General features: G+C 35.1%; 2 long non-coding RNA genes and 1 other non-coding gene across 4 annotated transcripts; all 3 read left to right on the top strand.

Moving 5' to 3' along the window:
- Window positions 1–154,332: 154,332 nt before the first annotated feature.
- LOC125164922 (uncharacterized) lies at window positions 154,333–268,823 on the top strand. 2 transcript variants are annotated; one of them, XR_007151871.1, is made up of 6 exons: window positions 154,333–154,391; window positions 156,764–156,859; window positions 250,907–251,014; window positions 264,936–265,018; window positions 267,771–267,919; window positions 268,109–268,823. It is a non-coding gene; the product is annotated as an uncharacterized LOC125164922 (long non-coding RNA). The 2 variants fall into 2 exon arrangements; XR_007151872.1 differs by lacking the exons at window positions 154,333–154,391; window positions 156,764–156,859 and adding an exon at window positions 238,615–238,744.
- Window positions 268,824–269,325: 502 nt separating this feature from the next.
- On the top strand, window positions 269,326–393,271 carry LOC125164923 (uncharacterized). The gene is made up of 5 exons (XR_007151873.1): window positions 269,326–270,097; window positions 273,213–273,265; window positions 368,885–368,983; window positions 370,885–371,055; window positions 393,220–393,271. It is a non-coding gene; the product is annotated as an uncharacterized LOC125164923 (long non-coding RNA).
- Window positions 393,272–453,227: 59,956 nt separating this feature from the next.
- Window positions 453,228–453,334, top strand: LOC125165005 (U6 spliceosomal RNA). Its single transcript, XR_007151914.1, has one exon. It is a non-coding gene; the product is annotated as a U6 spliceosomal RNA (small nuclear RNA).
- Window positions 453,335–576,716: the final 123,382 nt, after the last annotated feature.

Below are 576,716 nucleotides of genomic sequence, written 5' to 3'. Positions count from 1 at the left end.
ACAAATGTTTTTCTATTCCTTTGTGTGTTTGTCTGGAATCTCTCCTAAAGGAATACACATTACCTTTATGCTCTTTCTCCCTCACTCATCCTTCTTATCCATCATCATAGCTCTGCTTGTTTTAATCTCATTGCCTCTATCTCTGTGTTCATTTGATTACCTCCAGCCCTTTATTCAACATTAATTGTATTTGATTTTAGCCATGTCTGTTCTGATTCCTGCTATTTAGAGTTTGCTTATTATATTAGAAATTGTGTCCTTTAGTTCTCAATTTATGTTCTTAGCTTTGCAATACTCTTTTGCTGTGCACTTTTTTGTTATAACATCTCAACTTTGAACTATCATATTTCCTCTTACCTTTCAAAACATAAATGAATTGCTTTACTAAGGTCTTTTATAGCATAAAACATTGGTAAGAAATCAGTCAGTGCTCCCTGCCTTATGAGTTCTAAAATTATTTGTTTCTGTGGTATATTTGTAGAGTTTTCACACCACTTCTTTTCATCTTGCTAATGATAAACTTAAGTGTTCCATCCAGATCCTGTTGTTCTGATGTAGTACAAGCTAATTCTCTTTGATATTTGGTATTTTCTCAACATAAGTAATTTTGTCTTTCTGCAAGTGTTCACTCTCTCCCTGGCTCCATGAAAGGAGAATAATTTCCTGCCTTGTTGATTTTGAACTTCACTATGTGACATTGATTCTGTACCTTACCTTCCATGGCCAATGCTTGCATGATGACTTGTATGCCTGGGCTTCTGCCTTCTGGCATGAAAGGAACATACTCTGAGCAGTTGCTAGTCTGAGAATGAAGAGGTATGTGAAGCAGAATTAAATTCAGTCCCCACTCTTGAGCCAATCCAAGACTCTCACAGCTAAGCCCAGGAGTATCACAGATATTTCTCAAACTTGTAAGAAAAATACATGTTTTGGTTTTTTTTGTACAAGTCCAGATTGTATTATTTCTTGAGGTTATGAGGTTGTTATTCAGCATTACTGCTACAAAATTTGATTAATACATCTGCCCACTTTATTTGGAAATATTTTGCTTTTTCCCCTCAAATTGATTGTTTTCAAGGTACTTTTCTAAGGTCTCAGACTATGTAAGTAGGGAAGGGGATAGTTTAGTTAAGGCTGAGACAGAGCTAGGTAAAAGACGTATATTCTGCTCTTTTCTGAGATCCCATTAAATGCCCTGTACCCAGGAAATATTCCACTTCTATGGCTTGGGCAACTTCCCCATTGTAGTAGAGGACCATGGAAGATGGTAATTCTTGGTGGTCCTTCCTACTGACCTATGACATTGAGGTGGTCTTCCTTTGGTATTTAGGGCCTCTGACCTTTCCCAGTCCTGTTCAATCATTGGCTTAATCTTCTTGCTCTGAAATTAGAAAATATCAGTCTAAACCCTTAGACTATTATTGAGACACACTCTCTTTCCCTGTCACTAGCTCTGTGGAAAGAGAGTTAAAAGCCATACCATGTCACCTGCTTCTAGATATGTTTGCCTGCTTGGTTTTGGCATGTTTCTCCTCGTGCTTCTGAAATAAGCCTGCTTGGTTGCTACAGAAGAATTTTTGTCAGTTTATTTTTATTGTTTACTCATTTGTTTATTTAATGTATGTTCCTCATTTTAAGCAATGGGGTTGGGAACTTCTTGATTCTGCTTTATTCTATAATCCTAACCTGGAATTCATTTGTATATTAGAAATGTCACATGGATATGTCACATGGAAGACATAGATTGTATTTTTGTGTAGGAAGTACATTGCCTATTTAACAAAAATCTGGCCGAGCAGAATTTTTTTTCTAAAAATATGCTCTACTATAGTATAGATCATAATATTTGGGGTCAACTTGAGATAATATTGCTTTAAGTACTATAAAAAAACATCTAGAGAAACTCAGCTCTATATACATGTAAAAGGATTAAATATTAGCACTTAGATGGGCAGATTAAGACATGAAAAAAAATGCCATGGTTTTGGTGGGTTTTTAAAAATATATATTTTTGAGATAATATTTATTTTAAAGATATTTATTTTGAGAGAGAAAATAAGTGGGGGAGGGTTGAGGGGGAAGAGAGAGAGAGGGAATCCCAGGTAGGCTTTGTGCTATCAGTGCAGAGCCCAATATGAGGCTTGATCTCACAAATCATGCCCAAATCAAGAGTCAGACATTTACCTGATGGAGTCACCCAGTTGCCCTAGTTTTGGTGTTTTTAATGTCATACTGTATATTTTATATACTGACTAATGGGAAGTCGGTTAGAAGTCAATAAAATGAGGTCTGTCTTTAACATTTGTCATCAGCGTATTATACTAGGCCTTAAAATTATGTTTAAATTTTCTCATGCCACTTTATAGGAGTCCACTAATGAATACTTCCTTATCCTAGCTGACTTTTGATGTTATAACAGAATATCTTATTTTTGTTTGATTTAAACCTGACCCAATTTATTAAGAAAGCAGGCTAGTGCATGACCTAGGAGTTTTCAAATATTCCATTAGGAATAAACTTATTTTTTATATTTAGTGCATCAGCAAATAGAGAAAATGGCTTAGCAGAAACATCTTTCATCTAAAACTGGTAAAGGGATCTGTATCAATATTTGCAGGAATTAGTATAGTGGATTAGGTTATACATTATGCAATGATAATATTTATTTTAGAAATTGGTCTTCTTTGCAAAGGAGAGCTTTAATGGGGAGTAAGGGAGGAAAGAGTGATTATAATTCATATCAATTTTATCAGTCCTCTTGTATTATCCCACAGCATTTATACCTTTAAAAAAAAACTTAAAATTTATTCAGCAGAATGTAGGCAATCAAACCAAATGAAAGTGATCTGAGTAGCAAGTTATCTTGCTTACAATGTGTAATGGAAGCAAATAAGCCTGAATAGAGGAAAACCACCTCTTCTTGTTGGCTGGCATAGTAGGGTCATTTAGTATTTAAATCAAGTTTAATTACTGGCAAGCTGAATTGTTCATTAATGATTTGCCTGTAGCAACACAAATAGCACATTTAACAGTGTTGTGAAAATACCGTAGTACAATATCATCTTCAGTCAGGGATATTGCCTACAAGTGCAATTTAATTTGATTTACCCAAGATCATTTATTAAGTCAATGGCAACAAATGTTTTAAATTCTTAGCTTCCGAGTTTCTTTTTGTTGCTTCTGCTTTCTGAACTATGCTCTCCTTAAAGTGTGAAACCAAATAAAGGAAACTAAATTCAAAATGGAGTTGGGAGGCCAGAAGGGGGGATCTCTCATACTCTACTAGTCATCAACCATAGACACAAATGGGAAGAGAGTTACCTTACATCCCTAACGGGAAGAAGCGTACTTTACTATTCTAACCGAAGGGAGGAAGAATTTCCTCTTGCCCAGCAACAAGATCAGCCAATAAGAAAATACCACAACTCAGCCAATGAGCCCTGAACTCTTACTGGCCTGCAATGGATTTTAATTCAAAGCAGCCTCTCTCAACTTCCTCCTTTTCTCTATAAAGTAACTTTCCTCTGCTTCAATCCCTGGATATGCCTATGGTTTGGCATGGCTTGTATGTCCTGAATTGCAATTCCTCTGTTATTTCCAAGTAAACTCATTTAGTTGGTAAAATAATGTTGTTGTTTTTTGTTGTTGTTTTGTTTTTTGTTTTTTTGTTGTTTTGGTTTTTTTACTTTTAAGTTTCAAGAAAACATTAATTTACCAAACATTTTTGTGATTTCTTAATTAGCAATGGGGAAGGTGGTACATTTGTTATAATCACTGAGTTGCTTTCTAGGATTGATAGATAACAAATATTATAAGCATATTCTTCATATTAGCTAGCCTTCTAGTGTGTATTCTGATTCATGTTTTGAATTGGGTTCATATATATTACTTTCAGGTCAAATAGAGAACAGTGAACATGAATTATTCTAGAGCATTCAAAAATTTTTAAATTATTTATATAACCAATACAAAGAATTAGAAGTATGTTTCATTTCAAGACTTTCTGTACACAATATTTGATCCAAGTTCAAGGGATAACTCAGGAGTAAAAATAAATCTCCACTTAAAAGCTGACCTCTCTCTTCTTAACAGACAGTCTTGAGGGGTGCTCACAGAGTGGAGCTGTCATGGCACTGGGTTAACTGTGACATTTTGAAATGATTGTGGTTGTAGAACTTCCTGCAGGCAGTTGCTGCTTACTTTGTTAAATTGCACACATTTTTCAGTCAAACATTTTCCTGGCTGCATCAAAGGTGTTGAGTAACTGTGTTAACCTTGGTGTGTTTTGGCAATAGGAGATCAAGTAAAAGTCAATAAATGTCTCCCATAGCCCTGATAAACTCCAAGGGCACAAGCAGAGGTGTTTATGAGCTGTAGGGGACAATTTGGTCAAGTATACGTTTTCCTTCAAATTGCTTATTGCCATTTTAGTGTTAGCAGAACATATTTTAAGTCACTTCTTTGACAGAACATATTGGTTGGCTTTGCGTAGGCTTCTGTGTTTTTATGAGACAGATGGCAATTACCCATTTTTGTGCACTGTTATCTTTTAGCTTTAAGTATCACATTTATTGGTGAACTGGACTTTACTCTAATTTTTTTTTTTCATTTTAAACAGTCCTACCCTGTAACACCTCTTTACAAAGAAACATAAACGTGGGTGCCTATGAAATTATAACATTAAATGGTATAAGGGGTAAAAGACTTTTTAAAAATGGATTCAAATTTTTAATGGAGTTGCTTTCTTTGTTTCCATTTCTCTTCTGCCTTGGGATTATTTTAAAAGGATGGTCATGGGTATCAAAAATGCAGGTATATCCTAAATAGAATAAATCCTCTATGTTATTCTTTTAGCTTTTCAGAAGTAAAAAAAAATTAAAAAATATAACTTAGGATTTTACTTATATTCATGGCACTCTTCTGAAAAGTGTGCTTTTATACAGGAGTTATAAGGAATATAAGAATATTAAACTCTAATACTATTATTTTAAAATTTAAATATGAATGAAAATAATACCTATTAGAAATAAAACTTAAAATCTGTGATCTTTGAGGTGAATATTCAAGATGGCATATTTTAAATGAAATAAAATACAAGGGGCTAAATAGTTTATAATTAACCTCTTTCTCTCAACTTCTTGTCACACAAAGAAAAACATGATTTTGTTTAAAATTTGGCATCAATTTTTGCACTTTGCTTATAGAGACTGACATGTAGTAAGTAATAATTATCTGGAGAGAGTAAAAGGGAAATTATTTAATTTATTGAAATGTACTTGAAGTAAAGCAGTTTTTTCTATCTACTTAGTGATTCCAAACATATTTAAACTGTCCTCAGGATTTCTGATAGGTGCAGTTTACAATACAATCTGACTTTTTTTTTTTAACGTAGTATGTTTGTAATAATAAAGCCTGCATAACTATTTGATGAATGATCATTCATTTAGAAAGGGTAACAAAGGTTGTGCAGCCCAGTTTATGGACAAGATTATATCTGGCTAGCCTGGACTACAGACAACCTTTATTCTAGAATTCATAGCTTCTATTAGTGTCCTGATCAATTTCCTAGGAAACTTCACAAGTACTCCCTTGAATCCAGTTCAGAACTGTTACAGCTCTGAGTTATTCTACAACCACTGCCTCCATTTCAAGTTCCAATCTCTCTCTGATCTGGTTTTTGTTTTTTGATTGTGGTAGTATTGATGAAATTGTTTCACTAAGGCCACAAATAACTTCCTATTTGCGGAGACTAATGACTTCTTCCTGATTCTTACCCTCTTGTGCCTTTGTCCCCTGGGAGGCTATTGAAAACCTCTTCTTTCCCTTCCCTCCTCCTTTGGCCTCACTGACACTGGTGTTTCCTACTGGGACTGCCCTTTTTGGTCTCCTCCAGGGAGATCTCATCCACTGCCATGGTTTCAACTTTCACTACACTCTGTTGACTTCAGAATTTTTATCTCTATCACTGACATCTCTCTTGAATTTCAGATCTTTAGTTCCAATGCTTAGTTGATGGACATAGGATCTTGAATGTGCAGCAAGCATCTCAAAGTTTACATGCTGTCATGCCTAATTTGCCATTTCACTACACCTCACTTTTGCTTCAGACATTCATTCATTACTCCCTTCCCCTGACGTTCAGCCTGGAGCCAGAAAGCTCTTTTTATCTCCTCTCTTTCCCATAACAGTACTACCAACAATCAATCAGCCATTGTGTCTATCAGAAATGTTTTTCAAGTGTTGTTCGATTCTCCCTTTTCCTTTCCATTATTTTTGCAATTACCCATTCCCTCTTGTTACAACTGCTAGATAGTTTGTCTTTCTGCCTTTTATATTTTTTCTACTGTAAAGTCTACCATAACTCCAACATTTTAATCTTTCTAAAGGATACAATCACATCATTTTCCCAATCAAAAACTTTGGCCACTCGTTTTCAAGAAAAAGTACATGCTCCTTCTTTGTGGTATTGGGGCGCTGCACAATCTGTCTTTACACATCTAGCTTGGGTTATCTCACAGCACTTCTCTCAAGGCTTCATCTCTCAACCCCAGCTGTAATACACATGTTATTTTTTAAACATGTCACTCACAAAATTTTGTTTTGAGTGGTATATGTCTAGCTAGTTTATTGAAAAGTCACAACTCACTGAGATATACATGTATAACAGCTTTATAGCTTTATTTTTTCCCCCTAGTCATGATCTCAAGTTTTTTCTATCAAACCATCTTGCTTCAGAAGTGTCACCACTTTCAGTGACCCTAAAACATGAGGTAATTTCAGTTTTCACATAGTCTTATTTCATTTTAGGACTCAATCCTGGTGCGCTGTTTGTTCACCCTTCCAGTACAAGACAGAGCCTTGGCTCTAGTGACTTGCAGGGAGAGGTGAGGTTTGGTTTATGATCTGTTTTCATACACCTCTCCCTCTCTGCTTCTGCCCCCTGCTGGCTCCCCCAGTGTGTGGCAGAAGAGCAAGAGGGAAGAGACAGATCTCCTTTTACTTGCTTAGGAGTTTTTGGCCTCACTTTGTTTGGCCCAGTGTCCATAGGGTGCTGATGTCTGATTGTGGCTTCAGTCTGCTCCATCAGTAGGATCTCAGAAGAGCTTTTTATGCCTCCACAGTTTCTTGAAGTTTGGGAAAAATTTTCTGATTGACTTCCAAATGTTGGCATCATCACATATTTTTCTGATATGTGAGCCTCTTTCTTTAACTACTCTGGTGATCTCAAAATGATCTGTTTTCCAGGGCCAAAAATTTGGGCTTGTGGGCATCTGTGGGAACCAGGATTTCAAAGGAGAGTGGCCTGGCCCATTCATTGCTTGGCAATCTTCCCCTGAACCACCTCTCTCTATTTATTTCTTCTTCTGCTTTGGTAGTAGAGGGAGATTGGCAGGTAGCCCAGATATTCTCTAGATGACTAATAAGGAAACAAAATGCCTGTATTCATTTCTTATCTGTCCAGGGGAAGATTGGCAAGGACACTGGCATCCCAGTGTTCATGAGTTAGGGCTTCTCTCTCTAGCCCTTTAATAGCTTCTTTTTGTGAAAACTACTCCCCTGAAAGGAGACCCCTTCTTTCCTAATCCCACACTGTTATGGTAGCCACTAGCTATGTGTGGCTATTGAGTACTTGAAAGTACTCAAGTACTCAAGACTGGTTTAATTGATATGTACTGTAAGTGTGCACACACATCAGATTTCAAAGATAGGATAAAACATATATATAAATTTTCTATGTTTCAAGATATTATATATTGAATTTTTGAATATATTATTTTAAATACTATGATATTAAAATTAATTCCATGTGTTTATTTTTACCTCTATTAATGTGACTATAGGACAGTTTTAAATTACATATGTGGCTTGCATTATATATTTTTTTATTATTGAGAAAGAGAGAAAGCTCAAGTGGGGGAGGCGCAGAGAGACAGAGAATCCCAAGCAGACTCCACACTGTCTGCAGAGCCCAACGCAGTACTTGAACCTATGAGCCATGAGATCATGACCTGAGCCAAAGGTGGATGCTTAACTGACTGAGCCACCCAGGCACCCCTTGCATTATATTTGCATTGGATAATGCTGATATAGGGGACAGGAAATGTCAATTAAACTCTACAGGAAACTACCATGATAATTTGGATATATTATGATAATTTAGAATGTGGATACATAGTGTCTTTTGTTTTTAGCTTTTGATCTTCACTTGCAAATTAGAGACCACAGGAATAATCCCACCAACAGTAGCACAGAAATTATTCTTTTTAAAATCTATTGAAAAGTTTTCCTCTGTTTTTATTATTAGTCCTGAAAATATGGGTCAAAAATTGATTTGATCTGTGTATTGGGCCATCTGTTTATACCACCTAGGTTATAGTATGAGGTGAAAGCCAAGGAGGTATTTAATTGAAATCCCAATGAACATTGAAGTGAAAAGGAAATTAATGAAATCATACCATAATGAAAATCAACCAATGTTAAGGCTAGGAATATTACATTATTAAGAAGTTTTGTGGTAAATTTTGATGAACGGGTACAATTGTATCCATCATGTTTGTTAGTATTGCTAAAATATTGCAATTATTTCTCTAAAGTAATCTAAAAATACATCCTATCCTGCAATTCAATTTGACTTCAAATTAAGCACAACTTACTGCACAAAAAACATTATTTAAATCTATTTTTGTGAACGAGGTGACAGGTTATATTACTAAATGAAATGAACATGTTTTCTTTTTTCTAAAGTTAAAATGAAAACATTCTAATTATTTATAAATATAGGTCATCATTACAGAATTATATGAATTTATCTTTTTAGAAAGCCATAGAGAATTGTTATAAGAATAGCAAACTCTATCAAGGTAACCTCTATTCCCTTATTATAGTCATTATGAAATATTTAAACACTTACTTAAAATGAAGTTGTCCTTTTCCTTCTGCCTAGATGTCATATCTTCTTGGTGAAAGAAATGTCTAAAAATATTCTCCTTCTCTATCTAATTGAGTGTATATGAGAGTATGTCATAATTGGTATTCTGATTGCACTCAGATTCCTCATCATACCCATTTTTGTTTCAATACTGTCATTATCATAGTTTTACATTATCATACTTAAAGTGCTTATGATATATGCAGAGAAAGTTGTAAAAGATGAGAGTTGTAATTGTAGGTCTTAGAAAAAATATACACCAGGGTTTCTGAGAAGGACATTTAACCATGAAATAATAAAAATAGAAATAATTAATAATCATAAATGACAATCTAAACAAGAAATGTAAAGATGCCTTTCAAAACCAAAATAGAGAAGTTTAAAATGTTAATATTATTGATCTAATCTATGTTATCTATCTTCCACTACTGGAAAGCTCTTATGTTTTTAAATTTCAGCTGGATATCAGATAGGAAGCATGAGAAATAAGAAAAAATTTAGGTTTTGCTTTTTGTTTCTGTCTTGAAGGATTTATACTCTAATGGGAGATTCTTTGAAAGAATAAAGCACATGATTAAGGAAGATCTGTCACTCCTTTTCACCTGCTATTTTGAACTGCTAACTGCTGACCACAACACATACTGTTTAACTTTGTCATTTCTATTTGAATTGAATGTTTCTAAGAAAGCTAAATTTACTTTAAAATATATGTTTAAAAAGTAAGTACATAGTAATGTAAAAAATAAGTATATAGACTTTGTTCGCAATAATGCACACACACACATGTGTATATCACATTTATATACAAATAACTATATATGTGAACATTTTTTCAAAACAAAAATTAGATTTTGATCAATTCTGAAAAATAGTCCATAATTGTTCATAAGGCAAAAGGCCTTAGGCTTGAGCATTTGTTTTAATTTGGATAAACAAGATAAAATATTGTGGTATAGAATCAGAGACTAAAATACAGAAAAAAAATACATAAGGTGAAATTACATGGCCTCTTATTATCTGTACAAGGGCCACAAAAATCAGGAAGACAAAAAGCTTATGGCAATCTCTGAGTTTTACAGACTTCTGAGATTGAGAGGTCTATGATTATTATATACCATCTTGAACATCCTATTACTTACCAAATAAATATCCTGGTTGTTTTATATGTCCTTGATTAACCTAAATGTCTTAAAGTGGTACCTTCTCTTGAGGCTGTTTAAATAGTGAAAAAATTATAATTTATGACGTAATTAAGCCTTCTCTCAGAAAAGTCTTTAAAATGAGATAAAATACTTATTTGAGAGAAATAGTGATTGATGTTTCCTCAAGATAGATGATTTATTAGGTTTTATATTTATTTCCAATCTTCACTTAAACAATTTTATATCTCAGGTTGACAATCCTTTGGAAGTGGTTGACAAAGACGTGACTCCTGTTTATGTGTACATAGATTGAAGAAGAGGCAATTATAGATTGGATCTAAAAATTCTATTCAGAAGGAAGAGATTCAATATTAATCCTTTATAGTTAAAAACAAACAAACTTAACTTCTCACTATTATAGCACAAAGTGCTGGTGGCAGCAGCTCAAGGAACAGCCCTCTAGTATTTTATTTTATTTTATTTTATTAAAAAAAATTTTTTAACGTTTTATTTATCTTTGAGACAGAGAGAGACAGAGCATGAGCGGGGGAGGGGCAGAGAGAGAGGGAGACACAGAATCTGAAGCAGGCTCCAGGCTCTGAGCCATCAGCCCAGAGCCTGTCGCGGGGCTCAAACTCACGGACGGCGAGATCGTGACCTGAGCTGAAGTCGGATGCCCAACCGACTGAGCCACCCAGACGCCCAACGACTGAGCCACCCAGGCGCCCCCCTCTAGTATTTTAAAATGGTCCCCAGGTAAAGCTGATATAGTCAGTTAAAAGCAGTCCTCAATGCATGCTGGGAAATCAGTCCTGGAAATGCTTTACATTCTAGCCTTATTGTAAGAAGTGGTTCAGGAGAAATTTATATACCTAAGATTTTGTTTTCTGCCTTGACATTTGTGGAGTTTATTTTAATATACTACCTAATCTTAGTTGGTGACTTCAAAAACTGGTGTTAATATTTTAGTTTTTGTTTTTACATATTCAGTGATATTCCCCTCATGCTTGATAAAATATACCCTGTTGTTTCTGGAATGCTTTGAAATCAACCAGGTTAATTTAGGTGCTTGAAATTATTTACAAGCAAATAATAGCTTCTGTATTTAAAAAGATATCATCAATTCCTGTTGGAAATATTAATAATCCCCTTCCTCTTCTCTGGCCCCACTATTTCCTAGATATTTCTAACAATCCCTAAGAAACCCCTTGCCTCCAGTATTTAATTATTTATTATAGTTGATCACAAAGTGTCTTCCTAGGGAGTGTTGGAGAGAGAACTGATCCCTTTTGCTAAGTAAAAGATCCAGCCATTATAGCATGGCACTCATAAACCTTAAAAGTGCCTTCTGATCCAACCAGAAAGAACTTTCTCCTTACCTCCATATAATATTTTGAAAGTACATATATTTTTAAGTCATCACATTATATTGTGGTTAATAGTTTATATATACTATGTGAACCAGAAATGAGCATACCTGTAATAGAATTATTTCTAGGTCTTAGGTAAAATACAAATTAAAGACAAGAATTGTATAGACTTCATCATGTCCACTATGCTTTATGATTATACAGTATCATGGTCTAAGTCTAGTTTGAAGAACTTGATGTCACAAAAATTTCATTTGTTCCAATGTTACAGGATAGGCTCCATTCGTCTCCCAATTTCACACTTCCTCCTCATTGAAACTGATTGAATTAATTGCCAGGGAGACTTAAGGTGAATGTATCTGAAGACCCTCAATATTATCATCGTACTTGCCATTCCCTTAACTTTCAGGCAGATTGACATATAATAATTTGAAGACATTGAAATACCTATTTTGCATATGACTCATGGGAAGTTACCTCCTATTTTACATTAGAGGAGACAAAACACTATGGAAGTTTAAAATAAAAACTACAGTTGAGATAATAATAAAATAAAAGATCTTTAAAAAAGAAATAAAGCTATTATGCAAACACAAAGTCCTTTTAGGTAGAGGTAAGATTCGAAAGGTTCTCCTTCCATTTTCCTTCCATTCTGTTTAAATCCTAGGACTGTGCATGATTTATATCACATTAAAGAGTTAATATTAGCCTTTTCACTTCTGAATACCTTGAAGAGAGAGACTATGGACTACTTATCTTTGAATATTCCTAAAGATGCAATTCCTAAAATGCAGCAGTCAGGCTTTTCATGAATAAAGATTTGTTGATTGACTGTAATCCTTAAAAAAAATCACAATTTTAATCTTATCTACTTATTACCAACTACTTGATTTATTACATAATATTATTTTATGATCATATTCCTCAAATTATATCAGAAATCTCTGAAAGAGATTAGAAGGCTGCAGCCTTTCAAAAAATGATTTAGGATTTTTGCTTTCAACAGTAGTGAAATGAGTAATTTGGATCAATTCTTCCAGTAAGAATAAAGATTCTGAAAAAATTGGTAAGATATCTTAAAATCACTGAAGTTTTCACACATTACTTAGGAGGGGTTGTTAAGATGGAAGATTAGTAGGGGGACCCTGGGCTTGTCTCATCCCTGGAACACAGCTAGATCAACATCAAATCATTTGATTTAATCATATCAATCTGAGGATTAAGAGAGGGGCAGAGAGGGGAATTGGGAGAGAGAAAGGCCGTGGGGTGGCAAGGGGTGGGAGATCTTTTCACAGAGAGGAGAGAGGAGGAGAGAGAGCAATGCATTGGGTTTGGGGGGGGGGAGGGAAGCACTCCCCCAAAACAATTGATGGGGAAATCATGAGGAACTGCCTATCTCAAGTGTTTGAAAACAGTGAGCTGAAATTCTGAGTTTTTGGAAGTCTGTGCCATATGCTAGAGTAGAGCCAGAAGGGTGGAAGTGCTCCTGAAGAGAAGGAGGGGAGACCCAGAACAGAAATGGCAGCTTGATGTGAGGATCCTCTGGGTCCCACTGGGAGAGAATATTCTTTTTCCTGGAGTGCATTTAGAAGAGAGTATTTTGCCTCTCCAAGGACAAAAGACCTGGTTGGTGCTTTTGAGTGGAAATTCAACAGCAGGGGACAGAGGCGCGCACAGAGGGCAGATAAAGTGTTTGCAGCTTTTCTCTGTGCATCACCATAAATTCTAGACACTCTGCGACTGTGTGACTGCTTTTCTGGGAAAAAGAAATGGCACAGGTGCAACTCTGTACAGCTGTCCTCTGGAGGAAGAGAGGGTCTGTGCCTTGCTGGGTCCTTTAAGATTTGAAGTTTCGAATCCCTGTCATACGCCAGAGATAAAACATAGGAGAATGGTGGTGCCAGGTGTGTGGATGGTCCAGGCACAGAAGAGTTGAGAGCGAGGATCTGACAGAAGCCTGGGACACAGGAGGGGAGATTGTTTGCTTTTCTATGAGGGCTAACTGAATAGAGATGGGTGCCAGCTCCCATACCCAGGGATGAGAGAGCAGAGTGATGTCATCTTTTCCCACCCACCAGCACTATGGGACTCCAGCTAACAATACAACACTCCTAGCTGTGGCTGGAAACGCTTACACCAAACTCTGTCCCCCTGCACCTTGCAGGGACATCTTTACAAGGGCAGGTCTGATTGTGAGCCAGTGCAGGGGGCTTCTCCCTCTGAGGACCACCAAAGGCTCCCACATGCACTAAGTCTACTGATCATAGAGTGCTCCACAGCATCAGCTTCAGTTCTAGTGGAAATAAGATCAGGCTTTTTACTTTCTTTCTTTTTTTCTTTTTCTTTTTCTTTTTTTTTTAAATCAAGCTTACAGTTTTTTTTTGTTGTTGTTCATTTGTTTGTTTGCTTTTTCATTTTCTCTTCTCATTTTCCAGATCAGGATTCTCTTGCTTGCTTGCTTGCTTGCTTTCTTCTTTCCTTCATCTTTTTTGCTTTCTTTTTCTTTGGAATCGGGCTTAGAGTTTTCACTTGTGTGTTTGTTTTGTTCTTTTTCCTTTTCTCTCTCTCTCTCTCTCTTTTTTTGTGGGGGGGGATAAGGCCTTTCTTTCTTTCTTTCTTTCTTTCTTTCTTTCTTTCTTTCTAAAATCAGGCTTATTTTAACAAACAAATAAAAGCACACCTACTTCAAGGTCCAAACACTCCCCACTGCAAACATGGTGGAGCATTGTAGAGGACTGACCTGGAGGAAAGAGCAGCCAAATCACAAAAACATATGCCAGAAACAATTCCTGAAGTATCACACCCTGGACAATGTATGACTCCTTCTTAATATAGCATTACACTCAGGAGCAGGAAACATAATAAGCTTCTATAACATGCAAAAGACAGAAACCTACACAAAATGACAACATGGTGTTACTCTTCCCCAAAGAAAGATCAAGAAGAAACCATAGCCAGGGATTTGCTCAAAAGATATATATGTAATATATCTAAACAAGAATTTAGAACAACAGTCATAAGCCTACTAGCTGGGCTTGAAAAAAAGCATAGAAGACTCTAGAGAAACCTTTGTTGCAGAGATAAAAGACTTAAAAACTAGTCAGGCCAAAATAAAAAATACTATAGCTGAGATGAAAAACCAACTGGGTGTAATAATAATGAGGATGGAAGAAGCAGAGAAACAGAGTGATATAGAAGGTAAAACTATGGAAAAATAATGAAGCTGTAAAGGAGAGGGAAAAAAACCATTAGATCACAAGTATAGACTTAGAGAAATCAGCAATTCCATAAAGTGCAATAATATCCATATCATAGGAATCCCAGAAGAAGAGAGGGAAGAGGGAAAGAAAGCTTATTTAAACAAATTATAGAGAACTTCCCTGATCTTGGGAAGGAATAGTCATTCACGTTCAAGAGGCACAGAGAATTCCCCTCAAAATTAATGAAAACAGGTCAACACCAAGACATATCATAGTGAAAATTGTAAAATACAAAGATAAAAAGAGAATTCTGAAAACTTCTAGGGACAAAAGTTCTTAACCTACAAGAGTACACATTTAAGGTTAGCAGCAGACCTGTCCACAGAAACTTGGCAGGCCAGAAAGGAGTGTTATGATATATTCAATGTGCTAAATGGGAAAAATATGCAGCCAAGAATACTTTATCCAGCAAGGCTGTCATTCAGAATAGGAGAGATAAAGAGTTTCCAAGAAAAGCAAAAACTAAAGGAGTTCATGAACACTAAATAATCTCTGGGAGAATTATTAAAGGGGACCCTTTTAGTGGCAAGGGCAGACCAATAGCAACAAAGACTAGAAAGAAACAGAGGCGATCAACAGGAACAGCAATTTTACAGGTAATACAATGGTACTAACTTCATATCTATAATACTTATTCCAAATGTATATGGACTAAATGCTCCAATCAAGAGATAGGGTATCAGAATGGATTAAAATTCAAGACCCATCAATATGTGGACTACAAGAGGCTCATTTTAGACCCAAAGATACCTTCAGCTTGAAAGTGAGGGGGTGGAAAACCATCTATCATGCTAATAGACATCAAAAGAGAGCTGGGGTAGCCATACTTATATCAGACAAACTAAATTTTAAACCAAAGACTATAATGAGAAATGAAAAAGAGTATTATATCATAATAAAGGAGTCTATCCACAAGAAGGTCTAACAATTGTAAATATTAGTGCCCTCAACTTGAAAGCAGCCAAATATATATATCAATTAATAACAAACTTAAAGGTATCATTGATAATAATAAAATAATAGTAGGGGACTTTAACACCCACTTACAACAATGGACAGATCATCCAAACAGAAAAGCAACAAGGAAACAATGGCTTTGAATGACACAGTGGACAAGATGGACTTAACAGATATATTCAGAAAATTTCACCCTAAAGAAGGAGAATACACATTATTTTCAAGCACACATGGAACATTCTCCAGAATAGATCACATACTAGGTCACAAATCAGGCCTCAACCAGTAAAAAAAGATTGAGATCATACCATGAATATTTTCAGACCACAATGCAATGAAACTTGAAGTCAACCACAAGAAAAAATTTGGAAAGACCACCAATACATGGAATATCCTATTAAAAAATGAATAGGTTAACCAGTAAATTAAAGAGTAAATTAAAAAAAAATACATGGAGGGGTGCCTGGGTGGCTCAGTTGGTTGGGCATACAACTTCAGCTCAGGTCATGATCTCGTAATCTGTGAGTTCAAGCCCAGCATCAGGCTCTGTGCTGACAGCTCAGAGCCTGGAGCCTGCTTTGGATTCTGTGTCTCCCTCTCTCCTGCCCCTCCCCCACTCATGCTCTGTCTCTCTCCATCTCTCAAAAATGAATAAACGTTAAAAATTTTTTTAAATAAAAAAAATAAAAAAAATACATGGAAGCTAATGAAATGAAAACATGGCAAGCCAGAACCTTTGAGATGCAGCACAGGCCTTCCTTAAGGAAGAAATATCTTAAATACACAACTTTTTCTTACACCTAAAAAATCTGGAAAAAGAACAGCAAATAAAGCCCAAAACCAGAAAAAGAAGGTAAATAATAAAGATTATAACACAAATAAGTGATATAGAAATTAAAAAAAATAACAGTAGACAGATAAACAAAACTAGGAGCTGGTTGTTTGAAATAAAATTAACAAAATTGATAAACCCCTAGCCAAATATAACAAAAATAAAAGATAAAGGACCCAAATAAATAAAATCATAAATAGACAAGGAGAGATCACAACCAACACCACAGAAATACAAGCAATTATAAGAGAATATTATGAGCAATTATATGTCAACAAATTGGGCAATCTGCAAGAAATGGATAAATTCCTAGAAACATATAAACCACCAAAATGGAAACCAGAAGAAACAGAAAATTTGCACAGGCCCATAACCAATAAAGAAATTGAATCAGTAATAAAACATCTCCTAAGAAATAAGAGTCCAGGGTTGGATGGCTTCCCAGGGGAATTCTACCAAATATTTAAAGAAGAATTAGTATCTGTCTTTTGAAACTGTTTCAGAAAATAGAAATGGAAGGAAAACTTCCAAACTCATTCTATAAGGCCAGCATTACCTTGATTCCTAAACCAGACAAAGATACCACTAAAAAGGAGAATTACATACCAATCTACCTGATGAACATGGGTGCAAACATTGTCAACAAGATACCAGCAAAATGAATCTAACAGTACATTAAAAAAATTATTCACCAGGATCAAGTGGGATTTATTCTTGGGATGCAGGGATGGCTCAATATCTGCAAATCAATCAATGTGATTCATCACATTAATAAAAGAAAGAATAAGAACCGTATGATTCTTTCAATGGATGCAGAAAAAGTATTTGACAAAAGACAGCATCCTTTCTTGATAAAAACCCTTAAGAAACAGGGATAGAAGGAACATACCTCAACAATAAAAGCTATATAGAAAGACCCACAGCTAATATTATCCTCAATAGGGAAAAATTGAGAGCTTTTTCCCCAAGGTCAGGAACATTACAGGGATGTCCACTCTCACCACCATTGTTCAACATACTACTGGAAGTCCTTGCCTCAGCAATCAGGAAAAAAAAAAAAGAAATAAAAGGTATCTAGATTGTCAAGGGAGAAGTCAGTCTTTCACCCTTCCCAGACAAAGAGTACATGGAAAACCTAAAACACTCCACCAAAAACTCACGAGAACTCATGCATGAATTCAGCAAAGTCACAGGATATAAAATCAATGTACAGAAATCTGCAGCATTTCTTTATAACAATAATGAGACAGCAGAAAGAGAAATCAAGGAATTGATCCCATTTACAATTGCATCAAAAACCATAAGATATCTAGGAATACACCTAACGAAAGAAATAAAAGACCTATACTCCGAAAACTATAGAACACCCATGAAATAAATAGAAGATGCAAAGAAATGGAAAAATGTTCCATGCTCATGGAATGGAAGAACAAGTGTTTTAAAAGTGTCTATACTACCCAAAGCAATCTACACATTCAACAGAATCCCTGTCAAAATAACACCAGTATTTTTCACAGAGCTAGAAAAAACAATTCTAAAATTTGTATGGAACCAGAAAAGATCCCAAATAGCCAGAGTCATGTTGAAAAAGAAAAGCAATGTGGGAGACATCACAATTCTGGACCTCAAGCTGTATTACAAAGCTGTAATCATCAAGAGAGAATGGTACTGGCACAGACACATAGATCAATGAAACAGAATAGAAGACCCAGAAATCGACCCACAACTATATGGTCAACTCATATTTGACAAAGCAGGAAAAAATGTCCAACGGCAAAAAGTCTCTTCAACAAATGCTGTTGGGAAAATTGAACAGTTACATGATGAAGAATGAAACCAGACCGCTTTCTTACACCATACACACAAAAAAATTCAAAATGGATGAAAGACTTATGGGTAAGACAGGAAACATTAAAATCCTAGAAGAGAAAACAGGCAGCAATCTCTTTGGTTTCGGCATAGCACCTTTTTATTAGACATGTCTCCAGAGACAAGGAAAACAAAAGTAAAAATTAACTATTGGTATGTCAATAACACAAAAAGCTTCTGCAGTGAAGGAAACAAGCAACAAAACTGCACGGCAACCTACAAGATGGGAGAAGATATTTGCAAATTGCATCTCAGATAAAGGGCTAGTATCCAAAATCTATAAAGAATTTATCAAGCTCAATACCCAAAATCAAGAATCCAATTTAGAAATGGGCAAAAGGCATGAAGAGACACTTCTCTAAAGAAGACATACAAATGGCTAACAGCCACATGAAAAGATGCTCAACACCATTTATTGTCATGGAAATACAAATCAAAACCACAATGAGATACCGCCTCACACCTGTCAGAATAGCTAAAAACAATAACTCAGGAAGCATATTCTCTGTTGAGGATACAGAGAAAGGGGAACACTTCTGCACTGCTGGTGGGAATGCAAACTGGTGCAGCCACCCTGGAAAACAGTGTGAAGTTTCCTCAGAAAGTTAAAGATAGAACTAACTACCCTACAACCCAGCAGTTGCACTACTAAGTATTTGTCCAAAGGACACAAAAATACTGATTCAAAGGGACACATGAACTCCAACGTTTATAGCAGCATTATCAACAATAACAAAATTGTGGAAAGAGAGCAAATGTCCATCGATGGACATTTGGCAAATGTCCAAAGAAGATGCGGTATATATGTACAATGCAATACTACTCAACCATCAAAAGAATGGAATCTTGCCATTTGCAACAACATAGATGGAACTGGAGGGTTTTGTGCTAAGTGAAATAAGTCAGTCAGAAAAAAAAAATGTGATTTCATTCATACGTTTCATTCACTGTTTAAGAAACAAAACAGGTGGACATAAGGAAGGGAAGGTAAAACAAAATAAGATAAAAAGAGAGAAGGAGGCAAACCGTAAGAGACTTCTTAAAATTTTTTTTACTGTTTAATTTTGAGAGAGAGAGAGAGAGAACATGAGTGGGGAGGGGCAGAGAGAGAGGGAGACACAGAATCTGAAGCAGGTTCCAGGCTCTGAGCTGTCAGCACAGAGCCCAGTGTGGAGCTCAAACTCATGAACTGTGAGATCATGACCTGAGCCGAAGTTGGATGCTCAACCAACTGAGCCACCCTGGCACCCCAAGAGACTCTTAAATATAGAGAACAAACTGAGAAGTGCTGGAGGGGTATTGGGTGAGGGAATGGACTAGATGGGTGATGGACATTAAGAAGGGTACTTGTTGGGATGAGCACCAGGTGTTATACATAAGTGATGAATCACTAAATTCTACTACTGAAACCAAAACTACTCTATATGTTAACTAACTTGAATTTAAATATTATCTTGGAAGGAAAAAAGATACAATATTTAAATTTAAAAAATCGTGGAATTTGTGAGAAGATAGTGAAAAGCTCAATAAAATAAAACTAGCAGCTTGGCAAGTATGACTAACACAAAAGAAGAGGGAAGAAAGACAATATTAGGAATACAAAAGAGGAAATAAATATGGATATAGAGCAGATATTAAAAAATTAGAATATACCACAGCAGCTTACACCAGTACATTTGAAAATCTGTAATAAAGTGAAGTTTGTTGGAAGGTATAAAATAATAAAATTTGAGAATCTAAATAGAATAAGTGTAGAAGAAACAAAAATAGGTATTAAATACCAACCATTACTTTCCAACTCTCCCCCTGTCAAATGTGTACCAGTGTCTTTGAACTCTGATACTTGCTCTTATTCCTGCCTACATGAAAGTCTCACCTACATGACCTTTTGTTTTTACTTAAAAATTATTTATCACATGATCTTCACATGGCAGAATCCACCTCACAATTCAAGTCTAAACTCAAGTATCATTAGATAAAGAAATTTCATTTGGCTGTATTTTCCAATTTTATACTATTCCTATTGTCAGATCTTTCTTCATTCAGTTGGTATTTGGTTTTCTTCACAGCCCTTGACATTATTTGAAGTTATGTTAACTTTTTAATTTATTTCTTTACTTGTTTGTCATGTCTTCTCTACTACAAATAGTGTCACAAAAGCAAGGGCCTCCTAAGTCTTTCCATTCCTTAATGGATTTTTATTCCCAGAGTATACTCTGGTACATAGTAAACATTCATCAAATACTGATTTATCGAATTAATTTTAATTATTTAATAACATGAGTATCATTGATTAAGTTACCATGATCAGAGTGGAGATCCTAGCCAATGAAATAATACTAAAACAGTAGCAGTCTATATAAATGGTGGGAAAAATCATCCCACTATCAATGGTGGGATTAAAGTCATTCTTTGCATATGTCATTATTGTCAGCTAAGAAAAAAATTAAAGAATTAATCCACAACTATTTAACACAGTAAAAGAATTTATCGAGATGAAAAGGTACAAATCAACACACATACAAAATCAATTTTTCTTCTCTAGTAACGGTAATGAATTAAGAAATACAGTGAATATCATGGCATTCTCAATAGCAACAAATATTCTAAGAGTAAGCCTAACAAGAAATGTACAAGAATTTTATGGAAAAAACTGAAAACTCTTAATAGGTGATATAAAAAGTCCTAAATAAATATAGAGGTATTCTATATTATAATGACACTCACTATTTTAAGGATTCCTTACATTAATCTGTATGATCAATTCAAGTCCAGGAAAATTCAGAACAATATTAATCACATGACTTGAAAATTGATTCTAAAATTCACATCAATAATAAATATGCAACAATAGCCAAAGTGAAGAACAAATAAACTTGGTGGTTGGTAAGCATGCTCTACTGAAACCTAATATTTTGTAAAACTATAATTGTAGTTTTTTTGATGCAACTCTACACATATATGAGTCTATAAATAACTCATTAAAATATGGAGTTTGAGTAAATAATGAAGACAGATTTTTGTTTGTTTTTATTTATTTTTGAGACACAGACGAGGGGCTGGGGTGGGCAGAGAGAGAGGGAGACATGGAATCCAAAGGAGGCTCCAGGCTCTGAGCTGTCAGCACAGAGCCCAACTCAGAGCTTGAACTCATGGACTGTGAAATCCTGACCTGAGCCAAAGTCAGATACCTAACCGACTGAGCCACTCAGGTTCCCCATGAAGATAGATTTTTAAATGAATGAAGAAAGACTAATTTCTAAATAGTATTTATATACTATCCAGGATATAAAAATACTTTTGTGGGAAATTATCAATTATGAAATTTGAATAATCCAATAGAAAATTATCAAAAGATATAACAAAATACATAAAGTGATGATTGCAAAGGGCAATATATGAATTTTAGCATACTCTATGCAATAATCAAGGAAATACAAATTGAAACAGTAAGACACTATTTTTCTGCTTGATCTTTACTACTTTTGGCAGGCTTTCTACTGTTTTGTGGTTTGGAGTTTTAGATAACTCCTTGTTTCACTGAAGTTAAATATGCATTTCTGTTTCTAATTCGCCTTACAGGTTTGAGATTTCTAAAAGCACAAGAGAAATCATTAAACTTACTCCACTATTTTAAGTTGGGAAGTCAGCACATTATTCTTGGTCTTTTAAAGTTGATAATTAAATATTAATGAAGAATTCAATAATTAAAGAAAAAACAAAAAGGTGATTTATGGGTTAAGAATTATGTTCAGGTAAAGAATTGATATAAGATTTGGTAGTCTTAATTTGAAAGTATGCTGGACCATAAATACAAAATTAGTTGCAGTTTCATTTGTGCAGTTACTAAAAAAATTATTTCTCTAGAATTTTAAATAACTTTTAGATCATATTAAGTTATTATCTAGAAAAAGAAATGCATTTAAAAATTAGCTTGGTATTTCAACAAATAAAACTGTTTCAGTGAGAGTGTGAAGTTTGTCTTTAAAGCTTATTAATTATCTGTCATTACATTTTAACTCAGATTTTTTACACATACATAACACTATGGATCACCTATAGTCTCAAAGAATACATAGAAACCCGTTATAGGTGTGCCAGAATATCCATAGGAAGTTAACTTTCCTTTTAGTAGTAACAGGGAGCAAAACACACTCATAGTAATTAAGGTGACAGGTAGTAATTGAATTTGCCTCCAAATAAACCATCAAGTCCCAATAAATAATTAAAACAAGCAGTCTTTCTCAAAATGCAGTAGTTAGGGCTCTGTGATTAAAAATTTCTAAGAGTCATTATTAGATTATATTTCATTGTGGTAAAAAACACATAACATGAAGTCTATCCTTTTAAATTTTTAAATGTACAGTACAATATTATAGACCAAGTGCACATTGTTGTACAGCAGATCTTGAGAACTTTTCCATCTTGCATGATTGAAATTTAAATTTTTAAATGTACAGTACAATATTATAGACCAAGTGCACATTATTGTACAGCAGATCTTGAGAACTTTTCCATCTTGCATGATTGAAACTTTATACCAATTAAACAACACTCCCCATTCCCCTCTATTCAGCCCCTGGCAACCACCATTCTATTAGATATCTCTTTAGATTACTCATATAATTAGATACTTTAGATACCTCATATAATTAGGATCATGGGATATTTCTGACTTTTGAGATCATCTTATGAAACGTAGCATAATGTCCTCATAGTTCATCCATGTTGTCACATATGACAAGATTTTCCTCGTTTTTAAGGCTGACAAATATTCTATTGTAGGTATAAACTACATTTCTTTATCTAGTCCCCCATCAGTAGACATTTAAGTTGTTTCTACCTCTTAGCTATCGTGAATAATATTTCAATGAATATGAGAGTACAAATATCTCCTAAAGATCCAAATTTCAATTCTTTTGAGTAAATACCTAGAATTGGGATTGCTGGATCATATGGTAATATTAAATCTTTCAGTCCATGACAATGGAATGTCTTTCCATTTGTTGTGTAATCTCTAATTTCTTTCAGCAATGTTTGATAGTTTTCAGTGTACAAGTCTTTTGTCTTCTTGGTTAAGTTTATTGCTAAGTGTTTATTATTTTTGATATTATTGTAAATGGGATTGTTTTCTTAAATTTCCTTTTTCAGATTGGTTGTTCCTAGTGTATAGAAATGAAAAATCAATTTTTGCATTTTTATTTTATATCCTGTAACTTTCTGAACTCAATTAGTTGTACTAACCGTTTTTTTTTCTTTTAGATATTGTTTTTTTGTGGAATCTTAGGGTTTTCTTCATATAAAATTAAATTGTCTGTAAACAGAAGTAATTTTGCTTCTTCCTTTTCAATTTGGATGCTTTATCTTTATTTTGTCTAATTGTTCTATCTAGGATTTCCAGAACTATGTTAAGTAAGAGTGGTGTGAGTGGGCATCTTTGCCTTGTTCTTACTCTTAGAGGAAACATGTTCACCATTGGATGTGATTTTAGCTGTGCGCTTTTCATATATAGAGGTAATTACCTTCTATTTCTAGTTTGTTATTTTTATCATGGAAGCATGTTGAATTTTGCCAAACAGTTTTTCTGTATTTCATCAAAGGGATCATATGATTTTTATCTTTCATTCTATAATGTGGTATGTCACATTGATTGATTTCCATATGTTGAAGCATCCCTGTATACCAGGGATAAGGCCTACTTCATCATGGTATATGATCCTCCTACATTTTTTTTTAACATTTATTTATTTTTGAGAGACAGAGAGAGCTTGAGCACTAGTGGGGGAGAGGCAGAGAGAGAGGGATACACAGAGTCTGAAGCAGGCTCCAGGCTCTGAGCTGTCAGCACAGAGCCCAATGTGGGGCTTGAACCCATGAACCATGAGATCATGATCTGAGCCAAAGTCAGACGCTTTCCTGACTGAGCCACCCAGGTGCCCCAGTATATGATGTTTCTAATGTGCTATTGGATTTGGTTTTTGCTATTATTTGTTGAGGATTTTTGCATCTATCTATCAGAGATGTTGGCCTGTAGTTTTCTTGCAGTATTTTTTTCTAGCTTTGGTATCAGGGTAATGTCCTTATAAAATAAATTTGGAAGTGTTCCCTCTTCCTTAGTATTTTAGAAGAGTTTAAGGAGGATTGGCATTAATTCTTCTTTAAATGTTTGGTAGAATTCTCTAGTAGAGCCATCTGGTCCTAGGTTTTTCCCTGTTGGAAGATTTGTTTACTGATTCAGTCTTCTTGCTAGTTATAGGTCTGTTCAGATTTGTTTCTCCTCATGATTCAGTCTTCCTAGAGTGCATGTTTCTAGGAAATTATCTATTTCTTCCCAGTTGTCCAATTCGATGGTGAGTAATTGCTCATGGTAATTTCTTATGATTTTTTTTTTCATTTTGTGGCATCAGTCATAATTTTTTTCATTTATGATTTTATTTATTTGAGTCTTCCCTCTTTTGTCTTTGTCTAACTAAAGGTTTGTCAATTTTGTTAATTTTTTATAAAACTAATTAAGTTTTATTATTGATTTTTTAAATATTTTTCTATCCGCTATTTCTTTTATTTCTACTCTAATCTTTTTTTATTTTTAACGTTTATTTATTTTGAGAGAGAGAGAGAGGGAGTGCAGTCGTACAGGGGAAGCCCAGAGGGCAGTGGAGAGAATCCCAAGCAGGCTCTGTACTGTCAGCCCAGAGCCTGACACAGGGCCCAAACTCAAGAACCATGAGATCATGACCTAAGCCAAAAAGTTGGATGCTTAACCGACAGAGCCATCCAGGTGCCCCTTTACTCTAATCTGTATTATTTTCTTTCTTCAGATAATTTAGGGTTAGTTTGGGTTTTTTTGTTTTGTTTTATTTTTTAGTGTAGGTGTTTACTTAAACTTCCCTCTCATATAAATTTTCTTTCTAGTACTGCTTTTGTTGTATCCCATAAGATTTGGCATATTGTGTCTTCAATTTTGTCTCAATATTTTTTAATTTTCCTTTTGATCTCTTCTTTGATCCTTTGGGAGTCAAGCTAAATGAGCTAGAAAGGAAGTAGGCTAGATCAATGACACAGAGTGTGTGTGTGCCTGTGTGTGTGTGTGTGTGTGTGTGTGTGTATGGACTCAAGACCTACAGTGAACCATGTTATATTCAGTCCACTGTACATTACTAAGGGGAAATCAACTAGGCATAGCCTATTCAACATAAATGATTGCCAACATAAAATTATCTAACCTATCTGCAGTAAATCTCCCTAAGATACACATTACTTACACACTTATTCTTTTGGAATGGTGAGAAACATTTACACTGTGACTTACTCTCTAGAAAGATGCTTGCAAAGTTTCTTATAGGTGTAGACACTCTCCCTCTTACTTATGAGATTATCACCATGCATTTGATCAAGGATGAGGGATTTTCATGCCACCAAACAGGTGGTCAACCAACCAACCAACCAACCAACCAACCAACTAGGGTTATTGTATTGGCTTGAGTGATTCATTTTGAATATCAAGGGAAAATTGAATTGTTGCCAATAATATATCAGGAATAATACTATTTGGAACACAAGTGATTCTCTGGGGTACCTTGTGTTAACTTTCATGTTCTACAAGATACAAAACATTATCGTAGCTCCAAAGCAAGCAAACTATCGAAGATTCATATCCTTCATGAATACTTACTTCGCAAAATACAGATTCCCAATCAGCTGAGGTGTTGGTTTTGAGCCAAGAAAGATAAGTCATATTTAATGATGCTGTTCATGGTCACCTTTACAATAGGTTTTGTTTTTCAGAATATTCAAATATACATATTGCTGAATTTGAGGACTAATTAACATTGCCAAAGGATGGACACTGTGACTCACTCATAGAAATGGATATAATGATAGAATTTTTGTCTCCCATTTTTAGGGAGAAGGTGAGACTGACCTTGCTGTGTGAAAGGTAGTTGCATATGTACAGCAATAGTGTTATTTTATCGTAATTGTATTGAAAGTCAATACAAGTGTTTATAAATGCTAACTAAAAGGGTTGACTGACTCAGTTTTTAAGCTATCATTCCTCAGCCCCCAACTCTTTCTTCCAGAGCTTTGCTCTGTGATGGCTGGCCTAAGATTCTTCAAGCTACATTTTGTCATTGCTAGCTGGCTTTCTCTTAGATTTTTCCAATGGGATAGAATAAAGGAATTTGAAAGGTAGGAAAAGAGGGAAGGAAATTACTACTTCCTATTTAATTGTTCCCATCAATATGTTCCATCACTTGATTTTTATCAAAGAACAGCAGAGATTGACTCCAGCAGAAGTTGCTTGCAATTTCTGCCTTTTCCCACACTTCCCAGAGCCTTCTACATCCCTCCACCTTTGAAATTCCAACCACAATTAGGCTACCTTCTCTTTAGCAGGCTGAATCCCTGCTCACCAGGTCCCTCCTTAAAGAACCTGAGATAACCCTTGAGATTGGACAGCATTTGTTCCTCAGAGATGTAGGTCTCAATTCTGGGATGGATGCCCTTCTTCAATGCTCTGGAAGTACCAGCTGAAACTGGGTAATGCCTTCTCCTCAAAAGTCTGAATCCAGCTCCATGAGACCCCTTCTCCAAGCTTCTCCAAGCTTCCAAGTTTGGATAACCTTAACTTCTTCCCTTTGTCTCTCAGCCCTAAGGACAATAGCTGCTTCCTGCCCATATTATCTCAATCTTATCTCAATACTTTTTGCTCTTTTAGTCCTAAATACCCACTTATACAACAATTTATAACACATTATTTCTGTTAAAATAAGTAGGTTTTTTTTTCTTTCAATGGACACTTCTTGTTACAACCAGTTACTGAGAAGGATCTGTACGGTCTTCTACTATGTTTGCAGATCTATTTTATTTTCAATTATGTCATTTTTAATATTGACCCAATGTAATTTTGCACATATACATTTAGAATTATTGTTTACATTTTTCATTTTTTCCCAGGTGGACATATGTTTCTTTCCTCGTTATATTTTTCCCTACAAAATTCCATGTGTATTCCATGTGTATTTTTTTCTTTAAAATGGGGGCGCCTGGGTGGCGCAGTCGGTTAAGCGTCCGACTTCAGCCAGGTCACGATCTCGCGGTCCGTGAGTTCGAGCCCCGCGTCAGGCTCTGGGCTGATGGCTCAGAGCCTGGAGCCTGTTTCCGATTCTGTGTCTCCCTCTCTCTCTGCCCCTCCCCCATTCATCCTCTGTCTCTATCTGTCCCAAAAATAAATTAAAAAAAAAAACGTTGAAAAAAAAATTAAAATTAACTGCTATTAAGTTTTTACATCATAATGTCAAAATGTAAATTTTAGAAAAAAGGCATGATACATTTGGTACTATTTTATCAAAGTTGTTATAAAATAAGATCATGGATCATTATGTATGGTTAGAACATTTCAAGTTCAAAGGAGTTTTAATATGTGGCAAAAACATTTCAAAAAGTTCAAAGGAGTTTTAATATGTGGCAATTGTCAGTTCTTTCAGCTCCATGATGGTAGGGGACTTAAGGTTGGTATATTTATTTTGCACTTAGAATGCTTTAAGATACATATTATGTATTGGATTCTATAACAATGAGCACATCCTTTTCAATGTCTTTGCTGTATGGTAGTAAAATAGGAGAATTCTGCAAGTTTTAGGTTCATCAAAACCTCTTGTAAAATTTTTGAATTAATGGATCACTGAGTTCATTGAGAATAATGCTTCTATAAGTGAGCTGTCATATTTATTATTATTGTATTATTTATATTTCCCTATTCTCTTGCTTTCAACCTTTCTGTATCTTTATATATAAGGACTTTTAAAATTTTATTATTTTCTCTCATTTCAATTAGTGTTGAGAATAAAAGGAGGTTACCAGCTTTCCATCTTGAAATCAAATTCCAACTGAATTTGTTTTAATACAGCTCCCCCCGCCCCATATAATTAATGATTAGGATTATATAGTTTTCGGGAGAAAATTTAAGTGCATTGCATACCACTTTTATTTTATAATTTATTGTTTTGAAACTTTGTAAATTATTTTTCGTTAAACACTGTAGTTATGGATACAGAATCCTTTTAATGACCAATTCTTCTAACAAAAGTTTCTGAAGCAATAGTATTTTTTATCTTGAAAATACATTATGTTTTTGTCTCGGGAATAAAAGAAGGACAAGCAGTCTAGGGCTGAGGAATTGGATTATTCTCATGAAAGATTCTTATGTGAGGTTCACTGATCAAGAATTCTATCTATTATTTTATAAACTGAATTGGACAGAAAGGTGAATGTTTAAAAATATTTTTTAACAATAAGAATTTAAGTTTAGATATAAACATTACATTTTAACTTCATTTTTGCATTTCAGTGATTGTATATTTCCTTTGTAAACTTAAATCACACATTAAAAATTGGCAATGACATTCTATTTTTAAAACAATGGCCCTTTTCCTTTTAAAGATAGAACATAAGGGTTTCTATCAGTTAGATAATTGGATTTTAGTTTCTACCTCTAGGCATGGGCAAGGGTTTGATACTTTTTTTTTTTTTTTCAATTTTACGTAGAGAAGAGTGCAGCTCCATGAAAAGTGATAACAAAAATAATAGTGCAGTGCTGGTTGGGAGGAAGCATTTTCTTTTTCAGAAATCAATAGGAAAAGAGAGTGATCCTATTTTTCACCTGAGGCAAATCACCATTACAGAACAGAAGAGTGCTCAGCTAGTAGGGGCAGCAGTGACACATACTTCCATCAGCCACTATTCAAGGTTAGGAGCAATACCCAGTGCTGGGGAGAGGCTAATTAAATTAATTCTGCCGGAAAGTGACAGGATGACTGAGAGCAAGCTGAGTGCTCCAACCCTTTCCCTTTACCCTCCGTTTTCAGCGTTGCCCGGCCTGTTCTCTTTAGCATCTCACTCACATACTCAATACCCGGTGTGTGATACCTGGTTCCTTTTGGTCTTCTTGTTTCAGCCGCAGTGTGAATATTTGGCTTGTTCGATGACTGATGAGTGCAGCAGGAAAGAGATGTAATTGCTTTGACTAGGCGGCAGTAAATGGATGCTCCCTTTGGAAACTCAACTTGCTTCATTTAGACCCAAACATGCCAGGCAGATGCAGATGATCAATTCACAGCATATGATACAAGTGAATATCTTTCTCTTTTATGTTCTGTTTTTAATGTAATAGCAAACTAACATCTGTTGTTCTGAGCATCGCAAATCTGTTCTTTTCAATGTAAAGGTTTGCTGAGCATTGATATTTTACTAAGAATAGGATATGTGTGGCAATTATACTACACCACATTTTTAAGTCAAATTCATATGTTTTCTGGAAAGGTCATTGTTGTGTGTGTGTGACCTACTGAGCTGTATTATTGTGATAGATGTAGTTACAAAGTAAAAGTATTTAACAGGTAATGTTCTAGGGAGTGGGTAAAACAATAGAGAAGAGAAGAAAGGTGACTGGTTTGAAGGGATAATCCTATGTTGTCAATAACATCTCATACATTCTTTGAGTCTGGTCTTCTACGGAGCACTTTTGTTCCTACTCAACACTAAAGACTGTCTGCTTTGGTATTATTTGGGGTATCTGTGAACCTTACTAATACAATAGTATTAGAATCTTTCTCTGAACCATAGAATCATGGAATTGCAAGTTCCTAAGTCCAGTAAAGAAATATTATAGTAGGTATAAGAGGGAAATCAAGAGTTCAACAAATTTCACTTCAACATGACTAATATTTTTGTGGGTAAATTAGTTCGTATGTTTAAACAGTGGTATAAATAAGTCTACATAAAGTGCACCTGTTCAATTTTTTTTTTTTTCCTGATGAAAAAGGCTTGGCTGCATTGCACGTCTTCATGTTTTGCTGGCATTAACTTTGCTGGTTGCAGAAAGGACATGGTGAGACAGCCTGACTTAGAGAGCCACAGCATTGCATTTAGAAAATCCAACTCAATATGCACTTTCTGCGTCTTCCATGTGCTATCTTTTTGTGTATGTGAAAACATTTTTTTAGATTGAAAAGCCATATCCAGATTGGCTTTTTATATATGTATATATAATCTGTATAAATACAGATTATACAAATTGTATAATTATTAGAAAAATATTTTATTCATGTGACTCTACATAGTGTATTCTATGTAACAGTGCTCATGTATTTGCAGCCATGTACTATCCTTTTAAAATCAAAATAGAGGGGCACATGGGTGGCTCAGTCGGTTAAATGTCTGACTTCATCTCAGGTCATGATCTTTCAGGTAGTGAGTTCGAGCCCGATGTCGGGCTCTGTGCTGACAGTTCAGAGTCTGGAGCCTGCTTCAGATTCTGTGTCTCCCTCTCTCTCTCCCCCACTCACACTCTGTCTCTTTCTCTCTCAAAAATAAACATTAAAAAAATTTAAAAAATAAATCAAAATAGAGAACAAACACACCTGAATATAAAATAAGTTAGTAATAATAATAATTCTATTATTCTTGGTTCCAATATTTTATTCAACTGAAAAATCTCAAATTTTGAAGTCCGTATGTCCCGCTGTCAGCTTATTTTTCAACCTTACAATTCAATAGATTTCTGCTAAAAATTCTCTTTTATCTAATAGCTTATGTGTAGAGTACACATATGGGTACATACTCATATACTCAGGAGATTTGTAAATTATAAACTTTATAAAGATTTTGGGGAATTAGCCTAAACAAGAAAAAGTTGAAAGATTGAAAATGCCATTCTTTGATTTAATCAATAAAATGAAGCACTTGTTATGTCATAGTATGAGATAATAATAAAAAAAAAAATCAAGAATATGGCACTATATTACTGAGGTTTCCAAAGCTATCAAGCATTCCTGTTGAGAATGATTGGACCTATCAAGATATAAAAGAGCAGCTGGGGACATTTGAAGTGGCGATTTATATTTTGTGCAACCCTAGCCAGAGACGTGAGCAGCAGTATGAAATAGTAAAAGGATGTTAAATCAAACCAGGATGCTCAAAAAAGCTATCAAAAAGACATGTTAGTATAAAATGGATATCTTAATATGATTAAAGATACAGCTGTTTAAATGAGATATTTACAATTTCATTTAATAGTTATTCAAAAAACTAGGAATGGCACTCAATATTTAAATTACTTTTGTTTACATTGACTTTGAATATGCAATTAGTGAATATTACATCGATTTATATTTTAAAGATGACACACAGTTGGAAATAGAAACTGTAGCATTGTATAAATTACTGTTTATTCCCTTGACAAGTGCTCTATTTGAGCAGAAGATCATCTTAGTCTGGGGTAAATAACTCATTGGGAGGGAGGGAAGCTGAGGAAGCAGGGGAGTCTTTAGTTTTAGAGACATTTTACCTAGGAATAGTGGTAGAAATTAATGGTCATTGTGGTAATTCAGCTTGAAGAATACCTTGAGGTTCTTAGGGATTATGTCTGTGCATTCTTTTAAAAATGCAAAACCAATTTAGCAAAATACCAGAAAGCATACTTTCCATTAGGATATCAAAACTACTCTATTTGTTCTATATTTAAATGTTGGTTCCACTGATAATCCAAGTTGCTATCTAGAACTTCTATGACAATTCTTAAGTATTCCTATAGCTACTTTGAAATGTTGTGTAGTTCTTGCTTCTTCAGCGTGAAGTATATATTGTGTAGAAATAATTCCATTAGCTCTTAACTCTGCTTTTGCATATAACTGAACTGGGTTATTGCCCAAACATCAAAATATTACATACAATTAATACCTTGTTTGCCCAAACTTCAGCTATGGTGTATTCATTAATGGGGTTATATACACCGGATTTCAAAGTGAAGTAAATCCTCAAACACCTTGAGTGGATCATGTTTGGAATTGTTTCTTTCATTACCCACCTTAGTCTGTATTATTGTTGAATAATTGTATAAAGGTGTAATTATTTTGTGAACTATTCAGTAGAAGAGGAAGATAAATTGAAATGGCTTTTTAATTTTTCAAGGTTATGTTTTCTTTTATTAATTGTTGTCTGCATGAGAATCTGAAAGCACCCTAGTCTGTATGTATCATTCTGTAGTTCAGAGGTTTTTAACCTGCTCTCCATCATGACATAGAATATATCTGACTGATGAATTTATAAACTGAGGTTGAGGGCAATTCTCCGGGGTGGAACCTGTATCCTTTGTCCCTCTTTTCCCATTAAATAAAGCAAATTGAATGCAACCAAGGGAGGGTGATGTATAAAACTAACCTTGAGCCATGCTAAAACAATGTTTTATGGTAAAGTAAATTATCTCACAAAATTTGGCACTTTTTGCATTATTAGGGACAGATTATTTATGGCATACATTGCATTCTGACACAGGATGAGAAATTCTGATAAAATTGTGGTTTTTCCTTTGACATTTTTTTGTCACTTTTGATTCTTGGCTGTTATGGTTTGACAGTGGTATATCTTTTAATTTAAAATAATGGCCAGACACACATTTGGAATGGCCTGGTCAGCCAGAATATGCTGCTGTCAGAATCCTTCAGTCCAAAGATTCCTTTTTATTGTCCACTAAGGTAACATTTAATTCACTGTGGCTTTTCTTTTCTGAAGGTTGCCCAAGATTCCTCCAAAAGCGAACATGTGTCTCAAAGATATATCATTCACAGAAAAAATTTAAATACTACTAAATTTATAGAGTAATTGCAATTGAGTTGAATAAATTCTAAGAGTTTCTGACCTTGCGGGAGTCATAGTTTATTGTGAGTAAACATAATATAGGGTGTGACACAAAATGTATGTTGCAGGAGGTCATTGTGAGAGGATGTGACCACTGGTTGACCTGCCAGCTGTATGAGGTCAGTAGAAAGCTCCTCGCCACCTCCCTTTCCTTGGAATGTACATTCTGCCCACCATTCTCACACTTGTAGTTGTTTGGAGAACAAAGACTGGAGAGAATAAAGTATTTCTGAGGCCATCTGTACTGAATATCTGAACCCAGTTAAGGCCTCTATACAAACTTTTAAGATTCTGGCCAAGAGGTTTGGAGATTTGCCTGTTATTAAAAAGCAAAACAAAGGCTATAGATATTTTTGAAAGAAAGCAAATTCGGATGTTAACAATGGTATAGACCTACACTTCTTAAAATGTGTAACAGAAAATCTTAGATATTTAGAAAAAAAATCTCAAAAATAAGGATTTTATGTTTTCATAGATGGGGGAACATTAATTTAAATAAAATTACATAGGTTTCTTTATTGCTTGATTTTTTTCAGAACATCTACTATATGAATCTCCAAGAGGAGAATATATTATGTGATATTTCCTGGAATTCTTGTGCATTTAACTTTTTCCCTTGAGCAATTTGCTTTGGGAAATAATCTAAATAAAATCCTCTTTACAAGGTAAATTTGTCAGCATTTCATGCTTTCAGAATGATTTTAACTGTTCTCATAGTTTTGTAGTTGTATATCATTGTTTTTGTTTTTCAAAAAATTTCTCAATATTTATTTATTATTTTGAGAGAGAGAGAGAGAGAGAGAGAGAGATGCAGTGCATGTGGGGGAGGGGCAAAGAGAGGGAGATGCAGAATCCCAAGTAGGCTTCAGGCTCTGAGCTGTTAGCACAGAGCCCCATGCAGGGCTCGAACTCATGGACTGCGAGATCATGACCTGAACTGAAGTCAGATGCTTAACAAACCAAGCCATCCAGGTGCCCCTATATCATTAATGTTTTAATTTGTATTTCCTAATGGTGAATTATGTTGAGAATGTTTTAACTTGTTATTTGCCATCTAGCAGTGCTCTTTGATGGGGTACCTTTTCAGGTACTTCGCTTTCTTTCTTTCTTTCTTTCTTTTTTTTTTTTTTTTTGTACAATTGATTATTGACCAATACAACATTGTCACAATTTCTATAAACAGCCAATGAGTATAAATTCTTCCATTATCCTCTCTCTGCTTTTTAATCTCCTGTAATTTCTGATACATTCCAAGGTATTGATACCGATCATATGTTGATTATTGCTTTTCTACCCTCCTAATAGAAAAAAAAAGTAATGTGTATTAAAAAATGAGCAATGGTGGGGCGCCTGGGTGGCGCAGTCGGTTAAGCATCCGACTTCAGCCAGGTCACGATCTCGCGGTCCGTGAGTTCGAGCCCCGCTTCGGGCTCTGGGCTGATGGCTCAGAGCCTGGAGCCTGTTTCCGATTCTGCGTCTGCCTCTCTCTCTGCCCCTCCCCCGTTCATGCTCTGTCTCTCTCTGTCCCAAAAATAAATAAACGTTGAAAAAAAAATTAAAAAAAAAAGAGCAATGGTTACACATAAAAACAAAAAAAAGTTAAAATGTTTGTATATTTTAATACAAGTCTTTCATGTAATATGTGTTTTGCAAATACTTTCTCCTAGTTGGTGACTTCTCTTTTCATTCTCTTAATGGTAAAGTTTTTTAAATTTTAATAATGTCCAGTTTGTCGATGTTTTCCTATTATTGATCATGCTTCTGATGTTGTATCTAAACACTCATCACCAAATGCAAGGTCATATAAATTTTCTCTTTTGTATATGTTGTCTCATTTATATTTATATTTATATTTAGGTCCATGATCCATTCCATTTGCTTTGAACATTCAGTACTATATGTTGAAAAGATTATTATTTTTCTATTGAATGCCTATACATATTTTGAAAAAATCAGTTGACTATCTTTCTTTGCATGGGTCTATTTCTGAGCTGTTTATTCTGTTCTATTGGACTCTACTTAGATTCTTTAACCAATACCAAGCTGTCTTGATTACTGTCTTCTAGTAATGCTTGAAATTAGGTGCTATAATTCCTCCAACTTTGTTCTTCTTTAGGGTTGACTATTCTGGGCTTTTCCCTGTCATATAAACTTTAGAATCAGTTTGTTGATATCTACAAAACAGCCTCCTGGGATTTTGACTGGAACTACATTCAGTCTATGGGTTACGTTGAGAAAAATTGACATCTCAATATGAAGTCTTTCATTAAGAATATCTCGATCAACTTAGATCATTTTTTGATTTTTTTTATCAATGTTTTCTTTTCATTTTTTTCATAGCTATATCCTGTATATGTTTTATTAGATTTTTGTCTAAGTACTTTAGTACTTTTGTTGTCATTGTAAATGGTATTAATGTCAAATTTCAACTGACTTTTGTATATACAATTTGATTTTGTATCTTGCAGCCTTGTTAGAGAGCTTTTCCCCTTTGGCATATTTTTAGGGTATTTTAAATAGGCAGTCATGTTATCTGTGAATAAAGAGTTTTTTCTTATTTTCTAAACTTTATATCATTTATGCCTTATTCTTGTCTTCTTGCACTAGTATTAGGTTTCCAGTACAATGTTAAATAAGAGTGATAAAAAGGGATATCCTCACCTTGTTCCTGATATTAGGGGGAAAAAGTTATTCTCTCCCCATTAAGTATGATGTTAGCTGTAGGAAAATGGTATCATTTCTTTTTCAAATGTAGAATTTGCCTATGAAAACATTTGGGCCTGGTTGATGCTTTCTTTTTTGGAAGGTTTTTTTCATTTTTTTATTGCAATTTATTTAATCAGTATAGGATTGTTCCTGTTACCTATTTATCATTGAATGTATTGGGGTAGTTAATGTCGTAAAAGAAGTTGGTCCATCTTATTTACATTATCCAATTTGTGGGGATAGTTGTTCATGGTCGTCTTTTATTATCCTTTTGATTTCTTCATATTCTGTAGTGATATTCCCTGTTTCCTTACTGATATTTGTAATTTATGTCTTCCCAAAAATTTTTCACAGCTTGTTTGGCTGAAGTCTTACCAACTTTATTGACCTTTTATAAAAAACAAAATCAGCTTTTGGTTTTGTTGATTTTTTTTTCTATTGTTTTCCTATTTTCATTTTTATTGATTCAGGTTATAATTTTTGTTATCTCTTTTTTTCTGCTTTCTTCAGGCTTGAATTGCTTTTCTTTCTCTTAGTGTACTATGATAGAAACTTAGGTTATTAACTTTAAACTGATTTATTTTCTAATACATGCATTTACTGCATTTATTTTCTAAGCAATGCTTTTGCTGTATGTATCATACAACTAAAAATTATTTTATTATATTGGGGCGCCTGGGTGGCTCAGTCAGTTGAGCGTCTGACTTCGGCTCAGGTCATGATCTCGCAGTCTGTGAGTTCGGCCCTGCGTTGGGCTCTGTGCTGTCAGCTCAGAGCCTAGAGCCTGCTTCGAATTCTGGGTCTCCCTCTCTCTCTCTGCCCCTCCCCCACTCATGCTCTGTCTCTCTCGCTCTGTCAAAAATAAACATTAAAAAATTTTTTTAAATTATTTTATTATAGTAAAACATGCATAACGTGGAATTAACCATTTTAATCGCTGTTAAGTGTGTATTTCAGGTACATTAAGTACATCTACATTGCTGTGTAATCAACACTACTATTTATGGTCAGAATGTTTCCTCATCCCAAACTGAAACTTTGTAATTATTAAACCATAACCACCCCCCCACCTCCCTTCTCTATCCTCTAAAAACCAATATTCTGTTTTCCTCTCTAGGAATTTGACTATTTTATGTCCCTCATATAAGTGGAATCATACCATTTAATCTTTTGTGTTTGGCTGATTTTATTTAGCATAATTTTTTTGTTCAAGGTTCATTCATCCTATAGCATATATCAGAGTTTCATTCCTTCTTAAGGGTGAATAATATTCCATTATATGTTTATACCACATTTTGTTTATCCATTCATCTCTAGATGGAGATTTGGGCTGTTTCCACTTTTTGCTATTGTGACTGATGCTGCTATGAACATGGATATATAAATATCTGTTTGAGTCCATGCTTTCAATTTTTTGGATTATATACCTAGAATTGAACTTGCTGGTACATATGATAATTCTATGTTAATTTTTTACAGAACTGCCATACTCTTTTCCATAGCAACTATATCATTTCATATTTCTGACAGCAGTGAACAAGAGTTCCAGTATCTCTACATCCTCACTAACACTTGTTGTTTTCTGTGTTTTTTATAATAGCCATCCTAATATATGTGAAGTGGTATCTCATTATGGTTTTGATTTGCATTTCCCTAATGATTAGTGACATTAAACATCTTTTCATGTACCATCAACCTTTTTTTAAAAAGATTTTTTTAATGTTTATTTATTTTTGAGACAGAGACAGAGTGTGACTAGGGGAGGGGCAGAGACGTGCCTGCGCGCACACTCACACCCACACCCACACCCACACCCACACACAGAATCTGAGGCAGGCTCCAGGCTCTGAGCTGTCAGCACAGAGCCAGACGCCGGGCTCGAACTCACAACCTGTGAGATCATGACCTAAGCTGAAATCGGACAATTAACCGACTAAGCCACCCAGGTGCCCCATGTACCATCAAGCTTTTGTATGCTTTCTTTGGAATATGTTTATTTAAGTCTTTTGGCTATTTTTTCATTGGATGTCTTTTATTCTTGAATTTGGGGAGTTATTTATAAATTCTGGGTATTAATTCATTAACAGATATATGATTTGAAAATATCTTTCCCCATTCTGTTGGTCATCTTTTCATTTTGTTAATAGTATATTTGGTACACAAAAGTTTTTAATTTTCTTAAAATTCAAATTACTTACTTTTTTTTTTCTTTTGGTGCCTGCCTAGCTTTGTCATATCCAAAATGACTGCTAAATCCAATGTCAGAAAGGTTTTTCCTGTGTTTTCTTATAAGATTTATTGTAAACTTTTTCTTCATTTTGTTTCCTTTTTTGTTCCTCAGACTCAACAATTTCAAATGACTTATCTTCAGGTTTGCTGGCTTTTTTCTTATGCCTGTTTGAGTCTGTTGCTGAATCCCTATAATGAATTTTTCAATTCAGTTATTATCGTTTTCAGCTCCAGTATTCCTGTTTGTTCTTTTTTAGAATTCTTATTTTTTGATATTCTCATTTTGTTCATATGTCATTTTTCTGATGTCCTTTAATTCTTTCTCTGTTTTTCTTTAGCTCTTTGAGTATATCTAAGACATTTGTTTAAGAGTCTTTTTCTAGTAAGTCTTATGTATGTGTTTTGTCAAGTCTGGTTTCTGGAGAATTATTTTGTTCCTTTCAATAGGCCAGGTTTAACTGTTTTCTTGTCTTCCTTATGAACTTTGTTGAAAATTGGGCATTTGAAAAAATAGCCACTTCTTCCAGTTTTTGCAGACTGGTGTGTAAGACTTTTACTAATTGTTAAGCCTCTGAGCATCTGAGCCTTGAGATCAGACAGAGTGTAGTTCTTTTGAAGTCTTTTTGGGCATGTATCTCTTGTGGGCCTGTGTGCTGATTTTTTTTTTTTTTTCCAATTTTACCCAGTGGCTTTTAAATGTCTTAATTTGCCAAAGGGTCTCCCCCCCAAAGCTTCCTTTGGGTCCTTAAGTAGTTTATTGTATTCCTATGCCCATAATCTCTTCATGTGTGAGGGTGCTCAGCCCTACCTTCCATGGATTCCAGCCTGAGATCCAATCCATGCTGCCATTTTCTGTCTAAGCTCCAAATCAGATGGACACAAATCAGTCTGCTGGGCAACCCACAGACAGACCAGCATGCTTATTTATTTATTATTATTATTTTAAAACAATTTTTTAACGTTTATTTATTTTTGAGAGAGAGAGAGAGAATGCAAGCAGTGGAGGGGCAGAGAGAGAGAGGGAGATACAGAACTGAAGCAGGCTCCAGGCTCTGTCAGCACAGAGCCTCTGATGCGGGGCTTGAACTCACAAACCCTGAGATCATGACCCGAACTGAAGTCGGAGGTTTAACTGACTGAGCCACCCAGGTGTCCCCAGACCAGAACGCTTTAAGCAAGTTCCACTTTGCTCCTTCCATCTAGAGGGAAGGAAGCAAGAATTGTACCACTTCCCCCTGACACCTTGTCAGTGAAGGGTTAGGACAAGGTCAAGCAAAACAACAAAAAATTTCCTATCTTTTAAAAAATTTTTTAAGTTGGGCATTCACATGCTTGCTATAAATCTATGACTCATTTCCAGAGCTTCTATTAGGTTATTTTAGTGAGTCTGTAGTTGTTTATTTGGTATTTCTATGGAAGAACAAGCATCTAGAGCTTTCTACTCTGCCATCTTGTTGACATCACTCCTGATGAAAGTTTTGTTTTGATTTGTTTTTGGTATTTAGTCTCTATGGTGTTCATTAAGCTTTTTGGATCTAAAGTTTCATGTTCTTCATAATTTTGGAAACTTGGCTATATTTTGTCTTTGCATTTCAGTTTGTTAAGCTTGTGTTGACTATCTTCAAAATCATTGATACCCTGCTGCATCTAAAGATAAGTCTGTCAAAAGTATTCTTTATTTCTGTTACTGAACTTTTTCTTCTAGAATTTTCTTTTGATTCTTAGTTTCTATATCTCTGCTTACATCACCAATTTATTCTTGCGTGTTGTATACTTTCTTTATTATAGTCATTAGCATATTTGATACAGTGTTTAAAAAATTCTCAGTCTGATAACTCCAATATGATAATTGTTCTCTCTTCATACTGACTTTTTCTTGCCTTTTGGAATGATTTGTAATTTTTGGTGGAAGCAGGATATGATGTGTTGGGTAATAGGTACTGAGGTAAAAGTGTATAATGTGATGATTTATGTTAATTGATCTAGCAGTTGGGCTATGTTTAACATTGATTTTAACTGTGGGAGCCAGATCTCAAATTCTTATAATGTCTGTATTTTTATCCCTATTTTTGATTTTGGTGCTTTCCTACTTACTTCTCCTAGAGAGAGTGTATGTTGCAGATTTTTCAGCTTCAGTCTACTGTTATTTCCTTTCTGATTTACTTTCATCTTCAAACCACCTTGTACCACTAAAACAGACAGGCTACCAGTTATGGATGAAACCTTAAGCTCCTTACAGAGAAAACTGGCATTAAACTTTCTTCTCCACAAGGTGTGTAATTGGCCGGTGAGGAAAGTAATGAAAGGTAGCAGGTTTCTTCATGAGCCGTGTATTGGGATATCTTTGACCTTTGGGAAATATTTGAAATCCACTTATTTGAGGTCTAGGTCTTTCTCACTCTCAGTAATAGATTCCTACATTGATGGCCACTGATAATCTTGCCTATGGGCAGTCATGCCTGTGGTGGGAGATCCCAAGACCACCCTCTGACTCTGTGATTCACTGTAAGGACTCACAGAAACTCATTCTTATGGTTGCACTGTATTACTATGAAAGAATACAGATTAAAATCAGCAAAGGAAAAACAGATATCTGAGGCAAAGTCCTAGAGAAACCATGTAAGTTTCCAGGTATCTTTTCCCAGTGGAGTGGCATAAGAATATGCCTTTTTCTTCCCCAAACAATGTATGACAACACAAATGAAGTGTTGATAGCCAAGGAAGCTAACTTGAGCTTTGGTGCCCAGTATTTTTACTGGGGTTCACTCAGATAAGCATACAGTACTTGTGTGACTGATCTCAGCTACTCAAATTCCTGCCTTCCAGAGCAAAAACAGGACTTCTCTATAAATTACATATGTTAGCATAAACTATCTGATGGAACTGGCCCATGGCCTCAGGCATACAAAAACAATCATTCACCATAAAAGGCATTATTAGCATAAATTATCTCATCAAAGTTGTATGCTATGATGTAAGGCCTCAGGCATACAAAACATTCATATTAGGCAGAATATTCCAAGGGCTCAAAGTACTTCTCCCAAAGGTTGATCTGGAGATAAGCCTTCCTTGCCAAACAAGCCTTCCAAGCCTTGTTTGTGTAATCAAAGGTCTGTTGACTTAACTCTTTTACGGCACAATGCCTTTATGTGTTCCTTCACATATTGACTGTGCTTGGCCATGTGACTTGCTTTGGCTGGTGGCAAATCAGCAAATAAGACTCTAGCAGTGGGCTTGATAAGCACTTGTCCTTTTGAAATGCTGCTGCTATGTTAAGAAACCAATAAAATCATATGGAGAGAAATTTTCATCAATTTTATCTATCTGAGGTAAGCTCAATTAACCCACCAATTATGAGAAATGACTTGTCTTTGTTTTAAGCCACTACATTTTGGAGTAATTTCTTATATAGCAAAAGATAACTGATACACAAATTGATTCCAGAAGTTTCACCAATCCCAGAAGGGAGCTGATTGATTGGATTAAGTCTATCTATTCTATCTTTGAAGTCAAAAGAATAAGATGAGAACACTGAATTCATAGCATAATAATCATAATGTCCTGTCAAGACAGAAAAAAAGATAAGAATAACCCAGCCACACAAAAACAAGGCTATAAAGTGTATAGTGGTAAACTGTGTGGGAGTAATGTACAGATATCCACGAGTATGCATGCAAAAATTTCTAGGGTAATCTCTAACCAAGTACAGAGGAAGAGTAAAATAAAAATAAAATATCCATAAAAGACAAAAATAAAGGGAAAATGTAAAACTCTGAAATAAAAAAAAACTTTAAATAAGAGGGTCTAAATAAAACAAACTGTATTAGTAATTATAATGTAAATGATTAGACATAATGCTTCAGTTCAGTTAAAAAATAAATGAATTTAAAAAAAATCCAACTATATGCTGTTTACTATAAAGAAATGTAAAAAAGTAAGAATAATGAAAGTTTAAAAAAAGTTAGAAATACAACTAGGCAAATAAAAACTAAACAGCCTGATGGGTATTTGTATATAATACCAAATAGAATTTAAGGTAAAAGGCATTACTAAAGAATCAGCTTTTTGAGATCTTAGGTTGTCTGATGTTGGCCTAAATTATATCCTAGATAAATGATCATTATGAGTGATTGGATACACATAGTACTTTTATATTTCAGAAATATTAGACTTATATCGTGTTTTGTTAATTTTTAGATTTATTCTATCACAAGATATATTTTTGTAAAATGTATACCAAGATAATGTCTTGCCATCTGGCATACATATAAACAACCTATTTGTAAATTTTGATCAATTGATTAAAAGCCTGGTTTAGTGACAGCAATTATTGTTGAGAGTTAAATTTCCTTGAGTGGTGAAATAATTTATTCTAAGACAAGAATTAATACTTATAACTATATCTTTGATAATTCAAAGGAAACAAATGAAATAGTTAAAGATTTTACTATTTAAAAAATTAAATCTGACATAAGTTGACTAAAAACTTTCAGAAAGGTTCAAATATCAGTTCACAAGATTTAAAATTCTCAATAGAACGAGAACTCTATAGATGTAAAATATAATCACGAGACTCTTATTTTCAGATCAGCAGCCCATACAGGCAAGATAAACCTCAAAATAATGGGTTTTAAAACCCATGAGAGACAAAACCCCAAATGAATTGAAATCCAGGAAGTAAGGAGCCTATTACAGGAAAGGAAAGAACCACAACTCCTCTCATCTTTGGCAGAACTGTTGAAAGAGGAGGAATACACCATAGACTCGGAAAAGAGAAGCCAGGCAAAATTTGAATCAAATTTTAATGACCATATGTGAGCTTATTTGAAAGATTAGACTTTCTAGTCACAGAGCAAGTGTCCACCTGTGACATTTTGTTTCTATAGGTTTCTAATGAGAACCAAAAGATGGAGACAAAAAAGGAAAGCTAAGTAGGTAAAAGGCAGCTACCATCCTAAGTCAGAGAGGAGGAGTACAGGGGAGTTGAGATAGATCTCCTGAGACACTGAGAAAATGAAGTACCAACACTGGAGGACTGGAGGGTAGCTGAGAAAAACCCTACTGGGGCACTTGAGACTTTCCAGGAGTATCAGGCTGCTGTCTAGGAAGACACGGGTAGACAGTAGGACTGAAAGGCTGAGAAAACAGGGAGCATGACTGGAGAGTAACACTGATTTCTCTGCTATCCAAGAAGCAGGCAGCCAGATTGGAACACGATTTGAGAGTAACCACAGCCAGATGGCACAGTTTTGAAATACAGGTAAATTTTTAGAATCATACAAGTGCTCTCCAGATGAGAGAAAACTCCTGACCCTGCTCAAAATATTTGAAATCTGTGGTGAAGTGAATCAAACTGAAATTTAAAAAGATAAGTCACAGCCCCATTCTAGATCAAATTGACTTATATTCACCACTACAGTGACTGGATTGACAAAAGAAAGTCGGCTGGGACTTACTGCTTTAGTTTCTACTGGTCTTTAATAGAAATGTCTAGCATATAAAAATTAAATCATAATGACAGGAAGGAAGGAAGGAAGGAAGGAAGGAAGGAAGGAAGGAAAGGTGGATAGATGTGACTCAAGGTCAAGAAAGGGAACAGTCAATAGAAGCAGATTAAAATATGGCCCAAACGGAATGATCTGACAGGGATTTTTTAATTAATTATGATAAAAATGGTAGAGTATAGAAGGAAAATTGTGACAATTTTATTTTATTTCGTTTATTTATACTCTTAATGTTTCATTTATTTTTGAGAGAGACACAGCATGAGTGAGGGAGGGGCAGAGAGAGAGAGAGGGAGACATAGAATCCAAAGCAGGCTCCAGGCTCCAAGCTGTCAGCACAGAGCCCAATGTGGGGCTTGAACCCACCAACTGGTAGATCATGACCTGAGCTGAAGTCGGACACTTAACTGACTGAGCCACCGAGGTGCCTGTGACAATTTTGTAAAGAGAAGCATTAGTAGAGACTTAATCTAATGGAAATGGAAAATTCCAACAGCCAAATAGAGATGATAGAAATAAAAAAATATGACTTTAGAAATGGACTATTAAGTGTGTTTAATAGCATACTGAACACTGCAAATGAAAGATCAGTGAAATAGAAGAAAAACCAGTAGAAACTATACAAATTGATGGGGCGCCTGGGTGGCTCAGTGGGTTAAGCGTCAGACTTCAGCTCAGGTCATGATCTCACAGTTTGTGAGTTCAAGCCCCGTGTCAGGCTCTGTGCTGACAGCTCAGAGCCTGGAGCCTGCTTTGGATTCTATGTCTCCTCCTCTGTCTGCCCCTCCCCGGCTTACTCTCTATCTCTGTCTCTCAAAAATAAATAAAAATGTTTTAAAAAATTAAAAAAAAGAAACTATAGAAATTGAAACATGAATAAGGAGAAAAGTCAAAAGGAACAAAATATTCAAGATACATGAGGCAATAAGGAACAATCTAACATATGTATTGCTGGAGTCTATGGGGAAAAATAAATCTCTGAAGTGATAATGAGAGAAGTCTTTTTTCTTTTTTTTTTTAATTTTTAAACATTTATTTATTTATTTATTTATTTATTTATTGAGAGAAAGAGTGAGACAGAGTGTGAGTAGGGAAGGGGCAGAGAGAGGGAGACACAGAATCTGAAGCAGGATCCAGGCTTTGAGCTGTCGGCACAGAGCCCAATGTGGGTCTTGAACTCACAAACTGTGAGATCATGACCTGAGCTGAAGTTGCATGCTTAACCAGCTGAGCCACCCAGGCACCCCAAGTCTTTTTGCTTTTTTAATGTTTATTTATTTATTTTGAGAGAGAGAGAGAGAGAGAGAGAGAGAGAGAGACAGCAAGATCACATGAGCAGGGGAGGGGCAGAGAGGGAGGGAGAGAGAGAACCCAAGCAGGCTTTCCACATTTAGCATAGGGCCCAACACAGGCCTTGATCTAACGAACCCAGGATCATGATCTGAGCTAAAATCAAGAATTGGCAGCTTAACCAACTGAGCCACCCAGGCACCCCTGAGAGAGGTCTTTCAAATCTTGGTAAAAGATATCAACTCAATAGTCCAAGAAGTTCAGCAAACCCCAAGCAGAGCAAATACAGATAATGACAACAACAAAAACACCTAAGCATATTACAACAGATCTGCTGAAAACTTTTAAGTAAAGAAGAAATTTTAGGGGCACCTGGTGGCTCAGTTGGTTAAGCATCAAACTCTTAGTTTCTGCTCAGGTCATGATCTCATGGCTCATGAGTTTGAGCCCCACATTGGGCTCTCTGCTGTCAGCACAGAGTCTGGTTTGGATCCTCTGTCCCCTGCTCTCTCTGGCCCTCCCCCACTCATGCATGCACATGCTCTCTCTCTCAAAAAATAAGTAAACATTAAAAAAGAAGAAATTTTAAAAGCAGTCAGAGGAAAAAAAGACATAGTATATATTTGGAAAAATGAGAGGAAATGATGAAATTTCTTCATAAATAATGAAGACCAGATGACAAATGAAAATGTACCTTTAGAGTACTAAAGGAAAAAGCTGTCAATCTAATTTTGTATTGGAAAAAATATTCTTCAAAAAGGGAGGAAAATAATGACATTCTCAAAGAGACAAGAGCTGAGAGTCCTTTGTAAGAAATGCTATTAAAAAATTCTTTAGGCCAAAGGGTGGTGAATGATACCAGATGTGATTCGAGATCTTTACCAAGGAATGAAGATCATCAGATCAAGTAAACATCTGAGTAGGCCAGTCTAAAAGACACTTTTACTACCTTTGTAAAGCTCTCTCTGTGTGTCTTCCACCCTGTCTGTCCTTCAGTGTATGTGTGTAATTATATTTAATAAAATATTGACTACTTAAAGCAAAAATAATAATAAGGTAGCTGGGGGTTTATATTTTACATAACAGTAAAATATAAGACAAAAGAAATACAAAGGCAGGGGATGCATAATTAAAATTATACTGTTTAGGGCTCTTACCCTATTTGTGAAATGGTATAATAATATTTCAAATGTCTTTGTAACTCTTCTGAGGTGTTCAGTTAGCTGGATGTTTATTAGGAGTGCTCTTCACATCCCTACTTGTGGGAGGAAGGGGCTGAAACAGGATTGGGGAGAGGGAGCAGACTCGTGATAAAGAACCAATAAAAGCCTCCATCTACATCATGTGTGTTTTAGAGCTGGCACAGCTCTGAGATTTGTTCTGCGTTGGGATGAGGGATCAGGCCTTTTCACCCCTGGGATGAGCAGTCATTAGATATTGACTGCCCCTGCAAGCGAACATGAGCTTTGAAGAGGCAGTTTTATTCAGCTGAGGCCATCCTGAAGATAACTGACAGTGAAAGCCATCTTACAGAGATGTTTCCAAAATCTGGGGCCAGTCCTTCATTCCTGAAGGTGAATATCCTCTATGTTTGTATGTATAGGCTTGGAGAACTCTGTGGAAGTACATATAACTGGCTCTTCATATTGTCATTTTAGGAAGTTGGAATTGGGGGTATGCAGGTGGAAATATTAATGTTATCTTTCTATATCTTTCCATTTTTGAATCTTTTATAAATGTTACTTTTAAAAATATTTCTTAAAATTTGTAAAGACTCGCAAAATGATATTTTAATTTCAGCATTTTTTTACAGTTGATGCTGATTATCCTTAAAAAAATTTTTTTTCAATGTTTATTTTTGAAGGAGAGAGAGGACAGGGTGTGAGCAGGGGAGGGGCAGAGAGAGAAGGAGACACAGAATTTTAAATGGGTTCCAAGCTCTGAGCTGTCAGAGCTTGAGGCGGGGCTCAAACTCATGAACTCTGAAATCATGACCTGAGCTGAAGTCGGACACTTAACTGACTGAGCCACACATGTGCCCCAATGCTCATTATCATTTTTAAAGATGATGGTCATCATCATACAAATCAGAATTTAAAGGAAAATAAGAATATTTCCTTAGCAAGTTTATTGAATCTGAAATACTTCCTTATCTATATTCAGTACATCAGATTTTCTTCTCATTTTTAAAGCTGTGAGTGGGTGAAAATACTATTCTTGCTACCTTAGTTGCAACCAATGATACATCTCTTTGAGCAGAAAACCAATTAGTAGTTATTCTTATTCTGTGGTTGGATATAAGAGTGCTTTCATATAGAAACACAAAACAAAAAAAAAAGTGCACTATTAGCCAGTAAAAGATTTTTCCTTTGGCTTTAGATAGTTCCTGATCATAGTAGTCTCAGTGCGTACTTGAGTTTGATTTCTAGCTTTGTGCATTTCACTTCTTTTAAACGTCAATAATACTGAATTGGAGGATTGTAAAAGTTATGGAGGAAACTAGTCATGGTCCAAGAAGGACAACTGTAACAGAGGCCAATAAGATAGCATGGTTTTCTCTATCAAAGGTATGTTGCTGCTCTCTTGTTTTTTTCAATTTAAAAAGAATTATAATAGGCAAATATAGAAACAACTTGGTTTTAGAGCTAATAGTTATTATTTTGAAGGGGAAATTGATAAGAGAATAAATGTGATGGCTGTGAATGGACTTTTGAATAATAATCATACATAGCTATTTCTCTAATGCAAGGAATATATGAAAACTGTTTGTATGTTGGGAAGGCAACTTAGGTTCTTACTGAGTATTACTAAAGGCCAAGCATTCATAGCCATAATTTCTCTTACCCAAGAGGCAGGTGTCCTCATCAAAGCATATGAATGTAAGCTGTTTTTAAATCATATGTTTTCTGCAAGTAGTTATTCAAAGTGAAGCCAGTATCATATCAGTAGGTTTGGAAGTATTTCATTTTGACTTCCAAAAAGTAATAGAATTTCTGTATTATCTGTGGCAAATTAAGAACACCGTATACCACCTCAAAGACAATATTGATTATATCACTTTATAAAATCTTCTCCCTGGGGTTTAAGTTACTGACTTTAGCATATTATTGGTCTGATAATTGCATTTCAGTTTGTTTTGGGAAACCATGCCTGGATTAATTGAGTCAGTATAACATTGGTAGTAAACAATAATAGGAAATATTTGTCTGTTCAAGTGCTGTTATTGCCTTTAACCATTTTGAATTATTAAACCATCCAAATCAATATTGCTCACTTATTTTTAATAATGAGTTCAATGACATGAAAATAAACAGTTTTAGGAAATGACTTTCTTTTTGAAGCCCAGCACATGTTGCTATGTATGCAGAGTGTGGAGTGAAGTACAGCAGCTTTTGGCAGTTTTAAAATTATTGTTAATTAACTTTTCTGCTCAAATTCCTGCGAGCTCAACTGTAGTTGATGAGTTATCATGCTACAGCCAATAAATACTGAAGTAATTTCATAAACATAGTTATTTAACCTAAATTGGATTCTCCATCAATTGAGACAAATCAATTTTTAAATGCCATATTATTGTGTTTTAATAATACTGCTTCATTTTTATATTAGTTTACACTTAAAGAACTTAACATTTGTGCATTCTAATATTTCTGCAAAGCACTGAAATAGGAATATTATTAATAGTCATGCGTACAGAATATATACTTAAAATATATTTAGTTAACAAAATTTTTATGTAGCAAGGATATACCATGGTTTTTGATGCAAAGAAAAGTGAACTATGCACCAGGAGCTCTCAGCTGTGGTTTCAACTCTACCACCTATAATTTGCATGAAATCCAACAAGTCATGTAATTTACTGAGGCTCAGTTTATACTTTGGCAAATGGCACTAATGCATCCAAATCTTGTAAAGATATAGAGTTAATGTGTCAGAAGTGCCTTATAAAATATAAAGGATTTACAGGCACCAAAGATTATTCTTATTGTCTATTATTTTTTTATCAATTCAAATTTGTTAAATTCACATTCTATATTTCTATGCAGCTATATTTTATGACTATAATGGCTCCAAATTTTTTCCAAGGTTATCATGGATTGTATATATTATTTTCTTAATTTAATATTTAATATGACTTGCTTTAGGGGTTTCTATATTCATAAAACAGGTGTAGAAAATGATTGAGCAGAGAGCATAATATGCAAAGAAGACTGCAGGTTAAATAAAACTCTGGGTTAAAAGGAGAAGATTTGATTCTGAAAGAATTTCAGGAGTGATGATTTATTTCCTATTAGTGTAATCAACGTGGAAATAAACCTTTGGTTTGTTTATATGGTATATGTGTTTAAAATACATGCTACAATAGGATGTAGAAAATAAAATTCTTCTGAAACCCTAGTTTCCTATTTTCTGAAGAAAAAAAAAGGATGGAAGAGAGATTCATGTATTGAGTTTCTGGATAGCTATTCTGGTGCTAACCATGTCTAAACAATTCATTCATTTATTAATGCAGACATGTGTTGACTGTATGTTATATGTTCATTGCTAATGCTCACTCTGCAAAGTTTGTGAAAGAAGAGTTCTGCTTCTGGGTACTCCCAGTACAGTGGGGGAAGCCAAGATGTAAGAGATGATTACAACAATGCAGTGTATGCCATAATGGGCACATATCTAAAATGTCAAACACGTCAAGAAAAGGTATAATTGAGAATGTTGGGAAGCCTTCTCCTAGGATAGATATTTGGATCTAGTATTAGCTGGTTAGTTTTACATAAAGCCTTCTGCTTTCAACTCTGTTCTCACATCTTTTTTTCCAGTGAGAGAGATTTCAATATTATACTTTATTTCTCTCAATCCTTATTATTAATTCTTAATACTCTGGTTACATCATCTCAGAGAAGTTTTGTTTATCCAATAGTTCCCTACTTTCACATTGTCAGTTTACAGAGAGTTAAGTAGATGCCTCAGTCTCAAAACTGCTCTTGGAAGACAGAGGGTCAAGAAATGGGCATTCTGACTAAAATCCAGGAGACTACCTCTCCTTAACACATCTATTTTTAAATTGTGTTCTTAATTCCATCCAAATTCAGAAAGCATATGAAGGTCATACACATATGTAATTTATGTTTTTGTTTTATGTATTCATTATTTGTATACAGATTCAAATCTACTTTTGGCGACTACAAGTTGATGAAGGATTTTCAGAGAGAGGGAAATACAGTGAAGGAGAAGGAAGAGAGGGAGTGATAGAGAGAGAGAGAGGGAAAGGATAGGGAGGTAGGTAGAGGGGGGACAGATGGAGGGAAGGAGGAAGGGAGAGAGAGAGAGACATTTACATTATTCACTATAGTTAACAAAGTAATTCACTGGATGCGTAATACTGAAAAAAAAAAGAAATTCTGTGGTTACATGTGAAAACGAAATTTGTCTTGTTGGATTTGTAAAGATTGCTCAAGAGCAGAATTATTTCAATACATGAAGTCTCAAATGCCTAGTCTGAATGAAAATATAATTACATTTCTGAGGTTTTAGAGACAGGACTCTATGAAATAGGAAACATTAAATTGAGTGTGAAATTTTGGTGTTGGTTTTTTGTATCCCAATTCTGATCCCTGCCCTCTCCTCCACCACCACCCCCCCCCCCCGCCAAGATTGTCTACCTTTCTTTCCTGATATCTCCACTGATTTTTTTAGTTCAATACAAACAGATTCCTTTTGTGCACTGATTTTTCATTTCATAGAAATTAACTTGGCCATTAGCAATGCTATCGTTGAAAGAAAAATAATGTCAACGTCTCATTAATTCCATGGACCTTGTAGAGCCCAAATAAGGAGTTCTTAATGCCCAGCTGGGAAGTGACTAGGTAACCCCATTATCAGGCCCCTACTCAAGTCAGGTTTCCAGGCCTGGTTTTACTCCTTTTGCTTGCTTTTCAGTGCTAATATTCTATGTTAAGGGGACAATGTTAGGTTATAGAAATATCAATATTTAGCCATTATGATCTTTTGTAGTTCGTTTTATTCTTTTGGAGGTGGCCCTCATCAAACAAACAATGAGTTTGGATTCAAAGCCAGTTTTTTTCTCAAAATAGTTACTCTTAGATCCTCCTATTGTGAGTTTTCTTTTGAAATCATTATTGTTATCCAGTCTGTGTTCACTGGTGATAATTATGGATTCACTTTTTTTTTGGTGCTTCTGCTATTTTTAAATGAGTACCAAATTTCACTATAGGGAATTTTAGACAATACTAGTTTTATTTAGTGATTATTTCCTACCAAGACTAATTACTCCCAACATCAATTTTTCTTATTTTCTTTTTAAAAAAAATAATATTTATTCATTTTTGAGAGACAGAGAGACAGAGCATGAGAGGAGGAGGGGCAGAGAGAGAGGGAGACATAGAATCTGAAGCAGGCTCCAGGCTCTGAGCTGTCAGCACAGAGCCTGACACGGGGCTCTAACCCAAGAACCATGTGATCATGACCTGTGCCGTAGTTGGACATCCAACCAACTAAGCCACCCAGGTGCCCCTATTTTTTATTTTCCATACCATTTGTTAAAACTATTTTTTTTCCTCTATAACATAGTATGTTAGGTAATTATTTAGGCAATTTGTTCTGTTTTGTCAGAACAATAATTTCCATTTCCAATAATTTCCAATAATTTGCATTATGGATTATTTAAATTGGATTTATATTTATGTTTAACTAGTATGTGAGCAAACTGTGAGACAAATTCTTCTCAGATATTCTAGACTATTATATCATCCATGTTGCTAATTCAATTCTTCAATACATTTTGGTCACTTAGTAAGTTAATAATTAAAATTGAGCATTATTTTCTCTGTGTTAGACCTTGTGCTACGTTTCCATGCTTTATCTCATTTGATTTTCATAGTTAAAAAATTATCCTGTAACAATAATAAACCTGTAAGTGTTCCCCATTTATAGAGAAGAAACTGAGGCAAATTGAGGTTAAACAATTTGTCCGCGTCACAGGCTCCTAGGTTGTGGACCCAGAGATGGACTGAGACAGTGTGGCTTGAAGATTGTTCTCTGCACTCTTCCCTGTACCACATGTACAAATGGAGGAATCAAAGAGGTTTGTTTTTAGCATATAGATAAAGTAAAATGGTTACATATTATACATGCTGTTTTACAGTGTATTTTTATTCTCTACTTAAAAATCTATCTAAACATTTTTTTTTCTGCAGTAGGGTAAATACTCTTCTCAAACATGATGTAATAATGATGTCACAAATATCTTAGTGTAAATAAGTCATGATTTACTTAATTATTCTCTACTTTTGAATATATTGTTTTTAATTTTTGGTATCATAGGAAGATTAATACATGTTGATGCACAGATGTCTTAGCTTATATTGCTATACCAAAATAGTATAAACTGGATGTCTTATAAATAAATAACAGAAATTTATCTCTCACAGTTCTGAAGGCTGGAAGTCCAAGACCAGGGTGTTATCATGGTCAGGTTCTAGTGAGAGCCCTCTTCCAGATGCAGACTGCCAACTTATTGCATTCTCACATGGAGAGGTTTTGAGTTAAAGAAAAGTTTTCCTGTGTGGGTCTGAAGTAATCCAGTGAAAGTTCTTAAAAAAGAATCTTAGGCCCTCCGGTGTTCAGAGATGCTTTCCTGTTGACTGATTAAGGAAGTCACTGTGACTTCTGCTGCAAGGAAATGATTCCACCAACAACCTGAATGACCTTGGTAGCAGATTCTTCCCATCTAAGGCCTCCAAGTTAGAGCATCATGCAGTGAACATTTTGAAGGCAGTCTTGTAGGAGCCTGAGCAGAGGACCCACCTAAGTCATGCCTGAATTCTTGACCCATGGAAACCACAGTAAATATGTATTGTTTTAGGCCATTAAGTTTGTAGGGCCAATGGTGTCAGTCCCAGTCAGAGTGTGAAGTCTAGAGAATTTGACAGTGACTCCTGGTCTGAGTTCATGAGAAGACGAGTGTCCCAGCCCAACAGTCAGAAAGAGAGTGAGTTCTTCCTTCCACAATAGTTCGGATAATGCCCACTCCACCACATTGGGAAGGATAATCTGCTTTATTCAGTCTACTTATCCAAATGCTGTTTTTATCCTGAAAAATCCTTGATACATACCCATAAATAATGTTTAGTCAAATATCTAGGTCCCCAGTTGTGATTAACTTGACATATAAAATTAACCATCATAGGACATATCCAAAAATGGAGCAAGGTAGGAGTCCAAGAAGCAAAATGTTCTGTGGAAGAGGGCAAGATATCAAAGGGAGAAAAAGTTGGTGATGATAAAGGGATATATAGTAGGGATTTATTTCAAATGATATGCTTTATATTCTTCATTACACATTCTCACTGATGAAATCTTTAGTTCAGTTTACACTGCTCATTAACTGCTTGAGAAGAATTATAATCTTTAGACTAAGTCTCAGAGATATAGATTTTGTTCAAATCTGTCATGGCATTCCTGTCAGAGACAAGTAACTTTGTGAGATAGATTCTTGTTCTGTGTCTATTATATTAAGTTGGAGTTTGTGTTCCTGAATTATCTTTCTTGTGGAGTTTTGGTTAGTGTTACGTGAGACTCGAAGAATGTAAGTGAGGGAAACAGTCATTACTCACAGATAACTGTGATGGTCAGAAACAGAAATTCCAGCTTTCTGGTCCCTTGTCCTGTATTCAACTTATTTTCTGGATAGATAGGCCTGCTGGCCAACAGTGACAACAGATCCAGATTAAATATTTGACTATGGGCACACAGATAAACAGAGTCCATGGCTTCTCATGGACCTCCCCAGAAACTGCCTCCTCATAGTCTTGTTTTAGTGGTTTAACAGACTTGGACTCTTGGATTTTCCAGAAAACTCTGACTTATGCACAATGCCAGTGTGTCAGACTAATTAGTGACTTCCTCTGATGCTCCAACTCGTTTTTCCAGATGTCCCGCTCCAATATTATATACAAGATTTATTCCAAGAAGCTTGTAGTAGCTCTGTTTTCTTGACTGCATACTGAGTAATAGACAGTTATTTTATTTATTTTTAATACTGAGGCTCAAAGACATTGATTGATTTGCCCCGAAATTTTAGAACTTGTAAGTGGCAGAACTGGGATTTAACCTAGGTTGGTCTGACTATAAATCAGGGATCATGAATTTAAATGGCCTCAGAGGAAAATCAGGTAAGGTAAGAGAATGACACAAGCTTAGAGTAAGCAACATTTCTCAGATAGAAACAACTGGAATCTTCTAGTGCATGGCTCCGTAAAGCATGTATTCAAATTACACTGAGAGCCAAAGGCTTAAATTATCAATCTAAAACACTTGCATTTAGTTTAGGTCAATTAATTCAGACTTTCCCCAATGAGAAAAAAAGTAGGTGAGTGTAAGCTACCCTTAAATTACTAAAGACCCTTGGAGACAGTTTTTGCACTCTAAAAGAGACTGTTCAGAAATTAAAGCCAAACTCAATCTTTTATTTATTAATCATCCTGGTGTGTATAGATCTGAACCTATGTTCAGTTCTAGATGATTGTTACTATGTAGAATTTCTTGCTTGGTGTGGCCTGGTTTTCTGAAATTTCAAAAAAAAAAATGCCTCCAGTGAATTTTCAAATAAAGTTTTCCAAATTGAACTTTTGTTTGTTTGAAAAAAAGAAAAAACAGATATAGGAGTCCTAGCACTGTAGGTCATTTATAACAGGGAACATTCTACACTATAAGTCCCTATCACACTTGACACTTTTACACATTTAGTATATGCTTGTAGCTGAGCATTTTTAAGTCTGAAGAAATATGCTAAATCATAAATATTTTTGGATGAAATATTCTTGTATATGAAAGATAAAAGACATAAACTTGCTGAGTCATCTGTACTGGTGTTTTCTAAATGTTATTTATATAACTCACAGGGCTAGGAATGAGAAAATGGGACCAGAGTTTTCTACACCATCCAATCCATTATCAATTGTCAGTAACATGCTAATGTGTCTTAATTTATCCCCACTATTAGTCCCAAGTGTACATTATTTATGGCTCATTATGGTATTTTGATTCTTTTTATAATCATTCATGAAAAAATATGGCATTTAATCAATTAGTATCATAATTCCTACTCAAAAAATCATCAATGCATCATGAAAATCCATATGATAGAGCTAACTTTTTTATTCTACTTTCGATAAGATAATTAACATCTGCTAGTGATAAGTACAGTTGTAAATATATTTTTATAAACTAATGTCAATAGAGATATAGACTTGCTTTAGGAATATTTTTTATAAAATATTTTTTAAAAAGTGTTAATATGAAAATGACTGAAAATGAATTGCCGCTCAATTATCATCAATTTCTCTTTATGCTTACGTTGTAAAAGTTAAAAATTCTACTCTTCTGTATTTTGGGAATGACCAATATGAAGTCTATAGTATACTTAGCATTGCAGCTGTCTGTATCCCTCAGAAGATATTTGAGTGGAATAGATGAAGATAGTTGGAAATGATTTGTAAATAATTTTCAGGGAAGATAGTATTATTTTCTGTATATAATTTCATATCACTTATATCACAAGATTGCAAAACCAAATGCCCCAATCTTTTGTTTGACTCCAAAGTCTACTTTTATAATTTAATTTTGAGCTTTTATCATCAAAATTTTACATTTAGACCTCAGGTTTTAGTTCTGACATGTAAAGAGCTTGGAAATTGTCACTCCTGTCCTTATAAAACCAAAACAAAACAAACAAATGAACAAACTGAAAATCAGTGGTTTTTCTTGAGCCCATGAGAGGACTGAGTTCTCAGAGCAAACCATCACCTCTAAATCTGGAGAAATAAGCAAATACAGAGTCCCATCTGAAATCAGCTTACCTGGAGCTAAAGACAATGGAGTTATAAATTCATAGGAACACTAAAAAATAATTTTGAGGAGTGCCTGGGTGACTCCATCAGTTGAGCATCCGACTTCAGCTCAGGTCATGATCTTGTGGTTCATGGGTTTGAGCCCCGCATTGGGCTCTGTGCTGACAGCTCAGAGCCTGGAGTCTGTGTCTCTCTCTTTCTCTGCCCCTCACAGAGTTCTGTGTCTCCCTCTTTCTCTTCCCCTCACCCACTCATGCTCTCTGTCTCTTTCTCAAAAATGAATAAACATTAAAATTTTTTTTAATAATAATTTTGATTAATTGCTAGAGGCTAACTGGAGATTAGCATACAATGGTAGACTGCTGGAGCCACAGTTATGGAGAGCTCCCACACTTTTGGAGCTTTATCTCCAGGAACCTTGCCAGGTTTCTTTCATGATGATCTGATAAATATCACTTTTTCTCTCTGGCAGGGAGAGGGAAAAGGTAATGGTGAAAAATAACCAAGGCCTTTTCTATAATAAAAGCTTCCTTTCTAGGAGAAAAGCCTTTACAAGAGGCTCCATTGAAGGAAAAACAACCTCCTATCTAAAATTCTATACCCAGTGAAATTATCCTTCAAAAGTGAGGGAGAAAAAAAGACTTTCTCAGACAAACAAAACCTGAGGTAATATATCACTAGTACACCTGTTTTGCAAGATATGTCCAAAGATGTTCTTTGGGCAGAGGGAAATGATATGTCAAGAACATGATTTATAAAAAGAAAAGAAGAGCACCAGACATGAAATAAGTTAAGGTAAAATAAATAATTTATTATTCTTATTCTTAATTGATCTAAAATAAAACTGTTCAAAAACCATAATAACAACAATATATTGGGTGAGTATAGCATGTGGATAAATAAAATGAATGACAGCAATATCATAAGGGATAGGAGGGAGGAAGTGAATTTATTCTGTTATAAAGAAGCTATAACCATGTGAAGTGGAATAGTGTCATTTGGAGGTAGACTTAGATAAGTTAAAAATGTATATTATAAACTCTGCAACAACCACTAAAAGTTTTTTTAAAATGAAATATAATTGATCCCCTAAGAGAGGAGGAGATAAAACAGAATCATATAAAATGCTCAATTAAAACCAAAGAAGGCAGAAAAAGAAGTTTCTGGTAATAACTAGACCACAGTTATAAATGTTTACATTAATCCAGTAAATCAATAATCATTTTAAATATTTGTTTTTAAGTTTATTTATTTATTGTGAGACAGAGAGAAAATGAGAGGGGCAGAGAGAGTGCAAGAGAGAGAGAATCCCAAGCAGGCTCTGCGTTGTCAGCACAGAGCCAGATGCAGGGCTTGAATTCACAGTCTGTGAGGTCATGACCTGAGCCGAAATCAAGAATTGGATGTTTAACCTACTGAGCCACCCAGGTGCCCAATAAATAATCATTTTAAATATTATTGGTCTAAATACACCAATTAAAAGGCAGATATTGTTAGAGAAGATAAAATAATGAAACACAACTATATGCTGTCTACAAGAAATCCACTTCAAATGTAAAGACTCTGATTTAGTAAAAAAAAAAAAAAAGGAGGAGAAAGATACACCATGCAAACACTAATCAAAACAAAACTGGAGTAGCTGTATTAGTTTAACATTATATAAAAGGGGCAATTCTTTAGGAAGATTTAACAATCGTAAACATGTATGTACCCAACAACAAAGAATAAGAATATGTTTGGTAAAAGCTGTTAGGCTGAAAGGAGTAATAGACAAATCTACTCTTACAATTGGAGACTTCAACACCCTCTGGCACTAATTGATAGGTCAAGCAAACAGGAGATCAATAAGAATGTGACTGACCTGAACAATATTATCAATTCATTTGTTATAATTGATATTTATAGAATACCGTACATAAAACAGCAGCATATATGTTTTTCTCAAGCTTACATGAAAAATTCACCAAGATAGACCACATTCTGGACCATAAAATGCACATTTAACAAATACCATAAAATACATAAATACTAGAAATAATACACAGTATCTTCTCAGACCACCATGGACTTAAACTAGAAATCAGAAACAAAGTACACTTAGCATCCAGATTTTGGTTTCTAATGCAATGCTCCAATAAAAGGAGAAAAGGTGTCTTGGGGAAATGGCTGACTCCAGGACTGAGATAGAATATTCAAGGTAATCCAGGAGCATCTTGAAGTGACAGAAAGTATGAAAGGGCTAAAACAATAATACCAATGCCATGATGACAGCATATCAAAAGGACACAGGAACCAACTGAAAGAGCTGCCTGATAAAAGGTGGAGTAATTTGATAAGACATAGAATATTGCTGGATTATAACCCAAAGTATAAAATAAATATCCATGAGGCCATAGTGTCATAAAAAGTCATTAAAAAAACAAATCAATGGAGAATAAACAAATCTTCCATGAAAATAATTCCAAATAATTAATGTAGCTGTTTTACTCTTAAGTATAACTGGTTATTTCACATAAGAATTGCACCTGAAACCCTAGTTTTCAGTACAAATTTCACTTTCTTACTTTCCTTTAATCCTTTAGTCTGAAATCTGCCAAGATCCAGGATATAAACATCCGGTTTCTGTGGGGGCTAACAGGCATGGTAGCTAGGAATAAGCACTGGGGAGTGTGACTGCTCCTTATATAATCATTAAAAAGAAAAAGAAAAAAAAAAAAAAACAACAACACCCTCCTGTTTTCAGCTCTAACATCAACACTGCTTTGAGTTCATGAAGCCTACAATCCCAAGTGTTTCTAGACTTCTGTAGTGGCAAATGAGTTTTCTCCTCTTTGGTATTTCCATCAACATTTAGGTATGATTTTCCTCCTTTCTAGTCATACTTCCTTCCACTTATAGGGTTGCAGATGCCTCCTGTTTTTACCAATGTTAGTTTTTGATTCTGTGTTTTATTCGTTTTGTTTTAGACGTGACTTTTTTGAGAAAAGGGTACAGAGATATGTTTATTTTGTCATCTTGAAATAGAAGTCCACAGATGGCTTCTGAAGGGTGATTGTTATTTGATGACTAATCCCTTTTGACAATGCTATAAAAGCAGGCTGACTAACCTGATAGCATTCTACCACAACACTCATCAATAATGAAAATGGCCTTTCCAGCAAAGACAATCACTTTGTGACATTTTCAAAGCATTTACATATCCTTAAGGAAAATATGAAGTATTTTACATCTTTCAAACTCTGCTGTCCATGTTGGTGCTGTCCAAACACCATCATGTTATTTATTTATTTATTTATTTATTTATTTATTATCCACCAAGTATCCATGTAGAGTGTGGTTCTCCTCTAAAATAAATGGTTCTCCATGTAAGAAAAAAGGGAAAATATGGACTTAGAGTTAGGTGATAAAATAAAAATTTCAAAATTAAGTCAGCAATTGGTCAAAACTTATTCTAATACACATGAGGGAGAGTGACTCATAGAGATTTCTAACCAAAAGTACCAAATCTATGCTTTTCTTATTTAATTTGAAAAAGAACTTAATTAGATAAGAGGTACACGATAATCAATATTAATAATATTCTTGTCATGTTATTACATGTGAGTTATAATTCTTACTAGAATAAAGGAAATACTACTTTTTTCCCTTTCTTTTCTACCAATATTAATTCATCACATATTTGTTGGCTACTATTTACTGTTCCATGTTCTGAGAATGTATCAGTGAACAAAATAGACAGAAATGCTTATTTTTGTGGTACCTATGTTCAAGGGGGGAATAATAACTGGTAATTCTTATGTAGTGCTTAGTGTGAAGCTGGTATGGTTCCTTGTTCTTTATGCACAGTAAATCACTTGGTCATCCAAAATCTAACAAGAAACTACTAATATGTTTTACACATTAAGAAATCTTGGCACAGAGATGTTAAGTAACTTGGCTAAGTTATACAGCTGGTAACTCATGGCACTGGGACTTCAATTCAGGCTATATGGTATTCAGAGGCATTAATGGTAACTAGACACTGCTTATCTATGTGTGAGTATTTGTCTGATTTATATACTAAAAGCAGTTATCAATTGGAATTTTATTTATCTTCATTTTTCCCTATCTCATCAATAATATGTGACTTCTGCAAAAAAGTAGGAAACAGAAAAAGCATACGAAAAATAAAACAATCTGAACCAGTTGGAGACAGTGTTAACATATGTAGATGTATATACATACTTGCATGTGTATGTGTGTATATATATATATATATATAGTATATGTATAGTATTATGTATATATAGTATATGTATAATACATATACCTATATGTAACCTTACCTATATGTAAGGTTTTACAATCTTCATTTTCACTTATATAATTTTTTAAACTGCCAATAATCTGTTCTGTAGATATAAGCTCAGTTCTTAACACAAAAGTGTATTTGATAAAAATTAAAGTACCATAAATTCTTTAGCTAAATCTGTTTTTGGATTTTTCTTTTATATCATAAACAAAACTGGAGGGAATATGTCTGGTTTTCCTCTGTTAGGATAAATTCTTAGAAGTAGAATTTTGGAGAGAGAGTAAGCAGATAGGTTTTAAAAATATTTTGATCCATATTGCCAAATTTTCCTTCAGAAAGGTTTTATTTACCAATGTTATACACATGTTCTTTTATTTTCACAGCGAGTTAATCCCAGACATTAATGTTCTTTCTAATCTTTGCCAAACTGAGAAAAAATATAGTATCTCAAGATATGAGTTATTTTCATTGGGTTTTCTTAGTGACCATGTATAACATTTATTGTTATTATCTGAAACATCTTTGACAGACTTGTTTTTCATTTATCATCCTAAATTTATATTTTGAAATTTTGTTTCTTTTTGTGTACTTTCTATTCCTAGAATTTCTTCTTAGCTGTGTAAGCTTGCTGTATTTTCTTTTTAAGTGGATATATAGGAGTTTGTAAAGATTTTTTTGTTGTTATTGTTTTGAATTGTGGGAAACTAAAGATAATTATTATCACTTCTTTCAGCCTGGATTTAGTGAAGTCTTTATGTGACCAAAATGACAATACATTATCAATGTTAGTTACCATTTTCTTATCAAAACTATTGAATTAACATAACCTATTGGTAAATGAGATTTAAAAATGTCTGATCACTATTCCATAAATGATAGACTTTCCTTGTTTAAACTTATTCTTTTTAGCTAATTGGTGAACATTTAAAATAATGAAAGCTTTTATTATTGATTAATTAATAATGCTGCTTATTGAACCTCTGTCAAAAAGTTCATTGAATGATAAAGGTTTTTTTCTTTTTTTTGCACTCACACTAACTTATAATCACTCTTTGCCGTTTGCTTTGTTTTTGATTTGTTTTGTCAAAATAGGTCCCAACTACTCCTTATTTCCTTAATGAAAGGTAATTGCTATCCAAAATTTCGTTTTGTTTCAAAATACATTACTAAATATTCTATGGATTGTTTAAAAATAGGTAGACATGAGGTAGACTCTTAAATAATGGTAGCAATAACAGCAATAACTAAACAAAATTATGCCCATTTTTTAAATGAAAACAAACAAAAATTAAGATGTTACCTTATATTTCTAAAAACAGTTCTTTTACTTCAGCAAGACACCTCAGTATACTATCTAGGAGGTTTTAATTTTTATTAAACAAGCCCAAACTCTCTGCTTTTGCCTTACTATCTAAAAGAGAATGAGAGAAAAATAAAGCAAATCCATGTCCCTATGGGTCTCTAAAAGCCTGTACTCCACCCACCATCTTTTTCCACCCACCGCTGATGGCCCTTCAGTAGGCACCATTAGCACTCAAGATGCTTGCCTTCCAGTAGATTCTCAATGCCCATTCACCTCTTGTGTCCATAAGTCTGGCTGATGCACAGTTTTCAAGGTGAACAGAAGCCATTGTAGGACCAAGTTGCTCCCTACTTCTATACAATATGGAGTCATTTGTCTGGATGTATATCAGCTCTTCAGCCAAAAACCTGGCCTTGTCTGCCCTGTTCTGCTGCCTTTCAGTCAGCATCCAGGTAGCTTCCTGGACCGTCCACATCAACTTAAGGGTAAAACACTGAACAAAGCCAATGCTTTTCTTAAATAGTTTTATACCTTTAACAAACACTTAGGAAACAAAATCATTCTTTTTTTAGACATTTCTTTTTTGTCAACTAAACTGAGTAAAATTTGTGATGGGGAAAGAATTTAGCAACACCTGGAAAAGTTTCTTGATGTCACTTAGAATCAGACAAACAACACAATCAGGGCATCTGCGTGGCTTACGCTATTGAGCACATAACTCTTGATTTTGGCTCATGTCATGATCTCACAGTTGGTGAGATTGAGCCCCGCATGGAATCTGCATAGAGCCCAGCTGACATCACAGAGCCTTCTTGGGATTCTCTCTCCCTTTCTCTCTGCCCCTTCCCTGCTGGCACACACATTCTCTCTCTCTCCCTCTCTCTCTCTCTGTTTCTCTAAAAGTAAATAAATAAATTTAAAAAAATTAAAAAAAATAAGAACAACACAATCTTTATGCCTGGGTGAAGGCTTCTTGGTGAATTTGTTACTTTGTGGTTTGACACTATTCCATAATTAAACCATAACTTGTCAGCCCAGATTTCCGTGTGATCTTTCCTCTTTAGCAGCTGCATGCTATTGTATACTAAAAGACTAGTTTACATTCTTGGCCAAATGAAAACTAAGGATAAGAAGAATTATTTAAAGATATGGTTTATTTGGAGATTATACTGGAGATTATCATTTTTAATAAATATAGAAGAATATTTTAATCTAGTCATCTAAGAACAAAATAATATCATTAATGTAATAACTAGATGTTGCAATGATATTCATAATATTGTTATGGCTTCTTGGTAGAAAAAAAATCCCTGCCCTGTTGCATTCAATTGGACAGAATTATCATGTCTCATAAAGCTGTCAAGTTAATCTGAATTATACATGTTTGACAGGCAAATAAAGATGAAAATCATTGTTCCAAAAATTGGGGATTATAGATCTCCTACAGAAATATACATGTTCAATTTAATAGTGATAATCCTTCAATTTAGATGAGCAGCATTACTGCCTTGATAATATTTTTTAATATCAAGGGCAGATTTTATCTTCCACATCAAAAATACTTTGAAAAATTATTACTTGGGGACCCTATGCACACTGTAAAAGTAAAAGTAATGATCTAACAGTTTTTTTTTCTTAGAGATATGAAAGTGGAATTAGACACAATGCATTTATAGGTTAAAAATAATCTCTTAAAGCTTATTTTCAATCAAATTTTATAACAAATTCAAACCACTTTGTCTCTCTTAAGGGAATTTATTACTACTGTTATTTCTCCACTAAACCTGTCCTTTTACATCTCTAAAAAATGGAAGAACAATTTACTACAATAAGAATGTTTACTCAAAGTACTTTAAGAAGCCTTGACCTTTAACTGCAGCTTTCATATGTAGACCTTGCTACTATTTTATTTCATAACATAACAAGAAAAAATATAAAGAAAAGTAATGAGCAAATATCAAGTATGCTACACCATTATTTTAATCAGATTTGCTGATATCTTTCATTTTTATATTTTGATGATAAAGTTAAATTATCTAGTATAAAATGTAATATGAGAGATCCAGTATAGGTTCTTATTTTGTGAGGATTGGAAATTGCTGAGCGTTTTTTTCTTTACTTTTTTTTTTTTTAGAGACTGTTTTTGTTTATTCATCTTAAGGCTAGAACTTCTTTAAAAAAGGATAGAAGGAAGAATGAACGGGGACTTGATGTGTTTAACTAACTTTTAGTGTAGGATCCTATTCACCGTATTTTGTGCTTGAAATCATTCACTTGGGCAGAATCACCTAGCTAATAATAGGTGAAGGCAAGATCCAAACCCATTCTGTTTATATTACCACCCTATTTAACTGGTAGCATTAAAATTTGTAAAGAAATTATATGTCAACAACAGGGAATGGTCAGTGAGAACCATGGAAAATTGAGGTCATAATGACACAAATTGACTATACTCGTCAACAATGCCAGAGGAAATGGACAAGATCACACACTTACTCTACTTTTCTTTCTTTCTTCCTTTCTTCCCTTTCTCTCTTTCTTTCTCTTTGTCTCTTTCCCTCCCTCTTCCCTTCCTTCCCTCTTTCCTCCCTCCCTCCCTTCCTTACTTCCTCTTTCTTTCTTTCTTTCTTTCTTTCTTTTTTTCTTTCTTTTCCTCTTTGCTAAGAAAATGTTCATTTAATAAGACACTGTATAATAAAAAACAAAGTTTGTGGTTGCTTTTAGCAATGACTCTAAGTATTCTTTAATATGTTTAATGAAAGAAATTAATGTTCTTTAATAGAAAATGTGTTGTGTTGATATTGAGTTAGTTTAAGGGAATGAATCAAGCACATGATCTCTGAGATTGGCAAATTCCAAATTTTTGAAGACATAATTTAAATAATCAATGAGGCAACTTAAAAAATTATTTTATTATGGTAAGAATGCTTAACATGGAATTCAACCCCGAATAATTATTTAGCTATACAATACAAAATTGTTAACTATAGCACAATGTTGTACAACAGATCTTTAGAACTTACTGATTTTTCATAATTGAGACTTTATGCCCTTTGATAGCAACTTCACATTTTCCACTTCTCACTGCCCCAAGTATCTACCATACTATCCTCTGATTTTATGAGCCTGACTATTTTATTTTAGATAAGTCATATAGTGGAATGATGCAGTATTTGTCCTTCTGTGACTAGCTTATTACACTTAGCATAATGTCCTCAAAGTTCGTAAATGTGGTTGCATATTTCAGAATTTCCTTCTTTTTAAAGGAAGAATAATATTACATTGCATGTATATAACACATTTCTGTTATCCATTCCTTTGTGGTCAGATATTTATGTTGTTTCCCTCTCTGGCTGCTGTAAATAATGCTGCAATGAACATAGGAGTACAGATATCTCTTTGAGATACTTATTTCAATTATTTTGGGTATATACCTAGGAGTAAGATTGCAGGATCATGTGGTAGGTAATTCTATTTTTAATTTTTGAGGAATCTCCATACTGTTTGATATAATGGTTGCACCATTTTACACTCCCAGCAACAGTGTTACTAAGGTTTCAATTTCTCTACATCCTCACCAACAAGTTGTGGGTTTTTTTTGTTTTGTTTTGTTTTGTTTTGTTTTGTTTTGTTTTGTTGCTAATAGCCACCCTAACACCTGTGTAGTGATATCCGTTTGTGGTTTTGATTTGCATTTTCCCGATAATTAGTGACATTGGTCATATTTTCATGTACCTGTTGGCCATTTGTATGTCTTCATTGAAGAAATGTCTATTTAAGTCTTGAGTTCATTTTTTTTAATGAGGCCATTTGTGGGCTTTTTTTTGCTATTGAATAAAGGGGGTTCTTTATATGTTTTTGATATTAACCCTTTATCACATATATGATTTGAAAATATTTTTTTCCATTCCATAGCTTGCCTTTTCACCCTCTTGACTGTTTCCTTTACCTACATGGAAAGTTTTTACTTAAACGTAGTCCCACTTGTCTATTTTTGCTTCTGTTACCTGTAATATATGTGAAATCATTGCCAAGATCAATGTCATGAAGATTTTTTCCTATGTTTTCTTGTAGGAGTTCTACAGTTTGAGGTTTTCAATTCAAGTATTAAATTTATTTTGAGTTGAATTTTGTGTATGGTGAATGATAAGGGTTCAATTTCATTCTATTGGACACAGATATCCAATTTTCTCAACATCATTTATTGAAGAGACTATCCTTTTCCCATTGCATATTTTTTGGGACTCTTGTCAAAGACCAATTGACCTTATACATATAGGCTTATTTCTGAGCTTTTTACTGTGTTCCATCGACCTATATATCTGTTTTTATGTCAGCACCATACTGTTTGATTTCTGCAGCTTTGGAAAATACTTTGAAATCAGGAACTGTGAGGTCTCTAGCTTTTGCTTTCTTGGTCAAGATTGTTTTGTTTCTTTGGGATCTTATGTGGTTCCATATGAATTTTATTATTGTTTTTTTCTGTTTCTGTAAAAGATACCAGTTGGTTTTTGATAGGAATGGCATTGAATCTGTAGATTATTTTGGATAGTCTAGACATTTTAACAATATTAAGTCTTCCAATCCATAAGCACAGGATGTCCTTCCATTTCTATTGTTTTCTTTAATTTCTGTCATCAGTCTTTTATAGTTTCCAATGTAAAGTTCATTTTTAAATATTGTATTCTTTTGATGCTATTTTATTTATTTGTTTGTTTGTTTTTTATTTTTGAGAGAGAGACAGAGTGTAAGCAGGGGAGAGGCAGAGAGAGAGGGAGACACAGAATTCGAAGCAGGCTGCAGGTTCTGAGCTGTCAGCACAGAGCCCAACACGGGGCTTGAACCTATGAACCATGAAATCATGACCTGAGCTGAAGTTGGCCACTAAACCAACTGAGGCACCCATGAACCCCTTTTTGATGCTATTTTAAATGGGATTGTCTTCCTAATTTTCTTTTTAAATAGTTTGTTGTTTGTTTATAGAAACACAGTGATTTTTATGTGTTGCTTTGTATCCTGAAACTTTACTGAATTTATTTATTAGTTTTAATAGTGTGTGTGTGTGTGTGTGTGTGTGTGTGTGTGTAAACTCTTGAGAAGTTTCTCTAAATTTTTTTTTAATTTTAATTTTTTATTTTCAAGACCAAGAGAGACAGAGCATGAGCAGGGGAGGGCAGACAGAAAGGAAACACAGAATCCAAAGTAAGCTCCAGGCTCTGAGCTTGTCTGCACATCACAAGCCCCTGATGCTGGGTTTGAACTCATGAACCCCAAGATCGTGACCTGAGCCGAAGTCGGACACTCAACCGACTGAGCCACCCAGACGCCCCAGTCTTGAGAATTTTCTATATATAAAATCATATAATCTGAAAATGGATATTTTTGCTGCTTCTTTGTCAATTTGGTTACCTTGTATTTCTTTTTCCTGCCTCATGGCTCTTGCTAGGATTTCTAGTATTATGTTGAATAGAAGTGGTGAGAGTGAAAATGTTTTGCTTTCTTGCTGATCTTAGAGGAGAAGCTCTCAGTTTGACACAGTTGACACAGTATAATATGAGCTGTGGGCTTTCTGTATATGGTCTTTATTATGTTGAGGTAATTTCTTCTACTCCTAATTTATTGAGAGTTTTTATCATGAAAGGTGTTTGAATTTTGTCAAATGCTTTTTTATGCATCTAATTGAGATGATCTTATGAGTTTTATCCTTCATTCTGTTAATGTGGTGCATCTCATTAATTGATTTTTGTATGTTAAAATATTATTGTATCCTAGGGATGAATTCCACTTGGTTATGGTGTATATCCTTCCAATATGCTTTGAATTCAGTATATTAACATTTTATTGAGTATTTTTTTGCATCTATATCCATCGGGGACACCGGCCTATAGTTTTCATTTTTTGTGGTATTTTTGGCTTTGGTATCAGGGTAATGGTGTCCTCATAAAATGAATTTGGACGTCTTCTCTCCTCTTCAAATTTTTGGAAGAATTTGACAAGGATTGGCATTAATTTTTTAAAAAATGTTTGGTAGAATTTACTATTGAAGCCTTCTAGTCCTAAACTTTTCCTGGACCTCTTTGGAAGATTTTTGTTTACTGATTCAGTATCCTTCCCCATTATAGATCTACACAGACTTTCTATTTATTCTATTCAGTTTTGGTATGCTGTCTGTTTCTAGGAATTTACCCATTTCTTCTAAGTTATCCAATTTGTTGGTGAGTTTATAGTTGTCTTATAGTATTTATTTCTGTGGCATCAGAAATATTTGATCCTTTTCTCTTTTTATCTCAGTTGGTCTAGCTAGGGTTTCCAATTTTGTTTATCTTTCCAGAAAACTAACTCTTAGTTTTGTTGATTTTTTTTCTACTGATTTTATCTCCCTTATTTCTGGCTGAGTATTTTTCTTTTTAAATATTTCATATAACTTTTTGGATACAAAACTCATGAATTAAAGAATGAATACCACCTGTTTCTAAGTGCATTGTGTTAATTATTGCTTTTACGATTTATAAGAATAAATTCTAGTGGCAAATGATTGCCTTTCATCCTAATCCAGCATAGGATACAATTTATATTTTGTAGAAATATGTAAATTTTAGAAAGTTCAATGATAAATTTTGACTTTCTACAAAAGGAAGAAGGATAGAGTATCTTTGAATAATAGTTCCTGTTATTCCTATCTTTTAATTATATAATATATACTAAAAATGCAATAACATATTTTCATATTGCATATCTTTTAGAAAGTATATAAAGATCACCAAACATGCATGATTAAGAAAAAAAACTATTACTCAAGATAACGTATAACTTTCATGCCTATATCCTTTTACGGCTTTGAAGACTGCTCTTAAGAACATCCTCTCATTTGAATCACACAGTTAATGTTTGATGGATTGAGTAGGTATCATTATCCCTCTGTTTTAGATTATTAATCTGACTCAAAAAATTAAAAAATATATTTATTTTCAATGTCACACAGCTAGTAATTGATGGATCCAGAGTTTTAAACCTGTTTCTTGACTGTTTATATGAAGATTATTTTAATATGTCCACAGACACCTCACAGTGTATTTATTTTGAGAGCATTAATAAAATTTGTTGTGTAAAGATAATGTTTGTACTTCTATAGATCTTGAACTATCAGAAGCTATCTTGAGAAATTCAATTCAAAACTATACATTGCTACTTATGTGCTTGACATTTTGTATGTAGATGAAAATTAGCATCAGTCTCAAGAGCACGCAGTAGTAGAGACAGGTAAATGTATCCCACAGTACGATGTAGAGATATAGCCAGTAATTAGGGAGTATACAAGAAACCCAGAAAAGGGGGGAGAATTGATCTGTTCTTAGGTCGAACTGGCTTTCTGAAATGGAATTTGAAAGACCTCATTTCCTCTTACATGTAATGCAAAAAGAGCAAGTTGCTCAGCTTGGTGAAATGAAAACCAAGAGAAATTCAGCTAGTAGAAACATTTTTACTTGGTTTTCATTCCAATTAGCTCCTTTTTTTAATAGCCACTATATTGGTTGGTAATAAAATGGGCCATCCATTATCTAAGAGAGAAACCAATCCTATTGATTCTGTCTCTGACACATTCTTACATCAGTACACTTTTCTCTTTCCTATGGCCATATCATTTCTCAGCCAAACCATTGCAAAGATTTGTTAGATGGTTTCCTATGTGTTAACACCAGAATAATCTTTCTAAAATATAAATCTGGTCTGGCACCATGTGGCTAAAAACACTTCAGTGGATTACCAAGACTTCCTGGATAAATGCCAACTTGGTCTTTATAATAAAATCAATAAATTTTTCTTAATGTTAAATTTAGAAAAGTGCTAGTTATTTGGGAGCAGGAAGTGAGGTGCAGGTTTGGGGGAGTACACTAGAATTTAAGTTAACTTACCAGCCTTGTTTAGCCCCTTATCCCCCCCACCTAGCACAGTACAAGACACTTGATATTTACTGAATATGGTGATATAATTGTACAAACATGATAATTTATATACTAGTATTTATAAAAATATGTAATAGTAACTCTTATTTATTGGATGCAAATTATCATGCTAGTTGCTTTACATTAGCATTTTCATTATCTTTAAATATTTACATTATCTCTAATCGATAAATTTATATTATCCTTACTCTCTAGAATGTTGCCAGAGGATATTATTGTCTTTTTTTAAAAATAAGTATAATAACTGAAGCTTGAGAGGTTAAAAAACTTGCCAATGTCATGCAGCTAACAAGTAGCAAAACAAATTCAAAACAAGGTCTGTTTGGCTCTAAAATCTATACTCTTTTCTTTATAACCATCTGCCTTCTTTTTCTGTCTCTTGTAGGTTCCATCTGACCATCCTTGTTTATTAAGGTACCAAAAGGTCTTATTTATAAAATTTATCACCCTTATGTCACAGAAAGCTTCCTGTGTGCATATTACCTGCCCTCCCCTACTTCTCACCCTAAATATATTGGGGCTATTTTAAATGACTGTAAAGACTTTTAAAAGCTTTACAGAAAAGTGGTAGATTTGGAGAAAATTGTTCTCTCTGTGCATTGGTATTTTATCTCCATGAATTTTCTAACTGAAATAAACATGCAAGCTCTGACAGAATTAGTCTCCTCAAAAAACTTACTGTTTTATAGTAATTTTATTTTCATAGTGTTTTAACAGGTAGAAATTTATCTGCATTGAACTTGGTGAATTAACCCTACAATTTATGGCTTCAGGTTGGCACACATTAGAAACGTACCTATGCTCATGATGTATCCTCCCAGAATAAGATCAAATTCTAACAATATTGTGTAAATAAAAAGAAAGGGCTAATAATTTTTCCAGGGGTGAGTTAGGATGAAAATGGGCCACTCATCACCAACAACTAAGGAGTCAGATTTTAGTAATTGTGGTTTGGTTATTTTTTTGTCTTATTTATTGTCTTTTATTTTTGTTTTCCACTTTATTACTTTGGGTATTTATCCTTTTTTTTTTTTAATTTTTTTTTTCAACGTTTTATTTATTTTTGGGACAGAGAGAGACAGAGCATGAACGGGGGAGGGGCAGAGAGAGGGAGACACAGAATCTGAAACAGGCTCCAGGCTCTGAGCCATCAGCCCAGAGCCTGACGCGGGGCTCGAACTCACGGACCTCGAGATCGTGACCTGGCTGAAGTCGGACGCTTAACCAACTGCGCCACCCAGGCGCCCCGGGTATTTATCTTTTAAAAACTGTCTTTTGGGGCAGCTGAGTGGCTCAGTTGATTAGCGTCCAACTTTGGCTCAGGTCAGGATCTCACTGTTTATGAGTTTGAGCCCCACATGGGCTCTGACAGTCTGTCAGCGCAGAGCCCGCTTTGGATCTTCTGTCCCCCTCTCTCTCCCCTCCCGTTTGCGCTCTCAAAAATAAATAAAGATCATTTAAAAATAAATAAATAAAAACTGTCTTTTGACTTTTGGCAAGTTAGAGGCTTAGCAATCATCAAGGAATGTTATCAGGAGCAAAGCATGTTATATTGCATATCTAATGCCTGGTCAATTAAAAAAAATTGATTTAGCTGAACGTTTGTTTACTTGTGTTTGGTTGGATGCTGTTTCCTTGTGTCTCTGATAGCACATGTGCATAGCATTTCTCCAACCTCTTTGCCCTCTCTCTCCCAGCCTCCTTTAGCAGTGTTGTTTTGTTTTGTTTTTTACTTATCTCTTAAATATTGGAGCTCCTTAGCAATTTGTCTTGTGTCTATATCTTTTCTTACTCTGTCGTTTGACCTTAGATACTTTCATCTACCTCTTGATTTTGAGATTTATCTATATTCTGGCTTTGAGTTCTGGAACTGTATATTAAAATTCTTGTCAAATATCATCACCCAGTTGCCCTACATACACCTAAAATTTAATATGTCAAAATATAGACTTTTTCTTTTTGTCTTTGCCTGGCTCAACTCCATTTTTTTCTGCACTGTTCCCCATTTTAGTGAATGATTTTATGCAGTTGCCCAAACTAGAAACCTAGATGTTGCCCTTGATTCTCCATTTTTGTTTATTTTGATTGCATCTCTTATATAAGTCTTGAGTTCATCTACTTCTCTACACATTTACTTCCAGTATCCTAGTTCAGACAACCTGAAAGTCCAGCCAGTTATTACCAATGGTTCTAACTTGCCTCTTCCCTCGTTTCATTTTCTCTATTATAGCTGTAATTATCTTTCTAGAATACAAATATGATCATGTCACTCCTCAGCTGAAAATCATTGGCTCATTCCCCATTACCAATAAGATAATAATATCCAAACTCTTTTACACAGCTTATATCTCTCTTCCTTCTTTGGACAATACCTACTTATTTAGCATCAATCCTTTCCACTTTCCTCACCAACCATATGTTTGAGCAATTTTATTTAACTTTCATTAAAAACATTATCTGTTATGATTTCACTCTCTTATAAGTCTTTCCTGACCATCCAAGTGTAGATTAGGTGTTAGGTCCTCCATAGAACACTGCATTTCCTTCTTTGTGGCATTTATGACTTTCAATTGTTTTTGTTTGAAAATTATGTTTATTGCTATTTTATTTTTGAAAAATTAATATCACTTTGTAGTAGAATATTTATTTGTTTATTTATTTATTTTTAATATAATTTATTGTCAAATTGGCTTATATACAACCCCCAGTGCTCATCCTGACAAATGTCTTCCTCAATGCCCATCACCCATTTTCCCTCTCCCCCACCCCCATATCCATCCTCAGTTTTTTTTCTCTGTATTTAAGAGTCCCTTGTGATTTGCCTCCCTCCCTCTCTGTTTGAAACTATTTTTTTCCCCTTCCCTTCCCCCATGGTCTTCTGTTAAGTTTCTCAAGATCCACATATGAGTGAAAACATATGATAACTGTCCTTTTCTGACTGACTTATTTCACTCAGCATAATACCTTCCAGTTACATCCATATTGCTACAAATTTCATTTCTTTCTCATTACCAAGTAGTATTCCATTGTATATATAAACCACATATTCTTTATCCATTCATCAATTGATGGGCATTTAGGCTTTTTCTATAATTTGGCTATTGTTGAAAGCACTGCTATAAGCATTGGGGTATATGTGTCCCTATGCATCAGCACTCCTATATCCCTTGGGTAAATTCATAGCAGTGTTATTGCTGAGTTATAGGGTAGTTCTATTTTTAATTTTTTTGAGGAACCTCCACACTGTTTTCCAGAGCGGCTGTACCAGTTTGCATTCCCACCAACAATGCAAGAGGGTCCCCATTTCTCCACATCCTCTCTAGCATCAGTAGTTTCCTGAGTTGTTCATTTTAGCCACTCTGACCAGTGTGAGGTGATATCTCATTATGGCTTTGATTTGTATTTGTCTAGTGATGAGTGACGTTGAGCATCTTTTCATGTATCTGTTGGCCATGTGGATGTCTTCTTTGGGAAAGTGTCTATTCATGTCTTCTGCACATTTCTTCACTGGATTATTTGTTTTTTGGGTTTTGAGTTTGAAAAGTTCTTATAGATTTTGGGTATTAACCCTTTTTCCAATATGTCATTTTGTGAATATCTTTTCCCATTCCATCAGTTGCCTTTTGGTTTTGTTGATTGTTTCCTTTGCAGTGCAGAAGCTTTTAATCTTGATGAAGTCCCAACAGTTCATTTTTGCTTTTAATACCCTTGCTTTTGGAGATGTGTTGAGTAAGAAATTGCTGTGGCTGAAATCAGAGAGGTTGTTGCCTGCTTTCTCCTCTAGGGTTTTGATGATTTCCTGTCTCACATTTAGATCTTTCATCTATTTTGAGTTTATTTTTGTGTATGGTTTAAGAAAGTGGTCTAGTTCCATTCTTCTGTGTGTTGCTGTTCAGTTTTTCCAGCACCATTTACTAAAAAGACTGTCTTTTTTCCATTGGATATTCTTTCCTGCTTTGTCAAAGATTAGTTGGCCATACATGTGTGGGTCCATTTCTGGGTTCTCTGTTCTATTCCATTGGTCTATGTGTCTATTCCATTGGTCTATGTGTCTATTTTTGTAATAGAAGCTAAGTCTGGGATTGTGATGCTTCCCGCTTTGGTTTTCTTCTTCAATATTACTTTGGCTATTCGGGGTCTTTGTGGTTCCATACAAATTTTAGGATTGTTTGTTCTAGCTCTGTGAAGAGTGCTGGTGTTATTTTGATAGGGATTACATTGAATGTGTAGATTGCTTTGGGTAGTATTGACATTTTAACAATATTTATTCTTCCTATCCATGAGCATGGAATGTTTTTCCATTTCTTTGTGTCTTCTTCGATTTGCTTCATAAGCTTTCTATAATTTTCAGCATACAGATCTTTTAATCTTTGGTTAAGTTTACTCCTAGGTATTTTATGGTTCTTGGTGTAATGAGGGCTTGGTTTCTTTAATTCTCTTTCTGTTGCTTCATTATTGGTGTATAAAAATGCAAATGATTTGTGTACATTGATTTTGTAACCTGCAACTTTGCTGAATTCATGTATCAGGTCTAGCAGTCTTTTGGTGGAGTCTATCGGGTTTTTGTGTAGAGTATCATGTCGTCTGCAAAAAAGTGAAAGTTTGACTTCTTCTTTGCCAAAATATGACATTCAATTTTAAAATTCACTGTTGACATATATGCATCTCCAACTGGCGACACAATTTCTATGAAGGAGTGTTCATTGTCTGTCACGTTCCCCCTTGTATTCCTAGCAATTTACACAGAGAAGGCACAACACACCACATGTTGAATAAATGAATGAGCTTGTTTTAGAGAGTTTCATAAAGATGGAAGGGGAGGGGGAAGCTTGGCACCAGAAGAGAGAGCATTTAACACACATCATTAAGCTAAATGTTTTAAAATGTATTACTATTTTTAAATTCCTAAACATTAAAAACAGATATGATCAAACTAATGTTCAAAAAAGTTAATTAACTTGCTCAAATCATATAGGTAGCAATTGAAAGAACTAGGATTCTAACTCTAGAAGTTATAGATTCCTACTCTCTATCACTTTTGCATTCATACCAGAAGCTTAGGAAATAATTAAGGAGAAGTAGGAGAAGTTTCTTTGGCAGGAATCCATTTAAGACTCTTGAGCTGTCTCAGGGCACTGGGGTGGCTCAGTTGGTTAAGGCTCCAACTCTTGGTTTGGCTCAGGTCATGCTCTTGTGGTTTGTGAATTCGAGCCCCACATCAGGCTTCATGCTGACCATGTGGAACCTGCTTAGGATGTTCTTTCTTTCTCTCTCTCTCTCTCTCTCTCTCTCTCTCTGCCTCTCCCTTGCTCACTCTCTCTGTCTCTTTCTCAAAAATAAATAAATAAACTTAAACAAATTTAAAGCAAGACTCTTTGGGATGTCCCATGATGGTAAGTCTATGATGAATTGTTGCTATCATTTCCAAAACCGACCCATTGCCATTATTCTAGCTCTCATGTCAGCAACATGAGACTTGTTTTTATTATTCCAACAATTATGGTTTTATCATTCAGTATGCTGAACTCAGTTCAGGGATATTTATGAATTTATCATGTAAGATGATGTATCCTAGAGATGTATGAATAAATACAATGACATCTAGTGAGAGTAAGAGAAAAGGATTGAAGATATTGATCACCATCCTGAAAAAAAAATGAATTCAGAATTCTTCAGTGCCAAAGATGAGGAGGGTCTTGCTCTGCAATAACTAGTTGCAAATCTTCTTTGACTAGAATAAGGAAAAATCATTCTTATAACATACTTATTATATACTAGGCGCTGTTATTTATGCTTTACATTTATAAACTCAACTCTACCGATTATCCCATGATGAATTATTATCATTCTTCAGTTTATTTAGAAATTTGAGGTGCAGAAATTGCCCAAGGCCACATAAATATTATAAAGTTGAGTTGAGATTTAAACCCAGGCAGTCTAGTTCCAGAGTCTGTGGCTATAATCATGGTGCTGGGCTTTTTAAGTATCCTTTTTTAAATTATACTTTAAATACAAATTAAAAAAATTATGTTTATTTTTTTATTTTTGAGAGTGAGAGAGACAGAGTGTGAGTGGGGGAGGAGCAGAGAGAGAGGGAGACACAGAATCCGAAGCAGGCTCCAGGCTCTGAGCTGTCAGCACAGAGCTGGATGTGGGGCTCGAACCCACTAATGGTGAGATCATGACCTGAGCTGAAGTCGGAGGCCCAACTGACTGAGCCACCCAGGCGCCCCTGAATATAAATTTTTAGAAGCTATTGCTATTTATAGCCACTTAAACTTCTTGTTCTTACCCCTGCTAGGGATCATCAGTAGGAGAAATGTGTTGTAAACTGTATTTCTACTCTCTTAGATATAGCAACAATAAATTAGTTCCTAAGTAAAGAAGGTTAAATTTGTAAGCCATTTTGTGCCATATGCATCTATATCTACATATCTCTATATATCTATAATTTTGATCAAGACAATCTTAATTGTCCCTCAACTTGACTAAACTTTATTAGATAAGCTTCTTTCTGACTTTAGGCCCCTGAACTCACTTTTCGTCAAATATTTACTTTAGAAGGCTTCTAATTGTACATGTTTTCTCTGCCCCTTTGAGTTACAAATCTTTTAAAAAGCCTCTTGCCAGTTTTATATCCCAGGAATATCTTTCTCAAGGATCTGGGAAACATTTCTTTGAAATGTCATAAAAGAGATAGTATTCCCATTTCCCTGTCTCTTTTGGAGGGTGGGAGCCTAACTTTGGTGGGTGTCTTGCTCCAAGTTTGTAATATTATCTTCTGTCCAACAGGTAAGAGAAGTTTTCTTTTACTTTGGGTAAAGGCAGTTAGCAAACACAGATGACCTATGATCTCCCTTTCATTACAGCCTTTAAAAACCCTATTGCTCTTTGTTTTGGTGGGTTTGAATGCAGACTTAACTCTGGCCTCTCTTGTCTATTTCAGTAGCTTTGAATAAAGTCTTCTTTGCCTGTTTAACTTTTTATGTTACAGTTTTTGCTTTCACACTATGTTGGTAGAAAACACATGACAAAATCAGGGTTTATATGCTAATATTGGAGATCAGTCTTTGTTAGGCCTTAATTCTTCACAAACTTTCAAAATTGCAGGACTTTGATGAAGAAGACCAGGTTCATTATTTTTATATCTTTTCAAAGAAATTGAGTCTAAAACATTCTTTGGTGAGCTCTTGTTTAATCTCTCTTCTGGAGAAGAAGGTAAAGTCCTCCTCCCCCTTTTAGGTATACATCTCTTTATAAGAGTTGAGAAGATAAAGATCTGAAAATATGTATGTGTGTAATGATATTATTGGAGATGGGGGCTGGGGGAATTTTAACCATAGGGATAATATAAACCAGCAGAGGATAAGAAACAGGTATTCTAAAGTAAAAACCTGAGTTCAAAATATAAAAAGTACTTATTTTAGTCACATACTTTCTTAGGCAGTTCTATTTGATCCACCTACTCTTTTTTTTTTTTTTTTTAATTTTTTTTTTTCAACGTTTATTTATTTTTGGGACAGAGAGAGACAGAGCATGAACGGGGGAGGGGCAGAGAGAGAGGGAGACACAGAATCGGAAACAGGCTCCAGGCTCTGAGCCATCAGCCCAGAGCCTGACGCGGGGCTCGAACTCACGGACAGCGAGATCGTGACCTGGCTGAAGTCGGACGCTTAACCGACTGCGCCACCCAGACGCCCCTGATCCACCTACTCTTTAAAAGGAAGCATCAACAGGAGGATGAGGTAGATATCTGAGGGAATTATTGTTTATAACAGCCTTTGGTCATTTAAATATTTTTAATGTAGGGGCGCCTGGGTGGCTCAGTCGTTGAGCGTCCAACTTCAGCTCAGGTCATGATCTCGCGGTCTGTGAGTTCAAGCCCCGCATCGGGCTCTGGGCTGATGGCTCAGAGCCTGGAGCCTGCTTCTGATTCTGTGTCTCCCTCTCTCTCTGCCCCTCCCCCGTTCATGCTCTGTCTCTCTCTGTCTCAAAAAAAAAAAGTTAAAAAAAATATTTTTAATGTAACCAAAAGAGAGAGCTGTTAGCTATTCTAATGGTCTGTTTTATTGGAAAATTCTCCAGTGGTTTCCATTGAAGATTGACTGGAAATAACTTTTTTTTCCCCTTTGGAAGTTTTCAATTATGCTGCTATTTATCTGGCATTTTTATAAGGATCTGGGATTTTTTTTCTTCAAAAATAAAAAGGGCAGTACGCTCAAGTAAGACACATTTTATTTTTTCCTCTAATGTTAAAAAAAAACCCACAATATTTGCATATTTTTCAAATTGCTTTGTGTGCTTTCTGAAGTAGTGCTAAGCAAATCAGCACATTTATCTAAGGAGGAAATGATATCCTAAAATATATTGAGAAACCTAACTTGTTAAATAGCTTCTTAGTGTTCATGTGCCTCTCTATGAAAAAAGAAAACAAAAACCTACAAACAGGAAAAGGCCATAAATCAATTTATCAAGTTAATGGTCTCCTTTAGGACACTTGAGCAAATTTTAAAAATGCATTTAGGTATAAAAATTAAAAATTGAATACTCTGGGAAGAAAACATATATCATTTAAGCAGAAGTGATTTGGAGAGAAAAGAATAACAGGGAATTCAATTCACCATATTTGATAAAATATTTTTCATGGATCTGTTCTCTGGGGATAAATATTAAGTGAAAATTTGATTGTTTTCCCATAATTCCCACCAACTCCCCAAACAAGTACTATTTGTCTTTCTTTTTTTAACCCAAGAATAGTCTTTTTTCAAGTTATTTTTGTCAAAGTTCTATGAAATCTAGTTAAAAATGCAACATATAAACACCATGAGGTGACTACTTTTGATCCATAATTTTGGTTTTTGTTTCTGTAACTGCTAACTTTGAGTAGAGAACATAATAATAAGGATGTGCTATCTCTTCCATTGAATTTGATACCAAACCATAGAGATTTTTTTTAACTTTATTTATTTTCAGAGAATGAGTGCACTCACACATGCAGAGGGGGAGGGGCAGAGAGAGGGGGGAGAGAGAATCCCAAGCAGGCTCCCATTGTCAGCACAGAACCTGATGTGGGGCTCAAACTCACACACCCTGAGATCATAACCTGAGCCAAAGTCAAGAGCAAGGTGCTTAACTGACTGAGCCCCCCAGGCACCCACCATAGAGATTTTAATCATGAATTCAGATTAGGCATTTCAGATGGGAAAGAAACTTCTTTTGGAGAAAAGTCCTTTCAATCCTCCAAGTATTTTGGATGTGAGCACTTATGAGAGCTTCTACCTGAAAGTGGTACTTGGGCATGATTCTCTGCCAGAGTCACCCTGCCTGGAGGGTCAGATCAAAAGCCTCAGTATCAACATATTTCTCTTCATACCCACTCTGTCTGACAGTCTCAATATCTACCAGCTGTTCCATTTCCTACCTTTCTTGGTTTTGGTAAGGTGACAAACATTACAGATTTATCAACACTTTTTTTCTATAGCTAAAATGTCAGAGTCAGCTTTCCAGTTTTCCAACAACAACAAAAACATCCCTAGCTTTTAAAAAAGTGTCAGGACTTCAAACACACTGCATTTGATTTTTTAAGACTGAGACCACCCACAGAATTAAACAGAAATGTAAGCTACTTTTCCTTGTGGATGAGTATAAAAGGAGAAAATAATTACAGTGTTTCATGATGGCTCTGTAGATGAAATAGAACTTGATGGGGGAGGGGGAGGTGAAAGGAAATAAGAAAAGGCCTTTATTGATTGCTTCAAAATTTACCTCCTGTGTGACCTTAAACATTTCCCATAATCTCTATGGTCTTTCATTCCTTTTTTTATTTCATTTTTTATTTTTTTAATTTTAAAATTTTTTAAATTTTAAATTTTTTGTTTTATTTATTTATTTTGAGAGAGAGAGAGAGAGAGTGCATGCAAGAGTGGGGTAGGGGCAAAGAGAGAGAGAGAGAGAGAGAGAGAGAGAGAGAGAGGAGAATCCCAAACAGGCTCAGTGCTGTCAGTGCAGAGCCCGGCATGGGGCTCAAACTCACAAACTGTGAAATCATGACCTGAGCCAAGATGAAAAGTCCAACTCTTAACTGACTGAGCCACCCAGGCGCACCATATCATCTTTCATTTCTTAATTTTAAAATAAAAATAATATCTCCTTTTCCTATCTGAAAGCATTCAAAGAAGGAATGAAAAATCTTTGAATATTATATTGTACAGATGTAAGATTACTATGTTTTGAGCCCATCAAATGTCTAATTAATTTCAAAAAATCACTAAGTTTTAAAACCTTTTTCATTGTTTCACATATTTACCATGGATTGTGTAGCTTAGTTGAGTCCAGTGGAATTTTTATTTGAAACTCTTGGGAGGGTCCAGGTAGTTCTTGTTTATTTTAATAGGTCTCTGGTTATCTGCCTGCCTTACCAGCCTTCCCTAGTCTTTTTCTTCCTAGTTAATTGCAAGCAGTGACAAAGTGCCACGCCCTGATGGACTTTCTGTCTTCCCTTCCAAGAATGCATTTGAGAGATCTGAACTGGGTTCTGATTGGGCATCAGTGTCAAGGAATGGAAAATGTTGGGAAGGGAAAGAGACAATGACGTCTTTGTTAGCCATAAATTGAATCTTGTCTCTTCTTGACAGTAAAATGCTAACCTATGTAGGCAACCTTAGCATTAAGTCTGCTCTTGAGAACAACCATTTCTTTGGATAGCTACATTTGCTTTTAGCATTATTTATCTCAGAATGTGTTTGAATGCTGTAAATAAGTTTTCATTCAGAAGGTATGCCCAAGATGAATTCCTCATTCTTTTAATCCCTTAGTTGGAAGCTCTCCAAGTGGAGGTGATGTTTAGGTTGTGGGTATGGGGTGGTAGCTTGTAGTTTCTCTTGCATGTTGAGAAGACCTCTCCAGAAAATGCAGTGATGTCTGGATACTGTATCAAAAGTGTCACCAGGCCTAATGTGTCAGGCAAATTGCTGTTCTTTGTTTCAATCACCAGGACTTCCTGGGTGGTTCTGCCCTTTCATTTGCATCCTAATCTAGACCAGACAGCACATCGCTTAAAACAGAAAAGACAAAACCAATGTGTATTTGGAAGAGGACAGTGAGGCAAGAGGCAGTCTTAAGAAACGAGTAGTTGGATCATTCACCTGAATGTTGTATCATTATCTCCTACTCTGTATTATTTCTGGCCCAACCATATTGATATGGTGTGTTATGGTGAGTGTGGCCAGGTGGAAGAGGTCCTTTTCCTTCCAGGACACTTGATTATCCACTTCCCAGAAGAACAATAGCCACTCTTTTCTCACTAAGAGATCCATTGGAAATCTGGAATACAATCCCTTCTTTAGTCTTGAGGAAACTTCTCTATAGAAGTCCTTTACATTCAGATGACATTCTAAAGGCCTGGGACAATAATCCAGGAAGACAATTTCGATCATCTTAATGATCCCTGAATTATTTCAATTATCTAACAAACCCCTCAAATAAGACAGCACTTCAAGAAGGTACAGACACATCAATCAGACATCCTAGAATGATAGCATTAGAAGAGACTTTAGTCAAAAATCTTTTAAAATAAGTGGTAATCCCTTAAAATAGCACCATTGGCAAAACATCATCCAGACTTGAATAGCCACACTAGCAGAGAGTGCACATGCTCATAGGGCATTCGGTGTGGGAGAAAGCACCCATCTTTGGAAGAAAAAAAAAAAAAACACTGGTCTCAGCTCTCTGTCTTTTTCTATGTGAATGCAGGCTAGTTATTTTACCTTCAGCTTCCCAATATATTTATAAAAGAAGAGAAAATGATATCTTTTTCATTTTTGCGCATTTGAGTATGAGGTGAGACAATGTGAATAAAGCATCAAATAACATGTTAATAATTAGTAGCTTTCTTGCCAGCCTTTTCATGGTTGGACTATGCCTTCTGCCTTTAAGTACTGCCTCAAACTATGTGACCTCAAGAGAAGTACTTAACCTCTCTGGGCCTCAACTTCTTTAGATGTAAAATGAGAACATTGCGCTGATTGAATCTAAGGTCCTTCCAAAGACATTTTTCACTAAAATATGAAACATCATGGTAGATTTCTGAAGATATTACCTTCACTTTTGTTCCCTTATAGTCATCTGTTATAGGCCTGGCTAGGCTAGACATAATTACTTTTTCCCTATGGAGTCAAGAAACAAACTAAATGGCAGTGTCCTTGAATAATTTATTTGACTCTTAGAATTAGTACATTATCATTGTTGCTATGGAAGAAGTAATTTACATTTTGAAAGGGTATTTTACTTCTTTTATCTCTGACTGTATTTTAATCCCTTTACTACTTAGAAGATGTGACTCCATTATTTTATGTCAATACTTCCCGGATCCTGTGATTTGGGTGGGGTCAGTTATTATCTGCAATGTCTGATGAGGTTAATGCACTGGGACTCTGAGTGCCTACATTTAGTTAATGAATTTGAAGTAGAGTCTCTGGAGTATGCATACCAACCAGTAACTTATCAACCCCTAAGCTTTTGTTTGCTTTCTGTTGTGTGATCTGTAGAATAATGGTTTATATATATACAGATTTTAATAATGAAATGTAGATGTCAGATTTAAGGGTATGTAGTGCAATGGAAAGAATATGTTTTCTGTTATTAGACATAGATTCAAATCTGGACTTTATCACTCATTAGCACTTGACCCTGGCTAGTCACTATGCTTATCTGAATTTCAACTTATTCCTCTGTAAAATGAAGACACTATTAACCTCCAAGTTGGCTGTGATATTAAATGAGAAATTATTTGTCAAAGTAACTTTTAAATACTTCTCTATACCAATGTAACATGCCATTTTGATTAGTAAGTTTATTTTACTGCTATCTATCAATTCCAGAGAGTATCAGTGTAGAGACAGTTATAAGGCAAGAGAAGGTGAACAAGATACGTATATTATAGGCGAGTCATTGAAAATAAACATCAGTAGCTAGAAGTTGTTTAATAAATGTTCTGGAATAGTAAGGAAACGGTAAAGAAAGTACAATACAGGAGAAGAGGAAACCCTGAAAGTGAGTATGAAAAACTCATTTTTAGTCCTTTGAATTCATAATGATAATAAATCTATGTGGCCAATATGGTTATTTATCAATATTTTGGTTCTCCTCATTCCAGAAACATTGTAGAATTGCACATCTCTGCTCCTTTGAAATCAGATGGGGCCGTGTGATTTGACCTAGCCAATGAGGTCTGTATGGTTGTGACATACATTCACGTACATGGTGGTTGCTTCCTCAACCTGCCCGTCAAAAGAGGATAGTGTGGAGCAGAGTCTCTGGCTTACCTATGAAAGTCATGAAAAATGAGCAAGGAATAAATGTGTGCTGTCTTAAAATGTTTTATAGGTTTTTGTTAGTTTAACATAACTTAGGTTCTCCTGACATATAGAATAAATTAGGGTAATTAACTTATCCAGAGATTTAAGAGAATCTCTGACCTTTCCTTCACATGAGAAGCCAAAAGCAAGTGTTAAAGTGGATCTTAATCTGGGAAAGTATCAGGGGAGTATGAGCGTGAGAGAGAATCACCATCTTCAGGGAAAGAATTAGTCCGGAGACTAGTGCTGTGCTGTTTCTGGTACCTAGAAGTAAGTGGCCCAGGTCCTTCTCATTGCCCAGAGATCACTCCTGTTTTTACTGTCCCCTTTATATCCCATTACAGGTTGTACAAGGGTTGTCATTTTATGTGTTACTATGCTCAATAGGTAGCTCACAATGCTTTTATGACCACTTACTACATAGCTGGGGATAGTTTAAGGAACACAGAGAAGTTATATTTAGTGTTTTCATGTTGGTTAGACACAGATCATAGCAGCAATGCATACAAGGGGAAAAGTGGTCGTTTTCATTTATCTCCATGCACATACTTTGACCTTTCCAACATATACTATCTTAACCTATCTCTCCAGTGTCATCTTATGTAAAGCTTACCTTTGTTGCTCTGCTTTTACTTTTCTTCTATCATTCAACTCCATTGCATCCTTCCAATATTAGCTCAATTGTCACTTTTCAGATGCTTCCATGACGTCTCTGAGCACAGTAAATAATCACGTTATCTGCTCTGCTTCTGTTGCAGCATTTACTATGATAGTTATTTCTTTTTTAAATTTATTTGTTTATTTGGAGAGAGAGAGAGAGAGAGAGAGAGAGAGAGAGGGAGAGCACATGCGCACAAGCTGGGGAAGCATAGAGAGAGAGAGGAAGTGAGAGAATCCCAAGCAGGCTCCACACTGTCAGTGTGGAACCCAACTCAGTGCTCAAATTCAGGAACCGTGAGATCACGACCTGAGCCGAAATCAAGAGTCAGCTGCTAGGGCGCCTGAGTGGCTCAGTCAGTCAAGCGTCCAACTTCCACTCAGGTCATTATCTCGAAGTTTGTGAGTTTGAGCCCCCCATGGGACTCTGTGCTGGCAGCTCAGAGCCTGGAGCCTGTTTCAGATTCTATGTCTCCCTCTCTCTCTACCCCACCTCTGCTCACACTCTGTCTCTGTTTCTCTCTCAAAAATAAATAAACATAAAAAAAAAAAATTTAAAGAGTCAGATGATTAACCGACTGAGCCACCCGGCTGCTCCCATGATAGTTATTTTTACATTAGTTCTGTTATTGCCTGATTAGTGACTACCTCTCTTATAAGACTATCAGCCACATAGGGGGAGGAGGTGTTAGTCTGTGTTCAATCACCTTTGTGTAATCTGACACTAGCACAGTACTTCACAGGTGGTAGCATTCAACAGATAGTTGTTCAAGGAATATTGAATTCAAGTCTTCTTTTTCCAATCATCCGCAACTCTGTGAGATAGGTAGCTATGTCTTCATTTTCAAAATGAGGATTTGTTAAAAGACTTGCTCCAAATCACACACTTGTAGATGATGGAGCTGGATTTTGAATCCATGTTTATCTGACTTCAAAGCCTGTGGTCTTTCCATTACATGCTTCTGCCTCACCAGAGACTAAAAGCAATGCTGTAATTTTGAGGGAGTTAATAATGCATGGGACCTGAATTGAATATAATTTTATGCTGTTCTGCTCTAGAAGAATTTTTTATTATCCAGCTGTAGCTTTGTGCCTTCATCTCTTATCAAGAAGAGGTAATTATCTTCATTAGTAGGCAACCCCTTTACTCCCATATAAGTTTGATACAGTTGGTAAAACTCTATTTTCTTTACTCCTTACTCCCTATGAACTACTATCTTCAAAGGCTGTCAAAGTTTGCAACCAGATGGTCAACTATTATTCACTCTAAGTTCCTCTGCAGCGATGCGATGCATCGTCAGGTCCATCAGCAAATAGTAACATATGAAAACATATTGTCTCATCTTTAGTATCTCCAAATGTCACTTCCACATTTGTTATTCTACTCTTGTTCCTAAATAAAGAAAGCTCATTTCCAATTCTCCTGACTGATATCTACCATTTCAATAATGCCCTTTATGTTTGTCCTAGAATATTCATCATTGCCTTGTTAATGCAGTTGTTTTCACATAAAGTATTAACTAACAAAGTCCTTTCTTGACTTTTCTATAGTCTGTAATTATTTATTTCTATCAGGCATATTCTTCTATCTTATGCTATGATTCCACCCTGGATTCCTATACAGTAACATCTGCCATCTGAAACTTGATGGGAGTTTTTACCTTTTAAAGCTCTTTATCACACTTTATCTGTCTACTTTTGCCAATCTGAGTGGTATCTTTCCTGCAGCTCCCAGTCACTGTCCCCTTTTCCATCTTCTCTGGGATATTTATCTCACACACTCAGCCTGCCCCACTCTTTGCTCAGGTTCGCTGAAGTCTAATACCTCTCATGTCATTCATTTTGCTTTCATATTCATTGAGCTTCTTAAGAAGATCAGCTCGTCTCTGTGATTTAATATCTAGTTCTTAATTTTATACCTAAAAGATAATACTCAAAGAAAATCATTCTTACCTTGTCTGCTCTGCGTTCGAAAGGCATTTTGATCCTATCATAGTGATATTGATTTGCATTTTGAATTTGTTGCCATTTAAAATAAATTAAAATTTTGTCTTAGCCTATAATCAGATTACAGTAGCAGCATGAATCCACCTGACTTTAAAAATGTGGAGAGAGCCATTTGCTAAATAATAGGTCAGTGCAAGTAATATTGCTTTGAATGTATATTCTAGGGCTAGTACTGGTATTTCTGTGATAATGACACTGCTTCTGAAAATTAAAGGATCCAACCATGAGAAAAATTTCTTTAATAGGAACGCTAAATTCTAGGGAGGATGTGGCTTTTCTTTAAAAAGTAGGTGACAAGCAGTAGGATGTATTTGCTTTCCATGCTCAGAAAATGGGATGGGGGGGGTGAAGGTGAGTGCCAGGATGCCCCTCTTATTGCTCCCACAGGCTTGAGTTGTTTATGAGGCAATCAGTGTCACAATATGCGACCTTCAAAAATATGGTAACAATGTCCTAGTAAAGTCACAGAAATTAAGTTGATTTAAATGCCACATGGAATTTACTAGGTGTAAAACAAGATCAAAAAGGTGTTCAAGTTATGACTACCGAGAATGGGGAGATGGACCTAAATATATTTTACTTATCATTTCTATGCAGACTTTTCAGTGCCAAGCTCATTTCTAAGAAAAATAAATATATCTGCTAAAAATATTCATGCAATAGAAATAGAAAACACGGATGAAATCAAATAGTGATGAGATGATCTTGTTAAATATGAATTTGGTCAACACAGATTTAGTAGAGTAATATTTTTGGATTTTTTTTTAGTAAAAAAATAGTGACATACTGAATTATACTAATAAGCTATATTAATATAAGAATACTGTTTTCTGTATTGATCAGCACAAGGTGAAATATGATCACAAATACAAATCAAATATGAGTCCTACATTTCAAAATTGGAAAGTGATAAAATAGAGAATACAAAAAAAAAAGAAGACCAAGATCATGTACAATATGTAAAGCATGTTATGACTACTTACTCATTCACGTGATAAATTCATCTAGCTCCCTGTCAGATATTTTGGAGATACAATGGTAAATATGACAAATACAGTCCCCACCTTCTAGAGGGAAGTAGAAGACAGACAAGTGAAAACCACAATAAGGTGATGAATGATATGGGAGGGAGAGCAAAGAAAATAAAGAGAACATATAAAAGGGTGCTTAATCAAGTTTGGGGTGAGAATAGATGGTGTTGCAAGGACCAGAGTGTGAAAGAAAGGCATAAATTGTTCTCTCTAGAAGAAATATTAGAGAAAGCAAAGTGCTATGAGGAACTGAAAGTAAGTCAGGAAGTTTGGTGAGTAATTTCAAGGGAGAAGAGGAGGAAAGATAAACCAGAAAGAGGGGTGGGACCAGATATTGAGGGTTTTATAAGCCAGGTGTTAGAGCTTGCATTTACTCTGAGGAACAATGAGACAGGCCTTGGCATTGCACAGCTCCAGTGAGTTTGGTTCACACTGTAGTCTACCTAAATAACAACTCACAGAGTGGTGTAGTACATAGCCTGAACAACTATCTGCATTGATCCCAGATGGAAAGGGCTTTCATAACTGTAAGCACAAAAGTGATGTAACTGCTTCTGAGTTTGTAATCATATAAGAACATTCTAGCTGTTTTATGGAATATAGAATACATTTGCTCATAAATAAATTTTTATTATATAGATGTTATGTGCCAGGAACTGATCTACTAACTATAGGACTCAGTAATCAATAAGGCAGTCAAGGGCCCCATAATTGTGGAACTTCCATTTCATTATGGGGGAGATGAAACAATCATTTATCACTAAGTAAACAAAATAGTTTCAAACCCTGCTATGAACAAATGGAGATAACATTTGAACTTGACTTTGAAAGATCCAAAGGAGTTAGCCATGTGAATCTGGAGCCACGGGCCACTGGGAATAGTAAGCATAAAGACCTAGGCAGAAACAAGTGTTCTGGGTTAAAGGAACAAAAAGAAAGATGGGTGTGGCTAGCACATAATATGTGAAAGAGAAGGTGGAACAAGAGGAATCCAGAGATGCAGGGTGGCCCCAGCCACACAGGGCCTCGGAGGGGTGGCTGAAAGAGCTGGATGTGTGGATGTGTACAATAGAAAACAAACTGAAAACAGTAAATATATTCAAATATGTGGTAGTAATTCACTTTAAAAGGGAATTAAAACTAATTCTATGTTGCTACACTCAATCCAATTGGGTGTAATGGGTGGTTGTTAAAAGAGGGAAGATTTTGGTTCCATAAAGTGCCCAACCGTGAATGGAGCAATGCAGAATCAGTAGAAGGAACTTCTGCTCCATGTGAAAGGGAGGGCTCATTTGCCTCTAAGGTCCCTTTCCTCTAGAAATGCTGTTAGTTTGTTTGGGGAAAATAATATATGTTATATATGTTAATAATATGGTATATATGTTATATATGTTTGGGGAAAAATATATATGCATACAGCTATACAGACATATATAGCTACATATCTAGGAGGAGGTAGTGAGGAGGGCCACTCTTTCTGTTGTTCCAAACCCTATTTCTTTAAACATGTAGACTGTAGGGTTTATTTTATGACTGCTTACTGGTGTTATAATTCTATCTTGCTTTTATAGGTTGGAGATAGAAAAATGTTGCATTTTCCTACAAAAATACTATTTTAATAAGATATTCATGTTTCAGGACAGGAAAAAAAAAACACAAAAAAAACAGCAACACATTTTCAGCATTCTCAAATTAAAGCACCAAGCCATTTTGTTCTGTTTTGTATTTTGAACCTTATGTGTATTTAATCTATTTTTCCAGATGAAGCACATAACCTTTATATCTGTTAATGTGTTCAAGAGGGGGCATCATAATCTTCCTAATATTATGTTTGTTACACAGCTAGTAATATATTGGTTAGTTAGAGTTACACGGAAGTTATGTTTGAGGTCATATGTGGGTCAGCCATAGATGACTACTTCAAGCAGTGGTACCTAGGGAGAAAGATCAGTCCATGTGTACTGAGTATCTCCTTCTGGGCATACTTCAATAACTTTCCACTGATTTTAGGATAATGATAATAGCTTTCGTCTTGAAGAATCGCACCTGCACTTGACCCCACAGCCCCTCTCACACAAAGCACAGAAAGCATCAGTTCTAGATTAGTTGAATTACTTGTTTTCTTAAAATTTATACACTTATATATTTAAGTTTTTGGTAAGAATTTGCTAAAATATAAAGATCTAAACATTTAAATATCTTAATCTATCTTTCTGTGCCAGTGCAGCAAATAATGGAGGTGGACACACCTTCATCCCCACTGATTATTGAACCTGCAGGATCCTGAGTCAGGGGAGAAGGAGGCATTCACAGGTGGGCTCCCTGTGCCTGAATATTTTAAATAGGTCACTTGCCAATGTTTTAATGTGGGGCTGTGAAAAGTTATGTGTTTTCCACTTAAAATATTGCCTTATATAAAATGACATTTTTATAGGTAGGAAACACGACATTTTGATGTAATGCAAAAATAGTTCCTTAGGAAGGAATAGGTTCCTTAAGAATTTTGTGAACAGCAGAATTTCTTTAGGACTGATGGATTGTTTTTAATCATTTTAGTTTTCTGCTTTTGTAACTCCTGCTGCTCCATTTTTCAGCATTCATTTAGTTTTACATTAGCTTGTGTCCATTTACTACAAGATGAGTATAACATTCTTTTGCCAGATCATCAACTTTTAAAGGATTCATCTTCACTAATAAAACAAAGTAGAGGATCATGTCAATTAGCCAAAGAATTGGAGCAAAGACTGAACTTTTCTTTTTGCCTTTTTAAAAGGCATTTTGAGCTGGACTGCACTATTCCATTCAAACTGTAAACAATGGGCTTATGGCTTTGGTAAAACACGTTTCGTATTTCCTTTCACAGGCTAACAGTAGTTAGGATAATTTCTCCGCACCTATGTGAAATATTGCTGTAAAGTTTACAATGTTGATCTCATGCATTGAACTACTTTTGTAAAGTTTAAGAGAGAGAGAGAGTGGGGGAGGGGCAGAGAGAGAGGGGGAGAGAATCCCAGGTAGTTTCTGCACTGTCAATGCAGAGCCTGATACAGGGCTTGTACTCACAAACTGTGAGATCATGACCTGAGCCCAAAATCAAGAGTTGGACACTTAACCACTTAACTGACTAAGCCACCCAGACATTCTGTGCATTGAACTATTTTAAGGGAGCTCTCTGGTTTAAAAATTAACAACAAACAAACAAAATCTGAAATACTAATTTAAAACAAAACACTTAACCCCAATTCTTTTATAGGAATAAGCAATGGCTAATTTAGACCATTTAAATATCTACCTTGGTTTCTCTACCTTGACATTGAGATTGAAGTTTTATGTATTTCCTTAAAAAAAAAATTCTGATTGCATTGATATTTTAGCTCCTTGTGCTATCATCTATATACATTTTATTTCCTTTTGTTGCCTTGAATTTTTTAGGTTACAAGAGAAAAGAGGAGGGGGTATTGCCTTTTGTATAATATGCAGCTTGATGATATGAATTGATTATGGATAACAGCTACAAATGAGGTTTTTTTGTTTGTTTCCTTGAATAGTTGGGGCTTGAATATAATCTTCACTGTCCATGAGAATGTTTTCAAAAGGATTTTCATCCCTATAAAGTGAATAAGAGTCTGTATTTGCCCGTTATATTCTTCTCTTTGTGAAAAATTTCAGCCTTTATAAATTAAATCATGGAAGAAGGTTACATAGATTCATGGTCCCTGTGCTAAAATTATGTTAGAAATGAAAAGTGCCTGAAAACAGATAATACAATGCAAATTGGTCTTTGCATGTCATTAACCTGACATCTATGATGTGCCTTGCTCAATTTCAATATTTAATAAGTGTCCAATTTCTTAAGTATGAATAAAAATTAGAAACAATAACAAGTAAGTTACTTTTCAATAAATAGACATGTCCTCACTGATTTAAGAATAGTAATTGGGTGTAGCACATTAACTGAGTGGCCTAAAGCAATTTTATAATAATCTTCCAAGAGCTTAGGGAAAAAAAAATCAACATTTTATTACTTTTAACACACTGCAGTTAGTGCTTCTCTTAATTCATTTTAGTGAGCTGTCAATAAATTTCACTCCATTAGATGCTGAATTTAATTAGCTCCAGGGTCACAATTTATGTGATTTCTAAGTTGTATGCTATTTACAATGTCTAGTAAATGTTACCTATGGCAACATAAATATATTTAATCTACAGCCAGTAGTGGACAATTATTTTTTATTCCTTGGGTATTAAGCATTCAATAGTGCTTTTTCTGATTATTTTCTGGACTCTTCTGCTATGTTACATGGGAAAAGGACTAGCTACATAATTTGTGATTCCTATTGCAAATTCAAAACATGCGGCCCCAGAGTTTTAAGAAGGCAACAGTGGAGAATGAGGACAGGACACTTTTGAGCTTGGCATCTTATGAGACTACACAAGTTATATACATCCGTGAAGCCAGCCCTTTGTGCAAATGTAAACTATTTAAATTTAAAATAGTATCTAATTTGTAAAAATTATATTCTTGGTAAGTACTAGGGCTGAATGAGTAAGAGTAATCAGAGATTGGCCTGCTATTTGTAAAGGCAGGAATTTTGCATTCTCTTTGACCTTCAGCAAAGTTGACTTAGGCTTATGACCTAAACAGAAGCAGTCCTTTGGAAAAGATTGATTATCCTTCCATCTGAAGATCTGTATTCCAAATGGGTAGAATTCAGTACCACATATTATTTGTGAGTTTCCATATCCAATTTGAATCAAGGGCCTATTCCAGTTAATTGAGCTTTTCTTTGGAATTGTGATGTGGTAAGAAATTCTGGCTGTCTGCCTGCCCTCCATTCTTGTGTCCTTTTTTGGTACTAGAATACTGGCAAGATGCTTTGCTGAAAAGCTGCATTTACATCCTCCTTGAAGACATGTGTGACCAACACATTTTAAGTAAATTTCCTTTGCTATTCTCTTTCTCCTCATCGGCAACAACTGGGAAGGCTGAAGTTCCAGCAGTTATTTTTGAACCATGCAGCAATCTTGAGGATGGTAAACACAACTGATGGTGGAACAGAAAGACAAAATCATCCTGCTTTCTTGATGACTTTAAAGAGGCTTTAAACCAGTCCAGAATTGCCTACATGAATGAATAGCACTCTAATTTATTGAAATTTCTGCCACACAATTTGTTAGTGCAGCATAATTTTGACTGATACAGGAGATAACATTTATTGTGTGTGTGTATGCGCACGCATGGGTGCGTGTGCATGTTTTCTACTAGATCCTACTTTTGTTGTGGTAATGACATGTAAATTTAAAGCACCTATATGATAACATATAACAGAAAAGTTACTAAAGACAAAACAAAATTCCATTTTTTTTCTTTTACAATATCTTTAAAATCTGGCAATTGTTTTCTTTGCTTGTTCTGTATAGTTGATTGGGGTTTTTATTTTGTTTTTGTTTTTTGTTTCTGTGCGTGGTTGCCCATTTTCCTCGATTCTTGCAATCTGCTGCAGATTACTCTAATATTTGTTCATTTATTTAAGCTGTGTGCCTTACTAAGGACACAAAAACAGTAAGCTATAGCATTTTCCCTGAAATAACCCATAGCTTAATGAGAGATCAAACATGTAAAAATAAAATGTAAAGTTAAATCTGGTAAGAGATACAATAGAAGGGGAAATAATATGGGTCTCCGATTCCACTGAAGCAAATGTCTGTGTATATTTCTGGGAAGTTTAGGAGAGATTAAAAATATCCACTCTGAGAAAAATACCTTGCAGGCTTCTGGACTTCCATGTCCCTTAGTCCTACTGCTAAATAGATAAAACTTTGTTCTTGGCTTTTTCTGTCCTTACAAATAACAATATTAGATTGATTTCATGTCATATACTCCCTTACATAAAATCTAAGAATAAGATTTAAATCTTAAAAATTAAGTTCTATATTTTTAAAAAAAGGTAGAATTCCTTTATTGCAAGAAATGGAGAAGGAGCCATAAATATTAGCAACATGAATTTTCTTGAGTAAAACCTATATATTACACCTGCCAGAAGGTGACATTAACTTTTAAGTCACTGTTGACTAGGGAGTATTTGGTTACACTCTAAATTTCATACTTAGTGTTTCTGCCATTCATTCATTTTCAATATTTTAGTGGAGTTGTGTCCAGCTGAGATAATACATTTCTTTCTCAACAGGAGTCTGTAGTAGACTGCTGAAAAGTATAATTTCACACATGTATGATAAAAAAAAACAAACAAAAAACAGAAAGCAAAGCTGCATTTGATAACAGTGGGCTAGGCTTCAATATAGAGGATGTAGCCTTTATCAGTAGATAAAACTTCAATAGCTACTACCCTCTTAATTTAAAAAAGCAAAAGATTTATGATTTCAAAACATTCTAAATGCATGAAATATCTAAAAGCAAGTCAAAAAAGGCAACCCACTCAGCGCTTCAAAAGTCCAGTAGACAAACTAAAATAATAAATACTTAACCTATATGCTGAACACCTAAAGTGTTATAAAAACCTTTGTGATTATATCAGTGTACACACACACACACACACACACACACTATCATGTACTTTCTACACATGCTAGAAAACTAGAAAAATACAAAACACAAGGAAGAAAGTTAAATTAAAAAGATCATTTATCTTTCTAGGACTTGGAAATAGAATTCTATGATCTGCTACTTAAACTTTTTTTTTTTACATTTATTTATTTTTGAGAGACAGAGAGAGACAGAGCATAAGTGGGAGAGGGGCAGAGAGAGAAGGAGACACAGGATCCAAAGCAGGCTCCAGGCTCTGAGAAGTCAGCACGGAGCTCGACGACCATGAGATCATGACCTGAGCCGAAATCGGATGCTTAACCGACTGAGCCACCCAACGCTCATAATCTGTTATTTTGAATGGGTCAATATAAATGCATCCTTATAAATATGAATATATATATATATACATATATATAAATTTACAATACTATGATCTGATCATATATAGGTTAACTCTAAAAAAAGTTGTATAATTCAGTTATTTTTTTTTCTTTTTTAACACTTCAGTAGAGTTCTGAGAACAAATAAGGTATATGCAGTCTGAACATACACTCCCTTTTTCCTCTACTTCCAGCCCCAAAATATTTTCTTCCCTTGAGCTTCATGGTAGTTTGTGCCTTCAGGTGGATGAGTATAAGCAAGTGAGGCCTGGATTTTGTTGGAGTTACATGGAGAACACTGGTCATTGGAAGCCTTGAAAGAAGTATGAAAGATGGAGCATTATGGGCTGTTATTGGTTCTTAGAGAATTGTAGATATCTTAGGGACATAAATATATCTGTTTCCTCTGGGTATAAAGCCAATGGACAGCTGGGCCAAGCCTTCTGAGATCCAGGGCATAGATGATCTAGGCAGACCAGAGAGGATCCTTTGGGGTGTTCAGAGAAGCCTGGAAACCTACCTTTTTACTCACTACTAGACCATCAAGGAAGTGATGTTTTGTCTCAAAGCCCCTGTGGAACTCTTGTTGCTTGGTAACAACAACCATACCTGAGCCCCTGGAGCTCAACCTGACAAGTTACAACCCATCTAAAATGAACAGCACTCAGAAAGAGTGATCAGTCTGGTGAGAATAACATTTACCCTGCAAAACATAACTGCAGCATGAGACGAACAACCACTCGAACAAAATATACTAGCAAAAGTACATAAGGAAAATAAAGTTTCATACCTAAAATTTAACAGAATAAAATAAAATAAATGTTTAAAATGAAACTGTGACTTGTCATTGAAACAATTTAATAGTTGATTTGAAGATATGATACATCATCACTTGGTAACTGAATCAGTGTGCTGCCCAATGAAGTGCAAGAAATAGCTCCAAGATAAAGGCAAATTATATAGAGGTAGAAATCATGAGAAGAAAGAAAAAAAATGACATAGAACATAGATTCCTGGTGACCTAACAAGCAATTAACAATTAACATAGTTCCAGGGGGAAAAGAGGACTAAATGTTAGACACAATTACAAAGAAATCATGGAAGAAAATTTTTCTGAGGTTAAGAGAAATCTGAGACCCATTAATTAATGGTTTACCAGCCTTCAGACTGAAGAGAAATAGCATACACTTAGATATAACCTGCTAAATTTCTTGTATGCTAATGAGAAAGAAAAAAAATCAGCTTTAAAGCAAATAGAAAAAAATCACAGACTGGCATTGAACTTCTCATCTGTGGCCCTGGAAGGTAGAATACTAAAAGCATCTGTGAACTGCAAAGCAAGAAGGTTTCCACTCTGAGAATCCTTATATGCTAACTTTCCAGGAAAAAAAAATGAAGATATGTAACAACCCAGAAAATATATCCATATAACTCCATTGAAGAAAATATTTAAGGAAGAGTCTTTGGACCAACTAAAAAATGTGAACTAGAACAAATGCTTTAAGATATGAAAGAAAAGAGGAAGCAGTGAGCAACTAATCTTTCTCTCACCATCTTTTATAACTAAGGCTAAATAAGTAAAATACACTAAGAATATGTAATATCTTTCCTAAATAAAAATATGTAACAAAAGGGATATGTAATAAGAGACCTTCCAATATTGACATATACCTAAAAATTCTAAATAATTTCACCAAACCTTTCCATTAGCAATGGCTTGCAGGTCAAAGAGGGGAGTGACAAAAACATTCTAACTTATTTTTAGAAGTGAGGCTGAGAAAAGAGCAGAAGAGAGATAAGGCAAAAAAAAAATAGTCTACATGTTTCATCATAGTTTGGTAAGAAGTAAATTAAAGGCTTGGTGGGTAAAATGGTCTATCTTGATGGGAGAAATGGGCATTTGGCATTCAATGAATAACTGTAAAATATATATTTTATTATCAGGTCAGGGGAAATAATTTACTTAGGGAAAGATGGAAAGAATAGCAGGGAAGATAAAAAAGAAAAGGAAAAGAAAAAAAAGAGAAAACAACAATGAAAACAAATAAACCCAGAATGAAAATATAAGAATGAAATTCAAGTGCATAAAATATATACCTCAATATATTGCTTAATTTTATCACTCTTAAAACATTTGAAAATTTTGACATATTTATCAAGTTTTCCTACAATCTGAAAGCTAATAAAATATTTGTAGAATTATTATAGAATCAGTAAATGATGTACTTTAATGGGTATGATAGAAAATAAATATACTTGTTTGGGTGATAGATATTTATGTGTATGTATTATTATTAATGTATGATTCTATTCTAAAATCTTGATTTCTGGATTTCAATTATCTCCAATGATTGGTTTCTTATTAGCAGTGGAAAGATATAAATTACTTGATCCTGAACTGCTAAGAAAGTTCTCTATTAATATTAACAGTATTGGGGTGCCTGGGTGGCCCAGTTGGTTGAGTATCAGACTCTTGATCTCTGCTCAGGTCATCATCTCTCAGTTTCTGACTCTGCAATGGCAGCACTTGTAGCGTGGAGCCTACTTGGGATAATGTCTCTCCCTCTCTTTGCCCCTCCCCTACTCATGCTCACTCTCTTTCTGTCTCTCTCTCAAAATAAATAAATTAACTTAAAAATTAACAGTATTATACTGTTAAAAGGTATCAGTGGTCCAAATTTCCTAGGATATAGGATAAAAACAAATCTTTATTGAACTGACGTGAGGTCTATTTATTTGGCCAAAAAAAAAAAAAAAGTTAAATACCATTCTTCAGAATAAATGGAAATAAATACATTTTACTTTTTGTTTTAGACAAAATGTTATCAGAAGGTCCAGGAATATTGTATGTTCAAGTCTGCACCTACTTGTTTATAACTTCAAAGTAGATTTCTGTAAACTTATGAATACTTAGATGTAAAAAAGGACCGAGCATGAATCTTTCCTGTATCATTGAGCTCAAGTTGTAAAATGTTGAAAATCTGTTGGAAAATAGTTCCTGTGATATTAGTATTAACCTGTATTCTGGAGCTATTTAATGAGGCAGTAAAAACAAGCAAACAAAGTGTAGGATGAAAGGAGTAGAAACCGCAAAAGCAAAATTCTCCATTCGGCCATGATGTTTTAATTCCTAAAGTTTCACTCACTTAGAGCTCTAGATTCTGGAGGAATACACTTAGCATAGCATACACTTAGATATAACCTGCTAAATTTATTTTATGCTAATGAGAAAGAAAAAAAATCAGAATCTAGAGGATACTCATAGTAGAAGTTTTTGGAATTTGTTTCCTTCCAAGTTGACAACAAAACATGATTCAAAAATCTGGGAATTACCACAATGCCACTTTGTATTTGTCTATGCCTTCACTGTTTACAGGGCATTTTTACAAATTGATTTTCATAATAATTTTATCAAATAAGGTTAAAAATTAGTAGCCTTATTTTACAAGGAAAGAAATGGAGGAATGGGGACTTTACTGTCCCCCTCACATACCTAGTGACAAAAGCAGGACATGGAATCCAAGTGTCCTGAATTCTTGTAGTGATTTGATTTTATCTTAAATCTGAGAGAGAAGATCAATTATTTTTCTATCTGCTTGTACTAGCTTAATTTTTATTCATATTTTATACAAACACATTTTTAAATACTCATCTTTCACTTAAAAAAAGGTAGTTTTATTAACTCAGACCATTTCAATACAGTTTTTATACAGCTCAAGACCAATAATTAGTATGGTAAGGACATCTTGTTGGCTGAATGAATGGTTTTGTTTTTTTTTTTTTTGGGGGGGAAGCCAAAGAACAGATTATATATCACAAATTTATCAGAAGACAAAAAAGAGGTAAGTCGTAAGTATAAACAGCTTTGCATGAGAAGTAATTGGGAAGAAAGTGAGGAAGGTGTAGAAGACATAGACACTGTCTTAGTATGTTTCTTAAAGTATTTATGTCACTTTCCTGTGTTTCAATTCCTGAAGCAGAATTACTTGTATAGCATATCAACAATAATAACATCCCAAAATTACTGACATTTCAAATATTTTGCCCAAATTGTGCACAAAAACTACTGGTTCCTAAACAGCAGGTTTCCCCTTTGCAATTACTATTGCAAAGTCAGTGACTACATTCAAAGGAGATTTGTCCAACCACTGTCATCCACTTCCTTGGAAAGGAATTTTCTGAAAATTCCTTATGATTTTAAGTCATAGGTTTGCATTTCACCCCCAAAATATCACCTGTGGAAGTGCAAATAGTTCACGGTATTTAGCCAACATAAAATGCTTATTAAAAGAGGGGCGCCTGGGTGGCACAGTCGGTTAAGCGTCCGACTTCAGCCAGGTCACGATCTCGCGGTCCGGGAGTTCGAGCCCCGCGTCGGGCTCTGGGCTGATGGCTCAGAGCCTGGAGCCTGTTTCCGATTCTGTGTCTCCCTCTCTCTCTGCCCCTCCCCCGTTCATGCTCTGTCTCTCTCTGTCCCCAAAATAAATAAATGTTGAAAAAAAAATTAAAAAAAAATGCTTAGTAAAAGAAAGAGAATATAGCTATTTTGTTCAAACAAACATTTAGTTATCTGCAACAAACAGGACACTCTTTTTCTGAAGATCTTTCCTCTCTGAACAAAGTAAATGGAGCAGACCAAAATATCTCCTCTACCTAGAAAGTTATCTGAGTAGCAAAAAGATTTCATAGATTTTTAACTGCTAATCTCCAAAGACATGAAAATGTTAGCTGATAATGTAGTTACACATTCTACTTTAACCTATAAATATCTCAGGAATTAAAAGAAAAAAAAACAATTCGTTTCTACCCTCGATAGCATAGTATTTTTATAGCCGATCCTTGCCCAATATTAAATTAAAAAGTGAAATCCAGAGTGTGCTAGAGATACAAAGGACGTACAAATACATACAGCTTCTATGAAACAGACAAGCACAGTGGCATTTTAAAGTCAAACTTTATGTATGTGGGTTAGAAATGAAGAAATGTAAATACTCTGTGTACTAATTTGCATCTATTTGGAAATCAGAAATGGAACCTCATAAATTTCATATTAAATGATACATAAATATCATAGGTTAGAGGACACATTTTCAATGCGGTGTTATGTTCTAAAAGTGAAATTCACTGAAGCTGGTGAAATGAATAGAGTTAATGCCCCAGGTATTAAACTGGAAATATAATCTATAGATATTTAAAGTAGACTCTAAATAGCCCATGATATTTTCTGCAGAATATGTACGCAAGTTTCTAAATTTGGCAGCAGTATTATGTTCAGTCAATTTTCCTCTGAATTTCAAACATAAATCCAGAGCTGAGGAGGCTAAGCATTTTCCTAGAAATTCAAGATGCCAATCATCTCTGAGAGTCACTGCTTCTTGAAGAATGTCAGCCATATCGCCACTTCTTCACACTTCAGTGTCTTTCTCCCTCCCCCCACTTCATCCACCAGAGTTATGTCAAAGAAGCTTTGATTAATAACCAGATGAGTTGCCACTGAGTGCAGGAAAAGGATAGAGTAGCATTTATCTCTATAGCACTAGGGTCTAATATCTCTCCATCCATGATGTCTGATAAAATCACTTTGCAGTTAAACATTGCAGGCCACACAAAACATGGCCACACAAAACATGGCCCGATTGGAGTATCTGCTCTGCTCCCAGGGAGCTCTCATTTCCAAACTCCATTTTACCTCACAGTATTTCACAATCTGGATTTATTAAACATGAAGCTTTGGACCAGGTTAGAGTTAGCAAGTAGATTCATTCCGTGGAGAGTTGTATTATCACTTTCACCTGATCTTATTTTTCTTCTCTTGCTCCCTCCTTTTTCTTCTCTCTACCATTCTCCTCAAATGCTCTTTGTCTATTGTCTGTCCTCATTAGGCCTTTCTTTAGACCATAGACTAGACAGGAAGGCCACTGCCATCCTGGGTGATAAGTGGTGCCTAGTTTCTCCTGAGAGTGCTTTCTAAATTCTGCATCATACCCCCCCCCCCTTTTTTTTAGCTGTATTAGCATTATTTAGAAGAGTACCTTTGAGATTCCGTATAATGCCGTCCTCAGGGCCTTTATCCTCTGTCTTAAGGTGAAGCTATTTCATAAAGAAATCCTTTCAATTCTTTCCTTACAAAACCGTCTTTTAAATGGGGTTCAGACCTTTTTTGATATGAATTCAATTCTACAATAAAGAAAGTTACTTTCATTTTGAAAAAGTGTAGAGAGTAAGTCCCACCGGAAAAAAAAAATCCTCTCATTTGGTTTAAGACAGATGAATAATAAAGAGAGAAAAAAGATAACTGGATTGTTAAAATTTGACTGCAAGGAGAAGATAATTTCAACTGGAGAGCTGTCAGCACAGAGCAGAGGAAGGATGATAAAACAGGGATCAGAGATACTCTAGGCAAGTGAGGGTTTTGAGTGAACATCTAATAATACTGAACAACCTGTGGACATTTTGAGAACATTAAGAAGGTGGTATCTAAAAGCATCTTTCTTTATACTTTGCGTTCTATGGAATCTGAATATATTACTAACTCACAGTAATTTATACAATGTTCAGATCTTCTTCATTTATCACTAAAACAATATGAAAAATTGAAATAAGCCAAAAGACAGGAAAGAGATGCAAATATTCAAAGAATTGTCTTTATGCTTTATTAAAAGTTATTTATATGTACACAAATAATTTTACATATAATTGCTATTATATCATACATACTTTCATTTTTTAATGCTTATTTATTTTGAGAGAAAGAGCATGAGGGGGGAAGGGGCAGAAAGAGAGGGAGACACAGAATCCTAAGCAGGCTCCAGGCCTGCGGGAGTTGTCAGCACAGAGCCGGATGCGGGGCTCAAACTCATGAACCGCGAGATTATGACCTGAGCCTGTCAGACGCTTAACTGACTGAGCCACCCAGGCACCCCATATCATACATACTTTTTTTTTTTTTTAAATTTTTTTTTTCAACGTTTATTTATTTTTGGGACAGAGAGAGACAGAGCATGAATGGGGGAGGGGCAGAGAGAGAGGGAGACACAGAATCGGAAATAGGCTCCAGGCTCTGAGCCATCAGCCCAGAGCCTGACGCGGGGCTCGAACTCGTGGACTGCGAGATCGTGACCTGGCTGAAGTCGGACGCTTAACCGACTGCGCCACCCAGGCGCCCCTCATACATACTTTTAAAATAAATCTTCCTTTTTGTTTTCATTTTTCAGTCGTCTCCCCTGTTTCCTCATCCATATCATCTTTCCCCACAACCATGTCAACAATCTATTATGTATTTGTTGTGTATGATATAATCTAGTTTTTCTTATAAGATTTATATTACTCACTTTTTTTCATTAAAGCTAAAATCCATCAAGAATTTTTCCTTATTCTTGGTCCAAGATAAGGACTTGGTTTTATTTTCTTCCAGGTAGATAGAACTTATACCAGCTCAGTTGTGTAACTCTGTCACCATTTCCTTTTCCACATTGAATGGAATGGCCATCTTGGACAGATCCTCAATTCTTATGTAAACTGGGATCTATTTCCACATTATCTTATATTTCACTCACCTGCTTGCTATTTATTCCTCTTCTAATATCACAGTGAACTGATTATAATGGTGTACTAGCTTGCTATTACTTCTGTATCAAATTACCAAAATTCGGTGAATTAAATAACATCAAGATAGTATCTTAATAGTTATGAGGACAGAAGTCTAACATGGGTCTCACTGCAGTAAAATCAGGGAAGTGTTCCTTTCTGGAGGCTCTGGGAAAAACTATTTCCTTGCATTTTTTCAGCTCTAGAAAACACTGGCATTCCTTGGTTCATGGAATTCCTTCGTCTTCCAAGGCAGCAATGACAGGTAAAATCAGTTGCAGGCTGCCATCTCTCTGGTTCTCTGCAGCCTGAAAGATTCTCTACTCCATTTAAATAGGACTACAATGCTATCCTCAGGGCCCTTATCCTCTGTCTTAAGGTTAGGCTATTTCAAAAAGGCTCAAGTAATTAGATCAGGTTCACCTGCATAATCTAGGATAATCTCTCCATCTCAAGGTCCTTACCTTTAATCACACATGCAAAATCCCTTTTGCCATGTAATATAATCACTGGGGTTGTGTAGATTAGGATGCAGCTTTTGGAGGCCATTATTCTTCCTACCTTGGATGGCTTTGGATTAAGTTTTGCTATCTGGTAAGGCTAATATCTGACCTGCCAAATCACCATTTTGTTTCATGCTTTTTTTTTTTTTTTGCTATTATTCAGATTTTTAAAAATTTATTCTTTAAGAATGTTTATTACAAATCTAGAAATAAATAATTACAGTTTTAGAATTCCATCCACTATGGGAAACTTATCTGCATATTTCCAAAATTTTACAACATAAAATGCTGTGAATGTGCATTTTTTGGCCCTGGTATTGATAAGCAGAGGAAAACCTTTACACTTTATATGATTCCAAATCACTTGGGAAATAATAAAAAAAAACAGGGAAGAAAAAAAACATGCGTGTAATCATAATCTTAAATTCTCATTAAAATGTAGAAAAATTTTTGTTGCTGCTATAAATCCTCAAGGTCTTTACTTCATCATTTCTGAGGCAAAGGGAGAGCAGAATTGGGACTAATGCACACAAAACATTCTACAGCCATACATATTCTTTTCTGAATGAAGTGAACCATGCTTGATTTTATCTGACAGGTATCTTTTCGTGTGTGTGAAGAACTAAATAGTATTTGGCTGTCACTGAAAATTCGGTACAGCTATGAGAAGTTTATTGATTGGAAGGGCTGGGCTAGGGCAACATTTTTGCCAAGATTAGAACAGAAAAAACAAAAAACAAATAAAAAAACTAGAGTTCTTAATAGGGTAGTATTGTTGTGTGCACACACAAATATACATATTTAAGCAGGATTTATTTATTTATTTATTTATTTATAGCAGGATTTTTTTTTAAGTTTATTTATTTTGAGAGAGACAGAGAGCATGTGAGCAGGGGAGGCACAGAGAAATAGGAGAGGGAGAGAATACTAAGCAGGCTCCACACGGTCAGTGTGCAGAGCCCAACATGGGGTCTCACCACAAAAGGTGAGATCATGACCTGAGCTGAAATCAAGAGTCAGAAGCTTAACCTACTGAGCCACCCAGGCACCCCTATTGCAGGATCTTTTTAAATCCACGTTGACAAAAATTTGGAGCTTGCTTAGGAAGTGTAATTGGTTACATCCTCTGTGCTGCTGCTTACACCTGGCCTCAGATATCTCATTTCAAGCACCACTGGAAGGACTAACTCCATGTGGGCTCTGACAGCTTATTGTAGGTTCAACCTAGTTTCAGGCTTGCACCTCTTGGTGTCCACATTTGTGCAACCTCCAAATTTGGGCGGATTAACACTTGGTGGGCATGAATCATTGATCAGTGGGGAATGGGAGTGGATAGGTAAATGTCTCCCCTTTTCCCCCTCAAATAAGTGATATACTCACCTAAAGGGAATAGTGGTCCTTGATGATGGTCTGCCAAGCTGCTTTATGACTGCCTTTAATGCTCTTATCATCTTTATACCTGATAAGTCTTTCTGGATAGAATTTTCTGATTTACCAGAGCATTATCACCTAGATAATTTGGTATGCCTTCTTTGGCCTGTTTTAATCAAAATCACTTTGGTGATGTCTTGTATTCTAGCATTGTGAGATCCCAACTTTTTAACATTTTTTTTCCAGAACTTACTACCCAAAGGAAGAGTCTCCTGAGGGGCTTGCATATCCTCTGCCAGTTCAACAAAATATTCATAAGACTGAAAAAAAAATACAGAAAGCTAACTTTAAAAGTTTATGGGAAAAGAGTTTTATACTTCTGAATATTTCTTAATCAAAATCCAGAGAGTTTATTGGTTCTAAACTAAGCTTCTAAGATATTCACTCAAAAAATGATGGGTAAAAATGTTACCCAGTACCTGGTATTCTTAAGTGTTATTTTCTCTCATTTAAAACTCCTAATGTCAAATAAAGACTTTCAGAGTCTCTGATCATTATTTGCCTCCTGGTCGACTTGATTTCCTCAGGTTTCTGAATCATTTCTAACCACTAAGTGAAGTCTTTAGGTGGGTCTTCCCTTAGGACATAATCAGGCCACTGAATGCATTACATATTACCACTTTAAACAGTTTCCTTTGAGCCTACAGCAGGACTGTGCCTCACTGAGCACTTACCTGAGAGTACTCAGCACTCATTATTCCTGAAACGCTGAGCAAATGTGCATTTAATATGATTCCATTTTTGAATCTGAAAAGAAATGAAGTATCCACAATCATTTTGTTAATTCTAGAATTTGTAAATAGTTTAGACTCCAAAGTGAATTTGTATATGTATTTATCATCACTGCCTACAAACTATCACTGTGTATTCACAAGGAGACATTTTATAGGCACTAATAGGGTTTCAGAGATTTGGTTAGACATGCCCTCAAGGAGCTCATAGTCTCATGAAGGAGTTTACAGTCTATGAAATTGCCTTTTTCAATTGCCTGGAAACACCAGGTACTTTGATTTCTAATCCCTCCATTTAATTTAGGCTTAAAATACATCAAAAAGAAGAAAATAAGTAAGATATTTTAGAATATTTGGAAATTTAGAAATCGTGGCTTAGAAAAAAGTAAGTCATTTGGAGTTTTTGATGGGATAAAATGTCTACTAGTTCCAAACAGATTTTGGAGAATTCTGATTGCTTTGAGAGTCCTACGTTATTTATTTTGGGGGAGTGGATTTAACATAGATCAGCTTACAAATATAAATGAATTACTTGCATTAATATGGTTTCTATACATGCATCTGCTTGTTTATTTATTTAGCAAATATTTAATGAGTTTCTGCTATAGACCAGATGCTGTGCAAAATGCCAAGGATACAAGATGAACACGGCAGAATGGTTTCTGCTTTCATAGAGCTTATATTTTATTGGAGGGAAATTATAATATACAAGTTAATGAATATGAGAAACAATTGTAAGTTATGTAAAGCAGATAAAAGGGTGATGTGTTAGGAAATACACGGTTATATTTTAGATAGGGTAATCTGGAAAAGTTCTCTAGGGAGGTGACACTTAGGCTGAAAAAGATAGGTAAATGATCAATGGGCAAAACTTTGTGGAAACATTCCAGGAGAGGCAAAGGAATACTAAATGACTTATCAGACCTTTCCAAACTGCAGTGTGGGGGGTGGGACCAGTGTTAAGAAATTAGGTTGGAGATGGAAGCAGAGACTAAATCATGCAGAGACTGGAGGCCATGATAAGGAAGTGCCATTTTATTCTACATGCAGTGGGAAGTCAGTGAAGAATTTTAAGCAGAATTTAGGTTAATAGCAATAACATGACCTGTTTCTTCATTTTCTAAACAGGCATTAAAATACATAGAGCCATTAAAATACATAGAGTATAAGTGGAGCAAATGTGGGTTTTGAATAGAAAGATCAATGGGTAATCAAAGCAGCTGGGATCATATAACTCTAGATCTGGGGACATGAAGCCAGTCTGGAGAAAAGAAAAGTGCCAATGAAATATTAGAGTGGATGTTGTGTTGGTCAAACTTCATCCCCAAAGAAAGGAGCAGTTAGGGATTTAATTTAATTTGGAAGACATAAAAAATCTCTGTCTGAGATAAAGAAAATTAATTGGGGCCAGGGGGAAACAGAACCACCGAGAAAAAATAGTTTGTTAAATACTTTTCTTAAAGAATAGCTATATACAGTGAACTCCCAATCGGCCTGTAGGTGAAGTAGGGTGACAGTAACAAAAAAAGCCAAGTGTACATTAGAAGGGAAAAAGATGACTGTATGGTACCTGTCCCCATGTAAATTTCCGCTTGAGAATCCTTACATTGCATTATAACAGCTCTTACAATCAAATTGTGTGTAATAATAGAAAGTGTAAAGTGAAGAATGTGTAGAATAAAAGGGCGAGTTCCTACTTCACTTCCAAGGTTGCAGTCTAGAACTCTTGGAGAGTAGGATTTTGTGAACCAGGGAAATCTATTTACTGTAGATACAAAGGTCTAAAAAAGAGGGGTGTATAGTGGTTTGTTTATATGCATCAAAATCTATCAAAATGAAAAAAAAATCAAAGTCAGAGTCCTTCAAAATCGTTAACAGTGGCTTCCAAGTAATGACCAAATAAGTGGAGGCTAAGAAGGCCAGCCACTGGCAAGAAACTTAGACGGGATTGGGACAGACCTGGGGAGGAAAGGAAGAAAAATGTAGAGAAATTAATCAAGAAAGAGCTGGTTCCAAGATAGTAAAATTGAAAATTAATGCAGAAAAACAGACACATCCCAAATGTAGGAAGATCTATGCAAATGATTATGCAAATGAAGTGAAAAGGGTTAAAGGTTGAGGTTTCTTACAAGTGAAAATGCCCAACGGCATTATCTCATGTCAGTCTGGGGTTCATTACTAGAAAATGATTAGAATCAATGCGATGAAGTCAAGAGGTACCCTAATGGAGAAATTGGCTTATGAAAAACAATAACAGAATTAATGAAGGGGCTTTAACCTTTAAGTTCAATACATATTTAATTCTGTTTGTCTGGCAAAACTTAAATATAAGGGGAGTAATTTATTGTTAAAGCCATGTAAAGTGCAATGATTATTATGCTAATAAGACTGGATAAGTAAAATCTCTTGCTTTATAAATGTCATAGATTAAAAATGGATCGTGCTGATAATTAGAGCAATGACGATTTTATGATTTTAACACAGATCATTTTACTTCAGCTTTAATTGTCTTTTTTAATTTAACAATTTTATTTTAATTATGGAGAGTCATATATAATTATTTTGAACTTCGCAAAATTATTCACATGTACAACAGTTTAAAGCCTTACACTAGATATTTAAAAGACATGAATCTTTTCACAATGCCAGTTGAAGATTTTTCTACAGAAACGGACAGTTTAAAATTATATAAGAGGATTTTGTAGGAGGACAATTTGCTTTAACAGTTCCTGCTTTTGGTTTTCTATCTTGAAATGAAGGCTGTTCATGCGTAAGTGGCTCTCATATTTTGAATCCATTATCTCTGGTATTTCCAATTAGCATACTGGTCACTTTTTAGTTGCTCTCAAGTCTGAAATATTCAGATTAGATAGGAGAAATTAACTCATTTGTGACCTTTAACATGAATACTGTGTATTTCCAAGATTTCACAAATTATCTTTGAAAGTAATTTAATTTTGTAAGTGAACTGGACGCAGAAAGTTGGGTTGTATATGCACTGTTTGGGGGGAGATGAATATTTTATAATACATTAAAAAAAATCCTCCTAATTTTATTGCCTAAGTATTTCATAAATCATTTTCCCTTCTTCACATTCCCTCCATCTAGACTACAACTATCTTAACTCAGGTCCTAATTATTTTCACACCCTCTGTTTTCAGTTTCTCTTATCCATTTTTTTTTTGCCTGAATATTACTTACTTGTCTTTTAATATCTGTTTTGGTGTAATTTCTTCAAATATATATTCCTAAGTTCTCTTCTCATTTTTGTGCTTTCCTACTAAGGAAATCCCAATTTGATCATCTTACCTAATTTCCAGGGAAGGTTAAGACTGATCTAACCTTAAGATAAGGTTAGAATGGCTTAACTTTGTCAATGATTGTTTTAAGAGAGACATGTGACACCTTATTTTGGCCAATGAGACAGGAAGAAAAGTCTGCAGGAGACTTTCTAGGGAAGGTTTCTTCCGAAAGAGAAAGAGAGAAAGAATGAACAGCAAAGAACAGCCCCTCTCTCTCTGAATGCCAGACTTGTCAAGCCTAAATGTGATGACTGGATCTGCTGCAGGATGAAACCAACTTAGAAAAGGAAATTGCTTGAAGAATCACAAGCTGAGATGGAGTTTTAGTTTGCAGAGCCTAGAGACTGCTCTACTGATAAGCTTTGTGTCATTTGACATAATCAATCTCCTTTCTATTTAAGACATTTTGAGTTATTGAAATCACTCCAAATTGCTATACATAGAACTGACTATGGCTGAAATAGGTGAAATTACTGGTGACAGAAATTTGGGACAAAGAATGATATATTCTGATTCCCTTTCTGTAACACACTGTCCATACCCCTACCAAAGGAAACAGAAGGTAATGAGAGGATATCATAAAATACCTGATTGGATGGCAATCTAGTCAGATGCAAGAGGAAAGCAACAGTGGAGATTTTGGGTAACTGGAAAAAAATGGTATGGCTTCTTGTTCCCATTTTCTGATTTTTCAAAATGTGACTTGGAAGAATGAGTGTATTTATTTTTTACTGCTGTTAACAAATTACCACACACTTAGTGGCTTAACACAACACACATTATTATTATCTCAGTTTCTGTGGGCCAAGATTCCAGACCTGGCTTACGTAGTCCTCTATTTAGGGTCTCACAAGGTTAGAAAAAGGTGTTGGCCAGGCCTGTATTCTCATTTGGAGTCTTGTCTGAGGAGAATCCATTTCCAAGATCATTCAGATTGTTGACAGAATTCATTTCCTGTGGCTCTGTGACTAAGGGCCTTGATTTCTTGCTGGCTGTCACTGGAGGCTGCCTTCAGGTCCAACAGGTCAACTCTAGTCCCCTGTCACATGGTCAACTCATAGAAACGTAAGGTAGAAAAGTGGTTACCAGGTGTGAGGGGGTGAGAGGGTAGAGTGAATAGAAAGAGGTTGGTGAAAGGGGACAAATTTTAGCTATAAGATAAATTAAGACCTAAGGATCTAATGTAAGGCATGGTGACGAGAGTTTTTAACACCATCTTGTATAATTGAATTTGCTAAGAGAGTAGGACTTAAATGATCTTACCAAAATAAATAGAAAAGATAGATGAGGGGACTCCTTTCACAATGTGTACATAAGTCATCACGATGTATGCTGCAAATACCTTACCATTTTGTCAATTATGTCTCAAGAAAGCTGAAAAAAAATCACAACCTACTCATGAGACTTTTGCCATATTCTGTTAGAAGCAAGGTACTGGTCTCACCTACTGTCAAAAAGAGGCACTAATGGGGCACCTGGGTGGCTCAGTCGGTTGGGCGTCTGACTTCGGCTCAGGTCATGATCTGGCGGTCCGTGAATTCAAGCCCTGCATGGGGCTCTGGGCTGACAGCTCAGAGACTGGAGCCTGTTTCAGATTCTGTGTCTCCCTCTCTCTCTCTGACCCTCCCCTGCTCATGCTCTGTCTCTCTCTGTCTCAAAAATAAATAAATGTTAAAAAAAATTAAAAAAAAAAAAAGAAGAGGCACTAACTATTCAGGGTGTAAACACTAGAGAGCAGAGATGATGTAGGCCATCTTTGAGTTCTGCCTATTACACAGTGAGACAAATTGATAGATTTATGAACACTGTACTTTAGTCTAGAAGCAAACTAGATATTATTCCATAGCATTGAGAACTAGATTTGAGTAATGGGGAGAAAACTCCTTGTGGACTATTTTTTACATACATTGCACAAAGTTACTGGTAAAAGTTATAAGAAAATATAATAAAAAACTGTATCTTTAAGCAAAAGTTGGATGTAATAATGTTCAATATTTTCAGTGATGTTTATATTTTATAAATGTGTATTTATATCCAACAAAACAAAAAGAAAAGAAAAAAAAAACACATCCCTGAAATTCCTGAAAGATTAACAATAGTGCTGACCTGATTCTGTCTGCCTTTCTGTCCTACCAAAACAATTATCTTTATAACTTGATATTCAATGAGGAAATTTCTTTAGGTGGAGACTCTGATGTTATAGCAAAGAGAATATTTTTAAATTATTGAGATTAATGAGACAAAGTACAAAGGTAACACTCTGGACCTAATACAACATTATCTGTGTATCATTTAGGGACTAGGTTTGTATTGAGGTTTTAAATAGCAGAGAGAACCCACAGAAGTAGTTTCTACTTCGACTTTCTGCTAAACTGTCTATCTAGTGGTAAGCTTATTGTAACTGAGTCTGATATTGAACTTTTATGCAAGCATGTGCATACACATACTCTCTCTCTCTAAAAAACATGGGCATGGTGAATGCTCTAATCTCTTGAGGTTGTTATGAAGATGAAATATGATAAAGTTCATCACATAATGTCTGACATAGTGTTCAATAAGTAGCAGTTATTATTATTATTATTATTATATTGTGCAACAAACTTCACCATGGGCCTTCAATGTGCTAAGCCCCAGGCTCTGGGAATGCCAAGTGAAGGATGATGCTGTCCTTGCCTTCAAGGAACATATAACACAATGGGGGTGCAAAAATGGGTAAGAACCATAATATCCCGTGAACTCATATACTCAAAAGCTTTTGAATATAGCCTTCTCTCAAGTTTGGACCAGCTTTATATTTGCAAACTGACCGACCTTTGTTAGATGGTTTTATGAGAAAACATGTTTATTCCACTGTTCTTAAAAAAATAATAATAAAAACAAAAAGCAAAACAACATCAACAAAAATAATACTTATGAAACCTGAGCTCTGTCTTTAGAACTCTGAGTTCTAATAAAAAACCTGAGTATATTATCTCATTGAATCTTCACACTAAATTTGTAGGGAAGGTTTTATTACTATCTCCAATATTTGGATGAAGAAATGGAAGAGAGTTGGAGTCAGATAGGATACCCAAGGATATATACATATTGTCATATTCCAGACCAACCCGGCAATCAAAAGCTCACAGCTAAACTACTATGCTCTTGTTCTAGGAATGGAAATAATCTTGCCTGTGATTTGTTATATTCACTGTGAATAGGGGACAAATTAATACAAATATGAAGGCATATGTTCCTTTATGTGGCAGATAAAACTTCTTAGTAACTTAGAATATTTGATGTAGGGATCATCAGGGGTGTATTGTCCATAACCCTGAAATATTTAAAAGATCTCAGGAAAATGTGCATCAGGAATTTTTTTGTTTCTGTATTAATGGAGATATTAGAATACTTATGCTCATGTTCATGGAAAGCGATATAAACGCAAGCAGACTGGAGAGTAATGAAGAAAGTATACAATGCTAGAAGAACTGATTTAGAATACCTTTTTGAAGGTCCCCCTTCAGAGTCGGCATCAGACTCCAACATTGACTAGTGCTATGGAATGTCAGAAAGCTACCATGAAATGAATAAAATAGAAGATCTGTGAGCCAAGATTTCTCTCCCTCTTCTATATGCTCTCAAGACTAATCACCTATAGATTAAGAAGGAATCTTAGTGTCAGCAATATATTAGTATTTCCAAAACTGAAGTTATATAGAAAAATATTCCCAAGAAAGTGCTCTGTATGCTTTAGAGGAAACCTTCTTTTGGGTGAATTTTTCACTTTTTATTGGATTGCCTTGTTTTAATGTAGACACAGTTTAAAAATGAAAATGAAAATGCATTTAGTGACCTCTGAAGGGTGTTGGTAAAATGCACTACCATTTTGTAAATAGCTTTCAATATGAAATGTGATAGGTATTTTAGAATTGTCCAAAAAGCAATCTTGAAACTTCAAGCAAGGTTAAAACAAAATGTCTATACTATTTGAGGGTGTCCCCCAAACTATAGGAAACTGACAGTTTCTATACAGTTTTGTTGTCTAGAAAAATAAGTCAATGCAAATAAGGAAATTTTCCCACTAGCAGAAGAGACATTTAAGAACAGAAGGGTTAGGGATGTCTAAGGTTACTCAGTGAATTTACTGAATCTTAACACTGAATTTCCGTTTACTTTCAAAATCTTTGTAACTGAATTGGTTTTGTTAATAAATATAAATTGTAAGAATTAGGCTCTTTGATTATGAAATATGGCCAGTAACCCTTAAATTCCTAAATACAAAAGGAACTTATTTTAATAGGCTAACCAGTACAAATTGGCTTTTAATGTATTGTATGTTGATGAATCTAATGGAAAAAGTTATCAAAGTGGATTCATATCCAGTGGTATTTTTTTATCCCCAGCCATTTACTATTGACAAATAATGGTGTTGCCTATTTGTGTTGAAGGGAGGTGAAACGAACATTGTCAAATCTACTTTCCTAAACCCTCTAAGTGCTTCCTTGTGAAGTTGTTTGTTATATAATTGGTGGCACGGGTTTATCACTGTTTCTCTTCTAACTCAAATAAAGCTATTCAACTTCTATATAAATATAATCCTTTCTGCTTTAATATGAGAAAAAAAAGTCTTTTAAGGACAGGCTCAGTATTTTTCCTTTGATGTTAAAAATGTAGCAATTATTGGAACAAACAAAGGAACGAACAATATCAGTTGATTAAATGAGTTTCCTTTTTAAGTTATGAAATCTGTTTCTATCGAGGGACATCTGAGAAATAAACAGCTTTTGAAAAAAAAGCAAAGCAAATTCTCTCTCATTATATAATTAGGTCAGTGGATGGAGATTTACTCTTTGTCTTGAGGATCATATGGATTCCGGGGTACATTGACCATTATGGAAATTTTGTCTTGAGCTAATGGAAATATAGATCTACATCTTTATATTGATAATAAATATAAGCTACATTTTGACATACTGAATGGTAATTAGACAAAATATCCTGAGTACATTAACAGTTATATAGTATCATCAAGAAAAAGGTACATTTGCGCGTCAGGCTCTGGGCTGATGGCTCAGAGCCTGGAGCCTGTTTCAGATTCTGTGTCTCCCTCTCTCTCTCGCCCTCCCCCGTTCATGCTCTGTCTCTCTCTGTCCCAAAAATAAATAAACGTTGAAAAAAAAATTTAAAAAAAAAAAAGAAAAAGGTACATTTGTTAAACGCCCAACTTCACATTTCTAAATTTTTCTTTTCAATGCCTGTTGTTAGAATCAAAAGAATTTCAGTGTGTGTGTGTGTGTGTGTGTGTGTTAAATAAAAGGTGGAAATAAGGCTTTGCCTAAAGTTTATTTCTTAAAAGTATCATTTATCTTTTTTTACTTCTGTCTTTGAGATTTTAATACCTCTATATTATTTGCCTTTCAATATTTTTCCAAGTAATTTACTGGTTAATAATTTCTTGACTTCCTTAACTTCTAAAATGTTCCTCTGCTTTACTAAGGTGTTCCAACCACTCACAAGTATGGTTACTCCCAGGTCGGTGAGTATTTAACATAGTTTTATGTACATGGCCTCAAATTTTGAAATTCTTTTCTCTGACTACAGCCTTTTGTCTGTCCACTCAGTCAACCCCTTACTTCTACTGAAAGATTTGTTTTGCCTTTAGGTTCAATTCTTGTCTTTTTGTGATCATCCTAGTGTAGAGTCACCCACTGGACATTTATGTCCTAAGCGACATTCCAGTCTTTTTACTCATGCATTCACAAATAACTTAAAATTCTACTGAGTTATCAGCTTTGGGGTTTTTTGTTTGTGTTTTGTTTTATTTTAGAGAGAGAGTGAGCATATAAGCAGGAGAGAAGGGCAGAGGGGGAGAAAGAGAGAGAGACACAGAGAGAGAATCTCAAGCAAGCTCCACACTCAGCACAGAGCCCCACACAGGGCTCGATTCCACAACCCTGGGACCATGACCCAAGCCAAAACCAAAGTCAGACCCTCAACCAACTCAGCCACCCAGGCACCTCCTGAACTGTCTGCTTTTGATTGGAAGTTCTACCATTTGCTGCTCTAGTGCCTTAATCATCTGCCAACAGGGAATTATAAAAGACCTCTCTTTTGCCTTGGGGTTAAATGAGATTATACATGTTAACAGCGTAGAGCTGTGCCTGGAACATCCTGCTTGATACATATTGAAATTATTGTATTCTATGACTCTTTTATAATTTTTTATTGTTTATTTTTATTTCTGAGAGAGAGAGAGAGAGAGAGAGCAGGGGAGGAAAGAGACACACACTGAATCCAAAGCAGGCTTCAGGCTCTGAGATGTCAACACAGAGCCCGATGTGGGGCTTGAACTCACGAACCGTGAAATCATGACCTGAGCTGAAGGTGGAGTCTAACTTGGATGGCTAACTGACCGAATCACTTAGCCACCCCCTTGTATTCCATGACTCAACTTGACGAGTCACAAACTGGGATAAAGTCTGTTGCCAATTTTCTTCTTAGTTACGAATAGCTGGGTATTGCTCAGTCCGATTTTATATTTTAGCTCTACTTCAAGTTATTGTTAAAATGTTATATATTGTTTTGCTATTATGTTTTTTTACAGAAGGTGACTATAAATCACAATGTTTATCATCCAAAACTAGGACACATTTGGGAGAAAAGGAGACGCTACTAACAATTATACTGGTTCTGTCTTGGGCATAGTATAGTCCTATTATTTGAGCAAAATGAGGTTCAAAAATGTGCTCTATAATCTTTTTTTTTGTAATTGGTTATTAATTATCTTTTTTTCTTTTAAATTGAGAGGATGTGGGCAATATGGCTGCTCAAGACAAATGAACAGGTAGTTGCTATGCAAGTAAAACAGTTTACAATGATCACATTAGTGAAGTGCCAAGGAGAATTTGTTAACGGTATCTTACTCACACTGCCCTGTTGAATGTGCTTCTCTAACATGATCTTCATAGAGCTTCAACGCATAATAAATACTGTTTACCTATCCACTTTACCCCCATGATATTTAGGTGATAAAGTCCGTCCCTGGTTTCAGAATGTCCTCTCAATGACTCCATAAGCACTCTATTGATATCCATTTTGTCTGCCCACCCTGGGTTACATCTTAACCTCTCTTTGACTTGCATCTTGTATTTTTCCCCCACTTCTCTGGCCATTTCTTCTTGATTTATAAATATGTTCAAGTTTCCTCTATCTTAAAAAGAGATATCTTAAAATAGAGATATTCAAATTTTATTTCTTAATTTTTTAACATCTAGTATCATACAAACTAACAAAAAAGCTAGGAAGCTTGTGTGTGTGTGTGTGTGTGTGTGCGCGCATGTGTTTTCTTAAGGAAGTTAGGGAACAGCCCAATTGATAGCTGATGGTGGTTTGTTTGGCTTAGAGTGGTAATAATGGGGATTAATTTTGGATATGTTTTGGAGTTAGTATTGATAGGCTTTAATGATAAGTAAGGAAGAAGGATTTGCATAATGGGCTTGGTTATAATGACTTTTATTGATGTGAAGAAGCCTAGGGAAGCAAAGGACCTGGGTATTGAGTTTAATTTTTCAATAGTTTTTAGGCATGAAAAAGTTAATGCGAAGTGAGCTTGACTAAGTCTGAGGCTCAGTCAGATGTAGGAAGGAAGTGTAGGGTCATGGAAGCCAAGAGGATAGTGTTTTCTGTGAGTCCAATGTTGTTAATGAGTCAAGTAAGATAGGTGGGAACAGATCTCTGATAATTGTATTGGACAACACCAAAGTAATATGCTACCCTTCTGTTTCAGTAGACTGGTGGCCGCAAATGCCTAATTGAAGTAGGTAAAAAAAAGACTATAAATAGGAAAAGGAGACTGGATTTTATACCAAAATGGCTCAGTGATGCAGATCCATTACCATTTTCTAATTATTCATGTCCAAATTCATACCTTATTGTGTATCATTTGAACCTTTGAAACAATCTCTAGACTATGTTATGCTTATGAAGGTTGTGTCTCTCCTCTACAGAATGGCTCTTTATTGACTGAAGTCGTCTTCTTAAAGTGTGGCAGACTATCAATTGTCCAATGGAGATTTGACAATTTTCTATGAATATAAAAATATGAAGCCTTTTGTTCACATATATTTCATACATTTGAAATTTGAGATTAACTATTTTTCACAGAAATTCTATTACATCCATAATAACTGTTAAGTTTTTAATAATGGACTATAAGTATTGTGCTGGACAGTTTTCTAGGCTAACATTCATTTAATAAGAAGTAATTTGCCTTGACTAAGGTATTTTCATATAAATTACATTTTATTAATTAAATTTGTTAAATTTGCATTTTTATTGTAACTGGGATATTGCTTTATTGTATCCCCAACTCACAGAGAAGGATCGATAGCTTAAAAGTCACTCACTAAAGCATGAAGGTGGTGATAAAATAAGATCATAAATATTGCAACATAGAATAAAGTCATAAATATAAACATCGAATAGGATTTGTGTTAAAATAAATGCGAATTTGTTCTTAGAACAAAACCAAACATATAATGATTCCATAAAGGTAGCAGCAAAAGAAAATTGCAAATAGGAATTTTTCAAAGAAGGTAAACTTAAATTAAATTTGTTTAACTGGTAGCCATTTATAGCAAGTTGCAGTGGCATGGGGGCTTCATTGCTTATGTGACAATTTATTTTTTTAATTTTTATTAAAATTTTTTTAATGTTTATTTTTGAGAGAGAGAGTGTGTGAGCAGGGGAGCGACAGAGAGAGAGGGAAACACAGAATCTGAAGCAGGCTATAGGCTCTGAGCTGTCAGCACAGAGCCCTACACGGGGCTGGAACTCACAAACCATGAGATCATGACCTGAGCCGAAGTCTGATGCTCAACCGACTGAGCCACCGGGTGCCCCATGTTTATTTATTTTTGAGAGAGACAGAGAGACAGAGCATGAGCAGGGGAGGGACAGAGAGAGGGATACACAGAATCTGAAGTAGGCTCCAGGCTCTGAGCTGTCAGCACAGAGACCTACGTGGGGCTCAAACTCACAGATGTGAGATCATGACCTGAGCCGAAGTCGGATGCTCAACCAGCTGAGTCACCCAGGTGCCCCTCTTTTTGTCTCTTTTTATTTCATTGATTTCCTGACTTGTTTAGTATTTCTTTCCTTCAACTTCGGTTTAATTTTTTCTCCCTTTTTTTAGCTTCTTTTAAAAAAATGTTTATTTATTCTAAGAGAGAGAGAGAGAGAAGCCCACGCATGTGAGTGGGGGAGGGGCGGAGAGGGAGAGGGGGAATCCCAGGGCTCTGAGCTGTCAGCAGAGAGCCCAACATGGCTCTCCAAACACAAACCATGAGATCATGACCTGAATTGAAATCAAGAGTCCAAAGGACTCTTAACCAACTGAGCCACCCAGGCACCCACTTACATGCCAATTTAAAACAAAGCATAGTTACATCTATGGTGAAATGATTGGATTTTTACCTGTACAGGATGAAAGTCATCATTTTCTGCGTGAAATTAATTCATTCAAATAGAGGACAAAACCCCCTCAGCAATGTTTACCGTTCCAAGTTTTAGTCTTCATAATAAAAGAATACAACTCATGTCATTTTTTAAGCACCTCACAAACCAGTTAATGATAAATATGATCATGTGAGGAAAAGCAGAACACACTATGGGGAGAATACACTCATCAGCTGACACGTATGTCTTTGCAGAATATCACAAGTATGCACTGTGGAGGAGCTGTTACCAAGCAGTATACATGCTATCATTATGTTTACTTGTGGAAGGTACACTGAGATGGAAAGTGTGAACCAACACTCCGCCTATGCATATGACGGAGATGTGTGCAATGTGTTTTGTGTTGCTCATTATCGAGAAAAGATGATACAGAAGGGGTTTCTCCTTTAATTAAGGACTTTTATGAACTGAATTGTGGTGGCTATACTGCAGTGCCAATTTATGCATCATTTTGTTCTTTAGACATTTCTGACTTACAAAAATGCCTGCTGATCTTAAACCACTGTTGAATAAAATGGACAAAATTGTGAATAGGATCAAATTACAGTCATGTTGTCTGCATGTATTTTGTGTGGTCTCTGAAATGGCTATTAAGCTATGACTTTGCTTCCTAACCTGTTGCACCAAGACTATAAAAAAAAATGATGATTTTTTACAAAAAAATGAGATTAAGAAATGAACCAACAAAAAACACTTATTCCTGACACTGAAAATGGTTGTAAAGTCCATTCTTGAAATTTCAGGTATCTTGCTCAATAATTTATTTCAATAAAAATTTAGTAAATTTGGCATATTTGGTGGAGTCAGACCTATCACTTGGTGACCAATATATGTCAATTTTTAAAATTAGGGATAAATATAAATATTTCCTAAGAAGAAAACTATGATGCAAATGGGTAGGTCACCAAGAGTTTACTTCCTTCAGAGAAATTATTTCTTCACTTTCTGATGAAGGAAATTAATGGTATATTTTAAAATATTTATATTTAAATCATGCATACCTAAATACAGTAAAATTTCCTAAACATATCCAAGGAATGGTTTGGGCACTTATTCACCACACTGTAAATTGAATCATTCAGTCTTGAAGATTTGATTGAGGTATTTTTCAACTTAGAGTCTGATAAGTCTATTTCTAATAAATGCCATTTATTTAACACACTGAAAGACTAGAGAAATATTTATTTCCATTAATATAGGTAGCACTTAGACTGAACCATGTGAAATCAATGAATTTCAATTGTTTTGAAGTGACAAAAAATGGAATTTTCATATGGCTCAACTTTATAGGTAATATAAAAAGTGTTCTTTAACACATTTAGAAACATTGGATAAAATACAATAAAATACTTTTATTTATTTTTTAAAAATGTTTATTTATTTATTATTTATTTATTTATCTTTGAAAGAGCATGAGCAGGGCAGAGAAGGGCAAGAGAGGGAGGGAGAGAGAGAATCCCAAGCAGGCTCAATTCTCAGCACAGAGCCCCGATGCCTGGCTTCTCCTCACGACCATGAGATCATGACCTGAGCCGAAATCAAGAGTTGGATGCTTAACCGACGGAGTCACCCAGGTGCCCCTCTGCTAAAATACTTTTAAATACATACTTCAATTAAAAAGAGAGTAAGAAAAATTCCCAGAAACTATAAAGTGAAAGAAAATTGATGATATGCATGAAAAGTGAGAGCTGAAGGTGTGGCTTCCACATGGTAGGAAGCTGCTTGGTAGTGTAGATCTCTAGAATTTTCAGTTTTCCACATTCCCACAGTGCTGGGTACCAGTCTTTGGACAGGTAGAGACCTGGCTGGAACTGCATAAAGTCAGAACCTTTGAACTTTCACACCAACTCCCAGGCTCTGAGAGGAGAACAACAAAAGCTTCTGAGAGTTTGTAACTAAACCTTGCCCTCATAAAGTTGTAGACTTTCAATATATATTGCCAGAGAAGTTAAGGAAATCTAAGGTGAACAAATTAATTCTTTATTATTATTGCCCTGGCACTAGAAGAAGCAAGTGTGGGTGCTTTCTGGACAAAACACAATTTAAGCTGCACAGGGTTTTTACAGAAAAAGCTCCTGACAATGAATTCATAACCCCAAATTACATAAAATAAAATAAGCCATGATAAATAAGAATTAGCAGTGATAAAGAGTGAAATTAAGCACAGATTTAATAGATATTGCAATTATAAGATAAAAAATAGAAGTATATTTAAATGTCTTGAAAAATGAAATATGAAATTGAAAATAGGCAAAAACAAGAATCTATAAAATAATCAGAACAATATTTATTTTATGTTTTTAATAGAGGCATTTAAAAAATGTTTATTTACTTATATTTGAGAGGGGTGGGGCAGAGAGAGAGGGAGACAAAGAATCCCAAGCAGGCTCTGAGCTGTTTGTGCAGAGCTTAACAGGGGGCTCAAACTCAGTGAATGGTGAAATCATGACCTGAGCTGAAGTTGGACACTTAACCAACTGAGCCACCAAGGCACCCCAGAACGAAATTTAAGATAAATAAAAATTGACTTATAAAATTGAAAATGTAATCTTGAGAGAAATACTTAATAGAACACTTAAATGGCAGATTAGATACAGCTGTTGAAAAAAGTGCAAATGGAAAAAAAGAGCTGCATAAATTATTCAGAATGAAACACAGAGAGTTAAAGGGATAAAATAAAATGAAAGCAATCTTAGGAAATATGGAAGAATGGAGAAGACAGACAAAGATATTTCTCAGTAACAAAAAGTGAATACAAAGAGTAGAAAAAAGATAATGTGAAAGACGTAGTTCCTGCTAAGTTTCTGAAGTTGAAAAAAATGTTGATTTCTCATGTTTATGAATCATGATAAATACTAAACAGAAAGAATAAACAGAAATTTACATTTAGACACACTCTAATGAAATACAGAGTATTCAAGAAAAATTGTGTTGTTTAAAAGCAATCATACATAAAAGACATAATAGTTACAACAAGTAAATTTAGTACACTAATACTAATAGACACAGATGACAGTGAAAAGAAATTAAAATGCTGAGAGAATACAGCCTGCAACTTAAAATTTTGTACCTAGTAATTAGCTGAATTTTATACCTAAATAAAGACTTATTCGGGAAATGGCAAAGAAGTTTCTAGAAAAAAAACCAAAAACCTATGAGTTATGGATGTAAACAAACTCTTACCAAAATGTATATCATATATTATACTATGGGAAGAATGAAACCACATCCAGAAAAAGGAATAAGATATAAATAAACATGATAAACAAAGAAACAGGAAATAGTGAGTTATATAAACAAATGTTTTTGGGTAAAATAATATTAATGATGAATAATTTGGCCAAATTCAGAGGATATTAGATATCATCTCTCCATGGCATCATCTGCCATGAATGGGATGGGGTCTAAAATAAAGGTTAATATTTGTAGGTATTTTGGTTTGGGATCCTAAAAAAGCAAACAAGGGACAAGGATTTGGAATTGAACTGTGAGGTAATTCTAGAAAGCAGCAGTAGAGAAGTGTCAAATTTACATAGGGAAGAGGATGCAATAAAGGGTGCATTACCTATTAAGGTATCATTGTGGCCAACTGTAAATTAATCCTGAGGAGCTAGGAGAAACAGTATATAGAATACATAGCTCTTATTTTTTTTTCCACCTGAAGTATAAGGAGACTAAGGTATTTATATACCAACTCTTTTCAGGCAATTGTTGAGGACTGCCATATTCCCCAGAACTTCTGGTTGCACACCACAAACACAAGCAGAGCACTGGCCACAGCAAAGAATACAGGCAGTAGAAGTTGGAAGGATGTTAAGCAGGCACTAAAATGGTAAATTGGGTGGATGTGGGTGGAGTCCTAAGAATACAGCTACACCAAAGAATTGTTTTTTGTTTTAATTTTTAAACTGAGTACGCTCTTCTTTCTAGCTTTTGTCATATACCTAATGGATTACACCTTGTCTTAGAATCTAAGCTCTTCTTTCCCCTCCACTTAGTAAGGATTCAATTTTTTTCCTTTGGGTTTTCTTTTATTTCAGTTTTTTTAATGTTTATTTATTTTCAAGAGAGAACGTGAACAGGGGAGAGGCAGAGAGAGAGGGAGGCACAGAATTGGAAGCAGGCTCCAGGCTCTGTGCTCCAGGCACAGAGCCTGATGCAGGGCTCAAATTCATGAACTGTGAGATCATGACTTGAGCTGAAGTCAGATGCTTAACCGACTGAGCCACCCAGGCCCCCTCCTTTGGATTTTCTGAAAGTAAAAATTATAATCAAATAATTTTTTTATTTAAAATGGAAAAGGCTTGGGGCGCCTGGGTGGCGCAGTCGGTTAAGCGTCTGACTTCAGCCAGGTCACGATCTCGCGGTCCGTGAGTTCGAGCCCCGCGTCAGGCTCTGGGCTGATGGCTCAGAGCCTGGAGCCTGTTTTAGATTCTGTGTCTCCCTCTCTCTCTGCCCCTCCCCCGTTCATGCTCTGTCTTTCTCTGTCCCAAAAATAAATAAACGTTGAAAAAAAATAAAAAATAAATAAAATAAAATAAAATGGAAAAGGCTTATGCATTTTTCCAAAGGGTGTTTCACCTCGTGTTTACCTAAAGGTAAAGGTAACGTAAGGCTGAGAGGAAGCCTCTTTATCCCTCCTGCAATTTTCTACAGTCAGCCTGTATATAACACCTACCCTTCCACATATGGTCACAAAAGGGAGCTTAGATGTTAGCATTCTGAAGTAAGGTGATACATAAAGATATCACCCATAACTCTGGGAATTAAAAATGAAGCTAATTTTGTGGATTCACTTTATATCAGAATTGGGAAGAAGCTACATACAATTATTCTTTGCTACTCACTTACTGGTCAGGCTAAGCATGTGGTAAAAAGCAAAGGAGTTTGGTAACGTTAGCAACAGTGTGGACTTCTTCAACAAGAAAATTCTGGGATTGGAGGCTGCTTTGGAGCCCAGTTGAGCATCACAATCAAGGCTTGGGATACAACAGATCAATGTTTCTCCCAAGAAACACTATGTTAGGTTAACAGTATATCATGTTACTTATTTTTTTTTCCCCCTAAGATACCCTTTCATTGTCTCAGACTAAAATTCCGGAACAGTTCTCTATTTTTAAAAGTTAACTTCCAACACTTCCAAGATAAGATATGCCATCCTGTGTGTTCAACATGTCAAGTGTTAAATCTGTGAGTGTGTGTGTGTGTGTATGTGCGCACGTGCGCATATGTGTTAACAAATTTTTCAGTTGCAAGTGACAACGCATTCAAACTAAAAAGGCCGTAGTGAGAATTTATCGTCTCACACAATTGGTTGCAGGGGAGGTTTTCCAAGGAATAAACCTTACTGAGGTACTACCGTGTGAGGGTTCCAAACAACTTTATGGGGCTACTCCTCTCACTTTTCTGAGGAAATAATCAGAACTAATTATTTCTGATGCTTTGCTCAGAGTTGGCTTCATTCTTAGGCAGTGTCCACCCATGTTGTAGCAAAGATATTGGTCCGATGCTAACTCCAGGTGTCCATTATCCTGGATAGTAAAGAGAGATAGTAAAGTGGATAGAGTAAAGAGAGAAAGCCTCTTTCTCGAGTGGTTTAGCAAAGGACTCTGATGCCTTGGTTTGACTCTCTTAACCGCCAATGTGACCAGGTAGATAGGGCTCTCTGGTAGCTGTAGACTGACTCATCACCTTAGCCTTGCGTTGGTGACAAAAGGATTTCCCACAAGGAAGAACTGTTCAGTTAGCTGAAGAAAGGAGAAAGGAAAGTATAATGGGAAGTCAACAATTTTCTGTTGCTTAGAAGATACGGGGTATGCATTGGGAGGCAAATATTTAGCTGGAATTTTGGCCTACTATGGAAGGGCACATCTTCATCAGAGTCTAATCTGAGCAAACAAAAGTATACCTACTGTTTTCAGCACAGTAACACTCTGTATCCTTAGTGGGAGGTTTTCATTCCAGTAAATTTTGCACATAATTAAACCTAGTTTATTTCTCCTGAAGTTAATTGAAACAGAAATGTACATCACCATTATGACACCTATAGGTAAATTCTCTAATGCATATTATCGATTACATTTTCTAAATCTGCTCTTACACCTTAAAGCTGAATACAAAGATGATTCTGACAACAATGGAAATAAATCCTTTTAATGCAATCTCATGTGGTCACACGTATTGTCTTGTTGTAACGGGATTCTGTTAACATCAGTATATTTCTGTAAAATGCCTTCTCAGTTCACATGATCAAAAGAAAATAGAAGGAAAATATAGTCCCCCAGTAGTTAATTAGCACATAAAAAATTGTATTTGAGAACAGAAGGAGAGAAAGATGTGCTATTTTCTTACCATTTCAATTCCTTTGGGCTCTCCAAACTTGGTGGGTATTACACACATAACTAGATTAACTTCACTTCATACATCTATGATTTATTATTTTTCTGCATAATAGATTAATAAAAACATTATTTTATTCATATACATATACTTCTATTATGGTACCCTGTTCACACACACGCACACGGACACACCCTCTCATGCATGTGTTAAGTGTTATCACACATTCTTAGCCCAGGAGAGTGGTGTAGCAGGCCAACATTAGCCTTTTGGCCAGTGAGCATTAGAGGACTGTGCCACAAATGCTCTCAGCCAAATAGCACTCTTCTGTACCCTGTACAGTCTTCTCTGATGCATTATTTCTCTACTACAGCTCTTACCATTTATTTTGTTCTCTGAAAAATGCCCCGACCCAAAATGACAATACATAAGGAAATAAAATGAAATAAAATGTAGATTTGACAGTGAAGAGGTAAAGATGTAAAGGGAAGGCTTTATTGAGGGCTAAGGCAACTCGAAAGAAATAGTGTCGTGTCCTGAGGATGAAATGCAGTGGTCGATTGTGTTTGAAGGCAATCATTTGGCATTATAATAGGAATCATAAGCATTGTTATAGATTGGTATATAGAATAACGATTATTTACATGGTAGATGGAAGTAATGCCAGTGGTATATTGTGATTTCAAGGTGTTTGGGGAGAATTAAACAAAAACAAAAACAAAAACAAACATAATACCTAGAAGATATGACCCCAAGAAAACTAATGATGCTATGGCATTCAATCAAGCATCCTCCTACCTATCAGCCCAAACCAGATTGTTCTTAGTTATGTAGGTGAAAGTGTTCTGAATGTTCAGAATTTCATGAGTGAAAGAACAAGGAAAATTGAGGAACAATTATTTCTACATGCCAGGATATAAAACTGTAATTCAGAACATTCTTCCTTGCTTATAAATAAACAAATATGAAAATTTCGAATATGAAAATAAGAAAATATTATTTGGTAATAATAATGACTTACATTGTTATATATTTCATATATTACACACAATACCTTATGCCATTACAAAGTGTATAAATAATTTTTTGTGAACCACTCAATCTTTTCAAAAAAAGCAGAATTCTTTTTAAAGAAAAGGTATTTGTGAATACCAAGTATTCACAAGTTATTCCAGTGAATGACAAATATGGTGAATATTTGTTAGAATGACCATTTACCTCATTTTTCTTTAATATATTCTTTACAGAAGCTTTGCTGAAAGCAAAATAAACCTATAAATGACCTTTTTTATATAATAGTATTAATTACAGTCACACTCAGGCTTGGTTTCATGCAGCTATAAAAATTCTTTTCAGTGGCAGCAAAGAAGGAAAGAAATGAAACCAGGGACTCTGTAGTCTGCATTTCCTTTTCCTCCTTTCAATTTTTATGAAAAGGAAGTATCACTTTAATCATAACTTCATTATTTATCCTTAATCAAACACAACTGTAATCTCTAATTATTATTCATCTTCATAATTAGTGAAATTACATTGGGAGAACTTCTATAATACATATAGACTGTTCTCAAACTGTCCAATATAATTACTAATGAAAAAAAAGCCACAATGAAATGATACTTCACAAGTTTTTTGGAGTTAACGTTCACAGGAGGGGGATGCTGTGGATCACTGACATTAACTAATGATGACCTGAGATCAAAGACAGAGCCCTATGGAACTCCAGCTTTCAAGGTAGCATAATAAGCCTGAAATGTCAAACTAAATCTTCCAAAAATAAAATTTAAACTACAATAATGGCCCATCAAAACTGTCAAGCTAGCTATCCAAGTGATGTATATAAGATTGATGATTTCAAAAGCTCTGGGAAAGTGAAATAGTTCTAGATAAATGGCCAAAAGCAAATTCTTAAGTCCAATTACTGAAAAGTAAACTTTACCAAAGCTGTCATGTACTGTGGCTTACCTCATGCCATGCCAACAATACACAAGGCAACAGAACTTACCCAAAAGAGACTCCCCACTCCACACCTATCCCCCAAGAAACAAAAGAAAGATCAGCAAACAAAACTTTGTATACTTCTAAATAGCAATTTTAATCAGGAAGCTATAATTCTTCTTTTATCTTCTATATGCCTATTTCTAAAGCTCTAAATCCAGGCATCTGGAGCACAGCACATCTCCATCACAGCACACAGCTGCTGCAAGTGTAAGAGCACGAAGGTGCGGATTCGGCATCCAGCAGAGAATGACAAATTGTAGGAACACACAAGGTTGCAGTGATGGCAAAGGCCTGATTATGTAAAATTAATTGGTATAATTCTGATCAGAACAATCCTTTCTTTGTAACAGTTTGTTGGAATTAATAATAAGACTTAAAAAAATTCTTAGATGTATGCCTCCTGCAAGCATTAAAAATAGAGCTGTGAAATCTTTGTGAAGCCTGTGAGTTGAGCATTCACTGCTTCACTTCTGGGAGAAAGAGAAGGCAAAAGACAAGCTTATGGAGGATATTTAATTAAAGTCAGAAAGAACATTGAAATAGAAAAATTAGCTCAGTGAAAAATCTTCCTTTCATTTCCACTAAATCAGAAACAATTTAAACACTGAAATGGAAACTAGAAGAAAAGAAAAAAAAAAAAAAAACTTCTTAATTGGTCTGGACTTTTCCATTGGGTGCCTCTGGAATTCTGACTCTGGTACTCTAGTAAGCCTACTCGTTTCAATTATTTGTTTATTTGTTATGCCATTCATATATTCATTCATGTATTGGTTGAGGTACTCTTTCACCCATTTATTCATACACTTATTTTTTTTAACATTTTTTATTTCTTAGGCACTGATCTATACACTGCACCTGCAGAAGTATGTACAGCATGTGTCTGCTGCTAAAGCACTTAACGAGAGAGACAAATGTGCTAATCATTACGTGTAATAAAATGTGACACAATTTTATATGTTAAAGAGGAGAACAGAAGTAAAAATCTACCTGTACCTAGTGGGTAGATTTTATCAAGTAAGCTTTCAAAGAGGGATGTTATTTCAGCAATTTTTCATGCTGGTTTGATATTTACCAGAGAATCTACAAAATCTATACATACACAGGAAAAATATTTCCAAGAACATTGACATTTTCAGATAATTAGAAATGACAAATTTGAGGCTTATTTTCTATTATGCCTCACATAATTGCATATTTCAAGCAATAGGTAGTGAGATTTATATGTAATGAACAAGAAGAACAAGCAAATGGAATAATAATTCTTGGTGAAACAGTGATTATATTTAAAACTATGTCAATCTTGACCACAAGGCCAACAGTATGAGTGAGGTAGGTTACTAAAAGGGCATCAAACTTGCCTCAATAGTTATTTAATAATTACTAAGCAAGATGTTTTAAATGAGAGGGTCATAGTCTCTGACTTATTAATACAACTGGGATAGGTTTATTTCTTCTAAGTATGTTCAGCATATTCAGATGGGGCCAAAACCCTGAGTGGAAATCCTGAGAGGAGGGCTTTATGCCAGAGGAGATTCTGGAAGTTAATGATGACCTATGAGATGTCACTACATGGTATTAATGGGATGGCATGAAATTGAATTCATGGGAGAAATGCTTCTGCTAAGGACCAAAAAAGTATGCAAAATTCTAGGGCACTGGGAAATGTTATATTAGATACTTGACCATTATTCTTCAGGCTTGATATGGAAAAAGATCTTAAAGGCTTAAAACACTTTATTTTCCTGTTTCATTGGGTACTTCTTTTTATTTTAATTTTTCCTGTATCTAATAGAAGCTTAATTTAATCAAAGGATCCATTTTATGGCTGAACTACTATATTATCAACTTATTATTTGTCTTCATTTAAAACATGGGAGCAAAAATGCACATGAGAGCATTTGTTTGTACAAGATGCATTTCACATTTGCTTCTCTTGGTCTACAGATATATACTTTCCATAGCACTTTTCAGTTTTTACTAACAGGAAACAGATTGGATTTCAATTAGCATGGCAGGAAAATACTTAGATTTTTCGACCAAAAAAAAAAGGCCTCTTATTATTTTAGCTTGGGTGTCCCCCAGAGCAGACGCTGAAACAAACACTTATTTTCATTTGCAAACATCATCCCAGGAAGCAGAAGTAAGGACTGGAGAGAAGGTAAAACCAGGAAGGAGGAAAAGCCAAACAAAGATGGGTTAAGAAGTTGTCCACACAAACAGGTTTCCCTAGCACTTTGTGAGAAGCCTTATGAAACCTGTTTCCGGGCACCTGGGTGGCTCAGTCCATTGAGTGTCCAACTTCAGCTCAGGTCATGATCTCATGGTTGGCAAGTTCGAGCCCCTCATCAGGCTCAGTGCTGTTAGCACACAGAGCCCAATTTGGATCCTTTGCCCCTTCTCTCTGCCCATACCCTGCATGCTGTCTCTCAAAAATAAATAATCCTTAAAAAAGAAAAAAAAAGCAAAAACAAAGGAAACCTGTTTCAAATGTTTCCACTCAGGGGGAAGAAAAAGTGGAAATGTTTACTTATTGGTCCCCATTATTCATTGTTCAATGGTAGTGCCTAATCTTTCTGGAAAGGGAATAAGCATGAGTGCAAAGTGGGTTCCTGTGGTCATCCCACACTGGTTCAGAGAAGCCCAGGGAGGGAAGAGTGATGTAGGTGGTACGGATCTGGATCAAGATTGATGGCACCCAGGCAAATGTGTTGAAGCCTGTTCAAGACTAGTAATGACAACAGCAGTTGGGATATGAAGGGCCAATAGGTTTTGAATTGAGATGCAAGAGGTGTCCAATGCCAATGTTGTATGCTCTTTAATATAGAAGGAAAATTATTTACAAAAGCTAAATGGACAAATTTATAAATGCTACAGAACGGATTTTACAGTGAAATACAGCAGGTAAATACGGCAGAGCTTTAAACTCTGAGCATGTCCTCTCATTTTCAATAAATTTCAATGACCACTTCCTCTTCACCTCATCCTTAGGGAGGACATCCAAATTCCTTCTTCTATGCCAGCATTTCTCAAACATTTGGTCCCGGGACCACTTTATATTTTTAAAAATCATTGAAAGTCTCAAAGTGCTGTTGTTAATATAGGTTGCATATACTCATACTTACCATATTAGAAATTAAAACAGAAATTATAAAATAGGTTGAGAATATTTAAAAATAAAGTAATAAACACATTACAAGTTAACAATATTACAAAAAATAGCGATATTTCCCCAAACAAACAACAACAAAACAGTGAGAAGAATCTCATTGTTCTACAGTCTCCATAAGTTTTGTGAATGTCTGGATTTATAGGCGACCACTGATTTCTCTTGTTTGCATTCCATCAGTTCAGATATCACATGGCTCGTGTCCTCTTGAACACACCAGTATACACTCAAGAAAGAATGAAAGTTATATCTTAATACTATTATCAAAATCATTTTGTTCTCGCAGACTCCCTGGAATAATCTCACTGATCCTGATTGTTTCCGGATGCTACCTTGAGAACTGCTGGTCTGTGCATATACATACAGCACAATCAACCTTACTAATTTGATTTCCTGTTATTTTATAGTAAATCTTACGGTCCTGCCACAGTGAACAATACTGTTGTCCAAACACAGCCTCTAGACTCCCTGCATCTAAGTTTTCCACCCACTTTTCCCTCCTCCATCTTCTTTTACACTACTGGTGCTTGTCTAAATTCTTTTAATTCTCTTTAGTAAACTTTCTGCAATCCTTTTATTTAGCAAGCATCATTTTCTTCTTGCACAATATTTGTATTTTGCCTCCCTTATTACTTTAAGTTTCCATCATTCGTTTTCTCCAAATTCTTGGGGCCCCTGGGTGTTTCAGCTAGTTAAGTGTCCAACTCCAGTCGGCTCAGGTGATAATCTCATGGTTCCTGAGTTGGAGCCCCACATTGGGCTCTCTTCTGTTAGCGTGGAGCTGCTTCGGATCCTCGCTCTCCCTCTCTCTGCCTCTCCCCTGCTTGTGTCCTCTCTCTCTCTCTCTCTCAAAAATAAATAAACATTAAAAAAAAGTCCATACCCTCTAACTGATACTTGGCATAGTAGCTTGGTCAATAGATATGTGTTGAAAATATGATATGACTTTTTACTGTGCCATTTACCTACCTTACAGCTTCTGGACAACAAATCCTACCATTTTTATCATTGTTGTATTTTATTACTGATGAATTTATTATTGTAGATTTAGGCCTCAGAAACCTATAAGAGAAGACTCATGTGTGAGTACATCTGGCCTGACAAATGTTATAGCTTGATAGCACATTTCTTTTGTCATTAAGCCCATACAGTTATTGTTTTATACTACTTAGACTAGACAGTTTTGTTTGACAGAGGTGAGGGCTGGAGAATGTAGCTACAGAATGCAAAGACAATACTTACATTTTGTTATTAGTAACTAAGTATCTCTTACCAGTTGTCAGGGAAGGCTGATATAAGGGTTTTGCAGGAGACTGAAATACTATTGAATTTATGAACGAAAGGATATAATTTACTCACTGTGGTTCTGTTCATGACAGTATGGCTAAGACTCTGACAGTTTGTCAGGTAATTGGTCCTGGTTGGCAAGACAGAGAGCTAGCTGGAAACATAGATTTCCAAGTTTTCCTTACCCTTTTTGAATAACTGAAGATAGCTGAGTTTAAAAGGAAGACCACTCTGTTGCCTCATAATTCACAGATTGCCTACTCATGACCAACTAAGTGCTTATAAGATTAATTACTTTCTTCTTTCTCACACACAAGTCCTACAACCTTAGATGTAGTCATAAAATAGGCAGATGTGTTTATATATATTCTCCCCATCTGGCCAAGATGGGCCAGTGTTAAAACTGAAATGCAGTTTAACAAGAATTAGTCAAACTGAAAAGTTTGGCATACTTAAATGCATTGAGCTTGGAAATGCCCGTGTTTTCTACAAGTGATCCTCACCACCTGTGCACAAAACCTCCTTGACGTTTTCTTTAGAAGGAAGGTGAACTTCAGTGAATCAGGATACCAATAAACTTCACAGCTATAATGCACAGCAAAGGAATATATCTTTTAAATAACTGGATTAGTTAGATTAAATTACAATTCAATAGAAAAGAGCTTTTTAATTCCATTTAAATACCAGATTAAAAGATGTAAATTCTGGAGCACCTGGGTGGCTCAGTCGGTTGAGAGACTGACTCTTGGTTTTAACTCAGGTCATGATCTTGTGGTTTGTGGGTTTGAACCCCACATCAGGCTCTGCACTGAAGTCTTGGAGCCTGCTTGTGATTCTCTCTCTCCCTCTTCCTCTGCTCCTCCCCAGTTTGCACTCTCTCTCTCTCTCTCTGAAAAATAAATAAACATAAAAAAATTTTAAAGATATAAATTCATCTATAGAGAAGAGCTTTATTAGCTTCAGCTACACACAGCGAGTGTCAGGCAAAAAACATATATATATATATATTTTTTTTTTTTTATCCCAGTGTTTTTGGTTAATATTTTTGTTGGTGCTGGTGTAAGCATAAGAAGCTACAACTTAGGCGTTTGAATCCTCTCAGGTATCTTATGAAATGTCTCACAAAACACTCATAGACTCAACGAAATGAATTGTTTTTACCAATTTTGAAATACCTGTGATGCAAATACTAAGTGGGATCTTTTTGTGGTTAGGTCCATCAGCTGAGACAAACACAAGCACTGTTTCATCACTGTCTCTGATTTTCATTAAGTTAACAAATATTTTTTCTCAGTCTGTGACCACCCTCTTTTTGCTTTTTCAGCTTACTCTCTAATATGTCACCACCTACAATCCAAACATCTTAATAAAAGCTGTGAAGAATTTATCCATCACCTTTCACCATTTCTCACCTTATTTGTTTTCTTTCCTCCTAACCCAGCTTTCCGCCCATGGTCAGCCACGATAACTAGTCCTGTGCACATACCAGCATTTCCTTGTGCCTCTCTTACTTGGTTTTACTCTCCTGACTATACCGTGGCCCTGGTGAAATCCAACTCTGTTCTTCCTTGGTGCTTGCCCTGCACAACAGATATATACATGTCTCACTTTAAATTCATAATTATCTTTTACAGTTTATTTATTTATTTTGAGAGAGAGAGAGAGAGAGAGAGAGCATGCCAGTGGGGGGAGGAGCAGAGAGAGAGGGACAGAGAGAATCCAAGCTGACTCCACACTGTCACCACAGTGCCTGATGTAGGGTTCCATCCCCTGAACCATGAGATCATGACCTGAGTCAAAAATCAAGAGTGGGATGCTTAATAACTAAGCCACCCAGGTACCCCTAAATTCATAGTAATTTACCTCAAGAGGCCCATAAATGTTTTCAGTAATCACTCTGTATTTCCCAAGTCACTTCTCAGTCCTATTGTCCTAAATACCTATTTCATGTCTTCTCTCTCCTCTAGTCTCCCAATACTTTCTCCATCATCATCACTCTCAGATTTTATCTTGTAATTCACTGAGAAAATGGAAACTCTTAGAGGAACACTTCCATCAAGGTAGCTACCCAACTTAACCATTTCTATGCCCATATTCCCTACCTTTCTTTTGATAATACAGTTGAGTGTGTGCTCCTTGCTAACACCAGGTACTCCTCTTGTGCACTAGATCACAGCATTCTTGTCTACTCAATTACAATTCCCCCCTCTTATCTCATCCTCACATTTCCCTCTCTGTTGGATCATTGCCATTAGCATATAAGCATGCTATTATTTCTCCCATTTGAAAAGAATTCTTGCTTGATTACACTTTGTCTATAGCGAATACCCTGTTTATTTTCTACAATTGACAGTAAAGCTCCTCAGAAGAGTTTTCCAACCTTCTAGCCTCTCCTCTTCCATTGTCTCTTGGACGCTCCATTTTATTTTCACTCCCAGATGACTCTACTTAAAGAACTTAATCAAAGTCACCAATAGCCACTGTATTGCTAATTCTAAATGCCAATTCTCACTTATTTTATCCATCAACAGCATTTGACCTACTTGATCACTCTCTCCTTGAAACATCTATCCTCTTTTTTTCTTAATTTTTCCCCAGTCTTTCTGGCCGTTGATTTTCAGTCTTTCTTGCAAGGTCTTAATGGCTCAGTCCATGGACTTCTCTCCTCTTTCTATACTTGTCCCCTTGGTAATCTCATCCTGCACAGTATTTCTTGCTGACGAATAGGAATTCATAATATTAAGACAGATATAACATGATTGCTTTTTACTCCCTCCCACATGTTTATATAGTTCAGAGTCATTGTTGCTAATGCACTATTGTTTTGATCCCTTTCAACCCATGGACTCTGCTGGGTTTTTTTGTTTGTTTGTTTGTTTGTTTTGTTTTGTTTTGTTTTTCGTTTTTTGTTTTTTTGTTTTGTTTTGTTTTTTGTCTTTTGACTCAGGGAATAGAAGAGATAGTGGTGGGGAAAAACAGAGGGAGGAAAAGAGAGTGAAATGAAAGTAGCCTCTTGGTTAAGTTTAGGAACTGAATTATTGCACTGGTAAAAAGGAGAGGTGGTTGACTTTTTTTTTTTTTTTAACCAATGACTTCATCTAGTCACAGTTACTAGGGGAAACATATCCTAAAGGTTCTAAAAGGATACAAAAGGATACAAAGTTATGAGATTTCAAAATTACTAAACATATTCATATAGACAGGTTTGGTAAACACCAATGGGATAGAGATCCTTTGATCATGATAAACTGCTTTCATCTTTAATTTAGTTATACATTACAAAGTAATAAAAATCTATGATATTTTATATTCTTGTGGAAAAAAGATATTAGTTTATATCTTCACATTTTCCATAGCTGGTATTGTGGCCTTTGGACAATTCTAACACAATTCTAGTTTTAATTCCTTCTTGAGGGGGAGGGATTTACTTTAAGATTTAGTAAATGGGCCCATCCTCTAGGTTACTCCCCTTCCCTATTGCTCTGCTTAGTATGACAAGTTGAATGACTCTGGCCTCCTTTCCTAGGCTCCTGTCATAGACAGGTATTCATACAACGAGTAAACTTCTTCTGGGGCTTTTCCTACCATGTTTCCCAGTCCAGCTACTTCCTCAGTACTGCTCTTCAGCTAATGCTAATTCCAATACTGTAGCCTTCATTAACTCTACTGCTGCCTTTGTCAAGATGCCACTTATGCTGGCTGTCATTGGATTCCTTCAGGTGTCTACCAAATTCCTGTGAGCCAAAAAATAGGGAATCCTCATGACATATGTTTTCTATTGTCCTCACCATTGTTCTCTTGTGAGTGAGAAAGAGCTGAAATTGCTAAATAATTGATTTGCCCAAAGAAGTCCTTAACTGCCATTCTTAAAATTTTCAGCTTAGAAGAAAAGGGATTAAGCAAATTATTCCATGAAGACTCAAAACTGTTCTTTAGTCACTCTTTTAAATTGTAGAGGTTTTATCTAAACTCTTCTAACTAAAGTTTTTCCCCCAATTTTATTTTCTTCTATAACCATCCTGGGTTTATAACCCCAGTTATCCCTCACACATACCCATTACCTGGATTTATTCCTTCAAGTGTCCCAATGTCCAGAACATATCTGGACACCGGGTTTGTTTAATACAAGTAGTAAAATATCTTCTCAGGCTGGGGAGATAAAAGAAAGTATATTGAGTTTGGGATCAAAGAAATCTGATTATATTCCAGCTTTACTGTTCACTAACTGTATATATTTGAGCAATTTTTAAAGCCTCTATGATATTCCATTTAGTTTTGGCAAAATATCCACAAAGGTGGATATTAAGGCCTATCATAGAAGTGTTGTAAGGATTATGTAAAAATCGTATACCAAACACTTGGCAAATGGTAATTATTATAATTATTTTGAAACCAAGTGAAGTGACATAACAATAATAAAAGTAAAGTTTGTTAATTTTTACTAAATTATTATGTATTTTAAGATTAGATATTTGCCTTCATTCAGACTCAATTCTCAGTCTTTCCCCAGTGATCCTGATTTTTTCCAACTTTATCTTGACAGATGTTAGATTTTGTTTCTGCTTCCTCTGTTTCAGTATAGTAAATTACCCTTTTTGGTGTTACTAATAAAAATCTGGACTAGGACATATTTATAAACTTTACACTAAACTTGTTAGCCTTTTATTTTCTCATGCAGGAAAATTTCCCATATTTTAAATAAGACATAAATTATTTTTGTAACATTGGTTTTTTTTAAAAACAATGCACATTTTTGCAGAAATTTTAAAAATTACATAATTGCATAAGGAAGAATGTAAAAACCAATCAGAAACCAACTAAACAGAGGCAATCTATTAAGAATTTGACATATAGACATCTGTAAAAATGCTTATGTTTAATCAAAATGTGGGCTTACCACACATACTATTTTATAACTACTCCGTTTTCTTAAACTTCTTAAGAAAGGGTGATACATCATGTTAGGAGAAAACCTCCACAGCATCATTTTAATGAATACATGATATTCATAAAATGGATGTACTGTAATTTATTTAACTATACTCATATTGCAGGATTGGCTATTTTCCATTTTTGTTATAATAAACAATGCTACAATGAACATTATACACATAAATCTTTATGCACATCCTTAATCATTTCTTTAAGATAAATTACTAGAAACAAAATTGCTGTGTCAAAGCATATGCATATTTTATTTATTTATTGTAACCCAGTTTTTAATCATAACGTAATAAATTCACTTTGAAAAGTCAGTAGTGAAACATAAAAAAAATGAAGAATAAAGATGTTTTTACCTAGCATCACACATTTATTTATTTATTTATTATTATTTTTTTAATGTTTTAATGTTTACTTATTTTTGAGAGAGAGAGAGAGGAAGCATGGGACAGGCAGAGAGTGGGAAAGAGAAAGAATCTCAAGCAGGATGCACCATATTATCAGCGTGGAGCTTGATGCAGCGCTTTAACCCATGAACCATGAGATCCTGACATGAGATGAAATCAAGATCAGACACTTAACCAACATCCAGGCACCCCAATAACACTTATAATATATATCCTCTTCTGGTTCTATTTCTGGGGTTAAAACTTGTTAAATACACTAGGTACACTAGATAACTCAGAAATATCTTTTAATTACATGTTGTGGAGTACATGAATGACCAAAATATATGTTATATGACTCAGAATGATGGTATAATAGCACAGTGACTTTTGGATGAGTCCTAACCCCTGGATAGCTTGTGTTTCATCCTAGTATTTTTATGGGCTCTCTCAATAATTGATAAAACTAGACAGATGACCAGAAAATATATGGAAGAATTAAACAACACCATAAACCAAGATGATCTAATCAACACTGATAGAATACAGCAACAGCAGCGGAATATATGTTCTTTTCAAGTTCCCAAAGAACATATGTCAAAATAGACCAAATCCTGGGCCATAATGCACATCTCAACATATTTAATGTAAGTTAAATCATGCAGAAGGTCTTCATCAATAACAATAGAATAAAACTAGCAATCAATAGCAGATAGACAACAGGAACACATCCATTTACTTGGAAACCAAGCAACACATTTCTACATAATCCATGGTTTAAGGAGGATGTCTCAAAGAAATTTTTCTGAAGAAAATCACCAAACACATTGAACTTAATGAAAACCCAACATACCAAAAAATTTGGATACAACTACAAGAGTGACACAGGGAAAATGCCTAAATTAGAAAAGAGGAGAGGTCAAATTAATAATGAATGCTTTAATCTAAATAACCAAGAAAGTAAGAGCAAAATAAACCCAAAGCCAGTAGAAAGAAGGAAATAATAAGAGCAGAAATCAATGACCTTGAAAACAGAAACATTGAGTTTCATTGAAAATAAATGAAAGGAAAAAAAAACAGTTTCTTGAAAAGATCATTAAAATTGACAAGCAAAAATGACAAAGAAATAAACAGAAAATATACAAATAATAGAACTGGAAATGAAACAAAGGATATCTGCCAACGTCAGAAGGAAATACTATGAAAAACTCTACATGCATAAATTTAACAATATAGATAAAATTAACCAATTGCAGCAAAAATCCAAATTTCCTCAATTCACTCATTATAAAAGGAAAATTTGAAAGTATCTACAGCTATTAAGAAGGTTAATTTTATAATAAAATATCTGGAAAGAGAAAATTCTAGGTTCAGTTGATTTCACTGCAGAATTCTATCAAACATTTAAAGAATAAAAATGAACCCTACACAATCCCTTTCAGCAAATAGGAGAGTAGGAAACACTTCCCAGTTGACTTTATCAAGTTAATATTACCCTTATAACAAAACCCAACAAATACAATACAAAAAAGAAAAATAAAACTACACACTGATATTCCTCATGAAGATACACATAAAAATTCTGAAAAATATATAAGCAAATGTAATTCAGCAATATATAAAAATAATTATACACCCTGAGTGAAGTCTACGCTACAGAGGCAAGGATGTTTTAAATATTTGAAAATTAATTTATGCAATTTTCTATATTAGCAAAATAAAAAAAAGGATTACATGATTATATCAATCAATGAAGGAAAACATTTGACAAAATTGAATATCCATTTATGATAAAATCTAACTCTCAGAAAAATAAAAATAGGTAGGAATTACCCCAATGTGGCACAGAACATTTCCAAAGCAAACAAACAAACAAACAAACAAATACTAGTGCTAACATTATACCTAATGCTAAAAGACTGAATGTTTTCCCCCTTAGATGGAAAGAAGGCAAAATTCTGGGTTTCACAATTGTTAATTTTTTCTAATGTTTATTTATTTTTGAGGAAGAGAGACAGAGTGTGAGTGGGGGAGGGCAGAGATAGAGGGAGACCCAGAATCTGAAGCAGGCTCCAGGCTCTGAGCTGTCAGCACAGAGCACGATGCAATGCTCAAAGCCATGAACCTTGAGATCATGACCTGAGTTGGGGTCAGAAGCTTAACTGACTGAGTCACGCAGGTACCCCTGTGTTTCACCATTCTTATTCAACTTCATGTTGGAAGTTCTAGCCACTGCAATAAGGCAAGAAAAATTAATGAAAGGCATATGTTAGAAAGGAAGAAATAGAACTGTTTTTTTTTTCAAATAACATGATTGTCTATGTAGACATTTTGTAGAAATTTACACAAAAACCTCTTATAACTAACAAGTGACTTAACCAAGTTTGCAGGGTAAAAAATAAACACAAAAATTAATTATATTTCTGTATACAACCAATTAGCATATGGACACTGAAATTAAAAATAATACCGTTTAAAACCACTAAAAAAATGAAATACTTAAGTGAAATATAACAAAAACATGTACATAGTTTACAAATTGAAAACTACAAAGTGTAGATAAAAACAATTTCAGAAGATGTAAGTAAATAGAGAGGTATACCAAGTTTATATATTGAAAGACTTAATAAAGATATCAATTCTCCCAAAAATGATATATTGATTTAATAGCAATTTGCATAAAAATCTCAGGAAGATATTTTATAGATATAGGCAAAGTTATGTAAAAATTTTTATGGAAACCCAAAAGAACCAGAATAGCTAAAACAATTTTGAAAAAGAATTGTAAAGTGGGACAAAATCTGTCTACCTGATTTCAAGACTTACTATAGCTAACTAACACTGTGTGGTTCTGGTAGAAAGATTGACACGTAGATCAATGGGAACCAGCAGAGAACCCATAAATAGATCCACATAAATATCCTTAATTGATTTTTGACAAAGGTGCAAATGCAGTTTAATAGAGGAAAGATAACCCTTTCAAAAATATAGCATTAGAGCAATTGGACAGCTATAGGTAAAAAAAAAAAATGGTCTCAAATTAAATCTTACAAAAATAACTCAAAATGTATTATGAAATTAAAATATAAAACATGGAACTATAATAACTTTTAAAAATAGGAGAAAAATCTTTGGGATCTAGGGCTGGGCACTTGCCACAAAAAAACACGATCCATAAAAGAATAAAATGGTAAATTGGACTTCCAAATTAATACTTTTTCTCTGTAAAAGACCCCGTTATGAGCATAGACAGGTAATAAAAAGATTAACTCCAAACTGTGAGAAAATATTTGCAAGCCACATATTCAACAAAGGAACGGTATATAGAATATTTAAACAACTCTCAAAACTCAACAGTTAAAAATAAAACAACCTAATTAGAAAATTGGTAAAGACAAACATTTCACTGAAGAGGACATACAGATTGCAAATTAGCACAAGAAAAAATATTCAACATCATTATCCATTAGGGAAATGGAATTGAAAACCACTATGAGATCTTACTATATGCATATCCGAATTGCTAAATGAAAAAAAAAATGATGGCAACATCAAATATTGGTGAGGATGTGGAAAAACTGGATCATCCCTCAGTATTATTGGTGAGAATATAAATGGAACAGCCACCTGGAAATTAGCTAGGCAATTTCTTTACAAACTAACCATGCAATTTCTATACCACCCATCAATTATACTCCTGGACATTTATCCCAGATAAATGAAATCTTATGGTCTCACAAAAACCTCTGCACAAATGCTTATAGAAACTCTATTCAAAATAATTTGCCCCAAACTGGAACCAACCCAAATGTCCTCCAATGGGTGGATGTTAACCAGAGTGTGATATATTCACACCTGGGATATTCCCCAGCAATAAACAGGAACGAACTATTAATAAAATACAACATCTTCAATGAATCTTCAGAGAATTTTGTTGAGTGAAATAAACTAATCCCAAAAGATTATATAGAGTGATTATATTTATACAACACTTGGGAATGACAAAGTTAGAGAAATGAAGAGATTATCCGTTGCCAGAATTAAGGAGACTGATGGGGAGGGAGTGCTTAGTGAGATGGAAGTACGTGTGGCCATAAAAGGGTAACATGACAGATCCCTATGGTGAAAGAAATGCTCTGTGTCTTGACTGTCTCAATGTCAACATCCTGGTTGTAATATTGTATCATAGTTTTGCAAGATGTTACCATTGGGAGTAAATGTGTAAATGTAAATGGAATTTCTCTTGTCATATTTCTGAAAAATGCATGGATATAAAATGTGTGATACAAAATTTTGTAAAAGTTTGATTTTTATAAAAACTAAATTTACAACATTAATATCCTATATAATATCACTTCCAAATTCACTAAACTTTCATGAGTGCTAAAAATAGCAGTTTTTGCAAATATATAGATTTTATCTCTTTTTCAACATATCCTTTATTTGAATCTGGTACCACCATTTTCTGCCTATTTGGACCCATATATTCATTTGTTAAGTATTATTTCACTATTCTCAACAATATAGTTTTTAAAAGTTTTTAAAAATTATTTATTTATTTATTTATTTATTTTGAGAGAGACACAGAGAATGTCAGCTGAGGAGGGGCAGAGAGAGAGAGGGAGAAAGAATCCCAAGCAGGCTTCACGCTGTCAGTGTGGAGCCTGACATGGGGCTTGATCCCACCAACCACGAGATCATGACCTGAACCCAAATCAAGAGTTGGAGGCTCAACAGACTGAGCCACTCAGATGCCACTAAATAAATTTTATCATGCAGGATTTATATTCTTCATTATTATTTTTCAAAACTAAATTAAGTATATGTTTTTCTTGAATATATGTGCTGACATTTCTTAATTCTAATATAAATTACAAAATAATAACAGATCTAATAATAGTAATCTATGAGTCATTAAAATTATTTTGTCCATGAATAGTAGAACAAGGAAATTATAATGTATTACACACATTTTGAGCATTTTTCAGTATAAAAACTATATTAAAATATTTTGAACAAATGACCTTTTGAATGTTTAATGGGATGCTCCATGAACATTTACAGTGGCTTTTGGTAGTATGTCAAACAATTTTAATTAAAGTACTTACCTTATTGGACAATTGTGTCATTCATAAAAAGCTAAAATATGTATTTAAGACATTTTAGGCATATAGTAATTCAGGTCTATTATGTAAAAACAACTAAAATAATAGTGATACTAGTCTCAGTTATAGTATCTTCGTTAAGGGAATACATAACTTTATGTAAAAGGAAGTTTGCCTACAGTTTTCCCAGAAATAGTGACATGAACTTTGGCAAACATTATTTTGCAAATGCCATTCTTAAGAACAGTACCACCACCAGTAACCTGACATTTATAACTATTCTAAATAATGCAACAAAAGCATTTTCAAGGTTCATGTGCATCTTTTCATATGCAGACTTTGCAGTTCTCTTCAATAATTTAGCTTGTTTGGACACATCTTACCGAATTATGTTTTTTGAATTGGAGACGTACATTATCTTGTGAGTCAGTCAAGCATGTGCAGAGAGTCCTAGTCTTGATTCTCTGTTTTATCTGACCCTTTTTTGGTTTCATTTGGCCTCTCCTACTATTCTTCATCAGGTGTTAGATCCTTAGTGGATAAACAGATTTATGGACCACATTTACCTATTAGATATCTGCTCAATTAAGCAAGTATTCTGTAGAATCTGTCTAGTACATTGGATGAAAATCTGAAGTCTTAAAATTTTGAATGTTAATATTTTAGACTTTTCTGAAACAAACCAGCCTCTCTTTTGGAACCTTGACTCAGACTCCTTTGTTACTGATTCACTTGACTGTGAATCTCACAGTTTTTAATTCTCCTACTTTAATGGAATCTGCCCATTCATTTCCATATTCTAAGCATAAACTAATTCCTACAGTGGCTTGATTCACATTCTCTGACAATACTGAGAACTGAAAACTTAAAATAATAACTATAATGTGGGGGAATACTATTGTGTGCAACTATAGGTCACTATTAAAAATATTGACAAAATAATTACTCAAATGTGAAATATATTATTCTATGTGAGCCAGAATATATTATCATGATTAAATTTTAATAAGATGTGGGTTTTTTTGTGTGAAATTTCTTAAAGTTTATAGACAAAGTCATATTTCTTATATAGTATTTCTTTGGTAAAGGTGAAAATTTCAGTCAGACAGACTAGGTGTTCGTAACCTACTTTTCTCATTTAATAGCTATAGAACCTTAGGAAATTTCCTTAACCTCTCAGAGTGATTCATGTAAGCCAGTGCTCAGCATACAGTAAATGTTCGAAAAGTGATAGTTTTTACTTATATTATTGTAATTGTCAGTAAAACCACTATTTTAGTATCAGTACTCCATCCACTACTACTTAGATTAGAAGAAAAAGAAAGAATAAAACTCATAGAAATGTAAAAGATATCGATGAACATACATAACTGTAAGATGGACTAAGTTATTTAGTTGTTCTTATGTCCTTTGGTATTTTATGACTCAAAAGATTGAAATGCTCTTTTATCAGACATTATTCATTATTAAGCCCAATTTTTAGAGCATTTTTATTGCCCCAGCTCAGTACTCAAGGTATGTATGATGTTCTTGGGCTATGATAGTTCAAAAATCTGACAGTTAATGTTACTCATCATCAAATGAAATTCCTTTAATTTGGGTTGCCATTGGTTTGGTAGATAACAAACCTCTCTTGCACTGTGAAATAATGCAGAAAAAAATTATGTTATCCAAATTTGGTTGAAAGGAAGAATTTTAAGTGTCATCAACTGCTTAAACATGATTGCTTTTAGAAAGAACATTAGCATTCAAATTCCTAATCAGAAAGACAGTGGATATTTGTAATAAATATTATGTTAATACTTGTACAAAACCCGAAATATTCTGTGGTATATTTGAGTGTGTAATTCCGGATGAGCTTTGATCCCTGGATATATCTGTTTTCTAATGTGAACTTTCTCCCTTTGTTTCTTATTGAAATAAGTGGTAATTTAAAAATAATTGCATTTTATTTCTTTGTGTTGTAGGGTGCAGAGGCTAAGACTTCCAATACTATGTTAAATAACAGTGGTGAGAGTGGACATCCCTGTCTTGTTCCTGACCTTAGGGGGAAAGATCTCAGTTTTTTTCCCATTGAGGATGATATTAATGTTGGGTCATTCATATATGGCTTTTATCATCTCGAGGTATGATCCTTGTATCCCTACTTTCTTGAGGGTTTTTATCAAGAAAGTATGCTGTATTTTGTCACATGCTTTCTCTGCATCTATTGAGAGAATAATATGGTTCTTGTTCTTTCTTTTATTGATGTGATAAATCACGTTAATTTTTTGTGGGTATCGAACCAGCCCTGCATCCCAGCTGTAAATCCCACTTGGTCATGGTGAATAATTTTTTAATGTATTGTTGCATCCGGTTGGCTAATATCTTGTTGAGGATTTTTGCATCCATGTCCATCAGGGAAATTGTTCTATAGTTTTCCTTTTTAGTAGGGTCTTTGTCTGGTTTTGGAATCAATGAAATGATCTCTTCATAGAAAGACTTTGGAAGTTTTCCTTCCATTTCTATTCTTTGGAACAGCCTCAAGAGAATAGGTGTTAACTCTTCCTTAAATGTTTGGTAGAATTCTCCTGGAAAGCCATCTGGCCCTGGACTCTTGTTTTTTGGGAGATTCTCAATTACTAATTTGATTTCTTTACTAGTTATGGGTCTGTTCAAATTTTCTATTTCTTCGTGTTTCAGTTTTGGTAGTGTATATGTTTCTAGGAATTTGTCCATTTCTTCCAGATTGCCCATTTTATTGACATATAATTTCTCATAATCTGTTATTATTGTTTTTATTTCTGCTGTGTTGGTTGTGATCTCTCTTCTTTCATTCTTGATTTTATTTATCTGGGTCCTTTCCTTTTTCTTTTTGATAAAACTGGCTAGTGGTTTATCAATTTTGTTAATTCTTTCAAAGAACCAGCTTCTGGTTTCAGTGATCTGTTCTACTCTTTTCTTGATTTCGATAACATTAATTTCTGCTCTAATCTTCCAAATCGGCCAGGAGGAAATCAAATCTTCACTATTCACAGATGACATGATACTCTATATGGAAAACCCAAAAGATTCCACCAAAAAACTGCTAGAATTGATTCATGAATTCAGCAAAGTTGCAGGATATAAAATGAATGCACAGAAATCGGTTACATTCCTATATACCAACAATGAAGTGACAGAAAGAGAAATCAAAGAATCAATGCCATTTACAGTTGCACAAAAAACCATAAAATACCTAGGAATAAATCTAACCAAAGAGGTGAAAAACCTATATGCTAAAAACTATAGAAAGCTTATGAAAGAAATTGAAGAAGACACACACACACACACACACACACACACACACACAAAGGAAAAATATTCCATGCTCCTGGATAGGAAGTAAAAATGTTGTTAAAATTTTGGTACTACCCAAAGCAATCTACATATTAAATGAAATCCCTATCAAAATAACACCAGTATTCTTCACAGAGCTAGAACAAATAGTCCTAAAATTTGTATGGAACCAGAAAAAAACCCTGAATAGCCAAAACAATCTTGAAAAAGAAAATGAAAGCGAGAGGCATCACAATCCCAGACTTCAAGTTAAACTACAAAGCTGTAACCATCAAGACAGTATGGTACTGGCACAAGAAGTGACACTCAGATCAATGCAACAGAATAGAGAACCCAGAAATGGACCCACAAACGTATGGCCAACTAATCTTTGACAAAGCAGGAAAGAATATCCAATGGAATAAAGACAGTCTCTTCAACAGTGGTGCTAGGAAAACTAGACACAGATATGCAGAAGAATGAAACTGGACCACTTTCTTACACCATATACAAAAATAAACTCAAAATGGATGAAAGACCTCAATGTGAGACAGGAAGCCATCAAAATCCTCAAGGAAAAAGCAGGCAAAAACCTCTTTGATCTTGGCCACAGCAACTTCTTACTCAATACGTCTCCAGAGGCAAGGGAAACAAAAGCAAAAATGAACTACTGGGACCTCATCAAAATAAAAACTTTCTGCACAGCGAAGGAAACAATCAGCAAAACTAAAAGGCAACCAACAGAATGGGAGAAGATATTTTCAAATGACATATCAGATAAAGGGTTAGTATCCAAAATCTATAAAGAACTTATCAAACTCAACACCCAAAAAACAAATAATCCAGTGAAGAAATGGGCAAAAGACATGAATAGACATTTCTGCAAAGAAAACATCCGGATGGCTAACCAACACATGAAAAAATGCTCAACTTCACTCATCATCAGGGAAATACAAATCAAAACCACAATGAGATATCACCTTACGCCTGTCAGAATGGCTAACATTAACAACTCAGGCAACAACAGATGTTGGTGAGGATGTGGAGAAAGAGGATCTCTTTTGCATTCTTGGTGGGAATGCAAGCTGGTGCAGCCACTGTGGAAAACAGTATGGAGGTTCCCCAAAAAACTAAAAATAGAACTACCCTATGACCCAGCAATTGCATCATTAAGTATTTATCCAAGGGATACATATGTGCTGTTCCGAAGGGACACATGCACCCCCCATGTTTATAGCAGCACTCTCAACAATAGCCAAAGTATGGAAAGATCCCAAATGTCCATTGATGGATGTATGGATAAAGAAAAGTGGTATATGTATATATATATACACACACACACACACAATGGAGTATTATTCGGCAAGCAAAAAGAATGAAATCTTGCCATTTGCAACTGTGTGGATGGAACTGGAGGGTATTATGCTAAGTGAAATTAGTCAGTCAGAGAAAGACAAATATCATATGAATTCACTCATATGAGGACTTTAAGAGACAAAACAGATGAACATAAGGGAAGGGAAACAAAAATAACATAAAAACAGGGAAGGTCACAAAACAAAAGAGACTCATAAATACTGAGGGTTATTGGAGGGGTAGTGTGAGGGGGGATGGGCTAAATGGGTAAGGAGCATTAAGGAATCTACTCCTGAAATCATTGTTGCACTATATGCTTAACTAATTTGGATGTAAATTTTAAAAAATAAAAAATAAAATTAAAAAAAAATATTTAAAAATACATTAAAAAATAATAAAATTGCAGGAGCGCCTGCATGGCTCAGTTGGTTAAGCATCTGACTCTTGATTTTGGCTCATGTCATGATCTCAGGGTTCTTGAGATCTGTGCTAGCAGTCCAGAGCCTGCTTGGGATTCTCTCCCTGCCCCACCCCTGCTCACACACATGCACTCTCTCTCTCTCAAAATTAATAAATAAACTTTTAAAAAAATCCCAAAATTTTTAACTTCAAAAATATTATTGGGGCACCTAGGTAGCTCAGTATGGTTAAGTGTCTGACTCTTGGTTTCGGCTCAGGTCATGATCTCACAGTTCATGACTTCAAGCCCTGCATGAGACTCTACACTGACAGTACAGAGCCTGCTTGGGATTTCTCTCGCTTTCTCTCTGCCTTTTTCTGACTTGGGCTCTCTCTCTCTGTCTCTCTCTCTTTAAATCAATCAATCAATCAATCAATAAACATTTGAATAAAAAATATATTATTGCCCCAAGCCGATTCTTTCTGTTGCAGCATATTCATACCTACATTGACTGTTATTCTATTTAGAAAACTTACTAAATAAACATTTGTTGAATAACTGTTAAATTTGAATTGCTATACAAAATGCAGTTCTGTGTACAATGCCATAAGGTAAAGATAATTGTTATACAATCTGCTCTCCTTTCCAGCCACCATGTGAAGCTGAATTCCCTCCTTACAACTTTACTAACATATATTCTTGTCCCCATGTTCTCAAAGTTTGAATTTAAACAAGCCATCTCAAAAATAAAATTCTGGAAAACATATTTTGCATGTGATGGAAAGAGATGACTGCAATACTACAAAGCTATTGTAGTAGCTTTAATTTTTCACCAAATAGAAAGGTTGACTACCAAGGTTGCTGATCGCTCTGGTACTATTATGGTGTATTTGCCTTCAAGCTGCATTTTCGTGCACAAAAAGGAACCACAAATAACTAGCAACATGAGTATCAGGATATGAAATGTCAAATTTAATTTCACAATTGACTCAATTTCTACATTTCTAGGGAAAGAGAGTTAAAGAGCTATTCAGTAGGTATTCCATATGTAATATGGAGGTAATATGTTAGATGTTTGCAAAACAACCACTTCTCTATGCAATTCAAACATTGAAATATTTTTTATTGAAAAATGATTAACATATAATAGTATGTTTGTCTTAGATATATAACAGTGATTTAAAATTTATGTACTTTACAAAATAACACAATAAGTCTAATTACCATCTGTTACTGTATAAAGTTATTACAATATTATTGACTATATACCTATACTGTACATTATATCCCCATGACTTATTTATTTTATAACTAGAAGATTATACTTTTTAATCCCCTTCACCTGTTTTGTCCATCCCCCTCATTTCTCTCCCCTTTGACAAGCATCAGATTGTTCTTTGTATCTATGAGTTAGTTTCTGTTTTGTTTTGTTTTGTTTTGTTTTGTTTCATTTTGTTTTTATATAGATTCCACATATAAGTGAAATTATATGGTATTTGTCTTACTCTGTCTCACTTATTTCACTTGGCATAGTACCCTCTAGGTTGTTGTCACAAATGGCAGGATTTCATTGTTTTTTGTTTGTTTTTTTTCTTGGCTGAGTAATATATAATATATATAATGTATATTTATTAAATTTAGTTTACTTCCATATCTTGGCTCTTGTAAATAATGCTTTAGTGAATATAGAAGTGCATATGTTTTTCAAACTAGTGTTTATGTTTTCTTTGAAAAAATACCTAGAAGTGGAATTGCTGGATTATATGCTAGTTCTATTTTTAATTTTCTGAAGAACTTCCTTAACATTTTCTATAGTGGCCGCATCAGTTTACATTCCCACAAATAGTGCACAGGAGTTTCCTTTTTTTCACATTCTTGCTGATGGTTATTTCTTGTCTTTTTGATAAAAGCTGTTCTGACAGATGTGAAGTGATATTTCATTGAGGTTTTGATTTTCATTTCTCTGATGGTTAGTGATGTCGGGCATCTTTTCATGTGACTATTGACCATTTGTATATCTTCTTTGGAAAAATGATAATTCAGGTTCTCTGCTCATTTTTAACTCAGATTATTTGTGTCTTTTTGATATTGAATTATAGTGTTCTTTATATATTTTGGATATTAACTCCTTATCAGATATATCACTTGTGAATATCTTCTCCCATTTAGTAGGTTGTCTTTTCATTTTGTTGGTGCTTTCCTTCACTGTGCAAAAGCATTTTGGTTTGACCTAGTCTCATTTTTTTATTTTAGCTTTTGTTTTCCTTGCCTGAGGAGACCTCAGATCCAAAAAAAACATTGCTAAGGCTGATGTCAAAGAGCTTACTACCTGTGTTTTCTTCTGGGAGTTTTATGGTTTCAGTTCTTACATAAGTCTTTAATCAATTTTGGGTTTATTTTTGTATAGAATGTAAGAAAGTGGTCCAGTTTTATTTTGCATGTGGCTGTCCAGTATTCCTAACACCATTTATGGAAAAGACTATATTCTCCCTCTTCTGTATTCTTGCCTCCTTTGTCATATAATAACTAACCATATAAGCAGAGGTGTATTTCTAGGCTTTCTATTTCGTCCCTTTGGTCTATGTATTTGTTTTTTTTTTTTTTTTTTTTTTTTTTTGTGCCAGTACCATACTGTTCTGATTACTACAGCTGTGTAGTATAGTTTGAAATCCAGAATGAACATGTGTCAATGGGCAGCTAAAGTAAAGATATGTGTTCACTTATTTTTCTAGTCTAGGACAGAGACTTTGATATGTGAATCAGTGTTTTCCAAATATTTTTACACATAAGGATCATTTGGAAAACTTAAATGCAAATGCCTGGACCTGCCCCAAGATATTCTGATTTAGTGAGGACTAGAAATCTACTTAAACTGATTCTCTAGGAGATTCTGAGGAAGTTGGACTAAGGTGGAGTCTTTTAGACTATCCATCCAATATATTGTATTGCAAGATCTAAGATGCCATCAATTATAAGAAACATCTTTCAGTACTTCTAAGAAAAATAAATGTCAATTATACAATCTTATTGATTGCAAGATGCATCTTAATTTTAGGGAAATTAAACTGTGTTCATCTTAGAATTGTAGTACCATATAATTTACCAAGTTTCTGACATCAACTGAACAGCAATTGATTCAAAATTAAACTGATAAATTTCTGGTTCTATCAACCAAACTTATTTTATCTATACCTTTTTATCTGTACCAAGAGTTTTGACAGGCATTCATTCCTGTTGTCTTTTGCTGCATAAAAACTACCCCCAAACTCAGGATGCTTAAACAATAATTTATTATTATTTTACTTGGTTTCTCTGAGTTGTTTGAGCTTAGCTGGACAATTCTTACTTGGGATGTGTCATACAGTTATAATTAATACTGGCTGGAATCATAGTAAAACTAAGACTCAACTGAGCTGGGCTTCCAAGATTACTCATTCACAAAGCTGACAGTTGATGGTAGCTATTGGTTTAAATAGAACTCAGCTGAGGATTTCAGCTGGAATGCCTTCATTGACCTCTTTGTTTGGCTTGGGCTTCATAGAATGGGTTTAGTTTTCTGAGAGGTAGCATTCCACAAGTAAATGCTCCCAAGAGTCTCTGTCTGAAGCTATAAGGCTTCTTCTGATTCAGCTTCTGGGCATTATGACCATAACATCACCTCCTCTGCATTCCTGTGGTCAAGAGTGAGTCACAGTTCACTTATAGTCAAGGGGAGTGCGGACACTACATAAGGGCTTGGCTACAGGAGGTATGCTTCATTGGGATACCATCTTTGGAGACAGCTACACAGAATTTTTATATATTATCTAATTTAATCTTTTTTACAAATCCTAGAAGTAACTGTTAGTCAAATAGAGCTGATTCTTTGACAACTTACTGGAAATTAACACATTTTAAGAATGGCAAATCTTTCATATAGTCTGTTGGCTTAATCACTGACAAATTCGTTCTCTAAAAGGTTGCTTACCTATAGTGACCTGCTTAAAGCCAACATTTGCTTTCTCAGCCCATTTGGTCAGTGAAACTTTTTTTTTAATATTTATTTTTGAGAGAGACAGACACAGAGCAAGTGGAGGAGGGGCAGAAATAGAGGGAGACACAGAATCCGAAACAGGCTCTAGGCTCTGAGCTGTCAGCACAGCCTGATGTGGGGTTCAAACTCACGAACTGTGAGATCATGACCTGAGCTGAAGTTGGACACTCAACCAAGCCACCCAGGTGCCCCAGGTCAGTGAAACATCTTGAATATAGAAAACTCATTCTGGGGCACCTAGGTGGCTCAGTCAGTTACGCGTCTGACTTCGGCTCAGGTCATGATCTCACGGTCCGTGAGTTTGAGCCCTGCATCGGGCTCTGTGCTGACAGCTCAGAGCCTGGAGCCTGCTTCAGATTCTGTGTCTCCCTCTCTCTCTGACCCTCCCCCATTCATGCTCTGTCTCTCTCTGTCTCAAAAATAAGTAAACATTAAAAAAATTAAAAAAAAAAAAAAGAAAACTCATTCTGGGCTCCCCATAATTCCTCCACCTTCATACCACACACTCCTATTTCTTCATTATTGCGCCCTCCCCTTCCTCTATTCCCATACAACTAGAAAATCAAGGGTCATTTTAAAATTAAATTAGCACGCTTGATTGGGAAGGCATAAAAAATATCTAAACAGCATATCAACCAATTATTGCTGAGCTAGTATATGCCAATAGTGTGCTAAATACTTTATGTTTCCTATCTAATTGAATTTCCACAAAAAAAAAAAAAACAGTGAGGCAGACATTATTATCCCCATTTTCATGAGGAAATTGAGGTCAAGAGAGGCAAAGAACACTCCAAAAACTAAAAATGTGTTAGGGAATTATATCAGATGGTGTCTACATGGAAACTTAAGTACATCTGTCTCAAAATGGATATTTGAGTTTTGGCTCATTTGATGCTGAAGTATTCTTTCTCCCAGTAATTATTCAATATTTCCAGTTGTTTCCTAAGGCAGTTCTTGATTTATGATCACAAATTGTAATTATCAGGTTAGAAGAAGAGACTTGTCTTCCCATTGCTGTTGTGGCCAAGAAAATGTATGCAGCTCCTCTTAGTGCTGCGTCAGTTTGTCCAAATAATCTTACAAGAGGATGTAGAATTTAGCTTTGCTGTGTGTTGTTAGAGACAGATTTTGATATGCTAACATTCCATTCTTATCCCTTCTGACACTTGTAGCAATATAATATTGTAATCTTAGAAGCTATGTTATGTGTCCATATAAATGCTGTGGGGTGAAATCTATGAGTTTATCCCAAGGATAATATAATCTAGAAAAATCAAAGACTAATCAGTAAAATAATGCCACAAGTTCTTATATTATGTTTTTCTGGATTTTTCCTACATTTTTCTTGCTTCTTATGGCTTTTTTTTTTTTGCAGCTTTATAGGACTGAGAAGAGTGGTACCAGGTTTGGAAATAATATCCTATGAAGAGTTGGGTGTGTTAGTTAAGATGATAAAGAATTAGTTTTTTCAAGCAATTTGCTGGTGATGAGTTCAGTTTCTCTCTGGACAATGTCAGTTTGTCCCCCAACTAAGCTGAACTTCTTTACACATCAATCAATACAGGTCAATCAGGCAATCAACCATTTTTCTCTCTCTTTTTGTGGTAGCCCATAGGTCCTTACCATGCCCCCAGTATTGTTTTAGGTCTTATAGAAAAAGTATACTGCAGTCCCCATCTAAAAAGTGACTGCCTGAGATCTGCAGCTGATTTAGAACTCAGAGATATTTACTTCCATGTCCTCATTCAGCAAATACTCTAGGCACAGCCATTGTGTGTAAACAATAATCACCTATGCCATCAAGAGTCTAGCCCTTTAGGGGAAACACAGACAAGTGAAGTAATCAAATGAAAGCAGGGTAAGTATCATACTATATGGAAAGTAGGCAGCAGCAGGAAAATACAAAGTAGGGCATGTACTGCAGTATTTGAGGTCCAGAGAAGCCTTCCCTGAGGAAGTTACTCTAAAGCACAAGCCATCATAAAAATTAAGAATGTATCCAGCTAAAAGGGGTTATCCAGAGGAACGAGTTTATGCAAAGACACACCAGTGGGTGACGGAAGGTAGGATGGGCCTGAAAAACTGAGAGATGGTCAGCTTGTCTGGGACATGCAAAGTGTGGGAGGAAAGTAGAAGTTAGCTTGGGCCACATCATGTGGCTAGGCTAGGTATTGTGAACTTTATTCTGGAGACAGAGTGCCAATAAAACTCTTTTAGGGGCGCCTGGGTGGCGCAGTCGGTTAAGCGTCCGACTTCAGCCAGGTCACGATCTCGCGGTCCGTGAGTTCGAGCCCCGCGTCGGGCTCTGGGCTGATGGCTCAGAGCCTGGAGCCTGTTTCCGATTCTGTGTCTCCCTCTCTCTCTGCCCCTCGCCCATTCATGCTCTGTCTCTCTCTGTCCCAAAAATAAATAAACGTTGAAAAAAAAAAAAATTTATAAAAAAAAAAAAAAAAAAAAAACTCTTTTAAGTGAGGAAAGAACAAAAGGATCTTTGCGATGATTAAATAAATGAATTACTCAAAAATGGAGAGAGGAATAGAAGATAGGAAGAAAGATAATGACAAGATGAGGTGGCCTTGAAAAATGCTTTTGGGCCATTTAACAGATGACTCAAATAAGGACTTAAGGAGAAGAGTTATTCCTTCATTCATTAATTCAACAGGGATTTATGAAGATTCTACTCCAATGTCAAATTCTTTTAAGTCTTTAGGAGATATATGAATGGATAAGCCAGACAACATCTTTGGCATTATGGAATTTATGTACACATGGGAATAAATGGCAGGTGTTGTGCTATAGGGAAAACAAAACATAATAAGGAGATGGAAACAAAGATGTTCCTATATTATATAGGGTGGTGAATGTACATATCCCACTCATCTTTTTTCTCTGCTTGTTTCTTGCCTGAGGAAAAAAAAATTATAAAGCTTGTTTCCTCATTCATTCAATAGTTATATGGTGCCTCTGTATATTAGGCATTCTGTGAAACTATGGGAGTGTCATGGCAGGTGTAGATGCAGGAAAGAATAAGCAAGTGGTACTTTGTAGACCATGTTAAGAGTTAAAGGTTTAGATGTTTTTCCTATGGACAATGGAAGACATTGTAGTGTTTTAATTGAGCATTCCATGTGATCGGATTTGTATTTTTAAGAAGAGCGTTCCGGCTTGAGGGAAAAGAATGATTTGATTAACAGATCCAGAATGGGTTCTTTTCAACTAAGGGGAAAAGAACAGATTTTCCCTTGCTTAGCTATTAGTAGTGATGGCCAAATTTCTTTCCACTCAAGGATAAGTAATAATGTTTTACTATAAATGAAGAGTCTTTTTCTCCCAAGTAGAAAAAAAAAATGCTTAAGCTAAAATGAAATCTCGTATTTAAAAAAAACATTGTCATCACCCAATCCTTTGAATTCTTGACATTTTTTTTCAGACCCACAAACAAATTTCTTATGAGTACACTTTTTCCTCTTGAATGATGAACTTATTTGTTTTGTGAAGGCTTAGATTGAATCTGTGAACCATGTAAATTTACCAAAGAAATTCTGATGTGACCTTTTGTCTCTAAGAGAGAGTAATATTGTCTTTAGCTATGACACTTGGTTGGCAGAAAACACTCATTTTATTATGAAAACACAGAAGACACACTTTTGTTTCTGCTGCTAACCACCTTATTAACATTTTATACAAGTGGAATGATAAAATATTTGTTTGTATAACATTATATAAGGAAGTATCTTAATACAGCTTTGGCCATATTAAAAATGCCTTATGTGCCATGTTGCTCAGATGGCATGTTTACGAATAAGTTTTAAAGCTCCATATGTACAAATATGAAATATGAAATCTTTCTCCAAAAACTAAGAATACAGCTCACTCTACATTTGCTGGTTTATAGTGCTAACATTTATCTGCATCTCCATATTCCAAGATTTGCAAATGAGATAATTCTGTTGCAGTATGCCACCAAGTATAAACAGCTGGCTCTCTTTGGCAAGCAGAATATCATCTGAACATTTAATGTAGCCCTTCCTCTAGGATGCCTTTTATCATCAGAATTTAGGGACAGACATTTGCTTAACATGTTTCAAATGTGCTATTCTCTAAAGTCTTACAAGTCATGGCTTCTCTTGATAGCTATAATAATGAGACTGGTAAGGGCAAGATATTAATATTAGGCATTGTGACTAAAACCTTGTTAACATATAAGAGGGACATTCAGGGAAGCCCTCTGAAAAGCTAAATAGGCAGTTTTATATAGTGATACTATCTTAAAGTATTCCCAAATGGAATGAAATTCAGTCAGTGAAGTTTTGAGGAGCCACAGTGTATCCAAAAACATAACAGGGGTAAGGAAGAATTTTACCATCAACATGATGTAAAATATATAAAAGAACCAAATAATTTCCTCTGGATCCCAGAAACCCATACATGGAGTATATTATTGTCATCCTTCCACAAGTGGAAATGATATTCATTGACTTACATTTATAAAGTTACAAATAACAACACAACAAATAAGAAATCAAGACTAATTTGGGAAGGAAATTATATGAACAAATATAAGAACAAGAAGTCAGTGTTGACTAGCTCTCATTATACCCTGAAAATGGTCTGTAATATTTGACAGGAAGCTTTGTGTATGTTTTTGTTCTTTCAAGGTCTAGGTCGGTGCTAACCAGTAGAACTTTTTGTAATGATGAAAATGGTCTATATATTTTTTATCCAATCTGGTGGCCACTGCCCACTACTGAGCGTATGAAATGTGGTTCATAGTACAACTGAGGAAATACATTTAAATTTTTACTTAATTCAACTTAAATGAATGAAAACAAATTTAAATGTGGCTATTGGCATCACTTTGGACATACATGTTTAGGCCATGAGAAAGATCTTTCCTTCTGTAGCCATAGGGCATAGGCAGTAATTCAGAGCTGGTTCTAAAGCTACTCTAGCCCATACTTTATAGTAAGGCTGAGAGCTGCATGAAACAGTGGTTCCAGACCCTATTGTCTATTATCTCAGGATGGGTGACAAACTGTCTTGGGTGACTCCAGAAAACTATTTGTCATTCTAAAAGTTCATTCAGAAGTATTGGTAGCCTAGATGAGGAGACTAGGTTCTCTATCCAAATAAGCAATAATCATTATCTTCACTGAAAGTCAAGTGTTTCACAGGGAATATATGGTTAGAAGAAAGAAACTTATTGCTGATATTATAGGGTATTACTTTATGATGTTTCAAAATGTTTGTTTTTCTGCTGATAATTATGATTTATCTATCTTACTGCAAACACACTAGTAATTTTGATTCATCTACATTTATTTTAACCCTGAAGGGTAAGCTTATATGACAAAGTGGTTTTTATTTATTATTTTAATAGTTCTTTCCATTTTAAAACAACTTAAATGCAAATTATCTATCTGAAATATGCATGTTAATCAAACAAAACAAAGAAACAGCAAAAGTAACAAAAATTGTACAAGGAAGATAAGATTATCTTACAAATCTTAATTGCTAATATGTATTTGAGATACTTATCAATAGTAGAACTAACTTAAGCTAAAACCAATATTTCCTTTGTATGTACTATATGCCGGACACTATCAGTGCTTCTTTTTTTTTTAATTTTTTAATGTCTATTTATTTTCTAGAGAGAAAGACAGAGAGAGACAGAGCATGAGTGGGGTAAAGACAGAAAGAGAGGGAGACACAGAATCTGAAGCAAGCTCCAGGCTCCAAGCTGTCAGCACAGAGCCTGATGTGGGGCTCCAACTCAGGAATCAAGAGATCATGACCTGAGCTGAAGTTGGACGCTCAACTAACTGAGCCACCCAGGTGCTCCTGTGAGTGCTTCTTATAGATTATTTACTTTAACAAATCTACAAAATGAGTGTTATCACTATTTTCCAATAAGTATATCATTTTTCCAGTATCTTACTGAGATCTAAATATATTAATCAGTGCTCCCAAATCCACATAGCAAGTAAGTGAAATGACCAGAATCTGGATCTAGGTTTTCACAATAAATCACTTAAATGAAAACTTCAAAAGATCTAAAATAAAATAATCTCATTTGGTATCACAGACTGTTGGAATAAAAACTTGCTATAGTCAAAGAATGACTCTACCCAAGAAAACAAACTGACAACAGAAAGCCTGAATTCAAATACATATACATTTATACATATTAGACATTTTAATGTTAATATATAAGGGATATGATGTTTAATGTTGATATAAGGGATACTATGTTTAATGTTAAGATATAAGGGATACTATGTTTATGTGTATAATTTGAGCATAACACACCAAATCTGTGACAGTGAAATCAATTATAGTGCTGCAATAGTGATACTAAAAAATCTGAAGGGAACAAGAGTGTTTGGGCTGCTGCTGTAATTTAAGGTTCTGATTTGCCTCAGAGAGCTGGAGGGCACTGTGTGTCCACTTGCCAACTTGGCCAGGTGCGTGACGATATCTCTGAAATCAATGCAGAACTACTTCCAGAGGAATTGAAAAAATGTTTCCTCTATTCCTTTTGACAAGAAGTCATTACTAGTAGCCTTTGGGAAAGAGTTGCAGAAGCTTCATGAAAAGTACAAGGCCATTATTTACTTTTGATACTCCAAGCCTAGGTCTAAAGGAACAGATAATAAGACCTTTCACTTATAGTAAGTCTCATTGTGACTCTCAGCAATTTTAAAAACACAGAATTGAGCTCAGAACATGTGTTTTATTGTAGACTTGTTTTTCATCCATTTGGGGTTTCTAATTCTGTTGGTAACACTGGTCTTCATATAATGTACATATGATATCACTGTAATGTCTTCTTTTATACGTTAATACTATTATAATGAGGGGTCACTATTATTTCATGATTAGAAGATAACATTAGAAGGAGTTTTGGCATTATATATTTGAAACAAGGTTAAGGAGAAGAATGTAGGACATTTATACAACACATTTTTTTAAAAATAACTTTTCTTTCTAAGAGAGGCAAGTGACACTGTGTTATCGGTATATTGAAAATTGCTCTAGATTTTGATTCAATTTCTATGGGTTCTGGTTTTAGCCCTCAGTTTCGTCTGCTACTTACTTGTTAGTTGGATTATTTTGGGTACACTGCTTAATCTCTATGAGTGTGTTTACCTTTTTGTAAGTAGAGATACTAACCTTTCTTTGTGATAAAGATCAAATAAATAATTTTAAAAGTAAACTGTAAATACATAGACATGTAAAAGAGTGTTATTTTATGATTTAATGACATAGGAGTAGTATTTAAATTTAATAAATATTTACATTTAGCGTTTTTGCTTTAAAATCTTATTTTTGTAGTTCTTCTGACCACTGAGCATATGAACATGCCTATATGTCTAACTTCTTCAGTTCTGAAAACATTACTGCAGATATTTAGGGCAGGGTGTTATTAAACATCAGGCTGATTTATTTCATCAGGCTGAATAAATGCAAAATTGAATTTTGTGAAAAATTCAACCTAAAACCTGTTTAACCGAGATTACTATACATAAGAATAATTTTGGTGACATAAGATGTCATTAGTGATTTTATCCATGATCATTATTTAAAGGATTAGCAAGAGAGAAGTTTATTAACATCAGTAGCATTACATCAATATTTATTTAGTTTCTCCTTATTGGTTTATATACATTCAAAATACAGGGGCTAATCAGATCAATGTCACATATAAGATGTTCACAGTATCTTTAGCATTGCAAGTGGAAATGTGGATGTTCTCAAAAGGTTGTAAAGGAGCTTGAGAAACTTCCATCTGCTTCTGCGTACCAACACCAATCATAAATCTGAAAGTGACTTAACAATAGTATGGGGCATTATAGAAAATGTAGATGGTAAATGTATGATTGTAAGCTCTACCGCCACCACTTTCCTCCAAGAATTTGGAAATAAGAAAACTAAGATTGGATAAGAGCAGAGGCAAATGGTTCTCATATTGGAGATAGTCTTGACTGAATGGGTCAAGAGGAAAAAAGTACCCAAGTAAATTCTGGAGAGGGAAGAGAGGGAGAGAGAGGGAGAGAGGGAGGAGAGGGGAACTCTGAGAAAGAATGGATGAGTCATTCTATCCACTTGTGTATCTTTGTAGTAGACTTAGAAGTACTAGGTCCCATAGTATGATGCAATTAGTCATCTGAATTGTATAACTAACTCTCCTTATTTTGATTCCTTTGTTTTCAAGATGCACACCCATGAGAAGACTCTACCTGAAAACTATATTTACTGGTCTAGCAGTTGAAGAAGTCAGCTGGGTCCTCACGTATTCCTTCTGCCATTTGTGAGTATCATTTTTCAGAAGCCATTCTTGGCTTTCAGGTATTGGAGAGACCTAGTTTTAGCAAAACACAAGAGCAGCATCTGAGCATAGTGGAATTACCAAGTTAATATCACTATGTGAAGTCTCTTGTTGACTAGTCAGCCATTTGACCTTCCTAGGACTACCTTGACTTACTCAGATGCTTTTGAAAAACACCCACATAAGTCTTATGCCATTTCATAGAAATCTAATGTGTGTGTGTGTGTGTGTGTGTGTGTGTGTGTGTGTGTATGGCAAGTGACATCTCAGATTGCTAGGGTTCTTCTCTCATTCACATTTGTGCCACACTCTTAAGGGCAAGTTTCAACATTTATTTGCCCTCTCCACTCTCACTTACCTAATTTTGGCTCTCTCCCTCTCCATGATATGGGTATGTTCTTCTTATCCTTTCACTGCCTTTAGTCAAGAAAATTTTTACTGGATGAGCATTACTTCAAAGCTGTTTTTATCAATTATGTTCAAGGACATTAGTATTGATGATATGATTTAACATGAATATTCATTATAGCACAGGGTGAGGGGATGGGGCAGAGGAGAACATTACTAAAATATTCAAAACATTTGTGCATTTTTTTTAACGGGTGGACAAAGCATACATTACAGACTATTAGTTGAGTTTTTGGTTTGATAATTTTTTTCTATCCCTTTCAGCCAGTTTCTCAAGTCATACATTTTTTAGTTATTTACACTTTGATTGGTTATTCACTGGAACCTAGGTGGCAGACTCTAAGGAAAGATTAAATTCTTGAAATTCCAATGGAAACTGTGTTAGTTTGGGGTTTGTTCTGCATATATGTTTCTGATGTGATCTGATTCTATGTCATAAATTCAACTATTTCTTTTATAATGCGTAACTCTATATTTTAATGTATGAAAGCTGGATAAAATTTCATATCATATACGTAACTCTATGTTGTAGTTTTAATTTTCAGGTATAGCTTTATTTAACTTGAAATTTATTTCTTTAACGTGAAATATCAAGATAAATGAAGAGTGTATAAATATATAAAGTAAATAAAAATAAAGTGTATTAAAGGGATATCAAGTTGTGGAGGATACCTCACTAGATGGGATAGCCATACAGTCTTTGCTGAGGAAGTGACATTTCCGTTGAGACATGGATGAATTTATGAACCAGACATAAGGGGAAAAGAAGTCTCAGAAAAAGGGAAAGACACTCTGGTGGGGATGAGTATGGCTTATTTAACGATGAAACTGAATGTCTCCCACAATGACTAAAGTTAAATACACTCCCTATTTGGTAATCATCATGGTGGTCCTGTTTCCTTGTTCAAACCCTGAAAGAAACAGATGTCAGTGACTGAAGCAGAGTGAGTGAAGAAGAGAGAAGTCTGTGTCCTCATTTGTCACCCGCACACTGACATGAAAAACTCATAATTTTCACGAGATATTCTCCTAACTTTTATTTAGAATATACAATCAGCATTTTAAGAAACGTGAGACTAAAAGTTTGGATAAAATACAAATATCATTTTTAGCCCTACCATTTACAGAATTTTGATTAATCAACATATCTCAGAGATTATGCCATGATAATGTCCTGACAAAAAAGCATTTCTTTAGCTTGAACGTATCTGAAATATAGGTGATCGCTGTTAACATTATATTGTGCAATATGAAAGTGAGTTAAATTACTTGAGGCATCTCTAGAACTGAAATATTTTTATCTATAGTGAAGTAAAGCTTCATTCATCATTAGGAGAATTAAGTAAAGTGTTATAAAAGCATCTTAGCCCTTAAAGGGATGCCTCTGCTATTTTTAGAACTGCTCTTTGATTAATTTAATACAGATACAACATTTCACCCACGCATTATTTTTTCCACTTTGGAGTAGTAATCGTATTTCTATGAGCATAGCCATGTATTTGGACTGCCAGCTGTAAATATTTTTTTTAATTCATTTTTGAGAATGGCATTTGTCATGGGTAGGACTAGTTTCTTCTTAAGATTCAGCAACCGTTCTTACAAATGATACAGTCTCTCTTAAGAACTTTACCTTATCAAACATTGTTAAAATGTAAATAAAATAAATAAAGTGGAATTTGGATCCGTGGGGTGCCTCTAATAGCTTTTCCTCCTTGAAATGGAGCTAATATGACCTGCATCAAAACAGTTGATTTTTATGACTGCAGAAACTGACAGTTATTTTCCAGCACTACTCACCACTGTTCTATCTCATTTGAATTCCAGAATCAATGGACAATACCAATACCTATGGATTACATGTTAAAAAGGGATTTATGAATTAGTGATGAACTGGGATGGTTATTGGTATTTAAAGGCATCATATTTCACGTTGAATATTAATAGGAATCAAAGAGCAGAGGAATACAGTTACCAAAAAATGAATAATATTTCAAAACAGAGTATCTTCTTTAAGCCATGGGGTATAAGAATACATGTTAAAAGTTATTATAGTTAATTCATTTAGTGACAATTTTTATAACAACAAAGACTAGAGATGAGAATTTACCACCAAAGCTTTTTTATTATTATTCAATTAGGTCCAATCTTATCTGGACATTAAATAAAATGTTTGAAAAATTGTCCTATATTGAGACAGGGTGTATTGTTTCATTATTTGGCTTTATAGCATTGCTAAAAGGAAGACTATATGTCCACGTTAAAAGTAACAAAACATAATTAAAAATTTTAAGCATGTAAGCCACTCAAGAAAATAAGAAAATATTTTTATTCAACATTTGTGAGATGACATCATAAATTATTACTTTTACTATCTGTGTTAGTTAAGTTGGTACCCAATGAAGGTGGTTGGGCCTCCGCCTCTTGGGATTAGGGTCCTACTTCCCAAATTTGCATAATACATAAATGGATCTTATTCATTCTCTTAAATTGCATGGGGTTTGATCAAGCTAATAAACCAAAATATTAATATCCAGTCATGGATTACTGTGTAATGAGGAATAAAAGAGAATGCCAAGAAGACTAGAATATGTGTGCTGACTGAAAAGCATGTTATATTCCCAGTAGGAATGTCATTTATTATTTATTCATCAAATGTGTATTGATGTCTGATTTATACCAGACATTTTGCTAGACATTGGATGAAAAGTCAAGTAGGGCATAGTCTCTACCATCAAGGCGCTTATTGACTGGTTTGAAAGACAGCCAAATAAAAACAACAATTTTAGCATAGTAAAGAAAAAATTCCAAATACAAATAAGGATCTGAAAGAGTTTCCCTGAGGGAGTAAAAGATGGTGAAATAGAAAGTAAGTAGAAGTTTGTTAGTGGAAGAAAATAATTAGGCCATCCTGAACTCTCTGGTTTCTGGGCCTGTAAGAAGGGCCTGGTGCTAAAATTTCTACAATCATTTATATTGCTTCATCTTTCTTTTCTTTCTTTCTTTGTTTTCCTCATCTACTCTAAATCTTTCCACTCCACCCCTTACACTGTTCTTGATAATGTCATAACAATCTCCATGTGTTGAAGCCAGTAGTTACATTCCATGTTATTCAAACTTAGCAGAATTAGACACTCTTGCCTGCTCTTTTCTGTCTAGTATTCTTTCTTCTTTTGGCTTCAAAGACAGATTCTCCTACTTTTTCTTTTACCTCACTACTTCCTCTTTCTTAATTTCCTTTACGAGTCTTACCTCCAAATGTTGTACTCCCTTAGGGTCAGTCCTACATCCACCCTTTATCTTTTATCCCACTCATATTTTTTTCCTCCCCCCTTTTCTTTTGTCTCTCTGAAGAATGTGTGCTCCTCAGATTATTGTTGTTATATATTTTGTTAAGTCATTGATTTAGGGATATAAAAAACAATTCAAGAGGGACAATGTCAGGATGAGATTTGGACTTTTAAAATCTTCTTTAGCAATTTTCTAAATGGTCTTTTTAGTGTATATTTGTGATCAGAAAGAGTAAAGATAGTTAAATGATCTTAGGCATAAAAATAGGGATAAGTTCCAAGAGCCTTGGGATATTCCTACCTATTGCTCTGGGAACACTTCTCACTGGAATGAGTCCAAAGTAAGGTGACAGATTATTTTGATTGGGTTCTTTTCTTCCGTATTTTGAACATTATACACCTTTATGTTAAAAGGAGATGACGTTAATAACTTTATAGGGTATCTTGGCCTACCTATATTCTATTCATGATGTTGATGTGTCTGAGGCATTTTGTTTTCGTGAGGTAGAAATAGAAATATCATAGACCCATTACAACATTTCAAGTGTTTTTATTGAGTGATTATAATGGTGCTAACTTGATTTTAAAGTATACTTTCTAGTCCTCTTAATAAGTCCTGAGATTGTTTGTGGAATGCTCATCATCATATGCATAACTCACGTTCTAAATTTAATGTTGTTATAGCTTAATATTTATTTTGAATTATCCATACCAATGTCACTGTAGCAATTCAGGGTATGTGGTAGCTTTTCCCGAATTTCTAGGTAGAAAACTCCTATAAGTAGTGCCATTTTTATTATAAGATGTAATGAAAATAGTAGAAAATAATTTCTGAACATTAATTATACTCTTTTAAGTGCTTTATGTATTCACTTAGCCCTCACAAGAACTCTGCAGAGAAGTTAAACAACTTGATTATGTCACAGAGCTATGTCACAAGGCCCACAGTCTATCTCCAGAGCCTGTTCTTAGTCATGAAACTACACTATAAAGGGAGATTTATGCCATTAGAACTATTCAAAATCTATGCCATTAGGATTGAATATATTGTAGGGGTGCCTGAGTGGCTCAGTCAGTTGAGTGTATAACTCTGGCTTTCAGCTCAGGTCATGATCTCGCCATTTGTGATTTCAAGCCCCATGTTGGGCTCTGCCAGCCTACTTGGGATTCATTTTCTCTATCTCTTTGAAAAAAAACCAAAAAACAAAAATGAAAAATAAAAGTGAAAATAAAAATAAAAACAAAAAATAATTGAATATATTGTAGTCTTCTTTTGTTATTATTATTATTTATTATGAATGATGAGGCTAAATGTTTCTGAGGCAGATAGTCCTAACTCACAGGAGGAAAACTTTACACAGGGGTTTATCCCTTACTCTCCTACCTGTCTGAAATCCTTCACAGCTCATTGCACCCAGTCACTTCCAGTGCTAGATTATCCCCAACAGTTAAAACTTGGACATTAGAAAAGGATAAGCAGTAGTGTATTTACCTACACAATTACAGAAGAGAAAATATCAACAAGCTTGGGTGAATCTGATCAATATTTATAGCTAAAATGGGATAATTCAGTCCCTCCTAAATAAATGCACATCAATGAAGATTTTATTCATGAAATATTTGGGTAATTATTTCAACTCTACCATTTAAAATGTCTTTATGTAAAGGGACATAAAAAGAGGCATTGAAAGTGGAAACAATTAACTGGAGTCAATTACTTGGCCATCTCCAGCAAGGGCAATATATTGTTAGAACAGTAAGTTGGCTAATTGCAGCTTTATCATATGACATGATCACATCTACCATTTGGGAGTCAAGTGATTTTTTTTCCCTTTTACTTTGCAGATAATTATTTTTTTTTTCCTTAATGAGACTCTATAAGTGTCCTTTATGTGCATCTCCATCCTCTCTGGTTTTATTACAGCATGTCTTGGTCTATTTCCCCTGTCTTATATTCTCCATTTGGGTTTTCTATTACAATATGATGAAGTACATATTAGAGCCTGTTATTGATTGTGCTTCCTTACTTACATGTCTTGTAGGGCTCACATATTTGTTTTGCTAGTAATAATAATGAGATGGTAACTCAACAGTGTGCCTAAAAGAAAATAGTTTAATGTTGTAGCTCAAATTTAAATCTTTGGAATTATAGTTGAAAATGAGCTGTAATATTTGCTGTTGCTTCTGCTTTGTGGTGAGGGGACAGTGGAGAAGGGTTTGGGTGGAGAGATAAATGAAAGGATCAGAGTATGAGGGTAAAGGAAAGCAAAGAGGGGGACATGAACGTGCAATGGTAAAAGAGGAGTTTTGTTTTATTTTTGATATAAAGAGAAGTTTACAAGGTTAGACTAGAGGTGGGGTGACTGACACCAAACCTCAACCCCTGGAGAGAGGATTTGGAGCCCAGGCTGACTTGAAACCTGTCATAAGGGGGAGCTGAAAACGGAGAAGGGGAAGAGTTTCCTGCCAGAGAGGGGGGAAACCAAATGGAGTGGAGCAGGGTCCAATATTGCAAACATACTTTGAAGGTGTGGTAGAAACCAGCCTCTTGCATGGGAAGGGTATGGTGGGCAAGTGGGCTGGGTAAGAGTTAACAAGGAACCGATGGGCAAGAGAAAAAACTCTCCTTTTTCTTCCTCATCCAATATCGGTTGTTCTGAAATATAACTTTCGTTGTGGGCATCTATTCTGTTTTGAACAAAAAATATATTACATGTAAAATTAGAAAATAAGAAAATAACCCTACAAAATATCTGAATTTAGTAGTGAGAGAGATTCAAGTGAAACAATGGAATGTATCCATAAATAGGCAATAGCACACAGTGGCCAAAGGAAACTCAAGAAACAGAGAGAGGGGAGAAAACATAACCAACATTGACAGACCACTCATGTGTGTTCAACATTCTAAGTCATTTTACCTGTTTGGTTTTATTTTATCCCGAGTATATCTCTGTGAAGCTTGTTTTTATTATTCCAAATTTGTAGGTATGTCAATAACTGGTTTAAGGTCTTATTATTTTTTAAAAGATGGAAATGGAATTCTTACTCTAGCCTAGCTGATTCCAAAACTTATATTCTTTTTATTCTTTTTGGCATTCTTGTTAAAATCAGAACACCATCCTTACCCTGAGAATAATTCCACTCTTTGAGGCTCATGTTCACCAATCATTTGATACCATGCACCACTATAAATTAAAAAAAAAATTTTGAGTATTCATTTCCTTTACACTTGTCATCTTTTTTTTGTAAAGTACGTTATGTGTATGACTATAAAAATGTAATGTACATCATGAAACATATACAAAACTTTAAAAGTATGAATTAAAAAATAAATGCAATTAAGGGTGCCTGGGTGGCTCAGTCAGTTAATTGTCTGACTTTGGCTCAGGTCATGATCTAGTGGTTGATGAGTTCCAGCCCCACATTGGGCTCTGTGCTGACAGCTCCTAGCCTGGAGCCTGCTTAGGATTCTGTGTCTCTCTCTCTAACTCTGCCCCTCTCCCATTCATGCTCTGTCTCCTTCTCTCTCTCTCAAAATAAATAAATAAATAAATAAATAAATAAATAAATAAAATTAAAAATTTAAAAAGTTAAAATAAATATAAGTAAAAATGCAAATATTTTCTGCTAGTATCCGAAATGTTAGCCTAGTCAGACTGAAGGGTAAGCACACCCTACTACAGAGGACACTTTCTTCCTTCCTTCCTTCCTCCTTCCCTCCTTTCCTTCCTTCCTTCCTTCCTTCCTTCCTTCCTTCCTTCCAGTTTATTTATTTATTTTGAGACAGGTAGAGTGCTTGTGCTTGACTGGAGGGGAGGGGCAGATAGAGAGGGAGAGAGTTGGGGCTCCAGGTCACCAACTGTGAGATCATGACCTGAGCTGAAACTGAGTCTGACGCTTAACCCGACTGAGCCACCCAGGCGCCCCGACTTTTCTAAAAAGTCATAGTAGACCTGTATGAACATGAACTGCTGACGTGTGATTCGACGAAAGATATGATGCAGAGGTTATTCATTATTCCTAAGTCTTGGAAAGAACTTAACTGCTCATTTTATGGTGGATCTTTCTTCCTTCCTTATTTCACAAAGATAATTCGTTTCAGGTAATGTATTCCTACAGATAGTATAGTTAATTTGTTCCTTCCCCTCCCTCTACCCCCTTTTTTAAATTGTTGGGTGGGGTGGAAGGTGAAACCAAGTCTAACAGGCCAGTGGGCCAGGGATGTGATACGCAAAGACCGTGGCTGTAATTATAGAGTCACTGTGTAGAGCCTTATAAGAGGATGTCCTCACTGTGAAACCTTCTGTTTTGTCAATACTTTTACATCAATACTTGGCAGTCAGTTCTGCTGCTTTAGGGTTTCAGCATATAAAACAGACAAAGTCACTAATATCAAATTGGAGCTACTTTGCATTTGCAGTTGACAAATCCTATTTTAGAAATATGCATGAGCCTGAGGATTAGATCAAGCTTTTAACATTTACATTTTTTTCCAGTGGGGAAGTCTCTGATCCTCTCCTAATTTACCTGTTGTTGATTTCCTGAATCTTTTTAAATCCCTTGCAACTGAGAATGGTCTCTCCATCAGAGAAGCAATTAACCAAATCCCTGACTAGAGTGTATGCGGCATCTGTTATAAAAGTATAAAAGGTTAACTTAAATCCCAGCACACAAAGGAGATGTCAGACCAGAACAAATCAGCATGGAGAATTACCTGGAGGGGATACAAGGTTAAGGTGGAGCATATGTACAGTTAAGAGGATGTTTATGACTAGTGGAATTTGTTTTTCAGACTGTGAAGACTGGAAGGTTAGAAATGACATGTCTATTATGAATCAACATAATTCATATTCTGCAGTTTTTGCCTGACAAAAGAAAATGTTCCTTATTTTTCCCTATGCAACTCCAAATCCAAACAAAGAGTTGCAGAGGTGTCAACCTTCATCTCATATAAATTCTTAGAGTTTTTTTTTTTTAAGAACAAGGGAACAACTTTTAAAAGATCATGCATTGCCTGAGCTAGGTGGATTGGTAAGTAGCTAACAAAGCACTAATTTGTGTTTATATTTAGACAGGCCTCCTTCAACCAATTATTTTAAGATAGAATAATCAAAATTTATTAAAATTAAAATGTTATAAATATAAAACCAATAATATGAATTAAATGAGCTGGGGTATTACAATTTTAGATAGAATTAGGTTAGTAGGTTAAAGATGGCCATAAACTATTTGACAATCCTCTCATTGAAAGGAGGGTTCTTGGTTCCCTCCACCTGAGTCTTGGGGGCTCTGTGAATGCCTTAGCAGTAAAACCTAGCAGAAGTGATGCTGTGTCAATTTCTGCACCAAGACCATAAGAGACTGGTTGCTTCCACTTCCTGTTTTGTGGAATCCTCACTGTTAGAGACCTAAGCTTCAGTGTAAGTTCAGCTATCCATCTGAAAAAAACTGTATGGAGAGACCATAAGATTACATGGAGAGATAGGAAGCTCAGTTGAATTCAGCCTTGGCAAGATCCTAAACATGTGAGTGAGGCTGTCTTGGACCCATTAGACTCCCCTAGGTATCAGTTGGATACTACATTGCCCTTGTTGACACGTGGAGCCAAAGAATTGTCCAGGAAAACACTGTATCAGTTGCTGCCCCACAAAATTACAATGTATATTAAAAAGGGTGGTTGTTCTAAACCACTAACCTTTGTGGTAGTTTATTAAAGTAATGGAAAACTGGGATAGTATATATGACTAATTTTATTATTTTTAGAATTAATCTTTAAGAATAGTGGTATATTCAATTCAAGATAAGTAAACTTAAAAAGTAAATACGATACCCGAAGAAATGAAAATATAAAATGTATGTTACAGTCATACATTCTACTGAGGAAGTTCTTACCTTGATATAATTGCATTGATGAAGCCATGAGGTCAGTGAATCAGAGCATTTGGATTTCTTCACCATCCTGATAAGAGAGTCAGATGTGTTTTCTTTAAAGTTATATATTCTAAATCATTGTCCCAAATCTTTGGACTTTACAGTCATCAATGTTGCATCAAATTGACTCTGCTATACATTTGTCATGGCTGTCAGCTGAGATTCTCTATACCTATAGATTAAAAATCATCACATAAAAAAAATAAAAATAAAAATCATCACATAGACATATCCCTAAATCGCTACAAATCTATATGGAGTTTCTAGGGTGAAGAATGGCAGCTTCTCCTTCCTTTCCTTTTCTTCTTCCTTCTCTTCCTTATCTTCTTTCCCAATCTTATTTCTAATCTCTTAATTTTATTCAATTAGTTCCATGGTGGGTCATGTTGCCATCTTTCTGGAAAATATTTCACACAGAGGTAAGATCCAGTTCTTTTCATTATTATTATTATTATTATTATTATTTAAAATTGAAATTACTCCTAAGAATCACTTTCCATGTTTCAGACTCTAATGAAGGTTTGATGTGGTAAAGATTTTATACCAGGTTGGCTGGGCTTCCAATGCATTTCCATTAAGTACTGTCTGGGTACTTCCATTCCAGAAAACTTATTTTTTTCCTTTGTATTGCAGAGGAATTGTTTTCTCTACCCTATACCTTTTTTGTAACATGTTTTTGTATCCAAAGATTATTAATGGACTTTGTTAATACTGAAACAGAATTCCTAAATTCATCCCCAGTAGGCATAAAACTAGGAGAGGTAGATTTCCATTTTTATCACTTTCCTACTCCATATGTTGCTGTGAGTAAAGGGGGGGGGGGAAGGAAATGAAACTATTTAGGTGCTACATGGTTCCAGAATTGGATTAAGAAGTCAGGCTCAAATGAATCCAATATATTAGTTAGTACTAAGATTTGCTAATGATTTCAAGGATATGACCATCAAGAAATTGAGATGAAGAAAAGAGGACTGTGGCACCTTTAGGGTGGTCCCCAAGGTCTTTTCTATCACATCAGGCCTGGATCCTTGGCCCAGAGTAATTGAAGAGCTTCCAAGTGAGACCTTGTGAGTTTTTACCTCACAAATCAGGAAGAGTATTCCATTTTCCATTTTATGCCCCAGGGTGTTACATAGCTTAGAAGACATTATCCAGGAAGGCAATCCTCATAAATCCTAGATCTTGGGTTTATTTACTAAAAACAACTCAAGCAGCAAACTTCTGCTCATAGCTTTCTTTAAAAGAGGACTATTCCTTCTAGAAAATATCGTTTGTCTATCTAGAGGCTCAGTTAACAAGAAGATTAAACAAGGTCACCTGCCTACTTTTCTTCTCTGAGAGAAAGGAAATAACTTTGATGAAGTGAGTCATTTGATCATACATAGGCCAGAAGCTCTAATGCCTCCTGCCCTTCTCTTCTAAGTCTCTCTCTCTCTCTCTCTCTCTCTCTCTCACACACACACACACACACACACACACACCCTCTCTTCTCTCACACCTAACCTCTCTTCTCTCACACACACCCTGCCATCTCTCTATCATGCTTCCTCTTTTCTCTCACTTCAATGTACATAAATACTTTATTTCCTATGACTCTCTTTAGTGTCTATTACTTCACTCTTCACTCGCAATAACTCTGTTAAACATATAACACAGATACACTTGTTTACATTTTTTTAAATGAAAAGATATTTGTGATATGAGGGATTGCATTACATTTCTTTGGAGTGACAGTAACTTAATAGGCAATTACTAAAATCTTCAATGTGTTAGGCATTGCTCTGGATACTGGTGGTTTAAACAGGGCTTGAATCTCACTGGTGTGTCTCAGGTCTACTGTTTACAATTATTCAAATAATATGGTATTTTAATATTGTTTTTCTCTTTCCCCTTTTTCAATTGTTCCCTGGTCCTCTTCTCAGAGGTGTCTCTACTGTGATCAAGCAGCCGAAGTTTTATACCCCACTTAAGTGGTTCCTATGGCTCTGTTTCAATTCTGAAACTATATTCTGTTCATGCAGAAACCAGTCAATTCCTCTTTTGCAAATCTTGCCTACCAGCCACCTTTATTAGCCCAACTTATAGGGCTAATGGGTGCCCTGCCTAACCAATCCCCATCCCTCCCCCCCCTCCCCCCCGCCCTGCCACTGGAGCACCATTGTGGACCTTTCTTCCAGGCTGCAACTGTCTTACACACAACCCCCTGCCCAGAGCTGCATAGACCAAAATCCTATTAGCTGTGCTGGCGTCTAGGGGGATTATGTCCCTTGACTATCTGGCTCCTGAAATTGTGATCCTCTTTCATTGGCTAGGGGCTTTCCAGTTGCCCTTTCCAAACTCTGAATTACCTTTATGAGGCTGTTTGTGGGGACCACAACTTTTGCAGCTCTTAGACCCTGAGTTGTTTTCCAGAGGAGAACCTGGAGAGAAGATAGGTAACAATGGAAACACCTCAGGCTCTGGTATCGTATTCTCAGCTGCACAAGCATGGCTCACACTTACTTCTGAGACAGGATTTGGGAAAAATGATGGGAATTTGATGAGTGATTAGGCACCTGGTATTCCTAGGTTGTTGTGGGTTCCACTTACCACCATCTGGTTGAAATTTACCTTTATTTAGTGGGAGATGGTCATTAAAATGAACCTAATGGTCATTTCATTAACAATGTTCATTTTAATAATTAAAAAAGGATGAATGCATGTTATGAAGCACTTAATTTGAGATAGAACCTGTTCAAAATATATTTTAACTAATCTGAGTACTATTGTGCAGATGACTAAACTGAAGCATTGAGATATTATCTAAACTTATGTGGCAGAAGAAGAATTTGACACCAGGAAGTTGGTCAAGAAAACCTATACTCCTAACAATAATAATATGCCCACTCTCCACAATATACTTCTTCTCATTTGACCTAACAAAGTTGGTTCACTTTAGTAAAATTTGATATTTCAATGAACTATTTTTGAGACTTGGTTCATGTGCAATGAGATTTCCTGAGTAATGACTGATTCCAGACTGATGCTGGATACATGTAGCAGATCTGAACCCAACCTTCAGTTTGGGCCCTAATGTGTACCCTAAACAGAAAAACCTAGAAGGATCCACTCTAGATCAGTGAAAGCCTAAATGGACCTGTGGACCCATAAGTGAAAGAGTAATGCTTATTTTCGCAACACATTGATTTTTGGGGGTCCCTGGTTTTACAATATTATCACAACAATACCTACGAAATATCTCAAATAAAAGTTACATTGAATATATTAAAATGTCAGCTATTTATCTAAGAGCTATAAAAATCCTTAATACAATTGCCGTTCCATAAAATAAGAAGGTTTGGAATTATGAATAATATTGTTGACATTAAGATAAGTTGAGAATGTAGAATCATCTAATGTCTATCAATTTAATGAGGAAGTTTTGGAAAATTTAATGTTTTCCTTTATGTCAAATCATGATGCTGACAGTCATTTCAAACAAATCTAGTTCCAATGATTTCTAAAGACCAACAACTGTTTCAGAAATCATTAGAATTATTTAATGAAAAATCAGTACCATAATGTGTATCTCTTTGACAGTGTTTGGTAATATAGTTTACTTTTATTTAGACTATCAAGACAATACAGTTTTAAAGTTTTTGAACAACACACAAATTTATGTTACCATACTGGTTATTAAATATTTTGAATGCTGCTTTTGAACACAAACATAAATGGCAAATGACCTTTTCCTTGGGAAAGTTCACCACGTTGATAGGAAGATAGATATTTAAAGATAAATTTAAATTAAGCAAGGTAGGAATGAGTATGTTGGCAAAGACATTATATGAAAATTAATTCACAGGTAAATAACACATACCTGAGATCTGAATGGAACTGTCTTAGCCTATGACCTGTTTTATCTCAATTTTATTGTTAAGTTCAGAATGCCATTTTTTTTTACCAAGGAGAAATTTGTGAACAGATGTCTGAAATTTTCCTTTTGGCCTATCTCACTCTCATTCTCATAGTTTCCTGTCTGATTGGCAGGAGTGGGATAGAGTTTTTGTAGAGTTTGAAGATTATAAAATTTGGAGATCTTTCTTAAGAAGAGGTACGTAATTTTTTTAGTGTAAAATTAGTTTTAAAAATTAACATCCCTTTAAAACAGAAAATAAAATATAACATATTAGCATGGCTTTGGAGGTTTGAGCAAGCTATCATAAATACTCAACATCGAAGAGATTGCCAATTGCACTCTGCCATTCTTGCTCTTCTAGAATACCTGAAAACTCCTAGGAATTTTCACTACCTTTAATGCTGTACAAGGGGGAAGAGCACAGCTTGTTGGTAAATCTTCCTCTGCTGATTGGTGACACTCTTTCTTAATGTCTGCTTAATTTCCATATACTTTATTAATCAGAATTTCTTTTTCACCCACCCTACCATCATTCTGCAAACTTCTATTAAGTTTGTTAAATGCTTTAAGCACAATAATCAATATTCAAAGGTACATCTGACAAACTCCCTGTCCTCAAGAAGTTTAGAGTCTAAGGAAAAGTGCCATGGAAGTTAAAAATTATAATGCAATCAGTACTACAGTAAAAACATGATATGGGCATGACACTAAGAACATGAAGGGAATAATAGACAATTAGGTCTAAGGAAAGACTGTGACGTGATGAAAATTGTGAAGAATGGGGAAATTGGTAGGAAGAAATGGGTGGAGAATGTGGCTCAAATGCAAAAGGGTGAAAATCACAGAAGCAGAATACAGTTTTAGAAATTTATAGGGGTGCCTAGGTGGCTCAGTTGGTTAAGCATCTGGCTCTTGGTCTCAGCTCACGTATTTTTTTTAAATTAAAGTTATTTAACATACAGTGTAATATTGCTTTCTGGAATAGAATTCAGTGATTCATCACTTACATACAACACCCATGCTCATCACAACAAGTACCCTCCTTAATGCCCACCCCCCACCTCCTTCCCTCCATCAACCCATAGTTTGTTCTCTGTCTTTAAGAATCTCTTATGGTTTGCCTCCCTCTCTGTTTTTATCTTGTTTTTCCTTCCCTTCAGCTCAGGTCTTGATCTCAGGGTTTTGAGTTCAAGCTCCACACTGGACTCCGTGCTGGGTGTGAAGCTTACTTTAAAAAAAAAAAAAAAGCTTAGACATTGATAAAAAATAGTTACCTAGCATGACCAGAATGAAGTATATGAAAGGGGTTGTGCATGTAATTATGGAAAGCTGTAATGCCACCCCAAGGAGGCTGTACCTACTGCATAGAAAGTATAGAAATACTAATGTATTACAAATGGAAGTTTGACATAATTGTATTATATTTTAGAAAGACAGTTTTGGCAGCAATAGGGAGAGGAAATTTGTGAGATGAGGTTTGAAAAAAGGAGTGGAAAGACAGACAAGGGCACTGATTTGTAGCTGGAAGTTTTGATCCTGGTCAGTTTTGATACTGTGACTTGACTTATGACAATAGAACCTTTAAAATAAAGAAGGAGAATTTGCTAAGTTATATAATTCTTTGAATGAAATATCACATGGTTTTAAAATGATTCCTTGATTATAATTTTAACAAAATCAACTTTATATTTTGGTTAATGCTCAAAAGTGATACAAAACTACTCACAAACAAAACCTAGACTTGAAGAAGTTATACCATTGTAATGTTTCATTAAAAGAAAATTGTTAAAACTTTGTAAAACTGACCATATCCCAACATACATAAACGATTGTGATGATATGGTCAAATTGAAAGGCATGTTACCTTCTAGTTGTCCAAAGTACACTGAGTTGATGTTCATTCTTTGCACCAAGGGACCAGATAGAAAAGAGGATGGGAAATGGGAAAAGAAAATGGGATGTCAACAGGAGGAAAGGACATGGGGAAAGATCTGGGGGAGGAAGGATTATGGGTGGATGAAAGCTCAGTGGAAGTATCTAGGACAAGTACACGGTGGGGATTCAATGGCTTAAATAAAAGGAATTTTAGATTATTGGGAAGGGACAGGAAACACCAAAAGAGCAGAAGATGTAATGATAGAAGAATAATGGAGAAGGCAAAGTTTCATCCTTTAAAAGTTAGGAGAAAAATCAGTAAGCTTTTTCATGTTCAGTGATGAAATATGTGACTGTGCAGAGCATATCATGCATTGTTTCCCATGACATGCTTTTTAAACATTTATTCAATGTGAATTTATTATCCTTTGGCCCCTTTAAATGATGCCAATCCACCCAAGGAAGCAAGTTCTTGAAATAATGTTTAATCCTCTGAGAGTTACTGTAATAATGTCTGCAATGTATCAAGACAACTTCCACTTCCATCCTTTTGATTCCTGGTTTAGCACAAATCACAGCTCTAAACATTTGCTTTAAGATTAAACACTGGTTCTGCCTGCACAACTCATCTCTAATGACACAATTTGCACTTATCTTTCTGCTTCACCTTCCTTTGGAAAAGCTTCTAATATTCAATCTTTGGGTCCATGTACATTCTCTTCCAGTCCTACTGGACTTAACAGCTGGGACTCCTTTCCACATGAGGTTAGCAAATATAATGCACAAACAGAAATTTACAGAGAGTGAGACTATTGGAGAAAAGCCAAGGAATTTTCAGAAAGAATGCACAAGATGGTGTCTGCACTCAAAATAGCTTGCACTTGAGTGGAGGATATGTTTAATGCTAAACAATGTAAAATGGCTAAAAGTGAAAATATTATTTTCTGAATTCTGATATAGTATATTGCAGTTTGGTAAGAAAGGCCACTTTTAGATCATGGGAGCACAAAACATGTTTTCTCAAGTCTGGGAGCAAGAGAGAGTGTTGGATAGTGGGGGACATGGTAACTGTTGTTCCAGCATTATGGTTGCAAGTAGAAGATACTCTTTAGGCTAAAGAAACTATGACCTTGGTGTTCATTATCAAGATATTAGAGTATGTTTTCATGGAAAAAGCAGAGGTTAATGTCAACTTCTGTAACTTATTCTGTGACTTTGAGTAAACCATTTATTTGACTGTTCTGAAGCTCAGATTTTTTTTTAATCTGAAACAATGAACATTTAATAATTATAAGGATAAAATGCAATAAGATAATTATGTTAACCTAGAGGAGGGTTGAATAAATGAACAGGTAGATCTTATGTTTCCACCAAAACAGTACATTTGCAAATAACTGATCTATTCATTCTTCACACCATGATACTGTTTTGTTGATAGTAAGAGAGACAAATTTTATTGCATCTCTTTTAGGCCATCAACTAGGCTTATGTTATACCTTCCTACCACTCTTGTCTGACTCCACTTAGGCATGGACAGCACACTAACTTGTATAACTGAAAGTATGGGATTTATGGTAGTGAGACTTTATTTGAATTGGTATATATATATATATATATATATATATATATATATGGTTGTTTATTTTATCGTGCTCTATCTATATCACATCAACTAAAGTGATTGATACCTAAATTTCTGTGTGATACTTTGGGTGTCATATTTCTTAAAGTTTTCTATTTGTGATAGATAATATTTTCTTTTTATCAAAACATTTCCAATTAAATTTTAGAAAGTTCTTTAATTTACTAACACAATAAAATATGTAGTCATTATAAAGCAGTCTTCTCTAGATTAAAGCATTTGGGTAATAATTTGCCTTAAAGGAAGCCAATATAGAACCACATGTTAACAATGAGTATATGTGTAAGATAGGAAAATATTTATACTGCATATGTGTGTGTCTGAATTTTTCTTTTTTTTTTTTCAACGTTTATTTATTTTTGGGACAGAGAGAGACAGAGCATGAACGTGGGAGGGGCAGAGAGAGAGGGAGACACAGAATCGGAAACAGGCTCCAGGCTCGGAGCCATCAGCCCAGAGCCCGACGCAGGGCTCGAACTCACGGACTGCGAGATTGTGACCTGGCTGAAGTCGGACGCTTAACCGACTGCGCCACCCAGGCGTGCCCCTGAATTTTTCTTATAGGAACAATTTTAACAAGAAAATAGTATATTAAATATACAAAATGTGTTTTGGTTAATTGAATAAAAATAAAATAAATTTCTTAACTATTCTTATTTAAAAATCTTACATGTGGAGAAAGAAGGAGTTGATAATTGAAATATTCTCTTCTGGTATGCCTGATATTCGCCCATGAAATTACTGCTATGTTTCTTCAACTCAAAGATTTACAAAATGAATAAAAGAATTTGTTGAGCCACTGACCCCAAAGAATAAAATGGCAAATAAATATTACCTAACTATGCTTCAGATTAATGTTTTTTGAGCATTGATCATACTATGGATTTTACATTATTATCTAATTTTATCCCCACATAAGCTTATAAAGTAGGTACTCTTCATCATTCCCATTATACAACTGAGGCTTAGAGAGCTTGAAGTTAGTGGGTTCTTTGGTCATGTGTATCCAGGATCTAGAATGTCAAGACAGAGAATTCTACTGATTTGGCTTCAAATACAAATGGCATTCTCAAATCTAGCTTCACTTGTCAATTTTTATCTACATCTGACATTCAGATGTTTCTGAATTGTTTCAGAACATAAGCCATTTGATCTCTAAAAATATAATTTAAATCACATGAACCTCCTGCTTAAAAGCCTCCAATGGTTTTCCCCTAAAGTTGGGCTAAAATCTAAGCTCCTAAGTATGTCCCATAAGACGGTGTAGCATCTACTTCCTTACCACCTCTTTAACCTTTACGTGTACTATTCTCTTTCTTGCCACGAAGGCCTTATTTTAAATATTCACAGCTCATTCCTGTTTTAGGATCTTTACAATTGCTAGTCTTTCTTCCTCTTTTTACCCTAGGCTGTTATAGCTGGTCACTGTTTTTCACTATTCAATTCTTTGTTAAAATAACATCTCCACAGAGAGTATGTAAGACACTCATTCCCTACAATCTTAGCCAAAGTAACCTTTCCTCATTCCATCCCAATACTCTCTATCCCTTATATTGTTAAATTTTCTTTTATAGTACCCAGCACTATTTAAAATTATCTTGGGGAGCCTGAGTGGCTCAGTCAGTTAAGTGTCCAACTTTGGCTCAGGTCATGATCTTGAAGCTCATGAGTTTGAGTTCCACATCAGGCTCCCTGCTGTCAGTGCAGAGCCTGCTTCAGATCCTCTCTTTCTCTCTCTCTGTCTCTTTCTCAAAAATAAACATTAATAAAAGAGGGACACCTGGGTGGCTCAGTTGGTTGAGCATCCGACTTTGGCTCAGATCATGATCTCACAGTTTTTGAGTTGGAGCCCTGCATTGAGGTCTGTGCTGACAGCTCAGAGCCTGGAGCCTGCTTCAGATTCTGTGTCTCCCTCTCTCTCTGACCCTCCCCCACTCGCACTCTCTGTGTCTCTCTCTCAAATATAAATAAACGTTAAAAAACTTTTAAAAAGAAAAAATATCATATATTTTCATATGTCCATCATTTGTCTTTTCCAACTTTACCAGGTGACGACATTTATTTGTTTTGTTGTTGACACTCACAGGTATCCAGAACTATGTCTGATATCAAAAAAAAGTGCATATTAAATGAATGAATAGATAAAATTTGATGTGACACTAAATAAATATGTTCAGAAATATCTTAATTCTTGGGCTTATATGGACTTAATATTGCAAGGAACCAAAAGAGACTCACCTAGTCTAGAAAACTTTGAAGGTTAGATGCTTCTGATCACATTAAATTCATATCTGAGCACTTCTAGGAGTGGGGAATGCATTACCTCCCAAGGTAAACCATAAATCATAAATTACTATCTTGAGGAGGTTTTGACTTCCAGAAAATTCTTCCTCAGATTGAATTAAATCTGTACACTGTTTAGCCTATATCCATGGATGAGACTACCTACGGGGGCTGTGGAAGTCTGAAAGCTTCAATTATTTGATAAACACTATACTATACACTGTGAACCTTATATTTTACAGAATGAGACATCATAAGCACATTAACTTATTTTTTATATGACATCCTTTTATTATTTTTGTTTCTTTCTGGACCTCTCCCATTTGGACTGTATGTCTTCTACATTGTGGGACATGGAATTTGTGGTAAACATAATTGATTGTCCTGTAGCCTACTGGTAAATGTTTAACAGCCGGCTCTCTGAGTATAGTTTTGATATGAATGTTGGTTGATATGCTGGCTTACTTTAATGAGTAAGATGAAAGTAGAACAACAAAGGCCTAAGTCTTTGTTCTTTCGTCAATGACATAAGGGATTTCTTCACTGGATTGGATCATGGTTTTCAAACATTGCAAGTATATTTCTCAAATTTTTGAGTTGTTCAGAATGTAATAGCTGTAGACATAGACACACTTTTAAGTTTAATTACGATGCAACAGCTAGGGGCAGGGAAAACTTTTAAGTTTAATCTGGTTTATGGAAATTTTTCTTTTTCACTTTTTAAACTCTGGACCATCCACAAAACACAAAAAAGGACCCAACTTGTGTGTAGCATTTTTTAATTTCTGTGGTATGAATACTCCCACGGTCTCAATAGTGAGGTACCAATGTGACATCTTTGAAGGCAGAGTTGAGAAGAGACACACAGAAACATACCACTTAAATAGTATTTCCTCTCTAAAGATGTGATTGAAATAAATAGCCCCAAGAATATAAATAATAGAACAAGGTAATATAATAATTAGGAAAACATGAATACTCAATACTTCTGTTTTAATATAAGTTCATATAATTTAATTTTTTTTGGAATTTATTTTTGAGAGAGAGAGAGAGAGAGAACAAGTGAGCAGGGGAGAGGCAGAGAAAGAGGGGAACAGAGGATCCAAAGCAGGCTCCACACTGACAGCAGAGAGCACGATGTGGGGCTCAAACCCACGAACCATGAAATCATGACCTGAACCTAAGTCAGGTGCTTAACCGACCCAGGCACCCCTATATAATTTAATTTTTAATAATGGCTCTTTAACTGGTTCACACAGTTCCTGAAAGTTTACCAGTCAGATTTTGTGAACATTCAGGAGCTGGCTGTCTAGTCTACAGCTGTTAACTGACCCAACCATCATTCCAACGCCCTTGTTTTCTTGTCAGTTTTTACACAAGAGCCATGTCAGATGACTCTGGCCCATGAGATATGGGTCACAGTCAACTGTGATGCCCCTGGGAGTTTTTTCTTTTTGATAATGAGATTTGATCTTTTTTTTTCCCCCATCCTACAAAAAAATAAATGCAATTACTATAGCTGCAGCAGCCTTGATATTCTGAGAGGAGTACAAGTAATTTGCAAATACAGTGGCCAAGCCATGTACTACTACTGACCTAGTGGTTACCTAGTCAGTAACCACCTACTGTGGACTTTTTGCCATGAAAAGAAATTTGTTCAATTACTGTGATCAGCTCTCTGTCACTTGAAGGAAAAACAAAATTCTAAATGATACAGAACTGATTCCAGTATTCTATATGTTTTAGCCAATCTTGACTTACTGCTTTTCCTGTCTAGATACTACTTTTAATTTAGAAAGATAAAGATTTAATTCATTTTCTGTTAGCCTAAATTTTAAATAACCGGATTGGCCAAGATTTATTTGTTTGTTTGTTTATTTGGGACATGAATTGTGTTCTTACATACCCCAAGGCTATGTGCAGAATGGTTTCTTTTGTTCTCATTCTTCTTCTCATTCCTTTGTAGGATATATAAACCAAAATCTATGTGAAACTGTTTTGAGAAGTCCTTTCCTTAAATTCTCTTATCATCAGAGAAAGATATTTCTATAAATATAACCACATTACAAATTTGTCCAAAAATATAGTCTTTTACAGCAGTAGGAACAAGATATTACAGTCTTAGAGAAGATTAAAAATCTGTATTATATGGATTTTTTAAAGTAACAGATCCTAACATACGCACCTTGCTGAACTTAGGACATAGAGCAAAGAGAACCCTGCTTTTTCAGTCTTGGAAGAATCAGTATATATTATGCCTTAACAAAATGGTTGAAGAGTGGCTTGTTTTAGGTTAGTGCTTAGATCATAACATAGGTCTGTATTGGCTATTTTTTATAGCATTCATTAAAATCCTATAAGAAAGGAGCAAATTCATGCTGAAGGTAAAAAAGGCTTTATGTTTGAGAGAGGAAGGTAAACAAATTATAACTTTGTTAAATGCTAAGAGAGAGGGGCGCCTGGGTGGCTCAGTCGGTTAAGCGTCCGACTTCAGCTCAGGTCACCATCTCGTGGTCTGTGAGTTCGAGCCCCGCATCGGGCTCTGGGCTGATGGCTCAGAGCCTGGAGCCTGCTTCCGATTCTGTGTCCCCTTCTCTCTCTGCCCCTCCCCTATTCATGTTCTGTCTCTCTCTGTCTCAAAAATAAATAAACGTTAAAAAAAACTTTAAAAAAATGCTAAGAGAGAGACTTTATGCCAAAGTTACTGAGATTGTTTGGAAATTTTACCAGATGGAATCCCTAAAATGTCATACCTCAAATCACAGTTAATGTAATCAGTGTTAGGGATGGGGAGTTAGGAGCAAATAAGAGCAGACATAAGTTAGCTGAATATTATCTTCCTTTACCAGATACCATCTGCAAGCACTCTTGTTAAACCATCTCTGGTTGAAGAGGACTTTTCTCATTTGTAAAATGCAATTTATACAAGCAAGGTACAAGGAACAGATAGTCATTCTCTTCCCACTCAGAGGTATTAGAATCTTCTTCAATGCAAAACTGATGCCAATTATAGAGTCTATTGTCAAGAGCCAAATATTTCTAGACCCAAAATGAATACTTGGGCAATGTAGCTGGTGGTGGACATAATGAAAAGAAAATATACTGGAATCTTAACTGGTATAAGAGGGCTTCTGCCAAAGACAGTCAAAGCCTGATTGAACATTTTCTATGACTGTTCAAGTTCTAAGGCAATATTCCAACCACCAACATTTATACCACAGGAGGAGGGTTGATAAAACTGTACATCTACCAAAAGAATAAATCTCTGTACTGACAATCACAGGTCTAGCCACATAGGAAATGAACAAGAGAGAGCTGGATCAAAGGTCACCAGTTTGGCTCCCCAAAGCACTCCTGTTTCTGCTGGGCTATCATGGCCCAAGAAAATATTCTTGTGCACCAGAAGAATTACTACTTTGTGTTTTTTCTCATCTTTTATTTTCCACCTTTATAATATTTATCTTAATCTCATCAGTGTTGTATATTATATGAGTTTGGTATAGATTCCTGAACCATATATCTAATTTCTATGATTCAAGGATTTAATAACTGTTCATATTGCCATTTGACCATGAAAACAATGGGTAGATAGGCTTAGGCATGCAAAAAGTTAGAGAATACATACCTTCTTTTTTGGAAAATGAAAACTTGATGATGAAAAAATCCAGTTAACCAAAAGATCAATCAAAATATAAAGAATTCAAAGATGTACTGAAAGTGATGACCTGTCTGAGCACTGACATATTTAAATAAAAGACAAACATATGAACACTAGCTGAGATCAGTCATGTATAGGTTATAAGCCTACACAGAAAAAAATGGTAAAATAAAATGGGATTGGAAATAATGAAAATATTAGGAAACCTAAGACTAATTTGCTCATCCTTTAAGAGCAGAGTACTAAAAGCACAGCTATTACATACTTAGTGTATCAAACATCTTAATATTTTGAATAATCTTTCCTTGTAACTTTTGAAAAATTTTGTAGTATCTAATATCTCATACTGAAGTAACATATTTTTATTCTTAGATACTTATGATAAAAATATGCTTACTTTCATCTGTACCTCTATGTCCATTTGCAACATTATTTATAATAGGCAAGACATGAAGACAATCTGAATGTCCATGAATGGATGAGCAAATAAAGAAAATGTGATTATTTACATACACACACACACACACACACACACTGATAATATTCATTCATTAAAAAAGAAGGAAATCTTGGCATTTGTGAAAACATGGGTCAATTTTGGAGGCAATATACTAAGTGAAATAGTCAAAGACACATCTTATATGATCTCACTTATATGTGGAATCTAAAGAAACCAAAAAGATTCATCATGAGATGAATGGAGATGTAATGTCCAACATGGTGACAGGAAGTAATGATAATATATTGTGTATCGAAATGCACTAAGAGAATAGATTTTAAAAATTGCCACCATACAACAAAAATGTAACTATGTCAGACAATAATGTTTTAACTAATCTTATTATGGTAATCATTTTGCAATATATACATATACAAAATCACTACTTTGTACATCTTTAATTTACAGGATGTTATATGTCAATTATATCTCAATAAAGTCTTACAAACAGTTAAAATTTGCTCAGTTAGATATTTATGCAATTTATATTGTAGGACAAAATATGGAATTGAGATTTAACCCTAGGGAAGAAATAAGTCACTGGATAATTTTGATTGAGAGACATCATTCTGTCAGTGACAGGGGAATAAATTGTAGTTTGGTCAAAGAAAGCAAGGATGCAAGCTGAGTGATAATTATGGGGGTTTTAGACATGAGGGAGGTGAGACTTAGGATATACCTTGAAGGAAGAACTCACAGTTTTCAATTATAACAGAAAGAGAAGAATCAAGAGTATACTCTGAATTTTTTTGTCTTTTTAAAATTTTTTCCTAAGAAATAATGTGCCTCTTACTAAGATATTAATAATAAATGCTAATATTTATGAAGCATTTTATGTATATATATATCAATTTACATGAATCGTACATTAACCCTATAGGTTGGTATTTTTATTATTTCCATTTTCAAGACAGAAAACTGAGGAAGAGAATAGTTATGAGTTAGCCACTGGACAATATAACCTATAATAAGTAACACAGCCAGAATTTGAACATTTGTAATCTCTTAATCACCATACTTTTAAAAAGAACTGTATGGGGGCACCTGGGTGCCTCAGTCAGTTAAGTGTCTGACTTTGTCTCAGGTCCTGATCTCATGATATGTGAGTTCGAGCCCTGCGTCCGGCTCTGTGCTGACAGCGTGGAGCCTGCTTGGATTCTCTGCCTCCCTCCCTCTCTGCCCCATCCCTGCTTTCTCTCTCTCTCTCTCTCTCTCTCTCTCTCTCTCTCTCTCTCAAAAATAAATAAACATTAAAAAATTTAAATCATTTAAAAACAGAACTGTATGGAAGGAAAGACTGACAATGAAAGTTCAGGTTGCATGGTAATGATGATATAGCTATTAAACATGAGAGAGTAATAGATGAATTAATTAGGAAATATTTAGATATTACCATTTGGTACACACCATATGTAACAGAATGGCATTATGTGTAACTTTTTTGGCATCTCTTTGCCTGCCATTTCGGAGCTTCTAAGTTCTTCTAATACTCAGCAATCAAAATGTGTTTTCTTTACCCTAATGTAGAAACCATGAATAAGGAGTGCATGATCTCAGGCCATATCACTCTCAAGAAAAATGAGACTCTTTCATGTTTTGTATCTTTGCATCACAATTGGGTTATATCAACAAGTATAATTCAAATTGTTAAGTAGCACTTTGCTTAGCTTAAAAAAGCATATTCTTATACTTCATGTCTTTTCAATTTCAATTCTCATATTTACTCCACAATGTATATAATGCAGGTATTATTATTCTCATCTCAGAAGTGAATCTACTTAACCACAAATAGATTAAGGACTTGCCCAATATCAAACTGACAATCAGTTGCAAATTTAAGATTATATTAGTTTTTTAGTTCATATTGTTGTCCTTTCTAATGGCTTTAGACATAACGTTAGAGTTGAGAGCTGTGCTTGAATCTTACACGTCCAGATGGCAGCATCATGACTTGATGGAATGGAAATGTGCAGTAGAATATCTTCACACATAATTCCATGTAGCATAAGGATGCACCTGATGGTACTGACTGAAGTTGTGGTTGGTTTTGCATGTGTATAAAGAAGACAGGGCCACCCAAACTTGATCCTCGATCAGCATGCCACCACACCCACGAGATTCTCAGTAGGAAGAAATGCCCAAGTGGTTGGAGAGTTCAGGCATATGTACCTGCTTTAATTCCAAACCCCATGAAACTCCCAACCTTGGTGAAGTAATCTGGACTAGGCACAAGCACTGAACTTATTTTCCCTCTTCTTTGGACTTAAGCCAAGGGTTCACAGAATTTCTTCCCAGGAATGCATCACATCCTTACTCATGGCATTTCCACAGCCATATTCAGATTTTTAAAATCCACTCACGGTGGTCTAGGACAGTGTTGCTCAATTTTTAAGGCTATTTCCTTTTTTTGAGAAACTTAAACACCCAAGGCTTTTTAACAAACAGTACTCCACCCCCTCTGACCCTGGAGATCATGAAAAGAAGCATCATTATCCCTCTCCTTGGAAATCACTGACCTGTACTCCATGTAGGATTCTTGTGAACCTGGGCTCACATCATATTCCTACATCTTGACATCTTATCATGGTGATGGTGAGAAGAGACAGAGAAGGAAACCCTAAAGGAGAAAGGAGGTAAGTGAGATAATCTTTTTTGCTCCAAAGCCTACAGAAGTGATGACTTAACCTACTGATCCCACTTAGATGCATCCCCACAATGAGGACCTCCCCATGTAGCAGGAAGCCCTACTCTCCCTGCCCACCTGGTAGAGGGAAATAAGCAATTCAAAAGCAAACATGTTTGGGGCGCCTGGGTGGCACAGTCGGTTAAGCGTCCGACTTCAGCCAGGTCACGATCTCGCGGTCCGTGAGTTCGAGCCCCGTGTCAGGCTCTGGGCTGATGGCTCGGAGCCTGGAGCCTGTTTCCGATTCTGTGTCTCCCTCTCTCTCTGCCCCTCCCCCGTTCATGCTCTGTCTCTCTCTGTCCCCCCCCCCAAAAAAAATAAAGGTTGAAAAAAAAAAAAGCAAACATGTTTGACACAAGATTCCAAAATAAAAAGATGTGAAGAGAAAGCAGGCTAACATAGGAAAAGCACATTTAATGCTGAGAGTTAACATCTGAAAACCGCACACCTTGGTTCCTCTGCATCAAGCAGTGGCCTTGACCCAGATGATAACTGGTTCTCCATGGGGTGGGATAAGACTGGAGCAAGATAGCTGTGAGATTAATGGTGGCAAAAGTCCAGGTTCTACAAAAATGATGTAGTACCGGATTTTTAATTTTAAAATGCTAAGCTTTTAAATGGTTAAAAAACCTAGTTCTCAACACGTATTGCTTTATTTCTTACATCTTTCCTTGGGGCACATTCTGTTCTTCATTTCCCTTACTTGTTCTCTGGTCTGCAGTTTTGAACAGCAATTCACTGCAGAGATCCCTGGGTTAAGTAGTGAGGGAAATCATTCCGACTTAAGCATGTTAAGTTTGGATGAGGGCACAGAATTCTAGAAGAAATTGAAACTTACAATTGTGCCTAATTGGCTTTAACCCTTCAACATATTGTGCAGAAGTACATTGGGTAATAATATATACTGTTGCACCATGCAGATGTTAAAATGCAAAATCCTTTAAATGCAAACAGCACTTGTCACTCCATCAACTATTCAAATTGTCAGAGATGTATCAGCCAACCCTAACTACCCTCTGCAGGCAATCTGGAGCCAGCCTGCTGTTTAATAACCAGCATTTAACAAGAAATAACATGTAGATGTGGTGTGTGGTTTAAAACATTGTGTTAAGCGTCATTAAAACTCAGTCTCCTAAGAGCCTTATTAAAAGAGTCCTTTCCTCACCATAATAAAACATTTCTCGGTGACTGTTTCGATCTAGCTGCTAACAATACAAACAAAATGCCTCTTAATTTAGCATCTCACCAGAGGGCCATTGTGATTGTAGAACTGTAAAGGCAGGGAGAAAAAAACAACCCTAAACTACCCTTCCCAAATCCCACCTAATCAGTGAAACTGAAGCACTAGGAACCTTTGATTTCAGGATTTATTTTTACATTTTTTCCCTCTTTTCCCTTATATTATATGCATGGTTATTATTTAGAGCTGTGCCTTTGTTCAGGACTGGGAGGAAAGATTGCTGACGACTTAAGAAATGGGCCCTGCATCATGGGGTCAACAATCTGCAGTTGTTGGATAGGCTGATAAAGTTCTCAAGACAATGCATACATGAACCTTCTGTGAGAATCCATGTGCTCTTGAGGCTATGCATTACTTGAAAAGAGAATGAAATTTGCTCACCCTAGAATTAGTCTGAAGTCCTCCCATCCTGTTATTACAAGAGAAAATACATGTGTAATTGTGTCAATTAATAGAGATAATAATTCATATCTTCTATGACAGAAACAGTGAAGAATCCAATTCTGTTTCAGATCTTTATTCTTTGAAAATGTGTATATGCCAATCTTCTCCACACAATTTTCCTCACTGCTTCACAGACAGTGACAGAGCTAACAAAGTTGGCAAATCACAATAATATTTTGATAGAGGATGCTAATAAATTAGATTTAGAAAGGTTTCATTCTAATATTTTTATGTACTGAAAAGTTTTTTCTAACTTGCAGTATTTAAAGTGACTCAGTGGAAAAAGTAGAGAATTGTAAATGGTCAGTTGATTGAAACTGACCTTTGTTTTTTTTGTTTTGTTTTGTTTATTTATTTATTTGAGGGGGAGGAGCAGAGAGAGAGGAGGAGAGAGAATCCCAAGCAGGCTCTATGCTGTCTGTGCAAAGCCTGATGTGGGACTCAATCTCACACACTGTGAGATCATGACCTGAATAGAAATCAAGAGTCAGTTGCTTAACTGACTGAGCCACCCAGGAACCCAACCTTTGCTTTCTTTTGAAACGAGTACCAAGAAAGAAGAAATTATTTTATCTCCTTTTTAGTTAATCTTACCTATGAGATTAAGATGAGTTGCCAAGCATGATGCTTTTATTTTAATTCATGCTGTTTATCCAAATCCTGGAAGAAGAAATATTTGTACCCCAGATTCCCTAAATTTCCCTAAAACTTGGAACAACTCCTTGGGATTTGTAAAAATTCATAGTATTTGCCCCTTAAATATGTTGAAGTTCAGGAATATAGTACTTAAGATTCAATAAAACATATGAATCACACCTTTTAGTTAAGGGAGGACGATTGATCTTTAAAATATATTTGAATAGTTGGAAATATTTGATACTCCTCACAAGCACCAAAGTTGTTTCTAGTTAGGATTTGTACTTGGTTTTCTATGCTGTTTTACTAATATGAAACTGAAATATTCTGAATATAAGTTCTTAGGCCAGGCAAACTAATAAGATTGCTATTATTATAAGTTTCCTCTAGAAACATTTAGATTAAACCATATGAAGTTGTCATTGCATAGTTCAAAAATCCTCAACAATTGGCAGTTTCATGTGACTCAACTGTATCCTTCTGAGAGTACAGTGAATTACAAATTCATTTTAATATTAGTTTCTTTGAACATCAAGATCACGGTCCAAACAGCCTTTTCTCATGAAAAAATGACTCCAACACATGTATTTCTGTAATATGTTCTTCTGAAAAACTCAGAGGAGAGGGCCCAAAAAGCTTTTTTGGTGTGCCAAGTAATTCTTTAAGCCAGTTCAATTTGAAAATACATGCTGCAGCTGAAGAACGAGAGAAATGGGATATTGAATTATTCACTTGTTAGGGTGACATGTCAAGAGTGTGTCCGATGTCCATTAGAGGAGAATGTTATGTTCTCTCTTTTATCTCCAAATAGGTAGTACTGTGAATTCACTACTTTTTCACTACATTAATATTCACTCAGGGCCGAATAAAATCCTCCAGGTGATTCCCAGGAGGCCCTCTGGGGACACAGCCATTAGTGAAGTGCACAATATAATTAGAATATAGACTGTGAAATCCATTCACGCTGTATCCAACTGTGATTTCATTTTGAAATCTCTCCATATTGTGTTCCTATGTGGCATTTTCCTCGTATACCACTTTGTGTTCTCAGGTACTATGTATTTTAGCAATTTAGAGAAAGTATACAGTATTCTATCTTGGTAGAGAGTATGTTATTTAAAGTTAGCCCATCTAAACTTAGATTCATAGACCCAATATAAATTAGGTCATTATGTTTTAATTCTTACAAATAAAATTTCACATAGAAATTATGATAATTTTCCAAAAATTGAGCTTACAATATAACATGCTATGGTATTTTGATATTGATGTGCAATAAAAAAAGGTATCCATCCTAAAATGTGAATTTCCATTCATTTAAAACTAATTTTTTGAATGCCTACTCACAGCCTATATTAGGCATTGTAGATCCAAAAAGTGCAAAGATACAGACTTTGTCTTCAAATTATTTATTGCATAGTGGGTAGATTGAAAAGCAAATGTAGACACCAACAAGGAGAAGTGAAAAGGTCAGTGGGACCACAAGAGAAGCACCTTTGTTTAAGCAGAAAATGCTTTTTTCTTATTGAGGCTTGAATATTGGGAAGATGTCCTTTAGGCAGAAGACAGCAAACACAAGTACATAGCTGAAGGAACTTGGAATGTTTTGGTAAGTACTAAAGTCTAAATGATACAGGGCAGTGCATGTTGAGCAAGAAATATAAATTTCACTTTTCATGGAAATAGAGGCAATTGAAAAATTTTGAGCAGGTGAAGAATGTGGTTAACTTAATCATGTGATTGATCTCTCTGATGACAGTGTGGATAGGTAGATTGAACAAGGGTGAGTCTGAGGAGTGAGGTGTGATTCTGATAGCCCTGTAGAGAGGTGACAGATGTCTGTACCAGTGCACTGAAATCTGATGAAAGGAGGGGCGCCTGGGTGGCGCAGTCGGTTAAGCGTCCGACTTCAGCCAGGTCACGATCTCGCCGTCTGTGAGTTCGAGCCCCGCGTCAGGCTCTGGGCTGATGGCTCGGAGCCTGGAGCCTGTTTCCGATTCTGTGTCTCCCTCTCTCTCTGCCCCTCCCCCATTCATGCTCTGTCTCTCTCTGTCCCAAAAATAAATAAAAAAACTTTGAAAAAAAATTAAAAAAAAAAAGAAATCTGATGAAAGGAAAAAGATGGATAAAAGAAATATTTAGGGAATGGAGTTGATTGGGCTTAATAATGGAATATGAAATGCAGAGAGGATAGGCAAAAGGATTTATGATATCTGACTTGAGCCTCATATTTGTTTCAACTATCATCTATATCCTGAAGACCATCGAATATATTTCCCCAGCCCATCCTTCTAAATTGTCTATTTGAGTTTCTAGTATTTACTTTAAAATTGTGAGCAGTTGCTCTCTTGCTCACAGAGATGCTCCCCTTTTATTGTACCTTACCTCCCACACGTGGCACCATTACTTACCTATCAGCTCAAGCCATAAATCTGCTTGTAAGACTTACATCTCATTCTTCTTCACTCCTCACGGCCACTAAATTACCTAGCTCCATGATTTTTCCTTATAAATATTTTCTCAGATCTCTCCACTACTCTTATTCCCACTGCCATAAATTCCCCTGCCACTTTCTGCCACGAGTCTAATGCTGCCACATTCTTTCCCTATTCTACAGAATATCTTTGTTTTCTCCAACTCTTGCTCATTAATTCACACTGAAGCCAAATGACCTTTCAGGAACATAACTAGACATTACAATTTTTTTTTCTTTTCATGTTTGTTTTCTAGAGTGAGAGAAAGGGAGACAGAATCCAAAGCAGGTTCCAGGCTCTGAGCTATCAGCACAGAGCCCCATGCAAGGCTCAAACTCACGGAGCGTGAGATCATGACCTGAGCTGAAGTTGGACGCTTAACCAACTAAGCCACCCAGGCGCCCTGACATTTTTGAAATCTAATCAGATTTGATCTCTGTCATCATCTCAAGCCAGATCTCATAACTTCTCCATATGTACAACTTCTATGACTGGGCTCTCTTTCTTGCTTCAGCGAAGTTATATATGTTTTTCTCTTTCTGAAATTCTCCTTTTCTGCCACCTCTTTACTTTACTCATGTTTCTCCTCATGCCACCTCTTTAGCTTTACTCATGTTTCTCAAGACAGCTTAGGTATAGCTTCCTCCAGACTAGGATAAGACCCAGGTAATAGGTTTGCATAATGTTCTGAATCATTACCTTTGTTGTATCACTGAATAAATATTCTTAATAAGGAATAATGCAAGAGTGTGAAATCAGTGTATTTTTTAGAGTTGGGATGTTCATAAGTAAAGGGATAAAGTTGAACAAAAAGCATGACAATTAACATTAAAGAGGTAAAGGATCTCTGGGGTTAGTTTGTTGAGTGAGTCAGATACAAGGGGATTAAAAGCCTTCAAGAAATCTGCAAGCATTGGAGTGGTGAGGCGTATGGTAAACCAGGCACCAAAGTTGGTAATGAATATGTAGGAATTCGACAGAAAGTGGAATAGATTGATTGTAAGGACATTAAAGAAGGAATAATTTTTGAGGAACAGTGTGATGCCATGATCTGGTAATGGCAGTGGACTACTAGTAGAAAGAAGGTATGACTATTGGCTTTATAGAATTTATTTGATATGAGAAAGAGGGTTCACACTGAGGTAGGAAAAATAAACCAGGGAGCTAGGTGTATGAAGAAAGTGATAGGAAAGATATGAATGATGGTTATATTTAGTGAATGGCAATGGATAACAGTTAGAAAGAAAAGGGGAGGGTTACTATTATTTCAAAGTCTCTGAACAGAATTTTAGACTAAAATTATTCTGATGAAAGAAAAAAAAATGACCCAGCCTCCATGTGGTTGGGGAAGTATTACTTATATCCTACTGTTGAATCTCAATTGCACTGGGAGGATGGAAGTTAAACAGGTCTTGATGTCTAAAAAGTAGAGAGTAAGACAGATGGTGTTAAATATCACTTAAAGCAGGAGTCCACAAGCTCTAGCCTGTGGGCTGAATCTGTCCCTATGGCTGTTTTTGTATGGATTCTGAGCTAAGAATGGTTTTACATTTTTATATGGTTGAAAAATACCAGAATAATTTATATTGACTGCTTTGTAATATGCTATACAATGTTCTAAATATTTGCATTAGTTGGCTCATTTAACAACAAATCTCTAGAGCAGGCACTATAACTAATTTTTAGATGAGGGAATTGAAACTTTGAGAGGTTAGGCGAGTAGTTAAAGATAGTACAGGCTGTGAGTAGTCCAGCTGTATTGAAGCTCAGAATCTTAATACAGAACCTGTGTTTTAACCTGGTTATGAAAAGTTACCCAACACCATGAGGGCAGTCTGTTAATGCAAATAAGAGAGATGCAGGAAACACATTTTGGTGTTAGTCCTAGGGTGAAGTTTCAGAGAAGGAAGGAAAGACTAGGAGAATAAGACCATGTTTCTACCATGATGATAGAGAATTAACTTTGAATCCCAATTAATCAAATTGTTTCCCCTTCCCCAAAAAGGAAATACATTCTTCTCATTTGATGAATTTTATTACAAAAATTTTACTCAATTATTGTTATTATTACTATTCTATTTCAAATTCAATCAATTGAAAGTCTGTGGAAGTGTTTTTCTCTCATAGGCAACTTCATAGTATTCTTAATTTTGTCTCGGCTCAGAAACCTAATATTTTTACTATCTGGTTCCTTACAGAAAAGATTAACAACTTTGACTTACAGTCAGAATCTGTAAGTTACTCAACCCCAACTGAAAAATAAGATAAACCTGGAGAATATAAGACCATGTCTACCATCAATATTGGATAAGACAAATAGAATGTTTTTGCATTTTATCATGTCTAGACTTCTCTAACCAGTCTTTGATTCATTTTTCTATCACTTCTAGTTTCTCTCTAACTGGGGGAACCAAACCAGAACATCTCCCAGTGCAGGGAGTTTGCTTTCTCCATTCGGGATTTGGCCAATGGGAAGTACATCTGTTCTTGCTATCTGAGGTTTCTTTGTTAGCTTGTTCCTCCCCCACAGCCAATATCAATTGTCCCCTGTGCATATATTCACTTCACTTCTGCCAGATTTTACCAGATGTTAGTTGTGTTATTGAGAAAGGAAGATGGACAAAATCCAAAATCCCAGATCAGCTATCTCCTGCCAATGCTTACCTTTATTCCTAGGGGATACATATATACAACTAAGTCCCTGTATAAAGCATCTCGCATTGACAATTTCAGTGTCAATCCAATTTTATCCCAGTGTGTACATGCTGTTATATTTGTATAGAAGGAGATCTAATATAATATCTGTATTGTTTCCAAAACCAAGATTATATTGCTGTTAGTTCAATTTTCAATTTTCTACGTATCTATATATCTAATAGAAAATGAACTTGATGTTACTGATATAAACGGCAAACATCATCAAATTTAGACCATTAATTGCTAGTCCCAAAAGTCAGAATGCCAAGGATAGAAACTTTTGTGGAGCTCATCTCTTGTAAGGACCAGTCAAAGGAACATGGCCAGTCAGAGGCAAGCTCCCAGGAGAGAACCAGGAGAATGAATTTCCTGAAATAGCTACCTTTTCTTCCCCAAATTCCTCTTCAGGGATCGCTGTTGACTGATCCCATAACCAGAGGGCATTGGATGGAAAGCAAGGTAGAAAAATGTAGAGATTAAATTTGGAGAGACCTATAGAAGATATTCATTACTTCCCTTTTCTTATGCAGTCAATAAACACTTATACATGTTTTGTGCCTGTAATTGCACTAGACCTAGATATCCTGCAGTAAATGAAGCTCATTCATGCTCTAGTCCAGGGGTTATTCTGGTAGGTAGTGTAATGTTATAGAATGAAAAAGATCAAGGCAGTGCTAGTACCAATGGTTACAAAAGATATGTAGATTAAATACACAGTTAAGAATCAAAAATGAAGCATTGTTCTCTTTTGTTTTTATTTTCACAACAGATGGTTATAAAAAAACTCCAATAAGCTTAGAATACTGATTTAATAATGGAATATCAGGAAAGCTCATTTAGAATATGTAATTAGATTTCATCCTTGATTATATGTGCAAATACCTCCTAAGAAAATAACAGCTTAATTTTGGTTCAGTAGCCATTTCAAGATTCTGAACCTTATGGTTTCTAAATTTTTGTGTAGTATGATAGTCTAGAAAAGCAATCTGCATTTATAAGTCGAAAATTTTCTAGTCTTAAGTTGCTTTTAGGAAAATAAATAATATTGCCATTGGAGTTAAGGAAAGTTTTTATAGAAAACCTATTACACTGAGGTATACTCAAGAAAAATTAGTAATCAACCATTTTTGCTATATCTTAAAGTTAATGTAATAAAATGGATATCACAAATACTACCACTAAAGCTTCCATATTAATAACAATAACAGTAATAATAATACCCTATACAAATATAAAGTGCTTACTCAAAGGAAAAAAAATCTTTTGTTGCTGTTACACTAGGTTCCAGGTTCTTAGAATATTTAAATCTAAACTCACTTTAGTTTTCCATTTTTTCCAAGATGATTCTGTGGACTAGAGATCAATAATTAATATAATGGATATTTGCCTCCTTGCTGTAAGGACTTTATCATGTCCCTAAGGTTTTCTGTAATGAGATATAACAAGAGACCCTCATACTGTTTGTGGTCAACTAAAATTCCCATACATTTTTTCAGTGAATTTATTTGAAGCTAAATCTCTCTTAGGTATATCTTTTTAAAAATCCTTGAATGGAGATACATTCTATATCAATGTATCTATGTTACATTGATTTGTTTTGTTTTGTCTTGAGTTGGTTATTCTAGTTTATAATATACTTTATTCACCATCTGGCATTGTAACTATTCTTCCTTTTTGTGTTTGGATCACAATTTTGATGACGATAGACTCAATTCAGAAACCTGTGGTGTTATCAGTAGAGGCATTCCTACAGGCTGACAGAGATTAATTAAGCAGCATCAGCTCTAAATTTATCTAACTGCATGGTTTTTAACCTTTTTTTTAAGACATTCTTTTCAATGCATATTTTTAAGTGTTTATTAAGCCCTGACTATGTGAAAGAAATTGGGTCAGGAGATGAGAATAAAAAATGAAAAAGCCATGATCTCTACCTCATAGGTTAGTTGGAAAACTGCCACATTTACAACTTCCTATGGTTAATGTGGTAAAAAGTTTGGAAAGCCTAGAAATGATGATGCCCAGAAGGTTCAATAGGAAAATACCTGCATGGTTTAGGGGCTCACGATATATGGCTAACTTTTCTTATTAAATGCTATGTCCAGAATTGCTATAAATGCTTTATATGTTAGCTCGTTTAATCTTCACAATATTACAAAACCCTTTGAGATGAGTCTCAAGGTTACATTTTTAGACTCCATTTTGGAATATGGGATTTGAGCACTGATGTATTCTTTCACTAGAGCCAGTATTCTGTGAGGCCAAATTTGAATACCCATAAGTACAAAATTAAGAGTGATTAACTTATTCTTGCTAGCAATAGGGAAGTATCAAAATATGATTTAAGAAGAAAAATAACAATACAGTTATTTTTAAGAACAATTATTCTAGAGTCAGTTTGAAAAGTGGAATGGTTAAGGACATGGAAGGAGGCTGGAAAAATGGAGTTTTTGACTTCTGTATTGAGAGAAGGAGGGTCTGAACTAGGAAAAAATTTGGTCACTGAGTAGTTCCACCTCCATACTCATCACCTCGCTTATGAACTGGGTCACAGGAAATCCAAAAACAGCATTCTCTTTATTCACCTCTTACCCTGGGGACTCTCCTCCATTTGCTACCCACTAAAGTCACTTTCTTTGTACTGTTTTTGCAGACCTGCCATTTTGTATTCCATGCTTGCTTATGACAACTTGCACTGTTTCTTGATGTCTTACACTTTATTCTCCTAAATGCAGATTTGATTTCCTAAAATCATAGCTCATTCTTTCCCACTTTTGCAACAGCTTTATTTCTTGAGAAACTTAGTCTGAGTTAGAGTTTGACCAGGACACTTGAACTGGAATGGTAGGAATGTTTCAGGACGAAAGTTGATCCTTTTATTCAAAAATTTCTCTGGGCCTCAGAGTAGACTTTAAAGTATCTCCCTTTCCCTGCCCACTTCTTATAAGTCTCAAAGTCCAGTGGTTTTACCTCTGTAACACATATTAATGGATCTAGGGCAACACTACCTGGGCTTAATTGAGAATAGTGTAGTCCTCTGTTATGTCTATTATAAACATCTCCTATAAATTTTCCATGAAGTTTACTTCTTTGGCAAATTTGCAACCTCTCCTGACGTGGAAGTAGTTAATAATGTATTGGATGTTCTACTTTACACATTTATACATATGACACTGGAGGTATCAGCATGTATGTTGTGACTAAAAACCCATCCTGGCTAGCAGCCATCACACAGAGGGCACAACAGATTAATTCGCTGTGATTTTTTTTATGTTTATTTAATTTTGAGAGAGAAAGACAGAGCATGAGCAAGGAAGGGGTAGAGAAAGAAGGAGACACAGAATCCGAAGCAGGCTCCAGGCTCTGAGCTGTCAGCATAGAGCCTGATGTGGGGCTTGAACTCATGAACTGAAGAGACTTCATGACCTGAGCCGAAGTCAGATGTGTAACCGACTGAGCCACCCAGATGCCCCTCATTGTGATGTTTTAAATTTAAGCATTCCTAATATGAATTATTTGTTTAATTAACACCTTCTGCATCAAAAAGAGGTATTAACATATGGCAACATCTGTTGAGTCTGGCCTCCTGATGTGAAATTCAAGATTTCTGAAATTTAAACATGTGCACAGATATATGAACACACATTCAAAGGCTATCATTAGCATAGATCTCATTTAACCAAATGGTTTTGTGGATAAAATGTAAAAAATATCACAATTCATGATAAGCCCTCACTCTGCATAAGTGTGGTCTTTAGCTCCAGTATATAACAACTAATTATTCTGGTCACTACAAAAATACAGTTTGTTAGCCAGTTGTATTAACTTAAGGAATTAGCATTAAATTGAGAAAGCTTTATGAAAGAAGTGACTTTGTAAAAGTAGATAAGAAAATTTAGTGGAGAACTGGAAGGGTAATCTTTTGTACATAAGTAGGGAGTCAGATTTTGATTTATTTGTCTCAGAATTTGTGATGCCCTTCTAAGATGCATGTAGGGAAAAATCAACTGTGGTATAAAAAAATATGTAAATATAAATGTACATCTGAAGGAGGCTAGGGTGCAGTCAACTGAGTGTCCATGATTAGGGGTTTCAGCTTAGTTTTAAAGGTAAATTGAAGTCAGTGTAGAAGTCAAAATAAACGATTGTGACATATAATCAGGAGTGGAAGAAGCTGACTAATCCAACAGCTTTAATCATAGAGCATTTAGGAGGGAAACCAAACATATGATGGCAGGAATAAAAAAAGAAATGCATAGACACAAGAAATATTTGAGGGAGAAGAGGTTGAAATAAATGAGTCATTGTTTCAATTCTTTGAAACTGTGAACATTTCAATAGTATTAATAATGGAAGAAATCTTAGGGAAGTAAAGAGGTTTTATAATTGGGATTGAGGAAATAATTTCTGTATAGAAATGTTAGGTTTTATATATCGGTGTGCAAGTAGAAATATTTTAAAGGGTCACAAATAAAGAAAATAAGATTATCTCCATAAGTAAAAATGTTCAGAATATCTGGATATTATGGCTGACCAGAAGATGGACCAGATACTGCAATTATTTTTCCATCTGTGTGACTTTTCCAGTTTTATTGTTAACATTGCCTTCTTTCAAGAATTCCCGGTGTGTGTGTGTGTGTGTGTGTGTGTGTGTGTGTGTGCCCGTGTGCGCACATATGCTATTCCTGCTGTCTGGCCTCTCTTTGTTTGTTTTGTGGTACTGAGCATCGGCATTGGAAAACAGGCAACAGTAGATTGAGTGCTAAATAAAAAGTATAAAAATAGAAGTAGCAGACTCAATGATGTGATGAGATCTATGAGACTAGAGGATTAAGAAAAAAAAGCAACTGTTTTTTCCCAATATTTGCCTAAAAAGATGTAATGGAGTAAGATATAATCATTTGCCTTATAATTATGATTTTAAAAGTAACCACCAATCTTAGAAAAAAATTAGGGCCCGGTAACCACCCCATGACACCCTGCCTCCACTCAGAAGTCCTCATGAGATAATGAGAGATAAGCCTGATGAAACAGGTAGGTTCAGACTTTGAGGATGGGAACATTCTTAGATGAATTGTGACAATCTTAAAAAACAAGTAGAGGCAGAGAGAGAAAATGAATAAATGACTTAAAGATATCAGATGCTTACAAAATCATGTTTCTTAAATGTCTGTGGGTGAGAATATTATTTAAAAGAAATGGCAGTTCTTGCTACCCAAGTTTTAGCATAAATAAATTTTATTTTATATGCACGATTAAAAAACACATAAGAGAAAATGAGAATTTTTAGAAGTGGAAGGGATAAAGAGAAACTCAGTACCTCAAAAATCTTGAAATTTCATAGTCTGTAAAAATATATTGTGAATTCCAGAGAACTGTTTTAACGCAATTAAAACAGAATAGAAATATTAACTCTAGAGAATGGGGTTGTGCTCTTTTATTAAAAACCTCAAAGAAGAGGTAATTATCTAAGTTCATTATTTTTTCTTTGTTTTAGTGCTGTTTTCTTTATTCTAATTCTATATCAAATAATGTAATTCATGACAATTTAGAAAACTCATTTTCCTCTGTTTTTCATTCTGGACATTTTGTGATAATTATTCCTCCTTTAGAGAGCCTTCTGTTCTCTTATTCAGAGACTCTTTTCAGCTTCCTCTTTGATTTTTTTTTTGACATTGACTTGCATTTCCTTTAACACATTTTTATTTTCACTTTGATATTTTTTTATTTGATTAATAATCATCCTATGAAATTATTTCCTCAATGAAAGCTAGACATTCTCTGAGTGAATCAGCTTCCAGATGACTTGTGGGAACTATAGCTCCTGTTTTATGTTCACCATTATTTTTACATCTGCCCATTATTTGCCCTGGGTAGGCCCTTCCCTTCTTAGAAACGTTGCTGATCAGTTGGTCTCATTTCAAACCTGTTCTCCCCTCCTCTACTTCTCTGCCCTCCATTGACTTTTAGAGAAATCTTTCTTTCTCCTTCCTGGTTTCCTTCAGAGGAACTCTCACATTTCATTTCTTCTCAAACTCAATTGTCGTCTAGTTCTTTCATGATAATCTTGAAGGCTCATCAAACCCAGATCTGAATCATTAGCAATTGAAAATGACTTTGACTTTCTTTGAGAGTTTCAAAATTAAACTTCAAAAAGAGAGAAAGCATTCCCCTTTCACTCTCCTAGTATGCCTATGAAAATAAAACAGCAAACTTTTAATATCAGAACAAATTCAAACATTCTAATCCTGCCAAACAGTCCACAAAATATTTATCAAGTGATTAACTGATGTAACTGAAGGCTTATCTTTTTTCACTTTTTATGGCAGAGGGTAGAAAATCTTTCTTGCAGCTTGATGTAAGCCTGTGCCATGGTTCTGTTCCCAAAGGGAGAAAAACCATATGGTGGTGATGGTGGTAGGTAAGGGGTTCTTACAATGTCTTTTTCTTTCTTTGTAAAATGATTGAATGAGACTGAACATGAATATGATGCCTCATGATGCAGCATCCTCTCTGTGACCATGAGGCAACAGGCATGCAGATGAATAGCTGTACATTGATGATGGTGAAGCAAAAGATGAAGGTCCTGAGTCATGGATGGCATCTCAGAGCAGTTGAAATGCCACCAGCAACTGCCTACCTTTTTACATTTATTTTTGTGTGATAAGAATTTCATTGATCTATTGTCTGGTTTTCTGTTACTTGCAACTAAAACTAATCCTAACATATTGTTAAAAGCTTCATCCTCATATCTACATGCCCTGGCTTAAAAGCCTGGTGTGTTCTTTATAGAGGAGGACTCTTGTCCAGTATGTGTCCCTGATTCTGAGCAACCTTTGGGGGAAAAAGCTTGTTTTACTTCAGCTGAGTCTCTGGTTCAGACACAAATCTCTACGTTAAGAAAGAGGAAGAGGCATTGAACATTGGCAGGGTACTATCTTTTCCTCTAGTCCCCACTTGAATAAAACCATTTTCTGCTTATTGCTAAAATCAGTCATTCAAATTGTCTTCTTCTGTCTCAATTACCGGTTCAGGAGACATGTTCAGACACATCTGAATCCCTACTTTGTCCAAGTTGGGATGTCTAGTGAATATTTTGTAATATTTATCCAATTTTATTTAATTAAATGTATTTGGAATGGCAGTATGTTATTCAGCACTTCTAAAGTAGTGACATAGATAAGACGACCTCTTTTGTTAGCAGACTTTGAACTAATCATAGATCTCTATACTTCTAATAACTCATTTCCTTTCTCATAATTTGTAGAATTTTTTTTCTTGTAGTCATCAATCCTAGATCTTTAACTTACCATCATAGGACTAATAATTTCTTTTCCTACCATGATTAACTCTTAATTAAGAGTTTTATACTCTTAATGTTCAGAATGTTGGCAGAATCCTTTTTTTTCTTACAGATTACCCAGATTACCACAACTCTCTTGTTTTATTTCCTTTTCCACTTTAATCCATTTTGTGTAGTCTCCCAAAGTTTTTCTTTTCATTTAAACCATATTGACCACCTTGACATGATCCTTACCTTGAAAATATTCCTGCTTAGTATTAAAAGACCATACAAAGCAAAATGTGCCGGACATAATATATATTACAAATATTATAATTTGATTTCAAAGTATTTATTTTAAACTTCTTATGACTGAAGTTATTGAAATTATTAGCAGTATACAAGATGTGGTGACTCTCTCGATCAGATGGTGGTCCCCAGATGTGTGGCAATGATAGGGTGGAGGCCCATAGCATGGGCAGTAAAAGGATTCAACTGAGATACAACAAAGGAGATAGAAGTTTCTTGAATACACCACAAGGGAGTGGTGGGCAGGACAGCAAAGGAGGTGCTTTCTGCAAAGAGACAGTTCATGGGGGGCTGTTTTGAAAGGGGAAAGATGAGGAGATATGATGATGTATGGAATTTCCCCTTTTTTGGTAACTGTGCCTAGTTGTAAGTAGCCCACTGGTTAGTTAGGGTCTTTGGATATTTTGAGGTGAGTCACCTGATGGGTTTGTCTGTATTCAGCCAGGGAGTCGTTGTGGGCCCTTTTGCCCTTTGGCCTTATCAAGTTTCCATTGCTCAAGCCTGTTGTCTAAAAGTGACCTCTCCACAAAGTTTCATATATTTTTAGAAATTTTTTTAATTTTTTTTAATTTAATTTTTTAAATTTACATTCAAATTAGTTAGCATATAGTGCAACGATGATTTTAGGAGTAGATTCCCTAATGCCCCCTACCCATTTAGCCCATTCCCCCTCCCCCAACCCTTCCAGTAACCCTCTGTTTGTTCTCCGTATTTAAGTCTCTATGCTTTGTCCCCCTTCCTGTTTTATGTTATTTTTGCTTCCTTTCCCTTATGTCCATCTGTACTGTGTCTTAAAGTCCTCATATGAGTGAAGTCATATGATTTTTGTCTTTCTCTAATTTCACTTGGCATAATACCTTCTAGTTTCATCCATGTTGTTACAAATGCCAAGATTTCATTTTTTTTTTATTAACGAGTAATACTCCATTGTGTATATATACCACATCTTTATCCATTCATCCATCGATGGACATTTGGGTTCTTTCCATACTTTGGCTATTGTTGATAGTACTGCTATAAACATTGGGGTGCTTGTGTCCCTTTGAAACAGCACACATGTATCCCTCGGATAAATACCTAATAGTGCAATTTCTGGGTCGTAGGATAGTTCTATTTTTAATTTTTTGAGGAATCTCCACATTATTTTCCAGAGTGGCTGCACCAGCTTGCATTCCCACCAACAATGCAAAAGAGATCCTCTTTCTCCTCATCCTCGCCAATATCTGTTGTCGCCTCAGTTGTTAATGTTAGTCATTCTGACAGGCATAAGGTGGTACCTCATTGTGGTTTTGATTTGTATTTCACTGATGATGAGCGATGTTGAGCATTTATTCATGTGTTGGTTGGCCATCTGGGTGTCTTCTTTGGAGAAGTGTCTATTCCTGTCCTTTGCCCATTTCTTCACTGGATTATTTGTTTTTTGGGTGTTGAGTTTGATAAGTTCTTTGTAGATTTTCGATAGTAACCCTTTACCTGATATGTCATTTGCAAATATCTTCTCCCATTCTGTTGGTTGCCTTTTAGTTTTGCTGATTGTTTCCTTTGCTGTGCAGAAGGTTTTTTATTTTGATGAGGTTCCAGTAGTTCATTTTTGCTTTTGTTTCCCTTGCCTCCAGAGACGTATTGAGTAAGTTGCTGCGGCAAAGATCAAAGAGGTTTTTGCTTGTTTTCTCCTTGAGGATTTTGATGGCTTCCTGTCTTACATTGAGGTCTTTCATCCATTTTGAGTTTATTTTTGTGGATGGTATAAGAAAATGGTCCAGGTTGATTCTTCTGCATGTTGCTGTCCAGTTTTCCCAGCACCAGTAGTTGAAGAGACTGTCTTTATTCCATTGGATATTCTTTCCTGCTTTGTCAAAGATTAGTTGGCCATACGTTTGTGGGTCCATTTCTGGATTCTCTATTTGGTTCCATTGATCTGGGAGTCTGTTCTTGTGCCAGTGCCATACTGTCTTGATGATTACAACTTCATAGTATAGCTTCAGGTCCGGGATTGTGATGCTTCTTGCTTTGGTTTTCTTTTTCAAGATTGCTTTGGCTATTTTGGGTCTTTTCTGGTTCCATATAAATTTTAGGATTGTTTGTACTAGCTCTGTGAAGAATGCTGGTGTTATTATGATAGGGATTGAACTGAGTATGTAGATTGCTTTGGGTAGTACCGACATTTTAACAATATTTGTACTTCCTATCCAGGAGCATGGAATCTTTTTCCATTTTTTTGTGTCATCTTCAGTTTCTTTCTTAAGCTTTCTATAGGTTTCAGTGTATAGTTTTTTTTTTACCTCTTTGGTTAGATTTATTCCTAAGTATTTTATGTTTTTTGGTGCAATTGTAAATGGGATCGATTTTTTGATTTCTCTTTCTCTTGCTTCATTGTTGGTGAATAGGAATGCAACCGATTTCTGTGCATTGATTTTACACCCTGCAACTTTGCTGAATTCATGAATCAGTTCTAGCAGTTTTTTGGTGGAATCTTTTGGGCTTTCCATATACAATATCATGTCATATGCAAAGAGTGAAAGTTTGACTTCCTCCTGGCTGATTTGGATGCCTTTTATTTCTTTGTGTTGTCTGATTGCTGAGGCTAAGACTTCCAATACTATGTTGAATAACAGTGGCAAGAGTGGACATCCTTGTCTCGTTCCTGACCTTAGGGGGAAAGATCTCAGTTTTTCCCCGTTGAGGATGATATTAGAGTTGGATCTTTCATATATGGCTTTTATGATCTTGAGGTATGATCCTTCTATGCCTACTTTCTTGAGGGTTTTTATCAAGAAAGGATGCTGTATTTTGTCAAGTGCTTTCTTTGCATCTATTGAGTGGATCACGTGGTTCTTGTCCTTTCTTTTATTGATGTGATGAATAACATTGATTCTTTTGTGGATATTGTACTAGCCCTGCATCCCAGATATAAATCCCACTTGATTTTGGTGAATATTTTTTAATGTATTATTGGATCCAGTTGGCTAATATCTTGTTGAGGATTTCTGCATCCATGTCCATCAGGGAAATCGGTCTATAGTTTTCCTTTTTAGTGGGGTCTCTGTCTGGTTTTGGAATCAAGGTAATGTTGGCTTCATAGAAAGGTTTGGAAGTTTTCCTTCCATTTCTATTTTTTGGAACAGCTTCTAGAGAATAGGTGTTCACTCTCCCTTAAATGTTTGGTAGAATTCCCCTGGAAAGCCATCTGGCCCTGGACTCTTGTTTTTTGGGAGATTCTTGATTACTAATTTGATTTCTTTACTGGTTATAGGTCTGTTCAAATTTTCTATTTCTTCATGTTTCAGTTTTGGTAGTGTATATGTTTCTAGGAATTTGTCCATTTCTTCCAGATTGCCCATTTTATTGACATATAATTTCTCATAATATTCTGTTATTATTGTTTTTATTTCTGCTGTGTTGGTTGTGATCTCTCCTCTTTAATTCTTGATTTTATTTATTTGAGTCTTTTCCTTTTACATATTTTTCAAATGTAAAAATGATTTCTCAATTTCGTTGATTCTTTCAAAGAACCAGCTTCTGGTTTCATTGATTGTTGTACTATTTTTTTGGTTTCGATAACATTAATTTCTGCTCCAATCCTTATTATTTCCTGTCTTCTGCTGGTTTTTGGTTTTACTTGCTGTTCCTTTTCCAGCTCTTTAAGGTGTAAAGTTAGGTTGTTTATCTGAGATCTTTCTTCCTTCTTTAGGAAGGCCTGGATTGCTATCTACTTCCCTCTTATGACTGCCTTTGCTGCATCCCCGAGGTTTTGGGTTGTGGTGTTATTATTTTATTGGCTTCCATGAACTTTTTAACTTCCCCTTTAACTTCTTGGTTCTTGGTTAGCCCATTTATTCTTTAGTAGGATGTTCTTTAGTCTCCAAGTATTTGTTACCTTCCAAATTTTTTCTTACAGTTGATTTCGAGTTTCATAGCATTGTGGTCTGAAAGTATGCACAGTATGATCTTGATCTTTTTGTACTTGTTGAGGGCTGTTTTGTCTTCCAGTATGTGGTCTATTTTGGAGAATGTTCCATGTGCACTGGAGAAGAATGTATATTTTGCTGCTTTAGGATGAAATGTTCTGAGTATATCTGTCAAGTCCATCTGGACCAGTGTATCATTCAAAGTCATTATTTCCTTGTTGATTTTTTGATTAGATTATCTGTCAATTGCTGAGTGTTGAATTGAGTGTTGAAGTCCCCTCCTATTATGGTATTAGTATCATTGAGTTTCTTTATGTTTGTGATTGATTTATATATTTGGGTGCTCCACATTTGGCACATAAATGTTTACAATTGTTAGGTCTTCTTGGTGGATAGATCCCTTGATTATGATATAATGCCCTTCTTCATCTCTTGATATAGTCTTTATTTGAAAGACTAAAGACTAAAATTTTAAAATCTTATCAGATTGTCTGATATATATATATATCACATATATATATGGCTACTCCGGCTTTCTTTTGTTGACTATTAGCATGATAGATGGTTCTCCATCCCCTTACTTTCAAAATGAAGGTGTCTTTAGGTCTAAAAGTGGGTCTTGTATAAACACCATATAGATGGATCTTGTTTTTTATCCATTCTGTTATCCTGTCTCTTTTGATTGGAGCATTGAGTCCATTGACATTTACAGTGAGTACTGAAAGATATGAATTTATTGCCATTATGTTGCTTGTAGAGTTGGAGTTTCTAGTGGTGTTCTCTGGTCATTTCTAGTCTTTCTTTCTTTTCTTTCTTTCTTTCTTTCTTTCTTTCTTAATCTTTTCTTCCCTCAGAGAGTCCCCCTTAAAATTTCTTGCAGGGCTGGTTTAGTGATCACAAACTCCTTTAATTTTTGTTTTTCTGGGAAAGTTTTTATCTCTCCTTTATTTTGAATGACAGCCTTGCTGGATAAAGAATTCCTGGCTACATGGTTTTCTGATTCAGCACATTGAATATATCCTGCCACTCCTTTCTGGCCTGCCAAGTTTCTGTGGATAGGTCTGCTGCAAAACCAATCTGTTTTCCCTTATACTTTAAGGACTTTTATTCCCTTGCTGCTTTCAGGAATCTCTCCTTGCCTGAGTATGTTGTGAATTTGACTATGATGTGCCTTCTTGATGGTTGTTTTTTGTTGAATCTAAGGGAGTCCTCTACGCTTCCTGGATTTTGATGTCTGTGTCTTTTCCCAGGTTAGGAAAGTTTTCTGCTATGATTTGCTCACATAACCTCTCTACCCCTATTTCTCTCTCTTCCTCTTCTGGTACCCCTATGATTCTGATGTTGTTCCTTTTTAATGAGTCACTGGTTCTCTAGTTTTTAAGTCATTCTCTTTTGCTTTAATCTCCCTCTTTTTTTCTGCTTCATATTCTCCATAAGTTTGTCCTCAATGTCTTGATTCTCTGTTTCTGCCTCATCCATCCTTGTCGCTGGGGCATCCAATGCAGCTTATAGCATTTTTTGTTTCATGTGGACTAGCTTTTACTTCTTTTATCTCTGCAGAAAGGGATTCTAATCTACTTTCGATTCTAGCTAGTATTCTTATTATCATGATTCTAAATTCTGGTTCAGACATCTTGGTTGTATCTGTGTTGGTTAAGTTCCTGGCTGTCGTTTCTTACTGCTCTTTCATTTGGGGTGAATTCCTTCGTTTCGTCATTTTGAAGGGAGAAAAACAATTAATAAGGTAAAAAAAATAAAATTAAAAAAATATTAAAATTAAAAAAAATCAAAATCAAACACACACAAATCTTATAAATGGTGCAGATCCTAGGTGTGTTTTGGTCTGGGTCTTGAAAGGGGCTTGATAGTTCAAAGAAAAAAGGGGAAAGAAAGAAAAAAAAGGGAAACAGTTTGAAAATTTGAAAAAAAAAGAACACACAGAAGTAGACTAAAATGAAATAATGGAAGTAAAATAGAATTTGAAAAAATTTACACAAAAGTAAAAAATATAGTAGAAAAATTAAAGAAAAATATTTTTAATAATAGTTAAAAATAAAAATGAGTATTTTCTTTCTCTATCCAAGAAAAAGGAAAGAGACAAAAAAGAGAAAAAAGAAAAAAAAGTTGAATAGATGGACCAGTGAACAGACTGAAATACAACTGAAATTACTTTGTTTTCCCCTGGAACTCAAGCTATGAAGTGCTTTATAGTCCATAAACTGAGCATATGGAGAGACTTGTGTTCTTGAAGAATGAAGTTGGCCCAATTGGGCAGGGCTTAGTGTTCTCCACTAGCTGGAGCTGCTTAGCTAACTGGGGTGGATTGTTATGGCACTTATAGGTGCGTATGTGCATGCACGGGAGCAGTGAAAATGGCGTCACCCAGTACCTAGTCTCTAGTATTGGAACTCTGTTCTTGCTGATCAGCAATCATGCACTCATCCTTTTCTTCGGCTTCCATCCACTCTCAACTTTTACACAGTCCGTGACTAAGCCCCAGGCAGCACCTCCCTCCAGTTTTGTCTCAGATGTGGTTGTTTTTCCTGACCCGTTACTTCTGTGGGACTGTGGCTTTGACCCATTCTGCCCCTTTGCAGGAGGGTCTCACTGAGCAATGGCCAGGTGCCGGCTGCACCCAGGAACATTTGTGGAACTTTGCTGCTGCCTATGCCCAGAGACTGCGGCCGGGTGCCAGCCTGCCCCAGAAAAAGTTCACGAGATAGTGTAGCAGCAGTGTTTTAGGGATTATGGAAAATTATAGCATACATCTGGCACCAGGCTTCACCCTTAGTGACTTTGCTGCAGCACCAGCAAATGTGGTTGCTTTCCCAGGTCCACTGGAGCCTTGCCTTTGGGAGACCCACACAGCCTCTACCAGGTGTCCTTCCAGCAGGGGAACCACCTTTCCCTGTGTGGCCTGAAGAAACCCAGACTCCACTCTTCTCCTGGGGATTCGCCCTTCCTACCAGGACACTGCCAGGTATTGTGCTGCAGAGTTTCAGACTCTGCTGTCCCTCTGTTTATAGTCTTAATAGAATATAAACCTTCTCCTTTCTCCTTTCTCCCTTTTTAGTTCAGTCCTTGTGGCTGATTCCACTTTTCCACTTTCTCTCCAGCTGCTTTGGGGAGGGGGTACTTTTCCTGTACTCTCCCCCATCTCTGTCCTCTCTCCACATGCAAAAGCGGCTCCCTGCCCTCCGCAGCTTCTCTCTCTCCTAGTTCACCTCTCTGAGCTGGGTACCTGATAAGTTCTGTTGTTCAGGTTGTACAGACTGTTGTGTTAATCCTCAGATCAGTTTTCTAGGTGTTCGGGATGGTTTAGTGTTGGTCTGGCTGCATTTCATACACAGGAGACACACAAAAAAGTTCCATGCTGTTCTGCCATCTTGGCTCCTCCCTCCTATTTTTAGAATACTTAAACATCCAATAATACATATCTCACCTTTTTTCTTTTTCTTTCTTTCTTTCTTTCTTTCTTTCTTTCTTTCTTTCCAAAGATTTTATTTTTAAGTAATCTCTACACCCAATATGGGGCTCAAACTCAAACCCAAAGATCCAGAGTCGCATGCTCTACCAATTGAGTCAGCCAGGTTCCCCTCATTTTTCTGTCTTTAAATTTTTATCTCATATTGGTTTGAAAACGAAAATTTGAATATCACTAGGGCATAAAATTAAATTCTTGCCTATATAGTTATTATATTCAAAGATAAAAACTTTGACTTTCATTTACACAATATTTAAATTATTCAATAATTTTGAAACAAATCAAACTATTCCAATTGTATATATTTTAAAAACCTAGTATTTTTTGTAGCCATAGAACACACTGTAACAAGTATAATCATTGGAAGGCTTGAGCTGCTGTCTGGGGTAGTACAGGGAACACTGATTGGCTTTAGAACCTGGATAAACTGGAATTAGACATCTCTGCTACACTCTGATTCTGTTACCTTGCATGCATCTTTTTACCTTTCTGAAGCTCAGTGGTCCTAGTTGTACATGGTAATAATAATAGCTATTTAGTACTGTGATGTTTTTGTCTCTTTTAAAATTAAACATATAAACCTGGGGCACCTGGGTGGCTCAGTCTGTTAAGTATCCGACTTTGGTTCAGGTCATGATCTCACGGTTCATGGGTTCGAACCCCGTGTTGGGCTCTCTGCTGACAGCTCAGAGCCTGGACCCTGCTTTGGATTCTGTGTCTCCCTCTCTCTCTGCTCTTCACCTAGTCACACTCTGTCTCTCTCTCTCTCAAAAATAAATAAACATTAAAAAAAATTTAAACATATAAACCAACAAGCCCTTTTTTTGACAATACCTTTTTTCTTTAACAATTAAAGACTTAATTTCCTCATGGAATCTTTTTTGAATTAACTAGATTTTTTCTTCAAATCAACCTTCCTCCAATTCAGAAAAATTTGAACATTTGGGATTATTGCTACTATTTTGTATTCAAATTTAAGACAAGTTATTTTTTCCTCTCTCATTGTCACCTCTGGCTTCAGTCATTTGATACATAGCAAATGCATTGACCATTCTGCTAACTAACTGCCTAAGATAGAATATTTGCTGTCTCCTATCATTCTCATATAGTTTATTCATGTTGGATTTGAATATTTTACATATTTAATAATAAGTAACCATGTTTCTCTTTTTTAAATGCATTTTTGGATTACTATTCTCGTAGACATTTGGTGGAATCTCTAGCACTTACCATCTTACCTGTTATTTTAGCAATTTTATAGAAGTAGCTAAGTATGTATTAGGTTTGTCTGGTGTCATATCACAAGTGGGCTTATAGGTAATTATAGCAGGCCCTTTGGCAATAAGATCCACTGGTAAGGGAGGAAAAAATGGGCCCAGGAGAGATTATGCAGCTCTGGGGCCTGCCTTATGGTCCCTTGGCCAACCCTGATTTTAGCTGTAACTATGGTAGATGGCTTTCTACAAGCTCAGATTCACCTAACACTGATGCATCTAAAGCTGGCCATGTATCTTTCCACCCTTGACTTGGAGAATTCCTTGGTACCACAAAACCTACCTAATCTCTGCCATCTTTTAGGTGAACAAGTCTGCATGACAATATTTTTGTGCTTCTTGGAAAGTTTTACAAAGTCAAGCCAACCTGTTTCATAATAGTAATCTCCATGCATACACTTATTTAGGGTTTTCTTTCTTCCATGTCAAGTGTACCTCTTTTCTCCTGCTTCATAAGATCATCGATTCAATAAACCTGTACCCAACCTCTTTTCTCTGACTCTGATTCCAGGAAAATCCTACATAAAACAGATGTATTCTGTGAGAGGTTGACCCTTATGGTTATTCACATGGTCCCATGGACAATCTCCAAAAAGCACAATAAGCCTAGGTATGGATAGAAACAAGTGTGGGTATAAAGAGAACATCTGGGCTGCCTGGGTGGCTCAGTCAATTAGGTATCTGACTTCGGTCCAGGTCACGATCTCACGGTTCATGAATTTGAGTCGTGCATCGAGCTCTGTGCTGACAGCTCAGAGACTGGCGTCTGCTTCAGATTCTGTGTTTCCCTCTCTCTCTGCCCCTCCCCCACGTGTGTGTGTGCTCTCTCTCTCTCAAAAATAAATAAACATTAAAATAAAAGAAAAAGAGGACATCTAATTTTGTAGTGATGTTCAGGCTGGCAGAATAGAGGATGACACTACTGATAGTGGGATACAAGCCTACAACAGAAAACAATTTTTTTTGTAAGAATAAGCCATGGTTCAGTCAGACAAGCCCATGCCAGCACAGGTGTCCTGGCCCACACATGAAGACTAAATTTGCTGGCTAGAAAGCCTGAGTCAGAAACCCATGTTACACTGGTTCAACATGTCAAGGTAAAGTGAGAAATGTTGCAATTCAAAACACTACAAAGGAGTCCCAGACTCATTCATAGAACGTGAGATATGGGGGCTGTGCAATAAGATGATTCTAAACTAGCCCAGGTTGCCTTTTGTTCTTGTTTTCCAAGTGAAAGGCATTTGTCACTTCATCTTCCTATCTGAGGAAAGTGGGAGCTAATGAAAAAATATTGCTACTTTTCTACTTTTTATTTATGTTAATGTAGTGGAGATACTTGGGGGTTAAAGAGATAAAAGAAGGAAAGTGGATCACTCCTCACCTCCCTCTGCTCTTGGAAAATCAGAGTCATTTCCATGGAACCCCTCATGTTTTGGCTAATTAGTTTTTGTAGAATCAGAACCCTTGTCTTATTTGGATTTATATTTTTCCATAGTGTCTGCTTGGTAAAAAGTTGAAACTAATCACTTCTACAGTGAACAGTCTGTTAATAAGGTAAAACGGATAACTCATAAAGGATGAAGATTTCTGAAGGAGTCGGATCAGAGCAACGCAGAAAGGTGTTACTTTAAAGGTCTAAATACAACATTCAAGAAGCAACTAGATAAACACTTACCCTAGAGATAGTTTAATCTTTTTGTTGTTGTTCTAGAAAAAGAAGCCATCACATGGCACATATTGGTTATTATGTTAAGCTCCATGTGAAAATTTTGCCATAGTTGCTTTCTGGGGTCTTGGAAGTCAATAAGATCTGTGTTCAAACCTTAGCTCTACCACTTGATGACCATGTAACTTTGGGCAAGTCACCTCATCTCACTGTTTCCCTTTTTGCTAAATGAGTGGTTAGCTTGAAATAATCTCCAAGGCCCCTTCAATTTCCAGCAATTTTATTTTAGTTCACAAACAGCCCAAGTGTTCATAAAATATTCTGGAATTGACAGTACATGAGTAATCAGATTCTTAAGTGAACAAAATGAGTCATTTTTGGATATTTACACTAAACATTTAACGATCATTTTATTCCTCTCAAAATGCATATTTATTTTTAGTTTAGGCATTGAGGTGTAGATATAAGTGTTGTTGGTATGAACATTCTGGCCATTTTTATAAAAGAATGATACTCTTGGGAGATTAAAAATTCTAAGATGCAAAAAAGCCTGGGAAATGTAAACTATATTTTAGTGAACAAACTGATTTTGCAATTGTCAAATGCATTTATATTCACATTCACAATAGATTTCATTAGAGATTCTTAGCATATTTTTACCACATGATTAAAACCTTTATAGTGTTTGAAGACATCTCTCCTAAAGGAACAAATGCAATAGAAACAGATGTAGAAATCAGATAAGAAAATATATGTGAAAAAAAATTCTAATTATAAAGAATCATATGCATATAAAAGAGTATTACAATTAGGTATGATATAGTTACTGAAATTGTATAAGTTGTTTCTAAATGATTTTAAAAAGTCAAAAGGACAATTTTATGTCATACTCTTATTTTTATTCTTATTCCATATTCCAGTAGTCTCAAGTTAAAATTCCATGCATCACAGCTGCTGGTTTTACTAACATGATGATCTGGGCTGAGGAATAGCAAAACTGACCAATTTTTTGTAGTGCAAGCTTTTGTGGGTTTTCTAAGCCACTTATTGATGAAGTGTTAGTTCTGTAAGTAGGATAGTGAAATACCTGCACTAGCAAGAGGATAATGGATAGAACTCAAGATTGAACTTGTACTCTAAAGATAATATGATAGGAATTTGAAAGAATTACAATGGGGGACAAAGAGGATAGCAATGTCAAATTATAGTCCTTTAGTTGGATCAGACTGGCCAATGGCAGTGACCAGGTCCTCTTCAGAATATCAGGACAGAGGTGCTTGAATCAGGTGAAAACATGCAATCCATAGATTTATTAGCATGCCTGTAGGCCTGCAGACTGCCCATAGCAACATCCTATTCTCTTTAGGCAAATGTGTAAAGGAGCTTGTGGGTTCTCCTCAGTACTCCCAGGTACCCGTTTTGTGAAGACCAAGTCTTGAGCATGCCAAGAAGAAAAGTCAACATCCTGGTATTGAGTGGGTTTTACACTCTTCTTTTGTGGTGAGGAAAAACATGAGGAGAGTATGACTAACTGTTTCTCATGATGAGTATATATACTCAGTGAATAAATGAATCTCCCAGTCTAATAAATGTTTGTCCTAAAAAATATGCATTAATTATGGAGGAAAAATAAAACAAGTATAAGATGAAATTACAATAAAGGATATGTTTTATCAATAAACTTTTATGTACCACGTTGCTATTTCAGATTTATCTTCTAGTTAGTTGCATAGAAAAACATTTTACTTTATCTCTCAAAGAATCAAACTATTTGTTCTCAACCCTTCTGGCCCATCATTCCAGACATAGTTGAAGCATTTTTGGAATACAGGCAACAGCAGCCTTTATACTGTCTGCATGGCTGAGGGGTTAGTATCTAGGGGGTGATGAAAGGTAATGTTACTCGCTAATCTGCATTATTTTTTTGCAGTTCTGGTGGTATAGTTATGTGCCCCACATCAGCCTGTTTCCTATGCACAAAGAGTGGAATTAGATTCATTGAGACAATAGAAAAATCAGCTTTAGAATACAGATTCCCCACAATTACACTCGATTGCTTAGTTTACTGAGCCATGTTTCTACTGAGGTGATTCTGAATCTGTCCTATCATCTCACAGGTATTTTAGACCTCTGCCAACTAAACGTATAAAAGTGGTTTATGTGGAACTAACTTTAAGTTCTCTGAACTTTCACTTTTTTTTATCCAGATGATATTTTAATAATGTAGTAAACTCTTGCTGAATATAAACTTAACAATCCCCTATAAATATAAATCTCATAACAAAGAGGAAAGGGATGTGTAAGATGTGCCATGTACATGATTTGAAGGTTTATAGTATTATTTTCATAGGAACCATGATCTGATTTCTTTTTGCCATTGCATATTTTTTGTGTGCCTTCATTGGTAGTCAGTCAGTGGTCATCTTTATGTAGATATAAGAGGTTTTTATTAGAGAAATTAATAGCATGCTTACATTAAGTCTGGGCTGACTATTCAGAATCCTTTTCAAATAAAGAAATTCAAAATGGAAATGATTTTTATCTCTATTTTCAGTAACATACCACCTTGACAATTTGTAGAGGACTAAATGTTACTTAGAGGCACTCTGTTTTCTGTTGGTCAATGCCATTGACTTTAGAAAATATCTGAAAACAGATCTCCGTCCATTGCAGCTTTTTCCAATTTTCCCACAAAGTTCTCCTTCTTTATTTCATTAAAACCAATTAGGCATATTGCACTGGCAGAGATTAATACTTCTAAATGTCAATGATGTGTCTGCTTTGAAGAAACTATTGAGCTGAAGAGTAAATAGCAATACAATAAAAATGCCCTGACATCTTCCTTGCAGGAAAGCAGAGAGCTGTAAGATGGCAGGAAGAGTAAAGAGGGGGATAATAATGGTTGATCACTAAATTGATTTCAGTAGTTTACATTCCCAGAAAATCAGCTGAATATACACACAGAAAACAAAGCAAACCAAAAAGGAAAGATGGAGGGTCATAGCTGGTGGGTACAATCTTTGACATAAGTGGACACTGTTGGCAATGCTCAAGAATGTGTTGAGAATGAAATAGTGACCTTTCCTCTTCTTTACCACTCAAAATGTCGTTAATTAGCAGCATTCTTGAAAAGTCTTCTTGTCCTCCAGGCATATGGACTATGTTGTTCATCTCTAAAATCTAGTTTCTATAAGAAATTTCTCACTCTGCAGCAAAATACCAGATATAAAAGAAATGCTTTTCTTAGATGAAAACCAAGGGGACTGCCTGGATCAGTGACAAGCAAACTATGGCCAGGGGACCCAATCTGGCCCACTGCCTATTTTTGTAAGGACCTTATGCCAAGAATGATTTTTTTAATATATTTTTTTAATGCCTGAAAAAAATTAAAAGAATAATATTCTTAAATATATGAAATTATATGAAATTTAAATTTTTATACTTATAACTCACTTCCTATAAAGAAAGTTTTATTGAAATGCAGCCACACCTATGTATTTCTGTTTTGTCCACAGCTGCTTTTGCCCTACAGCTACAGTGGCAGAATTGAGTAAATGCCTCCTATATCATGTGAACCCAACTAAGACAAGCTGTGACTTCTCAAATTCCAAACTTTCTTTGCTGGATCAATGATATAGTCCAGAGTTTGTCTTCTTGCCTATCTAGACATAAGAAAAATAGTCAAACTTCTTGAAAAAAATAGTACCATACAGTTCTTATAGCACAGGCTCTGAAGACAGACACCTGGGCTTACATACTAGTTTTTTCTTTCCTTAAAAAAAAAAAGTATTGGTGTATACACATTGTTTCAGCCATTTCTTTTGTTTGCTTCCTGTAGATGGCTCCCTGCTCAGGCTCCGCTGGGCAAATCTAAGCATTTCCCATGTGGTGATAGCAGTTCCCAGCCTCACATACTCATTCAGACAAAGTCAATCAGAGAAGGAGTCTTATATTTCCAGCTAGGCTTAAGAGTTATAAAATGAACATCATTCTCTCTGAACTAAAAAATATGATAGGGTGATTGATGTGCACTGGTCATAGCCCTCTCCTGGAAATGGGCACTGAGGTAAACCATCCAAAATATACACTGGGGAGCTGACTACCTAAGGAAAATTTGATGTACTGTTGCAAGGCAGAGGTAGAGTAGCTCCAGGGTAGCAAAGAGAGGTTCACATCAGGACCAGAGAGCCTCTTAGATAATGAATGTGCCCAGAAGACAGCCTACATCCACACCTCAACCCAATTCTGTGGCCCCACCCATCCTGAAGCATACAGTGCTTCTTGTTAAGTGATACAAACTGTTTCTTGATAAAATATTATCTAAAAAGGAAGACAAATACCTGTGCTAGGCAGGATGTGAAGAAAAAACAAAAGGGACCAGCAAAGTAAAAAAGTTACTCAGTTCTTGAAGTATTAATATCAAGGGTCAATTCTATTATCTTCTATTATTCCTCTAGGTGGAAGCATATTCTTTCCTGAAACTCCCTTAAAAATCAAAGGATACGTAGACAACTTTCCAGAAAATGCAGTTAGGACAAATAGTTCAAGCCCACTTTTCTCTGGAGAACATCTGCCTTTCCAAAAATATTTGAACAAGGTAAAAACAAGGTCCAGTGTACCTTTGTCCAAATAGAATGTGTACACTAACTCTTTGATTTTGTGCATGCTGATTTTATTTTATTTTTAGGTGTTGTACCAAAATGTCTCCTAAATCTGTTTTGTTCCATCTAACTGCTAGGTCAGGTGTTATCCAAACTTTATACAACAGTTTTTTCCATTTATACCCAACAATCCGTCTCCCCAAGCCACCTTTCAGAATGGTGCCAAAATTATGTATACAAAAATTTCAAATGTATGTCCAGTGATAAAATACAAAATCCTTGGTTTGGTTGCCCAAATTACTTCACTCTGTTTCTCCAGTTCCTTTTTAAGGCCAAGTATCATACACTCTAAATTTCACCAACACTTAGTCATGATTTCCTCAATCTGCATTGCACTTTTATGCTTTCACAAGCATAATCGTGTCATCTCCTTAGTTTGAAATACTCTTTTCTTCCCCCACTTCCATCTGTCCTTTACAATTAGTCAACTGGTGATGTGCTTGAGGCATTTTTGTTTGTTTTGTTTTGTTTTGTTTTGTTTGTATCTCCTAGTCAGAAGTCCTTCCCACCTGGAAGTTCACTTTGTACCTCTGTTATCCATGGCGTGTGTTACGCATGGCATTGGAGTGGTGTCAGTGTCAGCCTCCCCACCAGATGGCAGGCTAGATAACTGGCAAGCAAAATGATAGGAAGCACAGTCTTGGGAGCCAGAGACTCATGTTCCACATTCTAACTTTGACATTAACTAGTTGTATGACCCAAGGTAAATCAACTTGAACTTTCAGTTTCCTCATCTGTACAAGGGCATTAGCACAATGGCTTCTGGGCTGACTCATATAATTTGTAGTCACCTTCATTTAAATTCCTTTTTACCAACTCAGAGAACATAAATTTAACACATGCATACTAAACACCTTAAATTCTATAGACCAATTTTTGGTAGGGAGAGAGGTAAGGGAAGCACAATGGTCAAAAGGAAAAGAAAGAGTAAATCTTCTAAATGAATGTGATTAGCATGGATATGATATTGCAAACCTCATCAGGAACTGGCTCTGAGGGACATCGTTTTTCCTGGCTTGACTTGTTCTTAAATGGGGAGTTGTAGAGGTTTTATGTTAACTATATTATTTATCAAAATCCAGACACTATATTATTTATCAAAATCCAGACATATTTGTGAGTGAAAGAGATGCTATTAATAATCACTCTGGTAATAACAAAAGAACCAGACCAACCTTTCTTGTATGTGCTGAGATGTCAAGTTTGATCTCTCAGCATCTGAAAAATAATCTTATATCTTGTAACAGGCTACTCCCTGATTAGGAATCCAGCCTTTTATGTGTTCCTTCCAAACTTGCACCAAAGCAGGGTAGCCATCTTCAGAGCAAGACAGGTTCTCACTGGTCCCCTTCACTCAAGGCTCTTCCATCAGAATGGAGAAGTTGGGAGATGCATAACTTTTTACAGATTTGTTTCCCCTACAGACCAAAGGAGAGAGTATGAAGTACAATTTCTGTTAATCTGATATAGAAATAAGAGTTTAATAATATGAATTAAAACCTTTCATTGTCTTGTATCATACTGTCAAGAATAGATGTCTCCAGTTTGTTGTCTTTTAACATTTACTATCTAAACCCAAACTTGGTCACAATCACTGTTGCTTTCTTTTAATAGGGTAAAAACAACAAGAATCTATAAGTAATTCCTGAATCCATTGGCATATATGTATTACATTATTTTCCAATATCTAAGTTTAGACTATCCTAAGCAGGATTTAAATATCCTTTAAAAATGGAGATAACAACTCCAATTTCACAAGCAGGAAATTGAGATTCTAAAATTCAATAGACATATGTGATTAAAGATGTAACTATGTAAATATGTAGTTTATTAATGATTTTTATCTTTTCCAGTAGATATGCTGCTGATTACTCTCAGTACACTGTACAATAGAAGGACTGAATGTTGGAGATTTCCAAGTATTGCTCCTAGACATTCTTTGCTCCAATTAAGTACTCTCTCCTTACATAATACCTTCTAGCTTCATGGTTAAGCACCAGCTATAAATGTTCATTCGTAGGCCCTGCCTCAAATAACTAAATACTTTCTTGCCATCTCCACGTGTATATTTAATATACACTTTCTAACTTAATATACCCAAAATAAACTCTTGTTTTCCCAATGCCCCATAGCCTTTTCCTATCCAATGTTCAAATCTCAGTAAAGGTCTCTACTATCCATCCATAGCTTGTGCCAAATACCTAGGAATAAATCTTAGTTTGACTTCTTTCCCTCATCCTTAGAGTGTAAATCAGTCAGAGAAAGACAAATACCATACGATTTCACTTATATGTGGAATTTAAGAAACAAAATAGATGACCATAGTGGTGAAAAAAAAAAGACGGAGGGAAACCAGACTCTTAAGTACAGAGGTCAAACTGAGGGTTGCTAGAAGGGAGGTGGGCAGGAGGGATGGGCTAAATAGGTGATGGGAATTAAGGAGGGCACTTGTTGGGATGAACACTGGATGTTGTATGTAAGTGATGAATCACTAAATTCTACACCTGAAACTAATATTGCACTGTATGTTAACTAATTGCAATTAAAATAAAAAATGGAAAAAAATTACCAATTTACCTACAAAATAAATCTCTAAATCATTCACTTGTCTTCATATCCATCACAATTATGTACTCCTATTACATAGAGCACTGCAATTGTCTTCTAAATTCTGCTTTCCAGACATAGACAAACCATTCTCCTTAATGATTGTTAAAAACAAACAAACAGATCATTTTACACTGCTGCTTAAACACCCCGGAATGCCTTTTCATTTCCTACAAAACCTTTATAATCCTGTTCTACCTCTCTAACCACCTCCCCCCCCCCCCCCCCCAGGACAGGAGATGTCCTGTAGTTAATAAAAATATTCAAGATGCACCTTCTTTGTCTCTTCCTTGAATGGGCCAAGCTCTTCCCTGCCTCCTGGCTTTGCCCTTGCTGGTGCTGTTGTCCAAAATGTTTCTCCTCCGAGTCTTTGCAGGTCTTCTTGGTTCTCATGCTCAGGGACTCAGTGGTCATCTCTATAGGGAAGTCTTTCCTGACCACCTTATCCTTCCCCAGTTATATTTTTGGTACTTGTATATGTATGTATATTGTATACATATATGTTTTCTTGTTTGTAATTTGTCTTCCATCAAAAGAATGTGATCACAACTTCATTACTAATATCTCTGACCTATAGTTCAGGGCCTGGCTCATAAAAGGAGCTCAATAAATAGTTATTGAACTATTTAATGAATATATTTGATTCATTAAGGTAACTTAAATAAAAGAGGTTAACAATAATTACTACTTTCTCTCACATAGGCCATGTGAGTGGATTTATTTGGGTTGTGAGGCAAAAAGAAACCCATTTTCATTCTGCCCTCTTAGCACCCGAATAGAAGACCAAACCCTAATAACATGGTCTTATATTCTCTGATATTCTGAAAGTCTAAGTGGTTCTATAACATTCCTTGTTTCTTAATATATATATATATATATATATATATATGATATATATATATATATATATATATGAACGAGGTATTAAAATTCAAGCCAGTAAGTGTTGTGTGCAAACTTTAAAAAGTAGTATAGCTTGAATAAACATCACCAAATCAGCAGATGGATAGCAAAGCAATATTTCCTGAACAATTATAGAAAGGGATTCAGGATAAGACTTACTTGCCTAAGCAGGTTTTTAATGCATATAAATTTGTTTTGTTTTGGAAGAAGATGCTTTTTAGAAGACTTATTTATTATAGTTCAAAACACATATTTAATTCTATTTTTATCACTTTTTTCTACAGTTCCCTATTTTTACAAATGACAATTCCATTTATCATCTTACTTTTTCTAAGTTATATAAATCTTACACTTGGGAGGAATTATGTATGTATCTGTTCATCTATGCAACAAAAGTGTTCTGCTTCATAATTTAGCATATACATAACTAACACTGATCAGTTCCCAGAACATAATTATCAAACTTCCCGTTTATAGGGAAAAGCAGAGTTAGTTTCCGAATCTTTCTTGTACCTTACATTGGCTCTAACCATTTCCCATTCCAAAATGGAAGGATCTCCTGTCTTACTTAGATATATCTTGAATTCAAACCACCTATTCTTGCCTGTGTCTATTTCTATTCACTACTTATAGTAATGTCAGGCTTGCTGCTGGTTCAGACTATTTCACATATGAAGAATACAAACTGTGGTGGCCTTTTTGCTAAAGCAGTAGTCTTAGGTGTTTGGCCAGCATTAGCACCAGTGATAGTAAGAATTAGAAGATAAGCAGACTCTGTCTCCATATCAAGCTCAGAAAAGGGGATTTCAGCCATATTGTCCAAAGACATTTAGGTTAAAATAATTTTGATTATTGTTCTCAGTCACCTCCACAAGGTGTTAGGTAGGCCCTTCCAGGATGGCCAACAAAGGACAGGTCTGAAGTCAATGCAAGGTGATAGATTTAGATTTCAGTAGAGGCTACCATTGGAACATGCTACTTATGGTGAAGTGGCTCAGGATATTAGTGGAGTCTTCTCAGTGGAATGCACACTTGGCAAATGGGTGAATTTGGGCTCAAGGGGTGACTTATCACAGAATCAGATTAGTCTCTTAAGACATGAAACCCTTTCAATAGATTTTGATACAATAACTTGAATGCATCCTCTCCCTATTGGGGCTTGGAATAACTAACTTAATAGGCCTTAGACATAAAGGTCACAAGCTTGTTGGTCAGTTCTTTCAGTTTACGACTTCAGTCACTTCACTTCCCGGAATAAAATTAATCCCCAGCAAGGTGGTTCACATGATTACATATTTCTCTTCCTTTTGATTCAATTCTGAAGCCAAATAGTTCTTTTCAGTTATTTTACTCTTCCCTAATCTGGGCCTTGATATATGGCCACCCTGTTCCATGCTAAATCATGTCTCTATTGGTGCATTCTGGAAAGAAGGTGAGTATATATCTTGACTCCTTCCCTTCCAGGAGAGCCGATGCTAGGATGCCAGTTCAGTCCACATTTCTTGCTACCACTAGTACTACATATCAAAGGGTGAAATACCTTTGACAAACGCTATGCGAAAACAGACAGACAAAAAATATACTATATCCTTATTTCAGGAAAACAGAACCTGCCCAGTTTGACAAACTCACAGTGCTTCTTAAAAAAATAAAACAAAACGAAAACAAAACAAACAAACAAAACAACTTTGTAGGACCAAGATCTGTTTTAGCTGATTAAAACGCAATACCATGCATGATAAAATGTGACAACTACAAACGATTATAGATCAAATAAAAGAGCCTCAAAATACATGAGTTAGAGTTAAATATAGACAATGTGACAAAAGTAGTAAAAGATCTTAATAGCCCTCTTTCACCACTTAGAGAACAGCACAAGACAGCCTGGTATTGGTATAAGAAAGACAAATGGATAAATGGAACAGGATAGAGAACCTAGAAAAAGACCCATATATATATAGTAAATTGATTTTTGACAAAAGTGTCAAGACAATTGAATGGGTAAATTTGAAAGTCTTTCTAACAAATGGTGTTGGAACAACTAGACAGAGTCCTGGGGGAGTAAGGAAGGAAATGTTGTTAATGTTTATCTTATACACAAGAAATTACCTTGAAAGGAATATAGACCTAAATGAAGATAAAAGCTAAACTGTAAAATTTCTAGAAGAAAATATAGAAGAAAATCTTTTCTTTGGGATACGCAACAATTTCCTTGATAGGGCACCAAAAACATGAACCATGAAAGAAAACCGATATATTGGAGTTAAAATTCAGATCTTTGGCTCTTTGAATGCCAATATTAAGAAAATTAAAAAGCAAGCTATGTACTTGAATATTTTCCAAACATTTTCCCAAATATATTCCCCAAACATATACGTGACAAAGGATTTGTTTCTAGAATATATAAAGAAATCTTACAACTCAACAATAGGAAATCAAATCTATAGAATGATCCAAAGATGTGAGTAGACGCTTCAGAAAAGAAGATAGACAAATAGACAAGCATATGAAAAAAGCTTTAGTCATTAGGAAAATGTAATCAGGAAATCATTAGTCATCAGGAAAATGTAAATGAAATCATAAGAAAAATCACTACACACACATTGGAATGGCCAAAATTAAAAACAAAACAAAACTAAAAATCCAAGTGCTGGTATAGATGTAGAGCAACCAGAGCTCTCATACACTGCTGGTGGGAAAACTGTGGAAAACTTTTCTTTTTTTCCCTGCAGAATGTGAAACATATACTCAGGGGACAAAACAGTCATCTGTTTCCTAGGTATTCACCCAAGAGAAATGAATCCATATATCCACACAAAGGCTCACATTCAAATGGTGATGGCAGCTTTACTAGGAATAGCTAAAATCTGTAAATAACGCAAATGTCCATTGACAGGTAAAACCCAGCATTAAAAGAGATCAAAATACTGATAATTGCAACAAAAGTGATAGGTCTAAATTCACTATGCTGAGTGACAGAGGTCAGATATAAAGATCACATACTATATGATTCCATATATATGCAATTTCTAAAAATGAGAATGTACTTAGAATGACTAAAAGCTGACGTTGACTTTAGACATGGGCAGAGAAGGACGGATGAACTACAAAAGGACCTGATCTTTTTCTTGAAAATATTGAGAATGTTTTGTATCTTGATTTTTCAGATGTTGTCAGAGGTGTATCCATTAAAACTCATCTAATTTTATACTTTCAACAGGTACAGATTATTGTACATAATTATGCCTCATATAGTTGCATATATGGGTAGCAATGTTAATTTGTGGGTGGCAATGTTAAGTGGGTTGATTTATGGGTAGCAATGTTAGGGTTTAAATTTGTAATTTTCTGGATCCAAAGCAATCTTGTTAACTAGCATCTATTTCTCTTTATATGTTTATGTAACTTCATGATTTAAGTTCAGAGTTTTGTTGATGTGACAAAACTACACTGGACACATTCATTCCTGCCATCTCCATCATAGCTAGTCATCGATGTGCTATGAAACTATGAGCTTTTACTTTATGAGAATGTGTCAGGTTGGCATTATTCCAAGCTGCTTAATCTATTTTGGTTTTCATCATTGTGTGTGTACCGATAAGCCGTTCAAAAATCCATGATGGAGTGGGAAAGGAAATAAACTTATTTTATCCTCACCTCTACTCTCTGTTCTCGTCATTCTAAGGCAGTTACATCTAATGCAAATAGGGTCTTCTTATGTCCTGTGTTCCTCATATGATAAAGCATTCTTTTACATTATACAATTCTGCATTACAGTGTGGTTAAATACAATTAGTTTAATATCCTGCCAGAGATAATAGATCTTTGCACTTGCAGAAAATCTTTTATGTGGCTGTTGGTTGTATATATATTTTAAACTTGCCCTTTAAAGTAAAATGTTGTAGCTGGTTTTCTTTCAAATGTCTATTTGTTTTATGATTTAAAAATGCAGACAGTCATAATTTCATTTTCGTCATTGGAAATAGTGTTTAATTATTATTTTTTTTTAATTTTTTTTTCAACATTTATTTATTTTTGGGACAGAGAGAGACAGAGCATGAACGGGGGAGGGGCAGAGAGAGAGGGAGACACAGAATGGGAAACAGGCTCCAGGCTCTGAGCCATCAGCCCAGAGCCTGACGCGGGCCTCGAACTCACGGACCATGAGATCGTGACCTGGCTGAAGTCGGACGCTTAACCGACTGCGCCACCCAGGCGCCCCTAGTGTTTAATTATAAAGCAATTCTTCCTTGTCTTTCACAGAAAAATAATCAATAGAGTTTTTCATATGGTAAAGGAGACAGAGAGTACAAACAAGGTGGTGACTATTACTGTGGCAACACAACGTTTATATTTACTCATTTATTGAGTTTTTCTACCAGATATTTTCAACATAGAATATTAAAAAGCTGTGATCTTCTTTCTTGGTTTTATTTATATCACATTTACATATGTTTAAATTTAATTCTGTGTTTTTCCACAGAGAACTAAATTGCTCTTTTTACTGCAATTAAAAATTGTTTTGAGGGGCGCCTGGGTGGCGCAGTCGGTTGGGCGTCCGACTTCAGCCAGGTCACGATCTCGCGGTCCAGGAGTTCGAGCCCCGCGTCGGGCTCTGGGCTGATGGCTCAGAGCCTGGAGCCTGTTTCTGATTCTGTGTCTCCCTCTCTCTCTGCCCCTCCCCCGTTCATGCTCTGTCTCTCTCTGTCCCAAAAATAAATAAACGTTGAAAAAAAAATTAAAAAAAAATTGTTTTGAGGGTTTCAAACCCATTTTTTTGTTGTAATCCTTGCAACTTTTAAAAGCAGTATATCTGGGAAGAGATATTTTTCTGATCACCTGATTTTGTAAGGGTATATAAACAGATTTCTGAAAAAATATTCCCAAATTTTGTGTTATTCTCGTCTTTCCTCATTGCTTGCCTTTATTTTTTATAGTCCATTTTCATAGTTTTGGTTCTGATTTTCACCTTATTTGTTCTTGCCTTTGTTTTCTCCTTGACCAAGTTTGTGTCCAGCCTGGCTTCTCTAGCTCTGGGCCAGGAGGAGCCCTAGTGTGGTGAAAGGAACAGGGTCTTAGAGTCCCAAAGAAGTGAACTTGTAACCTAGTTCCACTACTGCCTAGTTGTGACCACAGGTGAGCTGTTTAATTAATTATGCTGATGTTTATGTATCACACGAACTAACAGTAGACAAATTACAGTGTGGTTTTAAGAATAGAATGGGGATTTACAGGTAAAACACCTGGAGAGTAAATACTGGTTCCCAGTCCTTTATGTTTTGTTCTTCCCAGCTACTCTGACTGCCAACCCTTCATCTTCATTTATCCATTTCAGTGATTCCAAAGGACACCATTCCTGATTTTTAGCTGATTTCTAGATTTTCAATTACTCTCATTTCTTTCACTGCACTTAAGTTGTCTAGCATTTCCCTGTGGTAATTGTTTTATTATCTACAATGTGAAGTTGACCTCAGTAGGGGTCACAGTCCTGATCTTATCCTTTAGTTATTATTTTTCCATATGTAGTAATCAAGTATTTCATGTTGAACTTCCAACATTTAATTGATGTGTGAGAGTCATTATTCACTTTCTGTTTTATTTGTTCAAATGACAGAACAGAATGAGAGAATAATATTGATAAGATTGACCAAATTCTTCAAAGGACATTATGTATATTCTATATGCTGCATTAATTCCTAAATTATTAAGGTTTTGAGTTTAATAATTATTATTATTCTATAAAAAATAATAATTTCAAGAAATGTAATAAAAAAGCCTAAAATTGAACACTTAGTTTGGGTTTATGGGGCAGTATTCTCTAAGAGTTAGCATAATTATCTAATGTTATTATTGTTAACTATATTCAATAATTTTAATTTGTACTCCATTTCCTAGTTTCATTGTAAATACTTAATAAGCAAATGGGACTTTAGACACAAATTCAAACTAAAATTTCTGAAGTACTTAGACATGCATCCCCAGACATAGCACAGTATTCCTTAATTCATTATTGCTGCAGACAATATCTTAAAAAACTTATGAGAACTGATTTTCATGAAAAGTACTTAAGATAATTCATAGTAATATGTGTGTGTGTATATATATATATATGTGTATATACATATGTGTGTATATGTATGTATATATATGTGTATGTGTATATATATGTATATATATACATATATATATTTAAATAATCATGACGAGGAAGCATCACAAATTTTGCCAATCACAGTGTACAGAGATAGACTTACTTGCCAGTTTTGTTTGGGGAGAAAAGAAAACATAAAAAGGAAAGAAGGCCAGATGAATACTTTTGCTGCAATTAGTGGTGATGCATGTAGTGAACTGCTAAGTATCCATGACTAATCGAGATAGACAAGGCTGTCCCTTGCTAATCACAAAAGATATTGGCCTGTCCATAGGAGAAAGGAGTGATTATATCAAAAAGAACAGTCAGCTGTTACCAGGGCAAACTCTGTCAGGAGTGTCTGTGAATGATAAGACAAAAGGACAGAGATGAAATTAAAAGCAGTATTAACTACCTTTAAATAAGAAGGCATTTTTATGTGCTCGTGTATTGCATTGAAAGATGCTTTGTTTTGTTTTCTTTTACAAGATGTATTTTTTAAAGAAACATACCACTTTATTATAAATTCATGAAATTCATTGTCATAAAAATTAATCATAGTAATTGTTTCCTACAATATTGTAAAGCACTTCAAACTTTATCATTATTTTATATTTTCTACATAATCTCTAAGTGCTAATTAGAGCCAAATAGCAAATCAAGCACAGAACAAAGGATGAAGCCAAATGAAGCAGGTGGATTGAATTTTTGTCATAAGGTAATGAAATTCTGTTTGGTTTTGGTCTACCATTATTTACGTAAACACATGATTAAGTCTTAGTTGATAATTCATAAATGATTATTTTCTGCCAAATATAGGTTTAACTTTTAAGTTTTGCTGTTGTTGCTGAGAGTTCTGTTTGGAAATTATCTCTGAATTCAGCGAATACTTTTTTTTTTAGGAATCAGTAGTTGGAAATTAACTTTTTTGTGGGCTGTCACTGAATCTCTCATTGTAGTCTGCAAATTTCCTCATTTTTCAGTTCATTGTGTAAATCTAGCTAGTCAAGAAATAACACAAGAATTCATAAAATTTCAGTTGTTTATAAAGAAATGTATTTTCAAATTTCAGAGCTCTAATAATATGTTTGGTGAAAAAAAATTATGTTGAAGGGAGTAAAAATTAACAGAATTTCAGGGAAATTTTTGTTTTTACTTTTTACTATAGAATGCACACAGTTACAGAATAACTTCAGTAGACCCGAAAATACAAAGTACAAATAATATTGTCAAAGCATGTACATACCATACCAGACATTGTTGTAAATAATTAACTGAACCCTCGCATCAACACTGTGGTGGGTTCTGTTTTTCTCTTTAAGTTTCTTTATTTAGAGAGGGTGGGGAGAGTGTGTGTGTGCAAGTGGGGAATGGGCAGAGAGAGACGGGAGAGAGAGAATCCCAAGCAGGCTCTCCATTATAAGCACAGACCTTGACAGCCCGACGTGGGCTGGAGCCCATGAGCCATGGGATCATGACCTGAGCCTAAGTCAGACATTTAACTGAATGAGCCACCCAGGCACGCCGGTAGGTTCTGTTTTTATTCTTGTTTTACACAGGTGGGAACTGAGACAGAAGAGACTCAATACTTTCTTGAGTTCACATAGCTATTATGACAGAACAGGAATTTAAATCTATACAGTCTGGCTTCAAAGTCCACAAGTTTCATTACCAAAATATTTTTCCTGAAGCAATTACAAAGTTGTGTGACTAGAACTCAGTAGGGTGGATAAGCTTGATTTAGACTGTTATGAAATAAATAGAATGAATGGGTATATCCTTTGATTTTTTTTTCTTTCAATGATTCCTGTAAGTCAGATCCAAAGAAAGGACTCTAGAGACTAGGCATAGATTTTTGGTTGGCTGATACAACTTTAAGTCTTATTAAGACACAAGGGGATTGATATAAAGTGAAAACCTCAACTAGCTCACACCAAAATTCCTTTGAATGTTTACTTTAACTGACTTACAGCATTTATTCAATTCTAAAACCTTATAAATTTTAGAACAATTTCTGGGTACAAAGGGGTTTAACCAAAATACTAGGAACTCATTGAATTTAAGACACAAGCAAAGTTTGTAGATGGGAAAACACAGTGCTGCTAATCAACCGATAGTGCATCATTATAGTTTGTCAGCAAGTTGCTGATGCTCAGGGGATTGCCCATGACTGTGACCAAAATCATTTTGGAGAGGGTAGGGCAATGATGAATAATATGAACTCTCCTGAGATTGGTTGTTGAAAACTTGATCTTATGAAAGTTTATTTTTCCATTTATTTTTTTCCATTTTCAATGGGTATTTTTCCCTCAACCTGAAGAAACTCCACCCTATACATCAAACTGTCCAGAACATGGGCTTTCTGGTACAGGTACTGGAGGCCTTGTTCTATAGGTGACCAATATCTTCTGGCAGGGTCTTCACTTTGCCTTTCATAAAATCTGAGCCAGGGACCATCCACAGTTTTCCTTAAGATGTTCTCCGATAGGCAACACTGCATTGATACCTGAAAGTCCACATGACCACATCCTTCAAGTGCGGTCTTGGTAACTGGTGTTTCCTCAACTGGTCGCTAATATCACAAGACTATCCAATATAATCTGCCCTCTCTCCCACAGAGTGAATTTGGCAGAACTGCAGTGAAAGGTGCCTTGATAGAGCCCCTATGCTCCTGGCTCCTAGAGTTGTTGCATGTAGTTCTTTTATTCCTTAAATAAACCTGAGACATATTTTAATTTCTCTGAAAAAAAGCCAATGTCCTGGAATCCCCTACACATTTGTTAAAAGGTGCTATTATCTTTCAAAAATTTAATTCTTCCTATTCTCCCTATTGGAGTTATAGGTGCCCCAGGTGCCCAGTGAGACCCTCTCATTGCTCTTGGAGGCCACCTCTATGCATCAATAAGCATGCTCTACAGAGTCTTCACCAAAATTTGTTCTCTTAATTAGATGTGCACTCAGGGTTTTTAGACTCTGGTTACATTTCACTTGACCTTCAGATGGTTTTACTTCTTACTAACCTACTTATACAAGTTGGATTATCTTTTTTGTCTGAGACATGTTTCTGAGAACTTTTACTGTGTTAATTAACCTAGGATTTTTAGCATCCATGGAAGTAATTCCTATAACTACCAACATTTTACAGATGAGGAAACTGAAATATAGAAGAATTATATAACCTACCCTCAGCCACCAGTAGTAAACCAGGTTTTGCCTTTAGGCTATTTGGGCATATAGTCTGTGCAACCAGGTATCCTACTATGAGAATGGAAGGTGGATTTATAATTGGGGTCAAGTAGTTGAGGTAGTTAACTACTGATGGTCTCAAGTATCCTCTATGATTCCCTTGCAGTAGAAGGTTCATTAGGATGGAGGGTTGTGAAAGAGATGTGAAGGAAGGGGCAAAGTTTTCATCAGACACTTCCCATTGATGTGATTTTTCCTATCAGAAAAGCACAAACTGTATTATAAAATGACAAGCACCTGGGTGGCTCAGTCAGTCAAGCATCTGACTTCAGCTAAGGTCGTGATCTTGTGGTTCATGAGTGGAGCCCTGTGTCAGGCTCTGTGCTGACAGCTCAGAGCCTGGAGTCTGCTTCAGATTCTGTGTCTCCCTTTCTCTCTCTGCCTCTCCCCCACTAGGTCTCTGTGTCTCTCTGCCTCTCAAAAATGAATAAACAGTAAAAAAATGGCAGGGATCAAGGGGGGTTGAGGATATTGAGGGAGAGTGGTTCAGGTGAGCATACATCTAGGGTGAGCAAAGAAGAGAAGCATTGAGATGATTATTGGAATGGAAATGAAAATTCTCACTTTGTGAGAATTTTTTCTGCATCTGAGAGATTTTTGTTCATGTTTAATTAGAAGGAGATATGTAAATCTTGGAGAATCCAACACTGTGGATAGTAGACTCTGAGTTTTCTGATCCAGGATGTCTGAAAATAAAGGAAATGATAAAGGAGTTATAAGGCTGGTTGGAATCTTGAAGGAGAATGGGTTTGTGAGAGGAAAAGTAATTTGTGATATAGGCATCACATGATGTTACCTCCAGGTTTCAGCCACAATATAGGCACAGAACAGTTAGTTAGGCAATGGGGGTTCTTCAGATAAATTGGTCATGGATCTACCACAGGGATCTCATGTTTTTCTGCCAGAAGGACATGTCAGGCCTTTTGCTTAAAGTGATCTTTAAGCAAATCTTCTCTGGATTTAGTTATAGGCTGTTATACATGTCTGATTAGTCTGTGGTTGTTTATAACTTGAAATAGATGGGGAAAATGTGCAGTGATTCCTATGACAAGATTTTAAACACAGGGAGAATTGTCAGTCAATCTTTTATAGGGCTTCCTTTTTATTGCTTGTAAATTCTTCTGCCAAAATCAAGAACTAAAAGAGTTCTTTTTTTTTCTTTCTCTGAAGACAGTATGCCTAATCCTGTATTACTTTGACAACGTTCTCACTAATGATTTCTTTATAGCTTAAAAGCTCTCTGAATATATTATAAGGAGTCACTGGGCACAAGCTGTATAAAATAGTTAAGCAAAATAATTACCAAGTCCAGGATGTTCTTAGGTTCAGTTCATTTGTTTTACTAACAACAGACTTCTGCTTTGGGACCAGAGTTCTGATCTCCTACTTCTATCTCTCAAATATATCACAAACCCTCTAATTCACCCCGTCTCCATTAATGCCCCTTTGCTCAGGCCACCATCATCCCTTGCCTGGAATCCTGCAATAGCTTCCTAACTGGTCTTCATCTTGTTCTTCCTCTTAATATTTCTCTAAACTACAGCTAATGTCATCTTTCTAATGAAGAGGGGTAGTATCTCCAATTAAAGTCTTTCAGTTCTTCCCTATTTTGCTTAGTAATAAAGTCCAGGGTCTTTCTAGATCTCCTTCTTTATCTCTGTAGTCTTCTATCTCAATACAAGTGTTTCTTTATTAGAAAATGGTTCTGCCTCTCATCTCTTTCCTGTTTCCTGCCACCTGGCTGTTTCCTGATTCCTCTTTCAAGTTTCAGTTTGGATGTCACTTCCTATAGGAAGACTTTTTATTCTCTTTAGATTAATTTAGGTTTTCCTCCTTTGTGTTTTTAAGCACCATGTACTTTTTTTTTTTAATTTAAACTGTTTAAAAGATTTTGAAATCCCTTGCTTCTTTCAAAAGAATATGAGATGCTTGAATCCAAGGTCCACATCTATCTCGTATTGAACCCAATGACTAGCACAGAGTAGGTGATCATATGTTTCTATAAATTGAAAGTGATTTGATATTACCCTAGAGCAATCTTTCTTAGCTCTCTTGGGTAAAGAAGACATACAACATCAATTTTAAATGGTTTTCTAGACATAAAGGCTGGGTTTATTCTGAAATAACTTGGAGATTGTATGATATATTAAACAGATTTCTGTGTCCCCCTCAGTCAGAAAACTTCCTGATCCAGGTGTCCAGAAGCATTCTGCCTATCTTAAATGTCTACAGTGGGTTTTTCACTCACTCAGAAATGTTCCTGAACCAATTTTTCAGAGATATTTAGCCTATCTTTAAACCATCTGTCTCTTGCTTTTATCTCCCCTTATCTTTGGTTTTCACCTTCTGACTCTTTATGCTTTGTCTTGCCAACACACCCACATCCATAAAGATTGAAACTTTTTCTCTAAATAGTGCTCTGTGTTTTGGAATCAAAAATTCCACATATAAATCCCCTTAGGTAACATATATATAAACAGAAGTAAATCAAAAGAGTTTATGCAAATACGTATATACTTGAGGAGAGACATGTAATCTCAGGATTGGGAGTTGTAAAGAAATTATGTGTGATTAGTCAGTAGGCATCACAGGCAGAAATAGCCAGAGGTCGGTAGCTGCCGTTTCAGGATATCATAAAATTTTACAACTATCCCAAAACATAAATGCATTTTTTACCAATGGTAAGTCAGATTCAAAGCAAATGATTACAAAATTTCAAATTATCTGAATTGTATTTTTTATTTTAAACACTGATTTAACAAATGTTTAAAAAATGAAATTATGGAGGTTCTGTACACACTGATTCATAGACAGATCTTATTCAAGCATAGTTGTAAGTGAGACAAATAAGAAGTAAGGTTATGGTTTTATACAGGTAGTTTCTTTTCTTTTTTCTTTCCTTTCATCTGTAGTATTTGTATCTTCTTTATTTCTCCCAAGACAGCCCTTGGGCAAGTGACATTTCAAGACGCCACCAGAAGACAGATAACAGCATCTGATTACTTTAGGGTTAATCGTTAGCAACATGGTTGTACTAGTGACATTGTTTATAGTGTTCAATTAAATGCCAATTTAATGACACTCCACATTTAAACAGCACTGCTGAGCTTTTATGTAGTTCCAGCCCAGAGGATTGACCAGCTGTCCACCCTTGCTGACCCACACATGCCTTTCTTTGTATCTTTCAAGGATGTAGGTAATTGCTAGTCCTGAAAGAGATGCAAACAAACTATTTTCTGGCTGTATTCACAATGTCTTTCTTAATAGGAAATGAATTGGCACTCTTCGTACTGCCAAATATCCAACAGAAAACTGGGTTTAGGTATTTATGTGGAAGGAATTTTGTTTCATGAAGCCTTGGCTGGATATTCCACTCTAGATTTGCAGCTTTTCATCATACCTTGCATTCTGAGAGGAGTGATGGCAGCATTACTCCCAACTAAGCAGCTGCAGGATTATCTCTTCCACCCAACCAATTCACTTGGGCTTTTGGAAATAGGTTTTCAGACCCGAAAAGTATTCCCATTCCAAGGGTGAGAGCAAATAAACTGAACTAGCACTCATATTCAGCCAGGATGAGACTGTCAGCCCCTGATAATTTGCAGCCAAAGAAACCAATTTGAACCGAAGTGCTGCTACTGAAAGTGTCTTTTACTAATAGAATCCAATAAATGTGTGATTTTTCTCATTCATTCAAATATCCTCAGGTGAAAGAAAATAAAATTAAGGTCATTTTTCCCACAGCCTCACAAGCTGCTTGTTCAGATATGTTTTGGAGATGACCTCCACTAAGAATGTATGTTGAAGTTATCTATCCCATCCCCTTCCCTATCTCTTTAAACAAATATAGACTGCCTTGCCTGTGGTGTTTTCCGATGATGTAGATATGCAAGAGATAGTCTCCTCAGAGGAACTCAGTCTCATGGGAAAGAAATAAATAAACAGAAGAGTATAATGTAGTGTGAATATGACTACAATGAAGTGGTATTGCACTGGGTGAAATAAAGGAGGGTGATATTCCTGTCAAAACAATATAGGAAAAAAAGAATTAAAGAAAACACATGCAGAAAAAAAATGGGTTGAATCACAATCTGAGGTAATTTCAGCTGTTGGCTCATATAGCTGTATCATCAACTTCTAGAATATAAATTTGGAATGTACCAAACATACCTATGAGTAAAATCTGCGTGAAAGAATAGTATAAATTTGAGTAATGTGAGAATTAAACATCTCACATGAATTTCTTAATACAGCATACAGCAATATCTGAGCATTTGTAAACATTCCATATAATTAATCAGTAACTAATATTAATGGAAGATGAACAAATGTTTTTTTTATTAAGAATATATATTTTTATTAAGAATGTATATCTATATTTACATATCTATAGCTATAGCTATATATGGAGCAACAGACACAGAAAGAAAGAGATAGTCGTATATTATATATGTGATATTAATACTACAGGACAGTGCTTAAGGAATCTTATTTTATGGCAAACCACATTTTGAGAAATATTGTTATAGCTAAATTATAAAAAGAGGCAAACTGTACTTCAACATACTGGTTTACCAAGGGTACGCCTTTGTTTTCTACCACTTCTAGCTATTCAAGTGAGAATTTAATTAAATGTTTCTTACTTGAATAAATAATCTGATAAAATGAGATCAGTGATGGCTAGTGCCTGGAGGGGACTGTCTTTGGTGATTGATAGCTCTGTGAATACAATGCTGAATCTTATTTTACGTTATATTCCGACCCTTAAGTAGTGTTTGATCTCAAGCAAAGCCATTCTGAATGAGAAGATTGAAATCAAAATTTGGGGAATGGAGCATAGTAATCTGGTCATTTTTGCTCTAGGATTTCAAGTCAATTACTAGAATTAATAATATTTCTTAATTTGTGAAACACTGTCATCGTAACTCCATGTAAAATTTCTTCCTTGTTTAATTTTATTCCAATTCCTATTTCCTATTCCTTCTTTGGTAACCGTGTAATGAGGCCAATTTAGATCTTTGAATATGCATGTATCTTTGAAGACTTCTCAGTGTTTTTGATACTACTAATGTGCTTTTGTTAAGTACATCTTATAAGTAATATTGTGTTGTAACAGTATCCTGTTTCTTACTTATTTCACTCAACACTAGGTTTCAGATGTATTCATATGCAGTTCATTTATTCTAATTGATCCATTATGTGTAGCCAAGAATGTCATTTTTTGTAACTTAATTTCACTAAATGTTGTCATACTGTTCTTCATGAGGTCGGGGACTATTTTCACTCCCACCAAAAATGCATTGTGGATTTCATCAACATATTATTTACAAAGGAAGAATTTTTCATACTACACTTGTACAGATTTCTGTAGAAGTAAATCTCTGTAGTGCCTGTTGTATATATTTAAGCAAAACAAATTGGTAGGTCTTATGTTGAGGAGATGTTCAATAAATATGTATTTTTTTAATAAATGAATTAAGGGCAGTGGACTTCTGGCTCTGTCACTTGTGAGCTGTGTCATCTTGGGAAAATTCCTGAATTTCTTAGTTCCCTCATCTGTAAAATAGATATAATAATACACATTATTAGATGGTTAAAAGATTATAAGCAGTAGTGATTGAGATTTAGTAAAATATTCCAAAATAATAAACATTAATTATTTTTGTTATTATTTTTCTTCTAATTGTTGTTATTTAGTAGTGCCATAGAGATCCATATGTAACTATAAAATTAAGCAAGTTTTGAAAATGAAGGCAAACATACACAGTATATATCATCTCTCTTTTACAGTGTTCCCAGGAGAACACCTTTGGTGTTTAAATACCTAAACTTCATAGAGTGCATGCAATTCTCAATACATTTTTAAGCAGATGTTTACATAGGAAATTTTATATTCATATGTAGAAAAAAATACAACCATTTTGGGAAAACACGGTGTATGAAAGCATTTAGGTTACATTTCAAATACAATTAGGAAAACACAACAATCCCATACAGATATTTTGAAAAGAGGAGCATGCGTCAGTGAAAGACACGTGCATGTATTGGAGATATTTCTGGATGCAAGAGCCAGAATCATACTTGTTGCAAACCATTCTCTGCCCATGTATTTTTCCTAAAGGTGTTTCCAGTTCAAACCCTTTCAAAGTTAATCCTTATTTTAATCTAGATTCACATGAGTCTCCCCAAAATCAAGAAAGTATCAGAGAAAGTAACTATTAAAAAAAATAAATGAAAAAAAAAACACAGTATAGTAGAAAAGATATTACTATACACAAAGGCAACCCTTTGGTCTATCCATATCAATTATTTGGTAATCAGGAAACAATGTTTTAATCATTTTATTCCCAAGCATACTCATATGGGAGTTTTCCATGTTTTATCTACATTTAGGAAATAAGTGTTTGTTTTGTTTTGTTTTGTTTTGTTTTGTTTTGTTTTGTTAACTAAAGCATCTGTAAGTAACACCTGCAGCCTATAATATTTGAGAGGGGTCTTCTTTAACTAAATACACAATTATTCTACATTCATTAATGTTATAAGCATGTATTGCTAAGCTCAGGTGTTCATTCAAACAAGGGACTCTCAAGGTTAAACTTCACTAGCTGTATAATACATCAACCTCTGGAATTTGGAACTACTGTGTAATGCATCATTATCCCTCCCTTTTCACATATCAGAACAACTGATTTTCAGGAATGTATAACTGAACAATATTAAATATAAATTCCTATTCTAAGACAAACTATGAAGAAAAAAATACAATTAAATGAGAAGAAAAAAGTCTAGTAATTGTAGTCTAAACTTCCTTTTTAGTTCTTTGTTACTTGATGCAATAAATCCTTACCAATTCTCTTTTTATTTGGACTTATTTGCTATGACTATGTGTATCAGCCCTTAGATTCTCAATTTAATTGAACTGACTGTACTTGTAAGCAACGATTACAGGCAGTTTTATTTTTATTTCCCATTGACCTTAAAATATACCATGTGGAATTACTTGTTTCCCTGCCCCTGATAGAAACTTATGTAGATTCCATAACTTTTCTCATCTTTCTTATGTAATAAAAGTTCTCTAGTTTCTTAAAATCACAATTCAAAAATGAAAATGTCCAGTTCTATGTAAAATAAAAATTTCCAAAATATATAAAGAATTCATACAACTCAATATCAAAAAAAAATCTAATTAAAAAATGGGCAGAGAAACTGAATAGACATTTATTCAAAGAAGACCTACAGATCACCACCAGACACAGGAAAGGATGCTCAACATCATGAAGTATCAGGGAAATACAAATCAAAACAAGATATCTCAAAATTAGATACCACCTCACACCTGTCAGAAAGGCTATTATCTAAAAGATAAGAAGTAACAAGTATTGGTATGGATTTGGAGAAAAGGGAAACCTCATGCACTCTTGGTGGGAATGCAAAATGGTTCAGCAACTATGGAAGACAATGTGGAGTTTTCTCCAAAAGTATAAGTAAATAGTAAAACTGCCATACAATCCAGCAATTCCACTTTGGGGTATTTAACCAAAGAAAAAACACTAATTTGTAAACAATATATGCACCCTTGTGTTCATTGCAGCATTATTTACAATAGCCAAGATATGGAAGCCTAAAGTATCCATTGATAGGAAAATGTATAAAGAATATGTGATGTATATTGGAATATTACTCAGCCATAAAAAGAATAATATGTTGCCATTTGTGACAACATAGATAAATCAACATGGATGGACCTATGTTAAGTAAAATAAGTCAGAGAAGGACAAATACCATATTATTTCATTTATCTATGGAATCTAAAAAACAAAACAAATGACCAAGCAAAACAAAACAGAAACAAACTTGGGGCGCCAGGGTCACTCAGTTGCCTAAGTGTCTGACTCTTGATTTTGGCTCAAGTCATAATCTCATGGTTCATGGGTTCAAGCCCTGTACCAGACTCCATGATGATGGTGTGGAGCCTGCTTGGGATTCTCTCTTTCTCTCTCTCTGCCTCTCTCTCTCATTGTCATAAAAAAATAATAAACAAACAAACAAACAAAAAACAGACTCATAGATACAGAGAACAATTTGGTGGTTGCCAGAGGGGATAGGAATGGAAATGTATGAAATAGGAAAAGGGGATTATAGGATGATTAAAGGGTACAAGCTTACAGTTTTAAAATAAATCAGACTCAGAGATGCAATGTACAGCATGGGGAATCTAGTTAATAATATTAAGAACTTTGTATAGTGACAGATGATTGCTTGATTTATGGTGGTTATCACTTCATAAGGTATATAAATGTTGAGGGGCGCCTGGGTGGTGCTGTCGGGTAAGCGTCCGACTTCAGCCAGGTCACGATCTCGCGGTCTGTGAGTTCGAGCCCCGCGTCAGGCTCTGAGCTGATGGCTCGGAGCCTGGAGCCTGTTTCCGATTCTGTGTCTCCCTCTCTCTCTGCCCCTCCCCCGTTCATGCTCTGTCTCTCTCTGTCCCAAAAACAACAACAACAAAAAAAAAAACAAAAAAAAAACCAAAACAAAACAAAAAAAAACGTTAAAGAAAAAGAAAGAAAAAAAAGAAAAAAAATAAATGTTGAATCACTATGTTGTACACCTGAAACCAATATAATATCACATGTCAGCCATCCTTCAAGAATTAAAAAAAAATTTTCAAACATGAGTTCCAGTTTATCTTCTCCTTTTTAACCTAGCCCTTCTACTCCTTGTTCCCATCTCACCATGGATATTTTCTGACCTCTTTCAAAACAGAACAGAAACAGACTTGGGGCGCATGGGACAGAAGAATAAATAGAGGCAGAAGAAAAGTTCTGAACTGACTGGTACTGGTCTGATGATCTGGTAATGACTCTTTTTCCTTCTGTCCCTGACATTTTACCACCTGCATTTCTTTGAACAAAGTAAATGAATCCCACTCCCACTTAGTCCTTTTTCATAATGCATCTTTCAGCTTTTTTTTTCCTAGTTTTTTTTTTTTCCTTCAGAGAAGTTGCATCAAACAGGACTTAAGTAATCCAATGCTGGCTCTACAATCTGGTGCATGGAAAACAATTATATATTCTTCACCCCAGTAGACTCTGCCTCTTCCCTGCTGCCCCTTTTGTGTTCTACTTCAAAGCAGGAACTCAGCCCACACTTTGCATTATATATTTCTCAGGCAAAAGTAAGAAACCAGGCTACTTTATCTCCAAACTGTGAGGGTACATTTAAGGTTCTCCTAATGACAAAGAATGAAAAACCCTCCATCCCTCCCACTTAAGGGGTAGTGGGGTGTAGGGCTCATGAACAAATCGACCAATAACTACAAATAAAAGTTCTTTCCCTTGTTTGTATATTATCAATGTAGGTAAATGGTTTTAGAAGTTACCAGTTTTGTTTCCCACCATGTTTTTTTGAAGTATGTTTATCCTGAACTGGCAACTCACTTGAAATCTATTTTGATTATCTTAGTCCTTTATAAAAAAATACTTTCTTATGAAGATGAAAATCACTTTTGCAAACCTAAATATTTTTGGCATAGCATCTTCTATGTATTTGTATGGTAATCAAATAAGATAGAGTATTTGCTGTGGTTCTTACTGTATTTATACCATGGTACTCTTAGTCATCTCTTTAAAAGAGTATTAAGTGTTTTAGGGTGTAATGTCCTTAGTTATTTTTCCTTAATAATGTTAATCACAGTTATATGATCTTATGAGACTAGGGTCTGTAGCATAGTATGATATATGCCATTGGCATTTAGTCCTAATCTGAAACAAAAGGACAAAAATGCCTCGTGGTCCTTTAACTGGTAAGGGATATACAAGATTTAAACATTTCACCCCGTTTTGTCTGGATTTTTCCTGTTAGGAGAATAAAGTTGACCACTTGGACTTACTATAAAAAAACATAAGAATGTCTTCATGGTTGCATCAAACATTTTGAATGGCATGATTCTGGGATCTTAAGTGTGTGTGTGTACTCAAGACCCGTTTCTAGCGATACTACATCAGAAGGGTCAAGAAACTACAAGGAAATAAATAAACAATCGACAACCCTAAAAAAAAAATTAAAAAGACAGGGTAAGACATGAAGACTGGATGATAGGTAACACGAGAAGATACAGTTTTGCTTCTCAAAATGTATTAGGATCTACTATTTCTATGACAGAAACTGTAAATAAAGTTGATTTGTAAATTATTTACTTATTCTCCTTTTGTAGGTAAACATTGAAATTTTAAATGGTTACATAAGTTTAAATTAGAAATGGTTTACAAAAATAAAAACACAAACACATTATTTCTCAGAAGGAAAAACACCTTTTTATATAGCAGGGATTCTTTTATTCCAGTGTATTCTATCCAATACGGTAAGCATAGAATAGATGTAGTTTCACTTTTTAAATACCAGCTATTTATTTTTATTGTGTTTAGAACAGCTGGCAGTTTTAGTAATAGTAGAATTATGATGGAAATTTCTGCTTTCAAATTAATCTCTTAGCAATAGATTTTTTTTTAACATTCAGATTCAGGGCCTGGATGGATCAGGTAAAAATGCTGCAAGTTTAGAACTTACTTCCTGATATAAAGGTGCTTTTAATTCTGATTCTAATGTAGAGCTTTAATACAGTTAGGGACTTTCTGGTGGCATTAGGTCCATGCTACCTGTACACTGCTAATGAATCCTACTATGCCTAAGTCATGTTTACAATGTGCTAAAATCTTTTTCTTTTAAAGATTTTCCAACTCTAGTTGTGCTGTGTGAGAAATGAAAATCTTTAACAAAATTAAAAAAAACTCAAAGTTTGGTGCCTGCATAAATGACTGTTTCACATTATGTTGCACTCTCAAACTTAACTCTTCAGTGAGCACACTTCTTGACGTTCATGTTGGTCTTTGGGTGCATATAACAGAATACAGAGATGCAAGTAATATACTGGCTGATTTATTTGAGGATTTACCTCAATTAATGCTCTGTAGAATTATAATAATCCAACTTGATGATGTTTGTACTGGCATTTGGATTAGTATAACTGGTAAATTCCACTCACTTCCTTTCCCAGATCACTACTTAGCATAGTGTTATAACATTCGCTGGTGTCATAACATTTACAGATTCAGGGCTGTTTGAAATATAAGGATAAACGTAAAAGACTGAGACTCTAAAGTTCAACTATGAAATTTAGATTTAGAGAGAATATTAATTTGAAAATAGTTTAAGATACTTGCATTTACAGATAAGAAAATTGAGGCGATGCAGATAGAACCAATAAGTGATTGATGTTAGGATAATTGAGTGAACTTCACCAGAACACAAACATCTCACCTGCCACTAATCCAGGGCTCTGTCAACAACACAGGATCCAAGCATAAAGAGATAAGACAGAAATATGCTTTCCAGCCTTAAATCAGCTGAAATTTACTTAAAACAAGCATAAACTCATAAGCTATACTGCCTTAGGCCTGCTACGTTCATTCTTATTCATCAATAACACTTCACACATAGTAAATGCTTGATAAATATTTGTTGAAATGAATTAAATTTATTCAAGGATAAATATAGTGTAACACATCTCTCCAAGGCTTCACCACATTAATATCAATTCATGAATTTTACTAGCTCTGAGGCTCTACCTACTCAGTAGCAGTATCTGCCCTTTACCTAAAAAATCTGTTAATTCTCAATGACCCCAGAGCAAGTGGTCTCTCTTGGGCTCAAAAAAACATCACCCTTTGTTGTTTTGTTCTGAGGCAAGGATCCCCATTTATATCTCTGCTGATTGCACCTGCTATTTGAATATTGTTCCATGAGGCAATGACATCCTGCAAGAGCGGTTGTCCTACCAAATGCCAAAGAGGTTCTATGATTAGGGATGGAGATGGGGAGAAAGACTTCTCCCCACATTTCAGTGATTCTTCTCTTTCTGGGGCTGGTGGCAGCACTGCTAGGTCATACAAGCTAGAAAGTGGAGGAGACAGATAATCTTTAAAATTAGTCTGGCTCCAATCTCTGAGCTACTAGCCCAAACAGTGTGGAGTCTGACAATGACGTTCTATCCTCTACATCCTCCTCCACTCTCTGGGGAGCATGCGCAAAAATGTCTTTCTTCCATATTCAGCCAGACAAAATTGGCACATAAATTTCTTGAATAGGATGTTTGTAGGGAACTAGATTGGGAAAATATTGAGATTCTAGCTTGAGATTCTAGAAGTGTCCCAGCCATGCTCCAACTTCCAACCTGACTCATTGCAATAAAATTGCAAGATTTTTCCTTCTATGATATATATTTTATACTTTTCCTTTGTATTTTTATACTTGCTTATTGATCTTAAAACAAGACATATGGTCTTGTTTTAAAAAGCTATGCAGCACTATTCAAATGTTTTTTATTCTATATGGTACATTTCTTTTGTGACGATGCTGCATTATTAATAATTCTAAAATCTTGGTGATTTAAAATACTACTTCTTGCTTATGGGCTTGTGGGTCAGCTGTAGCACTGCTGGGCTCTGCTGGGCTCTGGTGGGGTGGGCTGGGCTTGGTTTCAGGCTGTAAACTGTATTCAGGGATACTCCATGTTTCTTTTCATTCCAGGACTGGTGGCTCTACTGAGCATATTCTTTTTATGGCATATGACAAAAGTACAAGCAGCAAGAAAAAACTCTCAAGTATTTTCAATGCTTCTGCCTGCATCAAATTCATTAACATCCAAATAACCAAGGGAAGTCACAAGACTCAGCCCAAAGTTAGCAGGGTAAGGATGGATATCCCTCCTACTCTACTGGGAAGTACTGCAGAGTTATGATTAAAAAGAAAGAAAGAAAGAAAGAAAGAAAGAAAGAAAGAAAGAAAGAGTTTGAATGTAATCCTATTACAGGGAGGGGGTGAAAAGATGGAACAATAATTCATTTTACTACAGTTGGGAATAATGACAATGACAATGGTGATAGTGATGATGATGATAGGATGAGCAAGTTCTTTTTCTTTAATTTTTAATATTAAGCTATATTCACCCTGAGATTTTATTCTTAATGTTAAAATTCTAATAAGTTAGACTTAAAGGACTGTTTTCCTTTTCTTTCCATGAACAATTAAAGAGCATTTGGGGGGATATTTTTCTTTTAAGTGAAGAGAGAAGTACATAGAGATGCTGTGCCACTGTCAAAGAGGACATGGGACTTTGAGATGAGCTTTGAAAGTGTGTCCTCTAATTAACATCTTGCCTAGCTCCCATGATCTTCTACGTGAGTATCAGAAAGAAAGGTTTGTGAGCTCAAATGTGTAATTTTAGACGAGACTCTAAAAACATTTTTTTTTAATATGGGACTGCAGTATTTTGTTGCTTACATAACAAGAACATATCACACTTTGGATGAAGATTTCTTCTCCCAGCTTTGCAGGTACTCCCGAAATCTGGCAGACTGAGAACAAAGCAGAAACCTTAGACATGTGAACTAGAAGCAGGAGAGGACATTATAAGCACAGGCATTAGCAGGAAATCCCGTTTTGAGGTGTCGTGACTTCATGAGACATAGAGGAATAGGAAAATGCGAGTCCTCCCTCGTGTGTGAAAGAACTGGTTCTAGTACAGACACATAGTAGCTGAGAAGAAAATTCAGAGGAGGAATTCTACTGCGACTGCAGGCTCTTTTCATCTAAACCAGTGTTTGGGGAGGAATTGCAGCCTGTGTGGTTGTTGCTATTAAGTACCATTATTTTTCATGTATTAGTGTTTTACCTTCAATGTTGTAACAGAAGAGTAAACTCTGACAATTCTTTTATTCATGAAAGGAATATGGTTATCCGGCTAAATTCCTTTTGCTTAGGCTAAGATAAAACAAAATTGGTTCTATCTTAAGGAAACAAGGATGAATGATAGCTTATTGGATCAATGAAAAATTGTTGCCATTGGATAAGAATATGCCCAGTGGACAAAAATTGGTTTGGCACCTCCAAGTTTTTATGTTTCATGATATGCTACACAAGTGCTAGAATTTATTTATTGCTATCAAGTTAGAAGAAAATAAAAGTTACCCCATCAGTACCATAGAATTGTATTCCAATACTTTTCATCACCTGAGGGACATTCCACAGGCTGTGAAATTCTCAATAAAATTGTAAACCTCATTGAATTGTCTCATACTGAGTTGAATACCAATAAAACTACAATTTCATTGGCAAGCACTGGCCAGCAAAAATGGAATCACATTGATTTACATTATCATAGTTTAATATCTTTTAACAGACATTGTCCCTTAGGTTTACTTCTCAAATAACTTTCCTCTATCTTTAAACTTAACCTTTCTGTGGGACTTTATTTCTTAGGAATCTCATCTATTCCCATCAATGAATCCTGAAATTGTATTTCTAGACTTGCAGTTCAGTTTCTTGATGATTTGCCTTGGATTCCTACAAGGAACTGAAATGTGGCAGGTTAAAAAATGAATCCATTCACTTCTTCTCAATATTTCCCATAATGTGCTATTCCTATTGACGTTCTCATTTCTGTAAATAAGCCTAGTGTATTAATGCAATGAATGAATGCAAATTCTATGTTTACAACGCATCAATATTTTAAACCCACATTTCCACTTATAGTCCATTTCCTCTACTGCAGAGCCTGCTAATTCCTGAATTCTTTGAAAATTTCTTCCAAATGCAACTCTTGGGTTTATTTCTTTTGCCTTCATAATTCATCTACAATAACCCACTGCTGTTTATCTTCTTTCTGCCACTCCAAATATTTACCTCTGAGGTTCCCTTCAAATGCCATTAGTTCCATTAGAGTTTTTTTCTAGTGTCACAAACATATACAGTCTCTTAAGTGAATTTTCTTATAAATATTGCCCCTCAAATACTGTCAATCATGGTTAATCCTTTTTAAAATGATCAACTCTGTATTTGTTCCCCTACTTTTGCCCCCCACGCAAAAAAACTTACTGTCTCCTGCTGCTGAGAATGGTGTAACTTACCCTTCTATCCCAGGCTGTAATTTGTACATAAAAGATGAACAATCAACACCATTAAATTTAGTCAGCAACTCAATTCAGGCTCTGTGAATTTACAATTTATTTTCTAGCAAAAACAAATGTCATATTTTTCTTCCAATGGTTATGCAATTGAAGAATTATCTAGAATCACATCAATACCCAAGAACACAAATGCACAGAAATAACTATCTATATACTTTTGCTTTGATTTATTAGAAATCATTTCCCCCCCTAACCTGAAGAAGACATTAATGTCCTCTATTTGGCTAAGGGGCGTGTTAAAAATATTGGAGGTTGTTTTCACATGCTGAAGAACTGGAATATTGGATAGAAGTTCCTGTCATTGACAGATGTGGTGTGAGCACCTTCCACAGAGTAGATGTTACATATCTTTTGAATGAATTAATTTGGATGACTTTTAATATTGAAAATAGTGTATTTTTGGTAAAATTAAATGAGACATTTTAGTTCATCTTAAAATTCAGTAAAACCTTGATTTGCACATAAAATCAGAGAGATACGTAATTTATATACTCAATAATTCTTTAAGTATCCTCCATATTTACTGGTATCTATTTCTCTTTATTACCCAGTCTAAACCAACTTGTATTGTTTCTCCCATGATACTTAGATTTGAACATGTGTTGAATCTAGCAAACTTATCTGCTATGAAAATAAAAATAAGTATGTTTCATTTGAGATGACCACTTATATTTTCTTGGCTATTTTTTGGGTGGCATGATTCTAATAGTACATGCCCTTCCTTAACTTCTGTTTCATGAATTGACATTAAATAAACCATGAAACTCTGGTGCTAAAATAGACAATTCAACAATTAAAGAGACAGATAATGAAGATAGTATATTTACTGTAACACTGCCTCCATTATTCTAAACCGCTTAACAACGGTAATAAAATATTTTAGCAAGAGTTTCCAGATGCAATAGGAATTTAATTTTCTTTTCAGAAAGGCGAACTTGTTCATAACTCACCAGAGACTGGGCCTATAAGTTATTCAGTGCTTCTTATTGTGATAAAATTGGGACACAGAACAATTTATTTTTTTCAATGTGGCGGACACACATAAAGCTAAATACTTGACGTAAAAATTAATATGTGTGAGTTACAAATTGTTACTTTGGGAAATATTAAGTCTTGGTGGTTTCAATATTATAGATCTGAATATGTCTCTCTGCACCTTCATCATATAAAAGGTTTTGCTGATGGTTATATGTGAGTCGGTAGTGTGTAGACCATTATGCTGGCTAAGAGGCAGCAACTTTTATCCATGCTATAGTCACACCCAACCCCACTCACACGCAGGATGGGAATAGCTTTACATCTTTGCTTACTGACTGTGGAAGCCATTTAGGGTTGTCTATTGCAAGGAATTTGGAAGGTATGGATCACGTTGTCCTTTAAGACCCGTTTTTGCCTAATGTTGTCCAATTTCAGTCACAGAACTGCAGCAGATATTTGAGAAACATTATGTTCATATAGCCATTTCCATTGGCTGTTTTAGTGTGAGCGGTGTTGCTGTACATGTAGTTTAATTGTGTTTTTTAAAAAGTATTCTTTTTCTTTTTATTACAGTAATTAATGAATTTAGAACCCTCAGAAGGTTTTACAAATACATAGAAGAAAACATTCCTTATTTTATTGATAACATTGAAGTGTGTTCACACTTCATAGTTCCTCATACTGTGTATATGCATACATTTCTTACATAAAACACTTAGTGCTCATCCCAGCAAGTGCCCTCTTCAATGCCCCTCACACATTTTCTCCTCCCCCTGGCACCCCCTCTCCCATCAACCCTCAGTTTGTTCTTTGTATTAAGAATCTCTTATGGTTTGGCTCCCTGTCAGTTTGTAACTATTTTTTTTCCTTCCCTTCCCCCATGGTTTTCTGTTAAGTTTCTCAAATTCCACATATGAGTGAGAACATATGATATCTGTCTTTCTCTGACTCACTTATTTCACTTAGCATAATACCCTCCAGTTCCATCCATGTTGTTGCAAATGGCAAGATTTCATTCTTTTTCATTATTGCTGAGTAGTATTCCTTGTTCCATATATCCATATATATATCCATATATATATTCTTTATTCATTCATCAGTTGATGGAAATTTGGGCTCTTTTTATAATTTGGCTATTGTTCATAATGCTGTTATAAACATTGGGGGGTACGTGTGCCCCTATGAATCAGCACTCCTGTATCCTTTGGATAAATTCTTAGTAGTGCTATTGCTGGGTCGTAGGGTAGTTCTATTTTTAATTTTTTGAGGAATCTCCCCACTGTTTTCCAGGGTGGCTGCACCAGTTGGTTTCCCACCAACAGTGCAAGAGGGTTTCCATTTCTTCACATCCTCACCAACACCTGTCACTTCTCGAGTTGTTAATTTTAGCCACTCTTACTGGTGAGGAGATATCTCAGTGTGGTTTTGATTTGTATTTCCCTGATGATGAGTGATGTTGAGCATCTTTTCATGTGTCTGTTGGCCATCTGGATGTCTTCTTTGGAGAATTTTCTATCAATGTCCTCTACCCATGTCTTCAATGGATTATTTGCTTTTCAGGTGTTAAGTTTGGTAAGTTCTTTATAGATTTAGGATACTAACCTTTTATTCGATATGTCATTTTCAAATATCTTCTCCCATTCCATTGTTACCGTTTTTACTTTTGTTGTTTCCTTTGATGTGCAGAAGTTTTTATCTTGAGAAGGTCCCAAAATTTCATTTTTTCTTTTATTTCTCTGCCTTTGGAGAAGTGTTGAGTAAGAAGTTACTGCAGCTGAGGGGTGCCTGAGTGGCTCAGTCAGTTAAGGGTCCAACTTCGGCTCAGGTCATGATCTCACAGTTCATGAGTTTGAGCCCTGCGTTGGGCTCTGTGTTGACAGCTCAGAACCTGGAGTCTGCTTCAGATTTTGTGTCTCCCTCTCTCTCTGCCCCTCCCATGCTCATGCTGTCTCTCTCTCTCTCTCTCTTTCAAAAATAAATAAAAGCATTAAAAAATTTAAAAAAAAAGGAGTTACTGCATCTGAGATCAAAGAGGTTGTTGTCTGTTATCTTCTCTAGGATTTTGATGGTTTCCTGTCTCACATTTAGGTCTTTCATCCATTTTGAGTTTATTTTTGTGTGTGGTTTAAGAAAGTGGTTCAGTTTCATTCTTCTGCATTTTGCTATCCAGTTCTCCCATTACTATTTGCTAAAGAGACTGTCCTTTTTCCATTTGATACTCCTTCTTGCTATGTCAGAGATAATTGGCCATACATTTGTGAGTCAATTTCTGGGTTCTGTATTCTGTTCCACTGTTCTATGTGTCTGTTTTTGTGCCAATACCATACTGTGTTGATGATTATGGCTTTGTAGTACAGGCTAAAGTCCAGAATTGTGATGCCTTCACCTTTGTTTTTCTTTTTCAACATTACTTTGGCTATTTGGGGTCTTTTGTGGTTCCATACAAATTTTAGGATTGTTTATTCTAGCTCTGAGAAGAATGCTGGTACTATTGATTGGGATTGTATTGAATATGTAGACTGCTTTGGGTAGTACTGACATTTTAACTATTTTTTGTTTTTCTAATCCATGAGCATAGAATGTTTTTCCATTTCTTTGTGTTTTCTTCAATTTCCTTTATAAGTTTTCTATAGTTTTCAGCACACAGATCTTTTACCTCTTTGGTTAGGTTTATTCCTATATATTTTATGGTTCTTGGTGCAATTGTAAATGGGATTTGATGTCTTGATATCTTTTTCTGTTGCTTCATTATTGGTGTGTAGAAATGCAACCGTTTTCTGTACATTGTTTTAATACCTTGCAACTTTGCTGATTTCACATATCAGTTTTAACAGTTTTTTAGGGGAGTCTTTTGGGTTTTCCATGTAGAGTATCATGTCATCTGTGAAAAGTGAAAGTTTGACTTCATCTTTGCCAATTTGGATGCCTTTTATTTTATTTTGTTGTCTGACTTCCAACACTATGTTAAACAACAGCGGTGAGAGTGAATATCCCGCATGTTCCTGATTTCAGGGGGAAAGCTCTCAGTTTTTCCCCATTGAGGATGATACATGGGCTTTCATATATGGCGTTTATGATGTTAAGGTATTATCCTTCTATCCAGACTTTCTTGAGGGTTTTATTAAGAAAGGATGCTGAATTTTGTCAAATGCTTTTTCTGCAACTCTTGACAGAATCACATGGTTCTTATCCTTTCTTCTATTCATGTAGTTTATCACATTGATTGATGTGTAGCTATTGAACCAGCCCTGAAATCCAGGAATAAATCCTATTTGATCATGGTGAGTAATTCTTTTAATATACTGTTGAATTTGACTAGCTAGTATCTTGTTGAGAATTTTTGCATCCATGTTCATCGGGGATATTGACCTGTAATTCTCCTTTTTAGTGGGGTCTTTGTCTGGTTTGGGAATCCAGGTAATGCTGGCTTCATAGAATGAGTCTGGAAGCTTTCCTTCTATTTCTATTTTTTTGGAACAGCTTGAAATGAATAGGTATTAACTCTGCTTTAAATATCTGATAGAATTCCCCTGCGTAACCTTCTGTCCCAAGACTCTTATTGTTGGGAGATTTTTGATAACTGATTCAATTTCTCCACTGTTTATGGATCTGTTCAAATTTTCTATTTCTTCCTGTTTGAGTTTTGGTAGTGTGTAGGTGTCTAGAAATTTGCCCATTTCTTCCAGGTTGTCTAGTTTGTTGGCATATAATTTTTCATAGTATTCTCTAATAACTGTTTTATTTCTGTTGTGTTGATTGTGATCTCTCCTCTTTCATTCATGATTTTATCTATTTGGTTTATCTCTCTTTTCTTTTTGAGAAGTCTGGCTAGGGGTCTATCAATTTTGTTTATTCTTTCAAAAAACCAACTCTTAGATTCATTGATTTGTTCTACTATTTTTTTATTCTATATTGTTTATTTCTGCTCTAATCTTTATTATTTCTTTTCTGCTGGCTTTGGGTTTTTTTTGTTTCTTTGCTTCTAGTTCCTTTAGGTGTGAGGTTAGGTTCCGTATTTGGGATTTTTCTTGCTTCTTGAGATAGGCCTGGATTACAATGTATTTTCCTCCTAGGACTGTCTTTGTTGCATTCCAAAGGGTTTGGACTGTCATGTTTTCATTTTCATTTCCTTCTATATATTTTCAAATTTCTTCTTTAATTGCCTGGTTGACCCATTCATTCTTTAGTAGGGTGTTCTTTAACCTTCATGCCTTTGTAAACTTTCCAAATGTTTTTCTTGTGGTTAATTTCAAGTTTCATAGCATTGTGATGTGAAAATATGCATGGGATGATATCAATCTTTTTATATTTGTTGAGGGCAGTTTTATGATGTAGTATGTGATCTATTTTGGAGAATGTGCATGTGCACTCGAGAAGAATGTGTATTCTGTTGCTTTTGGATGAAAAGTTCTGAACATATATGTCAAGTCCATCTGGTCCAGTGTATCATTCAAAGCCATTGTTTGTTTATTGATTTTTGCCTAGTTTATCTGTCTATTGTTGTAAGTGGAGCATTAAAGTCACCTACAATTACCATATTATTACCAATATGTTTGCTTATGTTTGTGATTAATTGATTTATATATTTTGGTGTTTCAAGTTGGGGCATAAACATTTATAACTATTAACTCCTCTTGATGAATAGACGCCTTAATTAATTTCTCATCCATTCTGATACCCTATGTCTTTTGTTTGGGGCATTTAGTCCATTTACATTCAGAGTGATTATTCAAAGATATGGATTTAATGTCATTGTGGTATCTGTAGGTTTCATGTTTGTGGTAGTGTCTCCGGTCCTTTGCAGTCTTTGTTGCTTTCCACTCACAGAGTCCCCCTTAGAATCTCTTGCAAGCCTTGTTTAGTGGTCACTAATTGCTTTAGTTTTTATTTGTGTGGGAAAGCCTTTATTTCTCCTTCTATTCTTAGTAACAGGCTTGCTGGATAAAGGATTCTTAGCTGAATATTTTTCCTATTCAGCACATTGAATATATCCTTCCACTTTCTTCTGGCCTGCCAAGTTTCAGTGGACAATTCTGCTACTACTCTTATGTATCTACCCTTGAAGGTTAAGACCTGTTTGTCCCTAGCTGCTTTCAGAATTCTCTTTTGTACTTTGCCAGTTTCACTAGGATATGTCCTGATGTTGACCTGTTCTTGTTGATTCTGAAGGGGGTTCTTTGTGACTCCTAGACTTGGATGTCTGCTTCCTTCCCCAGTTTAGGGAAATTCTCAATTCAAATAAACCTTCTACCCCTTTTGCTTTCTCTTAGTCTTCTTCTGGAACTCCTATGCTATGGATATTATTACATTTCATTGAATCACTTAGGCCTCTAATTCTCCCCTCATGGTCTAGTATTTTCTTATCTCTCTTTTTCTCAACTTCATCATTCCCCATAATTTTATCTTCTATTTCACTTATTCTCCCCTCTGCTTCCTCCTTCCTTGCTGTCACAACATCTAGTTTATTTTGCATCTCATTTACAACATTTCTTAATTTGTCATGACTATTTCTTAGATCCTTGATCTTTGCAAGAAAAGATTCTCTGCTGTCTTCTATGGTTTTTTCAAGCCAAGCTATTAGTCTTATGACTATTATTCTAAATTCTTGTTCTGATATATTGTTTATATCCTTTTTGAGCAATGCTCTGGCTGTTATTTCTTTCTGGAATTTCTTTTGAGCAGAATTCTTCTATTTTGTCATATTGGCTAATTTTATGTCTTTTTATGCTTTTTACCAGTTTGTTATTTGTCCTGCACCTGTGAGTACTACTATAGTAAAAAAGAAGCCATACACTGGTCAGGGTCTGGCATGTCAGGCAGTGTTTTTGGAGTGTGTTGCATGCTCTCTGTTGATGTGTCTCTGGTTGCTCATAGTGGTGGTTTAGACCTTCCATCAGGTGTGCTTTTATTTGTTTGTTGAAGTAACCCTGGAAAAAATTAAAAAAGAGGGTGCTGGAAGAAAGCTTGTAATGTGCAAAGAGAGAAAAAACAGTGGTAGAGGGGAAAAAACAGGCAGAGAATCAAAGAAACTATAAGGTTTTCTCCAGAGAGAGAGAGAGAGAGAGAGAGGAAAATAAGGAAGAAGGAGATACATACAGAAGAGGTGTAAAAACAGTAAAGTGGAAATGCCTGATTGCATAAACCAACAACCAGAAAAGAGAAAGAAAGAAGAAGAAAAGATAAAAGGTAAAATATATATATATATATATATATATATATATATATATATATATATAATAAGAATTGACCAAAAATCAAATCAGAAAATGTAAAAGCACTAGACAGTTATCTGTTGGTGCATTGGAACTAGTGGCTTTGTTGGTCTGGAGGAGGGGCCATCTTTTTTGTTAGTGTCAATCTCACTCTGGTAGATAAGATTTTACAGGCATGAAGGGGCAGGATTTCATGTAAGCAGTTCCACCTCCACCATTCCAATGTCCTTTCCCTGGAGTCCCACTGTGTTGGTGCTAGGGAGAAAAATGGTGACACCCCACTCTTTCCTCCTTGGACCAGGTGTCCCAAACCACAGTGTTCAGGCAGTCCTCACAGCACTGTGTGGACAGGTACAGGCCAGTATGCCCCACTCCACAGTCTTCGACACCTTCCAGGGGCTTGGCTAGGATTAAAATCCCAATGTCTTAAAGGATCCCGCTCCCCAAGGCCCTGGGTTCTGGGGTAGTTCCACTCTGCCCAGATGACAAAGGGCCTCTGGCTGGTGCCTGCCGGGTCTTTTGTCTTTGGAATGGCAATATGCCCTCTTTCCACAGCACTATGGGGAGGGACTTCTTTCTACCAATGTACCTATGAGCTTGCTAAGGAGGCTCCCCCTCCCCTCCAGACATGTGCACCAGCAGCAGCACAGGCACATGCATAGGAAAGCTGCCCCAGTCCAGAGAAAGTCCCACAACCCTGGATCATCACTCCCAAGGCTGTTTGCAAAGTAGAAACTGGCTCTCTCCGTTTTTTCCATTCCCATATCTGTGGTCCAGAGAGATTTTTCTCTTGTCCAAATACAATCCCACACTTGCACAGCCTCTCTTTCTTTTCCTTTTGTCTCTCCAGAGAAGTGGATCCCTCCCCTCTGTGCCTATGCCACCGTTTTATCTCTCCCAATTCGCAATCATGCATCTATGGACTGCCAAGCTGTCTCTGTGGGCCTCTGGAGATGTTTTTGTCACTCTATAGCCCAGATTCCTGGAATTCCAAGTGCTCTAACCTCAATACTGCTGGGTTTGAGGGACAAGGGAAATTCTCTAGGTTAACTTTCTAATGTTGGTGACCGATTTTTGTTTCCTTATCTTCACACTGAGCAATTTCCAGGATGTGGAGCTCAGTCTTCTTTCCAGCCTTTCTTCACTTGAGAAAGTCTTCATTCTAAAGATTTCAATACTCAGTTCCATGTAAATTGAGCCTATTTTTGTTTATACAGATCTTACCTCTTACTAATGGGAAAGACCCTTGAATCATAGACTGTACGATTTTCCCTTATTCTATATATCTAATACAATTTTATTAGCACTGCTACCATTATCAATAGCAATGCTTACTCACTACTGCATATGCCAAGTGTTGTGCAAGGTACCTTTTTATATTCATCTAAATTAACCTTCACAAAAATTCTCTGAGATGCCTATTATTATTTTCATTTCACAGGTAAATATGTGAGTTCCAGGATGCTAAGTATTTTTCCAAAGTCTATATGACCCTAAAGAACAGATATAACCTATTACTATTACCTATTACTATTACTATTCAGTCTCATTATAAGTCATACACTACACAGAGTATTACTGTATTTACAAATAGTTCCTGTGTAAGTAAATTGGTTTTTTTTCTTTTTTTAAATTGTTTTCAGGTTTATTTTACTTATTTTTGTGAGAGAGAGAGTGAGAGAGAGCGAGTGAGCACATGGGTGGGATAAAGAAAGAGAGAGAATCCTAAGCAGGCTCCACACTGACAGCGTGGAGGCTGATGTGGGGCTTGAACCCATTAACTGTGATATCATGACCTGAGTGTAAATCAAAAGTCAGATGCTTGACTGACTGAGCCATCCAGGCACCCCAATTCTTTTTTCTTAATAACTAATTCAAGATTCAATATGTAAGTTAACCGTGGAGATCAATGATCCTGAGAGAAAGCAATTCAGAATTTGAAACTGAAATGTGAGATGATAGATCATTCCCTTGTTAAACCTGTACAGTTTCTTAACCCATTATCTGAGTGCATCCCTTTCCAACTTGTGAAGCATGTTTCCATTACTCCATTCTGTTCTTTCTTGTTCTCCTCAGCTGGAGGCTGGATAATGGATGTGGGTTGGGCATAAAGGATTTTGATGAGTGAACAACACAGCCACAGATCTGCAGACCATGTAGAACAGTGGGCTCAGTATTGTTGTTAATATGAATCCATTCCAGGGAAAATTTTCTGTCTTTGGCTATGCAGCTCTCCATTAACCTCCTTTCTTTACTTCTTATGGCTTCAGAATGCCTCTTTCTTTTTCCACCTCTGTTGCTACTTCTTACTAAGATGTCTCTCCTGAATAATGTGGTCTCAGTTATTTGTGGCTCTTTTGAAGCTTTTCTTTTAGACAGGTTTCCTTTCCTGTTAGCAACAAAGAACAACATAAGTTTATTTGAAAAAAAAAAGAAAGAACGAAAAGAAAAGATACGGCTAAATTTCTCCTGTAGGAATGAAGTAGTCCTGAGTCCCTGGGCACTGTGGTCTAGTTGTTGAGAGCATGAACTCTGAGTAAAGACCTGGATTTTAGTCCCAGTTCTTTTTTGTTACTTGGTCAGCTGGTTTAACCTTTCAGAGGCTCAAATCCCTCATGTCTAAAATGAGAAAGCTGTAAAATTCAGCTGTATTTCATAGCATGGTCTACAATTAATGTCTTCTTTGTTTTGTAGCAGTGAGCAAAAAGGGAAAGGGGAAAAGGAAGCCCTGACATTAAGTGAACGGCTGTAGATGACGACTCAGCCAGCTGGAGGGCGCTATCAGGAACCTGTACAGGGTGGGTAAGTACTTCCCCTTGCTGTCAATAAATATATGCAGTTTGACTGATTTCAAGTTTATTAGCCACAGATAATTATTGCATTTTAAAGCATAAAGTATATTAAAACTGTCATTAACCTTGTCAAATTGCTAAATTTGAAAAATGTTAGTACAATTTTCACTTCAAAAATCAGGTTATTTCCTTGATCCTTCCCCACATTCTTTGTCTTCATTGCTGGTTGCTGAACTGCATATTACCTTTTTAATTCTGTACCTTTGTTTCCTAGCATACTCTCATTTGCATTTCTAAAATCAGATGTTCCTTTCATATAAAACAGTATCCTAATTAAAATATTAAAAGATGCTTTTTGAATGAAGAGAATTTACATTGCCATAAAAAAATTCTGAGTGATGCAGGATGTTTCCTTTTTATATTTCAATGACACTTTCTTTCTGAATTATTTTGAGTTATGGAGTTAACCCTATCAGCCATAAGGAAGGATTAAAAGTGTGAAAGAGAAATAGGCTGCAAAAAGAACTATGGTAAAAAAGGAAAATGTTGAATTTATAGTCGACTTTGGGGAAAAAAATTGATGTACTTATTTTCTAATTGACTCCAGCCAAGGGATCTTATTTTCTTGACTGGTTGATTGATCGATTCATTTGGTCTTCACATGCAGAGTCGAGCTAATCACATTTTTTTTTTTATTAGTTCATGGCTTATTGTTCTCCTCAGTCTGAGGAAATCATACTTTTGTTTCATTTTGCTTTTCCTTCTTTCCCTGATGTCCATTCTCATCCTACTCAAAAACTTGCTTATATGTATGAAGCAAACCCTTAAAAGTTTCCTTTAAATATCTATCTACATGTTTATATGTATTTTAAATTAACTAAATGATGCATTATTCTGTTTACCACTCTCCTAACTCAACAGTATGATTTTGAGGCCTGAATATTATTGCTGAATGCACCTTTAGCAACTTTCTGCTCATTGTTATCATCACTACTTTATGGATAGACATCCGAGTTATCCTCAACTTCCTTCGCCCACCTCCAACCCATGATCAATATCTAGCAGAACCTTGTGTGAACATCAGAGTTCAAGCACTCTGAATTCCAGTGTCTACACACGTTTAAGGTTCCTAAAACCTTCACTATGGCTTCACAAAATGGCTGGACCTGTTTGGTTGCTCTAGAATTCTTATGTTCCCCTCTTCTGCAGAAGCGTGTACTGTCATTCTCCTCTTTAATTTTTGTATTCTGATGGGAGTAAGTGATAACACATCAATTTATTTCCCTGTTCCAAGCACAGTTCCAGAGGAGACTGCACAGTTGGCATCTGGACTCTACCACCACAAACTGCATGACTTCAAGCAAGTTTCTTAATCTCTTTGTCCTTAGATCTTCATTGGTGAAGGAGAGACATGGCACAGAACTCTTATTGGTGCTGTGAAAATTATATTCACACAGATAAATAAAACCACTCAAAACCATGACTGGCTTATTATAAACCCTATTTAAATGTCACTATCATTATCAGTTTATTTATCAAAATGTAAACTCCATGAGGGTACATTTCTCTTTATTTACCATTTTAAGCCCAGTGCCTAGAATAGTGTTTTTTAATGGTGAAGTACATTGGTGATGCTGAATCTTTATTACATTCCTGAAAAACACTGAACATAACTATAGTATACCATTTTTAATATATTAAGAAATTCAGTTTTCTTTCTTTTTTTTTTCTGTATTACAGTCACATAAATCTAGAAAATAATCCACTAAAGGCTATATGGCAAAAAAATGAAAAACATAAATTAAATCCTCCATCCCATGCTCTCTTGGAAATCTGCCCCTCCCTGCCTGAGGGCACTTGGTCACAACCCTCCCCCAACAACTTTCACAGCCTTTATTCTAGTTTTTTCAGAGCTCATTTTCTAATTCTATAGCATTCTTGTGCTGAACTGTGGGAGGGTCTCAGAGGCCTCAGTCAGTTTTCCCCTTTCTTTATTAACTGAATCAACTTTGCAGATGATCAAATGCTGAGAGGAATTACCAATTCATTCTATGAAAGAATTACAATTCAAAAACATGTTGACTCAGATGAAATGGTCAAAATTCAATTTAGCATAAACTCAAATGTAAAGTATTACATTGGCAATCGACATTTCTATTGTCAAGCAATGGAATATGCAAGGATTAAAGGTAGTTTGTATTAAATTATTGGGAGTAGTTGATCAACGTGTCTAGTATGAGATAATGCAATGTAGTTTCTGAAAAAATCTTTGGGGGATATCTGCTTCTGGTAGACTAGATATTTTGATAGGACCTCCTACATCAGAAAACTACTTTCAAAATAAATGTCTTTTGATGATGACATGAAAGTATAAGAGAGGTCTCCATGGACCTTGCAAATTCAAATTCTTCTTTCTTCTTCTCCTTCTTATAATTACCATCTGAGATCTTGTGTCTGAGTTGAAACAGAGTAGTGAGACATGAAGAAAAGGAGTTGTCCTGGGAACAGATTCCAAAAGCAGTTCTTCATTCGAGCACTGATCCTCAAGCCAGAACAAGGGTTTTGAGCTGAGGTTGAAACATCTGTTATTGATCTGGACCTTTAAATGGGATTGGAGACTTCCACATCACAGGCAACTTTTGTCTTCTAGACAGTATAAGTCTTGTCTAGAAGAAAGTATTGCCAGTTAGGTTCATTAGACTCTTAAAATTGAGATTAATAAAGAGCTTATAGAGATGACCAAGCATATAAGAAGGGAAGTCACCACAAGTACATCTCATCAGAGACAACTAATATGGTTCTATAGAATAGTTGTGAATAAAATGTTTTTTTAATATATGAAGTAAAACATATGAATATGTGACAAGTGACTATTAAGGATGACTAGCATATTGAAAAAGAAACAAATAGAAGTTCCAGAAATAAAAAAAAGATTACTAGAAGCAAAAATTTGATACACAGATTTACAGGGAACCTGTATACCTGAATAGATAATAGCTTATATAGATATATATCTATATATCTATATCTACCTATATCTATATGTAAAGATCTATCTCTATCTATATATCTATATATGTTTATATATCAATATATTTATCTATAATATACCTATCTTAAGGAAATATACAAACAGAATAGCTTATGAAAACTATCAGAGAGAAATTAGAAAAAGATCACAATAAGAATATCTAATCAATCTTTCAGAAAGAAAGACTAGGGAGAGAGTAGAAGAGAGGCAATGTTTTTAGAAATAATGACTAGGAATTTTCAGAACCAATAAAACACATAATGCACAGACTTAAAAAAGGTTGGGAAAGAAATTTGTTCACAAGATTGTGGTATGAGTAAAGTAAGTTCTGGGAACTTTGCAGTGTGAAATAGACAAAGAAAATGGCAAAGACTACTCAAGAAAGAAATGATAATTTTATTCAATAATAAAGAAAATTTACTGGCAATTGGCACTATCTGTACATTTAAGAAAATAACTCTCCACCCGAAACTTTTTGAGGAGACTGCCTAGGACATTTTTTGGTGAAAAGTATGATCAGTAGGTTTCTGGAACTCTGGCACTGTAAGATTGTGTAATTGAAGAAAGTTATAGGATGTGAGCAAGATGGCAGAGTAGGAGGCTCTGGACTCTTCCTCGTTCTACATATGTACCAAATAAACAGCTTCGAATAGATCAGTTGCCTCTGAGGGAAGTCAAGAAATTGTTCAAGGCACTTCTAAACACCAGGTGACTGAGAAAATACATCAAATTGAGTAGGAAAAGCTGAGACACATTCACATCATAAACCCCACTCCTGGCACAACACCTTACAATCATCCCCAACTCTCAGGGTCTCCCTGGGAAGAGAAGGGTTTGCATCACATATCTAGTGTTGCAGATTTTATAACTGCCACCTGAGGGACTGAGTCCCAAATCACCAAGATGTGAGCCAATGGGGCTTAACATTTGAAATACTCCCAGGATAACAGAAAACCTAGAGGCAGTTTTAAAGGGATGAGGAAGCACTTCCCATAGCTATCCCCCTTGGCTTAGCACACAGGGAATAGACAAAAATGATAAGCTCCCAGTTTCTCCATGGAAGAGGTTTGCGCACTTTTCCAGCTGTAGCCTAAGGTTTAACTTCCAATTTCCTTGCATCTGAGAGCTGATGGGATTTTGGGAGACCAAATCAGTTTGTAGGCACTTACCATGCCTTCCCCACTGCTGGCCAGCTCCAGAGATAAAACTCTCTGACTTCTTCCTGCAAGGAAACTGTTCACACATCTCGCACCCTAACTTTTATGGCTGCCACCCAAGGGGCTGACTTCCTAATCATCCAGTTCATAAAGTCAATAGAAGGACTGACTTGTGAGTATCACAAGCCCACTGAAAACGAAAAGACTGTTTTGATTACTTTGCTATCCCTCTGAGCTCAGTACAGAGGGAACAGGCAAAAATGCTCTGCCCCAAGATTCTCTTTAGAAGGGGTTTGACTCTATACTTTCCCAGCTGCTACCAAGGGAATTTGGGTTTTAATTAGCCTATATCTGGAAACTGATGGAGCAGGTAAAGGACTTCTTTAAAAAATATGTAAAGAGCTCTTAAAAATGAACTATAAGAAAAAAACCTGCTTAAAAAATTAGCAAAAAGTCTGAACAGACATCTCACCAAAGAAGGTATACTGATGGCAAATAGGTATGTAAAGTGGTGCTCAATACCATATGTAGTCAAGGAAATTTAAACAATAATGACATATCACTACATATCTATTAGAATGACAAAGATCCAAACAATTGGCAATACCAAATGCGGATGAGAAGGTGGAGCAACAAGAACTCTCCTTCATTGCTGGTGGAATTGCAAAAATGTTACAGCCATTTTGGTAGAGTATGGTAATTTCTTACAAAGATAAACATAGTCTTACTATATGATGCAACAATCTCATTCCTAGATATTTTTCCAGTGACTTTGAAAACTTCTATCCACACATGGACATGCAAATGAATGCTTAGAGCAATTTTATATGTAATTGCCAAAAATTAGAAGCAAACAAGATATCCTACATCAGGTTGAGAGGAAAAGCAAATTGTATATATCCACACAGTGGGATATCATTCAGCAATAAAAGAAGAGATGAGCTATCAAGCCACAACAAGGCATGAAAGAATGTTAAAAGCATATTAATAACTTAATAAAAACAGTCTGAAAAGACCACATACTGTATGATTATAGTTACGTGGCATTCTGGTAAGATAAAACTTAGAGTAAAAAGATCAGTTGCTGGTAGGGTTGTGGGGAGAGAGAGTTTACGATTAAGAGGTGAAACACAGGGGATTTTTAGGGTACTGAAACTATTTTGTATGACATTCTAATGGTGGATACATGACATGTGTTTATCAAACACAAGGAACTGTACAACATCAAGAGTAAACCTTAATGTAAACTATGAACTGTAGTTAATAATAATGTGTCAATATCAGTTCATTAATTGTAACAAATATACCACACCAATGCAGGATGTTAATAATAGGGAAACTGTGGTTGGTGGAAGGGGTATATGGGAGCTCTCTGTGTTATCTACTAAATTTTCTTTTTATAAATCTAAAACCGTACTAAAAAGTCTGTTAACTAAAAAATGCATTATGCCATAGAAAAATAATAAATTTCACCTAATTTTGATCTATGAAAACAGCATTTTCATATGGTTCACATTTATATTATCCACACAAAATACTTGTGTTAGGTACTAGTTTAATATTTGAATTTAGAGGTAAAGCTCTAAAGTATTGTTGAATTTGATTTGCTCAAATCAATACTCAAAAATTAGAAATAATTTTATGATCTGTGTTATCTAATTACATACATATGTATCACACGGCTTCCAGATATTCATTAAAATGAATGTGGCATATACACAACCTTAAGGAAGCATTAGGATTAGACACAAGATCTTCTAAAATTAATAAAATATAGATATTTATCTTGTTAATTGTTTTGGTAATGTAAAAATCCAATTAATTTTACTATAATGATGACTCTTATTTTACTGGATGTGTTTGACTTCTCTATGATGATGAGGTAACAACCCAAAAGAGTGCTGAGTAAATGTGGTTCCCTCTTTTCTCAGTTCTTCCCATCACTTGTTTTTGGAGTGTTTTCTTCTTAACTCTAGTTTTCTAATACTGTTCTGACTTCAGGATTCACTTTAGCCATTCATTTCCTGCTTCCGTTTCCTAACAAGGATGGCACAATGTAGAGAGCATCTTTCAGGTATCCATACAGGGTCACATAAAAAAGTGAATTCAAGTCAATTGTATGCACCACAATGAGTTCATTCATTTACCAGTCCCTGAGATGACTTCCCTGCTTTATAGGCAGATAAAGCCACATTTCTGAAGAGATAAAATAACTCATTCATTTTTTTTACCATGATTCCATGATTTTAAAACACATAAAATTGTACTGTAGTGAAGTTTTCATCTCAATATCTTTCATTGGTTTAGTAATGCCAAAGGGCACACAACTAGATTAAACATCTTTTACATAATTATATACAATGGACTAAGATATACTCAACATCACTGTGGATGATTTTGCCAAATAAACAACATTAGATTCATTATTATTTTGAAGTTAAAGGGTAAGTTTTTATCTGGCAAAAGTTTTAATGTATGTAAAAATGATATGTAAGCTTTTATGTATGCATATATGTATGTATTCCACAGTCATTAAAAACTAAATTACTCAATGTCTACTATGTAGTAGGCAAAAATTGCAGTGGGAAATAGGGATGTAGAACATTTTGTAATTATACAATTCTCATTTAGAAAGTTATTGTTTCTGTTTTTCATTTGAATTAGAAATTGATCTTTAAAACACTTAAATACATCTAGCATTTGAGGAAAGTTTCAATTTTCTAAAAAGTTAATCAAGCACATTTCCTATACTAAATATCACAAATAAAAATGAGAATAAGAGCTATTAAAGAAATTGCATTAGAAATACATACACAAAACTGGCCCATAACAGGGGCGCCTGGGTGGCGCAGTCGGTTAAGCATCCGACTTCAGCCAGGTCACGATCTCGCGGTCCGGGAGTTCGAGCCCCGCGTCGGGCTCTGGGCTGATGGCTCGGAGCCTGGAGCCTGTTTCCGATTCTGTGTCTCCCTCTCTCTCTGCCCCTCCCCCGTTCATGCTCTGTCTCTCTCTGTCCCAAAAATAAAATAAAACGTTGAAAAAAAAATTAAAAAAAAAACTGGCCCATAACAATATTCTTCAGAGGAAAATGAAAAGGAGTGATGTGAATATAAGATGTTAAAAGTGTGGAAGGACAACAGATAGACTGACAGAAGGAAACCAGCTGTGAAGAGGGTCACTGGACTTCTTGACTTTGGCATCTAGGAGTTATTTTAATGTTCTCTTTTGGCTAAATCCCTTGTGGCACCCTGTCCTGCTACGTAAAATCAACATACATGTATACACACTTTACCCAGTACCTAACTTAGCTCTACTGGAAATTCTTCCTGTGTAAATTCCTATCTTTTATTCAGTTAATAATTACCTTAAGTATTTGTCTTTGTACCTAAATTAACTTTATCCCCTTATTGTTGTTTTGTTATTTCAATCTTCAATTTATTTTTCCCATTATAAAAGTTATATTCACTAAGTACAATTTCAAACATACAATTTAAAAAAAGAAAACAATGCTCTCTACTTGTATGTCTTATTCCCCAACCCAATCACAATTAGGTTGCTTGACATCCCACCTGTTTTTAAAATTTAATCCAAATGCATTTGAGTTTTTCCTCCTAGGAGCCTTCTTTGGGTTTTTGAATTTAGACCCATTTCTAGTCTTGAGGCACCATGTAATTCCCCCTTCTAAGACTTAAAACATTTTGCATTGAATATCTGTTTAATTGTCTGCATTAATTTACTTTCCCACCCTTGCTTCCCCACCCCACAACAAGGTTGTAGACTCTAAAAAAGAAGACTCTTTCTGTCTTACCTGTCACTGTATTCCTAGCAGCTAATAAAGTACTGTGCACATAGTAGGGTTGATAAATACTCATTCCATGTATGAGTAATGATCATAAAAGTGTGTATCCTCCTTTTGCAATTAACATAATAGCATAAGTATTTCTCTGTATTACAGTATTTACTTTTAAGTATTTTTATGTGGTTCACCATCTGTTCACTGCATAAAAATCAATTTCAAGATTGTTGGACTCTTTGACTTATGTTTATCACCACTATAAACCAAGGTTCTTAGCAGTGCAATCTCCCTCATCAATTCTCACTGTATCCCATTTCCCCTTCACTTCTATAAATTGCAACTAAATCTTTGTTTAAAAAAAGACTGGAGCAAAGTCCTAATTCAAAGACTAATGAGCATAGCAAAGCTAATGAGAAAAACCCCAGAACTTCTTCTGTGGTTTTGTATGCCTGTTGGCTTATTTTGTAATTTAATGACATCACAGTAAGTACAAAAGAACCATCTTCTTTCTTAAAAAAACTGTCCTCTGTTATTCTAGTTAAACTTAAAATTCCTTTTCTGGACTCTAATCACCCCATTTTACATAAAAGCAGTGAACAGGGTATGAAGAGATTTTCTAGTTTTAAATTTGTTAACTTTACTATTTTAATATCTTTTTAAAAATTTTTTAAAATGTTTATTTATTTTTTGAGAGAGAGAGAGAGAGAGAGAGAGAGAGAGAGAGAGGAAGGGCCAGAGAAAGAGGAAGATACAGAATCTGAAGCAGACTCCAGGCTCTGAGCTGTCAGCACAGAGCCCGATGTGGGGCTCAAACTCACGGACTGCGAGATCGTGAGCCAAAGTCAGATGCTTAACCGACTGAGCCACCCAGGCGCCCCTACTATTTTAATATCTTGATTATATAGTCATTCACTCATATAATTAATATATGTTAGTTCCATTGCAGTGCAGTACAACAATCACTATGATATCTTGCAAAGTACTGAGGCCCAGTTTAGTGGTATGAGCAGCCACACAAGCTAAAATTTATTACATACTTCAAAATCAGGATTAACAAAGATGTGTAAAGTATGTAAAGATAAAAGATCTTTATTTTCTTTGTGTGGGCTTTCATTTGAGGGAATGATATCTGGGAAGCTGATGTAACAAGTAGCTATGGTCTATGACTTAGATAAAAAGTTGCTTTATGTGTAAGGGAAGATTTGTCATATTTTTAAAAATTTATTTTTATTTTTTTTAATTTAAATCCAAGTTAGTTAACATACAGTATAATAATGATTTCAGGAATAGAATTTAGTGATTCATCACTTACATATAACACCCAGTGCTCATCCCAACAAGTGTCCTCCTTAATGCCCATCACTCATTTAGTCAATCCCCCACCCAACACACCTCCAGCAATCTTGTTTGTTCTCTGTATTTAAGAGTCTTTTATGGTTTGTCTCCTTTCTGTTTTTATCTCATTTTTCCTTCCTTTCTCCTATGTTCATCTGTTTTGTTTCTTAAATTCCATATATGAGTGAAATCATAAGATATTTGTCTTTCTCTGACTTATTTTGCTTACCATAATACACTCTAGTTCTATCCACATCATTGTAAATAGCAAGATTTCATTCTTTTTGATGACCAAGTAATATTCCATTGTATGCATATATGTGGTATATACATACATACACCACATCTAAATGCATTCATCAGTCAATGGACATTTGGGTTCTTTCTATAATTTAACTATTGTTGATAGCACTGTTATAAACATTGGGGTGCATATGCCCCTTTGAATAAGCATTTTTGTATGCTTTGGATAAATACCTAGTAGTGCAATTGCTGAGTCATAGGGTAATTCTATTTTAATTTTTTGAGGACACTCCATACCATTTTCCAGAGTCACTGAACCAGTTTGCATTCCCACGAGCAACCCAAAAGGATTCCCCTTTCTCCACACACTCACCAACATCTGTTGTCCCTTGAGTTATTAATTTTAGCCATTCTGACTGGTGTGAGGTGGCATCTAATTATAGTTTTGATTTGTATTTGCTTGGTGATGAATTGTTGAGCATCTTTCCATGTGTCTGTTGGCTATCTAGATGTCTTCTTTGGAAAAGTGTCTATTCATGTTTTTTGCCCATTTCTTCACTGGATTATTCGTTTTTGGGTATTGAGTTTGATCATCATATTTTTAAAATAATTTTTATAGTTAAAGTATCTGGCAAGAACACTATCTAAGCTTTTCTGAAAGCAATGCAAAATAATTAGGCAAGCTCATTTTGTACGGTTTTTAGACGGGATAATCTGAATTGACAATTATAAATCTATATTCTTAATATATAAAAAGTTATCAATGTGAAAAACTAACAAGTGTGCAAATCTATGTAAGTATTGCCTCTTGACTCATTTTTAAAAACCTCCTTGGAAGCTTAATAAATTTCCAAACAACATTCAGTTAATTATATATTGGAAAGGGACTTCTATACCTCTTGGAGAAGACTAAAGTTTGGGTTGTCATCATTGTCTGTGAAAACATGAATCAGTTTAAAATATGTTTTATTTATTTTTTGTTTTTTTTTGTTTTCTTTTGTACTGGAATGATATCTTTCAGCTGGGAGTTCTGAGTCTTTTATGCAAATATTGTTACCTGAGTATATCTGAAATTTCCTTTTAGAATCATCTTCAAAGTAAGGACAGATCAAAGTGCAGGGTCCCTAGATCAAAACAAGCAATGCCTTTGTAAAAACTCCTATTTTTGCTTTAGTTCAAAGCAAGTTAATAAATGTACTCTCCTCAACTCTCTGTTAATGATAGTAACATCATTACAGGGAAGGAAAATTTAACATTGGCTTTTTCATAAGCTTAGCTTGGAGAGCAAGAGGGCCTTATAAAAAATAGAAAAGTGGGAGACTGTATTGTTTCATACACTGAAGAAAATGGCAAATGCTAGTGTTATAGGAAGTAATTAAAGGGACACAATGGAAACACTTATAAAATCTTTCTGCATACTTCTGTTTTAGTACTTATCACACCGGGCTGTGATGAGATGCTTATATTTTGTTTACTGTATTATAAACCTCTAAAGGAAAAAACAATGTCTTATTTATCCTCGTTTCATCAGCACCTGGGACAAATATCCACTTTACAATATCTCCTTAATAAGAGTTTAAAGAACTGAAAAAATTTTTTAAAAACACCCTTTGATAATAGAGTGTTATTGAATGACTATGTCATGGACAAGATCAAACTTTGCCTTGTGATTAATTTTGTCATATGTAAAACCTAAAAGGACCTGTAAATGGACTAACCAAATTAACATTTACTCTGGGGTATTTTTCCATCCATTCAAACAAGCGCATTTATTTTACCTTAGAGTATAAAAGCAAGTCAAAATGACACTATCACATTAAAGATATAAAGCTTGCTTTAAGTTTTAGTTTTTTAAAAAGATGCACTCATGTGTCACTAAGTGAGAAAACTCATAAATTGAAGTTAGTCATTTACAAGAGTTTAAATGAATTACACAAAGCTGTAAATAAAACAGATTACCTGATATTAACATGCATTCTATTTTTACATTATTTGTAAAGAATTTAAATAAAATACAGTAAAAACCTTGGATTGCGAGTAACTTGTTCTGCAAGTGTTCCGCAAGACGAGCAGATATTTCTAATAAATTTTAACTTGATAAATGAGTGCTGTCTTGCAATATGAGTAGTATGTGATGCCCAGTGTCACATTATCACGAATGACCCAATGGTTTTTGCAATTCGCTTTGATATACTAGTGCTTTGGATTACAAGCATGTTCCTGGAATGAATTCTGCTCGCAAACCAAGATTTTACTGTATCTGGATTACTGATACTTCATATGTACTAAAATGAGCCCTTAGATTTGCTATATTAAAATCTTCTAGGGGCACCTGGGTGGCTCAGTCAGTTAAGAGGCCGACTTCAACTCAGGTTATGATCTCACAGTTTATGGGTTTGAGCCCCGCGTTGGGCTCTGTGCTGACAGCTCAGAGCCTGAAGCCTGCTTCAGATTCTGTGTCTCTTTCTTCCCCTCCCCCACTTGTGCTCTGTCTCTCTCTGTCTCTCAAAAATAAATAAATGTAAAAAAATGTTTTTTAAATCTTCTATATATTCATGACAATGTCAACATTTAATAAGAAAGATTGTAGCAGCAAATAAGCCAAACATTTTATACACAGATATGATTTGAAAAATATTCTATAGACTTGTAATACAGTTTTAGAAAATTGATATTTCACAGAACATTGTCTCATGAGGTGTCCCTTGGAAATAAAAAGCTAAGTGAAACAAAACAGCAAACTAACAATGATTAAATAAGTGTGGGGTATACTGAGAAAACAAAGTTTAAAAGGTTTATCACAGTGCTGCACAAATCCTAGAACATGCTAAGGTCAGTGTTAATGTCTATATGGATGCTATAGTGAGTTGCATTTTGTGGAGGTGTTTGGGGGTAATTACTACCTACCCTGCAGGTAGTTGGCCTTTTTGAGAGGAACACATTGGCCTTTCCCAGAATAAATGTGTTGCGGCACCCGTTTTGGAAAATTCTGTGCTATCAATTGGCATCCACAAGATAGCAGTATTCTGTGTTTGAAACAATGACATATAATTGAATTATTGTTTGGTAAGCTTGACTTTGGTATATGAACACGTAGTTTTCTTGCTCATGAAAGTAATGAACATGGAAAAAACGTATTTCAAAAGGCTTAGTTGCCAAAGGAAATGAAGACATAGTTTGTTACAAGAAGAAGGAAGTTGAAATGGGAAGGAGGTTGTTGTGAGTGAGCTATGGAGTCTGTATGAAGAAGACTTTCTGAGCGTAAATTCCTGAGAAGTTGGGGAGGATGGGCTTCTGAATACAGATGGGTGAAGTGGATTGGGTAAGAAGAGAGACACCAGGTCTAATGTTGCCTAAAAGAGGGAGGAGAGGTAAGGACAGATATAAATCTGTTTGCCACGGATGGCTTCTGATTTCTCTGTAAAATGGAGTCAGTTATAAATCAGTTTCACTGGTACAACTTTGGAGAAAGGAAGGGGTGTATGTCCGTGTGTGTGTTAAAGTAGTTCAGAGGACAAGTGCAATTTAGCGGAAAGAACCTGGGTTTGGCTTCATGAGAATAGATTGTATTTTGATCCTTCACTGTGTTGTTAAATGGCATTACTTGCACAACTGATCCACTCTCTCTGACCTTTGGTGTCTTCAGCTTAGAAATAAGGAGATCCACCCAGATAAATTCTTCTTAAGATTTAATAAGCATATGAATCATCTGGGAGATCTTATTAAAGTGCTGTTCCTGATTCAGTCAATTTGGGACAGGGCCTGCAATTCTGTACTTCTAACCAGCTCCTGGGTAATGTAATGCTGTTGGTCCATGGAACATACTTTGAATTGCAAAAGCCTAAATAATCTGATCACCAAAATTTTTCTACATTTCTATGTAACTGTTATATACTGAGAGCAGGCATATCAACTTCTCAGACTACCATGTGTTAGGGGTCTTTTGTTGTTGTTTGGAGACTTTACCAATATATTTCACACTATGATGTAATAATAAATACCCACATATTCATGTTAGAGTTCAAATCTGTGTGAACTTCAAGTAATTCTTAGATTAATACTATACTACAGCCAATATAATAACATGTGAAAACACATATGAACTATTATAAAAATATTTATAATAAATAAATATTTCTTCTCCTAGTCCCTTCTTCTGTTTCTCTCTCTATCCTCTGTCTTTTCTCCACCCCCCCCCTTTTTTTAGATGCCTAAGACCAGAACTCAGAGGTAAGAGGATTAAACCACAAATGGTCATAACTTATTTATAACATGTGTAATCTGTGGATAATCAAGAGGTGATGTAATAAGATCACAGTGGTGTAGAAGATTCTGCATTGAAATTGATACCTTGCTTGCTTCCTTGTAGGAACTGGATATAAAATAGTCCTGGAAACAGATTGTTTGGTCTGAGTATATCATTGAAGTCCATTTCAAATCAGATATTTTCAGGTAAGTATTAAAAATATCAATTCACCATAATTAAATGCTGCTTATATTTAATTCACATGTGTCAAAAACAAGAAAAATATTTTATTTTTCAATGAGAAAAAAGCAATTGTAGTCCCCATATTATGAGCAAGTCCATACAAATGTAGAAGTAGAGATCAGATTTCAGCTTACTACCAGATGTATACTTAATGTCATCAGTTGACATCTTTTATATACTTTGTCTACATATTGACATCTACATTAATATTACAGCTGTGTCTGTACCCCAAATGAGTCCCCATGTTAGCAGCAATAAACAAAATGTACCTGGCCCCTGAATCTACCCACACAATATAGGAACTCAGCCTTCTGCAAAAATACCTAAATTATTTCTGCAGTTTTTCACGATTTCTCAACAGCATTTATAGTCTCTTCATGTTCTGCTCAGGCTTTTTTCTCACTGGTTGTTCTCTGAATAGCTGGTTGACAGCAATATCTTTCCAATACTCTATCAGCACTCTGCAGAGAAGGTCAATGTCTAATCAAGAGAGCACGTTCTTTGTGACCCCAAAGCTGCAGTGACTCAACTAAGAAAGAGAAAAATGATGTTACCTAAGAAAATAACCAAAGTAAGACTGATACCAAAACTAAGTTTTCAAAGTATATGAAATACTTACATTTTATTGCATATACTCACTAATTATAATGGTGTCCGAGTTTGCAGTACTGAGAATCAGTTTCAAATTCAGAAATTCAAGAGAGATGAGGTAAAATGCCATGGGTAAAAGGTCATAAAATCATAAAAATACTAGCTTAGAAAATGTTGGCAAAATAAAATCCATGCATTGTACTTTCCAAAATGAAAATATCTTTAAGAGAGTTGGGCCTTTGTGAAGCTCTTAGAGAAAATGAAAATGTGTTTGTAAGATTTGTTGTTTGAGGTTACTGGGGACTCTGAGGAGCAGGAGAGAATGTGGGCATATGGGATCGAGCAAAAGACCTTAGATGGTAAACAAGAACTTATTAAGTACCTGCTGTGATGCATTAGTTGGAAAATTAGCTCTATTGGTTATGGCATGATGCTAATGAGCCCAAGGTTGAGTGTTCCCCATTGACTTCAGGGTCAGTTAGGTGTGCTCTTCAGTGGCCTCTGATTACAAGAAAGACTTGGCAAGCTAGTTACATGTGCTGCTCAGGCTCAGGGTACAGAGCAAACATGGCAACTCTATATACCCGTAATTTCTACTGGATGCACACTCTCAAACCATATGCATTTCAGGGCTCATTCCAGCAACATCGGGATATATATAGTCATGAATAAAAACAAAACTACTTCTCTTAATAGTTGTTTTATTCATATTTTTCTTTGATGTTAGTGTTGGAGAATGCTGCAGTGAGGTTTCAAGAAAGCATTTTGTTATGTATAAGAAGTCGCACAAACGTTCATATACTTTAACTTAAGAATCTCTCCTGAAAATTTAGCGTGGAAAATAATTTGATAACTAAAAAAAGTTACATGTATAAATTTATTGTGGAATTGTTTATGTCAGGCAAAAATTGAATGCGAGCTAAATGAAATGTCAAATCATAGAAGAATGGCTTTTTCAGTCTTAGAACATTACTGTATAGAATGTTATGCATGAATAAAATAAAATATAATTATGGCAATTGAAGGAGAATATAGGAAAAGCTTATGAGAGAAGGCTAGAAGAAAAAAGCAGCACAAAATGTTAAGTACATTATGAATACTACTTTTGAATATTTTAATATGAATACGATTATTTGAGTACACATACAGAGAAACAAAAAAAATGTAAGAACCTCGTTGAGAAAGAAAACAGTTGGGTTCAAGTGGTGGCAGGCAGTAGAATTCTACACATTAGGGCTCAAATATGTAGGAACTGCAGTCATACAGGCATGGTTTTGAATTTTAGCTCCTCTGTTTACTAGTTATGTGACTGTGGGTCCATTATTTCAACATTCTGTACCTCACTTTGCTCATCTGTAATTCTGGGATGATAAGGATAATTAATTATAAGTAACTATTACTATTATTCTAATAAGGATTATTAATTATTACCCTAATGAGGTTATTCTAGCCTTATATGAATGTTTGACTATAGGATGAGATCATTTATGGAAGATCCCTGGTCATATACTGGTACTTAATGTATATCTACTGTTATTAAAGCAATGATAGCAGTAATTATTATTTTTGTCATTAATAATTTTGTGTTTTTCCAGTTTTCACTTTTTAATTGTAATCATGTTAGCAGTAAATATTTATTTATTTATTTATTTAAGTTTATTTATTTATTTTGAAAGGGAGAGTGAAAGCATGCAAGGTGGGTAAGAGGGAAGGGAGAGGAGAGAGAGAGAGAGAGAAAGAAGGAGAGAGAGAATCCCAAGCAGGCTCCATGCTATCAGCACAGAGCCTGACTGGGGGCTTGATCTCACAAATTTTGAGAGCAAGACCTGAGCTGAAACCAAGAGTCAGATGCTGAACCCACTGAGCCACACAGACACCCTTAGCAGTGATTATTTAAATGTTTATCCTTTGTCAGGTGGGGCCAAAAGCATGCACTTTGGAATCAGGTATACCTGGGTTTGAAACCAGCCATATAATTTACTAGTTACTCTGTATTTAGGTTCAGGAACTCTGAGATTTCTGAGATATCTTGATATACTGATATTGAATGGCTTAAATGCTCAGTTGTCCCCTCCTTTGTCCAGGACTAGTGGATTGCTCACACAGCTTGTCACTTTCCTGCAGGGCAACTCCTCACTCCGCGCTCCCAGTTATAAGTCTCCAGAGGGTCTGGGAGTTAGGGGGAAAGGACTGTTTTAAGACATTCCACAAGTAATCCTGCAATGGCCAAGAGGAGAGACAATTTCACACCTGCCTCTTCAAGTTGACTTTGGGTAAGAAAAAGATAAAATAAATAGCAGCCCTTTGTAACATAGCATAAAAAGACACTTGACATTTAAATCAAAATGTTATTAATATCTTAGCTTGTTTCAATAAATGTTAAACAGAAGTATATATATTCAGATATTTTCTCATCTCATATATTTTGAATCCACAGTCAAATGTTTTCCTTTTATATTCAGACTCCCATACCTTTTTCCATTTGGAATCGCGTCAATCAGTTTTACAGCTGAAGGCGGTGACGTGCTGACAGAAGGTGAATGCTACGCGATCTGCTTTATGATTACATTTGCTGTTTACTGCTCTAAAAGTTTGGAGAAATTATTTTCTTTTCAAACTGGGAATGAAAGCTTCATAAATATTAATCTCAGTTAATAATATTGTGGGAACCCTGGATGCCAGAGGTAAGTAGCACTCAGTTCATGACATCTTAGCTTGACAAGGGACCAGTTTTCTTATTTGGGGATGTGAGTCTGTCCTTGATGTTTATAAACTGGTTCTTGGAACTTCCTTTCTTCTCATGACACCATGAACCAAAATGTAGTGATTTGCCTTTTTCCATCTCATCCATGAGAGGTGTTGTCTTTTTTTTTCTTTTTTTGGCCTTTTCTTTTCTTCCAATAATTTTCCTTCTGTTTGTTAATTATTTGGTTCCCACCTCTGTTTATAGATTATATTCCACCCACTTTAGAGTCCATACTATAAAAATACCCAAAGTTTCATTTTTGTGTCTGAAGGACACAGTGTTAAATCTCCAAATACAAATATATATTACCTGAGTAGCTATTGTTACCTGACACCATTGTCAGAACACAATTCATTTATGTCTGTCCAAATCAGCTTTCTTGATGTTTTTATATCATCACAGTTCTAAACATAGATATAAAATCTCTGTATCTTCTAGGTTTAAAATTTCCTATTTTTCTTCATCTAATTCAATCAATTATTGGTTCTTATTTTTTGCTTATAATGCTCTTAAAATTTCTTTTTCCTAGAATGGTTGAAGAATTATATTTAAAAACTGGGAATATTAACATCTTAAACTTATGCTTAAATGATATAATGGCCAGCCTCCAAGATGGCTCCCAATGCTACCCACATCTTATGTTCATGTCCTTATGTGATTTGTTTCCATGTTTCATTAGGCTAAGTTTGAGTGGTAAATAGAACTCAGAAGAATTGATTGTGTGTCACTTCTGAGATTCTGTCATAAAAGACACTACAGTTTCCATCCTGGCCATGCCTTTTCTCATGCCTTTTCCTCTTGATTCATTTCCACCATGAGATAAAAAACAGAGAAGTCCATGTGGCAACTGGTCTGAGACTACTGTCCAAAGCCAGTGGAAACTGAGACCTACTGCCGGCAGTCAAGTGAGTGAGTTTGGAAGTAAATCCCTCATCCTAAGTCTTTTGGTAACTATAGCCCTAGTAGACAGCTTGTTCACAGCCTTATTTGAGACTCACCTCAAAGACACGTAGCTAAGCTTCTTCCAAATTCCTGACCTGTAGAAACTGTGTGAGATAATAAATGTTGGCTTAAGCTAAGTTTTGGGGTTAAATGTATCAATAGATAACTAATAAATGACTTTCTAATATAAAAATATTTATATGATTCATTGTCCTGAAACAATCAAAGGAGGTAGAGGGGTCCAGCAGAACTCTGCTGAAGTCATACAGTCTTGAAGAGGAGTCTGCCCGCTGAATGGGGAGAGGGGTCAGTGGCCCTGGCATGGACAATCTCTACTCTTGAGACGCTATCAGAAAACATAAAGGATTAGAGTCAGAAGAGATGTTAAGAGTTATCTAAGTTTACCCAAAGCAACCATCTCCCCTGTAGCCTTTTGGAAAGTTACTGAAAGGATCTGTAAGGAAGAGATTTACCTAGGATTTTTGAAAGTTATGTGGTAGCTGTGGGAGGATTCAAGTAGCAGCTCAAGCTCTGATGAGAAAGATGAAGAAGTTGCTTCTTTACCTTTTAATCACAATTATAAAACATTAACTGACAACCTATACATATCCATATGATAGATCTGGCAAAGCTACTAGCACACTGTGTAGAATAGCTGGTGTACAGAATGTTTTTCTTCTAAAACAAAGTATTCTTGCAGTGTTTCATGTTCAAGAATATATTCATCAAACTCCAAGAGTTTTGTCCAGACTTCAGATAACAGGTAAGCATCCATCAAAGAAAGCAAGACTTCCTCGGAAACAGGCCTAGTTGCTAAGTTAGCAGCATATGCTCAATATCATGCCACCTTGCAGAATCCAGTGAAAACTAAAGCAACATCAGTCTCCATGGTACTTCTGATTATATAAGAGCTTTAGCAGTAGCCTTATGAAATTGTTACTGGCGTTAAACACACACCAATAGGATTTGGCAATGGAATAGCTCAGAAAGCATGAGAAAAGCCGTGTAGAGTTTTCCTTACATACCACAATGTTTTGGACTTTTGTAAGTAAGAAATTTGTTAATTTTATTGATCTATTAAGATATTAGTCATTGGAAATGAACTGAACTTGGATGTCTGATACAATATATGTAGTTATGACTTTCTTCATGTTGGTTCATGTGTTGGGAGTGCAGGAACATCTTGTCCACCCTAGAACAATTTAATAAAAGTACACAAATTAGAAAGCTTTTCTAGTGGAATGACTTAATGATGCCAAATGCTTCTGCCTGACTTTTCAAAAAAGAGTTTCAGAAACTGTGCAAGACTTTCAGTCTTTGAATGAGAGTTCAAATGGTTGACAAGGCACTTTAAATCAAACATGAGTAATAAAGGTGAAAGTGTAATTGAAGGAAGATGTACACCCATGCAAAATAAAGTGAAGATAAAACTGAAACCATATATATGGCCAATTAATTTGTCATTTTGGCTGATCTTGAGATATAGACCATTGATTCAACATATATGATATTATTAAGAAATAGGATGGCCATTTTGAAACATTTATTTCTTAAGACAGAATAAGTAGAACATAGTAAAAATGGTTTAAAGAATAAATAATATAGAAAAATATGGACTCAGTAAATCTTTTTGCAGTATGTTTTGTAAACCATTAGAAATGTGCAGGTTGGGGCGCCTGGGTGGCGCAGTCGGTTAAGCGTCCGACTTCAGCCAGGTCACGATCTCGCGGTCCGTGAGTTCGAGCCCCGCATCAGGCTCTGGGCTGATGGCTCAGAGCCTGGAGCTTGTTTCCGATTCTGTGTCTCCCTCTCTCTCTGCCCCTCCCCCATTCATGCTCTGTCTCTCTCTGTCCCAAAAAATAAATAAATGTTGAAAAAAAATTAAAAAAAAAAAGAAATGTGCAGGCTGATGGATTCTTGTGATTGGGATCAATAGTCTAATTGGTTTTGTCATATGCACCTTACCTTTCTATTTTCTCTCTTGGCTCCTGTGATATTAACATAATTGAGTTTATTCTACTCAGAAGTTATACAAAAACTCTTTTTGAATGTTTTAAACACTAAAGAAACTGGGTCCATCACAGAACCATCAACACTGTTTTCAAACAGAAGTTTCAAATCATAGCTATCACATGGGAATAACATTAAAAGGGATAGATTTTTATGAGACCACAATTAGTATGTGTAGTCACAGTAACTTGAATTATGCATTTTCTCTTGAGGATACATGTTGATGGATGGAAAGACAATTATGATCAGTGGGTAGAAGGTGAGGCCCTGACCTCTAGTTTGTAAGATAGTATCAGTTAAAAAGACACCAACTACTCCTTGAGAAAGGCACAAACGGATTCGTCAAAACAGAAAAGTCTCAATCACAGTAATTCAAAGTATATGAAACAGTTATATTGCATCTGACAAGAGGATCGTGATTTTGATTCAAGGCATATCTGATCAGTACATTTCACAAGACCCATCAGCTGGCTCAGAAACCTTGGAAGGAGAATTTAACATATAATAAATTGACTCAAATGTACCACTACATTTTTCTACTGGGAAACTGTGTTAAGCATAGAAGACACATAAATTCCAGATTTGTCAAGTGTGTGGAGAAACTGTTTTAGTCAACATGGCAGAAGGGTCATTGTGTAAAGGTAGACAATTTTTCTATATTTGAGATTTTTGGAAGAATTTTGTAGTATTTTGTGGATGAGGATTTAAATCCATTGTTAACAAGAACTGAAATTTTAACTCTTTGATAAAATTAAAGTTATCAATAGCCAGACTAAAGGAAATGATGGAAGAGTAGAGTTGTAAATATATAGGAAATACAGATACAAATGAGGCTTTTTGGTATGGGTTTAATATTTGGAGGTTTTAGAATTAATTTCTGCTAGCCATATCTTCAGTGTTCCTTCCTGTAGAAATATGTAACAATAATATCATCATGCTTAGTTTATTACCTGGTTATGGAAGCCATATTTAATTCTGAGTTTGTTTACATTTACTGGGGCACATTGTAAAATTTTACAAAACTATTTTTATTCTGATTTTTTCAAATTTGGAATTCTATGTAAAACTAGAAAACACCATGTATCCTATGGTATGTTTCATATATTTATATGTTATATTTTTTAAAAATCAAAATAATCAAAACTACAATATTTAACTGGAATGATTGACAAGATTTTATTCATGGGATCTCATTCTCCATGTTGAAGCACTGGGGAAATACAATATTGTCCTAAGTTGATTTTATTTTTCTTAGTAAAAAGTACTCCCCTTCCCCCCAAAATGGAATTCAATTGTTTTCTGGCATTTCCCTCAGTCTCTGCAGTAATACTTGGTAGAACCACATCCCTAAATTGTTGTAAATTGCCTAAGAGAATCAAACTGAAAGTTGCTTGAAAGTAAATCAATTTCAGATTTCAAAATCATTCCAGCTCTACTTTCAGTATCCCAAATTTGTTAAAATTTAATCTGCAAGTGAAATTCTTGATTTTTTCAAAAATTTGGTACATATGGTTGAGATTATCTTTCACTGTATTCAGTAGTAGTTTTCACAGTAATTACAAACTTGAGTGATTTTAAACACTATTTTCAAAAAAGTAAAAAATAAGATACAATGGTAAAGTATTAAATATTTGCTTTCTCTATTAAAAAAAACTGTCTAATGAGTTGTGATGGAATAAGAGAGTTTTACCATCTTTCAGTGAGGTCTATAAACTGAACCATCAGAAATTAACTGCAAGTGTTCTAGAAGTGTTGCTGGATCCTAGCCTGCCCTCTTCAAATGGTAGCATTGATCATTTCCTCTGGAATACAGGTACATCTAATTAGAAATTAATCAAAATGATTAACCTCTGCATTTTTTTTTTCAGCCAATGAGTCACTTTAAAAGATGTCAATGGAAAGTCCCAGGAGACCATCTTAGGTAAGATTTTCATTTGAAGTTAAAAGTACACAGAAAATTAAAAACTAGCAATTTACTAATCTAAAATATTGCCTTATTTTGGAGTATAATAGCACTGATAATATTCACAGGTTTACTTCATTTCCTGCAAGAAGCACATATGTACCATAACATATACTTGCTAGTAGAAGTAACATTTGTTATTCTATAACATAAGAGTATGTGGACCTATATGTCTCTTTGGAGATGGAAATATAGATCAAATCAGCCCAAATTATTTTTCTTGTGTCTGTAATTTGAGCTGATAAATTAAAGGATACATACCCTAAACCAGTGATTCTCAAAGTTTGTTCTGTGTATCAAGTGTATAAGCAGCCCTTGAAACTTGTTACAAATGCAAATTTATGGGCCCACCCCAGATCTCCTGAAGTAGAAACTCACAGGATCTGAGCCAGCAATCTAGGTTTCAGCCAGCTTTCCAAATGATTCTGATCCATACTCAAGAAAGAGAAACATTGTCCTAAGCCAACACTGGGAAAAGGGTCCCACTAATAAAGGTGGCAATTCTCACACTTTTCAAATCTTGAATGTTGAAGAATCTTCCCACAAAACTCAAATTCTTTAAAATCCCCAAAGCAAAGATTATAACAGCTTTTGTTTTTAAGCTCAGTGAATTAAATTCAAATCTTGAATTTTAAAACTCAGGTACAAAGCCAGTGGTAGGGGGATTCTCTAGGGAATTGGAAAAACCAGGGTGGGGGTTCACATGATTTGATCTCAATAAATTCTGGAGATTAGTTCTTTGAATTTTTCATATGTGGGCCTGTTTTTATTAGTTTTCAATTCTAAAGCAAAATGAGGATTGGCTATTTTAGAATTTTCCACCCAACTATGTCATATGTGTCAGTAACACCACTGCAAAGACTTTTCCTTATTTGAATCCTGTAAACAATAGTTAGAAGGTAAGGGATTCCTAATGTCTAAATACAGTTTGAAGTTCTGTTCATTTTGGGGTTCTTTAACTCTGACTGATAATGAACAGAAGATAATAATGCATTGCACTTTTATATGTTAGCTATGACTCCAATTGTGTAATTTAATGGCCAGCATCTCCTTTATGGTTCAAAATGGATTACTCACCTTGTATCTGTCTTTGTTTTTTCTTGTTGCTATGTTGTGTGTGTGTGTGTGTGTGTGTGTGTGTGTGTGTGTTTTGGGGTGGGCAGGGAAAGAGGAATTTAAACTCATTCCATTTTTTTGCATATATAAGGAAAACTAAAGCTGTTAGTAATTTAAATCCTATGAATATCTATATTTGTATTATGAAACTATATGTTTTATAAAAATTTGTTAATATGGAAGGTTATTTTTTAAAACTTTTAAAATATAGACTTTTCAACTGAGTTTCTCTTTAATTTCCATTTGATAGATGTCAAAGTACATTTCATTATTTGTATATTTTTGAATATACAGATCATTATTTCTACTTAATATTGTTTGCCTAATCTTGGATGCATTCATCTTGTGGCTTTCTATTTCTTTATGCCTTGTTAACCCATCGGTGCAAGCTCAGGGAATTCCTAAGCTTATTCCCCACAGTAAATAAAAATATTTAACTCGTGACCTCACCTAAACTCACATACTACTCAACAAATGATTAATTAGCTTACTTCAAGATAGGGGCTGGTGGTAAGCAACTCCAACTGCTCATGAAGGTAATGAACTATAACCACGAATGTCCTTCAGTATCACCTGAGGAATTTAAATATGCACATGCACTTGCAGAGCTCCCCCAAAAGAGTTTTCAAGTTCCAAAGCCCAGGACATTTTGATTTAATTCATGGTAAGAAATTTTCATTTAAAACAAATAAATGGGCAATATATGATCCATTTGAAATTGGAGAAAATTAAAGAATCTAGTATGTGCTGCCATTTTCAATGTTTTGCTTTTCTGGGTTTGACTGGGAGGACTCTCACAACTAGTATTTTGGTCTCCTCAGATCGTTCTCCAGCTATTCAATCCATTCTGCTTTTTGATTTCCAGGTATCCCCAGAACATCAGGTGGTTGTCTTTTTCGACCTTCAGAATGTTGGAGGCTTTACTTCCTCTTGTGTTGTTTCCCTTTCCCAAATTATCTATAATATCAGTGGCTCTTTGTGAATAGAAGCAGAAACGTATGTTTAGTCCACCGTATTTAATCAAAATTAGAATTAGCGTGACTCATCCACATTTTCTTTTCTTTGGGTGGAAAAAGCTTTTCTTCTTGATTATAATTTTGCTTTTGTTCTAATTGACCAATAATTCTTGTAGTTTAGACTTATTTTCCAGTTTAGACTGGAATTATTTCCAGTTTAGACTTATTTTGTTCATCCTCTATACATAGTTTACTTTTGATTGGTTTTAATCTTTTTTTGTGTGTGTTCAAAGAAGGGTTTTTCAATTGTTCTCAGGTTTTCCTCCACCCTCTCTTCAGATTGCCCACAGTGTCAGTCCCATATTTTGCTGTCTACAATGTAAATGTTACTTCTACTATTTTCGGTCTCCTGCATTCTGCCTCATCTCTCACCCACCACTCTATCCTCCCCAGACTATTTTTAAGATGCTCCGCCCATAAGTATTAGAAATTGAATGGTCTTTTAACATCTAAATGGGTGGTTCAATTCTAATATTCCTCAGGTTCTATCCAGAGTTATGCCCATCTGCAGGGTAATACATCTCACCTTTTTCTTTTTTCTCAGGCACATGTATTTGTTTCTCTCTATCCATTACTAGTAAAAAGAGATCACCTTACCAGCCATTTACCAGCATATAAGACGACTAACCTTGATGATACTCATAATAATCTTTCACATATATCTACTTCTCTTCCCAAATACTTCTTAGTCCAGTATACATGGTCTAATAGCCAAAAAACTAGTGTAGCTTTTTTTGTTTGTTTGAGATGCAGTGGAAAACAAGAAAAGAACACAAAGAATAATAATAACAAACAAAAACCATAGCCTAGTTTTCTGGCCATTTGAACTTTTGGTTAATACGAAAAACTATCACAGTCCCTTTTATCTTTTCCTCTACCTATAGTACTTTCATTGTTGAGATAATGTCTCCTAAGATACAATGTAAGCCCTGTGCGTGCATGTGTGTGTGTGTGTGTGTGTGTGTGTGGTCTCATGAGAATCATTGAGTTCAAACTCATAAGAGGATATGAATGGATGTTTTGCATAGCACATTAGCCATAGAGCTGGGAAGACTAATGCTCAGGCTTTTGATTGGTAGAGTCTCTGGTTCTTTGAACCAGAGGGCAGGTGAGTGTGTGGTACTGTCTATCTTGGTGGGGTTGGAAGAATAAAGAGTTAGGAAAGAACACGTTTCATACCTTTTGTAGGAGTATATTTCTAGTAGCAAAATATGTTAACTCTGAACAGTCATTCAGTTTAAATATATTGTTCTCTTGGTTAAGTAATCTATTTACTTTTATTTTGGATATGGATTAATTGTTGCCTTAACTGCCATTTTGTGAAGTTTTGTCTTTAATTAGGAGGAATTTGGAATTGGTTATATGAGGAAAATAGACATCATTTTTATAGGGCTATATGTTAGTATATGTAATCAAAGCATACAGAACAATACTATGAGTTAGTCACTGCTCAAAAATCCAACATTTATATTTATGGAGTAATTCGTTGTTGTGGGTGAGCGTGGCATTTGAGATTGCGCTTTCCCAAACATTGGAGTGGCCAAATGTCTTAAATAGGATTGGCATTATAATCATTTTAATGAAAAATGGGACCTGAATATTGAACTGCTTATTAAGATAGTTGCATTATTATAGGACAAAATAGAAATAATTTTTTTTAAAGACAAGTAATTCTAAATTGGATATATACTTTAGTGTCTGAATCTTTCCTTTGACTCATCCTTTCTTTTAGAGAAGAATATTGTACTTCAAAAATTGAGGGAGGATATTGGGCCCTGAATGACTTTCTGGCTTTTTAAGTGTTCCTCAGATAAACCACATGTGTTCCTACTAGGGTATTTGGGTTTACTGTTTCTTCTGACTAGTATACTATTTTTCTAGGATCAATTCCGTCATTATCCTACTTTCTGCAAATTTATGTCAAAATATTAATTCCTCTGAGAGGCTTTCCTGGATCATTATGCATAAAACTGTATTTTCCTGGTACCTACTCACTTTCATTGTGTTTTTCTTTGTAGTATTTATCCTTTCTTAAATTATATATATGTTGCCATTATTAATCTTTCCACTACATATACCTTTCATAGGATGATATTCCTAGTTCTAGAATAATGACATCATGTAATTTATGATAGTAGGCACATAGTATATATGCAGGCAATATTCATAGCATTAATGAACTAATGAGTGAATCAATATCATAACTGAATGTCTTTCATTTATGGTCCTTAAGTGGCCTTAGAAATTACTGTACTGTCCTCCCAGAGGACAGAAAACACAGCCAGGATACAACACCATGTAGTCAGTAACGTAGAAAACATTAGTGGACAGAGCTATATATGTACAGTCCAACTTACAAATAGGCTGCATTGCAAAATATTAATTTTGCTTCCAGCATATTTTTTGATTATGAAACAGTGCAACAATAAAGATTTGTTCCCCAACTGACTTTTAAAACATTAACCTATATTGTAGCTGAATTATAATATTAATTTCCCATTTTTTTCTTACTGTCGCTATGGAGATTGTTTCATTTAGGATCTCAGACCCTCTATAAACATATGTCCACTTTCATGGACAGTGGCCGGGATAGTTCTAATATGTATTAGACCATCCAGAACTGTGAAGATCAAGGCCTTCCAAATGCTCATATTTATATGCATGGGTGAAAATTGCTGCAACTGAATTATGTCATTTGAAGAAATACTTTGGCATAATTGCGATTTTAGACCAGCATATACCAAACACTTAGAGTTTTATGAAAGAAAGCCATGGAGTTTTCAGTCTCTCCTTTGTGCCAATAGCCCAAGAGATCTTGCTTCACTCCAGATAGTCTTGTTCATTGGTTCCAGGTCTGCACTGCTCAGAACTCCTATCTCAGCTTCCTACTTTCATTCTTGCAAGTGTTTTGTACTTCTTGACTGGTATTGTGTCCTCAGCTTGAGGCTTATACTCTAAGTAATTTAGAGTCAAATTGACCCCTTAATTTTTCTGCTTCTGGTTGCCTAAGATACTTCCATGCTCTGATTCCTCAGAACCTAAGCCTTGACAATTGTTAACATTGTGGGTATTATGTTTCATCCCATGTGGCTGAAATTGGAGCACCCAGAAGTATAGTCAAATGCATTGAAACTATCCAAAGTAGTCTACATGTTTTTATCTTTATAAATAACAACCATGCCAGTATTCATTTATTTCAACTCTTCTTTGATTCTAGGGTGGTTATTTTCTGTGTATTTTGTCTTTCAGCTCCAAAAGAAAATATCCCCACTCGATGCTATTTTGCTGGTTGAAGGGAGAAGATTTGTCCCTCTCTTAAGCCAACTACTAAGGGAATTCCTTAATCCCCTTCTCTAAGCAGCTCACTCCATCTGTGCTGACAGCAGAATCATACTGCTGTGGATATAGCAAGAAAGGATTTTGATTATGATGATTTAAGAAAATTCTATCCATATAAAGTTTCCATAGCTTGGGAAATTATTCAATTTCTAAAGTGATATCATATTATTTTTATTTCTCATTAGTTATTCACTGTTTCAGTTACCTGCTGTCACCATAAGAAGCTCCATAAGAAGCAAGTACAGAATCTCAATAGAGCATATACAGCAACAAGCATGCATTGCTCATATTCCTGAATTGATCAGGTTAGAAGACTACTTATCTTGGCTGGGCTCTTTCATAGGTGGTATCAATAGGCTGCTGGACAATCTAGGATGACCTTGGCTGGATTTGCTCATACACTTGTAGGTCAGCTGGCTGACTCATGAGTCTGTGGATTGGTTCTGATCAATATGATTCATCTTCCTCTGAGGAACAGTAGGTTAGGGAAGACTTATGTTTTAGTTTGTTTGTTTGCTTGCTTGTTTGTTTGTTTATGGGAATGGCAGATAACAAAAGAAAATATCTCTAAAGTCCAAGCTCATTTCATGCCTCTGCTTATATTGCATATGCTAAAATCTTTTCGTTCAAAGCAAACAACATGGCAATTCAAGAGCTGAGTGGGAGGACACTACAAAGTTACATGACAAAATCCTTAGACACAGAAAGGGTAAAGAGTCAGGGACATTAATGCATTAAATTACCACATTTATTGTACACATAGAAGGAAGATATTTAAGGAGATGGACATTGCAAGTCCAAATAGTATAAAACATTCAGAAAAAAAATTTGTAGTATTACCTCTTAGAAGTCTTCTTCTAAGCGAAGTCAAAACTGCTGGTACAGTTGGTGAAGAGACATATCTGAGGGAAAATTGCTACTCCCATGAATTGCTTTCTGTTAGGAAATCAAGATTACCTAAGTTTTTGTATCAGTTCTGTTTTCAGAACAAAGTATAGATCTTCTGCAAATTATGATAAGATTATTTCCAATAATTCATCATAAGTTGAAAATGACCCAATTTTATAATGTATTTACTGTACCTAACCGATCAAACACCATAGCTTAGCATGGCCTACCTTAAATGTACCCAGAATATTACAGCAACCTCGCTGGTCTCAGGGGTTAACTTGCTTCATGTTAACACAGTCCTTGCTTGTTGCATTAAGGTCCTTGATCTGTAACAGACTGAATTTACTTTCTTTGAGATTTGCAGACTACTGGCCTTGGGGAATAAAGGACCAGAATGTTGCCAGGCCACAGAGGCCAGCAAGTCTGTTTCAATACCTCTTAGCTTTCTGATTAACTCAATAATCTTTTAGCAAAATGTTTTTCTTTTTTAAGATCGCACAAATGACTTTACTGGCTTCCCTTTGTACATCTGTAGACCTTGCCCTCTTTTGTAGAAAGAACAGAGTACTCTTGTACAACTTCTGGGTACCAAGGAACCAGACTTTCTTGCACAACCTCTGAGCACCAAGATGATGCTGTAGCTGGTGTTAAGTCTGCAGGAAGTGAATACATGTCACAGATCACTACACTCCCTTAACCAATTGAACACCTTTAAAAATCTCTGGGCCAGGCAGAAACCTGAGAGTTGGCCTTTGGACAAGAGCCCAACTTCTCCCCAGATGAAGTCTCAGCTTCCTGAATAAAGCTCATATTCTTTCCCAATCAAAACTCATCTCTTGAGTATTGGCCTTTCCAGCGAGAGGCAGCCGAACTTGGGTTTTGGTAACAAGAACACTTAGGTTAACCTACAATTGGACAAAATCATCTAACAAAAAGCTTATTTTATAATAAACTGTTGAATATCTTATGTAACCTTTTGAATACTGTACTGAAAGTAAGAAGTGGAATGGTTGTACAGGTATGGAAAGGTTGTAAGTGTATTGGTTGCTTTACCCTCATGATCAAGTGGCTAACAGAGTGCAGCTCGCCCGCTGCTGCCCAGCATCTGGAAGAGTATTTCACTGCCTTATCACAGCCCAGGAAAAGATCAAAATTAAAATTTTAAGTACTGTTTTTAATTGAATGCGTATTGCTTTCACACCATCATAAAGTCAAAAAGTCAAAAGTTGAACCATTGTTAAGTCGGGAACCATCTGTATGTGTAGTTTGTTTTTGGTTTAAAAAAATATTACAGGAGTGCTTGGGTGGCTTAGTTGATTGAGCATCTGACTCTTGATTTTGGCTCAGGTCATGATCTCAGGGTCTTGGAAAAGAGCCCCGGATCAAGCTCTGTATGGAGTCTGCTTAATATTCTCTTTGTCTCTCAAAAATAAAAACAAAAATTCAAATTCAAATTCAAAAAAAATTAGAACCCTAGACTGCTAATTGGGGATGATGAAACATTCCAGAATTAGATAATAGTAATATCTACACTATTCTGCTAATATACTAAAAACCACTAAATTATATACATTATGAGGATGAATTTTCAGGTAGGAGAATTAATCTTTATATAAAGCTTTTATTTAAAATTTGAAGAATTTTTAATGTTATTGTGAGAAATATATTGTAAGGAATTATATATATACATATATATATTTAATTTCCAACTTTTAATGTCTGGATAGATGAACAATAAAGAAAAATGTTTTTGTAATTATTTGTTTTATGTACAATTTTGAAATGCTTTCCTAAAACTGATTTTGACATAGTTTTCAAGTAAATGCAGTATAAAACCTTAAAATAAAACTAAGCAAAATAATGTGACTTAAAGTCATAGAGAAACATAAAACACTACAAAGAAAGCATATTATTATATTAAGCAAATGGGTGAAGTTTATGACTTGCAAAGTATTAAATATACTGTTAACATATTTATCTATAATCTAGGCTCCCCACTGCCTGCCCCAACTTCCATTTATGGTGAATCACTAACAGCATAATAACATTTTTATACAAAACATAATACAAGAGCTCTGTGAAGTGCATAATAAATACAAAGTACAGGTAGTGAGAGAAGGATAGGAATATACTGCTGATTAGGACAAGGTTTCTACCTTCAAAATTGAAGAAAATTTTAATACTTAGGTTTTAATTAAAAAGTTGTTTTCTGGATGTATTTTTGTTATTTTCCTGGGTTCTTTACATAATGAGCCATTTAGTTAGAAAAGATGTTATTTATGGATTTTCTGACATTATACTATAAAGCAAATATCTACATTCTTTTTTTTTTTTTTCAACGTTTATTTATTTTTGGGACAGAGAGAGACAGAGCATGAACGGGGGAGGGGCAGAGAGAGAGGGAGACACAGAATCGGAAACAGGCTCCAGGCTCTGAGCCATCAGCCCAGAGCCCGACGCGGGGCTCGAACTCACGGACCACAAGATCATGACCTGGCTGAAGTCAGACGCTTAACCGACTGCGCCACCCAGGCGCCCCAATATCTACATTCTTAAATTGTGATGCTAATGTTCTTCCTTAAATTTCTCAAAAAAAAATTGATGTGATATTCTCATAACAACCTTATCATCTACACAGGTAAAAGTACTTGAGCAAGCTTTTGTTACTTACAGTTATGAGACTGCGGTATGAGTCTTCCATTAGAGAGAAGTTCATAAACTAAATATGCCAAATTAAACTAGGTTTTGTGTACATAAATATCATTATTTTAAAAAGTGTTATGAGTATAAATTAGGCTGATAATTTGACTTAGATACTCTGAGTATCTTTCTTTTCAGATGATTTGGCAAAAATAAAGGCCCAAATGTGCCCATTTGAACACAGTGCGATTGTCATTTTGTAAGCCCAAATGGTCAAATACTGACAACTTTGTGTGGCTTAAACAAATGAAAGCGCTACTGATAGAGGATATATTGAAATACACAAAGACATGTTTGCCATTTCTTCATGAAACTGGATTTCCTTTTCTATATTAAGAAGATATTAAGTAAAGTCCTGAATTGGTTGGCAAGAAATTACATCATGGTATAATCCCTCAAAATGATGGATTCCTGGTTACAGAATCATCATTTCTATTCATCTATATCTTTGTGATTTTATTACTAACAATAATGTAGATTTTTTTTTTGAAGACAACTTATTTACTGCAATCAAAACCTGTGCCACTCTAAGTGGATTTGCTGGGTTACTATCTAATCCAGATTCCCTCTCAAAATTAATCTAAACCTGAAGAGAGGAGGGAGAAGCAAATACAGGGCAAAATGTTGTATTTAATATGAAGACTTATCTTGAAAAGAGTATTATAGGGAGAATCATTAAAAATTACTGAAAACATCATTGAAGTTTATCAAGCTTTGGAATAGATCATCACCACAAAAGCTGGTTCGAAGCATGACTTTTCCAGTTAGTATAAATATCTTAATTACTTTCTGCATGAGTTTTTAATCTATATAATATTAGTCATAATATAATTCCTCAGCTTCATTATATATATAATGAAGATTAAATATGCAATATTTAATTAAATGTGTAATATATGTATATTCAAAAACACTTGCAAAATAAAAATAATGTAATAAATTTTAACAACTACTATTTTTTATTAATTTAAAGTTGCAACAGTGCAATCCCCTAAAAACTCTGACAAAAGCAGTTTATGTAACTTTATTTCAAAGTGGTAGACACTACAAAAGATGAAAGAAAGTGCCTCTATTTTTAAAACATTAGCATAATGTACTACATTTTACATTTATAATAATTCTACCATCTAGAAGTTCTTTCTCCCAGATTTTATATGTAGGATTGTGTTTTCAAATCTCCCTGAAAGAAAGCTCATTCAACTGTACATTTTCAAATTTATGTATAATCAGAAATATTATCATAGCCTGAAATATCTCTTTTCTTCAATTAACTAAATTACTTTTATTGTACCACAACATATGAATAATCTTTTGCCATTCACATTGAAAATAAGCATACTCATACAGTAAGTTGTCTATCAATAACTATAATCTGCATGTTAAGTATAAACCAACTTATTGTATTAGGGGAGATGCTTGTAACTGAATACACAACTCAAATTGCTAAAAGAACATTTATTATCTAATATAACTATATTGTGCCATTGGTCCAGGATGGTTTGACATATTGGTCCAATGATGTACTTGAAGACATGAGGTTCTTTTCACCTTTCTTCTCTACCATGTTCTGTTTGATTTTATGTTCATAGTTGCAAGAAGACTGTAGTAGATTCGGATGAAATATTAAGATACAAAAATACCCAGTGAAATAAGGATTATCTCTTTCCATATTCTCTATGGAGACTTGAAACTCCTTATAGGACTTTTGTTCACAATTCATTTGCCAGGATAGGGTTGTATGCAAATAACTGCCAATGGGAATAAGATCGCCATATTGGCTATGATAAATCATTTAGGGTGAAAAGATGTTGGAAAGTCAATCACAAAAATCACCTTAATTGTGCACTGTTTCATTATTCTCATGTAAATTACCATCATATGTATAAATCTTAACATAAAAATACAAGCTTCTGAAATTCTTATACTTACATTGAGAGGCAAGAGGAAATCTTGCACTCTGGATTAGCACCTAAGTAGCTTCCAATTGATAAGCAAAAGAATCAAAACAAAATAAAAATTTTGTTTTATATTACCCCATGTAGTTGTTAATTATGTATGCCTCTGTTTTCTCTACTAAGGTAATCTCTTCATGTCAGAAAATACATTGAGTTATCCACTTCCCACAAAGATTTGAAAAGGCAAGATGTTGACCGGTACATCAAAATAAGTTCATTTCATTTAATTTCAGAATTTGCACGTAAGAGTAGTTGAAAACCTCAGTTTACATCCTAAAAGTTTTAGTATTTCACTATCACATATAAGGAGTTGAAAAAGAATTATCAGACATTTGAAGAAAGCCTCTAACATAAAAAAAGTCTTAACAAAGAAAGGGGAAAGGGGGAATTTGGGGGAAGTAGAGAAGATTTCATAAACAGAAATATCAGAGAGAAAATTTTTAAGTATTGCTGTATGAAACAACATAGGATTCTATAATAAAGGACATATTTAAAAACAATTAACTCTAGATATGTATTGCTAGATACAAAGATATAGTTAATGAATATTTCCAGAAAGTTTAAAAAACAAAAGGTAAGGAAAGATATAAGAAAAATTTGTCAAGTTTAAAGGATTCATAAGTACCAATATCTAATAACAGGAATTTCAGAAAAATATAAGAGAAAAAAATTGAAATTTGTATTTAACAGTCATGCAAATTTCCCACGATTGAATAATAGTCTCCAGAAGCATTCAAAGAGTATCCACAGCACTGACTGGAAAAAAAAAATATCTATACCAAAACCAGTCATCTTAAAATTTCAAAAAAGTGGATATAAATATCCTAAATTCTTAAGGAGGGTTAAAAAAGAAAACAGGTCACCTATAAGGACTCATGATGCAGAATGCCCCTATACTTCTCACTGGAAGCTAAGAGCATGTGGGATAATGTCTTCAAAATTCTGAGACAAGATAGTGTATACATCCTGCCAGACTACCAATCATGTGTGAAGTTTGTAAAAAAGATTTTTTAGATATTTAAGGTCTTGATGCACATACATATCCTCAGGAAGCTACTGGAGTTTGTGCCCTGAATAGTTAGTTGAGTGAGAAAAACAAGAAAGAGAAAGAGCGGGAACACTGGAAAGAGGGCTTTCCCACAGAAGAGAAGTGAAAGGAATTTGCAAGATGATGGGCAAAGGAAAGAAGTCCCAGGATGACCAGTAGGCAATGCGTCTAGAGACCAAATGGTTCAGATTCATGCTGGAGAACAGAGGACTTCAGGAGGAATGCCTCCAAGAAAAAGTTAAACTGAATGTGAATGTGTTTAGGTCCTTTGAAAACATATTTAAAGATTGTTTGAAGATGAACTAATGACAGCCACACTGAAAGGTGACCAAATGAAAAATGAAACTCTAGAGCTACAAAGAATTGAGTAAAATATGAAATGTAATTTTAATAAACTACGTGGAATAGTCTAAATGGCTTAGCTATGAATAATATTTACAGTCACAATAATGCAAATTCTATTGACTTAACCACTAAACAGTAACAACCTGACTTATATCATTCTATTGAATGAAAGTGTGTGTGTGTGTGTGTGTGTGTGTGTGTGTGTATAAATATATGTATGTTATTGCATGCGTTTCTGTAATATGTGCTTTGGTAGAAAGAGAGAAGGGTAAAGCCCAGGGTTTCTCTTCTATTGTCCATTTTGGGAAGCCCATAGATACTGTTTATGATTGAGTAATCAAGAGACAGTTGAATACACATGAAATTTAGAAAACAGAGGTAAATAACAAAAGAAACAGCTAAATGTTGAACGTGATAACTCTGGGGACTGATAACCGAGATATGGACGAGTAGAACAAGAAAGAGACTGTTGTTTGGTACAAGATTCATTAAATTATTATTTTTTTTTTAAATTTTTTTTTTCAACGTTTATTTTTGGGACAGAGAGAGACAGAGCATGAACGGGGGAGGGGCAGAGAGAGAGGGAGACACAGAATTGGAAGCAGGCTCCAGGCTCTGAGCCATCAGCCCAGAGCCTGACGCGGGGCTCGAACTCACGGACCGCGAGATCGTGACCTGGCTGAAGTCGGACGCTTAACCGGCTGCGCCACCCAGGCGCCCCAAGATTCATTAAATTATTGAACTCTTTCAACAATAGCTTGTATAATTTTGATACAATGAAAACTAAAGAAACAACTCAATAGATAACTTATTCCTGAAAACAAAAGACAAGCTTGCATTTATTAGTCTTCAAGTAAAGAAAGAGAATGTCTGTGGAAGCAGTGTTGCTTTTAATTTGTCAATTATTTTGTACCTATAAAAAAGCATGTCCCGTGCATGTATAATCTCTTCAAAAATCAGTAATGTGATACAAAAAGGAAAAAAAAGAAACCCAAGTACTACTGTGATATGTAATAATGCCCCCCAAACATACATCATTTTAATGAAATAATGACTGAAATATAGGCACAAGAGACTGGGCACAAAATAGACAACAAGTATGTATGGAATACTTTGAAGAAAATGGTATATAATAAAGTTCTCTCTTTCCAACAACTAAATGTTATTTCATTATGAATATAACATTTAGCAATAGGGAATAAATATCAAAATTAATCTTTCTTCAAAAACTGTTACTGGACAGTTGCTTATCTTCATGGCTTTCTGTTAAATAGAAACAAGTGATGCTCCATCTTCATGATTTCATAACTCAATATTTTAAAAAATTAACATTTTCAAAGACATTCATTTTTTTTATATTATTTGTATTCCACCAAGGGAGTTTGTAAATAGAACGTGTATCTATCCCAGGATAGCAACTACCTAGTAAATAAGTCCAGATGTTTCGGATAACAACTTTCCACCTGCATGTCTTTAGGATTCCTTTGCCTTCTTCCTCTCTACCTCCCGCCAAGTTTCCTTCTGTCATATCTTATTTAATGTAGCAGATGTGGATTAACTAGAGATGTACAACAGCTTTTTAAAATTGAACAATTATAGATTTTATCAGCATGGTAATAAAAGTTATCATGTCTCTGAAACTCAAAAAACCATTGGGTGCTAGAAAAGATTTAAATAAGTTTATAATTCTCACATTAAGATTCAGTGGTTTTTCAAAAAATAGTTCATATGACAGCTGCAAGAACTTCGGAAGGGGGATGGATTTTTCTTCTAAAATACATGGTCCAATTGAAACCAAGTAGGGTTAGAGAGATAGGGAGGTTTGGTTTCCTGAGTGACATAGAGACAGCATTCAAAGGCCAAAGAGGTGTCCTATGTAAAATAAGGAGCATGCCTTTCCTTAAACAATTTTTAAATGTTTATTTTTGAGAGAAAAAGACAGAGCATGAACAGGGGAGGGGCAGAGAGAGAGGGAGACACAGAATCAGAAGCATGCTCCAGGCTCTGAGCTGTTGTTAGTTCAGAGCTTGACACGGGGTTCGAACCCACAAACTGCAAGATCATGACTGGAGCTGAAGTGGGACGCTTAACTGACTGAGACACCCAGCCACCCCAGGAGCATGTCTGTAGGAAATCCTGTCCTGTTCAGATAAAGGGAACTCTAGTAATATCTTGAATGTACCCAATGACTGATCTATCCTTATGCAGATGCAATAACCATGGTTCTGTATCACAAGCTCCCTTCCGTGCGTGATGCTCTCTCCTGTGCCAAACTACTGAAGGAGAGAAAAATGATTATGCTATATATCCAATTGATTCTGCCTCTCTTGTGGAGTGTGTCAAATAAATTGCATTTTTCCTGAGCCCATTTAGATGGAGTATTATCCTGCTGTGTTCTTTTGGATCCTGTACAGATTTCTGATTGCTGAATTGTAACACTAATCATAATAATTATCTATGTAATAAGTTCACAATATGAATTGTTACAGATGGTCACATTTCCTATCACAGAGCAATCAAGCTTATTTGTACAATCTACTTGCTCCTAGATAAAACAAAAGGCAACATGTAAGTTTCTGTATGTTCATCACACATTATAAGTGGCAATTTAGGTCTAGTACATCAGAGAAAATGAGAGATGATAAGAGAGAGTGCTAAAGAACTTTTCAATAAAGGCATATTTGGATTTTGCTATTAGTTTTACAGATATTATCATTATATATCCAATTAAATACTAAAGATATGTTGTGTTTTTTCACAGCAAGCAATTTCTTTTCTCCTATCTAGAATCTGAAATTCATTTTGATGAAAGAAGACATGCAAATGAATTATAATCCAAATATAATAACAATATAAATTATTGAAATAGGATGTACAGCATATTTATGACCTTCAAAAAAATGGTCTTCTAGGATTGATTGCAACTGGAAACTATTTGCCCTCTCTGTCACTTTAACAGTGACATGTGGTGCTTTAGTTGATGAGCCAAATCTGGTCGCCGTTCACAGGTAATATAAGAACTGAAGAGACACTTTGCTGATACTAAACCTTTGTTTTTGTTTTTTTGTTGCTGTTTCCGAAACATGACCCATTATGCTTTCTACTCCTATGCCTAAAAAAAATTAATTGCAACAAAGGTAAAATTACTTTCTGACATTCGTTTAAAATGTCATCAAAATCAAAGGAGACTTTTACTTTATGAGGGTAAAATCATAGAACATACTTGAAAAGACTACCCACCTCAATTACTTGTCCTATGCTATCTTATATCTATTCATAACCAAATAGAAATGTATATACACACATATATGTTTATTCACACATATATATTCATATATACGTATATACACACATATATATTCATCTGTAAAGTCAGTTTTACCCCATTTGTATGTCTTTTGAGTTCCTTCTTGGTTTTATTAATGATTTAATTTTTAGCCACTAAAATATACTGATCGATCCTGGAATAAAAATCAAACATGATTTTTGCTTAGTAATTTCATATAATAGCCACCATTATATACTGTACTATTTACACTGTATCCTCAGTATTAAAGTAATTTTTAGAAGTGGGGTGCCTGGGTGGCTCAGATGGTTGAGTATTCGACTTCCGATCAGGTCACGATCTCGCAGTTTGTGAGTTCAAGCCCCACCATGGGCTCTGTGCTGACAGCTCAGAGCCTGGAGCCTGCTTTGGATTCTGTGGCTCCCTCTCTCTCTGCCCCTTCCCCCCTCATGATCTCTCTCTCTCTCTCTCTCCCTATCAGAAATAAACATTAAAAAATTAAAAAAAGTATTGACAGTATACTTATTCAGCAACTTTAATTACACATATGACTTAATAGATTTTAGGCTGAATATCATAGACCCATATGAATAGACAAGCAATACTTGTGTTATTTGAGAAGTGAAGGGTTCAAATATTCTTCAGAAAATAAAAACATGCAAACTGGACATTCTCCTTCAGGTTTATCTGATGGTTTATCTATTTCATATTAATAGATTATAATTGATAGATATTAATTGATAGCTAGCTTATTAATATTAATAAGATAGATTATTAATGGATTAATAAATAGCTAATGCAATCTTTAACTTTCTCTTTTTTTTTGAGGTACAATTCTGATTTGTTTCCTAAAAATATGATTTCCTCCTTATTATAAAGAATGAATCTTTACATTTCTTAACCCTCTAATTTACAAGCCAAAAAATGAAGTAAAATAATTAAAATAAAATAAAATAAAGTAATGAAATAATAAAATAAAGAAAACTGTTCTCTGGGATAGCCAGAAGACATCAATTAATTCATTTAAACTCCAGGAGAAAATTACAAAGATAACAAACATTATGTTCCTTTTGATGCCTGGAAGATTGTTAACTGGATGATTTAAAAATGTTCAAATGTAAGTAATTCAAATGCAACATTATTTTCACAGGTATTGAAGGATGCATAAGGAAGTAAAAGTCATGTAAGGCAGGGATTTCCATAAATACATATTCGCGCTGATTCTCAAGGACATGTCTCCTTCTAAGACATCTATGTTACATAAATGATTTTTAGGCTAACCTACATATTTATCTTGTTAGTTTTCAAGAGTGAAAGTTACAAACATCTATTTTGTGCTTATTTAGCTATGTATTGTGGCAAAAAAATGCTCTCTTTGGATTATTTTATTCAATTTTCACAACTTCATGAAGAAGTTATGAATATCATTCCCATTTTCAGTTCAGCAAACTGAGGTGTAGTGCCATTACTTAATTTACCCTACCTGGGTCATTCAGCTGGATCTAAACATGTTTCTTTCTCATTCCAGAGTCAAATATCTTAGATCTTAAACATAGTTATTTTCAAGAAAAGTATTCAATGGTATAGACATACAGAATGCTCTATAAATATCTTTTCTTACAAAATACTACCTCCAGATTCTAGGTGTCAAATCAAGTTAAAATTATTACTGACATTAAATTCATGTTTGTCAAAGGTTTAAGTCATTAATGATTGAGCTAGTAAGAGTAAAGCTTTTGCAAAGAACATTTTGAGTAACCAGGTGTTTATGGGCATTTAAAGGGCTAGAACTGGCTAAGGCCCAAGAGAGCAGTAAAAACCCAAAACTGGAGGTTATTTTTTTCTAATGGACATCATTTACATCTTTACTAACAGTAACAAGTTAATGTGTAACTTCCAGAGTCTAAGCCCTTAATTAACAGTAAAAGCCAAACAAAAGCATCCTCCCTAGAGGATGAAATAATCTTTGAGTGAGCTCAATAAATAATGTCTCTGCAGTTTCTTGGCCTTATTTGCATATTTTCAATAATTTTTCTTTACCAAATTATCAACCCAATTCCTGATGATTTGCCCGAAGCTCTGATGTCATTTCTACCCCGAGGCTCCTTTATCACTCTCTTCCTATTTGTGCCTTCCTCACTCCCTCATGTTGCATAATTTCCTTAAAAAGTATGAGTGTAGGTTTTTCTTTCTCATTCCTCTTTAGCACTCTGAAAGGCCTTTAACCTGAGATATCATTTGTAAGAAAAAAACCTGGAAAATATTTATTCATTATGAGGTAATAATATTTGAGGTAAAATATTTATACTGTGAAAATAAGTATCACTCCACTTTTATTTCTTCTACTTTTGAAATAGATAAATAAATATTATTTTTCATATATTGGCACCTTTTCTTCTAGTCTCTCTATATCTAAGCTTACCTTTTAATCTTTTGTGTTTCTTTGTTATTTCTTTCCTCAGAATATTCATATATTATATATATATATAATATATATAATTACATATATATATGATTGCATGATTATGTATTTATATATATATTACATATTCTGTTGATTTTTTATGTTTTTCTTCCTTTGTTTTATCTTGATAATATCTTCCCTTTTTCTTTTAGTTTACTTTTGTTTGGCTGACTTTACATTTGATAAATGTGTTTTAATATTTCTCCTTTTAACAGAATCAGTAGTTGTATGTCTCAAGGGTCTTGGCTGTTTGTACCTGTGAGTTCATTTTCCTTTAGGAATATAAACTACTCTGTCTTTCAATGCTTATGAGGGAAAGGCAGACTCTGTCACTCCAATGTGCTAAAGGGATTTTGGGGGATGAGGGATAGATGAAGTCAGTCCCAGAGTGGAAAATCCCAGGCACCAATAAACCATTAGTAATGACTGCCTCCATTAAACAAATCCTTAGCTAAATGCCTTCCTCCTTTACCTCCTAAGGAGAATCAGCATTAGGACAGACAATTCCTTACAGTAGTTTATGATCTGCCAATCCAAGGAGTTTGGGGATGGTGTGGGGAAGTGGATGACTAATGTATCCCCCACCTTTTTGTGTCAGCTTTCTATAAGCACAGGGCTTCTGCGCTATTCTAATTTTATTCTTGAAGACACCTACCTGTACCAGAACTCTGAGTAGTCACTGGGGTTGGGCAGGCACTCTTTGCCCCAAGATGGTTCTAAGGGAGAGGCTGAAATAAGTTGCATAGGTCTCTCCTATTTGCTGTTCTCACAGGTCTCTCCTTGCTCAGTCAAGAGCTCCCCCTCACAGGTGACAGTTCAAACTTCTTGCTGTCACGACAAGATTTATTACATTATATTTCCAGTTCTTTGATTTGTTTCTTACTTTTATTGTTCAAGTCATATAAAACTTGAAATAATACTTTTTCTCACAATACACAAATTTATAATAGAAGCAAGCAACGTAAAGTGAAAAACGCTCATAGTTCAAATATAAATACTTTATTGTAAAGTTTCTGTGAAATGAAATAATAGTTCTATTATTGGAAATGTTTCATATTCTTATACGCATTTCTCTGCAGTCTTTTTTAAGTGTGTTTCACGAAGTAAAAAGAAAACCTAAATACCTATCAATCTTGATTTTTTTTAATAGTGGCTATAACTGAATTATCACTTGGTAATGTTCTATTTTTCAAGACAAGGAAATACAGCAAGAATCTTTAACATTTATTTAGACCTAGTTGAAAGGTGGCATGAAAATAAGGCCTCTCATCTCTTCTTGAATGATTTCTTATTCAAACTCAGCTGGAGCTCTGAAAGCAGAATGTTCTGCTTTCTTGGCTCTCCAGTCAAGGGAACCTTTAATTTACTCTGCTTAATAATAAATCTAGGAAAACCAGTTATGACAAATATGTGATGGTGTGCCTACTTGAATAGTGCACAGCTTTCAATTCTGCCGTATTGTATATTCTCCATTCATTGATTTATTTCAGGCCAAAATATGTAAAACAATGGGTAAATGACATATCCTTGGATTGATTTTACATATAGTTAAGCTTTTCTAAGCAATTTTAGGTTGAAATTTTTCTTTATTGTTTGTGAGGGGTCACAAACAAGTTACTTGGTTATTATAATATGGAGCTCAGAGCTTAGGTTTTGTGTATTGATTATTTTGCCAGATATTATTATAAATTCGTGGGTTTTTTTCTTTTGTGCTTAAGTTTTAAACATGCATGGCATATGGTTATCTGAAAACTGATACAAGTACTTGTGATTTTTCACTTGTGAAAAAAATACTCTAAAAGTAAATTTTAATTCGGGGCACCTGGGCAGCTCAGTCAGTTGAGTGTCTGACTTTGGCTTGGGTCATGATCACACAGTTGGTGAGTTTGAGCCCCACATCCGGCTCGCTGAAGTCAGTGCATAGCCCGCTTAGGATCTTCTCTCTTTCTCTCTGCCCTTTCCCTCCTTGGGCACACACTCTCTCTCTCCCTCCCTCTCCAATAAAAATAAACATTACAAAAAATGAAATTTTAATTTGAAGAGAAACTCCATGTCCAAGAACATGACAGAAAGAAATCAGTGATGTGATTCCATGGAAATAAGTTGGGGAATAAATTCCATTTGATGTGTGAGATGATTCCTACTTACTTTGGAAGAATTAATGATTGCCATCTGTAGGATCACAGTCACTGTGTATCAGGATGCTACTCTCTAGAGCACTAGTTCATTGGAAATATTGACGTGACTTCTTGATTTATTTACAATAGCACAGGATGTCTTTCTTATATCACCTCTGGCAGAGGCAAAAAAGGACTGGAATGAAAATGGTTTAACGCACAGGTGCTTCAACTACCATTGTGCTTTTGTATTTCAAGTTATAATACATGTCCTTAACTCAAATCCCATTTTTCACATAATGTAATAACAACACTGCTGTTACATGGTGATTGGTATTATAAAATGTGCTGTGAGATAAATGTTGTTATTATGAAAATCCTATTAGCAAGTCCCTATGTACTGTACATGCAGGGCAGATTGATTAGCATACACTCTGTAGTCACTTTCCTGAAAACAGTTTTACCAGCCATGAAATACTATGCAATAATGCCATTAATAAATGTATCTAATTGCAGTATATAAAAGTGAAATGTTGAATGGCTTGAAATGGCTCCTGTGAATAGTGAGATTATTTCAAGTAGATGCACTGAGCAACGCATACGCTGTATTCCCCCTTTTTTATGCTGCCACATGTCAAGTAATAGATCATTAAAGTGCATAGTCAGACAGTTAGGCTAATGAGAAAATGTAGGTTCTTACAAAAAACTGTCAGTAGATGGCAATGTGACTGTTTTACAAGGCATTTTTATTCCATTTGGAACTAAAACCTTGAGATCATTCACATTTGCTACCTAAATTACTGTAATTTTCCCCCAAAAAGGGCTCCAAGAGCCATTTTAAACTATTCTTTAAATAATTGATAGTTACAAATGAAAAGTCAAGCCTAGAATTTCCAAAATGATCAAAGTTGTTTTAATTTTCCATTGGTCATGGTTGAATAAAAATAATGTCACAAAACTATACCATCAATAACCAGGGACTATGGAGGCTCATTTCAAACTAAAGCAATTTTAGCAAATCCATACTATGCTCTCACTTAAGCACTATGACCAGCTATGGCCCACTGGTAGACATTTTCTTACAAGACTCAGGAATAATGTTGCATTGAAAATTTTATTTTGGTTTGTTTGCATCTTTCCTTTTATCCTTTGAACTCTCTTCTGATCCAAATAAATCACCTCTATTGTTTTTAGTGATGTTTTATAGAAGTACTCACATAGTAACGTACCATATTAAATATTCCTAAGAAGTCAAAGCTTCTTAGGGTGTCTGAATATACTTCAAGAGGCCATGGCTTCTGAATTCATTGTAAGTTATAAAAACCAAAAAAGGATAAGATATTCTGGAGAGAAATTCTGGGACTTGAGTTTTGGCTAATGTGGAAATTACAAGAAAAGGAAAAATATGTTAAAATTCTTGAATAATTCCACCATAAGAAACAGAGATATTATTCAGCCCCACAGAATGATTTAATTGTATTGGGCCTTAAACCTGTGATTCCTTTTAGCGTGTATGAGGGTAAAGGAAGATAGAGTGTCATGAATGGAATTCTGTGAATGGGCAACTGGTACAACAGGGAAACACTGATTAGCACTAATCAGTTAAAAAATATATGATTACTTGCCATAGTTTAACCTCCAGGAGAGTCAATTAAATTATATGGGTTGCCATTTTATTCATAAAATGAATGAAAATAACTTGCAATATCTAATGTTTCTTCAGCTGTGATTAGTGAGTGATCGAAACTCTAGCCTCGCCTTTGCTCCATATTGATTAGCAAGACATATGGATCTGATTCAGGCTACGATCACTGAGACCCTATTTAGAGTCCATCCTAAATGAACTTAGAACTAATCAGTTCACATATCAGAAATTGGGATTTTTAAGGGCTGGATTCTTTCTTTCCATAATTTCCTAAAAGAAGTCTTCTTGAATGTGGCTATTGAAAGTCCATAAACCACAAAGGATCCTTGGATCCTATCTATAAAAATAGATATATATTTAAAGAATAATTTTGCTAGTGTTTAAAAGTAGGGGTTAATATCACTTATATAAATATACTATTTAGTATTAACATACATTGAAGAAATAAGGGAGATAGTAAACTTGCTTTGATTTTTTATTTTATAATTTGAAAAAGATCAGTAGCTCTCACTTATGATTTATTTTGACAACCTTAGTAGTAAGAACAAATATAAATGAAAAAGAAGAGGCTTGGGGTGAGTGACTGGGAGGCTCAGTCAGTTGAACAGCTGACTCTTGATTTCAGCTCAGGTCACAGTCCCAGGGTCATGGGATTGAGCCCAGCGTTGGGCTCTGCCCTGAGCATAGAGCCTGCCTAAGATTCTCTTTCTCTCTCTCTCTCTCTCTCTCTCTCTTTCTCTCCCTCTGCCCCTCTCCCCACTTGTGTGCGCTCTCTCTGTATCTTTATAAATAAATATATAACCCATCCAACCAACAGGTTAATTCTCACAGTTGAAAATGGGGGAGGAAACTACCTTCCCATTCTTTTTATCAGAGCATTTACCTTAGAAAACTTGCAGCTGTGGTATGTTCTCATCTCCTTGATATGTATATAAATTTTTTTCAAGACTTTTGGTCAGTCGGCCTGTTGTAACCGTTATGACCTAAGAGTCTTTCTCAAGAACCTGCTAGCCATCTCTTTGGAATGCTAACATCAAGGAAGATAGACCTCCTATCTCAGTTTCTGTGGGGGATAGGAGACTAAATTCATGGTGGTCACCTTGTTCCAAGATGCAAAACTACCTCTAGTCATAAAGGTGAGAAGTTTGTTTTTCTTCTAGATAAAGCTAGTTAGCTAATACAGTTGGTCACTCCAATTAGCAAAAAAAGTTAGGTTGAATTATATGTGACAAATGGTATGGTCAAGTCTTTTTACCTGAAGACCAGTTATTGTTTATCTTGAAAAATGTTCACGTAATGGGTTGTGTCTGTTTGGCTATATAAAAGAGTGAGATATCTTTTTGTCTTTGCATACTCTTAGCTGATTGCCTGAGATACTCATTACATTTTGGTGTAATGCTTATTCAGTCATTTTTTTTCTCTACAACCTTTGTGGAAAGGATTTCTAAGTTGGGAGATTTTGTTTTTAATTATATTTCCCCAAATGTATTTAACCAGAATTCAGATTTAATTTTCCTGCTTTGGATTTTCTTTCTAGCAACTCAATTTAATATTACATATTTCTCTGAGGAAGAATCTGATTTTTATACTGGTTACCAATTCTTATTGATATAGTTGCAATTTATCTTCATGATGGTTCATTCTTCATTGAAAATAATTGTGCATCTTGTATCATGCCACTTTCAAATAAAGCAATCAAGCAATACATAAAGAAGAAAGCTATCAGAGAAAGTATAATAGGTCTTAAAATAAGGAAGCAAACACTTTCAATGGACTGAGCCACACCCCAAATTATGTACATTTTCTTTTAAAATAGAATCTTCTTTTCAAAGAAAACAAGGCAGAGACTTTTGGATTTCCTTTGGAAGCAGACATGTTAAAATAATTGAGAGCCATATATATATTTTGAAACATCTTTCTTTAATCATTTGTTTTATTGGATATTTCTCCATCTTCCAATATCACTTATATGTGAGTGAGAAAACTTGTTCTGGAAGGTGACACTTTAATAATTATTTTTAAGTCAAATGCTTGGATAGAAGGTTATACATCTTCAATTTTGCAAGATTTTGTTAAAAACCAATTAAAACAAAAATATAATTTTCCTTTATAAAAGTCGTAACTTCCTTCTAAAAACATAGATTTTTCTTACTATAATAAATAAAAAATAACCATAAACCATCCGTAATCCATTTCTACGTTCTATCATTCTTGCTAGGTATGCTATAAAATTGTATACAGAGACATAAAATACAGCCCATTGACCGAATTTCAATTCTATCATAGACTTTGGAAATCAACCTTAAAGCATAGATTTGATTGTTCAAGAAGAGGAAACTGAAGGAGTAGCATGTATAATCTGAGTATTCTGAATATCTGAACTCTACAATATCGAGGACTTCTAAATGATTAGGTGTTGAAGGTTAGATTGGACGTCATTCAGAAGACAATTTTCCTTAGACTGGAAATAATATCATAGACTGGCCTAAGACCTCAAAGTCATAAGTTATTACCAATCTGTCTTCAGAAGAGATGTTATATTATAAAAATCTCTAAGGTTAAAGGAAGAGACTCAACTTGCATTAAACATCTTTTGCCTCTCTTGTTTGAGGAATGATATACAGAAAATTTTCTATACTTATTTCTTCTGGAAAATTCCATGATGAATCAGTTGTGAAACTTATTACTTTTAAGAGGTTGACATTTAAACACTGATTTACACCAAGTATATTTTCTGCATGCAATCAAGCTTTATTGATTAATGTCCTTAGTGTTCTAAGTATTATACCAGGTATATCTGAGTGCTAAATAAGACTGGTGAAAGTAAAAGCTTTTTCATTTCTCCATATACTTACTCTGATTTACTTACTCAGATTTTCAGATGTAATTTGATATAATGCTGACGATTAAAAATCTGAAAGCTAAATGGAATCCTATTCTTACAAGAGTTGGAAGGATACTAAGAAACTTTTAGTTGGTTTTTCCCTTTAGTCAGAACTACATTATCTCATATATGTGAGAATAATTCCAAGAATACTTTCAAAAGTAACAATCTGTTTTAATTTGTAGCAACTCTGAGTCTAAGGAAATTGTTCATATAACCAAATCTGTTATTTAAAAAAATGTTTTTTGCTTATTTTTAGATGGTATGGAATTTAATGAAAGCTTCTTTGATATATTTTGTTGATAAGACAGTTAACAAAGTGTCTTCAACTTGTGACTTTTCTTTTGGGCTAAATAAATTCTTTTATTTTCTATGATTTTAGTCATTGGAAGGTAAATATGCGTAATTTACATTTTAAGATATATCTTGTCTTTGAAATATTATCTTGATTTATAATCATATTGCAGTAATTATATTACATTTCTAAGGAATTTGTTTAAATTTTAATTTTTTTCTGACTTAAAACATCTTTTTATAAAGGGAAGAAAATGAATAAAATTAATGCTGCCTCACTATTTTCTTTCAGAACACTAAGTACTCCAGTGTTTCCATGTTTATTTTAAAATTCTCTAAAGTGAGATATTCTTTGGGAACAAAATATTTTTCATTTGATAAAAATTAGATCTATGTATTTAGTAATGAGTATTTTAAATGCATAATTGTTGTGATTTCAGATATTTAATAATTATTCTTGAATTGATGTATACCCATAATGATGGTATGATCATTCCTTTTCCGGAACATCTTCAACGACATTTTATGCTCTGATCTTATGGAGGACAGCTTGGTTTCATATGTCATCAACATGCTACAAATGATGAAATAATTGTTTACTTAGGACTAACTAACTTATTTTAATAGCAGCCATAGCAAATAAAAAGGAAATTGGATTGATCAAACCAAAAAATTATTAGGATTTTTATGCACCGTGAGCTCTAAGGAACCATTGTGGGGATTCCTTAGAGCCAATGGGGTTGGCTCCTGAGTTTGTTGTAATTCCTCCAGTGTTCCTACTGGGAACGGTTTTAAGCAGTTTTAAAATTGTTTTATTTTTTATGTATGTAAAATAACAATTGGTGGCTGGTGGCAATAAGCTAGGTTCCTATTATTCCCAAAGCTTAGGAGTAAGTTTATCCTTTTTCAAGATTGGGTAGGAAAGGTCCTCATGTACAAGTATTTGTCTTGGGAGAAAATAGCTGAATAATAGTACACGAAGTGATAGCAGGTACATGGCAAACAAGCATGTATTAGAATGAAACACTTTAAATAAGAGGAAAATCTGTGCATGCTTGGAAATTATTTACTACTTCTATGTCTGAAATGGGCAAAGATTTTTAAAATATATGCATGAGTATAAATATCATAACATTATTGATATTCATATCTGAATCAGATATGCTTTCCACAACTAATATTTACATTATGATTTCATTACTACTGTTACACTTTACATTATTCATTTTAAAGGTCACTGTATGTGTATTGTTAAATATTTTTATAGCTTCCATTCTCATTTTCTAACACACATTTATATAGGCAAATAGAAAATATTCTATGGTGCTGGTGCCCGCCTACAATAAATCTTCACTGCAAAATTAGAAGAAAATTAGCTAAGATATTCCCAGAACTCATACCTTTAATGACATAGTTTCATTAAATGCATCATGAGTCTACAACACTACAGATCCAAAATATATCATCTACAATGCTGAAATCCAAAAATATGGATATCACAAATATTTTTTGAACTAATTTTTAATAGAAACTTTCCCAAACTGATATTGCTATTTGTAGTGTTTGTCTCTCTTAGAGTGGATATTCATACATTTTACTGCATATATATTAAGGATTGATTACTGGGTAGAATGCCAACCCAGCTGTGAGAATTACACAATACACAATATATACATCAAATTAACCTTACAAAACTTGACGAATTCTAAATTGTGAAGCACACCTATCCCCTATGGTTTTAAGTAAAGAATTGGGACTTGTATTATTTAAATCAAGGTGAGATTTTAAACCATTCTATTCTGAAGTTATGTATTTCCAATTATTTGTGTGCCATCAATTTGTTATTGAAGGTCATACAGAAAAACAAAATATTAAAGATGGAAGGTATTTAGAAATCATGCCCTTCAATCATGCATCTTCTTTTTTAGCAGAAGAAACTGATGGACAAGGAAGTAAATTACTTTATTTAAAATCATGCAGCTGGTAAGTGAAATGATGGAAGAACTGAAAACCACTCTTTATAAACAACAACAGAAATAAATAAAAAGTGGGGGGGAAACTTGCTTTGCAGCAGCAGGAGAAAAAAGTGATGAGGGCGCCTTAATGGCTCAGTTGGTTAAACGTCTCACTCTTGATGTTGGCTCAGGTCATGATCTCATGGTTCATGAGTTCAAACCCCACATGAGGCTCTGCAGTGACAGTGAGGAGCCTCCTTGGCATTCTCTCTCTGCCTCTTTCTTTCTCTCAAAATAAATACATTAATTAATAAACATTTTTAATAAAAGAAAGTGATGAGATTCTGTAATTCAGTAGGGGAAATGATGCTGGAGCATTTGTATAGTCACATGGAAAAATGGACTTTGACTTCAACCTCACATCATGCACAAAATCAGTGCAAGATGAATCAGAGTCCTAAATGAAAAAAAGTAAATCAAAAAGCTTTAAGAGGAAAACATTGTCTTTCTTACCTTGCTGGAGACAAAGATTTCTAAAGTCAGGTATAATAAGAACTAACCTCAAAAGGAAAACAAAGGATAACCTGAACTTCAAAAACAAACTTCTTTTTGTCAAATGACACATAAAAGGGAGGGAATTGCAAAATGCCAATAGAAAAAGAATGATATCCACAAATTTCTGGAAAATATATCAGGAATATATACAGAACAACCACAAATCAATAAGTAAACCATGCTGTTAACACACACACACACATACACACACACACACAATCACAGAGTAGAATTCACTGCACATGAGAGAGTATCAAAAACAAACAAACAAACAAAGAACCCAATAAACATATCAAGATTCATCATAAGGACATGCAAATTAGTCCACAATGAGATAGCACTGCACCCACCTAAACTGTGAAAACTAAAAAGACAGATAAATCTAAAACTAAAAAGACAGACAATAATCAAGTTTTACCCTGCTTGTGGAGAAATTGGGACATTCCGTCATCTAGAAGGAGTCTAAACAGTGTAAACACAAATACACTTTGGAGCATTGTTTGGCAATATTTGTTAACCCTAAATATAAATAGATTAATCTTACAGATGTTATAGTAAGTGAAAAAAAAGCCAAAAAAAGGGGGGTGCTACTGTATGGTTTCAGCTTTATTAAGTTCAAGAGTGGACAAAATTAATTATGGTAAAATTTAGAATAGTGGTTGCCCTGAATAACATGTAGACTGAGAAGGGAATGAAGGGAACTGAATAGGGCAATGGAAATATTCCATATCTTGGTCTGGGTGGTGATAACGTAGGTAAGTACATGTACAAATTCTTCCTTGAGATGCACACTTAAAATTAGTCACTTAAAACACTATGTTTATGATGTACCTATATCAGAAGATGAAAAAAAATTCAGGGAACCTAACTGGGTAAATTCATTTCATTTCATTTTTTTTTTCAATATATGAAATTTATTGTCAAATTGGTTTCCGTACAAAACCCAGTGCTCATCCCAAAAGGTGCCCTCCTCAAAAAAAAAAAAAATTTAAAAGGGGCGCCTGGGTGGCGCAGTTGGTTAAGCGTCCGACTTCAGCCAGGTCACGATCTTGCGGTCTGTGAGTTCGAGCCCCGCGTCGGGCTCTGGGCTGATGGCTCAGAGCCTGGAGCCTGTTTCCGATTCTGTGTCTCCCTCTCTCTCTGCCCTTCCCCTGTTCATGCTCTGTCTCTCTCTGTCCCAAAAATAAATAAACGTTGAAAAAAAAAATTCAAAAGGTGCCCTCCTCAATACCCATCACCTACCCTACCCTCCCTCCCACCCCCCATCAACCCTCAGTTTGTTCTCAGTTTTTAAGAGTCTCTTATGCTTTGGCTCTCACCCACTCTAACCTCTTTTTTTTTTCCTTCCCCTCCCCCATGGGTTTCTGTTAAGATTCTCAGGATCCACATAAGAGTGAAACCATATGGTATCTGTCTTACTCTGTATGGCTTATTTCACTTGGCATCACACTCTCCAGTTCCATCTACGTTGCTACAAAGGGCCATATTTCATTCTTTCTCATTGCCATGTGGTACTCCATTGTGTATATAAACCACAATTTCTTTATCCATTCATCAGTTGATGGACATTTAGGCTCTTTCCATAATTTGGCTATTGTTGAGAGTGCTGCTATAAACATTGGGGTACAAGTGCCCCTATGCATCAGTACTCCTGCATCCCTTAGGTAAATTCCTAGCAGTGCTATTGCTGGGTCATAGGGTAGGTCTATTTTTAATTTTTTGAGGAACCTCCACACTGTTTTCCAGAGTGGTGCACCAATTTGCATTCCCACCAACAGTGCAAGAGGGTTCCCGTTTCTCCACATCCTCTCCAGCATCTATAGTCTCCTGATTTGTTTATTTTGGCCACTCTGACTGGCGTGAGGTGATATCTGAGTGTGGTTTTGATTTGTATTTCCCTGATGAGGAGCGACGTTGAGCATCTTTTCATATGCCTGTTGGCCATCCGGATGTCTTCTTTAGAGAAGTGTCTATTCATGTTTTCTGCCCATTTCTTCACTGGGTTATTTGTTTTTCGGGTGTGGAGTTTGGTGAGCTCTTTATAGATTTTGGATACTAGCCCTTGTCCGATATGTCATTTGCAAATATCTTTTCCCATTCCGTTGGTTGCCTTTAAGTTTTGTTGGTTGTTTCCTTTGCTGTGCAGAAGCTTTTTATCTTCATAAGGTCCCAGTAATTCATTTTTGCTTTTAATTCCCTTGCCTTTGCGGATGTGTCAAGTAAGAAATTGCTATGGCTGAGGTCAGAGAGGTCTTTTCCTGCTTTCTCCTCTAGGGTTTTGATGGTTTCCTGTCTCACATTCAGGTCCTTTATCCATTTTGAGTTTATTTTTGTGAATGGTGTGAGAAAGTGGTCTAGTTTCAACCTTCTGCATGTTGCTGTCCAGTTCTCCCAGCACCATTTGTTAAAGAGACTGTCTTTTTTCCATTGGATATTCTTTCCTGGTTTGTCAAAGATTAGTTGGCTGTACTTTCATGGGTCTAGTTCTGGGGTTTCTATCTTATTCCATTGGTCTATGTATCTGTTTTTGTGTCAATACCATGCTGTCTTGATGATACAGCTTGGTAGCAGAGGCTAAAGTCTGGGATTGTGATGCCTCCTGCTTTGGTCTTCTTCTTCAAAATTACTTTGGCTATTCAGGGCCTTTTGTGGTTCCATATGAATTTTAGGATTGCTTGTTCTAGCTTCGAGAAGAATGCTGGTGCAATTTTGATTGGGATTGCATTGAATGTGTAGATAGCTTTGGGTAGTATTGACATTTTGACACTATTTATTCTTCCAATCCATGAGCACGGAATGTTTTTCCATTTCTTTATATCTTCTTCAATTTCCTTCATAAGCTTTCTATAGTTCTCAGGATACAGATGTTTTACATCTTTGGTTAGATATATCCCTAGGTATTTTATGCTTCTTGTTGCAATTGTGAATGGAATCAGTTTCTTTATTTGTCTTTCTGTTGCTTCATTATTAGTGTATAAGAATGCAACTGATTTCTGTACATTGATTTTGTATCCTGCAACTTTGCTGAATTCATGTATCAGTTCTAGCAGACTTTTGGTGAAGTCTATTGGATTTTTCATGTATAATATCATGTCATCTGCAAAAAGTGAAAGCTTGACTTCATCTTTGCCAATTTTGATGCCTTTGATTTCCTTTTGTTGTCTGATTGCTGATGCTAGCACTTCCAACACTATGTTAAACAACAGCGGTGAGAGTGGACATCCCTGTCATGTTCCTGATCTCAGGGAAAAAGCTCTCAGTTTTTCCCCATTGAGGATGATGTTACTGTGGGCTTTTCATAAATGGCTTTTATGATGTTTAAGTGTGTTCCTTCTATCCTGACTTTCTTGAGGGTTTTTATTAAGAAAGTTGCTGAATTTTGTCAAATGCCTTTTCTGCATCGATTGACAGGATCATATGGTTCTTATCTTTTCTTTTATTAATGTGATGTATCACATTGATTGATTTATGAATGTTGAACCAGCCCTGCATCCCAGGAATGAATCCCACTCGATCATGGTGAATAATTCTTTTTATATGCTGTTGAATTCGATTTGCTAGTATCTTATTGAGAATTTTTGTATCCATATTCATCAGGGATATTGGCCTGTAGTTCTCCCTTTTTTACTGGGTCTCTGTCTGGTTTAGGAATCAAAGTAATACTAGCTTCACAGAATGAGTCTGAAAGTTTTCCTTCCCTTTCTATTTTTTGGAATAGCTTGAGAAGGATAGGTATTATCTCTGCTTTAAACGTCTGGTAGAACTCCCCTGGGAAGCCATCTGGTCCTGGACTCTTATTTGTTGGGAGATTTTTGATAACCGATTCAATTTCTTCACTGGTTATGGGTCTGTTCAAGCTTTCTATTTCCTCCTGATTTCTCTTTTTCTGCTGGGTTTAGGCTGTCTTTGCTGTTCTGCTTCTAGTTCCTTTAGGTGTGCTGTTAGATTTTGTATTTGGGATTTTTCTCATTTCTTGAGATAGGCCTGGATTGCAATGTATTTTCCTCTCAGGACTGCCTTCGCTGCACCCCAAAGCGTTTGGATTGTTGTATTTTTGTTTTCGTTTGTTTCCATATATTTTTTAATTTCTTCTCTAATTGCCTGGTTGACCCACTCATTCTTTAGTAGGGTGTTCTTTAACCTCCATGCTTTTGGAGGTTTTCCAGACTTCTTCCTGTGGTTGATTTCAAGCTTCATAGCATTGTGGTCTGAAAGTATGCATGGTATGATGTCAATTCTTGTATACTTATGAAGGGCTGTTTTGTGACCCAGTATGTGATCTCTCTTGGAGAATGTTTCATGTGCACTCGAGGAGAAAGTATATTCTGTTGCTTTGGGATGCAGAGTTCTAAATATACCTGTCAAGTCCATCTGATCCAATGTATCATTCAGGGCCCTTGTTTCTTTATTGACCGTGTGTCTAGATGATCTATCCATTTCTGTAAGTGGAGTGTTAAAGTCCCCTGCAATTACCACATTCTTATCAATAAGGTTGCTTATGTTTGTGAGTAGTTGTTTTATATATTTGGGGGCTCCTGTATTTGGTGCATAGATATTTATAATTGTTAACTCTTCCTGATGGATAGACCCTGTAATTATTATATAATGCCCTTCTTCATCTCTTGTTACAGCCTTTATTTAAAGTCTAGTTTGTCTGATATAAGTATGGCTACTGCAGCTTTCTTTTGACTTCTCATAGCATGATAAATAGCTCTCCATCCCCTCACTCTCAATCTGAAGGTGTCCTCAAGTCTAAAATGAGTCTCTTGTAGACAGCAAATAGATGGGGCTTGTTTTTTTATCCATTCTGATGCCCTATGTCTTTTGGTTGGCGCATTTAGTCCATTTACATTCAGTGTTATTATAGAAATATATGGGTTTAGAGTCATTGTGATGTCCATAGGTTTCATGCTTGTAGCGATGTCTCTGGTACTTTGTCTCACAGGATCCCTCTTAGGATCTCTTGTAGGGCTGGCTTAGTGGTGACGAATTCCTTAATTTTTTGTTTGTTTGGGAAGACCTTTATCTCTCCTTCTATTCTAAATGACAAACTTGCTGGATAAAGGATTCTCGGCTGCATATTTTTTCTGTTCATCACATTGAAGATCTCCTGCCATTCCTTTCTGGCCTGCCAAGTTTCAGAAGAGAGATTGGTCACGAGTCTTATAGGTCTCCCTTTATAAGTTAGAGCATGTTTATCCCTTGCTGCTTTCAGAATTTTCCCTTTATCTTTGTATTTTGCCAGTTTCACTATGATATGTCGTGCAGAAGATCGATTCAAATTACATCTGAAGGGAGTTCTCTGTGCCTCTTGGATTTCAATACCTTTTTCCTTCCCCAGATCCGGGAAGTTCCCAGCTATTATTTCTTCAAGTACACCTTCAGCACCTTTCCCTCTCTCTTCCTCCTCTGGAATACCAATTATACGTATATTATTTCTCTTTAGTGCATCACTTAGTTCTCTAATTTTTCCTTCATACTCCTGGATTTTTTTTATCTCTCTTTTCCTCAGCTTCCTCTTTTTCCATAATTTTATCTTCTAGTTCACCTATTCTCTCCTCTGCCTCTTCAATCCGAGCCATGGTCGTTTCCATTTTATTTTGCAGCTCATTTATCGCATTTTTTAGCTCCTCCTGACTATTCCTTAGTCCCTTGATCTCTGTAGCAATAGATTCTCTGCTGTCCTCTATACTGTTTTCCAGCTGAGCGATTAATTTTATGACTATTATTCTAAATTCACTTTCTGTTATATTGTTTAAGTCCTTTTTGATCAGTTCATTAGCTGTTGTTATTTCCTGGAGATTCTTTTGAGGGGAATTCTTCCGTTTGGTTATTTTGGATAGTTCCTGGAGTGGTGTGGAACTGCAGGGCACTTCCCCTGTGCTGTCTTGAATAACTCGCATTGGTAGGTGGGGCCACGGTCAGACCTGATGTCTGCCCCCAGCCCACTGCTGGGGCCACAGTCAGAATGGTTTGTGCCTTCTCTTTACCTCTCCTAGGGATGGGATTCACTGTGGGGTGTTGTGGCCCATCTGGGCTACTTGCACACTGCCAGGCTTGTGGTCCTGGGGATCTGGCGTATTAGCTGCGCTGGATAGGCAAAGTGCACGGGGGTGGGAGGGGCAGGCTTAGCTAGCTTTTCCTTTGATGAACTGCTTCAGGAGGGGCCCTGCGCCCGAGGGAGGGAGTCAGACCTGCCGCCGGCCAGAGGGGTGGCTCTACAGAAGCACAGCATTGGGTGTTTGCCTGGTGGAAGTAAGTTCCCTGGCAGGAACTGTTTCCCTTTGGGTGTTTGGCTGGGGGATGGGTGAGGGAGATGGCTCTGGCAAGTGCCTTAGTTCCCACCTAACTGAGCTCTGTTGTCCCGGGGCTCAGCAACTCTCCCTCCCATTGTCCTCCAGCCTTCCCGCTCTCCGAGCATAGCTGTTAACTTATAAACTTCCAGATGTTAAGTCCTGCCTGCTTTCAGAACACACTCCGCGGGCCCGTCTGCTTTTGCAAGCCAGACTCGGGGGCTCTGCTTGGCTGGCTGGCTGCCCCTCCACCCCAGCTCCCTCCCGCCAGTCCGTGCAGTGCGCACCGCTTCTCCGCCCTTCCTACCCTCTTCCGTGGGCCTCTCATCTGCGCTTGGCTCCAGAGACTCCATTCTGCTAGTCTTCTGGAGGTTTTGGGGGTTATTTAGGCAGTTGTAGGTGGAATCTAAGTGATCAGCAGGACGCGGTGAGCCCAGCGTCCTCCTACGCCGCCATCTTCCCCAAAACATCAAGTTGGTAAATTCATTTCAATTAGAAGTGCTAGAACACAATTCACAGAGGAAATAGTGTTTGAATTAAGCATTCATTCGTCAAGTAATCATTATGTTTTCTCTATTTGTTAGCTATTTATTAGTTATTAAGAATACCTGGAAGATTACACAATTACCCTCAAGGAGCTTAGCCAGGTAACCACAAATGGTGAATAGAATGACTGTATGTAAGACGGAAGATGATTCCAAGCTAGAAAAATGGTTGTAGTAATGAAGTGTGAAAGTTCATGAAGTATTTAAGAAATGAAAAATAGTACTTTTGATGGAGTATAGATTGCACTGAATAATATGATAATCCCAAATCCAAGTTTCTCTACCTTGAGTAGAAATATTTTTGTTGTCTTTTGCATTCTGTTTTTATCTTTTTTCTCTTTCTCTTTTTTTTTCTTTCCTCCTTTATTCCTTTCATTCTTTTAGTTACTCTTTTTTCTTTTTTCAATAAACTTGCATTGATCCCCAACTCATACAATTTATATATTCTACTGGGCTCATTATGTAAGTATTATCATCATATATCACCAAATACATATAGCTATATATAGCGATTTTGCCAGAAAGAGAAAAATTTAACAAGATCCTAAGTTCCTAAATAACCAACCAACCACAAACCATTGCATTGGGTTTCAAAGTGTGCAATGCAAAAGGGTATTTTGAACTACTATTCCAAATTAAATAATTTTTTTTACCCTGAATTCAAATGTAAAACTCTTCAACCTATGGAATCTGTCTGGCATGGCCAGTATGTGAGATATGGGATTCTTTTTAACACTCTAGGCTGAATCTCTTTCTCCCAAGCCCATACACTATTTCTGATCTCCCAGGAAAAGGTGTGTTTTCCACTGAGGTCTAGAACAAATGGTGCATTAATTTGACTCCAGGCTTTCCAGGGCAGGAAAATCTTTAAAACTACAAAACAGCACAGCCTAGAGGTTGCCATGATAACTTCTAGGATGGACAAGTTTGGAATCTAAGACCAATTCTGCTGCCTGTTTCACCTTGAGCAAGTTGTTTAACCTCTTGATCTTCAGTTTTTCCTTTTATAGATAATGAATAATGCTTAATGCTTACTATATAAGGCAATCATCGTTTAAACCATTCTTATGAGTATTGGCTCATTTAATGCACAAAGCAATGGAATAAAAAGGACATTATTATTGTCCTCATTTTACCGATGAGGAAACTAAAGAGAAGACAGCTTAAGTAACTTGCCTGAAGTCACATTGACTTGGAAGCAACTTAAAGCTGTTTTTGAAACAATGCAAACTCTGGGCCTTCTTACCTCAATCAAGATTGACTTTGTGGCCCCAGAAAATCAGATATCTTCTATTTGTTTCTTCTTTGTTCTTTATTCTTTATCTTATAAAAGCTTTCTGTCTTCCAGCCATTTTGCAATTGTCCAAATGGAGACTTTCTGCTTCATGAAGTGTTACATGAAGTTTTTGTATCACCTAAAATGTCATCGATCATTTTGTAACACCAGTAACCAAGTTAAATAAAAGGAAGTTAATTTAGTTTAAAATGAATCTGCTCTATAATATGGGAATTACCTGAAACATATAAATGATTTTAATAAGGATTATATGTCTTCCTAATTTTGCAATTCTAACCCTGAATAGAATAAATTATTCTTTTTCCTGAAGTCTAGAAACTGACAGTGCCAACCTAAATAAAGTAAGGTGGAAGAGAAAATCAGAAGTGTATGAGGGGAAAAATAGATTTCTTGGTAGATTCTTCAATTTATTTGGACTAGGGTCAGGCAAAACATCTACCTGCAATGTGTGGATTTTAATTTTGAGGTTTCAGATTCATTCAAAACCACAGGAATTTGTAAGTAACAAAGAGAAGGGAAATACATATTTCTCTTGATAGTTAAATCCTTATGAAGCAAACTGAAGAAAAATATATTATTAGACTTCCCAAACCAACTCAACAAGATTAATTCATTATGCTTCTTCAGCTATCCAATAAGTTGTTATAAATCTAGTAGAAAATCAAAGAAAAAAATAACATTTTCCTTTGTGATCTTAAGCCATTCTTATATTCCTCTCTTTTGTTAATATTACCACATCTACTTAGGCAACTAGACCAGAAATGTGAAAGCATTTTCCATTTACATTTTTCAAATCACGAGTATCTTGCAAACTGCATACTTAGAAGTAGGTCCTCACTGAATGATTAACAAATAAATAAATAGAAGGTAATTCAAATTTATTATTGAAACTAAAGATAGAGAAGTAGAGTTTTTCATTTTGTTAAATTGTCCAAAGAATTTGAGACTAAATAGATCCACAAGAAAATACTGTCTTCCCTAGTGGAGTCATTTAGTCAGGCAATGTAAATAAATAAATGAATACCATGTCCATACTGCATTCTAGTCCCCTTCCTTTTCCTTCCCTTTTTTTAAAATTAAAAAAAAAATCTTTATTATTTATTTTTGAGAGAGAGAGCGAGCATGTGTGAGCAGGGAAGAAACAGAGAGAGAGGGAGAGATGGATATGAAGCAGGCTTCAGGCTCCTAGCTATAAGCACAGAGACTGATGTGGAGTTTGCACTCATGGACAGTGAGATCATGATTTGAGCCAAAGTTGGATGCTTAACCAATTGAGCCACTCAGGCACCTGCATCTCTTTAACTTTTAAAAATGCCTCACTCAGCCAAGTACAGTGACACTAAGATAAATGTCATGACATTTTGTGATGTATTTTTGATAAAAATACATTATTTGAAGACAAAGAAACACTATACAAGAGTAACTTAAGAGGGAAGGTATGGGCATTCCAAACAAGCCAAAATGAATATGACATAAAGTAGTGAGGTATTGTTAACCTGCATAGGGTAAGAAAGTATTTTTCTTTTCTTTTTTTATTTTTTAAGCTTTATTTATTTTTGAGAGAGAGAGAGAGAGAGCATAAGTGGGGGAGGAGCAGAGAGAGGGACACAGAATCCAAAGCAGACTCCAGGCTCTTAGCTGTCAGCACAGAGCCCCACGCGGGGCTTGAACTCACGAACTGTGAGATCATGACCTGAGCCAAAATCGGATGCTTAATCGACTGAGCCACCCTGGCACCCCGAAAGTGCTTTTCAATTTTGTATTTCTTTCTACTTTGTATTGGAACTAAACTTATTAAATTATATACCTAAGGAGATAACTCTTTGGAAAGTAATATCTTAGGTATCTAAAGAAAATTCGTTCTGCTACAATCAACTCTTATTTTTTGTTGTTTAATTAGAAGGCATTTATGACACATCTAATCCAAAGCTCTCATTAAATACCAGCGGTAAAAACTTTAGTGCCAATCATACAGAAACTATGTGCATATGACAAATTCTTTATAATTATTATAAAAATATATTAAAAGCACAATTTCATGGCCAAGAAATTTAAATAAGATGATCCAATTTATACTTATGTGAACAAATATCTAGGAACTACATTCAAAGTTAAGTATCATCAAAATTTTTCTTATTAGTAAAGTTACTTCTCTTGCACATGAACTAAAAAATGATACGTTCTTTTTTCCTACTAAATGCTTATTATTGTTCATAGACATAAACTATTTAATACTTGTCATTTAAACTCTTAATTAAATGTTAGGATATTTTCTTCATTTGAAATTGAAGATAAAGTGATAAAAATTAAGATACATACAAAGAGAAAAATGATTAGCTATAATATTAAAATTGTAGTGAATTTTCTTAGATCTCATAAAAAATATCATGGGATGAAATAATTTATATCAAAACAGCAACACCTTCCCCCATCATTTATTTCATCAGCTACATTTGTGGCCAGTTATCTAATCTTTTGTCACTTTCCTAATTTATTTATGTGATTTAAGTGGTTAAATTTTTTTTCTAGTGGCTATTTCAATACCTATCATTTCATGAGTTGTGAGGTGATTTATTTGCATGAAAAGAAAGCTGATGAGTCAATGGTATGAATCATTACATTCAAAGCCTAATTATAAACTGTCTCTAATATAGTTCAGATTTAAAAGAAAAGTTTCTATAGATGGAGTTCTTTTGTACCCAGCATTTCCTTCTATAGGCCTGATGATCTTAACTTTCTATTCTTTATAGTACCACACTATTTTTTTTTTTTAAGTAGAAAAGCAAATGAAAGCTATTATACCTAACGATTTAGGTTGGCTCAGTTTGGAAGCTATTCCTTAGGATTCAGTTAGATGCTTTGAGAAGTTATTTTACCTCTTAGATTTTAAAGTTATATTAAAATACATGATTTCTCTCCTGCCCCGCCCCTCCCCCTTTGTTTGGCTTGCAGAGCATAGAGGTAATGGGGCAAAATTTTGGTAACCAGAGATCCGCATTAAATTCTGGTTCATTTCCCAAAAAAAGGCATATGTGGGTTTTGGTTTGAGATTTAGGATAATTTTAAACAGTGAATAACATCAAACATTGAACTGTAATTTGGAACTATCCATATCAGTGCCAACTCACACTTACAAAACACTTCAAAGTACATACTCTGTTTTCAAGTAACTTCACTTGTTGTAGTTATGCCACACAATTTTCCAAGATCAGAGAATCATTTATAGAATTACTTTTTCAAAACCATTACCTAACATGATAATCTATTTAATACATCATGTTCAAATAAGTAAAAAAACACATGCAATAAAAATCAAGCCTAACAAAAATTATCATATTTCCTATAAAAATATAAATGACTATGGAATCAGCACTGTATAATTCATGTTGCTATTTATTTTCTCAAAATACTGACTCTGTAGCCAAGCTTCTAGTTCAACTGAAAAACAGAAATTTCAGGTAGCTTCAGTTTCCCCAGGACACAGCTCCTTGCTGCCCTTTGTTTTCCCTGTATTGTATATGTTAGAATTGGGGCTTCTGTGATGATTTTTCCATTGTCGTATATATTGGTTTCTTGTTCTTTCACAAAATTAGTACCAAAGATTGGTGAAAATTGATGTTGACAGCTTGTCAAGAAGTACTGTGGATTGCTTTAGTGAACTCTATCATTCACCTTTTATTTATTTGCAAGAGATATTTTGAGGTATATTCCAGTCAGCTTTATTTGATCGATGGTATAGCCTAAAAGAGACAACCTACCTGAAGAAATATATTATTGCTTTTATTGTTATTGTTAAGAGAGTGGGGATGGATGTAGGCAAATCACTAGTTATTACTACGGGGAAAAAAAAAGCAACCCAGATGCCCCACCTTACCATTCTGGATCATTACTTGGTGCTAAGGTTTTGTTTCAGTCAGTTTCCCAGTAGGGAATGGACTACATTGTCAAATTGGGACTAGTAACATGGGACACTTTTATTACCCCTAAACCTGAAAAATATGGTCAAGATGAAGTTACAGGAACCAGAAGAAATGGTACTTTGACAAATCCTGTGATCATCAGTTAAGGCACATAGGTGGGCAGTGAACATTCTATAAAGAACTATGGGACTGGGTACCATGATCTTCTTTCTCTCTCCCAACTCCTCCTGGTGTTACTCTTGGCTGGATCCAGCTGGTAGCCAGAGAGCTAGAACATTTGTTAATGTACTGTCATTGGGCACAGGTGGGGTTTGGAAAGTTGGGAAAGCAGAGTAGCATAGATACAATGTCCAAAATGCTCTGCATACTATAATTTACAGTGGGGGAACAATTGGATGGCTAAATAATTTTGCACTGGTTAAAATTGTTTCTATTTTTTTTAACCAATGGCCATAGCCTCCAATGCAAAGATATACGGATATAGATAAAGATATAGATATAAAGATATGTAGAATATATTATATTAATCCTTTAAGCTTCCTAAAAGGTAGAAATCAGGTAATATTGCCCTCATTTTACAAATGATTAAATAGCCTAGCAGAAGACATGTAGCCAAAAAGGAGTAGAACTTGTGTTCAAACTCACCTTTTACTTCTGAGCCCAGTATTATTTCCATTAATTTCTCTTCATTAAAATTATTTGAGAATGTTTATTTTCTTCCCATAAGAAAGTAATTATAAAATATTTTTGACAACCTTAAGTATTTGCCCTCAATCAACTGAGTATTTGGCATATGAAGTCAAGTAACCATTTTTGTTGAACTATTTGACACATCATTTACTATCAACCAATTAAGCGGGGAACTTATTGACTCAGTTTGAAAAGTGTTAAACTAAAAGATAAAAAGTCTTGACGCTGAAAGAGTCTCTTTCAACTTCTTGTAAAATACTAAGAAATTTATCTCTGAAATATAGTTTAATGTAATCATTACATATAACTGGTTATATTACATACCTTAATATAACCATTATATAATCAGTGTATATACCTTAATATAACCATTATATAATCAATATATTTCATATAATCAGTAATAATTATAAATGTAATTATAATTGCATGTTTGGGGAAGCAATTTAATTGCATGTTTATATGTTTGTTCCAGTATTGTCTTCTTAGTACCTAAGTGATCTAGTATGAAGTAAGGCAGAATCCTTCTTTAGGTTGTGGTCAAAATTTAATGGCAGAGACTTAGTCTATTGTTTTAGGCTGTTGTTTGTTAATGCTATTCTTTAATAGTTATCATTGTTAGTTTTATGATTATGAAGTTCCAAGCTACGACTCAGTGTGACATGGTGGACAGACCACTGGTTTATAGGGAAGGGCTGAATCTGCTCTTGGCTCTGACAATAGCAAATTATGAGAGTTAGCTTCTCAATCTATAAAACATACTTCCTGAAAAATTGGGCATGATGTTTTATCATCTAAAAATTATCTTCTACCTCAACGGTTATTCCACTTTAAAATTGTTTGCTTGAATAAAAACTATTGAATTCATGCAAACATGACAAGTGCCTCTTGCATGTTGTTTAAAAACAAGTAAAACAAAAATTAGTCCTAATCCCTGCCATGAGAATTCAGGTCCAGTAGTAATTAGCTCTTTTGTTCTATGTTAATTAAAATGTACACTTTTGCTGGTAGCAGTAGTATAAAGGACTGGTAATTTAGTTTTTTTTTTCAATTTCTTTCATTAACTTTAACATATTTACATGGAAGAAAAACTATACAGTGATAAAATAAAGACCAAATATTTCAATTTGGTTTAAGCAAATATATGCAACTCTATATATCATGGTAATTTAGAATAAATGTATTCTATTAGGTTTCACATAATCAAAAGAGCAGAGTAGGGTTGCAAGTTCATACAAATACTAACTTTTATTGTGTTAGTTTTAGTAATGCATAGAAATAGCATTAATAATTTAAAAATATATTATATTACCTATGAAACTGTTTAAGCACTTTTATATTGAATTGGATTTCTAGTAAAGCAAAGATCAAGAATTCATCCTCTAAATACTTTTAACAAAACAGCTTAGCAGCTAAAACATTTAATGTTAAAAACATTTTCCAAAATATTTACTGATTTTGTTAGTGTGTAAAATTTAGTTGCATGTAAATAACAAGAGTACTGATTTTGTGTGCAGGCTTATTTCTAATTATTTCAAGCTGGGTCAGTCTTTAGAGAGTAATTATCCTTATAGATACTGTAGAGATTAGGAAGCCTTTGAACTCAAAAAGGAAAAGTGAATGAAGTTTCATTTCGACTTCAGTCTATGGGCCATCCTCACTGAGGAGGAATGGAGCCATTCTAGCTGTCTACACTCATCATTTCTCACTTGGTTAGTGTCTTTACAGAGAAATCTCATTCTAAGTCTTGAATTGTGTTTTCAAAACCATGTCTGAGAAACGCATACCTTAGATTTCCCAAATGCATGGCTTAAGACTCTTTTACATCTCTTCTCTATCTCCTTTAAACTACTATTTTTCTTATTCCTCTAGCACATGCTTCTTCAAGTCAGGCTTTCTCTCATGGTAATCCTTCTGGTTAGAGCACTTCCATTCCCTTACCCTTAAAAGACAGTTTAATATGGGGCTTTTATTTCTAAAGTTTTCCTTCTGCACCTGCCATATTCTAATTTGCCCTCCTCGAAATCAGGAAATAATTATTAGATAATTGTCATATTTGCCTTAGAGTCCTCCTTAAAGTAAGTTCCGTGAAGGTTTGGATTTTGTCTAATTTAGAAACATTCAGAATAATGCTTGATACTAATTTTTGTTTTTTTAGTAGATACATGTCTCTTTTCCTTGTGGCTATGTTCTGTTCTCTGTAGAGATATTTTCTTTTACACACTGTCGAGTTATTAAGCTTGGGGGCTTTAGAGAAATAGTAGGTGCTTTAACTCTCTAAGTTGACGAGAAATAAATTTTCCTGAGGGTGTTTAAGATTATGAAATATGTGAACTGGCTGTAAACCTGTATCATGCTTCAAGAAAAAAATTTAAAAAAAAAACAAAGAAAAAAGCACACTCACAATTGTTATGGGTGCAGAAACACCACAAATTTCATTCTCGTTCTGAGGAGACAATTGTCTTATTTCTAATTATCTTTTTGAAATGCACCAAACTGAAAACGCATGCTTAATATGATCACATAATACTTTAAGTTTACAGATGGAATATTTGTTATAGCGTTTATTCTTTTTTTTCTCCTAGATTTCACACCCTTGCAAAAAATCTTGGGACAAGTGCTAAGTCATTTGATTTATTTAACTCTGAATTTCTTTGCTTTAGGATTATAAATCAGACTCTTATTGTCACTTTAATGCAGAAAGGGTTCTTTTGTGTTCATAATATAGATCAAGATGTGATTTAAGTCGAATCTTGTCAAGGTAACTCCTTTTTAAACTATGAGAAGAGACTTGGCTGTAGCCCAAAACTAATGGGAGTCATATTTTATAATAAAAAGCAATATGTTCGTAATAGAGGCTCTGCTGCTTCTTGCAATCTTCACAAGCACAACTTCTTGTCAGTTTGCACAGCTAATGCGTTTTTTGTCAAGTCATAAGCACTTTAAAAAAGCCTCTACTTAATATTGTGGAAGACAGAAATTCTAATTTCCAAAGGAAGCAGTGAAAATAGAGATCTTAGCCTGGAGGAATAAGATATAAGATGCCCGACTATCAAAGGAATCCCATTTTGAAGAGAGACCATCAGAAGGTAGAGTAGTGTGAATAGAAAATTGAACAAACTTTCAAATGGAACCTGAAGGGGTGTCATATTGCCAGCACTTTTCCTCTTCCCCACACTTTCTAAAGGGATCCTTCAACTGATCAAATGTAAAAAGATGACAAGAAGTAATTTATATTGTTCGCATCTACTATGTAATGATTCCTGTGAGAAATGAAAGCTAATTTCATTCGTGTTTGCATACATTGCAGACACTTGTCACCCATTGCTTGTAGCTCTTATTCAGCTACTAGTCTGTAATGTAGAGGTAGACACTGATGTGAAACTATAGCAAAGTTTCAGAAATGTTAGTTACTCAAACTTTTAACTTCTGTGACTGCTAACGTGAGAAAGCCAAAGATATATTGCATTTAAAAAAAAAAAAAGACCAGTGTGAGCAATTAAGGCCAGTGGGGAAAATTAATTTAAAAAAAACTGATTACATTAAGTCATCTTCCTAGAGAAGCAAGTCAGTTTTATTTATTAAGTTCATAAATTTTATGAAAATGAAAAGCTAATTCAACTTACAACATTAACTTCTGAAGACTCACTTTATTCTTCTATTTTTACATAGAATATGAGATTTCCAAAGCTCTCATTTGCCTATGAACTTCCAGGATTTTCAAAGATTTTCAACATTTCAAGGACATTCATGTAGCTTTTTAATATTTAGTTTTGAATTATGCAAATCCACTATGTTCACATTGTTAAAACTGTCTTCATGTTTTCCTCCTTCGTGGGGGTGTCACAGACGGAGGTGAATAGTATTCTTTGATGTCAGTGTGGCTTTCTTCAAGAAATATCATCAGTGGCTTAGTAGATGTGACCTTTTGCCTTTGCTCTTATGTGCTCTGGAATAAATTTATTATGTCACAGATGTCTTTCTTTTTATTTCTCCTTGAATTGTGTGATAATAGTGTTCTTTATTTATATGACTAAATTTCAAACAACAATTAAGCTGCTTTGGACACTGTAATAAAATCTATCACGTACCTCATCTCATTTTATAGGGAGATTGAAATATTTTAAATCTGTTTTCCAGATGAAAATCCTGAGGTTCACAAAACTTAAGTAAATTGTAAAATCAGGATGTAAGTACAGATTTTATAACTCTAGTGGGCTTCCCCCCACTGCCCCACACACAAAGTTACCTCAGATTATTTTGAAGACAGTCACCAACTCTTCTTAGGATCATGAACTTAACATCTAAAGTACATTCAGGTATTAATAAAGGTAGTAAAGATAAGTCTAAGAGAGAGAAATTTAATTCCTACAAAAATGTACACATGTGCCTTGTTATTTTCTTGTTAAAAGAACTATCATTCCCAATAAAACATTTTAGTAGAACCCGAAACATTAACTTTTCATCTTGAGCACATCTATGGAGTCATATGTAAAAGAAAAATAATTTTAGACAAAGAATCTTTTACTTATACTCTAATAAGAGATGCAGTTTCATTCACTAACAATCTGTTACCAGGACACATAGTATGATTTTCATTGTTGTAGATTATTCAGTGTCTTATTTAGGTCATTTCTATTGGAGTTAATTTGCTTATACGACCTAGTAATTTAATACTATTTAATTGTTATCTTTTATAACGCTTTAGGTTGTTTTAAATTAACTGTTTTTGTTCTAGAAATCAACACTTATTAAAAAATCATTAACTTTTCAGGAAAAAAAGGTTCTTCTTTTTGAACCTAGTTATATGTTACAAATGGAGAATTGTGTGCATTACTCCATTTAGGTCATTTATTAAAATGGAAGAATATCATTCACCTCAGTTCTATGTCTTCATTTAACCTGCTTTAATATGTATTTGTTGTCCATTAATATTCTCCTTAAATAGTATCATCCACTCCCAAGAATTCAATTACCAGATATAGACTGAGAAGCCTTGAATTTCCATCTCCATTCTAGAACCTTCACTGAGCTACAAATTATATATCTGATGTCTCATTAGATCTCTCTATTGGGGTGTCTTAAAGACAAACTAAACTAGCTGACTTGTGACCCTTTCCTAAGCTCTTGAACAAGCCCTTCCTCCAGTGTTTTCAATCTCATTCAATGCTAAAACCATATACCCAGTTGCTGAAGCCAATATCTTTGGAACCACTCTTGACTCCCCTCTCTTCCTCATTCCTCCTTCAGTCTATCACTAAATTTTATTGACCCAAACCCTCTTCATTCTGTCACCTTCTCTTTACCCTTGCCATTGCCATAGACCAGAGAACCACTGCCCTTTAATGCCTAGACCAGTGATAGAACCCCTTGGCCATTTTTCCTAATTTTCTTTGCCATTTACAAAAAGTTCTAAATGGTTAATATGGATAGCAAGTCTATTTAAAAATGTCTCTGCCCACCTTTGGAAATTTATTTCTTATTCTTTTTCTATACCCACATCTGTTTATACTTCAGACAAATGGGACATACTCAACTGGTTCTACACATACCTTCTCTTTTCACATGCAGGCATTAGAAGGAAATTTCTTCTTCCTTAGGCTCCCCTTTTTCACCACTACACCTTAATATACATAAGTTTATTCTTTCTTTATGTATTAACTAAGATGGCACTTCCTTTATTAATCTCCTCAGAGTAGATTGGATACCTCAGTGAATGATCTCTCTGAATCTCCTTTCATGATGGTCATCAAAATTGTAATCATGTGTTTATTGCCTATCTTTCCCCCTAGAATTTAAATTCCATTAGGGCATAGACCACTTAATTTCCTCTGCTAAATTCTTTGTATCTATTATAGGACCCTGACAAAGAATGAATACAATAAACATATGAATATTTATTGAACAAATGAATATCATTTTGCTTCTTGATTATTTGTCCACAATACTATTCATTTCTGGAAGCATCATGCCATCTACTTTATGGATAAATATATATTTATACATTTACATACAAGTCCTGGTTTGTTATACAGTGTCCAAACAAGGCTAAAAATTATCCTTTCCCTTGGGGCAATTAGTGGCCTTCCTTGATCCTGCCATTCAGTCAGGGCTAATTATACCTTTCAAGAATTGGGACTCTTCTCAAAAAGAAAATTGTACTTCGTTGTTAAACTTAACCTTCATGAATAATTTGCCAAGTATTATCAAAATTCATGAAGTGAATTAGACAAGATATGTAAATCTAAATCCTAAAGATTTCAGAAACCAAATCACAAATTTTAAATCTCACTAATTGAATTCACATCTAAGTAGCCTCCACACTGATTCCTCTTACTTATTTATTTATTTTTGACAGCAGATCTATATAAGACTATTGTATCCAAAACAAATGAGAAATGATTACATTTTAAAGTTTTAATTGCACTGTTTGGGGATATTCATCTTGTGTGAGTTAAATAAGAATATATATTTTCATATTACGAAACTAGGATTTGGTGTTCTCTGTGATTTTGTTAAATATACCCTGTATTCTCATTTCCATTCTTTCACAAAGCTACATTCCACTACTTCTTATAAATAATCTTGAGATATTTGGTTAACACATAATGTTCAGAAAGAAGAGTATCATTGACCATTTCCTCTTAAAAATGTGTGTGACATTGCCACTGTCTACATCTACCATCATAGTCCGTAGAGTACAGTCATTGGACTTGAACTCAAAAGTACTCTGACTCTGACAGTCAAGAGTTTGCCAAGTACAGAACTACAGTAGAAATGCAGGCTGCTACTGGAAAATAAAAATAGGATTACAAAGGTTAAAAAAAAAATAAAGAAAAATTAAAAGTTCTCTGACTCTGAAAAAGGAATGGAAGGGGAAGTATTCTTCACCAGATTAAGTTTTAAACAATGGTAATTTAAAAGAGTGACAGTGTCCAAGGAACTCTCAATTTCAAAGTACTGGTGGATTTCCTAGAGAAGATGAAATTTTATCATCAAATTTTCGGATTAGTAATGCATCAGGATAGCAGAGCTTACTAACTTTCCCCGGTATCCATTTTCACACACTACCCTCCTTCCACACTTGTTTTAGTAGCATCCATGGAAATACAGCTGGAGAGAGCATTTCTCAGCTTTCTTGTCTGTTTCCAGCTAAGTTCTCACCAATGGAAAATAAACAGCCGTCATACAACAAGTTCCAGGTTTGTTCAGAACACTGCTAACAGAACAGTTTCTATTTCTTCTTGGGATTGTTCAGAGTAAGCCCAGCTTCAAACATGGAAATCAGGATAATAGAATGGCTGAGTAAAAAGTCACAAGAAACCTGGGAACACAGTGTTCTATGGAGAAGATGGCTTCCCTAAACTGGGACTGAAATATGAGGAGAGATACAATTTGAAGAAAAACCTATATTTTTATATATTTTTTTATAATCATTGATTTACTAAATAATAAAATTAAAATATAAATGTATAAGGATATGTATGTATGCATACTTATATGTATACGCATACATAAATTTTAAAATCTGCTTACACATAGCTTAAATAAGGTGCTTTGTGTTAAATTAAGGCAGAAGGAATCCTTACATTTGTAAAAAAAAAAAAAAAAAAGGATATGACTCGACAAGGGATTATCAAGGAAAGTAAACTTGATTTTTTTCAGCCTATTTTTCTTTTTTGATGGAAAATGCTAGATAGAAAATATAGAATATTCTGTTGTAGAAACACAAATAAATTAAAAATTACTAACTCTGGGACATCTAGATGGCTCAGTTGGTTAAGCGTCTGACTCTTAGTTTTTACTCAGGCCATAATCTCATCTTTTGTGAGTTTGAGCCCTGCATAGGGCTCTTCCCTGACAGCATGGAGCCTGCTTGCGATTCTCTCTTTCCCTTGCTTTTACTCTCCCCTGCTCATGCTCTCTCTCTCAAATAAATAAACATTAAAAAAATTAAAAACTACTAATTCTAAAAGTCTTTTGACTGTTCTCTCTTTGCACAGTGTTGTGCAGGCTTCCAACAGAAGGACAATGCTGCATTTGTCTAAATGCCTAAGTTTGATGAACTTATCTTTAACCTTCTTCTAGATTCTGCATAAAATTTTGTTTAAAAGCATGAAGATGCTGTGTATATGCCTAAGACTTGCTTGATAACATTAACCCAAATTTTAGCTGTAACTCCAGATAAGCAATATTAACTACATACATATGTATATATACCTATATATCTATACATATACATACACATATGTATACATGTATAAATGACTTCAGTTTCTTTCTCATTATGTTTTTGAAAAAAAGTTTTTGTGGTTGGCACATGTTCACTTTTGCACAGAACTAAAATTAGTGGTGTTCATGGTAACAATTTATCAATTAACTATCTTTATCCCAAAACACTGTGTAGTGTCTTAGGCTTTGTCCCTTTTAATCCTGTTTTTCAATATTAATATGTAACTTAAAAGCCTGTGGTGAGCCACCAATTAATCGTTTCCAGGGTATCACAAAGTCATATACAAGAATAGATGTTACTTTAAGTGCCTTGTTAACTTGGAGCTCTTAAGACATTTTATGTTTACAACTTTAAAAAGCAAAATTTAAATTCTGATTTCATAGAGGCTAATGTAAGCACAGTGATCTAAATTGGGCTTTCCAATTTAGTATCATTACCAGGAAGCCTGAATGCCCACAAGATGGGCTGGTGACAACTTGATTGTGTTCAGACACTTCCCAAATTAGGTGCTGTGTTTGAAAACTTGGCCAAGTGAGATTGACACGAGCTTCTCAGGGAATAGTGACGAAAACAGAAGAGAGATCACATTTAGGCCTGCCAATCCTTGACAGGCTTGCTTTAACTTTCTCTCCCTGAAGTTCTTTGTCTTCTATTCTCTCTTCACTGAAATTGTGACACAAAGGTTATGACAAGCATGGGAAAATAGCTAGTGACTTATTAATGTCTGCTATGACTTGAGCATCACAGAGCAGCACAGTGTGGCTTCAGTGATCTCCTTTTTTTCTTTCCATATATTGCAGCCAATCTCTTGAGCTGTCCAGAAGTGTCACATTCCTTCAGTGAAATAAAATCAGTGCATTAATATGCTCCTCTACCTTGAAGCTCATAGATACTTGTCACATTAATATTTTGCTTAAGCCATCCTTCCCTGAAATATAAGAATGCAAATTATTCAATTCTTGAAATCTTATTTCAGGCTCTTTCCCAACATTCAATTTACACATATACTGAAGTAATGGACATTCTTAACAAACAAGAAATGTCATTTATTTATACTCACCCAAATAGAACAGAAAAGGCAATATTGAAGCAGGTTTTCTACGAAGTGGAACTAATCGTTAACCTCTTTCACAATACTGAATTTTGAACCCTTCGAGAACCGTCTCTGTCTTTCAGTTTGGGGACGTGATTGCCTTTATTCTGTTACTCTTAGTTGTTTTGTTCTGTTTTAAAAAGACTGTCATTTTTATTGGCTTAAATTTGAGCACAGACATGTGACAGCTGGCCTTGTATGGCTATAGCTTATTTTGTTTTTACTTCCTCCAGAAATTTAAAACATGGTATTGTCAATAACAATAACAATACAAACTTTGGGGAGTGAGTCTGTCATTGCACACATGATGGTTTTGAACTTGGAAGATAAATGAGGAGAATTTGGGGGAACAACTTAACATTCTTAGAGCAAAGCAATTCTTATTTATCTTTGAAGGAAATAGAAGACAGCTAATAAAATGACTTTTTCTCAACTTCTTTATTTTTCTGTTTTTGGCTCTCCGCCATTCTTTCAAAAATATATCATCTGCCTGATAAAAGTGTATATATATTTTGATTCTCACTATTCTTTCTGAAATAAAATTTTTGTCCAATTTTTAAAATCTGTATTTCTATTATGAATTTTTGTTGTAATTGTGATATAGATTAAGAAAACAATTCATTTTTCCAAGTTATTTTCACTCAAGTTATAACAAAAAAAACACCTGGTTGTGTAATATTTCAAATTTTAGTTATCGATGAAAGTAGTAATAATCTTTAAATTTATTGCTGCTTTCCATGCAGAGGCATTATCCTAAGTACTTTGTATCTACTATTTATTTTTAGCCACACGGCAAACTCTAACAGAGGTTCCATTATTATTCCAATTTTACAGATGAAAAACTGTTTCAGAGCTCTAATTGTTTAATATATAAAGTAATTAATTAATGGTAGGTTAACATTCTAATATCATAAGGCAATCCAGAATTTGCGATAATGTTTATGCCTGCTGGGCACCCTTGTGACTCATAAACCTTGAAGACTTCAAAGTCTGCTGTGTCATAAGACTGATGACTAATTCTCCCGAACCAAGAAAATAAGATGGATTTGACTTCTGTAATAAATAGGCACTGATACTGACTTATCTGTAACGTCTTACATTTTGACTGAAAACAGCTACATCTTCTGAAGAAATGTTATTATTTTAACCAGACTAAGCAACCAAAGATCTGTTTAAATACTGATGAGGGAATCAAACAATATGCTGTTATTTTCTTCCCATACTTTGTACCCTGTGAACTTCCTAATAATCATACAAACTAGGAAGAACACAGGCGCGCTCCCACACATGTGCACCCACACGTTGTATAATGTGAGGAAATGGAGGGTCTGAGAAAGCAGGTCATCCAATTGTAAAGTCTGAGTCTCTTGCTCTTTGTTTTTTGTACACCTACATTTCTCATTTGAGACCTTACACAGCAACTGTAGCCTTTTGTGCTAGATGTATCTAAGAAGTTATCTTGCTAAAATTTCTCATTTTACAGAGGTACTCATATCCTTTAAAATAATATGACTTGCTCAAGTTTGGATTTGTTTTCTTATTTTGCCATCAACTTTCTGTGCGATCTCTTGCAGATCACTTCAGTTCTCCAAGTTGCATTTTATGATCTGCCAAATAAGGGGTTGGTGATGAAATTTCTGGTCTCTTGTAATATCACCGCGTGCAGTGCAGTATGTTTCAAGATCGAACATGTCAGAGCTAAAGCAAGAACTGATCTCATGGTACCATCCCTATCGTTCATCACTCGTGTTCTTCATTTGAATGTGTGTACATGCAGCCCTGAGATAGGCTGGCTCATCCCAGTTCTAGGTGAACACTGAAGTGACCTTCGGTGTCTCCGGATTCACAGAGTGTGGGAAGAGAAGGGACAACGCTGTAAAAACCCCTGCACTTCTAAGTCCAACTTTTTAACACTTTGATGGGAGAGAACCTCAAATTAATATGTTACCCACAAACCGATATGTTAGCATATCATTTCGTGTGGTTCTTAATGGTGGTGTTTAATTAAAACAGGATTGTGGAAGAGTAATCAACTTGAACTGTTCCTAAAACGTGTGCTTTGCTTTGAATACGAATTGAGTCCTTTTGTCCTCATTATAAAACTATTTCACAAAATGAACATTCACCTTCCATTTGGCACTTTGTTATGGTTTATTTGTGGCACACCCACATATGCAATATCATTCTTTTTTTTTTCCACTTTCTTAAATCACTGTGCCAGTATTCTGTTGGCTGGCCATCAAAGTATATGTATGATGCACAGAGGGTTTCTTAGTCAACTAAGATTCTAGAGACAAATTTCAATTGAGTGACCATCAACAAGCCTCTGTTTATCTAATTATGGGGCTTTTCTGAAGCTTAAATGAAACCACACACACACACATACGCACACACACTACTCTGTGTATAGAATATAGTAAGCACTCAGTAAATGTTAGCTAAGATTTTCCTTATGAAAGACCTTACATAAGGTCTTACATAAGACTAGATTGTTTCTGTGGATGCTTCCATAATTGAGATAAATATTGAACACTGTTATAGATTGGGATATTTTGCAATTAACACAAATCAACATAACCTGCAAATGAAATACAAACCTAAAAGTTCTATTTGGGATATTAAATACATTCAAAATAGGGCATAAACATTGGATAGTAAGCATGTCAGAAATTGGAGTGACAGAGTTATAGAGTTACTCTTTAATTACTTCACAGATCATTCATATTTATTAGTAAGAAGTTAACATTAAAATATATACAACAAAAAATTCTTTGGTATTACTGTTTTCCAATCATTTAAACACCAAGATCCACCATCCTTAGTGGGCCTGACCCTCAGTATATTTGTCAAAATATTTGCTATGTGATGACCATAAATCCATACCTTGAATAAATGTGAGATTTACATTATTTAGAAGTAGCAAAAAATCTTACTATATTTCAGACACTTCAGTGATTTTTTAGAACTGTTTCTTGAGACCTTGGGGCTGATAAAATTTTATAGATTTTCTTATGTTTGCATATTGCTGTAGAGTGTATAGAAATGTTTATAGGAATTACCCTTATAATCCTGCAGACAGCACTTTTTTGCACTCTTGAAATCTGATGTAACTAACATTCATCAAGAGACCTGAGTGATTCCGTCACATCTTGCTAAGTGAGTGCTAGAACAAAACCTAAGTACTTTCTGGCTTCAAATTCTTTGCTTTTTTAATCTACAACTTACTGCCTTATAAAAGGATCTAGAATGTAAGTGGTATGCCCAGCAGCCACTTAGGAGCTCAGGATGTTTCTAAGACAAAAAACAGGGGTTTTGATTTATGACTCAGTTCTTCAACAGTTCTTTATTAGAATTTTAAATGCTCACCATTCTATTGTCGGATATCATATACCCTGAGAACTCTTAGCCAGATGGTACAGCCAGAAGATGGAGGGAAGACCCAAATAGATTAAGCATGGAGCTGGAGGCGGGCATATGGTTAGAATGCAAAGCCTCCATTCTCCATCCATGTTTCTGATGCTGGGTTACTCTCTCCAAATGTTTTACGCAGTTGCCAAAAAATCTGCATAAAAATAATATTCATTTGTGCTTGCAGCATTCATTAGTTACCCTGAATTTTCTCTGAATATCAAATACATGCCTCAGTGAGATGAGATATAAAAGCAGCAGGCAATGCAATCCAATTACCCAAGGAATATTGCCAGTTCTCAGCTTAGCAGTCGAACGGCTGAACCTCAAGGCCCCTATACGTGTGTCTGTAATTGCTTATATTTTGGAGTTTGGGTTGGTCATCAGTTTTAAAGAACCTAATAAATGGCTTAAAACAACAGTTGGTGTTTTGAAACCTTATATATGTTCATACTTTGAACACAGATCTATCCATCTTAGTCTGAATGTCTCCATTGTAACAATCCTTCCTTGACTTGTCCTGTGATCCCTTGTGTACATCTCATATTTAATCACTCACACATTCCTTCTTCTTATACTTCCATATCCTGTTTCCTTCTCTCTGTAATTCTAGTCAACTTACATTTATTCCTTAATTGACAGCATGCCTCAACATATTTTTCATTGTTTACTGATTCATTTATTCAACTGAGCTACAGGGTGTCAGTGAACTGACTGCAAGATGACATATATAATGCTGGCAGACAGGCCTGGGAAAAATTGAGGGAATGTGGGTGGGGATTCTAGATTGTTCAGTTGAGAAGATCTATGTTGCCCAATCAATATTTTTTGCTCCTGGATTTATACATAGTGACACTATCCAGAGCAGTATATTTCCATCTGTGATGATAATTGTGATTTTGAGTCTTTATTTGGATTATAAACCTATCCCAGCTGGGTTTTCTCGTGTGGCTTCATTCTGGTTGGCAAAAATGAGATCTATTTAATATTATAAGCATATTGCAGCTTTAAAAAGTACTTTTGCATTCCACCCTAGGGCAGGTGGTTTCATTTACATTTTAAAAATAAGGAATTGGAGGTTATTGATTATAACTTGGCATGCAGTGCAAGCCAATTTCATTTGATTCTACATACCGCAAATCTCAGCCTTTCCTCAACAGGTAGTCCAAGGTTACTAAGAAAATAGCTTTTAAAATTATTACCAGTCAGCTTCCTTTCCAGAAATACGCTCCTTCACCCAGGAGCTTATTTCTGGGCAGCTTCTGAGTGCCAAGCTCTGTGCTGGCTGCTTAGAATATGCAGGTGTTTTAGATGCGCCTGCAGCCAGTAACCACTTAGTTTATAGTCTGATAGTAATTAGCACCATTTTCCGAATAGCCCGGTTCTGGGTTTATGTCAGAGTTTCACTTGCTATCTCCGTTGGCATTGTCTGGTGCATGTGATCAGTTCTGTCCAAGAAGCTGTAAGCACAAGTGTCTTCTCTGGCTGTTTTGGTCTTTGTGAGATTAGTCACATGGCTACTGAAAATAGTAGTGCTGCAGGTAGAGGCTAATCTATTAGCTTGCCTCTGAGGGTGAGGACAATGACAACATAGCGAGGATCCCACAGTGTATACATGATGGGAATTTGGTATGAGAAGACATGACATTTTGTTTTTTAAGTTACTGCGGGATGGGGGATTGTTGCTTGCTCCTGAATAACTTCAGTTGTCCTGATTGACACAGAAAGAGGCTTTTAAACTGAACTGCAAACTTTATTTCAAAGTTCCTCATTGTATATGCATACATGTATATATCCATATGTTTCAATGTATTATAAATGTATATTGTATTATATCTATTTATCTGTATTTTTATCTATGTCTATATATACAATACACACTCACATCCTCCTTTGTATGCTTTATGCACTCATCTGTACTACCTAACATTATTAATAAGTTCCAAAGTAAAATGTATATCTTGAAACCATTGATCTAGGTGAAGAGGAATATCTTAATTTGTTCCCAATCCTCCAAAAGTTAGATCCATCCTTCAAATAATTCATAAAATAAATAGCTATAAATAAAATAAATATTATTAGTTTTTATTAAGATATCAAACATGTAAAATATATTTTAATCAATTAGTAGGGGGGAAGACAGAGTAGGAGAAAAAGCTTGGGATGAATGACTAACATGTAGTGAAGTAGACCTTAGAAGCGCATTCTCTCTCACCCTGTCAGAAGACAGAGAAAACTATTTTTCAAGGTCTCACCCTTGTTCCATCTCTCCTGTGAACTTATAGATAATAATAATAGCTGTTAGAAACTCATACTTCCTCTTCGATGGGGACGAGGTTGGGGATATGACAAGAAGGCTAAAGGAGGGAAGTTGGATTATCAATTAGAAGGCAAAGGTAAAGAGAGGAATCTCTGAAATATTGATGCTGGTGCTTGAGCCCTACTTAAATTTTGAGTCACAATAGACCTGGACTGTATTATCTAGACCCATCTAGATGTTTTAAAGTTGGAGGATTCTTTTATTTTCACTTTTGAGAAACTTTGCTAGTTACAAAAATGAGTATATGTTCTTGGAGCTATTGTGAAAAAGAGCTAATATAAATGATGATGAATGGATAGACTTGTACACATGTCTGTCAGGAATTTGCTAGCTAGGTACTGGCTATGTACTATTTCATTTAAGTCTCAAAGTTACCCTGAAAATTGATACTATTCATTCCATTGTTTGACATCCCTCTGCTGAAAACCAGAGGATCCCGAGTCTGTGTCATTTATGTCTGACTACAAAAGCTATCCTCTTTCCACTAGGAGGGCCCTAATAACAATGATTTGTTATCAAAATAGCACATCCATCATTTAACTACTGAGAACTGAGCTTGTCTTTGAACGCAACATTCCTAGTTTTTTTTTCCCTAAGATATAAGAATATTAGAAATCTAAAAGTTTTCTGTCTGCATGTCTGTTATATATTTTATAACTAAAGTATATGATAAAGTAACTGAGCTAATCTCAGCAATAGTCTCCAGTAGGTAATTTTAAATCACCAAGCAGACGAGTGGTAATGTGCACTGTGCTCCCTGTCAGCCAAGCTATAAATGATTGCATGCGACTCCTAAACTCCATAAATCCAAAAAAGAAACTCATATAGAGTCCCTTGTACACAAAGCATCCACCCTGCCTTTGCATAAAAGCAAGCGACTGTAGGGAAACTTACACATTAATATCCCTATTAGTAAGGGAAATAAAAGTGATTTGGCTAGCAGCATACGAAATTGGGGACATCTGAAAGATTCCTAGTTCTGCCCTGTCAACTGAAAAGCATCCAACTCATTTTCCTTCATGCCGTGAATGAGAGCAACTGTAGTAGAGGTTATTCCTGTAGCTGTCACTAAATAACTTGTCCCGTGGTGTAACCAAGTGATGGGGTGGGATGTCATACCTCAAAATGAAATTAAAAGAAAATGGGACAAAAATATAAAGAAAAGAAAAGGGCCCTTTTATCTCTTGTGAGATTTGAAGTCGTTGAGTTTTATCCCCAGACAGCTTTTAAATCAACTGGTGAACTCGAATTTATTAGTACCAGAAATAGGATTTGGCTTAAGTTTTCAATACCCTGACTCAATCCGTACCAGGTTTTTCTGCACTCACTCACGCTGTGGAGTCGTGTGCTGGAACAGTAATGACAAGCGAATGAGGCTTCCCTCCCTCCTGCATTTTTCCTGGCCTCAGCTGCATTGCCATTAACTAAGTGTAAGGAATTATAATAATGGAACAAAAAGTACCCAATTTCTTGTTTACCCAATTTTATTAGTTTATCTTAAGTTTGTGTTTTATAGTAGTATTTTTTAAAAGACATATGGAAAAGTATTTAAACAATCACATCAGGAGGTTTTTTTCATTTTAATGAAACAGAGCTTCCAGAAATGAGGTATTCTAGTCACTTTTCACAATGTTTTTTTCTAATGTCACTAATTCCCCTTCACTGTAATGGGATTTTGTGTCATTGACATTCTCATGAGATTTTTATAATATAAATCCACAGACATGATGTTACAGTGTCAAATGAAATAAGCTGACAAATCTATGGAGATATATGTCAATGATGCAAATATTTCTAACCTGTAGAGGTAGCAATATGTCAAGATGATGGCAAACAACACCAGGGGATTTCTGGGGATACTATTTTCTGGAGCAAAACCAGTGCAAAACAACTGTCAATGCAGTTCTGTTGAGACGATGATCTGATTATCAAGGTTATAATAATAGAAATATTGCTAGAGTTTGTGATCATCTGAATTTTTTTTTCTATATTTGGGGAATGGATTTTTATATCCCCACTGCAAAGCCATTAAGAACTTCTTGGATCATAAAAATAAAACCTCTGGTGTTGAAACACACCAAACCAAAGGGAAGGGAGACTGTCTTGGGATTTTAACATCAAGAGGGCATATACCTTATTACTCTGGGCCTAGTCTGAATCCTGAATATGATTATTAATGATTAAGGTAATCATTAATGTCCTTTTCTTCCAAGCTTATTTTCTTTAGGAGTGGTTTAACTTTGGCAAAATCTGAGTTTGACACATATGTGTTCATAAAAATTCTAAAATGTGGGTTTTAAAAAATGTGGCATGACCTTAATCAGACAAATGGTGGAAAGGGTGGGGGGGGGAAAGGTCATCCACTTAATTCTTTAAGAGTATTCAAGATAATGCCACAAGGAGAGTAATTTGACCTTACTGGGTAAAGCAATTTATTATAAATAAAGATATTTTTGGTGCCACTCATTTAAGTTTCTGCACATTGGATGGAGGCCAAAATAAAATATTGAAATCCATGATTTTGAATTATGTGAGCTATTCAATCATTACTGCTGGAGCACCAGACATAAGGAGCAATTTCTGGCAGTGGAGTTATTAAAGTGATAGTGAAGTGGGCGAGAAAGCGTGTCCTGGAACACCACTTGAAGAAATAATCAAAATAATATCATAGCCCCTCCAGAGGAAGGGGAACTTATATACACAAACACATGTATCAAACCTTTCAAAGAGCTCAATGTACTTTCAAGCACATTTTATCTTCTTTTATCATATTCTAGTGATGGAGATAAGGGCAAGGATTGTTCTATTTTTGCGTGGGGAAATGGATGCAAGTTTTAGTCACTAGTTCTTTTTGATAATTTATCTAAGGAGCATTATGTAGAATTTAGTTACTTCGTCTAAAATATCCCAATGTTGAGTTATTTCAGGGTAGGTCAAATGTGCATAGAATGAGACTACTTTTCTATAATATTTGATGTCTTTCTTAATACTGTATCTCTCCACGTGTCAAATCCGAACTGATTCCAGTTTTTTTTTTTTTAATTTTTTTTTAACATTCATTTATCTTTGAGACAGAGAGAGACAGAGCATGAACGGGGGAGGGTCAGAGAGAGAGGGAGACACAGAATCGAAACAGGCTCCAGGCTCTGAGCTGTCAGCACAGAGCCCGAGGCGGGGCTCGAACTCACACACCGCGATCTTGACCTGAGCCGAAGTCGGACGCCCAACCGACTGAGCCACCCAGGCGCCCCCTGATTCCAGTTTTTTAATGCCCCCATTTAGTTTTTCTCTTATAGAATTTGGACAGTACCAACATCATGACTTGCTATAAAGCTACAATAATCAAGGCACTGTGGCATAGGCAAAAGAATGGACAATTAGATCAATGGAACAGAACAGAGAACGCAGAAATAGAGCACATAAATATAGTCGCCTGATCTTTGACAAAGGAGCAAAAGCAATGCAATGGAGCAAAAATAGTCTTTACACAAATGGTGCTAAAACAAGTAGCCATCCACATGCAAAAAAATGAACGTAGACATACACCTGGCACCTTCACAAGAATTAACTCAAAATGGATCACAGACCTAAATGTAAAACACTAAACTACAAACTCAGAAGATAGCATAGGAGAAAACCTAGATGACTTTGGTCATGATAACGGCTTTTTAGATACAACCCCAAAGGCACAAGCCATAAAATAATTGATAACTTGGACTCACTAAAATCAACAACTTGTCCCCTGTAAATGAAAATACCAAGAGAATGAGAAAGTAAGCCACAGACTGGGAGAAAATATTTGCAAAATACACATCTAACAAGGAACTATTATCCAAAAAATATAAAGAGCTCACCAAAACTCAACACAAACAATCCTATTAAAAAATAGGCAAAGAACTTAACAGATACATCATCAAAGATATGCAAATAAGCACATGACCAATGTGTTCCATGTCATAGGTCATCAAAGAAACGCAAATTAAAATAGCAATGAGATACCACCACACACCTATAAGAATGGCCAAAATCCAAAACACTGACAACACTGAATGCTGGTGAGGATGTGAAGCAACAGGGACTTTCATTCAATGCTGGAGAGAATATAAAAATGGTATGGCTACTTTGGAGAACAGTTTGGTAGTTTCTTATAAAACTCAACACACTGTTCTCATACTATTTGGCAATCATACTATATATTAGTCAAGGTTATTGGAGAAACAGAGTCAATAGAAAATAGATAGATGTAGAAAGATACAGACATAGATGAGATTTATTGGGAGAATTGGCTAACAAGACTATGGAGGCTGAAAATACCCAGTATCTGCAGTCTGCAAGCTGGAGAATCAGGAAAGCTGGTGGTGTAATTCAGTCTGAGTCCAAAGGCTTGAGAATTGGGAGGCTGACAGCATCGATCCTGGTCTGAGTCTAAAGGCCTGAGAACTAGAGGCTCTGATATCTATCTGATGGCAGGAGAGGATGGGTTTTTCAACTCAAGCAGAAAGAATTGCTTTTCTTCTAACTTTTTGTTCTATTCAGGCCCTTGAGGGATGGAATAATGCCCACCCACACTGGTGAAGGAAATCTTTAGTCAGTCTACAGATTCAAATGCTAATCTCCTCCAGAGACACCTTCACAGACATACCCAGGAGTAATGTTTTACCAGCTCTCTGGGCATCCCTTAGTCCAGTCAGATTGACACATCAAATTAACTATCACATACTTCTTGGTATTCATTCAAAGGCGTTAAAAACATATGTCCACACATATGTTTATGTGCACATGGATATATTTATAGTAGCCAAAATTGGAAAACGACCAAGCTTTCCTTTCATTGGGTGAATGGATAAACTGTGGTACATCCAGACAATGGAATGTTATTCAGTGATAAAAAGAAATGAACTATTAGGCCATGAAAAGACATGCAAGAAACATAAATGCATATTACTAAGTGAAACAAGTGAAGAGTGAATGTGAGTATAAACTATGAGCTTTGGGTGATATCAATATAACAGTGTAGGTTTATAAGTTGTAACAAATGTACCACTCTGGTGGGGAAATGGGGGAAGTCACACATGTTTGAAGGCAAGGGGTAAATGGGGAGTCTGTAACTTCTGTTCAATTTTCCTCTGTACCTAAAACTGCTCTAAAAAATAGTCCATTATTATTTTTTAAAATTCCATTTCAGGCAATTTTCCTGCTATAAACCAACTTAGATTTGTTTTTATTCAACACTAATTGTGTTCTGGGTAATTTTATTTATAATGTCTTTAAAATGAGGTGATAAACCCTGTTTTATAGTGATGAAATATAAGACTTGTTGGAGATGATAAAAAATTGCTAAGGTCAAGCAGGCGTAAGCAAGAATGTTCAAGGTGTGAGTCAAATATATGCTGGGTTCCAAAGCCTGTACCCTAGGAGGAGGTTTTTTGCTTAATCCATCCATTCATCCACCCATTTAGTAACTAATCTTTATAGTGAGCGAGAGTTTTATTCAGTCTGCCATTATTAATTGTGCTTTGTTAAGAGAATGAAAAAACAATTTCTGGGATTCTTGTCTTCTTTTTACCACTCAGGAAACTTTTCCCTATATTTTGGGAAGAGATTAAGAACAATCGGGGTGGATGCCTCCTATTGGAGTGACTGGCTGAGCCTGGGTGACTCAGTCGGTTGAGCGTTCGAGTCTTGATTTGGGCTCAGGTCATGATCTCACGATTTGTGAGTTTGAGCCCCGCATCAGGCTCCACACTGATAGTGTGGACTCTGTCTCGCTCTCTCTCTCTCTCCCCTATCCAACTTGTGCGCTCTCACTATCTCTTTCAAAATAAATAAATTTTTTAAAAAAAGGACAAAAGGAGTGGTTATATCTTCTGTATAATTTTTATACTTACAGTTAACTTGTATGTACATATTAATGCAGTTGGATTGTAGGTCTAGCATACAGTCTCATTTCTTATTCTACTTCATTTTTTCCTTAAGTTTTCTATTCAGAGGTTTAGCCTGGACGTTATATATTTGAGAATAGAGTTTTTTCTAATAAAAACATATTAAACTCTCTTATATCAGCATTTTACCTTAATGTAGAATCAGTTGATTCATTGTTTAGAATAAAATTATAATCACCTTAATTTGTAACATCTGCTGTTACATGACAAAGAGGGTTTCTTAAACTAAAGTACTGAGTAATTTTAAGAAAAATAGACTGTTCATAGAAATAATTTTGCCTTGGTGGTGCCTGGGTGGCTCAGTTGGTTAAACACCTGACTTTGGCTCAGGTCATGATCTCGCAGTTGGTGGGTTTGAGCCCCGTGTCGGGCTCTGTGCTGACAGCTCAGAGTCTGGAGCTTGCTTCAGATTCTGTGTCTGTCTCTCTGCCCTCCCCTGCTCACACTCTGTCTCCCTCTCTCTCTCAAAAATAAATAAAATATTTTAAAAAAAGAAACAATTTTGCCTCATGCTAATCTACTTTTTATTTTCCATAAATCCAAGTTAATAGGGTAGTGTTCAAAGTAGATAGATGATTTTAAGATTTATATATAAATATGTTTGTTAAAGTGGTGGATGCTGCAACCACTATCACTTTATGAGCTGATCCTTTATAGGATTTTATGAGAGCTTAGCAGAAATAAAAAGCCCATATGAGCGTAGAGTGTTTATAAGGATACTGTTTGCAAGGACTGAGAAAATTTTGTAGTCATATTTGGTTTACACAACGTCTAAGCAAGCCCAAAGACACTGCTTCATAATTCCATTTGGAATTTTCAAAGTGACTTCATCTGTTAGGGGCTTTATTCAGGATTTCAAGTGCCAAAAATCTACCAACTTCGTATTTGATAAAACATAGTATTTGCTGACCGGAATGGTGCGGTTGTATTGGGTAATATTACTTTGTAACGACTACAAAGTGGTAGATATATCTTTTCTTGAAATGCCATTTTTTATAAATCTGTCTTGAAACTTTTGATGAAACTCAGTGACCATCTCCTCACCACATCATTAGCACTAGTAGTTATCTAAACTTATAATTTTTAAAATAACCATTTTCAGCAAATCCCACAGATTAACCCTCCCCCTTTGCTTTGGTTCCCTGGTATCTAAGCAGCCTCCTGTCCTTTCCAGAAAGCTTTTGCTGTTGCTTCTGGACATCTTACAAGGCTGGTCTTCAGACTCACTTTCTCCAACTTGCCCGTTTCCCTTAACTAAGGTAATGAATTTTGCTATAGAATGTTCCAAGAAAGAAGGCCAATGCAAAACAAAAATATAGACCACTTAGAGATTATTGACAATTTCACAAAGGTGGCAGCAGAACGTTAAACCAAGTGCTGTGTCCTTCTAAGCATGGCGTCTGCGGAAGGAGAATACCAGCTCCCATGAAACTGGCTCCTGGTTCTTAGGCTCCAGAACGTCCTTCTCACTTGGTGCATCCTTACCCTGAGTATATCTTTCATTCTCACACTCTGATTCTCTATTTTTCTTCCCCATAATGTAGCCCTAGAGGCTTGAAACTTCAGAGAAACTTACATGCCCTCTATTTGTTCAAAAGGAAGCTCAAAAACAGCGAATATCATGGAATTTTTCTTAGAATAATTTTATCATAAAGCATCATGCAAGACACTATTGGTATCAAACCTTACTTGATAATTAAAGCAGTATAAGAATTCTACTACAAACTATTTCATCATGACTTAATTTTGTTGCCTCAGTGTATGATTAACTACTTAAAATATGTATCTTTTCAAACTTGGTTACATACATGTGAAAACTAATTCATTTGACAATTGTCTATGAATGGAATGGGCAGCAGTTCAAGAAACAATTTTTTTTTAATCGGAGTGCTAAAATATTAATCCTTGTTATCAACATTAAAAGGGAAGCTTCCTGGGGCACCTGGGTGGCTCAGTTGTTTGAGCATCAGACTCTTGATTTCTGCTCAGGTCATAATCTCGTGATTTATGAGTTCGAGCCCTGTGTGGAGCCTGCCTAGGATTCTCTGTCTCCTGTCTCTCTCTGCCCCTCCTCGCCCACCTTTATCCCTCTCTCTCAAAAACAAATAAACATTAAAAAAAAAAAGGCAGCTCCCTTCCATAGATGTGGCACCTTTGTCAGGATTAAAGAGTTTTTAGCTGCCTCTCCTCTGTCTGTTTTCTGGTACCCTCTGGGAACCATCTTCGTTCTCTCCTCGTTTCGCTTTTTGTGTTTCAGAGGTAATAGTCATTGGTCTGATAATCCATTAGATGTTCAGAAGGTACCAAATCATCTGCTTTGTTTGCAGCCATGAGACAAATTGGTTTTTTTCTGCGGGCTCTGTGGATGATGCACTGACTTCTAGTTTACTGGCTCTGTCAAAGCGACTCTTCAAATAGTGACAATTACTAATTCCTTTCCATGTGGAAAGGAAATTTTGGCAACTAGTATCGGTGGATATGAAAAAACTTTCTGAACATGTTCCCCAAAGGGAAGTTGTATCCTTAGTTTCTCATTCATTCGTGCTTGGGGCCAATCCTGAGCCTACCAGAGTTGAAAGCATTGAATATAAAAATCTAGTGATTCTTCACCCTGTCTCTTATGCAAAGAGAATGGCAACAGCAGCTTATACAAACACTGACAAAACCAATTTATTCTGTATTTCCACTTAAAAAGAGTTTTAGATCTCATTTCTCTACTCAGAATTCTTAGTTCTTGTCAATGAGTATCCTATCTTTAACAAAAAGACATGTGATCAAAACAATCTAATGCTTCAGCTAAAAGACAAAAGACTAAGAAATATCCAGAAGAATAAGGTATCAGTACTTAGGGATGTGTTTGAGGTCTATACAAACTTAGTTGTACAGTGATGTATTAAATGTTACAATAAACTTAATAAATAACCATATTGTGTTTGACAGATCAATATAGACATAAAATGTTAATTTTGGCCCTGATATTTCATCATTGTATCATTAATATCACTTATTCTTGGACTTTTTGTAATACTAATATTCTCGCAGAATGTAAACTAAATGGGAGAACAACAGCCTTCTATTTATAACAATTAATATAATATCTCCTATAAACATTATCAATTATAATTATCCAAGGCAAATTGTGCTTATTATGCCTTTTATTCGTTATGTTTTCGTAAGTACCGTGACTATTTTCCTTAGCTATTTCAGAGTAACTTACATGCCTTCCACACAGAATCACACAAAATATGTAAGCCACATTTTAATTTTCAAAAATTTTAAATCTATGCTACTTTTATCTGAATAATTTACATGGACTCTGTGTGTGTGTGTGTGTGTGTGTGTGTGTGTGTGTGTGTTTTGGACTGGATTATCTTAACAATTGTCTTAGTTGTTCATTTGATGTGTTTTTACATGTGAACGAATAGAATTCAAGATTTGGGGTGCCCTTGAACTGATATAAGATAAATATTTGTATTTTGTGAAACAACACATTTGAAAAAATTCATTAAATACATATGAATATTTTAATACACTAAAACCCATATAGAAGGGATGTAAATTTAAAAGTATGTAAATATCGGAGGGAAAAGCAATGGCTGTAGAGCAAACAAAAAACATGTTAATTTCTGCATTTGAACTTAGTTTTGAACTCTCCAAGCTAAAATCTATCTAGAAATACTTGATTATAGAATAAAGCAAATATTTTTATGGTCAGTTTCTCATAGCTTATTTTTTGTATAAAGATGTATAAGATAGGTTTGGAGCTCAATGAATATATTTGTGTAATGGCACCTATGAAAACATTTTAAATAAAAATGTTTTACACATTTAATTTGATTAATGTATTATATTTGAGTACCTTACTAGTAGCCAAACTTGCATGAGTACCTAAATAGTAGCCCAACTAAACATCAAGAGACTTTTATTGGATGATTTTATAACCCTTTATGTCTGATCAGATTGTTGTGGAAAACCCACCTTTGTGCTCTGGAGCTGAAGTATAACACAAAGACAGAGTTTGGAAATATAGAGGAACAATAGCCCCATACTTTGCTAGGCAAAGGAGCAGGCTAATGCCTTCAAAACTGGAGACTTTCCAGGGTAAAAGGCCAGGGGGTTCTTTCTATAGGAAAATACTGGATCTGGGAGGTTTCATTAAGAATCTGTTACGCACTGCCAGCTGCATTCGTCACGTCTTCAAGGTGGTCTCATGACTAGCATTGGCATTGTCATCCCAGTTCTGTTACTAAGTATACATTGAGGTCAGGGAGATGTCAACATCAGTACAAAATTCTTGGAACAAAGAATTGGACAGAAAAACAACTGAAGAGGAGGCTTCAAGAATGAGGAAGAAGAGTGGTGCGTGGGTGGCTCTGTTGGTTAAATGTCAGACTTCCTCTCAGGTCATGATCTCATGGTTCTGTGCTGACAGCTCAGAGCCTGGAACCTGCTTTGGATTCTCTCTCTCTCTCTCTCTCTCTCTCTCTCTCTCTTGTTTGCTCTCTCTCTCTGCCCCTCCCCTGCTCATGCTCTGTCTTTCAAAATGATAAATAAACACTGAGACAAATTTAAAAAAGAGTGAGGAGGAGAAAAATTTGTTCAGATTAAAGTCAAGCCTTGCTGAAGCATTAGTGTGTCCATGTTAATTTCCATCCATCTTTATATTTCTATAGTGATTTCAAAATAGTATCACTGAAAATATACTTGTTGAAATTTAAATTATCCTAATGAAATGTGTCATCTTTTTTTTAATTTTTAAAGTTTATTTATTTTGAGAGAGAGCAGAAGAGGGGCACAGAGAGAGAGAGAGAGAGAGAGAGAGAAAGAATTCCAGGCATGCTGTCTGACAGCAGGGCTCAAACCCAGAAACGTTACATCATGACCTGAAACCAAGAGTTGGTCACTTAACCAACTGAGTCACACTGGCTCCCCTGAAATGTGTCACCTTAAGAAATACCATTACTCTCATAGGTATGAAAAGTTCATTTTTTTAGTGAGAACACCTTAATATTTAAAACCCTTTTATCTCAGTAAAACTTTTTATACATGATATGCTTTATAATTAATTTGAAATGTTTTTGATGGTTAAGAAAATTGTATAACATTCTTAAATGACAATTACCATTAAACATTTTAACAAATCATTGTTATTATCCTTAAGGGAAACCACATGATATGAGATATTGCTAAGAAAAAATTAAATTGAATTGTCTCCAATGTACAACTTATATTTAAAAATTGAATAAAGTTTGGCTTCATAGTCATAATTTATTGAATAGGCCTATAAATGACATTAAGAAATATCCAGTTACTTATAAAAATTATTTCTTCACATTAGCTGCTCTTATATTTATATTTTGAATGATGCAGCTAAGAGGTGGTGGTGAGAAATATGTATAATAACAGATCATCAGGATAAAATAGGGACAATGTAGTTAAATCGCTTTATTTATTTTTTTGAAATGTGCTTAATGGAAGGGATGAATAACAGCTTTGCTTCAAAATTAAATTCTATTGCTTTGAGTGAGAGATTTGAGTATTAGCATAACATTCTATTTATGTGAGTAATGCTATAGTTTTGTCATTTTTACATTACAGTGCAGGGAATGTACTGATTTATTGTTGCATTTTTAAAGGGCAATGCTATACTGAAACTGGAGACTGAGAGAAGCTAAAAATCATGTTTGTAAAAAACTCAAGCCTTGACATAGTTTATGATCAGTGACTCTTTGCCCTATTTATAGGGCTGTATTTAAAAGTAAGCTAATCTAACAAGATCAAATATGATTGATGTTTTCTTATTTATTATTTTCCAATGTTTCATTTTTTGGTTTTATGATGGTTATAAGATACAAGATATATGAAGTTATATGGGAGTTAAGGATGCATAGTGTTTTCTATTTTAATTACACTCCTTTGACGAGAATTATTTTTTGAATATTCAGCTTGGGTCCTATCAGCATCTACTATAATCAGCGTAATTTTAAAAATATCAAATGAATTATGAATATCCTCTTCAGCTATTCAAGTGAGATATTAAATGGTTGTATGAGGATTTGAATGCCATGGTCTAGTATATAAGGTAATTATCACCAATGTGAAAAACATTCTTGCTTATAAATTACAAGGGCTTGAGAACTTGAAACTTTTACAAGATTATGGGAAACAAGATCTAACTGATAATTTTAAATTTAGCCAAGCATCCAGAAACAGGGAGTGAAGTTCTATATCACTGTTCAAAAACTTAACAGTACAAATTTATTTGTAGTCTACATTAAAACTAATTTCTTAATTCAATCTCTTAGACTCATAGAATGCCAGAATAAAAGCTATGTGTGCTTTAGTTGTTAAACAAATATTTATCAGTAAATTTTAATCCTGACTGAAAGTTTTAGTTTTTGATATATCTACAAATAAATTACACTTTGATATTCCATACATCATGATGCGATTATCCAAGATACAGGCAGAGCAAGAAGATATGGTAAGTGATTTGAGTATTCAAGCCATTAGGTGAGAAGGCAGAAGAACCGTCCACTAAAGGGCAGTGCTATGCAATGAATCCAGTGAGTGTAACAGGTGGGATTAATGTGGGTGAGAATGATTTACCCCATCGAGTTAGACTGATTGGACTGACTACAGGAAGTTGCACTTAGAGGAGTTGCAATTAAATGGAATCTTTATTCCATCATTTGGATTAAGAATGAAACAAAGCCAAGATATATTTTCAAATTTGATAGATATTTTAGATATTATACTCCACTGTGGAAAAAAATGGTTTTGTTTTTATTTTGAGGAAAATTCAAGTGGTTAGTGTTTCTAGACTTCAAACCACAATAGGGCTAAAAATGAAAAACAGTGAATTAGCAAAGCTCAATCTATAATTACCACTTACACCAGGCAAGGAAAATATTTTATTGCAACTGACCTGAATAATAGAGTGGGATGGAAAGAAGGAAGCCTATTTATTTGAGACACCAAGTGAAAAGTATGAAACACAAAGGGGAAAAGGCAGTTTCATTGAGAATAAAATATTCATGTTGATAACTTACATAAAACAAAAGATGGAGTGTTTTCTGCAGGGAAATTACTTTCTTTGATGAGCTCTATTTATGCATGATGGAGTTTTAAATTTTTGAAAACCCCCTTGGTTATTTTTTCTTCCTTTCAATTCTTGTGGTTTTAATTTCAGACATAAACAGATGTAAAATTTTCTTGCTAAAAGCTTCTTACTCTGCTTAAAGTCGAATTTATGACATAGGGAAAAGAACTCAGAATGCCTTCTTACAATGACAGTGATTAGGAAATCAATATTTAAGGCATCAGTCTCATGAATTGCACGGTGAGCAGTGGCTCCATTCATTTTGAAACTACCCGATGATAAAATATATCTTCATTTACTTTGCTCATTTTTAACATTGTTTTGTTTCAAGTGTATTCCTGAGGGATGCTGAGTATTATATCTGCTAACTAGCAGCTTGAGTTTGGAAGCAATTTCATTTGAATGAAATCCACTATATAATAACTTTGTGTGAGTGACCTGCAAGCTACGTGTTAGGGTTCAAATATTTACTTCTTGAGTATAGAAAACTATTGGTTTGACTTGGTAATTTAATGTGGGAGGCATTTTAGAAGTTGCACTGGCAAGTAAGGATTTGAATCTTACGTGTTGCCTGTCACCCTAATCAAAAGAGAAGGGAAAATAGAATATACCTCCTCCAGAGACTTGGATTCCCACGGTAGAACATCAGATAGATGGGAAAATAAATGTGTTGGTCTTTGTATGTAAACTTATTTGTGTCTCACAGAATCACCATGCAATCTGACACCATTTGAAGAAGTTTGCTAGTATCAGGCTCACAAAGGGCTAGGACAAGAATGGGCAGGAGAATGAATGTTTACAAGTTGGTCTACATCAGCAAAGCATTTATGGTGCCTACTTGCATGAAATTGCCCAATCCTTAAGAGCAAATCTTTAGGGAAATGTACTTAGTAAAATAACCATAAACAAAGCTCTCTGGAGTTACCTAGAATGGTAAATAGATACCTACAAAGGCAGAATGTCTGTTATTAAGATGGAGGGACTCTGAAGTTGCTGCTTAAATCAAAATAGTTTGCAAATCTCTCTGAGTGATTCAGTTCTGCACTCCTGGACAGCAGGAACCTAGCTCAGAGAGTCAGGACTATGTTTTCACACCTTATGATTTGTCAAAATCTAGTGATTGCAACATGTTTCAGAAACTCAAAAAATTCTAAACAAAAAAGGACTACACACATTGTTACAATTATTTGTTTGTATATGTACAATGCAAACAGGCATACACACTCACATTTTTGAACCCTCATACAGACTTGGATAATTGAAAGGTATGTGGATCCATAGAAGAATAATGTTTAAGAAATCAAAAGTTATTGAGATGTCTCTGCCTCTAAATCTGAGATAATAGTTTTGCTAAACTGTAGAGAATAAGCTTAGGAATTCCCTGAGCCTGCACCAATGGGTTCATAAGGCATGAAGAATTATAAAGTCATAGGATGAACATACCCACGTTTGGGTAAACAAGATTAGGTAAATAAGATTAGGAAAATGGGTCCCTAGTATAGGACAATAGCAGAAAGCTGCTTTCACAGGAAGGAAGTATCAAACTAGGTAAACAAGAAAATAGGACTATAAACCACATGGGAACAGGGCCTAAATTGCCCAGAGCAGAGCTAATTAGCAAAAGAAAGATGCCTTGTGGACCCTGAGGTAGCATGCTCTTTCTTGTCCCCCAAGCCAGTTTAGGTAAACAGAAGTGGGGTAAACAACCTACACAGCACCAGAATCTGGTTTTGTGTTGATCCAACCCCCTAACACTGCATATCTCCCAAACCCCTTTTTCCCCACTCCCATGAGTTAATGTTCACGGTTTCATTGTCTCTATGCACGCCCATCACTCTTATAAGCCTTCTGGTACTAATAAAAATGGAGCAAGGACCCTTACTCAGGGCTCTTGCCTCCTCGCAAACATTAGCCTCTCTCACATTTTTAATCCTGCATCCTGCTTTTTTGCTGGACAAGAGAGAACTTCAGACCCGGAGTCTACGACAATAAACTAATATACATTTGACAAATATTAATTGATTACTAGCCCCTGGAGATTCAGAGATAAATGCAACCTATTTACACCTTTGAGAAGTTCACAATTAGCTGAGGTAGACAGAGAAGCATGTGAGCATTTTTATAGCTTAAAATAATAAGTATAAAGTAAATACAAGTTGCTACACAAATGTATTCTCCCTAGTCTAAGAAGTAAGAGGGAGGGTTTGGAGATGATGATGTGGAGCTGAATTCTGAAGAGTAAGTGAGTGCAAAACTGTGATAGGGTGTAGAGATATGAGGTGAACAAGATTGGGAATATGTCAAAACCTGAATGGTAAAGAGGACATACAAATGGTGCCGTATTCCTGCCAGAAGGCAGCTGGGTGGGTGGAGACAGCACTTAATAGAGTCAGAGCTCCACTAGGTCCTGGCTCTGTCTAACACACTCTTCAGTGATCTTTGCAAGCATTTAACTTCTAAGTCTCATGTACTTATCAGCAAAATGTGTTTAATAATACATTGCCTTTGAAGAATGATCTGAAAATAGGTTTTGTACACAGTACATAAAGAGAGGGATTCAATAAAAAAGTGTTTAAAGGGGTTACAATTATCATTAACGGCTTTAACTAGAGGTTCCCAATCCTGGCCTCATATTGGAATTACTTAGAGGAGTTTAAAAAGTGCTGAAGCTTGCATCTCACTCCTAGAGATTCTGATTTAACTGGACATGCTATAGTCTGGATGTCAGACTAAAGGACAATACAGGAAAATCTTAAAAATCATAAGAATTGGTAACAACAGAGGAAATAATTGGGAAAATATGGTCTTTTCCAGAGAAGGCTGTATTAGACTCTACCAGCATACTAAAGAATACATTTCTTTCACTCCACAGAAGGGAAATATTGCCACTGTTATGGGTGGTTAAGAAGTCCGAAGTAGTTGACTATTGGGGAGCTAACCAGCAAAGACAGAGTTTCTACATTCTGGAAAACTCTTCTAACACAAAGTGCATCAATTCTATGCCTTATACTATGGTAGAATAAGTTGTAAGTTTCAATTCCTTGAGATAGAATAGAAGAAGCAGGGAAGAAGTGGTAAGGGGATCTAACATCGAACATAAAGAGTCTTAAAGCTTTTTAAAGTATTACAGTTTAGTCTATGTAATTAATATGCGTCTCGAAAGAGAGGCCCTGCTTTGAAGATGGGAAATACAGAAAAAGCAATTCTCTCTAAGCCTTTAACCATAGGTTTGATGACTGGCAACAATATTTGTAACTAAGTTAGGAGAAAAAGAAATAGACTGAATTATAGTGGAAAGAATTTTGAATATGTACTAGAGAACGCAATGAGCTCGGTTTGAGTCTTAAAGCAATTTACTTCCTTTTTTCTGGCCTATCACAAAGAAGCCCTGATATTATACCCTGATTACCAGAGAAGAGATTGCATGGCAGAATCATATTCTCTAATACTGAACATCAAAGAAAAACCAAAAGAAGCAAAATTCCTTTTAATAGACTCAGATTCCTAAGGTCTAGAGTTTATTTTTTACATGAAGAACAACCATGCTGATATTTGATTATGTAAATAAAACACAATATGCTACACTACTGTGATTATTATCTGGGACTTCCAGATTTTTGGGGGACCAGAAAAATGAATCATTTTACCCATGTATTGTTTTTCCCATGAAAATACTTCAGGCTAATTGAAAAATAATTAACTACATTTATTTTCTTCCTATGAAAGTCTTTTGATATTGCAAAATTATTTCCCTGTGAGATGTATAATTGCTGAAGTATTTTCCACCTAAAATCATTCTAGTTACTTTGTGCCATTCTTGAGGTAGAAATACTTGAAATCCTATCATTATCAGAGGAAATTTTATTAAAGATCTTCTTTAATTTATTGCCATGCTATGTAAAACCTATAAAGTATTTTAGGAAAAAAATTAAGGATCAGACTATAGAGCATATGAAGATAATCATCAGTGATATGTATCCATTTTTGTGCTTCCTCACAAACTCACATACTTGCAAACTTGTCTGTGCATGCTATTTTTAATTTTGTGCTCAGCACTTACACAAGATTCCACTTACAGTCTGACATTTGCTTCAACCACTCAAATGGACTATTTTCTTATTGTTATTGTTAAATGCACCAATTATTTTCATGTAAACAAATCCAGTGATCACTTTTCAGTCACCATCTTATTTGACTTCTCAATCAGCATTTGCTGCAACTTTCTTGAGATATTTTCCTTGTGGATGCCCACCAGTCGGTGACCACCAGAAATACGCCCGTAGCTGAGCAAGTTGGGCTATTAGATACTTGGTGTAAGAAGAGAGATTTCATACCATGGGGAACTGTGGGGCATCGTAACAAGAGCGTGCTAGGAAGTTCTTGCTTTAGGTTGTGTTAGGTGATTTGGAGGAGAATTCAAGGGAGTGGAATCTGTTCTTTCTTGCTTTCATGGTACCGTATTCTCTGGTTTTTTTCCCATCTCTGTACCTGCTCTTTTTCAGTAGTGCTGACAATGTCTTTTTCCCGATTTTTTAACACTTAGGGTTTCCCAGGCATTATTTCTCAATCATCTTGTATTTTCTCTTATAGTTCTTTTCTTATGGGAATTCACTTACTTTTATAATTTTAATTACTATCTGATTTTTTCAGCATGGACTATTTCATGCTTTCTTTTTTTGAATATTTTGTTTTTAAGTAATATCTACACTCAACATAGGGCTTGAACTCACAACCCCAGGATCAAAAGTCATATGACCAACCGATAGAGCCAGCCAGGCTTCCCTGGACTATTCTATGCTTAAAAGATGAGTTGGAAAACTACAATCCATAGTCTGATTTTGCCCAGGATATAAGATTGTTTTTATATGCTTAAATAATTGCAAAAAATCCAAAGAAAAAAATGTTTCATGACATGTGAAGTTTACATAAAATTCAAGTTACCACATCCAAAGATAAAGTTTTATTGCAATCCAGGCATGTTCATTTGTTAAGATATCTTCTATGAGTACTTTTTTATAGTTTCATTTTATTTACTTATTTATTTTTAATATAATTTATTGTCAAATTGGCTTATGTATAACACCCAGTGCTCATCCCAACAAGTGCCCTCCTCAATGCCCATCACCCATTTTCCTCTCTTGCCCACTCCCCATCTACTCTCAGTCTGTTCTCTGTATTTAGAAGTCTCTTATGGTTGTCCTCCCTCCCTCTCTGTTTGTAACTATTTTTTTTCCCATTCCCTTTCCCCATGATTTTCTGTTAAGTGTCTCAAGATCCACATGTGAGTGAAAACATTTGATATGTCTTTCTCTGACTGACTTATTTCACTTAGCATAATACCCTCCAGTTCCAACCACATTGCTGCATATGGCATGATTTCATTCTTTCTCATTGCCAAGTAGTATTCCATTGTATATATAAACCACATCTTCTTTATCCATTCATCAGTTTATGGACATTTAGATTCTTTCCATAATTTGGCTATTATTGAAAGCACTGCTATAAATATTGGGGTACAAGTGCCCCTATGCATCAGCACTCCTGTATCTCTTGGGTAAATTCCTAGTAGTATTATAGGTAGTTCTATTCTTAATTTTTTGAGGAACCTCCACACTGTTTGTCAGAGTGGCTGCACCACTTTGCATTCCCACCAACAGTGTAAGAGGGTTCTCCTTTCTCCACACCCTCTCCAGCATCTATAGTTTCCTTATTTATTCATTTTAGTCACTCTGACCCGTGTGGGTGGTATCTCAGTGTGGCTTTGATTTGTATTTCCCTGATGATGAGTGACATTGAGCATCATTTCATGTGTCTGTTGGCCATCTGGATGTGTTCTTTGGAAAAGTGTCTATTCATGTCTTTTGTCTATTTCTACACTGGATTGTTTGTTTTTCAGGTATGGAGTTTGGTGAGTTCTTTATAGATTTTGCAAATATGTCATTTGCAAATATCTTTCCCCATTCTGCCGGTTGCCTTTTAGTTTTGTAGATTGTTTCCTTTGCAGTGCAGAAGCTTTTTATCTTGATGAGGTCCCAATAGTTCATTTTTGCTTTGTTTCCCTTGCCTCTGGAGACATGTTGAGTAAGAAATTGTTGGGGCGCCTGGGTGGCGCAGTCGGTTAAGCGTCCGACTTCAGCCAGGTCACGATCTCGCGGTCCGGGAGTTCGAGCCCCGCGTCAGGCTCTGGGCTGATGGCTCGGAGCCTGGAGCCTGTTTCCGATTCTGTGTCTCCCTCTCTCTCTGCCCCTCCCCCGTTCATGCTCTGTCTCTCTCTGTCCCAAAAATAAATAAACGTTGAAAAAAAAAATTAAAAAAAAAAAAAAAAAAGAAATTGCTGTGGCCGAGGTCAAAGAGGTTGTTGCCTGTTTTCTCCTCTAGGATTTTGATGGTTTCCTGTCTCACATGTAGGTATTTCATCCATTTTGAGTTTATTTTTGTGTATGGTGTAAGAAAGTGGTGTAGTTTCATTCTTCTGCATGTTGCTGTCCAGTTCTCCCAGCACCATTTGTTAAAGAGGGTTTGTGGGTTTCTGGGTTCTCTATTCTATTCCATTGGTCGATGTGTCTGTTTTTGTGCCAATAGCATACTGTCTTGATGATTACAGCTTTGTAGTAGAAGCTAAGTCTGGGATTGTGATGCCTCCCACTTTGGTTTTCTTCTTCAATATTACTTTGGCTATTTGGAGTCTTTTTTGGTTCCATACAAATTGTAGGATTGTTTGTTCTAGCTTTGAGAAGAATGTTCTATGGATAATTTCTTAATGTGACAGCAGTGTTGAGCAGTTGCAAAAAAGACCATATGGCTCCCAAAGCCAAAGTTATTTACTAGCTAGACCTTTATAGAGTTTGGCAGCCTCGGCTCTAAGATCATATATTCAACTGACATTTGACATTTTCACTTGAATGGTTTAGTCATCTTAAAATACTTAAAGCACAGAAGTTTTATGCACATTCTCTCCATACCATGAATCTGCTCCTTTCCTATTCCTGTCCATCTTAATATTGGAGGTCCCTGCATACTCAAAGCAGGTTCCACAAGTCATTTTTAATTCTTCCCTTTCCTCTATCCCATATTGCTAATTCTTCTAGAAGACCCATTGTTTCTACTTCCTGGCTATATCTCAAATAGGTCAGACAGTCTTCATTTCTTCTGCCACCATTCTATATCATACCACGACCACCTTGGGTCTGGACTATTCAAATAGTCTCCGTATTGGTTTCCCACTTAGGGACCCTAAGTAAGTCCTGAACCTTTGATATTTTCTATCATTAATCTTGTCTATTTTCTTCAGAGCAATTATGATCATTTTTATGTGAATATTTGGGTTTCAATTCCATATGTTTATTTATCATCTATCTAAACACATAAGATCTTAGAAGGTAAATTCATGTCTTTTTGCCCAGCTATAGATATAAACACTTTGAAGAATAACTAGTATAGAGTAGGAAGTTAATAATTACTTTTTTAGGGGAACCTGGGTGGCTCAGTTGGTCGAGCATCCGACTCTGGCTCAGGTCATCATCTCACAGCTTGTGAGTTCGAGCCCCGAGTCGGGCTCTGTGTTGACAGCTCAGAGCCTGGAGTTTGCTTCCGCTTCTGTGTCTCCCTCTCTCTCTGCCCCTAACCCACTCCCATTCTGTCTTGTCTGTCTAAAAAATAAATAAATATTAAAAAATTTTAAAAATAATAATAATTACTTTTTTAAAACCAGTGACTGACCTGCTTAAAGACCACAAAGGCAGATGTACAATTACCCTTCCCCTATACATTCATGCATGCAGTCAATTCCTAAAGAAAAAAATATGTAAAAAGTGATGCATATTCAATGGAAAATGCATCACTTTAAATTTGAACAATATCTACAGAAAAAGCAGTTTTCTCTGAGAGAAAAAAAGATGATATTGATTTCATCTTGATTTTGAGAATTAGATCTTCATCAGCTTTTGTTGTTGCTGGTGGTGGTGGCAGTGAAGGTTGTGATGATTATCTTTTTCTTAGCAAACAAAACAAAACAAGAAATTAATTTACATAATTCTGGTGACCCAAGAACTATCTCAAAATGCGCTAGTCATTTTCTTGATACCTTGTTAATCATCAGTGTACTTTTTTTTTAATCCAGGGAAGAACTATCTACTTATTTTATGTGGATTTTAAATAAGAACTTAGAAACTCTTCTAATTACCACTGAGATAAGAATGTAGACTAACCGTATATGAGCACTGGTTTTGTGTGTTCAACAATGAGAAGAAACTGCTGAATTGTGGAATTAGGTTTTAGGTAGACCTAACATGGTGAAATGGCCATAGGAAGTGGAGTGAAGGTCACTTGACAACAGATTTTGTAAAGTGGTAGAGAAAAAGGCCAGACTACAGACATTTACAGATAAATTACCTGATAAGAAAAGAAGGCAGTGAGTTTGTAGTAAAGGAGAAAACCAAAATGGGATGGTAGACACATGGAGAATCAAATACAAAAGTAAATGAGAGGGAAAGTTCTAAGTGTTTGAAGCCAGAAGAAAAGAAAAGTCACTAAAGTGGAAATAATTGAATTTGGCAGAGTGGATAAAACATAAGAACTATACCACTCAGAAGCTTAAGTGTCTTCCCAAGTTTTGAATAATAATTTGGATTTCAAAAATATTTTTACATAATTCATAGAATATGACCCTCACAAGAAGTGTATAAGTCTGAGTCAAAGAAGACAGGTGGTTCTATTCCCATTTCACAGATTAGTAATCAGAAGCACATTTCCTAGGGTCACGCAGAGGGTAAGTAACATAAGGAAGAACAGAAGTGTTCTCACTTCTAATTTTTATACTTGCCACTACACCATGTTGACAGCGTTGTGTTAATCTTTAAACAGGAGGAGATCAAAATCTGCTGTGAGAAAGACAAACATTTAAGGCAATGATCCAAAGAAGTAGTCTCTTTTCCCACCCACTCACTTAAACTATTATCACAATTAAATGAATTTTAGTAAGTCAGGAGTATAGACAGAGATGACTGTCATGAAGGAGCATGGAGACCATTTATTTTTAAATTACTGGACATACATCACTTACCGGGCATTGGAGATATAATGGTGACTAAAAATAGCCATAGTCTCAGCCTTAATGAAGCTTATGCTCTAGTGGAAAGGATAGGCTTTTAACCAAGTAACAAAAATAAATATTTCAGTACAAACTCAAATATGAAGGCAAAGTCAACAGTGTTCTGAAAGAATTTTATGTGGGCCTCTGAATCTATAGGAAAGGGAGATGTTTGCTTGGTGAGAGGGTGACAGTTGATCTAAACTCTAAGGTTGGAAGAAAGGTGTGGTATCTGAAAAGAAGTGGTAGACCAGACTTTTTAGGAAGGCTCTTACATATTAGTGAAAGATCCAGTATGACCAGAAACATTTTAGTTTTGCAAATGTTCATGTGCCCTGAATTATAACCAACATAGTAGAATTCTCTCTTCATTTAAAATAATTATGTCATGGCATTGAGCCGTGTAATTCTGATTTGCCATTTTTCTCAAGTGATGGCTTAAAAATAGAGAACAAAATGATTGCTATAAAATATTAACTTCTGGGAGAATATATATATATATATATATATATATATAATCTTGCCAAGGTCTCAAATTGTGTTTTGCACATGGTAAGAAATCATGAAATAATGATTACCTGATTATTCCAATGTATATTTACTTAAAACCTCTTAAGTATAATGTATACAAACACCTGGCTGGATGCCATTGTAAGCTTTTTTTTTTTTCCTTTAATATTTGACCAAAGAATGGCCAGGGCATGCTTCAAATGAATTCCTCTTGCCTTGGAAAAAGCCATTGCCATATGTGTTTGATGTACTTATAATCTCTAGATTTATGCTGTCTTTTTTGCCTTAGCCTCAGGTAGGGCAGGACAAAACCATTCTTGCAATGCTGTAGTGATGAAAATGTTCTGTATCCGTGCTGTCCCCTATGGCGGTCATTAGCTACATGTGGCTGTTGAGCATTTGGAATGTGGTTGGTACAACCAGTAATTGAATCTTCTTTTATTTTATTTCATTTTAATTAATTTTAATTTAGTAGCAACTGTATTAAAGAGTAATACTTCAGAGAGATTCAGGAAAAGACTTTGAATTCCCTTTGTAATATCTTTGATACATTGACATGAACTTGATATTTCTTATATCTGTGGCCTGGATATAATTGAAAGAGATATTTTCTTGGCATAAGGAAGAACTTATCTTGAGGTAAAAAATGTAGGTGTGAACAGAAGCTCATTGTCTCAATTCACTTGGGGTATAACAACTGAACTTGTTTATATCAAAAAATCTGCCAAAACATGTAGATAGAATTGCACAGAAAGTGATTTTTTTCAAGAACCCAAAGAGTTAAACAATTTTCTTTATGTTCACCATTTGAGTAACAGCCACTGACAAAGATGCAGAAACACTAAAAATAAGCAAAATAAAATTACTTTTATAATAAACATTCAGAAAAATCCAGTGGTCAGATAATTAAGACAGATGGGAGATTAATCTGTGGTCAGTCAACTCATTTCTTTTCATCATATCCAATTTTCACAGTTTCAATGAGACATTCTTTCTCTCTAAAAATATTTATATTTGAATGTGAATGCATACAATTGAATGTCTTTATTCAAAATGTAGAAAAAGTGTTTTGAGTGAAAAATATACGTCTCTTCCATGTTCATAGCACAGTCATCTAGTGTTACTGCTTAGAGATTGTGCTATCAATTTTCTCTTTTTTTGCAAAATTCAGAGAGATTTATTCCTTCAACATATTTACTGAGTGTCTATTATATGCTAGGCATTGTTTAAGGCACTGTTTAAGGCATTGTTTAAGGAAATAAAAAAAAAACAATAAAAACACAATAAAAACTTCCTTAAAGAAATTACTTTCTAAGGGAAGAAAATAGACAATAGACAAAATAAATAAGGAAAATACATGATATGTTAGTGATAAGTGCTACATATTTTTCAAAAGGATTTTAAAAGAGGTGAATGAACTGAAGAAGAAACAGAAATGAGTGCCTTCGTTGAGAAGTTAACATTTTAAGAAGGATGAGCAGAGGACTTTCAGAATTTTATTTTCATCAAAGACTTGGTGGAAATAAAGGAGTAAGACATGCATAGTCAGAAACCTGCAAGGGCAAAGGCCTTAGTAAGAACTTGTTCAGCATCTTCTAGAAAAGCATCTTTGTTTTTTGTAGCTGAAGCAGGGATTGCAAGGCAGAGGCTTTCTATGTCAAGTGATTAATACACCAATCTATTGATGAATCGTAGTTATAATATTCTATGTATTGTGCATTTCCCCCCCATCAAATATATTATTAGTTTCTACATTAGAAATAAGGCTCTATCTCTCTGGGACTCATTATCTCTATTAACGGCACATTATTTTCAAATGAAATAATTATATATTAGGTAGGGTCTATTTATTTCTCTCATAGAATAGGTTATGTAATACTTACAAGAAGAGTCATGTTGGTTTCTTCCCAATGTTCTTTTCATGGTCCAAGATCATGTTGAAATATAAGAATCCATCCTCCAGTTGAAGATATAAGACAGATTGTTTTGTACTGAATATAGTTCCATAAAGAATTATCAAAATGTGAATTTACTTGATTATAGTGACATTATTGCCAGTTATTATTTTTATAGCGAAAAGAAAAGACTTATGGAAGAGAACATTATGCTAATTTTGTGTATTAATGAGGACATCAAAATGTAGAGAGAGGTAAAATGATTTTCCCAAAACTCATATATTACAGCTAGCATTATTGCATTCATAATATGCGATAGCCATTGTGCTAACTACTTTACAGGCACTGTGTAATTTTAATCTTTCCACCAACTCAGAGGGAGCCATTATTACTATTCCACTAACGAGGAAATTTAAGAAATAATAACTTCAAAGTCAGAAAGCCAATGAGTGGTGCAGCTGGGATCCTATTTAGATCTTTGTATCTCAGAAAGTACCCACGCTGATAACTGTTTGCCACGCTGCTAGAGATATAGGGCCAAGAATGCCCAATTGGAAACGTGAGAAGCCCAGACGGACCCTGGGAAGAGAGCGTTTTAGTAAGACGTTGTATTGAATTTCACCTTCACATAAGTGTTCTGAATATTTTGGGGCAAGCTATGTAACTTTTTAGATGTTTCCAGTTCTGAGAATTGAGGAACCTAATTGGAGCTCCATATTTGCTTATTGTGGCCTTGGCTTTCTCCATTGTGTGTAATTTAATTTGTGAGTATATTCTTATGGAGTAAATTAAAGAAGCTATTCAGTTGAGATGTAAACCTTTATATGGGCAAAAGAACATGGATCATTATAGACAGTCCCTGAATCACAATGGCTCCACTTAAAATGATACAATTTACTCACTGCGGGTATGGAAACTTTTCAAGTTATTTTTACATTATTAGTAATGAATTTGCAATAAGCATTCAATCTCCCACACCAAGACCCCTAGTGATCAATTGAATGCATTTACTGGATCACCAGCTGAGATTACAGGGTGTAATCTGTGGCTAGGGATCAGAGATTTCTCTGTGTAAATTTAATTTATCCATATGGGGATCAAAAGCTCATTAATACCCCATTCTTTCCAACAGAGCTAAAAGCTTGAAGCAATTAGTGTTTGAAAAATATTTTATTTCATTAATTTTTTTCAGTATGAAATCTCTGTTAGGTATTAATATGTATTTCAAAATTAGAAATGCATGGACTGTATCTTTTGCATTTTGTAGTTGTTGTTGTTTTGGATTACTATTCCCTAGCAAGTATTTACACAGCAACTTAAACAACAGCAACAAAAAAGTAGTGTCTAGGTACTCGTTTCATTCAAATGAATTGACTAATAACTTTCAAGAGATCCAGATAATTTCTTCACGGAAGAAGAAGTGAAAAAACATTTTTAATCATTAACACAAGAGAGTTTGCCACTTTTCAATAGGGAAGATATTGTGTACTAGCTGCTTGAGCCTGAAGGCTGTTGATTAGCTACATAGATGTGTTAGAAATAGAGCCCCTGGCAATGTTTAGCATGACTAGTGAGTGAGTAAGTGCAGTTTATTATATACTTCATTTAAGACATTACTCTATCCTTATCAATTATTATATGCAAGTAAAATGTAAGTCTGTGTGATTATATAGCTTCTTCCAATCATTATTCATGAAGAAAATATTCGTGAACAAAAAGAGATAATAAATGTTGGTGGAAAGCAAACATTTTTGTTTTGTTTTAAAACACTGACGTAATTTGAAACTGGTAGGTCTCTTTATTATAACAGCATGTTGACAAATGATAGTGTGAATGGATAATCTGTAATATCACAAATCACAGATTAAGGAGAATTTTGTTTAATAAATTAAAATCATTCTTTTATCAATGTCTCTCCTCGGTAGTACATCCAGTGCTCAGAGGGATGTATTAACTCTTTTGGTCCATTAGTGTGACTTAAAGACTTTGAGTGATAGTGAAAAATACAGTAAATACAATTACAGTAACTCTAAGAGAGAATGTCCCTATAAATGCCTCAGTACATATAAATACTTTTAAGACTAGTAAAAATGGTTCTGAGAAGAGATTAATTTGTAATTAAGGCTATTAAAGAGTAGAACTTTTCAACTGCTTTTGAATTTCCTTTTTCTTTGCAGTGAAGAATTGTAAAACACACCTTAGAAAATAACTTAGGACTTTTCATCCTCAGGTTTTGTCTTTTTTTTAAGTGAGAATTTTTTCAGGCTTTAGTAATGCATAATTAACAATAAAATTATATTATTTAAAGTGTATAACATGATGATTTGATATACTTATATATTGTGAAAGGATTCTCCCTCCCCACACTGAGTTAATTAACACAATCATCATCTCACATGCTTACTTTTTTCAAATTTCAGTTGTACAATACAGTGTTATTAACTATAGTCACCATGTTATACATTAGGTCCTCAGGCTTTATTCATCTTATAGCTGAAAGTTTGTACCCTTTTAACAGCCTCTCCCTATTTCATGCACACTCAAGACACTGGCAACCACTTTTTCCTTTCTGATTTTATGAGTTTGATTAAAAAAACACATATAAGTGATAACATTCAGAATTTGTCTTTCTTTGTCTGACTTCAATCACTTAGCACAATGCCTTCCAGTTTTGTGTATGTTGCAAATGACAGGATTTCCTTCTTTTTTTAAGGTTAAAAAATATGCCAGTGTGTGTGTGTGTGTGTGTGTGTGTGTGTTTCCATAGTGTAGTGATTATCATGTTCGCCTCACACGTGTGTTTGTATTATAAATAAATGGATAAAGAAATTATAAAGATAATGGGTAAAGAAAATACTATATATAATATTTATACATAAAATATATATCCATTCATCCGTTGACACTTAGATTATTTCCATGCCTTGAATATTATGAATACTCCTTCTATGAATATGAGAATACAGAAATGTCTTGGTGATAATTTCATTTCCTTCATTTCCCATTTTCCATAGTGGCTGCACCAGTTTACATCCCACCAGTAGGGTACAAGGGTTCCCTTTACTCCACACCCTCGCCAGCATTTGTTATCTCTCAATTTTATGAAACAGACATACTAACAGGTGTGAAGTGATATCTCATTGTGGTTTTGATATTCATTTCTCTGATGATCAATGATGTGGACCGCCTTTTCATGTACCTGTTGGTAATTTATATGTCTTCTTAGGAAAAATGTCTATTTAGGTCCATTGCCCATTTTTAATTGGATTATATGGGTTTTTGTTTTTGTTTTTGTTTTTTACTATTGAATTGTGTGAGTTCCTTGTATACTTTAGATAATAACGTTTTATCAATATGTGATTTGCAAATATTTTCTCCCATCCCATTTTATTTTGTCTTTTTATTTTGTGGCAGTTTGCTTTGCTGTGAATAAGCTTTTAAGTTTGATGTATTGTCACTTGTTTATTTTTGCTTTTGTTGTTTATTGCTTTAATGCCAAATAGAAAAAATCATTGTCAAGACCAATGTGAAAGGGCTTACCCTTATGTTTCCTCCAAGAGTTTTACAATTTCAGATTATATGGTCTTTAATCCATTTTGAGTTGATTTCAATGTATGATGTATAGCCGTCCAGTTTTATTATTTTGGTTTTAGTTCTCCAGTGTTCCCAATGCCATTTATTGAGGAAATTATTCTTTCCTTGTTGTACATTCTTGGTTCCTTTGTTGAAAATTAATTGACCATATATGAGTGGGTTTATTCCTGGGCTCTCTATTCTGTCCCATTTACCTATGTGTTGGTTTTTGTGTCAATACCATACTGCTTTGATTACTATAAGTTTGCATTACACTTCTAAATCAAGAAGCATGGTACCTCCAGCTTTGTTCTTCTTTGTCAAAATTGCTTTGGTTATTTGGAGTCTTTTGCAGTTCCATACAAATTTTAAGCACTTTTTTTCTATTTCTGGGAAAAGTGCCATTGGACTTTTTATAGAAATTGCATTGAATCTATAGATGATTTTGGGTAGTATGGATATTTTAACAATGTTAATTCTTCAATCCATGAAATTGAGACATCAAAAGGTTAAGCAACTTGACAGTCACCCAACTATTAGGCGGCAGAGTGGGGATCTGAACCTGGTCACTAGGATGCCAGATCCCTTGCTTTTAAACCACTCCAATATTCTCCTTTTTAAACAGAAAATAATAGAAAAGGAGTATGAAAAGTCTTGAGAAAATCAGAATACTTGAGTAAGGGATTGAAGAAAGTGAGATTATAGAGCAGAAAGTAAACTTTCTTACAATGAGAGTCTTTGACCAAGGGAAAAGCTGTTGACCATTTAATTGAAATAACACAAAAAGGTGTAGATAGCTTTAAGCTGCAAGAACTTAAGACTGTTAAATTGGGAACAAACTAGTGACACCATGAACATGCTTTGCTCCTTCAGAAAAGTTGCTAAGACCCAACCTAAGATGATTTTCATGATGTGATGAAGCAACCTTCAAGGATGACTGACTACCTTCTGTCTTGCTGTAGCTATTTTTTTCTCTACGTTAATTTGAATTCATGTCTCTATCAAGGCAACCCTTATCCCACCTTGCTTCATCTCTTCTATTCAAATATCCAGGGAGACATATAATTACCTCAAATTCTTTCTCATGTCACATGCTTTCAATCTATTAGGTTGAGAATTTCACTCATGTCAAGTCTATCCTACACTATCCTAAAATAAAATTAAATGCTAGGCAATTAGAAAAACTACAATTTAGCTACAGCCCTATGCAAAATTTAGAAGAAATTTTACAGCTACACTTTATTGAAGCTCAACATTAATCTAAATGCCTTACAGCACCATCTCATTTACCTCTCACAACTCTTTATGGAATAGTATAATAAATTCTTAATTATATCATAAAGGTTAAAGGAAAAGAGCATTAAAAATAACTATAGCTACTACAACTTGATAACAAAATCACAGCACAAAAAAGAGATAATTTGTGACATCAAAAATATGAAAGAGGAAGAGTAAGAGGATCAAAACTTTATAGGCAAATGAAGATATATTGCTATCAGCAGAAAGAGGACTACTTTATCTACAAAATGTTTTATGTAAACCTCATGGAAACTCACAAAGCCAAAATCAAGAGCAGAGACATGAAACATAAAAAAGGGGGATACTGAGCTATCTACCATGGAAAACCAACAATTTACAGAGATAGAAATAAACCAAAGGAAACGAAACAATGGAGAGACAAAATAACCAGAAGACAAATGATAAAATGGCAGTAGCAAATCCTTATATATTTATTAATATATAACCTAATAAATATCACCCTAAATAAAAATTGATTGAACTTGCCAATCAAAAGGCACACAGTAGCTGGATGAATAGAAAAACAATACCCACCTGTATCTTGTCTATAGAAGACTCATATTTTTGCACATATGCGCAAAAAGAAAAGATGGGAGATGGTATTCCAACCAAAGGAAAATCAAAAGAAGGCAGGCATAGACATCCTTATAGCAGACAAAACAGACTTCAAACCCAAAAATGTAACAAAAGACAAAGAAGGTCATTTATAATAATAAAAGTGTTAGCATAAGAAGAACATATAACAATCATCAATAAATATGCTCCCAATGTATGCACCAAAATATACTGAGCAAATAATAACAAATCTTAAAGGGAGAAATGGACAATACAATAATTATAGGGGACTTCAATACCTCACTATCAGCAATGATCATCCAGACAGAAAATCAACAAGAAATCACTGGAATTGAATCACAGTTTAGAGAAAATGTACTTAATAGACATACATAGAACATTCTATCCAAAAGCAGCAGAATACACATTCATCTATAGTGCACATACAACATTCTCTAAGATGGATCATATGATAGGCTGCAAAACAAATTGTTGCAAATTTGAGAAGACTGAAATCATATCAACTGTTTTCTCTGACTGAAATGATATGAAACTAGAAATCAACAAGAGGGAAGTGAGAAGATCTACAAATATGTGGGAAGTAAATGACACACTTCTAAACAACCACTGGGTCAAAAAAGAAATTAAAAGAGAAATAACAAATTATCACAAAACATGCAAAAATGCAACATATCAAATATTGCTGTGCACAGAAAAAGCAGTTCTGAGTGGAAAGTTTATAGCAATAAATGCATATATTAAGAAATTAGAAAGATTACAAATAACAACTTTACATCTCAAAGAACTAGAAAAAGTCCAAAATTAGCAGAAGGAAGGAAATAATAAAGATCAGAATGGAAAGAAATGAAATAGAGACCAGAAAAGCAGTTAAAAGGATCAATAGAACTAAGAGTTGGTTCTTTGAGGAACAAGCAAAATTGACATTTAGCTAGATTAACTAAAAAGAGAGAAAGAAGACTCATTGGAAATGAAAGAGGAGACAGCTGATACTATAAAAACACATAGAATCGTAAGAGATTACTATGAAAACGTGTATGTCAACAAATTGCATAACCTAGAAGAAATGGATACATCTCTAGAAATACACAACCTACCAATACTGAATCAGAAATAGAAAACTGAATAAATAATAAGTAAAGAGATTGAAACACCAATAAAAAAAATCCCAACACAGAAAACTCCAGGAGCATGTAGGAGAATTCTATGAAACATTTGAAGAATTAACACCTATCCTTTTCAAAGTCTTCCAAAATATTGAGAAGGAAGAACACTTCCCAACTCATTCTAAGAAGTCAGCATTACTTTGATACCAAAACCAGATGAGGATGCCAAAGAAAAATAAAAGTATAGACCAATATGCCTGATGAATATAGATATAAAAATTCTCAGGGCATTTGGGTAGTTCAGTCGGTTGAGTGTCCAACTCATGATTTCAGCTCAGGTCATGATCTCATGGTTCATGAGATTGAGCCCCACATCAGCACAGAGCTTGCTTGGGATTTTCTCTCTCCCTCTCTTCTGCCCTTCCCCCCACTCATGCTATCTCTCTCTCTGTCTCTCTCTCTCTGTCTCTCTCTCTCTGTCTCTCTGTCTCCCTTTCTGAAAATAAGTAAACTTAAAAAAAGTCTCAATAAATATTAGCATACCATTTAAAGAATACATTAAAAGGATTATATAACATGACTAAGTGGGATTTATCCCTGGGATACAAGGGTATAACATATGCAAATCAATAAATGTAATATGTCACATCAATGAAAGATAAAAATCGCATGATCATTTCAATAGATGCAGAAAAAGCCTTTGACACATACAACACCCTTTTATGATAAAACCCCTTAACTTATTGGGTGTAGAAACAATATACCTCAGTGCAATAAAAGCCATAAATGATGAGCCCACAGCTAACATAATACTCAATGGAGAAAAATGGAAAGTGTTTCTTTTAAGATCAGGAATAAAATAAGGGTGTCCACTCTCATCAATCCTATTCAGTATAGTTCTAGAAGTCCTAGCTAGACCAATTAGGCAAGACAAGGACATAAAAGACATCCAAATTGGAAAGGAGGAATTAAATTATTACTTTTGCTGATTATATGACTTTATATAGAGAGAACCCCAAACAGTCAATCAAAAAACTGTCGGAATTAATCAATGATTTCAGTAAACTGGCAGGATACAATGTCAACATACAGAAATCAATTGCATTATTTTGCACTAATGTTGAAGCATCTGAAAAAGAAATAAAGAAAATCATCCTATTCCACAATAGCATCAAAAACAATGAAATTCTTAGGAATAAGTTTAATCAAGGAAGTGAAAGATCTGTATAATGAAAACCACAAGACTTTGCTGAAAGAAATTAAAGAAGACACAAACAAATGGAAAGACATTCCATATTTATGGATTAGAATTAATGTTAAAATGGCCATACCACCCAATGCTATCTAGAGTTTCAGTGCAATCCCCATCAAAATACTAAAAGCATTCTTCACAGAAATAGAAGAAACAATCCTAAAATTGTGTGAAACCCCAGGAAGACCCTAAATAGCCAAAGAAATCCTTGGATTTGAGGGGAAAAAAAGGCCATAAGTGTCATGAGTACCAATTTCAAAGTACACTATAAACCATTGTAGGAATAATTGTTATACTGGCACAATAATAGACATGTTGATCAATGGAACAGAATAGGGAGCTCATAATTAAATCTAGTATGCATAGTTAACTAATATTTGACCAGGGAGCCAAGAATACCCAATTAAGGAAACCCACCTTAATAAATGGTGCTGGAAAACTGAAGGAAACATGCAGAACAATGGACCAGAGACTTAAACATAAGACCTGATATCATAAAACTCCTAGAAGAAAACGTGAGGAAGAAGCTGATCAATATTGGTCTTGGCAATGATTCTTCAAACATACCAAAAGCACAAACAACCAAAGCAAAATCAACAAATGAGACTACATAAAACTCAAAGGCTTCTGTATAGCACAAGAAACAATTAACAGGGGCGCCTGGGTGGCGCAGTCGGTTAAGCGTCCGACTTCAGCCAGGTCACGATCTCGCCGTCCGTGAGTTCGAGCCCCGCGTCGGGCTCTGGGCTGATGGCTCGGAGCCTGGAGCCTGTTTCCAATGCTGTGTCTCCCTCTCTCTCTGCCCCTCCCCCATTCATGCTCTGTTTCTCTCTGTCCCAAAAATAAATAAAAAACGTTGAAAAAAAAATTAAAAAAAAAACAATTAACAAAATGAAAAGACACAGAATGGGAAAAATTTTTTGAAAATCGTATATTGAATAAGGGATTAATACCCAGACTATATAAAGAATTCAGTCAACTTAACAACAAAAACGATCTGATTGAAAATGGAAAGAATTATACAGATATTTTTCCAAAGAGGACATTAAAGTGGTCAGAATTTACATGAAAAGATGTTCAACATCACTCACTCATAATCAGGTAAATGCAAATCAAAATCACAATGAGATATCACCTAACGCCTGTTAGAATGACTATCATCAAGAATGCAAGAAGGGGCACCTGGGTGGCTAGGTCGGCTGAGCTTCCAACTTTGACTCAGGTCATGAACTCGCAGGTCGTGAGTTTGAGCCCCGCGTCAGGCTCTGTGCTGACAGCTCAGAGCCTGGAACCTGCTTCAGATCCTGTGTTTCCTTCTCTCTCCCTTGCCCCCCACCCACCCCACTCCCCCACCCCCTGCTTGCTCTCTCTCTCTGTCTCTCAAAAATAAATAAAGATTAAAAACATTGAAACGAAAAAAAGAATATAAAAGAGAAGGGACACCTGAGTGACTCAGTCGGTTAGGCATCCAACTCTTAGTTTCAGCTCAGGTCATGATCTCACAGTTTGTGAGATAGAGCCCCAGGCCGGGCTTCTAGCAGTGAGAGCCTGCTTGGGATTCTCTCTCTTCCTTTCTCTCGGCCCCTCCCCTGCTTGCTTTCTCTCTCTCTCTCTCTCTCTCTCAAAGTAAATAAATAACCCTTAAAAAAAAAAAAAGAATACAAGAGGCAATAAGTACTGGCAAGTTTGTGTTATACATTGCTGGTGTGAACATAAATTAGCACAACCACTTGGGAAAACAATATGGAGCTCCTTAAAAAAATTAATAATATAATTTAATATAATATAATAATATATAATAATATATAATAATATATAATATAATAATATAATTATATATAATACATGTTATATATATTATATAATATATACTATATTATTATAGTATAGTATTTCTATAGTATATAGTATATTATATACTATATATATTATATAATATATACTATATCATTATATAATTATATATTATTAAAATATATACTATAATATATAATATATAGTATATATTATATAATTATATAATTATATTTATATTATATATATAATTATATTATAATTATATTATATATATTATATATTATATATTATAGTATATATTATAATAATATATAATTATATAATGATATAGTATATATTATATAATATATATAGTATATAATATACTATATACTATAGTATATAATATACTATATACTATAGTATATATTATATAATTATAATATAATTATATTATATTATAATTATATTATATATATTATATAATATATATTATAGTATATATTTTAATAATATATATTATATAATAATAATATAATATAATAAGTATATAATATAATAATAATTAATTATTATAATTAATTATCATTGTATAATATCACTTATATGTGGAATCTAAACAAATTAAGCCTGTAAAAGATGGTAAAATTGTGGTTACTAGGTGGTGGGGTTGATGAGGGGGATAAGAGTGATAGCATTTAAGGGTACAAACTCATAACAAGTAGTAAGTAAGCCATAGAGATCTAATGCACAGTATAATGAATGTAGGCAATAATGTACTATAGTTAAGTAATGTGATAGATATCATTACATTAGTAATCATATTACAATATATATGTATCAAAATAATACTCTACACACCTTACATTTATACAATGTTACTTGTAAAATTTATTCCATAAAAAAATTAAAAAATGGTGATGTTGAATCCAAAGGAAGAATTGCATAAAGATTTGTCCCCACTTGAGTACCTCAAAGAGACAAAACATGAGTGACTGCAGAGCCATATTGACATTCTAGATGAGATTATAATCCATAAATCTGTACACGTTTTTCCCCCAAGATCTCAGCTAATGGGATAAAAAAATAGGGTGTAATGGCAATATATGGCTCAAAAGGATATGAAGCTGTGGGAATGTATAAAATGTTTATATTGTCTGTCCTTTTTACCTTAAGGTGTTTATTCTAATTCTATGTTTTTACAATGATATAATAGTAAACACACTTATTATTATTTCAACTATTATGAAGCTTAAAATAACTGTATTAACTCTGTGATTAAAAAGATTTCTCAGCCATTTCAGTTCATAGTGTTTAGGCAGTTTGGTGGGATCTTTCATCTACATCTAATAAATAAAATGCTATCATGGTTTCTGGTTAGAGGCTAGGAGTTTTTACTGTCTGGAAAATGAAATTAGAAGAGATGAAATACATCTATACAATATAGAAACAAGGATACCAGTTGATCTGTGAAATGTGAAGTTTCTGATGCAATCATGAAGAGAAGAGCATTTGGGAAGAAAAATGTTATCTAGCTTTGAGTGCCCTTTTAACTTTGGTCACAGTGTCACTGTAGTCATTAAACCTTAGGAGTAAGATTATTTTTCTCCATTTTGATAAAAATATGGAGTCATACTCAAATTTGTATGAAACCAAAAGGCATTCTAAAATCCACATTTCCCTCCTTCATATTTTGTAGATAAAAGCGTTTGATTTGATCAAAACCCTATAAAAATGACTGTTTTCTCTGTGTTTTATTCACATAAAAATTTTAATTTCAGTGGACCCTGCTTTTGTACTAAAGACGGTCTTTCCTACTAACTGTAAGTCAAACTTTAACTGTTATAAAATATTAAATCAATTTTAATTAATCTCCCCTAAGGCTATAAAATGAGATATTTCTCTCCGTATTTTTTTAAATTTAAATTTAATTTTTTAAATGTTGATTTTTGAGACAAAGTGTTTGTAGGGGGGCGTGGGTGTGGATGGGCAGAGAGAGGGAATCACAGAATTTGAAGCAGGCTCCAGGCTCTGAGCCGTCTGCACAGAGACCAATGGAGGGCTCGAACTCATGAGCTGTAAGATCATGACCTGAGCGAAAGTCAGCCAACTGAGCCAACTGAGCCAGCCAGGTGCCCCCCTCTTCATATTTTTAACATCACACCAAGCTTCATGTATCTGTGTATAATGGACTTAGATCTTATTTCTAATATTGAACCATAGAGTTATGAATAGGAAAACATCTCAACACAATATATCCTCTTCCCCAGTGATTTGGGCAAGAGCAGCTTTGGGTTCAGTTAAGAATATATGGTGTTTCTCTTGGAGATTTCACTAATTTTTCCATCAAAGCCCTTTTGATGACCAAATCACTGCTTATATGATTTTGCTGTCTGCTTCCTGAAGATATTCAAACATACACATTAACTGATCTAGAGGAAATTTATGGATCCCAATTGAATGGGTGGTGAATGCAGAGCATCTTTCTTTGGCTCCTAAGAAAATTTTATAGAGATGTTTGGCTGCCCTCTCTGAGTCACTTTCTAGTGAAATGGTGCACTCTGAATGGTTATAGGTCTGTCACTGCCTGTGATGGGGAGGTTTGACCACTGGTTTGTTGCAATGGCTTCTCTCATCTGGGGTTATAGACTTTCTACCTATATGAGGTCAGTGGGGAGATAATATAACCTAGTGATTAGTAATACCTAGGGATTTGATGCCAAACAGACTTCTTTAAATGCAATATTTGCCAGAAACTACTCACGTAATTTTGGGGCAAAATATTAAATTTTGTGAACATCAGTTTTGTCATTTGTAAATGGGGATAGTAGTACTTATGAATGAGTAGTTTTGAGGTTTATGTGACATAGTGGAAATGAAATGCTTAACCTGGGTCATAGGAGGCATTTAGTAAATAACAGTTATGCAAATTATTATATAATTATATGTTTTTTTACATATTATCAAAAAAATTATATATTACTACTGATTTATGAAAATGTAGATTTTATCATGGATAAAACTTCCTCTATTTCTATGATTTTTTAAAAACATTTGAGGAATTGAGTTTTCTTTTTCTTTTTTTTTTTTTCTTTTTTTTTTTTTCAGTGTTATTTTGAGAGAGATAGACAGAATCCCCAGCAGGCTCCATGCTGTAAGTGCAGAGCCCAACGTAGTTCTCAAACTCACAAATCATGAGATCATGACCTGAGCTGAAATCAAGAGTCAGACACTTAACCAAACTGAGCTACCCAGGCACCTCATTCACTATGATATTTTTAGTCTTCAAACCCAATGCATGGCATATCTGAAGGCAAAAACATAGTAAAGTTTATTATGATTAGGTCAGTTTGCTATTTTGATTCTGCATTCATGGCACTTTAATGCTGATGTTGGGAATAATTGTAGCAGTTTTTTTAAAAAGGAAAAATAAAAGGCAAATAAATGTGCTGACATCTTTAGGTTCATATTATCAGCTGAGGTCTACAGATAATTGAGCATTGTCTATGTGACAGAAAAGGCTGCAGGCACTAACATCCACAGTCAGTGTTTCATGAATGAAGTCAACAGTGAAGATAATCACTTAAGATTAAAACCCCATTCAATGTAATAGTAAAGCACAGTCTACCATCATTATCAGTTACTAAGGAAATTGTCAATCTGCCCTTGTGAAAGAGGGAAAAATATTATTGAGCATTTACCATATGTAGTTTCATATATGATATCTCAACTAATTTAATTATTAAGGACTGCTATATGATATTTTACCTGGTATGAAATGAGGTAACAAGAAACCATACAAGCTAATGAATGCATCCAAAATTGGACACATAAATGAACAGTATAGCTGGAATTCCTCCCAGTGTAACATTTCAAGTTGTACCCATCAAAAATTAACATAACCCAGCTTAACATAGGAATTAGTTATGATTTGTTCTATATAAAATTATTTGTTGTCAGTTCACTACCGTTAGAATCAAATAATTGGATGTTAGAAATAAAAGATGTTTTGGGGGAAAGGCATAATCTCTTAAATCTCTTCTTTTTTTCCTTCTTGTGATTTATTTTAAAGGAATTAAGTCAGTACGATTTTAATAAATTTATCAGATTTTTCAAAGAAGTCTCAAGTCTTAGGAACTAACAAGGCCTTGGAAATTGTAAAATACATTATTAAATACAAGTCCATTGTAATTAGTAGTCTGCGAAAATTATGGCTATTCTAGGTGAGTGATTAAATTTTCTTGGCCTTGAAGAGTTTACTTAGAGGCTTATGGTCCAAGAGACAAAATTTTAATTTCAATTCTTCCACCAACTGTAATTTGGTGACTTTGAACATTTTTATCACTGCTGTCCCCACTTCTCTATTGACAAAATGTTAATAATGTCCTCTCTCACCAAGAGAATAAATTAATAAAATATAGAATAAATTCTTATGAAAGTTGAAATTATAAAAGGTAAAGTTTGGGTGTTAATAAACCTGCTGAATTTCAAATTTCATGAAATTTTTTTTTATTGAAAACCTCTTCTGGATAATGTAAAGTATTTCACTGAAGCAGTAATGTCGTTTTCATATTCAGTGATGGTATTAAAAGACTTAGCATCGCATAAGTACAGTTTCTTGTTCAGTAAAAGAATAACCATTTTTCCTTTATTTTTTAACACTCTTAAAAAGCACTACTCACAAGTTGAATTTCTTTAAGGCTAAAGAAAAAAATCCTAATGGAAAAGTAAAGTCTCAACTTCTTGGCCTGAAACCATGCAACAGTGTTTTGCAGATGGGAAAAGAGTAAGAGTGAAAAATGTGATGAACCCTTAATACTATAAGCTTCTCTAACTGAGATGTGGTGGTAATTGCTTTTTATTTTTTTTGTAACATCTCCTGGAAATGGTAATGCTTTCAAGTGAGGATCAAAGAGAATGACCTACATAAGAAATAGATTGCAACGTGTAGTTACATTTTTCATCCTTTGTAATATGCTTCTTGCATCCATACTTCTATTAAGAAACACAGCATAATGCTCATCATTTTTTAAAATGAGTTGTCACTAAGGTCAGATGGGATACTTGGGAAATAGAAAAAAAATATGATTTGCACCAAGTTGTTAATGTCAATAGATGGATCAGTAGACGGATCACTCTTTACATGCTAACTTTATACATTTAAAGGAAATAAGACCAAAAATTCAGAAATAAAGATTTATATTTCTGATATTTGTATATGTAATATTATGTCTATTTTAAAATTTTGTTCATGTATATATAATATATATTTTGTGTATGTGTATATCATGTATAAATATTTCCAAATTTTGTATATATATACACACATACATATATAAATACATCAAATATATGTATGCACATAGAATATATGTATGTGTGTATATATATGCACATATACATATCTATTTCTGATACAATGTGTATGTGTGTGTGTGGATGTGTGTGTTAGTGTGCATCATCAGAAATAGACAATTTGTTTTCCTATTCAAAATATTCATTAAAAACAAAGGTTTTGGGGCATCTGGGTGGCTCGGTTAGTTGAGCTTCTAGCTCTTGATTTCAGTTCAGGTCATGATCCGAGGGTTGTAGGATCGTGCCCCATGTCGGGCTCCGTGCTGAGTTTGGAGCCTGCTTAAGATTCTTTCTGTCTCAGGCGCCTGGGTGGCTCAGTCTGTTAAGTGGCCGACTTCAGCTCAGGTCATGATCTCGCGGTCTGTGAGTTTGAGCCCCGCGTCGGGCTCTGTTCTGACAGCTCAGAGCCTGGAGCCTGTTTCAGATTCTGTGTCTCCCTCTCTCTGACCCTCCCCCGTTCATGCTCTGTCTCTATCTCAAAAATAAATAAACGTTAAAAAAAAATTAAAAAAAAAAAGATTCTTTCTGTCTCTCCCTCTGCCTATCTCCCCTGCTTGTGTGCTCTTTCTCTCTCTGTCTCTCAAATAAAAAAAAATAAATAATAAGGGGTTTAATATAAGGAGAGGTAACAAAATGATAGTGTTTTTAAGCTTGTAAACACATTTAATTCGCAAAATTTTGTTGTGGTTTTTTTCAGCCCTAAATTTGGCCAATCAAGAGATATACCTCATATGTGTGGTTACGGGAACATTTCACAACAAAAGATATCTCTTGCCAACTCAACACAAGGCCAAAGGTATGTCATTAGTTCACTAATGTACAAATTTCCCCAGAGAAGCAGTACCTTAAATTATTATTATTAGCTAATCTAATGCATTAGATATTTTCAATGAATAAAAATGTCAAAGGAGACCAGAGTTCTATGGAAAGTTTCCATAGCTAGGTATTGATAGAGAAGGACTCCAGTGGAACCAGGAAAAAGACAAACCAATTCACAAATATTACCCCAAACATACCTTTTTAATTCTCTTTTCACCAATAAATTAAAAATAATGAACACTATTATGTTCCTTAATAAATAATGGTGTTCATTCACAAATACCATTTTTAAGTGTCCTTGATAACAGAAGGAAGTGGAAGAAAAAACTAGTAATGGCCCAGGCAGGGTGAGTACATTGAAAAAGTCACATTTGTTTCGACTGAAAATGATTTATATCTTATACAGATATCAAAGTGGTATTCTACGTTTACAGCATCATTCTTACTTCAAAAGGTAGAATTAGTTTCTGCACAGAGCGTAGGTGTAGCCTCCCAGAGCCATTTCAGGAAGGCCAGAATGAGCCAGTGGCTGTCTGCCAATGTGCATTTAACAATTTGGGGACATGCATAAGGGGCTATGGGGATCCAGAAGGAAACAAAAGTAGATTAGTCAATATATCCACAATAAAAGAAAATGCTTCAATAAATAAATAGCTACATTTTATTTTATGCAACCGATTTACCTATTCCATACAGAGTTTGATATATATTTCCTGAATATCTGTTTGCTGAATCTTGTCTTATACTCATGATAAAGTTTGATATGTACTTTTATTAAAAAGATTGTTTGCAATGAATCAACCCTGGAAGAACAACCACTTAAATAACTTAATGAAATGAATATCTGACAGAACAGTGTGCAAATAAAACTTTATGCATAAAGTATTCAGTTAAAACTAGTCTTAAATTTTAAAGGGAAACTGGCCACCTCACAGAACAGAATTTATCCTGAGTTGAAGCTCTAAAGCTTGTGTTAAAACATCTTCCTAATATTCTACTAACCCAAACCCTGTTCAGGCTTGCACCTTAATGAAAGTGAGACTTTAGAAGTGAACGAATGAATTCAAACTAAATTCATAAAAAATAAAACATATTATATGTCCAAACTGAAAATGTTCAAACAAATGTGCTTCATGTTCACACACACACAAAAGAATGTGAAAATTCTGCACTCAGATAATACATAGTGCAAAAGTTCCTTGGTTCATTTATTTGACTTAAAAAAGAAAAAAATTAGGGGTGCCTGGGTGGCTCAGTCAGTTAAGCATTCGACTTGGGCTCAAGTCATGACCTTGCAGTTCGTGAGTTCGATCCCTACATCAGACCCTGTGCTGACAGCTCTGAGCCTGGATCCTGCTTCAGATTCTGTGTTTCCCTTCCTTTGCCCCTTCCCCACTCGTGCTCTGTCTCTCTCTCTCTCTCAAAAATAAATAAAAATCAATTTTTTTAATTAAAAAAAAGAAAAAATTCAAACTAATAGAAAAAAATTACCAAAATAAATGGATTCAAATAAAATAAAGGGAGGATCAATAAACATGGATTGACTTAGTTAGTAATTTTTAAATACTTTACTATCCATGAATTCTACATTATGAACACTCTAAAGAGTTTCTATTTGTATTTCATGGTATTTTTTAATGCTTACTTTAATTAAAATACTACCAGAAGTTTCTGAAATAAAAACTGTCAAATATAAATGTGTTACAATTTCTCAATATACTTTTTGTACTCGTAGGATATTTATTTATTTATTTATTTAAGAGTTTCTTTTATCTGAAAGATCTTTGGTCTGTACCTGAAACAAATTGAAATTTTAAAATTGAGGTGAGTGTACAGATTTGCTGTTTTGATTATTGATGCTTCATGTTTTCATTTTAGCAGACACGGGAATATTTTCCATGTACCATGTTTGCCAAGAAAATGCACAATGTTTTCCATGCAGATACTAAAATTTTGGCTAAGAAGTTAGAAATCTGTAACTTTTGTGGCAAAAGTAGAACAAGAAATATCCATCCAGTTAAATAACTCTCTTCAGAAAGGACTGTACAGGTAAAGAAATTACTTTTGAGAATTAGGTTTGGGATTTGGGGAAAGATGGTGTGTTTGGTGATTCATGCTTTTTCCCTTTCCTGTGAAGAGGAATCTCAGGTTTTTTTTTTTTTTTTGGACATAACAGGTATTTTTACATGCAAAGAAATGGAGGTCATATGTTCTCACAAGCATAGAAATCTTATTTGCTTTTTGGATTGTGTATCTGGATTCTAGACCAGAATGTCATGCCTAGAATAGATCTTAGATATTGTACAGGTGAATCTCTTCATTTTACAGAGATTAAACCGAGTCTCAGAGTGATATGACTATATCCAAGATGGCTCTGATTTGTACAGGGTAAAACCCACAAACAAAGGATACATTGTAGGGAATCCATATCAGATGTAACGCTGAAAAATGTCTGTGCTCTGTGGGGCGCCTGGGTGACTCACTCAGTTGAGCTTCCAACTCTTGATTTCAGCTCTGGTCATGATCCCAGGGTTGTGGAGCCTGCCTGGGATTCCCCACACCCCACTCCACCGGTCTCTCAAAGTAAAAGAAAAAAAGAGAAATTAGGAAAAAAAGTCTCTACTCCTCTGTTGTTCCTCTGGAAAACTTATTGTGATCCTAAACTTTTCATATGGTTTTAATTCTAAATTTCATCACTTCTTTCCCATCCTTCCATCTAGATAACACTGACAACTGAAATGGTTGTGAATGATGATTAATACTGACTACTTAACAAGCTATTTTAAATTAGGGGACTATAATTCCACCAAAGGTTGTTATAATAAAAACAAGTGGCTTATGTAGCCAACAGAACTTTTTATGCAATACTATAATCTCATAATTAAAAATGTTTGTTATTTGATGTAACACATGAGTTCAAGAATAAAAATCTTCTCTATTATTTTTTCTTCAATTTTAAGATCATAAAGTTCCCTAAATGATGAAATTTGTCTTCTACTAAGCCAACATGACCACATGTGATGTTAGTGACTTAGAATATTCAAGTTAGCCTTTTTCAGCACATATATATTGGCAGTCTCCCTAGCAGGAAGGTTTCATAGTTTTCTTTGCAAAAGTCATGCATACATATATATTTATTTTAGGCACATAGATATACATTCTATTTTGTGACTGGAGCTGGAATCTGGAAAGCCCGGTCTTTTTTCATGACCTCCAAAGACTGAATTTAAAGCACTTGTTCATAAATAGGCAATATTTTATCAAGTAGAAAATATTTTTATCAGGTACATTTAAGCTTACTTATCTATTTCTTTTTAAGTTTGGTCGGCTATTTATTTGTTTTACTTAAGAAGGGCCGGGATCTAGAGGAAAGAAAATACTCATAGCATTTCTAATATTCTCTTCATTCAATTCATTTTTTATGTCCCAAATCTGAATATCTAGACTTGTCCCCATTAAGGCCCAAGTCAGTTACTCCAGCTTGCTGACTGACACCAGGGAATGGGTAAGTAGCAGGAAAGCACTGGGTGGCTTTTCAGCAGTCCCTCAGTCAGTCAAGAGCCTTGTAACTCAAGTGTGTGGGGATGAACATTTCAGCATCCATGCCGAATGATAGAAATAGTACATAAAAAGCTCACGTTGTTGTTGAGAACATGATTACATAGTACACTTTGTGAATCTGCATTTATATTCAATAGCACATTATGTGTGTATATGCAACCTTTTTCATTATTTATATATAAAATAAAAATTTTATAAATACATTTTCTTTATTAATTCATCATTATTACTTCATCATACTTATATTTGAGATTACTATAATGGGATTTAAGGAAAGAAAAGTGTCTAATTTGTTTTCTTTCTATTTTTTTCCTTCCTTTACATGTATGTCCTACTACATAAACTACTAATCATTTGGTGTTCATATTAATCCAATGTAGTAAGTAAAATAATTTATGTACAAGCATTTAACTTTTGTGTCATGATGATCAATGCAAAAAGCACTTTAATATGTAATATGAAAATGGGTGACAAAGTAAATGAGATATTACATTTCTGATCCATCACCATGCATAATAGGAGAGCTGGGGTGAAGTATAACAAGCCTTTTGTGTCTGCTTCTTCCTTTGATTTTTAATTTAAAGAAATACAATCTAAAATAAGAATAAGTCACCAAATGCCAGATTCATTATATTCCCTGAAAAATTATATATTCTAGGTAATCGTTCATAACCTAGATTCTTAAGGAACATTGACAATCTGTAAGACATACATTTTAAATATTTCAGTTTCTTTTATCTTATTGTTTTAAAAAAGAGATCAATGTAGGACAACCAATAAATTTTCATTATTTTCCATGTTAGCTTTGCCCAACCTTTTAGATCATATTTTTCATGATTCAATCCTAGTTTAACTTTTGTTATACTTTTTAAGATGAAAATATATTTAATCAAAACATACTTTTTAAAAAATTTTTTTTAACGTTTATTTATTTTTGAGACAGAGAGAGACAGAGCATGAACGGGGGAGGGTCAGAGAGAGGGAGACACAGAATCTGAAACAGGCTCCAGGTTTTGAGCTGTCAGCACAGAGCTGGATGAGGGGCTCGAACTCACGGACCGCGAGATCATGACCTGAACCGAAGTCAGACACTTAACCGACTGAGCCACCCCGGTGCCCAAAACATACTTCTTTAATTTCCTTTTTGAAATATTTTATAGGTTAATTATAGGGTACTGTGTATGTATGTGTGTTTGTATATGAACACACACATACATCCATGGTTACTAGAAATGGAAAGCACAATAACGATCATCTTGAATATCCTTCAAATTTGATACATAAATAAGTGAGCCTCAAAGTCATTAAATGATTGGTACATGGTTTTAAAGCACTGTTAGATACATAATTAGAACACCAGTTTCCAAATGTCCCCTTTCCTAGCAAACAATGGTGAAAAATCCAAAGGCACCTAACTCAAATACCTGTCAGTTAACCACAATGAATGGACATTGTGGACAGAGTCAGCATATCTGGCTCTCCATTGAATTATTATGATTTTGTGCATGTGTGTGTGTGTGTGTGTGTGTGTGTGTGTGTGTGTGTTGGGTAGCATAAGAAAAAAACATCAGAAAAATTTTAAAGGCTCATCATTAAGCCTCTAATACTGCAGCACCCCGTAAAATGCATCCAAGTGCTAAATCCACCATCCATTAATCTAAGGTTCTGTAGGCACTTAACTCAAAGTTGTAGAGATCATGCCTAATAGCCTACTTGTATGCTCAGCTGATGCACTATAGATTAAAGGAGTTCTGTAGGTAGTTCTCTAGGAATGTTATGTCTGGCTGCCTTTTATCTGAATTTATTATGTCTAGCAGTACTGTGCAGAAGTCCATAAAGTAGTAGATAACTATTACACTTCTGAAATATATATGTCTCATGGGATATCCACTAGCTGGATTTTTTCCAGATTTTATTTTGACACAAAATGGCCTCAATTGCTTGGGTCTGGCCTCTGGGTTGTGGCTGTCATGGCAGACTAGAAAGTATTGCAGTTTTGTGAACAAATCATATACAAGGGAAGCTTTAAATGGTATTGAATTAAAACAGGATTACTATTAGTATAAAGGCAGTTGAGGGAGTGGAGCTATAAAGGTCCTTCAGATTTTTCACTTTAACAACCTATTTTCAAGGATGGCAAGCCAACCTGATAAACTTGTCTCTAAACTAAAACCTGGAGAGTTATTACTGGTGTCAGACTGGAAGAGACATTTATTGGCTGCCTCTGAAAATATCAACCTGATCCCTTTAACGGTAAAAGGGTCTATTGCACATAGTTGGTAGGTCTTAGAAGTTTTAAGTGTGTAGATCTAGTTTGCTGATGAAATTCTGAGATTTAAAGTAAAAAGTAGCACAGCCTTCTAGTTTATTACAAAATAACGATAAATGCACACATCTAAGGGTATTGGAGAATAATAAATCACATATTTTTATAATTCTTTAATGTCATTGGTATACTGGCGGGTTTGTATATATGTATATTATGTATTTAATATTAATACATCTAAATTAAAATAATAGTAAAATGATTCCAAGAACCAATGATACACTTTTTGGTATGTCTCTGACATAAACCTTCTGTTAACCTAAAATTGAGGACATAAATATCCTGAGACTGAAAGAATATAAACAGGGGACGGTTCAAGATGGCATTGTAAGATCTTGAACTCATTTCCTCCCACGAACACAACAAATCTACAACTACATCTGAAATAAATCCCGTAAAAATGACCTGAAAACTAACTGAATAGCAACTCAATGACAAAGAATCAAAAGGCCACATTGAGATGGATAAGAGAAGCAGAGACATTTTTCACCAAAAAGACCTTGCACAATGACCCACAACTAGGAGAGATTTCAGAAATACAGAGTTTCTCCCTAATGAGCACGGAGTTTGTGCCCCACATCAGGCACCTCAGTCCTTGGGACCTGTACCAGAAGGACAAGCCACCAAAGCCTCTGGTTTGGAAAGCCAATAGGGCTTATTTCCAGGAGATCCATACAGTTGTAGGAAAGGGAGAGTCCATTCTCAGAGGGTTGGTGTGCAGACTCACTTGCCCAGGGCCCAACACCAAAAGGAGCAGTTTGAAAAGTGCCTAGACCATATGTGAAGAAGATTTATTTGCTAATCTTAAAGAATCTGCTGGAGGGGAAGGAATCTGTTGGGCCTCTCTCTGAGAATGAAGGCATTGGTGGGCATCACTTCCTCTACTTTGCTATAACCATTGCTGGTGGGCTCCATTATCTCACTCTCCCTCTAACCTGTTAATGCCAGTAGGTGCACCCACCCCTGTGCTGCCCCTGTCAGAGCCAGGAAGCTGAGTGCCCCATCCCTAAGCCACATCTATGGCTCCACCAATGACAGTGGGCATATGGAACTCACACAGGGGACACCTTTTGAATGCCTGGCTCTGGTGGCCAGGGAGGATTGCATTTATGGGACCCATGGGATTAAAATAATTGGAGAAACAGTTTTGTCAGACTACCATTCCCAGAGCACTGAACATACAGTAGATTGAAATGCACCCTCAGTATTGTGAAAGAGGCCTATTTACTTATCCTGGGATTATCATACATCCAGAAGGTACAACAGCGATCTCAAGGAATGTAGGCCAGGGACACCATCTTTGTGCTCTTCTTTGGCTTCCTTTTAGCTCATTGGTATCTCCCAGAAAGGAGCATATACACTTGTCTGGGGCCTTGAGTTTTACAGCTGTCACCAAGGGGACACCTCTAGATCAGCTGGCCTAGATTTACAACTGAAGTCCCCCAGGACTGTATATATTTGAATACCTTAAATGCTGCTGCCTGAGAGTCTAGATTCCAATCGGCCTGAAACTAGCAGGTGACTAAAATCCCTCTCCCTGGGACATTCATAAGACTGACATTCCCTCAAAAAATGGCCCCTATTAATAATAAATTAGGCCACTTAGACAATCACATAGGTTCAAGTGACAACCAAGAGCTGGGGCAAGATCAAATGATAAGTTTTATTTCCTACACAAGACCATTCCTTCAAGACTGGGAGAGGTAGGTGTTTCACCTAAAACATAGACACAAGCACAGCAAGTCAAACAAAATGAGGAGACAGGGAAATATGTTCCCAAAGAAGGAAAAAGATAAAACTCCAGGAAAAAATAACTAATGAAATGGAGAAAAGTAATTTACCTGAGAAAGAGTAATTGTCATAAAGAGGTTCACTGAACTTAGGAGAAGAATGAATGAACATAGCATATACTTCAACAAAGAGATAAAAAATTAAGAAAGTACCAAAAACTGAGGGGTTCAATAGCAGACTGGATGAAGCAGAAGAAAGGATCAGTGATCTCTCACAGAGCAGTATAACTCACCCAAACAGCCACAAAAAGAAAAGAAATAACTTTAAAAACTGAAGAAAAAAACAGATTTATAAAGATATATGCACTTTTATGTTTATTGCAGCAATATTTACAATAGCCAAGATACGGAAACTAAGTGTACATTGACAGATGAGTGGATAATGAAAATGTGGTATCTGTACCTATGTAGTATATATACTTACATGATGGAATACCACTCAGTCATAAAAAAAGAATGATATCTTTCCATTTGTGATAACATGAATGGCCCTCTAAGGCTATGTGAATTAAGGTCAGACAGAGAAAGGCAAATACTTATGATTTTGCTTATATGTGGAAACTAAAAAACAAAACAAATGAACAAACAAAACAAAACTCATAGATATAGTAAACAGATTGGTGGCTGTCAGAGGGGAGAGTGGTGTGGGGTTAGGTAAAATAGAGGAAAGGGATTAAAAAGGTAGAAACTTCCAGTTATGAAACAAATAAGATATGGTGTAACGTACAGCATGGTGACTACAGTTAATAACATTGTATTGCAAATTTGAAAGGTGTTAAGAAAGTAAATCTTAAAAGTTCCCATCACACAGGAACAGTTTTTTTGTAACTGTGTATAGTGACAGATGGTAACTAGACTTATTATGGTGATCATTTCACAACATATACAAAGGTTTAATCACTATGTTGTACACCTGAAACTAATACAAGTTTGTGTCAATTATACTTTAATTTTAAAAAAAGGTAATATATTCAGTGAGAGTCTCATCAAACTTTGACTAAATATATTTTCTGAAGTTGCTTCTTTTAAAATCAGGTCCTTGCAATCCTGTGCAGCAATGATTGTTGGAAAATTCTTTTTGTTCAGTTGAAATTGTATTCTTCATCCTGCCTTACCCCAGGAGTAGCACAAAATAGTTTGATTGTCCCCTACCGCCATTTTGTAATTGCTCTTTTTCAAGTTTGATATCTATTGGTTCTTCCAATAAAGGTGAGTACGAGGAAAAAATTGAAACTTGAAGTTATTTGAGAGCTAATACCTGACTCAGTAAACATCTAGTTTGGAATTCTAAGTTTGAACTCAGTAGGAAGTCACTAAACTTTAAAATGATTGGGTTATCTTAGTAAACAGATCCTATTTAGACTGCCACTCCATTAGACATTCACATTGTGCTCTCGCTTAGGCGATTTAACTGCAGCCTTGATTCCCTTGTCTGTGAAATGGAATTTCTCATCCTTCGTTACAGATATTTAGTGAGATCAAATTCAATAATGAATGTAAATTTTTAGCAGAGAAGCTTACAAAATATGAACCTGATATAAATTGACAGTGAACTATTATTTTTTATTCTCAAACAATTGTGTAAATACCTATGAATATAGTTATGGATACAATTCCATGAAAAATATAAACTTTGCTACTGGTTAATTCTACCTTTTTTTTTGAGAAAAGTTTGATATTTTCCATTGAGATTATACAAAAACCACATTGAAGTTACTTTTATTTATTTATTTTTTTAAGTAACATTTAAGTGAAGGAAACTATATTTAGATCGTTAGGTGAAAAACCAAAGAAATGCATAAAAGGATGCCTTTGTTAATTTGGAGTACCTTCAAATAGACTGAGGAATTTGTTAATCAATACAGATACAAATACTTGTTAAAGTCTTGCTGTGTACTATATCTGGAACCATAGGAGGTAAGTACTGATTCTACTAAAACACAGAAAACTGTTACTCATTCAAAGTTATTGCACACCTATTATGTGTGAAGTGAAATTTCAACTCATTTTAGAACCCACACATTTCAGGTGCTGTGGCTGCATTAGAAAGCACCCCAAAACTTTAGTAGCTTTAAAAAAATGGTCACATTTATTTTGCTCATCAGTCTGCAGCTTGGGAATGTCTTGGAGGATAAAGCTTGCCTCTGAGCTACATGATGTCTGGTATCTCATGGCTCAGCTTGAAGGCTAGGTCAGAGTCATCTGGGGCAGCTGGAATCAATGGAAGGCTCAATCACTTTTAGCCCTAGTACCTGCACTAAGAAGACTCAAACAGCTGGGGCTCTCAGACATGTCTTTCTATCTCTAGACATAGGATGAATCTCCATTGGGACTCATTGACATAAACATTGCTGCTCCTATACTACAGTGAATTGTCTTCAGGTGACACTTCACCACCAATGGCTGAGTCCAAGACTTGGGGTCCAAGTCTGTTCCCATCGCCTCACTGGAGATAACTCTGCAATGTGGTTTATGTTCAGAGCTCTTCCCCAGAGAATCAGGCAAAAGAGGGACCATAGTTGAGAATACATCCTTGTTTGTTCCCTTCTCCTTCCCTGACTTCACTTCCTTACAGGTTACTGCAGATGAGTGCCCTGAAGTTAACTGTATGCTTCTGAACCCCTCTCTTGAGCTGTTCCCTAGTAAACCCAATCTAAGACATAGGATGAAAGTGCATGTAAAACATCAGGAAAAAAAATCCCTTATTAGAATAAACAAAGCAACAGACTTTTTTTTTTTTTTCTCACTGGAAACTTTGGAGAGATACTATATTGACTCTTCCTTAATATTAATTAATTTGTTCTAGAAATATAGTTCTTTGGACTTTCCAAGTTTCCATTAACGCCTGCTCTTCATAATGTTTGACACTACTTTTGTTGAGATCTCTATACAAAAAAAATCCCTATCTCTTGTACCACTCATCCATCTCAATTAGTTGAGTTTTATTCTAGCCTCTCTTTTCACACATGAAGCATGGGACACACTTTTCAATAAAGTGTCTCAGCATCAACAGTTGTTATAAGAGATTCACACTAAGCATAGATTTAGACAGCTTTCTACAGACTGTGCCATTACTTTCAAAGTAGAGGCTAAATATATCACTTGCAAATATATTCTCCCATTCAGTAGGTTGTCTTTTTGTTTTGTTGATGGTTTCCTTTGCTATTCAATTTTTTTTATTTTGATGTAATGGAATCTAAACAATATTCAAATTTTTTTTTATTTTGATGTAATGGAATCTAAACAATAACAACAGCAACAAATAAACAAACAAAAAGCAGAATCAGAATCAAACAAAATACAGAGAACAAACTGGTGGTTGTCAGTGGGGAGGAGGTACGGGGTTGGCAAAGTAGGTGAAGGGGATAAGGAGATGCAGGCTTCCAGGTATGGAATAAATACATGATGGTGATAAAAGACACAGGATAAGGAATACAGTCAATTATACTGTGATAGTATCAGGACAGATGGTAGCTTCATTTGAAGTGAACATAGTGTCATGTATAAACTTGAATCACTGTGTTGTACACCTGAAACTAATGTAAGATCCTGTGCCATCTGTACTCAAATTAAAAATAAAATAAAATAAAATAAAATAAAATAAAATAAAATAGAGGCCAAATTTACATTATTGCATAAAATGAAATAATATTTGATGATTTAAATGAACTTTAAGCAAAACTGAAAAACTTAGAAAGTTAAGTTTTCTAAATGGGCAATAGATACATTCTACCCCTTTACAGAATTTGGAAAATATTTCTCAGAAAGAAAAGGCAAGAAGAGCAAAGTTGAGGGTCAGAATAGGTGTATAGGGTAGCAGATAATTCCACTTATGTTTTACTATGGGAAACATTGTAGGTACATTAATCTTCTCTTCAAAGGTCTCCTAACTTATCACTCCTTTTATACTCTCCCTCCTTTTCATGCTTACATTTACCAGGGCCAGGAAACCAGTCACTTCTCTGACCCCAAGGCACTGATTCACACACTCACAGCAGAATACCCTAAGAAGGCACTTGCCCACTGAATCCCCCTGTTGTAATCCAGCATCAGTGTTCTGTAGCAACTCTTTCTGGCCAATTGTTAGGGAAAAAATGCATTTTGTGTACAATGTATTTTAAACCTCCCTTTTCTTAAGACAGTGAGAGCAAAGGAAGAAAGTTAATGATTGATGACATCTATAAAAACTGAATGACAGTATTTTAATCTTTCAGGTTACACTCATATTCTGAAGCAATAATTTCTTAACTCACAAAATGAATTTCATCAATGACGTTATTTTAAACCTTCCAGTTAAGATGGTACTTTGAAAAAATATTTTCTTTACCTATAAGGTGGATTGAATCAGGAATTTTACTGAATTTATGAAATAGTTCCTACTTTTTTTTAAAAAGATAAAATGTGGGAAAATGTGGTATGGAAGTCACAGAAGTGCAAAGTTATTTTACTCTTTAAAATAAAAATAAGTGAGGGGCACCTGGGTGGCTCAGTTGGTTAAGCATCTGACTTCAGCTCAGGTCATAATCTCACGGTTTGTGAGTTTGAGCCCCGCGTTGGGCTCTGTGCTGAAAGCTCAGAGCCTGAAGTCTGCTTCAGATTCTCTGTTTCCCTCCCTCTCTGCCCCTCCCTTGCTCATGCTCTGTCTCTCAATAATAAATAAACGTTAAAAAATTAAAAATATAAAAAGTAAAAAAAAAATAAGTGAACATAGAAAAAAATGAAACATATAACCCTCACATATAAAAAAGAGAATAGATTTAATGTTAATGGTATAGTTTGGGAACAGAAATTTTGACAATTAAGGACAGACCTCTTACTCGTCACTTTAAAGATAATGTAGTGAGTGGACAAGATTCCAGTAATTAGAAAAAAGGGCTAGAGGTGGGGTAGGGAAACCAGATAAAATGATACAGCATGTTTCTTTAACCCAGTGGAGGTGTGGGATTTGCTCCATAGCTAATCTGGAGCTGTTTGGCAATTCTGGAGATGATTTTGAGTGTCACAACTAGGAGTGGGGACATTAGTTTCATTTAGTTGGAAGAGACCAGGGATGCTGTTAAACATCCTACAACACACAGAATAATCCTTCCCAACACAGAATTATCTGGCCCCAAATATCAATAATGCCAAAGTTTAGAAACCTGTTCTAAGCCAAGGCCTCTCTCTCCCACCAACAGAAAATTATAATCAAGGAAAATTATTATATTGAGAGAAATAAGTCACTAATATTTGCCTTCTGGTTTTTTTGTTTGTTTGTTTGTTTTTTGTTAATTTTGCCACATACCAATTTAGATCCCAAACCATGGGGCCTTTACTTATGTGATCCTAAAGGTGGACCAATTTTTTTTCAAAAAACAGACATGAATTGTATTATACATTTGGCCCATTTCTGTACCTATTCATCATGACATCGCTGTGTTCCAGTAGGGGGATGATTTGTCCCATCATTTCTGTTCTAAGGAAAACCTTTCTGGACAGCCAGTCTATAGCTCTCATAGCCTCAGGGTGGCTCCTTGGAGTGGAAATGGGATTACACCAATACTTTTCCTCCCAGGTTAGCTTTACCTCCAGGCTTTTCATTATTGTTTCTGTCTCCTATAAGTAGTATGTGCATGTTTTAAGAATCCCCCTGAAAAGTAACATTGGGTGGCAATTTCTCTTATTTTCCTAAATTCTTATTAATGGTGGTCTTGGTAGGCCCAGAAAATTTTGCAATAGATAAACAATTAGTTGTCAATTTGAGCCGAGAAACCCCCATAAAAAAAGCAGTTAAATTTCCCTGGACGATCAGATATATTTTTCATAAGAATTGTCTTTGCTATAACATCCAAGAGCAATGACTGTTTACTCTAGGCAGGCAGTGTTACAATTGTTGTAAAGCCCGATCCCATAGAGGATTATGTATAACTTGCAATTGGTATTGTGAGAAGGTTCAGCTAGTGAAGAATTCCTATGACGGTCATAGTCCTTGTTTTGTTTTTTGTTTTTTGTTTTTTGTCTTTTAGACATGCCTTGGGGCAGGTAATACTATGTTGTATATATAGCCTTCCTTGTATGTATTGATAAGTGGCCAGGGAAGAGGTCCTTGGTAAGATATCCTTGGCCACTTGGTTAATGTAATGTCTTTGCATACAAATAAATGAGGCTTATACCGGAGGGGAAGAAAGATCATTATAATTAAGAGGAAAAGAGATCAATACTTGTAAGGGTATATATTGTTGGCAGAGTTTGCATTTATAATCATCCCAGGGATGAGGAAAAACTATAATTTTATCTCTATAATCCTATAGGGTTTGTTAATATTGACACTGGATTACAGAGTTTTTAATTTGATTGCACCAATCATGAACATCCTGGTTGTAATACTAGGTGCATACTATCTTTGGACACTCTTTTAATGATACTCATTAGGTAGTGGCCCATTTCTCTATTTGTTTGATGGCACTAATTAATAGTAGTGGCTTATATATGATTTGAAGTAAAAGTTAGCCCAAACAGTTTAAAAGGCATTTAAAAATAACACATGGTGATTTATAGGAACAGCTAATGCGAGTAGTGGTAGACATACAAGGAAGAGTACTGTCCTCAGTGCTGATGTATGTGATTATGTTAATGATGGGTTTTGGAGTGGTGGGGGTTCAGAGCTGATGGTCAAGAAAGAATTCTTGAGATGTCTTTGATGGAAAAAGGGTGATTTTATTACAGCACAGGGACAGGACCTGTGAACAGAAAGAGCTGCACTGAGGTTGTAAAGAGTGAATGGTTACATAATATAGAGTTAGGAGAGGTAAAGTCCAAAGGAGGCTTCCAGAAGGACTTTGATATGCTAAATAGGACTCCCAAGATACTTGAGGCCTTGCTATTGTCAAGCTAAAGTTGTTTTTCTCCTAGTAAGGCATTAATATTAGGACAGTAGGGGGTTCCTGGAGAAATGTTGTACTCTGTATTTGCCTCAAGTATTTGTCAATGGGCTATAGGTTATAAGGAAATTTAGTTTTCCAGTCATTTCCTTCTTGCCTTTGCTCCACATATCACTATGGAGAGGAGGAGGATTTTAAGGTCTCCAGGAAATGGAGATATTTGTAAACTGATGGAGACTCTATTAGTTTAACCATTTGTTTTCTGTCTTTTCCTTCATCCTTGGGCAGCCAGGAATGCCTGAGGAATGCCACACATATCCCACCTGGGGGAGGGCGGCAGTAATGCTAGCTTGTGCTTGGCCCTCAGCTTGCCTTATGGTCCCTTGTAATTATTAATCAGATCCTTCTGCCCACAAATGATCTCTGACTTTTACCTCCACACTGTTGCTGTGCCCCTTCCTTATCTGAGAAGTTTTCATCCTCAGCAGTGTCAACTACATGTCTTTTGACAGATCACTCTAGTCCTGGTAATTTGCATCCTACTGTTGACAAGGAATGTCTGAAAACTGATGGAGACTCATGTCTTGCATGACTGTGATCTCTATCAGTTTACCATTTGTTTTCTCTTTTTCTTTGTTCCTGGGTATCCAGGAGTGCCTGAAGAATATCACACATATCCCACCTGTACTTTTCCCTCAGCTTGCCTTATGTTCCCTCATTAGGATTAACCAACACAACTAAGCAACAACATGGTTCCTATTATCCCCAGTGTGACCCACGTTGTGTGACTCCACGTGGGGTACATGTACTGTGCTGTTTTCAGACATTCCTTGTGTCCTTCTTCTAGGAGCTCAGCTGCCTCGATGATGAGTTTGCTCAGGACAAAAGGGAAGCTTGGCTTAACATTTTCCTGCCTACCCCCCCCCCCCCAGGATCCTGAGAGTCTCCTTAAACACTGAAGTTCCTTTGCATACCTCCTTTATCTTTTTTTTTTTTTTTTACTTTTTAATTAATTTATTTATTTATTTATTTTTATTTTTTTTATTTTTTTTTATGAAATTTATTGACAAATTGGTTTCCATACAACACCCAGTGCTCATCCCAAAAGGTGCCCTCCTCAATACCCATCACCCACCCTCTCCTCCCTCCCACCCCCCATCAACCCTCAGTTTGTTCTCAGTTTTTAAGTCTCTTATGCTTTGGCTCTCTCCCATTCTAACCTCTTTTTTTTTTTTTCCTTCCCCTCCCCCATGGGTTCCTGTGAAGTTTCTCAGGATCCACATAAGAGTGAAACCATATGGTATCTGTCTTTCTCTGTATGGCTTATTTCACTTCGCATCACACTCTCCAGTTCCATCCACGTTGCTACGAAAGGCCATATTTCATTTTTTCTCATTGCCACGTAATATTCCATTGTGTATATAAACCACAATTTCTTTATCCATTCATCAGTTGATGGACATTTAGGCTCTTTCCATAATTTGGCTATTGTTGAGAGTGCTGCTATGAACATTGGGGTACAAGTGCCCCTATGCATCAGTGCTCCTGTATCCCTTGGATAAATTCCTAGCAGTGCTATTGCTGGGTCATAGGGTAGGTCTATTTTTAATTTTCTGAGGAACCTCCACACTGCTTTCCAGAGCGGCTGCACCAATTTGCATTCCCACCAACAGTGCAAGAGGGTTCCCGTTTCTCCACATCCTCTCCAGCATCTATAGTCTCCGGATTTGTTCATTTTAGCCACTCTGACTGGCGTGAGGTGATACCTGAGTGTGGTTTTGATTTGTATTTCCCTGATAAGGAGCGACGCTGAACATCTTTTCATGTGCCTGTTGGCCATCCGGATGTCTTCTTTAGAGAAGTGTCTATTCATGTTTTCTGCCCATTTCTTCACTGGGTTATTTGTTTTTCGGGTGTGGAGTTTGGTGAGCTCTTTATAGATTTTGGATACTAGCCCTTTGTCCGATATGTCATTTGTGAATATCTTTTCCCATTCCGTTGGTTGCCTTTTAGTTTTGTTGGTTGTTTTCTTGGCTGTGCAGAAGCTTTTTATCTTCATAAGGTCCCAGTAATTCACTTTTGCTTTTAATTCCCTTGCCTTTGGGGATGTGTCCAGTAAGAGATTGCTACGGCTCAGGTCAGAGAGGTCTTTTCCTGCTTTCTCCTCTAACGTTTTGATGGTTTCCTGTCTCACATTTAGGTCCTTTATCCATTTTGAGTTTATTTTTGTGAATGGTGTGAGAAAGTGGTCTAGTTTCAACCTTCTGCATGTTGCTGTCCAGTTCTCCCAGCACCATTTGTTAAAGAGGCTGTCTTTTTTCCATTGGATGTTCTTTCCTGCTTTGTCAAAGATGAGTTGGCCATACGTTTGTGGGTCTAGTTCTGGGGTTTCTATTCTATTCCATTGGTCTATGTGTCTGTTTTGGTGCCAATACCATGCTGTCTTGATGATGACAGCTTTGTAGTAGAGGCTAAAGTCTGGGATTGTGATGCCTCCTGCTTTGGTCTTCTTCTTCAAAATTCCTTTGGCTATTCGGGGCCTTTTGTGGTTCCATATGAATTTTAGGATTGCTTGTTCTAGTTTCGAGAAGAATGCTGGTGCAATTTTGATTGGGATTGCATTGAATGTGTAGATAGCTTTGGGTAGTATTGACATTTTGACAATATTTATTTTTCCAATCCATGAGCAGGGAATGTCTTTCCATTTCTTTAAATCTTCTTCAATTTCCTTCATAAGCTTTCTATAATTTTCAGCATACAGATCCTTTACATCTTTGGTTAGATTTATTCCTAGGTATTTTATGCTTCTTGGTGCAATTGTGAATGGGATCAGTTTCTTTATTTGTCTTTCTGTTGCTTCATTGTTAGTGTATAAGAATGCAACTGATTTCTGTACATTGATTTTGTATCCTGCAACTTTGCTGAATTCCTGTATCAGTTCTAGCAGACTTTTGGTGGAGTCTATCGGATTTTCCATGTATAATATCATGTCATCTGCAAAAAGCGAAAGCTTGACTTCATCTTTGCCAATTTTGATGCCTTTGATTTCCTTTTGTTGTCTGATTGCTGATGCTAGAACTTCCAGCACTATGTTAAACAGCAGCGGTGAGAGTGGGCATCCTTGTCGTGTTCCTGATCTCAGGGAAAAAGCTCTCAGTTTTTCCCCGTTGAGGATGATGTTAGCTGTGGGCTTTTCATAAATGGCTTTTATGATCTTTAAGTATGTTCCTTCTATCCCGACTTTCTCAAGGGTTTTTATTAAGAAAGGGTGCTGGATTTTGTCGAAGGCCTTTTCTGCATCGATTGACAGGATCATATGGTTCTTCTCTTTTTTTTTGTTAATGTGATGTATCACGTTGATTGATTTGCGAATGTTGAACCAGCCCTGCATCCCAGGAATGAATCCCACTTGATCATGGTGAATAATTCTTTTTATATGCCGTTGAATTCGATTTGCTAGTACCTTATTGAGAATTTTTGCATCCATATTCATCAGGGATATTGGCCTGTAGTTCTCTTTTTTTACTGGGTCTCTGTCTGGTTTAGGAATCAAAGTAATACTGGCTTCATAGAATGAGTCTGGAAGTTTTCCTTCCCTTTCTATTTCTTGGAATAGCTTGAGAAGGATAGGTATCTCTGCTTTAAACGTCTGGTAGAACTCCCCTGGGAAGCCATCTGGTCCTGGACTCTTATTTGTTGGGAGATTTTTGATAACCAATTCAATTTCTTCGCTGGTTATGGGTCTGTTCAAGCTTTCTATTTCCTCCTGATTGAGTTTTGGAAGAGTGTGGTTGTTCAGGAATTTGTCCATTTCTTCCAGGTTGTCCAGTTTGTTGGCATATAATTTTTCATAGTATTCCCTGATAATTGTTTGTATCTCTGAGGGATTGGTTGTAATAATTCCATTTTCATTCATGATTTTATCTATTTGGGTCATCTCCCTTTTCTTTTTGAGAAGCCTGGCTAGAGGTTTGTCAATTTTGTTTATTTTTTCAAAAAACCAACTCTTGGTTTCGTTGATCTGCTCTACAGTTTTTTTAGTTTCTATATTGTTTATTTCTGCCCTGATCTTTATTATTTCTCTTCTTCTGCTGGGCTTAGGCTGCCTTTGCTGTTCTGCTTCTAGTTCCTTTAGGTGTGCTGTTAGATTTTGTATTTGGGATTTTTCTTGTTTCTTGAGATAGGCCTGGATTGCAATGTATTTTCCTCTCAGGACTGCCTTTGCTGCGTCCCAAAGCGTTTGGATTGTTGTATTTTCATTTTCATTTGTTTCCATATATTTTTTAATTTCTTCTCTAATTGCCTGGTTGACCCACTCATTCGTTAGTAGGGTGTTCTTTAACCTCCATGCTTTTGGAGGTTTTCCAGACTTTTTTCTGTGGTTGATTTCAAGCTTCATAGCATTGTGGTCTGAAAGTAAGCATGGTATAATTTCAATTCTTGTAAACTTATGAAGGGCTGTTTTGTGACCCAGTATATGATCTATCTTGGAGAATGTTCCATGTGCACTCGAGAAGAAAGTATATTCTGTTGCTTTGGGATGCAGAGTTCTAAATATATCTGTCAAGTCCATCTGATCTCATTCAGGGCTCTTGTTTCTTTATTGACCGTGTGTCTAGATGATCTATCCATTTCTGTAAGTGGTGTATTAAAGTCCCCTGCAATTACCACATTCTTATCAATAAGGTTGCTTATGTTTATGAGTAATTGTTTTATATATTTGGGGGCTCCGGTATTCGGTGCATAGACATTTATAATTGTTAGCTCTTCCTGATGGATAGACCCTGTAACTATTATATAATGTCCTTCTTCATCTCTTGTTACAGCCTTTAATTTAAAGTCTAGTTTGTCTGATATAAGTATGGCTACTCCAGCTTTCTTTTGGCTTCCAGTCGCATGATAAATAGTTCTCCATCCCCTCACTCTCAATCTAAAGGTGTCCTCAGGTCTAAAATGAGTCTCTTGTAGACAGCAAATAGATGGGTCTTGTTTTTTTATCCATTCTGATACCCTATGTCTTTTGGTTGGTGCATTTAATCCATTTACATTCAGTGTTATTATAGAAAGATACGGGTTTAGAGTCATTGTGATGTCTGTATGTTTTATGCTTATAGTGATGTCTCTGGGACTTTGTCTCACAGGGTCCCCCTTAGGATCTCTTGTAGGGCTGGTTTAGTGGTGACAAATTCCTTCAGTTTTTGTTTGTTTGGGAAGACCTTTATCTCTCCTTCTATTCTAAATGACAGACTTGCTGGATAAAGGATTCTCGGCTGCATATTTTTTCTGTCTAGCACCCTGAAAATCTCGTGCCAATTCTTTCTGGCCTGCCAAGTTTCAAAAGAGAGATCAGTCACGAGTCTTATAGGTCTCCCTTTATATGTGAGGGCACGTTTACCCCTTGTTGCTTTCAGAATTTTCTCTTTATCCTTGTATTTTGCCAGTTTCACTATGATATGTCGTGCAGAAGATCGATTCAAGTTACGTCTGAAGGGAGTTCTCTGTGCCTCTTGGATTTCAATGCCTTTTTCCTTCCCCAGTTCAGGGAAGTTCTCAGCTATTATTTCTTCAAGGACCCCTTCAGCACCTTTCCCTCTCTCTTCCTCCTCTGGGATACCAATTATGCGTATATTATTTCTTTTTAGTGTATCACTTAATTCTCTAATTTTCCCCTCATACTCCTGGATTTTTTTATCTCTCTTTTTCTCAGCTTCCTCTTTTTCCATAACTTTATCTTCTAGTTCACCTATTCTCTCCTCTGCCTCTTCAAGCCGAGCTGTGGTGGTTTCCATTTTGTTATGCATTTCGTTTAAAGCGTTTTTCAGCTCCTCGTGACTGTTCCTTAGTCCCTTGATCTCTGTAGCAAGAGATTCTCTGCTGTCCTGTATACTGTTTTCAAGCCCAGCGATTAATTTTATGACTATTATTCTAAATTCACTTTCTGTTATGTTATTTAAGTCCTTTTTGATCAGCTCATTAGCTGTTGTTATTTCCTGGAGATTCTTCTGAGGGGAATTCTTCCGCTTGGTCATTTTGGATAGTCCCTGGCGTGGTGAGGACCTGCAGGGCACTTCCCCTGTGCTGTGGTGTATAACTGGAGTTGGTGGGCGGGGCCGCAGTCAGACCTGATGTCTGCCCCCAGCCCACCGCTGGGGCCACAGTCAGACTGGTGTGTGCCTTCTCTTCCCCTCTCCTAGGGGCGGGATTCACTGTGGGGTGGTGTGGCTCGTCTGGGCTACTTGCACCGTGCCAGGCTTGTGATGCTGGGGATCTGGCGTATTAGCTGGGGTGGGTAGGCAAGGTGCTCGGGGGCAGGAGGGGCAGGCTTAGATCGCTTCTCCTTAGGTGATCCACTTCAGGAGGGGCCCTGTGGCAGCGGGAGGGAGTCAGATCCGCTGCCGGAGGTTTGGCTCTGCCGAAGCGCAGAGTTGGGTGTTTGCGCGGAGCGAGCAAGTTCCCTGGCAGGAACCAGTTCCCTTTGGGATTTCGGCTGGGGGATGGGCGGGGGAGATGGCGCTGGCGAGCGCCTTTGTTCCCCACCAAACTGAGCTCTGTTGTCAGGGGGCTCAGCAGCTCTCCCTCCCTTTGTCCTCCAGCCTTCCCGCTTTCCGAGCAGAGCTGTTAACTTATGACCTCCCAGACGCTAAGTCGCGCTTGTTGTGGGAACACAGTCCGTCAGGCCCCTCCGCTTTTGCAAGCCAGACTCGGGGGCTCTGCTTGGCCGCGAGCCGCCCCTCCGCCCCGGCTCCCTCCCGCCAGTCCGTGGAGCGCGCACCGCCTCGCCGCCCTTCCTACCCTCTTCCGTGGGCCTCTCGTCTGCGTTTGGCTCCGGCGACTCCGTTCTGCTAATCCTCTGGCGGTTTTCTGGGTTATTTAGGCAGATGTAGATGGAATCTAAGTGATCAGCAGGACGTGCGGTGAGCCCAGCGTCCTCCTAAGCCGCCATCTTGCCGCCGACCCCTCCTTTATCTTTGACCCCCAAATATATGTTGGCAATTTTACTCTAAGCATATGGCCCCTGACACACATCTGAAAGGTCTCATGACTGAGGTTTTACTAAACAGTAATAAATGACATTTTCTTTTTTTTTTTAAATTTTTTTAATGTTTATCTATTTTTGAGAGAGAGAAAGAGACCATGAGTGGGGGAGGGGCAAAAAGAGAGAAACAGACACAGAATCTAAAGCAGGCTCCAGGCTCTGAACTGTCAGCACAGAGCCCAATGTGGAGCTCCAACTCGTGAATCATGAGAACATGACCTGAGCCAAAGTTGGACACTTAACTGACTGAGCCACTCAGGCACCCCATAAATGACGTTTTTAATCACAGCTAGCCTCCCAAGGTCCTGGAAACCTTGCTTCCAAAGTTCCTTAGATACTTACGCTGTGCCAACCTGAAAGTATATAATAAATCAGTCTTCCTATCCCCAGTGCAGCTCTTTCTGCCCATGGATCCTGTCTCCATGCTTTAATAAAATCACCAATGACACCTTCAAGAATTCTTTCTTGGCCATCAGCTCCAAACCCACACCATCACTTCAAAACCCCATCAAAATGATATGGTCAACGGATGAAAATGCTTCTTTCTCCAGATAGTGGTTGATGGGTGCATTTGGCTTATGTTGGATGATGAGAGAATGCAGAGTGAGGATGGTCCCATCATCAGTAGTTCACAGCATTTCCTTATTAGGACCAAGGAGAAAGTGGCCAGGCTCTGGAATTTTGGTAAGAGAAGAGGGAAAAGTGAAAGCACTAGGTGGTTGTTCCTTTGCTCTGCCCTATAGTGTCAGGGTTCCCGTGTTTATGAAAACTGGAAATTAGATGTGTCTGGTATGGGTATAAACACCAAAAGAGGTTGCAGTATCTCTATTAGTAGTCTCTTCAGTTATTATCTATTTAAATATGGTGTAGTTATGCCATATTATGTGTGTGTGTATGTAAGTGCTTAGAATAATCAGAATTATGAATGGTATTTTTAACTATTTGAGGGACCATTGGGGCAGAGAGAGAAGGAGAGAGAGAATCCCAAGCAGGCTCCATGCTCAGTGCAGAGCCTGACATGGGACTTGAACTCATGAGCCATGAGATCATGACCTGAGTTGAATCAAGAGTCAGATGTTTAACTGACTAAGCCACCCAGATGCCCCTCAGCTTCCCTTTTTATAAAGCTATCACAGTCTTGAGAGAAAAATATGCCCAAGGAAACACAACAAAATAGCTATCTACTTAAGTAGACTACTATTATTTATGAATATCATTAAACAATTACTTAATAAAAGTTTATAATTAGAATTCCACAGTATCTTAATAATCTACCATGATAAAGTAGATTATAACAACCATACATGGATGGTTCAATGTTATAAACTCTATAAACATAAGTCAACCATATTATTAACTCAAAGGGCAAGAATATCTGACGAGTTCAATAGATACCAACATTGGAAAGGGAAGGTAAATTGGTTATCTTTACAGATGACATCATGGTAAATCTGAATAACACAAAAGAATTATGTTTTTACAAAATGATATAATGAGAATATTAATAGTTTATTGATTATAAATTAGTGTATTCAATTCAATAACTTGTCCTAAATAAAGAATAATCACTTAGGATATACTCTGTAGGAAATGAGAAAGAACAGAAGGAAAGATGTAAAAAAAAATGAAAAGCTGTACTTTCTTTATCATAAGAAGATTCATTATTTAAAGAAAAATAATGCTATCTAAATTATTGGATGTATTAATATCAAATCACCAAAAAAAATTGTGGTGCTTTGATTTCAATAAAATTATTTTTTTAAATTTATTTATTTATTTTGAAAGAGAGAGAGAAGGCACAAGTAAGGGACAGTCAGAGAGAAAGGAGGGAGAGAGAGAGAATCCCAAGCAGGCTTTGAACTGACAGTGGATTTTTGGTAAGAGACACGGGGCTCAAACTTGTGAACCATGAAATCATGACCTGAACTGAAGTCGGATGCTCAACCAACTGAACCATCCAGGCATCAATAAAATGATTCTTAATTTTATCTGAACATAAATATACTAAACAAGTATTAAAAGTGATGAAAACAGCTTGGAACTGCAAAAAAGGGGCATATATTCTCTGGGGGGAAAAAAGAGTAGGAGTTAACTTGGTGAATATGAACAATGCTTAGAGAAAAAGGAGCAGGGCCAACCAGTGGCTTGAGTGCAGTGAATGTGCCTAGACAGGCGGGGACCAGAGTACGCAGTATCTTGTAGGCACAGCTCATAGTCTTTCCCAGAGAAGAATGTGAAGTCACCGAGATATCTTCACCAATAATAGGATGGGATCAGAATTTGCTTTGAGAAGATCATAGCCATAGTACTTAATAAAAGAAGTAAACATGGGTAAATTAAGACAAAAAAAAAAAAAAAAGGACATGAGGAAGGCCCAGCAGTTTGAAAGGATAGTAGGTTTTTGAATAATTGTTTTAGAAAAGTCTTGCTATTACACCTCAAATAAGGAATTTAAGTTAGTTGGACACAAAATCTTTTATTTCTCAATGCCTTTTGAAAGTTGCTCTAATGCTTTTTGGCATTCGATATAGTGGAAAAGTTTTGAATTATATAGATTTTTGTTCATGTGTTGGGAATGTGTTATTCTTTTCAATATGGATGCTTATAATTTTTTTTAATGTTTATTTATTTTTGAGACAGAGAAAGAGCATGAACGGGGGAGGATCAGAGAGAGAGGAAGACACAGAATCCAAAGCAGGCTCCAGGCTCCGAGCTGTCAGCAAAGAGCCCGATGTGGGGCTCAAACTCATGGACCGTGAGATCATGACCAGAGCCAAAGTTGGAAGCTCAACTCACTGAGCCACACAGGTGCCCCAGCAATATGGATGCTTATAATATTTGACCTCAAAATCATAATATAAAATTTTTACCAGGATATATCCAGTATAGATATCTTCTTATAGTTTTCCAAATACATGTTAAACACTCTTGGTTTTCACACATAGACTTACTTTTTAGATTAGAAACCCTATTATTTTGCAATAATAGTATTATTCTTCTCTACAGTTTATTTTTTTTTTATTTTTTAATCTATGGTCAATCTGTTTTTAACATTAGTAAATAAAATTTATGTTAGTATTTTAGTTGTTTTATGTTTTCCCTGTTTTCTTACTCTTTGGCTTCTTACTATTGGGATTTTCTACCATTTATAGTTTGCTACTTATCATCAATACTATGATTTAATTTTTGTTTTCTTTGGTTTTCATTTTAATGGAGTCATTCCTTGATTTAAGTTGTTATATTATATCACTTTTTCTTTTACAGAGAACACAAAACACTTTAGAAGATGTCTCTAGAAAAGTGTTTTTAGACAAGAGTGGTTTATTCCAAATATTGTGCTCATTACTGCTCTGTTCCTCTGTAGCAGCATTTATTTCTTATAAGCCCTATGTTATTATTGTCTATTTCTCTATTTCTATCTCTTATATGTTTTAAGTAAAATTATTATTTTTGGACTTTCTGAAGTACTTCTAATAGTAAATCCTTACCCACATCAAATCAAATGAATGAATGCCAGAATTAACTATACATTTAGAGGCAGAAGAGAAAAATCAATAAGATTGCATGAAATAATCATAAAACTATATATAACACTTGTGTTTGAAATGTAGAAAATAATCATTACCTTGCTCAGTAGATACAGTTATTTAAGAACAACAACATAAATACTGACAGACTTTCTCCTTGACCAAACTTTATTCAGGTTCCTCTGAGCCCTCTTTTTGATGAGGACTCCACCTTGGCTCAGATTCTTGCTGTGGCTGCATAGCCCAGTTTTAGCAAAAATCCTGTTAAATGACTTTAACAGGAATCCCCCTACCATTGATGTCTCCTTTTAGTAACTTTCCGTCTACTAACCCCTCCCTGCTCCTTGGCTATAAATCTCCATTTATCCTTGCCGCATTAGGAATGGAGCCCAGTTCTATAATGAGGTCTCTTTTTCCCTATTGCAATAGTTTCTGAATAAAGTCTGTTTTTATCACTATTGTCCAGCTCCAGTTTTCTTTAAAAGTACACTTTAATAACGTATGCAAGGATACACTGAAACTTGAGACAAAATGCTAAAAGAATAGGAAATAAAAGTAGAAAATGCTTTTTACAAATGGAATTAGCTTTGCTTCTCTCATGGGGAGAATAAAAACAAACACAAACAAACAAACAAAAAACAGGGCAAAATAGTTCAGGAAGAGCCAGAACAGTGGGGCTCAAGCTGCAATGTCCTCCAGAAAACCTTGCCTTATTAAGCTAATTGGTTTCTGTTTGCTTCCTCTCTGGCCCCAGGTGCTTTCTGCTCTGCTCTGTAGGCAGTCCCAGTTTTTCCAGGAGGGTGTGAGAGTATTACTCAGTGTGCTGTAAATACTCAGTAAAAGCTAACTTCCTAACTGCCTGGAGCTGAACTGACTTGCGCCACAAAGCTGTAGAATTGCTACATAGGGGCTAGAGAGCCAGGTGGAAGACTGCAGCTCCTTGTTCCTGTCTTGGAGATCTTTTATTGGCTACTCGTGTAAGAGTGGCCAAGCTGGTTTAACAAAAGGGAATAAGCACTGTCCTATTTCATTCATATTAAGAGAATTAAAAAACACACATCTCTCCCAGGGTGCTTTTACACTTATTTATACCAGGATATGCACTACCTCCATTATGCACACATAATTTTCATAATTGTTATTTTTAATAACAAAGAATGGATGAATGTGTCTTTTATTATCGTTATAAACATACTCTTCTTAAAATTGATTGAGCATTACATTAAACTTCATGATTTAAAAAAAAAAGTGTTGTTTTGGAGAGTTCATCTGTACACTGAAAAATAATCTCCATAGAACTAGTTTTGTGAACAAGATTGGTTTAACTCTGATTGGTTTAGCTCTAAATCAGACAAATATTTCAAATAGAAATATTAGAGTAGTCACAGTCTATCTCTGCTGTTATGCGTAATCTTCTGGGAATAGAATGAACATTATACAAAAATGTGATTTTTGAGAATGTGAGTTACAAAATAAAAAGATTTTAACTTTGTTTTATCTGGAATATCTTCCTAAAACTATCATTTTTTTCCCATCTTCTTAGGAACTTGTATAGCAACTCTAAGTGAAGTTACACTATTAAGCGGCTAAGAGTTCATTGTATGCAGTTAGGCAATAGTACCTTTATACTCTGTCAAAACATATTCTTTAATCATGAATGTCTTTCACATTTATTTTTTATTTTTATTGTGGCTGAGATTAGAAAACAATTTATGATTGAAATTTTTATGCAATGGATTTTTAGGTCTCCTAAATACCTTACTTGATATTCCAAAAATGCTATTCTATATTTGAGTACTGTAAACACCATCTAGATAGAAGTCTTCTTAGAATAGAAACAGATTGTTTGACATTTGGTTGTTCTTTATTTCGATAAAAGTGATGCATAGAAAAAAGTTTAGCTTTAAAAACATTTGGCAAGTGAGCTTAGAAAAAAAGCCCATTTTGCTCAAGGGTTTGGGCAAGCTTTAGTATTAGACAAAAAAGCTGGGATTGATAATGGAAATAGCAAGAGGTTACTTTCTTCATTTCTCCAGGGCTTATAAAAAGATCAGTTTTCACACCAATACTTACTGAACAAAAATTAATAATTTCACACACTCTTTTTACTACAGGAAAGAACGGCAAGATCCCAGTGTTTCTGAAAGTGGGGTCCTCATGGCTCTGTATTATTTAATAATAAGATAGCAAATAGATTTTGATGCAAGTTCAATTTTGGGGTATGCCAAAGAAACTAGAGTTAACAGCTAAATAAATAAATCATGTTCAATACCTTAGTTGAGTTTAACAAAATGTATTTAGGTGGTTAAAAAGGTTGCTGGGGACACTGTAGGTAAGGTTTCTAAATGTAATTGGGAATGTCACAACGAGTCATAATGAAATGTACAACTGTGGAGATTTATGCTTTGCACCAGACATTCCTAATGCATGGTAGAGTTACACATGAAAAAGCCTTCAGTGTCAGTTATGGAATTGTACGATAAAGAAAAATTCATTTTTCTATTCCTTTATGATAACACATTTTAATGGCTCTAGCTATATGAAAGCATTTTTAATACAAAGACCATGAATTATATGAACCATGCATGAGAACTAACTGGAAAAAAGTAATTTTCAGTATGCTAATGCTATGCTGTAGTGCTTGGAATGGAGCAGTCCAATAGAAATTTAATGTAAGTCCTACGTGCAATGTAAAATTTTCTAATATCCACGTATAAAAGAATAAAGAGAAACAGGTGAAATTAGTTATAACAACATATTTTATTTAACCCCAAATATCCAAAATGTTATATGACTTTAACATGCGATCAATATAAAAATTATTGAGATATTTTACTTTTTTTTTCTATACTTGTAACTCTGGTGTGTATTTTATACCTACAGCACATTTTAATTTAGACTAGCCACATTTCAAACACATATTGGATAGTACAGGCATACACAAGAATACCTATGTTACTTCTTCATTTCATTTCCGTACTATGATTGTTCTCATAAATTTGTATGCATCTGTCATATTAAATAGTGATTAAAAGCAAAAATTTCACCTAAGCCTGGGTTATTTCCTGGTAAAACTTAAATATTTACTCATAAAAATTAACATTTTTCAACTGGAAATGCTTGATTTGTTTATAATAGTTGAATACTGAAAGGCATAGCCTCCAAATATCATTTTTATATTAATGGATTGTCCTAACATAAAAGTTTTTCTCTCCTGTGTATATGAGGTGTTTTAATATTTCCTTAATGTATAAAATGGATATATAGTCAAACTATTTCATAGGAGATATGCTTATAATTGAACTTCCATGAATCCACATGTATCTCCTCTCTTTTCAAAGGATTGAAGGATTCCTCCTCTCAGGAACACTAAAAAACGATTTAATTTACCTGCCCATTCTCTGTCACAGTATCTTATCTTACTGAATGACACTCTAATTCCTTACCTTGTCTGTCACCACTCATCACGAGATAATGAGCTGACCCTTTTCTGAATAGGTAGCTGGAGCTAGAGATAGCACTGAATGTTTGTTGATGAGAAAAGTGGATAACAGGTACGTGTTTAAGAGATGGGCAATACCTGGACAGGGACAGAATAAATGTGGGTGGTCCATGCGGACAGTGCTTCCAGCTCAGCCAGGCGATGATGAAGGGAGAATGGAGAATGAAATCACAATGACTTACTCATATCGCCTTAAAAAGCATGAGACAACTGGTTTGGCTAAAACAAACAAAAAGTCCAAAACACTAGCCACCCTCGATATAAGTAAAGGAAACTTGAAGTGGTTAATAGCAAATATCCCATCTCACAGTTAAGGTCCATTGTCACATTTATTAACTGAATTCAATTCATTAGAAATAGTTAAGTTCTTAAATTTAAAAGTTCAAAATCACCATAAACCCATAGGCTTTTTATTTCCTATCAACATGTTCATTTTGTCCCAACAGAGTAGCTATATCTGCTATTAACCATTTTAATTACCACTTTAAAGTTTAAATGTCATCATAATGGACCACATTATTTGAAAATTTAAGCATTCTATTCTTTCAAGGTTCATTAAATACAAACACTTCAAGTCATAATCATAATACATAGGTCAAGAATTTGTACCCTTATTTTGAAAGTGGTAATTATTCTTCTCTGTTATCTATTGCCAAAGCAGAATGGAATGAGTTAGTGTCAGCCCTTGAAAAATAAGTATAATGACTTGAAAAAGTAATAGATAATTCTCTATATAAGTAAGAAAACTTTATGGTAACATATTAAAATGTTCATTGAAAGACTATAAATATTAACTGTCCATTTTAGGTCAGGAATTACAATTGGTAAAATCAAAATATAAAAAACAAAAAAAAAACAACTGAGACATAATTTTATTATGAAACAACATTGTGTATTATTCACACATTTAATAGTATCTTTTTGATACCCATTTTTCACAAGTTGCATATACCAAAACTTCCATGTTCAGAAAGAGTAGAAATCAACTAGCAGCTATTGTTACTAGATTAATGGTATATCCATAAAAGTCAAGACTAATTTATCCACCCCATAATTAAAAAACTACAGCTTAGCTTCTAAATGGAAACAGAACAAACAAAACAAACAAACGAGAACCCCTCAGAATGATTGTTTTAACTACACTACGATGTTTTAAGCTTGTGTTCATATAATGTTACCGATTTCAGCAGGATCCTTGGACGCCCATGAATCTCACCATTAAAGGGGACCCAGAGCTTCACAACATGAAATGACATAGGGATATGCAGAAAACACTGATCTTGAAGAGACATTTGAAATCATCTAATATATATCCTTTATGTTACAGATAAAGAATATCTGGTAATTTTGTTTACTAAATAACTTTACCCTCCCAAGTTCTATATTCACTCCTTTCATTAAAAGAGAATTTTAGATTTCCTTGGGGGAAATTGCCTCCTATTATCAATTCCTGTGTTTTTGGTAGCCAAAATCTACCTCTCCTCACCTCCAGAAAAGGGAACTAATTGGCTTAAGCCATCTTGCTGGCCAGAGTGATTTTACCAGGCAGAAGCATGATTTGTGACTGCATAAGCCAGCCTCAGGACTGCTGTCCAACTGACTGTTGAGGGGAAAAGCCCTCTTCTTTTTCCACTGAGCTTGAGAATATGAAGATCTGGGATCTGAATTCTTGTGGTCATCTTTCAAATATGCAAGGGAGATTGAGTTTAAGAAGAAAGATAACACGGAGTTGTTGTAACTACTAGTTATCATTTGTCCAGCCACTGCTCCATGAGGAAATTCTGATCCTGCTGTCCCTGAAGCCGATCTTATATCTGAACTTTTTAATTAGAGAAGAAAATTAATTCATTTTTTTTTTTTACTCAATACAGTTCTGGTTTGGTTTTTTATTACTTCCCATGGCAAGAATCTTAGTTGGTTAAAGATATCAAACATTATAAATCTTATCAAGGTCTTAAAATGGCCCACAATTAAGTTGTGTTGTGGAGGTTACTGTAGGGGCCAGAGTCTTTTCTACTGGCTTTCAGTTTATTGTTCTTGAATCCATAAAAGGTTGTATCCCTCAGTTACCTAAGATGCTTCCAGAGTGTGGAATGATGGCTACCTGGGGAGTCTTGCCATGGCATCTGGGGACCAAGATTTAGTTTATTTATTGCCAATAACTTCACTAGATGGGAAAGACATTCATGTCTCTCCTTAATGGTATACAAAGTGTGGTTTTGGATCTTCTGGAATAAAAACACAGAATATGAGGAAAGCAATAGGAAAGTAAGCAACAAAAGACAAATAATAAGTTCAAAAAGTGTAACAGATTTCATCAGAGTTCAAACTATTCTCTTTCCCTCTGCAAGGTACCATTTCCCTGTAGCTCCTTTCTGCAAAAAGATTATACACCCTTGCTCTGCAAAGCTTAGTTGTGGTCATGTGACCTCATCTGACCAGGGAAACACTGTCAATGTGATGGTAACGTTTATGGACAACTTGGTTAAGCTACAGTACCCAAGAACTAAAACATAAATTTGGTATTCCTGTGAAGAGATTTTGTAGATATGATTAGCACCTACAATCAGTTGACTTTCTGTAAAGGAGATTATCCTGCATAATCCTAATGGCTTGAGCCAATCAGTTAAAAGGCCTTAAAAACAGAACTGAGGTTTCACTAAAAAAGAAGAAATTTTGCTTCTAGACTGTAGTGCCAGCTCTTGAAAGAAATTCCAGGTTGTCCAGCCTGCTCTTCTTGACAGACCCCTTTCTTCCACTACAGATTTCAGACTTGCCTAACTAGTGAGATGAATCTCCCTCTCTGTCTGTCTCCTATTGACTCTGCTTCTCTGGAGTAACCTTAAGTGACCCAGCTTCAGGCAGAAGTTTTAAGGACCAGCAGTAAGTGGTGCTCATCTCTCTTTTCTTTCTCTCACAAGTTCAACAATGTTGCAAAATAAAATCACGAGTCAACCAACTAACCAAAGAGCATAAGTCAGAGACTCAGGGATTTAAGTAATCTGCAATGGATATGTAGGTAGTGTTAGAAAAAAATAAATTTTTATCTTTGCAAACTACTGAGGTTTTAAGGTTGCTTCTTGTTACATTATATTTTAGCTTAAGCTGACTGATTCAGGAAATGAGATAGAATATGCACAGAACTGAACTCCTCTATCTTCTTTGAAAAATCTTATATATGTATAGTCTGCTTTATTTCAGTTAATGTTAATGTTAATATGAAGTCTGCTTTGTGACCAAAAACCTATGTTTTTGATCTACATGTGATCTTTGTGGCCTCATGATTAGACAGTTTACGGAGGCTTGATCTGGCAAGACTAAAGGTAGAAAACTGCCCTATGCATCCCAGACGTGGGGCACTGCCAGTGCATTGCAGTATCTGAATGGAGTTGCAGTCAAGGATTCATCCCCCTCCCCCCCTCCCCCCCATGACCCATGTTCTTACACATATGCCTAGATCAGGAGGCTCCAACCAGAGGGTCCTCAGTGATGCCTTCCCCAGTGCCCCTGCCAAGACCTCCTTATTGGGAGAAGAGGAGAAAACCATAGAGATATTTTTCCCCACTCTGACTCTGAATTGTCCACCCCTGGTTCTACTCCTTCTCCTTCCCAGGAGCTGGGGTCCAAAACATGACAAAAGCCTGTTGTTGGGGTCTCCATTAGCAACATAATGAAACCCAAGTCTGTGTGAATCCACTTAACCCTCACCAGGAGTCATTCCCTGGGAAAAAAGGAAATGTTGAGGAACAGCATCTACTGCCTGATAGCCTCTTGATTATGGTCTTGTGGTGATTAAAGTCTTGGTGGTTACTTTCATTTTGACATTGTATCTGAACAGATTGCTCTACCCTTGGCAGCTCAGCTCTCTCCAGCTCAGTACAACTCGTTAACAGTCACAACTATCTACAGATGTCATTAAGTCATTTTTGGCTCCTTTATTTTTCTCATTCTCACATCTAACCCACCAGGGAATAATATTGGGATATATTTGAAAGTGATTGTGATCATTTTCATCACTTCTGCTACCATCCTTGTGGGCCCAGGCAACATTATCTCTCACCTGCATTAGTATTAGTGAAATTGTAGCACTACCATTCTCTTGGTTCCTACTGTAATCTAACTGAAGACTATTCTCAAAACAATAGCCATAGTGATCCTGTGAAAATGTAACTCAGATCATGCTACTTCTTAGATGGAACCCTGAAATAGCTTCTTATTTCCTTAAGAGTAAGAGCTGGCATCCTTACAATGATTGGCAAAGTCCTACATGCTCTGCTCATCATCTCTCTGACCTTGTCTTTTACATTTCCTTCCATTTTGCCTGCCAGCTTCTCTTCTGTACCCATCTATCAGATTAAATCCTGGCAATTCTTTAGTCCTTTCCTTGAAAGCCATACTACATTGCAGAATAATTTGATAAACCAATCACAGACAATGGCTTATAAGGCATAATGTATCACCTGTAATAGATCATGTTTAATTTTCACAGATGCTCTCATTGTCTAACTCAAAGGATGTCTCGTGCAGCAATTTCAGTCAGTGATACAGGGCCAGATGGGTCACAGTATGAAGAACAAAGACCTTTCAGGTCATATTTCTAGTCATAACTCATAAGCAAATTATACATAAAAAGAGCTATGAGTAAGCAAACATCATGGATAAGGTTTTTTTTCCCTTAAATTATAGGAATATACTTGACATTTTGGATTACTTTTTAAGGAATCAGTTTACATAAGTCAGTGGACATATTCATATTAGTATGGGAATGCCAGGGGAATGCACCCTTGTATGGAATCTATTTTATATTATACTCAAAAGCATATTACATATACACGTATCTGCACATATGTATTAAGTTATAGAAAATAAAAGGGTATGTATACTCTACTTTAATTACCAAGTGACAACAATTTGACAAAGTTCAGAAAAGCTAATTTTTCCAAATGGAAAGATAGAGAAAGCTAAGATGAAATTAACTCCATATTTCTATTTCTAATTCAAAAACAAAATGTCATTACTTCTAATTTAATCACTTGTGTTTTAAATTAGTATATTTTAAATTTTGGCAACTTGAACAAATTATGATTTGTATTACAATTGTGGGGACCTGTAGAATGACTTAGACAATCAGACTGGATCTTATCTGCTGTCTTATAATCTATAATAAGTGGAGAGATTAAAAATTCAGTCCAACATCTCTTTCAAAAATAAAGAAAAGAAAAGAATTTAGTTTACCCAGACTCTTTACTTTGTCCCATATCTAAGTATTTATACAGATGTTAAACATTAGATTTTCCATTATGTTGATTGATTCCAGTCATCTTAAGATTATTCCTCTCCATAGATGTCAGCACAATGGGTTTTTAAAAAGCTGTTGTTCTGAGTGATGATCATCAGGGGAAGGAATACTACATTTCTAGGAGAATTTTAGCATTTCTATAAAATGTAAGATTTGCTCATAGTGGTGGAGAGAAATGTATAATAACATCAAACATATGAAATCCTTGTAATGAGGTCTTGAATACTTGATCATAGGGGGAAAAAACCTAAAGAGAAATTCTTTCAGAGTATTTTATGTAGTTAAGAAAAAAAAAATGTTTCTCAGTGCTGTTGTAGTCCTCAAAACACAGTGAAGGTCACTGCAATAGGAAATGTCTCTGCTGATTTAGATAAATGTGGCCTCATTCCAATATACTCTGTTTTTCCTTTTATCCAATTGAAAACCTACCACAGGTTTTTACTGTAGGCTGTCAGACAGAGCACAAATATTTCATAAACCGTAGTGGGCTTATTAAGTTGGCACCAATTTTAGCCTTTAGGGCAGTTTACTTCATGTTTTAAAATGCTCTCCTCCCTCCTTTATTTATTATGGAACATACAATACAGATGTTGCTGTTTTGATGACCTAATGTTAATGGTACCTCCCTATCCATGTGCTGGTATTAGTACACAGATCTCAGCTTATGGATTGTATTGCAGGAATGCAGGTAGATATGGAGATGCACGGTTGATGAGTAATTTACATTTAAAAATACCCAAAATAAATTGGCCTTTTAAAAATTTGATGATTCTAATGTTTAATTTATGCCTATGCTGTCTGCTTGTCATAATAAAATAAATAAGGAAAAGTCAGACATAAAAATCATGTGATGAAAAACTTTGGAACCTAAAAATCCTTTTTTGAGGGATACTCTAAGCCAGACACTGTTAGATGAACTTAAACTATACTCAATCTTTAATTTGTATAAATTGAATCCTTCTATGTGAGGGATTATTATTATTATCATTAGACAGGAAAATTAGGTAACTTTCCCAAAGCCTCGTATCTACTGTGTATCAAAGAGAGATTCAAACTTGGATACAATGATTCCAGAGGCTAAACTCTTAACCGCTGTATCAAGATCAATTTGGATAAAATGTAAATGAAGAAGTAAACTAAAATTAGTAATAGATGAAAGAAAGTTGGAGGTAAAAGACTAAAGAAGGATGCATTGACCAATAAAAAGTAGACTAAAAATAAAATGTTCAAAGTAATAGAGAAAATGCAAAACAAGTTTAAGAAAATAAGTTTAACAAAACTTTAAAACAAGTTTAACAAAATAAGGCAATTCATACTAAAAGTGTTAACATTTTATTTGAATTAGATCACACACACTTGCAAAAGACTGTTAAGAAAATGAAAACTGTGTTAAAAGAAAAAAAATAGTTTAGTAAGTATTAAAAGGAAGTGTGCATCCTAACACGCTGACCTAATTCAAAAGCAAAAAAAGATTGCACTGTGGTCTGGATTCTGGGTCTCTGCTTGGTTCCTTCATTCTCTCATGCACGCAAGTGCTCCTTAGAGAGGGGGAGAGAGGATCCAAAGTGGGCTCTGCACGGACAGCAGACAACTCTGTGTTGGACTCTAACTCACAAACTCAGGAACTTAGGAACAGTAAGATCATAACCTGAGCCGAAGTCAGATGCTTAACTGACTGAGCCACCCAGGTGCCCCCTTAAACACATCTCGAGTGCTTTCTAAGCCTTCGGCACTGATGCAAGCCCTGGAGATCCAGGGTAAACCAAGAAGATGCAGGAACCTCCCCACATTGAGTTTATGTTCTCCTTGTTATGGAGGGAGACAGGTAATAGACACATTTGTAAGTGAAATGAAGGGTTTTAAGTAAGCGCTGTGGGGAGAAGTGAGGTGGAGGACTAGAGTGCTGGTGGTTACCATGCTGGACAGTGATCAGGCAAGTGGTACTTCAGGAAAGAACTAGAGAGGCCGTTTGGATATGTGGGAGAAGAATATTTCAATCAGAAAGAACTGGAGATTACCTTCCCTGGGCCTGGCATGTGTCTGAAGTCCTTCAAAGAAAGCAAAGAGGCCATATGGCTAAAGCAGCAGTATTACTCTCCTCCATAACAAATGACCATAAATGTGGTGGCTTAAAATAATAGAAGTTCATTCTCTCACAGTTTTGGAGAATGGGATTCTGAAATCAAGGTGTTAGACCATACTCTCTGGAGACTCCAGAGGAGATTCTATTTGCTGCCTTTTCCAGATTCTGGTAGCCACAGGTGTTCCTTGGTTTGTGGCCAGATCTCTCCAATCTCCTTGTCTTCACATAGCCTTTACTTTGGTGTGTCTTTCTCAAAGCTCCCTCTGTTTCTCCAATAAGGATACAGATGATTGCATTTATGGCCCTCCCAGATAGTCTGGAAGAAGCAGATCTTCCCATGACCCTTCCCATGATCCCTTCCTCATTACTAATCACCTCCTTTGTCCTATAAAGTAAAATTTACAAGTTCTGATGATTTGAGATGCATAACTTTTGGGAGGGGGACATTTTTCAGCCTACCACGGAGGTCAATTGTGCTAAAAGCCAAGCAAGTGAGGAGAGAGCAGGGGGAAAGTGGGCTGGGAGCAGAGGCTGTAGATGACGTGATTACACTGGCTTTTACTCTGAGTGAAATGAAGACACTGGACAACTTGGAGCACATAACCAACATCATCTGACTTCTTGTTTTAAATGAACACTCTGGTCCTGTGGTGAGAACAGATTGAGGAGGTCAAGAGTGGAAGCAGGTGACCAGTTTGAAGTTCTATTGTAAGTATCTGGGTGACAGATGTATACTGGAGTGAAGGGCGCTGGGGAGTGATGGAAGCAGTGAGAATGGTTCCATTCTAGATATTATTTGAAGGAGTTCTGACTTCTCAAGAACTCTGGCTATATTTTGAAACTGGAGCACCATTTTTCAGGAGGTTCCTGACAGAATTGGCTCCTGGGAAAATATCCTCACCATGGAGAGTCGCAAGATGAGAGAGGCTTTGGTCTTTTCCTAAGGATGTCAACATCTTACATCTTACATTTAATATGTATATGAAGCTCTTTAACTCAAAACCTGGCAGTTGACTTCTCACATAAGAATATTTTAGAAGTATGTACTCTCACCTGTCTATGGATTGAGCTAATAAATGAACATTTAGCATTGTATGAACCTAGCAGATCCAGAATTCCAAGTCACTAGTGGAAATAAATAATAAGTACATAGTCAAATAAAATAAATAATAATATAATACACAAATAACAAGTAAGTAAAATAAATAAATAAATAAGTAAATAAGACACAAATAAATAATAAAAATTCTGTGATCATGAGGAATGGATTCGAATAGAATTAATAAAATAAAATAAATGAATTAGCAATAAATATAGAGCATCATCAGAGCCTTTCTTTTGGCACTTCCTGATCTGGGGAACAAAAAGTGCTGTAGAGTTGGGGTGCCTGGGTGGCTCAGTTGTTTGAGTGTCCGACTCTTGGTTTCGGCTCAGGTCGTGATCTCACGCTTCGTGAATTGAAGCCCCACAGCAGCCTCTCCACTGACAGTGCAGAGACTGCTTGGGATTCTCTCTCTCCCTCTCTCTCTGGCCTTCTCCTGCTTTCTCTTTCTCAAAAAATAAGCAAACTAAAAATAAAAAATAAAAAAAACAAGTGCTGTGGAGCAAAACTGTAAACTGGGGCGTGTTGGTGGAATTCAGCCCACAGATATGTCATGTTTACACAACAAAATGTTTGAATTCGTCAACATTAAAAAATTGAGCATTTTCATATAAACAAAGTTCTCATTTACAAATCTGTATTTCCAGCTTGAGAAATTGAAAAATTGAACAATAGTGGCTCATGTTCCTACATAATCCTAACCTGTTGCCATCTTGCATTAGGGTTTCCATTTAGAAGCTGCCCTCCCCTCCAGTCTCTTCCCTACATCTTTCTTTTCCTTAATGATTTTATAGATCTCTTTGCCCACCTATTCCAATCTGGCTGCTTACAAAGTCTTTCTTTGTACAGCTGCCATCATGAGATGTCTTTTCTTTGTCATCCTGAGAATTTCACTCACCTTTGTTACATGTCTCATTTCTAGGATCCCAACATATACTCTTTCCCAATTTATTTCTTCATTTGGTGGTGCATATTTGCAATAGTTGGAGAACCAACTAGAAAGTTTAGAGGGAACATAGTTTACTACCCTCATGTCCCATCCCAATTATAAGTGTGGAGGTTTTACAAAACCACCTCAGTTTTGATAATTTCCTAGACAGACTCACAAAATCACTGAAAGCTATTTTACTCGTAGCTATTCTACTCACAGCTATGATTTATTACAAGGAAAGACACAGAAATTAGTCAAGGGAAGAAACACAGAGGGGAGTCTGGGGAAGTACCAGAACTTCCTTGTCCTCTCCCTATGAAGTCAGGATGCATTAGTTTCCAGGCATCCATGTGTGACAATACACATGAAGTATTGCCAACCAGGAAAGCTGCTCTGAGCTTTGGCGTTCTGTTTGTATTGGAATGCTATTACATTGGCCTGGTTGATGGATTGATTGTACACATGGTTGATCGCAGTCTCCAGGTTGATTGATATATGGCCCCAAATCCTCACCCTCCATGTCATTATTTGTCTTTCTGGTATGGCTAGCCTTCACCCTAATTCACACTGTTAGACTGTCTGGCTTGACCCAAGGCCACCAGGTGAACACAGACATTCCTCTTAGGCTTCAAGTTCCAAGGACAAAACCCAGAACATTTCTCTGAGCAAGGCCAAATTCTCTATTGTTCTCTAGTAACTTCTTAAGAATGGTACTTGGGAGTCAAAAATATATAGAAAATCATTAAAATATACTATGATTACTAATTTCGCAGGATAAAGAATTCTACTCTCTCCCTCTGCCCAGTTCAAACCAACATACATTTTTTACTTAGAAGGCATTATGCCAGCTTTTAATGATGTTTTAAGAATTCTGATACCATTCTGACTCTTGATCAATTATAAATGACTTGATTTTGCTCTCTGATGTTTTTTAGAATTTCCTCTGGATCCCTAGTATTCTGACATTTCACAGTGATGAGCCTTGGAATGAGTCTTTTTTTATTCATTATATTAGGATTTGAGTTGGCCTTTTTAACTTGGAAATTCATGTTCTTAAGCTTTGGAACATTTATTTGTATTATTTCTGTGATAATTCTACCTTGTCATATTCTTTTTTCTCCTCCTTTTGGGACTCCTATTATTTAGAAAATGAACTCCTTGAATTGATTCAGTGATGTCAGCTTTTTTCCTTATACTTTCATCTCCATGTTTTATGCCTTTTATGGGGGAAGGTTTTCATTCAGTTCTTCTGTAGGAAGTTTGTGTGTGTGTGTGTGTGTGTGTGTGTGTGTGTGTGTGAGTGTGTGTGTATTTTAATTCTATAATAGGTTTAATTCAAGAGTGTTTTGTTTGTTTTCTGAATGTTCCTTTTATATAGCATCCTGGTTTTATTCTACTGGTACACTGTCCTTTCTTTGCATTTAAAAATATCAAATATAGAATTTCTGAAGTTTTTTTCTTGCCCTTTACATTATCCTTTACACTTTTTATGTTCTTGTTAGTTTGTTTTGACTCTATGATTACTGTAAGTGGCTTCCTTCAAGGTCAGCACATTTCTTATAATTTATTCATATTTGCTATTGAAGGCTTAATATGGTTATTGGAAGTTCTGTACGAATAGATGGTGTTTGTTAACTGGCAGATCTCCTTGCAAAGGTGATCAGAGTGGTATCTTGGTTTCTTATTAGAAAAATACCATATACTCATATACAGTATATACACATATACTCAGATTTATTAGTTTTTCATGGGCTTTTTCTTCTGAGCAGATGAGTTGTATCAGGATGGGAATTCTTCAAACTTCTACTAGGATTATAGGTCTATGTTTTATCATTTTGGTGGGGTGGAGGGTCCACAATTCAGCATATAAATTCTAATATTTTTCTGGATGAAATCATTTTCCACCAGTCTTGATGATGCTGAACCTCTCTAAGATTATAAGCTGTGTGGTTCAGTATTTCCAGGAAGTAAACCTGCATTTTTTTACCAAAGTGGAAAGAGATTATTGCCTGTTTATTCATACTGGGAGGGGGAGCATTTGAGACTGTAATTGCTTGTCATATAAGCTTTCCAACCATCTCTCATATAACCAGTTTCATACAAACTTCCTACCTTGTGGGGTGTCTAATATCTCCAAAAGCTGCCTTTTTGCATCACTCCACAAGATGAGTCACCCTGCTTTGGTTGCTCTAGCCCACCACAAGCTATGGTTTCAGTTCTTCTCATGTAACTAGTCTAATTATTCATCAACTTATTAACTTACAAAATCAGTTGGCAGTTGGCAGCTCTTATCTGTTATAGTATTCTATCTTGTTCTCTTTTTCCTTGGGTTTCCAAGAGGTTTTTAACCTCTTTGCTACCATTTTAATAGGGTTTCAGAAGAGTCTAGAAAATACTTGTGTATTCAGGCTGCCATGCAAGACCAGAAGTCAAAATCGTTGAGCAATGCCCAAGTAAAATGTGACCGTAGTATTGCTACAACTGAGTTTATTCCTTCTATTCAAAGAATGTATTATTAAATTACATTTAAATTGCATACTGCAGGATTGTGTATGTAATATGGAATAATTCTTAAGTTATGGAAGCATTATTCTGCATAATCTGGGGGTATTTATTTTAGAGGTACTTATATATTTATTTTAGAGGCTTACACACATATATCTCCTTATACATATTCACTTACACATATACTCATCCAATTGCTGCTACAAATCACATTTATCAAGTGTCTCCAAAGACTCAGATCTGGAACTACAGACTGAGAGTGCAGAGATTAATAAAATATAATTTTTTCCTTCGAAGAGACCACAATTTAACAGAGCTCCTATGTGTGTAGAAGTAATTTAGACACTAAAAGCTCAGGTATCAAACAAACTTTACACATCAGAGCACTGCAGACAATCAGAAAGTAAACAATGAAAATAATCCTCATGTTCATAAATTAAAGCTAGAATGCTGTATTCATAAGAGTATATCTAGCTTCTTACATGGACTGTATTTGTCCATATTATAGATTTAATACTAACAGGTTAATTTTTCTATTTCCCAGAATGCATAATATTTAAAGTAGCAAATAACAAATGTAGACTACAGTAAAGAGGGGAGGAAAATGGCATTAGGCTGAAATGATGCCTGGCTCTGGGGAGGTATCTTGTTTTTGTTTTTTTAAGGTTATTTATTTATTTTGAGAGAGAGTGAGCAGGGAAGAGGCAGAAAGAGAAGAGAGAGAGAGAAAGAATCCCAAGCAGGTTCTGCACTGTTAATGTAGAGCACCACACAGGGCTCAAAGCCGTGAACTGTGAGATCATGACCTGAGAGGAAGTCAAGAGTTGGATACTTAACCCACTGAACCACCCAGGTGCCCCTATGAGGTAACTACATTAAGCAGTATCAGTGGAATTTAAAAGCCAGATATAATCCTGGTTCTGCTGTTAACAAGGTAGCCTTGGGCAAGTCACAGTAACTTTCTAGGTCTTGGTTTCTTTATTTGTGAACTTGAAAAATGATTGTGCTGACCTTCTAGAGTTCTTGAAAGGATTAAATAAAATAATACGTGTCAAATGCATAGAAGTTAATAACAGCACAATTAATGTTAAGCATTTATCACTGTTATAGCAAAACTGACTGGGATGATTCAGGGTAAATGAAAATGACTCAACACACCTCTGAACACACTTCAATTCAACTCTTTAGAGTGGTATAGTATCCAGGAAGCTTGGCAGTCAGGGTCGAATCCACAACACAGAAACTACTCTGAGTATTTAAAACATAGTATATTGTATGCAAAGGTTAGTTTCCATGGTTACATAATAGTTTAGATGCTAAACAGAAAAAAGACATCTAGGCAACCCAGAAAAAGTCAGCTACAACAGAAAGCCCCATCCCTTCGTTTTGTTTTGTTTTTGTTTTTTTTTGTTTATTTCTTTGTTTAAGTAGACTCCATGCCCAACACGGGGCTTGAACTCAAGACCCTGAGATCAAGACCTGAGCTGAGATCAAGAGTAGGATGCTTAGCCAACTGAGCCACGCAATGATCCCAACCCCATCACTGCTTGATGGGAAAGACAAAAGGAGACTCAGTGCTGCTGGAACTGAGGAGCTTCCCAGAGAAGTAGCCTGTTCAGGAGAAATGGGCATATAGTAGGAGAGAGAGAGGCACCCTAGCTTGTCCCTTCTTCCACCATTCAGTCCCCACTCATCTCAGAACCTGGGAAAACCAATGAGCAGTCATCCACCCCGCACTACAGGATAGAGCAGGAGCTGGCCAGGAATGGGTGTGTGGCCAAATAGGCCCAGACACTCACAACATGATCGTGGTACTCACACAAAGTAGAGGACTACTGAAGCTATTGACTTTTCAGACTCAAATGCACCCAAAAGTCAGTGCTTTAAACTATAATTTTTAAATTCTGCAGGAATCTTGCAAACAGATGTTTTCAGCATTCTGTTAGTTGTATGGGGCTGAGAATGCTTGTACTGTGTGTGTGTACACACATCTGTCATACAGACGACATTAGCAGTCTGTTGTTGGGGTATCTGGATGGCTCAGTCAGTTAAGCATTGACCAGCTCTTGATTTCAGCTCAGGTCATGTTCTCACAGATCATGAGATCTTGACACTCCTGGCTCTGCGCGGACAGGGTGGAGCCTGCTTATGTCTATTTCTCTTCCCTTGCCTTCCCTTGAATTAAGTTAGTAGAGTAGAGTTGGAATCGTTTGTCCTTCATCCCATTATTATAGTGCCTAACACAGTATCTGCCATATAGCAGATATTTAATAAATATTTGTTGGACTGAATTGAGAAACTCAAAATAACTAGACTGCCTCTTCAACTACTTTGTTCAAAAGTTGATGGAGAATAGAAAGTAATGGAGCAACAGAATGTCAGTTCTTGGAGAGCAGGAAAAGCAAATTTGAAAGTTGTGTAACTAATTGCTTTAATATAAATCCTTAATGGGAGATTTTGGAATTAATTCTTACTTTGCCATGAAAACTTAAATGGATTTTTTTATTGTATTAAGATTAAAAAGATCCTCTGTTATTCTAAATTTTGTTTTTTGGTGCCTTTCTTTCTGTTTTCTAAAAATTTATTAATTCTTATATGTGACAATGCAAGCAAATCAGATTATCAATTAATATAATATTGCCTATATTTAGAGAAATCATCTTCCATTGTAAGCCTGCAGATGTGGGCTCTGGGTGTGAGCATGTTCTAGCTGTGACGTGTGTCACCACACTGACTGCCAGGTTGGAGTCAATTGGTCTGTGTGACTATTGAAGATATTTATTTTTCTCAGAAATGCATGCATGTCTCCCTGGAAGCTGTGTTATCTGAAAAGAAACTATTTTTAAATTAATTTTTTAATGTTTATTTTTGAGAGAGAGAGAGAGAGAGAAGTGGGGGGAGAGTAGAGAGAGAAGGAGACACAGAATCCAAAGCAGGCTCCGAGCTGTCAGCACAGAGCCCCACACAGGGCTCGAACTCATTGACCATGAGATCGTGACCTGAGCCAAAGTCTGACTGAGCCACCAAGGCCCCCCTGAAAAGAAGCTGTATTAAAGAAAAAGATTTTTCTGTAAATAAGGGATGTACTTAGGAACACTGTGTTTCACTGAAAATTGTTCTATTTGTTAAGATGGTCCTATGTAAATACACATTAATTTCTTCAAACACAAAAGAAAACAGAAATAAATATTAAAATTTTGCCAAGTTTGAAATCACTTCTGAACCAGGTTGCTTTAAGTGCACTGGTAGGAGTGTATGCACTTGGTATATTTCTGTTGTCAAATGACAACTAAACTCTTCCGGAAGCACTGTGCCTCCCACTTGATTCAATGATTGCAACTGAGAACAGGTGAAAACCATCTATGAAGTATGTGCGGCTTTCAGTCTCTGCTCTTAGTTTCCAATATTTCTCTTTAAACAACTCACAGCCCCCAGTTAGCGTGAAGGTAGAATGCACAGTGGGGGCGTTGACTTTCAGTTCCTTTTGCCTTTTACAACTATATTGCTGACTGTGCATTTTTAAAAAGGTCTTAAACTGGTAACTGACAAAGTTATTTATAAAATAGTAAGACTTTGATGTTCTTATTTTCTTCCTTCTGAAGTGTGCAGTGGCAGTGAAAGATCTCATAGACTGAATGACCTTCCCAAGGGTAACTTTTATTAGGAACCAAATGAGTTTTGCCTTTCACAGATGTTTTCTCTAGGTTTTATATGTGCAGGTAACTCCAGAGACAAGCTTCCTGTAAATAGACATTCCTTTGTGACCACATACTCATAATTCTTGCAAAATGAAACCAATTGAAAGATAGGTTTAAAAGATCACCACGTCTTTGCCATGAAATAACTTTCTTTAATTATATCAAATAAATATGTAACACTCTGAACAGTAATTAATGACTAAAAGTATTTTATATCTACTGATAATAATAAAGATCTATCATATATATCTTCATGGGAAATTCAAGCTTTTTGTTACCTTCAATGGAAAACAAAATAAGTAACAACATGATAGTGGCTGTAAAATGAACCAGTCATTTTTGAAATTTTGAGAATAAACATTTGTCAAAAAAAAAAAGGTATTTCTGGAATCTTTGGGGCATATTTCCTTGTCCCAAATCTTTCCTGCATGTTGATTTCTGTCTTTTTTTTTTTCTCTCTGACTTTGGACTTCTGGACATTAATTACCTTTTCTTGAGGGGGACTGGCCCTGAAGTTCCTGTCCTGGCCTTTCCTTTTCCTGTTTCATCCCTGATGTAGACCACAGTCCTCTGCAAATTCCTCTGAGACTGAGCTTCATAACTTTGACAATAATTTAATAGAGATTTGGAGTGATGGAAGTTTAATACAATCTGAAAGACTTTTCATGACATCTTTAATGGATTAACCTAAGAAGAAAGGGAACTCAAATGCAAGATACACCCACCCAGGGTATTAAACTTACATATTAAAGAAAACGAAACAAAACAAAACAAAACAAAACAAAACAAAACAAAACAAAAGTAACTTGCTAGGGAGATTAACTGAAAAACAATTTGCTTTTGCCCTCACACACAAATAAATGTGCCAGCTTATTGCCTTTACTGGTTGCTTTAACCTCCTGTAGACACCACCTTGGGGCTTTCCACCTCAACTGTAAGATGTGTAAGACAAAGCTTCATCCCTGCATGGAACATTTCCATTTTTTTCTGCATTACTTAGAACAACATAGAACAAGTTTTCTCTAGAAATATACCGATTTTATGTGAGAAATTGACCAAAATCAGGAACAGAAAATATGGCACAAAAAGAACAACTACCTTTATTAATTATTGCCATTGCTTTACTGATAGTAAACTATTTATATAGCAAAGTTTCTATTTTGTAGTGATTACCGGTTTTCCTGCCATTTGTTAAAATATTGAAAAATAATTTATGTAACACTGATTTTTTTCACTTTGTCTATTCAGTTTAAAACCTTAAAAGAAAATGTAACAAGCATAATAAATTTATGCCTGATTTGCAATTTATTGGTATTCTATAGTTGTAGACTCTTATTCCCAGGAATTCTATTTTTTTTTTAAACTGAGCCTTGGTCATAAATAGAAGAAAAAAAAGTTACACCAGAGAAAACAAAAATATAAAATATCATTATAATCCCTTATTTAAATATATTAAATAAAAAAATACACATGCACATACATACAAATACACAGTTTAAAATTTATCTTCAATATACCTAATATATCTATGCTTATAATGCTTGACATTTAAGTTTTTAAAAATAGGGTCAATGTTTCCAGAATTTATACTATATTTTTAAAAATTGCCTTCATGTTTTTTTTTTATATAATGCATTCAAGGTGATTTCTTTTTTTTTAATTTTTTTTAACTGTTTATTTATTTTTGAGAGAGAGAGAGAGAGAGAGAGCATGAGCAGGGGGTGGGGCAGAGAGAGAGGGAGACAAAGAATCTGAATCAGTCTCCAGGCTCTGAGCTGTCAGCAGAGAGCCTGATGGGGGGCTCCAACTCAAGAACCCTGAGATCATGACCTGAGCCGAAGTCAGACACTTAATTGACTGTGTCACCCAGGTGCCCCCATTTCTTTTGTTGGTTTGTTTGTTTGTTTTAAGTGTATTTATGTATTTTCTTTTGAGAGAGAGAGAGAGGGCAAGCAGGGGAGGGTCAGAGAGAGGGAGAGAATCCCAAACAACCTCCTTGCTGTCAAGGCAGAGCCTGATGTGGGGCTTGATTTCATGATCTGTGAGATCATGACCTGAGCCAAAATCAAGAGCCAGACACTTAACCAACTGAGCCACCCAGATGCCCCCAGGGTGATTTCTAATAATTAATTTTACTATTATAGGTATTCAAATTTTTGACATATAAAAATAAAAAAAAATTGTACTTTAAAATAAGCTTAAGGGATGCCTGGGTGTCTCAGTCCGACTTCAGCTCAGGTCATGATCTCAGGGCTTGACTCATAAGTTCGAGCCCCATATCCAGCTCTGCAATGACACTGTGGAGCCTGAAACCTACTTCATATTCTGTGTCTCCCTCTCTTTGTATCCTTCCCCACTTTTGCACTCTCTCTCTCTATCTCTCTCTGTCTCAAAAATAAATAAATATTTAAAAATAAATAAATAAGATAAAATAAAATAAATAAAATAAAAAAAGGTTAATGTAGGAATTTTGTTCTTGAACTTTAGTTTTATCACCATTCAGCAAATAGCGGAAATTTTAAAAAGTAGTAATTGCAGAAAACATATTAAATAAATTGGGTATGATTACAGAAGCAAATTCAAACAGAATTTAGCATTCTAGCTGGAATACAATGCCAAATGTGAACATTTTATTTCATCTTAACTAAACACATTTATATGCTTGTGGTCAAAAGTCATTTTAAGAAAACAATTTAGGTTCTCAATTCAGATTTCTAATCCCTTGGTTCTTTCAGACAGTGCCATCAAATGAGGATCTAAAAGAAGCATATTTTAAAAGTACCATTTGAAGCCCTAACAATATTAATTCCTGGGTTAGTAGTGCATCCTTGGGTATTATTTAATAATAGCTGTGCTCAATTATCCAATATGTACTGAGTACCTACAATGCACACTGCAAGCCAAAATCAATCCCGCCCACAGTGTACTGGCTCACAATTGGTAAGCGTCATCAAAATGTTCTAAAATCTTGCCAAAATCATAGGTTCTTATTTGATATGAAAATTAATGCGTTCCTATGTGTTCTTGGGAAAGTAATTACCCATAATTAAATATACAACTTCCTTTTGCGTCCATCCTGAGCGTTCATCATAATGTTATGCCTGTGGGTGGTAGCAGAAATTTCATGTAAATCAAGCTATATATAGTTTGCTCTTTGAACTTTGCTTCATCCCTAGATACCAAGTGAATTTCATATATTTTAGTTGGCCTATTTTTGACTGATTATTTTAAACATGCTCTTCAAATTTGATATAGTTTTCATATGATATAGTAAATATAGTAATAAGCATCCAGAAACTTAATTCAGTTGTAAATCTTCTTTTATTATGAACCAATATATTTATTCTAATACTTCTCCAGACTTTTAAGATATCAAATTTTAATTTTTTTAATGTTTATTTATTATTGAGAGACAGAGAGACACAGAGAGTGATCAGGGGAGGGATAGAGAGAGGGGGGAGACACAGAATCTGAAGTGGGCTCCAGGCTCTAAGTTGTCAGCACAGAGCTCGACACGGGGCTCCAACTCATGAACTGTGAGATCATGACCTGAGCCGAAGTTGGTCACCTAACCAACTGAGCCACCCAAGCACCCCTAAGATATCAAATTTTAATAAGATCTCTGCGCACATTTGATATTTTATTTCATACTCTGACATTATGTGGCATTACATAATCTATAGAATATTAGCATTAAAACTTTAATATTTTAAGTGCACTTACTCGACATGTATATGTTTGTTTATATCTGTATCTATCTTTATCTATATCTTCAATAATATTCCTAAAAAAAGAATTATCATATAAATTGTATTCAAGATTCAATGCCAATGTTGGAAAAAACATGAGGTTTGTCTGATTCTTTAATATAGATCCTTACTGTAAAGTGCATTGTCTATAAGGTGGTTATTGATAAGGTAGGGTATAGTTACTCAATGTCAAAATATAACAATTATAGGCCAGCTCACTGATAGAATTTCAGTTAGCTTTTGTGTTTTCACTTTTTAAAGGAGACATGAAAAATTAATAATGCTTTTTTCTTTTTAGCAGATGGCCAGCTGTACAAACTATAAAAATGCAAAAATGGTGATATGGAAATACTATATTTGAAATAGGCATCCATTTAATATTTTATGCACACACACGTATATCTGATTTTTTGCTATTTCACTCTATGAGATTTGAGAAAAAAAATAAAAAAAATTATGGAGTGCAAGCATTCCTACCTAGAAAGAAAAGCAATCAGGAAAAAGTAATAAATGATATGATATTGCCTGTGAAAGTAATTCTATGTTAGCACTTCTTTTGTCCAGCAACTTACTTATTAAATGATACAGACATCCAACATATTTTCAAATGTTCGTATGAACATCCATGTTCATAGTTAATGTACGTTGTTAACTGTAGTTTACAATATTATTATTTTTTTTAATTTTCCCAGAAGTCTTTGGGACTTACGGAAACTGAACACATTTTGCCAACAAATTTTCCTCAGATTAGGTTCTGTGTTTATATTCTTACTAGAAACCACAAATTGAACTTCATGGGAATAATGCCAAACAATTGGGCACAAACAGAAGTAGGAGAAAAACACCCTATATTCAGCAGAATCCTATTTTAGGACAGAAGATTTAGGAAAACTTTGAGTCCAGTTGAAATTGCAGAGAGGATTGAAATGGCAATAAGTGCATATAATTAACCAAGCTGGAATTTGTTCAGGATATCAGGGCCAAGTGCTCTTTTAATTATTCAGTTAATGGGCCTATTCATGCCAAAATAGCCACCCTACACTGAGGCTGGCAGCCTGTTTTTTAGAAGTATGCCTTCATTTGTGCACTCTAAAACCACACAGAAGTTAATTGCTTATCTAATGCCTCCATGTTTGTGCCAAGATTCCAGTGTCACTCATGAAATTAGGTACATGAATAGGTCATTCTTCGTATTTGGACAATTACTTTAGCTCAGATAAAATGGTTCTGTTTCATCCAAATGGTTGGTGCATACAGATTCCCGAACATGGAATCTTCATTTTTACATACATGTCTGAGTTTAAGCCTTAAATAGAAGCTACATCTTACCTAAAAGAGTCTTGAACAGATGGTTAACATTATTATTTTTTCAATAATCCACCCAGTGACAACATCATGACAATGCTAACTCTTCATAACTTTTCTCCCTCAGAAAATGATTTGTTATTTTATTAGTTGGTCATTCAGATGTTTCCACGTATGCTTGGCTCCAATTTCTAGTCAATTTGCAGAGTTTTTCACATTTTATTTTTATGCCTTGATATCCTTTAACTAAGTGAAATTCTTCTACTTACCCAGATATCTCCTCCTGAAAAAAGATTTACATGAATTATGAAATGCTTCCACTTTCCTATAAGTCACTAATGCCCCCAAACATTAAAGAGACTCATATAAATTTTACTCAAGCCCTGCAGTACAAACAAATGTGTGTTGAGTATAGACTCCTCCAGGGAATTATGGGAAGTATAAGGCAGTTTGTTTCAATTTCTCCTTATTATTACACTGCTCTGAAGTGACTGATGCAGACAAGTGTTCAATTCTTCACTTGTGTTTCTCCTTCCCTCTAGCACTGCCTCCTCTCTCTCTTCTACAATCTGTCTCTAACTTCCACTGCAGACTCAGGAAAGTATTTCTACATTTATTAAAACAAGTTTGCCTTCCTTAAAACATAGCATAAACACAAAGTAATGTCACTGCAGCTAGGAGTCTCATTGCTAATACAACTAAGAAAACTAAAATATGATGGATTAACAGATTGCTTTAATACAGGCTGAGGTATTCAATTCAATTATGAAAGGCTTCTTTTGAAGATTAAAATACATATTTCATATATCTTTCTTCCTTTAGTTGACCTTAAATGTAATGTAACTTATAAATATCTATACAGATCACAGAAAATAGTTGATATATGCTTTTCATTGCTGTGTTCAACATTTTAAGAGGGTCACTGATAAATTTCAAAGTGTTTCAAATTACCATGGCAAAGATGGTGAGGCTCTAAAAACAAAATTATATTAATAAAAAGGTTTTCTGCATCTATTTTTCTCTGAGATAAAAAAACAACTCTGTTTTTACTTTACCTCTCTCAATGTTCAGAATGATCATTTTTTAAGAATGTTTATTTATTTTTGAGAGACAGGGACAGAGCACCAGCTGGGAGGAGCAGAGAGAGAGGGGGAAACAGAATCCAAAGCAGTCTCCAGGCTCTGAGCTGTCAAAACAGAGCCCGATGTGGGGCTCAAACCCATGAACTGTGAGGTCATGACCTGAGCCAAAGCCAGACACTTAAACAACTGAGCCATCCAGATACCCCGAGAATGATCAATTGAATGAGAAAAGGAATTTTAAAAAGCTGATAAAAATGATACTCAGATGATTTCACATGTATTAATAAATGGCAAGATCAGAACTTAATACCAGATTTTTCAGGCTAACAATTACTAACATTTTCAAGATACCATCAGAATTCTGTAGAAGAAAATACCAGTTGATTTTTATTTGATCTGGAGAGCTGAACTGTAGAATCAGTCCACAACGTGAAGACAAATTTTGGGTCCATGTGCAAAACTATGAAATGAAGAGCTATGGTAGTAATAAAATAAGAGATAAAGTCAAGAATCCTGAGTTTTACAAAAATTTTCAGAATAGCCCAAATCCACTGATATCAATACTTACTAAGCAAAATTCCTGAAACAGTTTTCCAGAATACATTAATGAATAAGTTAGGAGTACATAGAGAGGAATGAAACAAAGCAACATAAACCATTTGAGCAGGTGCAATTACCAGAGGAATTTTAATTCATAAGGTGCCAAACTAAATTTTAAGAAAACTAATGGTTGTGCAGGTGCTTTGGACTCACTAGGGAATGCTACATTCCAGCTCGCCCTCACCGGTTGATTAGTGCTAGTCCTTGCTGAAGACCTGTGATATTAACATAAAATTTTCTCTTGGCAAAAACATGGTCTTTCAGATGTAAGCAAACTAATACTGTCATATTTTCTAATACAAAATTTATTGTTGTACAAAACCATGAGAATGGGATGGCAAAGGAAAAACAGTAAACTATGGATTTTGCTTTAGCACTTTTAAGAGTGTCACAATTCAACACGTTTGTTTTCCAAATTGTCAAGGATAATTTATTTTCTGGAAAGATCTTGTGTGCTTATTTATGGTTTATACATACTTGACACTATGGTAGATGAGCAGAACTGAGCGTACCCTCATGTTAGAAGAACATTTACATGACAAAATTTAGTAAGTAGATATAGGTTTTACCGGTCCTTATAGCTGACTGTAGGACTGTATTTTCAGCTCACATTATCTTTTTGACTTTTTAATAGAAATAAGTAGACACGTGTCAGAGAACCAGCTTTCCTTCATGGCAAATCTTTGAGAGTCAAGGTATTGACATCAGAAATGAGAGAATTAGGAGAGCTGTTATCAATTATTATTAATTGGTCATAAGTAAAACAATCTTTTGAACTATTACACTCAGTACAAAAAGTTTGAGAATTTGGAAGAAAAGATGTCTACGTTCTTCAAATTTCTTTAATCGAGGACACAAGATTAGTATCTCAAATTTCACTCACAAAGGGAATGGATTTTGTTTCAGTGTTAATCAAAAATCCTTCCCCATAAATTTCCTCATTATATAAAGAACATACCCATGACAACAACGATGACTGTGTGGCTTATTCCAAAGCTAGTGTGTTGTTAACACAATCAGGGGGATCAAATTTTAACCAAAGCATTGTTTAAATAATAAAGAGTCAATGGCAGAGTGTGGGGTTCAATTTTAAAATATGTACTTAAGAAGAATAAACTATTTTTAACTCAAAATATTTCTGTACCTGTATTCTATTTACAGTATTCGTTTTTTCAGGACAGGGATGATTTCTTATTCATTGCCATATCTCTAGCCTCTACAATATACTAAGAAATGTTTATTGATAGCATTTTTATTTCAGCTACAAAATGCACCATGCTTTCACAATTTAAAAGTCAGAATTTCCTTATTTGTTAAATTGTTGGTTGCAATCCAGTAGCAATTGCAAGAAACTAATTGAACCAACAAAAATTCCTACAAATTTACCTGTTTCCATTCACTAATGTTAAAATCTAAATTTCCTTTATGCACATTTAAAAAAATTGTGTCCAGAATATGAAAAATGAAGCTCTACAAAAGCTAATTACGTAATTTTCTTTCTTTTTTTGATACAAATGCTAGTACCAACCTATTAAAAATTAAATGCATAAAAACAAGCAGAGATACAAAACATAGAAACTAAGGTATTTATAAGAATATAAAAATCTGAAAAATTTTAAAACTCCTTTAACACAACATTTTCCAAATTTAAATTTCTACTTTCAACATAATATTATAACATCCCCACAGAAGGTCCAAACCCACAAACTTAAATGGTTTTTAACCTGTAGATAATGAAGCGGTTGTTGAGGATAGTGGTGTTTAAGAATTGTGAAATTATGAGACTTACATGACAACAACCTAGTCTGCTGTAGTTTCAAGGTGATCAGAAGACAAGAGACCAGTGGGTCAGACTTCGGACATTTTTATTCACCACACAGCAGAAAGCAGGAACTGTACGTTCACATCAGTTCCTTTTGCCTTACGAATTCCATAGGACAATCCAGTTCGACATTGTATTCACAGTGGGGTTGTGTCATAGCTGAGAAACCCCAGGCTAAGGAAACCTTATTCTTTTAAATATGGCTACTAGCAAACTCACCCAATGTTTGCCTGGAGGAAGACTGCCTTTATTGAAAAGTTTGTACTCTGCCCAGGTGGCCAGCACTATGTGTTCTGAACCCTTGTTCCTATACAAACATCCATGCAAAGGGAGTCTGGAACGGAAGACATGCAGAAATATGAAAGCCCCATGGACAGTTAGCTTCCAATAGTGTCGTAGACATATATATCTGGATTTCATTATTTTTTCTAATGCCAAAACTCTCTCTACTTGTTGGATCAAACAAGAAAGTAGGGGCTTTAATTTGACTTCCACATATTTTTCTCCTCACTCACCTAACTCATCAGTCCTGTTTATATATCACATATTTTACAATGCTGTTTACTTTTGTCTATTTTTGTTGTTATTATTTGAATTTAGTTCACCATGATCAGTAATTTGGTCTCTTGCAAGAGTCACTTTGATAGATTTGCCGGATCCAAGTCCTGTTCAGCACTAATGCAGCCAGTATGATCTTTCTAAGATGCAAACTTGATGAGGTCACTCTCTTGCAAAAAACACTTGGAAGCTGCCTTTGCCTTCTAAAAACAATCCTTATTGTTTTAAATGTCTTGCAATGTACTGAGTTTATTTTTCTTTTCAAAGTTTTCTCTGAACATCTCCTCTCACAGTCAATGTTGCAGCTCTGCGAGGTACTTAACATTCCAGAACGATGCACATACCGTTTTTTTCTTCTTGGTATATACCACCTAGACCTTCTTTCCTATTGCAAGGCTGGTTAATGTCTACTCTTATTTCAAAACTCAACTTAGATGTTCTTCTCTTCCAAAACCTATTTGATACTTCCCAATTCACATTATGCAACTGTATACTTCACCTTTAACATCTCTTATCACACAATAATTAAATTGCCTATTAAACTTGTTTTTAATGTTCACCAGACAAAAAATTCTGTGATGATAGAAACCCAGGACCCACACAGACTGGCATATGGTATTCATTCATAAGTATTTATTGAATATATAAATGAATGAAAGAATGAATAAATTAATGAATGAATGTATAATGAGATGCTTAATTTTATGGGAAGTATTAGAAATGTACTCCAGGAATGATGGGAACCTGTTAGAATCAATCCTATTGTTGGATATTACTTTTAATTTCTTTCTTTCTTTCTTTTTTTTCCCTGTAATCTCCTACACATGACATTGTTTCAACCTCACTGGTATACACAATTATGTCACTTTGCAAGAAGATTTTAAATGTCAGCCAACTCTGACTTCTTAGAATTTTATTCACTAAAAAGAAGCAGTGGGAAAATACGACAGGTGGATATGTGTTGAGGATTAGAGTACACTGGGGACTGAAATGGAGCTACCAATCTCATTAGCTGTCTTCTGAGCTGCCGAATTCTACCGAGGTCCCCAAGGTGAAAGGCTAATAATTAATTCAATTTACTATCTATTCTGTGGAAAGCTCCAAAGGTTAAGATTATGGAGGACCGATGAGGGCAATCTTTTATACTGTTTAAATTGCTATTTAAATTTGTATTAGATTCTAATGGTGACAGTTTGAAACCGACACAGTTTAATTCATTTATCACATTCCAAAACCTGCCTACCTGAACTGGCTTTAAAGTATTTCTTAAATAAGCAGTCAGTGCACTTACTTGTCCATTTTGATTATTTGCTTGGAATTTAAATATGAACATCCATTACTAGTCTTGTCAACTTTTTTGTCCCCTTTCTACTGTTTTAGCTTTCTCTGCTCTGGGTTTCCCCACCTGCCATGATAAAAATTTTTTATTGATAATATAACTCATACTTCCCAGGACACAGCATTCTGGGGGTAAAATTAGATAACATGTTACTAATAACAACAACTAACATTTATATAGTGTTTATGATTTACATATGTATATATACACACATACATACACATATACATATGTACATATGTATGATTTAATAACCTCAACAATCCTGCCAGATAGTTATAATTATAACTCATATTTTAGACATGAATAAACTGAAGCCAAGAGAGTGATATTTTCCAAGATTACACAGCTAGTGAATGATGAACTAACTGCCTTTCAAAATCACTAACGGGAATCTTCGCCTACATTCATCCATATTCGCTTCATTGGAATTCTAGCACTCCACAAAGTCCTCCAAGTCATTCTGTAAATTCTGAGGCAATCTGGCATTTTGCCCATTGATCTGAACTTGGTTATTGTACAGCAGTTGCCCTTTCTCCTCTACTCTGGACCTCTGGTGATGCCTGTTGCCATGCCAAGCGTGTTCCCCTCAAAGCAGGAGATATGCAGGCCTCTTCCCCCTCTGTCATATCTGCCCTGCCAAACACTGTCCTTAGTCTGCCATGGGCATCAGTACTATGCCAAGGACACTGGAGATTGTGTGCCCAGAGATTTTCTGCTGCAGCCAAAAGGTGCTCAGATTGATTAACCTCTCCCTTTTTGTGGTTTTCACTCAAGATACTCTTGCCGGTCATGATATTTGGGTTTAGCAAGAACCCCCCAAATCAGAAATTAAGTACGTGAGAAAAAAAAGAATCTTGAATCCTTTATTCCTTTGACAAAGTAAAATCATCTGAAAGAAAATGTACCTAATTTCAAATCTCATGATTAATATAAAAACATTAATTTTAGTCATGTGTTCTGAATATAGTCTTAGTAATGGAATTCTTTCTTTTACAGATAATCGCAATGGGACGCTAATGATAAAGCTGAATATTTTTTAAAACTTTAATTTTTCTCAGAACTAAGAATAATTTATAAGAACTTTTTTTTTGCTAAATAAAAGACCATGTTATTATTTTTTAGTTATTTTTAGTAATATTTAGTTGATTGTTGGACACCATTTGAAAGAGTTCAAGCCTCATATTCCCCAAAGAATAAACCAATATTTTCATTAATGAAAGATCTGATATGTCACATTTTCATCTCTGGGTTGTTGAATCAAGTAAAGATTAGCTTCACCTGGTATGATCAAGTCAAGGAAATAAACTCTATATGCTATTTTAGCTAAAAAGGTTAAATGAAATGTCAGTTATTAGTGAATTTCAGTACTTGGTTGATTTTTAATGCTCCAAATACAGTAAATAACACTTCCACTGAACTTTGAGAATGGCAGTATTTTGCAGAACATAAATTAAATCTTTGTAATGAGTCTGCAAAATTCAGTGATGATATATCATTCTCAGGTCCATGAACATGAGTGATTGTACTAGCAAGATAATTTTTTAGTTAATCTGTTTTTCTCTTTTTTAAAAAAATAACTCATATTTTGAATATTGTATATTATTATTACAGCGTATGTTGGATTGTGATTCTGAGAGTCCATATATACATATTTAAAAGTAGTTCTTTTGAATTTTTGCATTAGCATATTTGAAATTCTTACATTACTTATGTTAAAAGTAAATATTAATATAAACATTTTAAATATACATATGAATGTGGAGAACGTTTAGTAATAAAGAAAATAATTAAGTGTAATGCACTGCCAACTTAATTTTTTTTAATTTTTTTAATGTTTATTTATTTTTGAGAGAGAGACAGCTGGGGGAAGTGGGGGTGGGCAGAGAGAGGGGGATAGATGATCTGAACCAGGCTCTGCTATGACAGCAGTGAGCCCAATGTGGAGCTTGAACTCACATACCAGGAGATCATGACCTGAACCAAAGTCTGACACTTAACTGTCTGAGCCATTCTGGTGCCCCCCATCTTAATTTCTAATTCTCATTTTCTTTTATTGCATCAATGAATGGTTTTAGGGATGTCACATAACTTTCCAAAAATAATTTGGCTTAAACCAACTTCAATAAAAATTCATAAACTGCATTTTATTCTTATTTATTCTTTCTAGAGGTGTAATTATATCTACATGTAAAATCACTTTTACCTACTTAACCTTACACACATGAAAATAAAACCAAAGCTTTGAAACACTAGTGCAAAGATACTCTAATTTTCTATTCCTCTGGATCCCCGGAGATTTGCCTAATGCTTTTGTGGCATGAAATAAAGGTAGATTTTATATCTGTTCTACTTTTCTTTGCTAAACTATTTACAAAAACAAAAACAAAAACAAAAACAAGATCTTATTTTGTCACAATCATTTTCTTTCATTCACTGCAAATATAATAATCAATTTTACCCACTTAAAAAAAACATTATGTATCATAATCAGTGTTATGATCAGCAAAGCATAAATATTGTTAGCAACCATTCAAATGCTTGGACAGTTCTTATAGTAGTATAGATAGCATAGTGTATCATCTGTTAAGTTATAAAAAAAATACAACAAGCTTAAAAATGGATCTGGTATAATTAATTGGTATTTATTCATCAATTTAAGAACTGTTTATATATTTGAAATTTTAAGCAACTAGAAAATTTAAAATTCTAGGGGCACCTGGGTGGCTCAGTCAGTTAAGCATCCGACTTCAGCTCAGGTCATGAACTCATGGTCTGTGAGTTCAAGCCCCGCGTCGGGCTCTGTGCTGACAGCTCAGAGCCTGGAACTTGTTTCAAATTCTGTGTCTCCCTCTTTCTCTGACCCTCCCCCATTCATGCTCTGTCTCTCTCTGTCTCAAAAATATATAAACATTAAATTTTTTTTTTAAAAGAAAATTTAAAGTTCTAGAATTCAGCCTTCTGTCTTTTTCCTTCTTCCTGATCCCCCAGTAATGCAAGGCTCCTCAGAGCACACTTCAAATAGAAGTATTATCATCCACCTTTTATCTTAGAATCAATGTTTAAAATGCACCCCATTATGACAATAGGAAAGATATGAATTTCTTTACTTGACTTTGAGCTCTTTTAAAAATAGAATCTATCCACATCTTAACAAGTCTTTTATGCTGATCACCTAGAATGACTGTATGTACCACATGTACTTTGTTCTACAGATGCATAAATAAAAGTTATATTATACACTCACAGATTTCACAAGACAAAGACATCCTAGAGATCATCTAATAGAAGTTAAGAGTTTCCTTATCAAAGATAGGTACAATCTAAGACTGAATTATTTGTTGATAGAAGTTTACTGATAGGGTCATCTCGATATTTTGGCTTTTGTCCAGAACTCTTTTCTATGAAATTGCATATATGATGAACTTTTAACATACTTTCATCATGGTGACATTCAGCTTTCTGGAAGCTGAGCAATCTTTTGGCATATTTACACACAAAATCATGCAACAATTACAACCTCATCATTAGCTCAATATTTGTTCATTTTTTATTGCTCATTAGAGCTACAAAGATGCCATCCCCCTCCACCACTACCAATTTGTTTTTAATGGTTTGCCATTTGCTGTGTTTTGAGGAGTCTTTTCAGAATGTGATACAGAGGGGCTCCTGGGTACCTCAGTGGGTTAGACGTCCGACCTCGGCCTAGGTCATGATCTCGCCATTCCTGAGTTCAGGCCTCACATAGGGCTCTGTGCTGACAGCTCAGGACCTGGAGCCTGTTTCCGATTCTGTGTCTCCCTCTCTCTCTCTGCCCCTCCCCCATGCGTACTCTGTCTCTCTCTCTCAAAAATAAAAATAAACATTAAAAAAAACATTATTGAAAAAAAGAATGTGCTATGTAATTAAAGTTCATTGCTTGCTCTATTTAGTCCTCCCATCAGGGACAGATTTTCTTGACATTCGCTTGGCACTCAGCGTATACTGTCTGTATGGTGTCTAATACGTATGGTTCTACAATTGGAAAATTATTCTCTGTGACCCAGGTGGTATTGTACAGAATGATTTCGCCAGTATTGATTTAAGCAGTTGATGGTTGCATTGGAGAGGAAAGTCATTCAATTGCATCAAAGGGCTTTCAGTAAAAAGCAATTGGTTAAGCCTGTGCTAAATGACATCTTCAAAAGATGTCTTGAGTAATAACCTTAAATTTAATTCTAAGGTTTCCTCTATTAATTGCATTTTGCCTTCTCATTTAGTTAAAAGATCTTTAAAGAAGACAAAAAAAAAAGGGTTTTGCCATGGGTGCTTGCTAAGCATTAAATTCACTAACAAATATTTTTTTCTACTAACAAATTTTCTCAGCTGGCATGTGAATTTGGTGGATATAATAGTAGTCAGATTTCGTAGAGAAATAGCACAGCAGTCTGTTCTTGGGTTCCTATTTTGGGGACAGTTTAGAATAGTCACTTGCTACAATTTTCTTACAGGAAAAAAACCCTTTATATTCTGGAAGCATGCCTTCGTTTTTTAATTTAAAATTATTCACATTAGTTTGAAGCTATTGCTTCAACTATCATTTCTGTGGATTCTATGGTAACCAAAATCTCTGAATTTTTTTTTTTTTAATTTTTTTTTTCAACGTTTATTTATTTTTGGGACAGAGAGAGACCGAGCATGAACGGGGGAGGGGCAGAGAGAGAGGGAGACACAGAATCGGAAACAGGCTCCAGGCTCTGAGCCATCAGCCCAGAGCCCGACGCGGGGCTCGAACTCACGGACTGCGAGATCGTGACCTGGCTGAAGTCGGACGCTTAACCGACTGCGCCACCCAGGCGCCCCAAAATCTCTGAATTTTTATATATGCCACATTTGTAGAACAATTAACACCTGGCAGAACTTCCTCCTTGCCCATTGTAGGTTAGCACATTGATTAACAGTACATGAGAGATCTCTCCTTTTTCTCACTGTTCCCAATGCCCCTTGAATTGCCCTGGATTTTGTTTTCTTCATGTAATTTGCCACACTTGAACCTAATTTGACTTACTCTTTATGATTATTATTTACTTTTTATCTCTCCCAGTGAAGTTTAAACTCCATGAAAGCAGGAACCCTTGCACATTTAATTCAGTCATTTATCCCAAATGCTTAGAACAGTAGAAAGCACTCAGTGAGTACTATTAAACAGATGAATCTGTTCATTCATACAAGTGTAAATAATAAATTATGTAAATAATCTTCTAAAGAAAATCATTTATTAAGCAATAACTATGTGGATATCTGTACACTATTTCTGAGGAAGGAATGAGAATTACAGATGCCTTGATTCTAAGAGTTTACTAAGATCAACGCTAAATGGAAAACATAAATAGTTATGGTATGGTTCAAGAAGAAAGTCAAGAGAGTTTCAATTTCTTCTGACAGAGTGTCAGGACAAGGTTTATGGTGAGGCACCCAAGTCCAGTCCAGAGGTAAAGGCACAATTGTCAGGCTCGTAGAGCATCCTTCACCAGCAGTTTCTGCAAGAGGTTTACTAATCCTCAGAGTCTGGAGTCCTCTTCTTGATGATCATGATCTTCTCCCCAGTCTATTTTTGTCTGGCCGGTGTACAAGAACAATTATCATTTTAAAATTGCCTTTTAGTTCACTTTTTCATTTATTAAAATAGACATAACATTTTACCCATAGATCATGGAGGTTTTAATATTGTGATGCTTGCAAATGTGAATCTTCCCTATTATTACTCAAGCTTCTAGATTTCTTGAGAATTTTTACAAGATTTTGTTTAAAGGACTATGTTTCTAATTTATATGTCTGTATCCTATATTTATTTATGTATACATAATAGATACCCATTAAATATACACATATATTTATAAAAATATATATTATATATATATATATATATATATATATATATATAAACATGTCATATATATTTATAAAGGGGGATAGAAAGAGAAGTGGAGGAGACAGAAATCAGGAGCCTACAATCCTGTCCTTTAGAAAGCACTTATTTCTGGGGGTCTGAAAGATATTCTCAGGAAGTACAGTATGCCAGGCCAACAAACACTGCACAGCTATATAGTGAGGTCATTGGACCACATGGAGAACTCTTTTAATCTAAGTGAGAAATAAGGTAGAACCTAGAACAAAATCAGCCTGAATGGTTTGATTTATGTTAGCTATTTCTCTATGTTTACAAGCTAAAATAGTATGGGTCATGTGGCTCTAGTAGGAAACCAAAACCCTAAAAAATTACCAAGAAAAGTCAAACAAAGCACAAGAGACCCAGGAAACATGATAGAGCCTCTCCATGTTCAGAGCTCTTGCCCAAAGATTCTTTCCTAGGCATCTGCTGAGCAGAAGTGCGGTCCAGCATTCCAACTGGCTGTAGTACATGGGAGGGAAAATGAGCAGAGGGAGGGAATAGTACCACAAATTCAGGAAGATGCTTGTGCTTTCATTAAGTAGTAATAGTCCTCTGTTATGTCTCCAGATCTCAGAGAAAAGGACAAACAGGTACTATTATCCTGTAGGTTCTGGACCCTAACCTATGTTCTTGAACTTGAGACATAAGGAGCAATCCTTCTCCTAGAAAGTAAAGTGAAGGAACAAGCATAAAATGATGGCGAAGAAGACTTTATTTCATTGGACCCTCGTATTGACAATAAAAATTGAAAAAATATGAATATATAATAGAATTCCAACCTATAAGATAAAATACAGGGGGAAAAGTTTATTTTAAATCTTCAAAGGGAAAAACCTCAAAGGAAACAAATAGGGAATGAAAATTAAGCAGCCAAATCCTTTGTTCAGTTTTTAGGCAACAAAAATTCCATTTACATTGTAAACAAACACAAAGATACTCTATATCTTTTTTATGTTACAGAAATAAATTTTATAATAGGAAATAGTGTATCTTTGCACATTACCAGGGTATGTGTTTTAGTTTACCTTGAAGAAAGCAATTTAGTTACTTCATGAGTTTTGATAATCTGCAAACTTCCAGAATGTGTTTGGCTAAGTGCTGAGAAAAGTTAGGGCTCTAAAAATGCAGTGGGAGGAAAGTGAGCACTGGAGGACCATCCTCTCTGACTTGTTTTCTCTTTCATGCTCTTCCACTTGCTTTTTCTTTTCACATAGGCTCTTTATTTCTTGGAATGGCAAGGTCTGAACATAGATTGTGGCCTTAGAGGAAATCCACAGGTAATACGTGTTATGAAATTTCTTCAAATAACTGTGGCTTTAACCTATATACGCTAGCACAAATTAAGAACAACAAATGACTAATTACCTCTTAGGACATTTTGGCCTTACATTTATTTTTTTTTTTTATATTGAGCGGGTTTATCAGCTTTTTTTGTACATTGGGAAGCTTAATATTTCAAAAGATTTTGTCTATACGTAGTTTTCACACATCTTCAGTATTTTATCCACTGTTGATAACTCATTATACTATATCCATTCATGATCTATAGTTTATATCAATTAAAAATAGATTGAAATATGCAATTTGGTTTCTTAGTGAAATGTATTAGTTAATGCTTTATTTCCTTGAAAAAAGTATATACACTTTAAAAAATTGTTTTAATGTTTTTATTTATTTTTGAGAGAGAGAGAGAGAGAGAGAGAGCACAAATGAGGAAGGGGCAGAGAGAGAGAGGGAGATGCAGAATCCGAAGCAGGCTCCAGGCTCTGAGCTGTCAGCACAGAGCCTGACGCAGGACTCGAATTTATAAACTGCAAGATCATGACCTGAGCTAAAGTTGGAAGCCCAACCAACTGAGCCACCCAGGGGCCCCCAAAATATACATACTTTTAAAAGTACATAATTTTATTATCAGAAATTGAATCATGGATATTGGGATTAGGGTTCAGTTTTCCCTTATCTACTATATTGAGTAAAAAAAAAACCTTTAGAATATGTGCAGTGAAAATGTGTATTGTTCAGCACTATTTAACATGTTTGGTTACTTCTTCTGAGGCTTATTTTATTTTCAGGAGGATAAAATAGTTTTTTCTTAAAATATGCTCCAATTTCTTATGAAAGAGGAATAATTTTTGTACTGCCCTTCTGGATTTAGCTCTGATATAAGTGGGTGAAGAAGTATTACCAAGGGAAGGTATATTTTTTTAAGAAAGGAGAAGAAGGTCTTGTTTAAAAACTATAGATCTTATATTGTTGTATTGATTCTGATTTGTACATGAATCAGCTTCTAAGATGTCCCCACTAATCTCTACCTTCTGATACCCATGGCCCTGTGTAGTCGCCTTCCTTTGAGGAACTGCTTCTAATCAATACACACAGCAACAGTGAAAGTATGTCATTTCCATAACTAGGCAACAAAAGATTGTGACTTCTGTCTTGCTAGCCACATCTCTTTATTGCCTTGGTCCGAATGCTGCATTTTGGAGAACCTCACGTGGCAGAGAACTGAGGCCCTCAGTCCAACATTCTGTGAGGAACTATGTCCTGCCAACAACTATGTGAACTTGAAAGATGTTCTTTCCGCAGTCAAAACTTAAGATGACTATGACTCAGAAACACTTTGTGAGCCCTGGAATAAAAGATTTAAGTAAACTGAGCCTGCATTCCTGATACACAAAACCTGTTGTTTTATGCTATTAAATTTAGGGTAATTTGTTAGGCAATAATAGATAATCAACACACTGAGATAGAAATATGCTTCTTTATTTTGCCTGCAAGGCATATGAGATAGCCGAATACTTCATTATGGTTTACATAAAATCTTTTTTTAGAATCTATAATTAATGGGAAGATAAGCATGGGAGTTGTGATGCTTAAATGTTGTAATTCTGTGCCTTGCCTGTGTTACTTTTATGCATGTGCTCATATTCTAATGTAATTTGCATTATTTTAGATGCATCATTGTATATGACAATTGAAGTATGCATATTATTTTAGAACAATGTCATCTTACCTGTATTAGGCAGAGGTCATTTAATAGTAAATAATATTTGAAGAAACAACTAATATAAATCTCATATTTTACAAAAATTCTTAATCTCAAATTTCATACCATGTGGTTTAAAAAGGAATTCATGTGGATTAATAGCTAGCTTCCAAAATAAACCAAAGATCAATTTATTTTAAGGTAACATCACTTCCTCTATTTAAGAATGTTTTGCTTAGGTCCAAGATAATTCACTCATACTCTGAACACAAATTTGAAGGCTTTAAACCATGGTCATGACATGTGATGAATCCTAACATGTGCTTAATGCTTTGCTGAAACACAAGAAACAGCATATATAGCAATACTATTTAAAATGCACAGCTTATGTTTGACTCTGGGTGACAAGCAAGTGACAATGATAGATCCAAATGCAATCCTGACTTAGAGCGTCAATTAGGAAAATGGCAAAGGCCTTTCCAACATTATAAATTACTCTGTGAATGCCAGTAACAAAAGCTCTCACTGCCAGTAATTTTGCATGATTACAGTTTGGACAAAAGATAGCTGATGAGGGTGAAGCCTTATTATTTATGAAGTTGAAACATATTTCTTACCAGATGTATGACTTGAGCATGATCACAACAATATCTATGACTCTAAAACACACCTGTGTGAAACAAATTGCAGATTTAAGCCAGATTTTGTTATGTCTTTAAATTACAGTATTTTTTGAGATATTAGTATCTAAGTTCTTAACAGTCACAGGGCAGCTTATTTTCTATGAAAAGACATGCATGCATATTTTGATTATCAGTTACATCAGTTACTATGTCAAATGAATCATTATAAGATTAGCTGCCTCCTTAAAATGCCTTAGAATCATAGTGTCAATACTATACTCTGTTAGCTTTAGATTTTCAGGAGAAAATGCACAGCTTACATTTTATTTTGTGTGACAAACAAGTGGGCAAGCTCTTATGATTGAATTTGTAAAGTGCTTTATGTTACCATTAAAATATAGCACTTTTCTGGACTCCCTACTGCTCATGGCATGATGCATTGTTTGCTGATATACATTCTAATGGTATCAAGCATCCCCCAAATAATTATTCTGTAAGTTCATCACTATCTGACCTTTCCACCATTAGTTTTTGAGTCTTATCTTTAAAAATGGAAAAATGTAAGGATTAATGAGGATTTAATCGTTCTTCATTTAGATTCATAAAATTTAAAGTTAAAAACTACCTTACAATTTATGAAGTTCAAGCTCCATATTTTCCACCTAAGGAAACAAGAACTCAGAAAGCTTTAGTGACTTATTTGAGTTCAGTAAATTGAAAACTTCAAATAATATTATGAAAAGTCAAGGTTTATTAGTAAACCAAAAGGTCTTCTTGGGAAACAGGTAAGATCATAAATCATTATTCTTCTGTCCTTTCTGAATACTTAGGGTATAGTTTTAAAAAGATAGAAACCATTCTAGATATTTCAAACAGAAAGGGGTTTATCTCAGGGTATTGATTATAAAGACATTAGAAAGTGTTGGAAGGTCCATGATGAAGGAAGACACTGCCAAACACAGAAAACAACCGGCTTCTCCTTTCCTGCTATCCTTCCAAACTCCCATTACTTATGCATTGGGGATAGAAAACAAGAGAGTGGGAGAGATGCAGTTTGCAGGGGGCACCTGCTTGGCTCAGTCCAGTTGAGTATCTGACTTCGCTCAGGTAATGATCTCAACAGTTCATGGGTTCGAGCCCCACGTTGGGCTCTGTGCTGACAGTGCGGAGCCTGCTTCAGATTCTCTGTCTCCCTCTCTCTCTGCCCCTCCCCTGCTCACACTGTCTCTCTCAAAAATAAATGTTAAAAAAACTAAAAAGAAAAAAAATAAAAGGAATGTAGTTTACAGGCTTCAGCCCAAGAGGTACAAAAGGAATTATAAAGTTGATTTTAGGGGCGCCTGGGTGGCGGCGTCGGTTAAGCGTCCGACTTCAGCCAGGTCACGATCTCGCGGTCCATGAGTTCGAGCCCCGCGTCAGGCTCTGGGCGGATGGCTCAGAGCCTGGAGCCTGTTTCCGATTCTGTGTCTCCCTCTCTCTCTGCCCCTCCCCCATTCATGCTCTTTCTCTCTCTGTCCCAAAAATAAATAAACGTTAAAAAACAAATAATTAAAAAAAATAAAATAAAATTGATTTTAGAGCAGATAGTCAACAGGAATGACATAGTTGGAAATAGGTACTTCTGATTCTGCAAAAGTAATGCATGATCTGTGTTCTCTGTTCTATGGTATTTCCCCAAAATATCAGCACTTTAATGATTTTTCTCAATGGTCAATTAAGAAAGAGAAAAGGGGTCAGGGTTAATTTTCAGTTCATATCCAGATAGAGAAATTATATTTCCAGCCAAATGCAGTCCATATCAATATTCCTTCTACTTATGAAGGCCACCAGAGCCCATCCCTTACATCCTGTGGACAGATGCTCAGCATAGACAGAAATGGAGAGTTTTCTCTGGGCTATCAGGATTCAACTGTACCCCCACATAGAGCTTCTCTTTTGTACACTTACCTTGGAACAGGTACACTTGTACACTTACCTTGGAACAGGTCCCATCTTCTTTAGATGTCTAGCAAATAGAATCTACTCAACAAGGGATCAAATTAGCAATAGTGCTTTTAGCAAAAATAGCCTAAGAAAGATTAAAGAGAGGTCTCCTTCAAAATTTAAATTAGATATTTCTTTTAAATCTTTCTTCTTAAACAATAGCCCACAGGTCTTCCTCTTTTCGGTACAGCCTATAATATCTCTTTCCAATCTCTTCAGAGTAATTTACGTCTTACTTCAAGTCTTCAAGGTATATTCACCAGCAGACACTTGCCCTGCAGGTAAACTTCTTCCAGAGAGACATGTTGTAGCTCAGGTTTCCCAGGAAGAAGAGTTCCTGAGGTGACTTTTTGTGTTAAGAAGGTTACTGAAGAGGGGCGCCTGGGTGGCTCGGTCGGTTGGGTGTCCGACTTCGGCTCAGGTAGTGATCTTGTGGTCTGTGGGTTCGTGCCCCGTATCGGGCTCTGTGCTGACAGCTCAGAGCCTGAAGCCTGTTTTGGATTCTGTGTCTCCCTCCCTCTCTGACCCTCCCCCATTCATGCTCTGTCTCTGTCTGTCTCAAAAATAAATAAATGTTAAAAAAAAAGGAGGTTACTGAAGAATGCGTTTTGAATCAGCATTTGCAGGGAGCAAAAGAAGCAGAAGGAGCAAGAGGTAGAAGGTGAAATCAGATGCAGTCACAGCAAACGTTTCAGTCTGTTTCAAAGGAGCTCTGGACCTAGCAAGTCCTTCATGAATTGGTATAAAGCATCTGAGCCTTTACACCTCTGACAGAGACAAGTCTTGGATACGGTTGCCCCATGAGGGTAGCATGGGTTTGGGTGAAGAAGCTTGCTTCAGTAAAGGGCGATCACTGTGAGCAGGTACTAAACTGTGAGCTGCTAGCCATTAACACTATCAGTATTTGAGGATGAATTCTGAAGGAGAGCTCTGGGCTTGCACCCCAGTGTCCACTACTAGAGGGATGGTAGATTCTCCTATTTACTGAGATAAAAAAAAAAAGGGAGTTATGTGATGCCTGGGTGGCTCAGTCGGTTAAGTGTCTGACGTAGACCCAGGTTGTGATCTTGCAGTTTGTGAGTTTGGAGCCTGGAACCTGGAGCCTGCTTCGGATTCTATGTCTCTTTCACTCTCTCTCTCTCTCTCTCTCCCTCCCCCTCTCTCTCTCTCAAAAATAAGCATTAAAATTCTTTTTAAATTGAAAAAATTGAAAATGGGAGTTTTAACCATATTGTTCAGACTTTTAGTGAACAAATATTTTCACCTCTTGCAAAATCTACCACATTCTCTCTAAGGTGATGCTACTGAGAAGACTTAAAACAATTACTTTTGTCCCTGCCCAGATTTTCTGCCTCTGGCGCTCTTCCCTTACACCTTATTTTATGAAATTGGGCATCATTTGTCATTGAGCTACCCTTTTGGATGCCACAATACTTAGCACACTTCACTTATTTAAATGCTGAGTAAATTCCTTGCTGTCCTTTCAGAGGCACTTTCTCTACCCCTTTGTAGCTGGGTGGGAGCCCTTCGGTGTCAGTGAAATCTCCAAGATTTTCTTGGAACTTAAAGACTAACTCTTGGTGGCTAGCTAGAGTCAACAGCATTATAATACAAAATTGCCTTGTTGAGGGAGAGATATTCATAGCCTAGTTATCTTCAGCAGTTCCTTCAAATAAGAAATAGGGTTCACCCTTGAATCAAAAAGAGAGATACAACATTGCTGCTCCATTCCTCTGGAGAAAAAGAGCTCATTTGCTGCCCTGCTCCATGCTTTCTCCCCTGCAACTCATATCACCAGGGTAATTCAACACACAGCACTTCAACTCTTAGTTTTTCATGGGAAGTCAGGATAAAGATCCCTTAACAGTGAAACCAATTATAAGAGATTGATCTCAGTGCTGGGAAAAAACAGAGTATTGGGTGTTTCTTGAGTATATTTCTTTCTGAATCTCTTACCTGAAGCCTTTTATGGGTTTATTGGAAGGTGTAGCTTCCAGACATTATTTGGGGCAAAGTTATTCACAGTAAAAGTGAATCAGCGGCTCCTGGCTGGCTCAGTCAGTTGAGTGCGTGACTCTTGATTTTGGATCAGGTCATGATCCCAGGGTTGTGGAATTGAGCCATCAGTCAGTCTCCTTGCTGAGTGTGGATCCTGCTTAAGAGTTTCTCTCTCTCTCTCTCTCTCTCTCTCTCTCCCCCTCCCTCCCTCCCTCTCTCTCTTTCCCTCTGCACTTCTCACCAACTCATGTTCTCTCTCTCTCCAAAATAAAATTTAAAAATAAATAAAAAATAAAAGCGAATCAGGGACCTTTGGCTTTGCATGACCCTAAGGTTGCTGGCCTTCTAATTAGAAGTGGGGAAGCTGATGGCCCAGAATTGATAGGATCTTACCTGTATGAAAAACAACCTCAGTAGCTCTCTAATATGAAATGACACATCCAGTCAAAACTTTTCTGCTCAGTTTTGCTATCTGAGAGTAGCCAATGTTGCCTTCTACTTTTGAACCCCCAAAATAGCTCTACTAACATGAAGCATATGAGGGCTCAGTTCTGTTGCTGGAAAATCTAGGTTTCTTCAGAAAGACTTTGTTATGCATCAATGTCGGAGTGGCTTGTGCAGCCTGCCCTAATTTTCCACATTCAGCCCCACTTTGCCAATCATATTTCTCCCTATAAAAAAATCTCTCAGGACTTAACATATATGTGTAAGTCATTTCTCTTTGATGCTGATGTCTGGTAAGAAACTTGACATACAAGTTCCTGAAATGGTCCTCATTACTGAAAACACATTCAAGGGCTGTCAGCCACAGTGACAGACACATTTGTGAATTTGAGAACATAGATAATCCTAACGGTGACCCCTGGAAAAAATGTATCAAATGTCATTGCTTCTCCCTCAGAGGGCCTGACACCTTTCTCACGCAGTGGTAAATTTTCACCACTACTTAGTCATGCTCTCTAATCTCTGGCACATTTCTGTTGTACTTTTTTGATATGGCACATAGTTTCAACCATTTATTCCACAATCTTAAAAGCTAACTGCACAATATTATTTTAGCAGATAAAGAAAACATAGGTCCTAGAATCAACCAATGCATAACTGCCTTTTGAGGAGAATATTCAAAATCCTCAGAAATTCTGAGTCTTTTTTAGCAGAGTTGAAGATCTGTTTCCAGCTCCTGACTTGACAGAGGTTTTTGGATATTACCAAGTTATCTCACAAAATGCTGTGCAAATATTATATCTCAAAGAGTGCATTCCCCTGACCTTCAAAGCAGGGATATGGCAATTCAGATTCTTCTTTGCCTTTCTTATGGCATTGAAATCAAATATAATGGGCCACTGTTCAAACCAAATTCTCATCTGAGATTTAACAGCCATTTTAGGAGAGGTATACTCATCAGTTAGAGTGATCTAAAGCAAAATGCTACGTGCTGTATCTTAGTTTATGGATTTTAGTTGTGACCTTAAGTAGTCTAGGTATGACCGTCACCAAAATCAGCCTCTATTTTAGCTCTATTCTAACTCTGAAGCACAACCACAATGTTCTTGGATTATCCCCAAATGCAAATTTCTGCACACGCCAGTTGGTGAGCTATATGGCTTCTATCAAAGTATATCATAAGGAAAGCTTAGGTAGTTTGCATTGAGTAGCTCATAAGATTTAATTCCTAAACACACACACACACACACACACACACTCTCTGAAAACCAGGATTCTTTCTAAAAATTATATCAAAAGTTTCTAAGACCAGAACCTTTCTCTCTCCACTTTTCATCAAATTTTCAACCACTGAAATCTCTCCTTTCTTATGTACAGCAATTTAACTCAATCTCAAATTGGCAATACTATTTTCTACCTATCAATTTCTGAAACTCCAGCTTCCCAGCCCCCAAGGAAGCTTATTAAAGTATTATTAAATACCTATTGATTTACCTATTATTGAAAGAAGCTTACAAAATCTTTATCCAACACAAGCAGATCTAATTCCAAAAGGTGGGACAGGGATTATCCTACTGGTAACAAGAAGAAATAAAATTGTGTTTATAAAATTATATCAAAAGTAAGCAGCAACAGACATTGTACAACCAGACATTTTCTATGGTGAAGAAAGAAAATATCCTTTAGCAATAAAGAAAAATTTTTTTTAAATAAAGATTAAGAAATTTCAGATTAAAGATGAAAAACCTTTAATATCTATATGGAGGAAGAACTAAAATTAGAGAAATCTGGATCAGCTATCACATGTAACTAAAAAGGGACATGAGGAGAAGAAGAAGCAATTCAAAACAGAGACCACTCCCATAAGAATATTCAGATAAATATTTTTACAGTTTATTACATAAAATTATGCTTTTAATAGCTGCTTAGCAACACAGACCTAGTTCTTATTTTATAAGTGAGGATTGTCCATATATACATACATATATATATGTATATATATACATATATATATATACATATATATATATGGGTTTTATCTATATGCATGAATATACTACATGTTACACAAACAACGGAAATGCTTTTCATGCTTAGAGCTTCATTTTCCTCTCACTCCCTTCCTCCCCCATTAAATTCACTAATTCAAAATAATTTTATGAATTATCCAAGCATAACTTATTAACTGATCTCTATGAGCACATTAGTTTCATAAGCAGAAAAATATAAGAAGAGGTTACTAATGTGTGTGTGTGTGTGTGTGTGTAGCAAGAAATGGTGAAACAGTCACAAAAACTAGTAGTAACTTCAGAAAGTTTAGTAAATAGGACTATTCAATTATAAGGCATTTTGATGCTGAAATAGGTTTCATACATTAATTAATATTAAATTTGAGAGATCTTTGGTTTTATTTTATGACACACTCTAATCCTAATTCCCCTTATCTCAAAATGGCATGAAGAGGTAAAAGACATGGATGTATGTCATGACGAAGGAGAAATACAGGGAATAGGTGTTAAAATTCATTTTAAATGTGTATATAATTAGACTGAACAACCAGGAAGAATGCTTTGCCCAACTCTATAGGACCATTGGTTTGTATTTTGTAAGAATTTGAACTTATTTGCCCTTTTGGGAGGCAATGAAAAATTGTTTCTTTTTTACAAAACTACCTATCAAATAGGATTTCTTTTTAAGAAAAATATGGACAGTTTGCAGTTTTAGCTTTTCTATTAACAAGGCAGTGTAGCATAAGTTAATATTATAACCATGATAGCTCTAAATTTTGATATCTGGATTATATTTCACATCTCTTTGCTTCTCATTTCACATTTTCTTTTGAATACAGTTCTACTGTGATCAGTAGATATCTAAAATCTTTAAAACCACTTTTTGGCACTATTTTTTCACATTGCCTATTGTGTCAGCTCTGTCTTCCATTTTTATAAATCAAAATGTAAAACTTGAAAAGTTATTCATGATGTCAGATCACTAAGGCTCATAAGAATGAAATGGAGTGTGAGTGGTTGTGGGTGTGTGATATATAGGTTATGTATGTGTATATATGTGTATATGACCTATATGTTTATATCTATCTATCCATCCATCCATCCATCCATCCGTCTTTATATATTTTATCCTAAGAAATTTATTACCTTAAAGATAACTTCTATGTATGAGGAAATGTGAGGTTGTCTAGGAGAATACGTTTTCATATACTGTGCTTCTTCCATTTTAAGGAAATCTGAGTTCTATCTTTCTTAGTTTGTCCTTGCTTGTGTCTTGACAGTTTACAAACCATTTTGACTCTGCAAGTGCAGAGATTTTTTCTAAAATACAAAGGTTCTGGAAATACAAATCAAAACCACACTCAGATATCACCTCATGCCAGTCACAGTGGCCAAAATGAACAAATCAGGAGACTATAGATGCTGGAGAGGATGTGGAGAGACGGGAACCCTCTTGCACTGTTGGTGGGAATGCAAATTGGTGCAGCCGCTCTGGAAAGCAGTGTGGAAGTTCCTCAGAAAATTAAAAATAGACCTACCCTATGACCCAGCAATAGCACTGCTAGGAATTTATCCAAGGGATACAGGAGTGCTGATGCATAGGGGCACTTGTACCCCAATGTTTATAGCAACACTCTCAACAATAGCCAAATTATGGAAAGAGCCTAAATGTCCATCAACTGATGAATGGATAAAGAAATTGTGGTTTATATACGCAATGGAATACTACGTGGCAATGAGAAAAAATGAAATATGGCCTTTTGTAGCAACGTGGATGGAACTGGAGAGTGTGATGCTAAGTGAAATAAGCCATACGGAGAAAGACAGATACCATATGGTTTCACTCTTATGTGGATGCTGAGAAACTTAACAGAAACCCATGGGGGAGGGGAAGGAAAAAAAAAAAAGAGGTTAGAGTGGGAGAGAGCCAAAGCATAAGAGACTGTTAAAAACTGAGAACAAACTGAGGGTTGATGGGGGGTGGGAGGGAGGGGAGGGTGGGTGATGGGTATTGAGGAGGGCACCTTTGGGATGAGCACTGGGTGTTGTATGGAAACCAATTTGACAATAAATTTCATATATAAAAAAAAATAAAATACAAAGGTTCTGTGTATCCCCTTTAGGTCTCAAATCCTATGGGAGAGAAATCCAGACATTGTAGTGTATCCATAATGGAGGGAATCTACTATTTTCAGAGGATCAACATTAGTCCTCCTTTACTGGGTAACAAGTGCTGTGATTTCCCTCTATTATTGGACCCTTTTGAAAAGCAAGCTGTCTTGTTGGGATGCAAATCCTGTGATATATTAAATCAAATTTTAAGCTGTGCCCCCAATGGAGGGAATCTGGAGTTATCATCAAACCAGTATCAATCCCCACTTATCCAGTAACCAGCATCTCATTTTTTTTTTTTTTTTTTTTTGTGATTGTTTCTCCCACGATGCATACAACCTCATTGGGGTCAGGGACTAGGTTGGACATGGGACTCCCACTTGTCAAACCACTCTCTTTCTTCTGGGCATTTCAATTTTGAAAGAAATGAGTGGGAAAGGGTTGGAGGGATTTAATTCAGACGTCTAGGTTGTTCTTCAGTTTCTGGTCACTGCTTGCCTCTGGTTAAATTCTTTCACCTTATCTTAATTTTTTCTGAGGATTAGGTCTTCACTTTTACTTTGATTCTAAGAGATATAGCATATGGTTCCAATTAGTTTTGGTGTTGTTGTTTTTGCATACATAAGAGTCAATTTCTATCGTTTATAATCAAAGGACCCTCATTAACCCAGTATTCATTATGGGTATTTTGCCTGCCTCTTCTGCTCCATTTCTAACCACTCAAGATAAACTCTTCTGGTAGTTCTTACTCATCTCTGTGCCTTTTTATTGGCTAATCCATTTTGCTAGAATGGTTTTGCTGGCTCCCTTCTTCTTTATGTGCCCTACCTAATTCTTATCTTTTCTTCTCAGTTGTTTCCCTTGGGAAACCGTTCTAACACTTCTTAACTTCTCATAATAGGATAGGTTTCTCTTCCATATATTCCAATTGCAAGCAAATTGTGCAAACTTTAATCATAGCAATGATATTGTAAGTAGTTTCTTACTTCCTTATCAGTTTCCTCTGCCAGAAATAGTTGCTCCAGGGGAGGTTCTGTGCCTAAATCTCTGTGCTTTCAGGACCTACCATATAATCTCCTTATGCAAAATATAATAAAATGTTTGTTGAATAATTAATGACTGGGTAATCTCTTGCACAGAGAGTTCTAGATAGTATAATTATTATATATTGGAAAGCTCTGATATACATTTCCTCTAATCTGGGAGTTGTCCTTCACATACCGATAAAAGTTTAACATTGACATGTAAGTGCATATTGTGGCACATTGGCTGATACCCTGTGTTTGAAAATAGTACATTAGGCTGGATATCTATCAAAACTAGAAGGATCATTGTGTTATTGTCCAAACTGTGACACTTTAAAAAAACATTTTTTAAAATGTTTTATTTATTTTTGAGACACAGAGAGACACAGCATGAGCAGGGGAGGGGCAGAGAGAGAGGGAGACACAGAATCTGAAGCAAGCTCCAGGCTCTGAGCTGTCAGCACAGAGCCTGATGCGGGGCTCAAACTCACAAACTGTGAGATCATGACCTGAGCCGAAGTCAGACGCTTAACTGACTGAGCCACCCAGGCACCCCCAAATTGTGACACTTTTGAGCAAGAAAAAAAGGTCTGCTTTTCCAGGACAACTCTTATGAGCTGACATTGCTATAGCTAAACTAGGATATATGGTCGTATTAGTTACAATTAACTGACAGCTGTGACAGGACCAGCAAAGTAAATGTTTCTATGATCACCATTTTGATAGCTACCCATGCCCTGAAGCCAGATTATTTTACCCAACATCTTCAGTCTGACTACGGAATGGATATTTAACAGGCAATTTAAGGAAATTGTAATTATAATTTCAAGAAAGTATAATTTTGCTTTATTTTGTTTTGTTTTTAGGCCAACAATTATCTAAACTACTTGAAAAACAGGAGTCAACCCCTCTTCCCACCATTTATCCTTCAAGCCCAGCCTGTGGATGAAAGTTATTTTAATGGTGTTTCTTAGGGAAACTTTCGTTTATTTCAAAGACATTAAGAATATTAGTTAGCATATCTCTATGTTCAGATTATTTTGCTTCCTTAGAAATACAGAAAATTCTTGGCTTTAGAAAAGCCATCTTTTATTTATTTATTTATTTATTTATTTATTAATTTTTTTTTTTTTTACATTTATTTATTTTTGAGAAACAGAGTGAGACAAAGCGTGAACGGGGGAGGGGCAGAGAGAGTAGGAGACACAGAATCTGAAGCAGGCTCCAGGCTCTGAGCAAGCGGTCAGCACAGAGCCTGATGCGGGGCTCGAACCCACGAACTGTGAGATCATGACCTGAGCCGAAGTCGGACACTCAACCGACTGAGCCACCCAGGCGCCCCAAGAAAAGCCATCTTTTAATTTCCTTTGGTTTGAAGCTCCATTTGGAGTGAACTGAATAAAAATTTGCCCTGAAATCCAGCACTGCTCAGTCTACTATTCATGTACAACTGAGGAGTCCTTAGGGTGCAGAGCCAAGGACTCATACTACCAAGTGCTTAAGTAAAAATGCTTTAAGCATCCCTTGCCCTCCAGTCTCCTCTATTTCTTTCCATATTCTACACTCTTGCCTCAGTTTTGAATGAAGTCTGTGAAAAAAGACATTTGACATTGAATTTACCTTCTGTCCAAATTCAGTGCTTGAAGAAACATGTCTGAGAGTATTCTGGTGAACTTTCCATTGACATTTAAAATCTGCTAGACACCACACTATTCCCAAGAGGAGTTCTGCCATTGGGGCTAAAAGCCAATTTGTCACAAAATGTGGAATAAATTTGGAGATTAAAAAGTAGAGATCTCTAACTCTCTGGTTAGTAATAATATTGTCTCCAAATAGCAATCATCTTTTCTCAGGCATATGCAATAGGGCCCTGGAGGAAATCCATGTAATCTTTGAAAGAAATAAATGTTACTAGTCCAATAACAGTGGAAAGAAATATAGAGTGCTATGAAGTTGGATAACAGAGTGGGTATATATGTCTTTGGAGGGCCAATGGAGATAAAAACAAAAGCATGAACCCCTGTAAGAATAAAGTCTCCATTCTTCTGGGGATGTCAGAGAGGCTGAAAAGCCTCATGTGTGTCCTTTGTGCAGAGGAAATTAGATTGACATAATCATCTACACCGTATGTGGCTCCTGGATACTGGAAGCAAAAAGGACAGAACTACCAGGGGGCAGGCCCAGAAAGGATAGAAAGAAAAAGATAGTGGCCCTGCAGTCTGAAGAGCTCGAAATAGATCTAGATACTCTGAAGGTTCAGCACTTACCATGCCAGCCTGGCAGACCTGGGAGAATGAAAATCAAGACATGTAACCCTAAAGTTTCACATACAAGGTTGAGAAAAGTATTTTTGCCGCCATGGTTGTAATGAGTGCATAGGTTTTGAATTAATAGAACTTCCCAAGAATTCTGTGACTACTTCCTTTGATTTTTGTATATGTGACACTGATACTTAAATATTGATCTTATTAATTCTATTTTTATAATTTCTTGTCATGATATCATATTTTATAAATAACATATAAAATATATTTAAAATTATATAACATCAAGTTTGCTTTTTCTGATGAAAACTTTCCCATACAGTAGAATGTCTTCAAGAAGTTTAAAATTCTATGAAATCCTAATTTATTAAAATTTTAAACATGCTCTCTGACCATAAGAAAAAGTACTAGAGAGAAACGACCATTTGCATTGCTATTTGCTTTTACTACAAAAAACAATTAATATACTTTTGAGCCTATCAGACACTTTCCATAAGTATTTGGTAAATCAGCATAATTAAACGGAATGGAATAAGAAGTTGGAACACTATGTCAGTCTAAAAATAAGCTTATTCATGTATTTTGACTATGTACAATATCCTAGGAACCTTGGTAAAATGCTGGGAAGACAAACTATAAGACAGGATTTTCTCTAATAAAACTAATTTCTCACTATCTGTTGGGGAAGGTAGATGTAAGAAAGGACAAATAATAATAATTTGCTAAATACAATAAAATATGCCTAAGGAAAAGAGGTTGTATAGAGGAAGTTGGTGTTAGAGGAAGATGATATTAGAAAAATCTATATAGAGAAAGAAAGCATTAGGAAGAAATAACAATCAAGAATAGGGTAAGGGCATTTTGGATTGAAAGAAGAATTTATTCAAAAACCAGTGAGCAAAATATCAATGTGAACCCCTAGAAGTATAATTAAATCACATTGCAATGAGTGTACAGTTTGTCCTCAATAGGGAGAAAGAAGCAGGTCATGGAGAATCTTTTAGGCTGTGATAAGGGACTTGATTGGGGCCAGGCACAATGAAAAGCTATTAAAATGTAGCCATGTCAAGGGCAGGCCAGGCTTTTACTTTTTTAATCTCTAGATCCAAACAGTGTGTAGCACATAGATGAACCATAGATTTTGGTTTATTCATTTTGTTATTTGTTTTCAGTGACTGAAGAAATGGCTAGGTGATTGGATCAAGTACTTTCACTGGAGTGATACTATTAGGGGTGTATCTTAAATCTGTTTATTTTAATGTAAAGTATAACATACAGCAGTAAGTTTTAAACCTGGGAATATGGAAAACAGATAAAAAGCTTAAAAAAAGAGTTCTTGTGTGGTACCTATGTGGCTGAGTCGGTTAAGTGTCAACTTCGATTTTGGCTCAGGTCCTGATCTCACGGTTCATGAGTTCGAGCCCCACATCAGGCTCTCTGCTGTGAGTGCAGAATGCACTTTGGATCCTCTGTCCCCCCATCCCTCTCTGCTCCTCCTCAGTGCTCTCTCTCTCTCCCCCTCCCCAAAAAATAAACATTTAAAAAATTTTAAAAAAGCATTCTTGAGAGATGTAAGATTGTGGATTAAGGTAACCCCAGTGGAAGGGGCCCAAGGAGCATGGGTGTGTGACATGTTAAACAAATAAAGAAATGAGATTTGGAAATTTGTTGGAAGTGAAGTCATAGGGAGAAAGGGAAACAGAAGGTAATTTATATTTTCTGACCCAAATGACTTAAGAATATCACTATCTGAAGTAGGGATTGCAAAAGACAAGTTTGGAGGCTTGTGGAGAAAGGAAATTCAATTTAGTTCATGTGTTGACATGAACAGGGCTTATGTTATAACTGAACCTCAAATCAAGTATTTCTTGCCTCCTTCTGAATAGAAATCAGAAATGGCAATTTATTCTGTTAGCTCCTAAAAAAGCCAGCCTGTGTTTGATTATACCAATATGCAAGTGGCAGCTTTGGCCACTTGGAGTCCAGTGACTTAGCTTCAGAGATATGGGACTGGCTACCTTTCTGCAGGGTAAGCTGGGTTTTCTAAACTGGCATATACAGCTCAGCAGATCCAGAAATGTGGGCTCCGAACTTTTCTAAATAAAATGAATTCAACAGCCCCTTTCCAAAGATGCTAGATTAGGTATTAATTAATTCCTTGCACTAATTTCTCATTTGTGCATTTACTTTTTCATTCCAGGCCATTTCTCGGGGGAGGTCAACAGTTCTGTGCCAGATCTGCCTGTTGGATGGCTTCTCTCTGTGTCGTGACTTTGGGCTTAGAGCTGCTTTGTAATTTCAGTGAAGATACAAGACTATAAACAACTTTAGCGTTCCTCTGTCAAGAGTTTGAAAACCATTGTGAGAATTCAAGGAAAGGATGAGGAAAGGACACAAAAGATTCAGTGAAAGGATTAGAAGACAAAGTCTAGTAAAAAACTGTTAAGTACTTTGAACAGACAGAAGTAAGTTCAGATAACTTGGAAATGCATTGCTGGGGAATCAGAAGTGCTTTTCAGACAATACAAAACAGAGGCTGCCACTAAAGCTCTGGTGGTTATTTTCTTTACTTTCACAAGGATTTTCTTGGATTCTTTTTTTGTACTAACATTAGAACATCACATTAAAAACATTAGTCACACTTTATGGAGGCATTTATGGATAAAATATAGAGAAATTATTCTAATTTATGTAGACATTTATAGCTAAAAACAACAAAAAAAGCACTCAGTTACTAAAGAAGCACAATGCAGAGCTGCATAACTTAAATTTGCATTATAATTTTCAATAAACACGAATTTTTGCATAGGAATAACTTTGAATCAGTAGCAATTATACTTTATTTTTGCATATTTGTATGAAAAATAGCATAATAAACTTAGATCTTAAAATTTCTACGAATAACAACTCAAGTTTGTGTGCTATACCAGAATAGTAATAATTGTATGAATGACAACACAAAAACAAAATTTGAGATCTAGCAATAAACTTACTACAATGAGCTTGCTACATTTAGGAGATATACTTTTGAGATTCAGGGAGTCCCATTGTAGTGAATGCACTAAGTATCTGTAAAAATGATGCCATTATCGTTCCTACCTCACACAAATCCCCAGATCTGTATGTGCAATTATTAATAAAATATACAATCATAAAGGGGAAGAAATTTCATCTTAGATTTTGTCTTGCTATAGCTTTTTCTCTTATTTTTTTTTTTTATAAGAGTAGGAATTTTGTTTGCTTATTGTTTCTTTGCAGTTCAGGTCATTTCTATATCTGATGGATGTTAAGGATACTTCCCCTTTGGAAAATGTTAATATTTACTATATTTGCCTAAGATTTAAAAAAGTTTATAGAATCTCATGAAGCTTATCTAGAGAGCCCATATCAATAATTTTTTTTAAGTTTATTTATTTATTTTGAGAGAAGAGGCAGAGAAAGATGAGAAAGAGAATCTCAAGCAGGCTTCACACTGTAAGCACAGAGCCAGATGAGGGGCTTGATCCCATGAACCATGAGATCATGACCTGAGCCAAAATCAAGAGTCTGGCACTTAACCAACTGAGTCAGCCAGGTGCCCCAAGAATTTTTTTTAATTAAAAATTATCTTTTTTGTATTAGAATCCACCCTCAGTAGCCTATTTCTTTTTTCTCAATCAGTTTTCAAGTATATCATCCAGAACAGTCTTTTTATTTATTTACTTATTTATTTATTTATTTATTTTTTTTTTAATACTTATTTTTTGAGAGAGAGAGAGACAGAGTGTAAGCGGGGGAGGGGCAGAGCGAGAGGGAAACACAGAACCTGAAGCAGGCTCCAGGCTCTGAGCTGTCAAAATAGAGCCCAATGTGGGGCTCAAACCTATGAATCATGAGATCATGACCTGAGCCAAAGCTGGACACTTAACCAACTGAATCACCCAGGTGCCCCAAAACAGTCTTTTTATAGTCACATTGTTGATGTGTCTATCAAAGTGGGATTTGGAATTGTTGTCTGTCCAATCTTGATGTTTTAGCTCATATCATTTAATTGAATCCTCTGAGATTAAACTGTGTTTTGAAGACAATGTGAGGTAAAATCTTCCACACAGTCAATGTGCACAACTCTGAGAGTTAAAGACTCCAGGAAGTCCTAGTTACAGTGTGGTCCTCATAATTTGTGAGATTTACCTCCAGGAGCTTGACCTGGTCCTCATGGTAAATATCAGAGAGAAATTCCTTCATGCTTCTGAAGATTGGAAGATGCTAGCTACATTATTGGCTTTGAAAATTAGAGAAGAATTCTGAAAGATAACAAAACATTCTGTTCTTCTTAACAAAGTCTGCCTCAGGAGAAACTAGTTAATCAGAGCCCAACATTTTGGGATATTATTGGAGCCTAACTGTTCTAGTAGAAGAGAAAGAGCCAAATCCAGTCAGCTGTATAGCCATCTTCTCCCACTAAAAGGGGGAGAAAAAAAAAACAGAGAAAAACTTTTGAAGTTCATATTCTAGAGAAAGAGGCTCACTAAAGCCCAACCATAGAACCATAGAGCCTTTCTCTTCCCTCCATATCTCACACCACGTCAATAAAGGCCTAGTTACAGTAGGTCCTTTCATCCAGTCTATCAAATCCAGCCAGCAAGAGAAAATTACAAGACATTACAAAAGGCAAAAACACAATTTTAAGAGGCAAAGCTAGTATCAGGATCAGCCATGGCTGGGGTGTTGGGATTATCAGGCTGAGATTTTAAAATAACTATGATTAATATGCTAAAGCTCTAGCAGATAAGCTAAAGAGCCAGTGAACAATGTAAGAAAAGAGATAGGAATCTAAAAAAGAACCAAAAAGATACACTAGAGATCAAAAACACTGTAATAAAAATGAAGAGGGCTCTTGATAAGCTTATTAGAACTGTGGACGTGGCTGAGGAAAAAATATCTGAGCTAGAGGATATATCAGTACAAATCCCTAAAACTGAAAAGCAAAGAGAACAAAGACTGACAAGAAAAACAGAGCTGAATATCCAAGGACTGTGGTACAACATGGCAAAGGGACTTTGCACATGTGATTGACTTAATCTTAAAGTGGGGAAATTATTATCCTGGGTTATCTGGGAGGGTCCGATAAGAGGGAGGCAGGGGAGTGAAGGAAAGAGAAGAATATGTGAGGATCGAAGCAGAGAGGTGTGTGTGTGTGTGTGTGTGTGAGAGAGAGAGAGAGAGAGAGAGAGAGAGAGAGAGAGAGATTGGAGGCTGCTACATTATTGGTTTTGAAAAACAGAGGGAGGAAGGAGCCACTAACCTGCTAACGAAGGAATATAAATGGTTTCTAGAAAGTTGAATAAGGGCAGGAAGTGGATTCTTCCCTCAAAGCCTCTAGAAAATACAATCCTGCTAACACCTTGATTTTAGCCCCAGTGAGAATGATTTTGGACTCCAGAAATCCAGAAAAGAATATATTTGTGTTATTTAGACTACCAAGTTTGTGGTAATTTGTTACAGCAGCAGTAGGACTCTAACACACTAGCCCAACATGTCACAGTTTGGCCAGGGCAGGGCCTGGGGGAGCAGGGCATATATAGGCACATAGATTGCAATTGCAAGATGTTATGAAAACAAAATAAAATAAACTACAAACAATGCTGTGGCAGCATAGAGTAGTATGAAACTAATTGCCTACAAGTTTAAGAAAAACCCGAAGAGGCAATGACATTTGAATTTATTCTTAAACAATGTCTAATAAACATGTGGTAAAGCATTCTGGGCAAATGAAAGAGTTTGATTAAAGGATGGGCCCATAAAAACGTCCAGAGGATATGGGAAAAAGTAAAAGTTACTAGAAATATTTTTAAAAAGAGTGTGTGTGTGTGTGTGTGTGTGTGTTAGAAGGAAAAAAGGTGGAAACGGTTGAATTGAAACCAGAGGGTTAGATAGGAGAGGGATTTCTAAGGACTTCAGATTATATGTGAAGAGATTGAACACCATTGCTTAGGAATAAGAAAAAAATCAGGTTTCTTAATATCTATTTTTAACAAAGTATCCCCTGTCCACAGTTTGAAGTGACAATAATGAATATTAATGTTCCATTGCCCTACTCTTTCCCATCACTGAGTCCTGCTTCTTGAGGTCAATCACTTCTGCCCTTTCATTTTTCTTCCAATAGATATTTACCTCAGTCATTCTGAATAACATATTTATGTTGCTAATTTATATTTTTCAGTATCAGTGTTCCTATCTCCCTACAAAGAAATATGAAGATTAGGCTCTCTTACATATACCCCTCCCCTGCAATACTTTCACTGTAATTAAATTATAATTTCTTAAAATTAATAGTCATTTGGTGTTTACATTGCATGACTCTACGTATTATTTATGGCTGAACCACCGTATTCCAACTATATGTCCGTTCTTTTTTTAAAGCTGTTTTTTTTTCTTCCATAGGCTCTCTACCTAACATTCAGTTTCATTCTGATTGAACTAAAAAACTATACAACTTCTCTTGTAAAGGTAACACATCAGTTTCTTTTTTTGTTTTCTCCTGGGAGACATCCTACCTAAAGGCCTCTAAACTTTCTGCTCCAATCTGCACTGGCTGAGCTTTTCATTGTAATACATGTGTGACTTTGTATTTTATCATATAAACTAGGACATCTTTGAGAGTGACAGTGTTTTATTAAAATTACATCAGAACAAGTGTAAAGCAAAACTGCCTGGAACTAGCTAGATTCCCTTTGTGTCTTTTTTTTTTAATTCTCCGGTTTCCTGTATTGCATCTCTTCCCTTTTCTTGGTATTCTCATTTGTTTTTATTTGGTTGTACACCAGGGTCCTCTGAGAATAGTGCATGAGAAAGTACTTCATACTTCATATTGTGGTTTGCCCTGGTATAAAATGTTAGAAGTAGAAAGTCATTTTCTGTCAGAATTCTGAAGACATTTCAGTGTTAAGGGTGAGAATTCTGAGTCATTTGGATATCCCGGTCTTTGTATTAATTTAGTTCTGTCTTTCAGGAAGATTTATGTATTTTTATGTATATTTATGTATTTTCATCTCTGATATTATCAACTATTATTGCATGTAATCTATACTTCTTTCTGGAGTCTTTAAGGATTTTTTGACTTAAATATGGTACTCATGTATATCATTTTGGTAACGCTGATGTAGGCTTTTCTTTTCAAAAAACTATACAAGGTGGGATCTTATAGTAACAAATACTGTACTACTTCCTGCACCCTTCTTATAATCCTGTTTGCTACAGCCAGGTAAATTACCTCATCCTATTTGTTTTTGACCTACCAATATTTTGATTTGTTGCCATATATCAACATTCTGTTTTCAACTTTTTGTTATTACCACTTCTCCATCGAGGCGGTTATACATTTTTGGGTTTATACACTTTTTTTAAAGTTTATTTATTTATTTTGAGAGAGAGACAGAGAGTGCGAGCAGGGGAGAGGCAGGGAGAGAGGGAGAGAGAGAATCTCAAGCAGGCTCCACGTTGTGAGCACAGAGCCCCACACAGGGCTCAAACTCATGAACCTTGATATCATCACCCAAGCCAAAATCAAGAGTCTGATGCTTAACTGACTGAACCTCCCAGGTGCCCTGGGTCTATACAACTTTAAACTCACTTGATGTCCTTATAGAAGGTTTTGAGTGAGGAATCGAGATCAACAACTGTGTTCAAGCCACCATTTTAAACAAAAGCTATTCTTATTATTATTATTGAAAATCATCTCTGAGACCATAAAAATAGATAAATTAGGGAAGGATTAGAACCAGGAAATTGATTTTACTGGCACAAGAAGAAAGTGATGAGAACCTGTGATGGCAATAGTGATAACAAATTGATTTAGAAATCGTTCCACTGTAGGGGACAGGAAGGAATTGAAGCTAACACTAACTCTGCAGTAGAATGAAGGATGTTGCTCCTTGATGAGAAACTGATCATGGCCTTTTGAAGTCTCTAATTTATCTCTCTTCTACCTTTCCTTACTAATTAAGAAGATCATTCTCCAGCACTTAAGCACAATTGCATTTATACAATTTGTTAAAATACAGGACAATTGGAGTGACTGTCAATTCATTTGCTAATAAGATCCTTAAAATATACTATAAGTGATCCTAGGAAAGTTTGTCTACACCTCAGTCTCATTTCTTTTCTGTTTTCTTAAATTTAAAAACTTCTTGTGTTTGCTTCAGCAGCACATATACTAAAATTGGAATAATACAGAGAAGATTCGTGTGGCCTCTGCACAAGAATGACATGCAAATTCGTGAAGAGTTTCATATTTTGATCTGTAAAGAGAAGCTCCAGGCCAAGAAGGAGGAAATCATCAAGACTCTGTCCAAGGAGAAAGAGACCAAGGAATAAAACTCCCTCTCCTTTGTCTGTACATAGTGGCCTCGGCAATGACACAGATCACTTATTCAGTAAGACAAACTGTTATCTGCCTAAAACAAACAAACAAACAAACAAACAAACAAAAATTAAAAACCCCACAAAACTTCTTAAAGATTAACTATTTAAAAGTGCAAATATTAGTGCCTGGGTGGCTCAGTTAGTTAAATGCTAGAGTCTTGATATTGGCTCAGGTCAGGATCTCACCGCAGTGAGATTGAGCCCCTGGTACGGCTCTGCACTGACAGCATGGAGCCTGCTTGGGATTCTCTCTCTCCCTTTCACTCTGCCTCTCCCCCATGAAAATAAATAAATAAGCATTTAAGACAAAGAGTGCAAGAATTAAGAGATATTCCTTAAGTGACATCAGTTTGCTTACTTAGAATATTTTTTTATTTTTACTTTTTTAATTTATTTTTTTAATTGTTTATTTGTTTTTGGGAGAGAGGGAGACAGACAGAGCATGAGCAAGGGAGGGGGAGAGAGAGAGGGAGATACAGAGTCCGAAGCAGGCTCCAGGCTCTGAGCTGTCAGCACAGAGTCTGATGAGGGGCTCGAACCCATGAACTTTGAGATCATGACCTGAGCCTAAGTCCAACACTTAACCGACTGAGCCATCCAGGCATCCCTAATTTATTTTTCAAAATTCAAGTTAGTTAACATACAGTGTAGTATTGGTTTCAGTAGTAGAATGCAGTGATTCATCACTTACATGTAACACCCAGTGCTCATTTGAACAAGTGCCCTCCTTAATGTTCATCCCCCATTTAGCCTATTCCCCCAATCCACTTCCCTGTATTTAAGAGTATATATTTAAGAGTCTCTTATAGTGTGCCTCACTCTCTCTCTTTATCTTATTCTTACTTACCTTCCCCTACGTTCATCTGTTTTGTTTCTTAAATTCCACATATGAGTGAGATTATATGATATTTGTCTTTCTCTGTCTGGCTTATTTTGCTTAGCATAATACATTCTAGTTCCATTCACATTATTGTCAATGGCAAGATTTCATTCTTTTTGGTCACTCAGTAGTATTCCATTGAATATATATACCATGGATATATATCTTCTTTATCAATTCATTAGTCAGTAGACATTTGGCCTCTTTCCATAATTTGGTTATTGTTGATAGTGCTGCCATAAACGTCAGGGTTCATGTGCCCCTTTGAATCAGTATTTTTATATCTTTTGGATAAATACCTAGTACTGTAATTGCTGGGTCATAGGGTAATTTATTTTTAATTTTTTTGAGGATATTTGGAGGAAATTTTGAAGAGATGTTAATCTTCCATTAGTGTCCAGGTTGGTTTGACTAGAGACCAGAGATCTGTCACGCACACACCCCATAGCTCACTCTCTCTCCCCTACCTCCATGTCACTTCTTTTCTCCTCTTCATTTCTTCTTTGTGGCTTCATTTTTTTTATAAAACATGATGAACAGGTGGAATCATAAAGTGCTAAAGTAGAGATAAAGTACATTTGTTTATGTAGGGAAGTTTTGACTTGATGGAATTTGTTATGGAAACTGGTACCCCAAACGTTAGACCCTGTTCTGCAACTTCTAGTTGTTCCCTGAGTTAGACTCTGTTTTTGACAAGTCGGTTACATTTTCCAGAATTCACTTTCCTTAAAGTTCTGGGTTAGAGCTTGCCTTCATTTGGGAGGCAAAAGTGGTACAACAACAATGGAGCTAATGGTCTCTTAGGCAGGTATGATAAAAGACAGACACAGAAGCACCCACCATGTCAAAGTGTTTTTGCTTTCCTCCGTTTTGCCACCAGGTCTTCTCCTGTCTGCTAGCCTCACTGACCAACAGCTACCTTAGTGCCACCATCACACACCTTGACTAAGGGCCCACAGAGGCAGTAACAACACAGATGAAACAGTTTTCCATAGACTTCTCTGCCAAATGTCCTTAATGGTCTATGCCTTACTTCCCAGATTGCCCTTCAAGGTCCCACCTATAAGCTTAAAGAGGGCTAATTTTAGCTCTTGTCATCTAACTCCACTTCTAGACCTTTCCTTACCCACCTTTTCTCACAATTGTGTGGTATCTTGCTTCTAGTATAAATTCTTATTTTACATGACCCCGAATAGGCAAAGCAACCTTGAAAAAGAGAACCAAAGCAGGAGGCATCACAATCCTGGACTTCAAGCTATACTACAAAGCTGTAACCATCAAGACAGTATGGTACTGGCACAAGAACAGACACTCAGATCAATGGAACAGAATAGAGAACCCACAAATGGACCCACAAATATATGGCCAAATAATCTTTGAGAAAGCAGGAAAGAATATCCAATGGAATAAAGACAGTCTCTTCAGCAAGTGGTGCTGAGAAAACTGGACAGCGACATGCAGAAGAATGACCCTGGACCATTTTCTTATACCATACACAAAAATAAACTCAAAATGGATGAAAGACCTCAATGTAAGACAGGAAGCCATCAAAATCCTCGAGGAGAAAGCAGGCAAAAACTTCTTTGATCTTGGCCACAGCAACTTCTTACTCAACAGCTCTCCAGAGGTAAGGGAAACAAAAGCAAAAATGAACTACTGGGACCTCATCAAAATAAAGAGCTTCTGCACAGTGAAGGAAACAATCAGCAAAACTAAAAGGCAATGACAGAATGGGAGAAGATATTTGCAAATGACATATCAGATAAAGGGTTAGTATCCAAAATCTATAAAGAACTTATCAAACTCAACACCCAAAAACAAATAATCCAGTGAAGAAATGGGCAGAAGACATGAATAGACACTTCTCCAAAGAAGACATCCAGATGGCCAACCGACACATGAAAAAATGTTCAACATCACTCATCATCAGGGAAATACAAATCAAAACCACAATGAGATACCACCTTACACCTGTCAGAATGACTAACATTAACAACTCAGGCAACAACAGATGTTGGCGAGGATGCAGACAAAGAGGATCTCTTTTGCATGTTGGTGGGAATGCAAGCTGGTGCACCCACTGTGGAAAGCAGTATGGAGGTGCCTCAAAAAACTAAAAATAGAACTACCTTACAACCCAAGAATTGCACTAGTAAGCATTTATCTACAAGATATATGTGTGCTGTTTCAAAGGGACACATGCACCCCCATGTTTATAGCAGCACTATCAACAATAGCCAAAGTATGGAAAGAGCCCAAATGTCCATCAATGGATGATTGAATAAAGAAAAGTGGTATATCTATACAATGGAGTATTATTCGGCAATCAAAAATAATGAAATCTTGCCATTTGCAACTACGTTGGATGGAACTGGAGGGTATTATGCTAAGTGAAATCAGTCAGTCAGAGAAAGACAAAAATCATATGACTTCACTCATATGAGAACTTTAAGAAACAAAACAGATGAAAATAAGGGAAGGGAAACAAAAATAATATAAAAACAGGGAGGGGGACAAAACAGAAGAGACTCATAAATATGGAAAATAAACTGAGGGTTACTGGAGGGTTTGTGGGAGGGGGAATGGGCTAAATGGGTAAGAGGCATTAAGGAATATACTCCTGAAATTAGTGTTTCACTATATGCTATCTAATTTGTATGTAGATTTAAAAAAATAAAAAATAAAATTAAAAAAATCCTTATTTTACAGTAATCAAAAGTGTTTTGCTTCTCTGATACTACATTGAACAATACCTTCACCCAAGTTCATTTTTTAATACTTTTATATTATTAAAGTTTTAGCTGGGCATGTACTTGCCTGCTGGGGACTATATTTCTTCCAAGCCTCACTTACAATTAGACCCTGTAAGTAAATTTTGCTATGGACAAAGATGTATGCAATTTCTCTCTCTTTTTTTAATTTATTTATTTTGAGAGAGAGCGCAAGCAGGAGAGGGGCAGAGAGAGAGACAGACAGACAGACAATCTCAAGCAGGGCTCTGCCCTGTTAGCATGGAGCCCAATGAGGGGCTTGAACCCGAGAACCTTGAGATAATGACCAGAGCTGAAACCAAGAATTGGATGCTGAAACCTCTGAGCCACTCAGGTGTTCCTCTTTTATTTAAAAAATTGACTTTGTCTACACATTTTCTTCCTTCTGTCCAATGAGATGGATTATGACATATGGCGACCCAGCTTTTACCATGTAAATGAGGGCCATTCTTAAACTATGGCAAAGCAACAAGGAAGAATAGACCCAGGTCAATGAATGATCTCTGGGACCAAGTTATACTGCCACCTGGATCTCTCACCTCTGACATGTTATGTGAGCATAAATAAAATTATATCCTACTTAAGTGTATTATGGATTCCCTTAGTCAAACACAGCCATGTGCTAAGTATTACAGGCAATATCATAAAACCTTAGTGATTTTTATGGGTTTTCTGTGGAGCTGTTTAACTACTGTTACTCTGCTACTTCTCCACTAGCCCTTACTCTGTGAGTGCACAGGCATGTGCATGTGTGCAGAACAAACTTATAGATAAATGCATATGTATGCCAAGTATAAATGGACAGGCATAATGTCACAGACCAAGGCAGAGGTTGCATTAGAACCAGGTAGGAATGGACCAGACATTTACCTCCAAGGTTTTGGTTGGTGTTTCCTAATGATATAAGTTATTTTTTTTATATATAATGTTTATTTTTGAGAGACAGAGAGACAGAGCGTGAGTGGGGGAGGGGCAGAGAGCAAGGAAGACACAGAATCTGAAGCAGGCTCCAGGCTCTGAGCTATTGTCAGCACAGAGCATGACGTGGGGCTCGAACCTATGGAATGGGAGATTATGACCTGAGCTGAAATTGGACACTTAACCGACCGAGTCACCGAGGTTCCCCATGAAATAAACTATTTTGACCAAGAACTGTTAAGGAAAGCTCACTCTGCACAGGGTTTCCTTCGTCTTGCTGGATGTGGGCTAGTATTATGACTAAAGTATTTTTTTAATAGTGTACTTTTAATAAACATGCATTTTTACTTAGTTTTTATAACCTTGGTTATGCACATACTCATTGTTCATTTGTTTAAACGTGAGAAGAGCTACCTGTTTTCAAGGAAGAAAGAATGTCAATTCAAGTTTGGGTTAAGGCCAAGTTTCCCAAAGGACAAACTTGCTGGCAGCAAATCTAGCAGCAGAAAGTATATCCTACAGCAGAAGAGAGCCACCACATCTATCTTCAGTATGAACACCCAGTGGCTGTGCTGTCTATACATAAAGTAGTGAGGAAAAGAAATGAAGGATACATTCTTAAAAATAAACAGGGTAGTGCAGGAAACCAGGATTTACATCAAACAAATATTTGGCAATATATATGAGTAAAGTTATATGCAAAAAATCCAAAGTATTGATAATTATGGCAAGAGCTTCAGAAGTCATAAAGTATACCTGCTAATGGTGGGAAAGCCATGTGCAATATAGGATTGATGCTTGTGAAGAGACAAGAAAAAGATAAGATGTTGAAGTGAGTCCACAAAGCATGAGACACATATACTTCACGTTAAATAGACTTGAAAAAAAAAAAAAAAAAAAAAAAAAAAAAACAACAACACTAGAATGCACCCAGTGGTTAAAATAATTAAAGGAGAGCAATTGAGATGTAAAGACGAAGGTGAATGCTCTTAGAGAGAGCACTGCAGCCTTCATTCTCCCAGTCAAGGATGCAGAGCGCTCTGTCCTGAGACAGAAGGCGCTTCCTGCCAAGCCTTCACCTAGAGCTGCCTAGCAACTAGCCCTTCTAGTAAAGCAGTGCAGAAGTTAATCTCTTTGGTAAGCATTTGCAGCTATTAATTTAATTAGCAAAGGCAGCGTAGCATGAATGATCCCGGTGCAATAGCAAAATATTAATGAAGATTTTGAAATTCTAACCTTGAATAGGCACATTGGAGACTATACCCTAGTCATACTGGGCCAGGGGAAACTCATTTAAAAATAAAAGTATTGCAGAAACCTTTCTCCTTTGCGGTTAGGTTCTATGGGGTTACAGGAAGAGACTACAATTTAAATTTTCCTCTCTCTTCTCACAGCACAGAAACTTATTGTCTGGCTTTGAAAGTGAGACTGAATGAGGTTTTTCTAACTCTAAAAATCTATAAATCCCAAATACCCCTCCCCCAATATCCTAGTTTTAATTGTACTATTCCTTAGAAGACCCATGGTTTTACCAACATAATTGTCTTCAAGGCAAACTGTGTTGGATAACTTTCAAAGGCTATTAATGTTCCTCTTGTTAGCTGGCTAGAAGGGCAACTGTTCAGTGATAACAAGAAATGTTCTAGGGCTTTGACTCTGAGGCTGAGTGTTCTGTCCCTCAAGACTCCTGCCCAGACCTCTTCATTTCAGTTTAATAAAAGACAGTTGTGTTTCAGATGTATCAGAAAGTCAAGTTCCATTAAAAGCAGATCACCTAGCATTTTATGTACTTTCTAACAACTTTTTCCTCTGGCAAAATGCTTTAATGGGATACCGATTCTTGACCTTGCAAAAAAAAAAAAAAAAGAAAGAAAAGAAAAAAAATTGTGTGGTAAAACTTAAATGTTTTTTCAGGCTTTAGTGAAGATACAATGGAAAAAAAATTAAAACCTCCCAAATCCTTCTTTTGCTCCTGTTTTACATTTTTTAAATTAAAGAGTAAAATTTAACAATACTCTAATTTCTGCTAAGAAAACTAGTAATCTGTTTATTTCCTCTTTGTCTACTACCACAAGTATGAGGCCCTTCCATTTTATAAGAAGATCTGAAGTTCAAAATTAGTTCTGTAGGATACTTGTGAACTGATTATGAAGAGTCAAGGATAAATGCCTGGAGAAAAATCTTAAGTCAAAAGAAAAGGGGAAAACTACCATTACTGTATCAGAGATGGTTATTTAAAATTATGAAGTCGATGCATTACTCTGAAAATAAAACTTTTCCATGGGCAGGAGCGAAATAAGTATGTGTGTTTGTGTATTTATGTGTGTGTGTGTGTGTGTGTGTGTGTGTGTGTGTGTTCTAATTACTAACTCCATGAGTATGTTTCAATAGGATATACAATTATAAGAATAGAGTTATTTAATTGGGACTCACTTGGCTTCAATTCTATACTTACCAACAATACATAAAAAAAGAAACAGAGGCATAGAGGAAAAAAATCCAGTGTTTTTCAAGCACTCATTTGGCCCAAAGGATAATCAAATCAACTGATTTTTTTGGAATTATGGATGAAAGTTAAAATTCTTACCTAGAAATGTATTTGTCTGACCATTTAAGGTATTGTTTCTCAAAGTGTGTTCTTGGATCAGTAACTTCAGTAACACAAGGGAATAGTTGAAATGCAAATTACCAGGCCCCTCTCCATATCTAAGGGTAGGGGTAGGGTTTAGTAATCTGTATTCCAAGAAGCTCTCCAAGTAGTTCTGATGTGCACTGGTATTGAAAGCACTGCTTTGATCTGTCATGTGATATATACAACATACATCTCTCCAATAAAAATTTATTTATCCCAACATCCTGGCAACTATTATAAATACAATAATCTTGTTACTTCAGGTAAGTTATATTTAAATTAAAAAAACATTAGCATTTATTTCTGAGGGAGAAAGAGAGAGAGGGAGAGAGAGCATGAGCGGGGGAGGAGCAGAGAGAGAGGGAGACACAGAATCCGAAGCAGGCTCCAGGCTCTGAGCTGTCAGCACAGAATCCAACACAGGCTGTTTCAATAGGATATCCAATTCACAAACCGTGAGATCATGACCTGAGCCGAAGTCAGACGCTTAACTGACTGAGCCATCCAGGTATACAATATTTAAATTAAAAATATATATATTGTTCTTATTTCTTTTTCTATTAGTGGAATTTTTTTTTAATTATAAAATTCACATATTCACAAGATACCAGAAAATGTTTTTAAAAATGGAAGAAAAACTGACAGTCAGAAATAATTCACAAATAACATTTTGTTAAAGAAATGTTCTAGATGCATCTTTATGTGCACATAAACCTACACATGTATAATCATGATCAATGGTGTCTTTTGAGAAGATTTTATTGATTTTTTTTTGCCAAAATATGAGTTAGAAATTCTTTCAGTGAACCTTTGCTAGGCTACATGTAAGCTAAAGAAATTTCAAAATCTCTGCAACATATAATCATGCACATTCATATTCTTTTTTCTTGGTTTACATGAATGCTACAGGGTCTTTGTGGTTGGCGTGAGCCCCATAAACCTTCTTATACTGGGACCCAAGCTGAAGGATCAGCCCCTCTCTGGAATGCGCTAATTTTATGCTCAGGAGCAGGACCAAACTGAAACATACAATCCACATAATGCTTTTGCTCAGAAGTGGTAGATGTCACATTTCATCCTATTGCCCTTACCAAAGCAAGTCACAAGGCTACGCTGGCAGGGCAGCCAAGAAAGACTCTGCCCTGTGGAAAAGTGCTGAAGTCACAGGGCAAGAGCCTGGACTATAATACCCTTAGAAGGGGGTTGATGCTCAGGAAAAAGAACACAATCTACCACAGGTATTTTGTCCCCTTTCTGATTCCGCACCACCCCCTCCTCCTGAGTAAATGGCACTATTTACTCCTGAGTAAATGGCACTATTGTCTTTGAAATTGCATTTCAGCTATTATACAAATATTATTTCACTTTCTTCACCTCCCTATTTTTCTTCCTTCAGGACTTTTGCTGGTTTCACTGACTGAGTTGCTTCTCCTCTTCACCATCAAATCACTGCTCTTTTCTCAGAGAACTTTCCTATCCCAATACCACCTCACATGCTCCAGTTATATGCTTTTACACTTCATTTTTATTATTTAGCTGTTATAATAGTCAATAGTAATAATAATTCAATAGTGATTATTGACTAAATGTTTTACTCCAAAAGTGGTTTCAGAATTCCATGAAGACATGACATGCTCATTTTTCTCTCCATTGTATCTCTAAACAACGTGTATAAATAATAGTAACCCCATAAATATTCACTGAAAGGCTGAATAAATATTTTTGTTTTTTTATCTTTTGCAATATTTCTTTTTTGTTATGGTAATTTTGAAGATATACAACTATTTATTTTATTATTTATAGCTTTAAATAAAACAATTGAATGTATATTTATTAATCTATTAGTGTCATACTGAAGCAAAACTTTTTATTCATCATTTGAAGGATAAAAGAAGTTGTACCTTACACTTCCTCTTCCAATTAATTTTCCAGATTTTTGTTGGTCTTCTTTGTGATGTTTGTCTCAATCCAGTTTATTTTTATTCCAGAGTATTTTATTCAGGAATTTTGATATCTGCATTCTGTATTATATATGTAATTTCTAAAGAGTTTTAGATTTAGTTTTTTGTTTATAGAATATTAAAATTTGCTGTTTGTCCTTTATAATCTATGTTCCCATTTGTAGTTTATTTATTTTGGGATATCTCTGGGTTAGTGCTGGGGTTCACTAGTAAGCAGGGCTTTATAAGAAGGGTATATATAGGATAGGACTCCTGTGTCCTCACAGTAATGAGGATGTCTTTATGTTAATATTGTAAGTAAGCTATAACATTATTGATGTAGAATAGAATAAAGCATATTCTTTCACTCAAGTTCTCTACACATTTATTCCAGGTGTGTGTTTTTTTTTTCTATTTTTAAAAATCTTTTGTTATTAAAATGCTTTATGTCTTTAGGGCTAATACATAGGTCTTTATTTAAAATCCTATGCTTTCCTGTAATCATCAAAACAGCATGGTATTGGCACAAAAACAGACACATAGACCAATGGAATAGAATAGAAACCCCAGAACTAGACCCACAAACGTATGGCCAACTCATCTTTGACAAAGCAGGAAAGAACATCCAATGGAAAAAAGACAGTCTCTTTAAGAAATGGTGCTGGGAGAACTGGACAGCAACATGCAGAAGGTTGAAACTAGACCACTTTCTCACACCATTCACAAAAATAAACTCAAAATGGATAAAGGGCCTGAATGTGAGACAGGAAACCATCAAAACCCTAGAGGAGAAAGCAGGAAAAGACCTCTTTGACGTCAGCCGTAGCAATCTCTTACTCGACACATCCCCAAAGGCAAGGGAATTAAAAGCAAAAATGAATTACTGGGACCTTATGAAGGTAAAAAGCTTCTGCACAGCAAAGGAAATAACCAACAAAACTAAAAGGCAACCGATGGAATGGGAAAAGATATTTGCAAATGACATATCGGACAAAGGGCTAGTATCCAAAATCTATAAAGAGCTCACCAAACTCCACACCCAAAAAACAAATAACCCAGTGAAGAAATGGGCAGAAAACATGAATAGACACTTCTCTAAACAAGACATCCGTATGGCCAACAGGCACATGAAAAGATGCTCAACATCGCTCCTCATCAGGGAAATACAAATCAAAACCACACTCAGATATCACCTCACGCCAGTCAGAGTGGCCAAAATGAACAAATCAGGAGACTATAGATGCTGGCGAGGATGTGGAGAAACGGGAACCCTCTTGCACTATTGGTGGGAATGCAAATTGGTGCAGCCACTCTGGAAAACAGTGTGGAGGTTCCTCAGAAAATTAAAAATAGACCTACCCTATGACCCAGCAATAGCACTGCTAGGAATTTACCCAAGGGATACAGGAGCACTGATGCATAGGGGCACTTGTACCCCAATGTTCATAGCAGCACTCTCAACAATAGCCAAATTATGGAAAGAGCCTAAATGTCCATCAACTGATGAATGGATAAAGAAATTGTGGTTTATATACACAATGGAGTACTATGTGGCAATGAGAAAGAATGAAATATGGCCCTTTGTAGCAACATGGATGGAACTGGAGAGTGTGATGCTAAGTGATATAAGCCATACAGAGAAAGACAGATACCATATGGTTTCACTCTTATGTGGATCCTGAGAAACTTAACAGAAACCCATGGGGGAGGGGAAGGAAAAAAAAAAAAAAGAGGTTAGAGTGGGAGAGAGCCAAAGCATAAGAGACTGTTAAAAACTGAGAACAAACTGAGGGTTGATGGGGGGTGGGAGGGAGGGGAGGGTGGGTGATGGGTATTGAGGAGGGCACCTTTTGGGATGAGCACTGGGTGTTGTATGGAAACCAATTTGACAATAAATTTCATATATTGAAAAAATAAATAAATAAATAAAAATAAAATCCTATGCTTTCATTTCTAAAGTCTGGCTGTTTGCTATAGGGTGAATTCCCATGATTCATATTTACCCCGAAACTTCCTTTCCATGTAATATGAGTTATCAATTATTTATAATTGCTCTTAAAATAAAGATAAAAATCTTTAAGATGGCCTATACATCATCTGATCCCAAACTGTCTTGTGCTCAAATTTGCCAAGAGCAAACAAACATTTCTGTCCCCAGTAGCTTAAACAAGAGGATATACATTACTTTTAGCCAAAAGACTTCTCTAACAGAAATACTATTTTCATCAGGCCAAATCTACAGCCATTGAAGTTCAATGAGGTTAAAATTCCCTGAACTAATAATGCCTCATCACATTGCCACTCTTCCAACATTAGTCTGAGTACGACCGTCACAGTTCAAGAAAGAAAGGGAATCAAACGTTGTTGTTCCTGTTTTTGAGATGACATGTGAATCAAAGCCTAACCTCAGTGGCTCCAACCAATCTTTTTCATGCATTCATTTTATATTTTTTGTAAAACCAGAAGCTGACACTCAGAATGGTTCTTCTATCTTCTTACCTATTGTGTAGTCTGGGATATTGTTGAAATTACTTCAATAACTGGCAAGCAAGCAAAAAAGCAGTGAAGTCATCTAGAGACTGGGCTTCAAACAACTTCAGGAAGCCTGGGGTTGGCTGCTGATGTTTCCGCATTAGTTAATGTCACCATTGTAATGGGAACTAGCAGCAGAGCAAGAACTTGAGATGACACATATCCAAGTACAGAGGAGCTAGAGAAATGGAAATATAGTTTTGCCTCTTAATTTCTGCTACAATAATATCCATGCCTTTCTATTTTAAAGTACACTTATTTATTTACTAATTTCCTTTACTTCTTTTTCTATAGTAATTGACAAAAATCTAGTTTTGTATTTTTCAAGGATCACGCAAGAAATTATTTTTTTCTATTTTCTTTAATCAACAGATGTAGACTACCTTAAGTATCCCATTAAACTTTAAATGTGGAAACAAATACTATTTTTCTGAATACAAAGGCACATTGAAAAGGCAAAGGCCCAAGCAGATCTGGTGTCCTTGATGTTCAATAACATGAACATCATATGGTATGAATGTATGTATTTGGGCATATGTGCATGTGTGTCATCAATGAAAACAGTTGTGCCAATTAAATATCAAAAAACTTGACTCAAATGTCTAAAACAAGGACATTTTTATCTCATATAATCCAAAGTCTGAAAGGCGGATAGTTCCAGGCTCTAGTTCCATTTATTTGCTATTCTCTCAACTCTTCCCTCATTGCTATGCAGGTTTTTCTTTTTTCTTCAGACTGCCTCTCTCATCACCATAAGATGGCTCTTAGCAGAAAATAAGGCAATGTGCTTCCTTGTTCATTTCTAGGGCTAGAAAGAGAAGAGTTTGTCCCAGAATCATCGAATATACATTTTTTTTTTGTTCAGTTTGACTGGTCCAATTTATATGAAGTGCTCATTCAGTAATAATTATTAGAAAATAATATGCATTGATTAGTATAAGCCAAGATTCTTTAACAATCCCTGGCAAGAGAGCTGAGATGACCATGATCGGCTTAAGCTAATACACACACATTCCTAGAGTTGGATGTGGGATCAGCTTCTCCTGAGTCACTTGAGCTATGGGGAGTGGGTGGTTCCTGAAGAAAATTGGGGTTTTAGGGGAGATTGGTCACTGTGAAGGCAATAGACAATGTCGCTTCAAAAGACAGTGTATATCTTATTTGGAGGGACATCTGAGACCAGCCAGATGAGAGAAGTAAATGAGTTTATTTTCTAATGTCTTATAGAATACACATGATTCCTGACTTAACAATGGTTTGATGTATGATTTTTCGACTTTACCATGGTGCAAAACCAATATGTATTCAACGGAGACTGTAATTCATGGGGCACCTGCATGGTTCCGTCAGTTGGTCTTCTGACACTTGATCTCAGCTCATCATGAACTCATGGGTCCATGAGATCAAGACCCGCATTGGACTCTATGCTGACACTGTGGAAACTGCTTGGAATTCTCTCTCTTCCTCTCTCTCTCTCTGCCTCTCTAACTCTTAAAATCATTAAATAAACTTTAAAATTAAAAAAAATTGTATTTCAAAGTTGGAATTTTGATCTCTTCCCGGGATAGCGACATACAGTAAGATACTCTCCCAAGATGATGGCCAGAGGTAGCAAGTTGCAGCTTTGTCAACAACTGATACACAGGCAACCATTCTATACCAATATAATCATTTTGTTTTACACTTTTAGAACAATATTTAACAAATTACATGATGTATTCAACACTTTATTATAAGACAGGCTTTACATTAGATGATTTTGCCCAACTGTAGACTAATGTCCGTGTTCTGAGCATGTTTAAGATAGACTTAGTTAAGCTATGATACTTGGCAGTTTAGGTGCATTAGATGCATTTTCAACTTATGGGAGTTTCAAATGATGGATTTATCAGGATGTAACCCATCATAGATCCAAGAAGATCTGTACAGAATAATGATTACGAACTTAGCCTTTGTAGTGGCATGGCCCTGGATTATAAATTTAAATCCATTGCTCACTTACTGAATGAGTTTGGCCAAGTTATTCTTCTCTAAATAAGGAAACACTAATATTTAGCACATAAAATGTTTTTCTTTCTGTAATTATTTAAGTGACATAATTCATGGGTTTGGAAATAGATGCTAACTATTTTTACTATTAGTTTTCCTTAAATTTCAAGAATGTCATTTGAATAAATTGTTTATCATTTTCCTTTTTGTTTGTTTATCATTTTCTATTAAATTTCCTAGAACACTCTTTTCCATTATAGGAAATACTTTTTACCCTTCTATTTTATATTTAAATATTTTTTTATTTGCATTAGTCTCTTCTTCAGAGACATAATCATGTTTATGTTGTACTCATTCCATAGCTGTCATTTTTCTTCTTACCATTTATCTCTTGATCATTTTTATTTGCTTTCCCTGTGATTTTCTTAGCTCTACTCTACACATAACTGATTTGGTTTTGTGTTTGTCAGAGTTTCACTCCTTGCTATTTCTAATATGTTGCTTGGTTGAGAAAAGGTATAGTTTTTCCATTTATTTCTTGTCAGCTTCTTTTAAATTTTCTTCTGTTGCTTTAGAATGTCATCTTTGAAACTTCAGTTCATTAAATCCATGTTCTTCATTATTTCTTGACATTGCCAAGTGGTGACTGCAATTGTTTTTGTATTTGGGGGGCAGCTCTATTCCCCAAATGGGTACTTTATCAATATTCTGCATAATACGTCCTTATCCTTATTTATTTGTATGTTTATTTACTATTCTATATTTTGCATTAGTTTTATTTTTTCCCTCATTGCATATTTATTTTTTATTGGGGGTAATCTAGGTCTGCTGTGGCTCCTTAAAATTACAGGAATTAATTCTCGTTTATCTTGCTCTGCTGTCTGATTTTTATTTTTTTTATTTTAATTAATTAATTAATTAAACTTTATTTGAGAGAGAGTGAGCAGGGCAGAGGGGGAGAGAGAGAGAGAGAGAGAGAGAGAGAGAGAGAGAGAGAGAGAGAATCCCAAGTGGGCTCCGTGCTGAGCATGGAGCTAGATCTGACGAACCTGGGGTCATGAGCTGAGCGGAAATTGAGAGGTGAACACTCAACTGACTGAGCCACCCACGTATCCCAGACGTCTGATTTTTAAACCCTGCTCTTGAGTTGAGGCATTAGGAGTTGGATGTGTCCAGTCGTTGTTCTTGTTTGTCTTCCTTCTGCAATAGGCATTACCCTATCTACTTTGATGAATATCTAATCTTGTTCTATGTTTCCTATAATGTGCACTTCAGTCACTATGGTGTGAATTCCTCATAGAGCTATTTATGTTTCAAGTGGTAACCTTTTTAACTATTTACTACTTTTTTTTTTACTACATTTTTTTAATTTGTTTGCTGCTTCTATTGCTTTTGTTACCATTACACTTTGGAGATAGTTCCCTGTTCTTATCTTCTGCTGGGACAAAGTGGGAAGAGCAGGTCTTCTTATCAGAGCATTTGGATGTTATTTATTTGCAGTAAAAATAAAGGATAGTTTGGGAATATTTAGAATTTCTTTTTCAGAGTGCACTCATTTTGTTTATGCTCAATTTGTTCGAGGTGTGATATATCACTTAGGAATATTCCACAGGAAATAACAGAGTGATGGTTAGCACCAGCACACTTTCTTTTCTGAATTAGTAGAATAGTGTTTCATGGCCAAACTTAAGAGGCAGTGAGGCAATAAGAGAATTAGTAGCTTTTCATCTTCTGTGCTGGAGCTTGGTGACAGAGAAAAAAGTTGGGTTTGCCTGAGGTAAAGTACAGTGTCTCCTACAGGGGCCCATCTGATTTGCAACTTACTTGCACTTCAAGCTGTATAGACTGTGACTAAGCAAAAACAGATTGCTTAACATCTCTTGAATCTCTATAAATTTTATTCCAGACCACGTCCTCACTAATTCTCTCTTTGCTTAGAATATCCTTCGCAGCTCTTTCTACTAACGAAAATTGTACTCAACCTTGAAGGTCCAACTGGCACGTCAACTCCTCATGAACACTTTCTGATCTTACTCATTACTTACTTACTCTTACTCAGTTTCTTTCTTTGTACTTTGAACTATGATTGCATTTCAAAAATTGACTTTCAAAATGTTTGTCTGATATGTATTTCTCCATGCTTATTATTATTATTCCCGTTAGATTGTGAGATATGCAAAGCTGATATTTTCTTTTTCTTTATCTCTTTCAAAACGCATTGCAAAGTGCTTGGCACATAGAAAACGCTCATGTTTTGATTGTCCATCACCCCCCCCCCCAAAAAAAAATAAGGCATTCCATTGGATGTATCTTATTCAACCAGAAATTTGATTTATATTTAAAAACACATCTTTGGAAAGAAATAAGGAATACAAGTATATATTATAGTTTGTAGTGCTTCTCTGAACACTTAGGTTAAATTTATTCATTTAGATACTTTTATTTATTTTTTTCTTTAAAAAATGAGTAGATGTCTATCCTTGCATAATTCTAAGCACTTCAGTTACTGAAGAGACTCTTGAGGAGAGTGGATGATTTACAAGAGGAAAAATAAACTTGATTCATCTTTTTTTTTTTTTTTTTGTTCGGTCTCAGGGTGGCTGTGCTTTATCAGGTGGAGGGCCTATTGAACAAGGTTTCACAGAGTTTTCCACTGACATAAAAGTCAGTGACATTATGTAGGGACCGTGTCTACAGATGATAAACAATGCCAGACTTCATGTTACCTTTATATGTTTCTTTGGAGCTCAGACTAACCTTTAAAGCTATAAGTTACAGTTTCCCACCATCTACCTGTCAACTATGCTAACAATACTATGAGTCTTCTGTGTTCAGCTGAGCTGACCACATCTAAAGTTCAGAGGATAGAGATTGGGATTCCTGCTTTACTGTTGCATTCTACTTCCCCTCTTTAAAATCTTATATGTAGTTACTTCTTGGAGTTTACATATTGCTGAACATTCAATGCCCTAGTTAATGTAAACAAAATCCTGTATAATCTGTTCCCAATCCCTTCTGATTAAAAAACTGCTCCACAATTCTGTCTAAGTGAGAGCAGTGGGGCCAGTAAAGCTACTTAAGCTTAATTGTTGTTGGCATTCTTTTCCACTTGGGGCTTTAATGGGATGTTTCTCTTTGACGTTTTTTTAGCTGTAAAGCTTCCTGGAATTCCCATACATTTTATAGGAATGTTTGCATTAGTTGAAGACTGGATTTTCCTCTTAAATTAATTCCTAACAAGGAAATGAGAATCAGTCATGGGAATACGTGGTGAGGATCTCAGAGTACTAGATGCCATTTTTATATGTTGTAATTTTTAAGTGCTACAGTCTACTTCTGAGAATATATATATATTTCATATATATACATTTATATATACATATATGAATTTATATATTATAAGGCAATATACAAATATTATAATAAATTATAATGTATGTACATATGTTTAAATAGTTTAAACATATATAGAATGCATTTACATATGCATACCCTATAAGAGAATATTTCAATATTTGTATTGAAATTAGATCTATAATATCAAATATATAGAACGTAAGGTTTTCATTTTGTTTTGCTTTGTTTAAATTATTTGTTGACTTATATTCAGTAATATAAATAACTTCTTTATTTGACAGCTTTTAAAAAAACATTTTCAGCAAAATGGATAAAAGACTTCAAATAATATGCATGCATTTCACAAAAATAAAAAAAATACTCCAGTAGCATGATTCCAAATTACAGAACATGTCTTTCTCCCAACTCAGATTTCTGTTCAGTTTAATCAGAAAATGCCAGAGGACAAGCACTTTCTGGATAATAGAGAATTCATTAAGGAGAGTCTTTAGTCTATATAACTACAAATTGTACTCACTGTGGAAGCATGTTAGAAAACATAGCTCTACTTTTTTTTAACATTTTGCTGGAAATTCTCATCACTATACATATGAATGCTTTTGAAAATTTTAGCACCTGTTCTATGATTCAAAATGCTTAATGAATTAAGGAGCAACTCAAATCGAAAACTTCTAAACAGGAATCTCTTTATTCAGAATACTATAGAAACTTAATATTGTCTACTTAATTTTTCTACAAATCCAGTTACCTAAAAAAAATTACAATATTCACTTATTATAAGTCCACATTTTCAACTCTACTTAGGAACATACTTCTTCAAAAGAGTCCAATGGCTTTCTGAAATGTGTTTTTCACAAATAATTATTCATACAAATAAAAAGAACGCCCTGTTACACTAGTCTGTGAAAAGACCATCAGGTGTATTTCTTTAAATACCTGAACTACTATGGTTCACTCCCATTTGTCCATATCTTTCTTAAACACTTCTTAGCATCCGTGTCTAACTTCTTAAACACCTAAACAGTCCTCTGCTCACGTGTTAGTACTGTTGCCAGAGCCTTTCCTGTGGTTCTTTCCTAGTATCAGACTCAGTTTTTTCGGGTTCAGCCATGTCTTTTCACCCTACGGCCTGAAAGCCTTCAATATTTAATTTTTTTAATGTTTATTTATTTTTGAGGGGGCGGGTAGTGTGATTGGGGGTGGGGGGAAGGACAGAGAGAGAGGGAGGCACAGAATCCGAAGCAGGCTCCAGGCTCTGAGCTGTCAGCACAGAACCTGATGTGGAGCTCAAACTCACCAACCACCCCCCGAATTTGGGCGCTTGACTGACTGAGCCACCCAAGCGCCCCAGTAGGACTTCAATATTTAGCAATAAGTTCCTAAATCTTTTTTAGAAAGCCTTCCCTGGGGTCCAAAATCTGTTCCAGGAACACTGAATGAGAAACTTCTGGATTTTGCCACCTCAAAAAACTTAAACTCTCCCTCACTGGGAATTTCTAGTAAGTTGAACTCCTAGGAGCTGGTGTAGCTTTCTTTTTAAATTTTCCGTGAATAATGTGATGATGTAGTTTCTTTGGTTTGGGTTTTTGGCTTTTTGTTTTGTTTTGTAACAACATCCAGTTTAAGAAATATCTAAAAACATTGATGCTGCAAAGATATCCCTAAAAATCAAAGGCAACTTATGCTTTTGAAAGTAATAAGGTAGATGCTTTTATTAAATTTTTGACCTTGAGATTTATTCTTTCACAATATGACACCAATAAGGAGAAGTCAATATTGGAAAGTGACATTAGAGCTGTTAGAATATATTCAAATACTAATGTAGGTTCCTTACCTTCACAAAAATATGATTTATCCTAGCACTTTAAATATTAATCTTTACATATTTTATCTTGTGATAATAATCCAAAGACTTTTTAAAATATTGCAGATAATACCTGTAATGTGATAGGCTACATGACAAAGTCAAATAGTTCAACTTAATTTATCAGACAGTAAACAGTCATATTGCTTTCAACGTGGAACATTAATTTGAAAATACAAGTCAGTATGATGGATTCCATACCTTAAGGTCATTGGTAATCACGTAAAATATGACTATAGAGAAAAAGAGATATCTTGGTATTTTTGGCTTTTGTTGATTTGGGAAGCTGTGGTTATACACGTGCATTTCATTTTCATCACATTTAATTAAATCAAAATCGCACAGTTTAAAAATTGGATTTATTTAGGCAAATTTATGCCATCTATAGAAAAATATGCTCTTTGGGGAATGAATTTTATTTTTAATTAATTTCAAACTTACAGAAAAGTTTTAAGACTAATTACAGAAGTTCTGTATATCCTTCAGCCATATCCCACACTTATTAAGTTTACCACATTTGTTTTACCATTGTCTTCCTCCCTCTCTGTCTCTCCTTCTCTCATTTCCTCTATCCCCATCCCCTGTCCCTATCCTTGTCTCCATATCTTTCCATTTTTTCTTAATGTCCCTAAAACTCTCTCTCAGCTACTTAGGGATATTGAGAGAAGAGACAGAGAGAGAGAGTGAGATTTAGGAAGAAGAGAAAAACACTCCAAATACTTTAGCATATGTTTAGTTAAGAATGAGGCTATTTTCTCATATAATTATAGTGGAATTATCAACATAAAGAAATTAACATTCGTATAACATTGTTATTTAGTGTACAAACCGTATGTAGATTTTCCCAATTATATCAGACTTTCATAGCAAATAGTACTACTAATTATTATCATTCTAGTCCAGGAACATGGAGTGCATCTATTTGTCATGTTTCTTTAGTATCCTTTATTTTGAAACAGGTCAGTTATTAACAGAATGTCTCATAATTTGACCATTTCTAATATTCCTTATGATTATGTCCAGGTAATTTTGTTTGTGAGAGCAGTGCCACAAAAGCGATGTCAAATCTTTCACAGAGTATCATATTAGCAGGCACATGTAATTACTTTGTTCTAGTACTGGTTATGATAATTTTGATCACTTGGGCAAAATGATTTCTACCAGATTTGGAAAGCTCACTCAAGACTGACTCATTAAAATGTACAAATTTGATGTTTATGTGCACTTTGAAACAATATTTTAATAACTGGTCTTTTAAAATTGCCTCAGTAGTCAAGTGAAACCAGATTAAAATTTAAGACTATAAAATTGCATAAATAAATTTAAATAATAATAACATAGGAAATATGAGTCTCATTCAACTACTTGTTGGGTAACCCAGATTTCCAAAGTTATAAAGTTTGCTCTTCCAAATAGTGATCAAACCAATTTTCTGCCATTCCAGGAAAATGCTCATTTTATACAACATATTCTTTTTTTTTTTTTATTTTTTTAAAAATTTTTTTTTCAACGTTTATTTATTTTTGGGACAGAGAGAGACAGAGCATGAACGGGGGAGGGGCAGAGAGAGAGGGAGACACAGAGTCGGAAACAGGCTCCAGGCTCCGAGCCATCAGCCCAGAGCCTGACGCGGGGCTCGAACTCACGGACTGCGAGATCGTGACCTGGCTGAAGTCGGACGCTTAACCGACTGCGCCACCCAGGCGCCCCTTATACAACATATTCTTCATCAATTTGTCTGGTGTCTATCTGGAAGCCTTCAGGTTATAGCCATTATACAAACAACTACAACTTTAATCATCAATGTAATAGTAGGCTTAATGTTTGCCTCTCACTTAATTTTTCAATAGATTTTATTTATTAGAACATTTTTAATTTCACAGCAAAATTGAAGAGAATTTACAGATATTTCCTATGTGCTCCCTACCCACACACATGCATAATTTCCCCCTTATCAACATCCCCTACCACATTAGTACATTTGTTACAATTGATCAACACATTGTTGTCACCCAGAGTCTACAGTTTAAATTAGTGTTCACATTTGGTGTTGTATATTGTATGGGTTTGGACAAATGTATAACGGTATATATCCATATGTTATTATTATTATATAGAGTGGTTTTACTGCCTTAAAAATCTTTTGTGCTCTGTCTATTCATACCTTCCTTCTTCTATGGCAATCACTGATCTTTTTACTGTCATAGCTTTGTCTTTTCTGGAATGCCATATAGTTGAAGTCATGCAGTATGTGGTCTCTCTAGAATGACTTCTTAAATTTGGTATTATACATTTAAGTGTCTTCCATGTCTTTTCATGTCTTTTCATCCCTTTTTAGTGCTGAATGACATTCCATTATACAAATATAACACAGTTTTTCTATTCACTTAACTGAAAGACTTTTTGGTTGCTCTGAAGTTTTCATAATTATAAATAAAGCTGCTGTAAATATCCATGTGCAGGCTTTTACTGTGAAAGTATTTTCATATATATGTTAGGTAAATACCAAGGAGCATGATTGTTGGATCATACGATAAAAGGATATGTAGTTATGTAAAAAATCTACCAACCTGTCTTCGAGAGTGGCTATACCATTTTGTATTCCCACCAACAATAACTGAGAATTCATGCTGATTGCTCCACATCCTCACCCACTTTTGGTGTTGTCACTGTTCCTGATTTTGGCCATTTTAATAGGTGTGCAGTGGTATCTTCTTGTTTTAATTTTCAGATCCCTGGTGACATGTGATGTGGAGCATCTTTTTGTGTGTTTATTTGCTGTTTGTATGTTTTTTGTGGTGATATGTCTGCTAAGGTTTTTGCTCAATTTTTTAATTGGGTTGTTGATGTTCTTGTTGTTGCATTTTAAGAAATTTTTTCATTTTGGGTAATAACCCTTTTTCTGGTAAGTCTTCTGAAAATATGTCCTCCCTATCTATAGCTTGTCTTTTTATTCTTTTGACAATGCCTTTCGCAGAGCAGAAAATTTTAATATTCTTGAAGTCCACTTAACATTTTCTTTCATAGATTTTGCCTTTGGTATTGCAGCTGAAAAGTCATCACCATATCCAAGGTCATCTAGATTTTCTACTGTTATTTTTCAGAATTTTTAAGATTTTGCACTTTAATTTAGGTCTGTCAACCATTTTGAATTAATTTTGGGAAAGATGTAAGATCTATGTCTAGATTCAAAGTTTTTGCATGTGGATGTCCAGTTTTTCTGGTACTATTTGTTGAAGTCTGTCTTTTTTCCATTGTATTGTCTTACTCTTTTTTTTAAATATCAGTTGACTAAATTTATGTGGGTATATGAGCTCTCTATTCTGTCCTATTGATCTATTTGTATATCATTTCTCCAATGCCACACTGTGTGGATTACTGTAGCTTTCAAGTAAACCTTGAAGTTGAGTAGTGTCAGTCCCCCAAATTTATTCTTATCCTTCAATCTTGTCTCTTTCCGTATAAACTTTAGAATCAGTTTGTTAATAATTCAAAACAACTTGCTGAGGTTTTGATAGGATTGCATTGCATGTATAGATCAAGTTGGAAATACTGATATCTTTATAATACTAAGTCTTTTCATGAACATGAAATATCTTTTCATTTATTTCATTCTTCTCTGATTTTATTTATCAGTGTTCGGTAGTTTCCTTCATATATTGTATATATTTTGTTATGTTTATACCAAGTATTTCATTTTCAGGGAGTGTTATTGTAGATGGTATTTTGTTTTTAATTTCAAATTCCACTTGTTAATTGTTAATATATAGGAAAGCAATTGGCTTTTGTATAGGAACTTATAACCTGCAACATTGCTATAATCAGTTTTAGTTCTAGGAGTTTGTTGATTTTTTTCAGATTGTCTATATAGGTGACCGTATCATTTGTGAACAAAGTTTTATTTCTTCCTTCCCAATCTGTATATCTTTTATTTCCTTTTCTTATCTTATTGCATTATCTGTAATTTCAGTTCAATATTGAAAGAGAGTGATAAGAGACGCCATCCTTGTCTTATACTTGATTTCAGTGGGAAAACCTTGAGTTTCCCACCATTAAACATATCATTAGGTATAAATTTTAGTAGACATTATTTACCAACTTGAAGAAGTTCTCATTTATTTTTGGTTTATGAGATTTTTTATCATGAGTTCATGTTGGATTTTGTCAAATGCTTTTTCTGCATCTATTGATATGATCATGTGATCTTCAGTTTGCTGTCATGGATTGTATTAACTGATTTCAAATTTTGAACTGGATTTGCATACCTGATTTAAATCCTACTTGGCTGTGGTGTATATTTTTTTTTATATATTGTTGGATTCAATTTGCTGTATTTTAAGAATTTTATTTAATTTTCAATCTACCTTTAAAAATTACTATGGGGCTATGTTATTTATTTATTTAGCCCCTGGATTTAGACTTGAGTAGGACTTAGGTTTTTTTCTGGTTACTTTTAAGTAATAAAATCTATGATTTTATTAAGTCACAAAGCAGTCCCATTCCAGTACTTTAAAGTTTTATTACTATGTAATTATCACAACTGTAAACATAGGTAGAAGATGAGTATTCCCTATTACCACGGGATGTCTGAAGTCAAGACAGAGATAGGAATCTATGGTATGATCCTTTTCTCATTTCTAACCCATCACTTTTATCTCTCATTTTCATATTGCTACCTGCAGTCTCTGACTTTACTATGCTTATATCAAGAAGGGGTTGTAGTAGGGTTTGAACAGGTTGGTGGGCGGACGAGCAAAGAAGAAAAGTTCTTGCTCAAGGGGTATCGTTGTAGTGGTTTAGCACTGGTGCTCCCAGATCTTCAAAAATATTTACAACTCATCAGATCAGTAATGAATATTTTCATTAGTTCTTTGGACGCGGCCATTAAAAAGATTCTCTATTAGGGCCTATATCATTTTAATCATGATTATTTAAAACATTTCTGTCTGTTTCTTCTACCATCTGTGTCATATTTGAATCTGGTTCTACCTCTTGGCAGTGTGCTCTTTATCTTGATTTTTGTATGCCTTGTAAGTTGTTTTGAAGGCTAGATATCTCGTGTAGGATACTAGAGATGGAGATAAATAGCTTTAATGCCTAAAATGGCATGCTTCTCCTTCTGTCAGACCTTTAATTTGGAGTCTCAATTGATCTTGTCAAAAGTTGCTATAATGCTAGTGCCCCTAGCCACTTGCCATACACAAATGTTAACTGTTAATAGAGAAATAAAGCATACTCTTAGATTTGAATTACTTCTATAATTTTTCAAATGCAAAATCCCTGGCAATGAAAAAATTATCAAGTGAAAATCAAGATCACATGAACAACCAAAAAAAGAAAAAAATATCCAATAAAACATCCTCAGTGGGACCCTAAATATTGAATTATCATATAAAAACTCTAACTATATTTGGTCTGTTTACAGAAATAAAATATACTTTTGACAGAGAATTGGGAAAAAATAGAATAAAAGGGGGAAGGGCAAAACACATTTGAAAAATAAGAAATATAGTAATTCCAAAAAGTACAAAGTAAATAACCCAAATTAAAACTCAGTGGAATACCCCAGTAATAATTATCATACTCAGTATGCAGATTTTGGTTTCTCCAGTAAAAGGAACCAGGGTACCAGGGAGATATGGCTGTTCTAGAGCTGGGGCAGGTAAAATACATGATCCTAGAGCATCTTATAGTTCCAGGAAATAAGGAGATAAAAAAAATAAGCAAACACAATGATGGGGTATGCGAAAGAGACACAGAAGCCAACTGAAAGAGATACCAATGACCAAAACTGGAACAATTTGTGCAACAAAAAATAAAATAGTATGTTATTAAAACCTAATGTATAAATAAATATCTGTGACCCCACACTAATATAAATATATCTTGAATAAATAAATAACGGAGAAGAGACAAGTTTCCCATGCAGAATTCTGAATAATTCATGGAGCTATTGTGCCCTAGAGTAAGAGGAGAATCATTTCTGGGCTATACATAGTGACTTCCAAAATATGGGAAGAGGGGTAAAAAGAGTAACTTCATTGTGGAGAAACCTGACAAACACTAACTACTTCAGTGAGATAGTCAATATCAACATTCACAGTCATAAATCTTGTTAAAAATATGTACCCTTGATATAATGAGATGAAAATGAAAGATTAAAATGAAAAATTTTACCCATGTGATATTCCTCATGAAGACCCATGTCATCTGTCTAATCATGACAAATCCCAATCATCAGACAAATTCTGTGGGGGGTTGCTGTAATAACTTGAACAGTAGTCTTCAAAATTGTCAAGATGAGGGGCGTCTGGGTGGCTAAGTTGGTTAAGAGTCCAACTTTGGCTCAGGTCATGATCTTGCAGTCTGTGGGTTCAAACCCCACATTGGCCTCTGTGCTGACAGCTCAGAGCCTGGAGTCTGCTTCAGATCCTGTGTCTCCCTCTATTTTTGCCACTCTGTTACCTGCACTCTTTCTTTCTCTCGAAAATAAATAAACATTAAATAAAAATTTTAAAAAACTGTCAAGATCGTCAAAAACAAGGAAAAATCTGAGAAACTATAGCCAAGAGTACCCCAAGGGTATAGGACAATTAAATAAGATGTGGTTTCCTGCATGGTACCCTGGAACAGAAAAGACCATTAGATAAATCTAAGGAAGTCTTAATAAACAGAAGACTTTAGTTATTATTAATGTACCAATATGGTTTATTAATAGTAACAAATGTAGCATGATTAGTAAATGGGGGAAGCTCTGTAAATATAAATAATGCTAACAAACAAAGTCTATTAATTTTTTTCTAAACCTCAGTAAATAAAGGTAAAAACAAATTTAATGTGTTTCAAAGAGAATAAACTAGCAGACAGAATCGAAGAAAATACCCAAGGTAAAGCATAGAGAGACAAAAGACTGAAAATACAGAGGAGAACACAGAGATGTCTGAGCATAAATGTAGTTAAATAACTCAGGAGAAAAGCAGAGAAAAGGAATAAAAGCCATGAATGATGAGAAAGGGGTATGAAGTTTTTAAGCCTGATACGCAATATCATGACACAGGTTTAAAAGTTACTATTAACCCAAAGCAGTTTAAATACAAAATAATTATACAACAGCAAATCACAGTAAAACTGCTGAAAATCAAAACCAAACTGAAATGATTAGTAGTACTCAGAAGAACAGATAATAAGCATACTAGTTTGAAAGGAGTCATAGATTGGAAAAGAAGACCAAAAACAGACTTTTCAACAAGAGTAACAGAAACCAAGGATAATGTATTGGTATCGTCAGTCTATAAAATTAACAACAAACATAGAATTTTACATCTAATAAAAAGTATCCTTTTAAGAATAAAAGCAAAATGCAAATTTGTTTTTATTAAGAACATTTGTACTAGAAAATCCACCTACAGAAAATTTTGACATATATTTCTCAGGCAGAAGGAATGTGATCCCAGATGAAAAATTCAAGGCAAATGAAATGAAATGAAAAATAGTAAAAATTAAGGTAAATAAAACGCATGTTGACTGGAAGGTTGTCCCCAAATTCTGAGTGCATTTTTAGGTTATTTAAACTATTTTAAACTTCTAGCTGCACTTAGATGATACTGATGTATCATCTCGGGATTTAACAAGAATAGCAATTAAAGTGAAAGATACAGTTCAGGTGATGGCCAAAAATATCACCTAAGGTTTGAGTTTTGTAAGTGAAGATGTAATAACAATTCTGACATGATTTTTGATGTTTGACCATCAGTAGGATTTAGGCTTTCACCCTTTCCTTCTCCATCATCACACAGCTGGTATTTTAGATAAGAAAACTCCTGTGTACCTCTTTTTTTTTTTTTTTTTTTAATTTTATTTTCAACGTTTATTTATTTTTGGGACAGAGAGAGACAGAGCATGAATGGGGGAGGGGCAGAGAGAGAGGGAGACACAGAATCGGAAACAGGCTCCAGGCTCTGAGCCATCAGCCCAGAGCCCGACGCGGGGCTCGAACTCACGGACCGCGAGATCGTGACCTGGCTGAAGTCGGACGCTTAACCGACTGTGCCACCCAGGCGCCCCTCCTGTGTACCTCTTGATCCCTCTACACTGGCAGGATGTTTCAGGTCCACAGCTCTAACCTGTACATGTGAACCCTGCTCTAGCCCCATCCTTCAGACAGGTTTATATTTAAGTGGTTTGAAATATGATTGCCCTACTTCACTAATTTTTCGAATATTAATATAAATTGTTTTGGTCTTTTAGAAAGATAATTTTGTTATATTTTTAACGCTTATTTATTTATTTTGAGAGGGGGAAAGGGCAGAGAGAGAGGAAGAGCAAGGATCCCCAGCAGGCTCCATGCTCTCAGCACAGAGCCCATTACGGTGCTCCATCCCACAATCTCACAAACCGTGAGATCATGACCTGAGCTGAAATCAAGAGTTAGAGGCTTAACTGACTGACACATCCAGGTGCCCCTAGAAAGGTAATTTCGTTATTTAAAAAAAAAAAAAAACAACTAGTGACAACAAAATCTATCGAGTATAGGATATTAGCTGCATTTAAGTGTGCACTAGTGTGTGTATACCTGTTCGATCAGTGCAATGATAGGAAATGAAGGAGAGAAGCTCTGTTCAAGAATTACAAACTGCTGGGGCGCCTGGATGGCGCAATCGGTTAAGCGTCCTACTTCAGCCAGGTCACGATCTTGCGGTCCGTGAGTTCGAGCCCCACGTCAGTCTCTGGGCTGATGGCTCGGAGCCTGGAGCCTGTTTCCAATTCTGTGTGTGTCTCTCTCTCTGCCCCTCCCCCGTTCATGCTCTGTCTCTCTCTGTCCCAAAAATAAAATAAAATTAAAAAAAAATTACAAACTGCTGAAATCAAACAGATTAGCAATGTTTCAGTTCTGAAATTTAATGATTCATATAGTATAAATAGTATGATATTATTTACTGTATCATCTTTAACTTTTAAGGTTAAACGTTTGTTAACATGATGAGTGGAAAGGCCAATAAAGCAAATATAAGCTGTAGAAATAAACCTGTGTGTGTGTGTGTGTGTGTGTGTGTGTGTTCAAATGAGTATTTCAAATACCTTGGAAAAGTTTGAGTAATTGAGGGATGTCATTTCATATTAAAAAACAATACATATTATTAAATACAATTATGGAAACTTGAAAATCTCTTTGTTCTTTAAATATTCTGCCAAGAGAAAAGTTGGGTGCCTGTCTCAGAGCCAACAATAGCTGTAAGTACTGGTAACTGCTTCATGTGCACCCATACGTGGGGAACTGTCAAAACCATCAACCCTGGAAAATTTTTACTCCTACTCATCCTATTATTCTGTTTAATCTTTTGTTTTAACTATTTTTCATTCTTACGAGAATAATAAATGCACATAATTTAAAAAGTCAACTAGTACTATAAGGCTGTAATAAAATATTAGAACTCATTCCTCATTTATCCATTCTGACTCCAAAATGTTTTCACCTCTTAAAAGAAGTTTTGTTTATTTCCATATTTGAATATTATATAATTTACTGCTATTTTTTGAAGTACTAACTTCAGACATTATGTCATTTTATAAATTGTAAAGAATTATCACTTTTAATTATTATTCTTGCTGCCTTTCTTATCCTTCTAAATTACTATTAGGATTTTTTTATTTTATTTTTATTCATTAATTTAAAAAAAATTTTAACGTTTATTTATTTTTGAGACAGAGAGAGACAGAGCATGAACGGGGGAGGGTCAGAGAGAGAGGGAGACACAGAATCTGAAACAGGCTCCAGGCTCTGAGCGGTCAGCACAGAGGCCAACGCGGGGCTCGAACTCCCAGACTGTGAGATCGTGACCTGAACCGAATTCGGCCACTTAACCGACCGAGCCACCCAGGCGTCCCTAGGATTTTTTATTAAATCGATATTCTGGTATTATGATAAACCATGTAGAAATTGTGTGTGCCGTGATTGCATTTCCTTTCTGCTTTTCCTGTAGACAATAATTGTTTTAAAATGTCACATATTTTTACATGTATCTATCACATAATTTCCTAAACTTAAGGCTGTTGCAGGCCTGTCATGCTGAAAATTCTCTTCTCTCCATAATGGGTTTCTCTTTGCCATTTGCATATAGTGAACACACTATATGCTGTATCTTGTCTTTCACTTTTTATAATTTTATTTATTACACTTGGGAAGCATATATTCTAGTTTCTTCTTGAGATAAGGTGTAAGGAGGGTAAATTCTTCAAACATTTTCAGTCATTTTGACAATTCCTTTCTTCTGTGCTCTCACCTCTTATTTTGTCAAGTTTCAGAACTTTCAGGTTGAAATTATTTCTCTCAGATTTTTGCTGACTTTGTTTTGTCGTCTTCAAATGATCAGTGTTAGAAAACACTAATATCATTTACCCAAATTTCTTTTTATGTGACTTGTTCTATTCTTTTCTAACAGCTTTAGAATTTTTCGCTCTCCTTGGTATTTTTAAATTTTGTTAAAATGTGCACTTTGTGGGACTATTTGAATTCATTTATTCTTGGCTTTGGTGTGTTATTTCATTCAACTTGTAAAAAATTTTTTGACTTATTTCTTTTGTAATTTTCATTTATTCTTTTATCTGGATTCTTATTCACTGTATATTGAACTTCCTAGATTAATCCTCTTAACATTTCCTTTTCCTTAACCATCTCTTTTCCTTTTGGTTCCATTTTTTGGAAGGTTTTCTCAACATCACCTTCTAATATTTTTATCATTTTTTACTATCATGTGTATTTATTTCTTTTTATTTCTTCATGTGTATTTTATTTCTGCAAATTCTTCTTCCTTGGATTCACATTTTTAATGGCATCCTTTTTTTTTTATTTCAGAGGATGTAACATCTACTCTGCAGTGGTAATAACAAGTTAACTTCTTATTAAACCCTCCACTTCAGACGTTCTGTCAAGTTATTCACCATCCACTTTAAAGCAAAATATTATCAGACTTTCTTCTTTAGAGCAATTTAAGTTCACAGAAGAACAGAGTGGAAAGTACAGAGGGTTCCACATACTTCCTCCATCCCACACATATTTTCTTATTATTAACATATTACATTAGTACGGTATATTTGCTGTAATTGATGAACCAACATTGACACATCATTACCAACCAAAGCCCATAGCTTCCATTAGAGTTCACTCTTGATGTTTTATATTCTGTGAGTCTTTAAAATGTATAATAGCAAATATCCACCTCTTTGGTATCATACAGAGTAGTTTCACTGTCTTAAAATCCTCTGTGCTCCACTTCTTTATTTCTTCTTCCTCCTAAAACCCTTGGCAACCACTGATCTTTTTATTGCCTCAATAGTTTTGCCTGTTCCAGAATATAATGTAAGTGAAATCATGTACTATGTAAGCCTTTAAGATTATCTTCTTTTGCTTAGAAATATGCATGTAAGTTTGCTTGTGTTTTCTTTTTATTTGATCAATTATTTTTAGCCATGAATAATATTCCATTGTATGGATGTACCACAGTTTATTTATCTGTTCACCTATCGAAGGACATCTTTGTTGCTCTAAGTTTTGGCAATTTTTAACATGGCTGCTATAAACATTAGTGTGCAGGTTTTTGTGTGAACACAAATTTTCAACTCATTTTAGTAAATAGCAAGGAGGATGATTGCTGGAGTGTTTGGTAAAAGTCTGTTCAATTTTCTAAGAAACTCTCAAACTCTCCTCAAAAGTTGCTATACCATTTTTCATTCATGTCAGCATTGAATGAGAGCTCTGGTTGCTTCACACCATCACCAGCATTTGATGCTGTAAGTATTTAGAATTTTATTCATTTTAATAGTGGTATATCATTTCCCTTTACATTTGAATTTGTTAATGATAACTGATATTGAATATGTTTTCACTTGTTCAGTTCCCAACTGTATATCTTCTCTGATAAGTTTTTCAGATCTTTTGCCAAGCTGTAGTTGAGTTTTTTTTTTCCTTATCATTGTGTTTTAAGAATTTTTGTAGATTTTGGATAGCATGCATTTACCAGATGTGTCTTTTGAAAATATTTTTTCTCAGTCTATGGCTTGTATTCTCATTCTCTTGACAGTGTCTTTTGTAGAGCATCTAAATTTGCTTTTCATCATCCAAAATGTATTGACTTCCTCCATTTTCTTTGATACTATGACATATATCTGTATAGATACAGATAAGTAGTATTCATCATATACTTATGAATATATATGTGTGTATAGAAAATGTATATAATTTTATGTATGTTACCTTATTTAATCCCTAATCCTGATAATCCAGTCTAAACTTCTTCAACCTCACCTCATCATTTATCACAATATCACCCTCATCCTATTTTCTTTATATCATTTATCACTGGCTGACTCACTTTATCTTTTCAGTAATATCAACCCCATGAGAACAGGAACTTTGCTTCTCTTGTACATTTAAAGTTCCTGCCACATTTGATCACTCAATATATATTGCTGGATTGGTAAATGTAGAGACAGAATTTTCCACATTTACATATTTTATGCAGTTGTATGAGAATAGTCCCTTTTTTACTTTATTTATTTTCTGAATTTGTGATGTGCCATTTCATAATCTAATCGAAATATAAGGTAAATGTTACCAATTATTAAATTGAAATTGGGTACTAATTTTATTATTGTTGACACATCAAAAATTACAAATACTAAAGTTTATTGAAAAAAATATTTGCATTTACTCAAAAAACATATATGAAGTAGGATATTGGCAAAGGAATTCATAATATAATCAGGTATATTACCTGCCATTAAGAAGCTCATGGAGGGGGACACCTGGGTGACTCTGACTTAAGTTAACCGTTTGACTCTTTTTTTTCTATTTTTGCTTTTCTAAAATATTTTAATTCCAGTATAGTTAACTTATTTATTTATTTATTTATTTATTTATTATAATTTATTGTCAAGTTAGCTGATGTACAGTGTATGCAGTGCAGTCTTGCTTCGAGAGTAGATTCTCACGACTCATTATTTACATACAACACCAGTGCTCATCCCAACAAGTGCCCTCCTCAATGCCCATCACCCATCCCTCCCAACCCCTACCCCATCAATCCTCAGTTTGCTCTCTGTACTTAAGAGTTTCTTATGGTTTGCCTCCCTCTCTGTTTGTAACTTATTTTCCCTTCCCTCCCCCATGGTCTTCGGTTAAGTTTCTCAAATTGCACATATGAGTATCTGTCTTTCTCTTATTGACATATTTCACTTAGCATAATACCCTCTAGCTCCATCCAGGTTCATTGATGAGTAGATATAGATATAGATTGGGCACTGTGTCAGGCTCCACACTGAGCATGGAGCCTGCTTAAGATTCTCTCTCTCTCTCTCTCTCTCTCTCTCTCTCTCTCCCTCTCTCTGTCTCTGTCTTTCTGCTCCTCCCTCACTCATGCTCTCTCTCTAATATAAAAATTTTAAAAAACCTCATGGGTACAAAGAAATAATAATGCATGTACATAAATATTAAGAATATAAGGCAGGGGTGCCTGGGTGGCTCGGTTGGTTAGGCAACTGACTTCAGCTCAGGTCATGATCTCATGGTTCATGGGTTCGAGCCCTGCATTGGGCTCTGTGTTGACAGCTCAGAGCCTGGAGCCTGCTTCAGATTCTGTGTCTTCCTCTCTCTATCTGCCCCCCTGCTGCTCATGCTCTGTGTTTCTCTGTGTCTAAATAATAAGTAAATGTTAAAATTTTTTAAAAAAAGAATATAAGGCAAAAAAATCTGTAAAAAGTGGTGATGTGCCAAGTGTAATGGCTTCAGAAATGTCTTTATTTCTATATGTGATTTGTACTTGATAAATTCCAATAAAACTTGTGCTTGCTAATGAAATATATTGCAGTTCAGAGTTCTCACTGTTTCACTATTTTAAATCTGATTACAAGTAAAAACTCTAAGTGGTTACACAGATGGACAGAAGTAAAGTAACTCGAATTTTGATTCTTTGTATTTATAATTACTGTGCTGTACTTATTCTGAATCTAATGTTTACATTCAGGCATATTAATACCACTGTGCAAAAGCAAGCTTAACCATACTGAAGAGTTATAATAGTGTTCTTGAAAATGAACACATATCACTGAGTCCAAGGTGTCCTAGCTGGCTACATAACTGGGAATTATTCAAATTAACTTCTTTATAGAAAAAGATATTCATTCCAGGATGAGTAAAAAGTGCAAACTTGAAACTTATGTATATATTATTAAAACTCAGCTATAATTTCAGGAACTGTATAGAATTTAGACAACAAGTTTTGGTTAACATTTTTCATGGAGGAGTATTTTCTTTCAAACATCATTTAGAACTTCTTGGGCATAGTGACTTTTTTTTTTTAGTTTATTATTGATTAATAATTCCCTATAGATAATATACCCACCATTCCTCCCCATCCCTTATCTCCCATTATTTAATTCTTTTTTTTTTTTTTTTAATTTTTTTTTAACGTTTATTTATTTTTGGGACAGAGAGAGACAGAGCATGAATGGGGGAGGGGCAGAGAGAGAGGGAGACACAGAATTGGAAACAGGCTCCAGGCTCTGAGCCATCAGCCCAGAGCCTGACGCGGGGCTCGAACTCCCGGACCGTGAGATCGTGACCTGGCTGAAGTCGGACGCTTAACCGACTGCGCCACCCAGGCGCCCCTCCCATTATTTAATTCTAAGGTAGACTGCATTGTCAGCACTTAGCATGCCAGTGAATTCAGTGTCAGCAAAGGGGAGAAGAATAGGCCAAATCATGTAAATCTTTTGCAAACATTAAAATTTGGTAGACAGAATGGTCATATTAAGGCATAAAGCATCAAAGTATTTTCAAAAGGCATAGGGAGGTAATGAAAGCTTTTGAGCAGGGAAGTACCTAGTTAAGTGGCTTTAAAAGTATCTGACAGGAATGTGTAGGCTCTTTCCTAGATTAAAAGATACTGGAGAAAAAAGACTTGGTGTGGAGCAGAAGCAATTAAAGTGTGAGAGATGAATGGATATAAGGGCAAACTAAGATATTAATACTAGCAATGGGCAAAAACTAAGATGTTGATACTAAGAATGAATAGAAGGTCATTAATATAAGGGGAAGAAGAGAGATATGGATTATATTCAAATCAATAATGACATTTTATATAATATTTATTCATTTTTTGATAGAGTTACTTGATAAATTGATGGGGCAGATATGTTGAACTATGTGGATCTGGACTTGAATGGGCCATTTGGCATTTGTGTTGATAGCTTTCTGGTCAAGGTAGAAAACTGAAGTATGGCCACTTCTATGAACTAACTTACTGAAATAAAAATGATAGAAGTTTTCAAAAATAGCGGTATCAGAAAAATGTTAGCATAATCAACTCTATCCTAGAGTTTTAAAAATAAAATTGTTCCAAGAAAAGGTAAGCAGACTTCCATAATATGAAACTTGCAGAAAACCTAATACTTTCCGGTGTAAACCCAAATATTACAGTTGTGGAATAAAAAACAAAGAATGCCTAGAGAATCAGGGAGTATCGTCAATAAATTATCTAATAAGCTCACATAATTAAATATATGGCATAACGAAAATCAAACTTAGATGACTTGTGAGAAAGGTGACATTAATTCCAAAGCCCAAGATGAATAAAGGCTCAACAAAATGGGTATATACAAAAATGGGTATTTTGACTTTTTTCCCTAACCTCATTCTGCCTAGTCTATAATCTTTGGGGCTATATATTTGCTCAGTAATGATCTAATATCTAGGCTAGGGAAAATTATTCCCTGCCAATGCACAAACACATCAATTAATTCTATGACAAATTTTAATAACTCCAGGGAAGAGTAAAGTTTCATGTTATTGACATTATTATTAGTCATTCAGAAATGGTTCAGCCAAGGGTGTCATTATCTATACAAATAGACCAGTGACCTGTGATCTTCTCCAAATCGAACTACATGTAACTCAGTCCTCATAATGCCATGCTCTTCTATTTTTATCCCCATCTTGGCTACTATAGTTGGCAGATTTAAGCTATTTTATTTGTCCACATTACCTTCCATTCAGTGTTCATATATGTGGGTTTAATGTGTTTGAAAATTCTTTTATTTTTGTCTTTTAGTGTATTCACTTGTTTGTAGTATCATGTGACGGTTATTTTTTTTTTAATTTTTTTTCAACGTTTATTTATTTTTGGGGACAGAGAGAGACAGAGCATGAACGGGGGAGGGGCAGAGAGAGAGGGAGACACAGAATCCGAAACAGGCTCCAGGCTCTGAGCCATCAGCCCAGAGCCTGACGCGGGGCTCGAACTCACGGACCGCGAGATCGTGACCTGGCTGAAGTCGGACGCTCAACCGACTGTGCCACCCAGGCGCCCCCATGTGACGGTTATTTATTGCACACATATTTGATGCAAAATCTTGGGTCAGTACTTGGGAATATACAGATGAAAAATAGTGGACCTCGCTCTTAAGAAGATTTACATATATTTGAGATGAAAGATTTGTACAGAGGTTACTATCAGTAGACAGTAAGTGTAGATAGAGTGATATGGGATTCAGATGTAAAAGAGATAGTTTTTGAAATCTGCATTATATGAGAATTAAAAGCTAATTTTACATTTGGACTTTTACCTAGAAGATTCAAAACAAATTGATGATTGCCTTTTCATCGCTTTAAGCTTTTGACATAAAATACCTATATTTTAAAAATTAGTGTTTAAAAGTTGCTAAGAAGTAAGTGAATGCAATCATTAAACAGATTTAAAAAGAACTGATGAAATGGAATCTTGATTTTTATACCTTTTAGGAACTTTTTCACAGTAAAAGAAACTTTATACAATTTATTTTGGAAATATTGATTTACAGTTTATTGATTTATTGATTTAGATCACTTTTATATACATTGGTAGTAAATTAAAAATCTCCAAAATTAGCAATTAACTCCACATAGTGAACCCAATGAATACCGTTCCTCAAGTGATTTGGCTTTTAAATTTTAAATGTTAATTATTTTCTCCTTCACTTCCTTTCTTATAATGATTTTTCTTTACACACAATTTTATTTTTCTCCCATTTAACATTTTGTTTTTCTATTTGCTTATTGCTATTTTTCTTGTATTGCTATTTATTATTGCTATTATGTCCTGGAATTTCTGTCTCTTTATATTCTAAATATATAATTAGTGCTGAGTTGCCCAGCCTCAACACCCTCTTCTTGTTCTCTACTCTCCTTGGAGGATTGCTTTGAGTTTTGTATTTATAACTACTGATGCTGATGACTCTTAAATCTTATATTCAATATAGACTTTGCTCTTGAACTACAAATCTGTGTTTCCAGTTGTCTATTCAAGTGTACCACAAAGGTCTCAAGCTCAATATATCCAAAAGGAAAGCGATTTTTTACACTTTACAAATCTACTCTTCTCACAGATTTTCAACTGTCTACTAATGGCCTCACAATGTTATCAATAGCCTAATCTAGAAAACAGACTTTAACAAAAACATTATCTCCCGATTTTCCACATTTATTTGCTCATCAATTTTGTTGATGTCCTCTCCCATTTATTCTTTAAATAAGTACTAACTTCTCTGTCTACAATAACAGTATCTTTGCATTGTGATTCTTTCTCCTCAGGATAGTAACAAGATCTGTGCCTCCATGATAATCTGTGAACAATCTCAATCTTATTTCACAGTGGTAACAAATAATCTCCTTAGATTACAAATTTTATTATGTCACACTCATACCCGTGTTTAGCCTAAAACCTTCAAGATAAAGAAGAATTCCTTTTGCCTGGCATATAGAATTTTCTAGGATCTGAATGCAGGGATAATTTATGCCATCTCATTCTTTATACTTTTTGTCACATATGTATTAAATTGCAAGTGGGTACCTTGATGCACTGTTAAGGTGCACTGTATTATGTTACTGAGCTTCAACTTGACACAGTACCTTTTCTTCTTTATCAATGTAGCAAAACCCTATTCATCATGAGAGTCTGTTCCCTGAAGTCATCTCCCTTATCTTTCCAGTTAGATTTCATTTCTTTTATTACTCCCCTAATGTACAGTCTACATACTATTTATACAGAATTTTTATTCTCCTACTGTGAATAGAGGTTTTCCCAGCATTTTTATCCCATAGCTTAACACTGTATCTGGTATACATCAGGATCTCATTTGTAGTTTCTTAAATGTGTGAATGATGAAGTCTACTGAATTATTATTTTTTTTCATAATAAAATAAGCTAGCAAGCAATCATTGATATCTAATCAGGATAATCTCCTCTGCAGTGAAAGCTAAAGCAAATGGCTAAGTTGATAGAAGTGCTAACTAAATAAGATTAGGATTCTCTTTAGAAAAGGGAGAGGTGGGCAAGAGAATGGTGAAAAGCCAATCAACAGTATCTGCCACAATAGAATTATTTTGGTGGCAATTTCTAAATTATGTCAAATATTGAATATTTATTACATTGAAATTATGAGAAAAGTGGATCAACATATATATGTACCTATATATATATATATAGGTACATATATGTATGTATATATATATATATATACACACATACATCTGTGTATATATGTGTATATATATAAGTATATATATTTATACAAGAACATACACACCTATTCACACCTATTTGGTGTTCCTATATTATATTTTAGTTATATCATATAAAAATGTTCTTTTTGTTCAAATTTATGCCAGCTGTTTCCCACTACTGGAAAAAAATAAACTTCTAAATAAAGAGAATGTGGGGAGGAGGGAGGCAATAATATTCTGGTGGTGATTCAGTGAGAGAACCAGCTGATGCTCAGCTATTCAGCAAGAGAACAACTCTTGAAGAGAGTTGTGAATTAGGCTGGCTGAAACTCAACAATTCTAGGAAAAAAAAAAAAAAAAAAAACATTTAGCCAAGAGGAAGTAAAGGACCCAGCACTGTTAAAGACTTAATGAAACAGATGGCCCATTGTTTTGCAATGGAGCCACTACAATCAAGTCTGTTTTTAACCCGTTTTAAAGACTTGTGTATAGATGTTTCCACAAGTAGACTCTCATCCTAGAAAATCTATCAAGCAATAACATTTTTGTCCTGAGCAGCTGAGTGATAGTGATCAACTAAACACTGCTTAGGACAATGAATTTGCAAGGGGCTCTGTATTTATTTATTTATTTTTTTTAAATATGAGATACCACTTTAATTTCTATCATGGATAAATTTCTTGATAAAAGACTGGAAGAGCAGAATGGGAAAATATAACATTAATTATTGGTCATCACTTTTCATGTCGGTAAAACTGAACTAACTGCAATTTATGATATCCTTCATAACTGAGAATAAATGAGGTTATTCCATGACACATCATTTTATAACTCACTTACCATACCAAAACCAGCAAGAGTATTTGGCTACATCAAATTCTGATTTCTCCATTCACAGAGAAGAGATACAGCGGTCAGTTTGGATAAGAAAATCCGGCTGACATTTGCCTGCTGCGATTAGAAATACACTGACAGCGGGGCGCCTGGGTGGCGCAGTCGGTTAAGCGTCCGACTTCAGCCAGGTCACGATCTCGCGGTCCGTGAGTTCGAGCCCCACGTCGGGCTCTGGGCTGATGGCTCAGAGCCTGGAGCCTGTTTCCGATTCTGTGTCTCCCTCTCTCTCTGCCCCTCCCCCGTTCATGCTCTGTCTCTCTCTGTCCCAAAAATAAATAAACGTTGAAAAAAAAAATTAAAAAAAAAAAAAGAAATACACTGACAGCTCATTATTGCTCCAGAATATTCTTGTTATATGTTTTTAACCTTTCTTATCACTTGTCTTAAAGTTTTAATTGTTTTAAGACAAGTTCTGTAATACCTAAATTACCTATTTCTGGATTATTGCTATGAACTATGCTATTTATTTATTCATGCAGTCATTTTTTTCTCTTCTGAAATGAATGGTCGAGTCAAGCACTGACCTCTTCCTTTGCAGTGAATACGCACCACAAATTTTTGTCTGCTAATACAATAACATAAAATAGTTGGTTATTTGTCACCTTTAATTAAAAAGAACAGTGACTTTAGGAAGTAAAGTACTGACATAGTGTTGATGATGGGATTGCTTCTCTATTCACTGTTCTGTATCTCTCTTCTCCCTACCCAGGATATTTTTCAAGGGGTCATCTATCCTCATTATCTGCACTTTCACAAGTGCCATTCTTTATTTTGAACTATCTTGATATTGTCTCAGCCACTGCATTGAACTTGTCTTACTTAGTTCTTCAATTTATTTAATTGCCAAAAACAAATGTTTCTTTTCAGACCTCATTCTGCTGGAAATCTCTGCCGCATTTCTCTTTATCTCTTTCTTTTTGTGCCTTTTCACCTGGAAAGTGTTGTAGCCCCATTTGAAGGGCCAGGCCCTCATCTGCCGTGAGCCTGCCAACCACCTACAGGGCAAGGTGTTTATCATCAGCCTCAGCTCTCCAGTCTTTGAGCTCCAGCCTTACTTCTGTAGATCTTTTTGTTTGTTGTTTGGCTTGGCTTGTTTTTTGTTTTTTGTTTTTGTTTTGTTTGTTTTGCTTTTTGTACGAAGCCTAAGCAGTCATGAACCTACCAAGTTCCAGGTTTTTTTTGTAATATTTTACCTGTCTGAGAGGCTCAGACCCCTGTCCAGCTCCCCCTATTTGGGAGCTGTTGGGATTAGCATCCTAAATTTACCTTTTGCCAGCCTTAATTTTAATCTACAGAAAAATTCCTTTGGGATAGTTGTATAGATTCATGGAGCCTTGTCAATTGGGAGTCTGAAAGTGATAAAGCTGATAAATCTACATTTTGACAACTATCTTCAGGTGAATGTGATTTGTCAGTGTGGAAGCTACTCAGAAAACAAATAAGTTAGTGCTAAGACACTGAGTAGAATGCTTTCTCAAACTACGGTGTTTGTGGTTATTGATATTGAACACCACCTACCATCTTTATTTCTTGCTACTATCCTTCATTTGAAGGCGTGTGCATTGTCATGTTAAAACATTCTCGAATCAAATTTGCTGCTTTTTTGCTATTTTTGTCCTGCTTTATTGCATCTTATAGCATTTTGAGTTAGAGGTTGTCCGACTGTAAGTAATAAGGATATTTAGTAACCCTCATGTCAAAATGTTAAGGTATTAGGGTTAAACTGGTGGCTCAATAAAGTTATCAACAACCTATGTTTATCCATCTGTTTTTGTTGTTTTATCATAAGTGTGATGGTATTCATCTTCAAACATGAGCCTTTAAAGGTATAAGACAGGAAGTTACACATAGTTAAAACAGCTGTCACAGCTTAGGTCATCATATCTTCAAACAATTATGTCCAGAGACAAAAAAGAAAAGAGGAGGCTTTTCATCATATTCCTTTCACCTTTTATGTGGGAAAAGAACTTTTTAAAAGTTGATTTATTTATTTTGAGAGAGCACAAGTGGGGAAGGGGCAGAAAGAGGAGAGAGAATCCCAAGCAGGCTCCACACCATCAGCACAGATCCCGATTCTGGGTTCAAACCCATGAACCATGAGATCATGACCTGGCTTAACCAACTGAGCCACACAGGCACTCCTATCTGGGAACATTTTTTTTCCCAAAGCATCATGATTGGTTCCTTTGTATGCCTGAATGTCCAAAAGTATTCTATGAGCTCACCCCAATGTAATCAGTTTGGGCATATCAAGATCATTTTATACAAGAGACTATAGGAAAATCCCAGTCTCTCTGAACAAAATTATCCAAGAATACAAAAGAACAAAAATCAACATTCTATTAGTCGGTTTTTCTTTTTGTAATTTTTTAATGTTTATTTATTTTTTGAGAGAGATAAAGACAGAGCATGAGCTGGGGAGGGGCAAAGAGAAAAGGAGACATAGAATCCAAAGCAGGCTCCAAGCTCTGAGCTGTCAGCACAGAGCCCAGTGCAAGGTTGAAGCCCATGAACTGTGAGATCATGACCTGAGCCAAAGTCGAATGCTGAACTGACTGAGCCACCCAGGCACCTGTTTATTTGTCAATATTATCCAAAACCCTGGGCTTTGTACATTGAAGTTGGCCCGAAAAATTTTTAAAGGGTCTTCTCAATGGGAAAATGGGATTCACCCTATATTTGATATTGACAGATGATCAAGATTGTTATATGTGTCATGTGTCATACGTCATATATATTAGAAGTCTTTTTGAGTTGACATATTGGTAATACCTAGACACTTATTGATAAAGCTCTTTACAGGCATATCTTGTTTTATTGAGCTTCACAAATATATATATATATATATATATATATATATATATTTTTTTTTTTACAAATTGAAGTTTTGCAGCAAACCTGCATCAAGCAGGTTTATTGACTTCAATTTTCTAACAGCTTTTGCTCATTGTGTGTCTCTGTGTCATGTTTTGGGAATTCTCACAAAATGTCAACCTTTTTCATTATTATTGTATTTGTCATGGTGATCTGTGATCAGTGATTATAACTCATTGAAAGCTCAGAAAAAGGTTAACATTTTTTTAGCAATAAAGTGTTTTTTAATCAAGGTATGCACATTGTGTTTTTAAACACAATACTATTGTATACTTAATAAACTACAGTATGGGGTGCTTGGGTGGCTCAGTTGGTTAAGCATTCAACTCTTGATTTTGGCTAGGTCATGATCTCACAGTTTGCAAGATTGAGCTGATTGGCTATCAGCATGGAGTCTGCTCGGGATTCTCTCTCCCTCTCTCTCTGCCCCTCCCCCACTTATATGTGTGCTGTTTCTCTCAAAATAAATAAACTTAAAATAATAGACTACGGTATAACATAAACATAATTTTATATATAGTAGGAAATCAAAAAATTCACTTGAGGTGCTTTCTTGTAATATTTGCTTCATTGCAATGGTCTGAAACCAAAACGCAATATCTCCTTGTATGCAAAACCATACAAGAAGTCCTCTAGTTGTCTTCCTACTGATTCATATCTATTAATAATCTCACACATGTTGCACAATTTCAAAGTTTTTTTTTTAATATAGTCTTCTTTGCTTTCTGGTTATACATACTCTTCCTAGGATTTCATTTAATTACATTATTCAGGTTAATCTATGGGGAGGATTCCAAAATCTGTTACTCTATCTTTGATCTCTCTTCTATATTTTACTTACAATACTAAACACATTCCCAACTCAGTTTTATTCACAGCAAAAATAGTGTCCCTTCCTGATGCCTCACTTCAATCTGCTTCTTGTGTCTCTTCTAACATCTTGACAATGGCTCATCAATCATTATTATCATCTAAAATAACATTCTTGGAAAACTCACTCTGGTGAGATTATACTTCCTATTTAATGTGGGTAAGAAAAATTAAAAAAAAAAACATTATCTGGGCCATCAGTATTTCCAAGTCTCAAAAATGAGATAAGCTATGCCTGAAATAGATGTAATAACAGTTATTTATTCAACTGTTTGAAGTTATCAATTCTTCTCTTTCTGTTGTATCCTGCATACACTGAATTGACAAATATTTTTAGCTTCTTGTAAAAAATAAAATCTAGAAAAAACATTCCTCAGAACTTCCACCATTACAACAAGGTAGAAACTAGCTATCACCTGTAACAAGAAGTCGTCAGTAGTTCTTTACTAGTCTGTTTTCATCTCACACACACACACACACACACACACACACACACATGTACACACACTCCTCCACAGCAACTAGAGTTATCCTTTTGCTCAAAATCCAATGATCTCCATTCTTTCTCATGGTAAAATTAAGAGCCTTCACAATGGCTTGAAGACCTTAAATGAACCTCATCTCCACTCTCCTCAAACTCAGCTCCTAAAAACTCAGGCTTGATCCCTCTGCACACACAGGCCATCTGTCATCATGGCCTTCACAGGGCTTTTTTTCTCTGCATGGAATATTCTTTCTCTATGTATCCTCAAGACTTTCTTCCTTGATTCATTTAGGTTTTTGTTGAAAAGATACCTTAACAACGAGCCTTCTATAACCTTCATATTCAAAATGATACAACCCACATCCATTACTTTCTAAGTGCTCTAACCACTTGTATTTTGTCCTTTGTACTTATTAAGATCTGGTGATATCTATCTATCTATCATCTATCATCTATCATCTATCTAATGTCTCACTAAAAAGAATATAAAGAATGGAAACTCAATGAAAGCAGGTCTTTTTTTTTCAGTTTCTTTCACTACCATACTTGCAGTGCACAGCATGATGCCTAGCATGTAAAAAATGCTAAAGAAATATGAGTAAATAAATGAATAAATAAATATTATAGAATAGACAAATGATTTCATAAACTGGGTAGAGGAAAGAAAGTGGAGTAAAGGGAATCGATATTTTATGAATTCCTCCTCACATAGTATTTTTTTTTACATAACATTACTTGACATTATAAACATATGACAGTCTTGACCATATGACAACATCAAATATAAGCTAATTTCTATATTCCCATTAAATAGTTTTTTTTTGGTCAATTTGAATGTATAAATTCAAACATTGTGATAATATTCCATATATATAATATTTAATTTGTTTATTTATATATGTAATTAAAATAACATAATGAATTAATTTTAAATTACTACTTTAATTCCTCACAAGGCATGAAATCATTTTATTCAACTACTCGTATTCTTCTCTGACATTAATTTCATCATCTGACACAACCTCTGTCTCTTATGTTTATCATCTAAATTATTTGAGATGAATATGTGTGTGAGGCAAGACATCATAACTCAAAATCACAAATTCCCATAGTCCTGAAATTAGAACAATGATTTGTCTTTAATATTTCTTATGTATATAATTGTGGTCTCCACAGTGTAACAATTTATTGCATAGTTGTCAATTTTTACAAGTTTTTATCTTCTTTCTCCCTCTCTCTCTTTAATGATTATAACATACACTTTCAATGATGAGAGCATGTACCCAGTAACAATGACAAAATTTATGCTGTCTATTGCTTTTGCTATTATAGTTTGGCTCTCGATTTATGTCAGGTTACCTCTGTAAGTATCCTGATCTAGGGATGACTGCTTCACCTAATGTATATCTCTCTTTAAAAAAAAGACACCCTATAAAACAAGTCTGTAAGAGCCCGCACTTAGGCATTCCCTATTTCCTGAGAGTTAACTTCAGGGAAAAAGCCTCACATAATATGCATATATATATATATATATATATATATATATAATTTATTTCATTTAAGAAGTTCAGTGTCTCTGAGTTGGGTGTTGTGGGTCCCAGGAATAGAGAAGACAGAGTGAATTTCTCCTGTGGGAATTCAGAAGTGTCTTGAGGAAAATGGATGGAAGATTAGATGTAGATATGATTTAGATAAAGGAAATGATAGGCTGAGTCATTCCAGGTGGAGGAAGCAGGATATGCAAAATCATGGCTTTAGAGAGAACAGGCTAAGGGTAGAAGAAATGAACACCCTCTTATCATACACTGGTACTTCTGTTTGGCTAAAACCCCAATATTAAAAAGGCTGGAAAGGGATATGATTTTATGATGCAGAACTTGGCTGTCTTGGTAAGGAGTTTCTTCCTTAATTCATAATGAGGAGATACTGCAAATTCATACAAGATAGGATGATTATGATTCTATCATTTGCCTTCTCCTTACCTATAGGTTACATCATTTAATCTTTATAATAATCCCGAGAGACATGTATTATTTTCATTTTACAGATAAGAAAAGCCTATCATATAGAAATAAAATAATGTTCCCAATTCACACTGAAGTAAACCTGAAATTCCTTCTCTGTTATGTTTCAGGTTGTCTTCTATCTCTGTCTTAACAAGATAACAGCATCAGAATGGTCTGCAGAGGGAAGATGCTAAAGACAAGTGGGAAGACTAGCTGGGAAGATATTGAAATAGCCTACATTAGAGGAGAAAAGAATTTTAAGGCAAACTAAGGAGTGAGAGTAAGGGTATTTTATATCTGCAATTACTAGAGGTGAACATTTATCTGCCATTAAATTTGTTTTTTAAGAACATTGGAAAATAATGGTGATGAGATATTTGATGGTAAATGTGCAAGATTTTTTACTCTAATATTAACCTCATTTAAAATTGTTAAATGGACCTTCTATTTATCTCAGTCACACACACAAAAACAATGTTAGGAAGAATTTTATATTAAAGTGTAATAGGGGTGCCTGGGTGGCTCAGTCAGTTAAGCATCCAATTTCAGCTCAGGTCATGATCTCGTGGTCCGTGAGTTCGAGCCCCGGGTCAGGCTCTATGCTGACCACTCAGAGCCTGGAGCCTGTTTCAGATTCTCTGTCTCCCGCTCTCTCTGCCCCTCCCCCGTTCATGCTCTGTCTCTCTCTCTCTGTCTCAAAAATAAGTAAACGTTAAAAAAATTTTTTAAAGTGTAATAAAAATGTGTATATCATTGGGGTTATTTTTGTTGTTCACACGCTGGAATCATAGTACCAATTTTCTTATAAATAATACTCTAAGATGTGTTTTTCTATCATCAGCAATACAACATCAATAACCAGTTTATTTCAAAAGCTCCTTTCATACAAAGAATTCAAAGTTATCATGAACATTAATTACATTTACAAGTCTCTGAGGGTTAGATTCATTTATGTAGGCTTCTCTGATAGAATCACTTACAGATAATGGTGTTAAATAACAATATTCCTGCTAATCAGAACTTTTGAAGCATAGGATTAATAAGTCTTAATAAAACATGATGCTGATGGAAATTTTTATTTTAGGCTGACACTTTTTAATTGTCCACACAGTCTTCATAAACCTTCTCTAAATTATAATAAAATTCTCAGAAACACATGCCAAGGATCAGAGGCATATTTTCTCTGTAGCCAATGAAGTGCAAGTTTTTGCACTCCTCACTTGCACATCCATTTGATGGACCTGAGAAGTGTCCCAGAAATCTACTGCTCAAATCATACCCAAGAAAATCATACCCAAGTCCATAGATATATGTAAAGAATGAAATTCCTCTGATACTACATCCTGAGTAACTCAAAATAGTTTTAAGCCCTGTATGTGCTATCATTAATCTATTTAATTTTGGAGTAAAAGCCATACAAAGAATATATTGTGAGCCTTTTTCCAGCTAAAATATATACCTGTTAGTTATTAATTTCCAACCTAATACAAACTTAACACAAAACAGTAGGCACAGGATGAACTAAAGAGTCAAGGCCTATGTTCCTTTGTATGGAAAAAAAGTGAACATCAGTAATTTATAATCCTGTGTAACATGGACATTATATCCGTAAAATGAAGAAGAGAGAGAGTACTAGACTTTGCTTCCCTCTCTACATGTTATACGAATTGAGCAAGGATCTTTCTCTTCCTAGTCAAAGGCAATTAGACCAGGATAGACATCTGATTCTGACAAGAGATCAGGAACTTGCATGAAATGTCTCACATTAATTGGGAATTCAAACATGTAGGCATACATATTGTAAACAACAGGGATGCCTGGGTGGCTCAGTCGGTTAAGCATCCAACTTTGGCTCAGGTCATGATCTCATGGTTTGTGGGTTCAAGCCCCCTCATGGGGCTCTGTGCTGACAGCTCAGAGACTGTGTTCCTGCTTCAGATTCTGTGTGTCTCTCTCCCTCTGTCCCTCCTCCACTCATGCTCTCTGTCTCTCTCTCAAAATAAATAAATATTTAAGAAAAAAAGAAATTACAAACAGCACAGTAGGCAAAGAAGAATTGGAACAGGACTGCTCAATAGAACTTTCTGGGATGATGAAAATGTGGCTATTGAAAATTGAAATGTGGCTAATGAGAAAGGTAAACTAAATTTTTTATTGGATTAAATTTAATTAATGTGAATTTAAATGTAGCTAGCTACATTTTTAAGACAACAAAGATTTAGAAGGTCAAAGTACTAGTCAGATTGTGTAGCTCTTATGCATTAGGTGCACATCAAGTAAAGGCGGCCAATTGAAAAGCAATGCTGCTGATATTAAAAAAGAAACATTAGACAAAAGAGAAACTGTTTGTTGTTCTGGAGAAGCAGAGTTTATCCTCTTGATGTCTGACTTTTAGTTCCAGTTTGCACAGGACCCAGTTCTTTGCCCTATCTCTGAGTTCGGTGAGAAATCTGTTCTCTCTCCCTGTAAATCCCAGTTATATTTTGGATTAATTTATGTGAATTACTTAAAAAAAAAACTTGGCTTTACAAAAAATGATAAAATGTTTCCAGAATCCCAGGGAAACTGCATGGGTCTTTGCAGTTACTTGCTTTACTTCCAGTATGATGGACTCAGCAGGTAAAGCTTGGGGTTACATGTTGTATGGATCTGGGCTGAGGGCTCAGCTCAATTTCTAAGTTCTGTGAATTTGGAAAAAAAATGTGTCAGTGTCTGTATTACTATTATCTCTAAAATGGGATGAAGAACAGTTAATGATAACACCAGTTTCACAGAAATGTGAATATTCAATACAATGATACATATGCAGAAATAGTGAAAGTAACTGATACACAGTAACTAGTTGGTTTTTGCTCTCACCTGCTGCCCAGGTGCAGAGCCTGCCATGCTCATCCAATAGCCTGGCATGTTCAGATGAGACCACTGGTCACAGTTTTTCTAATATGTATTGTCATCTTTGTGAGACAAAAAGGGAGGGCGATGGAGTAATTTTATTCAGACTGTAGAGAACAACTTAAAATTTGGAAGCTGTGTATGAAAATCTCCATATGGATGATGTTTTGTTGTCTAATTAATAGTGGAAGACAAGACCACTGATACACTGAAGCAAGATGTCATAATTAAGTTTAAATTATCTGGAAGTTTCCACAGCCATCTCAAAAACATGTTTGTTTTTGATGCATTGCTATCTCCTTACCTAAACTTTGGTGATACTAAGTAAATAAATTCATGAAAAACAAATGTCCATATAAAGAAACATATCTTCCTTGGGCAAGATACAATCTTTCTGAAAATGAAAAGAATCACATTAGAAATTATAATGTGTTACTTTCATTCCGATCTTAAGCATGTTTGAAACAACAAAAAAAAATTCCAATTTCTGCAAAAGTGTTCTCTAGGCTATCATTTGCATACAATTGCAATGTATATGTGATATGTATAGAAAAAAATGTTTGACTGTCAAGATGGGAAATGGAAATTCTAAATATATCCCTGTTTGCACATTGGTCATATTATCAATTAGATAAATGAAATACAGTCTACATTTTTTAAGAGTTTTAGGTAAGTATCCTACAATATCACAATCTGTTTGTTAACAACTGTAGCCTTGTGTGGCTGGGGCTGGATCTATTGCTTTTTCTCAAGTCACTGCTACCCCATCTTGCTATGGAACATTAGGTTAGGTGTTTTAATGTTTGTTTAATTTAATAGAAGTGATTTCTGTACTTATATGTTAAATGCATTTTATTTTTTTTTTCATATGTCTAGAAGCATATGGCCAACTGGCCATAATTTTAATTGATTTTAAAACATCACAGCCTATTTTTCACATAGACTTGTGTCTAGGCATGAAACAACAAAACTAAATGAACAGCATGTATCTAACAGTCACCTGCACATCTATCAGGCATGTCTAAATTCACCTGACCAAATGAGAATTGGTTTTTTTTTCCTTTAAACTTCCCCTCCTCCCCCTAAAACATAAATCTAGTGTTGTTACTGTTCAGCCTACAAACCAATCTAGTTCTGTGTCTACATACCATGGCTTCCTTACTTTTTTGATGGAACAAATGGTCCCTTGCATATGTGATCCAAATCTCTCTTCCAATGAGCTCTGGATCTCTTGTTGTCTCAGAATATTTCCCTCTTCCTTTTGTGAAATGAAAAAAATTTCTTGATTCCATATTCTCCTCTAAACACTCCTCTATTTGTATTGTTCTCCCTACTATAGAACATTCTTTTGAAATTTGGATAGGCCCTCCTTGTCTCCACTCTTCCCTCATCACTCAATTTCTCCTCCTCCTTCTCCTTCTCCTTCTCTTTTCTTCTCCTTCCCCTTCTGCTTCCCCTTCCCCTCCCCCTGATCCCCCTCCTCCCCCTCCTCCCCTCCTCCTCCTTCTTCTTCTTCTTCTTTTAATTTTAGAGAGAGAGAGCACAAGCAGGGGAGAGGGGTAGAGGGGGAGAGAGAGAGAGAGAGAGAGAGAGAGAGAGAGAACTTCAAGCAGACTTCACTCTCAGTGCAGAGCCAATGCAGGGCTTGATACCACAATCTTGGGATCATGACCTCAGCTGATATCAAGAGTTGGACACTCAACCAGCTAAGTCACCCAGGTGCCCCCACTCATCACTCAATTTCTATCTCTCTAACCAATCCACTGAAATTGCTTTTGTCAGGATCAAAAATTATTTTTGTGTTACCCAATCAAATAACACTTTCCTGATTATGTCTTATTTGACATCTCAGCAGCATTTTCCTTGATTCACTTTCCTTTTTTAGATTTTTTGTGATCTACATAGAGTCTGATTTTTTGCCTGTTCCTTAGTCTCCTTCACAAGTTCCTTCCAATACTTTAAATGCAGGCATATCCCAGTATTTTCTTAGGGGTTCTCATTTTTATATATCACATGGCCTAACTTAAATCCATAGTACTAACATGTCCAAGAACATGAGATGTATCCCAAATAGACAGATAAAGATCACTTTAAACCTACCATATTCGAAGTAGAATTTTGATTATTGTCTCCTATTTCTACAGTTTTTCCCATTACAGTAGATGACATTACTGGTTAAACAATTACACCAAAACCTAGTTGTTATTATCGATCTTTCTTTCCCCATCAAGTACATCAACATATGAATTATTTCTTTTCCTTCATTTCCATTTCATGACCTTGAAATAGGCAAGAAAACACTGAAAAACACGTATTTCATTAAAATTACAAATATCTGTTCATCAAACTAATAAGAAAGAGAAAAGGAAAGCCACAGTGTGGGAAATTTTGGCCACATACACAACTGACAAACCACTCATCCACTAAAAAGGACATACAGACAGCTCTATGTATATTTTTTTATTGTTTTGTAGCCCAATTATTACAACATAATAGTGTGATAAATAATATTTTTTACTGCCCACTTACTAGTACAAGACAATTTGCTTTACTTCAATATCATTTAACCCTCATGCAGTTTCAGTCGAAGTAGATGTCACTGCTGTTTCACTTTTATATATGGAAAAACGAGTTTCAGCGAACATTAATAAATTAATCAAAATCACACAGCTTGGAGCTTGGTTTTGGGTTTGCAGTGGTTCAATGGTAGAACCCATGGGGGTGTTAGGCAATCATACTATTTTGCCTGCTTTTAACTTGTCTGAATCTGTATGCTTCACAGAAGTGGGTTATCAAATTTCCTATTCCTATTATTTTGTTGCTTTGCTCTTTCATATTTTGGGAGAGGTATTAATCAGCACTCCCACTGACAAGATGATTTGATTTTAGCTCAATTTTGAAATTGGTAACTGGGTTGGATTTTTAAAATGTCAGCCTCTGGTTTCTTTGTGGATTGAGCTTGGGAATGTGACTTCCATTATAGAGATGAATCAGATTTTCCATTAATGTTGGGATGTTTTCCATACTGGAATCTGGTGAGCTTTTGATTCATATTTTTAATCCACATCTAAATGTTTAGATTATCATGTTACATTTTACATACATTGGAAATAGAATTCCTAGGGATGTTAGTGATTCCAGTTGACCTTTATTGTGAGGGAAATCAGACTAATGGAATAGATAGCCCTACCATATTGGGAAAGGATGATGCTGACAGGAGAAGTATTTGGGACAAAATGTAGATAATCTACAAAAATATAAATGAAATGAAATGAGCATGGCAGCAGCATCACCCATGCTACCTCGGTGGCACACATACACTCACAGAACCAAATAAAGCACTTCTGCTCCGCCTTGTCTCTATCTCAATGAATGGCACCACTCAATAGCCAACAACAACAATGTGGACATCTCTTATAGATTCACTCCCATACTAAATACTCTACTCTACTTTTTTAGCATCTCTCATAAATGTTCTCTTTCGCTATTCCACCTGTTAGTTCCCTAGTTCAGGGCTTAATTATTTTTTTCTGAACCCTTGCTGTACTCCTAATTGGTCTCCCTGATCACAGAATGTCTCTCTCTCTTTCAATTTCACTCACTAGAATCTAGCTTCACTGACTTATCTAAGATGTTTCTCTGGGCAGAAAGAGTCATAGATGATGAAGATCAATAGGGAGGGGCAGGGTAAGTTCTACTAAAGAAATGTTTCCAAGAATATGGGGAGTGAATATACTCACATTTCAGAAATGTAAGAACTCAGCTCAGTGACCAAGAATGAATAAAAAGCTCAGAATTTAAGGACTAGTGATTGAGGAGGGGGTTTATAGTTGTTCTTACTAAAAATAAAATCTATGATACTACCAGATTAAAATAGAAAAAAATGTTCTCACATTGAGACATTCATAATAAGTTATATAATAGATTTCAGAATCAATATCTAATAAGAATTCTTTTGCTAAACTTACAATTGGTTAGCTATATTTCTCTTTAAATCTACTGCTTTTTGGTTTTTGGTCTTGATAACATTGCAAAGATTTTTTTTTAATTTTACTTATTTTGAGAGAGACAGAGACAGCACAAGCAGGGGAGGGGCAGAGGGAGCAGGAGAGAGAATCCTAAGCAGGATCCACAATGCCAGCTGTGGAGCCCAATATGGGGCTTGGACTCATGAACCGTGAGATCATGACCTGAGCCTAAACCAAGAGTTGCAGGTTTAACCGACTGAATCACCCAGGCTCCCCCATTGCAAAGATTTTTAATAAAATATTTAAAATATTTAAAATAATTAAAATATTTTTAATAAAATATTGCCTACCTAGGGACGCTTGGGTGGCTCAGTCGGTTAAGAAGTCAACTTTGGCTCAGGTCATGGTCTCACGGTTTATGGCTTCAAGCCCTGCGTAGGGCTCTGTGCTGACAGCTCAGAGCCTGGAGCCTGTTTCAGATTCTGGGTTTCATTCCCTCTCTGCCTCTCCCCCACTTGTGCTCTGTCTCTCTTTGTCTCTCAAAAATAAATAAATGTAAAAACTTTTTTTTTAAATATTGCCTACTACATTTAAATACTTTACTGTTAACTCAGTTACCTCACAGATATTGTAATTTGTTATGGAAATTTGTGGTCATGCACAGCATGACCCTTTAAACAACGTGTATTTCATAAAATGACTTAAATGTTTTTCTTGGACATTAGTTTAATTTACCTATCAGGTGATTTTTTTGTAAAAGCACTTAAAGATTTTTTTGTTTTGTTTTTGATTAACGAAGTGTTACAATGGATAGAATTTTTAAACACAGTAGTCTCTTTTTAAAAGTTTTCTAACATTTTTTACTTAGAATAGACATTCTTACTCTCTAGCATTAGGTCACCAATTCATTGGCAATAACTTCTCATGACTTTCAGAATGCATATACATTACACAGAAACATAGGCCACTTTATATCATCTCTTCATGCCTGAAAAGTGGTTGGCACAGTAAGTGGTTTAAAATTTTTCAACAGAATGATTCAGTTGCCTAGTATATTGTTATAGAATGGCTCTCCGGTTGGCCTGAATTTTTCACAGGCTGCCCATCTCATTCTCCCTATAGGCTCTTGGCCTTTCCTCTCTGAAAATTTAATTTTGTGGTCAAAATACTTTCTTTTTTTTTTTTTTTCCTTTGAGGTAGATGTGGCGTTCAATGAATGCAATGATGCCTCCCTTTGTACCATGGTCCAGTTCAGAGTGTAAACATAAGTTCTGTCTCAAGAGAAAAGCAAACTTGCATTTTAGGGCATCATGTACGTGTATGGTGTATGTAATGTCAAGCACTTCAGCCTTGATAAGCATCAGCCCTTTCACAATTCTGCAGTATAGCCCCCCGTCCATGCCAATCAAAGCAGGGACAGCTTTCACTGCTCTCATCCCTAAGTGCTGTTCTCTTTCATTGGTTATTTCCTTCTCGGACTCTGAGGATAATTTTAAAAAAGATATATATATATTTTTTTACCTTAAGTTCTTTTTATTTCTTTAACTTTAAAGAAACGATTAGTAAGTCTAATTCCCTCTCCCGCTCTCTGATCCTTTATAGTAATTAACACTTCTCTGCCTGCTGGCCTAATTTCTAGCTGCTATTACCTGTGACTCTGGCTGTCTTTGGCTTCCAAAATCCTTTGCATTCACACACATTCATGTAACAGGACCAAAGTGCTGGGCAAATTACACCCTTCTCAGGAGAGCTTCCAACAAATAGCTGGAGTGAGTTAGTGGATAAATACCCTCAACAAATAAATATGTTTTCTGTCAGGTATAGTTTTTATCTCTACTTTGTTCTGTGTATCTCTGAACTCTGCTTCTCTCTACTGAACAGATTTCTCATTTTCCTAAGAGTCTTCTTCCCCCTCATAAGTATATCCTATATAATATGCAAAGGATTCTATATAGGCCTAGCTTTGACTTTATCCCTGATTCTATATGACCATTAGGTTCTAGAGCTCTTCACATCCTAACTGGCTGTCTCAGTCAGGGTGTTCTAACCACAGATTTATAAGAAAATTCAATGTAACCAACTTAGTCTATGAAGTAATACATTGGAAGTGCAGTATCTACCCAGATCCAATTATCGAAGACCTGGCTGTTGTGGTCTTGTAATATGACCACAATAGATGGATTCTCTTTCTTTCAGTGAGATTAAAGAAGTGATTTTCTTTAAGTCTTTAGAAATGATTGGACTGAGAAGCAACAATTAGAATATCTAAAAAGCCCATGAAGAAATAATCTTTGGTAAGGTAAACTCTTTAAAGAATACACTAGATTCTCTCCAACCAGCATCTGGAAGCCACTGAAGGGTTGAGTCATCAGGTCTAAGCATCTATAAGTACATGGTATAAATATTGGTTCAAGATGTACAAGAAATAACATGTTTCTTTATTATTCTTTAAGTAACCTATTAAGCAAACACAAAGACACACACAGTCTGCTGAAATCATAAAAAAAATTTTAATCTCATTTATTTCTAGTAATCCCCAAACAATTCTATATTCATGTTAACATCTCACCAAGGAGATATTTTTATCCTCTTTCCATGATCTTTCCCTAGCTTTTTGCTGTTTCCATGCTATGCTTGGGTCATAGGAGTCTTTCCCAAGCCTGAGAATCTTAATATCTAAAATTTAATCTCCTTAGAAGTGCAAAAATCCATTTCTTTTTAGGATTTGCTTCCTGTAGGAAGAGTATTGCTGGGGTTAAAACCTGCAACCAAGCTGCTGGAAAACATACAGAGCCATTTACTTCCCATGGCTCAAGGATTTTCTTTCCCACTCATGTAGGAAAATTTTCAATATCTTCTTTATGTCTTTCTAGAGGCTACATCTTATGCAATAAGCTTAGACTTTTGTAAAACCCAAACCAGGAGGTCTTAGAGTCTTTCCATCTGGCTAATAGAGATAAGTGAGGTACAAAATTTAAGAGGATACCAAAAATCTCAGTCATAAAGATTAATATTTAATGAAATTTTACAAATCAAAATAAATGCAAAAATGCATAAACAAAGTTTCTAAGTTTTAAATACAGACAGGATCAATATGACTGATTTTTCCTTTTGTCACAGATTCCAATTGGATCATAGCAGTCTTCCTGGCTACATACTGTCCCTAAATACTGAATATGCTATTTATTTAAAGAGAGGAAAAAGGAAAGCAGGAATTGCATATGTTAAATCTCAAAATATTATACAGCAAAATATGGAGGAGATGCTCTTTGGAGAATAATCTGTCAAGAACAGCAGCCTGAACTCACATATTTAGAACTTAATTTTCTTGAAATTCCATGTGAGGATGAATCACATGCTAAAATACTTGATACCAACTGTTGAAGCCCCGGCAGACACTTGAGACATCATATGCTTTGGAAGAGAATTTTCCTGGATGTCTTTGTTTACAATGCCATAAGTGGACTTGGAGCACAGTGCTTTATAGAAGGATGTCCACAGTTCCTAACTCTATAGTCAAGGCTGGAGGAAAATAAGCTGACATGTGTACTTTTTTGCTGAGCACTTAGGGCAGATTCACTTCATACCTTCACCTTCATACCTTCATACCTGTCACCTTCTGGACATCCAGATTTTCTTCATCCGTACAGCTCCTGAAATATATTACAATATGAGCTAAAGATGGCCTCCTTCAAAAAGTTGCAGAGAACAGAGCTGGCTCCCTCCCTCTCAAGCCTCACCAAAATTGTTGCTGCTTTCCAAACTATTTGGCATTGCTTCCTAGATAAGTCATCAAACAAACTAATAGATAAAGAGCCTCTTCCCTATCGTATTTATACCCTATGAGAATGACTGAATTTTCATTTTCTAAAAACAATTCAGTGTTGTTTAGTTACTGTGCATTTTTTTTCTAGAGTAAGTTTTTATTTTCTTATCATTGAAGAGCTGAAGGTGGCTAAAATAATCTCATACCTTGCTATTCAAAACGTGGTTGGTTGTGAGAGAAGAGGAATCAGTTTTAGCTATTGGAAGCAGCAGAATCTCAGACCCCTTCCAACTGCTAGTGAATCAGGCTTTGCGTTTAACAAGAGACACAGTTGATTTGTATGCACATCAAAGTCTTAGAAATGCTGATACAATGCAAACTGTTTTTCTTTTTCTCCAGTTTATATTTATCTTGTTCTACACTCTCTAGTGTGTGTTTTGACGCCCAATCCTTGCTTTCAGTTTCTTATTATTTACTCCACATCTTCTCCTTGATTTTGTTCTAAGTAGAATATTTAAAAACAGATTTTCAGCATTTAAGTTCTACAAAATACTATCTCTCCACTCTACTATTCTCTGCAAAGTGATTTTTAGATAATAGGACTAAATCTGAGCCATTTGTGTAACTTGTTACTCCAGATTTTGCAGACTCTGTGGAATCATGAATTTTTCTGTGGATGTTGTGATGGGGAAGGTTTTTTGTTACCCCTAGGGAAAGTTACTTTGTACATGGAGCACAAGCTAAGAATCCTCTACTGTCTAGAAAGCGGTATGTTGGAGCTAGCTCATAATGGCCTCAGAGAGCCAATTGTATGCATCCTTTTCCAATTTCATGTTCATTGACAGCATTATAATTGCTTAAAATTACATTTGGTGGAGGTATTTATAATTTATACCACAGAAATTGGCAAATGCTACAAATCCAAATAAGGGTTGTTTTTTTTTTTTTTTTAGTATTATAGTGTCAGAGTATAAACAACTCAAGTTCTCCTATGTAGTAAAAATAAACATTTTTCCTGTAATAGCAGTTTAGTTCATGCTTATTGGTTTGTTTCCTTTATAATATTGCTTAGAATTAATCTACAAAGGTAAGGGAAGATTACAGAATTATAATCAAACAATAGTACATGCTAGATAAGTAGATGGTTAAAAAAAAGAAAAAGAAAAAGAAAAATGAGTCTTAGGCATGATAAATAGCTTGTCCAGAACAATATAAATAACAAATACTGAAATGGGTAATGACATATTTATCTTTATTTCCCTAAAACCCTTGCTGTTTTTCATGTAAGTCAGGATACAATTTGAGACAAGCCCACAGGACTTTGATGTTTGACTATGTTGCCAATTTACTCATGCCATGGAAAAATGCTTGCAGGGACAAGTGTTTCAGAAATAAAAGAAAGTAAAGAAAGTAAAGAAAGTAAAAATAAAAGAGCTAACATTTAAAATGTAAGTACTATGAGCTAGGTACTATTTTAGATATGCCATAAGTATGTATCCACTGGAGCCTTAGGAATATCCAAAAATGTGAATATCTGCATTTTATAAAATAGGTTGAGAAACTTAACTAATATCCAATAAACAGTAGATGGTTGATTTGGCATTTGAAAGCTGATCATCCCACATCACTGACTTCAGAAATGGATCCTTGATGGGAGAGGTCACCAGGCTCAGTCCCACATTGTTATAAGTGGGGTGGTCATACATTTCAGGTAAGTGAAGCTTCAGAAATGCTTCTCTTCATAAAGCTTCAGTAGCTTTTACTTGTAAAATATGAATTTTCTTATAGATATGTTATAATTTATAAGACTTCATCTTTTTCCTATTTCAAAAACCAAAAGTTCTCCTCATCCATAGCTTGAATAATCCCTTGTCCAGTTTCATATCATACAAAAATGTCTTCTTAATTTTTTCTGAAAATTTTCTGATTTTTGAAATAAAAGCATGCCCATTATTCAAATAATTGTTAATAATTTTATATCTAAATTGTAATTTTATAGAATACTTCACTTTTTCGTTTTTTAAAGTCAAGCCTTTATTCAGTGAAACATTTGTTTTGAGAAATAAAGAGACACTTCAATATCAGGCCATATGTAGCCAAAAATGTATTCTGATGAAAGAAAGGCAATATACATAAATTTTCCTGTAAGAAAACATTCCATTAACTATAGACAGCTGACCTTCATTGCATACAAAGTGATTTAAAATGTAGGCTGTTTTTGCAAAAGACATTCTAAGAGAGGCAACAGTTGTCTAGATCTTGGCAGTGGTTTGGAGTCATTTAGTAATTGAGCATTAGATTTATGAAGTCAATAACATCAACAATGTATTCTGATTTTATCTTAATTGGATGCAATTAGACCTAGGTGTGCTTTTCATAAAATTAAAGATCTGAAGCACAGCAATATGAAAGACGCCAGTGTTCTTTGCTTTGCTAGATGAAACAAATTGACTTTTTATATGCTATTGGGGTTTCTTCATATTTATGGAGATAAATGTTAGGAAGTGGTGCATCTTCTCCTTCATTTTCCCTTCTCAAGATTTATAAAAAGATGTATATATATATATATTTGTGTATATATATATTTGTGTATATATATATATAAATCCTTTATAAATTACATATATATTTAAAATTTAAATATATAAAATATAAATTAAATAGAAATGCAAAATATAAATTAAAAATTATATATATAAATTCTTTATATATAAATAAATATATAAATATACATGTGTATATATATGTGTGTGTGTATATGTGTATATATATATATATATATATATATATGGATTCAGTTTTCATTCATTTATCCAGCAAATATATTTTGAAGATCCCTAAATACCAGGCATTAGTCTATTCTTTAGGGATACCCTGATGAATACTCACAGAGTTTCTTGACATTTGGGGAAGATTGAAAATAAAAATATACATATAATATAATATAATATAATATAATATAATATAGGCTACAATATATATAGTCTCTATATGTACTATAGGTATAGTACTCTATATGTACTCTATATATGTACTATATATATACTCTCTCTCTATATAAATATATATACACATATGCTATTATATATGCACACACACACACTATATATATATATGTACTTTCCATAGTCCCTACTTTGAGATTTCATGGTGAAGAAATCTAGCAATAAAAAGGAAATTTAACTGAAAAATTCTGGAAGAGAAGTGGTCAAATTTCAGCTGAAGTTAGGAGATATAATCAATGTGTTTGTGAAAAGGTAAATAGAATCAAGAAACTTGTTTATCAATAATGGTTAATAAAGGACTGTTAGGTGAAGGACAAGTAAGCAAAGAACCCTTGGCAGTTAAGAGTGCTACAGAAGTTAATGAGAGCACTGGGTGCTACATGGAAGTATTGAATCACTATATTGTACATCTGAAATAATAATAAATAATGTTAACTAACTGAAATTTAAATAAAAACTTTAAAAAAGAGCATTATAGAGGTTAAAAAAAAACATGACTACAGAGATGGGCTTGTAGGTGACTTAATATAATTCTCACAGTAACTCTTTTGGACAAACAATAGAATTCCCCTCTGTATGTAACTTTCCTAGAATAACATACCATCTGGGATTTGACCTTTGTTTATGTAATTACTGAACACAGTAGAACATAATTTTTAAAAATTTGGCTTTGAATCGAACTAAATTCTGGTTCCACCACTTACCTGATAAAAATTTGATCACATTTCTTAGTCTCTGTGTACCAGAGTTTCCTTATCTGTAAAATGGGGCAAAAATACACTTATTACAGGAAGCCGTTGTGAAAATAAAATTGGTAATTCATTTTATTTGCTGAGAAGAATGTCTGAAATATCTTAAGTGTTCAGTTGAATTTAGCCAATGATACTTCCATTAATTATAATCTCGGCCCCAACTATGTCTTCTAGTCCTATGAGGAAAGGAATACATGCCATTGGTGAAAAAAATCATGCTCAGCCATGAGAGGGGGTATTACAGCTGGTTCTTCCTAGATTGTTCTCAGGTACATGTTCTGGGAGAGGGATTGCTGACAGTTTGTCAGAGGCTAATTGGCCTTACTAGTAGTCAACTTTACTGATGATTGAAAGATGAACACCTATTGCATTCCTCCCTTTCCATATGGTGGGAGGAGCAAAGCAAGGCCTGAATCTTCAGGGTAGAATAGCTACCGTTATCTTGTCTTTCTACATTTCTTTTGCTTATAGCTTGGTGCATGGCTAGTAGATCAGGTCATTTTGTTCACAACTCCTTCCTCACCTCCACTTTGTTAAATTTCATTTTCTTTACTTTTTTCCTATATGCCCCCAAGACACCGTATGGAAATCATATGATCTAGATTTGGGCTCGAGAGGAGGTAAATGCTGTTCAGTTGGCTTGGGGCCACATATTTCAACTCAGCCTGCTGTAGCAGCTGGGTGTGGAGATTTGACTCTCATGTTCCTATTCTTTCCTGTGTTGTCTGGACCCTCAGAAACTCCATGGAGATGTTGAGACACAGACAGGTTCATAGGTACCCCTACGGGCTCTCACTCACGTCCTCTACATGTGACAGGTATTTTCCCATTGTTAGCTGTCCCTGCTGAATTTCATCTTTCTGTCTTTCAGAATGCCTCAACCAAATGAGAAAATTAACACTGAGGGGAAAAAATTTTCCAAGAACATTTACGTGTATGTTGAAATTTTAATTGAACAGACTTCCATTAAAATAATAGGCTTTTTAATAAAGAAATCACAGTTTATTAATACTTATACTTCACTTATTTTTTATTTCAAAATTATCATTTACTTAACACCCAACATGTGTCATTTAAAAAAAAAACTATGTAGTTACAGGTTTTACTTTTTTTTTTTTTAATATCAGATTAGGGAAGTGTGGTTTGTCTCTAAGTTTCTTTTGACTTTCTTTTGTCTCCTGAAAGTTTAAAATACCCTTTTTATGCATCATCGTCAGAAGCAGAACTATTATTATCATTAGCAATTACATTTAAGACAATCTTCAGATCCCACTCTTTTCATTTGTAACACAAATTCTACATGTACCCTCCAAATCACCACCCTCGAGAGAATGTTCTGTAGCTCTGTCTGCCTCAAAAATATGCAGCTCCTTCCTCAGAACCACTTATGCTAACCAAACTATTAGCACCTGCTGAACCTCCTCTCCATCAGTCATCAATCATCAGCAATCAGGCAGCTACTTGATAATTAGTTGAGAGGGGGAAAAACACTTCAAAGAACTAAAAATATTTTCCACAGTGACTTTGTGCATAAAATAATTATTTTCCCTCTATTAATCCACTTACATGTCTCTGTGCAATGGGAAAATTTAAAAATGCCGTGCACGTGCCTCGATACAATTCAATGTATGATGTGCTTGTTTACTTGCCGTTACTAGGAAAGCAACGTATAACAGATGCAGACAATTCCAAGGTATTCCATGTGTAATTTAATTTTTTTCATTTTGTACATATTGCCTTTCTCACCTCTCTTGATAAGAGTTTAAAACACAAAACGAGGCATAGAGGCAGAAGATAGCTAAAAGCTGCTTGATGCTCAGTGCCAAGCACTACTCTAACATCCCATATGTTAACTCACTGAGTCCTCATGAATTGAATACCCGCTGTAGAAGGTACTATTTTTATCTCCACTTTACAGAGGAAATCTGAGACAGAGAGATTAAGTGACTTGCCCAAGATCATACAATTTATAAGTGGCAGGGCTGAGATTCCAACTCAGACAGCATGGCTCCAGATACCACATTGTTGACCACAGGGGACAGGTAAGATACAAAAATACATGAAATGATGGCAAATCAATGGGAAACACAATGTGCCTATTTTCGTTGAGTAGCCACATAGCTATAAGCCTTATACATATTTTCACAAAGAATCATACATGGAGATGACCTCTAACAATAATAACAACATAAAAAGTAATAATACTAAATGCAGCAGTAACCATTATTGAATATAACTCTGCCCAAGACACTATACAATTCTTTACATGTTTCATTTTCTGTGACAGGTTACTGGCCCCAACTCAGTATCCAAAGTTATATTTTGTGGGGTTTTTTTGGGGGAGAAAGAGAGAGAGAGAAGCCGAGGGAGAGAGAGAAAGAGGGAGAATCTCAGACAGGCTCCATGCCCAGCACAGAGATCAATCCCACAACCACCACCGTGAGACCATGACTAGAGCCGAAATCAAGAGTCCCACGCTTACCCTAGTGAGCCACCCAGGCACCTCCCCAAAGCTATACAATTCTTAACGGTCATTACTTACAGGAATGGATAAACTGTGTTTAAGTCATCGATTTTCAAAAAATGCCAAAAACTGGGTGAAAAATTTCCAGTGTGACTAGTTAAAATAGTATTTCACTATCTTTCTTTTTTTTTTTTTTTTTTTTTTTTTTTTTTTTTTTTTTTGCTGGAGTCTCTATGATTCTAATTTGAGAACTTGCCCACACGGAAGTATCTTTACAGAGTACCAAAAATGTGGAGAAGCCTTTAATACAAGAGTCTTTATGCTTGACTTTTGTCCATACTTCACTAACAATTTTAATTGCTAAATATATTTATACACATGCAGATATATCCATTTGCACTTGACAACTGTAGAATCCATCCCATCTCCTGGAATATAATATATAGGTTTGTGTGAGGTGTGAATTAGAAAAGATAGAATGAATATACTTACTTTGTTTCATTGGTTCCCGTGACATTAGAAAAGTTGAGCATTTTCTTTAGCTCTCTACCCTAAGGTTTTAATAAACTTTACTTGCCCAGCAGCTATGCAGGCTTGTCTAACGTGGCTCTCTATTTCTGCAACCAGTGTCTTTTACATAGAGATGCAAATGAAAAGACAGCAGAAGCTTGGAAAAGGTAGAGATGCATTTCACATGCATATTGCACGTATTATTTTCTACCTTCCTGCAGTGATAGCTTAACTGAGTAATCATTCCATTCTTTGTAAATGAACACACTATTTGTTGTATTCTTTTGTGACCTGTAATTATTCTTTTTATTTATAAATACACACAGAGGTGCTAAGACAATAAATTAAATATTGCAGTGGAAGAAAGAGGAAGAAACAGTACTCTAGCATGCTGATACTTTTTAGTCTTTGAGTCACCACTTATTTTTAGAACAAGAGACTTTGAAAATAAAAGGTCTTTAAATATTTAGGCTTGGAAGTCTTTCTGAGCATAAACCATTTCCAAAAGTAGAACTTTAAAAGGGAAAATATTGATTATTTTTTGTTTCGTTTTCTGAATCATTCATTTTTTATCCTTAAATATGTGTGTCTGTAATTATACTGATCCAGAAGCTGATTCTCTTTCTTGATATATATATATATATATATATATATATATATACATACATATATATATATATACATGCAGAGTAGTTGCAAAATAAATCTTAAAGTAGAGTTTAAGGAAAGGAGTTTAAAAGAAAGAGAAAGGAAAAAAAGGAAATACAGAAGGGGAGAAATAGCATGAAGTCTTTCAAGTCAAAAACTTATAACTCATTCATATATGCATTTTATATGTGTATATATATATTTATGTAATGTATCAGATATATACATTTGGTAACAACAAACATGGGGGGGAGTCTCCTTTCGTGCTTTAAAAATGGTAACAGGGTACCTAAAACTTAATTTCATAAGTACCTAAAATGCTATCAGATTTATTATAAAGCTAACTCAGATAAAGATACAAGGTTAAAAAGTAAGAAAAAAGAAAAATGGGAAAGTAAGAAAAAAATCAGAGGAAGCACAAACAACAACATTTACAGAAAGTGAGAACAAGAGAACTACCAAGATTGAGATAGACAGAAAGAAATACAGACATTCCAAGAGATGGATCAACCTTGGAGCAGCAGGGAGGAGTGAAATGCTAGTGTTGAAAGCATATATATATGCACTTGTATCTGTCGAGTTCATCTCTTACTAAATCTGTGCTGTTTTGTGATGAATTTATCTGAGTGTTTTTTCAAGTGTAATAATAACAACCTTGATATCCACTCTTTTAAAGGGTTATTGTGAGAATTAAGTCATATAAATATGTGAAACAGAATATTTTGAAGATACATTATAAAATCATTTCATGTTTTTATTCATAGAAATGGAAAAATAATACCTAAAGCCATATCTAGAGCAAAGACTCAGAGAGACCAAAAAAAAAAAAAAAAAAAGAAAGACCAAGATGTAAAAAAAAAAAAAAAAAAAAAAAAAAAAAAAAAATCAGTGAATTAGACATAAGTGTAAATAGAAAAAGACACAAAGTTAATTTTAACTCAAGGGATTCATTCTTGAAATCACAGAAAATCAGTACCATTTAACTTTACGGATGTTGTCTCAGAAAGTACAAATTATCCTGACAGAATTTTGGATATACTCAATTTTAATGTTTGTTAAAGCATGGAAAGGACAAGACCAAAGTCATTTTCATTTTATTCCCTGTAGTTAATGAAAGGAACTTTCCTCAGAATAAAAGAAAAGTCAGCTTTGCAGGAATTTGCCAGTAAAAGTTTCTGTTCTCACACCTATGACAGGAGCAGTTGAAAAGTTGGAAAATTTTTCTTCTTGTCATTGGAAAAATACTAACATTCTCTGCTCTGAGAATTAGAATGTGTGGTTTGTTTCCCCAGAAAATGAAAATAATAATGTTTTCAAGGAGAGACCTTCAAGCTCTTTCCACCAAAAGCTTTTAATTCATTTTTCATTTGCATTTATAAATTGAGCTCCTCCCATTTTCTAATTTTTGTCTTACAAATTGGACTAAATTAAGCAGAGAGCTGAACTGAGATCAACATTCACAGGTTCTCTTCTTTCCATTGAAAAAGTTTGAAATTTTAGTATGTTTTAAAAGTTTAAAAGTTTTTAAATTAATCATTAGTTCAAACATAATTTCCACATTTCAGGTGAGAAACCATATAAATAAGTAAATTAAAAAGTAAAGAAAATTCTTACTGGTGTCATGTACTGAATGGGTGATGAGTAAACTTTCCTTGATGATATCTATTTAAATATCATATAAATGTGGAAGCATGGGCATCTGATCCACAACATATTGCATTTAAGTACAAGAGCGAGCCTATAGATCCTACTATAGAATGTATTTTATTAAAGAAAATTGAAAATTTATTGAGAGGCATTCTGATTTAGCTGTGAAGCTTTGAGTTAGAGTTAGATTTTTGTCAGAATCCTTATTCAGGTAGTATAAAGTGTTGGATGAAAGGGAGAGGTATTCACCAGAATTATTCTTGCAAATAATGTGTGTATTAATTATCCAAACCGAATGACAGGGATAATTTATTTCATTTTTCTATTTAATATGCATGTTTTTTGAAATGCCTGTTGTCCTGGGTTTTTGACAATAATGCCCGAATAGTAATTATTTCCTAAAATGTTCATTTTATTTACATGCAAGTTGGCTGCATGTAAACATTCAAAATAGCCCAACTCTTGTAAATATTATCTGCATAGTGCTTCCCCGGTTTTAAATTGCTTTCACATACATTATTCATTTGCACATCTTAGCAAACCTATGAGATAAGTATTAAGAATCCTTGTGTGTGTGTGTGTGTGTGTGTGTGTGTGCGCGCGCATGTAAAATTGTGTATCAGAGCAACTTTAAGGGACTTTTGCAGAGATTAAGCAGAAGGGCAAGGACTTATCTCCAGACATGATTTTAAATACTGTGTTATTTCCATTATACTATGCTGTTTGATATAGTGGTTTAGATTATTGAGTCTGACACTTTACTGCCTGGCTCAAATTCTTCCTTTATTTACTAGCTGTTTAACATTGAGCAAGTTAATTGATTTCTCTGGGGCTTAGTTTCCTCATCTGTAACATAGAAATGATAATAGTAACGTTTCCCTACAGAGCTAGCTGAATAATACGCAAGATCCATTACACAATGAAAATATGAGGCCCTGTGTTTGACAAGCAGGAAAAAAAAAATGTCATTAAAGGTTCAAAAATCTAATGCTTTTTAAAAAAATATAATCTATGTCTCTGAACTTGTCTGGATATTTTTTATATCCTGTTTATAACCATTTTAAGTACAGAAAAAATAAACATTTAAATTATTAGCACAAATTATGTCATTCATCTTTATGTTATGCAATGCCAGTTTATATACGAATTTGAGAATATTTAACCTGTATATGGAATCATTGATATTACACAATTTTTATTCCGTAGCTCATACATGCGTATGCATTTTGCTCTTACCAAAAGAGTAGAAATACTGCACGAAACTAACTCACCTGTTTTTATTTTACTTCTTGATAGGCACACATTCTACTCTTTAGCTATAGCTTGCTGATAAGTAAGGAAGGACAAAAGGGAATATGTTTTGCCCTATCTTTCTCCTCCTTTCTATATCACCCTTTTAACATAACAGAAATGTGACATGAGTAAGAAAAGATACTGATACTTCCTTGGTTGTTCATGTTTCTTGAAATGTCATTACCTTCCTTCTGGGTTTGAAGTTAGTTTTGGTCTGAAGAGAATGCATGGGCTCTCAGCGCTATCAGCACCTCTGTTCACCCCATGGTAGATGTAACCTACTTACCTTGCACCTGGTTTGAATTTTCCTGAACTTTCATTGGCAGTGTGGGTCCACTGGAATTTTATACTCTTAGGACATCGTGAAAGTCGTCTACAAATAAGGTAGCAAATGGAGCAAATGGAGCCTGCCTATTGCATGAAACTTCTTGGTTCTTGTGCATGCTTCAATGTCCCATTAGACTTTAAAAGCACATGTTCATTGATAAAATTATGTAGAATATCAAAATGATGATGGCATATCATTCCACCAAGTCTAGGTCCATCTGGGCATGAAACTCTGTGCAACTTTTCAGGTCATGCATCCATAAAGCAGGCCCTCTCTGCCTTGAAGAGTTGTTGGAAGGACTTCATGAGTTTATACACGCAGATTATCTAGAAGAGTTCTTCATTCATAGTCAACACTTAACAAATGTCAACCTATTATATAGTAAGCAGAAGTAAAAGTACACTTCTGCTTACTAAGTGTAAGTTATTCTATTATGTTAAGGATATCTAAATTAAGTGAATGAATTTATATTATCTGGAGGATGTCAGGTGAGATGGGAGAACCTAGATTACACACACAATAAAAAATAATGAGCCTGTGTAAAATGTACAGGATCCACTGAATCAGGAATTCATTCAGGGTTTAGCCACACACATTTGGCAGCACTAAAAGAGCAGCAGAGTCTCCTTTAAGAAACCATTCTGGATTACAGTATAAGAGTCTAGAATGGAGGTTGAAAATACATGCTTAGGGGCCAAACAAAGCTATGTTCATAACCTGCTTAACTTTGGTTATATCCTATATTATCTTGGACGTCAGTTTCATTGGTTGTAAAATGTTAACAATAATTAAACATACTTAAGATATATTTGAGAGTTAAATCAGGTAATGTGTAAACCATTTATTCAGTTACTCATATTGTTATTATTATTATCATCATTATCATTATTATAGTTAAGACCTGATAATTAGCATCCACACTGGAAAAAAATGCATTTTCCTGGGAGAAGGGAGAGGGCAATTAAAAATAAATAAATACACATACAGGAATATAAATTTCTAATTTATTTTTACCTTTGGTTCTCCAATGTTGCTGGCTATAGAGAGGCTGGCAATAAAAACAACTTTATTGTTTCCAACATTCTTAAATCCTACACATTCCCTTTCTGAGCAGGGCTCCCTAGTCCTACGTTGCAGGCTTTATCATTGCCACATAGCCAATTCAGTGCCATTGTAATGCAAAGCTTTGTTCTGCTCTAAAGATTCAGGAATGAAGGATAACGGTGATTCATGAACCAGAGGTTGTATCAAGTTTCAGGAAAAGAACAATGACAAAAAAACCCTGATGTGTATCTTTTTTTGAATATATATCATCTCATCTAAACTCATTGACAACATTTTAACTATTTCTCCAAATAAGAGAGAAAGCAACATTAAAGTATTCAAATTATTTGATTTTTTTTTCCTTATTCTCAAAACATCTCTTTGGAGAGTTTTGTGTACAATAAATGTCATGTTCTTGTTTCTTTTTATTCACTAGTGATATATACTGTTTCTTTACATCTATATTTTGGTATTCTACTCAGGAAACTTCCATTTGATCTGATTTCTCTCAACCTTTCACTCAATCATGTAATGTTCTCATTTTGAAATGCTAATGTTCGACTTTGTATAGCAGTTAGTTGAGAACCTATGACAATTCCATTTAGCCTATGGTAAATATTTTAGTTTTTTTTTTTTAAGGTCCCTCACCTTACAGCTTAATAAACAGTTTCAGCTGATACAAAAACACATGCTCAACAGTTAAAAACCTTTTGTTTCTTCTTATTTTGTATTTTATATTGTTCATCAATACTCAGTCTTTTTTCCAAGATCTGAGCAACTCTTATGTACAGTCATATTAGTATCCCCAAATAAATGCTAACTAAATCAATCAACTCATGAATATTTTCAATAGTTGAAATCTTAAATCTTAAGAAATATTTTGTTAAAAAAATTGTTTAGACCCAAGATGGAGCTGCTCCTGCCCTGGGGGTGTCACTTCACCAAACTAAATGTTAGATAACTTTGGTGTCTCATAAATGCTCTACTTGACTGGCCATCCCCAAACAACAAGCCAACACTGGGCTCTATACTTATTTTCTTGTTCTTTCTCACCCCAAACAAGGTTGATTGTGTGGCCCCACCAGCACTTTCTATTTTTCTTGTCCCTATTCTTTTTTCTTTATCCTATAAAAGCTTTCTGCCTTCCACCCACTTTCAGCTCAAATGGTGACTGTCCACTTCATGAAATGTCAAACAAAGTTCATTGGTATCACCTAAAGTGTATTCTTTAATCATTTGAAACATTTTTTACATTTATCAACCAATAAAATGTTTAGTTATAAGTTTATGCATAGCTATAAGTTTCTACTAGAAGACAACTTAGAAATTTTAGGGCACCCAGGGTGCCTGGATGGTGCAGTTGGTTAAGTGTCCAACCCTTGATCTTGGCTTTGGTCACAATCTCACAGTTTGTAGGTTCAAGCCCTGCCTAGGGCTCTACTCTGATGGCATGAAACCGCTTGGGATTCTGTATCTCCTTCTCTTTGCCCCTCCCTGCTTGTGCTCTCTTTCTGTCTCTCACTCTCTCTCTGTAAATAAATATAAATAAACTATAAAAAAATTTTTAGAGCACCCAAGTTTTATACTATACCATGCTAGAATTTAAACATTTTAATAGAAATGCAGGATCCATCATTCCACTGGAACTTACTTCCTTCATTTATTTATTCAGATCTTGTTTCTAGAACATCTACTAGGTATCAAGTATTTGAGTAGAAACTGGATTTATCAGTGAAAAAAATCAGAAATATTTCTTTCTTTATATTACTTATTCACAATTGACTCATGTATTTATTTTTTACTCACCCTTGGATTATTTGAGTTAATTCATTATAAGCCCTTTTATTCAATATTAATCATATAAATCATGCAGAAATGTGTACATAGATTTTTTTTTATTTCAACCAAAAATACATTAAGGTCAAATATCTGTCCCAAGACTGGTACTAAAAGTGCCACATTTGTGAAATCAGTAGCAAAAGAAAAAGAAAAAAAAAACAATAAAGGCAACACAGCACACTTATTTCATTTAATTTAAATTTCTGATTCCTAATTGTATCTGTGGTTATTCCATATTTTGATATTAAAATATCCCTTCATATATGGTGTGGGTAGTGATATACATAGTATATTTGCATATGTATAAATTAAACATATGACTATTCCATTAAGAAAAATAATTTTCCTTGAAATTCAAAGTAAATAGGCAAGGTACTAGTTACTTCGTTAAGAATGAAATAAATAGCTCTGTAAGGTAGAAATGAGTTTGCAAATTGTATAATTAACCTCTATTTTACAGATATGTTTTATGTCATTAGTGCCAAGGACATAGTTTTATTAGTGCCAAAGTTAAGGACAAATAAAATATCTTGAGGTACTAACTCAAATTAATGTTCAAACCCTAATAGCTTAATTCAGTTTTACTGATACATATACTCACGCCAATATTCTCTTAAAATAATGATAATGAGGACACTAGCAGACCAGTCATATTTAATTAGGCATATGGTCTTGATGGTCTATTTGGGAATTTGAATACTGGCATGTTTGGTTGGCACAGAAGATATGGGATAAAGCCAAGCCTTTTTCATACACATGAAAACTGCCACATTCATGATCTCTACACCGTCTGTCAGATATTACTGAGATGGAAAATAGAGTAAGGTGAAATGTTTTTCTCTCAAATTAAAAGAACATTAAGCCAAACAAAAGGTCTCATTATCCCCTGAAACAACGTCATTAGAAAGATTTATGCAAAAGTACAAGATAGTCTATTTCTAGTAAAAGGTTGGCATATAAATCATTGTGAAAATTTACCATGATGCATGCTAATAAACTATTTCAGAAATTTAAACAACCACCTAAAACTCCTTTTCTTATAGAGATATACTATATTTCTATATTTCTATGATTTTAGGCAAATCTTTCTGGCAGGGTTTGGAGTAAGTGATAAGGATAAAAAGTAAAGGATAAAAGTAAGTGATAAGGATAAAAAGGATAAAAATATACTATATTTCTATGATTTCAGGCAAATCTTTCTGACAAGGTTTGGAGTAAGTGATAAGGACAAAAAGTAAAGAGGGACTTCACTCTAGAACCTGGTCATTACCCATATTATAAATTTTGGATTTTCAAAATAAGTCATATGAGACAACTCCTTCTACTAGTTAAAAAAAAACACTTTCACATTCGTCAAACATTACTTTTCTATGCTTTTCTCCTGCTTCAGTGACTTTGATAAGATATGTTATTATATGTATATGACTCAAATTTTTATTTCAAACCCGGTTGCTCACTCCCCTTAAAAAATATCTTATATACTAGTAAACTGGCCTCAGCATTGCTCCCAGAACATAGTCACACATTCCCCATTTGTACACTTCTCCCCAATTTCTCTTTCAGATACCATTTCAACAGGATAAGAGGCAATGGAATATAATGGTTTTGAATCCCAGCTCTATTACTTACCAACTGTGTGGTGCGTCAGAATCAGTATCTTTGTCCCTAAATTATAACATGAAGTTTACAATGAGTAATAAGTGAGATAATAGAATAAATGACACAAAGCAGGTCCTGGCACACAGTAAACATACTAAAAGTTTAGCAGTTATTACTGTCTGTCAACATCCCAGTTACCCTTCAAGCTCTCAGGAACACTGCTTTCCAGCACAACCAACTTGAGCGTTCTTCCTGTGGCCCAAATGCCATTCTATATTCAACTTGTATCATTGCTGTTTCTGTCTTAGTCCTTCCTCCTTAATAGATCATCATTTCCTCAGGTAGAGTTTATATCTTATTTCTTCAGAAAATTCTAAGGTATATTCATGTGAGCAATATATGATAACATGACAAATTGAAAGTCCAAAATGTGCAATGATAATGTGTCACTGAAACCTACAGTGGCATGTAACCTACCATTATGTGTTTCAGTGTATATATGTAGTTATTCTCTTTTTTGGTCATGTGGCAGAGGGGGCAAGTATCTTGTTAATTATTTCAAAGTGGTAACAAATTGATGTAGTTTGCAAGGTTCTAAACTCATAATGGTTCTGCAAGGAAAGAAATGCTTTTAAGATGGAACAAGTGTAACAGCTGCAGATATTACCAACTAGTTCATGATCAGGGCTGCTGGTGCACGAACTGGTTCTCCTCCTTCTGGCCACAGGATAGGATTTTACTTCTCATTATTTTGAATTTAAGCACTGACAGGCAACCTACTGTGGCCTACGAAACGTGAGCAGATATTATGTCTCTCATCTTAGTGGAAGTTTTAAAAGCCAATACATAACTCTTCGTGTCCCTTGTATCTCTCCTGCCAGCAAGGAGGCATTCACTGTGAGAAGCTACCTGTGAGCCTGAGTCCCTGGGTAATTTTTATGGTCAGGAATATCTACCCTTCTGCTCAGACACTTGTATTAAAACGTGTGAGGGGCATCTGGGTGGCTCAGTTAGCTAAGCATGTGACTCTTCATTTCGGTTCAGGTCACGATCTCCTTGTTTTTGGGATGGAGCCCTGCGTCAGGCATCAGGCTCATGGAGCTTGCTTGAGATTCTCTCTCTCTCTCTGCCCTCTCTTCCACTTGCACTCTCTCTCTCTCTCAAAAACCATGTAAATAAAAAATATTATGTGAGTAATAAATCTTTGTTTGATTAAACCATTGAGGTTTTTTGTTACTCATTTTTTCTGTAGCATAATCTAATAGTCCTAATCAAACACCAGCCTTGCTCAGCTTTCAGGTGCTTGGGGCCCCAGACGTTGCTTCTGCCCCAGTAATACTATGCCTACTATTTCTGGCACCACTACCACCATCAACTACTTCTGGCATCTGTTATTAGAGTGCTTTTTAGGAGACAGGCACTAACTAGTTCTTTGAGAAAAAGTTTTCCCCAATCCATGTGGTAAGTAATTTTATAAACAAATACTGTTGCCCTGTTCAGTGCCACTGCCATGCTATTTGAATGGGGTTATGATTGGCCTCCTGAAAATACGAGAAAGCCTGGAAAGGGGGGAGGCAAGGGGTCTTGCGACACATAGATTAGTGTATAATTACCTGGAGAGAGGAGTCTTGTTCAAAGCCCCTTGTGGAAATCATTAGTCAGCATGACTTGAAACAAATTTTCATCAGAGATAAGAACAGGGAAACTAGAACACAGATGCAATCTAAACATTTCTTTGTAACAATATAATGCATATGACAAAGATATGGGCAATTTTGTATTTTATGGCCACAAAGTTATGAAAAATACAGTATCAGGGCACGTGGGTGGCTCTGTTGGTTTGAGCCTCAGACTCTTGATTTCAGCTCAGGTCATGTTCTCACAGTTCCTGGGTTCGAGCCCTGCATTGGGGTTCTCTCTCCCCCTTTCTCTGCCCCTCCCCTACTCGTGCACAAACACACTCTCTCTCAAAATAAATAAACTTTTTTTTAAAAAAGAAACTATGTTATGATTACAAATCAAGATCATAAGTAAACAAACTCTTAGATTCTGATTGGTTTCTACCACTTGTTATTATTATAAGTAGTGACATCAGGGTAGATAGTTTGTGAGTTTAGAAGTTGGGGTTTGGGGTTAATTCCTGGCTCTTCTTTTTGATAGCTATGTGATATACGGGCCCTTTCAAATGATAGTTTCATCATCTATCAAATAAATATAAAAATTCTTATTTCATAGGTTTCAGGTAAAGAGTGGAAGAACTTAATTTAATCAAGATGATTTAGCTTCAGAGTTACTACCTAGTTGAAAACTCTCATTTGCTTCACCAATATTTATTGAGTGCTTCTTCTTTTCCTCTTCCTATCCCTTCCTATCCTTTTCTTTAAGGTTTTATCAAGTGAACTTTCCAGATCATTCATATTCTCTACTGTTGATTCATCATTTGGCGAGGTGGATCTTATATTCTTAAGCAGAATCCCACAGCAAATCCTGAAGATGGCCAAGTTTACTGTTGAAAACATTCACCTGGCTATGCTAATATGCAGATATATACTATATTAGAATGCAAAAGTTCATGTAAATTCTAGCTAAATAGAAAAAGCATGCCCACCTCTGTGTCTTAAACACACACACACACACACACACACACACACACACATCTCACACTAGGACCTTGGATAAAAACGTGTTGGTTATCTGTCAAGCCCTACTCACAAATTTCTATGACATTTTTTTTAAACTCTGACAGTATGTAGAAGAGATGTATTTTTAACAGTTTTAGAAGTCTGTTTATTAATTTCTTTTTAAAAAAATTTGTTTGAAGTTCTATTTATTATTTATTTATTTATTTATTTATTTATTTATTGAGAGAGAGAGAGAGAGTGGGGTAGGGGCAGAGACAGAGGGTGACACAGAATCTGAAGCAGGATCCAGACTCTGAGCTGTCAGCACAGAGCCCAATGTGGGGCTCGAAATCACAGACCACAAGATCATGACCTGAGCCAAAGTTGGACGCTTAACCAATTGAGCCACCCAGGCCCCCCAGAAATTTATCTTTCTTTATGAGAGAAAATGATGATTGAACCTGTGAGTACTTAGTGAGTTAAAAATAAAAGAGTCATTTTTACATCATAAATGAGACTTATGAATGAAATAAGGTACACTGCTATATCATAAAGATTGGAGTTTCTGTATCTTTGCTTTGTATTACTTATACTATTGCATCCTTGGGCAGTCCCATTAATATGATTAGAAACACACATTTTTCTGTTCTACCTATTATAGTAAATATGAAGCATTTATGTTAATTCAGTGCATAATATAACAAAAAAGAAAAATTATACATATATATTTCAGGAAATATTTCTTTGCAAAGTTACAAAATTTCTGCAATGAAATTTTTTGACAATGTGACATTCTCAACATAGAGCTGAAAACTCAGAAGATATTAAAAATATTTGTTAAATAACTAATTAAGACTTTTAACTCTTGTGTTATACTTGCTATCTTTATATGAATGCTGAAACTCTACAAAGGAAATTGAGCAGGACAGAGGGGCAGAACCAGAAAAAGAGACCTAGTCACAGCAAATGGCCCAGTCCTGGAGGCTTCCTTGAACCCCCAGCCCAATGCTTCCCTCACCCACACTGAGACAGACAGGAAGAACCAGAAAGAGACCACCAACAGTAAGCATTCTGGCTTAGGAAGCCTCTCATCCCATGGACCTGAGACCCTCTTTCTCTGCCCAGAGAACAGTGAAGCACTTCAGAAGCATTAGGAGGGGGTTTCAGCACCATCTTGTGAAGATATCTTTGTGATATCTTCCCCTACTAAGATACTCAGAAGTCTACACTGAGAGACAACTTTCATTACCATAGGTGGCATCAGCAGAGACTAGTGAGCCTCCAGTTGCACCAGATAAACTCAGGAGATCCAAATAACACCTTAAATGCCCTGAAAATTAAACTGTTGTCTTTGGAACCACAGCCCATAAAAGTAGATCAAGATTGGTGTGCTAATCCCAAACAGGCTCATTGGTATAGACTGAATGTCTGTGTCGCCTTCTTCAAAATTTGTATTCTAAATTCCAACATCTAATGTGATGGTATATAGTGGTGGGGACTTTGGGAGGTGATTAGTCATGAGAGTGGTGACCTATGAATAAGATTAGGACCCTTATTATAGAGACTCCAGAATGCTCCCTCACCCCTTCTGCCATGTGAGAACACAGTGAAAATTATAGGTGTCTATGAATCATGAAGTAAACCATCATCAGACACAGAGTCTTTTTGTCTTCTTAATCTTGACCTTATCACCTTCTAAACTGTGAAAAATAAATTTATACTGTTTATAAGTCAACACATCCATGGTATTCTGTTATAGCAGCCTGAAGAGACTAAGACATCTACTAAAATATGAGGTTTTAATAGAAACTAGAGAGTTCTAAAAGAGTAGACAAAGTTTTCAACAGGCAATTGAAAATTACGAATCATACTAACAACCAAGAAAATCACAACTTGAATGACATAAGACAATCAACTAATGATAACACCAAGATAAATTATATGGTGGAAGTAAAATACCTGGAAAATATTTTAAATTAACCATTGCTCAAGTACTTCAAAAATCGATTATAAATTCTCTTGAAACAAACTTAAATTTCAGCAAAAAATAAAAGTAATAAAGAAGAATCAAAAGGAAAATATAGAATTAAAAATTATAATAACAGAAATAAAAATTTGCTGAATGGGCTCAATAATGGAGTATAAATGACTAAGGATAGATTCAGGGAACTTAAGAATTCTATCAGACATTTAAGAAAATAGAAGAGGAAGTCTTGTCAAGTCATTTTATGAGACCAGTATTTGAGTCCAAAACCAAAGACAAGGTAGAAGAAACACACACACACACACACACACACACACACACACACTTCTCAGAAAACCACAGACTAATATGCCTCATTAACTTAGATATAAAAATTCTCAATAAGATATTACAAAACAGGGGTGCCTACATGGCTCAGTCGGTTGAGCGTCTGACTTTGGCTTAGGTCATGATCTCATGGTTTGTGAATTTGAGCCCCGCACTGGCCTTGCTGCTTTCAGTGAAAAGCCTCCTTTGGATCCTCTCTCTCCCTCTCTCTCTACCCCTTCCCTGCTCATACACACACTTTCTCTCTTTCTTTCTCAAAAATAAATAAACATTAAAAATGAAAGATATTAAAAACAAATCAAACAATGTATAAAAAGAACTATATACTCAGACCAGCTGAAATTTATTCCAGGTGTTTAAGTCTGGTTCAACATTTGAGAATCAATATGTTTAACAATATCAACAAGTCAAAGAAGAAATTCATCTGATCATATCAGCTGACACAGGAAAAGCATTTGAAAAATTTCCAACACATGTGTTTTTTTAAAAAAAAGTTTTAAATGTTTATTTAACTCTAGAGAGATAGTGAGAGAGAGAAAGAGAATCCCAAGCAAGCTTTGTGCTGTCAGTGCACCAAACCATTTACAAGGGCTCCAAGGAAAATGAAATTACTAGGTGTACATTTAACAAAAGATGTACAGAATCTGTATGATTAAAATTATAAAATTAAAAAAAAGCAAAACAAGACCAAAAAGTACCATTCCCATGGATTAGAAGACTCTGCATAGTAAAGATGTCAATTTTCTCCAAATTGTCTATTGGTTTAATGTAATTTTTATCAAAATCCCCATAAGCATCTTTGTAGATATAAACAAGCACACTCTAAATTTATATGAAAAGGTATAGGTCTTTGAACAGCTAAAATAATCTTGACAAAGGAGAATATATTAAGAGGAATCTGACTTTAAATTTCAGTGTCTAGCTACAGTAATTAAGGCAGTGTGGAATAAGAGTTAATTGGCTGATGGTTAAATACATAGATCAATGAAATAGAACAAAGAACCCAGAAATAGACAAATAGACCCATATAAATATGCTGAACAGATTTTTGACAAAGGTGCAAAAGCAGTTAAAGGAGGAGTTCAACAAATAATGCTGATGGACCTCCATAAGAAAGAGAGAGAAAGAGAGAGAGAGAGAGAGAGAGAGAGAGAGAGTCATCCTAGACCTAAACCTGTACGTTGTATAAAAATTAACTCCAAGTGGATTACAGACTCAAATTTAAAATGTAGACTATAAAACTTAAAAAAAAAAAAACAACAGGAGAAAATCTCCTGGAACCATGGTTAGGCAAAGAGTTCTTAGATTTGACACCAAAAACACAATGTATTAAAAGGAAAAAATGCTAAATTTGATCTCATCAGAATTAGGTCTTAAGCTCTTCAAAAGCCCATGTGAACAGAAAGGAAATTCAAAGTATAGATTGGGAGAAAATATTTGCAAACCTCATACCTGACAAAAAAAACAGTATCTAGAATATATAAAGAACTGTTAAAACTGAACATAAAAATATCCAATTAGGAAATGGGTAAAGGAGCCACAGACATTTCACTGAAAAGGGTATACAGATGACAAGTAAGCACATGGAAAGATGTTCAGCATCATTAGGCATGAGGACACACGCAAATGAAGACCAAAATGTAATATCACTACATACCTAATGAATAGTTAAAATAATAAATATTGACAATATTGAATGCTGGTGAGGATTTGGAGAAAGTGAATCACTCATGCATTGCTTGTAGGCATGTAAAATAGGACATTCACTCTAGAAAATAGTTAGACATTTTTGTATAAGGCTACATAGGCACAGTAATTGTATTCTTGATCATTAATCCCGAAAATGAAAACTTATGTTCACTCAAAAACTTGTACATGTGTGTTAACAGCATTCTTTGTAATATTTGATCTATCTGTAATAGCCAAAAATGGAAATCACCCTGAATGGCTGGTGAATGCTTAAAAAAACTACAGGACATACGTACCGTGGAACAATAGACAGCAATAAAAAGGAATCTGCCACTGAATCATGTGATCACTTGTACATATATTCAGGGAATTAGTCCAAGTGAAAAAAGTTGACTTCAATAACATACAACATATGTTTCCATTTATATAACGGTTTTAAATGACAAAATTATAAATAAAAATAGTGGGTGCCAGGTATGAGGTAGATGGGGGCAGAAGGGAGAGAGGTGCAACATGATGTATCCTGTAGTAAGGGAGCTGTTCAGTATCTTGACTGTGGTGATACATGAGCTAGCACATGTGAAAAAAATTGTATAGAACTAAATTCACACACACACACACACACACACACACACAGCACACACACAGCACATAAAGTATGAGTAAACAAGAGAAATCTGAACAGATTTGTGGATTGTATCAATGTCAATGTAATGTTGGCGATATTCTGCAAATACTACAACGTTTTATCATTAGATAAAACTGAGTAAATGTACATGGGATGTCTGTGTTTTATTTCCTATAACTGCATGTTAACTTATAGTGAGCTCCATAAAATTTTTAATTAAAAAAATTAAAAGCAAATTGGGGAGTCAAAACACTATATTATAAAAGTGTTTTGGAACTCATTTATTTATCTTAATACTTTCCTATAAAGACTATTCTTAGAAGGTAACAGAATAATGTATTTTGCTATGTTTTCTATAATTATATTAGAGATACTTTAAATTTTACCTCATTGAGAGTAATTTCTACAGCAAACTAAAGATTATCATCTTAAAGATTTTCTGCATTCTATAAGCTCCCTTGTATAGAATAACCCAAGTTACTTGCAGAATTTTATTTTCCTAATTTCAGTAAGGAACATAAATTAGTGCAAAATGTATTTATCAGTGAAAAGATATGAAATAATTGACCTTTCATGAGAGAGAGAGAGAGAATATAATTTCATTATTTGGTTTGCCTTAATTCCTAATATACCTCTTGCAAAATGTGGCTTAAGAGGGTAAAACTATTTTATATAATTAGTATTTTTGCAATTTGTATCTAAAGCAATTAAAATATTTACAAATAATAAATACTGAAGGCTATGTAGTATAATGGTTGTCAAAGGTTATCTTAGGAAAAAAGTCTCTAAACTGAATTCACCAATAATATACACCATGAATACAACCACTTTATAAATTTGTTCTACTGACAAGAACATATGGTACAAGTATATCTAAAGTATATCTATAAATATATATATACATGTTCTTGTTTCTTTGGAAAGTTATTTTGATTGTCAACCTAAATTCCCAGCCTCCAAATGGAGCGATTGAAAATAGATGTTGCCATTGCTCCTTTAGCCACTTCATTTATATTTTCATTTTTCCCTGTTTAACCTTTGTACTTAATCAATTTTGTGTTTTTCTACTCAGAGCTCCTAGTTTTTTCCCTAAGTGTGGTGACAAAATCTAAGTCTTTTCTCTTTAAATACTCAATTACATTCACATAGCATACAGCTGAGTGATCAGAATATACTGAAACAGAAAAAAAAGCACAATTTGTTGCAAATGCTATGATTATGTGAGTATTTGTTCTGCCTACAAAGAGCTGCTTTGATAAACTCTTGTGCAGAGCTTTTGAACTTACGTATTTTCTTTTGGAGTCCTGAATCAGCTCTGGGGAACTCTAAGCTAAAATGGAGATTCAAACAAATTAGAATAGCTACATTAAAATGGAACCAGCCCTATATCATGAAAAGAAGAGTTGGAGGTACTGAGAATGTTTTCCTTAATGGAGAGAAAGCATCATGGAGGGTGACCACACATCCCAGCTTCCCTGGGATAGTCCAGATTTATGCCTGCTATCCTAGCATAATTTTTAACACTACTCCTTTTACCCATGAATGTGTCTCAGTTTGGGCAACAAATTATATGGCAACCCTATCTGTGAGGTAGCTGCCTTTGGTTATTTGAAAGATTGTCATATGGAGAAGGCTTATGTCTCAATTTGCATGAAACAGGAAGATAAATATTTCGATGATTAGAAGTTTAAGAACCCACCTTTCTGAAACAGAATAAGAAGGATAGGTTAAAATTTGGAAATAGCTTCTCTTCAAAAGAGGAGGAACTGCTATCACTGGAGGTATTTAATATAGAAGAATGATAACTTGCCAGGTTTTGTCAAGGGAATTCAAGCATCAGGTAAATGATTGGATTAAAGGATACTTAAGTTTCCTTACAAATTTTATGGTCTTTAAATTGTATTTTAATATTTAGTTCTCCTCTTAAATTTATGAGAGATGGTATCATTATCCACCCCGTTTTAATGAAGAAATCAAAGTTCAAGATGGTTAAGTGACTTGCCTAAAGTCACTATCAATTTCATAGCAGTGATTATATTAAAATCCTGGCATTCTGGTTCCCGGAACTATGCTACTGACCATGTTAATCATCATTAATATGATCAAAATAATAACAAAGATATTTATAATAATAATACTCTATTGAGTACCCATGTATCCATGTGCTCTGGTAAACACTTTTCATATTTTCTTCTTACAAGAATTCTACAAAGTATTGATCAGGACTGTCTTGAATACAGGTGATGAAATCCAATGCAATCTGGCTAAAAGTCCAAGGATGATGCTATCCTTGAAACTATTTGATTCAAATGCTTCAAAAAGGTTGGCACATGCCTATATTTATTTTCTTACCCCTTGGTTCCATTTTACTCTCTATTGGCTTAATGCTTAGGCAAGCGTCTCTGTGTATGGCAGAACAGCTCTGACAATTCTAGGTTTATATCATCTTCACAGGTAACAATAGCCAGAAAGTACAGACTGCCTGCTTTGGGTTAGCATTTACTTCTGGATAATTTCTATACATAGGTATATAGGATAATCTGAATGCCTGGCCTGGTAGCATGACCACCATTCAAGGATTCTGAAGGAACAAAATTGACAAGTGCACTAGAATCCCATCGATGAAATTCCTAAAAGCAAATATGTCATTATCAGGAGGGGAAAATATGCTGGATTAGACCCCCAAAATATCATACATACATCAGATGAAAAAATGATCATCACCCCTGTTGTATTGATCCTAAGTTATTTGCCCAATGAAGTGATGAATTTTCAGCTCAGGATTTTGTAGATTTTGTTATTTCCTATACCTACCTTGTAATCACTATGTTATATTTATTTACAGAGAGGTAGAATTGTTTGTTTAGTATGTATACGTTCTAGCTAAATTTTTGCACATGAATCCCTCTGTCTTTCCCATTATACTTTTATAGAGTTATTATAGTGATGGAAATAAAATACCTTATATTCAAATTGTAAAAATAGATAATTCCCTTGCCAAAATCTTTAGCTTTAAAAATGAGGGTGTAGAGTCAGATTAGTTAAGGAAAAAACAAACAAACAAACTAAATGCAACCGAAACCAAAACAACAACAAAGAACCCCAAAGATGTCTGCAATACAAATTGGTGTAATTTTTTTTAATGTTTATTTACTTTTGAGAGACAGAGAGACAGAGTGTGAGCTTGGGAGGGGCAGAGAGAGAGAGGAAGACACAGAATCTGAAGCAGGCTCCAGGCTCTGAGCTGTCAGCACAGAGCCTGATGTTGGGCGTGAACTCACAAACTGTGAGATCATGACCCAAGCTGAAGTCAGATGCTTAACAGACCGAGCCATCCAGGTGCCCCCAAACTGGTGTAATTTTTAAGGATGGCAATAGTTATAATTGATCAAATATTTGATCAATAATCAATTGTTATATGCCATGCAGATTTTATATGCCATGTAGATGGAAGCATACATTGTTCACAAATTGCACTGTTATTTGAGTTCTCTTGTCTGCTAGCATATTGAACAGTTATCTTTTATATGATGTCTCTTATTTTGAGCAAACACTTATAACAAATTGTTTCGTTTTTATCAAGCAAACAATTGCCTTTGTATTTCTAAACATTTTTGGAAGTCTTTGTAAATGATTCATTCCTCCTTTAATAAAATATAAACCAGAAAATTTGCTTGAAGTATGCGGAACTTTGGGGAATGAAATGCAAGTAAATCCCTTCCAAAGGAATATGATTCCTCTTCTCTTTTAGAAATGAGAAATAGTTGTCCTAATTCTAAATTTGTTCTGTTAAGTGTAGTGAAGGGAAAATGAAGATTACAACTTGCAGGCAGAAAGTGTTTCACACATACATATGCATATATAATGTTGGATGCAGAGTTTTGAGGTCAATATCTCAAGAAAGGTACGATAGACACCATGATTTAATTTCTAGAATGAACACTTGAGGGTGGCAATAGTCTTGTCTTACTGTCCTTGCCAGAAAAAAGACAGTAAATTAATTGATGAAAAACTTGAGCAGTAAGCCGAGTAAAAGTAAAACATCAACATACTAAAATTAGAATTTAGAATAAATCTAAAATTACACACTGTTCAATGTATAGTACCTACATTTGATTGACTTTCAAGTGACTCAGTGAAGTTGTTGGGACTAATAGAGCTGCTTATCTTCTTTACAGATAAAATGTTTAGATGTAGATACAGAGTGAGTAAATATTTCTAGACTATTATGCACCTAAAAAAAGGCTTCAAATGGAAAATCTTTCAAAACAAATAATTTGATTCAAAGACCCCAGACTTATAATCGACAGCCTTTTTTTCTTAGAAATTAATTTCCTATTGATTTAGTATTTTTACAGACAAGTCACTTCAGTTAAAGGCATGGGAATGAAACATTGTTCTGTGCCTCTGGAAATGTGTTCTAGCATTGAAATATGTTTTTACATATATATTTTCAGTTTTTCATGCTTACCTCTAATCAATGTGGTTACATAAAGTGTATGGTTTACACAATCACCTCGTGACACTCAGACTACTTCAATCCCCCTGATTGTAGAGTTCTAGTTCTTGTGTACAACATTTGTCACTCTAGTTTCAAAAACATGTAGAGGATATTGAGTGCATTCAAAACCAAAATCTATAGAAGGAGGCTCAGTTTCAGGCTGAAATCCTAAAACATAACAATGATACAAAAATTAAAGGAATAAGAAGTTGAGTGGCAAATAAATTTGAAAAGTTTGATGTTTTATCTAGAAAAGTGAGAGTGCATAGCAATTCTTTGCAATATCCCTATTTGGGTTTCTACCAACTTTTGTTCTAAGACCTTGATTTGATTTATTCACTCCCATCTTCTCCAAAGCATCTCAGTAGATGATCTTTTCATTCTATGTTTTTTATTTTGTTTTGTTTTGTTTTTTCTATATGGACATGGAGCTTACCGGAAGAAGCAAAGATAAAACTTCTTCTTGGCAAAGATAAAACCTCTACCTGTGCTCTTAACCTACCATCAGCTGCTCCCACCTAAATATAGCACTTGGTTTTCTGTCAAGTACTATTTTAATCTAGACTTTTTCTTTTGAATGATTGTATCTTATCCAAAGATCTTTATCTCCTGTGATATCCATTAACACATCCACAAGATTTTTCCAAGTTAACAATAACATGCTGGGTTTTTTTTCCTTGCACTTTGTACAAAACTATCAAACTTTCTTTTTCAAAGACAACATACGCAGGGGTATTCATTACTCCACCAAAATAGATCTGATATTTTGGTACCCACAATTCTCCATCTGTATGCCAGATGCTTGAAGCCACGTGTCACCGCTCATATTTTAAACAAATAAATGTGAAATATACAAGATGGGTATAGGGCAGTGTTAATGTTTTACACGTGTGCCACCACTACTCAGTACTATATTAATCTTCTCTGAGATTTTAAATACCATTTGAAAAAGGAATGCTGCGATCCTGGGGAATAGATACAGAAAATAAATCAACATAGTTAACTTCTCAGTACTAACCTAAAACATAATAACATTAGGAATCTTTTTTAAGCAAAATAAGAAATCCTTTAATTATGTTGACATGAAACACAACATGTAACAGGTCATTGAATTGTGGACATGTTTTATGTGAAGAATTACCTTCTTGATCTCAATAAGACTTATTATTGTTTATTAGAATACGGTATGTTAGATAAAGGAAAGATTTTGATAAATCCAATTTTAAAATGTGTCATGAAAGCAAAATCTTAGATGAAATGTATATAAATGTGGGTAGATGCAACTTAAAATCATGGTTAATACATATCTTTGCATGTCTATTTTCTTACTATTTTGTTCCATTTGAATGTTGAGATTTTATGTCCTCTGTTGACATCTGATAAAAAACACAGTTGAGGGGCGCCTGGGTGGCTCAGTCGGTTGAGCGTCCGACTTCGGCTCAGGTCACGATCTCGCAGTCCGTGAGTTCGAGCCCCGCATTGGGCTCTGTGCTGACAGCTCAAAGCCTGGAGCCTGCTTCGCATTCTGTGTCTCCCTCTCTGTCTGCCCCTCCCCCACTCATGCGCGCGCGCGCGCTCTCTCTCTCTCAGATAAATCAACATTAAAAAAATTTAAAAATACAGTTGTAAGGATAACTTGTTTATCCTATTTATTTCTTGTATACATTTATTGCTTTCTCAATCCATTTTTTCTTTATTACATCAAAATTCTACTATTTAAATATCTTCTTAAATGGTTTCCCTGCCTATAGATTTATTCCTTTCAGAGAATCCCATGGATAATTTATCATTCTGAAATATTACTATTTTTCTTGCTACCTGTTTCAATTAATTTTCAGTGATTTCCTGCTTGCTAGAGATAAAGCTCAAATATTTTAACCTACCTTCCATATTCCACCAGATTATGAAAAACAAACTTTCCTAATTCTACTTCTTACCATATCTTCAAATCACAATGTATTCGATATGTTTAGAATTTCTCTTATTCATTTTATTTTCAGCATCCAAAAGCATGGAGACACACATATCTGTCTTTTCAGATAATACTAAGGATCCCTGATATTTATCGATATCCAATCAATGTTTGTCAATATTTAAGTTCAAAATGATAAGCTTAAAAATTGGAGGTAAGTTTAAAAATTGGAGATGAGTGTATTGGTAGTTCTTTCATTCTATATGGAAAAGTTACATACTCCCATACAGAAAGATTATACACACATAAGCAAATAGGTATGAAAGAAAGGTACAGAAAATCTATGGGTCTCCAGCTAGTATGGTGATGTATATGGATGTTGCATTTTAAATAGCATTGCAAGTTTTCCTTAATAACTACATAATATGTAATTATTTAGAGAAAAAGTAAATGTATGAAAATATAGAAAAATCAAAAAACTTGTGAAAGATTCTTTCCAAAATACCTAACCCTTTCCATCTATAATTAATTCAGTAATTAATATTGTGCTTTAAAGGAAAATCTTTCTGTGTTCTTGAGAGATATTTGTGTTCTTGAACTGATATTTAAATCCTTCCTGTTCATTTTTCATGTACAAATCTGGACTCCCCAAATAGATTGTTAGGTCTTTGGAGAAGGTGACTTTTTTTTTTAAGTTATTATGAACATTTTAAATGAACTCACAGAACACTATATAGATTAGGAACTCAGTAATTATTTTTTTATTTGACACAATTTGATCTTTTTATTATTTCCTATGAGGATTCATTATTAGTGTATATAGTTTACTCTTCTACTTTCTAATCTATTGGACACAGATAAAAACCTTATTTTACTGTTGCATGTCAGAATAGGAAATATGTAAATCTGTTTCTGTGAATTTAGAAAATGTCTTGTGGATTATAGATTTATTAAAGCAAGAAGCTCACTAGACCAATCATCCTTTCTCACCAATGTTGTCAAGTTCTTGTAATAATTAAAAAAGGGCTAATAAATGAACTTTAATTTCAGTAAGAAATATAAGTAATACACAGTCTCATGATGCATAGATTAAAAAAGTGAATAGAACAGTGAAGAAATTTCAATGTTCATATAACTTTATAATGTCATACTTCTAATAGTGAACTTCTATTTTGTGAATTTTTACTTTGTTCCTTGGAAGTTTTTGTCTATAAGTACAAGATACTTCATTCCAATTAGTTGAAACCAAATATTTAAAAAATAGAGTTTTGGAGATGGAGCATAAGTTTTGGAAAAGTTTGCAGGGTAGGTCACAAAAATCAAATAAAGTCTTTCTCTCTCAAGGCCAGTTTCATTTTAACACCCTTCTTGTCATGGCTGAGATGGAAGCTTCATGAATTCTGTAATATTCATTGCTCCATCCTCAGTGTCTTCTTATATGGTGGTGCCTGGGTAATAATTGCATCGAAAGCATTATTTGTTGAATGTATAGAATCAGATGAATCTGGTATCCTAGCTACATCATCCCAGGGCCAGAAAATAGAGTTGTCAATCTGTCCTGCTTGCTTCTACAAGAAAATATTGAAGACAGAGAACTACAAGCTGTGCCTAATTTGCATCTCTACTCCCTGGGGTCACTCAGGGCTATAGACAGTTGAATCAAGGAGAGCTGCTGGGAAGACATGTCAGAAGCCACAGGGAGCTATGGTAAAGTAGGTAGCTGTGTCTCTGCCCTTTAAGTGTTTGTTCAACAACATTTAAACACAATAGTAAAAATAAACACCATAAGCTCAGTTGGTAATTCAATCTTTCTTTACGAAAAGCATGGGCTGCAATCTCCTAGCACGGAAAATTAGTTTTGACTCATTTAAATGTGGTTCTCCATAGTATCTCTCTGAAGCCCTAAACTTCTCATAAAAGTGTTAGAGTCCTCTTCTCCAGTACTAATCATTCCTCAAAATTTTGAGAACTTTTGGTGAAATGGTATAGAAAGTAAATTTTAAGAAATGCAGCAGATACCTAAGGATAAATCTAAGCTATAATTTAACCTCTGAAATACATTATTTGATTTCAAGTGGCTTTACTTGTTGTAATGTATTAAAATATGGATGATCTATTTAATATTAACACCAAGCTACAGAAATTGAGACCCAAATTGGAAGACTAGTGACCAGGTAGGCTAACTCTAGGAACAACATAAGTAGAAAAGATAAGGACTTAGATTCTATGTCTAGAAAACTATCATTCTAAAATGAAAATATATGTTTTCCAAATCATTCTTCCTACTCTTCCCCTACTTTCAACTTCCTAAATTCTAATTACTACTGAAAAAATCTTTTGTTGTTAGCCATGGGGCGATTTAGAAATTAATGTTACTTTGTTGTTATTACTGAGTCTGTACTTGTTATAAATATGACAAGTTCTTATTATTCCATCGAAAAAGTCATAACTTAAATTACTCTTCACACCTTTTAGTGCTGTTCTGCATTGTTCTTAATGAAGGTCGGGCCTGTGAGATAATACGCTATTATTGGCTGAATTCTAGCTATTTTGTATGCATTATACATTTGACAAGAATACAGCTTCAGAAGAAGCAATTCATTTACATAGAAAATGTTTTCCTATAAGCAAACCAAAGCATGCCTGCATCCAAATATAGAAATGTGTTGGTGGATTGATAGTTTTATTTTTTTTTTGAGAATATATATGTATGTGTGTGTGTGTATATATATATGGATATATATTGTATGTGTGTGTATATATATATATTCTCTCAGACCCAGGTGATGAAAATCAAACGTATTTTGTAACTGAGGCTATTTGTTTACCTGTCATTCTCACTCGATCTTTTGTTCATTTGTTTTATTTATTTTTTTGGTGTGTTTCATAGCTATTTAATCATTTTGTTTTATAGCTATTTATTTGTTTAGTTGATCAGTACTCAACAAGCACACTGTACTTAGCAAGTCAAAGGTATCTTCTCTCCTAAGCCTAATAAAAAAAATGAAAGATAAGTTTTGCCCTATTTTACTTATGAGGAAACTAATGTTTTGAATCTCTGCAAGTTTTTAAATGACAAAACCAGGCCAAATTAAAATACACTCCTATGTTATGAACCAATATGTTGGACTTCCTACTCCAGAATGAAGGGATGAGAAAGAAAGATAGGCCCAAATTTTTTTGCCCTTTTTGAAATTAAGCAATCAAAATTATGTCCATAGTTTACAGACTTGTCTTATTAAGCTTTACTTAAATATCACATCATTTTGGGGGCATATGAAAAAAGAATGCCTTAAATAATATACAACTTCAATGGTGAAACTATGAGCTAGAATAAATTGTTTTATGTTTTTTTATTATGTTTACAAATGTAGAAGAAATCTGATAGCTGAATAATTTTCCTATTAATCCAATCAATACAAGACAAATCTGTAAAAAAAAAAACCTTAAAATCCTTCCAGTTAAATTTGATATACGTAAGTGATTTAATTTTTCATTTTAACCCTTGAAAGCAGCCTAAATCAGGGTGGAATTTATAAATTGAATTCTCTTTGAGAGAAGACAAATACCTGAGGCCAATTCGATTTCATTTCATACTGATAGATCTTTCTCACAGCTCCTTAAATTTGTTGTTCTTTGATTCATTTTGATTTTCAAAACTGAGCTTGATTTACTTCAATGTGCTCTCAAAGAGCATGGAAAAGAGAAATAATTTTCTTTTAACTTTTATTCATTATGGCCAATTGAAACAAAAAAAATCAGTTTATTGCTACCTGATCCATGACCACCAACATTGATTGGCTTATATTATTTAGACAGAGGGAGAAAAAACGGAAATTCCAGAAAGTTTAGATGACATGGTTTAGAGAAAAATTGTTGGGAATAGTTCTGATTTCTTTATTCAGCCCAGGCACACAGACCTTTGCAGTTCTGGGAGATATGAGAGCTGTCGAAACTGTAGTTTGTCCAACAGTCATGAAGGAAAAGATAAAAGTTACTTTTAATAAAGAAAATTATGAATATTATTAATGGTGCATTAATTTCAATTTTGTACACTCTTGTCTATCCCTTAATTGGGACATAGTAAAGTATGTATAAGAGAAGAGACAAAGTGAAAATAATGTGTATATGAGAGAGAAGTCAGGGAAGATGTATTAGGTGCTCTCTGTTCCCACTTTTTGCCTCATATCTGAGGGACCAAAAGTCCTGAAAAGTAAGAGTAGAGTGACAGAGATGAAGAAAGAGAAATGGGGTAAATTTTTCTTCTTTGAGGTTTTGGATTGGGAATGTATAGTTTGAGTGTGGTAAACTCATTCTATTCAGCTAATCTACGAGTCTTACAGACTCAGTATGGTAAATTAAAGGGAACAAAACCAGGATCTAGATCGAGAAATCTGTTTGTAACTTAATTTTGACTGAAACTTGATTGAGAAAACTCTGGAGGGATACTGAGAATTTTGGGAATATTTTTCCTTCTTTCTTTCTTTCTTTCTTTCTTCTTTCTTTCTTTCTTTCTTTGTGTGTTTATTTTTGAGAGAGACAGAGTGTGAGTGGAGGAGGGCAGAGAGAGGGAGGCACAGAATCTGAAGCAGGTTCCAGGCTCCAAGCTGGCAGCACAGAGCCCTACACGGGGCTGGAACTCATCAACTGTGAGTTTATGACCTGAGCCAAAGTCAGCCACTTAACCGACTGTGCGACCGGGTGCCCCGAGAACATTTCTTAACCTTCGATGCTCAGAATTCCCACAAGACTGAATTCACATTGTGCTTATCCACTGTCTTTATATATATATATATATATATATATATATATATATAAGAAATCTACACAGGCAAATAGACGTTCACATCATATTCTAATTTCATCAAATAGCAGGTTTTTTTTTAAAGCGTATGGTCTAAATACATTAAAATTCCTTTTGTCTTCAGCAATTAATACTGAAAATATACTTGCAGTTCTGTAACATCTGATATGTTTCCTTATTTTTATTCATCTGTTATTTCACAATTGTTTTGAAATTCTCCTATGCAAGATACATATTCCAATACCCATTTACTCCAAATAGAGAGGCAACAAATACATTTAAGTATGTTGTTGAAAATAGTACAAATCTATAGCCGATCCAGGTAGAAATCATCTCCTAAAGCTTGACAATTTTATTTTTGAACTTGCCAAATTTATCACCTGGACAGTGAATTACCAGGTGCACATAGAGGCCATTGTTGACACATTCATCTCATTTCTTCTACTCTTGCAATCCAAACCACAAAAAAATATAAATCTGATTGCTCTTCGGTTTGCAGCTGTACTGAGGTTGATTATTGGAGCTCTCACTTCCAGCTTCATCTACACTGGCGTGCCTGGAGGTGAGATCCCTTTCCAATGCTTTGAAACGCTCTGACAGAATCTGTCTTCTAGTTTTAGGTCCACAACCCCCTTTTCATGGTCATTTATTTCATCTCGCTGCTGAATATTTCATTGTAAAAAGACCACAAGTGTGTGTGTGTGCTTTTAGCTTTATGTAGTCAAGTATTCTCTGGCTGTTCATTTTGTAGTAAAGCTGGCGGTAATGCACTCACGGGCAATAAAGAGGAGTGTTTTCCTTCCTTTTTATGTCATCACTTCTACTTATTTCTTAGAATACTGAATGATCACATTTCCTCTCATTCTGTTTTATCACTGATTTCCTCTTTAAACACACACACACACACACACACACACATATATATAAATGGTGGGTATTAAATATGTATACACACAAAATAGGATTATTTCTTTAAGAGTAAAATCAGATTTCATTTTACATGCATTAAGTAAGGTTCTATTAGGAAATATTTTGATATTTCCCCATTCCCTATGTCTTTCCAAGAGAGATAAATAAAGATTACATGCAGTGATTATGAGCACATGCTGGAAACAGGTTCTCTGGATTTCATTCCAGGCTATGCCATTTATCTGTCATGTGACCTTGAGCAAGTTATTTCAATTTTCTGGCTCTCACTTCCTTCATTTGTAAAAGCAAGAAAACTATCAATCTCCAAAGGTTAGGGTAAAGAATAAGTTAAGGATTTAGAGAACTGAAGGTAGTCCTTGGCACCTGTCAAGCATTAAATAAATGTCAGATATTATGCCTATAATATTGATAAGCTTCTAACAAATAAATGCTGATATCTGGAGAATACCTTCATGGCTTGATGCTCTCAAAAGAAATGTACCAAATGTGGAGAATATGTTCCTTTTACTCTTGCTTTTTCTGGTATCAAGAACAGTGCTTAGACATATATTTGGTGTTCAATATATACTTTGGGATTGATTGAGTGAATGAATGAATGAATGAATGAGGGATATTATCTGAGAGTATATATAATTTATTAATCTGTGGTATGTATACATAATTTACATATTTTGTGAAAAACTAGTAAAATTATTAACTAATAATTAATTGGCTACTTTACTTGGAAAACTTGAGCACAGTGAATTTGCAGCAAAGAAAAGTCAACGACAGGAAACTAAGTGTTAGTGAAGAAATCCAAACACCTTAAGAGGATTCAAGATCTGAGATGCAGCACTATGGAAAGAACTTTCAAGAAAATGCCATAAGGCCTGGAACCCTGCTCTTAGTCCACTGCAAAATCTTAGTTAATGCACTTAACAGCTCTGAAACTGTTTTCGGCTATATAATCTGCTGATTTCACTGGCTTGCTGAAATAAGTATATAATTGTAATATTCCTAATTGATTTCTGATGAACTAGAATGAAAAAAGTCCTTTTGCTTCCCCACTTACCCTGCTTGCCAACAAGCTTTCAGTGCTCCTCTCTCCTCTGAAAGTCTCCTGAAATCACTCATCAGCTGGGCTCACCCATCCCTTAAGATCTAGGCTAAGATAGACTTGAATTTTTATCCCTTGCCCTTTTCTATAGAAAATCCTAATGTCCTTGCTATAAATGGTACATATTCCTCAAACTGTCATGTTTTATATTTTTTCAATCACTTCTTGATCTTTCTGCGTTCTTGTCTCCACTCATGCATCTTGCAGCTGTTGCTTTATGTGTATTTCAATGTCAACCCAAATACAGTCTCAGGTCCTTTCTTTGAATTCTCACATGGGGTTTTGTGAGGTTGTTCAAAATTGTAAAGGAGTTAGAAGCAATGAATTATAACAGGAACACAAACTATTTCATGTTGAATATTTGATATTCTTGTGATAAAAGAAAAACTTTTTATCTTTTCTGTGACTCAGTGAATTCCTTTCAGCTTTTCTTTTCTTTGCATTCCCCAGATCCCTTTTCACTGGTCATGCCATTGACATAATTACTTCCTCAAAGTCTTTTTCTCACTACTACTCCAACCTCAGCAGCCAATTCCCTTCTATCTCAAGCTTCTTATCAAGACATTTTCCTGAACATGGCAGTTGGCCTGTCTAGAATATTTTATTACTGACAATAATTTTGCACTTCCAAAATCTGGCCAAGCAAACTTACTTTTCTGTGCCAATGAGATATGAGAAAAAGTGATGGGTTCACCTCCTTGTTTTGCCTTAAAGTAAATGGCTATGATTTCTACTCATTTAGTTTTTCTCCTTCCTGCATTCTTATTGACAGCTGTGGTGGTCACCTGTCTTAGCGGGCATAAATAAGGAATGACATACAATAAGATAGAAAGATCTTGAAAATTGATGCTTTTGAAAAGCAGAACCATGTACCATATAAGCTTGGACTTTCTTTTTTCTTAATTTGTTTTTTAATGTTTTTTATTTATTTATTTATTTATTTATTTATTTATTTATAATATATAAATAAAATATATTAAATATATTAAAATATAATATATTAAATCTGTACTTATTTATTTATTTTAATGTTTGTTTACTTTTGAGAAAGAGAGAGAGACAGAGCATGAATAGGGGAGGGGTAGAAAGAGAGGGAGACCCAGAATCCGAAGCAGTCTCCAGTTTCTGAGCTGTCAGCACAGTGCCCGACGCAGATCTCAAACCCACAAACCGCGAGATCATGACCTGAACCAAAGTTGGATGCTTAACTGACTGAGCCACTCAGTGCCCCTAAGCTTGGACTTTCTTATGAAAAAGAAATAAGTTTCTATTTTAGTTGATCTCCTATGAGGGTGGGTCTCTATTGTGTGTAATGAACTTATATCTTAATTACTATATTAATCATTTTTCTGAGCTTAAGGCATTTGAAACACAAAAGTCAAGATGATATTCATAAGTCATTTGCTCTTATAATTGCTACATTCCTTCTTTTTTTAAAATTTTTTAATGTTTATTTATTTTAGAGACAGAGAGACAGAGCACAAGCAGGGGAAGGGCAGAGAGAGCTGGAGACACAATCCGAAGCAGGTTGCAGGCTCTGAGCTGTCAGCATAGAGCCTGACACAAGGCTTAAACTCACGAACTACGAGATCATGACCTGAGCCGAAGTTGGACACTTAATCCGACTGAGGCACTCAGGCGCCCCTGCTACATTCCTTCTTTAAGACAATTAGCCAATAATTACCAATTTTTTGAGTGAATAGGATGACTAGGGGATGAGGCTGACAAAGGTAAGAAAGAAGATTTCAAGAAAACAATTGCATAATGTATTTAGCATAGAATGCTATCATATTGTCAGCAATGGACTACATTGAAATCTGAAAGGATTGCCACAGGTTTATCTGTAAGAAGAAAGCAGCACAACTTCTCTGCCTGGAGATTTTTTTTTTACCTACAATAATGCATGCCATTTAAAAATATGTTACAGGAATTAAATTTAGAAAATTAGAAAAGGATGAAAATCAATTGAAAAGTGTTCTTGTATTACACCAAAGAAAGCTAGAAAATTTTTACTCAATTTAATTGGTTTCAATAGTTGAGTTACATCAAAAAAAAAAGTAACTGGGATACCATCTCCTGAGCCAGCTAGAACCAAATTTATACGTTAATTTGTTCATCTCCCTTTATATAGCAGGCTAACAGTATAATTCTTGCCACCTAAAAAAACAAAAAAGCAAAGATACAGCTGCATCCTTGGATAGTTCCAGGACATTCAAGGATATCCCCAGCGATGAACAGTCTACCAAGAAGTGATGAATACAGACAAGCATGAGAGGCAGTGAAGAGTGAGACTGCTGATCTTTGTGTACAGAAATATTTTTGTTTGAAAATTATAAGTAATCTTTCTAGTTCAGCAGGATCACCACATGGTTAAAGCAGAAGATACTGAAGGAGCCCTGGACATCAATTAAATGTGATTGATAACCAACCATCAAAAATTAAACAATGGGTTATATATGTCAGTCTGCTCACCAGAACTAGATCTGGGAGGACAAAGGGGACAACATTAAAGTGCCTGTGAGAGGGATGTTACACTTCAGACATCATGTCTTGTCAAATGTGTGTCATGGAGAATGTTCTTGTCATTCTAAAGGAAAATAAAAATCATGCTATCAAAGAAAGTACTTCTGAGATGTTTGCTTTTCCTTGGCAGTTAAACATTAAGACATGCTTAGAAAACCAAAGAGTAAATGATGAGGAACAATATGGAGTAGGAGCTACCAGCTCTGCAGAAACTGTAAAACATATTCACACATAAAACCTTGTAAGAGTCCTAAGAGTTGGGGAGTATAGATCTGAATGTCATGAGTAACCACTACCCTGTGATTTCTCTTGATTTGCTCCCCTGTGAGAAACAGTTGTTGAAGAAAGGGGTGACAGCAGAGGAATGCTTTGGGAAAAAAAGAAAGTCTATCAAGTCATAGATAAGACCTATCCTCCAGGCACCTGGGTGGCTCAGTCGGTTAAGTGTCCTATTTTGGCTCAGGTCATGATCTTGTCTGCAAGTTTGAAACCGTCCCTGCTTTGGGCTCTGTGCTGACAGCTCAGAGCCTGGTGCCTGCTTCGGATTCTGTGTCTCTCTCTGTCTCTGCCCCTCCCCTACTTGTGCTCTGTCTCTCTCTCCCTCTCTCTCTCAAAAAATAAATAATTTTTTTTTTGTTTTAAAAAGATAAGACCTAACATCTCTTCCCCCACTTTTGAGAGAAATATTGAGTGTCTTTTGAGAAAAATATAAACCACGTATCATTTCAAATTATGAATATGTTAATATACTAAAAGAATTAAGGACAGTTAAAGGGACAAGTTGAACATCCAAAAGAATTACAAAAGTTTAGAACCTCTCTTGGCAAAGAAAGGGAAGCCATAAGGAAATAATGCATAGAGATAAATTTAGATTTGGAAACATAAGTGACTGAAGTAAGATGGGATCATAAAGAAACTCAAGATTTAAACTCATCATTAAAATTTACTTTGAGCACGATTAAGCAGAATTAATCTTTCCAAAATAATCAATGATTTGGAAAATAAATGAGAATTTTTAAAAACGTGAGAGAATGAGAAAGGGATGAAAAGAGAATGACTATAAAAGATGAATTTGGGCCACCTGGGAGGCTCAGTCAGTAAAGTATCAGACTTCGGCTCAGGTCACGATCTCACAGTTTCTGAGTTCAATCCCTGCATCAGACTCTCTGCTGACAGCTCAGAGCCTGGAGCCTGCTTCAGATTTTGTGTCTCCCTCCCTCTCTGGCCCTCCCTGCTCAATGCTCTGTCTCTCTCTCTCTCAAAAATAAATAAACATTAAAAAAAAGATGAGGTCGAAGAAGAGATATTCAACAAAAATTAGAGTTATGAATAAAAAGAAAGCTAAAAGAATATAAATAGAAATTAATAGAAAATCACAGTAATAGGAACATAAATAGTAACTCAAGATATAGGCAAAAACATTCCTAAACTAAAAATTATATTAGGTACAGACCTGTATATGTAATATGGAATATGTAATGAATTGCATGTAATTATAATGCAAGTATAATTGAATTTAATTTAATATACATACATACACACAACCAAATAAAGATAAAATTCAAAGAAAAAACAAAAATACAAAAAATCGTATTATATTTAAATCTAATCTGGAAAGTGTATTTAATTTCAACAATAAAGAAAAAAATCTAACAAAATTTAAATATAAATAAAAGGTTTACAAAAGAAAGAAATCAGACAAGCTTTCTGTGACATTAAACATCAGGACACAATGGACACAATATTAGCAAAGTGTGGAGGGAAGAGGTTGGAGCTCAAGCTATCTAGAAGGAGCACATTGAATTTCTAGTCAAAAGTAATTGAAAGGCATTCTCAGCCTCGTGAGTCTCAGATAATATATCATTGAATGTTCTCCTTGAAATTTCTGGAAAACATAAGAAAGCCAATATTTAAAGAATGTAAAAATAAAAGTATAAAGTGATAGGTGAATAGTAACAACCTAAGTATAAAGAGTTTAAAGTTTTTACATTAACTGCAAATGACAATATCATTATTAAAGTGTATGATGATACAGTAAAAGCAAATGATAAAAATATATTAGGTGATTGACCCGTGGTTAACTTGATGACATGTGAACATATTTATGTAGATAGAGAGTTTGGAGAAAGGGTAGGATTTGGAGAAGTTCAAGAACAAGGTGGGTGGGAGCAGAAGGAGCTGTGGTCTGGCTGCCATTGGAAGTCAAGTGTATGAACGGCAGCAATGTCTGCCCTACACTCAACCTCCGAACATAAAAGTATTTCTTCAATTCTACCTTCCAAATCTTATGTCCCTTGTGACCAACTCTAACCCGGGTCCGTACAGGAACAGTAATTTTTCAAAAATTCTTGTAACTTATCTATGTTGAAACAAAGCCAACATGGTTCATACATACACATCGCTTTTAATCATAATTAATTTCCAAATAAAAATAATGGCAAAGTTCACCTTACATGATACAAATACCCTATGTACAGCCAAAAACATGCCAATCTCCACCAAAAGAATTACAAAGTCCCTTTATCTATCTTGGGCTGTTTATTTCTCTTATAGCACAGTCACATTTGGCTTTAGTATGTTGTAATGTAAATACGGAAATGTTATTAATTTGTCTTTTGTTAATGCTAGGTAAGTTGTGAATAGAAAGAAAAAAACAGGGGAAATTTGATTAAATCATTCTTAAATATATTCACATCAAAATAAACAAGAAATATTTATAATTATTACAATCTTAGTTTTTTACAATTTTCTTTATATATATATATATATATATATATATGAAATTTATTGACAAATTGGTTTCCATACAACACCCAGTGCTCATCCCAAAAGGTGCCCTCCTCCATACCCATCACCCACCCTCCCCTCCCTCCCACCCCCCATCAACCCTCAGTTTGTTCTCAGTTTTTAACAGTCTCTTATGCTTTGGCTCTCTCCCACTCTAACCTCTTTTTAGTTTTTTACAATTTTCAAGCCATTTCTTCAGGTGGTCAGGCAACTCAGTAAAAAAAATTTGCTATCCATTCCATGATAAAACTTTCTTCTTTCACTGGCCAGTCTATTTTCCCTTTGAATTCAGCAACCGGACTGTGTTTCTTTGCCTATGGATTTGTCCATGAATTCACTGATTAAGAAAAAAGGTGGTTGGAGAAAGAGGCTGATGGAAATCTACCAAACAATCCATCTTGTCCACTTTATTGAGATCTTCATCTGCTACTCTTTAGTGGGCATTAGTATGAGAAAAAAATATTTTTACACTCAGGGTCCCTTTGAAAAGGCATATTTGCATATCTATTCCTTCTGCTAACTTGTCTCCAAATTATCTGATTATCTGTGTTCTTCCAAGTCCCCCATCATCCTGCCAAAGCATTGGCCACAGTTAATGAATCAGGGGGCCTACATCTCCACTTGCCATTTTCAGTAAAATGAGCAATCAAGTACATTACAGGTTCCATCTGTTGACAAGATTTCACTACTGTCTGTCCTTCAGGCTACTACAATCACCATGAAGTGGGACTACAGTTTTATAGCCATCAACTCAGGTGGTGAAAGCATATCTAGAAAACCAGTTATCAATCAGACATTGATTGATCAGCTTTTATGACATTTTAGATTTGTTGAAAACCCTTTTCTTGTTGTGGGCCCCGCTAAAAATTGCAGCCTTTGGGTTCCTAAGTAATTAGATCAGAGTAGCACACCTGGCTGGGATATATACAGCCTCCAAATTCTAAAAATGGGTGATAACTGGGGCTCCTGGGTGGCTCAGTTGGTTAATCATCTGACTTCAGCTCAAGTCATGATCTCGTGGTTTGTGGGTTCGAACCCCATGTTGGGCTCTGTGCTGACAACTCAGAGCCTGGAGCCTGCTTCAGATTCTGTGTCTCCCCCTCTTTCTGCCTCTCCCATGCTCATGCTCTGACTCTCTCTGTCTCTCAATAATAAATAAACCTTAAAATTTTTTTTTTAATGGCTGATAACTATTATGCTCCATTTTTAGTTCTAGGAGGGGCCAGGTGAAGTAACTTTTCCTTTACTTTAGATTATATTGACATGACCCAGAACACCCTAGAAATTTCATGGAAAAATTTTGGGGGGGGATTTTTTATGGGATTTATTTTCTACAAATTGGCTTACATACATCTTACCAAAGTGTCTGAAGTACTTGCTGCTCCCTGCTCACCAGATCCAGTTGCATGAAACCATTAAGGTAATAGACCAGTTTGACGTCTTGTAGAAGGGAAAAGTGATCAACTCTTTGCAGACTAAATTATGACATGAAGGCGGGGAGTTGAGATGGCCTTAAAGTAGGATTGTGAAGATGTATTATTGGTTATGGTGGCTGAAAACAAAACAAAACAGAAAACAATTTCAGAAAATCTTTATTGATAGATATAGAAAAAAAATAGTTTGGCCGGATCAAGAGGTGTATACTGGATTAAGCACATGCATACATACACACATACACACACATATCTAGAATATCCAGAACACTGATCCAGAACAATAGCTGCTATCACATTGCTAAGTTTATGATAATCCATTGCCCTTCTCCAAATACTTCTGTCTTCTGCAAAGGCCAAATAAGCAAGTTGAATGGGCATATGAAGAAAGTAATACAGCTGCATTTGCCAAGCCCTAGACAGTGACACAGTTCTGTGTTATGTCTCTAGGGATGTAATATTGCTTTTGACTTACTGTTTTGATAGGTAGAGGCTTTTACTTGGCTTTTCTTACCATCATAGTCCATACTCCATAGCTCATGCGACCGATGCAGCAATTCTGCCGTTTGCTAAATACGTTCTTTTCAACTCTGCACTCTAGAACTGGGGAAATAACCACATACCATCCATGGACAATGGTAATTACCCAGAAAATATAGACAATGTATATATTTTTCTTCTTTTTGTTCTTCCATTCTTTAAGTAACTTTTGTCTTAACTGTCAAAGGAAATAATTTTGTATCTTGATTATATTGAAAGTTGTATCACCATTAATGAGTATGTTAAATACCCAAACCAAAACATATTGAATTTTACATAAGTTATTTATAGAACTACTGACATAAAAATTTTATCTCATTATTGACACAATGCTATAAATGGCATGCTAGGCTTAAAATGACATTTATTAGGCTTAAACTTCTTTCTATCACATGCCTTCACTTTATAAAATACTAGTTTTAACTAATATTTGAGCATTGCTCAGTATTCAACTATTTTTTATTTGAATTAAAGTTCAAAGAAGAGAATGAATATAGACTTTAATTTCTACTTTAAGTTACTATTGTTAGTTAATTTAAAGTCCTTTCCATCATCATTGCTAACTGCTGTAGTCTGACATCCATTCCCTAAATGAAATGTGACTTTGATGGATAAACTCAATTAAAGCTCAGGCATTAGATAAGTTAAACAGAGAATTGGACTGATCTTTACCAATCTACCTTTAAAAATACTATAAGTATTTGAAAATGAAGCAGTCATAAATTATACTGAAAATATTTTAGTAAAATTGGATTGAAATTCAAATCAATTACTCTATGTAAATTTCTATTGCTTAGAAAGTAATATTTGTTTTTCCCCTTAGTATTGCATCTTATAGATACTTTTAATAAGCAAAATCAGAGAAATAGCTGTTGCTTTTTACTTTCCTAAAAATTTCTGCCTCTTCTATGATATTTAAGTTTGTTAAATATCTAGTTTTAAGAATAATAGAATAATAGTATAGATTTCATCACTATCTGAGAAACACTGTAAGTAATTATATTTAATTCTCTTCAATACTTTTAAAAATGAATTGGTGAAGGGATACAGGAGTCCTGATGCATAGGGGCACTTGTACCCCAATGTTTATAGCAGCACTTTCAACAATAGCCAAATTATGGAAAGAGACTAAGTGTCCATCAACTGATGAATGGATAAAGAAATTGTGGTTTATATACACAATGGAATACTAAGTGGCAATGAGAAAGAATGAAATATGGCCTTTTGTAGCAACGTGGATGACACGGGAGAGTGTTGTGCTAAGTGAAGTAAGTCATACAGAGAAAGACAGATACCATATGTTTTCACTCTTATGTGGATCCTGAGAAACTTAACAGAAGACCATGGGGGAGGGGAAGGAAAAAAAAAGAGGTTAGAGAGGGAGGGAGCCAAAACATAAGAGACTCTTAAAAAACTGAGAACTGAGGGTTGATGGGGGGTGGGAAGGAGGGAAGGGTGAGTGATGGGTATTGAGGAGGGCACCTGTTGGGATGAGCACTGGGTGTTGTATGGAAACCAATTTGACAATAAACTTCATATTTAAAAAAATAAAAATAACAAAAAAATAAAAATGACTTGGTGAGTGTCTTGTCTATCAAAACTCAAATATTAACGTTAATGTCCCACTCCTTTACTTATTTAATCATTAATCTAGAACTAATTAATCATTGAGTAAAAATCGTACCTTCTCTGCAATACATATAAAAAGTTGGGCTTGGTTGCATAGGTAAATAAAACACCCAAGGAGAGATATGTTAAGAAATAATTTGGTTTGATGTGATAAATCTTTTGTTAAGCACATAATATAGGTTATAAAAGGAATACAGAGACAAAGACATCTAATATAACCAGGGAAACTGGGAAAATCATTGAACCACATCATTTTCAATTTAGAAGACCTTTCAAATTTACAAGAATTTAGAAGAAACTTTAGAATTTAGAAGAACCTTTACATAAATCACATCCAATTCCATTATTTTGAAATAATGAAGAAAATTTGATTTTTCTTTTCCATCACCAATATAGCCAAATAGACAATACTTGTAGTAATTGAGGATTTGTATTTGAAAATCTAAGAAATATGAATTCAAGTCCCAGAATTGTATCTTGAAATTACTAGACACATGAGTCTTGGATTCAGTTTTCCCATCTCCCAATTGAAGCCAATAAAAACTAATACCTCATGGTGTTTTGTTGTGAGCATTACATGAGATAAGACATTAAACAGAGAACCCATCACATTATCCTGTAGGGTTGTTCTCAGAATTAAATGAATTAATAATTGTTAGGCACTTATTACTGTTTGGTTATGAGGGTCTATATAGATGCAAAGTATTCCTACTATTTTTCTTACTTTTAGTGTTGGGATTATGTTTTGTTATATAATAGCCTATATTTCTGTTTCACTGCAGTTTCATGTAGAAAGCAAAGCATTTGTTGCCTTAGAGAAGATTATTAAGATAGAAAACATTTTAAAAATATTTTTCAATTTAGAATGTCTGGATTTTCAGAACTTGAAGAGATAGCTAGGTCTAGGGTTGAAGTGAGAAATATAGAAAACATGCATGGAAGATTTTTTAGTACAAGAAAATGAGAAAGTGTTTGAAAAAGAAAAATGCAACAGAAGTTTTCAAAACCCACAGTGATAGGTATATGTCAACAGGACACAGGAACCAACTGAAAGTGCTCCCAGTGACCAAAGCTGAGACAATGGGGGCAACAAAATAAATGGCACAGTATTCTATCTATTATAACCCAGGCTGTTAAATAAATATCCATGAATTTAATATAAATAAATAAGTGGCTGAATAAGTAAATAAATGGGAGTGAACAGGTAAATCTGTGCAGAATAATATTTATATAGATATTCTAACAAAAGATGGTTAGCATAAATCCTCACTCCTTACATGAGGACCACGCAGTGACTTCCTTTTAAAGATTACTGTATGAAAACAAAGAAAAAAGAGTAACTTTACAGAGAAGGAATCTAATAAATCCTACTTATCCAGGCATTCAAGATTAACATCCACAGTGATAACATGTTGATAGTATGTACTGTTGATATGGTACATTAGCTCTATGGTCTCTCTCCTATAACAATAAACAAATAGACAAATAAACAATAGAAAAAATCAGACATATTCCACTTGAAGGACTTTCTACAAAATGCCTTAACAGTGTTCTTAAAACCGAAAAGGTCATCAAAAATAAGGAAAATCTAAAACGGTCACAACTAAGAGGAAATAAGGTGACTAGATGAAATGTATTATCCTGGACGAGATCTTGGAACAGAAAAATATATTTGGTAAAAACTAAAGAAATCTGAAAATTTTATGGTATTTAGTTCATAAAAATGTATCAGTGTCACCTGATTAGTTGTGATGAATTTTAACAACATGGGAAAGCAATTGGGGAGTATATCGGAATTCTTTATAGGCTGTTCACAATTTTTCTAAAACTATTCTTAAACTTAAAAGTTTATTTAAAGAGTCTGATTTTTTACTTTTAAACCTAGGCCTAGAGATGACTTAGGGCATAAACCAATTAATTTGGAAGATCTTTGTATGGTTAAACGTCAGGTTTCCTAGTATTAAGAGTAGATCCATTTCTCCAAACTGGGTGAGAAGAGAAATCATAGAAGAGAGAGCAGATCTTTAAAATTCTGGGCCACTGGGGCACCTGGGTGGCTCAGTCGGTTAAGCGGCCGACTTCAGCTCAGGTCATGATCTCGTGGTCCGTGAGTTTGCGCTCCACATCAGGCTTTGTGCTGACAGCTCAGAGCCTGAAGCCTGTTTCAGATTCTGTGTCTCCCTCTCTCTGACCCTCCCCTGTTCATGCTCTGTCTCTCCCTGTCTCAAAAATAAATAAAACGTTAATTTTTTTTTAAATAAAATTCTGGGCCACTTAGCTACACCAGGGCATTTGAAAAATCCACATCTGGGTCTACTCTATGCATACAATTTTGCAGCTAAATTGTACGGGAAGAAAAAACATACAACAATAATGTATGTAACATACATTACATTTACATAAAAGAAATTTTATGTTAAATCTATGACCAACAGCCTTGACTCCTTAATTCTGCATACAAATATTATATTTTCAAACATTCAACTTTTCCTCTCCCTCTCCCAATGATTTTAATCTCACCTTCTTCTTCTCTCTCCTCAAATCTCTAACACATCTGCCCCTGCTGTTACTCTTCACTGATGACCTTGTTCCTTATTTTACTACAAAATCCAAAGTAATTAGAAGAAAATTTCCACAAATTCCACAGAAAAATCTACTCACCTAACTGCATACGCTTTTGAGTAGTCTGCCTTTTATCCTCTTGCTATGAATGAAATTTCTACCCTTCCATTTTTGTCTTATGTTCCTTTTTCTTTGACTTTTATAGACATATGGCTCAAGTCAAACCAAAGTCTTTCCCGTCTTTCCTCTTTTCCTGCCTCGCTGATATTTGTTTGTTTACTATTACAATTTCTTCATAAATATACCAACATGCTTTTATCTTGGGGAAATGATAGTCTCTCAATCCTGCTTCCCTTCTTAGGTATTGCACCAGTTTTTCTCCGTGCCTTTACAGAAAAATCTTTTGAAAGTGTTGCTATACTGCCTGTCTCCATTCTCCTTCCTCCATTTTCACATGAACCTATATAAGGCAGGCTGTCATATCTCCAATTCCAGGAAATCTACTTTTGTCAAGGTCACCAATGGTTATATCTCCCTGTTCATTTTGCTTGACTGAGCAACCACACTAAACAGTTGAAATGCTGTCTTCACTCCTAGGATACCAGTTTCTCTAGCAGCTTCCTCTTAGTCCACTGTTCTGTTTCATCCTCATATCCCAGAAATGTCAACTTTATATTGTCTCAGTGTCTAGCCAGTGTATCTCTGTGATTTCATTTTACAATAAATCCTTTCATGATGTCTTTGATTCTCATGGCTTTACACCCCATAAGTTCTTTATGTGCTAATAACTCCCAAATGTGTATCTGTCTCCAGACCTCATCTCTGGCTTCTACTGGTCTCATATACCCAACGGCTGACTCAGAATCTTCACTGGGATGATTAATAGAGATCTTAAACTTAATATGTCCCAAACTGAGCTCTCATTTTCTGAAAAAACTCACTCTTGCAAGTTTTATCAATTTCTGTTATTGGCCACTTTTTCCTTCTAGCTATTTAGGTTTCGGTTCTGAGAATCTTACTTCACTCTACTCTTTCTCTTACACACTACATCAAATTTTCTCTGCCTTGTATTTGAAAAATACCCAGGCTCAGAAAAATTCCTACTATCTTCACTTCTACTACCCTGGTAGAAGCCACAATTCTCTTTTACCTAAATTTTTGCAGTATCTTCCTATTTGTTCCCTTACCCTTTTTTTGTCTATACACAATTCCTCATTATGTACTGATATAAACTTATGATACTACTTTACCTCAAATCCTTCAATGGCTTCAAATCTGGTCTCATTGCAGTAATTTCTCTTTAAATATCTACATGGTCTTGTTCACATGCCAACCCGGGTATTTCCTTTTCTCTGGTGTCAACTACTCCCTAACAACTTCTACACAGACCCTCTTTAAATTGCCAACCCTCCATCAACATAACCTATCTCCTTGCCACTTTTTCCCCTTTTGTACACATAACCATTTATTATTCTCCATAATGTACTAACTTATAACCACCTTTCTCTCCTGTTATCACCCTCCTCCCCAAACTGGAATGTGAAATTAGGAGGTTAGAGATTTACTTTGATTTGCTTTAGTTCCTTTTCAATACCCAGCTTTACGAACAGCACCTGGTTAAAGTAGTCACATGAAAAATATTTATTGAGTGTTAAATGGCAGGTGTCTTTCTCCTCATTCTCTTGTGGAAGATCCATCTGAGGTTAGGCCTGTGCTCACACTCATTTCACTGCTTGTTTGTTTGCATAAGCGGAATCCTCGGTATTCATTTGTCCTCGTCCAGGAGACAAGAAAGAGAAAACTCTTCTTTGGTTTTGGAGTGCTTTTTAACAGAACTGAGTCTAAGCAGAAATGCTTGCAGTGTAGATTTTCTCAAACTTTGATCGGTCGTATCATCTTGGAACTTGACAGAGTCACAAACAATAGGCTGTTTGAAATTACAATTCAAGAAATCTGGTTGAAAAGTTTCCATTTGTTTAGTATTGCCTCTGTGGAATTTGAGATATTATAAGATACAAAACTGATGAAATTCTTCTAGATTTGTGAAGGCAACTGCCTTTTAAGGAAAATATAATAAAAGAAGTGCTAAAGTCTTTTGCACAAGGGAGGATTGTTAGAATATGTTTCAAATCACTCAGTTTCTAAACTGAGTAATTTATCTTATGTCTGTTTGAAAGCAAAAAAATAAACTAATGATGCTTTTAAATCCAAAATCATAGCTTATATCATTTCTAACACTTTTTCGCACGGACTACTTACCACACAGCTATGTACTACCTAAAGAAGGATGTTTCTCCTTCTTTGAAAATCTGCTTATTCTTTATTTAAGAACATGTATTGATTGTCTACCATATATTAGGTACTATGTTGAGTGATATTTATTTTATGCATTCTAACTTGTAGTGGTTTTTATCCAGAGATATATCAAATGTACTAAACAAACAAAAACAGAAATTGCTGTCTAAACTTTTCTACTTTTTAATTTATTAGATTTTCTTCATTGGACTAATAGTAAGTAAATGATCAGTACTATATGTCAGACATTATTTTAAGCAGCAAGGATTAATCAATAAACAAAAGAGATAAAAATTTTCTGGGGAAATAGATTTCATCCTAGTAGAAAATATAGACATTAAACAATAAACACAATAAACAGACAAATTATAATGATCTCAGAAGAGGATAATGTTTTAGAAAAAAAGAAAAAGTCAAAACTCCTGCTTTTGCTACTGGCAAGTTAGACAGTGATGAAGGACCCCTTCCACCAAGAACAACTAGAATATTTGGACAACATGTTTGTTTAAAGATAGGTTTGAAGACATGTGAAAACCAAATAGAGTAATGACAAATTATGAAGCTAAAATGCAAGAGAAGAATCTAGAATAAGAACTCAATACTTAGTTCAACATTTTTTTCTAAGAGTGTCTAGAGGATATAGCCAAGAAGGTGAAAACTTGAACAAATCTTTTCTTAGTCTTGCAAGGCAGGTAAACACAAATTGGAATTCAAGGCCTTTCAACGAGAGGAAGCTCTCTTAAAGATCCAAAAGTTAAAGGTAGCATCACCCTTAATGGTAAGAAACTCAGATCAGGTCCAGGCAAGCATGTTCCTGCTCACCACTCATTTTCAACATTAGAGGATCCAAATTAATCTAAATGTAATTACTTTCCAAAGGCCCCACTTCCAAATACCATTACACTGAAAGGGCTTTGACATATAAATTTTGAGGCAAAATGTGCCAGGAACAATTCTAAATTTGGGGGAATCACTTGTGAAAAAAATAAATATTCTGCTCTAATAAAAAGTTCTACTGGTGATAAAAAATTAACCATTTAATATATAATATATGAGACACTGGTGAACACTATAAAAACAAAGCAGTGTATAAGCATACAAGGTGGGGCAGTGTCTTATTCTTTTAGCAGGAAGGTAAGTGAAAACTTCCATTTGCATGGATAATTCAAACAAACAATGAAATGAGGAAGTAGCTGTCTGTGGATGAATATTCTAGACAGGGAACAACTATGGAAACTCCTTTGCTATGTTTGGGGGAAAGCAGGTAAGCCAGTGTGGCTGGGACAGCATAATCAATGAGGAGAGTGGCAGTGTCGAGTTGAAGAATAAAGCAGAGGCCAAATTATTCAGAATCTTGTAAACCATGGAGTGGACTATGGATTTTACTTTGACTGAAATGGAAAGCCACTGAAGGATTTTATATAGAAGTGTGACTTCTGTTGTAGAAAGTTTGTTCTGGCAGCTTCCTTGAGAATAAATGAGAACAGTTGTGTGTGTGTGTGTGTGTGTGTGTGTGTGTGTGTGAATTTTTGCAGTTTTCCAGAGACAAAATAATAATGTCTGAGGGTAGAATGGCAGCAGTGGAAGTGGCAAGAAATGGTAGTTAGGGATCTTTTGTTGTTATTGAAGTTGTTCATTGGCTGTTTTTTTAAATATTTTTTAATGTTTAATTTATTTAATGTTTAATTTATTTTTGAGAGAAGAGAGAGAGTGTGTGTGATCAGGGGAGGGGCAGACAGAGAGGGAGACACAGAATCCAAGGCAGGCTCCAGGCTCTGAACTGTCAGCACAGAGCCTGATGTAGGGCTCAAACCCATAAACCCTGAGCTCATGACCTGAGCCAAAAATCGGAGGCTTAACTGATTGAGCCACCCAGGCACCCCTAGCTGTTTCTTTTAATTAAAAAGTAGTATAAATACAGAAAAATGTAAAAGTCATACATGTGCCTTTCCGTGATTTTTTACAAAGTGACTGTATTGTGGAAGTAAGGTCCATATAAGAAACAAGATGTTGCCCTCATCCCTTCACCCCTTTTGCTCTCCCTTTCAATAACTACTCCTCTGAAAGTGAATCGACATCTGACTTTTAACAATACAGAATAAATTAGTCTGTTTTTAACTTTGTATATGTGGAATGATATGTTTCTATCTTCTTTTTGCTTGACATTGTTTGTGAGAGTCATATCTGCTTTCCACTTGTAGTTGGAAGTGTTTTGTGCACTTCATTTTGGTGGCTTTATATTGTACTTTTGTGTGAATATGCTGCATTCAATTTATCAGTTTTACTGCTAGTGGGTATTTGGATTGCTTCCTATTTAGGGTTATTATGAAGAATTCCACTGTGATTATTGTTGTAAATGCTTTTGGGTGAATGCATGTACACATTTTTGCTGTTTATATCCTAAGAGTAAATGTCTGGATCTTAAGGTATGCATATTTTAACTTTAGTAAATATTTACAAACATTTTCCAAAATATTTGTACAAATTCATTCCTACCTGCAGTACCGGGGCATTCTAATTGCTCTGTATCCTCACCCATGCTTGGTACTGTCTTTTTTGTTAACTTATTCATCTGGGTGGACAGTAGTAACCTAATGTGTTTTAATTTGTATGTCCCTAATGACTAACACAGTTCTGTGCTTTTTCAATTTTATAAGCCATCTGTATTTCCTTTTTAGTGAATTGATAATTCAAGTCTTTTGCTGATTTTTCCACTGGGTGGTTCTATTGGTTGTGTTTTTATGGCCTGTTCAAGCTCACTTCAAGATCAGGAATAAATACTGCATGATTTCTTCTACAAGTTTTACAACTTTATTTATTTAACATTTAGAACTACAATATATCTGAAACTCATTGCTGTCTATGGTATAATGAAGAGTCTTTGTTGTTGCTGTTGTTGTTGTTGTTTTCCTGTATGGACACCCAATTGATGAGGAACGATTCATTGAAAACTTGATTTTTGACCCATTGGACCGTATTGTCACTTTTGCCATAAATCACGAAACCATGTAGTTTTTAGGACTGTTTCTGTATTGTGCCTGGCAGTTCCATTTGTGTATCTTTCCCAAAATACCATACCATGTTGATTATATAGCTTCAAAATAAGTTTATATCTTATTGTGTAAGTTCTGCCAATTTTTAAGAATGTTTTGTCCATTTTGACGCTTTTTATGTCCAAATGCATTGAATAACCAGGCTGTCAATTTAAGTTATTTTATACACACACACACACACACACACACACACACACACTCACACACACATGAAAGATTTGGATTAAAATTTCATTCAGTTGGACATATATGTATGTATATATATGTGTGTGTGTATAAATATATATAAATATATATATATATAATGGTTTAAGACATTATATATTGGAGATATAGATATATATATTCAACATTGGAGATATAGATATAGATATTCAATATTGGGTCTTGAACAAGTCATAGCCTTAAGTATACCTTAAATTTATCACAATACTCTGTAATTTTTAATGCACAAGTCTTGAACATTTTTGTTAGATTAATTTCTAAGTAGTTTATAATGGTTTTATTTTATTGTTCCTAGCTTCCAGTTTAATAATAAAAGGAGGTTGATTGTTATCTCACTATTAAGCATAATGTTTATTGAGATCTGTTCTAATACTCCTTATGAGATTGTCAGATTAAGAAATTTCACATTGTCAAAAAACAGAAAAGAAATTTCACATCTATTTCTGCTTTGGGAGAATTATTTTTTTAATTTTTAATAGGTTATGAATTTTCTCAAAGACAATTATACATTTACCAATGTTATATTATTCTTTCTTTTTTTTCTGTTAGTGTTACGGATTATATTGTTCAATTTTACTATGTTAAACCATCTTTGTATTCTTTATATGAATTTATTCATCATATAACATCCTGTCTATATATTGCTACATTTTACCTGCTTATGTTATATTTTGTTTAAGATTTTTTTTTTCAACGTTTATTTATTTTTGGGACAGAGAGAGACAGAGCATGAACGGGGGAGGGGCAGAGAGAGAGGGAGACACAGACTCGGAAACAGGCTCCAGGCTCTGAGCCATCAGCCCAGAGCCCGACGCGGGGCTCGAACTCACGGACCGCGAGATCGTGACCTGGCTGAAGTCGGACGCTCAACCCACTGCGCCACCCAGGCGCCCCTGTTTAAGATTTTTGTATCTAAGTTTATGAAAATAATTCTGCTATAGCTTACCTTTAATGTAATGTCTTTGTCCAAGTTTTTTTTTATGCTATGCTATACTGTTCTTATAAAATATTTTAAATCAGGGTCTGTTTTGCAGATGGAGATAATTTACTCATAGATTTAAATTAAGTTATGAGACAGTTAAGAGTCAATGATGAATCCAAGATTTTCAGTATTTTTAGATGATTCAGATAGACTGGGGTAGTTATTGTTCAATCCTCTTGTAAGTTTTTCTACTTCTTCAGTGAAATAAGGAGAAAGTTTATCAGCTAAATGTGTCCATGATGGTGTTATAAATCAAGGTGGAGAAGTATGGAATCACCACCTTGAAGATTGGTAAATCCATTGAGCAAAGAATTAGAGTAATTATAGTAATGAAAAATGAAATACAAATTGTGCGTGGGGAGGAAAGACTTCAATGTTAGAAAATATTCCCATGGCATAGCTAGCTTTATTTAGAGCAAAGAAACGAAGTAAACATTGAAAATAGTTTTGGGATATAGGGTATTTTGTTGACTATGAGTTTAAATAAGCATGATGGAAAAATCTGATTTTGGTTAGGAGGATATGGGATTAATCTAAGGAGTTTTCAAAATCATATATCTGGATAATAAGAGATTACTTGGGAGTCTTGGATTCTGTTTTGACAGAGATTCCCAGAGATGTGAATCATAATGTATTGTCCTTATGGCCTCTTTTGTAAGGATTTTGACCTCATGACCTAATCACCTCCTAAAGTCCCTACATCCAAATTCCAACACATTGGAGGTTAGGTTTCAACATTTCGATTTTTTGGATTCACAAAAATTCAATCTATAGCAGATGTTGATGTTAAGGAAATGGGAACACTTAGAAAGATAGAGAATTTCTGTGGGGTTCATCCTAATATTGCTATAGGCGGTGTTATGAAGGTATGGATTAAGTAGCCTAGATAGGACCTCTCAGAATGGTGAGTTATATTATTTTTATTTATTTCAGTTGTTACATAAATTAACTTCAGGAGAGGTTCTAGATCTCTCATTTTTAATCCATTAACCAACACATCCACTGATTTCTGTCAGTTACACTATTGTTTTTATTTAACAAAGTTTTATTGTATTTTGTTTGTTTCTATAAAATACTTCTTTTTAATGTTATGTTAATATTGATCACTATAAGTGCTGAAAATTTATTAACCATATTTAGGCTATGACAGTGTCGATATTATTATGAACTCTGAAGTAAAGGAAATGTGATCGTATGCCACCAAATCTGTGCTACTTGGAAGTCTGTTTCAAGTATATAGGGCAAATAAAGTCTCATTATTTATATTTTATAAATTGATTAGAATAAAGCAATTCTTCAGATTATTTCATAAGCAGACCAAGACTACATTTAAGAATTCTCTTCTGTGTAATATCTAATCATCTTTCTCTGACAAAATATAACCTAGAACTTCATATCATTAATATAGTTTAATTTTCAATTCTATAACAATTTAAATGAATTATAACTTATTTTTAATATATTTCTCATAAAATTCTTTGACTTCTTGTTTTAATTATGATTTTAAAAAGATTATATCATAATTTAAAATTGCAAAATCTGTAATTGTATTTCTAGGATTTCCTCTGTAGAATCTCTTACTTTTGGTATACTGTATCTAATTTTATTATAGTGAGAATACTCTAAGAAAATCAATCCTTATTTATTTTCTTACTTTTGTTGAATTGTTTCTTTTTCTCATTATTTATTTTGAAATCGTATTAGATTACAACTTCGAACAGCTATAAAGTTCCTAATTCAGAATCTTCTTTCCTCTGAAATCTGAGGCATAGCTTTATTGTCTTTTGTACCTTGCCAATCCAATATAATACCAATCTCATTTCATTTCTTGTTAAATAACAACTTCCTCCTTTTTCCCCCTCCTCTCTCCCTCCCCCACCTCTTCCCCTTTCTCTTCCCCTTCCCTTTCTTCTCTTTCTCCTCCTCCTCCCTTCTTCCCCCTCTTTCTGTATGAATTGACTTCTAAACTTTCACCAGGGTGGATCAAGGTGTTGGCAGAGTTTTTTTGGTTTATTATGGATACTCCTCTGTAGAAATCTTTTCACTCTGAAGATTCTGGCCTTTTTTTTTTTTTTGCCCAGGAACATGTTTTTTTTCATTTTTTGTTTTTTTCCTTATCTTTCTTGTTTTCTCCCTTTCCCTGTTACATCTTCCAGTGCCTATGGAATATGTTTTAGGCAATTGCGAGAATTGTTCCAGATGTTTTCTCAATGTTCCAATATTTTGACTGTGTTGTCATAGCTTATTTTGATTCTCTCAACAACCTCCCTTTTCCTATCTCCCTGGAACTCAACCTAGACAATTGGCAACAGCTTTCTTGGCAGTTTTCTCCAGATGTCCTTTTATCTGTTTCCTTTATCTGTCAATATAATCCTACTTACTTTCAGTTTTCCAGAAAACCATTGATATATCTGGCCCACTAATCTGTTGCTCTTTTGTTACTAGCGTGGCCAAAGATTTTCTTTTTTCAAAGCTGAATAAGAAGATTGATCTGTAATTCATAGGCTGTATTTTATTTGCATAATATATCTGTGTAATGATAGATTGTACCATACAGAACAGATAAAAATACCTTTAAAACATGCCCATGGAATCAAAACAAAAATTGTCAGTCGAATACATAAGAAAATATTGAAATTAGAGCACCACGTATACTTTGGGTCATTTTCATAATAGTGTAATATACTGGGACATTAATTTAGCAATTCTAGCAAAATAGAGATAATTTAGGGAGTAGACAAGCATTATTTATTGTTCAATTTCTTATATTGTCTGTATCTGTGACAAATAAACCTAAACTGTGGTTGTAAATTGAAACAATGTTTTGGTGGTTGGGTGTCTTTAACTGCAGACCGATGAAGTAGTAACCTGTTCCTACTAAACCTCAGGAATACTTATAAAGAAAGTCTTTTTGTTTTCTTAAAGTTTCCATGGGACATGTGAGTAAAGTATTTATTATTACCTAAGGGACATATATTTGATGTGCATACATGAGGGTTTGCGTGTATATGTATATAAGTAGGTGTGTGATCTGAGTCTGAGAGTTTACAATTTCTTTAATTTAGGGAAAGTTATTTTAAAATTAAGTAGTAAAATGCTCTCTTCTTTCACTTCTTTACCCAAGCAATATGAAATATTTATTTTCACCACTTAATTTTTGTATTTTTTATTGATATGAATTAATTGTTTGATGAATGTGTCAACTCACCCAGTCATTTTGGTTTTATATATGGAAGACATTGGTGTGAATAACAGGAAGCACAGGCCTTTTTTTTTTTTCTTTACACGCACGACATTTTCCCATTATATACTTAGCCAATAGGCTTACTGAAATAAGAGGGAACTTCAATTCACTCTTTTGGAAACGAAATCTATCCACGTTTATATTTTTGTACACTGCATTACAACCCGAAAAAGCAGCCTAAACATCTTTCCTTGCTATAAAATTATGCAACAGAGAGAAGAAAAAGTTGCTCAGGATGCTGGGCTCCCCACCTAACAGCCTCTCTCCAAATAGGGAGATTGCCTGCACGCCATGATGCTATCCAATGACTGAGGAAGGATAAATCTGTATCAAGCTGAAAAACAAAATAAATATTAAAATTAATAAACTACAATCTCTATAAGAGATAAACAATCAAGAATATGCCTTCATTGGCTTATAACGGCTATCTGATAAAAATAAAATTTTCATCATCAAGTAAAGCAGGTTAAAAAAAAAAAGGAAAGGAAAGGGACACCTGGGAGGCTCTGTCAGTTAAGCTTCCAACTTTGGCTCAGATCATGATCTGGTGGTTAATGAGTTCAAAGCCCACGTCGGGCTCTGTGCTAATGGCTCAGAGCCTGGAGCTTGCTTCGGATTCTGTGTCTCCCTCACTCTCTCTGCCCCTCCCACTCATGCTCTGTCTCTTTTTCTCTCAAAATTAAACATTACAAATTTTTTTAAAAAATAAAAGAAAAAGCAATAAAAATAAAGTGCATTGAGTACTCTAACAGAAAAAGAAATCCCAAGGGCTATGTTTTGTTTTGTCATTTTTATTTCTGTTATAATACCTACTATGATGGGAAAACTAAATTTCATACTTCAGTCTTCACTTCCATATTGAAAATTGTGAGAATACCTTCCAAATATAGGTAGCTGATAACACAAGCTGATAATATATACGCACAAGTCTACATATATGTACATGTTCATATATAACACACATACATGTAAGCATAAACAAAAACATCTTCTCTTCTTATTTTAATGACTGCAAATGTTTGTAATTTCTATAGTGTATTTGGTATGTCAGTGAAATTAATCAGATTGTTTATGGTTAAACCTACTAAAATATAATTTTTACTCTATTTACTCCTATGAATAGTAATATATAATTTATTTCTGTCACAATCAAAAACAAAAGGCGTGTGTTATAATATGTCCAATTGCCTCATTAATTGGGCTCTCTTATAAAAAGCTGCTTTTTCAACTACAGGACTAGAAACAATAAATTAGTCCCTAACAAATTATACAACAAAATAGATGCAGTAAATGTGATAGATAAAATTCACACTTTAGCAAAGAAAATATATTAAATCCATTCTCATGCAATTTTTAAAGATTTTCAATCCCAATTAGGACAGTCTTTATTGTGTGTGTGTGTGCATGTGTATGTGTATACGTGTGTGTGTGTGTGTGTGTGTGTGAGAGAGAGAGAGATAGAGAGAGAGAGAGAGAGAGAGAGAGAGAGATTGGTTGATATAATTAATAAATTCTATTCTATTGCTATAGTAAATGTCTATTTCCTTCTTATAAAATTTTTCTTGTGGAAAGAGAAGTGCAATTGAAAAATCATGGGTAGAGATATGCATTGTCATTATTGACTAAATAAAATGCATAAACTAATATGTGTATATGTAATCCTTATAAAGATGAACTACTGTGTGATACAGTATTGGCATGCTATAACGTTAAAATAAAACTACCAAAAAGTCCTTTTAAATTAACTTTAATTTTCTCAATAATTTTGTAAAAGTACAGAGGGGATTATATTTCTAACACCATACAATTTTTTCTAAAATCTTCTTTTTCTTGGTGGCTTACTTAAAAGTGTAAACTCAAGTCAGATATCTGCATTAGCTTATCGTGGTAATCATTTTGCAATACATACAAATATATTGAATTATTGTCTTGTGCACCTGACACTAATATAATGTTATATGTCAATTGCACATTACTTCTTTTTAAAGGTGTCTGTATTTGATTTCTAATTTCTCCACTAAGAATTCTTTATTCCACCAAATAAGTACTTGTGACTTTGTGCACTTTATGTAATTTCTTTGTGCATCCAATTTGTTATGTAAAAAATATAAATAAATATACCTGTATTTTAGAATTGCTCTGAATTAAATGGCTTCTAGCATGGAAAGTACTTAAAACCAAAGTAAGTAAAAATTCCGTAGACAGTGGTCATTATTTCTTCTCACATGCTGCCATCAGGCCAAGGTGAACTTGATTTTTTCTCTCTTCCCTTATTCCCATTTTTCCATTTTTGAAAATATGTGTTTTCCTTTTCTGTAAATCTTTGTTTCCTCTGTATCTATACTGTCTCTGTGTGCCTATGCCTCTCCCCTACTTCTGAGCATGCCTGCTAACTTCCAAACTCTGTAACTCAATAAAGTGTCAAGAATCCATCAGGCAAAGACTGAATTTTTCTAAACTGACAGCTTGTGAGGCCAAGGCTATTATGATTGTAACTAGAGGACTAAAAATTATACAGAAAGAGAGAATACCAATTTTCATTTAAGTAAATTATTCATACATTGAATGTATTATATATTTTGAGAATCACATCAGGTTGAAGTACAGTCCTTCTTCTTGATCACGTTGCTGCATTGTGAATTTTTCCAAAGGTCACATATAAACTAGATGTACCATTTATTCAATCTAATGTTCTTAGAATGTAAATAAATTTGGGTACTTTCCATCCTTTTAATTACATGTACAAGGTGTCCTTATGTTAGGAACTTAAAAAGGAAATGAAGGAAATGCTTTTGAAATATAGGAAAATACAGTTTTGAAGCATGTAAGCAATTGAAATACAGACATTTATTTCTAACACATAATAGACATCATTTTTTAAAGGATTGTAAAGAAATTAAAGATAAACATATTGAGTTAAAGGACTACATTAAAAATGTGGAATGCATTACCATTTGAAGTGCACTTATCTTTTTCTAAATCCTTAGTATCACTTTCAGAAGGTCTTAAAAATACATGATAACACTCAAAAATGCATTCATAATTTAAATTAACATAACCAGAACTTGAATTGGCAAATATTCAATTTTGTTTTTAAGAAATTTTAATTACTAACTTTAACAGAGTTATAAAACTGTGGGACAATTTTCTATTTTAGGAAAAAAATAAGCTCCTAGTTATCTGCATAAAAAATGTTATAAAGTCTTTTGTTTTCCCAATAAGACATTTCATATTATGGAAGGATAGTTATTAAGGTGAAAGCATAAAGACATACAAGCATAAGAAAATAGTCTTTAATATTGACCTTCCAAATTTAAAAGTATAACCTAAGCTAAGCTATCCTTCTGTGTCTGTTTCATTGTTTGGAAAATGAAGGATTTGGTCTAGTGATTCTGAAACTTTCCATTCTCTTGGAAATAAGTAAGTTCTATTATAAGCTCAGTTACCTCATTATCTTTGATGGTCCAAAGAAAGTGTGATTAGCAAATATATTAAAGGTTTTGAGTTGATTTTAGATTGGGTCTTTGATTAATTTCTCAACTGAGCACAGTATCTAGAACAAAGTAGATATGGAAAGTCTTGTGAAGCAGGCATGAAGAATGAGAAAGTTTTGAGTCATGCCTTGAAATATATTTACAGATTATTTCAAGTGTTGAAGATCCCAGATAAAGAAGAAATAGCTTTTCCTTAGAAGACTTAAAGACACCTGACCTCTCTTTCATCAGTTCTTCTGATGGCCACTTCTTCATAATGGCTTGAGCTAGGAATGTCTGTCATTCAAGATATCTGTCACCTGCCATGGATGACAGATATTCTGATTAGCCAGAAGGCTGAAATTGTTTATTAAAAATAAACCTGAAAACTTGTTTTGGTTATGGCTTGATCTAATCAAAATAGTTTCCTAAAAAGTGTCCTCATCCCTTTTTATTTAGCTTTTTCTCTTGAGACAGTTTAAAATTTACAGGTGATGATATTGTTTTGAAATGTTCATGCATCATATAAAATGTGAACAAATACAGATATAAAAACTCTCTCTGTAATAATACCTAAGATATACATTTTATTTAGGAGAGTAGATTTGTAGGAAATATTCAAGATCTTTCTTTAGTTTTATTCACCGTTTACCACCCCAGTGAGACAAAGCACCTACCCATGGGAAAAAAAAAATCAGAAATCACTATCCCCCTTTTTGGCTGATGTCAGGGACCTTGATCAAAATATAGAGAAGACCTAAGATTTCTCAGGTGGAAGAGCTGGCTGTGTCAATATAAAATAATCTTGTACTTTGTTATTGTAGAACAAGTTTATTGAAGACTTCCTGCCCACAACTTGAATTGTGTAATTAAGAATAGATAAGACAGGTAGGAAGTTTTCATTTGAGACAGAAGGAACTGAATATCAGAAATTTGTAGTTAGATCAAGTTCCTGATGCAAAAGTAACTTAAAAACATAGGTTGAATAAAGAATGTCAGAACTAGAGGTAAATATTTTACTGAAGATTAAAAAGAGACTGAAACAGGGGAGCCTGGGTGGCTCATTTCATTAAGCATCCGACCCTTGATTTTGGCTCAAGTCTTGATCTCACAGTTCCTGGGATTGAGCTCTGTGTCAGGCTCTGCACTGATAGTGTGGAGCCTACTTGGGATTCTCTGTTTCTCCATTTCTCTCTGTCTCTCCCTGTTTGTTCTCATTTTGTCTCTCTCTCTCAAAATAAATAAAAAACTTAAAAAAAAGAGTCTGAAACAATAATTGGTTCAATTAGAGGGTAAGATAATTCCATGTAAAATTAGGGTATAAATATTACCTATCCTGAGGTATTATTAAAGGATAAATGAAGATTTAGAATCGTTTTGAGGTGATAAAAACAAATCTGTTCTGACCTAAGGACAGTTGAAAATAAAGTCTTAGTCTGGATTTCTGGTAAGAAATACCTAGACTAAAAAACAAATGTAATAATGAAAAACACATATAGAGATTATGAAGAAAAAAGCATTAGGTTACTTTCCATTACAAAATCATGTTGTTGCTTTTTTTTTTTACCAAAAAAAGGGAGAGAGAGAAAGGAGAAGAAGGAGAATGTAGGAAGAAAATAGGAAAACAAAAACATTAATAAAATAATCATTCTTGGGATTCACAAACACATTTACAGCTTTTAGCACTTGTATCAGTCAGAGTTCTCCAGAGGAACAGAACAAATAGGATGTGTGTGTTGGGGGGTGGGGGCGGGGGGAGAGAAAGAGACAGAGGAAGAGAGATTGAAAGGGAGATTTATTTCAAGCAATGGCTAACATGATTATGAAGACTGGCAAGCCCAAAATTTGCAGAGTAGGCCAGCAGGCCCAGGGAAGAACTGATGTAGTTCAAGTTTGAAGGCTGGTAGAGAATTCTCTCTTGGAGAAGTTAGTCTTTTGTCCATTCAGGTCTTCAGTTTATTGGATGAGGCCCACCCACATTATGGAAGGTAATCTGCTGTACTTAAAGTCCACTAATTTAAAAGTTAGTCCACCCAAAAAACATCCTCTTAAAAACATTCAGAATAACATTTGATCACATATATGGGCACAATGACCCAGCCAAGTTGACTCATAAAACTTACCATCACAGGATTTTTTTTCCGAATTGAATACACAGTATATTGAAAAAAGCTGAGTTGATGGAATCATACTCTCCTGGCTCTGCTTCTTATAAACAATAAGACATTCATCAAATTACTCCACTTCTCCGTTTGTTTCTTATTCTGTTGATGGTGACAAGAATTCTTATTTCATGGTGTTCTGAAGACTGAATGGAGTTATCTTTATATAGTTAGTTCCAGGCATGCAATAAACAGTCAATATAAGCACCTCTCATTATATTATCAATATGCCTGTGGTATGGTATTATTATTATTATCATTATTATTATATTGAAATATGCCACTGTTTGAGTCAGCCTCTTGATTGGGCATGGAAAATGCAGCATATATTTGAGACATGTTTCAAAAAGGAGAGATTAATTAATACTTTGAAAATAAAAATATATTAAAATTTGACTTTTAGGATCAATTCACCTAGATTATTCAAATTAATCTGAGGCAGGCCATGTATGTTATTTCCTTCTATGTGGTCATTGATAATGTGTGACTTCTGAGTAGGGCATATTTGCAAGACATCTCTATCTTCTGAGGTATCAACATATTTCAAAATAAGGCAGACAGTTATTATTTTAATCTTCATATACTATCAACTTAAGTATTTGCTCATGAATAAAGCTTCTTTTTCCTAAGTGTTTCCTAACATTTAAGTACAGCCAGCTGGAATACAGCATAACTGAAAAAGTGGACTATTTTCATAAAATTCTCAAGATTAATTTCCTAAAATTTTCTTTCATAACATTTGAGATATGGTACAAGCGTTAGTGAGAAAAAAGGTTTTGTCAGCTTGGGAAAATAGCTAGATATTAGTTTCAATTTGTAAATACTTATTTTACTAACATTAGGTGGTAAAAATTTTTAATATATGAGCATTCTTTTGTTTAAGAAACCCTTTCCCTTTTGCATATTTTTTCTTTAGCCTCATAGCTTTTTCCTTCACTTTAGGTTTTTTTAAATCTATAAGAAATACTGTATTAAAGATCAAAATGCAAAGAAAATATCATATTGAGTAAATATCCAACTGTATGTAAGATCAAAACTTGCATACTAAGTGTGTATATGTGTGCACAAATCTGCCTTTTGGGAAAGTCTAACTAGGGTGGCCATTCTAGGAAGCCATCTCGTGGTACCTAATAAATTTAGTACCGGGAATATCCCTGGCATATGCTCATGGAAACATAACACTGTGGTAGTAAAGATGTGACAACCATGTAGGTTTTTATCATCAGTTGAATGGGTAAATGAATGATGATATATGCTTCCAGTGGAGTCCAGTGTAGCAGTCAGAACTTAGGAAACTATGTCAATTGGATCAACTAAAATATAGGTATATACATTCATGAAACAACGCTGTTTATTTTTCAAGTACCTCAAAAATGTAAATTTTAGAGATATCACCTTTAGTTGTATAAATTAGGATCACATAGCCTGGAATAGTTGATTTTTTTTTACTTTAATTATGGATACTTCTATAGAGAGAGTAGAGATTACTTTTGCTAAATCTTATTCCGTGTTTCATTATCATCACTCCATGCTATGGGAAAGACTTGATGCTTACTCTACCCTGTATTATTAGGAAAAAAATCAAGTTCATGTTTGCTCTGTTCTGAAAATTTTGTTCATTTGAAATATAATTTCCAATCTTTTTGGTAAGCAAGAACTTTGGTCAGTACAAAGTCACTTACTAAGAAAAGAAAAAAAAAAGCCCATGGTCACCTTTTTATTTTTAGTTCAAAAAATATGTATCTTTTATACCTATATCTTTATTTTGAAAGTAAAAAAGGAAAATCAAGAGAGATTATGGGAGACAAAGAACATTATAAGCCCAACAGGTGCAAAACATCTACTAAAGGACAAAGAACAATTAAATGAAAGAATATTATACAAATTATCAGGAAACAAAAGCTTCTAAATTTCCTATTTAGAAGTAAAGAAAATAGGGGCACCTGAGTGGCTCAGTTGAGCGGCTTGACTTCTGCTCAGGTCATGATCTCGCAGTTGGTGAATTCAAGCCCCATGTCGGGCTCTGTGCTGACACCTCAGAGCCTGGAGCCTGCTTCAGAATCTCTGTCTCTCCCTTTCTCTGCCCCTCCCCTGCTCTCGCTCTGTCTCTACCTCTCAAAAATAAATAAACATTTAAAAATTTTTAAAAAAAGAAGTAAAGAAAATAAAGGCTCACCAACGAGAGATTGCCTAGCATAAGTATTTTCCTCTGAAAGAAAAACATTTCTTATTGTGATCTGCCTTTTATCTGGCACGAACCTAGAATTAAGTGTATCACTTGTCAGAATTAAATGGGAATTTCCGTGCACCCAATGTTCTTAAAATTTGTTATTAAATACAGAGGACTTTGAGGGTTGAAGCCATAAAGAGTCCTTTTAAGGTCTTGAAGGATAGAATAGCTTAATGAACTTTGTAGAATGGTAATATTTGGCCAGTTATGAAGGTTCTTTGGAACCTGATATTAAGGAGACCAGAAGACATGAGTTCAATTCTTCAAGAAATGTGTAACTATGTTTTGTGGGCTAAAGTTTTCCTAATCACACTTCAGGGCATCTCTCTGGTTCATGCCACTCATCTAAGAGGATTGAACAAGGAAATGTGAATGAATCATTGCTATGAGAAAATTAAGATAATGGAGCCAGTAGCACTCTGGTGGCCTTGTAAACGCAATGACTACCTAAGAGGAAATGCTCAATAGTTTTTCAAAATCGAATGTTACTTTCTTTTTCAGTTTTATTTCGGTTTCAGTATGGTTTTATTTCTGTTTGGAAGATTTTTGGTTTCTTTGGTTTTTTTGGCCATTCCATAGCTGAATTTGCCATGATCAGTCTATTCTAGTGTCTATATGTTCTAGAAGCAGATAGAATCTGTGGTGACAAAGATAATTCACATTACTTAGAATATTCCTTATGTCATCTGATTTTGAGGATCTCCAGTACAAATTTAGCAGACAGACGTTATCTGAAATCTCCAGAGAGGCAAGATGGGGAGGCGGGTCACAAAATAGTTTAGATTCTTGTTAGCTCGTATTGCTTGATTCACAAACCCCAGTCTTTACTTAATTATGTGATTAAACTACCTTTTTGGCCATTTTATCTGAACTGAAATAACTGTACTTTGAAAGACATACAAAATTAATTATTACAAGTAAAAAATCTTATTAATTATCTTTGGGTAGAGATATTAATTTTTATTTCAAATTACTGTGACTTCTATTATATTAATAAGAATTTACAGCAAAATGTGTGTTGCCTCAAAATGTGTGTTGCCTCATCCATAATACATCATGTGTGATTTTGTAAGCATTATTATACGATATTATAGAAAAGTTATTTAAATTATTTGTTAAGATCAAAAGTCACATACTGGTTATCCAATCTTATAGAAAAATAATGATACCAAAACTTGCATAACATCAAATCATTAGATAGTGATAGTGTTATACAGAATACCAGTAATTAAAGATATGGCTACATGACTCTGAAAATATCTTTCACCATGTTCCTAAGCTATCTTTATAATTACAATATTTCAAAATATTGAGCTACATAAAAGATATTTTTATTTGTTTAGGAATTAGATGTCTTAGATAATCAAAGTTTCACTCAAAGCCATTCCCGACACAGCCCCATCAAACAGCTTCTTAATGTGTTTTTGTATTTATCAAGAAGATTCAAGTCTTGTCATGGTCTGTTGAGCTGACTGACTTTAAATCTTGAAGCCTCATGGGTTTCCCTCTGGAAAGGAAAAAGAATGAATTCAGTACCATACCTCCCTTGAAATCCAGCCCTTATGTCTAATAGCTTTAAAATTAGCAATAAGCCCAAGGGAGTCATTTAGTGCTGCTCCGAATGTTAAAGCATGAAAAGCCTTTTGATTTGAATCTTAGGAAGCTTAAAAATTTTATTTTATCTTAATATGAATTCAAAACTAACTTTATTTTTAATTTGACAAATGTGAAAGGCACAATGCCATTTCTTGTTAACCACTCCTTACAGATGGTATACCATAAGAAACAAACTTCCTCTGCCTGTAAAAGTCCTGAATGGAAAGCTTATTTCCTACATATCCTTTAAAAAAATAAGAAATATTGTTGCATGTGAAGGTGATTCAGTCAAATAATCTATATCTGTAAACATTTAACCTTGACCTGCTTCATCTTGGATGCCCCAACTCCTTTCCAGGTTTTATAAGCAGATCCCGACTTATTTCTGTGAATGATGTAAACCTGGATAGGATTTTCATGAAAATGGAAAGGTTATCACATTATCTAATGATCACATTATTTAAGGCACTGAATTTAATATATCGCATTTATATCTTGCTTCAAATTCATAAGACGGTGAGGTAGGTATAGTTTTCCCTATTTTATTAGTGAGGAAATGAAAACAAAGAAAGTTTAGGCAACTGTCCAGGCACAACAAATTTGAACCTGATTCTATACCTGTAAAATGAAACCAGCTATATCTTCATCTCTGAATTATTATAAGGATAAAATAAAATATTACATATAAATGGTCTGGCATGTTATAGACACTCAAAGTGAAGAGTAATTATGTGTTACTGTGGTGATGATGGCCATGGTAGATAGTCGTGTTAGGTTTGAAGTAGAATCTCTGTAACTTTGAAATCCCTTTTATCTTGAAGCAATATGTTTTGAGACAATCTGAGTTGGGCATCTTATGATTACTATGGAAATTTGTGTGAAGGTTTGATTTAAATTTTCCATAAGGAATAAAAACAGCGCCAAAGTGGAAATTGGGCTTATTTTGGTACAGCTGTAGTTTATAGTATCGTCTTACTGAAAAAAAAAAAAAAACTTCCATAAAGTTTTACAATTAGATTTATCTATAGCTGAATATGCTTTTCCTGAATTTCAAAAAACTGAAGATTGACTCCTCAGCTGCTGAGGATGGCCTAATGAATTCTTAGTGAATTACAAACTTTGCAAGTCAAAATGTGCTCTCATTCTTTTTATTTAATACCAACCATAATTAAATGTTCAAATCATGAATATTAAAAACATCTTTAAAAAGAAATGACTTTTCTAAAATAGAATACCACTTGAATCATACTGATGACCCAAAATAGTCTACCTTTTTTTTTTAAGTGCAGGTTGATTGATTTTCACTGACAAATAAAAATTACCACATGCTGATCTGAATAGGTAATGAACACAGGCATTTATTTAAGAAAGATCAACTGCCCTTTTTGTGTATTAAGTTTCTATAGGTGTGTATTTTAATTGAAATTGTCCCACTTTTTGTTACCTGCCTCTACTTCCATACGGCCAACATTTGTCATTAAGTTTTATACACACACATGTGCAATATTTAAACTAAAGATAATGTTCTAATTTCTCCTTTTTTTCTATGTAAGAGTCAAGAAAATATGATACACAGAATTCTTTTCCACACCTAAGTTATGTACTTGAAATAGTCTCCTAATATTTTTTATATTAGGGTTCTCCAGAGAAATGAAACTGATATTAATACATATATAATAATGATAGTTCATACAATTATGGAGGCTGAGAAGTCCTAAGACCTGCAGTAAGC

Source organism: Prionailurus viverrinus, chromosome B1 (assembly GCF_022837055.1).
Source record: "Prionailurus viverrinus isolate Anna chromosome B1, UM_Priviv_1.0, whole genome shotgun sequence".
NCBI lineage: Eukaryota > Metazoa > Chordata > Mammalia > Carnivora > Felidae > Prionailurus > Prionailurus viverrinus.
This window is presented reverse-complemented; position numbering and strand designations above follow the sequence as displayed.